Consider the following 482,467-nt stretch of genomic DNA (forward strand, 5'->3'; position numbering starts at 1 on the left):
AAGTTGTGGAAAACAACCCATTAATACGTTTGAGTACTGAGAATGACACGTAAAACAATGGGAATCAGTTCAGTGCAAAGCTTTATTACAAGGAATGGGGAAGAGAAGGGAGAGGAGAACAGAGAGGAGGACCCAACATACCACTCAGACATAGACACTAACACAGAACATAACTCATGCAAAGGATACGCCGCACTGGGAAGCACAAGGATGTGGGTTCATTAAGCTGGAAGGGCATTCTCCAAGTGGCCATTCTTAGTGGGGTTCTTATACTCTAATTGGGGTACCCCCCTTGGAACTGGCTGATTTGCATATCAGGGGTCAGTGCAAAATATTTCAGGGGGTTGCTATCAGGGTGGAAAACAAGTTGGTATTAAAATGCTATTTGGGCGACAGTTCCATTAACCTCCAAAAATGCTATTGTCAGTATTTTCCCATGGGTAAGCTTACAGCCTCCCTACATGAAGGGGAGACCATAAGGCTTAATCTTGTAACAATGGTTCCCATGCATAGATTCTATCAGCTACAGCCTCCCTTAAGGGGAGATTGTCATGGTGATCTGGTGGTCTCAAGACCACCAGGCCTAATCGCATAACAATCTGTAAAATGACATGGTTGAACAAATGATGTATAAAGTTCCTTCTTTATCTAAATTTGTGATCTGTGTGCAGGGGTTGCAAAATAGTAATAAATCTCAGACTAGACTTTGACTGCACAACAAAGGTAATGTAAGGAGTAACTGATGTGACCCAAGGCCTCTTCCTTCTTCTGTGGACTTAAACTTAACCAGGTCCAGTATTTGAGGCAATGCCTCAAAAGGATTTTTTTCACTCATTCTTCTCCCACCCAGTGTCAGTCACCTATGTGCAATCTCAAAATATATTTTATGTATAAATTCCCACTGGTGTAGACAACAGGGTTAAAAAATCCCATACAAGCACTTGTGGTAGCAATGCATACCAGATCCAGGACAGCTTTTATTCCCCCCCAAAGAAAATGCATTAAACATGTAACTTTCAGTAAGTAGCACATAACCAATAATTGTCTTCTCTCTTCCAGACTGATAGCACCACCTTGTGGTTTGAATTACCCTTGAAGGGAAATATACCTGGGGTTGTTAGAGAAGAAACAAGCTGGTTCTATCCAGGAATCATCACCCCCTTCTCCATCCATACAGAAGACTGGGGTTCTGGAAATCCTACTATTTGCCCATAGTCTTCCCTTCTCTATGGCTTCTTGTCTTGGGCTAGGAGGTTAGGCCACTGCTTCTCCAGTGCTTTTGGTATGTTGTTTCATCACGTTTACATAATTATTAATTGTTTCTATGCTTTGTTCTTTGATCCACTCATTATTTATTATTTCATTAAGTCTCCATTTGTCCTTTTTTTAGGTACCCTGTATTGATTAGCATTTTTATTTCATGATGGTCTGGAAAGGATGTGTTTAACATTTCTGCCTTTTAACATTTATTTATAATATCTCTGTGCCTTAATACATGGTCTTTTTTTTAAAGTTCCACACGGTGTTAGGAAATACAAATTTTCTTTAGTAGTTCCATTTAGAAGTCTTTTAGTTCTAGTTTCTCCATCAATTTGTTCAATTCTGTATTTTCCCTTTTGTTTAGCTTTCTATTAGATTTGTCCAAAACTAGGAGGACATTAAATTCTCTAGCCATAATTGGATTATTGTATATCTTTTGGGAATTTAATTTTTCCTTTATGAATTTATATGCTAAGGCATTTGGACAATATAACTTTAATGTTGACAACAGTTTGTTTTCTGTGGTTCCTTTCAGCATAATATAGTTTCTTCTTTATCTCTTTTTATGTTATAATTTTTTTTCTTTCTCTGATTGAAACTCCTGTGTTTTTTATTCAATTGATACATAGTAAATTTTGTTTCAGTCCCTCATATTTATTCAGTGTATGTGTTTATTTTTTAGGTGTGTTTTTTGTAAGCAACAGATTGGAAGGTTTTATTTTATTATCCTATCTGTAACTTTTTCCTTTTGTTGGATTTTTAAAAACCATTCACATTTTAAATTATGAGAACTGAGTTTCTATTTTCCTTAATTTGTCTCTAATATTTATTTTTGCATTAGGATTTCTAGTTTATCTTCCTTTTTATATACAGCATTTTGTCTTTTTAGTTATTTTTTATTAAACTACTTTAAGGAAACCCTATTTCCATCAGTCCTCAAGCCCTCATCCCAGTTCTCACCCCTTTCTATAGTCTTGGAGTTTTGCTTAACTTATTAATTCCTTTTTATTTCCTCCTTTTATCTATTTCTTTATTGATTATTATCTAATTCTTTCACTCTTTTTTCTTATTCAAGTAAAGCAAAATCTCCTTCCTCTCCTCCCCTTCAACTTGATTTGTTTTCTTTTTTTAAGTATATACCCTTTTTTCTTAAAAGGATTTATTTCCCCCATTTGCTTCATTAAATCTCCTCCCTTCATATATATTCCAGATTTTTAGGCTTTGATTCATGGTCCTTACTTATTTTTTCCCTATTTTCTGTATTCTTCATGGAATTAAAGCTTCTAAGTTTCCTATTTTGAGTTCTCCCTTCTGACTAGTTTCTATGTTATTGCCTCGTAGATCTTGTCCTAAACCACATGATCATTTCCCCTCCATTTTCCACGAAGACTCATGTCTGGACTCATGGCCTCCCTTTCTGGATATCAGTTGCCCCTAAGAGCTTGATTCCCTGGCTCCTGAGGCAATATGGTATCCATCCATCAAGGTACTTTTAAAGATACTGGTCTCATTAAACACCAAATCCCAGCAAATTATACCCCCTCTAAGGTCTCCATAACCTATTACAGAGTGTCTTTCTCCCCCTTGGTTATATTCTTTAGTGTAACCTCTTCCCAGCACTAAGTCAAGACTACCCATTATCTTTCCCATTTAAGCCCCTCCTTTTTGCCATTTCATCCTTTCTCCTTTTCTTCCTAAGAGACACAGAACCTACTTTTCCTTCGTTTTTTACCCTTAACTTGATTAGGATATATCACATGTTCCCCTTCTATTTTCTTCCTCCCCTCTCCTATTTCATGCTCTCTCACATTCTGCAGTTTATTCCCACAAAAAAAAAAAAATGATTTGTGTGCTATGAGACTTAATCCATGAGGTTTCAGGCCTGTTCCTCTACCATCAGTTCTAATTCCCTTGTCTCCTTGTGCCCTTTTAGAAAGAAATCTCTTAGTGGTTTCCCTTTTGTTTTCTTCTTCTTGCTGCTGCTGCTGTTTTTAACTCCATACATGTTTGTTTTTCTAGGTTTTTTCCCTCTTTTTTCATTACTTGTGTTATCCTCAGTTGTTTTTTGTTTAGCTTCTTTGTATGTCTGTCTTCTGGGGTTTTACAAAGCAAATAATCTGCTAATATCATTTTTGTGCAGTGTTTCACGACTTCTCTTTTATTGAACATCCATCTTTTTTCATTGATAATTAGGCTCAGGTTGGCAGGGCATACCCCTAGGGTTCTATCTTGACTTCCTCTGCTCTTTGGAACACATTGTTCCACTTCCAATGTGTTATTCAAATTAACTTTCCATTCTAGTTGAAGATATTTCTCCTGATTGCTTGTCGAATTTGTTGTTTGTCATCAGAATCCTTTCACATAACCACAAGGTGTCTTGAAGTTTGCCACACAGGGCTTTCTCTGTTTTTCTGGAGGTAAGGGCTGTGGCATCTTTTGACTCTGTTTGCTTTCTGTGTTCAGATGTTCTTGGCAGTTTTCTAGTCTTGTTTTTTGCATTGTGGTGTTCAGGTTTTTTTGATTTGTATTCTTCAAAGAGTTTTCACCCTTAAGTTATCTCTATGCATCCTATCATTGATATCAATAAGATTTGCATGCATAGAAATCATGTTTTCTTTTTACTTTATCACTATTTGCTTTCTCTTTTTCTGGATTGTCCTTCACCTCTGCATATTTGCATTCCCAATTGGTTATTCATTCTCTCTCTCTCTCTCTCTCTCTCTCTCTCTCTCTCTCTCTCTCTCTCTCTCTCTCTCCCTCTCTCTCTCTCCCTCTCTCTCTCTCCCTCTCCCTCTCTCTCTCTCCCTCTCTCTTCCTCTCTTTTTTTTAACCTTTGACAAAACTTAACACTGAATTCAAGTTATTTCATTTTGCCACTTTTTCTGCTGTGATGGCCATAAATTCTATATCCATGGCTCTTATGAATCTTTTTAACCATTCGGGATCATCCTGCTGTGATTCTGTGTTCTCTTGGGAATCCACAAGGTTCTCTGCCTCATCAAACATTGATTGATTTCCTTTGTCTTGCCATATTTATTCAGAAATGTTTAGATCCATTTAGATCTCCTGTAGGTTTTCTTCCCTTCTGTTATTAAAATATTCCCTGTTGAGCTATTTATCTCAAGGTTTTTAACTGAGTTTTCTTCCTTCTGAAATCTTTGGTAATTTCAGGCACTTAATCCAATCCCTAGAGTGTTTACTCAGTATCAATCTGTATAAAGAGTGGCATAAAAATAGGGAAGTATATACGCATCTAAGATCTTCCTCAGTGTTGCAGAGAAGTATCTTGTGCAGAATTCAAATGAAGGAAGAATTTTTATTGATATTGAAATTCTATTTGCAGATGATTATAGTCATTGCACAATAGTTAAGCTCCAGAACATTGCAAAGTTTTCTCACTTAAATTAATAATGAACATTGTTCAGGAACAAGCATCTGGGTCCATAATGGAAATGAAAGAAAAGCTCTGGCCAAGTTGTATTTGGGAGAATATGCAGTACATTCAATGATACCATGTCCCTTGCTGCTAGAAAAATTTTTCCCTTTAAAACCAGTAGCTCCCAAATCTTGCCATTAGGATGTGAATTATGGAATATCAGTATCTCAGAAGATTCAGAATTGCAAGTGATAGCAAGATCAATGAAAACATACATTGTGGGTGCAAGTATCCTTTGGCATGTTACCAACAGTGATTTTACCTTCTGGAGAAAGGGCCATCAAAGTCATATGTGATTAGAAAAGAAGGTAGGCCAGGGATGTAATGATAATGAGGTCACTGGCTTCACTTGGATATCAGTGCCTTTTCCTTCGGGGGTATTGGATCCCTGCCTTCTCCCACATACCACTGGTGCCCTGACCTTGTTCTCACTGACTGCTACTGCAGCAGGACAGTAGATATTCTCTGCCCCAAACAAAGCAAGCACCTCCATTGTTGAAGTGAATGTTCCCAGAGACCCATGAAGGAAGCATACATATGTGTATTGTGGAAATTTATTTTGATTTGGGGACCCTACCTTTAGGCTGTGATTAGAAAGCCTTAGGCCCTCAGGGTCTCTTCCCCTCCCCCTCTGCTTCAGCTGAGCCCAAAAGCCCTGTGGGCTGGACAAGACGCCAAGTCAGACAGCTGGGGGGAAAAAAACCCAGCTCCCTCCGACCTGAACGGAGCTATCCGAGAGATCCCGGATAGCCTGTGTTGAGGCTGGAGCGTACCCCCCCCCCCCAACAGCTGCAGCCCTGGCTGGTGGATTGGCTTGGTGTGTGGGCACAGGAAGCCCCGAGATTTGAGTGGAGAGAAGAAAAGGTGTATATATAGACCTGGGAGTTAGATAGCAAGGGGGGCGCGGACAAGGACGGAGAGTTTGGTTCGGACAAGGAGACAGGGGGCTGAGAAGAGGTCAATAGGGCGGCTGACAAGATTAGAAAGGAGAGACGGGACGAGACAAACAGCAACGCAGGACTAGGAGCAAAGGCGGCAGAAGACAGACTGAACAGGAGGCAGCAGAGAGCACAGAAGAGGTCAGCACAGGGTATAGGTTGGAGAAAGTGAAGATTAAGAGGAGTTAGAATAAAGTACCTTAGTGCCCTGAGGCGAGAGGCAGCTAAGGCCCTTATTGTATTCAAAAAGTTCAAGGCCCAGCAGGTGGGAAAGAGACCACAGGAAAGCAGTCAGGTTGTACATTTTATTTCCCTGTATTCTTAATTTTCAATAGTATCTCATAAATAAACTTTGATTTATTTAGTTAAGAGGCTTCTTAATCTTTAGTTTATCAATTTGGGAGTAGAGCAGTGTGGTGGAACTTTATAAATGGCCCGTATTAAATTAAACGCACTTAGATAGCCAAATAGTCAAAAGTCCCCAGATTAGTCCTCCAGTCAGTTTAGCCCCCCCAAATTAGGATAGTCATTTAAAATATTTCTACAGTATATATAGTGAATTACCAAATTTTTAGTGAACTTTAAAAAGTTAATACAGCAGTTAAAATCTTGTTGTTGTATTTATTTTCTTGTGATTAACATTTATAATGCAAAATACATTTCTATTCAATCTTTCTTCGTTTTTAGATTTGCAAAATAATTTTGACGTGTCTTTTAAGTAAACATTTAAGATACATTTGTTATTTTAATTTATGAAATGATTTAAGATATAGCATATCTACAACTCCAGGAGATTCACATCATATTCAATGGTACATAAATATTTTTTCATGGGGGAAAAGATAAAAGTACAAGTTGTTCCCAACAATAGAACCAGACAATAAATAATGTTCAATTCTAACTTATTATGATGGCACCGGCATTCTACCAAACACTTTATGAACTGGTTATCTCTTCAGTAGAACAAAAGTGCCGACAAAAAGAAGACATTGAACATCTAACTGCTCCAGGTCAATCGGAATGCTGATGGGGAAAGTGCATACTCAGCATGAAATTTTACAAAGACACGATGAGTGGAGGCTATAAACGGAGCTATGTTTGTATCCTAAAATTGAAAAGAAAGAAAGAAGTTAGATTTTCACAAATTTAAGTATTTTTTTTAGAGATGATCACATAGTAAAAACAGTACATGAGTAGCTTTGATTAAATTTCCATTAATCCTTCCTATGTCCCATACTGTGGTATGGATGATAAGCTGTGTATAGGAGTTCAGAAAAGAGAGATGTTGCACTATGCTAGAGAGGCTCAAGAAGGAAAATCTTATAATGTTAAAACTGGAAAGGCCCTTAAGAGAGTGTCTTGCCTCATTCCTTAAATTTGAAAGTAAGAAAACCCAGAGGTATGGGGTAACTTGCCAAAAGTCATACAAGGAATCACTGGCAAATGGCATTCCTGCCTTCTAGTCTAGTTCCTTTACACTACCTCTACTTTTTTTTTTCTTCTTTTAGGCAATCAGAATTAAGTGACTTGCCCAGAATCACAAACCTAATAAGTTTCTGAGGCTAGATTTGAACTCAGGTTCTCCTGACTCCAGGGCCAATGCCACTACCTAACACCTACATGCCCCTATGCCTCTACTTTTAAAGGTAGGATAGTATAGTAGAAAGCAACAAATCTTTTTTTCTAATTAAATGTTCCTTATTGTATTAAGATCAATGCAGTAGTATAGAGCTTTTATATTCTTTATTGCATTACCATCATTACTGATCACTTGGCATAATAATCTGATAATTACTTAGCTTTAATTTGATCCACTTTTAATAAATCTTTTATACTTTTTGTGCTTTTATTTTTAGTTCTCTAAATTCTGAAGCTATTGGTGATGAGGTAATTTATCCAATAGTAATTCAACTTAATTTATGTTGCAAGAAAAAAACTATAATTCTTCATGTAAGAAATATATTCCATGCAAATATCTTCCATCTTAATGAAGAATATTGTCTCACAGTCCTCATGTAAGAAAACACTAATAAAATTTAAACGCTAAATGAATAAATCATAAGATTTTAGAAATGGAAGGGAGGGGAACTTAAAGAATGGGTAGTCTAACCTCCTCGTTATACAGAGAAGAAACCAGTGCATAGAGATGAATTATAATTCCTACCCATCTCACAGGCCTGCCCTGAAGAAGAAATACTGTGATAACATACTAGAAACCATGAACTGCCACACAAACATGAAACTGGGATTTTTTGGTCCAGATCTATGATTTCATCAGCACAGGGAACTCTTGGTACAGAAACTCTTCCTCCAAGAGAGATCAACAAACCCATCTCTTACCATACAAATGTGAGTTATTATTATTCTGATTAATGATGTGAGTAGTAATAATGTAAAACGGAGCCACTGAGATGTCAAGAGACACAACTGGTAAGAATCAGGCCTTGAACATGGATGTCCTGAGTCCAAGTCCAGTCCTGTTCCCACTCCATTCCACTGCCCCTCTCATGTGATTGAGAACAATTGTCCAATATACTTTTCCCAGTATTTTATAAGGAGATCAAGCTACAACTCAGCAAGTATTCCTTGTGTTTCTTTTAACCATTTTGTTTAGCATCCGTTTGGTTTTTCTGCATTTCTTATCCAAATATTTCTACACTTTGAAGCAAGTTCAGTGTGTGGGGCCATGTTTCTGTAGGCCTCTTACTGGGCTCCTTCATTCAGATGTTGTTCATAAAAACAGCGAGTGAAAACATATTTTAATGATGTTAAAAGCCCTCTAGATGGTGCTCATTCCTCCAAAATGGAGAGAAAAGTTTAACTACGCCTTGTCAAGGAGCTTCTCTTTGCTACTTTGCTTTTCTGAGCTCAATGAAGCTACTCCTGCCCTGTGTACCATTTTTAAATGAATAAAATTTGGCTCTCAGAGACTGTTTCACTCACCGCTCCACAGTATGGTCCAGATGATGGAGAGCTAGCATCAGGCCCATCATAAAGAATCAGATAGTTCTGGATGCAGTCTCCGGGATCATCAATGCTGATAAAGTAAAAGCTGATGGTGAGCGTTCTTCCAGCAGGGGCAGCAATAGTCCACTCGCAGTGAGTGTCGTTCTCATAGGTACCGGGATAACCGGGACTAGTCACAGAGCCAGCGTCCCCATAGAGAGTTCCACCACAGCCTGGAAGGAAAGGTGCAAGGAGGCGAGAGTCAGATTTCAGCACAGTAACAATGATCAGAATTAAAGTTCTTCGTAAAAGGTATGAGGTTATAAAAAAAAAAAAGACTTTGCTTCTACAGATCACTGGAGGATCTCCTGTGGCCACACTAGTGGAGAAGCCCCTTAGCTTCATGTCACTGAATGGAGCTGAGTTGATTTCTTCCAGGCCTGTCCCACCCCCCCCCCCCCAAATGAGAAGTTTAGAACAAAAGGAAGGAGAAAGTGAGAAGAAAACCAAGAACAATTAGGAACAATTCCACAATGTATGTTTCTAGCTTTGTAGATATGTTGGTATACAGTGGTATGAAGGCAGCTGATGGGATAGAAAAAGAAATGACTGAGGCATTAGGGGATGAGAAGAAAGACTGAAAATGATGATTGGGGAATTACTCCCTTTCCAAAAAGTCGGCATCTGTTGACCTTAACACAACAATCCTATGACTGGCAAATTTTAAACCCCAAATCCTTATCATAATTTATTAAATTATTTTAAAAACCATATTGATTTAGGAAATAACCATAATACCCTATCAGAGATTGTCTAAGAAAGATGCCTACCCTCCATCAGCATCTATGACACAGGATGCAGCATCCTCTATTTAATGAAATATCTATTTCCTATGAAATTTAAAAAAAAAATTTTTTTAAGTCAGGCAATTGGGGTTAAGTGACTTGCCCAGGGTCACACAGTTAGTAAGTGTTAAGTGTCTGAGGCCAGATTTGAACTCAGGTCCTCCTGACTCCAGGGCCGGTGCTTATCCACTGCGCCACCTAGCTGCCCCCTATGAAATTTTTTGATGTTTGGAATGAAGATGCAATTTCTTCTCCTATTGTGGTCTGGCTACATAGGGATGACTTTACCACTTTTTTACTCTTTGATGTTATATAAAAACAAACTATTATTAACAAAGTTTTCCTATCCCTGAGATTTGACAACACACTTAATGACAAATAATGACCCACTACTGCACCTCTGTGTGTCTTTAACCTTTTTCAGGAGAAGGAATTATCATCTTGAGCATCTTAAGCATATTCTTAATCATTCATGTATATGCTTACTATTTAACATGTTTTAATAACTAGAATTTTTCTAAAAATATGCAATTTATCCTGAGAGAGTAATTACTGTTGATCAAAATGAAAAGTGACAAAAAGAAAATTCAAACAGGAGTTCCTAGATTTTCACTGTGAACCTTTCTGCTTTCCTCAATGAGGTATGTGAATAACTGGAAAACATAATACTTCACCTTTGTCTTTGGATTTTTACTCTATCAGGCTTTTTAAAAACTGGGTAAATAAATATCAATTGTTTCTGTTTTGGCCAGAAACTCTGAGGGTCTTCTCCTCACAGATTGATTCTTTTGTGAAAGCAAACTAGGCCATCTCTTACCTCAATTCTTACCTAGCATTTAACTACTAAATGGGTGTTGCTTCAGACAAAGTGAGGCCTGGAAAAGACCTTAGCTTAAAAAGGCCATGGTCTCCCACTGCATCCCAGGCCATTATCAGTTGTCCTGACCTATGTCTAGCCAATGGACTCTGATGACTGGAGAGGAGAGAATGAGGCTGATGACTTTACACAGCTCTGCCTCACTTGAATCCAATTCACTTGCAAGTTAAGATATCACCCTTATGAGGTCATTGGTCCTTTTTGAGAATAAAAGACAATTACAATTCTCAGTAGATAATCCACAATTTTCTGACTGACTTTATCACTGGCAGAGGATGAATAGTGGTAGCTAATGGCTTACCAAACGGGGATGAAGTCCACAGGATTTCATATCCATGACCTGAGTGTATGACATCACTCTTGAATCGTAGATACAGAAGGTGACTTTTAGAGAAGATGGGATTAGGGATCTGAGTGCCACAATACTTGCCAAGTAATGGGGAATTTCCATCACTCCCATTTCTTACCTGTCAAAAAGGCAAAGCCATTAATTGTTTAATATCAATCACATTTTACCCCCTTCCTCTATCACTCTAATTGAGTCAGTATAGCTAGAGTTTGAAAAAGGCAAATGCAAAGTTGCTATTTCCTATTTCTGCCAATGACTTGAGCTAACTCAGTGCTTTGAGGATGCCCTAATTAAACCCCACTCATCATCCTCCATCCATACTGCCATAATGACTTCTCTACTTTATATAAAGGGGCAGGGATAAAACCAAAATCAAAAACAAGCAAAACCCCCTCTCAGATCACATATTACAGTCCGTATGCATTTAAAATGAGATCACATATGCAAAGAGCTTTGCAAATCTTAAAGGTTTTCAGGAATAGTCTATCCTCAGACCAGCTCAGTGAATGGTGAGTCCAGTCTTGGACCTCCATATCAAGAGTGAACCTCTTCTATCTTGTGCTCTAAGATGGCCTGCTCCACCTCCCTGCCAGCTCCCTTGCACTCCCTCCACTTCTCAGCCTGCACCACCTTGTGAGATAGGTCTTATCATTATCCCCATTTTATATATGTAGAAAATGAGAGAAGGAAAATAACTTGTCCCTGACCACTTAGTAAGTAATGGAGACATAGGTCCAGCACTCTCTTCTACTATATATGCTTTTTCTCAACACAGAAAAAACCTATAGAAATGGTTTTTCAGAACCTCCTAGGATTATACATAAGCTAATCATGCAAATCAATTATAGAGTAGGCTTTACAACCATACAAGGTTGATATTGCCTACATGTTGTAACTTAAAGGAGATGTTTAAGATCCAATGTACAAAAATATCTCTTCCCAGGCAGTAGACATTACCCTAAGTAGCACAAAGCCTGGCACATAGTAAGCATTTGATAAATGCTTGTCAACTCATTGGCTCACAATAAGGTGTTAGTGACATATCAGATCAACTTTCTTCTTGACAGGAAGCATGAGGTAGGCACTAGGCAAAAGAGGGGCACAGGAAGACATTAAAAGGGGGTGGAGAAGGAATACAAAAAAAGGAAAGTGAGGGACAGTGAAGGCAGACTTTGTTTCTAAATTGAGCCTAGGGTCTACCTGACCTCTAAGAATAAGAGCCAGAATTCTTAGAATAAAACAGCAATGATAATAAGCACTAAATGAATGCCATGGTTAGATATATAAAGTTAAAGATTGTACATAGTGTCTGCCCTCAAAGAGCTTATAGTCTAATTGGGGTTTCAAATACCAGGATAGAAGATATAATAGAAAATAGTGATATTGCTATAATATCTCATGATAAGTACATTTGAGAGAGCTGGAATACCTCTTCTATGCCTGTTATTCAACAGTACTCAACACTAGCATGGAATATTATGGAATGAAAGAGACTAAGGACCTCCCTCTCTAGACTGACCTCTTCTGGACAAATTCATAATTACCATCTCTTTTGAAGGGTTTCCATTTGCTAACCCCAAATTCAGCAAATGTTAGCCTGGGATAGGTTTGAACTAGAGAAGATTAGACTAGGCCCCTGACACAACATGTACAATCATTTCTGCTTCTCCTCACCCCCAGGCCTTTGCTCTCCCCATTCTTTTCCCTGAAAGGTCAGATTTCTAGAGCCAGAGTGAGGTAGAGAAATAGGAATTTTTAGAGTGAAGGGGGGATAAGAGCATCATCTGTCAGGAGTGACACATACTTCTTGGCCAAGTCCTGAGCTTATGCCTGCATTTCACCATCTGCCCGCAGGCTTCATGCTTGACTACAGCCAACAGTTCAGGAGCTTCAGGCAACTGGCCTATCCCTGACTAGGACACATTCTCCGGGCATGAAAGTCCTTGGTTTTCGTTGGTTGGTTGGTTGGTTTGGTTTGGTTTAGTTTGTTTTGTTTTGCTATTTTCATTAAGCAGTGTCTGAATGTTTTGCTCTTGGCGGAAGGACCTAGAAGGATCTCGAAATTATATTTTTGCTGCAGAGAAGGCAAATTGGAATCTGGGGAACTTCTCCACAGCATCTTTTTTATCTGACATAAATGGATCACCCAGCTTGTTTTGGGAGATGAGGGAATCTGAATTCAATTCCATTTAAAAAGAAAAACTTGGCAAACTTTTTTTTTTGGTACTGTTACCAGTCTCTTTAAAGTAATAATGTATCTATCCATTTACTTATTAAGGAATATTTACACACTCAAAACCAGGTTTCACTTTTACAAAGGAAACAACAAAGCATGCTCTGGGGCTACTGGGGCCGACTCTCTGGGAATCAGATGAGGGCACAGTCTCAGACCTTTGTTCCTTTATTCATTTTTTTTTTTATTAGTAAAGTTGTGATACCGGGTCCACCTCCAGATTTGAGCTCTGACATGTCAGAGAGAGATGAAGAGACAAGCTGACTCAATGGCTCCCTCTGGTGGTGGAAAGGAGCCACAGCTGCACAAAAGCCATTAGGAGAACTCAGTTATTCCCTGTTCCCATTGAAGAGCAGGGGGCAGCTTCTGCTTATATCTTGACCCATGGAGACCACATACGGTATCCATGAAACAAAGAAAGTCAAACTAGTAAAATATTAAAATGACAAATGTGAATTTTAAAGTATCAAACTTAATAAGAACTCTAAAATACAAAAACACCCCACCCCTATATATTATTTTGAACTATGTGAATTGTTTTAACATACATAACATTGGGTTTCACTGTATAGTTAGGGTTAGGAAAAGATAATTGTAAATTAATATAAATATTCTTTGAGAGCTCTTGATGTCCTGGTATTTCTTTACAATGCTACCCAAAAGATAGCCTTCTAGATCTTTGAGTCAATCTCTTACATGAGAGCATAGTAATTGTGGAAAACTGTCAGCAATTTGATTCAATTCAACAGGCATTTATTAAGCCCTTCCTATGTGCCAGACACTGAACTAGGAACTAGAAATATATAAATAAACATGAAACTGTCTCTACTCCCAGGTGCTTATATTCTACTAAGAAGAAACAACCTGTATATAGATCAAAGATATACAAAATATCCTGAAAATGCTGAGTAATTTCAGAGAAATCAGGAAAGCTTCCTGCAAGAGGCAGTGCCCAAGATGTGTTGAACTTCTGGGAGGCAGAGGTGAGAAGATATCATTTCAGGCCTGAGGGACAGAATGTGCAAGGGACTGGAAACAAACAAGGGAATGTAACTTATTCCTAACATAGCAGCCAGTTTAGATGGAATGTACAATATGTCAATGGGGAATTTTCATAAATTTTATCAGTTGTGTCCGACTCTTCATTGCCCCATTTGAGGTTTTCTTGGCAAAGATACTGGAGTGGTTTGCCATTTCCTTCTCCAGATCATTTTCCAGATGGGGAAGCTGAGGCAAATAGGGTGAAGTGACTTGCCCAAAGTCACACAGCTAGTACAAGGCTAGTACAAGACCAGATGTGAACTCATGAAGATGAGTCTTTCTGACCCCAGGCAGGGCATTCTATCCACTGTCTTGTGAAGGGGAATAATGTGAAATAAACCTGTAAAAATAGTTTGGAGCCAAAATTTGAAGGACTTTAAATAACAAATGGAAGAATTTTATTTGATTCTAGAGGTAATCAGGAACTACTATAAGTTCTTGAACAGGGAATGTGACACGTTTTGACTTTTATCTCAGAAATGTCCATGTAGAAACTGTGAGGGGGATGGATTGGGGTGGAAGCGACTTGAGGCACGGAGACCAAAGAAGAGGTTATTGTAGCAGTGCTTATGGCATAGACAGCCAGCTTTGTATCAGTCCCATCTTACTTTTGGACTTCCCATTGTAAAGTATCTAGCATAGGGTACTTGGGGTGTGGAAGGAGTGAAAGGTGAGATTCCAAATGGTCATTCACTTTGAGATTAAGCTTTTACCATTTTTAATTAGATTAAGTTTGGTTGTCACTTACCTCTAGGAAGTCATGCCTGCATTCACTTGTGGACTCCACACTGAAAGAGTGGAAGAAGAGAGTGATGGAGTGGTTCTGTGGGGCTCTGAGGATGGTGGAGCAGTCCAGGTTATGACTATAGTTCTGTGGCCAGCCAGGGCTCTTCAGATAGCCAAACGCTTGGTTATATTCTCTGTTGCAATCTTGAGAGGAGGGGCGAGTGAAGAAGGAAACACAACATTTGCAATGAACAGAAGTCAGCCTGTCACTTTTCCCCTGCTTCATTAGCATTTTCCTTAGGACACCTGACATTCTGACATTCATTCCCTCCACTTTCCTGGTTATAGTAGCAGTGAATCAGATGTCATTTGGGGTATCACAAGAGGACCAACTGCTTTTTGGAAAATTACTTACTTCTGATTAAAATGGAAAATTTTGATTGACTACATTTCATTGACTTACTTTAAGTTCTGATTAAAATGGAAAATTTTGGTTGACTACATATTTTCTGGGAACTGAGCCCAAAAGTCTAAGAATTTGTTGTTGCTATTTGCTTTTATAACAAACAATTTTAGGTTTATCCATACTAAAGATGGCCTGATAACAAAGTCTTGGAATAAGCTTCTCAGTATTAAAAAAAAAAATTGTTTCAAGATCTCAACTGTATCACTTACATTTAATACATTGCATTACTTAGAAGTAAGAAGTATTAGTTACCAACCTTCCAAGTAGAAAACAGTACTCAGTCATTTGGACTAATATTAATTTTTCATGTAGCCTCTTTGACATACCCTGAATAAGATATTCCATCTTTGGACTCTACATTTTCATTGGCTATCCCCCATGCCTTGATTTCTCTCCTGCCCCTGGCTTCCTTCAAGTCTCCAATAAAATGTCATCTTCTATAAGAAGTCTTTCCTAATTTCCCTTATTGGTAGGGCTTTCTACTTAAGATTATCTCCAATTTATCTGTCTATAGCTTATTTGTACATAGCTGTCTGCATGTTTTCTGTCTCATTACACTGAGTTCCTTAGGAACAGATAATTTTTTTTTTTTACATCTCTTTGTATCCCCAGTGCTTAGAATGTGCCCGACACATAGTAGGTGCTTTATAAATGTTGTTGACTTGACCTGTGACTTACAGTGGGCTTTGTAATTTCTTCATATGTAAATTGGGTCCTCTAAGAGAAGCTCATTCATCCCATGTGGGTGAATATCACTAGCAACAAGGATGGATTTGCATATTGGGATCAACACTGATAATAACACTGAAGATTAAAGTGCGTGTGAGAACACAGTCTGTTTTGATGCTCACCTGCGATTTGATAGGTAAATGTGACTCTACTGTCATTACGGAATTCTTCTGATTTGAAAACCACAATAGCAGTTCGATGAGAAGAATAAAACTCAGGTACAACTGAAGCATCTTTGCTGCAGAACTGATGTACAGAGCTCTGATCGTTCTGAAATTGAATGGATGCAAAGTCATTCAAAATTGAGTTTTTCCCTCACAAAAAGCAAACCTGAGTATTATATAAATCACATATTAAAATATAATTTAAAGATTCTGCCAAAAATCAGATCTGACGCTCAGTATGAAAGAGCTTACAACCAGATGTGGAGTGGCTGTGGCCTACTGTTCCCATTCGCTCAAGAAGATGAACAATTTATGCATGGAAGGAAGAAAATAATGCTGATTTTTGTTCATTTCATAACAGTATCTCCCCATGGTACAGGCAAAAAAAATATGTGAGTTTATATGAATGCCTTCATGGAAGACTGAAATTGTAATCATGTTGGCTTAACTTTATGAATACAGAAACATACGTAAATTAGTTTTATAAATAAATATCATACAATGTGACCCCACTGTTCACTAGACAGTAAAATGTGATATAAGAAACTTCCATCACGGGCCCCACCAAAGAGGCTTAGTAGCAAAAGCTTCCGTTAAATTGCTGTTCAATAAAATGGAGACTCTGGTGTACAAAATGAAGTGAGATGATTATCACAAAAGCATAAAGCTTGGAAGTGCCTTCTGCACTTCTGTGGTCTGGATCTTTTGCCTCTCTTTGTCTCTTCAGCACTTAGCACAGTGACTGACACGCAGTAAGTGCTTAATAAATGGTTACTGATTGACTGAATCTCTTCTCCTCAAGTTCAGGACTCTTACGTAGACTAGTTATACACAATGAGGAGAGTTCATCCATCTGTGGCCATTGTTACCTCTGAGGAGTCCTGAATCTGTAGGTGATTTTGGGAGCAGTCTTCAGAGTGCAGCTGAAATGCCTGGACAGCCACTTTGACTTGCTGCTGGGGAGGCGCATCAATGATCCAAGTGCAAACAGACAGTGGGAAAAGAGGGTTCGGAGAACGGGGAGACGAAGTGGTCTGTGGGGTCAACGTGGCATTGAAGGTCCCTCCACACGGTACTGTGCCAGAGAGAGAAAGAAAGGTGAGGTCACACATTTATGAGGTGCTTCCCTCTATGTGAGCTTGTCTGATCCCCCAGCAACCTTGTGAGGGAGGAAAGGCAGACACCATCGTCCCCATTTTGTTGTTGTGGCTTGCCATTCCCTTCTCCAGCTCATTTTACAGATGAGGAAACTGAGGCAAACAGGGTGAAATGCCTGGCTAAGTGTCTGAGGCCGTATTGGAACTTAGGGAGAGGAGTCTTCTTGATTGGAGGCCTTGTGCTCTATGCACACGGTGCCACCCAGCTGCCCTTTTACAGAGGAGTAAACCGAAGGTCAGAGAAATGAAAATGAAAAGCCTGGCCCGAGGACACACAGCTCACAGGTGGTAGAAGTGGGTTGTCTGCTTACAGCATGTGAACACCATCATGGAAAGATGCTGCCCTCAATGGACTTGTCCACAATTTTAGATTTGTTTTAATGGACAAAGGAGACCAACTTCTTCATGCACAAGTTTGAGCTTCTGTAGAGTCAGGACATTCTGGACATGTTTTATGTAAGAGATTTCCGTTTTCTTGCAGTATTACTTACCGTCCAAGGTGGTATATGTCGCATTAAATCCTTCCCTTTCCACAGATATGTCACTGACAAATTTAACCGTGAGGAAGTTGCCTCGAGAGATAAAAGGAGCAGGGCGAGTGGAACCACAAAATGTACCGACCAAATTGGCATTTTCATTATCACCATCATATACCTGTAAAATACAGAGAACGTATTATTTCTCCAGTTCTGCTCAGTCCTCATATTTTATGCTAAATTAGCTTGTTCATGGGTCAATATGGACCAAGTTTGTTGATCTTTCATCTACTTTTGCATGCTCCGAGAAGAGGTAGTCTTACATATGACAAAGTAACATTTATATCAGACATTCAATAAAAGTATAGATGGTAGGATCTAAGGTCTAGACCTGTAATGGAACTTCACCATTAAATGCAACCCCTCTCATTTTGGAGGTGAGGAAACAATAATCCAAGGAGGCCAGAGTCATACTGCCTGAGGTGAGATTCTCACCCGGGTTTTCTTGACTCCAAGTCCAGTGTTCTGCCCACTAAACCATGCTGCCTCTCAAAGGCTAGTGCACTGCTCATCTATAGTCTAAGTTCAATGTGGCCAGAGGATTTATCATTTGCCAAGCTGGCACCCTCAGTGTCCAGCACAGCACAGCTAAGTAGATGCTTCATAAATGTTGAAATTGTTCAATTGAAATTCAAAGGACATGCAGAGAAATGAGATGTTTAAACTGAGTTCTCGGTGTTCTTGCATTTTTAAGTCTATTTTCTAAAGTCAATAGAAAATTTGTTGTTGTTCAGTCATTTTTTTTTTCAGTCATGTCTGGCTCTTTATGACTCTATTTGGGGCTTTCTCAGCAAAGATACTGGACTGGTTTGCTATGTCCAGTTGAAGAACTGAGGAAAACAGGGTTAAGTAACTTGCCCAGTGTCATACAGCTAGTAAGTGTTTAAGGCTAGATTTGAACTCATGAAGATGAGCCTTCCTAACTCCTAGTCCAGTGCTCTATCCACTGTACCGCCTCGCTGGCCCCCAATAGAAAATTAGATGAAAATTAATGGCATTTATATGTAGCTGCGGAGACATCCACACTCACAGTTTTACACATACACATAGTTTGAATGGGTTAGGGAAAAGTTTAAATGAAGACAATCTACCTCAACACAGTCCTGAATTCTTTCTGCTTCTTCATGGTATTACTAAACAAATGAACACTGGTATTTTTGTTTTAGAGGTGGGATGTGTCTCTAAAGTTTTTGTTTTGTTTTTTTGTTTGTTTGTTTTTTAGTGAGGCAATTGGGGTTAAGTGACTTGCCCAGGGTCACACAGCTAGTAAGTGTTAAGTGTCTGAGGCCGCATTTGAACTCAGGTACTCCTGACTCCAGGGCTGGTGCTCTATCCACTGCGCCACCTCGCTGCCCCATCTCTAAAGTTTTAAATAAAAGGTATCAGTTGTTTCAGACACCTCAAAGCAGAACTAGAGCTATTGATGTGACCAGCAACATAAAAGGACACTGAGGTATGAAATGAAATAGATATTTAGTAAATTTAATTAGTTTATTTAATACAACAGACATTTAGTTTGCTGAATAAAGCAGAAATAAATGGCAAAGCAAAAACAAAAATAAAGCTCAAAATAGAAATAAGCAGCTTCAACACTAGATGGCATGTTCCTTCCTTTATAAGGAACATGGAGAATTTTCCTCTATTTGGATCCAGAAGGCAGAATTAGCTAGAATGGCTGAAAACTGTAGAGAGGCAAATCCTATCAATTTGACCTCTCCAAAATGGAAGCGGTTTTGGGAGAGGTTGTGGACTCCCCCTCAGCTGGGGTCTTCAAGCAAATGCCAAGGAAGTTACAAATGGGCTTCTTGGTCAGGTCACGACTGGACTAAGTGGTCACTGAAGTCTCTTCTACCAATAAAGTTCTGTAAGTCTATGAAATTATTTGTTTCTACAAAGTGACGTGCTAATGTAAATTAGGAATAGGGATTAACCTGTGGCTTCCCTGATATTGGAAACTCCAAACAAGGAAATTCCCTTTACCAATATAGGCTGGCATAGTTTCAGCAGCTTATAGCGTTGCCATGCTGTTTCTCTCAATGAAACATCGAGGATGGAAAATAAAAATTAAAAAAAAGGTCTGGCAACCTCATAATTAAAATTTCAATAGCAGAATTTCAACTTCACAACAAAGCAATTATATATTACTATACAAATATGATAAATATGCCATAAGAACCCTCCATCATATGAAGTGAGCAGAACCAAGAGAACATTGTACACAGAAAGAGCAATATTGTTTGATGAAGAACTGTGAATGACTTGACTATTCACAACAATACAATTATCCAAGACAGTCCCAAAGGACTATTGATGAAGCATACTATCCACCTCCAAAGAAAGAACTAATATTGATAGAACAGACTGAAGCATGCTATTTTCTACTTTCTTTCATTTTTTTCTTTTAATCAGTTTTCCTGTACAAGATGATAAATATGGTCATATTTTTACATAATCATACTAAAAGAACCCTCCATCAAAGTCCTACTTCAATATAATTGATGTGAACCTGGGATCTTGAAGGCTGTGCCAATGGATCCAAAGTCTGGCAGATCCTATCAAGCCAAAAAGTCTTTGCAAGCAGTACCCCTTACTCATAATGTCTAGAAAATAACCTAGCAGTATTTGGATGGGCACATCAGCATGTGGGCAAAATGGTGATGAATTTATTTCAGCCAAGCAGTTCATGACGACCTCCAGCTAAGAGAGAGGATTTGTGGCCCACCCTGGTGAAGGGAATATCCGTTAAAAGGAAATAGTGGATCTCTGAAGTATTGACAATAATGTAATAATGTATAATGATTATATTAATGATGTAATAATGATACAGCTAATACCTCTACTAATTGGACAAGTTACAGTTGTTGAATCTTTAATTTTGAAATTTCCAAAATGTGCTCAAAATTTAATCTCTAGTATTAATAATTTAATTCCTAAAATTTTAAGTTTTGTGACATTTCTGAAAGACTTTCAAGACTTTTTATGCTGGTAATATGGAAGAGGAAAGTGAAAGATAAAAAGGAATGCCATTTTATTTGAAGGATATTTACTTGCCACAATAAATAATTCAGTAGAAGCAGTAATCTTAATAACCCTAAAAGTCAGCTATCTCGAAAGCCATATTGATGTACTTATATGTGAATAGCTGAGTTGGACTGCACTGACTTGGATATGAACATAGAGATTATAGTTGAATAACTTTAGCTCTTCTAAAAAATGTTTCAGTATGCACATAAGACAGCTATGTCAAGGGCTTTGCAAACCTTTGCAGATACTAATATTTATTAGTATTATCTTCCAGGAAAATAGTGCAATATTAGAAAATTAATCTCTGCAATGAAGAGCATCACCGAAAAAAGAACTGCCCCTTACTACTCTAGAAAATGATGATGATGGTGGTGGTAATGATAATAACAATTCACAGTAACATGGTGCTTTAAAGTTTACAAAGTTCTTAACTAATAATCCTAGGAGGTGACTCACTGTCATCCTCCTTTTAAAACTTTTTATAAATACAAAAAACCCTTTTTTAATAAAGATAATTTTGACCTTGGGAATCCTAGAATAATTCTTCGCTATATTTGAGATTTAAAAGACAGATTCGAATACTCCCGGACTTTATTATCTCCTAGTTATGTTTCCCTATAAGATACAGTCTATAGTTTTTACAAATATACATTTTACCTCTTTCCTCCATGGATCCAAATTTATTCGGTATTTCTTGAGCTCCTATTATGTATGTGCTCACCACTGTTCTAGGTACTGTGATGGGTACAAGATTTCAAAAGGACCATTATTTTGTCAGGGGTTCTCCCTGCACTGACACAGATCACAACCCTGCTATGCCTTAGTAAGAGAAATGATTTCATAAGTTACTGTGACCAAAAGAAGTCAACATTAAGGTGATGTCACTCCTTTCTTAAACTGGTTCTCAGACAACTGAAATACAACCCATTAGTGGTCCTATTTTCCAGCTTGGTAGGGTCTGCCTTTGAGACACCATCATCATGTCTGTGCCACTCTTAGGCAAAGGAAGAGGACTTTAGTAGGAGAAGGGGAAGTACATGACTGGATTGGGGTACCATATTTTTTCAGAAGAGTAGTCTCACAAGATCTTTCTGGCTCATGCTTCCCCCCTAGGGAAACCATGGGAACATCTATAACTGGCCTGTAGCTTTCATATGCAGCTCTGAGTGGTTTGAACTCCACAGAACAAGAGCACCGAACTCCCCCCCCCAAACTTTCCTTTAGAGTGGGCAGGATCTGGACTTGCCAATTCATTCTCTAAGATGCCCCTCCCAGGATAAGGTGATCGCTTGGAATCTCCTCACCCTGCTGCTAACCTAGCTTTGGATACTTAACACCTTCCCAACTCCTTGACTTCCTCTCCCTCCCAATTTGAGGGCTGGAGGGTGGAGTAAGCATTCTTACCAAAGCTTGCTGTTATAGAAGGGCAGGGTCTAGACTTTCCAAGCACTCTGGACTCTCTATCTGCTTGGTTCTATCTCCATGAAACAAGATGCCAACACACTGGGTATCCTCTGGTGTTGCCCCTTCCTTTGTTTTCCAGGTTCCTTTTGTGTATCTTCTTCCATTAGATTGTAAGCCCCTTGAGGGCAGAGACTATCTTGCTTTTTCTTATTTATATTTTGTCTAGCACATAGTAGTTACTTAAATGTTTATTGAATATTGAATAAATATACTGTTCATTTTGAAGAAACCTTCAGTTTCCTTTTCAAACACTCTGGCTTATAAACCTTAGATTGTAGGACAGGTTTCATTTTGCCCAATTAAAAAAAAGAAGGCACTTATATCCGAGCTAATTAACCATTAAGAAACAACTCCTCCCCTCTGTAGAGAGTATCAATCAACCCTAATGATGGTCCTGAGCTTCCTTCCTGCCTAGTTTTGTGTGGTCCACATAACTCACAATACCAATAAAGGGGTAGGTTCATGTTGTTCTTCCATGTATATGTTTCTCTGCTACACTGATCTTTCTGGTACCAGAAAGGCCAAAGACCCAAGTTGCTCCTTATCATTATGGCTTCATGTCTCATTGATACATTGAGAAACCAGCTCCCCACTGGAAAACCAAGTTAATTGATATCATGTTCACAACACCTCTAAAACTCATACCCTCCTCTCTACTTCCGTACTGAGCCTTTTGCTGCCTAGACTAACTACCTATCTGTTCAGTTAGCCTTCATTCTTTCTCTGGCTAATTCATCCTTCACATCTTTTCCAGAATTTTATCTTTCTTAAGAAGATATCGGGGGCAGCTAGGTGGCACAGTGTATAAAGCACTGGCCTTGGATTCAGGAGGACCTGAGTTCAAATCCAGCCTCAGGCACTTGACACTAGCTGTGTGACCCTGGGCAAATCACTTAACCCTCACTGCCGTGCAAAAACAAAACAACCCCCCCCCCCCAAAAGAAGATATCAAATTACCCCTTGGCTTAACTATCTCCCAGGGATATCTATTGTCTACTGATTAAAGTTCAAACGCTTTCCCCCCAGAATCAAAGTCCAACAACATACAACACCATCCTTCCCTTTCATTCTCATCTTCTATCACTTCCTTCCATATACTCTATTTTTCAGAAAAACTGGACTATGAACTTCCCCCTGGCATACTCACTATGCTTTTCTGCTTCTATCTGGGCCTCTGCTCATCCCTGGAATCTACTTCCTCTCTCTCTTTTTGTCACTTAAGGTCCCACCCATCCTTTAAAACTCAACTCGACGTCACCTCCTCTAGGATTTGTCCTTGGTCTCCTTTGTCACTAGTCGTCTTCACTCTCAGATGTATTATAGCACTGTGTTTTTTAACTTCTAATATTGTGTATTATAGCTCTCTGTGTTGGCATCTTATCCTCCTACTGAATGTAAGGTTCTGGGAGGGCAGGGACTATGTTTTATCTAAAGTTGGTATCTCCCCAACAAGGTATCACACAGGGAGGGGTCAATTTTCAGAGAGTCTTCAAAGTCTGATTAAACAATTTGCACTTTGTGCTGTCAGAAGTAGGGAAGTGGATTTAAAAAATGGTCAGTGGAAAGACATGATTAAAGTGGTAATTTTAGAAAGATTAATCCAGTGGTGGTTGGGTAATTAATTATAAAGGGAAGAGACAAGCAATAGGTGATCAGTTAGGTGACTATTACAAAAATGCAGTTCAAGGAAGGAAGGCCTCCCACAAGGGTAGGAGCAGTAGAAATGGCAAAGAAGGGGCAGCGAGGTGGCACCAGCCCTGGATTTAGGAGGACCTGAGTTCAAATCTGGCCTCAGACACTTGAAACTTATTAGCTGGGTGACACTGGGAAAGTCACTTAACCCTCAATGCCCCGCCAAAAAAAAAAAAAAAAAAAGGAAAAAAAAGAAATGGCAAAGAAGTGGTGGTTACGAAAAACATCCCAAAGGAATTATCCAAAGGATTTTCAGTGTGTGAAATATGGGATAAGAATGAAGGATAAGTCAGGGATAGCCCCAAAATTCCATGTTAGGGTGATTGGGGAAGTAGTGCCATCACTGAAAGAAAAAAGGAATTGAAAGAGATTGAAAATCTGGAGAAGGGGAAACTATGCCCATCCTTGCCACCAGCACTAAATGTTAAAGCAAGGCAAGACCTCTTTATAGTGCTTATTAAAAGCACAAAGCACGAGGAATCAAAAGTAATTTCTTAGATTTGAAATGGCAGAGTTTCCATTAATAAGTACTTCAGGCAATTCTTTTAGGGCCTCTCGTTGATAGTTTTAATGATATTGCAGCATCACAGGCAGAGAATGCCTCTGTCTATAAGCAAAACTAAACTATTAACAACTTTCATGAAATTAGTACCAATTTTGTCTTATTTTTAAAATCCTAAGAGAAGAAGATTCCATAGTATCCCTTAATAACCTATTCTATAATGGCTTCTATATTAGTCAGATTTACAACTCATCTTTGTCTGTTCTTTCCTGGTGTCAGAATTATATATATACATATACATATACATATACATATACATATACATATACACACACACACACACACACAAGCTTGAATCTAAGTAGTTTGACATCTGAAATCTCTTCTTAGCCTTCTCTAATCTGGCTTGTTATTTTAGTACTCTACTGAAATGACTTTCTTAAAAGTCACAGATTAACTTTCTCTGTGCCAAATCCAGTGACATATTCTTTATCCTCATCTTCCTTGACTCCTGTGCAACATATGACATCTATTGATGGCTACCCAATCCAAATCAGTATTATTCTGCCATCTCCTATCTTCTGAATCACAGTTCGGATACTTTCTGGATGCCTATGGCTAAATTATTTAATTTCTTTGAGCCTCTGTTTAGTTATCTATAAACTGAGTGTTACTAACACTTCCATAGCCTACCCCATTGGGTAGGCCCATAGATTTAGAGTTGACCAGACACTTTCTAGGTTAGTTAGTTCAAACCCCTCATTTATAGGTAAGAAATGGGGGCTCGACAAAGGTAGATGATGGGATTAGGTTCATAAAAGTATAAACAGCAAAGCTAGAACTAGAATACAAGTCATCTAAATCTAACTTCAGGGGCATTTTTAATGTACAATGGTAATGGTAAGGAAAGCTCCTTTGTAAACCTTTGAGTTATTATAATATGGGATATTGAAACCTAATTCATTTGATGAGTTTCTTTTTTTTTTTTGCAACTGGGGCTGAGCGTTTTGACTAGGGTCACACAACTAGTGTCTGAGGCCAGATTTGAACTCAGATCCTCCTAACTCTAGGACTGGTACTCTATCTATCTGTGCCACGTAGCTGTCCCAATTTGATGAGTTTCTAAGGACTTTGAATTTTCCATTGGCTCCCTCATTGAGAAGACTATGGTTAACTCCTGATTCTGAGCATATGAAGACTCATGCACACTTGAATATGAGTAATTAATTAATTAATATGAGTAATTGAGGTTCAGTGACTGGGAAAGAACAGTTTGGCTTGGGCTGCAAAGCTGATCCTTTTAGAAGAGAGAGAGAGAGAGAGAGAGAGGGGATTGAAGGAAGGAGAAAAGGGAGAGGGAGGTGGAGAGGGAAAGAGCTGAGTGAAGACCAGAAATAGGAGGCTTAAAAGTGGGCCTGGGTCTTAAGTAGGAGGAGGTGGAGGGGCCATCCTTGGCACAGTGCCACTCCCCCCACCGTGCCCAGCCAGAGAACTACTAAGGACAGCCTTGGGGCAAAGGTGCATTTCAGTTACATTTGCTGTCATCCATCACAGCAGGGAGAGCTAGCTAGTGGTAAGAGCTCTCTCAGTGATATAGCCCCAAGAAAGGAGAGTCACATGACCTAGACTCTTTTTTTTTTTTTTAGGCAATTGGGGTTAAGTGACTTGCCCAGGGTCACACAGCTAGTGTCAAGTGTCTGAGGCTGGATTTGAACTCAGGTCCTCCTGAATCCAGGGCCGGTGCTCTATCCACTGCGCCACCTAGCTGCCCCTATGACTTAGACTCTTGTAAACTCCAGCTATGGAGAGGCAGTGGTGGAGATGAAAGTTGCGGAGAATGGCAAATGTTGCTAAGTGAGCAGAGTTCCTCCACTTTCCAAAGAAGTATCAGAAGTACCAAGCCCATTCCTGGCCCAAATATTGAGCGCCGTGACCCTGGAAGCTGAGGACCTGCAGTGTTATGCAGTAGACAGAGCCCTGCATTTAGACTTCGAGTACCTGGGTTCAAGTGTGAGTTCTTCCACTTAAGGGTCTCTGACCCTTAATTTCCCTATCTATAAAACGAGGAGATTGGACCAGATGATCTTGGATTCTTGTCTAGCTCCAAACCTCTGAGCCTCTGACTTAGCTGTGATACAGTGGAGTAAAACAAAAAACTCAGACTTCACCCTCAGCTGCTTATATGAGTTATTTGAATAGTACGGATCTGATGGGAAAGGGACCGCCTCTTCAGAAGCCCAAAGGGAGGTGGGTGAAGCTGGACCTCACTGGAAAAAGGAACCTCAAATGATTAAGTTCATAGATTTAGGGCTAGAAGGTAACTCAGAGACCGGCTTGTCCTGGCCTCTCATTTCATAGATAAGGAAACTGAAGCCCAGAGGCTTAAGTGATTTGTTAGGACATCAGTGGTTTGATTCATCCACAGCTCCTTTGACTGCAGAACCTTGGCTCTTTTCACTGGCCATACAGCCTCTGAAATAATGCCAGGAGACTGGAAGCATTTATGAGCCTATAGAGTGAAAAGGACCATCACCAGATTGTTGGCTGCCCTGGTGTCTCAAGTTTGATGTTGTTGTTGCTTTTTCCTTTTGAATGAAGATGAAATCATAGGACAAGGAGTATGTACTATGAAGCTCTGAGTCTGGATGACTATATAGGTCCCTGAGAGAAAAGTGAACTTCAATTAAGAGGGAAGGAAATTATATTGATTGTTTAGGGATGGGATAACTCCTCCTACATTCTTTTTTTTTTTTTTTGCAGGGCAGTGAGTGTTAAGTGACTTGCCCAGAGTCACACAGCTAGTGTGTCGAGTGTCTGCGGCTGGATTTGAACTCAGGTCCTCCTGAATCCAGGATGGTGCTTTATCCACTGAGCCACCTAGCTGCCTTCCTACATTCTTTTTGTGGGATGAAATAAAGGCTGTCCTGTGCCAAATATGCATTGTTATCTTGAGCACTTGCACGGAAACCAAGGATTACTTAATCACATTTGTGGAAGTACAGACATGAGTCGTACTCTACATTACAGTTCCCAGAGGAAACCATGAATGAGACCAAAGCAAACCAAACACAAGGAAACACTTACTCCAAAATAGAATGTGACTTGTGTAAGCCCAGAGGTTGGGCATGTATCATATAGTCATTTAGTAACCTTCTGTTTCCTTCACTGGTTCCTCTTTCCCCACTTCTTCCCAAATTCCTCTGTTCTCATGGTTTCCACTTGGTTTTCCTATAGCCTTTGATCCCTATTGCTGGTATGTCCTCTCAGCAGAACTCTAGTTATGCATCTCCAACTTCCTGCTTTTAAGCAAAGCTAATTAAAGATAAACCAAAAATAAAGATATGGTATCTCTGAAATTATAGTCTAAGACATTTGGGAAGAAAAAAATATTTTACAAGCATTAAATTTACTTGTAATCTTTCAGAGGGGCATTGTATACAGTAAAGTGAGGCTTCCTGTAATTGGAGGCTGTGGTTAGTAGCATCTGGTTCAACACCTGATTTCCATACCTTTACATAATCATAAAGGCATCTTCCATAAGATGATAGTCCTTCTAGGGAAAATGTAGTGAAGGTCAGATTGATTACTTTGTTGACAGGGGCTCTTATGAGCCATACACAGTCTAAGTTCTTGTCGTATTTGCCGTCTGCATTAGAATCGGGAGAAGCAAAGGTGGAACTTGAATTTGTTAAATAACCTCCACATCCATTCTGAGGTCCTATGGGAAAAAAAGAGAAACTCTATCACCTACATATGAAAAACACATAAATAAACAAAACCAATATATAAAGGAGTCTATAGCCTTCACTCTCCATATTTAGAATTTAAGAAAATGAATTTTTCTCATTTTTTGTGACACTCTTTAATGAACATTAGCAGAATGTTGACTGAGATGTTGTTTACACCAGTTTAGGAAGGAGTGAAGATAATAATTGCTTTCTTTCCAGTCCAGTTTTTCCTTTATTATCATACACATGCTTTCTATTTCATCCCCATCATCAGTCTTTCTCATACATTGTTAACTAGAAAGGCAGATGACAAAAATCTCTTTATTTTGTGAACTCAACAACAACAACAACAACAACAACAACAGATCAAAGTTATGTAAGGTTATTTTTTTTAAACCCATATCAGGAACAAATGATGTCACCAAAGTACCTGGTGATCACTGGGTAACAGGCTCAGTCCTCTTCTCCCCTACTGAAAGTATGAAGAACAAGAGTCTACTACATAGTCATCTTAGGATAGCTTATAATCCATATATCCATACTTTTTTTACTTCCCTCAGTGAAAAAGGGGATTAAACTGAAAAGTGCAGAGAATACAAGAGCTCACTCTGCTTACTGTTTGTTTATGACCACCAAAAAAAGGGCCACACTTACTCTCCTGAAGCAAAAAACAGCCTTTAGGACAATTCTCCACAAGACACCTCCCATATATATTCTAAGGTCACACATGATTCCTTGATAGATAACACAATAGAGGGATGGATTGATTGTTTGATAATTTCTTATTATAAATATGAAGCATGAAAGAGGTAGATAAATGCTCATCCAAAGAATTTACCGCTATCACTGAGGATACCCAAAGTCAGAGTCCAAATGGAAGAGGGATTCCCTATTAATGGTGGTCTTCCAAATACTCTTATTGATAAGTGACATTATGCTGACTGCATCAAATCATGGAATTTTACAGATGCTCTTAAACTCTATCCAAAGTCACTCAAAGGAACTCAGTCTATATGGGGGAAAAACAAATGGATAAAGACTTTTGATTGGCAAACTATGTTAATAATTGGATGGACAATACATAAAGCTAGTCTATCATGGCATATATCACTGGATATGGATAATAAACTGGTCCCAGACAGAATTGGAAGAAGACAGATGATTGAATTGTATTTAGAAAACTGCACAATGGTTTAAATTACTGCACATACGTACCCCAAGCTTCTTCCTGAAAAAAAATCCCACGTTTTACAAGCCCATATTCTGTTTGTCAATATATATGGCTGTGAACTTTAGAATATCACAATCTCCAAGGAATCGAAATCATGGGTAAGCCAGTAGTCATACAGAGATGGTAGCAAGGTAGGTAAAAACGGATGACAGCATATTAACAAATGACGAAATATGAGCAAAAGGTAACCCAAAGAATAGTAATCAAAACAATGTGCCCTAGAAAAGGAGGTTGGCTAACTATGTCATAAATGGAAGGTCTAATAGGTAGATAGCATAGATGATGTACCGGTCCCCATTCAGTGTCAAGAGATGAAGATGGAACCTTATCAATAAGAGTATTTGGAAGACCACCATTAATAGGGACTCTCTCTTCCATCTCTTCCATCACAAAATCAGCAGATGGGGCCCCTGTGGAAGATTTAAAACAGGACATGGGCAATAGATGAGTTACACTCTCTATTACTAGAGAGAATATTTATATTGATGATATCATGGATCTATTGGAATACTAAATAACTGAGGCAAAAAAGATCAAAGTTTTCTAAGGTTACAATGTGATGTCTCTCTTGAAGTAGGGTTTTGTACTATAAAATAAAAATTGAGAAGCTTCAAGATAATATATTTTGCTATAAATAGTTACTATATATCACATATGTGTAGATTAATATAGAGACAAAACTCTTGCATAATAAGGGTAATGATCTACCCTGGTCCATGACCTGAGCACAGGTTGCAGCTAGGAAAAAGGAAAGAGTGGATTTATTGGGAAAATAAGTCAAAAGAACTGTGGAAAGCTAATGCATTCTAACAGGACTCTGGTTTTCACAGGTATAAATCACACTGATAACCTCCTATATAATGTCTATAGGCTATGAAACTTATAGCTGCAGAGTTAACCATCACCACCTGGAGAGAATATCCGTTCACCAGTAAAAGGAAGACTCCTAACACTAGAGGGCACTGACATTTTGCACTCTGCTCCTGGAAGGAAATAATGCCCTCCCTGATGCTGGCTGAACACCCAATCCCTGTCTGCTGGGCAAATGGACTGAGGGTACAGGTGCACCACCGAGTGGGTTAGACTGCACTGTCAGGAGGTTCTAAGTCTGGTAACACGACCCAGTATCTGCACAGTCAGTGGTTTCCTGGAGCTGAAGCCTGTCCTGATGGCACAGTCCCCGATAGATTCTTGGACAGTGTCTCAGATTAAGTTCCTTGCTCAGGAAGCTAAGCCAGGTCCAAGATTGCACAATATCTTGCTCACAATTCTCTATATAGGAAGAAGACTGGCCACTGGAGCAAGAGACCTGATCAACTTGGTCATGGGGAACTGGAGGTTTTATTTGGGCTGACTAGTTCTGCAAGAGTCCTGTTTTGGGGAGTGATAGCCTAAAAATCAATTAATGTCTAGAAAATAACCTTAATATGTATGTGTGCATATTGTTATATATAAAATGATACAGTGTATCATTATTACATACTACATCATTATATGGTATATATTATACTTCAGTTTCTAAGCTTAAATATTAGATAGCTTTTAAAAAATTATTCCATAAGCTTTAATTAGTGGTTAGTGGCAACTTGGTGTCACCAGGGATAAAGTGCTAGATTTGGAGTAAACAAGACATGAGTTAGAACCCTTCCCTAGACACTTACTAGCCATGTGACCCTTGGCAGATTGACCAACCACTTTCAGGCTTGGTTTCCTCCTCTATAAAGTGAAAATAATTACCACATCTACCTCTCTGGGTTGTGAGGCTCAAATAAAAAAAAAGTATTGAGTGCTTCACAAACCTTAAACGCCCTCTATAAATTCCAGCTATTTATTATTATTATTATTAAGGTATAAAACATGTGCCTTATTTCTTAATGATTAGAACTATTCTAGAATCAATAGATTTTGCTTTAGGTAGAGAGAGGATAATTCCAGAATTTGATCACTGTGAGAGCATTAGACTCATCAAAAAGATTTGGAGAATTAAGCAACAAAGATCTTTATGACGTGTGTGTGTGTGTGTGTGTGTGTTCAGTTGTTTTTCAGTCATGTCCAACTCTTTTTCTTGGCAAAGATACTGGAGTGGTTCGCCATTTCTCTTACCAGCCCATTTTTACAGACGAGGAAGCTGAGGCAAACAGGGTTAAGTCACTTGCCCAGGGTTACACAGCTAGTAAGCATCTGAGGCCTGATTTGAACTCAGGAAGATGAGTTTTCCTGAGACTCCTGGCCAGCAACCCATCCACTGTGCCAATTAGCTGTCCTTGGCTCATTTAGGCCAAGATAATATATTCAGTTGAAATATTCAGGTAATTAAAAACAAAAGTGATGAAAATCTTTTTAAAAATTGCCCTATTGTCCAGTCCAATTTTCAAGTTTAGACTCAGCCACCATGTCTCCAGTTGTAAAATGGAAATGACAGAATTTATTCCACTGGGGCAGGAGTATAAATAAGGATGAATTAAACGGCCGGTGACATTGGTTTCATATCTTAAGGGCTACAATAGTGCCCATCTCCTACAACTAATTTATGTACAGCATCAAGATATTGGTGGTGGGGCTGAAGGAGGCAAGGGGAGAAGGGAAGCTGTGATTATGGAAAAAGTCAGCTCATCATTTAAGAAAATAATGTGCATTTAAGTACATCTTCTGGGTTGACATAAGATATGTCTTCACCTTGACATACTGGTACATTTAGAACCATAAATTCAGGCTCTGTCAAGTTACTAAACATTTGTCCAACATCCAGACAGCTTCCATCAATCGACACTTCATCAGTCAGGAGGTGTCAGAGGCCCTTGCCCTGCAGGAACTCAGCAATGACACTGTGACTAGGGTGACCAATGTCACCCTGCCCTTCTGCCTGGGAATGGGAGAACTGCTCAAAGAAGAACCAGGTACTTCTTTAGAAAAGGAAACACATTCAAAGGATGGCTCAATATGAAAAATGTGAGCTCTCATTAAGTCCTAAGGCCTGGTGCAGCTCTGCCTAATTACAAACCAATCCCTTTATTTTCAAATGTGTGCTTTCCAACGACAAAGCTGAAGACAGAAGTAAGAATGAATCAGTCATAGCAAACATCGCCTAAAAAGTGAAAATATTTCTATTATCCAAGGGGAAGAAATCAACACAATAAAACTTGAGGCTTCAGAGGAAAGTCATCACTTCAGAGGTGGTACAGTTTGACAAGTTGCTTTCATAGATGGGCACTTCTGTAGGATGCATGTTACAATGTGGAGGTTCCAGAATCTTCTGGAGTCCAGCAGATGGCCAAACATACTTACTGATAAAGATCCCCATGGCTTTGGGTGCTTCTCTCTATGCCAGTGATCGATCTCTCTCTCTCTCTCTCTCTCTCTCTCTCTCTCTCTCTCTCTCTCTCTCTCTCTCTCTCTCTCTCTCTCTCCCTCCCTCCCTCCCTCCCTCCCTCCCTCTCTTTCTCAATCTCTCCCTTCTCTGAGTCCTTATCTGGTTCTCTCCTTTGGCCGTAACATATTCTACTTTCTGTCATACATATTTGTGTATATGTTTTGTTCACCTCTTTTTCTGCACCCCCCACCCCCCCACACACATAGACTGTAAACTCCTTGAGGGCAAGAACTGTGAGGTTTTTCATCATTGTATTCCCAGTGCTTATGATGTCTTCTCAAGAAAAGGGGTTTATTAAATATTTATTGGATCAACCTAAACAGAATAAGGCTGGCTTGCCTCCCTCTGTCAGTAGCTGTAGGATGCCTTTATATCTATAATTTATTTAATTCCTGTAGTGGATTTTTAAGAATAGAACTGCCCTCCAGGAGGGCCCCTTGCTGCAGCACATAATTCCTGACTCACATTCATCATTCCTAATGACCAGCACAGAAACTTAAATATCTTGGTCCGAAACCAAATTCTGATGCATTTAGGCACAAATCCAGCTACCCTTGGGGCAAACAACTAATGAATTCTGAGTGGGTGGAGAGCAGAAGGGGGAAAGCACTTCCAAAAGGGGGAAACTGTAATCCAGGAAAAGGCTTATGTTATGTGCATGAAGTCATTTTCCTCCATTTTAGGAAAATCTGAAGCATCTTAAATCTTTGTAATCAGGGGCAAGGTCTTTGAAGATAAGGAGAAATGGCAAATTTGCATCCACAGCCTCTGGCCTAAATCTTCAATGATAGGATTTCAGTGAGAACATGGAAATGGGAAGTTTCCATTGAATTAAATTGGACTCTATTTTCCCTGCTGTGGACAGAGGATTTATAACAGATCTTACTCCTATGTGCAAAGCGGAACAAGCCAGGCTTCCAGCCCTCCCATTCAGTATCTCCCTTCATTCTGGCCAGATGCATGCCTGCCAAGTGAGAGAATTATGTAGAAGCCAGCAGTATCTCAAGGAACTAACTACCTCAAAGGAGGTGAAAAGTGGGGCAGCTCGATGGCGCAGTGGATAGAGCACCGGTCCTGGAGTCAAGAGGACCTTAGTTCAAATCTGGCCTCAGACACTTGACACTAGCTGTGTGACCCTGAGCAAGTCACTTAACCCCAATTGCTTCACCAAAAACAAAAAGAGATGAAAAGCACATCTCCCTTTTCTTGTTCATTGGGTCACCAACTATACTAGATGCAAGAGGCATGTTGGAGGATAATATCCTCCCCAAATGTGTATTTATGGGGGTGTGCCATCCAAGAGGCTTGGAACAGTCTTACATAGGAAACTGAGGCCCAGAAAGGCCAAGTCACTTGCCTGAAGTTGCCCAGAGAGTAAGAGGCATAGCTGGGATCCAAAATCACAACCTTTCCCCTCAGCAGAGGATGATGGTTGTGGCAAAAACTCTAGGGTGAGAGTCAGGAGACAAGAAGATTTCGATCCCACCTTTGACGATTGCCTCTGTATGACTGTGGGTAAATTACTCAAACTTGTACTGACTTCATGAGGAAATGATTCCTTGTGCTATCTGAACCTTCCAGGGCTGGTGTGAGGACCAAATGAGGTACTGTACATAGAGTCTACAAAGTCAGTCAAGAGGCAGTTCTCAAACAAGACTTCTTTACAACTCTTTAAAATTATTGAGGACCTCCCAAAGAGTTCCCATTAACGTGGGTTGCATCTATCAATATTTTTTATCAATATTATAAATTCATGATGATGATGATGCAGGGCAATTAGGGTTAAGTGAATTGCCCAGAGTCACACAGCTAGTAAGTGTCAAGTGGCTGAGGCTGGATTTGAACTCAGGTATTCCTGAATCCAGGGCTGGCGCTTTATCCACTGCGCCACCTAGCTGCCTTCTAGTCTTAGTATTATTATGAAAATCATTTTAATATCACAGACCACTGAAAGGTGCTTGGGTGTCCCCAGGGTTGCCAGACCACCTTGTGAAAAGTACAGCAAACATTTTTTGTAAATAACTACTGTTTAAGCACTGGGGTAGGTATTGGGGATCCAAAGACAAAAGAGAAAGAGTCCCTCCCAGAGGAGACAATACATATATACATATATATATGTGTGTATGTGTATATGCATAAGCTATGCACATATATATTATTTTTGTGTTATGTTTGTATATGTATGTGCATGGGTGTATATACATGTATGCATGTGGCAGGGGATGGATGACAAGTCAATGGAGGCTATAGAGAAGGATCAGTTGATTGGTAAGAAAAGAACCAGGAGAGAGCAGTGTTATGAGAAGCACAGGCAAAGGTATAGATCTGATAGCACTATAGAAATGCCAGTCATCATGATGAAGCTTTGAATCTGAGGGAAAATATCCCTTGGTTCTGTCCTCCTCTGACTCATTCTCTCCTTCCTCCACTCCTGCTATATGACCTTAACATTGGATGGTTCTCAACACCTAGAAGAGAACAGGAAAACTGTCTGGCATGGAATTATGGGGGAATGGGCTTACAGAGCTGAAAGAAAGAGAAAAGGAGGTGAGAAGAGAATAAAAGAAGAGAAGAGTTTTAAGTCTAGTAGACTGGGACTTAGGAAAAAAAAAAGGTTGCTCAAGGTGCTGGGGAGAGGGATGGAGACAAAGGGAAAAATCCAACTTGGGGAGCTAGAAAATGAGAGATTCAGATCAAAGGGAACCAGTGCAGAATTATTTGCTAAGTTACATGTTGAATAGTGACTATAGTAAGTATTTTAATTCAGAGTTTTTGCAATCGCTACATGCATAGCACTGTGTGAGGCACTGGAAGTCTGAAGATGAAATAAGGCACGGTTCTTGTGCTCACGAAGTATATCACTACATCAGAAATTCTTAACCTATGGTCCAGAGACTCCCAAGCAGTCCATGGGGTAGATTTCAGGGTGGGGGGAGGTTGTCTGTGAATTTGGATAGGAAAAAACTCTATCCTTAGAAATGTAGCATTTCCTGTAGTTATGAATTTTTTAAAAACCTTGAGAAAGGATCTGAAGACTTCACCAGATTTCTAAAAGGTTCTCTTGCACAAACAGGGTTAAGAATTCCTGCTTTACTTTGATATGACATGTCACATTTACAAGGAATTTGATATATTCTATTGAGGAAAGGCAACAGTACATAGATAAGTAAATGCAAAGTAATTTCCAGTGTGGAGACCAGTCCCTCAAGGGTACAGCTCTCTTTAAGGAAAGAATTCAGGAATGGGGCTTTGGGCTGCCTTCCGAGGCCCTTCCCAGTGCCTTCTACACCAGCAAAACGCCCTGCCTACTTCTAAGCTTTGTGGCCTGGTTAACAGAGCTCTGGGTGTGGCTGCAGGGCTATGTGTCCTTCGGAGAAGCAGGGGAAGTTCCCTTCCTATCTTTGTCACCTCTGAAGTATTCTCCAATACCCCATACACGGAGGGTATTTGGCTCCCCGCCTTTCCTGTAGTGGTACCCACTTGAGGGCTTACGCAGAGAGATCGTATATGAAGCCATTGCATTGGAGCTCACTTTCTCTCCCTATACTGCTAAACCAGGGGCATGCCATGAGTGTAAGAAAATTGGACACTAGAAATCTGAGTGTTGCCTCTGGGCCAGAGTAATGTCAGAATCCAGGAGAAATAAGCCTTTCCAGGCACCACCCCACGTGTAGAGATGCTCTAAGAAGGAGTCAGAGGGAATTGCCCTTCCCTGCCCAGCCCTGCCTCTAACACCCTTGCAGGAGAGTTCGCATCTTGTCTGGGGCTATTCTATTGAAGCATTGGTAGGTGTGGAGCTACTTCGGCAGTTTTGAATCCCCCTGATTTTCCCACCCCTCTCTGTTTCAGTGGTAAGAGTCTCTAACCAGATTCTAAGGGCTTTTGTGACTAAGCTTATACCTTGTTGTTAGGCAGTGAATCATTTGAATATGCCTTTGTTATAGTAGAAAGTGTTCCCTCTAGTCTCCTTGGTTATGATTTGCTTACAGGTCTGCATGCTGTCATTTCCTTCTCCCCAAAAGGTTCCCCTCTCCTCTCATCCAAAAAGAGATAAAAAATAAAAAGTTAAAGCACATACATACAAAAAATATTAATGGCTGCTCTTTCCTGGTGCAAAGAATTCGAATTTGAGGAGATGCTCATCAATTGGGGAACGGCTGAACAAATTGTGGGATGACATTATGACGGGACACTACTGTGCTATAAGAAATGATGAGCAGGAGGCTCTCAGAGAAACCTGGAAAAAACTTACATGAGCTGATGCAAAGTGAAATATACTCTATGCAAAGTAACAGCAATATTGTAGGATGATCAGCTGTGAATGACTTAGTTATTCTCAGCAATACAATGATCTAAGACAACTCTGAAGGACTTATACACTATTCATCTCCAGAGAAAGAACTGATGGTGTCTGAATACAGATTGAAGCATAATTTTTCTAGTTTATTTTTCTTGAGTTTTTTTGTCTGTTTTCTTTCACAACCTGACTAATATGGAAATGTTTTGCATGACTACATATGTATAACTTATGTTGAATTGTTTGCATTCTTAAGGGGGACAGGAGGGAGGGAAGAAGAGAATTTGGAATACAGAGTTTTAAAAATCAACCCATTCCATAAGTTCTTGTTATAGCATCTGCTTTTAAGTTGATTTGTATCATGCTAATGAAATTGATAACACCTTGTACCAGTAGACCTAAACCAAGCTCTATAGCCAGTGAGCAGAGAAAGTGTATATATCTTTTTTTTTTTTTTTTTTTTTTTTTTTTTAGTGAGGCAATTGGGGTCAAGTGACTTGCCCAGGGTCACACAGCTAGTAAGTGTTGTGTCTGAGGCCGGATTTGAACTCAGGGAGTCCTGAATCCAGGGCCGGTGCTCCATCCACTGCGCCACCTAGCTGCCCCTGAAAGTGTATATATCTTGACACACAAAAAGGAATCTTTGAACTTTTCCTTTGGCAGGAGTCTCTGCATGTACATGTTTACTTGTTTGGGGCACAAATAAACAGGTGCTGTATTTTCCTACCAGTTCTCTGACCCTGCCCCATGATTTCTTAGACCTGCTCAGCTTGAAGCAGTTACAGAAGAAGAATCTTCATCCCTTTTTCTTTACAGTGGGGATCTTCTTCTCCAGCTCTCCCAAGGCCCTAAGCAGAGAAAAGCTGCCACATTCAGTTTGCCCCAGGATGCTAAGGACGAGAAGAAGCCAGCATCTAGAGGAGATGGCATTCCCAAGACTCTGGATGAGGGCTGAGTATACCCTGCTTCCCAAGGACTCTGCCTTTTAACCTCACTGTCTGTATCCTATCTGCCTTGTTCAGTCACTCTATGGTTCTTAAAACCAACAATAATGTTGATTTCTCCTACAGGTGGGATTGGTTTTGTTGTTAGGTGTAAGGGAGATAAGCCCATTAGGCACGGCTACTGCCTGATTGGCACTAGAGAACAGAGATAACTCCAGAAGTTAGCACCACAACCCCTCCATTGTCAAATGGTCAGTCGCCCCATCCCACCCCTCCATTGTCAGGTGGTGCCACCCCATTTAAGCTATAAAAGCTTTTGCCTTTCTTCTGTGGGATAAGCAAGATGTCTCTTAAGATATTTCCTCCCCTGAAGGGAAGTCTAGGATTCCCTCTTGGTCACTTTCTCTAAGCACCCAAATAAAATACTATTTTATTCTAATTGGATTGTATGTGAGAGGGTGTAATTCTTTAAAGAGGAATACCACCACCTATTTCCCCCACAACAGCATCACTATATGTCAGGTACTGTGCTAAGTGCTTTGTACATGGTTTTGTTTTGTTTTTTAAATTTGATCCTTACAAAAATCCTGGTTGGTAGGTGCTCTTATTATTCCCATTTTACATGTGAAGAAACTGAGGCAGACTGAGGTTAAGTGACTTGTGTGAAAAAACAATTATTAATAATGGATTTCTTGGGGGGACTCAAGGATCAGTTTCTCAGTCCTTTCTCCCCCACCCCCACTCCACCCCATCCCCACTCCCAAAAGTCCAGTTCTTGAGAAACTTCAGCAAATCTTATTTGGGACAAACAAAAGAAATGGAGGTGGACTCTTTGGTCCAGCTCAGTCAAGGACTCTATCAAGAGGATAAAAACTCTTGGAAAACTTCATGAGCTTTCTTTCTCTTGGAGGTCTCTGGCCTCTAGGTCTTCTGGGTTTTTTTTTCCTCCTACTCATGCTAGCTGGAATGCTGACGTTCCCTCCCTGCTTTCTCTACCACATGGCCTGAGACCCTGAGAAGTTAGGGAGACACATGGTCAATCTTTTACTGGTATTAATACTAATAAATTAATATATGCATACCCCAAACTGGTATCTATAGCAATAGTAATTATTTCAAAAAACACACTTGTTCAGGGTCACACAGCTCGTGTCTCCGGTTGAATTTGAATTCAGGTCTTCCTGAATCTAACACTTTATCTACTGTACCTCATAGCTTCCCCATCAAGGATGAGATGGTATTCATTTATTTGTAAATAAATGAACCACTTGAAAGCTATAAAACTGAATTTACTAAACATTAATACCAGTGAGGTTAAAAAAAAAAATTCCTCAAAAAAATGCCTTCAGAAATACAGGGACAGAGGCAGCTAGATGGCGCAGTGGATAGAGCACCAGCCCTGGAGTCAGGAGGACCTGAGTTCAAATTCAGCCTCAGACACTTAACACTTACAAGCTGTGTGACCTTGGGCAAGTCACTTAACCCCAATTGCCTCACTAAAAACAAACAAACAAACAAAAGAAATACAGGGACAGCAAATATCTGTTTACTTAGAGGTTTGGCATTAATCTACCATTGTATATATTTAAAATTATTTGAGATAAAATTGAAATGAAATTCATGAACTACAAACTAATTTCAACCAATAATATGATCATAAAAATGATAAAAGAGCAGGTTTAGGTTGTTGTTCTTTTGTTTGTTTACTATTATTACTATGCCTGGTGTGGTTATTTAGTTTAGATATGATTCTTTTCCTGTTCTCCTTCAGATTCTCTTGATAACCTGAGACAAATCACATAATCACTTTGTACATTAGCTTCCATATCTGTAAAATGAAAATATTATTAGTTAGATTCCAGTACGACCAGCTTCCAGGGGCTATCCAAGTGCCATTACTGTACTGATATACTACTGTATCAAATACTGCTTAAAATAAAAGCAGGAGACTTGAAGTCTTACTGGTACCCAGAGACTCACTAACAGCAGTGTTCTTCTGTAAACTGACAATTGGGAGTGAGGGGAAAAACAGAAGGTAATACACAATGAGAACTGCGATAATAATGAAGATAGGTCATTAAGAGAGAGGCCATTCAAGAATCAATAACACCCTGACATCAGAAAGCTGATTCGATTAGACTGAAAGCAACAGACCAGTGAAGATGAGATGAAACCAGACGGAGGCATCTATATATTGAACACAGTAGTAAAGACATACAATCTAATGAAGAAGGACATGATTTGGCTTTTAAACATAGGGGTGTTAAGAATTCCCTTTTATTTTCTAGTGTTTTCACAGATGATGAGTTAAATAGAGGTGATTTGTCAAAAAAGACTCCGCAAGTGGGTCAGTAGCATGGAAAGTGACAACCAGCAGGAGCTGCTCAGGTGAAATTATCTCTTGCTGGTATCAAGGGAGCCCAACTTTTTATGCATTACAACAACAAAACACAACAGCTTTATGACTGTAATAATGCCCTAATTTAGAAAAACCAAATCATTTAACTTTTTGTTCCTGGCCAAATGTTTTATTTTTATGTTCCTGTAATTTGCTACATCGGAACATGTCAACATGATAAAATGAAATGAGGAATTGAGATAATGATGTAGGTTATCCAAGCTAGCTCTTTATGGAGAATATGTAGTTAATACAGACAAAAGTGGCTTAGGCTCTCCTCCTTCCCTTTTCCTTCCTTTCTCCCCCTCCTTCTTTACCTTTCTCCTTTTCTTTCTCCTTTCCTTTCTTTCTTCTCTCCTTCCTTTCTTCCTTCTTTCTCTTTTTTCCTCCCTCCCTTCCTTCCTTTCTCCCTCCCTCCTTCCTTCCTTCCTTCCTTCCTTCCTTCCTTCCTTCCTTCCTTCCTTCCTTCCTTCCTTCCTTCCTTCCTCCCTTCCTTCCTTCCTTCCTTCCTTCCATAGCAGGTAAAACTTTATTGCCTTAGTTCTCCAATTCACCTTTGCAAATATAGACATGTCCTCCAAATTGGATCATTTGTAGAAGGGATTTTTTTTTAAAGCAGTATTTCCCAAGGCTTCCTGAAAACCTTTGATCAGCCCATTTTCTCATTTTTCTTGGTTTCTCATATCCTATAGTTCAAGTTCAAGGATGGCAAGTAATCCTTTCATTCTGGTTGGTATGGACTTTGTGCTGTGGGTATATATTTTAATAAAACCTGAGGCCTCTCTTCTTGATGAATCTGGTATTTAACTTCTGCCAAACCTGTTTTCCCAAAGTTCTGTGGAGGTAAGAATGGATTGGTTTCTCTGGCCCAGCTCTTCAGCTCAGGGGAGCTCCTTTCACTAAAATCCACAAAGGATGAACTTCAGATAACCCTTGTCTTTGGCATTAATCCCCCAAGGGAAGCCTAATCAACAGTGAAAGTGAAAGAGCTTTAAAAGGACAGAAATAAACTTCGTTTAGTCTTCTGACAATTGAGTTTAGGGTTTCGGCTCACCTCCCTCCTAGGCCTCTGCAGAGGCAGCAACAAGAGTAAATGAACAGAATAATAACATTACCTCATAGCTGCAGGGTAATAACCTCATTATTGCTAAATAGAGTTATTTCAGCAGTGGCTAATAAAAATTTACTTCACTTGTGCATTTAACTCTTTTACCTTTGCGTCTAACACAAATTTGGTTTCCAAAGCTTCTATTGGATTAGACAGGAAGTCCAAGGAGAGAGACGGGTGCAGGCATTTCAACCACACAAAAGCCTGGGGGTTCATTTGGGGGTTCACAAGTTAGAGAATGTTTCTTGTCGTTTTTTTTCCTGGGAGGTTCAAGATTCAAGCTAGGACTTCCACACCTAAAAATTATAATTCCACAGATGGCTAATGTCACCCTAGTTTCTTCATTCCTTGGGTTCCTGTTTTCCACCGTGACCTTCCTCTTCTGCCCTTCTCAATCTTCCCTTGTCCTTGTTTCTCATCTTCTCTTTCAAGTGACATGCAAGCCTTCTCCAACCATGTCCAATTTTGTTCCTGGACCCCCCTCTCCCCCACTGCTACTCTTTCCACAAGCCAGTGTACAGGTGTCGAGAAAGCAGGTGGGGAAGGTCAGGTGAGCCAGGCCTAGTGACGCTGCCCAGCTCTTGGGCGCTAAAATCCACTACAATAACTGCATCACCACATAGCCACATACCTTAACTACCAAAGCATATGTACTAGTAAAACATAAACTCTTTGAAGACAGGGATTGTTTCATTTTTACCTTCCTAATCCCAGACTTAGCACAGTGCTTGGCCCAGAGTAGACACTAAATAATTAATAATTCTTTGTCATTGTAGGTGAGTATAACAGTTAAACCTCTACACTATTTCTGAAATGTCTTCCCTTCTCTCGGCCTCTGTCTAGATTAGTCCCTCATCACCTCTCTCCTGCACCATTAGGACGTCCTGCGTCTCCTTCTAAGTTATTTCCCTGTTCCTTTTCCCTTCCCCCTTGTCAATCTACCCCTCCCCCAAACTGCTAAAATCATCTTCCCAAGGCCACGTTGCTCCCCTCCCAAAAGTCTTCAGCGGCTTCCAATTATCTCTGGCATAAAATATGAGCTTCTCAGCCTGGCACTTAATCTGGCTGCAGCTGACCTTCCCGGCCTTATTTTATACAATTCTCCTTCACAAACTCTATTTTCCAGTCAGAGCGGATGATTAGCAGTTCCCAAAACTCAAGCGTCCACCTTCCTTGACTAACAGACCTCCACCTCTGCATATACCCACAGACTGTCCCCCATCCCTAGAATGTACCCCCCCCCTGCCACTGCCACCCTTTCCACAAGCCAGTATATAAGGCTTTGAGTCAGGGACTTCCTACATATCCCAAGTAGGGCCAATTAAGTTTCTGTTTACTAAGCTTGCATTCTCCCTCCTCTCATGGCTGGCTGCATGACCTCAGTGAGGCCAGAAGAGGTTTCTTCCCTACAGTGTCCCTGCAGGGGTCGCTGTTGGGCAGCTCTGGGCTCTGCATTTCCTAACAAACTGGCCTGAGAACAGCCTTCCAACCTCAGGCAGATTTGAGAGGTTAAAAAACACAATCATGATTTTTAAATAAATGAAATCACTGGGGCCCTGGACAGTAAATGGGATTATTCTTAAACCCCCATATAATCCTAGCCCTGGGAGTTTTCAAAACCAAGGATGATGGGTATGTCATTTACAGACAAACACAGCACTAGGATACAAAATCACTGCCCAAGAAGGATTCTGGGGTTTCTCTGGTCAAAATGTGTCACAAATACAGAACCGAATGATAAGCATGAGGCGGGCTAGGACTGAAGCATTCCTCAGATGATTTCAGAGCCTAAGGTACAGGATCCCAGAAGGAGGAAGCTGATTTCTCCAATGAATACAAAGTTATTCCCAGTATCATGAGAAACCACCGGGCCTCCATTTAAAAAAATGGTAGTGGGGAGCAGCTAGGTGGCACAGTGGCCCTGGATTCAGGAGGACCTGAGTTCAAATCCAACCTCAGACACTTGACACTTACTAGCTGTGTGAACCTGGGCAAGTCACAACCCTCATTTCGCTGCAAAAAACCCAAAACAAACAAACAAAAAAACAAACCCCAAAAAACAAAACCAAAACCAAATGGTAATGTTTACATTTTATGCCTGATTCTGCATCCCTTTTCCTCTGTGCACAGGGGGCCATCCCGGTTCTGGCATTATTCACCTCTCCTCTTCTAATTAGTCCCCCTGCCTCCAGTTCATATGTACTGATTCAGGGTCGACACAAATTGCTATTCTTCACACGCATGTTTGCCCATAGCACTCCATTCCTCAAGAAGCCTCAGGGGCAGCTGGCTCAATTTTACCTCTAGAAAAACACACACACACACACACACATCACATCCACTCCTTTGTTTGATAGTTAAGGTCAGAATGTCCTCCAGAGTCTGACTCTAACCTACCTTTGCACACTGATTTCACGCTACACAACCTCAGGCATTCCATGCTTCAGCTAAACCAGCCTGCCTGCTGTTTCCCCTACCTAACAGTCTATCTCCCACTCCCATGCCTGCCTAAGGATCCTGGAATGCTCTCCCTACTCAATTCTCCCTCTTGAATTCCTTAGTTCCTGTCAAACTTCTGTTCAGGCCCTAACTCCTAGACCACAGCCCTTCCCCAGTTCTTAGTGACTGGCTTTTCTCCCCTTTCTTTGTATCTCCTGGACTTAATACAGTGAGAGGCACAGAGGAGGAGGAGGAGGAGTAGTAGTAGTAGTAGTAGTAGTAGTAGTAGTAGTAGTAGTAGTAGTAGTAGTAATAGTAGTAATAGTGGTAGTAGTAATGGTGGTAGTGGTGGCGGTGGTGGTGGTAGTAGTAGTAGTAGTAGTAGTAGTAGCAGTAGTAATAGTAGTAGTAGTAGTAATAGTGGTAGTAGTAATGGTGGTAGTGGTAGTAGTAGTGGTAGTGGTGGCGGTGGTGGTAGTAGTAGTAGTAATAGTGGTAGTAGTAGTAGTAATAGGCCTCCACCAGTCACTGACGACCATGGATCAGTGCCTTGAAGAGCCACAGACCACAGTGTGGCTGTGTGTTATATCTACCCCATGAGGAGTAGCTGGTTCCAAAGGTTTGTCATGCCGGGGTGGGAGTGGGGATACGCTCCCACTCTCTATAAAATGCTCCAATGGTGTGTGTCTCAAATGGCCTCTGACAACCGAAGCCCAACTCCTGATCTTCTTGTGGCAGAACTGTTTCCACTAACAGGAGAAGGGGTGAAGGCGAGTTACTGGCGCCTTAAAACCAGTCGCTTCGGGCAGGTGGGGCTAGTTAGCCTTGGCAGGCAAGCCACCTAGGGGAAGGAAACCCTGATTTTAAACCTCCACTGCCTTGTGGCTATACCCATATATGGGAAAAGCTTTGGGAGTTAATCCCAAGGAAAAATCAGGAGTTGGAGTCCCTTAGGCAGTTGGATGTTGGACATCACATCCCTCTGGCAACTCCTGTGGCAGCACTGGTGCCAAACTGTATTGGCTCTGCCTCTCCTTTGGATCCACCAATGTCGCGGAGAGGGAAAACCTGCTGCATGGGCAACAGCTTGTTTTCCAATTGATCTTCCCAGGACAGCGCCCTGGAGAGGGGCACAGAGTAAGTGCTTAATAAATACTATTGATTTACTGGTTCCCTGCTTTCCTCCTGGGCATTATTTTGTATTTATTTGTATATACTTTGTGTGTGTGTACACACATATGCATATACACCTAAATGTATATGGACATATATGCATTATATTATAAGATAGGAAAGAAGGGAGAAAGGAAAGGAAAGGAAAGGAAAGGAAAGGAAAGGAAAGGAAAGGAAAGGAAAGGAAAGGAAAGGAAAGGAAAGGAAAGGAAAGGAAAGGAAAGGAAAGGAAAGGAAAGGAAAGGAAAGGAAAGGAAAGGAAAGGAAAGGAAAGGAAAGGAAAGGAAAGGAAAGGAAAGGAAAGGAAAGGAAAGGAAAGGAAAGGAAAGGAAAGGAAAAGAGGGAGGGAAGAAGGAAGGAAGGAGGTAGGCATTTATTAAGCACGTACTTGGTGCCAGGCATACAGTAAATATTATCTTATAACTATTATCTCATTTTCTACTTACAACAATTTACTCTGGGAGATAGATGCTATTATTATCTCCATTTTACAATTGAGAAAACTGAGGCAGGCAGTGGTTAAACTATTTACCCAGGACCCCACAACTAGTAAGTGGTTGCTTCGTCATTTCATTTGTATCTGACTCTTCGTGACTCCATTTGGGTTTTTCTTGGTGAAGACGCTGGAGGGGTTTGCCATTTCTTTCTCTGCCTCATTTTACAGATTAGGAAACTAAGGCAAAAGGGTTTAAATGACTCAAGATTAAGTGCTCAGGGTCAGGTAGATAGTAAGTGTTTGAGGCCAGAAGTCTTCCTGACTCCAGGCCGGGCACTCTATCTACTGTACCACCTAGCTGCCCTCAACTAATAAGTGTCTGTGACCAAATTTGTATTCAGGTCTACTCTACACCAGGAGCTCTATCCACTGCAACCCCCAGCTGCCTCTGCCACATGTTATGGAATCATATAATTACATCTGGAAGGATTGTTAGGGGACATTTAGTAAAACACACTTATTTTACAGATGGAGAAACTGAGGCCTGAAAAAGGTTAACTGATGCAGTCAGTAAGTGGCAAAGCTGTTTTGAACCCAAATAATCTAACTCTGTGTGTGGCCAATAGGTGGCGCCAAAGTGTATAGTGTGCTGGGCCTGGAATCAAGGAAGGCTTATTTTCTGAGTTCAAATTTGGCCTCACACACTAGCTATGTGGCCCTGGCCAAGTCACTTCACCCTGTTTGCATCAGTTTCCTCATCTGTAAAATGAGCAGGAGAAGGAAGTGGCAAACCACTCCAGGATCTTTGCCAAGAAAACCCCAAATGGGGTTCACAAAGAGTCGGACATGAGGCAGCTAGGTGGCTCCATTAATGGATAAACCATCGGCCTTGGATTCAGGAGGACATGAGTTCAAATCCGGCCTTAGACACTTGACACTTACTAGCTGTGTGACCTTGGACAAGTCACTTAACCCCCATTGCCCTGCCAAAAACAAAACAAAACAAAAAAACCAAGAGTCTGATACAACCCACAAAAACAATCTTACTGCTAATCTGGTACTCTTTCCACAGCAGAACCTTATCTCTCCAGTAGAATGTTTTTGTTCTCCATCCTTAAGGCCTAGCAGAGTACTTTGTATATAGTAGGCACTTATTTAATGTTTATTGAGTTGAATTATTGGCTTGAATGTAAATAGTTACCCCAGAATTTGCATCTGGGTTAGACCTCTGGAAGTCATTTAGACCAACCTTTTAAATTTTACACACAAGGCAACAGAGGGTCTTTGGTGAAGCCCTTGGGGATCAATTGTTCTGACAGCCCTGTTTTGTCTGGGGAAAGACAGAAAACAGAGTCCTAACAAGCTGGAGCCATAATAAGCAAATATCTCCTGATAATGGCCTTTCTTTTTTGGGTGGGGCAATGAGGGTTAAATGACTTGCCCAGGGTCACACACCTAGTAAGTGTCAAGGGTCTGAGGCCAGATTTGAACGCAGGTCCTCCTGAATCCAGGGCCAGTGCTTTATCCAGTGCACCACCTAGCTGCCCCTATAAGGGCCTTAAAAAAACAAAAACAAACAAACAAAAAACTTTCATGGTTTAAATATACAAATAGCCAGAGCCCCACTTTATGAGAGATAGGATTACTTTACAATTAACAAACAATATTCCACACCAACAGTAACTAGCAGTATATGTTTAATTGCAATATATGGAGTTCAATTTTACTCACTTTTCCATTAATTTCACAGCTCTCCAATTTAACAAACATTTAGGTGCCTGCTTTGTATCCGATGGGAGAGGATGTTTGAGAGGCTAGAGGGACAGGTTTGTAGTTGGGACACCTAGCACCAATCCAGACTCTTAACATTCACTAGCTATGCAACCTCGAAGAAATCACTAAAGCTCTGCCTACCTCAAGCAGTGCCCTAGGATTTATCCACTAAACCATGAAACAGCTGCATCTGCTATACCAGAGGCAGTAAGTGCCTACACTAGAAATTACCCACATTTGGGAATGTTCAAAATACTGTACTTGTTGTTCAGTTGTTTTCAGTTGTGTCCGACTCTTTGTGACCCCATTTGGGGTTTTCTTGGCAAAGACACTGGAGTGGTTTGCCATTTCCTTCTCCAGCTCATTTTACAGGAAACTGAGCAAATGGGGTTAAGTGACTTGCCCAGGGTCAGAGGCTGGATTTGAACTCAGGTCTTGCTGACTCCAGGCCTGCCCTAAAATACTGTCCTAGGCACTGGGTAGACAAAGGCACAAAGGTATCAGTCTCTGCTGTCCAAAGCCCAACCCTTTGTTCCTTAGAAAGATCCCTGTGAAATTATTGCAAGGGATCATCAAAATTTAGGAATGGGAAGGACCTCAGGGATGATCCATCATTACTCATATCTGAAACAAATCCTCCTCTATCTGACAAGTGGTCAGCTAGTCTCCACTTGAGGGGGAGGCTACTAATTGCCAAGAGAGCCTATTCTCCTTTGGGACAGCTCTAAATGTGATAACATTTTTTTATGACATTAAGGCTAAATTTCCCTCTTTCCAACCTCTATCCATTGTTCCTTGTAACTCAAACCTCCCTTATTCCACATGACAGCCCTCCAAATAGCTGGTCACAGGTATCATATTACTCATGGTCTTCCCTTCTCCAGATCACACGTTCCTGACAATCCTCATATGACACACACTGAGGCCTGTCACCATCCTGGATGCTCTCCAGCTTATCAAATATCTGTTCCAGGCACTTAACAATATACTCCAAATGTGTCTTAATCAGGGCAGAGGATTGAGGCTTCTCCTTACTCATAGAAGCATTGCCTCTTTTAATGTAACCCAAGATGCCATTGGCTTTTTTGGTCTCCATATTGCACTGCTGCCACGTATTAGAATTTGTTTCTGTTTAGTCATTTTTAGTCAAATCTGACTCTTCATGACCCTATTTGGGATTTTCTTGGTAAAGACACTGGAGTGGTTTGCCATTTCCTTCTCCAGCTCATTTTACAGATGATGAATTGAGACAAACAAGGTCAAGTGACTTGCCCAGGGTCACACTGCGAGTGATTGTCTGAGACTGAATTTGAACTCAGGTTTTCCTGACTGCAGGCCTGGCACTCTATCCACTGCACCACCTATCTACCCCATGTTAAACCTGCAGTACACTAAAAAAAACAAAAAAACCCCAAAAAACCAAAACAAAAAAAACCCCAGCTCTTATTCATGAAATTATTATTTATCTTTATATACTTCCCCCATTTTACATGTGAAGTTGACCTTTTTTTTCCAACCTAAATTGAACACTAAAGTCTTCATTTGTTCTATCCGAATTTCATCTTATTAGAGTCAACCCAATGCTCTCTCCTTTTAAGAGCCCTTTGGATTTAAAAAAAATTTTTTTTTTTTTTAAGTGAGGCAATTGGGGTTAAGTGACTTGCCCAGGGTCACACAGCTAGTTAAGTGTTAAGTGTCTGAGGCCAGATTTGAACTCAGGTACTCCTGACTCCAGGGCCGGTGCTCTATCCACTGCGCCACCTAGCTGCCCCAAAACAGTCTATTTTTTTTTTTTTTTAGGGCAATGGGGTTTAAGTGACTTGCCCAGGGTCACACAGCTAGTAAGTGTCTGAGGCTGGGTTTGAACTCAGGTCCTCCTGAATCTAAGGCTAGTGCCTTATCCACTGCGCCACCTAGCTGCCCCCCCCCTTTGGATTTTAATTGTCACCCAGTGCTAGCTATCCCTCCCAGCATCATGTCATTTAAAAATCTCTGCCTATATCTAAATCATTGATTAAAATGTTAAACAGCAGAAGGCCAAGCACAGATCCATAGAGAACCCCACTGGAGACCCCCACCATGCTGACATTGAACCAATTACCATTAATTCTCTGAATCTGTCATTTCCACCCATTTTGAATTCATCTAATAGTATTATCATCTGGGCTTCATCTCTGAATCTTTTCAGCAGTATAAGAAACTTTATCAGACCTTGCTTGCTCACATACACATATACATATACACATACACATACACATATACATATACACACACTCACATATATCATGTATGTACATATATGTGCATATATGTATATGTACACACACACTATATTCATAGTGTTCCCCTTTTCTCCCAGTTTAATAAACCCCTCTTTAGGGGTCTGGGCAACTCTCTGAGTCTCTAAGTTACAGTGAAGATGCTGTCCGGGATTGGTGGAAAGATTCCTCTCACAAAGGAACTCCTTATGCCCACACAACTACAGCTCTGTATATAGCATTTTCAAAAGGAGAAATTTGTTGGAACATTCAATTTACGTGGATAAAGCGAGAGTATGGAAATGCCACAGAAAAGAATTCCTATCTCATCTTTTGCATATAATTTATTCACCCAAGTGAAGCTATCTTTTTTTTTTTTCTTCCCCCAGATCTGGATGGAAAACCCTGGAAACAAGAATCTGCCAGCCTCAGCAGTCAGTCCTTCTCTTATCCTAGGAATGGAGCAGCTGTCACGCAGAGCAGCTTTCAGTCACTCTAAGAGGAAGGCAGTTTTAAATGGATGACATGGAAGTAAAAAGGCTGTGAATCTTATAAGCCAAATTAGATTTCCTTAGCCAGACCCAGAGCTAAAAGCCTATATGAATCCTAGAAGTCTATATAGTCCTAATGTTACAGGAAAAAACAACAACAACAACAAAATAGCAACAACCTAGAAACCCGGTATGTTCGATGCATGGTAAATCATGTTATCAACGTTATGAAAAAGCTCTAGATAAGGTTTTTTTCATTAAGAAAAACGGCAAGATGAGAAACTATAAACGTTAACGCTTATTTGGTCAAAACTCAGAGGGAAACATTCCATAGAGTATACTTTTAAACCACAGTGGGGCTCCCTGCACCATTTATTTAAGTGAGAAGGCACTAAAAGTCATGATTGTGAGACATGGTAGGAATACAATGCTGGCAAATCATGAAATTCCACTTGGAGTTCTTATCCTTGGAGCCTTTGCTCTGACTGTGACCAATGGAAAACAGTAATTGACTGTAGCAGCCTATGACTCAGCCTTCAACAATGTCTCTGGGAGTGCGAGATCCTTTTTTTTTTTTTTCCTTTTCTGAGCAATCTCAGTAAAACCTGAGAATGTCTTCATGATAACTCAGAAAATGACAACTTAATGAAGCTGGGAAACTCGGGGGAACTTTTGAAGTATTGTGCAAACTGCAGTAGTTGGCAGAGGTTGCTCCAAACATTTCAGTAACCATTTGAGCACAAGCCAGGAAAAAAAGGGAAGCGAAAGAAAGTCTATGCCGATTGATTTCATATAAGTCAATCAACAAACATTGACTAAGATACAGTGTGCTAGACAGGGAGCTGGGTACTGGAAAAACAGACAGAAAGGAAATTGTTTCTGCCTTTCAGAAGTTTATGTTCAAAAATGAGAGGCAATATTTACAAAAAACCCATATCTAGCAAATCAGAGTTAATTTTGGGAACAGGCACTAGAAGCTGGGGAGGAAGGCTGTCAAGAAAGGGCATATAGAGAAGGGGGAACTTCAGCTGGACTTTGAAGGAAAAAAGAGATTCTAATAGGTAGGGGTAAAGGAGTGAGTTCCAGGAATGAGGTACAGCCTGTGCAAAGGTATGGAGGTGGGAAATGGAGAGGGGTGTGGGGTGTGTGTGTGTGTGAGAGAGAGAGAAAGAGAGAGAGAGAGAGAGAGAGAGAGAGAGAGAGAGAGAGAGAGAGAGAGAGAGAGAGAACAGTAAGAAAGCCCTTTTGGTTGAACAGGACATTGTTGGGAGAGGAAAATATAAGAAAACAGAACAGGTAGGTTAGAGTCAGGTTGGGAAGAGTTTTAATGCCAACAGAGATAATGGGAAGTCACAAGAGTTATTAAGTAGAGGAATGACATAGATTTGTGCTGTAGGAATATCACTTTAGCAGCTGTGTGGAGGACAGATCAAAGAGGGGAGAGATTCAAGACAAGTAGACCAATTACAGATCTACTGCAATACTCCAAGTGAGGCATGATGAGGGTCTCTGAACTAAGCTGTGTAACGATTGGAATGACGCCACCTGCTGGAGACTTACTGTAGAAGAGTTCCGCCCATGAAGCGAAGGTCTTTGAGGGCAAGACCAGGAGTCTTTTCTTTGGCGTGAGGAAGTGACGCGAGCTAGTGGGAGGAGGAAGGAAAAGACTGGCGCTCGCTCTGAGGCTCTTTCCTCTGGACTCTGGTGGAGAGCGGAGCTAGAAATGCGCTCTCCCTTTAATAAATAGGAATCTAGGCCTTTCTCTCTCTTTACCAAACTCTTATTCTCCTTAATAAATGCTTAAAAGTCTAACTCTTGCTAAAGCTTATAATTTATTGGCGACCACTCATTAGATATTTTAGACAGACTAGCTAGAATTTTAGCCCTTAACAGCTGGTAGCTATAAGAATAAAGAACAAGGAATGGATATGAAAGGTATTACAGAGGTAAAAACCAACAGGACTTGGCAACTGATTGGATGTGCAGGGTGACAGTAAATAAGGAGTAAAGGATAACACTGAGGTTGTAAACTGGGATGACTGGAAAGAGGGTGAGGTCATCAATAGAGCTAGGGAAGTTCATAAGAGGGGGGTGGGTTGGGGGGGAGGGGGAGGGATTGGGAGGGAAATGAGCTCCATTTTGTACACACTGAATTGAAGGGACCTCCAGAACTTAGTCTGTTTTTCTGTTGAGCTCACTGGGCTTTGAGTCTGTTGGCTTTTCACTGTCTTCATCAAATCAAGTTTCTAGATAAGGAGAAAATCTTGTCCTGTTGTCTTGAAGTCCTGACTCTCTACATCCTGCCATTTCCTGAGCAGCTAAATACGTGCACTCTCTAGTTCTCTCTTCCCCCCTCCCTCCCTTCCTTCCTTTCCCCTTTCCTTCCTCTCTCTCTCCCCCTCCCTCCCTCCCTTCCTTTCCCCTTTCCTTCCTCTCTCTCTCCCCCTCCCTCCCTCCCTTCCTTTCCCCTTTCCTTCATCTCTCTCTCCCCCTCCCTCCCTCCCTTCCTTTCCCCTTTCCTTTCTCTCTCTCTCCCCCTCCCTCACTCCCTCCCTTCCTTTCCCCTTTCCTTCCTCTCTCTCTCCCTCAATTTCTTTACAGAGAAAGTTAATGTTAAAGAAACAATGTCTTTGAATTCTCCTTTTGACAGTAGATTCCTAATTGGTCTACCTGACTTGAGTCTCTCTCTTTAATTTATCTTCCCCACTCCCGCTATGATGTGAAAAGGAGACAGAAATCACTCGCCCCTCCCCATGGTTCTCTATGAGAGGCACAAAGGAAAAGATGAGCGGCAAATGCTCAAGAGTTCAGCCTTGCTCCAGAGCTTGCTCTCTTCTCAAAAGTCTCTCCAAGTTTGCCAGAAAAGGGTTGTTCTATTTTACCTACAGTCTACCTAAGGGACATGGCTGAGCCAGCCAATCATTAGAAGTTTCCATTTTCTAATCTACTGCCTTCCTACAATGTCCAGTGCCCTGTAATTCCATCAGACTGACTGAAGAAGTTCTTCAATGTGATCAGTGACTAATAATGGCCTACACTCTATTATGTTATCAGATTGTTTAAAAACTTTTCTGTTTTTAATTTCCTTGATCTGATAGGGGGCTTCCCCCATTCGCCTCCTTTACAATCTGTCTGTGTAGCCCTAGTGTTAATATAGTTGATTCTGTTCATCCTTCATTTTCTAAGAGGCAATTGGGGTTAAGTGACTTGCCCAGGGTCACACAGCTAGTAAGTGTTAAGTGTCTGAGGCCGGATTTGAACTCAGGTACTCCTGAATCCAGGGCTGGTGCTTTATCCACTGTACCATCTGGCTGCCCCTGGAACATAATGTTTAATGCTCCTTGGACTTATTTTTTCAGGATGTTCTGAAATTCTCCCTTTTATAATTTCTTAGAGTCCCCCAAATTTCATGGCATCTACATGACACAATCTATTCAGGAGGTGGGAAGAGAATAAGCATTTTTATAGTGCCTACTATGTGCCAGCCACTATGCTAAGGGTAGATTATGCACAAATCCAATGAATTATTGAAGAGAACACGTGCAAATTTGGTTTTCCCCGTTGTCTCCCCCATTGAAACATAAGAACCTGAGGGCAGGGCATCCTCAGTGCTTAGCACAGTGCCTACCACATAGCAGGCATTTAATAACCAAGTTTTTCTGCTTTTGCTTTTAGCATGCTTTAAACTGTGTTTCCCTAAGTGCCCCAGTAGATATCAATTGCATTCACTTTTTCTTTCCAAAAGCAAAGAAAGATTGGTAGATAGTCAATAAAAATAGAAACAGAATGAATCTGGACGTCAGATATTATTCTTACCCAATGTCTCTCTGTAAGTTAACTTCCAACCTTTTGCTGTTTCAAAGAAATCTGTCTTGAATACCAGGAACAAGCTATTGTCGGTGCTCTTGATATCTGCTGGAAGCTGTGAACCGCAGAATTTGCCAAGAAGTGGTGCACTGGTATTCGGGCCATCGTACACAGCCAAGTAGTCTTGGGAACAGAAGGTGGAGAGGGCCACGTTAAAATCATTGAACCTGTGAAAAAGAAAGTTTTCACAGTGACGTTTGTAGCACAGGTTCTACACAAGCCTATACAGATAGTTCCTGTGAAAGTGTGATTTAGGTAATAGATATAGGACCAGAAAATAAGGTAGGCTGGTGAAGTAGCCAGAGTAAAGCTGTGAGCTAGATGGGCTCTAGAAGACACCCTGTCCCACCTCCCCCAACAGGGACTGATGTGAGATGACATGTACAGACATCACCAAGGATGAGAGGGCGTGGATAGGTTGTGATCCACACTGCTGGAAGGAGCATCTCTATTGATTTTGAAGAGATTTAATGATCAAACTGTTCTCTTCTTGACTTCTTTCTATAGGACTTAGAAAGAAAGATGTGTCCATTTCCCAAATACTTGTGAAGGGAAATAGTATGAGAGGAGGCTGAAACCAGGCTGTGGAAACCATTGGATACCAGGATCAGGATTTTGAGCTTGTTTTCTTAGGCAGTTTGGAGGAACTAAAGGTTTTGTTTGTTTGTTTTTAGTGAGGCAATTGGGGTTAAGTGACTTGCCCAGGGTCACACAGCTAGTAAGTGTTAACTGTCTGAGGCCGGATTTGAACTCAGGTACTCCTGATTCCAGGGCCGGTGCTCTATCCACTGCGCCACCTAGCTGCCCCCGGAACTAAAGGTTTTTGAGCATAGGAGTGGAGTAAAGTTGCTGCAGTGTTACTCACAAAATGTGAGAACAACCTGGAAGAAGATGCATTAGGAAAATGATGTTTATATCACTGTTATAACTGTTATACCGTACCACTGTGTGTGTGGACTTGAGAGGGGAGCAACCAGAGGTGACAATACAAGTAAGGAGGTTATTACAGTAGTCTAAATAAGGAGAGAGAAGAGACTGGATTGTACTACCAGCTGTGTGACCTTGGGCAAGTCACTTAACTATGTTTACCTCAGTTTTCTCATCTGCGAAATGAGCTGGAGAAGGCAAACTACTGCAGCATCTTTGCCAAGAGAACCCCAAGTGGGGTGACAAAGAGTTACATACAAGTGAAACAACAAAACAAGAGCAAGGGCAAGTAGAGAGAGGTAAGAGCTTGAACTGTAGCAGCTGCAATCATGAAAAAGATGGGTGAGATATTGCAAAGGTAAAATTTTGAAAAGATGTGGCAACTGACTAGATGCAAGAGCTGTGTGTGTGTGTGTGTGTGTGTGTGAGAGAGAGAGAGAGAGAGAGAGAGAGAGAGAGAGAGAGAAAGAGAGAGAGCGAGAGAGAGCGAGAGAGAGAGAGCGAGAGAGAGAGAGCGAGAGAGAGCGAGAGAGAGAGAGAGAGAGAGAAAGAGAGAGAGAGGAGAGAGAGAGAGAGGCAGACAGACAGATTTCACCAAGTTTAGAAGTCTGTGACTGGGAAGGTGGTGCTGCCACCCAGAGCAAGGCAATAATGTTGAAGCTAAACAGTCCACTTACTTTGTTCCATTAGAAAGGATGAAGGATAATTGCACATGTATAACCTATATCTGATTGCTTACCCCTTGGGTGGGGCGAGGGGGTTGGGGAAGTGAGGAAGGGATGGAATTGGGAACTCAAAACTTTAAATCAAAATGTTTTTTAAAAAAAGAAAGGATGAAGGACACACTTAAATTATCTGTCCTTCTTCTTCATTATTATCTACAGGAAACCCATCTGGCCCTTTCACTTTATCCTTACTCATACCCAGGACTTCCAGGAAGCTGCTCAGTTAGACCTGGAGCACATGTGCTTTGCAATCTGTGCTTACTGAGATCCACAAGAAAAGCTCTTCAGGGCCTGCATTCCCTATTCTGAGACTACTCTAATGAACACAGAACTTGATCATATCTTTCTCTTTTGATGTAAAGTCACATGCGGGAATCCAAGTGGTGTTTTGATCTAAGTACATAGAGTTTAGGCCAACGAATTATTGCAGGTGTGTGAGTATACGGTGGTGTATAATGCAAAATCCTGTAAAACTTCATGAGTTTCACTCTTCTCATTAGGCAGCGGCACAAAATTCTTTTGTGTGCAGTGAATTGCATTGACCTTTAGACTCTTCTACCAAATCCAAGATGGTGGGTGTTACAGTAGCTATAGTCACATTGCCCTGGATAAATAAATGGATATAGCCTTTATTGAAGGCCCTCCACAGTTTAGTATTAGGCTACATTTTCAGACATCTCTTATTACACACACACACACACTACACTACACTACACTACACTACACTACACACACTACACTACACTACACTTCACTACACTATACACACTACACACACTACACTACACACACTACACTACACAAACTATACTACACACACTACACTACACTATACTACACTACACATACTACACTACACACACTACACTACACTTCACTACACTACACTTCACTACACTACACACACTATACTACACACACTACACTACACAAACTACACTACACACACTACACTACACTACACACACCACACTACACTTCACTACACTACACACACTACACTACACACACTATACTATACTACACTACACACACTACACTACACACACTACACTTCACTACACTACACACACTACACACACTACACTACACACACTACACAAACTACACTACACAAACTACACTACACACACTACACTACACAAACTACACTACACACACTACACACACTACACACACTACACACACTACACTACACACACTACACTACACTACACACACTACACTACACACACTACACTACACAAACTACACTACACACACTATACTACACAAACTACACTACACACACTTCACTACACACACTATACTACACTTCACTACACTACACTACACAAACTACACTACACTACACACACTACACTACACTACACCACACAAACTACACTACACTACACTACACACACTATACTACACTTCACTACACTACACTACACAAACTACACTACACTACACACACTACACACACTATACTACACAAACTACACTACACACACTACACTACACAAACTACACTACACACACTACACACTACACTACACACACTATACTACACAAACTACACTACACTACACACACTACACTACACACACTACACTACACTACACCACACAAACTACACTACACTACACTACACACACTATACTACACAAACTACACTACACACACTACACTACACTTCACTACACTACACTACACAAACTACACTACACACACTACACTACACTTCACTATACTACACACACTACACTACACTACACTACACACACTACACACACTACACTACACTACACTACATAAACTACACTACACAAACTACACTACACTACACTACACTTCAGTTAGGCTGGTTTACTCTCTGGGACCCAATACATACTGTGCTCTCCTATTCCCAAGCCTTTGTTCATATGCCTGAAACATTCTCCTTCTCTTCTTTTGCCTGTCACCCTTCGAAGCCCCATTTCCATGCCCTTTTCTCTCTGAAGCACGATCCAGCGGAAAGAGCATAGGATTGGGAGTTGGACTCAACGACCTTCAAGGTACTTTCCAGCTCTTAGTCTATGATCCTATGCTCCTTCACTTGATCCCCCATCCCTCGCACTTCCCACCTGTCTAAATCGCACGCTGGTGTCTCATCTCCCTCCAGGAACGGGAGCTCTATGAGGAAAGGGAGGGGCCATGTCTTACTAAACTTAGATCTCCTCCAGTGTCTAACATGGTGCTCTGTACACAGTAGGTACTCAATCAGCGCATGGTTGAACTTATAAATCAATGAATGGTTAATCTTGTACTTAATTTATGTATTTAGAAAAGGAAAATATATAAAATAAGAAGAAACTAAAAGTGGGGCAGCTAGGTCGCACAGTGGATAAAGCACCAGCCTTGGATTCAGGAGGACCTGAGTTCAAATCCAGTCTCAGACACTTGACACGTACTAGCTGTGTGACCCTGGGCAAGTCAATTAACCCTCATTGCCCCACCCAAAACCAAAAACAAATATAAAAAATTTTTTAAAATAAGAAAAAGCAGATCAACTGCATTTGTGCTTAATTCATGGCAAAATGTGAGGGGAAAGAGAAACTTGGAAGAATCATAAAAATTATGGAAAGTGCCTGATAAAGCAACATTTGAATAGGATCTTGAGCCAATAACAGATGATGTTTCACACTGTGGCTCACCTTTCTCTTGTTATCATTATTGAAGCAGCTACAACAAGCTGCCTTTATAGAAATTACAATAACCATTTTGTACTAGATGGATACCTATTTTTTTTTCAGGTCCTAATTCATGTTCAGTCTGAGTCAACACTAAAGACCCATTTCACAGATGTATAGATCTAATGCAAGGTTTATATAACACTTCTTCCTGCTCTCCAGATACAGCTCTCTTTTACCCCACTGTAACTTTTTTTTTTTTTTGCAGGGCAATGAGAGTTAAGTGACTTGCCCAGGGTCACACAGCTAGTAAGTGTTGAGTGTCTGAGGCTGGATTTGAACTCAGGTCCCCCTGAATCCAGGGCCGGTGCTCTATCTACTGTTACTTTTTATCCACCCCCCACCATGTAACTTTGATGAGATGCTTTTTTCCTCTTCCGTCAACAGAAGGTCACATTAAAACACTAATTTAAAAATTACTTCCTTAAGGAATGAATTTACATACTTGAGTGCTATCACTCTGTCATTTCTCACAGTGATGAGGTAGGAGCAGTCTATATTGTTGGGGTAGTTTGTTTGTGAATAGCCTGGGCTTCTGATGATGCCAAAGGATGAGTTGAATCTGCCACCACATGCTGTAATAGAGGAAAAGAACATTAAGTAAGAACAGTTAATTTTGATCACAGTACGAGAATAAGCTTTTGGAGCTAATATTGCTTCTTTTATTCGACAAAGATAATTGTTGTTCTGAATACTGGAAGCTCTGACACCAATCTTCACTCTATCATATTAGTTGGAGCATGGAAGAATGTTCTATGTTCCATTACAACCGTCCCAGCCCCAGTCTCTGCCTCAATGCAGACTTAAAAATACATGAGGAGAGGAAACTAGGTGGTGCAGAGGTCAGAGTGCTAGACCCATTTAAAAAGCCCTGAATTCAAATCCAGCCTCAGTCACTAGCTTTATAACCCCAAGCAAGTCATTTGACCTCTGCCTGCCTCAATTTCCTTATTTATAAAAAGGGATAGTAATAGCACCCACCTCCAGGGTTTGTTTTTTGTTTTTTTTGTGAAGATGGAATGAGATATTATTTGAAAAGTACTTTGCAAATCTTAAAGTGCTGTATAAACACTAATTTTATAATTATTGGCAGCAATAACTGAAATTTTCTTGAGAGAGGATGTCAGATCCCAAATCCTAGTTTGGGCATATAAATCTAATGAGAATCTAATGCCTAAAATGATAGAGCACAGAGTTCTCTTGTCAAGAATATGAAGGAATGAAAGTAATTTAGAATAATTCCTAATTAATTTTCCTCTGTAGCTCAAACCTTTGACTCTCAGGCCATGGCTAACTGTTTCCAGGTCATTCTTTGGTTGACAGTGATTCTTTCATCTCCCTCCATCTTAGTGGTCTACAAAAAGCTACCAGAAGGCATGGCCCACCAAAGACCAATCCAGTGACCTTGGCATGGCAAAATATTTGAAATATAGTAAAGAACCATTATTCTATATCGTGCCTTAATAGTCTATGGATTTAATCATAGTAAAAATATGTACCATCTAGAAACAAAACCATGTAGTACATGCCCCTCAATATAATAAGGAAGGCCTGTGTTTTCTATCCCCAGTTCCCACAGGAAAATCTCACTAACTTTTTTGGAAATTAGAAACAAATCCATCATGGCTGCAGTTTTGAAGGACTAATGAGATTTGGGTACTAGCCCTCATGGAAACAAAAGTGTGACACATTTTGCTGAGATCCTGGGTAGCCAGAGGTGTGTCTGTGGCCTAGCGACTGCTATACCTTGTATGATATTTCATAACTTTTCTTTCCAGTGCTGAATTATACAGTCTTTACCAGTTTGTGGGCACCTAAATAACCCAAGTACATGCATGCCCATTATCGGGGCTTGGCAATCTTATTCAGACCCAAACTTTCCCTTCCAATGGAGACCTCATAAAGGAGACAGTGAGTCTCATAAACAGTATCCTAGGAAAATGAGAGACAAAAACTAAGGAAGAGAGAAAGCAAGATTTAAGCAGCCAGAGCAGCAGTTATGCCAAGGCAGTCAAGGAAATCAATCCTCCTCTTTAACCAACAATAAAACCAGAGGAAGGAATGTTAATTACTCAAATCTTTTTTGTCTGGGCCAGCAGCCACACAAAGCCATTGCCATACTTCACAAATGTCAGAAGTCACAATTCAGGGAGCAGGGAACGGGAGTGAATTATGAAGGCTCTTGTTCATGACTAAATGACCATTTACATCCTTCACTGCTGCTCTGTGGGGCTGACGTGCTCTGACGTGATTTATCTAAAAGGAAACTATTTAACTTCCACATTTGGCAATGGCTTTGGTCAAGAAAAGGAGAAAGACAATAAAGGAGCATTTCTCAGCCTTGTGTGGTACTGGATTCACTGGAGTTTTGATAAGGGAATAAAATTGTTCCCAGAAGATAAACTAGACAACTCTTCCAAGGAGAGGAAAAAGAAAAAAAATCCAATAATAATGTACCCAGCTCATTCAAAACAGGAAATATAATATTATTTATTTTGTAATCATTTTAAATTAAACAATGTACTATCATGTCCTGATTGACACTAGCAAAATCAAGTAGAGAAGTGAGATATTTATCTGAATTATTAAAGTCCCAAAGCCTACTTTATCAGGCTATCCATATAACAAAAGGCAAGAAAAAAATGGTTTTAGTCTGAATTTCCCAAATGAATACTCCCTGTTTCAATTTGCTATATTAAAACTGGCCTAAGTAGTTTTTTTAAGATCTCAGTTTTGTAAAATTTGATTTCAGAAAGGAATATTATCAATGGATTTCTGATACATAATAAAATTTGCATATAGCTTTTTTTTTTCTTTGGGCTGGACCAATTTATTGGTATAGGGAACATTTTTTTTTTTGTAAGCCAATTGGGGTTAAGTGACTTGCCCAGGGTCACACAGCCAGTAAGTGTCAAGTGTCTGAGGCTGGATTTGAACTCAGGTCCTCCTGAATCCAAGGCTGGTGCTCTACCCACTGTGCCACCTAGCTGCCCCTGGTATAGGGAACTTCTTGCAAGGAAATTACCAGGCCTAAGTATTCTTCAAGGAGACATACATTTAGGGAAAATACAGATAAGAAAATGTTTAACTAATGTCTTGTACTTCATGACTAATTTTTTCCCCTAAATTCATGAACCTAGCTCAGTATTGAATCCGTCTAAATCAGAAAGAAAATGTCTCAAACATGACTTGGTGCCTTAAAAACTAAATGACATGATGACAGCTACTCACGAATTATTCTGTATGTTGCCTTGAATCCAAAGTCTGTGTTACGAGAGTTAGTGTAGAAATTGAGTATCATCGGGCCAGTGATGCTCAAGCTTTCAGGAATTTCATCACCACAAAATGTAGCAGTGGGTGTGGAGGATGCCTGGTAACCTCGGATAATTTTTACTCCATCATTGATACAACTTCCACTTAAGGCTGAGGGCGCTATTAAAAAAAAATAGACAAGATACGCAATACTTAGTGACAGAAACAGTGAAGATTAATACAACTAAGCATGAAAGCAAAATTGTAATGACATTTAATGAAAATTCTTGTTGCTTTATAGACACCAGAACATTGGTCCTCTGAGCATCTCTTAAGGGAATGAAGCAATGGGTGTCACATGCATTTCCATTTCACTAGTGGTACAATTGATGCAGGACAATGTTTGTTTGTTTGTTTTGTTTTTAGTGAGGCAATTGGGGTTAAGTGACTTGCCCAGGGTCACACAGCTAGTAAGTGTTAAGTGTCTGAGGCCGGATTTGAACTCAGGTCCTCCTGACTCCAGGGCCGGTGCTCTATCCACTGCGCCACCTAGCTGCCCCTGATGCAGGACAATGTTAAGCGACTGTCCAGGTACCGATGAACCAAACTGACTAAACTCTGCAGTATGCCCTCTCTAACATAAATAATTGTGCAGAACATGTCAATAAACCAATGGCCTGTGGTTTTTACCTTGTGGGACTCCCTCCATTTGCACAGTTCATGATTTGTCAATAATTTATACTCTTACAGAAATGTCTAAATTTCAGAGTGGTTAGGTGATCTGTCTGTCCATGGTCATACAGCTATTAAGAACTGGGAACAGGGGGCGGTTAGGGGGCACAGTGGATAGAGCACCGGCCCTAGATTCAGGAGGACCTGAGTTCAAATCCGGCCTCAGACGCTTGACAGTTACTAGCTGTGTGACCCTGGGCAAATCACTTAATCCCCATTGCCCTAAAAAAAAAAAAAAAAAAGAATTGGGAACAGGATATGGACCCACGGTCTTCCTGACTCCCAGACAAGGAGGCCACCCTCCATACTAGATTCCCTCTCCATACTACAGTTTAAACATCCCAATAATAGATGGGGTCACAGGAGAATCTAATGTGACACATTCTGAAAAGTGTATGCCACTTATCTCTTTGCATGCGAAGCTGAGTGTGCTGAAACAAAGGTGACACTGAGTCTCAACTACAGTAAGTGTAGTCTTGTTTAAAAATAAACAGGCCTGGGAATGGATCCGTGATTTCATTGACACAGGGACCTCCAGGGGGATGAAACTCCTTCTATATTTTTATGTAGGTAAATAAACACCAAGATCTTCCTGGAAGGTTAATAAAAAGAGAAAAAAAATAAGCCTGATAGATGTAAGGAAGCGGGTCAACAGTGTCACCCACTTTTCTTTGGGAGGGTTAGAAGTTACTCTGTGTCTATGAATGTCAGTTGTCATTTAAGAGTCCCTAGGTAAAACCAGCAGCTGCTCTCACTTGTCAGTACTCATCCAGCTGCTTGGCACTCATTGAAGTTCAGAGATCCACGTAGGGTTTCATACATATTGGCAAATTATAGGGATAAGCCTCGTGGCAGCAGTCTATTAATATATCATTAGAATATTGTTAAATTAGTATTTCATCAGGAAATTGGGTTTATTTTCTAAAAATTTATAGAAAAAAATCTTTCCTTACAATAATGGGTTGTCTTAAATGTGATGTGTATTATGTAATAGGGCAAAATAATTTTGGAAAGAAATACCTCACTAAAACTATGTCCATCATGTTAGTAATGAATCCATTGCCTCAAGTAAGGATTACTTGTCAAACAAAAAGGAATAATGAGAAATCCAATCAAAGAGCACATTTTAGCAGTGGCCCTCAACTGAAGCAGATAAGACAGAGATGCTTTTACTTTGAAATTCTCTCCCTCCTCATCCCCACGTCCTGATTTCCCTGGCTTCCTTCAAGTCTCAGCTAAAATTCCAAGTTCTCCCAGAAGGCTTTCTCAATCCTTCTTAATAGTAATGCTTCTCTCTGATTGACCTTGTATACATCTCCTTTATACACCACCGTTTGTATGTTGTCTTCCCCATCAGCCTCAGAGCTTCTAGAGAGCTGAAACTGTTGTTTTTTTGGGTTTTTTTGGTTTTCTTTTTGTGCCTTTCTTTGTATGAGTAGCACTTAACATGGTGTCTTACACATAGTAGGTGCTTAGTAAATTCTTGTTGACTTGATATAAATCCAAAAGTCTTCAAAATTTGGAAGATCATGAATTGGTTCTCATCATTTGATGCTCATTAAATGCTAAATGTTATGATATCTACCTTTTAAGAACTAATGGGGAAAATGAGGAATAGTTGGGACAAATCACACTATATTGTAACATTAGAATTGTTTTTTAGGAAGTCACCAAAAGCTGTCTTGGAGTTGAGGGCTTATTAAAGGATGTATTGAGTGATAAAATGGTATGAAGACTAAGAATTCTGTTATTTGTTACTTCGAGGCCCACCTTTGAAGGAGGCTCCTCTCTGGACTAAAACTAGGCTCGTCTTCAGACAGCAGGTGCAATGTGTCCTTGGGCCCATAGCTGGAACCAGATGAGACTGCAGAGACTGCCAAAGCTCATAGTCTGTGGGTGAGCTTTTAAAGCCCAGATCCACCTTCATACGACAATGAGGCTGTGGAGAAGGACTTTTGTGGGGGACTTTACAGTCACAAATTCCTCCACGGTTGAACAGGAGAATCAGGAGTCTCTGCCAACAATACTTGAGGCAAGACAGACTATCATCAAAAATTAAAATAGATGAAAAATCTTTGCCCCTTTTTTTGCAGAGTAATGAGGGTTAAGTGACTCGCCCAGGGTTACACAGGTAGTAAGTGTCAAGTGTCTGAGGCCGGATTTGAACTCAGGTACTCCTGACTCCAGGGTCAGTGCTTTATCTATTGTACCACCCAGCTGCCCCCCAAAACACTGAACATACTTTAAAAACTCTATGAATAGGGAGCAGCTACGTGGCACAATAGATAAAGCACTGACCCTGGATTCAGGAAGACTTGAGTTCAAATCCGATCTCAGACACTTGACACTTACTACCTGTGTGACCCTGGGCAAGTCACTTAACCCTCATTGCCCTGGGGGGGGGGGTGTGTGTGTGGAATTTTATCGCTAAGATAATTAAAAATAATCTATACCCTCTAAAACCTATCAAAAGCTATGTAAATAAGGTGCTGAGACATGAAAAAAATTGGATGTAAATATCATTACAACAACAAAAATACATATCTTAAAAGATAATAGTATAATACCTCAATACATTAGGATAGCTGCTAGACTAATATCTATAAATCAACTTGTATTTTCATCAACCATTTTTATTAATTTGGAATACATTCCTCAAAAGTTAATATTTTTATTCAGTACCTACTGTATCAGGAACCAAGCAATGTAACAAACTAAGAATGCTACTCTATCATCACACTGTGAACTGCAAGAAAATTCACAGAGAGCTATAGAAAAGTAACTCAGAAAATACTATTAAGCTGCTGAATTTCAACTCAAACTACAAATGTTTCTCTGAGAACCAGGGAAGTATCAAGATGCAAAAAAAAGACTGAGGATGGCCAAAACCTCCTTTGTCTGACACGTTTATTTAACATTATGAGGAAAAAAAGATTTAAAACTCTCTTAGAGAAAAACAGGAGGGACAAAAAAAAAAAAGATTACATGGAATGAAATATATTGTAAGCAGTAGCAATTACCAAAATGTGCTGTGTGTCTAGTCAACTTTACCCTGATTTAATAGCACATGTCCTCAGTCTCTGGGGGTGGGGAGGCTGGAGGAAAAATTCAGTTAGAGAGAGAAATGTATGCCATTGCAGAACTGAACTTGGTGAGTGCACAAAAAATGGTCCTTAACTGCACAGCAACTGGAACATTACTGCTAACATGGACAAGCAAGAAATCATACAAAAATAAATTGCTTCCATTTGTCACTTGGTCAATTTGAATGAAATATAAATAGGAGCCATTTTAAAAAGCAGGTTGTATAGTGGATAGGGCGCTGGACCTGGACACAGCAAGATCTGGGTTAAAATCTTGTTGCAGAATTAACTAGCTGGATGATAGCAGGCTCTTTGTATCTCAGTTTCCTCATCTGCAAAAAAGGGAACTTCATGAGATGGCATCTAAGGCCCCTTCTAACTCTAAATCCATGATCTTATGATCCTACTGCCAAATTATATTCACAACAATGTATTGCAAAATGAGTCTACTTAAAACAGTTGAGAAAACCAAGGGAAGAGATGCCAAGTAGTTAAGCAATACCATCTCAGGGCTGGGTTGTTTTGGAGGTGGTTGGTGGTTTTTTTTTTTTTTTTCGACAGTTTAAATGAAGTAAAAAAGTAAAGTGACAAATGTGCCAGATGGTACCACATAACCTTCCTGCATGTATTGGATTGAAAAATGCAAACACTAACAATGTAGAATCCCATGTCACCTCGGAGTTTTCTTCCTGTTACACATAACATATAGCAAACAAAACAGATTTCATGATCAGCAAAGTATTAAGGAAATAATTAACACTTTCATTTCTAACTGCCTTGTGTTTCTAGTTTACTTTCTGACAGGCATTCATCCTGGGTGATCCACCAGGGGACAGTGAATGATTATGGAGACATGGTAACACAACTTCCCCTCTTTTATTCTCTTTTTTCACTAGTCCAGTGCCCTGCCTGAGGTTATGGCCCTCAAAATAACTTCAAATGGTTCTATAAGAACAAAGTAGAATAAGATGTGTTTAAAAAACAACAACTGATCTTCTGAGTTCACTCTGGGCTATTTAAGTTGGGTGCAAGCACAGGTCCTCCATGTATGAGAAAAACTCAATGAGTCATGTGTTTCAGAATGACCACATCTTCAGTTCTATCTGATCTTACCACATGAATATAGGAAAAATCACATTTTCTATCTTTTGATGACCATATGAAGAGATCTCAATTTTCATTCAACCCCATAGCATCTGGCATGTGTGTGTGTGCGTGTGTGTGTGTGTGTGTGTGAGTGTGTGAGTGTGCATATGTGTGTAGCAGTGCTAAGGCATACAAGACAGTATGCTTAACTTGGAAGCAGGAGATGTGAACTCAAATCCCACCTCAGACACTAACTACTCTGTGATCATGGGCAAGTTAACTCACAATAAATTTCAAAGGAGTTGAGAAATTTTGATGAAATAGGCCATACTACCAAAGAATACTGATAGATGTGTCAAGGTTGATTTCATCTGCCATCTTGAAACAAAAATCATAAGTTTTCAAATGATCACATCCTTTGTAATTTTTAAACAATTCCAGTTAAATTTAGTATTGGACTAGAAATAAGTAGCAGAGATGCTTGGGACACATTTGGTGTCCCAAAAGTCTTACTGTCCCTTTAAACTGCTCTAAGACTTCTGGGCAATCCTAGTGGGTAATGGAGTATGGAAAAGCATAGAATAAGCATTCTTTCTTTCTTTCCCTCTTTCTTTCTTTCTTTCTTTCTTTCTTTCTTTCTTTCTTTCTTTCTTTCTTTCTTTCTTTCTTTCTTTCTTTCTTTCTTTCTTTCTTTCTTTCTTCCTTCCTTCCTTCCTTCCTTCCTTCCTTCCTTCCTTCCTTCCTTCCTTCCTTCCTTCCTTCCTTTCTTTCTTTCTTTCTTGGTGAGGTAATTGGGGTTAAATGACTTGCCCAGGGTCACACAGCTAGTAAGTGTCAAGTATCTGAGGTCAGATTTGAACTCAGGTCCTCCTGAATCCAGGGCCGGTGCTCTCTCCACTGTGCCACCTAGCTGCCCCTCATACATTATTTCATTTGCTCCTCACAACAACCATGAGGTGAGTGCTGTTATCATGACCTCCATTTCACAAATGAGAAAACAGATGAATCATATGGAGAAGGTAGCATATAAAAGAATACATATAACAAGACTAATAAAAATACTAATAATATTTATATTCTATATTAAGGTTTGCAAAGAACTTTACAGTTTCTATAATTCGATTCCCACAATGACCCTATGAGATAGATTTTATCATTTTTGCATAGTGGGGTTAGGAAGTATCTGAGGCAGGATTTGAACTCGGGTTTTCCTGACTTCCACTGCTCTATTCACTGTGCCTTTCAGTTGCCATTTATCCAAACATAGGTCACATGCTTGAAGGTACCTTAGAGATCATCTAACTCAATCCCTCATTTTAAGATGAGGAGACTGAGGAACAGAGAGATCCTGTACCCAGTCACACAAGTAATAAGTGGAAGGGGCAGAGTTGGGGGCCTGGTCACCTGATTCCAACCCCAATCTGCTTTTCCATTTAGACCGTACTGCTCGTTAGAATAGCTAGTGGTATGATCAGGTTGGTAGAACTGAGGGACACTTACTCTGGTAGCATTGCAGTGCCTCTTTGCTAATTTGGCACTGATGGTGACAGCCTCTAGCACAATGCACATTCATTATAGCAGGTATTTGGGTAAGAAAACACTGGTTATAGGGGTTTTCTCTGACTGAGCAATGCTTGGTCTTTTATACAAGCACTCTGGGGGAGTTGTGCTTTCTTTCCTGTAACCTTGCCTATCTCCTATACTCAATGGGAAGAAATGGGGGTGGGGACAGCCTCTGGGATGAGAATATCTGACCTTGCTCAGGAAAAACACTTCTGTTTATATCATATCATACTGTTTGTAAACTCTGCTGGCTCACTTTAGAACGGATGCAAGGGAATTTGGGGCTTCTAGTTAATAACACCTGGTTTTCTCTTTCTGTCTCTCTGTCTCTTTCTCTCATTTTTACCATGTTGTTGGTGTTTAATAAATGCCACTAAAGGTAACTTTTAATACAACTGGTGATAAGAAGGAAACTCCTTTTTCCTTTCCTTTTAGGGACCTACCAAGGGTCATCACATGTTTGCTTAGAAATTATTCCCTGAGAAGCCTTCAGATTGTGAGTACTTAAAAATCCTTATTTTTTAAAAATTGATCATCTGTTTTTTATATCACATTGATTACAGTGAATAAGTGCTAGTGACAAATATCTAAAAAGGAAGAGAGATAAAAGCAGTTCAGTCACAGCTCTGTCTTACAGTGTGTGTACTATTCCAAACTCCTAGTCCTGCACTTCTGCTATGATGGGAGGCAAGTGTGTTTTTTCATCTCTTCTGCACAACCAGGTTTGATCACTGTAATAAACAGTGTTGAGTTTCATTTGGGGGGCAAGGGGGTTCTGAGTGCCCAGCTATAATTATTGTGCATACTCTTTTCCTGGATCTACTTAACCTTCAGTTCATATAAGTCATCAAAATCTGAGTCATTACAATGCTACAATCACACCATATGGCAATATCGCTCAATGATCATTTGAACCCCTATGTGTGGGGAGAAGATAGTCAGTCCACTGGTAGAAGTAGACATCCTTCACTCTGGAAATCCTGAATGTCTGCTTTTGGGACATGTATGTATTGGTGCATCCAGGGTGTCCCCAAATGATATTCCATTTGGTATCTGGTAAGGTTTGAACACAGGATCATAGCTATAGATCTGGGAGGGATCTAAGTGGCCATTAAGTCCAACCTCTTAATTTTATAGCAAAGGAAATTGAGTTCCCAAATTGAGAAATGGTCAAAGGATATGAACAAGCAGTTTTCAGATGAAGAAATCAAAGTTATCTATTGCCATATGAAAAAAAAAATGTTCTAAATCACTATTGACTAGAGAAATGCAAACTAAAACTATTCTGAGGTACCACCTCACACCTAGCAGATTGGCTAATATGACAAAAATGGAAAATAATAGATGTTGGAGATGTGGGAAAACTGGAACACTAATGCTTTGTTGGTAGAGTTGTGAACTGATCCAACCATTCTGGAGAACAATTTGGAACCATGCCCAAAAGGCTATAAAACTGTGCATGTCCTTTGACCCAGCAATACCACTACTAGGTTTATATCCTAAAGAGATCATAAAAAAGGGAAAAAGAACCAGATGTACAAAAATATTTATAGCACCTCTCTTTGTGGTGGCAAAGAATTAGAAATTGAGGGGATGTCCATCAACTGGGGAACAGCTGAACAAGTTGTGGTATATGAATATAATGGAATACTATTGTGCTATAAGAAATGATGAACAGGAATATTTCAGAAAAACCTGGAAAGACAAATGAGTGAAGTGAGCAGAACAAAGAGAACATTGTACACAGTAACAGCAACACTGTGTGATGACCAACGGTAAAAGACTTTGCTTTTCTCAGCAATACAATGTTCTAAGACATTTCCAAAGGATTCATGATGGGAAATGCTCTCCACATCCAGAAAAAGAACTGTGGAATCTGAATGCAGATTGAACCATACTATTTTTCTTTTTCCTTTTTCTTTCTTGAGGTTTTTCCCTTTTGTTCTGATTCTTCTTTCATAACATGACTGCTATGGAAATATGTTGAATGTGATTGTGTGTGTATATATATATATATATATATATATATAACATATAAGAGATTGTTTATTATTTTGGGGAGGGGGAAGGAAGGGAAGGTGGGAAAAATTTGGAACTCAAAATTTTATAAAAATGAATGTCGAAAACTATCCTTACATGTAAAAATACTATTAAGGAAAAAAAAAAGAATCTTGAACCTGAAAAAAATGAAGTACTATATGAATGAAAAAAAAAGAAACTGAGGCCCAGAGGTTAAGTGATTTTCGTGTGATCACACAGCTAGTATCTGAGTAAGGATCATTGGTATTGGATCTTTGCAGAGTAATTAGCTACACATAGTCAGAAGTGTAGACCTTCTCCACTTTCGAAGACTAAAGGTAAACAAAACGAAACAAAACAAAAAGCAATGAGCCCTCACCTTCCAGGTGAAAAGACAAGAAATCTAGGATGATTACATCTTGTGCGTTGGCCGTGATGATATAGTTGCAGTTCATGCTGTTATCGTACTGACTTGGATAGTTAGGAGAAATGATGTAACCCGAAGGACTGGTGTAGTTCACTCCACATCCTGCATGGAGACAAACAGGAGCAAAGACATCAGTAATTGGGGTTGGGGAGAGGTCATGTCATTCTACCCATCTTCAGTTGGGTTCGTGAAGACAGGAAAGGGCCACAATCCTTGGACTACCTTGTGTCCACAACTGACAATACAGTCCAGGGATTGGGCTCCGTGATTAAGTAACCCAATAGCATGGGAATATATGGAAAAGGTCACATGGTTTGGTGGGTTAAATAATGAACAGAGATTTCATTATAAATGCACTGGGTAATCTTGGGCAAATCCCTTGTTTAAATGTCTTAATAGGGATAATTGCACTATTTCTCTGTCTCTCTCTCTTCCCCTCTCTCCCTCTTTCTCTCTCTTCCCCCTTCTTCCTCTCTCTCTCTCCCCCTATCTTTTCCTCTCCCACCCCCTCCCCTTCTCTTTCTTCATCTACCTCTCCTTCATCTGGACCATCTTAGTAGGGAACTAACTCCCAGTAAAGGAATTTCCTCTGCCAATACAGATCAGCAATGGTTCTGCAACTTCTTCATTAATCTCTCAGGGTCCTAGGAAACTCTCTAATATCATTTACCTTAGAGGGGTAGAAGTAGAGAATGATACTTATGAAAATGAATACTGATAAAAATAATTTATAACCATACAGTGTCATAGCTTTTATTTATTTATATAATTTATAAGATATGCAAATGTACTTATACACACCTATTAAACAAATGAGTTCTATTACTAGAAGTAGACTGATATTGTCTTCTTGTTAACCCATTATAATTGTGCTCCAAGAACAACATTAGCTATGGGAAAAAATGAAGAAGAAAAAAACCTCTCCTGTTTTCTGATTCACCCTCTTATTAGCTAACTCACCTCCTTCTGTGGTTCTGCAAGTGGGATTACTATTCTCAACTAAACTGTGAGATACAAAAGGAATATAATCCACAAAAATCAGGGAAAAGCAGCAGTCGGAATTTTATTTGCAGAATTCCTGATTTCATTCCTTCCCTTCCAAACGATAACATTTCTTTCGTTGCTCATTGTAAAAATCTCCAGTCTCAAAGATATTATTCTTCAGTTTTTCTCATTCCCTCCCTCAATCATTCTTCCCCAAGTTGAACATGAAGTATCCCTTTCCCTCATTTTCCTTGGAATATGGGAGACATGAGTGCAATTCTTGCCTCAAACACTTTTGTGTGACCCTGGGTAGTAAATCATCTTCACCTTCTTTAGCCTTATTTTTTGTCCTCTGTAAAATGGAAATTATAATCAGACCTACCCCACAGGGTCCTGAGAATCAAACGATATATTACATATAAAGCACACTGCAGACTTTAAAGTGCTTTAAATATTGGCTATGACTTATTTTTCTTTTCTTTTCTTTTTTTTTTTTTTAGTGAGGCAATTGGGGTTAAGTGACTTGCCCAGGGTCACACAGCTAGTAAGTGTTAAGTGTTTGAGGCTGGATTTGAACTCAGGTCCTCCTGACTCCAGGGCCGGTGCTCTATCCACTGCGCCACCTAGCTGCCCCGGCTATGACTTATTAATACTGTTGTTGTTATACTTGCAAGAAAACCTCATTCAATTCCAAACGTTTTGGACAATAACTTGCTCTGTCTGGGGTTAAACCCCTAACTGCTCCCCAGACTTTCTATTCTAACTGCATATAGCTCTTCTAGCTCTCCACATAAAATTGCATTTAGTCATGAAATTCAATTGATAGTATTACTTTACTGGAATTTATGTCCTGGTTTCATGATTTTCTTTTGGTATATGTATTTATATACTTGTAGCCATGCCTTCATGGGGACTTAGAGTCCAAATTGCTTTACATCCATTTTACAGATGAAGAAATGTGTGGGTTACATAACTAATTAGTAGCAAGTTTGGGGTTAGTTTCTAACTCCTAGACCACTGCCTTCCCAGAAGCCTATGATATCTATCTTATTTAATTGTTTTCATCCCAGTTAGCCTAAAATTTCAGTCTTTTAGAGGTAGGGTGCTTCTGTCTTTGATATTTTGTTCTAGTACCACATGTTCCTGGGAACTTGGTATAATAATATTTGTGGTGTGTGTTGTCAGATGAAAAACTCATAACTTATAAAAAAATATGAGGGGCAAATTTCAGAAAAAAAAACATGGCAAAGTGGGCAGCTAGGTGACACAGTGGATAGAACACTGGACCTGTATTCAGGAGGACCTGAGTTCAAATCTGGTCTCAGACACTTGACACTTACTAGCTGTGTGACCCTAGGCAAGTCACTTAACCCTCACTTCCCCACAAAAAAGAAAAAAGGAAAAGGAAAACATGACAAGATTTATATGAACTGATACAAAGTAAAGTGAAAGGAACCAAGAGATCATTGTGCAAAGTAACAGCAATGTTGTAATGATGATCAACTGTGAAAGACTTGGCTGCTCTCATCAATACAATGATCCATGACAACTCCAAAGAACTGATGGTGAAAAAATGCTATCCACCTCCACAGAGAGAACTGATCAACTCTAAGTGCAAACTGAAGTATAATTTTCTCACTTTATTTTTCTTGCTTTTTTTGAAATATGACTAACATGGAAATATGTTTTGCATGATTTCACATGTATAATTGATGTCATATTGCTTGCCTTCTCAGTGGGTGGGAGAGAGGGTGGTGGATAAGGAGAGAATTTGGAACTCAAAAGTTAAAAAGAATGTTAAAAATAAATTAATTATTTTTAAAGAAAAAAAACCTTACAGCTTTCCAATTCAATCTCTAAAAAGGGATTCACCTAAAATATAAAAATATCCTATAACATAGGAAGTGGTGATGGTGCCTCAGTTTCATGTGCAGATCAGATCAAGTCTTTGCACCAGCTTTGGATAGATTTATAATGACGGATTTTATAATCTTTATACTTTGTCCTGCCTCTTTGAATTCATACCTTATGCCCAGAACACACTCCCTTCTTATATCTGCTGTTGAAATGCTCAATGGACAACTTTGATGAAGTGGAAAAAAATACTGGATTTAAGCCAGAGAACTCAGGGCTACTGACATACCCTTGTACACATTTCATTTCTCTGTCCCTCAGTTTCTTCATTTGTAAAATGAGAGGGTGAGACTGGATGAGCTATAAGGTGCATCCCAGCTCTAACCCTAGGATTTATTAGCACACTTCTCCCTAAGCTTGAGCTGAAGTACTCGAGGACAAGGCATTACTTTATCTTCCAAACCTCCTGGTTCTCTGAGTAACTACATCCTTTATATGCAACAGAAGAGAGAAGCAACTACACAGAAGCTAAGTGATCCCGAAGACAAAAAAAAAACAACTGATGTCTATTTTTCTCCAGTCAAAAGGAATATTTCTCTGCCACATGAGAACAATAAAACAGCCACTTTACTTCTCCCTTTCTCTTGTCAGAACCCATTGTTTCATTCATTAATAAGTCACATATTAGCTCTGGATAGAAGATTCTCCTAGCAATGATCTGGGGTAAAAACTCCCTCAGTTTAATTAAACCATATACTAGATAAAAGAATGTTTCCAATGCCACATTATATTATGAAATGCTTAATAAAATTATGACTCTTAGGCCATGTTGATTTCAACATGGCTCCCAAGGTTTTTTTCATGGTTAAAAACAATTGAAAGAGTTTTTGCTAGGGTAGTATTTCTTATTCATTTATTTCGAGTATTTTCTATAGGGGTATATAGAAGTCTACTGTGTTATTGAAGATAAAACCAAGTTCATATAGATCAGCCCCTTACCACACCCTTGCAAGGACGCTTCAAATTCTTTTGTTGTACCAGGTTTTTGGCTATGTGGGACCTAAGTTCATAGAAGCAGAGGGAGCTATAGAGAGCACAAAGTTCAACCCTCTTTAATTTTAGAGATGTGGAAACTTAGGCATATAGAGGTGAAATAACTTGTTTAAGGTACCACATGCAGTCAATAGCAGAGCCAAGATTCCTCTTCATCTTGCCTGCCTTTCAATCTAGTCTTTCTTCTACTTTGCCACACTGCTTCCTTCACCTGGGTTGCCAGTGGATGCTGAGAAATATTCTCAACCCACATAACTGTTGCATGTGAGCAGGGAGTTTATTTTCTGAAAGATCCCTTGAGGTGGCACAGAATCCAAACCTATGGGAATAGAAACTCAAACTAAGGAAGGGCTGATGCTAAAAAAATGTTAGGGCATTTAAAAAAAAATGCAGTGAATGGATCCCATCCTAGTATAAAACACATATCCTTGAATCATTTAGGAAGCTTTACATGGAAATTTGCGTTAAAATATTTTAGAGGAAAAAAGTCTAATTGGATTTTAACTGCCAGTTGAGAAGAGGAATTGATTCAAATGGGCTTTTAATCACCATCAAGCCTCCAAATGACTTATACAACTCCAGAGAAAGCCAAAGACTGCATCTGTATTCAAGAGCGATGAGTGTTTGGGATGTAAGATTCAGGGCACTTTATCTTGATTGTTGGTGGTATTCTTTCTTGTTAATAGATACTAATGGAAAGAAATGATCTTAGCTGTGATCTGTGATCTAGCCAGCTATGGGCGCAGCAGGGCTCTCTTCCTTTGAGGAAGCAGCTACAGCCATATCTTAAGATCTTTTATCTGTGATGGAGGGGGTAGCAGGGGAGCAACAGATAGTAACAAAGAGCATGACAACTGTCTGTTGCTTCTTTCCCTAATAAGGGAGGGGGCTGAGGGGGAGAAATATGCTTCATAGGGTCATCATCAGGGTTAGATTCTACTGCCACATCTTCACAAAATTGAGGACCATGTGAGAGTGATTCCAGTACATTACACCAAAGGAAATGGAATGGTTTGAGTACATGTTCTGAGATTAACTCCCTTTGTCCTTCCCTCCCCTCCCCTCCACTTCCCAGTGAAGCTCAAACATCCTTTATGATTTATTTTATACTAGTACAAGAACTCATAACCTTGGGTCTGTGAACTTTTAAAAATATTTTGATGATTTTTTATTTCAACATAATTATTTTCCTTTGTGATCCTGTGTATTTTTTATATATTTACAAACATTATTTGAGGAGGGATCCATACAATTCATTGTCAAAGAGGATCACGACACAAAAAGGTTAAGAATTCTTGTTCTACATTACAAGATGTAAAATAGAAAATTCTGGTTATAATAAATTAAAAAGCTTTTGCACAAATAAAATCAATATAACCAAGATTAGAAGGAAAGCAGAGAACTGGGAAATGTATTTACAGCATGTATCTTTGATAAAAAGGCCTCATTTCTCAAGTATATAGAGAACTGAGTCAAATTTATAAGAATACAAGTCATTCCCCTATTGATCAATAGTCAAAGGCTATGTATGAACAGGCAGTTTTCAGGAAAAGAAATCAGTTATCTAGTCATATGAAAAAATGCTCTAAATAACTATTGTTTAGAGAAATGCAAATCAAAACAACTGCCAGGTACCAATTCATACCTATCAGATCGGCTAATAAAACAGAAAAGGAAAATGACAAATGTTGGAGTGGATATAGGAAAATTGGGACTAAAGTACTGTTGGTGGAGTTATGAACTGATCCAACTATTCTCGAGAACTATTTTTAACTATATGTCCAAAAGGCTATAAAACTGTGCATACCCCTTGATACAGCAATAGCACTACGAGGTCTTTATCCCAAAGAGATCTGTTTAAAAAGAGAAAATGAAAAAAAAAAAGAGAAAATGATCTATTTATACAAAAAAGGACATTTGGGGGCAGCAACGAATTGGAAATTGAGGTGATGTCTATCAATTAGGTAATGGCTGAACAAGTTGTGGTATATGATTGTAATGGAATACTATTGTGCTCTAGGAAATGACAAGGGGGATGACTTCAGAAAAACCTGGAAAGACTTACATGAACTGATGCTGAGTTAAGTGAGCAGAATCAGGAGAATATTTTACACAGTAATAGCAATATTGTATGATGATCAACTAAGTGTGAATGATTTAGCTCTTCTCAGAAATACAATGATCCAAGACAATTCAAAAGGATTCGTGAAAAATGCTATCTACCTCCAGATAAAGAACTGAAGGAATCTGAATGCAGATTGAAGCATACTATTTTTCACTTTATTTTTTTGTGGATTTTTTTTTTTGGTCTGTGTCTTCTTTTACAATATGACTAATATGCAAACGTTTTCCATGACTGTGTATGTACAACCTATATCAAACTGCTTACCATTTCAGAGAGGGGGGTGAGGGGAAGGAGGGAAGGAGGGAGAAAATTTGGAACTCAAAATTTTAAAAAATGAATGATAAAAGTTATTTTACATAAAATAGCAGAAAAATAAAATATTTTAAATAAAGAAGTCTTACTCTAGAAGACCCATAAATATGTGAGTATGAGTGATAGTTTCAGAGTTCTAAGAAGGGATCACAACAGTGAACCCACAGTCCATTTGAATTAGGTTTGCTGTTACATAGAGGGACACGAACCATCTGCAGATGATTTTCAGAGTGAATCATATATGTATTAACCTATCTTTCATTTAATTCAACCAATCAGGACGCCTTTGTGGTTTGCCAACCTCAGTGACATGGAAGAATTTCACAATCTCTCATGCTTTATAAACCTCCAACCTTCCCGGGGTAAGGGAAGAGTTTATTATTATTATTATTATTATTATTATTATTATTATTATTATTATTATTATTATTATTATCATTATCATTCTTATCCAGAACCACTATAGCTCTCTAAGATGTATGTAAGAGATCTGGAATGAGAGAGTTCAAACAAACAAATTAAACAAATAATAGGTACATGTGTGCTTAAGGGACATACAAGCATACTATTTTGTTATCCCTGATGCTGCTAGACATCACTAGTGCCACCCATCTGCTTTCCTTCACCTCCAAAAGTCACCTGCCTGGTGTCTGTGCCCTATTTTTTTAACCTGATTTTGTATTTTCACTTTGCTTGCCCATTCTTCACTAGGCTTATCTCCTGGCTCCAAACCTACCTTTGGACATTTTGTTATCTCTGGAAGGCTAGACCCTTAATGATGAGCTTTGTCTTCCTGAGCTCTTAAGGGCCCTCAAATTTGTTTGGTCCAATCTCTACCTGACGTGGAATTCCCCTTGACAGCTGTAGCAAGGGGAAACTGACCACTTCCTAAGGCAGTCCACCCCACTTTTGGCTAGCTCTAATTGTTAGTAGTAATTTTCTTACATCAAAGCAAAAGTTGCCTCTTAATTGCTTCTTTTTCTTTTCTTTTCTTTTCTTTTTTTTTTCTTTCTTTTTTTGGTGAGGCAATTGGGGTTAAGTGACTTGCCCAGGGTCACACAGTTAATTGCTTCTTATAGTTCCAGGTGCAAAAGATAATCTTTCAAATATTCACCTATGGTTATCATATCTCCAGGTCTTCTCTTTTCTAAGCTAAATGTCTCCAATTCCTTCAACGGATCCTCAAGTGATAAGGTTTTGAGTTCTATCCAGATTATTTTCCCCTGAAAACCTCCAGCTTGTTCATGTATTTTTTTAATGTTTCTCAGAACCAAAAACAGGATAAAATACAATAAGATTATGACTTCCATGTTCTGAACACTATTCCTTCCTAACACAGCCTAGGACAATAATAGCTTTTTTGATCACCATAGTTTACCAGTGTCTCACATGGAAAGTTGTCAGCCTACTAAAAGCTCTGCTCTCTCATAATACTATTGGCCTAGGCACCCTTTGTCCATGTGGCATTTATGATATATTTGCAAAGTTCTGAACTCAAGTGTAGTTCTTTTTTGCATTGATTTATGTTCAATTTGATCTTATACTTAAATCATCATTCCAACCTGCTAAGCGCTTTTTTAAAAGATCTTGATAATGTCAGTCATTATTTTATTGAGCCCTGTAGTACATATTGGAGTTGTGGTACTTACTGCTTATGTATGATGCAGAGAAACCTTGCCCTACAGCATCCTGGGATTGGAACACTGCAGTGAAGGAGTTTCTTGGAATGATGAGGGATCTGGGAGGCACGTTTCCACAACCTGTGGCCAACAGGGCTCCTTCTGTTTGCTCAGTCCCTGACCAAACCTAGAATGTTCATAGGGATGATTTATTAATCTCAGTATTTTTTTCAACATTTAAAATCATGTACATTTCCAGACATGCTCATCTCCATATGGCCATAAAATTCAAAAACAATAAATCTATTTTTTAAATTGTACTTTTCTCTTAATGCTATTAGAGGAAATTTTAAAGTTGCTTCATTTGGGCATATGTCTATATTTCCTTTAAGGAGACTGTCTATTTTTATATAACCATTAAATGATTCTTTGATTAAATAATCAGCTATCTAATCAAACTATTTCCAGATTCCATCATCTAGTGAGTAGTCTCTTGGTGAGTGAGAAGGTTAGCCATTTATTGTGTGATGATTACTGTATTGGGTGCTGAATGACATAGTAAATAGAAGATAGTAGTCCTGTCCTCAAGGAGCTTAAAATTGAGTTGTAGAGACCGAACACTTTACATGAAACAAATATTTACTGAACAATAAGTGAATGAAAATTACATATTACTCCAATGCTTTTAAGATATGTGATTTTATCAGTGATCAAACTCTTCTCCTATGCATATTATCGTTTCTCTACACCTTTAATAAACTGTCTTTCTGAGTCATAGTGTTAGAGAAAAAAATGTTGATGGTCAACATTCTGCTGACAAGTTTAACCAAACTTAGCTAGCCTACTCTTCATCTAATAATTATATAATCTACTGCTGGGCCCCTTGGCCACATATACCAGGAGAATGCAAATCTCCTCTACATTTCTCAGTGGAACTAATATTGTGTAGCTAGAGATATAATGCAACCAAATAGTGGAAAACAGTATTTTTCATCAGCTTAGTCAGCATATGGATACATATAATATATTTTCAAATCACCAATTTCCTGGTTCATTTTGTTTCAAATGTCCTCTCTGTAGGTCACTTTCCCAGCACTAGGCACCTAGGAGACATCCATATGAATCTTACATAAAGTCAAACTATGGTTGCTTCGAAGTGGAAATTTGGATGGCTCTGAAATACTTGAGCACAAAAAAGTTGTAATTTCTGGCAGATGAAGATGCGTGCAAACCAATAATCCAATGCATGCCCCTGACTTGGTCCAAGGCATTCACTACACTTCTCTGAATTCACTCACCATGAAAATTATATTTGGTAATTTCAGCCTCGGTCAGTAAGCTAGTTAGCTTTGTTGTGTGACCCTGGGTAAGTCCTTTCACCACTGTCTGCCTCACTGCCTCACCAACTTTATGGATGGGAATCATAATAGCACCAAACTCCCAGGTTTGTTGTGAGGATCAAATGAGATAAAAATTGTAAAGCATGTAATACAGTATTTGGCAGATCATAAGAAATATATATGTATGCTATTATTATCATTAATATTATTATGTTTTAAGCATCATCACAAGGAAATCAATACTCAATACATACTCATAAATTACTGGAATGGTAAGTGATGAGCTATGCTGGAAAATGCTTCATATCTGAAGTAAAGAACCACCCAGATTAAATGCCTAATAGCAGGATTTCTATAATGATGATAATGAGTTCTTAAATTTCTATCCCTCTGTTGGAACTGAAGATATGTACATTTCCTTACCTATAATCTAGTGCCCATCCAAAAAAACCCTAAAGATTCAGAAAAATTAGTCTAAGGAAGTGTTAATCAATGTGAAATTCTTTCAATTGCCTCTTGATTTTTAAACACCTTGTAGAACTCATCTTTGTCACAAGTGTTTTTTTACCATTCTAGGACCTTTCAGAATCCATCTCTATATTTCAAAAACCTTCAAGGTTTTAGTTAGACTTAGAAATTGAATGGTGCCTTTATTGATAAAGGCAAAGTTCACTTATTACACCAAAAACAATTTGAAGCAGGTAAAATGGATATTATATAAAAAACAACTATTCATATAAACTTAGATATTTTCCCTGAGTTGCTTTATAAATTAAACATTGAAAAGTGATAGACAAGCTATAATGACTCAAGAGACAATTTAAATGTACCAGAAATACCACATCCGTATACAGAAAGTATCCTGGATACCCAATAATTCAAACACATCAAGGAAAATCTAGCCTCTTCCATCCCCGGTTTTCTATTCCTTCAGTCTTCCTTGCAGTGAGGGGAATGGAAATTTGAGTCCCTGGGCAAATATTTGTTAAGGGACCCCTGCCTATTTGTTGACTGAAAAATAGCAGATGTGCTCAGTGCTCCTGTGATGTCTTAGACACATAGGCAATACTTATATTTACAGAGAAAACAAAGAGCACTGGGATACTTGCTCTTTGATGCTTTTTGTAGCATCATTAAATGTAGATTCAATGACCAAAGTGACTCATCTCCCGCATGTGGGCACTCTTACTTGGTGAGAGTGGGAAGTTAATATAATGTGGCTACGTAGTGGAACCTTGGAGCCATGAATCACAGTTTTACAACATCATTTGTACAACAAGCCAAAGGGGCTTCTGAAGCACAACTGCAAAGACTCCCAGGTTGCTTATGGAGCCTCTTTTACTCTGGGTTGTAAACATCATAGTAGATACTTGGGTGACTGACCCACCAGCGACTTCCAGTGTCCAATAAAATATCTATAGCTACTGACACATATGCGTTGAATTTTCCTTATGAGCAATTACACCTCATAAATGGGTGAATGCTACAAATCAGGGCTTGATTTAGTGTTTTGATGATTTTGAGACTTAAGAAAATGATGGAGAAAATGCTAATAGTTCAGATTTATCCTAAAAGTGTATCCTGTACATTTTGGAGGGAGAATCAACTGTTAAACATTTACTAAGACACAGCTATATCCATGTTTTGTGAATCAACATTAGCACCAGTCAGCAACCACTTATTAGCACTTACTATGAGCTAGACACTGTGATAAGCATTGGAGTTTCAAAGAATAGGCAAATAAACAAACAAAAAAATTTCCAACCTCAAGGAATCCACATTCTAATGGAAAAGACAGCATGTAAACAACTATGGACATATAAGATATATAGAGATATGTATATTCATAAACACATGTGTGTATATATTGAATGACTGAATGGAATATAGTTGTAGGGGAGAGGAGTGATAAGGACCTCATGCAGAAGTTAGGGTTTGAGTTAAGTCTTGAAGGAAGACAAGAAGGCTATAAGTCCAAGGTAAAGAGGAGAGCACTTAAATGTTTGGAAGTTTTCTTTTTGTTCATTCATTCATCCAGTTCCAGATGTTCAGAAGGCAACTGGTGATGTGGGGCTTGAACTCAGGAGAGAGATTTTATAATATCCATTTTATATGCTTTGATCGGGAAATTTTCTGCATATAAATGATAGCTGAAACTGTGAGAGTTGATGATACCACCAAGTAAAAATGTATAAAGGGAAAAGAGCAGAGGACCCTGGATAGAGGCTTGGGGTATACTCACGATTAGTAGGCAATATTATATTACCTCTCATTCCAAGAATTGATTAGCATTCTTCCTGAAGTCCCATTTATAACTCTGAAAATTATAATTTTCTGATTTTTCTGTATATGAAGTCTAAGCTAGCCAATCATTGTTTTCTGACTCCTACTAGCAGGAACTAATTTCTGTGCTAAATATTTATATTCACCAAAATAGTTTTGCTTCAATTAAGTAAATGTCACTGACCTTTATGTAGCTATCTTGACACTGTCCATCACTGCTGGGAATCAGGAAATTATTGTCAAAGCTGATCTCCAGGTGTCTGCTTTCATGTGTAATGACTGTCCATGTACATCTGCTATTCTCAGGAAAATTTTGAGGCCAGTGAGGAGACTTTATTGTGCCATTGTCAAAATGAAATATTCCACCACAGCCTGGAAAATTGCCACAAAATGTTCTTTAACCCAAGACCCAATAAAGTGTTATCACTTTTGTTATGAAAATCAAAAGAAATTAATGTAGATAATGTATGAACCGGAGGTAAAACCTGGATTCTTGAAAGCTTTGTCAACAGAGCAAAAGTTTTTGCTTGTCCTACCAAGCTAGTAAAGCCCTGAATGTGAATTTGGCCATGAACTGTGTATGCCTATCATCCAAGGACCAGCCTAGCTTTACTCTGGAGAGGCTCCTCAGCAGAAGGTTGGTCATCAAGTGATGAATTTTTTGGTCCACAGTAATGCATGACTCTATCTACTAGACAGTCACATTGCCATTGGGATTGCTAAATGGTGGTATATCTAAGCATTTTTAAGCCTTTATTATGTATAGAATAACTGTGCTAACCCCTGAGCATACCAATAGAAAAAAAATACAGTCCTTGCTTTTAAGATGATCACTTTCTTTTCTATTTTTGTCTTTTCTTTTTTTTGTGGGGCAATGAGGATTAAGTGACTTGCCCAGGGTCATACAGCTAGTAAGTGTCAAGTGTCTGAGGCCAGATTTGAACTCAGGTCCTCCTGAATCCAAGGCCAGTGCTTTATCCACTGTGCCACCTAGCTGCCCCTTAGAAGCTCACTTTCTAGTGAGAAGAGACAACACATGTGGAAGTTTCAGCTGTGAGCCAGACGGAAAGGCCTCATGGCCCTTGGCATAGGTTAAGGTTCAACTGCAAAACAGATACATCTTTAATGTCATTTCTAATGATTAAAAATCCTATCGGTTACTGATGCTGAACCATTGGACAATGCCAATGACTTTGGAAGAGGAGGACATTGATAACTATGACTGTGTTGACAAGAGAATAAGATTTTTCTTACCCAAAGTTTGTGTGGTCCATGTGGCATAAAAGCCGCCTTGCTGCACAGAATGGTCTGAATTAAAGATGACCACCAGCTGATTGGAACCAGACTGAATAGCTGTGGGGATCGTCGTTCCACAATAATGCCCCAAGACAGGAGCCCCTGGAGAACCTCCATTTATGACAGTGACAGAGTCCCACATACAAGTGAAGTGGTTTTCAATGTCAAAGAATGTAAAAGAAAGCTAAAGAAATAACAAGCCAGAATGAGGCAATCTGAATTTTTAAAAATGAGTTTCCCTACCCCAACCACAACCTCTTCACTTTCTTCTTTTTATGCTTTGTTCTATCCTTTCCTGCTGACTTCTTCTCTCATTGCCTTGCTCCCCTTACTCCCCTTGTCCTCTTTCTAAAAGTCTGTTTTACAGTGTGTTGTTCAGAAACAAGACTTTCCAACAGGTGGAATCAGACCTGGCAAAAGAAAATCTTGTTCCATTCCCTTAACTCTCTCTGGAGGACTCAGAGGTAGAATGAAGTCACTGCTGGGAGAGAATAACCTCCAAGTTACTGAGTAAGTATGGTGGAAACTGCTGCATTTGGACTCAACAGACTTGGGTTCAAATCCTGGCTTTGTCACTTAGTATACAATTTTAGACAAGTCACTTTGGGATTTCTTTGGGATCCACTGCCTTCATCTATAACATGAGAGGATTGGCTCAAATGACCTCTATGGTCTTTTCCACTTCTAAGTCTGTGATCTCAAGCAATCGGGGTTTTAATACTTTCCTCCAACAAGGTATTCCCTAAGGAAAGGAACTGAGCTTTTAACCTAACCCCTTTCTTTACAGATGAAGAAACTGAGGCCAAAGAAGTTAAATGACTTGCCCAAGGTCACGCAACCAGTAAATAGCAATGCTGGGATTTGATACCACATCTTCTACCTCCAAACCCAACACCTTTTCTGAAAGTCCTATAATAGAGCTAATGGATTTTCTGATTTCTATTGTTCCATGATTTGCTCTTAACTATACCTTCCGCTCCCACTCTCAGTGCAGGTATTAGCATTCTAGACTCCTCCCTGCTTCCAGCCCTCCCCCCTCCCCCCTTCCAGTCCTCCCCCCTCCCCCCCTTCCAGCCCTCCCCCCCCACTCCCCACAAGTCCTAACAAAATAATAATTAAAACTCACAGTGATGGTGTGACCCTCTGGAGCCTCCAACAACCAAGAACAGTGATTGGACCGTCCATATGGAGCTGGATAGTTTGGGCTGGTGATCACCCCCCCTTCACCAGTCTGGATGCCCCCACAGTCTGAAATCAAAGTTCACAGCCCTCTGAATAAGGTTTCAAAAAACAGAGCATCCCAAAGATACAACCATAGAAGCAGTGATGTACTAAGTTTTTAAAAAACACACACGCATTGGAATAAAAGCAGCGAGATGTAAGCTGGGTGAAAGTGTCCACAGCCCTTGGGGTGGATGACAAAAATCAGGAGATTGAAGGCCCACAGAGTCAAGGGCAGGCAGAATAACTGGGAACTAGAAACTCTCTGGGCAAAAAAAACCATCTGGGGCCGGGCTAGGCTTGTGCATAAATAGTAAGAAAAGATGATGGGTCAGAATATTCACTTTCCTCAGATGAAGCCCATTGAATATATGAGCTTCAAAACACAGCTCTATTATCTCAAGCCTTAGCTGTTTGGGATGTTCAGCAATGCTCATAGATGCTATCACATGAGCCTCTTCATATGTTGGCCATCACACCTTTGAATTCTACCATAGGAAGATGGGTATTTCAGATAATTTAAAATATGCTATATTTCTTAAACCTTTTTTTTTTTTTTTTGGTGAGGCAATTGGGGTTAAGTGACTTGCCCATGGTCACACAGCTAGTAAGTGTTAAGTGTCTGAGGTCGGATTTGAACTCAGGTCCTCCTGACTCCAGGGCCGGTGCTCTATCCACTGCACCACCTAGTTGCCCCTTCTTATACCTTTTTAAAAGACTGATACTTGGTGGTTCGTTTTAAGCAATAGGCTTGGTAAATCCTGATTCTTTTTTATTCATCTGACCAAAAAAACAAACCAAACCAAAAAACAACCCAACCCTGGACACTAATTCCTCTTCTGGCTCCCATCTGCACTAGGATAACTCCCAGATTTTTCTCTCTAGTCTGGGCCACTCACTTGTTTCTCAATCCTGTCATTCTGATGGCCTACAAGGCATAGATTGATAACTGAACGGTCTCCTATCATATCAAATGTAATGTATCAAAAACTTAAGTTATTTTTATTTTCACAAAAGAGTATCTCAGGAGCACTCTTAGATCATCTCATCCAGCTTTTACTTGGGCAGGAATCCCATCTAGAATATTGTTGACAAGTGGTCATCGAACCTTCGCTTGATGGGGAACCCCCTGCCCCCAAAGGAATCCATTTAAATGTGTATTTCTTTATTTATTAGGAGGCTATCTCGCTCCCAGCTTGGCCCTGTGGGCCAAGCCAAGCAACTTTTCCACATGGTATCCTTTCAAATGCTAGAATAAAACAATAATACTCCCCATCCCAAGCCCCCCCTTCTCCAGGCTAAACATCCTTACTGGTTCCCTTCCCAAATTTCCCATTTTCTCTGTCATCCACACCATCCATCATCATTATTCCAGTCATTAAAGCTAGAAATCTCAGGGTTATTTATTTATTTTCTTCCTTCTCCCCTGTCCACTAAGTTCTACCAATCTTTTTTCTCTTCCTTCTTCATTCCTATTGCCACTACCCAAGTCCATGCTCTCAATCTCACACTGGATCCTATAATAATGTCTCAGTTGGCCTCTCTGACTCCAATATCTTCCCCCTCCAGTCTATCTTTCACATTACTGTCAATATATCTTTCCCAAAATAACAGTTTCATTGTGTTCCTCTCTTACTTAGGAACCTACAATGGGTCTCTACTATCTCAGTAATCAAATCTAAATTTCTTTACTTACCTTTCAAGGTCATCCATAGTCAGGCCCCATCTTATCATAACTCTCACAACCCAACACAAGTTTTCTACTCTAACCAAAAGACTTCCTTTATTGCCCTTGCTCTGTGACTTGCTAATTCCTATTTTTGGTCAAGGCAGTCCCCCATCCTTGAACATCATGCCTCCTCTTCCCTTTGCTTTTTGAAATCCGAACCATCCTTCAAGGCTCAGCTCAAGTTTCACTTCCTCCCTGAAGATAATGGATTACTTCAGTTCTAGCGATCTCTCTTTCCTCTCTCACTCTGAAATCTTACTATACATCTGACTGAACCATTTCACTTACCACTTGAGTAAATATTGTCACTTACTGGTTTTTTTTATTATTTCATGACTTTACAACTCTATTATAAACTTTTTGAGGGCAGTGATTTTGCCCTATTTTTTTCATATGCTATACAAATACTAACATAGACAAATAGTAGATGCTAAAAAAATTCTTGCTGTTTGACAATTTTCTAGTCCTATATTTATTTTCATGTGATCGAGCTAGAAACCTTAATCAGAAGCCATACCTGTGAAGGAGTAATGAGCATGGAATCCAATGTTTTCCACAAGTTGATTGGTTACAAACTGTACCCAGATCTGAGAAAAAGGTATAGCAAAGGGCACTGTGGGTAATGATTGTCCACAAATTTTCATTATTCGAGGCCCATCAGCATTTCCTAAAGAAAATCAACAAACATTGAAGATGACACTATTTTTGCTACTCTTATGAAATCTATTAAACTTATTCAGATGGTGATGATGATGATAATTGGCATTTATATAGCACTTTAAGGTTAGCAAAGTTCTTTACAAATATAAATTTTATCCTCACCAAGACCCTAGAAAGTAGGTCCTCTAAAATGGTTTTCCTCATTTTATAGATGAGGAAATGGAGGGACGTGCTCAGGATCATAATTAGTAAGCTCTCTAACCTCTTGACAAGGACAACAAGAGTCCAAACCATCATTGTACTGGGTTGGCCTTAGCCAACCTTAGGCTCTGACATTTATAATTCAAAATCAAATTATCCTTGGGGTTGGTCCTGCTCTGATCTTATGTTCCCTGTCTAATTTCCATGTGGGGGGGGGGGCTGTGAGTGATGGGATGTGGAACTAAGCCCCTTCCATGGGCTCCATTCCTAGTAATTGCATTCTTGTTTTGTTCTTTTTGTCTTGATCTTGGTTCCCTATCTGTTTCTATGTGTGAATTGACTTGTTCAGTATTGGTCTTCTCTAATGCCAACCGTCTGCCCACCGGGATCCTCCATACAGCCGGCTCCCAAAGTCTCTCCATGGTCCTATAGCTACCCATCAGCAGAGACATAACACCTGCCACCCTATTGGCTGGACTTCCTTCCACTGCCTCTAAGTGAGAACTGCCTTGGTCTCCCTTATCACTCCCAGAAGACTCTGATCATTCCATGTCCAGCTGCTCCCCTTGTCAAGTGAGATCTGTCTTTCCTGACCCCTGCAACAGAAATGGAGGACCAAGGAAAGATATTTTTTTAATGATCTCTTGGCTAGATTCCACGAATTAAATCTTTTCTATTCTGCAAAAAAATACATATGTTCACAAAGCTGTGACATCAGCGGTGTTTTATTAACATAATTTTTAAAAACTAGTTCCTTTTTTTTAAAAATCTAATTAAAAATACAACTTGTTTCTTTGAAAAAGAAATGTAAAGTTGCTAGCTCAACACTCAAAAACATGATTCCTGGGAATTTAAAAGATAATCAGGGGCAGCTAGGTGGCGCAGTAGGTAGAGCACCAGCCCTGGAGTCAGGAGTACCTGAGTTCAAATCTGGCCTCAGACACTTAACACACACTTACTAGCTGTGTGACCCTGGGCAAGTCACTTAACCCCAATTGCCTCACTAAAAAAAAAAAAAAAAAAAGATAATCAGATAAACATTGCTTCCAATCCTAACTCTAGCCCTAAGCCCACTCCGACAGATCCACTGCTAAGGAGAGTGAAGAGGAGTGCTCTTTCTTCATATCCAGAAATATCCAATCTCTAAACAAAGATATTTAAGAGTTATAAACAATGGTATCTAACTGATAAAATCCCCTAACATTATCCCATTCCCCTAATGGTTTAATTTAAGTGCTGAGAAAGAAGTGGGTGGAAAGCCATGCCTGGGAAGCCTTCATTATGCAATCTAATTTTGGGGGTGGGAAACTCCAGCACACAGATGGTTCTAATTCTGTATGATTGTCTGGGATAGAGTACAAGGGAAAAAAAAAAAAAAACCTTTGCAATAAATTATCAGAATACACCAAGGTCCCAATTATTGCAAATAATGAATCCCATGAAGGGTTCACATTAATCAAATTTGCACCACAAATTTTCATTGGACTAGAAGCAATTATCATACTTTACATAATTATAACTTCCAATAGTATTAATTCAAACATCACTACTTTACAAAGTTCATTATTCATACTAATCAAGATAGCTGTATTTTTAAAATTTGACTTGCTACTAAAAAGAATACTAATGATGATGGTGATAATAATAATTCACATTTATATAGTTTTCTGTGGGTTACAGAGCTCTTTATGTATATGATCAAATTTAAGCCGGACAATAATCCTATTGTTATCCCCACTTCACAGATGTGAAAACTGAGATTTATAAGAGCTGTGTAACAGTCCAGAGTATATCACTAATACACATCTGAAGAAGTATTCAAAGTTAGATCTTCCTAACTCTAAATCTAGCACCTTAACTCCCCTATCATACTGTCTCAAAGAGCTGAACACATTGAACTCTCTCTCATCTCAAGGCAGAGCTTGTACAGGATTTTCTTGCTTTTTAATACTCCCAAATTCCTTTCTTTTAACATGAAAGCAAAAAAGTCCGGCCAGCGTCCGAATCTATTCAATGGGATCTTCAGGACAGAAGCTCAATTCTCTTTTTGCATTAACCCACTTTCCACGTGACAGAGTCCCAAATCTACTGAGATAGCTATGACTTGATTAGAATTCCAAATCCTCTTTATAAGTTCCATTAAAAAAAAAAAAAGCAAACAGAAAACAAACAAAAAAACCCAAAACCTTTAACACATTCTGACCATACTAGGTTTCATCCTTCTAAGATTTTATTAAATATTGAAATTCTTCAGTCAGTCGAAGTTTATTTGGTCTCCTTTGCATATCTATGAATAAACATGAGGGTATCTTTAGTGGGTCTGAGATCTTTCAAAATAAATTGATCATTCTTTCTCAGACCCTGTATCCCATAAAATTCATTTGCTTCAGCTAAGCAGATAAGGACAGTTTTGTTACAGCCATTTCCACCCTCCCCCCCAACCTATGTAATTCTTTACACTTTGCACTTGGCTCCCTTTAATACTAGCAGCCACTACTTTGGCAGGATATTAAAGTTGTCGCTGAATGACTAGACTCACCTATTCGGAACTCCAAGGCATCGAAGTAGCAATCTTGATGATACTCTAGATGGAACTCCTCAAAGGAAATGTAAATTGATGAGTTGTGCTCATTGGGATTGCTGATGGTCCACTCACAGTTTAGGTTCTTGGTATAATTCCCAACTCCATCATAACCAGGAGAAGTAAAGTTGCCTCCAGAGGGATCTGTAAGTTGCCCACCACACACTATGGTGCCCCAGAGCAAAAAGATAGAGTTAGAGTCATGTCACTTTAAAAATAGCAACCCATGTACATATATATATATATATATATACACACATATATATACATATACATACATACTTACATATATATATATATATTTCCCCCTAAAAAAAGTCCAACGCATTTGTTAGAGGACTAGGCCATCAATAACCTGTAGATGCTTATGAGTTTACACAGGAGGGATTTGGCAAAAAAAAAAAAAATAGCACTCAAAACTCCCTTATATTAATTTGTAGTTTTGCATCATTCTTTGTCTACATGCACAGAGTGGAAAAGCCTCTGGAGATGAGGCAAAATCTTCTAAATTGGACCTAAATCTCTTTGGCACTCATCTCAGAGGTGTTCTTGAAAGCGTGGGAGTAAATTATTAAGTAGATGCATTGAGATGCTCACCAGGAATTCTCTGTTTGACCTAAATCTTTGCATTCTCAAGAAGAGCGGCCCAGTAGGTCTCATCTTTTGATCTCATCATTTTGTATATTATTTTAATGGGAAAAAATCCAGTAATACTAATAAGGAGTGAGAGGAAAAAAGAAGAGGAGGCAAGTATATATCTAGCCTGCTCTTGAAGCCTGAAGTCTGCAATGACTTTACCTGGAAATGCGTATCTAGAAGTAGAAAGGCGGGCAAACAATTGCCTATATTCTCTTCACTAACTACATTAATTTCTTGAGAAATTCTTTTCTCATTCTGAGAGTGCCTCTTTGGAACTGTAGAACTACCAAGGTATAATAGGCACCGGGGAAAATAGAAAGCCACAACATTTGAGAACTTCTGTTTTCATTAATTTTTAAAATTTCATTTAATTTCTAAAATCACACGAGCAAAATTAGGTTGGCCTTCCTATGACTGGTACACCATGCTGATTTCCTGTATTTCAGCCTTGGCTTAAGATCAATAAATGCAAATGGCATTGATAGAGGAGGTATAAATTACATTACCTTGTTGCCCTTTTAAGAACAAATGCGCATAGTCTGAATACAGCAGATAAAAATGAGATTTACCCATAAGATTACCTGCATCTTCACTTGATGAATAGAAGGCACTGAAGCCACCAGAGGGTCTGGATCCATCGGTGACAAACAGAACTCTCATGGTATTCCCTGAAGATTCTACCCAATTCCTTGTCATCACACGATTGCACAGTCTCTCTAGCTGGGGCGAGTTTCTTCGAAGGCCATTGAAAACCTATTGTGGAAAAGTCCAGACTTAGAGCACTCTCGAGTACTAAGAATGTCTTGAAGGTAAATGCTCTCAGAACCAGACTCACAGCTTTCTAAGGAAAACCTGTGGGGGGTGGGGGAGCCTATGCTCTACTTGTACAATCGATATGCATTTATGAAACACCTACTGTGTAACAGGCATTGTATCAGCTCCTTGCCAGCAGCCAAGCCTTGGACAAGTCTATTCCTTTTGATGCCACAGGATTGCTTGTATAAAACCAGAATGTCAGTCTGATGTCTCCAAGCAACTAAATGGCCACTGTGAACTTTGCAACCATAGTTTCAATTCAATTCAATAAACATTTAATAATCTCTTCTTCCTTCAAGGCAACGTGCAAGGCCCAGGGGAAATACAGATATAAAAAGACATTGCCCCTATTATCAGGACTAAGATCCAGGCCTCTGGCCTCCTCTGGTCCCACAGGGCCTTCTGTAATGCTCCAGAGGCTGTGCCCTGACCTCCTCCTCACTGCTGCCTTCTCACTAGACTCCCCTAAGCCACAACTTGATTCTTGCCTGCACAGGCATCAAAGGATATAACATCACCCCCTGTTAGAAGTCAACATTGAGCAAGAGCCTTGAAAAGTCTCATCCTTTATCAGCCTCAAAGGAGCTCTGTCCAGCCACTGCTTCTCTGCCTGGACTCATTCCTCATTGGTTAGCATGCTCCCACCCCTTCATACGCTTCTCATCCCAGCAATTCTGAACCACTGGCTACTGAACTACTTCTCCTTATCCCCAGCTCCTCCCTCCCTCTGATCCCCCTTAACTCGACCCCACAAATGTCTCACTCCAGTTCTCCCCTTCTCTTCCACTTTGATCTCCATAATCAATACACCTGCTTTCATATTATACCTTTTTCTTTCTCACTCTTTCCATCTTCTGATTCTAATTGAGACCTGGCTTCCTCCTGATGACCGGGCATCCCTGGACGTCCTTTCCAGCACAACTTGCATTTTTACTCACTGGTTGTGAGTCACAATACTCATTCCTCCCTATTGCCACTTCTACCAATATTACTCGGCATCCTCTCCTCCTTTGAGACTCACACTATTCAAATTTATTGCCCAATCCAGACACTGGTAGCTATTATATTATCAGCCTCCAGGACACTTTCCTTCCTTCCTAAAAGAGTTCAATCCCTATCTCACTGTCTTTCTTTCCACCCCAACTCTTGACTTCATATTAGGGACCTCACCATACATATTGATACTCCCTTAAATACCCTAATTTCCCATGTCCTCAATATGCTCGATTCACATGACCAATATACTCCACAACTCTAGCCCACCTACACATGGATGATCATATCCTAGATTTTGCCACCATCCATAAGTGTTCTATTTCCATGTCCATTAATTCTGAAATTCCTTTATCTGAACATAATCTTTTATCACTCCGTCATTCCCTCAGCCTTATAATCTTGTTCTCACTATGAGCTCTTATCTCTCCACCTCTCAGCTTTCTCATATCACCCCTCCACTGAATGCCCTCTCTTTTCTTCCCAATCTCAATTTCTTGATGAATCAATTCAATGCCCATTCTGTCGTCAATGCTGGAATCTCTTGCTCCTTGTCCTATTCCCAATCATGACTTGCAAAACTTCAACTTTCAATGACTCCCAACATCTACCTCCTTTGCTCCTATTCACAAGCTGTTGAACAGAGCTGAAAAGTCAAAAAACCTCACTTATAGGCTCCTCTCCATATTTATGCTACAAAATCTCAACTGGGTCTATACTGCAGCAGAGCAATCTTTTTACACCTCCTTAATCTATTCACTTTCCCACTCACCACAGTGACTATTCTGGGCTTTTATCACATCACTCAGATCTTCCATGGCATTCTCTCTGCCCATCCTCTCAGCCAAGAACCTTACCTCATACATCACCAATAGCATTTGACAAGAGCTCTCTCTTCCTCCTCCTGCATCTCCCATCCCTCAGACATCTTCTCCCTCTATTCCCTACTTACCTCTTGCCTCACACAATGAGGTGACTATTCTCCTTGTTCTACAAACATCATGCCAACTCATTTTCTCCATCAGAATGCCTTTTCTATTATTCTCTGTCTCTCTGTGTCTTTCTATCTCTTTGTGTGTCTGTTCCTGTGTCTGTCTATCTGTCTGTCTCTCTCCTGGGTCTTTCCATGCTCCCTACAAATACACTCATATCTCTTTAATTCATAAAAAATCTTCACTTGCTTCTACCATCCCTCTTAGCTATTATCCTATACTTCTACTCCCCCTTTCTGCTAAACTCCTTTAGAAAGCTGTCTACAATTGGTGTCTCCAATTCCTCTTCTCTTCCAACACAGGTGGAGAAAAATCACCCAACCATTCTGACTGGGTCAACTATAAATTTATGTTACATGACCTCATTTGCACCCTCATCACTGCTGGCCAATCCTTCTATATATTTCCCTTATCAAGTCACTATCCCACTCTCCACAGCGGCTCTTCCAAACCTTTTCATCTCCCTTTCCTCCCATAGCTTCCCCTCCCCCTACTCTGTCATCTGAGAAGCTTGCCAGAGTTTTAAAAAATTAGCTTCCTCTTCTCTTCTTCATCTCCTGTTACTCAGGTGCTTTCTGCTACTCTCTCCTCCCTCACTGGTCTCACATGATGAAGTGGCCGTACTCCTTACCAAAGCCAACCCTTCTATCTGCTCAACTGACCCCATTCCATCCCCTTTCCTCCAACAGATTGTCTCTTATGTCACCCTCACCCCACTTAGGTTCAGTCTCCCCCTCTCTGCTGGCTCATTTCTACTGGCGAAAACATGCCCATGTCTCCCCTATAGGGAAAGACACCTGACTTGATCTTTCCATCCCTGTTAACTATCATCTTATGTATCTTCTGCCTTTTGTACCTAAACTCCTCAAAAGGGCCGTCTACAATAGGTGCCTCCCCCTTCTCTCCTCTTGCTCTTTTCTTAAGCCCTTGCAATCTGGCCTTATCGTGCCACCAACGTTCTCTCCAAAGTTGCTAAAGATCTCTCAGTTGCCAAATCCAGTGGCATTTTCTCAATCCTCATTCTCCTTGACCTCTCTGCAGCCTTTGATGCTGTTGATCACTGTCTTCTCCTTGATACTCTCTTCTCTCTGCTCTCTTCCTTCTGCCTGTCTAACCACTCCACCTCTGCCCCCCTTGCCAGATCCTTCTCCAGATCACACCTGTTAACCATAGGTGTCCCTCCCTCTTCTCTTCTCCCTCTATACTACTTCACTTGGTGATCTCATCAACTCCAATGGATTCAAATACCATCTCAAAGTTAATAAATATATACAAAGTAAGCTATAAATAGGACAAATAAGGAATAACTAAAACAAGGAAGGCAAGAGAATTAAGAGGGGCCAGGCAAGGCTTCCAGGAGGTGGAATTTTAGTTGGGACTTAAAGGAAGCCAGAGAGATCAGTAATTAGAGCAAGAGGGGAGAGCTTTCTAGGCATGGGGAACCACCAGAGAAAATTCCCAGAGCTGAGAAACAGAGTGTCTTGTTCACTGGACAGTTAGGAGGCCAGTGTCACTGAATTAAAGAGTAGCTGTTGAGGAATAAGGTATATAGAGACTGGAAAGGTAGGAGGAGATTAGGCTATAAATATATACATACATACATATACACACATATACATACATACATACATATATAAACAGAGAGAGAGAGAGAATCTTTTCTATGTGTATATTATTATTTGTGGGTATTCTCCTCCATTATAACATACAATCCTGGATAGCAAACCAAACTTTTGCCTTTCTTTGTAACCCTAAATCTTAGCACAGTGCCTGCTTAGCATATAATAAGAGCTTAATAAATATTTGTTGACTGGCTATCTTTAAGAAGTTTATAAATTATCCTATGAATACTGCATTTCCAATTAAATAGTCCACTTTTCAGAAGCTTTATTAATATTGTATCAGTACATACCTTTGATATCTAGATTGAATTGTGCCTTCTCTTTTGATGCTAGATGAGAGCAGTGCTGTTAAGTTCAAACAGAAATGGGGGCCACTAATCTATATATAAGGATCCCTGTGAGCCATGTGTTGACTTAGTTTTAAAATGTAATGTCATCTGTGTTTTATTTATTTTGTTCAATATTTCCCAATTACATTTTAATCAGGCTCCTGTCACACCCGAGAGTGCCACGAGCTACTTTGTGGGTTTGACACCTCTGATTTGGAGGACAGTCCAACCCGAGTGATGCAAGGACCCTTGAAATGAAATGTAATTTTAAAAAATCAGTTCCTCTCATTTACCCATTCAGTCAACAATTGTTTTTTATCCCTTTCTATGCTTTAGGCACTGTGGGAGATGCTTTTGTGTTATCTCAGTATAAATGCAATCTTTTTATATCTGATCATTTCTGAATGGACAAACTCTGTGTGTGTGTGTCTGTGTGTGTGTTTGTGTGTACACATGTGTATGTGTTTACTATATTGAGTAGAATTTCCTACTCATGGATGAGTTTGATAAAAAAAAAAAAGGACAAATCCCAAATAGCCTTGTGAAATCACACGTTCGTGCTCAACCAATAGTGATAGAGTCTAAAGTAAATTAGACTGTAGACAAATAAGAGTATTAGTAATCATTGGAAATGCTCTTCACAGTTAGGCCAGCTGTGTTGCTGCTGGGGCCAATGATGTTGAGCAACCTCAGGAAGGGCATTAGAAGCAAAGCGAGCATATTATCCTAAGTATGTGCTAAACCCTGGGATAGCTTTGGCAACCCTGGCTCCCACAACTAAATCGAGACAAAACAATTGGACAAGAGCCCAGTGAAGGGCAGCCACAATGAAGGTAGTGAAGGGGCTTCCACAGTAATATAGATCAAAATTAATGAGGGCTTTTTAATCTGGGGGAAGGGAGGGCTAGGAGGGTCTGAAAGAAGGTATGATGGAAGCTTTTAAAATAAAAAAAATCATGAAAGAATGAATGTTGGAGCATAAGCAAAGCAGCTTTAGTTCAAAGAAAAGGAGACAGCATTTCATAGAGCATACAATAAATCTGCGAAGCTCGTTAATCTGGAGGAGGTAAAATGAGAACATTTTAAAAACAACTCCTAAAAGATTTATTTAAACTGGACCTACAGATGACAGATCATAATAAGGAAGAAGCTGGGGGTGTCTGGGGCACTTTTTATTCCCTTTAAGATTCAGGGTTCAGAGGGCAAGTTTGCTCCCCCATAAAATATCTCTTGGTGCTAGTGTCAGATGCAGACTACAGAGCTGGATGGACCAATGGCCTGGGGCGAGACACTATAGAATTTTCAATAATAAGCTTGGGCTGTGGGTGACCAAGACCTTTGCTCATCTGTCTGCTGCCCCATGACTATATTTCCCTTTCCCTATGTGTGTATCGCCTTTTGTTCTTAAAATCCATCAAAATGATGATGCTTCTAAGTGGAGTGACAGCTGGTGAAATTTTATTTATTTGTTTGTTCGTTTATTTATTTATTTTTGTGGGGCAATGAGGGTTAAGGGACTTGCCCAGGGTCACATAGCTAGTAAGTATCAAGTGTCTGAGGTCAGATTTGAACTCAGGTCCTTCAGAATCCAGGGCTGGTGCTTTATCCACTGTGCTACCTGCTATCCTTTGAAGATTTATTTAGGAGGCTGACAGTGCACTGCATCCTCATGAACTTCTAAGAATTTGATAGAGATTCAGGTATACAATCCAGATGACATTTCCAAACAAGTTTTCTGATCGTTCAGTATGGGTGAAAGTCTCCTGTTACAAGCCATCTTCCTGACCACTCCAAACACTTACTGTCACATTTTCACTATCGCATGATTGATGGTCTTCTAGCCTCAGGTCGGTAAAGGTCAGAGTTACCCGCCTTCCTTCTGGCACAGTGATCCTCCACTCACATATTCGACTATGAAAATTTGTATTGGGGTAGTTGGGAGAAGTGAATATTCCAGAGTGTCCATATAAATCCCCTCCACACTCTGCAAGGCACAAACATTAACTTACTTAGACTGAAAAGAAAAAAAAAGGAATAACAAGAAATGATAGTCTGTGGTCATTTTATATTCCTATGTTGTATTGACTGTTCAATGATCATTTGAGTGTATTTGTAGTCATTTTGTATTATCTCCCTTAAAATTGGCTTTTGTTATCATGGATAAAAAAAATTTACTATATTTTTTAACCATTGTGACCTAAGAAGAAAATCTGTAAGAATGATTGTTGTAAAGGTCTTAAAAGACAAGGAGAGGGGCAGCTAGGTGGCACAGTAGATAGAGCACCGACCCTGGATTCAGAAAGACCTGAGTTCAAATCTGGCCTCAGACACTTAACACTAGCTGTGTGACCCTGGGCAAGTCACTTAATCCCAATTGCCTCACCAAAAATAAATAAATAAATAAAAATTAAAAAAAAAAAAGACAAGGAGAATAAAGAAGGGTGAGGCAATTATTGGATTATTTAAAGAAAATCACTCATTTTGCCAGAATTTTCTTTTTTCTTTTTTTTGTGTCATCTGTTTTTGCCTAAATTTGGGGGGTGGGGCAATGAGGGTTAAGTAACTTGCCCAGGGTCACAGAGTTAGTGTCAAGTGTCTGAGGCCGGATTTGAACTTAGGTCTCCCTGAATCCAGGGCCAGTGCTTTGTCCATTGCGCCACCTAGCTGCCCCTTTGCCTAAATTTTTTAAGAAGTCTATAAGGTTAGTTGCTGAAAAAGTCTGACCAGATGTCCTATCTTTCTAAGGATGAGAATTATAATACAACTCACCTTCAACACTGGTTTCAAAGACCAGTCTGAATCCTGGGGCATGGATAGATCCATCCGTGACAAACTTGACAAAAGCAAAATTGTTAGGTGTGTAAATAGCCCTAGGAATGGTGTTTCCACAGTACCTGCCCAGCACGTTTCCTGAGGAAATAAAATGGGTGAAGAAGGCAGGTCAATTCCAGTCACAGCTTCTAGGTGCACAGTAATTTTTTTTGTTTTATTTTGTCAGGGCAATGGGGGTTAAGTGACTTGCCCAGGGTCACACAGCTAGTAAGTGTCAAGAGTCTGAGGCCGGATTTGAACTCAGGTCCTCCTGATCCAGGGCCAGTGCTCTCTTCACTGCGCCACCCAGCTGCCCCCTAGGTACATAGTATTTTAAGAGGTGGGAACCCTGTAGAGTTACAGAGGAAGAAATGGTCCCATCCGTGAAGTACTAAAAGTATTGGCCAAGGGAAGCAGAACAGGCACAAATGTCAGATAATATATACAAAGAATAGACAAGAAACAGGCAGCTCCCCAAAGCAAGAAGAAAAGCACAGAGTCCAGGATACGTGAGGCAATAGTTGCACTATCTTCAGCATGGTAGCCTTGACCTTGGGAAAGATCCCCGATCCCTAAATTTACACATGAGGAAAATAAGGCACAAAGAAGTAAAACAACTTGTCCAGGAACACAGAGCTAGGAAGTTCTGACTCTAAGACCAGTACCCTGTGCAGCGTGAGCCATTTGGGACAGGGCTTTGCCCTGAGCAGACTCTGGAATGTTGTGTTCAATTCTAGGTGCCGGATGCACGGCCACAGGAAGGTACAGGGGCGATGTTAAGGGCTAAAATTCTAGCTAAACTGTTTAAAATATTTAATGAGTGGTTGCCAATAAATTATAAGCTTTAGCAAGAGTTAGACTTTTAAGCATTTATTAAGGAGAATAAGAATTTGGTAAAGAGAGAGAGAAAGGCCTAGATTCCTATCTATTAAAGGGAGACCACATTTCTAGCTCCGCTCTCCACCAGAGTCCCCAGGAAAGAGAGTGAGACCGAGCGCCAGTCTCTTCCTTCCTCCTCCCACTAGCCCACATCAGGAAGAAAAGACTCCTGGTCTTGCCCTCAAAGACCTTCGCTTCATGGGCGGAACTCTTCTACAGTAAGTCTCCAGCAGGTGGCGTCATTCCAATCGTTACAGCGAGAAACCAGGACACGAAGGGCATGAAGAAAACGGGTTTGTAAAGAGAAAGTCTGTGACCAGCAGCTAATGACAACAATAATAATCACTAGTATTTATGCAGCATTTTAAGATGTGTGAAACGCTTTGCATCAATTTCATCATTTGAGCCTCACAGCACCCCTGCCCTCGGGCGTCCAGAGTAAGATGTCTAGCATCACAGGACTTCAGAGTAGGAAAAGGCCTTCTCCATCACAACTGTGGGCTACTCATGGAGTACTTACTCCATGCTATTCACACAGAGGAAGGTGGACGCTGCTGTTCCACCTGCATGTGAAAGTGAGCCAAGGGGACGGCTAGGTGGCGCAGTGGATAAAGCACCAGCCCTGGATTCAGGAGGACCTGAGTTCAAATCCGGCCTCAGACACTTAACACTTACTAGCTATGTGACCCTGGGCAAGTCACTTAAACCCCATAGCCCCACCCCAAAAAAAAAAGAGAGAGAGAGAAGAAAAGAAAAGAAAAGAAAAGAAAGTGAGCCAAGAAACACTGACATAGTCCACTGACCAGAAGCACCGCCCTCCCGGATCTCAACAAAGTCCTTTTCGCAACCAGAAGAATTTTGAAGATTCAGGACTTCAAATTGGAGGGTGAGATAGTGTCCTGATGGACCCTGGATATACCATTCACACAGCAGATTGTCAGGATAGGGATGTGCGGGGTATTGCGGGCTTTCAATAACGCCATTCTGTCCCATGACCATTCCACCACACAAAGCTGTGAAAAATAAAAAATAAAACAATACCACTAGCATTCTCTCTCAGAGCTTCTTGTATGACAAAGCCTTTCTTGTCCTTGGAGTAATAATAAATCTTTTCCTCGTGCCTGTGACCAGAAGTTATCCTTCTTGGTTTGGAACTTCCATATCACTTCTTAAACAGTTTTCTTACATGTTTAACATGTTCTATTTCGTATTCATGCTGTCTATGAATGAATCAAGTCACCTCTACTAAACTGTCTGCACCTTGACATGAACAGCAGTCTTACTCATCTTTGGGTCTCCCAAGATGCCTAACACAGAGCTCTACTCATAGTTAGATATTGAACAGACAGTTGTTGAATTGGTCAGGGTCCAAGAGAGACCTGCAAGATTCATGTTTAAGTGAGGTTTCCACAAAAGTATTTTTAAATCCCATTTTAAAGACACTGAAACTGACACGCAGAGGTGATTTTCAAGGTTTTTAGGGGCCAAGATAGAACTAGAAAGTATGAATGATTTTCAAATTTCAGTTTAATGATTAAAAAGCAAAATCTAAATACAGCTTAGTTGATCTTAGCATCTGAAAATTGTGTTTCTGGTATTTATGAAATTAACTAATATAGTAACAGGCATAAAAAACAGAAAATGAATTTAACTTTAGATTTCACAACAATAAAAAGATACATAATGCTTAAGGGATAATTTAAGATGGAAAATGAAGATAAAGTATAAAATGATATAAACGATTATCTACTTTTTATAGCACTTGTCACTACAACTCTCAGCAGTTAAGCAGAGACAAACTCTGTTAAGATAAGGTCGTACACTTTCATTGCCTTAATTTTACAAGGATTATTTTTATATTGAGTCATAAACAATGTTGTTACCTATAGAATACTTGGCCTTAAATCCAACATGGGTGGGGCTGTCATCAGAATGAAACCGCAAATAGACAACATCGCCTGAGGACAATTGATTGCTGGGCAAAGATGATCCACAAAACTTGGAGAGTATTGGTGCATTGGAATCCCCTCCATCCCTCAATTCAAGGTAATTGGAAGTACAGCTGAAATGGAAGAAACTCTCAGTCAATGCTGAATCAATTGTAAAACGCTAGCATTGGGGAGGGAGGGACTTTGGAGATCAATTGTCTGTATCTCTTGGGGGAGTAAACACATACATATGACTAAAGTGCCTCAAATCCACCATTCAATCAGAACTCACATGGAGTGACATATAGTGACAAAGGCAGATAAGTGTATAAATCACTTTGGAGCCTATATAATGGTACCCTTCTTGACCATATGGGAATCTATAGTGAGTCCAAAACCTAGTCTTAAGAGCATCTGATCCTTACAACCACTGGAGAATTACTCGTCACTAGGGAGGCAGAAAAATGTCTTCAAATTAACTACTTAGAAGGTATGAGAGACAGATGGATGGACAGAGAAAGAAAGAAAGGGAGAAAGAAAGAAGAAAGAAAGAAAGGAAGACAAAGAGAGAGAAAGAGAGGAAGGAAGGAACGAAGGAAGGAAGGGAAAAAAGAAGCAAATATTTAGCATGCATTGATGGAGAACATGGTGGTAGATATAGATGCTGTGTGACCCTGATGGATATACCACTCCCTTTAAACTACAACAGGATCAGATAAAACCATATTTGTAAAGCACTTCAGTACAGTGCCTGGCATATAGTAGGCACTTAATAAATGCATGTTCCCTTCTCCTTTTCCTAGAGTCCTATGTCATGGGAAAGGATGCTGCATGCTTGTCAAGTATCTCTTAATGGAAAATACTATGAGCTAAACACTGTTATCTCAAAAATTTTCACAACATGTATTGCTATAGAAATAAGGAATGTTTACACAATTTTCTTAACATTCCAGAAAATACATTCAATTCCTGATTGAGTAATAATTTTTCTTTATGCTTTATTCTACCTCTACCACAGCTCTTACATCAGCCCCCTTTTGCCACCCTAGCTCAGACCCTTACTGCTTCTCTAAGTTAATTGGTCACTTTGCCCCTGATCTCTACTCTCTATTGTCAATAAACTCAAATAATCTTCCTAATGGCACAGGCTTGATCATGAAATTCCTCTGCTCAAAAATTTTCTCTCAGTAGCTCCCTATGACACGTGACACAAAATACAAAAACTTGGCCTAGAATTTAAAGCCCTTCATGGTCTAGTTCCAAACTGGTTTTTCCAGCTTTCTTTCATATAACTCACATTCATGTAGTCTACATCCCAACTAAACTAGATTGCCAGCTATTCCTGACCTCAACTTGCCATTTGCATTCACCCAAGCCGTTTTCAATGACCTGCCATGCACACCTTTCTCATCTCCTTCTGTTGAGATCCTTAACTCCTTACAGAGCTCCCATTATCATTCTCTCTCTCTCTCTCTCTCTCTCTCTCTCTCTCTCTCTCTCTCTCTCTCTCTTTCTCTCCCTCCCTCCCTCCCTCCCTTCCCCCTCTCTCTTTCTCTCCCTCTCTCTCCCCTCCCTCTCCCTCTCCCTCTCTCCTCAAATGTTCATGAAATACTTTGTCTGGATCTTTCTCATACCACTAACACACTCTACTTTTATTATGCTACATTTTTGTTATACTTGTTATAATCCTTACTTGAGAGTTTATGAGAGGAAACATAATATACTAGAGAGAACTCTGAAGCCGATATCTGGAAGAGCCTTTGTTTTTACACTCTAGACATAGAGAACATGTCAAAGCATAGAGATGGGAGATGGGGTGTCAGCAAGAAAGCCAGGATGCCTGAAGCATAAAATGTGTAAAGGGGTACAATTTGTTGAGAAGTCTAGAAAGAGGAAGAGCCAGGATACAGAGAGCTTTAAACCCCAAACAGAATCTTATATTTGACCCCAGAGTACACCTGGAGTTGACTGAAGGGGGTGGTGGTGACATAGTCAAATCTACACTTTGGGGAAATAATTTTTGTGGCTGTGTGGAGGATGAATTGGGGTGGGGAAAGGCTTGAGGCAGAGAGTTCAAATGAAGGCTGTTGCAATAGTCCAGACAAAAATGTGTCGAGGTCCTGAATTAGGGTGGTGTTCGTGTTAGTGCAGAGAAGGAGACATATGTGAGAAATGTTGTGGAGAAAGCACTACAAGATTTGGCATCTGATTAGATAGACATAGGGGGTGAGCTGGAGTGAGGCATCAATGTCAATACTAAAATTGCAAATATGGGTGACAGGAAGGATGGCAGTGCCATTGATGGATAGTAGGGGAGTCAAAGAGGGTGGGTTTGGAGAAAGTGGCTTTTGTTTTGAACACTGTTAGTTTGAGATGCCCTCAAGACATCCAGTTTGAAATATCCAATAGGCAACTGGTGACTTTGAGGCTGGAGCTCAGGAAAGGTAAAGAGGAAGACTTTGGAACTGTCTGCATGGAGGTGATCCTTGAACTCCTGGCAGCTGATGAAGTCAACAGGTAAGAAAATAGAGAAAAGAGAAAGGGGCTGGTGCAAAGCTTTGGGAAACAACCTCAGTTAGGGAGCTTGGATGAAGATCCAGCAGTGAAGACTGAAACAGAGTGGTGAGATAGGCAGCCGTTGAACCAAGACAAAGCTGTGTCCGGGAGGAGAGAGTGTACAGGAGAAAGTGGTCAGTAGAGTCAAACACTTCAGGGGGGTCAAGAAGAAATAGAAGTCAGAAAAGGCTATTAGCTAGGGCAAATTAGATCCTCAGTCACTGGAGAAAGTTTGGTTGAATGATGATGTTGAAAAACAGTTGCCAAAACTTTGGAAGTGAATGAAAAAAAAGAGGAAATAATAAAGATGGTGCCCAATATAGATGATTTTTCAAAGGAGTTTAGCTAAAAAGAGGAAGGGCATAGGATGACAGCTAGCAGAGATGGTAGAGTCTAGTGAGGGGAGACACGAGTGTGTGTAGACATTAGGGAAAGAAAAAATAGGCAGAGACTGAAAATTACAGATTAGAGATGAAACTGCAGGCAAGAGGCTAGAGAAGATTTGAGGGGTACAGATAAGTGATGGGATAAAAAAGACGTAGAGAAGAACTGGCCTTGGGAAGCAGAGGGGTCTCCTCTTCATCAGAGATTGGAGTGAAGGAGGTAATGGGATACAGTATCACAATGCTTTATTATAATACTTGCACATAAGAATTGCTTAATAATTATTGGATATGTAGATCTGAGAATCATTTATCAGAGACGACAAATCAGTTCATGAGAACATGATATATCCCAGAAGGCAAAAAATATAGGCTTTAAACCAATAACTTATTCAGCAAAACAGAATAATCCTAGAGGTGGGGAGGGAGGAACTTTGAATAAAACTTTTTTTGTTGTTTTGTTTTTTGCTTTCATGGGATTTTTAGTTCCAAATTTTTCTCCCACCCTTCCTTCCCTCCTCCCTCCCCAAGAGGGAAAGCAATCTGATATAGGTTATATATGTGCAATTTGAATAAAACTTTTAAGAATTCCTGATGAAAAAAATCAGAGCTTACTAGAAACTCGGAGACACAAACACAGGAGTAAAAAGAAACATAAAAAATTAAATTTCAACTGAACTGGTCAAAAGAGGGTACAACACACACATGTTTGGTGCAGAAATACATTCAACTCAACAAGGGAACAGGAAGAAACAGAGGGAAAAGGTGGGGATAAAAGGGAGAGTATATTTAGAGAGGGAGTAATTAGTCATAAACAAAACAAACCCTAAACTGCGGGGGGGAGGTATGACTAGGATTTTGGAAGAAAATAAAGGATAAGAATCTATGACTGGTGCCTGGATGGGGTGGGGTGGGGGGCAACAGTGGAAGTTGACTGCATGAAGCACAAAGCAGCAGCAAGGAGGAGCCTACTGCTACATGGCCACTTTGAGAATTGTATTTGGTTTGACCAGGCATGTTTGTTGCAAGAGATTTGTTTTTCTGTTTTTCTTTTTCCAAAGGTGAGGGGAAAAATTGAATTTTGTTCATTTTAAAAATAAAATTTAATTAAAAAATAAATAAACCTCAAGGCACTATTTTTTTTAAAGAAGCTACAGAGAGAAAAGAGAAGGGGGCCTAACTGTGAGGAACCCTTATAGTTAGTGGTTATTAAAACCCTGAATCGAATTGACTGTTAGCCACATGTATGGTTTGGTTCCCTGTTGAATTTTTTTTACACCATAATCTGGATACATAATCTGCTGAATGATTACCAGTACTGTGTGGACCATTGTTGGCAAGCCATGCCACCTTTTTAGACCTCAATGTCCCTATCTGTTCAGCAAGAGTTTCATTATTTCCATCTCAGAGACTGGGGGAGATTGAATAGGGAAAAGGCTATTATGTTGGCTGATTGAATGGGGCACTCTCTGCATCTCTGTTTCTCTCTGTGACTTTACTGTAGGATGATGGGACCATGTGTTCGCCCACACCCTATATTCTGGCACTGCCATGCTTGGTTGGACAGGCTACTTGGGGGATGTAGCCCCTCACAGAACTGAAGAATTTATCTGAACAGATGCTATATTTCCCTGAAGTTCTTGTGCAGAATATACTACTAAGCATGGAGGTCACAGACTGTTCTGGGACATGACAGAGGGAGAACAACTCCCCAAGGCTGAGTGGGAAAACTGAAAGGTAGTGACATACTTGGGAGATATTTTGATATTAAACTGATCTTCAAACTGGATCTTTACAAGTTTCCCACTCGGGGCAGAAATGATCCAAATGCAGTCAGCATTCACCGGATAGTTGTCAGGGTAATTGGGCGAAGTCACGTAGCCGTCGATGTTGGAATCATGGAGGTAGATGTTGCCACCACAGGCTGTCAGGAAATACAATCAACAATGTTATAGACTATCTGATAAAAGAGAAATTGCCAAATGACACAGATGGTTTTTTGAAAATGCATTTATCCACATTTCCCATCATATTTTCCTTTCATTATGTATTGTAGCTGTTTTGTTTTTCTTGCCCCCTTGGTGGGACAGATAAATCCTGATTTGCCAATAATGGAACTTTTAGAGTATCACTCTGGCATTGGCCAAACTGTGTTCTGCTATTGGAAATTCTATTCTTGTTCTGTTATTCTTGGCACTTAAAAAGCTGGCCGAATAAATTACAGCCGAACCCTTTACCAAGCATTAATTAACATGTTTCATTGGCTCTGGAATAAACGTGTGCTAAGTATACAGAGGTTTGGGGTTTTTCACTAACTGCCTGATGATTGTTGACTTGTTCACGATTAAAGGAAGGAACCATAATCTTCCTCTTTGGGTATTTCATTTCTTTCCCGTGAGGCTTGACTCACGGGGCTTCTGGGAGGTTTTGAAAGCACATGATGTACACATTTCTCACCTGGCAGCTCTACTTTGGGACATCCCTGACTTCTCTACCAAGCTTTACAACTCTCTCTTCTCTATAGTCTTCCCCCATTAGATTTTAAGTTCCTTGAGGGCAGGGACTCTCTTTCTTTTTTTGTATTTATATCTCTAATGCTTAGTACAGTGCCAGGCACATAGGAGATACTTAATAAATGGTTATTGACTTGTTGACTATATTCACACACATGTATATATAAAATTAAATATACTTTTTATAGATAAATATATAATATGATATATATATATATAATGTGAATATTATATAGATGAGCAACTAGATAGTGCCATGGATAGTGTCGGGCCTGCATTCAGGAAGACCTGAGTTCAAATTCAGCCTTAGACACTTACTAGCTGTATGACCCTGGGCATGTCACTTTATCCTTTCTGCCTCAGTTTTTTCATCTATAAAATGAGCTCTAGAAGGAAATGGCAAATCAGTATCTTTGTCAAGAAAACCCTGAAAAGTTGGACATAACTAAAACAACTGAACAACACATTATATACATAAATATATGTGTGTGTGTGTAGTATATAAGGATATGTTACATACATATTTAATTTATACAATATCCATAGGACATTTCCTACAAAAGGATCATTGCTTTTAAAAGCATCAACCATTAAAAATGCTTGTTCTTTAAGCATTTCTTTTAAGTAAAGTTGAAAGAAAACCAAGGATACATTGGAAAGGCTGGAAGGACAGAGCAAAGAAGTCCACCTGAAGCAGGTTTTCTAGCACTTGGAGTGGTGTTTCAAATGAGAGGCTGGAGACAGCTCAATGGATGAGATCAAGGTCAAATAGATATTAATGGCATGGGAAGTAGGGAGATATGGTAGGAAATTTTTGAAGTCGGCTTAGGTCTTCTAGGTGAGCAAAATGGAGGCCTAGAAGAAGATCATGTTGTCTGGGAGGTCTTAAAATGGAAACAAAGTAATTGCAATATAATTCTTAAGGAAATAGGAAGTATTTGAAAGGGTTTGGAGAGAAGGGGAGGGAAGAAAGGAGGAGAAATGGAAAACCTGTGATTTCCTCAGCACAGAAAACTCTTGGTGTGGCATCTTCCTCTGCCATTACAGACTGGTGGCTCATTATAAGTCTTAAAGTTGCCTGAGGCAATGAGAAGTGGTTCATGGTACCATGGCCATTTGGGGCCTGAACCCAGACCTTCCTGATTCCCAGGTCCATCCTCTACCCACTATGCTACACTGTTTCTTAGGGAATAAATAATATGTTCAAAATCTCAACCAACAAGCATTGCAAATGCTTATTTGCAATGTACCAAGCAATGAGTACAAATAATGCATCTCACGAAGTGGCAGAATATTTGAATTCTCATTGCATTTTCCTACTGCCCTGGAACCAATGGCCACATTTTAAATTTCATCATAACTTCAAATAGAGCAAATTAGAATAATGGGACCATTTTGGAGGATCCATTATTTGTACTAAGCAGGACCTAGCTGTAGTGGGTGAAACAGTATGATATAGCGACTCAAGAACATTTGAAAAGTGTTCTATCATGTGCAAATATCCTCTTCCTACATTGCCAGTGACTGCCTATCTACTGACCATTCTAGGAGCAGTGGACTGTAAAGATAGATGACTTTCCTCCATATAACTCAATCTTTGGCACATGTTATTTAGTTATTTTCAGTTGTGTCCCACTCTTTGTGATGCTGTTTGAGGTTTTCTTGGCAAAGATACTGGAGTGGTTTGCCCTTTCCTTCTCCAGCTCATTTTACAGATTAGGAAAGTGAGGGAAACAAGGTGAAGTGACTTGCCCAGGGTCACACAGCTAATTAAATGTCAAGTGTCTGAGGCCGGATTTGAACTCAGGTACTCCTGAATCCAGGGCCGGTGCTTTATCCACTGCACCACCTAGTTGCCCCCTTCTATATGTTTTGTTTTTTTTTTAGTGAGGCAATTGGGGTTAAGTGACTTGCCCAGGGTCACACAGCTAGTAAGTGTTAAGTGTGTGAGGTCGGATTTGAACTCAGGTACTCCTGACTCCAAGGCCTGTGCTCTATCCACTGCGCCACCTAGCTGCCCCCCTTCTATATGTTTTGAATGTACATATGTTGCCTCTTCTAACAGAATATAAACTTCTGAAAAAAAAATGACTTGCCAGTTCTTAAATCTCTTTTCTGAACACCTAGTACAGTACCAGGGACAAGGAAGGCCCTCGGCAAATCTGTGCGGGATGGATATTCTAAGCTGACCGTCATGAGAATATGGCTCATCATTTTCATCACAAATACTCACCTAAACCCTGTGCCTCATACTTGATCTTGAACCCGTGGCCTTCATCACTGTTATCAGAAACAAAGTGCACAAACATCTGATTGTCCGTGGTGTAGAGAGTGGAGAAAGCATTGTTCCCACAGAATCGGCCGTTTCCTGCCCTGGGTCCCAAAGCGGGAGAAGAACTATCAGGGCCATTTTTGATCTGAAATCACATTAAAAATAATGAGATATAAATGTAGTTTCTTCATTAGCTCTTCTATGAGATGATGTGCAGGGGATATAATGTTATGTCCTGAAAAAAAAATACTTTGCCCTTTTGTTTCCAGAATATCAATCTATTCCCACGAAGCTTTTAAATAAGTTAGGAAGGAAAGGTAATTACTGGGTATGTAACAAGCAAGAGCACATGAGATAATATATGTAAAGTGTTTTATGAACTATAAAATATATATAAAGATATTAATACAAATATTAGCTATTATTATAATTTTCTGAATTATTATTTTAAGAACAGGAATGCTGATGACCTTACCACCAAATAGTCACCATGACTACATGAAGGATCTCCACTGGAAATCTCAAATGGCTGTTCGAAATGGACAGCAATGGTAAGACCACTTGGAACCAGGACATGCCATGAACAGTTGAGATTAGGAGGGTAGGTCTCAGGATAATTAGGGGATGTAATCACCCCACTGCTTGCATGCAAATAGCCACCACAACCTTAATGAAGAGAAACAGAAGCGACATTTTTAAAGGTTTTAAAAGCTTAATTCTTGATGATACCCGACTTTTTTTGGAGACAATGTTAAGGCTAACAAAGTGCGACTATTTGAAACCAATTTTGGGCATGAAAGAGATTTTCCCTTCCATAACTAACTCTTTGAATGTAAACACGTGTAATGGTAAAAGTGCCCTGTTCTAAGCCTTTCAACATTCAATTAATAATGTAAAGTCTAGCTTTGAGTACCGACTTGGCTTTCTGTCATTTACAATGGAAGGCATGCTCTACTTCATAGACCACTTCCTTAATCTATTTTTGGGGGGGGCTTATGGCTCTATCAGACTTTGTCTAGTTGGTGTGTTGTGGAAAGGTTCAATCACAGCCCACATATTACATGAACTTTTCTAATGTTCTAACATCCCCATGCCATCATTTTTGCATTTTATGAGAGACAAAGCCAGTGCTCAAGTGTGGCAGATTCTAGTCAAAGTTAATATTGGCACAGAAGGGCTTCTTGAAGGCTTTTCCAGTCATGCATAAACTTGAGCAGGTCTTACCAGGTGGGAAAGGATATGGGACCAACAAGGGACTGTGAATGGACACGACTAGCTAAATGGGGAGAGACTCATCACCACCAGAAATGCAGTTACTGAGGGAAGAATCTGGGGCCGCGGTTTCCTCATTTGTAAAATGAAAATGTCAAACTAGACGGTCCCTAAGCTCCTTTCCACATCTAAATCTCTGATCCTATGAACTTTTTCAGCTTCAGTTCATGAAGATGATCCACAGAGAGAGCTCACAAAAGGAATACTCGCAGAGTTGAAAACTGGCCTTTTCCCTTTTCCTTACCCACTACACTCAGGGTTTTAATTGAGACCCATTTTTCTAAGCTAGAGAAAACTGGCAGTAACTGCAGTTGGCACCCTGCCCTGATTTCCTTCTAGTTTTAGGTCTCCTCAGCCAGGTGGAAGATATTGATCAAAAATATTTTGATATCTTACTCTTATGAAAAGAAGCATTAAATCCTGCACCAGTTACACTGAAGTCAGATGTGAAATGGATCAGCAGGTATTCCCCAGAGGATCTGATGGGTCCAGGAACATCTCGCCCACAGATAACAGCCAGCTCCTGTGAGGTACTGTCAATTCCTATGACCAGAGAAAGGAAGCACCAGCATTAAAATACAATTCCTTAAGACATCGTTCAGGCAACATTCGTAACACAGCCAAACTGCCTCATGCATTTTCCCAGGAGCTTCCTACTTCCTAGGAGACAAAGTGATTCTCAAAAGCAAGTAAAAAAAAAACCTTGGGGTTACTTCATTTTGGCTCCAAAGAAGGACAGTCCTGCCTGTCTCTTTATTTCCTCTTTTTGAGAAAGACTTCTCTGGCAGTTCCTGCTGTCTTTCTAAAAGAAAAAAAGAAAAAAAAAACAAAACCCAACTGGCAGCCAGTTCTTTCTGACTCTGTAATTCAAAGGCAGGGGACTGAGAAGCAAAAAAGGGTTGCAAGGCTGATGTGTGTTAATTGAGGCATCTCTTCTGCATGGCTTTTATCGCCTAAGGCTGAGAATCTAAAACTAAAAGAAAGGTGACTCCTTAACCTCAGATCCCATAACTAACTAAGCCTCTGAGATCAAAGACACAACATGATATCACTTCTGTGGGACCGCTTCTTCAGCCCAGATTTCCTTTTTTAGTGTTTTTGCTGCTGCTGTTGTTGTTGTTCTGGTCTTTTGGCCAGGAAGACATATGTTCTATCAGCAGCTGCAGGCTAAGTCATCTGAACAGCTGTCTAATGATAAGAAAAGCAGTGCAGGGGCATCTTCAGGCAGAAAAGCCCCATCAGGTACAGAAGCAAAGAGGGTGGGCTGGCAAAGAGTGCCTGTGTCCACCACTCACCTTGCATGAAGGATTTGTACCAAGGAACTGTGAGGGTGAGAGGAAGGGAGAGAGACACAGAGAGACAGAAATAGAGAGAGAAAAAGACAGACAGAGAGAGAGAGACAATGAGAGACACAGGGGGGAGGGAGAGAGAAACAGAGAGAGATAGAGGCAGAGAGAGACAGAAAGTGAGAGACAGTCACAGACAGAGAGAAAGAGACACAGAGAGAGGGGAGACGTAGAGAGAAACAGAGGAAGAGAGAGAGGGAGGGAGGGAGAGAGAGAAACAGAAGGGCAGGGTAAGGCTGAAAGTCTCTATTGTAAGCTTAAAATGTATGAACTTATTGGCTCATCTTCAGGAAGAAAGGGAAGAAAAGCTCTATTAATAAGTTTCATTTTGAATAACAAGCTCAATTTTTTCTCCTATGTATTTCAGAAGCTGCACTGTCCTCCGATGGATATAGAAGGGATATAGATCTTCCTTTTGCCAGTACCTCTAGACCTTGCTGTGCCATGACCAGAGAAGCAGGGCAGATAAATTCTTTGCTTATGTCACTTCCCCTTTCAAAAGCCATTTCCTCACCTGTTAAATGAAGTGATGAGGTGAGATCATCTCAGTGATACCTTGTCCACTCTGACACTTTTCATAGATTGACCTCACCAAGTACAGGAAGATTTTTATCTCATTAATGGGGAACTGAGGAGCAAAGGAGGCCAACAGATTTTCCCAAGGACTTTGAGAGGAGCCACAAACGTGGCCTGGGCCACTCCCATCACATCTCCTCAAACATCACGTGTTTATATTCCTCATGCTTTCCCAGAACATCTCCATCTTCCTCATAGGCAATGTGGTGCTGGCGTGTTCCAGGTAGCACCGACCAGCATTCACTTTGTTAGTTGACTGCACTACTTCTGAAATTCTCTTTCAAACTTTATGGGAAAAGGTTACACAAACAGGACTGACCATTTATTGGACCATCCTATGTCTACAGAATAGCAACTCCTTTCTTTAAATTATTGAAAATTTTGCCCAGGTAAGAAGCCCAGTGATGTGGTCGGACCTGTAATATCACTGGATTGGGAATCTGAAGACATGACCCCCTAGCTCTTACAACTACTACACATATGATCTTGGGAAGTTCATTTAATGTCTCTGCACCTCAGTTTCAACATATAGGAATAATATAATACCTGTGACTCCCTAAGGTAGTTATGAAAATAAAGTCAAATGTTTATGCAAAACACCATATTACTACAAAGAACTATATAAATGTAAGCTGTTGTAGTTAGCATTATTACTGTTGTTGCAACAAACAGATCATGGTCAGCTTTGATCATCTGGTTTCTGACAGGAAAAAAAATCCATCAACCAATCATCACTATTTAATAAAATGTCAAGTCTCTCTATCTTCTCACCATCTCTGATCACGAGTCTATCGTAGGAGCACGAGTGATGAGATTCAATGTCCAGAGAAAGAATGTTGAGCTCAACGGTTGAATCTGGAGCCTGGATGACCCAGCTGCAATCAGCTCCATTACCATAACTTTCAGGCCAGCCGGGAGAGAAAAAGAACCCTGGAGCTTCCCCGGTTCTTAGGTAACCACCGCAAGCACCTGTGAGGAGAGGAAGACCTGATTAATCACCTCCATCAAGGAAGGAAATGACATAACTTCAGTCTTTGCCTTGAAGTAAGATAATCCAGTAGGAAACATTTCCTAAAGAAGATCTTGAAATAAGCCAACATGAATACACTAAATATGGCGACCAAATATTACAAGTTCAGTACTCCCCAATAAGCCTCCTTGAGTATCCCAGACTCCTGAGTCGTCTACCTCAAACCCTGTGATCTCCATATAGACTTTACTTTGGTCACCCAAAGGTGAAGTCACAATGTAGACCTTGCTACCATCCGAAACCATCGTACCTCTGAGATCTCTCCCCTGAAACTCCCTTTCCTTAGCACAATCTTCTTTCCTTTCTATTATAAGATCATGCCTCTAGATCTGAAAGGGACCTTAGTGATGAGTATCTGGGTCCAACTCTGGGGTATCGGGAGTGAAAAACTCACCTAACTTCCCACACATAGTAGGATTTGAAACTAGGCCCTCTGACTCCAGAACCAGCATTCTCTTCACTGTACCAAGATGCCACTCTTTCCCATTGCCTTATTCTTCTTAAATATGTTTTTCATGAGACTGCCTACAGGTATCTTGGTGGCATAGTGGATGGAATGCTAAGCCGGGAGTTAGGAGTTCAAATCCAGCCTCAGATACTTCCTAAGTGTGTAACATCGGGCAAGTCACTTCACTGCTGTTTGCTTGAGTTTCCTCAACTATAACATGGGTATAATAAATAGCATCTACCTCACAGGGTTGCTGTGAAGGTTAAATGAGATATTTGTAAAGTGTTTAGCACAGTGCCTGGCACATAGGAGGTACCTGATACATGCTTATTTCCTCCCCTTCATGCTCAGAGGGACCAGAGAACTTTGGCTTCCGACTCCAATTAAATTGCTTTCTCAAAGATCATCAATGACTTCTTAATTGTTAAAGATCTGGTAATGGAATATTACTGTGCAGTAAGAAATGACAGGATGACTTCAGAGAAGATTAGAAAGACATGTATGAAATGATGTATTGGGAAGTGAGCAGAACCAAGAAAAGACTGTATACAGAGACAGCAATACTGTTCAATGAAGAAGTGAGAATGACCTGACTATTCTCAACAATACAATAATCCAAGACAATCCCAAAAGAATATTAATAAAATATACTATCCAACTCCAAAGAAAAATTTATATTGATGGAATAGACTGAAGCATGCTATTTTTTGTATTCTTTCATTAAGAGACAAATGTGGTGATGTTTTGGGGGCAGGGGAGGGGAGGGGAGGGAGGGAAGGAAGAATAGAGATTGGAACAGAAAAATATAAATAAAAATGTTTAACCTGAAAAAAAAAAGGTGGTGAAAAGGTGTGCTGGGAAGGGTACAGGATGTATATATGTATCTATATACACATACAAAAATATATATGTTGTGCATATGTGAGTCATTTAGGTCTTATTTATATAGTAATTATATAATTATATAGTATTTATATAGTAATTATATTTAAACAAATTTATCACATATATTATTTATATAAAAATATATATAAAAAAGAAAACCGCCTGTTTATTAAAATAAAAAGGAAGAGGAAGGATTTAAAATACTAAGTTATATGTACTAGAATATATCTAGGTATATCTAAATGTAATAACATAGAAAATATACATGATATATTATATATATGTATATGATCTCTGATATGTGTATCAAATTTAATTATATATCACAAATAAAATTTTTAAAAAGATCTGATGACTTTTTCTCAATTTTGATCCTATTCGACATTTCTATAAAATTATCCTAGCCTCTTTAGGACTCGGTTTATTCATCTGCAAAATAGAGGAAAATAGACTAGATGATATTTAAAGTCTGTTCCAATTCTAAATAATTAATATTTCCAACATTTTTTATCAGATCTAAAATGAATAATGATGGAAAAGTTGTGTGCTTGATATAATGAAATCTTTTCATCCTTTAAAGAACCTCTCAAATAGGAATGCTAATACAAGAGATCTCTCTACACATAAGAGCGAATGCTACCACTGTGGACCGGCTCTGTTGATGTAGATAGGGCAAAGTGAGAAAATTATAATTTCTAAGGGTATGTGTCTAATTTTATATTATACTCAGAAGTTTCACCCACCCCCTTCGATTAAAGACCATGTTCACCATTAAACATTTAAAGGGCAGCTTGGAATATTTCTGGAGACATAACTCACAAAATGATGCTATGTCCAGCTATAACACCATAAAGGATTGGGCCACAAATACCCCATTCTGTCTTCCTGCCGTTGGTCAGACTCCTCAGCTAGCTGAACAAACTTTCTCTGAGGATTTGAGGCTTCAATGTCTGTTGGCGTTTTTTAAAACTTTAATAATTTTAGGCTAATTTTATCCTGAAACATGAGAGCTTAAGACAAGCCAGTGAGGGTGGTTTTGCATCCCTGAGCAAATTTAGATCACAATGTGGATCAAAAGGATATGCCTTTTTTGGGGATCCTCAAGAGTTGTGGTCTTTAAAATGCAAGTTTTCAGAAATTTCTGAAAAATTGCTCTGTATATAGAAGACTTTGTAAACACCAAGTCCCCACTTCACCCTGAAAAACCTAGAAATTGCCTCACGCACTGAGGTGTGTGTACAGACATGATTATTCATAGAACCTAGGGCCAGAAGAGAACTCTGGGATGATCTCCTGTGAGCCCTTCATTTTAGAGATAGGTAAACTGAGGCACAGAGAGCCACTACCCCTAAGGCTTCTGGGTCTGACTGGCAAGTCCCTCCCCAAAGCTTCATGTGAGATGGTGCCTATGCTCACCATGATGCTATTTTCAGGCCCATACTATTTCACTAAGTCTCTACCTTTCCCTCCCTTTTTCAGCTGCCCTTTATATATTGTCTTCTATCACTAGAATGTAAGCTCCTTGAGGATAAGGACTGTCTTTTTACTAGGCAGCCCAGAAGATAGAGCAGTTGACCTAGAGTTAAGAAAACCTGAGTTCAAATTTAGCCTCTCGCTCACTGGCTATGTAATCCTGGGCATTTAACCTCTGCATCGGCTTAGAGATAATAATAGCACCTACCTCCCAGGATTATTATTATTATTACTTAGCACAATGCCTAGCCCATAATAAGTGTTATAAAATAAAAATATTAATAATAGCTAACATTTTTATAGTGCTTATAATGTGCAAGGCACTGTGTTAAGTACTTTATCATTATTATCTCATTTGATCCTTACAAAAATTCTAGGAGGTAGGTATTGTTATCACCATCATTTTATAGATATGGAAACTGGGGCAGACAGCAGTTAAGTGACTTGCCCAGGGTCACACAGCTAGTAAGTGTCTGAGGTAGGATTTGAACTTAGGTCTTCCTGACATCAGGTCTGGCACTCTATCCACTGAGCCTCCTTGCTGCCCCTAATAAAAGTGGCATCTATCTATCTATCTTTCTATCTACCTATCTACCTACCTACCTAATTACCTATTGATCTATCTACCTATCTACCCATCCATATAACAAGTGCTCTCTCTCCCTCCCTCCTTCCTTTCGTCCCTCTCTCCCTTGCTCCTTCTCTCTCTCACTCTAGCATCAAAATAACAGAAGCAGCTCTCTTGATTCTAAAGTGAGTATTCCTTCCACAGTATAGCACATTACCTGTTCAGTGTACCCAAGAATGTATGGACCCAACAACGATATTTGTATATAGAACTTTGTACGCACAATTGGTCTTGCAGATTTGGATATTTGGTAAACTTTTAAAAACTTTGGTTAGTGTATATAGCTATCTCTAAAAAATAATTTCCCTATGTTTCTTTTCAGACACAAACCTGTAGCAATGGTAGGCACCAGTCCTGTATCAGATTCCACTGCATACCATTCTAAAAGAAACCCCCTTCCTGAGATGGATGAGTCTGACAAGAATTGAAATGTAATAGAATTTTTTAAGGAGGTGAAGGAAACTGTTTCTGTGCCACAGTAGGTTCCAATAAGTCGGGAATGAATGTTAGGACCATCGCGGATCTAGGTGAAACAAACAAAAAACAAAAAGATAAAGTATCATTGACCTTAGATGATTTTTGTCCTTCCTCATTAAGGAAGAGTAAATGGATACCTGTTTAGAAATTCAACACTGTGAAAGTTAAAGAATGTAGCCATGGCTCAAAAAAATTCAGTTAGTTGATTTAAACAAAGTTGACACAATACAACTAAGCGGCAAAGAATATGACTACAAGAACCTGGTAAAACTTTTAAAACTGAAACACTTATCAGGGGGCAGCTAGGTGGTGCAGTGGATAAAGCACCAGCCCTGGATTCAGGAGGACCTGAGTTCAAATCCGGCCTCAGACACTTGACCATGGCCAAGTCACTTAACCCTCATTGCCCCGCAAAAGAAAGAAAAGAAAAAGAAAACTTATAAGTCATTTTAAAAGCTCAGAAAAATTACGAAATATTTTCAGTGGTTTCAAACAAGGGATGAAATGGGGGAAGGAGCAGAACCAGAGTGATTTTCATGCCTAAACACTTCCCCTCCACCCCACCCCTCAACTCCCTTCCTGTACCACTTTGGAGAGAGGAGAGAGAACAGAGATTCTTAATCTAGGGGTCTGTGGATAGGTGAACTTCAGGGAACCAAAAAAACCCAAACCTACATCATCATTTTCATTAACCTCTAACTAAAGTTCAGCATTTTTTTCAATTATGAATTTGAAAAAGAAACCCTTATTTTTAGCTGGGATCCATAGATTTTGTGAAACAACAAAGAGCCCCAATACACACACACACACACACACACACACACACACACATATTAAAGACTCTTGATATGGAGGAAAGAAGAAAAGAGAAAGAAAAGGAAGAGAGGGCAGTGAGGTGCTTCAGGGTGATTTACATGGGATCAGTAGTTTGAAAACAACTTTAAAGTCTCAAAAACAAAAACAGAGATTGACCTAACAATCCATATAGGAAAAACTAAATGGATAAAAAGTGCCTATTATGTACAGTTGAGTTGGTTCATTGATTAATATCTCTGGAATAGACACTGAAGATGGAAATTAGTTAGGCTCAAAATTTAGTAGGAGAAATAGAGAGCTGGCAAGATTGTGTGGAAAATTGTGCAATGTTTTCAATGGAAATAAAGCTGCTTCCTGGCACAAAAGTTCATCTTTTAAACCCAAATGCTTTCCCAGTGATGTCAAATGACTTGGAACACCTTAATTGTTGAAGAATCAAAGTTGTTAGGCAAGAGGCAAAAGAGAGGCACACAATGGTCTCTATTTAGGTTGCAATATATTTCATTTTTCATTTTTTTCCAATTACATGTAAAAAATTTTAATATTCATTTTTTAAAAATTTTTGATTTTCGAATTTTCTCCCTCACTCCCTCTTCTATCCCTTCCCTGAAATGGGAATTTGATATAGGTTATCTTTGTGCAGTCTTACAAAACATATTGCTATATTAGTCATGTTGTGAAGGAAACAAAGACCAAAAAAAAACCCCCAAACCCAAAATAAAGTTTTAAAAAAAGCATACTTCAATCTGCATTCACGTCCCTTCAGTCCTTTCTCTAGAGATTGATAGCATTTTTCATCCTAAATCCTTTGGAATTGTCTTAGAGCATTGTACTTCTGAGAATAGCTAAGTCATTCACAGCTGATCATTGTACAATATTGCTGTTCCTGTGTACAATATTCGCCTGGTTCTGCTCACTTTACTTTGTATCAGTTCATGTAAATCTTTCAAGGTTTTACTAAAAGCATCCTGCTTGTCATTTTTTTATAGCACAATAGTATTCTATCACAATCATATACTTCAACTTATTCAGCCAATCCCTTTAATTCCTAATTCTTTGCCACCACAAAAAGAGCTGCTATAAATATTTTTGTACAAATAGGTCCCTTTCTTTTTTAAAAAAAGATCACTTTGGGATATAGAACATAGTGTTATTGTTGGATCAAAGAGTATGCACAATTTTATAGCTATTTGGACATAGCTCCAAATTGCTCTCCAGAATGGTTGGATCAGTTCACAATTCCACCAACAATGTATTAGTGTCCCAATTTTCCCACATCCCCTCCAACATTTGTTATTTTCCTTTTCTGTCATATTAGTCAATCTGATAGGTATGATACCTAAAAATTGTTTTAATTTGCATTTTTGTAATCAATAGTGATTGAGAGCATTTTTTCATGTGACTTTGGATAGCTCTGATTTCTTTGTCTAAAAACTGTTGATTTTGCAATATATTTCTAATGATGACCTATGTAAAGGAAGGGGTATATGGTATATCTTCATGAACAAAAATACTGCTAGAAAAAGAGGTGAATCGTTCATGTAGCCCTGCCCTGGAAACCATGAGATCTAAAAAAACCCCAACGATTTAGAAGAATGCCTATAGTCCATTGGATAATTCCTTGATGGAAGGTCTGTCAGAGAACATGGATGAGAATCTCAGATAAGAAAGCTTGGTTGTGTTGAACCAAGGAAGCAAATACCCCTTTTTATTTATGCGACTGTTGAGCTTTATAAATATAAGAGGCATGGCTACACTCTTCAGGAAAAGCCATGAATAGAAGGACAAGGACATTGGTGAAACCTCCTCACTACAGACTTGGTTTTGATCAATGAACTTGTAGGGAGATGGTTACACAGGATACATATCCTCATGGAGGAGATTTTGAAGGTGAAATGGAGGGAAATTTAAAGGATCTGTGCCTGTCTCCTTGCCATTTTTATATATTGGTGAGAGTTGGACACCAATGTGGGGGCTGGTGTCAGGGACATTTTGTCCGTCTCTTCTGCCCGTGCTGGGGTTTCAGGGACAGATGGCGGGGTGGGGGGGAGGTTGAAATGGAAAAAAATGCAAGTTGAAATGAACAAATGAAAAAAAAGCAAAGTTCTAAGAAGCTTGGATTCTGGCACTCTCAAGAACCTCAAGTGAGTCCTGCCGTCCTAGGGACCCATACAGCTACAGCCAGGAGAATCAGTTCAGTTTTATAGCTCCTCCTAAACTAATCACGAGTTCATTGCATATACACTGAATTTCCAGGTTAGCTCAGAGAAGGACAGAGACAGAGACACAGCCAACCAGCCAGACAGACAGACCAGTCTAGAAAGGGTTTCTATATTTGGGATAGGATAGATCTCAGAAGCAAATGGACTATAAAGTATATGTTTTGCGCAATACGTCTTAATGCTTCTCCTTTTATTACATTTTATCTATTGCAATTACATTTTATTATGAATATGAAAATAGAATGAAAATGCCTTATTGACAGCTGTGAAGGGAAATAAGGGAGCGGGAATGTGAACAGAGTGATTCGATTGGCGAATGCACAAAAGCCTCTTAAGCAGTGTCAGAACCTGCCTAGGCTGACACAGGTGGTATAGATAGCCTTTGGATAAAAGAAGCCAGTAACTCTGAAGATCCTGGCTCAGATGAAGAGGCAGCTTGTTTAACATTCACAGTGCCCCCATTTCTTTTGTTGTTTGGTCTGGATCCATTCCTGGTTTATTGTTGGTGGTAGTCCTTCATTCTTGAAGAGGACCAATGACATGAGAAAGCTGTATCTTGACTTGCATATGAATTGGATTTAAGTGAGACATATAACTGGTATAGGTCTAGGGAATGTCTAATAAGGAAACTGCCTGTCCTAATGCAGATTAGCATCTACCCTGCAATCTGGAGTCTAAGAGAATTGCCTGGGATCACTGAGACACTAAGTGCACTGCCCCAGCTCCATTGGCCAGGAATAGCCTGTATGTCTAAGGTCAGTTGAAGAAGCATAAGCTGTTGATTTTTTTTTAATAGTTCAGCAGGAAAAAACCTAGATAAAGTAACCTAATGAGTGATGATGAAGTCATCAGATACAACCATGAATTAATAAAAAATCAATATACATTTATTAAGAATAGTTATTTAACAGTTAGTACTTGGCATTCTTTCCCAAATATTTGCCATTGCAAACAATTCCCCCAGGCCATTTTTCATGGGCAAAGTCAAGCTCTATGAAGTTATACAGGTGACAGAATTGCTTTTCACTCCCTATTGGCCCAATAGCCCATTCCCGTGTGTGTTTGTACACAGGCAACAAGGTTATGCTCAGGAGCAATGCCACTGGGTTTTGAGTTAGTCTTGCCAGTTATCTGAGCATGAACCATGGGGCAAGCACCATGCTAATGTCTCCCCATTGCTGTGAAATATTTATTATGACCTCTTTGCCTTTTCCTCCCTCCTCAGTCCTCCCCACTCTTCAGGAACCTCTTTACATGATTATTGAAACCCTTAATTGTGGCAAATCGAAATGAGAATCCAGGAGTAGGCTGTTGAGAGTTGGGTTGTTGTTTTTTCCACTCTCAGATGGGAACATTTGCTTTGTTTTTTGGGATTGACTCTAACTGGGTCCCCTCCTGCTCTTCCCCTGTGTGTCCATTCTTTATCGTTATTTTCAAGTGGATAGCACTGGATGCTCTGAACATTCTTGCCCTGTGTAGACACACCCTTGGTTTCTTTGGCTACAGCTATTTCATCACAATTTCCAGACAGTGGGTGCTCGGGGATACTCACCATTAACCTGTCAAAATAGCAGCCAACTGACTTCTCTAGGTCCATCTCCAGGACTGTGCCGAGGATAATTTGAGAAGCATTCACATTCACTGTCCAGTGATAATTAGAGTGATGAGGGTAATTTTTGGGCCATAATGGAGAAGCGATTTTCCCATGAGTTCCTACAATATTATCATTGCCAAATGCTAGGGAGAAAGAGAGGGTGGTAAATCAGTCTTCCTTAGAACAGGTCTCTAATAAAAAAAAATAAAGAAACAAAGAAACAAAAGGCAAAGGATGCTGAAAGGGATAAACTTTTAATTGACTGTGGTTCCTTTATTGGATGCTGAAAAAATATTGCCTTCCTTTGGGTTCCTTGGCTGGCTATTAAATCTTAGGAAAAAGGGCACTGTTGTGAACGGAATGTTGTCGCCTCCTCTATCGCGCTTGAGGATTCCATGTCAAGAGACTCTGGTTGTATGTGGGAGCTCAGTCCCCATCCCTTAAGGGAGATACTTCCTGCCTACAGCTGAGGACCATGGGCTTTAAACCTTAGAGATAAGTCAATCAGCAAGCATTTATTAAGCTCTTATTATATTGGGTCATCTACTGTTAGATCATCTAGTCCAAAGCTGGCAAAGAATGAAATTAAGATAAAGATAATAATAAATAGAAATCATAATAATGGCATTTACATATTATTTTAAGATTTGCAAAGTGGTTTACAAATATTATCTCCTTACAAATATTATCAATCTTAACAAATAGGTGCTATTGTTATCTCAATTTTACAGGAGAGGAAACTGAGGCAGATGGAGGTGAAGTGACTTGCCCAGAGTCCCACAGTTGAGGCTAGATTTGAACTCAAGTCTTTCTGACTCCAAGTATAGTGTACTACCCACCATACCACTGAGTAGCTCAGCCTTGCTGAAGTTTACACAGGACTTCTGACTCCAAATTCAGGGTTATTTCTACTCTGCCATGGAACAAAACTAGTAAAATTAGAGACCTAAATTAGTATGTGGCCTCCTTTCATTAGGGGAAGCACAAGAGTACTGTGGATGTAGAGTCAAAAGGACCTGGGTCTGTGTCTTAACACCTGTGTGACCTTGGGTAGGTCACTTACCTTCTCTGGGTCTCTGGACCTCATCTATAAAGTGATGGGCTTAATCTAGATCATTTTAAATCTCCTTCCAGCTCTAAATATATAATTCTAAAAAAATCTCAACTTGGAAGATTCTAGGAAATAGTTGGTCAAGGAAGACATGGTTTTACAAGAGAGGAAGTCTGGGCACTTTAGCTGGAAGAGCATCCTGCTGGCAAACTATCTAAGCATCACCAGTGAATAAAAATAACATTATTACTATTATTATTAATAATAACAGTATACATTTAATAAATAATAGTCAATAATTCAATTAATAATTAAAATTCAGTTCTCCTAGTTCAAAGGGTATGGAACTGCAGCTTTGCAGACCAGAATAAATTGCACTGTTTTATAAGCACATGCAAATCAACATCACATCCTAGTATATTGTCATTTGTTCTATACATCTTCATAAAATAAAACTTATATACTCTTAAAAGTGAAGTTGAAAAGAAGAAAAATAAAATCTTGGGAAACAGTGAGAATGATAACCCTGGAACTTTATTATCCTTGAAATCTATTCCACTTCCTTAAACATATCTGAAGGGGGAAAAAAATCAGAGTACCATGCAATTCCTGTATAGAAGAAATAGGATTATAATGTAAAGGAACAATGATTTCTGCTGAGAAAACCACTGAAGATGTTTCATTCTAATGATGAATGTTAATAATAAGTTTAGTTTTGAGAAACGCAAGTGAAAAACCATCAACATACAAAGTCTACTTACCATGGACAAACAAGGCCTGAAAGCCTACACCACTGCCTGAACCATCAGAGACAAATTTGATCCAAAGGACATGTCCAACGATTGACGTGTAATTGAAAGATAAAGAGTGTCCACAATAGCGTCCGACCAGGAGCCCTGTGGCATTTCCTTCACGGATCTCCAGGTAATCTTTAGTACAGTCTTCACTTTCTTCTAATTGGAAGACACTGGTTTGAAGGAAAGGATAATGAGATTATTCCTACAAAACAAACATAAGGAATGCCCGCTCTTCAATTTCCTATATTCCTAAAGTGCTATTTTTGGGAGATTTGTGCAAGCTTCTCAGAAAAAACATCTATCATCATTATTATTTCATTATTAAAACCAACCCATAAGGTATAGGCAGAAATGTGTGGTATAGGAAATGAGGAGAAAAGAAGACTACAAAGAAAATTTAAAAGTTAGACAGAATAAAGAAAGTAAGCTTCATTTATTCTCTAATTTTATTTAATTCCCAGTACCTAATATAATGTTATACATATGTATGTATGTGTGTATGTATATATGCAACACACTCATGTATACATATATATACACATATACATATATCATAAATATAAATCATATAGATAATACATAATGAAGATGAGCTAAAAAAAAATCAATATCTTGGGAAATGGAATAGCCCCAAGGTTCTGTTTCTGCCTTCTATGGTGCAGACACCAGCTTGATAGGTCTAGAAACAAAAAGACAAGAGAGAATATGTTCTTTAAATTTGTCCTGTCTATTATTGGTCCCAGAGGGAGGTGAAGAGCATATTTTATGGACTAGTTGGCTATTCTAGAGAGCAGAGAACAGTTAGAACAGACATCAGCAGTTGGTGCTTTCCAAAGAGAACAGGTTAATGTCCACAGGAGCACGAGCAACTCATAAAATTATCATTCCCCTTTTCCTCTCCCTTGTCATATTGGTTCTTGTGGTGAGTCTATCAGAGCAGATACACCTGTCTGCCTTTTAGCAAGTGACTGTTCTTCACCTGCCCACATCACAGTGGGTGTGGCCTCAGTGGTATTCTGACCTTCATCTTAAAGCCAGCTTTACCCGGCCTGTATAAGATCACCAACTGTGAAATTGGCCCGAGTTCTTTTCCTATTCCCAGAAAGCAATGATGGCATGAAAGTGAGATGATTTAATCTGCCCAGGAGGTAGATTAATTGAAATGGACCAAGCAAGCCACCTTCAGAAAACTCCCATGTGGAGCTGATAAAGACAAAACCAGAGCCACACTAATGAATATGACAGGTGTTCACTGCCCTTATTAAATACCAGCGAAAATACCAGAGAAAAAAGTAAGCCTAATGGCTGAACTGGTATAACATGGAAAATTGTGGGTAGGAAAATGCCCGTTAGACTCTAATTAGACTTTTTAAAAAGGTTTGAGTTGTTTATACAGAAAAAAAGAACTCGGTTTTAGGATATATCCATATGTGGGTATATATACATTTGTGTAGTATACACATATATGTGTGTACATATATGTTTGTGTATATATGTATGTAATATATGTATTTGTGTGAGTGTATCACACACACACATATCCTAAAAGAGTTTTCTTTTTTCTCTAAAAAGAACTCAAACCTTTTTTTCAAATCGAATTAAAGTATAATGGGTGTTTTCTCACCCTCCATTTCCCATGGGATGCCAGTTCAGCCATTAGACCTCCCTTTTCCCCATGCTGGTACTTCAGAAAGCTAGCAAACACCTGTCACATTCATTAGCGTGGTTCTGGATCTATTTTTTAAGCAAATCTCAGTCATTCTCCCTATATGCTTTGCCCAGGGCCCTTGTCAAAATGCTACATGGAATAAAAATAGTACAATCCCTACTGTTTCTCATTATAAAATTTCATTTATTCTTGAACTCAAACCAATCATATCTGCTTTCCTAAAGCACATTACAAATGTAAAAATAGCACGTCCAGGACATTCCTTCAGTATTTATTGTACAAAGTACATTTTTCTTCTTGCAGATTTTTGTTTCTTCTCATTTCTTGCTGATTCTACCGTGGCTTCTTCCTCTTTTTTTTTCCCTACCCCACCCTAACCAACGCCAACACTCACATCCCAAAGTCTTGTGTGTGTTTTTTTAAAATACTTAATCTGATTCATATGTTTCTCATTCACACAACCCATAATGAACTAGATCCAGCTACCCATCTGGATATGCTTCAGTATGATTCAAAGTTAACCCTGAGGCCCTTCAATAAAGACATTCTTCAATAATTAGCATCCTTAATATTGTGCTTTTTGCAAAATAAATTTTGTTAAACCAAACTCTTAGTATAACACAAACATCAAGTTTGTTCTCAAAAATAATAGTTTAATGTTTAGTAAAGAGTAAAATGCAAGAAGGCTGGGTTGTTTGTTTTTTTTCCTTCTTATTCTTAGGACTAACTTAAAGTTTAAAAATCAGAACGTCAATGTTGTTCAAGTTAGTTTCCTTCTGTTCAAGTGGAAATTCTGATCTTTAACTGAAACAAATAAGCTTAATTTGATTCAAAAAGTTTTGGAGATTAGTACTTAGAATTAACTTTGACATTTTCTTAATTGAAGGGCAATTGACTCAAAACATAAGGCTTAAATCTCTCCCAAAGTACAATGCCTTTTGAAAATAGAAAAGTAGTGGATAGAAATCATGATTTCAGGCAAATATCTGGGTTTCTTCTTAAAATACAACACTCCCTCAGGCTTTGCTTGGGCAACAACCACATGGTTGCCAATCTTCACAGAGCATTTCAGGCGGTAATGATGACATCATTTGATTAACTTTAGTATTTCATCTAGCACAACTCTAAGCCATGTGAATAATGAATCACCATCATCTGATCCATTTTCTTTAAAGAAGCAACGAGAACTTTCTGAAGCAGACTGATCCACGGAAACCTCTTCACCCTGAAGACTCACTCCACCCCTGAATACTACACAACAGAATGTCCTCTATCCCTCTAACTTCTCCTACTGATTGGCTGGTTCCTTGCAGAACTACCATTTCAAAGAAGGGGCCAACGATGTCTCAATCTCCAGGCTGAATTCTTGACTCTCCAGGACTTTCTCTACAACGGTCTCTACACCAGATCCCTCCATCTCTCTCATCCTCCTCACCTCCTTTCTCAGCTCCCTCTTATATGTTGTCTTACCCTATTAGCATGTAAGTTCTCTGAGGGGAGGAATTGTCTTTTTGTTTTCTACTATATTTGTATCCCTACCACTAAGCACAATGCCTGGCACATATTAGATGCTTAATAAAGACTTGTTAGTCGTTATGTGCAGGGCACTGTGCTAAGCACTTTACAATTATTATCTCATTTGATCCTCACAGTGCCCTGCACATAGTAAGCACTATAGAAATACTAGCTGTTGTCGTTGTTGTCATTATCATTAATCCAGGTCTTAGAAGCAGTTACATGGCACAGCTGATAGAGCACTAAGCTTGGAGTCAAGAACACCTGAGTTCAAATCCAGCCTTAGACACTTACAAACTGTGTGACTCTGGGCAAGTCACTTAACCCCAATTGCCTTAGAAAACATCTGGGGCCATCTCTGGTCGTCCTGATGTGTATCTTGCCACTGGACCCAGATGGCTCTGGAGGAGAGAGTGAGGTTGCTGACCTTGCACAGCCCTCCCTCCCTCCCTTTAATACAATTCACTGTGAGTCATGACATCCCTCCGATGTCATGGTCCTCTTTGAGAACGAAGGACAAGCAACAATCACAGAGCCTGCCGTCCCATCCCTGTGGCCCAGCACATTCTCCTTGTGGGGAGGGGTTAGAACCAACTGAAGTAAGATCACTGCTGGATGAGAAAGAACACTGCAGGAGGCTCTTCCAAAGAGCCAGGTTGGAAGCAGGAGGTGACTCTAGCATCCTCTGAACCCAAAGGGCATGGAGGAGTCTACAGTGAGCTCTGGTCTCTAGATTCAATAGCATTTTTGATAACAACAGCTATGACTGACAGAGAAGAAAACCAGCTCTTGGATCCCCCTCAAGTCCCAACAACATTCTCTCTTCAAATTAATGGATGTAAATGTTTTTAACTCTATTTTCCAGGAAACAAAGTTTTTTTTTTCCTGCCTACAGACTTAACCGAACTAAACTAAACATTGAAACAATACACCCCAATGTGGATTTACATGAAAGACAGCTGCAGCCGGTTTCCAGGGGAACTAGGGATGTTCCAGACACATTCCACATTGGGCGGATAAATATCCGGGTAGCCTGGACTGTTGAAGACTCCTTCTTCCATATGGAAAGTACCACCGCAAGCTGAAATGAGAGTCAAAGAGGGAAAAGGTAAAGACCGGAGGAAAGACCCAACTGCAAAACAAAAAGGAACTTAAAGGAAGTCATTACAAACACCAAAAGACGACCTCTTCTCCTTGTTGGTCAATAAACAGTTATTCAGCCCCTACAATGTGACAGGCACTGTGCTAACTGTGTGCTGTCACATCTCTGTTCCTCAGGGCTCACACTAAGTACTGATGTTTAAAAGGAAAAAAGGACTTTTTTTCAAGTCAAGCAAAGAGCAGGATCTCTGAGTTCTGACTGTCATCTCAAGAGAATAGCGGACAGGGAGGGAAGAGTCCATACATCTTCTCGTCAATGAAAGGCAGAGGTGGCCAGAGTGCTGGGTTTGGATTTGGATCTGGGTTCAAATCCTGTTTCGTTCACCTCTTGGGTGGACTTGAGAAAATTATGTAATGCCTCAGAGCCTCAGTTTCCTCAAATGTAAAACAGGCTCAGTTTCCTCAAATGTAAAACAGGGTGATAATACCTGCACCATTTATTTATACCACATAGTCATTATGAGTTAAATACTTGACACCTTAGTTATATCATCATTAGTTACTATTATCTTATAGTCTCTTTCTCCCTTTTGCTAGGGTTGTGATTCTCATTCTCTCTCTCTCTCTCTCCCCCCCTTCTCCTCCTCCTTTCTTTCCTCCTCTTCCTCTTCCTTCTCCCTCTGTCTCTCTCTATCTCTCTGTGTCTGTGTCTCTCTCTCTGTCTTCTTCTCCCACTATCTCTCCCTATCCCACCTGGCTAGAAGTTTAGCAATCACTCACGGGTATGACCCTGGTTCAGAACCTTGGACCTGATCCATTTCTGACATAGGCCGGTTCACACCTCCATGGGCAGCCTGGTGCCTGCCCCACCCCACCCCCACTCTCAGAGGCTCACCATATTGGTTCCTGACAGTGCAGATGCCTGATCTCCTTTAGCCCATTGCGACTCAGAACAATTCAACTTAAGAAATCTACCAGCCTTAGCCTCCCTTAGTAGCAAGGATTAGAAGCATGCGCCACCACGTTTGGTCAAAATTATTATTAACAAAATAATATTAACACCCAATCATTGCAATGCTGGTTTCAAAGGATCCTAATAACTGCTTCATGTCTTCTTAGAATTATCTTTTTATTTATATCTAGCACACCTCGATTTCATATGACAACCAAGAAGCACTAATTGAGGGGAAAAAACAAGTAGCTAAAGGAGAACAGGGTATACATAATAAAGGGCGGGGGGGGGGGAATCTTGATCTGGGAGCTATTACTTAGATCTCAGCAGCCAGAATGAGGGAGATGAGAGTCCCCTTGTTGGGTGCCCTAGTCAGAGCACATCGTGGGCATTGTGTCCAGGTGTATCCAGCACAATTTAGAAAGGACATTAACAAACTAGAGAAAATCTAGAAGAAGGAATCCAAATGAGGGGGATTGGGGGGCAGGGAAGGGTGACATCAACTGAAGATTAACCTGGAGAAAGAAGGCTTGTCTCAGGGTGGGGGACAGTGAAGCTGGCAGGACAAGGAGTATGGCTCTTGTTTTCAAATAGCCGAATGGCAACTGTGAGTAAGGAGGAATTAAATATTCTCCAGAGCAATGAGTGGTAGCTACTGCATAAAGGGATATGGGATAAAAATAATGGATCATGTAGTATCGGGATGGTACATACTATATGTTATAGTATATATACATGTTATAGTAAATAATGCGACTTGTAAAAAACAAAAACAAAAATAAAAAACCTTCCCAACAATCAGAGTTGCCCACAATGCATTGGGCTGGCTTCAGAAGTAGTGCTGACTGATGGGGATGTCTCCATAGGTGGACATACCTATGGGACGACCACTTGCTGAGCATACCATGGAGATGTGTGATTACTTCTTGGGTACAGACTGGACTCGATGGCCTCTGAGGTCCATTCTAACTGCAAGTCTGTGATTCTAGGACTGAAGAAAGCAACTGTAAAGGTTTGAAATTGTTCTGAAGACAGGTTGATTTCTTCCAACTTTAAGAAATATCACTCCATGTTTGATAAAAGAAACAGGTAACGAGAAGGAATGGGTGAGGTCAGTGTTGAGCAAGTTATTTCTATTCCCTCTGCCCTGATTTTCTCAACCTGAACATAAAAATCCAAACAAACCCAATAGGATTATTCTGAAGTACAATTAATGCAATTATGAGGCATTCCTAGTGTATAATTGGAGAATGATCTAATGAGATCATCAAACCTGGGAAGATAGGGGATATTTTATAACAGATATTTAGTGTGATGATTGGTAATGTTCACACAGTGCCTCTATTCCAAGTGCCTACAGTCAGTTCATACACATTATGATACATAAGAGACAAATACTGCGTTATCATTCGACAGATGAGGGCTCGAAATTACCAAAAGGCAAATTGGCCAAATTACCTAGTTCGACAGCAACATTACTGGGATTAACATGCCTTCTGTGTGTTCTATCCCCCCTGGCAACTGATCTCTAATTCAGCTGGGTTTTTTCCTCAGTGATGAGATTTGTAGTTAAAAAAAAAAAGGCACAGAAATATGCTTTAGAAAATGAACAGTAGCTGGCTCCTTTGTTTCTGACACAAAATAAAGCCGGCACCCATTTCCAGTGTATTCAAATGCATTTCTATGGGTTTGATCAAGTTGTTTGCAAATGCCTTACCAGATGAAGATGCAGTGTAAGTAGCATGAAAACCCTCAAAATTGATGTTGGCATTAGAGATGAACTTCACAGTCAAGGAATTGCTGAAGGAGGTGACAGGTAGTGGCATGTTTCTGCCGCAGTATCGGCCTAAGTAACAGGAAAACAAGGAGGATGAAGCGTGATGGCAAAGAGGGTTGCACAATGAATGAATGTTGGGGGCAGCTAGGTGGCGCAGTGGATAGAGCACTGGCCCTGGAGTCAGGAGGACCTAAGTTCAAATCCAGCCTCAGACACTTGACACTTACTAGCTGTGTGACCCTGGGCAAGTCACTTAACCCCAATTGCCTCACCAAAAAAAAAAAAAAAAGAATGAACATATGTCATTATTCCTGCCATCCTTCCTCCCCTTGTCACTAGACTAAGTTGTCCTAGAGAGTTTGCAGACTGGTAATATTCATCTGAACCTGAGGACAGGCTTGGGGATAGCTAACAATGCAGAGTAGCAAATTGGTATCCTGATATTAAGGATTTCTAGGGTGAATCAGTGATCATAACTCCTACAAGGTAAGGAGGGTCAAAAAGGAATCAGAAGCACATAAGGGAAAGGTGGAGGATAGAAGAAAACATAAGCAAAGGTTTTTTTTTTTTAACCCATATAAATATGAACAAAAGAATGATAAAAGATTAGTGACCTTGAGGTGAAGTTCTAGAGTCCATGTCATGTGACTCACTCATTTGAGATCCAATTGGTGGGATAGAGTGTGCAGAGCCCAATTTGGGGAGGCAGGGATGGTAAGAACCTTATCCAAAGAGACTTAAATAAATTGAAAACTGGAATTCAATGGAACAATAGAATTATCAGAAACAATTTACAAGAATGGCAAAAGATTAGGGCCCACAACAAAGAATGGGGTGACCCCGAATCTGCGATGAGGCATTAAACACATAGGTATGCTTCTGAGCTACCTAAATAGGCCTGATGTTGGTCACTTAGAGAGGTTAGTAATGAGGGGGGTTTTGTTCATTTGTTTTGGGAGTTTTTTTTGTGGGGCAATGAGGTTTTTAAGTGATTTGCCCAGGGTCACACAGCTAGTAAGTGTCAAGTGTCTGGGGCTGGATTTGAACTCAGGTCCTCCTGAATCCAGGGCCGGTGCTTTATCCACTGCACCACCTAACTGCTCCAGTAATGAGATTTTAATAATAATAATAATAATAATAATAATAATAATAGCTGACATTTGTATAACACTTAAAGGTTTGCAAAACACTTTATAAATATCATCTCATTTGATGCTTACAACAACCTTGTAGGTGTTTCCTCAGTTATTATTCATTATCTACCACATAGGGTAAATGCTATCATTATTTCCATTTTACAGATGAGGGAACTGAGGCTGAGAGAAAAGTTAAATGACTTGCCCAAGGGCCACAGGGCTAGTAAATGTCTCAGACAGGATTTGAATTCATATCTTCCTGATCCCAAGACCATCCTAACTGCTCCCTTTTTGTGGTTGCTGTTGTACACCATGAAAGAAGTGTAAACAGCACAGGCTTGACCAAAAGAGCTTAAAAAATGACTAAGCTTGAGGGAAAGGTTATAAAAACCAGGAAGGAAAATGTCCCAGGCAAGGTAACAGGCATCTTCAAGAAGAAGCATGCCTCTGAAGCAAAGGACAACCATGTTGTTTTGAGAAGAAAGCCCAAAGAAATACATTTAAATATTAATGTAACAGGGGCAGCTAGGTGGCACAGTGGATAAAGCACCGGCCCTGGAGTCAGGAGGACCTGAGTTCAAATCCAGTCTCAGACACTTGACACTTACTGGCTGAGTGACCCTGGGCAAGTCACTTAGCCCTCATTGCCCTGGGGGGAATATATATATATATATATATATATATATATATATATATATATATATATATATTAATGTAATAGCTAGAGGAGAGATTCCTGGCAGAAATCTATTCAAAACTGAAAAAGACCTGTTTTCTCTTTCTAAAATGCTTACTATCCTCTGTTATGGTGGGTTTTAAAAACACAACACAATGAACAGATGCAAAGACAACTAAATAAGCCATGTGTCTTGAGCAGCCTCCAGGTTTTTAATTATCCTGTGTTCCCTGTTATCTCTCCATCTATCTTATCCATCCTAATTATCTTAACTCTCCTGACCTAAGTGATCTTTGTAAGCCCCACGGAAATCTTCTCTGGCAAATTTTGCCCTGACACTGCAAATTGGAAATCACATCCATTTTTGAGCAATTCTGGGTTGTGTGTTTTTTTAAAAAAACAAAAAACAAGTTTTGCATACCTCCAAGTTTTGTTTTTATTGTTTGTTTGTTTTTTAGCTTGGCTTGCTATTCTCTATATCTATGGCAAAGGACTCTGGAAATGCAATGACCATAAATCACTATCACCTTGAAAAACAAATAAATAAACCATTTCTCCCACAATGGTGTGAAGTTAAATAAAGGCAAAAGATGCATTACCTTGGAGAGGGGCGTCATAATCGCTTCCATCCAAAATTTCTATAAAGTCCCGTGAACAGTTGGGGCTGGATTCAAGTTCAAAGTGAGTAAAGGAGAGGGTGATGTGATTGACTGTAATAGGGAAGAAGAGCAAGTCAGAAGTTTCATTAGCCCCTTTGGGAACAAGCGGTCTCCAAGCACTCTGTGGCCTGCAGCAGTTGGGTGATGCTGTTTTATGATAAAGCGGTACAGGCCAGGAGGAGGACGAGCAGGTTGTTTTCCTTTGGACAAGGCCTCCATATCAGGGGTTCTTCAGAACACAGGAGGGACCAATAATATCTTCATAAAATTAAGCTCCTCAGGGACAAATCTAATGAGCTGGGCCTGTCCACACAGGGTTGAAGGAAAGGAAGGAGGTGGAGGGGAGGTAGCACAGTAGATCAGAATTTGGTTTCTCCTGGAAAGGGGAGGGCAGGAACTATTAGTACATTTCTATACCCTCTGGAAGAGTCTGTTGGATTTGGGGTGGGGGCACTTTTACCCTTAAAGCCTCCTTCACTTGCACTGTGTCCTCTCCCAGTGCTTTATGGGGCGATGACTGTACCAACAGGCTTCTCCTTGGAAGAAGAATACCTTGTGCTGCTTCCAAAGTGTCTAGCATCAAGTAAGAGTGGTGGTCAGTCCCTCAGTAAAAGGGAGACAGGAGGGAATGGTGAGGGAGAGAGCTTCAAAGCAGGCCCTGGGATCAGACTTCAGCTACAGGCTAATTCGACTCAGACATCAGTCTTTTCCACGGGCAACGACTGTCTATTTTTCCAGCAGGTATTTTGGTGAAGAATAGAAGGTCTTTCCTTATATTCTGATTCTGTGCGTGTAAAAGAAAACATAATACCCTTCCTGTCCTGGCACACACTGAACCATAGAGTTTTGCTTCACTTATAAAGAGAAGAACCAATGCCCGAAGGTTCAGAGCTTAATAAAGGGAGCTTTGAATCCCTCCCAGGACTCTGTGTGCCTGGGTACATTTTTCTTTTGTTGTTCTTTTGGGGCCCTAATCTTCAGAGTGAGATCTCTTCCATCCACTTCCTTTCCTGGCTGTGCCCGCAGCTGGGGTCAGGGAGGTCCTTAATCTAAATGCTTTGTAACTCAATGGAAAATAAATAACGGGATGAAAAGACCAATGCTGGAGGCCCCAGGCCTCCTTTATTTGAGTGTCTGACTCTGGCAGGGGATTCTCGGAAGCTCCGCCTTCCTGAGCAGTGATTGGCTGAAGATGACATCATTTGCCCCCACTTTACCCATGTCAATCAAGGCTCCTACAGAACTGTTAACCCTAAATATGCAACTGGAACAAGGGACTGACAGGAAAAGAGCCTGGACCTGGGTGTATAAAACACTGGATTTTTAACTAATTGATTTGGATTTAAGTTTTTCACTATGGAAACTCACTGGGTAACTGCCCCACTGTTTGGAAAGGCTAAGCAGCGGCAGACAGACAAAGTCGGACAGAGTAAACAGACTTGGGGTTAAAGGGACACTTCACAGGACTAGCCAAACACAGCCAACAGAAGGTATGCATAGGGGTGGTTTGAGCCATACATGTTGAAGCACGAAAATAGCTTGGCAGTCAATGTGGTGCCCAGATGGGATGGGCCCTCCAGAGAAGATGGCAAGGAACCATATGGAAAAGAGTTTCACAATTGTTCTAATGCAAATGAATGTAAGGTTAACATCTGGGGCCTGACTCCTGAAAAACTAGAAACAGAGGCAGCACCTCTCCCTCTTTTGGAAGACTGGGCAGCTTCTGTGCTACAACTATAGTAACTGTGACCCGTCCCATCATTGGGAACCTCATTCTCTTTTATGAAGGAGCCCAAAGTTGACTCCTATATATTATTATTATCATTTTTTTTTTTTTAGTGAGGCAGTTGGGGTTAAGTGACTTGCCCAGGGTCACACAGCTAGTAAGTGTCAAGTGTCTGAGGCCGGATTTGAACTCAGGTACTCTTGACTCCAAGGCCAGTGCTCTATCCACTGCGCCATCTAGCTGCCCCGACTCCTATATATTATAACAAATCCTCTATAGGACAACTAGTCCTCTATCTGATAACTAGTCCTCTATAGGATAACTAGTAATTTATATTATAATTTGTCCTCTATCTGATAACTAGTCCTCTATCTAATAACTAGTTCTCTATATTACAACTAGCTCTTTATGTTATAACTAGTCCTCTATGTTATAACGAGTCCACTATATTATAACTAGTTCTCTATATCATAACTAGTTCTAGGACTTTGGAAATATCTCTGCTCCTCAGTATCCTTCACTAGCTCATCGTCCACCTCTCGTGCTCTTAGTTTGGGTATTCCCAAGGGTTACAGCATGGACTTCTCTTCTTTCTCTCTCATAGGCTCCATTTTCATGGAAGATGACTCCCAAATCTCTCTATATAACTGCACTAATATATCTCCTGAATTCCAATCACATACTATCAATACCCAGGCTATGGTTCTTCCTTGACTTCGTACTGACATCTCAAACTCAATATGTCTAAGATGGAACTCTTTATCTTCACCCCTTAGCCCCATCCCTCCATCAAAATTCCATATTTCTACTGAAGGCCCCAACATGTAAATGATCTTCCTTCTCACCTCCAAATCTTGGAACCCCTGGTGGTATTCAAGGCTCATCTCAAGGGTCACCTCTTTCAAGAGGCCTTTACTGATTCTCCAGCTGTTAGTATGTCACTGCATTTGTTAGTATGTATCTTATATTTATCTGTAGACATTCTGTCTCTGATAGAACTGAAGATCCTTGAGGGTACGAATTGTCTAATTTTTGTATCGGTAACCCTGGCATCTTAGCACAAAGGTTGTTAAGAAGTGTTTGTGAAATTGAATGAAAGATCTGCAGACCTAGAGTTACTACATTCTCATTCTATATGCCCATAATTTTCTAACTTTGGATATATCATTATCATTTTTCTACAACTATTTATTGTCTACCACATGCCAGGGTGTGTGCTTGGCACATTCATCCAATGTTTTCTGTCAGATAACTTGCTGCTCTGATGCCACAGCAAAATTGTTTGTTTTCCTTTGGATTGTCTACACACACACACACACACACACACACACACACACACACACACACACACACACACGCTGTCCTCTGGCAGATTAGACCATTTTTGTTCTCTGCCTCATCAGGATGCAGGACTTCCTAAAGAAGCAGAGGAGGGATTTCTTATTGTTAGCACAGGGGAGATAAGGATATTAGTCATCCAGCTAACTTTCCCACAGACATGTTTTTGTGAGTTTAAAAAAAAAAACCACACAACTTACATGGAGGCTGAGCTTGAATTATCCAGCTGCAGTTCTGGTTGTTTTGGTACTTGGCCGGGAACAAAGGAGAGGAAATAGAACCGATAGAATCAGTGACTATGAAGCTTCCACAGGCTGAGGATGAAACATATACATTTTGATATATTCATTATATACGTCACATATAGATAGATGAGTGATAGACAGAAAGTATACATAGACAACAGACACAAAAAATGAATAGAAAGACAGAAAGGAGAAACATACAGAAAGGATAGATAGAGAGATAAAAAAGAGATAGACCGACAGATAGAAACACATGATAGAGAGACAGTTGCAAATAACTGACTGCATCGAAATCCCAGGGGCTGAGTGCTTTGGGGAATGGAAACATGCCGAGATTGTACTGACTTCTGAAGTAGTTGTCAAAGGCCTTGTCAGCAAAGATAGTCTTTAGAGCTGCCCATTAGCCCAAGGGAAACTGGAAGGATAATTGGCATTTTAAATAGTATTCCTAAATACAGGAAGTGGGGAAGCGGAGCAGAATTATGGATTTGGAGGTGATCAATTGGCTGTATAATCACCACAAAGGTCTGGTCTTGGTTGTTTAACTCTACCCAATACATAAAACATTGTTAGAAAGGGATTCACTTTATAAATAAGCCATTCCTTTAGGAAGGAAAGAAAAAAACTAATTAGATAACAATGAATGAAGATCTAAGTTACATCACTTTGGAGAAAAATGTACTCATTTTCTATTTCTACAAATGTACATCTTTCTAGACCAACCATAAATCCCTTTATAGATTTAAAAGATATATGGAAAATGACTATACTTCAAAATGTGAATCAAAAGAAGAAATATGAGAATATTCCATACTATCCCTTTGGAGAGATGGGAGGGCCGATGTATGGCCAAGTCCAATGACTTTATACAACACAATTTATCTTTTGCACTGAGAAAGAGTTGAGAGCATTTTGTCAGTTCACAGGGATGATTTTTGTAATGATAATTTTTAAAAATATACAGACCTCAAAAAAAGAAATAATTAAAATACATCAGAATTCCATTAATTTATTATCCTTTCTTAACACCAATATTGTCAGATTCGGAGGCAAAACAAAATGAATAAAACATTCTTTGAGGAATCAAATGTCATCACTCTACTCCAAATGCTTCCTTGTCCCATTGGAGAGATCCTCCCCAAACTGCCATTTTGAGAAAGGGCCCAAGCCAGTCATCCTTCATTCCCAACCCATTCTGCTTCTGATGCTCTAGATTTGCCACTTTTTAGCCACTTTCTCAACATCCCCTCTTGAGCACCTTAATCCTCCAATCTGCTCCCGTCCCCCTTTTAATGTGCTGTCTTCTCCCATTATATGTAAACCTGCGGGCAGAGATTTTCTTTTTGTTTGTATCTGTATCTCCAATGTTTATCACTGTGCCTGGGACATAGTTAAGTTATGAATAAGTGCTTGCTGACTGACTTTCTAATTACTTCATTTCTTCCAGGTATTTATTTAGGCCTTGTAGCAAATTCATTTCTTCCTTTGAGTTTCTGCTTTCAGTGGTTGTGGGAGTTAATTCTCTTCATCTGAGCTGGATTTAGCAGTGCTTCAGGATTCAGAATGATTCTTTATCAAGGTCATTGCATTGCTCATATTTCAAGTCTTAGTTTCTCAACTGGGGCTTTTGCCAGGGCCAGGCTTCATCCCCTGCAAATGCTGCTGGTTGGGGTAGGTGGTCCAGCTTGGTTTCTCTCCGACTCACCTGGCTTCCTTGAATGATTTTCACCTCCCAGAATGTGTCTAGAGTAGGTGTCAGCTCCTCTCAGTCCTGATCTTTGAGATTCAGAGAACTGTATCTTCAGGAAAATCTATGGCATTGAAGGGTAGATTTCTATTTCTATTTCTATTTCTTCTGAATCTCTAAGGCCATTCTGAGTGCTACCACACCCGGACGAGTCATTACTGCTACAAATTGTTTCCAAGGTCCACACTGTGAATTTCTAACCACCTTGGGACGTTCTTGTGGGAGCCCTCAACTCTTGGTGCCTACAGATATAGAACCCTATAAACCACAGGTGTCTCTGGGCCACTTCTGGTCAGAATGTCCAGACCAAATAGATTAACAGAGAGTGACTACTAGCTCCCAAGTGATGGGAAACAAGAGAAATTAAGGAAACGAAAACTAAATATTTTACAATACCACTAAAACTGGTATTGGACTAAATTTCACACCTTTCCCTTTTGAGTTCCCCACTTGAGTTTCTTGTTTAAATAATCAGTTTTCTGAATAGTATGAATCTGGGACATTAGAGATATTTGGTTTTCTCTTCCATCAGTGTTCTTGTCTGATGTCTCATGGTGTCCTAAAACTGACCTTGGTTTGTTGATGGTTTGGCCAAGGGACTCTAAGTCCATAGGGGAGGGTGAGACTAGAGCCTGGATGACTGACTGACTGCCTTGCACATTAGGACCAGCCCAGCTATGTCTGGGGACGTTGATCACTAAGTTATTGCCCATGGGATGATAGGTGTGTGTTGTTTGTCTTTTTCAGGTATGACAACTCCTGAAGACAATCTTCTAAGAACAGTTGTAATTTGTGTTGGAGGAAGGAGGTCCCACCTCGACAAAATCAGAGACCTTTAATGTAGTGAAGAAAGCACTGAAGTATTTCTTATATGAAGAATTAATTACCTTTCAATGCCAGTCTGAAACCATAGCTGAGTCATTACTAAGTATCAGCCCACAAGATTAAAATAGATTATTACTAATGAGATAAAGTTTTGCTTGATCTATCTAATCTAGCCTGCCTAGCAAGGATGCAGCTGACAGTAGAGAGAAGAAACCTCCAGAAGAAAGTAGTTTATCAGTATTGTAGGTCTTTCCCTCACCAGTTTGTTTGTTTGTGGTTTGGTTTTTTTTTTTTTGGCAAGGCAATGGGGGTTAAGTGACTTGCCCAGGGTCACACAGCTAGTAAGTGTCAACTGTCTGAGATCGGATTTGAACTCAGATCCTCCTGAATCCAGGGCCAGTGCTTTCTCTACTGTGCCACCTAGCTGTCCCATAATGATTTCTAAATAAGCAGTGTAGGGAGTTAATCATTCAAATAACAGCAGCTTGCTCTCAATAAGCAAATAAATACGGGAATAATATGTTATGAAGATCAAAGAAGATAATACATATATAAATCATTTTGCAAACCTTAAAGCACTATATAGGTATCACCTATAGTATTAATGCGATTATGTAATATATTATATTAAATAGAATTAGCCTTGAGTCAAAACCAAAAGACGACAAGGGAATGGTAACAAGAATGAGAGAAAAGGAATCGTTTTCATAGAATCACAGATCTAAAACTGAAAGGGACCAGAGGTCATCTAGTACAACCCCTTATTTAACAGAGTAGAAAATTTAATCCCAATTAAGATAATTAAGTGGGGGCAGCTAGTTGTCACAGTGGATAAAGCACCGGCCCTGCATTCAGGACTTGAGTTCAAATCTGGCCTCAGACACTTGACACTTAGTACCTGTGTGACCCTGGGGAAGTCACTTAACCCTTATTGCCCCGTCAAAAAAAAAAAAAAAAGGGAAAAAGAGAATTCAATGGCTTGCTCAAGGTCACAGAGGTCATAGGCAGCAGAGATGAGTTTTGGAGCCAGATTCTCTGCCTCCAGATCTTTCCACTGTGAAATACTGCCTCAGCCTACACAGGGAGAATTTTGAGGAGGATCCCTCAGTAAGCAGCTAAGAAGTATTCTGCTTCAGTACTACTACCTAATTCAATTAACATAACCCAAATAAATGAGTTAGGATGTCCTTGCTCATTGACAGTTTTCTTTGGACCATCCTGACTTCAAGTGAGAAACAAGACCAATCCACAGGAAAAGGAGAGCCTTTAAGAGCAGAAGACCAAGGAGACATTGGGAATATCCACATCGGGACTTACCTTCTGTGAACTGAGCCCGGAAGCCTCTGTTCTGGCTGCTACCGGTGGAATGAAATCTCACGAAGAGGGTATTTCTTGAAGAGATGATGGGGACAGGTTGCTGTCTTCCACAAAGGTTGACGAGAGGAGCAGATGCTGCATTTAAACCATCATGGACCTTTACAGAAGTGAAACAGGCAGGAGAGAGGGTTGGAATTTCAGATCTGACAATGTCAACAAATACTCATACATAAGATCCACCAAGGTCAGACCATAAACAATGTCAAGTAGATTTTTGGGGAGGGAGGGGGAGGCAATGAGGGTTAAGTGACTTGCCCAGGGTCACACAGCTAGTAAGTGTCATGTATCTGAGGCTGGATTTGAACTCAGGTTCTCCTGAATCCAGGGCCGGTGCTTTATCCACTGGATCACCTAGCTGCCCCCCTGTCAAGTAGATTATTCCCACAATTCAGGGAAGTCAGAGCAGTTGATCTCAATGGGCAGCAAGTAGCAGTAATGGGGGAACTGGATTCTCTTCATTTGGGAAGCTATGCAAGTTGATAAGCACAGAGAGTCAGAAACTCTGAGTTGGTGCTTTTGTAGATTGGCCTATTATAGTTTGGTTGCAGAAATATTTGCTTTGGGAGTAAGGAGAGAGAAATGAGTAGGGGAGATCCTTCAAGGTACAGTAGCGCCTCTGTGGGACCAGTGTTCCTGAGAGATTTTATCTCTTTATCTCTGAGGAAGCCTTGTGTACTAGACTGTACTGTGAGCAGCCTAGGGTACTGAATGAAGAGAGAACATCAAAAGTTTGGGGCAATGATGTCTCTGAGTCATGAGGCCAGCTGTGCCCCTTAAAAAACCTACTGAGCCCTTCCCTGTACGAAAGATTGAGGACCCTAGTAAGCGAAAGGAACTTCAGTTTCCTCATCTATAAAATAAGAGAACCGGATGAAATTATTAAGCTGGTTGATTCTAGCTCTCAGACCTATGGAGATGGGGTTGAAAAGAAATATAAATTGTCCTTAGGATTCATCACAACTGCCTTTTTTCTTGTCATATTGCCACGTAAATCTGTGATTACCAAAAGGGCTGCTGTAATTTTCTGAAGTCACTTCTAGGAGCTTACTGCTAGAACTACTACGGCCTCTCTCAATGTCATCACCTTTGTCAATGCCTCTCCTCCTCATAACTCAATTAATATGATACACACAGTGGATACTGAATAGATGGATGACTGGATGGCTGGATAAATGAATGGAGAAGGATCCTTGCTTGGAACTACACTCCCTCAGGATCCTGCTTCCATCTTTTCTCTCTTCATGATATACTGAACAAGAGAAAAGAGCAACCTGCAAGGGATATCAGGGATGTGAAGGCTAGAGTCTGGGTAGGAGGTTTATTCTATATCATTATCAAAAATCTCTATTTGTATCTTTTTATTGCATTGTATTATAATTATATATTATCAATGATATATTTATTATAATTGGATATTTCCTATTTTCCCATTAGACTTTAAGTTCCACAAGTATAACAAATATTTCTTATTCATCTTCATCGTCATATCAATGCACAATGCATCCTAGATGGATTAAATATCCCCTTAAGTTCAAAGGGCCAGGTCTAATTCAGCTCTTACCAAGGGCTCCTGAGCTAAACATAAACTGAATTCTTGAGAAGCTGCTCAAGTAACTGGTTTCCCTAGAAGCTTTCTGTAACTTCTCCTCTCCCAGGGCCTGTCAAATCTGATCCTGGAGCCTATCTCCCAGGAGAGATTCAGGCATTTTCATGGGCCCATCTCTGTGGACAAAAGTATGACTCTGGAGTCACAGGAGCCGGGTTCAAATCCCACTTCTTATGCCTGCTACTTGTGTAACCATAGGAGACATGCCTTCAGTATCTTCTGACAGTGCAAAATCTCTGTCTGCTAAGGAGGGTGAATGTAGGAAACCTTATTCCAATGTTTTTACATGGTTAAAGTGGGACATGGGTGTCATTAGCATGTCCATATCAATTTTTCTCCAGACCATATGACATCTCCATATATGTACACATATATATAATATTTGGATATATATGTATATGTATACATGAATATATATATCTCCAAAGAGAATACATTCCACTTATGTACAATCCTATACATTTTTTATTATTATAAATTGCTGGTTTACAAAAAGCTTGATGAGAGACTTAGATAATCAAGTCAACAAGCATTTTTAAGCACCTACTATGTGCCAGTCACTGTGATTAGCACCGAGCATGCAAAGAAAGACAAAAACAGTCCCTGTTCTCAAGGACTCATGGGTTTGTTGTTCTCCTTCCAGTCTGATCCTACTCTTGGGACAATTTGGAAACGACCCATCAGACAATAACTCTGATCTAATTAGATCCCAAGAGTAGGATCAAACTGGAAGGAGAGCAACAAACCGATGAGAAATAGAAAAGCTCTCTTAAGAGTTTCATGCCAAACTCTTTAAAGTAGAAATACTGGAAGGCAGCAAGGTGGCACAGTGTACAAAGAGCAGGTCCTGGAGTCACGAAGACTTTGATTTAAATCTGGTCTCAGACACTTACAAGCTTTGTGACCAAGGGCAAGTCACTTAGCCTGTCTGCTTCAGTTTCCTCAACTGTAAAGTAGGGATAATAATAGCATCTACTTGAAGGGTTGCTGTAAGGATCAAATGAAATATTTTACAGTGCTTAGCCCAATGCCGGGGCACATAGTAGGCACTTGGTAAATGCTTGATCCCTTCCCTCTTCCTCTGGATGGCTCCATGATGTGTTGGACACCTGTCCTGTGGAGAACTTACGGTAGAACCCACATGGACAAAAGGCAGTGACTGAAGAGTTGCAAGTTGTACCATTGGAAGGAGCATCAACACTGATATTATTACACATTAAAAGAATGATCACCACTTGTTAGAGTGGATGTTGTACCTAGAACTGTGACTATCCATTTTTTCATGTGGAGAAAAAATACCTTGGGGAGAAGTACAGTCTTATCAGAGGGGGAAGTGGTCCGGCTCTTCCCCCACCCCAAGGGAATGAGAAAGACAGGTGAGCCCAGGAGACGCTTGCACAATGCTAAAAAGTTGGGCCACTTGGGGAATAAAGGTTAAAGCACAGGTGTGTAGATTGGTGGCAGAGGGAGCTCACCCTTCTGGAGGGGAAGTGCGTACTACCTGATACTTATTTCCAGAGGCAAAATCCCATTCACCCCATGCTATCTAACACTCTGCCTTTACAGAGATCAAAGGCCAAGGGTTTCTGGGTCTGGTGAAACATTTTTATACATGTGTGATTTAAAAGGAAAGCGTCAAGGTAAAAGAAAACTGTGGGTATGCTCCAGGAATCAGTTTCTAGTTAGAAGTACCAAAGAATTGGGGGTTATTTGTTTTGTTTTGAAGGAGAAAGCACAAAAGAGAGAGCTGCCTGAAGTCCCCAGGAGACTCGACTCTCTAGACCCTGAAAAGAAAAGAAATCCTAGTAAAATGGGAAGTCGACATTGGCCACTCTGAATTTGGCCTGTAGAAATTAGTGGCTCCAGATCCAGGGTAGGCACGGGGAGGGAAGCTCCCTTGGTGAGGGAAGATAAGTTCTGAGATAACATCATGGGAAGGAGGGAGGAATGCTGTGAAGTATTACAATAAAAACGAACCTTGGGTGAAGTCATTTATCTGATCAAAGACAAATGGCCAACATGGTACCCCACAAAAAACCCAGTTTGGCAGAGCTCAGACCAGGCTTTGTGGAGGCACACCGTGAAAGCCTCTGCAGCTGGGCTTTTCTGTGCCCATTCTTTCTGGGGTATTTGTGTCAGGTTCTGGGACCTTGAATGGTGTGGAAGCCAGTGGGCATCCTATCCTCAGAGAGCAGTGGGTGGAGCCGAGGGCCAAAGTCTAACAATCCAGCTCTTCCACCTCCTTCCAAAAGAAGCCGATAGCTGTGACTCTTTGACCTGCTATTGAAGTTTGGCTCTCCATGGCAACTCCATCAAAATACCTTACACAAAGGGAGAGTGGCTTTTCTGACCAGCAGCCAGGGCCTCTCCCATCAGAGGTGCCAGCTTTCACAGCTTGTCTCAAACTTGCTGCCCTCTTCTCTGGCACTGTATGCAAACCAACATTGTGCTGCAGAGGCACTGGGGGCACAGGGAGATGGGGGAAAGGGGCAGAGGCAAGGGAACAGCACCCTGCTAGTTGGCCCTGGTTTCCATGAATCTAGGGAAGGGACTAAAGAAGGCTTTAAGTCTGGGGATACATATTCCCCAGTCAGATGTGACTAAGGCTGAAAACTAATCATTTTACTGATAATAATAATAATAACAATAATGATAATAAAAAATTTTACTATGTACTTTTTACATGTCTTAAGGCTACTCAAAAGAGATGCTTTAAACAGGCATCTTTCTGAAGGGCAAAATGCTAGTGATAAACCTGTCACCAGAGAGAGAGAAAAGAATGAAAGGGAGAAGCCTTGCATTCATTTAACTATTCTTTTGAGCTGGTATTCATGAATTAAACATTTTCCACTTCGTCATCTCCATGAGGCCTCTAGTAAGAGAAGCTCAGGGGCTTGTAATATGAGAGAATGATGGGGCCAAGGAGAGGGGGACCTTGGCAGCCTTCCCAACATTTCCTTGTGCTAGCAAAGGTGGCATAATTTAAAGTATTTGTATATTTTAAAGTGTGATATAAGATGAGCATGTGTTTTTATATGTGTATATGAAGGTGTGTATTTGCATATAAAAAAGAAAGAGAGACAAAAACAGAGAGAGCGGGGAAGGAGGAGGGAGAGGGGGGATGGGGATGAGAGAGAGAGAGAGAGAGAGAGAGAGAGAGAGGAGAGAGAATATTTTCTCCAAGAGGGTGATATATATATATATATATTTTTTTTTGGTGGGTGATATATTTTTAAGAATCTAAATAACAATCATAGTGTCAGTGTGTTTACACATTAAGCATGCTTCTTGTAAGGATTATTGAAATATACAGGACTGCTGATATAAAATTAAAAAATAAATCAGAGAATGTTACACTTGACAGGGATCTTAAATATGATGGAAAGAAGACTACATTTGGAGGCAGAATTCCTGAATTTAAGTCCTAGGATCATGGCTTTAGAGCTGAAGGCAGTCACAGAGTCCGACTCCCTCATTTTATAGCTGAAAAAACGGCCCAGTAAGGTTGAGTGGCTTCCCAGCCTCACCCAGGTCATAACTGAAAAAGATGGGATTTGAATCCAAGTTTTCCCGACTGCAGTCTTGTGCCTCTCTCAGTCCCACCTGTACCATTGGCTCGCTGTCTGTCCTTGGACAGAGGCTTGTGGGGAGGACAGCGTGATGTAACGCATGTAATATACAACAGAACCTTAAAGTGTTATAAGAACAGCGGAGTAAACTCATTGTCATTAACTAGTCCAACCATCTCACTCTCCCAGCTGTGGGTACAGGCACACAGAGACCTTGAGGGGCTTTTGTCTGATGAAACAAGAGAGTCAGTGGCAGAACTAGGACTTGAGCACCCAAAAGAGTCCTGGGCTGTCTTGGCTGAGAGTGAGCTCCCCACCATGGAGCATCTATCTTCAAGTTGATTCTGGATGTGGCTGTATTGCAGAACAGACAGATACTTTGGGTAAGGGTTTAATTAGCCTTCCAAAGCTAAACCTATGATTCTAGTTTAAAAATGAGTAACGAATCACAGGAGAAAGAGAACCAACCTGAAACCTATACTGCCAGCAAGGGGAGCATTACACAGAAGGAGCTGAATTCAAATCTTACCTCAGACAAATACCTACTTTCTGAATGTGGTCAAGTCATTTTTTTAACTTCTCTGAGTCCAAAGGGTTGTAAGGTGTATCAAATAAGATTAATACTGTGGCTGCTGCCACCACCACGACCACGACCACCAACCACCGCTGCTACTACTACTGATGATGGCAATGATGATGATGAGAATAATGGTGATAGATATAAGGTTTGCAAAGGGTCTTACAAATTTATCTCTTTTAATCATCACTAGAATCCTACAAAGTGGGTGCTAAGGTCATGCTCATTTTACAGGTGAAGAAATCCGATGGTCACGTAGGTAACAAGTATCTAAGGAAGAATTGGAACTCAGGTCTTCCGGACTCCAGGTCCAGTCCTGCATCTACTCTATCACCTAGCTGCTCCTAAATGTGAGTTGTTATTACTAGCAAATAGAACAGTGATTTTTAATCTGTTTTTTTGTCTTATGGAATTTTTTGATGATCCAGTGAAATTTATGAAGACCCTTTCTCAGAATAATGTTTTTAAATAATTGAAGGAGAGGCAGCTAGGTGGCGCAGTGGATAGAGCACCGGCCCTGGAATCAGGAGGACCTGAGTTCAAATCCGGCCTCAGACACTTAACATTAGCTGTGTGACCCTGGGCGAGTCACTTAACCCCAATTGCCTCACTAAAAAAAAAAAAAAAAACGAAGGAAAAAAATAATTGAAGGAAATGCTAAATTTCAGTTAAAGGTTAGTTGAAAACAAAGATTTAATTTTTTTTCACATCTGAGGTCAGAGACACGCCCCCTGCCCCTCATGAAATCTATCCATAGGCTCCTCGGGGATCTGTAGAACACCAGTAGAGAAGCCATGATTCAAAGCTAATCGTGATTAGTCGGTCATCCAGGCCGGGACTCCCATCTTAGAAGTGAGGAAACTAACACCCGGGAAGATTTATGTTACTTTCTGGGTATCAAATGGGTAGCAAGGGGCAAAGCTAAGGTTCTCTTCTTCCAAATCTACTGCTTCTTTCAAAGTATCATATTACCTCTCTCTTTTGATTTCCACCTTAGAATTGTCTACAGATAAATGAAACTATACACCTCAGTTTCAGAGATAAGATCTTTGTGCAAGAAAAATAGGGATCTTTGTGACTATGATTACATTTTCATTTTGAAAAATTGGTGTTCTTGGCTTCGTACCAAATTTCCTTGAAAATTAAGGGAATCACCCAGTTTTCACAAAAATGAAAAAAAAATCCAAATAAAGATTATATTGAATTTTTGTATGGATTCTATCAGTAGACCTGTATTTAAATCCTCTCTAGTTTGGTGGAAACTGCAAGACCCTGAAATCTTTTGGAATAGCATTAGAAAACTTGAGATCACCTCCACGCCCCTGAGAATGATCAGATAACTTTCTTACAAGAACAACAATATCAACCCTGATACCTGGAATGTATATAATACTTTAAGGTGTGCAAAGTGCTTTACATGTACCTCATTTTATCTTCACAGTCACCCTGGGAAGCAGGTGCTGATATTATCCCCACACTACACATAAGGAAATACAGATAATATTACCTTTAAAAACTATGGTCAGTGGGGATCTTTATGTATGGATTACTGAACCCCATTTCTACTGGAGTTTGGCATCCCTGGATCACTGCCGGCATCTCCCATGTCTCTAGATTCTATGACATTAAGTGAGATAGACATATTTCCTTTTAGAAAAGGACATTCATTGAAATAAATTAGATGACCCCTTTTTGCTTCCTCTTTCAGATTTAACTGTCGCCTGATATCCAACCTAAATCTACCCTGCTCTAATTCAATAATTGAAGGAAATGCTAAATTTCAGTTAAATGTTAGTTGGAAACAAAGATTTAATTTTTTCCCATTCAAGCTCATATTCAACCTCCCTCCCTAAAATCTATCCATAGGCTCCTTGGGGGTTTTTTGTAGGGTATTAAAAGCTTGGCGGTGGTGTTTCACTACCGCAAGGACTTGTAAGCACCTACTAATTATAAGTGAACTAAGTAATCAACCTCAGCTAATGTGCATGATATTTTAAGTTCGTGACAATTACTATGTGAAACTTTAACTGTTCTCCTTTCAGAAAGAAATGGCATTGCTGGATGAACCTCTGGGGTGCCGGGAACAGAGAAATTAAATCTCTTAAGGTTTCTAGTAATAGTTTTCCTTATTATAGCACCTATCTCCCAATGCTGTTGTGGGAATCAAATGAGGTAATAACTGAAGTGCTTAGCCCAGTGCCTGGCACATAGTAAATGCCATGTGGGACAGCTAGGTGGCACAGTAGACCAAGCATTGGCCCTGGAGTCAGGAGGACTGGAGTTCAAATTTCCCCTCAGACAGTTACAAGCTGTGTGACCCTGGGTAACTCACTTAACCCCAACTGCCTTAACCATCCAATGCATGTCCTGGCACTGGACCCAGATGGCTCTGGAGGAGAGAGTGAAGTTGGTGACCTTGCACAGCCTTCCCTCACTTAAAAAAATCCAGTTCAGTGCAAGTCATGACATCACCCCAATGTCATGGTCCTTTTCGAGAACCAAGGACAAACAACAACAACAAATGCCAAATAATGTTAGTTTTTGTTGTTATTGTTATACACATGAGATAAGCATTAGTATAGCTTTAATTTTTCACAGCCCCATTTAGAGATGGGAACCGCTGTACCTCTTCAAGATAATGTTATATCATATATAATGTAAATGGTGTGTATGTGGTTTCATTCGTGCAGGAACTCTTGGAGTGGGAACTCCCTTCATTGATGCAGATAGCAAGCTGTCTTTAGCTTAAGGTCCAGATGGGCTAAGGGACTTGTCCACAGTCAAACAATGTAAAAGGTGAAAATTTGAATTCAGGCCCTTCTGACTCTAAGCACAGCACTCTACCTACCGTGGCACATTGCTTTAAGGATATGGGATTTTTAAAAATTTGCATTAATTGGGCTAAAACATATATACTTATTTGCTATGACTGATAATTACATCATAAAAATATGCTTGTTACTTTTTAGTAGCCAGATATAGAAGCCATATTCCTCAGTTCTAGGGTCTTGTACTGAATTTTACTGAGAAATTCACAAAAATTGAGATTTCCTAATAGGTTTTTCAAGGTGCACTGAAGAAATGATCTGCTTATGTTCTGGATATTTTTATTAAAATACCATTGGCACTAATGCAGGATATAGCCCTGCTTCCCATCACATCTCCTTTTTCTCTTCTCTGAAAACCTCAGCAAGATTACATGACTCATGATCACCTTACATAGAGGGTAGTACAATCTTACTTAAAGGCCTCCAAGCACATGGCTAAGAGCTTCCTTGGTCACATTTTATTTTAATGACATTTCTGGCAACTGGCACCTATTCCTGAGCCTCCCTTTTCTGGGTCTCAGATTATCCAAAAAGACATTGCGCTTGACCCTTCGCAGAATATCAGCTTTCTTCATTCGTATTTACTGTGTTTCAGTTTGCAGAAGGGGGAAGATAAACAACTTAGCATCAGGGTTAAAATTAGTCTAGACCCAAGCAGAGGAGAAAGTCCATTCACCTGGAGTCTAGTTATACCATCTCCTGATTTCTACCCTGTTATTTGCTCTAGACAATGGAAACTCTGTCCACCTAAACCTTAGAATTGAGCTTTGCAGGCAAGAGAAATGGTTATTTTCTTGCTCAGCCGCTTGCTGACTTTCATGAGCTGATAAAAATCACATTGAATTTTATATGAATAAAAAACCACCTAAGAGCTATAGAGATAATACATGTTTAATCTAGACTAGCCTAGTGGTTAACAACCTCAGGTATGTCATAAGATTAGTTAGTAGGGACCTCAGAGGCCCCTGGTTTAATTTCCTCACTCCACAGATGAGGAAATTGAGGGCCAGGGAGTGATTTATTCAAGGTAACAAGGTAGGAAGTGTCCAAGGAAGATTTTGAATCCAAATTCCCTGACTCCGGTCAGGGCTCTTTCCCTTAAAAACTCAGTTTCTCCATCTGTAAAATGAAGGGGATGGCCGAGATGACTTAAAGCAGGGGTTCGGAATCTGGAGTAGAATGGGTTTCCTTTGTAATAATGTATGTTGTATTTTATGCATTTTAAAATATTGTTCTGAGAAAGGGTCCATGGGCTTCAGCAGATGGCCAGTGAGCTCTGTAACACCAAAGGTAAGAACCCTTTACCCAAAGTCCCTTCTAGCCCTAAATCCTCAGGAGATGCCCTATCATCTTTACACTCTTTCTTCACTTTTTTGTTGTGAGCCCATAGGAAAACTCCTTAACGCCTCCTTGTATTATGATTCCATGTTTTAAGCCCTTTTACAGTATCTCATTAATCTCGCAAAAAGCGGGGAGGAAAATAGTTGGCAAATTTAATTTCCTTTGCTTTAAGAGGGAGAAACAGAGGCCCTAAGAAGATGATTCGGCTATTATTGAAGAGATAGTAATAGATCCAGGAATGTATTTGTATTCTCCAGTCCCCTATGCTAGGACATTATTCCCTAAATAGGATCAAAATATTATTTAGTTGGATTTCAGGCAAATCTGTATACTGGACTCCTATAGATTTCAAATTGCATAATGCCTTCACGAATTCCATTCAACTGAGCACACATGAGATTCCCAGCATGGGTGCTTCAGTGGAATGTGCAACAGACAGCGTAATCTCTCAAATCAACAAATAAAGCCAGGGTGTCCAACCACCGATCTTAACCTCAGTTTTGCCCCAGGCTTGGAGGAGGGAGCTCTACTGGCCCTCCCTGGTCTTAACCCCACCTTCCCTCTACTAGAGTCCAGTAGAGAATTCGATGGCTCTTTCCTGCCTAGCTCATCTCTCCCTGCATCCTCAGCTCAGTCAGTCTATCAATCCTATCTCTAGCTCCATGGCCAAGCATGCCTCCAAGGTTGCTTTAAAACTTTTGGAAGTGAAGGAGGAAGGGAGTTGAGACCATGCAGAGGAGGAGGGGTATTTGTAAGAGCTTTGGATTCAATAAACATTTGGTCCAACAGACATTTATTAAGGGCCTCCTGTGGACAAGGCAAATAATGAATACTGGAGTGCATGGTCATAGAAAATGAATTCCCCCTGAAGGATGTGCAATTTATACGTGATGCTGCAGCTGCTACTGGACTTTATGTTCTGGCTAAACAAAAAAGAAACAGATAAAAAACACCAACTGTTTCTGGAGTTGGGAGGAGAGTTGTCATGGCTAAGGGAATCCTCTCAGGAAATTATCCAGCCTGTTAAAGTCATAAATCTACATGAGGAAGGATGGAAGCTGGTCCGTTACTCATTAGAGCAGCTTATGCCAGATTGGGGGGAGCAGCCACTTTCTTAGGTCTTTATGTTTTCCACCAACATTTGATTAATCATTTTGAAATGAAATCTCTCTGTTAAATTCACACACTTGGCTGTGAATCTGCATTTCCTCCTTTTCTTTCTCTATTCTCTACTCTCCTCCATGCAAGGCAGGCCTTAAAAATCAGAGGAAAGGGTCAGCCCCAATCACTTGCCATGGCAAGGGACCCAAAGCTTCCTTTTCCTCTCCACACCTGCACTCCAGGCCAGATAATTTGTACCAGCAGCAGACAACGCAGCTGTCTGGAGGAAAGAAAAAACAATATAAAACTCTTCCCCTTCCCTTCAGCACAAATAAAACATTTGGTTTCCATCTTCCCTGAGTGCCCCTCAAAGCTTGAGAGAGTCAACGCTGTCAACAGCAAGGCCTCAGCATCTTTGAAAGGGTCTCCGTTATTGCCAGAGTCGGCTTCCTCCAAATGAAGCCTGATCAGAGAGTAGAGGCGAGAGGTGCATTGTGGTCCAGTTTGGGCCTGTTCTCTCTCTGTTCTCTCCCAATTTGAGATAGGGCAGATGTTCCATTGTGCTGAGTAAAGAGAATGCTGTGGGCTTCCTGACATCTCTGCTCCTTCAGTGATCTTCCCACACTAAGCTGAATGAATTTGGGGTATAGGAGAAGGGCTCTAATTAAGCAATGGACCTGGCAGCTAAGTCGCTTTCATACTTAGGCTCCGTGGAAGGAGAAAAACTGGTCACTATTTCCATGTGCTGAGATGATGGATAATCCCCAGCAAGTGGGTCTCATCTCTTCTTGAGTCCAATAGACTTAAAATTAGGCCGTTAAAGATAGCATCCGACACAGGAAAGTGGCTACCCCGACCATGTCACAAAATCATTTAAAATGAGCAGAAACAAAGCTTTCTGGTGAGTTCCCCTTGATGCATCGTCAGATCAATAAAATTCGAGAAATTCACTTTCCTTATTTTAGTTCATGAGATCTTGTGAACAAGGTATTTGTGTTAACCGAAGCTCCTCTGGAGTAAGAATGGACTTGTTTTTACTTTTGATAGGCCCTGTACCTAATGAAGGGGATTTCTAAGCCTTGGGAAACTTTCTAAAAGGTTGGTCCTCGGGGCAGCTAGGTGGCACAGTGGATAGAGCACCAGCCCTGGAGTCAGGAGTACCTGAGTTCAAATCCAGCCTCAGACACTTGACACTTACTAGCTGTGTGACCCTGGGCAAGTCACTTAACCCCCATTGCCTGAAAAAAAAAAAATGGTTGGTCCTCCAAGAAAATGGAGGGAGTTTTTCCCATACCTAATAAACCAAAGGTCTCTGCAGCTTTTTTATCTCTGCAAATTTTCTTCATGTGTTCAATGTTCCTTTTATTTCACAAGTCAAAAAGCAATTCAGGAAGGACTGCTGAGGTTTAGCTGACTAGAATTATGAACTTGACAAACAACCTATTTCAAATAACAAAATTTGGGAGATGGAAGGATTCTTAAGAGATCATCTAATTTGCCCCTTATTTTGTAGATGAGAAAACCTAGGACCAAAAAGGTTCTTTGACATGCCCCAGGTCTCTCTTGCTAGTTTTTGGCAGGGCCATGACAAGAGTCCCAGTTTCTCAATTGACATCCAGTGGCCTTTGATGGTATATCTAAAATTATACAATTTCTTTTCTGATATGCGAAGAAGACTACAGTAGCTAGTAGTAGTGGTAGCAGTAGTAGCAGTGTTAGTAGCGGTGGTAGTTGTAGTAGTGATAGATGTGGTAGTAGTGGTGGTGATAGCTACAGTAGTAGTAGTGGTAGTAGTGGTGGTGGTAGTGGTGGTGGTAGTAATAGTAGTAGTAGTAGTAGATATAAGCTGACATTTATATAGTGCTTTAAAGATTTTTAAAAGTGCTATACATATAGCATCTCACTGGAGTCTCACAACAAGAGATAGCTAGGTGGTGTAAAGGACAGAGCCCTGGACCTGGTGTAATGAAAACCTGAGTTCTAATCCTGCTTGAAACTTACTAGCTGTGTAACCCTATGCAAGTCACATAATCTTTTCAGCCTCAGTTTCCTTACCTGTGGAATGGGGGTAATAATCATGCCTCCTGCATAGGGTTGTGGTGATGATAATCATATTATATGATAGCAACCCTTCAAATTTTGGGACAACATGGTTTACATATATTACCTGATTTGAAATCCACAACAACCTTGCAAGGTAAGGGCCATTCTACAAATAAGGAAACTGAGGCTGAGAGAGCTTAAGTGGCTTGGCCAAAGTCACACAGCTAGCAAGTGTCAGAGATAGGATTTGAACTTAGTTCTTCTTGACACTAAGTCCAGCACTCTTTCCACTGTATTACCTGGATGCCCAAATGAGATAATTGCAAACTTTAAAGTAGTAAATCTAGAATAATTATTTTTATTATAAAAATAAATATTGTTATGGTATCATTGGTATAGAACTGTACTTGGAATCAGGAAGACCCAACTTATAATTCTGCTTCAAACATTTCCTAGCTGTTTGACTCTGGACAAGTCACATAACCTCTGCCTCAGTTTCCCCATTTGTAAGATGAGCATAACAATAACACCCACCTCACTGGATTGGTGTGAGGACCAAATGAGAGCCCATATGTAAAGTATTTTGCATATCTTAAAGCACTATAAACATGCTAGCTTTTATTATCATTATTTATATTATCATTAACAATCCTGAGAACTGCTATTATAGGTATTTTTATCTATTCTATATATGAAAAAACTGAGGCTTAGAAAGGTTCATTGATCACCTGAATTACAATTGATACTATTTCAGGATTTAGCCTTGAAAGTCACTCAATTTCCTGGCTTTTACACTGATTGACTGTGCATTCTTGAAGTCACAATGTTTTGTGACTCAGTTTACCTGTCCACAAAATGTGAACAATAATCCTTGTCACTAACTATCCTCAGGTAAAGAAAAACTATCAGTTTCAAGCCACTTGTCAATGATCTCATGTTTTCACTCCCAACTATCCAAGGTGGCTTAAAAGTTCATTTTTTAAAATTTCTGACATTTAGAACTTATTTACTATTAATAATGAATAGCTCAAATGAACTGCATTAAAAAAAAATTGGCAGCTTCACTGGTGTTTGCCTATGATGGATCTTACCAAAGAATCTCGCATTGGCTGTCTGGGCAACAGGACCAAACAAGTTGCTTGAAGGTCCCCAAAATGAATGATTGGCTTCATCTGCAGCCGATTGCATAAATATTATGAAAATGATTGGACTTTATTTGGCTTTTTGCATCCAGAAGTCTCAGCTCGGGCCTTTTCCCATCACCCATCTGGCTTCTGCAGAAATGAGGAGCGTCTCAGTGTCTAGCTTTCTCCCTCTCTAGCAGCCAGAGAAAAAAACCAGCTACGATCTGAAGCCAGGCTCCCAAATGATCCAGAAGAGTCAACACAAAGGCTTTCCTGGGGTCTGTTCCTAAGCTTTCTATGTGAAGAAAAGACTCAACACATGAGCCCAGGGGAGCTCTAATGAAGATCCTGGCTGGGTACCCTGTCCAAGTGTATCTACCTCTATGCCAACCCTATTCTAAATCAGGAAGCAGGATAAGTTTGTCTTTGTTGTGTTCCCACATGCCCATTTGGGTTAGTTGGCCAATAAGTATTTAAGCACCTACTATGTGCCAGAAACTGTGCTAAACACTGGGGATACAAAGAGGCAAAAGACCATCCCTGCTCTCAAAGAGCTTACAACCTAAAGGGTTGTATAGAGAATGAATAGGAAATAATCCCTAGAAGGAAGGCACTGGAGTTAAGAGGGGTTAGAAGAGACTTGAAGAAAGACGGGGCAGCCAGGAGGTAGAGAGGAGGAAGAAGAGCATTCCAAGCATCAGGACAGGCAGAGAAAATATCAGGAACTAAGCATGAAATGTCTAGTTCAAGGAACAGAAAGGAGTCCAGGGTCACTGGATTGAAGAATACCTAGGGTGAGTGAGGTGTAAGAAGGCCGGGGAGGTGGTGGTTGGGGTAGATTATGAAGGGCTTTGGATGCCAAAGCAAAGATTTTAAATGTCACCCTGAAAGTCAGATGGAACCGCTGGAGTTTACTGAGCACAGGGGTGACACGATCCTATGTGTGCCTTTGGAAAAGCCCTTGGGCAGCTGAATGAAGGATGAACTGCAGTGGGGAGAGCCTTGTGGCAGGCAGACCCACAGCAGGATGGTACCATAATCCCCGGGGGAGCTGAGAGGGGCCGGAACTGGAGCGGCGGCAGTGTCCGGGGAGAGAAGAGGACTTAGTGGAGAGTTACTGCAAAGGTGAAATCGACAGATTGGCTATGGAGTGGGATGGGCATGAGGGATGGGCATGAGTCAAGGAGGATGCCTAGGTTGTGAGCCTGAGGGGCTGGGAGAGTGGAGGTGCCCTTGACAATAACAGGGAAGTTTGGATAGGGGGCAGGGTATGGGATGGGGAAGATAATGAGTTCACTTTGGGGCATGTTGGGTTCAAGGACACCAAGTTGGAGGTGTCTCATACATAGCCTACCTTGTTTTCCATCAAATACTACACTTCTTTGTGATGACATGAATTTCACTGGTGTTCTCCACCCCTTTCCCTGACTGGCCCCAGTAGATCAAAGAATCTGAATCCCTAAAGGGACATCTGTGGCCAAGCTTTGTGCGATCAAGAATCCCCACTATAACACTGCCAGCAAGTCTTTGTTTGAAGACTTCCCCTACCTCCAGAGCACCCCATTCATTTGGGGATCGCTCAGCCTCTTTTGTGCATGTCATAGACCCCTTTGGCTGTCTGGTAGAGTCAATGGATCCATTCTTTTTTTTTTTTTTTAAGATAACATTTTATTTAATTAATTTATTTATTTTGCGGGGCAATGGGGGTTAAGTTACTTGCCCAGGGTCACACAGCTAGTAAGTGTCAAGTGTCTGAGGCTGGATTTGAATGTTCTTTTTTTTTTTTTTTTTTTTTAGTGAGGCAATTGGGGTTAAGTGACTCGCCCAGGGTCACACAGCTAGTAAGTGTTAAGTGTCTGAGGCCGGATTTGAACTCAGGTCCTCCTAACTCCAGGGTCAGTGCTCTATCCACTGTGCCATCTAGCTGCCCCCAATGGATCCATTCTTAAAATAATGTAATGAATAAAATTAAATATAGAACATGACAAAGGAAATCAATTATATCAAAATAGTTATCAAAACTAAAAAAAAAAATAAGGCCATAGACCCCAGATTGAGAATCCCTGCTATAACCATTAGTCAGATCCTCCAATACTTAACCAACTGTGTGCCCATGGGCAAATCATTTAACCACTACCTGCCTCGGTTTCCTCAACTGTAAAATAGTTCCAACTTCCCAGGATTATTGTGAAGATCAATGAGATCATATCTGTAAAAGCACACAGTGGGCGCTTAATAAATGTTTGTTCTCTCCCCCTTATATCAAGCTTCTTTTGCAATTTCTACGTATTTCTCCTTTTTGGCCAAACAGAATAAGTCAACCCTGTCTTCCACATGACAGCCACACTCACATACTTGAACATAGCTATCTTCCCTTCATTATCCTTTCTTCACAGTGTTTCCTGTGCCATATTCTTTTCACCATTCTTTTTTCTTTCCTCAAAACCTGGCTTTAGGCAGCACAGTGTTAAAAAAAATGATATGGGGGGCAGCGAGGTGGCGCAGTGGATAAAGCACCAGCCCTGAATTCAGGAGGACCTGAGTTCAAATCTGGCCTCAGACACTTGACACTTACTAGCTGTGTGACCCTGGGCAAGTCACTTAACCCCAATTGCCTCACCAAAATAAATAAATAAACAAGCAAACAAACAAACAAATAAATAAAAATATGATAAAATAATGAAAAGCAAGGGGCTATAGATCCATAGCTGGTGTACTTTCCCTTCCTTCAATAATAAACATTTTCACGGAGCCACAGAATCTCTGAAGTCCAATCTCTTGAGGCCACTGAGTCCAAGCCATACTATGACATTGGAGACATATGGGATACATGGCAATCTAGCCTTCACTCAACAACCTTCAGGGAAGTGTAACCCATGACCTCTCAAGGCAAACCATGGCATCTCTGGACAGCTCTGATTATCAGGAGATGTTTCCTTACCTTGAGCCAATTTACATTGATCCCTATTAAATGACATTTTATTAAATTAGACCAACGTCCTAGTTTGTCAGGACTATTACACATCTTCACTTAGGCCAGGAAGCAAGTCAAATTCACTTGTGTATGTTTTTGAACTCCATTTTCTTTCCCTTTCTTTGAAATTTGTGTGGCATTGACTCACCTTTGATCCTGTAGCTCCCTCCATGTTCTCAACCATCTTTCAGATATACCTGCCAGGGGCAGCTAGGTGACACAGTGGATAGAGCACCGGCCCTGGATTCAGGAGGACCTAAGTTCAAATCCAGCCTCAGACACTTGACACTTACTAGCTGTGTGACCCTGGGCAAGTCACTTAACCCCAACTGCCTCACCAAAAAAAAAAAAAAAAAAAAAAAGATATACCTGCCAGCCACTCAGCTGTCACATCTGCCGTGTCTTTTAGTACACAGAGATGCAGCTCCCCTGGACCTGGGGACGAGCTCATTGAAGGCATTTATTTCGGTACCATCCTCTTCCTATCTCTCTACCTATCCTGGGTATCAACTCCCTGTGGACTATATATTGTTGACCTTCCTAGAACGAAAATCACCCACCTTTGGAAGAAAAATAAGAAGTAAAATAGAAGACTGAGCAGCTCTGCCTTTTGTCCCAGGGTCCTGGCCCTTCTTTTATCCCCCTCTCTCTCTGCTACAGCTCTACAAATCCCACCATCTTTATGGTCCTTCTCTTTCCTCACCAACGTCCACTTGTCCTGAACTTGAGCATTCTGGGTACTCTTCTTACAGGACGATGCTATTCTTCTGCATTTGGCCTTTATTATCTGACCTTGTGTTTGTCTTTTAAGCTGGTATAGGAAATCCCTGTCCATCCACATTACTTTTTTTTTTTTTTGGTGAGGCAATTGGGGTTAAGTGACTTGCCCAGGGTCACACAGCTAGTAAGTGTCAAGTGTCTGAGATCGGATTTGAACTCAGGTCCTCCTGAATCCAGGGCCAGTGCTCTATCCACTGTGCCACCTAGCTGCCCCTCACATTACTTTTTTAAATGTCCTTTCATTCTCCTAAGAATTGTTTCTCTTTGTCTCTCCAAAATATTATTCTAGGCAGTTCAGTGGTACAGAGATCTGGGCCTGAAGTCAGAAAGATGTAAGTTCAAATTCAGCCTCAGACACTTATTAGTTGTGTGACTCTGAGCAAGTCATTTGACCTTTGTCTTCCTCAATTTCCTCATCTGAAAAATGGAGATAATAACATCTATCTCCCAGAGTTATTATAGGGATAAAATAAGAAATTTGTAAAGAACGTTACAGAATGTCAGATACATAGCAAGCACTTAATAAATGCTTTTTCTCTCTGTTTCTATCTCTCACTGTCTCATTCTATATCTATCTATCTGTTTCTCTGTCTCTGTGTCTGTCTCTTCTCTCTGTCTATGTCTCTCTCTGCCTCTCTCTCTCCCCCTCCTCTCTTCTCTCCTCTCCTCTTTTCTCCTCTGTAACTATCTTTTCTTCATTCAAAAGGTAAAGAGGGGGCAACTAGCTGGCACAGTGGATAAAGCACCAGCCCTGGATTCAGGAGGACCTGAGTTCATATCTGGCCTCAGACACTTGGCACTTACTAGCTGTGTCAGTCTGGGCAAGTCACTTAACCCTCATTGCCAAACCAAAAAAAAAAAAGGTAAAGGAACCCAAAAGGAACTTTATATTCTGGATCTGATTGTCACCAACGAGGAAGAATTTGTTGTTGGGGTAGAAACGATGGGAACCTGGGTGGAAGTAACCCCTCAATCTTAGAATTTGGGATAGTGAAGGCAAGAAAACCTAGGAACAGGCAGATCTGTATTTTAATTTTTAGAGAGTAGGTTTCAAACAGTACAGCACAATCTAAGAATTGAAAATACATTAAATGGGTACAGCTACGTGGTGCAGTGAATAAAACACTGGCCCTTTATTCAGGAGTACCTGAGTTCAAATCTGGCCTCAGACACTTGACACTTACTAGCTGTTTGACCTTGGGCAAGTCACTTAACCCTCATTGCCCCACCCAAAAAAAACAAAAAACAAAGAAGAAAATACATTAAATGGTAAAAAGCACTTAACAAATTTCTTCCATTTTCACATGAGAACAAACAAATGAATATAGTGAACATGTGGGAGAAATCAGTCCATTTGTTAGAAATAACATTTGGGGGCAGCTAGGTGGCACAGTGGATAGAGCACTGGCCCTGGAGTCAGGAGTACCTGAGTTCAAATCCGGACTCAGACACTTAACACACACTTACTAGCTGTGTGACCCTGGGCAAGTCACTTAACCCCAACTGCCTCACTTAAAAAAAAAAAAAAAAAAAAAGAAATAACATTTGGAGCATTTGCCACTTACAGTAATGCATGCATCTTGGAGTTCAAAGTCAACATCAGTGAAGTTTAAGAGAACGTGATGGTTTCTGTCCACTTGAATAAGCCAGGAACAGTCTGTGTTCTTCCTGTAAGAGCTGGGGTAATTTGGAGAATGGATTTCTCCACTGGAAGCCTGGAAAATTCCTCCACAACCTGGAGAACAGAAATCCAACCAATTCATGAGAATACTCCCTATATAAACTTCTCTACCTTTCTCCCTAGCCCCAGACGAGCACGCCCTATTCCTTTGGCAATTATAACATCTCTTTTAAAATGCTATTCTATTGAATGTCCAATGAAGTGAATTTATATGAATGATTTCCCACACAATTGAATCTTTGCAAGAATGAGACAATAAAGGAACTGAAATGACTTAAACACTGAAGGGGGAGAAGGAATCAAATGATACCTAGTGAAGTCGTTTCGGTGATATAGGCAAAATCTACTTTCAATCAAATGCTCCTTCAATATTCTTTAAAAATGTGAAATATGGGGGCAGCTAGGTGGCGCAGTGGATAGAGCACCGGCCCTGGAGGACCTGAGTTCAAATCCAGCCTCAGACACTTAACACACACTTACTAGCTGTGTGACCCTGGGCAAGTCACTTAACCCCAATTGCCTCACTAAAAAAAAAAAAATGTGAAATATCCTAATACTAAATATTCTCCATGAATATGGATAATTTAGATGTTCTAAGTCCTCTAGATTGGCCATAGTACACAGAATTCAAAAGGAAATGAGCCTTCTAGGCCTCTAGGGAACGCCCTCTCTAAGCTTACTTGCCTTTCAGGTCCAACCCAAATGCCATCAGGTACATGTAGCCTTCCCACAACTCACAGGAGAGTAGCTCACATACCATATTGCTTTGGGTACTACTTTGTAATTGAGTCATGTGTGTTTTGTCACATAATCCTATTAAACTGTAAACTCCTTGAAGGCAGAGATTATCTTATTATATGCCACCCTCATACCAAGGTGAGTGTTTTGCACACAGTAGAAAATTTTTTATTGAATAGAGATAATATTTTATATACATGGATATGTGTGTGCATGTGGAGAGAGAGAGAGGGAGAGAGAGAGAGAGAGAGAGAGAGAGAGAGAGAGAGAGAGAGAGAGAGAGAGAGAGAGCGCACTGTTATTGTTGTTCAGTCATTTTTTTAGGTCATGTCCAACTCCCTGTTATCCCTTTTGGATGTTTTCTTGGCAGAAATCCTAGAGTGGTTCGCCATTTCCTTCTCCAGCTCATTTTACAGATGAGGAAACTGAGGCAAACAGGGTTAAGTGACTTGTCCAGGGTCACACAGCTAGTAAGTGTCTGAGGCCAGATTTGAAATCAGGAAGATGAGTCTTCCTGACTCCAGGCCCAGCTCTCTATCCATTGCACTACCTATCTTTCCCTGGCTTCTTTCAAGTCCCAACTAAAATCCCACCTTCCAGCTTTCCTGAATGTAGCTTTCTTTGTATTATTTGCTTGCATGTTGACTCCTCCATTAAATTGTAAGCTCCTTGAGCTTACAATTACATAATAGTGATAATAGTGAGTGACCTTCAAACCTCTGCCTTGGCTTCTCCTCTCTTAGCTCTACTAATTCACTTAGCAATCATGTCACCTGTCATGGGTTTGATTACCACTTCTATGAAGATTATTCCCAGATCTGATTATCCAGTCCTAGTGTCTAGGGTTCCACACCACCAGCTGCCTTTTGGACATCTCAAAGAGGATGTTCTACAGGCATTACGGTTCCACAACTGGATACATCATCTTCCCCTGCCCTCCATCATTTGATAACTTTCCCCTTAAAGCCAGGAGCAGCACGGTCCTCCCAGTCACCCAGATCTGCATCTTTAACATCATCCTCAATTCCTCTCTCTTAATTCACCCAAAATATATAAATCCATTGTCTAATGTGTTGTTTCTCCCTTCGAAGCCATCTCTTCTATATGTTGCTTCTCTCCATTCCTCCCTCCTCTCCCCCCAGTTTAGGCTCTCCCCATCTCTCATGTGGACAACTGGAATAGCCTTATAACCCGTCTCCATTCCTCAGGCCTGTCCCTACCCCAATCCACCCTCAGCGGCCAAGGTGATGTTTCTAAAGTGCAGATCTGACCGTGTCCCTGCAAAATCTCCTATAAAATGGGCTCCAATGGCTCCCTATGCCTCCTGGATCTAGTGCCAACTCCTCTCTCTGGCACTTAGAAGTTCTTCATTACCTGGCCCTTTCCTACCCTTCCAGGCTTCTTGTAGTTATGCGTGCATACTGACAGATACTCTACAATCACTGGTCTACCTCCTATTCCTCTCATATGATGCCATTTCCTCCTCCCATACCTTTGCATTGGCTGTGCCCCCAGACTGGAATGTTCTCCCTCCTCATTCTACTTTTTACATTCCCTAGTTGCTTCAAACCACACCTTCTGTGAGAGGCCTTTCCCAGTCTGCCAGCCGATAGAGCCTTCCTCTCTCAGGTTACCTGCCATCTACTTATTCTCTCGTCACCTTCCTGACTTGGGATGCTGTATGGTTTGTCAGTGTCCTTAAGATATGGTGCCTAGAGGTGCACACAGTACTCTAAGTAGGATCTGAGCAAGACAGGGTATAGAGGGACCATCATGGAATGAATTTTCATTGTCGTGTTTGGTCCAAAACCAGTTAATAGATTTCAGTTTCTAGTCCAAAATGATCATTTCTTGTGAGTTTCTGGACTAAACTCTGTCTGTGGCCAAATACACACCAGAGAAGTTGTGTGGATTGCTTTTAGATGGGAGGGTGAGGACAAGGAAGTGGAAAGTGAGAGGCGGTACACTTTTCTCCCAAAACCCACCAAATAAGCATTATTAATCGAGTCTTTCATAGGTGTTCAGCTGGAGATACTTAACTGTTTGGGTTGGTTTTTTCATTTTGATAGACTCACCTCCAGGGATCTCTTGCCATGAAGCGTTGAAACCCCTGCCATTTATGCTTCTGTCAGTCTTGAATCTGACTACCACTGAATTTCCAGCGCTGGACACCAGCAGTGGGTTCTCTCTTGATCTGGAAGAACACAACTGAGCCACCCTAGGAGAACGAAAATCAGGACCACCATAGACCTGCGATGGATTACAGAGAGAAAAGGCCTCAATTAAATGATCTACATGAGCAGCTGCTGCCTATCCCTCGGTCAATCTGTATTAGCATCAGATCCCAGGCCACAACTCTGAGCAGTCTAGAAGCTATAAGTCTGACTGCACAATTTTATTATCATTTTTTTTTGGCTAGGCAATGAGGGTTAAGTGACTTGCCCAGGGTCACACAGCTAGTAAGTGTCAAGTGTCTGAGACTGGATTTGAACTCAGGTCCTCCTGACTCCAGGGCTTTATCTACTGCACCACCTAGCTGCCCCCCTTATTATCTTTTTTTTTTTGCGGGGCAATGGGGATTAAGTGACTTGCCCAGGGTCACACAGCCAGTAAGTGTCAAGTGTCTGAGGCCGGATTTGAACTCAGGTACTTCTGAATCCAGGACCAGCGTTTTATCCACTATGCCAACTAGCTTCTCCCCCTTATTATCATTTTTTAAAAGCCCCTAATGCCTGAACTTTAAACATAATTCTGTGCTTTCAAAGGTATTCCCTCTGGTTTAGAAACATATAAATTTACTATCTGAGAAATATATGCTTTCCCAACCTAATTATTTGGGGATTGTCTTGTCATCATTAATGGCAGGAATTAAGAGGGATTCTTTTTCCAAATTAAGGGGGGGATTGAGCTTTAGAGCAGATTCTTTTTTTTTTTTTTTGGCTACTTTTCACAAACTTTAGTCTTTTCCACAGGAAGGTCAAGGCAGATAAAGAGATCTGATTTTCGGACTCATCGATATATGTGTTTATATGTATCAGTGTGCACACAGATATGTATGTGTATAACACACACACACACACATCCTCACACACACATCTTCAGAAAGAGAATCCTATTCCCGACCCAGGACTTTCCATTTTCTATTCAGTTTTTCTGAAAGTGGAATCTATTAGGAGACTTGTCTATTCCTAATTATGTGCTGGCAAGAGGAAAGGTGATACAGATAATTTAAGAGTGGCTAAGTTGACCCCTTGCTTCTCCAACTTTCAATATTTTGTTAATTGCAGCAACATTCCACAAACAGATACACAGGACCATAAACTGGGCAAAATGGTAGGTAAAGGAGGTGAGGCTGGTCTTCAGTGCCTGTCTGTCTCTGTTCTGTCATTCTTCTCTATTCTCCAGGTACCTCTGGCTCAGCTCTACAAAGAACACCAATATCTTCATCCTCCTCTCTGGCTCCAAAGTCACTACCTGTACCCACTTTGTGTTCTATCCATCCCTGCCTTGGTCTGGGCCCTACTATCCAAAATTGCTCCCTTTAATTAATGTTCCCATAGCCTCAATGCCTTAATATTGGCTAACTTAGAGGAGGAAAGAAGATTGATTAAATGAAATTATACAAAAGGAGTGAAGGCCACAGCGGAGAGGTATAAAGGAAAATTAGAGTGTTTAGAGTGGGTCATGAGGCCAACTAGTAGAAGTTCATAATCCAGTGTTTAAATTCAAGTTAAATGGCAACAGCAAGCCAAAGAAAACTTCTGAGATTTCTATAAGACAAGATTTCAAACTCAGTGCTTTCTCTTCTTGGGGTCAGAAACCATAGAACCATCTTGGACTTTGACCTTAGAGTTCATTACGGATGATAAAGCTAAAATCCACATGTGACCTGACACCCCCAAAGTCACACAGCTTACAGAGTGACAAAGTTGGGGTTAGGACTCTAGTGTTCTTTCCACTAGAAATTCAGGAGTGATTATTCTTACATCCTTGAACTTCCTGGAAGATCCTGCTACTGGTTTATTGAGAGCTAGAGCAACTCGGCTGGTATGTGCTGATAGATGAGAATAAAAAACAATGAGGATGCTCTTGAAAAAGAGTGTCACTTGAATCCACAATGACTCCTTTGTCTCACTGGTTTCTTTGCAGTCCTTCTGGAAGGGCCCAGATGAATGGAACTGCTGTTCCCAAGAGGGCTCTGGACAAGGACAGCAATAGCAAAGGAATGAGGCCCACAGTCAGCTTGAAGCTCAGTTTCTTTAGAAGGAGTTGATGTTTGCGTGGCCTCCTGCATCCTATCAAAAGGCCAGCTCTGGGGGAGGGCTTATTTGGCCCTTTACATAGACAGTGGTGCAAATGGCTAAAACGAGGCTGAAACGAGCCATCTTCCCTCTTTGTTCAAAATAAACTTTCCCACTTTCTATTGTTTCCCTTCTTCTTTTAGAAGTTCAGAAGAGCATTTAATAGGCAGTGCATGCCTGAGTCTAATGGACAACACATAGTTGGAAACAACACTGAGTATTCCCTTTAAAAATGCACTCATATTGATAGATTATGTTTTTATATCACCTACATTTCCCATTTCCCCTTTCTCCCTTTCTCCTTCCAAAGAATCATCCCTCCTAATAAGGAATTTTAAAAAGTGGAAAAAATAAAGTTCAACAAAATTGATAAATCAAAAAATTCTGACATTTATGAGCTGTGTTCCACACTAATGGTCCCCCACCTCTGAAAGAAAGTAGGCAAGATATTGGCTCACATTTCTTCTTTGGAACCAAGCTTAGTCATTAAAATTTCTAAGCATTCAGTTATAATTGTTTTGTTGTTATTTTTCCATTTAAATTGTTGTAGACATTTTCTTGGTCATTTGAAGAACATCTACTTTATTTCTAGTTCTTTGCTACTCCAAAAAAAAATGATGCTATTAATATTCTGGTGTACATACAGTTTTTATTTTCCCCCTTTAACCTTCTTGGGGTATATGTTTAGCAGTGGAATTTCTAGAGCAGAACGTATAAACATTTTAGTCACTTACTTGGCATTATTCCAAGTTTCTTTCCAGACCATTTGGACCAATTCACAATTCCACCTAGAATGCATCAGTGTGCCTATATTTCCAATACTGACTATTCCCATCTTTTGTCATTTTTACCAATTTTCTATGTGAAATCTTGGGTTTGTTTGCTACTTGTTGTGCGGTAGGGAACAGGCAGAGAGTGAAATGTTCAAGCGAAGTATTTACACTTTGGGGTAGTATTCCAATATGGTGCCCAAGCACAAGCCTGCAGACTAATTTGTGCATCCTTTTGGGTTGTTGGAGCTTGGCGGGTGAAGGGTGATTTCTTCTCTGTCTATTCATAAAGATTTTACCTTGCTGGTGTTTTCTCTTTTTTAGTCTCTGAATTCAGCTGTAATTGCTCTAGAGTTGGTGCATAATTCCTCCTTGGGGGGATGACTAAGAGTGGGAATGAGGAAAGTGCCTACTTAGCCTGCTATCAGGTTCCATATATTTTCTAATGAAAATGAAATGTGCGTCTTCTATGGAGAAGACTGTCTCTACACAGGTCACCTTCGGATCACAAACATAACAAAAATGTATTTTCTTGCTTCAGAAAGATAAACACCAGCATTTTGAACATGATTTTCTTGGCTCTTGAGGGGAGGAGAGAGACCTTGGGTTTTCTTTGTCCTGACAGTCTGCTTTACAAATGGCACAAGCCATTGTCTTGGTTTATTGTACCTAGGGGTGGATTTCCTTCCCTTCCCTATGTCAGTGCAACCTACTTTTCACACAGCTTTCATGAAAACAAGCCAGAGGGTTTCCATGGCAAAAACAATAAAGTGTTACTTTTGGCCTCCACAGATGCAGCCGATAGTTAACACACGGCTCTCAAAAATGGGGAAAAGATGGAAAGAATTTCAGGGTGTGGTTCATGGGGCACTCTGGCATATGACTAAACAGCAGAAAAACAAAACCAGGCTGCTGGGAACACAAGATTCCCGAGATAAAAATGTGTTTTGATTGAAGGCTTGGAATACAGCACATCTCAAAGCCTGTGGTTTTAGTCTGTTTTGACCATTTGCTTCTGCTCTGTTAGTCCCATTTACTGTTACAATCAAGTCAGCATTCCCATGTTATGAGCAACCAAGAGGCTGTTGTCACATTGAAGCAACTGACCATTTCCATGACACTGATTTCTGAGCATCAAATTGCCCGTGGGTGAAGGCTGAGGATGAAGGTAGCCAGTTAAAATGGAATATTGGCCGGCATTCATCTAACTCCATTCACTGTGCTCAGCAGCCAGTGAAAGGTGAAGGGGGCAGGCCAAGAGCTGAGGTGTAGGAAATAAAATTCAAGCCATCCTTACATTTCAGAGTCCTCAGCTGAAGCTGATGAGCCAGCCCTGGGCTTCAGGGCTGTCACAACAAACCAAAAGTCTAGTGCACGTTAAGAGCGTGTCAGCTTGATCAACTGATAGAAGGTGCACACGTGGAAAGTCTGCAGGGTCTGTTCTGGGGGGGGGGGGAGTCTACACCATGATGTGGCCTGGGAGTGCCTTGAAGAGGCTGTGGAGGACAAAGAGTCACTCTGTGACCACTCACTGCTAATCCAGGGGTCAGGGAGAGGCTTTTTCTGATTGGCTGCATAACCAGAACTGGGAGTATCTTCCAAAGGGCTGAGTCAGCTCCAGTCTCTTCTCCGCAGTCATTTTTTAACTGGGTCTGTTCACCACATGGTTACAAGGAGCCCCTTTTCAATTGGCTACATCACCGGAACTGGGGGCATCTTCAAAAATGCCCTTGGGGCGGCCAGGAGTTTTCCCTTCAAGCTCTTTGTCTCACAGTTCTTGAGGGATCTTGCGGAATTCACTCCCAGCATCCAGTAAGAAGCAATGCTATAAGGGGAAAGGCATTGGGGCGTTTCCCTGCTCTGAGATCATGTCATCCTGTGAATGAGCCTCAGGACCTCACTCCTTCATTTGTTTTCCCATTTTAAGTTAAGTGATTGGAGCCTCTGATCTTGTGCATTTTGAAAGGTCCAGGGGGTCCCTACTCCAACATTCCAGGGTGTTATAGTCTGGGTTTGCAGTCAGTGCAGCACTGTCACCCCTACAAGGAAGGAGTGACGTTCAGGGGCCTTTGTCTCAGTGGTAGCTGAGACAAAGACCCATCCAGCTGAGTCAGGCTACATTTGGACATGAAATCGGGGGGACCAATGTTATATAGGAACTAAGCCAGGAGGATGTCAAGTTATTGGGGAAAATAGCTATCTATACCTTTGTTCTTAAAATAACTTCAAAGTAAATGCAATATCCCTCTATAAAAGCTAAGTGATTCAATGGAACTGGGATGCTGGTCACAGGTGCCTAATGATGGAGAGAACACAGCTTGTGGTGGCTCAAGCCAATAGAAGTAGAAAAAATACCCTCAAATCCCTCAGACTACTCTAGAACCCTGAGATGCACATCTAGCTTTCCAGGCTTGGGAAGAGGGAACCAGACTATACTGCCCACATATCAGTTCCTATTTTCCTGCCATCTAATTCTTTGCTAGAGGGAAATAAACCTATTGAAGGTCCTTTGAACAACAACAAAAAAAAGTATTTTGTCTTTTCGATCAAGTAGCCACACCAGTGATTCAAAGTGGATGGGGGGAGGACCAGGGGCCCACAGTGCCTTGCGATAGTAGGTGCTTAATAAATGTTGGTTAAAATTAATTCAATCGCAGCATCTCAGAGTTGGAAGGGACATCAGAGGCTCACATGTGAATAAGAATCCCATCAACAACAGACCAGTGGTCATCCAGTCTTTGCTCTAAGACCTAAAATCAGCTTTCCCTGATCTAACTAAGCTCCATATACACTTTCTGCTGTCCTCATACAGAGGCCCTTCTTTGGGTAGATGTCTGAGATTGTGAAGTCATCCCTCTATCCCTAAGTGCAGCACATCCCTAAGGGCTCTATTTGTTTTTAGGGAATAGCCCAAGCCTGAGTATCCCATGAAGTGAACGTGAGGGACCAGAGAGCTCTATGAATCAGGCCAACAATACCAGGACTCTTGTTAAGTCAGTGACATTCCTGTGGGGTTCTCAAAGGGAAAATGAAAAAAAAAAAAACCAGAACAAGACCCAGGGAGGCAACATATTAGAGGGGAAAGAGCAGTGGATCTGGAATCGGGGGATCTGGGTTCAAATCTTGGCCCAAACATTAAGTAGCTGTGTAACGTTGGGCAAATATCTCTTTGGCCCTGGTTTCTCATCTGTAAAATGAGAGAGAGAGAGAGACTAGTTGAACTCAGAGGTCCCTCCTCGCTCTCACTCCATGGTCTTCTGTCCTAGGACTTTGTACATTGGGCCCTGGCAGGAGTTTACAGTGGCAGGGTGCCCAAGGAGATGCCAACACTTCAATGCAATGTGAGCCCACAGCCAAAACAATAGCAACAGTACCCTGTTTTCTCTTCAAACGCTAATTGTTCCCACAAAAATGGTTTGGCACCAACCACATCCATAAACATACTCTAGAATGTGATTCCTGACCTAGGATATTAACAGCTTTGGCCAAGGACCTGGCTTAATTTTTAGCTTTACAGCTCTGAAATGTAGACCACTTACCCAACACAAGCCTGAGAGACACTCCCCTGTTCCGTAAGGTGTTGGGGGTGTCACCGATGTTGGACATGGTGTAATATCACTATGTAGTGACTACAAGAGACAAACTAGATAAGAGTATTGGCCTTGGAATCAGGAGGACCTGAATTTGAACACAGCCTTAGATACAAAGCTATGTGACAGGTCAAGTCGCCTACCATCTCTGTGCCTTGGTTTCTTTATCTGTAGAATGGGGAAGGGGCGAGGAATAGCACCTACCTCAGGGGAGTTATGAGGTTGAAATGAAGTAATATATGTAAAGCACTTTGCAGACCTTAAAGCGCTATACAAAAGTTAGCTATTTACACAAGGATAGAAATAATCACGTGGGTGTTTATACATTTTTTCACCATAAATTTAATATACAGCAGTGAATGGGTTTTGCATGTACATTATATACGTATGTGTGTATACACATTTACTAACATACACAAAACACATACACATTTATTTATGAACAGAAAAAAGAGGACAGCACAGGACATTCCAAGTTGCTTCTGTACACCTGACTTTTCTTTTTAAGTAAGTAAGTTTCAAACCTGTTTGCTTATATATTTCTTGAGGCTACACTACATGTGAAGGGAATAAGCATTGATTAAGCGCTTGCTGTGTCAGACATCGTGCACGGAAGTCCTTCGAAGTATGTGATATTCATGTATTCATTTTACAGATGAGGAACCTACAACAGGCAGAGGTTAAGTGACTTGCCCAGGGTCACACAGTGTGTCTAAGGCTGTATTTAAGCTCAGATCTTCCTAGGTCCAAGCGTAAGGCTCCGCCTAGTTACCTCTATGAATCAAGAAACCCCTCCAGGAAGACAGCATGCTTGCTCTGATATACATCCTTTTTTTCTCATGTTAATGAAATGTCTCTTGTCTGGTTGGGATATAGGCAGTTTCAGAGTCATTTTAAAATTCAGAATCTAAGAAAGCTGTTTACATGCCTGTAAATGTGTGTATGTATAGCTCCAAATGCCTGTCAGTCATAAGGATTGAACAAATGTTATCAAAAACTACTTTTCACAATCCATCGATTGATCAATCAATCAACTAGCATTTACTGAGCCCTCACTAAGTGCCAGGCATTGGGGATAGAAATACAGAAAGGAGGTGGCAACTTCCTTCAAAAAGCTTCTATTTTACTTGGGGGTATACTTCCCCAGACAAGTAAAGGCAGGATAAATACCAAAAAAATAAATCTGAGTGCTAGGGATGGGGCAGGAGACAGAACGAACAACTATCTAAGCTTAAGAGAGTAACTTTCCAGCTCATTGTCCAACAACCACCTGACTTTGGTGTTCCTGGTTACATCCAGGACCAAATGTACAATCCGCTCTTTGGCTTTTAAAGCTTTCCATTATGTGGCACCTTCCTGCCTTTCCATTCTCCTTACACCTTCATGCACAATGCAGTGACAATGGCCTCTTTGCTGTTCCCCACACAAGACACCCCATTTCCTGACTGTGCATTTCCCCTGGCGGGCCCTCATGCACAGAATGCTTCATCATCTCCACATCTTAGATTCCTTTAAGTCTCAGCTAAAACCCCACCTTCTACGAAAAGCCTCTCCTAACCCCCCATAATTCCACCTGCCTGTATCTTGTTTGTACATAGCTGCTTGCATGTTGTCTCTCTCTCCCATTGGACTGTGGCTTCCTTGAGAGCAGGGACCATTTCCGCCTTCTTCTCCAAAGCCTGGCACACAATGGATTCTTAATCAACACCTGATGACTCGTCAGACTCACTACAAGGAAGGCCTTTGGGCAGTGCTGAAAAATGAAAATCCTACCTCGAGCACATCATATCTGCAGTTTAAGTGGTACTCCACATCGAAGTCGTCAATGGTGAGCTGAATACTGCTCCCTGGGGCTGTACGGATGTACCAAACACACTCCCTGCTGGGTGGGTAGTTATTTGGGTACCCAGGACTAGTAAAGGAGCCAGAAGGCCCTGTCAGCTCCCCACCACAACCTGTTAAAAAAAAGCATCACACTAGTCAGTTTCACATGGACATGAGCAACTTGAAAATGTTCAACCCCAATCCATAAAATGATGGTTATACAACAGAGAGATTGTGGTTAATCATCTTTAGCTTGGTGGAAAATCAGAAATGCATAACGAAAAAACCCCACAAATACTAACCCAGTGACTTTTAAAAAAAATAGTGTAAAGTCATGAAAGTTGATATTTAAATATGCTTACTTAAAGAAAGAAATCACTGGGGTGCTTCTACATTGCTAGATGCATTCATCTACAGGATGACCCTTATTTTCTTGGCAGAATGCAATGATATTCTTTTTCCAAAATTTTGTCTAGTATTTCTAATTCAATGCTCCGTTCACTTTATAACAAATATTAAGTTAACAAGTGTGTGACATAATAGAGCATTATGCTTGGAATCAGAAAGACTTGGGTTCAAATCCTTCCTCAGACACTCTCAGTGTTACCCTGGTTAAGTCATTTAATATCTCTGTGTCTCAGTTTTTTCATCCATAAAATAAAGGGGTTAGATTGGATGGAGTCCTTTATCCCTCTAAATTTATGACTATAACCAAATATTTGTTGAATGTCAATTATGTGCTCAGCATCATACAGTATCTATGCAATAAGCATTTAATCAAGGACCTACCACATTAAAAATATCATTGCAGTGCTAGGAAAGATAGAAAATATAAATCAATAAAGTCCCTGCCCTCATGAAGCATGCAGTCTGTCATTCACCACTGCTTCTCATACTCTAAACCTAGAGCTTTTAATATTTAAAATCAATCAATAAGTATTTATCAAGCACTTCTGTACAAGACACTGCACCAACTGTTAAGGATACAAATGCAATGAAGCAATCTGTACTGACAAGGAGGATATATTCTAATGGAGGAAACAATAAGCACACATACAGAATAAAAGTTGGGGTAGCTAGGTCTGGGTCTGGAATCAAGATTCACCTTCCTGAGTTCAAATCAGGACCCAGACACTTACTAGCTACATAGCCCTGAGCAAATCGCTTTAACCCTATTTGCCTCAATCTCCCCATTTGTAAAATGAGCTGGAGAAGGAAATGGCAAACTATTCCAGTATCTTTGCCAAGGAAACACACACGGGGTAATGAAGGGTCAAACAGGACAGAAACAACCAAACAACATGAATAAAAGTTAGCAAACTCCAGAGCAATGGAAATTGCCAATACTCATGGTCATATATAGAAAAAGATGGTTATCGAATCTGAAAAAAATTCTTTCCAGATATTGCCTTTCGTAGCTTTCACGTGATATATGCACTAATAGAAATTTTCACCTTGCTTTTTCGTTAGAAGATTACATCAGAAAAGGGACCCAATGAAGATTTCAAGAACAAAGGTATAAATCCCCCAAACATCCCCTAAAAAAAAATCCCAAACTGAAACTACAGCTTTTAGCATTCTTTGTCTTTCCAAACAACCAATCTTCATTGGCCCATTCACGATTTTCACTCCTTAAGCCCACAGCCCAGAGGTAATATCTTCTCTGGAAATTGCCTACTAGATTTCTGAATTTCAATAAATGGTAAATATAAAAAATAAGATTATAGCAGCATGAAAAGTCTAGTTATAATCAGATGTGCCCAAATTGTTTATGGCATGGGTTGAACATTTTTGAAAAAAATAGAAGAATATGAAAAGATTAGGAAATATCCTTCCCGTGACACTAACACCACAAGGAAAGTATCCCTGATAATGAGCCGAGGGCAACACAGATTGCATCTGTGGCATGATTTTTAATAAAAATTGGAACAGATCTCCTTGTTTTGTAGGTACGAAAGGCTGTTTCTAAGCTCCCTCTGGGTTTCAGTGGGGTTTGCCATTTCTTCTTTCTGTGACAGCAACTACATCATATGGATTGATCCTTACGAATCAATATCTGAGAGGAAGTAATATTGGCTACTGGCATCAGGATGTAAGATATAATAATAATAATAATAATAATAATAATAATAATAATCTTTAAAGTTTACCAAGTGCTTTACATGTATTAACTCATTTGAATCTCTTCCATTTCAGTCCATCAGAGAAGTTATGAAACCATTGTTAATTGTCATTATATCTCAGAATTTCATAATTTCCCCCCTTGGTCCATTGCATTCCCTCTCTGATTCCAGTGTCTTCATAAACAAACAACAGGGTCCCTGTGCCCACAGGCTGATTGATGCAAACCAAAACAGTAATATCATATTCTTGGCTCTCAATGGTGCCTTTCTGACTACAGTGAAATATTTTAATTTGTTCAACCAGAACTCTAGAAATTCACAGCGTGTTTTTTTTTCTTGGCCCCAAGATAAGTAGTTTTTGTATTTTCATGGGCCAGAAATGTGTCTTTTAGGAGTATTTTGCACACAACACTCCAAGAGGTTGGGTAGCTTCCCCAGAATTCCAAGGTTAGCACATGTCAGACCTGGCACCAGTACCTGAAGTCAGGTCTTGTGCCTACAAGTCCTTTCCACTCTACCATACAGTCTCTCTACCTTCTTTCTTTTATTACTGACATTTAAGATACTAATAACTACTCCTCTTTGGTTCTAAATGTTAGTACCAAAAGCAATTTGTTGTTGCTGCTGTTGTTGTTTGACTCTTCGGGACCCCACTTAAGGTTTTCTAGGCAGAGATACTGGGGTGGTTTGTCATTTCTTTCTCCAGATCATTTGGTATATGAGAAAACTAAGGCAGACAGGGCTAAGTGATTTGCCCAGGGTCACACAGCTAGTTAGTGTCTGAGACTGGATTTGAACTCAGGGACATGAGTCTTCCTGACTCCAGAGACTGTACCACCTATCTGCCCAAAAGCAATTTAGTATAGACAAAATTAAGGTTGTGTTTATTGGGTAAAAACAAGCATTGGAACTTAGATACAAAGCTCATAAAAACATGATGAAATTTGACCTTTCATGGGATAGAAGCTTCACACCTTTGTCCTTCAGAGTTCTGATAGATCAAGGAAATGCTCATTCCTAAATGCAGTGAGAAATATGTATTACTTACTGCTGCAGTGGAAACCAGGTGAGTCTAATAGTTTGGTACGAAGGCCCAATCTCTCCCCCCTCTGTGAAAAACACTACTCTGTGAATAGACTAACTGTGAGTCATGGAAGTCATTTGGTTTTCCTCAGAAATTCCCTGAGTTTTTATTGCATTAAAAAAAAACTTTTGTGAGTTGTTATTCACTGAATCACAGAGTCTCTGAAAGAGAAAAAACCTCAGAAGTTAACTGATTTAATGTATACATTAACAGAAAAGCACTTTATAATATAACCAAACAAGTGGGCACCCACACTCCTTCTAAAAACCTTCAGTGATGGAGAACACAGTGATCAGGCCAAACCAGCTCTTCCACTTTGTGTTGTTAGGCTCAAATGACATAATGAATGTAAAGCACTTAGCAAACTTTAAAACACTATATAAATATCAGTTACTGTTATTACTGTTATTGTTTTAATTATTATTATTATTATCCTAAGGTCACCAGAACTCCAGTTTGGTGATGATTTCAATCTCTGAGCTTTCTACTGTACTCCTGCTGAACTCAAACAATGTCGAGTAATATAGGAGTACCCTTGTAAACGTTTTAACAACCAGGATCTCAAAAAAAAATATGCACACACTTTTACTTTTAATCTGCATTACTAAAACTTTCTTAAGTCTAGACAGCCAACAAACAATAAATCAAGCCTTAATTTATAGGGATTGCTGATTTTTAAAGCTTTCACTAAAAATTTAACAATCAATCTTGGGAGCTGGTAACCAGCACACCCCTGCCTCTAATTATTACTGTCTACCAGACATCTTCTTTGTGAATTCCAACCATTAATCCTAGTTCTGCCTTCTAAGGTCAGATAGAGAACGTTTATCCCCTCTTTCTCAAGACAGTCCCTTTTGAAGATGCTAATCTGTTCCTCATGAAGCTTTTTTTTCCCTAGGTTAAATATCACAATTCTTTCTATCCTTAAACGGTACCATGGACAGCAAACAGTGCGCCACATGGACCAGGAGGAATCTCATCATCAGCCATCAGGGGTGAGAATGCCAAGATGTGTGAGGTTCGATCTAGTCCTTAGGAACTCCATGACTTGAGTTCCCTGGCCCCTAGCTCCCTGCTGTATGAAGAATGGATACCAATACCAGATGCACCATGACACCAAAGGATCCTAGAAGGTGACATACTAATTAATGAGGGTGGGAATGGGCTATAGCAGAAATTCACTCATCCTCATTCACTCACACAAACCACCAACTCCTGCTGCCCTAGGGCCTGTGATTCAGAGTTCCTGTCTGACCAAGGGGAAAGTCCTCTTCCCCTGACACTCTCTCCTCCTGTTCTCATTCCCAAACAGCTCCACTTCTCTCCAGTCCCTGTCAATGTCCATCTTTCTCTTGCATTGTTCCCTTTGTAATCCCTGATCTTTTTTTTTTTATTTTTCTTCGATGCATTTGTTCCCAGAGCAAAGAAAACAATGTACATGATAGCTTCAACAGTGTAAATGTAAAGAATAACCACCACAAAAGAAAAAATGAATACTGAAGATATAAAAAAAATCGCGGATCCAAGAAGTTATGAGTGTCAGACGCCTGTCTTCCCATTATTCCCTTTGTAATTCCTGATCTTTTTCTTTTTAATTTTTCTTCAATGTATTTTTTCCCAGAGCAAAGAAAACAATGTACATGATAGCTTCAACAGTGTAAATGTAAAGAATAACCACCACAAAAAAAAAAGTGAATACTGAAGATATAAAGAAAAAAAACCACAGATCCAGGAAGAGTTATGAGTGTCAGACTCTTATCTTCCCATTACTTTGCATGGAACATTGCATATTTTTTCAGATTTTTTAAGATAGTATGATCAGTTTTGACATTTTCCCTTCTTCTTTATTTAAAAAATCATTTATTAGAAGGGATGGCTCTGGGAAAGGGGAGGAATACAGGGGAGATTCAGGCAATGAAAAAACAAAAAATAGATACCACTAAAATTTTTAAAAAACAAATACCCCTTCATCCCAGAACTCTTCTTCACCCACTCTTGTCATTCTCTCACTCATGGATACCTGGCCCTTTTCTGAAGATACAGTGATCCCTGGCCAAACTCCCCACTGTAGGTTGTTCCTCCTCCCATGCCCCATGATGCACCTAACCAGGGAAAGCAATTGGTGGACCCTGCTGCCACTTCCTGACCTCTCTTCTTTTGAAGAACAGTCATTCTATGTATATAATACTAGCCAGGTCCTCATTGCTGTAAATTCTCCAAGTCATTCTACTTTGAGTATCTGGCTCCTATTCTCTCATTCCACCACCTCTGCCCTAATGGTTTGAGTCTTAACTGTACACACAGATATCCCCTCACCTAGTTCATCAATCTCAACTGTCAAGTTTCCTTCCTCTATCTCAGCCATCCATGGGGATGGTCATGTCTGAGATCTCATCATGAGCCATGAATCCATCAAGAAGCAAATATTTATTTCAGCACCTGTGATGTGATGGGCACTGTATGGGGCACTGGAGATACAAACACAAAAAATTAAAAAATTTTTCCATGTCATATAACCCCCAGAGTGGAAACTCCACGAGGGTGGAAGATTTAAGTTTTACTGGTTGCCATTCCATATCTAGTGCCTAGAATGCTGAACCTGCGCATCAAGCATGGCAGCTGACTTATAAACATTTTGTCTACCCCCAATAGAATGTAAACTCCTTGAAGGCAAGGCTTATTTAGGTTTTCTGTCTTTGTATCCCTAGTATCAAATACAGTGTCTGGCACATAATAGCTGCTGGAGAAATTGTTGTTTATTGTTTGAAATACTTATTGATTAATTGATAGACATTGGATTAATTGAATTGAAAAATAAATCATTAAGATTCTTCAAATTTCAATATTCGTAGAAAAAAATCTTGTCCATAAGGGAATATCTATATTGTTCAATTTTTAGTAGTTAACCTTTGCTTTAAAAAATAGTAGTGGTAACTAATCTTTAGTTGATTTTATTTTCATCCCAATTCTCAGTCATAAGACCATTGATATGACTCCCTATGTTGAAAGCTAGTTCAGAGCTTGTTTGTATGAAGAGAAGGGGAAAAGAAGAAGCATTCAGTAATAAGATCCTATATTTGCCAGGCATTGTGCTAAGTGCTTTATAAATATCATGTCATTTGATCTTCACAACAACCCTGTGAGGTAGATAATAGTATTATACCTATTTTGCAGTTGAGGAAACTGAGGTAAATAGATGCTACATGATTTTCTCAGGGTCACAGAGCTAGTAAGCGTCTGAGGACAAATTTGAACTCAGGTCCTCCTGCCTCTGGGCAAAGTGGTCTATCCATTGTAGCACATAACTGCCTGAGTAGGCAACCCCAAAAGTTTACATAAGAACACTTTGCTAACAAAAATTGTGTCTTCCTTAGATAGCAAGGGAAAAAGCCCAGGCTCTGAATTATAAAATTTCAAAGCCTCCCCCCCACCACCACTGCAACTACATTAAATGTTTGCACTTTCCTCTCCCATTCTGTGGACTTAGGCTTCAATAAAGTCACAGGACGCCAAAAATAAAGATAAATCAGAGGCACAAGGGTTAAAAGTACCTGCTGCTCATACATCGACTCTCCAGAAATGATGGACTCTACACCCTTTTGCTTCTGGTTGGGAAGACACATTCTTAAAGAAGAGGGGAGGGGCTCCTTTGTTTTCCTGCAGCTCTGATCCCTCCAGTAACCAGGAGAGGGGCCTGTTTTATTTCTGCATCACTGAAAGCCCCAAGAAGATGGAAGGGGCAAAGAAGAAATGAAGGGGTTGAGGGGAGGAGTAGGGAGCATGGACTCTGGATCTGTCTTGTTCCTACCCCACCACACCCTGGCCTGAATCCCTGAAGAGCAAGTAACCTTCATAAAACATGGAAGATAATTGAGCAAAAATAGACCTATCTCTAGCTAGAGAGATAGATATGTATATATGCATATTTTTACATAATATATGTGCATATACACATACATATTTATGTGAAGAAAAGTCTTTCAAAACACCATAAATAAAGGCATTCATGCACTGCATTAAGCTGTCCAATTTGATAATTTTTCCTAGTAATTTAAAAATGAAAACTGTTTCTACCATGGTCCTTTCAAATATGCTTTCTAAGTGAGACTGATTTCCCTCCTTTGCACAGTGGGTGGCTCTAATCTGTGGGTGGCTTCAGACCAATTCATACCATTCACTAGCTGGTCTTGAGAATTCATAGTTTTCTGAAGTAGCTGCCACAGGGGTTTAGATCAGAGAATCTCTAGGGCCCCTTCAGCTTATGAGTTCAGTGATTCTACTAAACAGACATTATTGTAGAAGAGTATGTTGTGTACTTATGTTGTTAAGGAGCAGTCTATGTGTATATGTGTATAAATAATATGATTATTATATATTAATATTAGGATATAATATAATATATAGGTTTCATATATTACATATACTATAGAAACACATGTATTTGTGTGATAGTATGTGTTTATATATGGGTATCTGTGTGTATATAATAAATATACACAAATATGTATATAGAGCATATTTGTATAGGTATATATATATCTATGTACACATACATGCATGTAAACATGTTTATTTATACAGACACCTGTGATTTCATTGATATAGGAAGCTCAGAAATGTGTAAACTTTCAAGGAATACACATCAGCACCTTCTCTGCAACTTAAAATCAGCGAGTTAGAGAGTTGTTGAATCCACTTAAAGGTTGGGTGACTTGTCCAGGGTCACACAGCCAGTATGTGTCAGAGAAGGGGCTTGAACACAGGTCTTCTGGCCTCTGATCCTGCCACTGTATCCACCCCTCCCCTTCTCCACACATACAACACACACACACACACACACACACACACACACATACACACACACATACACACACACATACACACACACATACACACACACATACACACACACACACCATTGTGGTTCAATAATTCTTCCAACTAAAGATGCAATTATTTCTACCATATCCACTTTTTGTGACCTCCGGTATAAGTCACAAAAATAATAGCAACACAAATAAGTACTTAGAAGTCTTTTGGAAACACCATATTTTCCCTAAGTTTGCTAATGGCTATGGAGGGGCCACTATTATAGAAAAGTACAGAATGGATAAGGGGGAATCAGTTGGCCAAGATGACAAGAATACCTCATTATATGTGGCACTGAGACAAATGCTGGGTCTGCAAGAGCTTAACAATCAAGAATTCAGGACTGGGGGGGAGGGCAGCTAGGTGGCACAGTGAATAGAGCACCGGCCCTGGATTCAGGAGTACCTGAGTTCAAATCTGGCCTCAGACACTTAACACTTACTAGCTGTGTGACCCTGGGCAAGTCACTTAACCCCAACTGCCTCACTAAAAAAAAAAAAAAAAAAGAATTCAGGACTGGGGACTGGTCAGCCCTTAGGCAGCATGAGAAAGAAGCAAAACAATTTGCTCAGAGGTCCAGATTCATATGGTAACTGGATAAAGATGAAGTTACTAACTAGCAGGTCAATTGTTGAGGCTATAAGGAAAAAAAGATGCTACTAGGAAGTAGGCCAGAAGAGAAAAATCAGACTTGAGAGGAGGAAGAAGTTAAGCAAGAACCAGTTTTGAATTTATATTCACAATAATTAAGGGTCTTGTCTTGCTCATATACCAGCAGTTATGTCAGTCCACCACTGCATAACACACAATTGTATCTGACTCAGAACCACAGAGAGGGGCACTGAATTTCACACTGCGACGAATTTGGAGGGAAGCTTTCTGTTTTCAGCATCAGAGAGAAAGAGAGAGAAAGGAGTGTGAGAAATTGGGCTGATATTAAAGCAATATATCTGTTCTGTGGACAGGCACCAGCAGCTCAGATAAATGTTGTTTACATCTACACTCTAATTTTTAAATTAATGAAGGACGATATTGCAAAAAAAAATGTGCCAAATTAGGAATAGTGTACCCATGTAAAGCTCTGAATGATGTTGAATTACTAGGCTGTGGGCAATCCTTCTCATTGAGAGATAAATAATACAGGTGGGATCATCATTTAGCCTTATTAATAAAATAAAATTTGATAAGAGTTAAAGAATCCATCTTATTCCAGAAAAAAACTAGTCACTCTATTAGTCTTTCCTTCTGTACTAACTGCATCTTCCCCTTTACCCTGAAAATTCCCCCCTCCCTACCCAGAGGTTTCCCTTGAAATTCTTCAGGGAAAAAAGTGCATTTCATTCATTTTGGATCCCACTGAAGACTTCCCAAGCCAAGTATCTTGAAGTCTATCGGGGTTGCAGAAGTTACAAGTTATTTTATGAGAACAAAAGGACTGACTGGACTAATTTTCCTTGAAATAGGGAGCTATGACTCCGGTTCCCCTAGGCATATTTCAAGAGTCTCACATAGATACTTGATGAAATCCCCCAAATTGGCAAAATTTGTGGAGGGGAAAAAAAAGAACAACTTTCTTTTTTAGAGGGTTTCCAGTTCGATGGTCACACTCCCATTCAGGATTACTCATTCTAAAGCCGTTTCCTTTCAACAGTCTTGGCAAAATATTTTCAGGGAAAGGGGCTGATGAATCACCCTCCAGGGGGACACTTAATTACCTGCTTCTCCCCAATTCCTCCTCTCTCCTTCCACCACACCCTCAGTCTTCCTCCCCCAGGAGGGTTTACACAGTTTAATATACAACACTGAATGCTGGGAGTGACAATGACCATGACCTTTGGGCTCCTCTCCCAGCAACGAGCTTTCTGGTATGCTTGGTGCTCTCAGAGATGGGAACATGAGATCATAGGAACACAGAGGCAGATCGGAAAGTAGCCTTAGAGGCTCCCTCATCTAATTCTATCATTTTACAGATAAGGAAATCGCACCCCAATTAAATTATTTGTCCAAGGTCACACAGGTAAGAAGTGGCAGAAGTGGGATTTGAACCTGGGTCCTCTGAATTCAGTTAGGTGGTGTAGTAGATAGAGAATCAGATGTAAAGTAAGGTAGACACATCTTCCTGAGTTCATGTCTGACCTCAGACACTAACTTTGTGACCCTAGGTAAGTCATTTAACTTTGCTTGCCTCAGTTTCCTCATCTGTAAAGTGAGCTAGAGAAGGAAACGGCAAACCACTTCAGTATCTTTGCCAAGAAAACACCAAAAGGGTTCACAAAGAGTTGGATGTGACTGAAACAACTCAACAACAACAAAATCTCCGACTTCAAATCCACTTTTTTTCCATTATACCAATAATCATTTATGCCCTGCATAGTTCAGTTCCATTCACTTCATGGCAGACTGGAAAGTTTCTGGGGGATGCTGGGACTGCTGGAGCAAAAGGGCTCTGGCTACAAAACCCTGGCTTGCCACTGTCTACTCTTCTTCTCACTTCCATGCTGCCTGGCCCATTAGTTATATGACCTTGAACAACCCATTTGAACACTCAGTCTCAGTTTTATCCTTTATAATCTCTGGATATTTCAAATACCTATATCAAAGGTTTGTTGTGAGGGTCAAATTATATATACACACTTATAATAAATATAAATAGAAAGAAAGAAATACATACACATACGCAGAGTACTTTGCAAACCTTAAAGAGCTATATAAATGTTGTCTCATATTATTTACCTGAAATTGATTATACTTGATAGATGCAATGTGGTTAGTGAAAGACAGATGATCAGTGAAATGAGCAGAACCAATAGAACACTGTACACAGTATCAACAACATTGTGTGATGATCAACTGTGATAGACTTAACTCTTCTAAGCGATGCAGTGATCCAAGACAATGCCAAAAGACTTATGGTAAAAAATGCTCTGCACATTCAGAAAAAGAACTATGGAGTCTGAATGCAGATTGAAGCATACTATTATCACTTTTGTTGTTACTTTTTTTGTTATTGTTCTAGTTTATTCTTTCTTGCATTTCTTTTTCCTTTTGTTCTGATTTTTCTCTTACAACATGACTAATATGGAAATACATTTAACATGTATAACCTATACCAAATTGCTTGCTGTCCTCAGGAGGGGAGGGGGAAGGGAGGGTGAGAGAAAAATCTGAACTCAAAAAATATCTTTACATGTAATTGGAAAAATAATTAAAATAAATAACTTTTAAAAAATTTTAATTTAACTTTAAAAAAAAAGACAGCCGGATTTGGAGAAAATAAAATCCAGGTTTGAATATCAGTTCTGCCAGTTCCTTGGGAAATTCACTTAAGCCTTATGGATCAGAATTTCCTCATCTGTAAAATGGGAGAGGGCAGATATGATGCCAGGGCCCTCTAGCACCAAATCTAGAATTCTGTTATAAAATGTTCACAAAGTTGCCCAAGACAAGAACTGAGTTTCTTTCCATTGCTATGTTCTCTGATGTTCATGGAAAGAAATAAAAAAATTATGGAAAAAAATGCTACTTCCTTAAGTAAAATGTTAACTTGATCAGTGCACTAATCACTTAATTTAATTTAATTACCTTTCATCTACTCTTCTGTATAACATCTGGGACATTTTCATCATAATTAACTGAAAAAGCAGTCATTTGAATAAGAAGTAGCCAATTAATGCAAGTTAGTCTGGAAGTGACTGAATTTAGAGTAAGATGTTTAATCAGAAAGAAGAAAATACTTTTGTGACTATGTGTGTGTGTGTGTGTATACATACATATATGCATGTTATACATACATGGCAACAATCATAATTAGAAACACTGCAACTTGGGTGATAATTTGATTGTTATTCTTTACCAAAGATTCATTACTGATTTATGAGCCAATGCCTGAGTAGGAAATTTAACTGATGCTACACACTTCCTGGAATTCATAACTGCTATTTGTATTTGGTATTGAATCTTTTTATTAAGTGATTACACAATATCACACACACATATACCCCAATGCCAGGAGGAGGCAATTGTTAGAAGAGAAGTAAAAAACAAAATCAACTCCCCCCCCCCATTTTTCAAAGGTTTCCAAACCACAGCAATGTTTGGATCTGTGATAGATCCTAAAAATATGTATGGAGTGGAAAAAAGCAAACCTCTTTGAACTGTAAAGATTTATATTGAATTTGAGATTGGTTCACTATTCTCAATGGAACAATTTTTGGAAACTTTTGCTACAAATTTTGAAACTATGAGAAAAAATACAGGGTGGTTTTTTTTTTCTCATGTTGTACTAGAAAAGCCTGGAATTCCCCCAGAAAGCATATGCAATGTCTATCACAGACAGAGTTGCTAAGGTAACCAGGACACAAATAGAAAGGTCAAGAAACCTGTACAGACTGAACTCCTTCCTTTTGCCAAAATTTCAGGGGTTGCCATGAACGGAGTGCTACGTGTTTTAAGAAGGTGGGGGGCGGGGTGGCAAGAGAAGGTTTGGTTATTGCTGTTCGTGATGTACTAGTTCAAAGAGTGTTCTTGGAAATAGAATCCAGACTTTGGTGAAGAGTAGCCACAAGTGAATTTGGGATGATGAGTACTCATTAAAAAACCTCATGCTTTGTGAGGCTCGGATTTGCTCAGCAGGGACTCTTAACCACATGCCAAAAATAAGGGTTGTTTTTTTTTCTCCCCAACATAAAATCAAAATTAAGCATATGCACATTTAACAATAATGTATACTGTTGTAGTCAAGGATGTGAATAATATTAGAATTTGGCTTCTTTTTTTTTCTTTAAACTCCCTCTGACATTTCAGTCAGTTTGTGATGTCTGCTCCTAAGGTCAAGGACACTTCAAGATCTCATCAGTGTGGCTCCTCCCTCCTCCACCCCATGGCTATGCACTGCAAGCCATCCACCCCTTCTCCTCCAAATGCCAAATACAAGAATCTTAGTGAGAAGAGTTATTTCTGATATAAAAATAAAAAGATCCTAGCACATCTTCAGGAGAGGCAGCATAGTGGAGTGGATAGAGGGGTAGGTCTTAGAATCTGAAAAAACAGGCCATTGAGTCTCTCCTCTGACATAAACTGATTGTGTCTTCATGGTTGAATAAGGTACTTCAGCCAAATCTTGCTGTTGTTGAGTTGTGTCTGACTCTTTGTGATCCCATTGGGGGTTTTCTTGGTGAAGATACTGTAGTAATTTGCTATTTCCTTTTCAAGCTCATTTTACTGATGAGAAAACTGAGGCAAACAGGGTTAAGTGACTTGCCCAGGGTCACACTGCCAGTAAGCGCCTGAGGCTGAATTTGAACTCAGGTCTTCCTAACTCCAGGCGCGGCTCTCAATCCAATCTATGACTATTACAATAAAGACAAGATGCAGAAATGCATCAGTAGAAGGAGTTTCCAAAAAAAAAAAATCTTTTTAGTAAATAATGTTTTCATTTCTTAAATTACTGACTTTTTGGTTGGTGGCAAACTTAAAGGCTGATATGAATAGAGTGTTCCATACAAAGAGGTGTGAGGAACTTTCCTAAACTGAATAATTATCTGTCCAGATAATGGTTGAGGAAGACAATGCCATGATTAATGCACATTCAAGTGAGTTCAAACTCACTGTTTTAGCTACAGGAAGTTATAAACAACTCACCAAACAAACCTGATAGGGTAATATAGGATATCCCAAGTCAGAGGAGCCCCAATCTAGTTTTCTTTCTTTTTTTTTTTTTTTGGTGGAGCAATGAGGGTTAAGTGACTTGCCCAGGGTCACACAGCTAGCAAGTGTTAAGTGTCTGAGGTCGGATTTGAACTCAGGTCCTCCTGACTCCAGGGCTGGTGCTCTATCCACTGCGCCACCTAGCTGCCCCCAATCTAGTTTTAAAAGTCTCAAATAGCTACATCCAAGTACCCACGTGTCATATACAGGACACAGTATTTATACATTCATAAACATACATAGTACACAAATGTGAATTTTTTTTGTTTTAGCATGAGTCCATTCTTTAATCATTTTTAAATGTTCTCCATTTTTCTAACTTTCTACATAAACTGAATGGGATTTTTTTTTACCTTGCCACCCCCTCCCCCCATATAGGAATAATAGTGACCTTGGAAGCTTATATTCAGAGGTTTAAGCCTGTTCACCAGCTCCTGAGGGTCAATTGTTAGATTTTCAGTGTGAACATTTACATTTCAGAAATCAACAAATACTATAAGTCAGGGCTTGATTTAATATTTTGTTGATTATCTAGACTTAAACTCATGATGAATAAGATATCTATAACGCAGATTAAATTTTAAAGTGTGTCTAGTGTACATTTTTTTTCTTTTTTCTTGGAAAACTGGTTGTTAAGCATTTACAAGTGTACCACTGCTTATATTCGTACTGTTTTGTCATTCCTAGGAGGTTCCCCAAAGATTTCCTAAACAAAGGAAGTATTTTCACTGATGTCATAGTTGAGGCAGAATGTAACAGGTGTTGTTAATAGTTCTCTGTAACGTTATATCACAGCTCAGAATTGGAAGGGAAGTCTAATATATAATTTGACTAAAACTGTGTAAGGAATGTAATTGGTGCCATGGAGTTACTCAAAATGAGACTAGGCCTGGACTGCATAATTAACTTCTTAAACATTTCTGAAACAGCCCTAGAGCCCTTATTGGCCATGACTCATCAGAGATACCACACATTCATGACTGAAACTAAATATCTTCGGAGTTGGGATTTTTTTCACATTTTACATGATTGTTATTTGAATGATTATAATAGCCAACAGTCGCATGACTTTCTGAGCTCTGCAAACTACTTTACCTACATTATATCCTTTGAGATATGAACCAACAGAAGTCATCTTGACTTTTAAAAATTATAAAATACTTTTAAAATACAAAAATGTAAAAAAACCAATAAAATACAAAAATGTTTTGACCCATTCAATAATAATTCCAATTTTCAAAATCATGTGTTTTTCAGTGATATAGAAAAACATAGAAGTCAATCTAACTGTACTATGTCCCATTTTTATCAGCATCTGACTCCGTCCAAAAGTAGAGGAGCGGAGTTCTAGTCACTCAACCCCTTCCACTTCAGCTAGTCCATTAACTCGTCTTTGGTTCTGTTGAACTCTCTCTCTACCCTAGATTCAATAGGAAACTATTTAAATGCAGCCACTCAAGGATCTCTTCCACTCTTCCATTTCATCCTGGTTCCTCTACCCATACCCAGTTTCATAGTTCACCCCCCTCCCTGCCTCTGTCCACTTTCTTTTTTTCAAACTCCTGTTAGAGGGAGAAGTTGTAGATAGTCCTGGTCCATCACAGTCTCACATTGTTTAGCTTTTACATGGCATTCCATGCTTCTGATTGATATTTTCATCTTGCTTTCATTGTTCCCTAATAGACCCCAAACAGTACTTAATTTTGTGTGTGTGTTTTATTTTGTATTCTTAGCACCTGGCAAAAAGGGCTTTGCACAGAACAGAAACTGAAGTGGGTTGAATTTTCATCTCTCCTGAAACATCCAACTGCTTTCTCCTGACTCAGTCGATAAACTGTCGTCTAACTTTGTGGGGACATTTTTGACCGTGAGCTCACTTGCATCCAGCTCAACATATAATTGTTTCTGTATCTGTCCTCCCATCCTTCTTTCTAGTTGGAGCCATAACTAGGCAGGATGATTTGGGATTTGCCACAGGATAGAAAACTGTCCCATCCCATCATGGCCAATTTTACCGGTGGCAATAATTTTATTCCTTCAAGGAGAAAAGGGAATGAATCCTGGCTAGTCAGGGAACATAGTGTCAGGATGTTGAGCATGGATGGGAACCTGATTGAGGAGTAGTCATTCTTGTTCTAAATATTAGGGACAGAACTCTAATCGAGACCTGCAGACTCTTTCCGATCTATTGTCCTAGTTAGACCCTCACTCTTGCTGTGGAATCCTTCCCTTCCACCTTCAAACACTGCCAGGTCTCCCCATGTTAACAACAACAACAACAACAATAACAAACATCATGAGAAAATACCATATGATCCTGTATCTATTTCTCCGTCCTTTTTGCTTCCTTTCACTGCCAAATTTGCAGTTGCAGTCTAAACCAATGTTTTCCAGCCCAAACCATGCTATGGACGTACAGAATATCTGAATCATCTCCTACTAACTGCTCAGTCCCTTGCCAGCTTAGCACAGCATCTCCCCTGGGAGGGCAAGGGGCAGGGGCCAGGAAAAGGGGAGGTGGAACAAACTAGAAATGAGAAAAGTGGGATGTAGGGGAAAAGAACAAGAGATAGGAGAATTTGTTTCTTAGCTTGTATTTTTAAAGAAGCAAGTAAACTATGGAAATAAAAAAAATTTGAAGCAGTAAAAATGTTACTATAAACCAGTAGTTTTTTGTTGTCTTTGTTTTGGGGTTTTTTGTTTTCTAGCCTGGTTACTGGGAAATACTCTTCTCTAGACATTACCTTCATTTCCTGTCCATCCATTCTCCTTCAAAAATCTCTCTAATCTAACTTTCATCTTCATAATTTTACTAAAACTGCTCTGAAGGCTACCACAGATGTTTTGCCAAACCCCGTGGCTTTTTCTCATTCCTCATTTACTACCACTGACACTCCTTGAAATTATTGTCTCCCTTTTTCCATGCATCAATTGCTTTCTGCTTCTCCTCATATTTCTCTGATTATTCTTTCTCTATACTTTTGGGTGGCTCCTTTTCATGTTTTCACTCCCTAACTTTAGGTATTTCCCAAACTTCTGTTATTTCTTCTTCAATATTCACTCCCCCCACTCTCTCTCACACTCCAGTTACTCCTCATGGGGTGGATACAACACGGGATGTGGCAGTTACCGGTTATAAGGCTCTGATCCACGGTCATCCACAACTGGTGGAGGCCTACTCCTACCACTATTCACTCCCCCCACCATCTCCAGCTTCCAAATCTAAGTTATCAATTACCTGAGGTCCATATTTCCAAATGACTACAGGGAGTCCGCACTTAGTTGTCTCTTTGTCACTTCAAAATCAATGTGTTTTAAACACATCAGTTTTCTCTCCAAACTAGCTCCCCTTTCCAATAATCCTTTCTCAATGATTTTCCCCCCATCATCATAGTTAGGAAATCTGGATTTATATCTGATTCAGCCCCACTGATACTACCAGTATCCAATTTGTCATAAATTCTTGTTATTTGTCCTCTAAAATGTCTTTCATATTCACCTTGTCCTCTCCAGTCCCACTGTCTCTCCAGAATTCTTTTTCCTTCAATTCATAACATTGATTTATTTTATTCTTCCCACCCCACTAAAGGCCATGCCCTGGAGAAACTGGAGGCCCACTCCCCTCTCTGGTAACTGACTCTCCTAGACTAATAATACAAGAAATCCTCTGATATTTTTTACTTCACTCCTTCCTCTCAGGCTGGGTAAACTCCCTCTCTGCCTCACATGTACCCTTCCTCCCTTTACTCCCACTGCCACCTCTGGGACCAAATCAACTCTGCCAAATAAAAGTTATTATAAATTTTTTTTTCTTTATAATTTGTTTTTGGTTCTGTACTTTTTTTTTGTAGGGCAATGGAGGTTAAGTGACTTGCCCAGGGTCACACAGCTAGTACGTGTCAAGTGTCTGAGGCCAGGTTTGAACTCAGGTCCTCCTGAATCCAGGGTTGGTGCTTTATCCACTGTGCCACCTAGCTGCCCCCCCATACTTTTTATGTTATGTAATTAAAATTATCTCTTTTATTATATCTTTTATGATCACCTCTATCACTCAATGCTTCTTTCCTGCACCAGCTTCCTTAACTAGTCTCCCTTCTTCCAGTCCTACATTTTGTTCTAATCTGAATCTTTCTAAAATATGCCTTCCCATAACAAAAATTCCCTGCTCAAAAATCTAGAAAGATTTACCGACCAAATGAAATCCAAACCGGTCAACTTTGTTTACAGGGCTCTCCATAAGCTCTCCCCCCCCCCCCATCTATCCCATCTAGTTCCCTACTGCTTGCTCCCTAGCATGTAGCCTCTGAGCCAATCAGACCCATCTTCTCACCATTCCCTATGGGCATCATCTTTCTTTCCACAGCCATATCTTTGTTCTGGTCACTCTACTAACCTAGAATAACATTTTGCAGAGTCACTGAACTTCTGAGGTGGAAGAGTCCTCAGAGGGCAACTAGTCGGGCCTAGATCTGATCAGAAAATCTCTCTGCCACATCCCTGACAAGTGAGCCTCTAGAGCAGGAGTTCTTAACTTTAACTGCCTTTTTACAATATTCTGATCACTGTATTTCAATATACTTGGTTTCTTCTGCAGTTCTCTGTACTATATTTTACGCATTTAAAGTCATCAGTCTGAGAAGTGGCCTGTAGACTCCCCCACACAGCGCCAGAGGGTTCCAGGACACAAACAAGGCAGGTAATACGTTCTCTAGAGTTTCACCTGTCCACTTCCTTAGTTCTCATTCACCTTCCAAAGCCTGACTTACAATAAAGAATGCACCAACTACTTCCCATTTTTCAACTCTAATTGGCCTTGCCAGGACCACCCACTGGAGACTTAACAAGCCACACACAGCTGACATTCAAGAGGCCTCCAGCACGGCTAGGTGTTCAGTCAACACAATACAAACAAAAGAAAACAAAACCCTTCTCCCAAGAAAGAGAAAAAAAATTGCAAACTAGATCTTTATCATGATGTTTCCGAAGCAAAGTTTGCTGTGTGGATAACTGGAGGGCAAAGAGAACTGAAATGAGAAACTGGCTGGGGACCATCCCAATAAGCTTCTTCTCCAGTGCGAACAAGCGGGTTTAGAACAAAAGGGATGCGGCCCACCACCAGCAGGTTCACCGGAGGGAGAGCAGGAGCTGGCTGGTGCTCATGCTGCACCAAGGGGGTGGGGGTGGGGGGCCCTCGGGGAGGCTTTGGGAAGGCACTTGCCAGGCAGATCTCTGTAAACTCCCGCAGCTTTAGAAAATAATTTAAAAGGCCAAAGGGAAGATAAAACGAAACCAGCACCCCTGTCTGGAGGCTGATGTCATCCTTCCTGACAAAGAAAAGGCTTTTCCTTTGTGAAGGTACAGGGTGACATCACCCCCCACCACATCCCCTCCCCCCTCCTCAACTTCATTCCTCGCTCCCCCCCTGGTTCCCAGCTGAGGAGCTCACTCCTTTTGCATGTGTGATTCTTTCACTCCCAAAGCTCCTTGACCCTGCTTGAATACTGGATTCTACTCCCTGGTGAAAGAGAGGCCCTCTGGGAGCTGGAAGCCCAAAGAGATGAGTGTCGAATGGGGCTGAGCCCAAGAGCGCCTATTCAGAGTTGGTCCAAAGTTGCCCTCCCTTTGCTGGGGCAGGCCGGCTGGGGCCTCTGATTCAGACACTGGACAATGCTGTCAGAACTGAAAGGAGTGAACTGATTATCCAGCAGAGCAACTGCGGCCCTGTCATTATTTTCAGGGTGGGACCCTCCTTGGGAGACTGCATAATGGCATGGTCATGGGGCTTAGGCTGTTCCCGCAACAGCACCTCTGTTAAAATGGGCCAACAGATAAAGCCCCTTGGGAGATTCGTGTCCTCACAAGCAAACCGAAGCCTTGTGTGGTTGACAAAAGAGAGCACATTTTTAAAAAGGTGTTTTTGTATTAATTGACTCACTCAATGAAGGGGGGATATGGCTTCTTATCCTGCGGACGTACTCAGGAAATGATGTCACTTGTTCTCTAAGGGCCAAATGAAAAATACCATGGCATAGCTGTCACTGGAGAGGGGCAGAAGGAGCTGAAATGAGACTTGGTGCTGATGCAATGGGGACAAACGGGTAGGAGTAAAATGCACCATCCCTGCATCAACAGGGGAGAGGTTACATTTTGACTGTCTTAATGTCTCAACCTAATTCTGATTTAAAGGAAATTCTTTTCTAAGAAGGATAAGTAATGCTTTCTCTATCCAGTCTAAGCCCATTAACGTGCTTCCAAGGGAGCAGAAGGGACCCCGGATTTTAATTCAGAAGACCTGCATTTGGATCTTAGTTCTGCACCCTTGATGATCTTGGGCAAGTCACTTGACTTCCTCAGGCCTCAGTTTCATCATATGTAAAATGACATGATTGGACCAGATGACCCCTTTATGCTCTAAATCCTTTGCTATGAAAATATGATTCCTTGAGGGCCTCAAGGAGCATCAATTGCCTCATGTACATAATTCAGCTACTAACTATTCCAGTTTAAAAGTAATTTTTAAGTATGCTTAACCATCTTGATGCTATCCCAAACATTCTATCCAAAATATAATTATATAATTATAATTCTATACACACACACAAATCACACCATCCCAGTGCTTCAGGAAAGGCAACCTCTTTCAAGCAATCTCCTCTGATTAATGTAGAGGCAGCTATAGAATAGTGGGTAGAAAGCTAGCCTTGAAGTCAGGACAACACGGGTTCAAGTCCTGCCCACTAATTATGTGACCCTGAGCAAGTCCCTTAACCTCATAGAAACCCCAGGGAATTCTCCAAAACTACAAGTCACACAGCAAATGTCACTTGGGGAAGGTAAAGGGAGTTTGCTCACCAGAAGTTCCCTACATCAATGAGATCACAGGTCTGGTCCAACATGTGAGAAAATTTCTGGATTGGATGACCTCTGAGGTGGAGTTCTACAACATCCATTAGTCTATCTTGTAGTCTCTTTTCTGCCACTTAGCAAGAACAAAAAACCAGAGTGATCTCATCCATAAAGCTATTTCCTATTTCCACTCTTCTTTCCTGATGATGCCCCTTTTCCTCCTCCTGTTGACTGACATCTGGGACACAGAGAAAATACAGGTATGTAGCTCAAAACTTTACTTTGCCATGAGGTCATTGTAGAGCTAGCAACTGAGTGTCTGGGATTGAGGTATATTACAAGGACAGTTCACGTTATTCAGTTAACTTCGCACATGGGTTTAAACCACTAACCAAAGCCTACCCTTATTCTCCTTTTGTCTGAAAGCTCTTGCCTTAAACCCTGACTTCTTGTGAGTCTCCACTTCTCTCAGTTGGAACTACTGCCCCATGTTTCCCTTATTTTAGTCTCTGAAGAAGTGGGTCCCATTCTTTAGGAGGCTCCAGGTTATCTCTTATCTGCCTTGAAATTGTTCATTCAAAGGAAGGGAGGGAAGATTGGGGGAGGGTCAGTTAGAAGCAAAACCCTTTTGAGGAGGGATAGGGTAAAAGAAGATAGAAAATAGAGTAAATATCACGGGGAATGGATAGGATGGAGGAAAACACAGTTAGCAATAGTAACTGGGAAAAAATTTGAAGCAGAGGCAAGAGCAATGTATGATGAGGATGAGGATGAGAATGGTACTTACTTTGCTGGGCTATTGTGAAGAAAATTCTTTGTCAGGTATAAGGCACTGTATGAATGTTAGCTTTTATTGTTGTTGCAATAATCAACCTCATGGGTGTTTTGTAAGGAAATTTCCCTTTAAAGTACTATATAAATGTAGTTTACCATATATATTAAAAAAAGATGAGCAAGATGCTATCAGAAAAACCTGGAAAAACTTACATGAGCTGATGCAAAGTGAAATGTACTGTATACAAAACAACAGCAATATTGTAAGATGATCTGCTGCAAATAACTTAGTTATTTTCAGCAATGCAATGATTGAAGAAAACTCTGAAGGACTTATGAAAAATGCAATCCATCTACAGAGAGAGAAATTATAGTACCTGAATACAAATGAAAATATATTTTGTTGTTGTTTTTGTTAGTACCTTTTTCTAAAGATTTTTTTCTGCTATGTTTTGCACAACTGCACATGTACGACTTATATCGAATTGCTTTTCTTAAGGAGGAGATAGGGAGGGAGGATGAGAATTTGGAACACAAAGTGGGGGCTTTTTGCATGTGTGTGTGTGTGTGTGTGTGTGTGTGTGTGTGTGTGGTTTTTTTTGGTGAGGCAATTGGGATTAAGTGACTTGTCCAGGGTCACACAGCTAGTAAGTGTCAAGTATCTGAGGCAGATTTGAACTCAGGTTCTCCTGAATCCAGGGCCAGTGCTCCACTGCACTACCTAGCTGCCCCAACACAAAATTTTAAAAATCGATGTTACAATTTGGTTTTACATGTAAGGTGGGGTGAAAATCCTAAATAAATAAATAAATGAAAAAATTAAATTAAATAAAAAAAAGAAACTGTTCATTCAGTCCACTCTTGAAATGAGAAGGTCCCATAATGCTGATTAGGGGCATGACTGAGAAAGGGGAAATGATGTAGGATATAGGGATCATGAATCAGGGCCTGGAAGAGACCCCAGATATCACTCAGTTGAACCCTCTTATTGTAATGAGTGGTGGTCCAGGATGAGAACTAGGGTCTTCTAACTCTAAATCCCATATCTTTTTTCCACTAGGGAAGCACTGAGACCCTGTCCAGGATGTACCAGTGACAGAACACAATCATTATGACCCAAACTCAATTTAATTCAACTAACATATGAAATACCTACTATGTGCAAGGTGCTGGGGGCAGGGATACAAAAGCAAAAGTCCATTCTCAAGGAATCTGCAGTTTTAATTGGGGGCAAGGGAAGAAGGAAGCATTGACACAGATAAGGTAATTTGAGAAAGGAGAGATTACCAACACTGGGACAGAAGCCGATTGATAAAGATGATACTTGACCTACATTCAACTTCTCCCCACTCCCAACCCCCTAAAACATGATTTCCTTGAGGGCAGAAAATGTTTTTTTGGTTTTTTTGTTTTTGTTTTTTTTTTTTTTTGCTTTTATGTCTCCAGCACCAATCACCAGGTTGACTTGATTGAACTAAGGTAATTCTGGTCTGTAGCTGCTCCTTGCTGAACTCACATTTCAGGTACCTGGGCTTCCTTAAAGTGTCAATATAGCAGCTTGACTGGTATCTCTCCAGTTCTGAACCTGGGAATCCTGTTTTCTCTCTATTTCATCTCTTTAGCCTTGACTGTAGTTCTCTTAAAATGGTCCCTAGATCCTGTAAAATGGTTCCACCATTCTGCTGTTCCCCTCTCTTTTCCCTGCCTATGCTAGGGTTTCTAAGCAGCAGCCTGACTTTTCTTCATTCAGTCTGACTGTCACATCCCCATTTATAATATCTTTATTCAGGGAGTCACAATTTACACACATATATTAAAGAAAACTTCCATTGCCTTCTGTTTAGTTTGAAACACCAAAGGCAACACATTTACATTTTAACATGTGTATTCATAGTCACCATCAATTTTTTGTTTGTTTTTTTTAAGGGGCAATGAGGGTTAAGTGACTTGCCCAGGGTCACACAGCTTGTAAGTGTCAAGTGTCCGAGGCTGGACTTGAATGCAGGTCCTCCTGAATCCAGGGCCTGTGCTTTATCCACTGCACCACCTAGCTGCCCCATCACCATCAAATTTTTAGCAATGTTATTTTGCCATGGTTTACCATAGTATCATAAAACTTCCAGAACTCATGTATATTTTCATATGCATATAAGAAAATGAAATGGAAAAACACTCATCCAAAATTAATATGCAATATTAATGTCATGAGACTTCTACTTGGTCTCTCTCCAATCTTTCCACCTCTACCACATACCTCTTACACAGTGGATAAAATAAACTTCCTTTTTTATTATTATTACTTTTTAATCAATGCAAATTGCATTGTTTTGTTTTGTTTTGTTTCATTTTGGGTGGGGCAATGAGGGTTAAGTGACTTGCCCAGGGTTACACAGCTGGTAAGTGTCAAGTGTCTGAGGCTGGATTTGAACTCAGGTCCTCCTGAATCCAGGGCCAGTGCTTTATCCACTGCGCCACCTAGCTGCCCCCGATATGATTTTTTTAAATGGTGTGTGTTTGGAGAGAGGGTATGGTTGATGGGCCAGCTCCCAGACAAGAGGAGAGGACCAAGGCCCAAAGTAGAGGCGTTAGCGGCTAGGAGGGCCACCTCTTCCTCAGAGACTGGAGCAGAGGACAGGTAGGTATATTTTGTCAGAGCTCTTGCACAAAGTTCTGACCTGTGGCATATGGGAGAAGGGGGAAGTTGGGAGGCTTAAACTATAGCAGAATGGAGCATGACCTTACCATTGAGGAGCCAGTACATCTGGAATCCCTTTTCACTGATGCCAACTCCATCGGTATAGAAGAGCACACGAAGCTTGGATCCTATGGTAGTCCTGGCAGGAGGAATTTCTGCTCCACAGTAACGGCCTATTAGGTGAGCTCCATCATAGAGCTGAAAACAGAGGAGAAACTTCCTATGGTAAGAGCAACTTGACAAGGCTGAGAACACGAGGACTACTGAGTCAGATACCAAATGCAAAAGCTAAGAGCAGAGAGTGGGGAAGGGGCTGTTGAAATAACTGGGGGGAAAATCCCACAATTAGCTATAAATTAATGTTCGAATGCTCTAGAGCCATGACACTCCGCTTTGGGGAAGTTACAACACTCTCTGAATGCTTGTTTGCATATTTGATCTACTACTGCTGAGAAGCACCGTGGTGTGGCCATTCAGTCAGTCAACGGATGTTTACTAAGTGCTTACTAGGTGCCAACTGTTGGCGTACAGAGACAAAAGACATTTCCTGCGCTTGAGGAACTCATTATCTAATAGGGAAGACAATGTGCCAACAACTATGAATAAACAAGCTATATGTAGCACAGATCTGAGATAAATGGAGAGAAGGCACTAGCGTTAAGGGAGATCTGGAAAGGTTTCCTCTAGAAGGTGGGATTTTCTCTGGGACTTGTAGGAAGCCAGGCTAGGAGACAGAGCTAGAGACAGAGATGAGGACAGAGAACATTCTGGACTTGGGAGATGGTCAGTGAAAACGACCAGAGTCTATAGATGGAGTGTCTTCCTTGAGGAATAGGAAGGAGGCCAATGTCACTGGATCAAAGAATGTGGGGGGTCTTGGGGGGAGTGCATAGTGTAAGATGACTGGAAAGGGGCAGGGGAGCAGGTTCTAAGTGCTTGCAACACCAAACCATGGATGTCATATTTGATTCTAGGGGAGCAACTGGAGTTTATTGAGTAGGGGGCTCACATGGTCAGATCTGCACTTGAAGGAAGATCACTTTAATAGCTAAGTGAAGGATGGACTGGAATGGGCAGAGAGACTAACCAATAGGCTATTTCAATTGCTCAGGTATGGGGCAATGAAGTCCTGCAATAAGGTGAAAGCAGTGGGGGGGGGTGAGGGGCATATTTGAGAGATATTGCAAAAATGAAATTGACTTAGCAACAGATTAGACTGGGGGCTGAGAGGGGGAATGAGCATGAGGGACTGAGAAGATGGTGGTGCCTTTGACGGTAATAGGGAAGGTAGGAAGAAGGGAAAATTTGGGGAAAAGATGAGTCCATTTTTAGACATGGTAAGTTTAAGCTGTCTGTGGGATATTCACTTTGAGGTGTCCAATAAATAGGCTGCTAAAGATGTTAGACTGAGGGCAGCTAGGTGGCACAGTGGATAGAGCACCGGCCCTGGAGTCAAGAGGACCTGCGTTCAAATCCGGCCTCAGACACTTAACACTTACTAGCTGTATGACTCTGGGCAAGTCACTTAACCCCAATTGCCTCCCCCCCCCCCCAAAAAAAGATATTAGACTGAAGGTCAGTAGAGACGTTAAAGCTAAATAAATAGATTTGAAAATGATCAGCATAGATGATAATTGTCTTGTGGAAAGAGTAGAGCACTTGGAGTCATCTGGTCATGGAACTAAAGGTAAAAGTGACCTCAGAGGCCATCTAGTTCAATCCTCCTCATTTTATAGGTGAGGAGGAAACTGATGCCCAAAGAGTCCAAGTGACTTGCCCAAGGTCACAAAGGTATTTAAGAAGCACAGGTAGGATTTTAACCCAGATCCTCTGATTCCAGATCCTCTGCTTTTTTCTACACGATCATGCAGACCTGGGTTCAAATCCTGGCTCTACTTCTTACTATGTGACCTTAGGCAAGTCACTTAGACACTCTAGGCTTCGGATACTTATCTTCTAAATAAGGGGGTCAAACTAGATGAATTCTAAGGTCTGTTACATCTCCAAATGAACTTATGAGCCTATAGTCAGTCAGCTCTTAAAAGTTCTGAATGAAATATATTTTTTTAAAAATTAAAATAAAATAATTGATAGCATTCAATATACCTTTTGGATCTCTTAAGATACCCTTTGGCATTCTAAAACCACAAGAGATTATTTCTTCTTTTAGTTCCTGAAGGGAGAACTAGGATAGGCAGAAGCTTCTGAGATGTAGATTTTGGCTCAATATACAGGAAAACTTTGTAAAAAATAGAGCTGTGTAAAAAAATGAATCAAGCTTACTTGGAGAGAGGTGAATTCCCTGTCACCCGAGAGCTTCAGGTGAATGCTAGGTGAATCACTTGTGGAGTTATTATAGAATGGATTTGTATATTGGAAGAGATGTTGAACTAGATGACCTTTGTGCAGAGGTATTTGGGGGCAGCTCTAATGCTTCCGACTGTTAAATTTTCAGTGTGAGTTTAATTAAACTTTAAATTAAACTGGGAGTACATTGTTTCCCCCAGAGAGCTGATTGTTAAACATTTACCAGTACCCCATTGCCTTTAAGACTCCTTTCAATGCTGAAATTGTAGGAGTCAATGATTAAGTGAGCAAGTCCTATAAAATACAAATCCAGGCTTATAATATGATTATTGCCTTTAGGAACATAAAAGATCATGGCATAAACTGGGGACAAGATGGGCCTTTATGGGGTTGTTTAGTCACTAATTTTATCTTACTTTTATAAGTAAGAAAATAGAAACAGAGAGGTTAGGGGACAACCAGCTAAATGAATGACAAAGCCAGGATTTGAACCCTGCTCCTCCAAGTCCAGCACTCTTTCCACTTTCCCATCCTGATACAATGAGAGTTCATTCCCTAAATAGGCTAATAATGTAGATATTGGGGGTTGGCTACATTTCCCTTTGGGCTTGTGGCTGATTTCACTTTTACTAGAACATATCCTTAAGTAGAAAGGGCGGGGGGGAGACAGTTTAACAACTGGCTGGGTCAAAAACAAAAACAAAAAAACAAACCAATTCTAACTCAAGAATTTCACAAATTCTTGTTGGTTGTGTTGGTTCACTAAACCAGAATCCTTGGCTGGCTACATTTCCCCAGCATTTCCCCAGATCCCTATCTCTAGACAAATCCTCATCTCTACCACATGCTCTCATGCTGCCGAGCACACAATGAACCAAAAGACTGGCATCCTCGTGATCTGGGAGATTCTGTCTTCACCCCTTTTCAGAAGTTCCCATTTTTAAACATTTAAAATCCAGCTGCGTTTGGACCAAGCTACCAGGAGCCATAAAATGAAAAGTGTCTGGTGATGTGCTTTTTGTACATGCTCAGTTATGAACACACACGCATGCACAATATACATGAAATCTTGCTGTAAGAGCAACAATAGTGGGAGCAAAAATAGAGGGATTTCAGTGGGGTGGGGGCGGGCTAGAATTTTGCTCTTCTCAATATTGCAGCAAGGACGCCAACCACAAGCAAGGGGTGGTTAAAAACAAGAGAGCCCAATGACTGTACAAGAAATGGTGTCTGCTTTAATGAGACCTCATCTGTGATCATATTGGGATTTTACCTAGCTGGAGCTGTCACCATCGACCTGAAGCTCACCGTGTCCCTGGCAGGCAGGTTTCTGACAACCTTATCAAGACTGTGGAGCAAGAGGAGGAGGGAAGTGCCTTGCCCAAGGACACCCAAAGGCCAGAGACAGAAAGAGTAATAAATCCCCAGACTCCTGAGGCTCATCCTGGGCCGTCATCAACCACTTGTGAGAAAAATGTGAAGCTTGTGAGGCTTTGGGGAAGTCAGTGAAGATTTAAGGATGGTGGGCAGCCCGAGAGCAGTTTTTAATCACTCTCCCTTCCAAACATTCAAAACATATGAATAAAGATGAGATTCATTTATCACAGTTCTCTCTCCTGCTTATTTCCCCCCACTGTTTCACTCAATGTGTATATTCACCATCAAGTTTCTAAGTTTCTAGAGAGAAACTTTACAGGAAAATAAAAAAGGCCTCATGGGAGAGAGCTAAAGGTAGAAGAATAGAAAAGAAAAGAGATGGGGTAAGAGGCCTTTGGGTCTCTTGGATGTGAAAAAAAGCAAAGTCAGCCTGTGTGAAGAGTCCTGGTTTCCTGCCACTTAGGAAGATTTAGAGGTGCATGAGAAAGTTCTACAGACTCGTAGTCTGAAGGCTCAGTCCAAATCCTGGTCCCACTCAACTTAATTAATTCTCTATAGGAGAGTTGCTGGACTTGGAGTGAGGGAAACCTGGGTTTTAATCCTGCCCCCAACGCTTAAGAGTAATGGAACCATGGGTATATATCCCTTAACTCCTTCTGGGGCTCAGTTTCTTCATCTGCAAAATGAAGAAGAAAATCATTGTATCAACTTCCTAGAAGGGTGTGTCATGAAGTTCCAATGAGATGATGCCTGTAAAATACTTTGCAGACTTTAATCTCTCTCTCTCTCTCTTTCTCTCTCACACAGGCATGCAAGCACACACACAGGCACACACACACTGCCTCCCATGCCTGCCTGAGACAGTTTTCTTTCTCACTTTTCTCTCTTAGTAGCCTCAGGTATCATCTCCTTTAGTAGGCCTTTTTTATTCCCCCAGGCATTCCACCCCACCCCAAATCACTTCCTATTTATTTTGCAGGTAGCATATCTTGACTTATCTATGAGCATGGAACCCTAAAGTAGATAGCAGATCATCTCATTTCAGCTTTTTTATTCCCAGTCTTGAGATATACCGGGAGGCAGCTAGGGGCTACAGTGAATAGAGTACTGGAGCTAGATTCAGGAAGATTCAAATTCAAATCCTACTTCATACCTCATCTGTAAAATGAGAATACTAATAGCACCTCCCTCCCAGGAATATTGTGAAGATCAAATGAAATATTATTTGTACTCTGCGATGTTAAAGCATTACATAAATTCTATTTATTATTATTATTTTGAGATGCTTAACAAATGCTTGTTGGTTGCATTATTTGACCTCGGATAAGTCACTGGTCCTCCGTTTCATTATATATAAAATGAAGGAGTCTCTGAGTCTAAAAGTCCTAAAGTGCAAGGAAGGGGTGTGGGATGGATTCGGTCAGAGTACATGAGGCTTGGGTGTCCTACAGGGCCCCCACTAAACCTCAGGGCATTTGCTCCAGGTTAGAGAGTCTCACTGAGCTTTTAATTAAGTATGGTGTTTATGTATCCAAGGACCTTATCATGTAAACTTAAAATACTGCAAACTCAAAAATAGCAAATACAAAAATAAATGTAATATTTCCCAGGCTAGTTGAAGAAGCAGAAAATCTCATACTGCCCAAAAAAGGCTGCTTCCCAACTAAAGTGCAAAAGGTTGAACTATTTCATCTGAATCCAAGATGGAAGAGTTGAGAGACTTTTGCTGCTGTGGCCAATGAAGCGATGTACCCTCCCATACCCCTCTTCAGCAACGTTAGATAATAATTTGGGGAGGAATCAGAAATCTGCTACATTCTCACTTTCAAAGCCAAGAACATATTATATGCTCCTTTTGATTGATGTTAAATTGGTCAAATGAAGTAGGTGCTAGTGCTTCTCAAAGGCCTCCGAGGGTACGGAGTTTTCCCTTTTTTCCCTTCCTGGTTACTTTACATTGGATGGTCGCCACTCTATCAATTCCAGTCTTTGCTAGCATGCCAAGAGTGTGGGACAAGAGGACTAGCAAGTAATAGGGGGGAAAGAAATCTATGTCCCATGCCTCTTTTTTTTGGTTTTGTTTTCTTTTTTTGCAGGGCAATGAGGGTTAAGTGACAAAGCTAGTAAGTGTCAAGTGTCTGAGGCTGGATTTGAACTCAGGTCCTCCTGAATCCAGGGCCAGTGCTCTATCCACTGTGCCACCTAGCTGCCCCATATCCCATGCCTCTTTGGGCAAATGTTTAAAAATAGATAACTAACAAGGTCATCGATTGATCGGCACAGTATAATTTCCAGTGAATAACACAGAAGCCACACCACTTCTGGAACACACACACACACACACCCCTCCCTTATTTTGAGCCTGCCTGATTTTCAGTGAGCAAAAGAAATTATCTTTTTGCACCCATGCGAGGGGTGAATGTTACCTCCTCCAGCTGTTCCCGCTCAAATTTACCACACAGAAATGAAACAAGTCATTTTTCAAAACATACAAATACTGGTTGCCATAGCAAACACTGGGGCAGCCCTGCTGATTCTTTTTTGAGAACCCAGAGCTAACCACAGGATATTCTAATCATCTGCCAACTGTGACTCATCCCAGGCTGGGGGCAGGCAGGCTGGCCGGCTAGCTCAGTCCAACTAAAACCCCCAGGCTGTTTTCTCCCTATTTTGAGAGGGTCTAAAATGTCAGACAGATTATTGATAACCTCACCATCTTCAGCTTCATCATGGCATTGATATGACATTGTGTGCAAACACTTTCTATATGTTAGCTCATCTGACCCACACAGCCCTGTGGAAACCAAAGCATAGGGCTCATGAGTGACTTGTCCAGGGACACAGAGCTGGGGAGTGTTTCATACTCAGGTCTTCCTGAGTCCACTTCCTACATTCTATCCACTGTCCAAGTTCATTCTGCTTGGGAATTCAGGTTAGCCTTAAGCAACATGAGAGAACCTGTTAGGCATAAGTGTGAAGGGCAAGAGACTGGATTTCTTACTTTGAACCCCCATGACTGATTTTTATAACAGTCCCTTTGATGGAACCTGAAAATGTTGGGAGGAGGAGGTGCGTGTGTGGATGCGTGGCTGCATGTGTCCAAAATGACAGTGAATTTTCAGCTTATACATTTTGATGCTTTTTCAAAGGGGGGTTTCTGGAGAGAATGGGAATAATCATGCTCTTACACAATACTTCTTATTAAAGCCTGGTGTGTGTGTGTGTGTGTGTGTGTGTGTGTGTGTGTGTGTGTGTGTGTTTCAATTAGCTCAACTATTCTTAGGATACTTAAAGAGGAAGGAAATCTTTTGGCCTTGGTCAAATTGACTAATTCTAATATACTTCCTCTGCCTGGATCAGAGAAGCTTGCCGTTGGTGTCTTCCAAGCTCAGGCTAGGATTGGAAACGATTTTTGTGCTACATATAAAGTTCTGTCTTCCATACATAAATTGACCAAAGTGAAGGATGCATGCATGTGGTTTGTGCAGATAGGCTGAAAGTATTGATATGTGTGCAATAAACCAAAGAGATACCAATGTTATCTGAGACAGAGACAGCTGAGTAGGATGAGAGAACAAAGCTTTTATAGCTTTAGAGAGGTATTTCAAAGGAATCATTTGAATCCACAATTTGTATGGATGAGAGAGCTGGATTCAGCTGACATGAATCTAATATAGTTCCCAGTAAAGATTGGAAAACAGTATTATGAATAAATTGCAGTAGTTACAAAAACAGACTTTTTAAACTCATACTTATGGCTGTGGGTTCTTGTTTGCAAAGTTGCCTTGCCGTGAGTTAAAAGCACTTTGTTGAAAAATACATATAAACATGTATTCCTAAAATAAAGTATAAGTAGTCTCATTTTTTTATTTGGATCCCCAGTGCATGGCTCATAGGTAGTTAATAAATTCTTGTTAGTCCCATTATTTGACCTAGTTCCATTCATTTGTGCCACCCCTGTCAAAATGAAGAGAACATCTTATTCACTGCATCAATAAAAAGAGAAACTGAGCCACAGGTTCACTGATTTTGCTGGGTTCACATTAGTGATTCAGTGGTTGATATTAAAAGCAAATTCAGGCTATACTGCCTTTCAGTAAATGCTGTTCTTGTCATTTCCATTTTTTTGTTTTTATAAAAACTACATAATCTTCCAATCATGTTTTACTTCATATTAAAAATGAAATGAGGATTCTCCTTTTTCCACGGTGTCATGACAAACAGGAAAAAACTAGCTGTGTCAGAGTCCTGTAAAATCTCATTTCTGTTGCCTGTTTCCATTTGAACAGATACTAGGAAATATTACATAGTTTCCCCTTCAAGGCTTCACCTTGGGATGCCTAAAACTATGAAGAGGGCAAGGCTTTAGATTGGACTGAACCCACACACAGGAAATGTATTGAAGTAGCTAGCCTTAAGAGAGCATACTTCATCGGGCTGAATAAGGTCACCTATTATATGCAGGTAAGACTTCTAAAATGAGATCTTTGAAATGATGCTACTCCAGCACTTCATTCATTAAACACTGAAAAATATTTATACAAAATGCCAGATCAAAAACACTTATATACTTAGGAAAATCCTGTTTGTTGGTTGGTTGTTTTTTTTTTCTTTTTTTCTAAAACTCAATATGATTTTGACACACAGAAATGCAAAGGCTCCATAGCAAATTAAAAAGAAGGGGCAGCTAGGTGGCAGGTAGGTGGTGCAGTGGATAGAGGACCGGCCCTGGATTCAGGAGGACCTGAGTTCAAATCGGGCCTCAGGCATTTGACACTTACTGGCTGTGTGACCCTAAGCAAGTCACTTAACCCCAATTGCCTCACCAAAAAAAAAAAAAAAAGAAGAAGAATACAAGGAAAGTGAGATATTAAAATGGCAAATAAGCAGAAAGAGATGAACATAAAAATATGGAAGAGTGCATTTCAAAATTCCAAAATGTTTTACCTTAAATGAAGTATTGACTTTACATTAAGAATATTCAAGTTTTGGGGGCAGCTAGGTGGTACAGTGGATAAAGCACCAGCTCTGGATTCAGGAGGACGTGAGTTCAAATCCAACTTCAGACACTTGACACTTCCTAGCTGTGTGACCCTGGGCAAGTCACTTAATCCTCATTGCCCAGCAAAAAAAAAAAAATCAAGTTTGAAAAAATCCAATTGCTACAGTTTCTAGAATGTAGCTTCAAGCTTAAGCCTTGACCAACAACCAACACATGGCAATGTTTTGAGTTTCCCAAATTCTGCCATCCTTGACTACATTTTGATCATTCATCAATCTATCTGTATATGTATATATATATATATATACATACATATATGTGTATATGTGCATGTATGTACACAAATATATATAATATATAATATTTATATTTATGTGTGTATAGAGGGAACATTCAAGCCATATACACATTACTAAAAACAACATTTTTTTAAAAGACAGAAAAAAAGCAAATAAAATGCTACCATGAAATTGAAGAGAATGTCCTCTGATCCAGCACTTGGGAGAGCTCTCCAAGTCTGCAGAGATGGGCACTCTGGTCCATTAATACAGATAATGAATTCCCTGAAGTGGTCCTATTATTTGAATTCGCACTGTATATTTCCACTGGTCTGGACCCTATAGCTATATTTTACATAATTATAACTTCAAAGAATGGGAATTTGAATGCCTGTGACTAATTCAGGGGATTCGTTATTCACACTAATCCGGACCAAGCTTGCAATTCTCATGTCTGATTCCATTTGGGGTTTTCTTGGCAAAGATACTAGAGTTGTTTGCCATTTCTTCTCCAGCTCATTTTACAGATGAGGAACTGAGGCAAACAGGGTCACATAGCTAATAAGTGTCTGAGGCTGGATTTTAACTCAGAAAGATAGCTCTATCCACTGTGCCACCTAGCTATTTTTAATTAGCCACTTTCTTTTCTTGTTCATATTGATGTATTGAATATTTATATTTGTCAAAGGGGAAAAAATGTCTGATCAGGGTCCAGAGATTCACTTTAAAAAAAGAAATGCCTTCCATCTTTCTGACTTTCCCCATATGTGACAGGGGGAAAACAGATTTTCATGAATGTAGCCTCTCCATTTCCATATCTCAGTGGTATCGTCCCATTCTTCTAAGCTATCCTTACCCAAATTGCTCACTTAACATTGAAAACAGGTGTCGATTTCCCTTCTTTCCCTCCCTCCATACATCCTTCCTCCCAGAGCCAAGTGCTCTGAAGGTTAATGGTGCTGACATCTGGCACTTGGATTGACTTGAAAACTCTCCTCCCTGTAAAGGGTGAATTCATGGCTTCCAGAGCTTTCTGCAGCTGAGGGAGGGACTAACTTAAATGGGAAGGGGAAGCATCTTAGAGCACCGGATGAAGCCATCAGAAGACTTCTACTGGAACCAAGTCTTCTGACCTCTTCGGGGCTCTGCTTGCTCATGTCAGAGGAAGGGACTGAATCCGGTTCCTCTGGGGTCCCCATCAGCTCTCTCAGTTTCTCAGCTTTGTGTGCGCTGGTAGTGAAGATGCTGCTATAGCTGAGGACATGAGCAGGTTTTAAACTGTTATGATATGAAGGACTCAGCTCAAACATCACCTTTTTCTGGAGGCCTTTGCTGGTTCCTTTCCCTGCTCCCCAAAGGCTGGAGTGCCCCCCGCTATGTCTCTCATATATATCTATAGGCTGACATGTTCTCTCCCCATTAGAAGGTGGGGCCCTTGAGAGCTACTTTTGGACTTTCTCTGTATCTCTAGCACTCTAAACAGTACCTGACAAACAGCAGTCATTTAGGGGGCAGCTGGGTGGCACAGTGGATAGAGCACCAGTCCTGGATTCAGGAGGACCTGAGTTCAAATCCAGCCTCAGACACTTGACACTTACTAGCTGTGTGACCCTGGGAAAGTCACTTAACCCTCATTGCCCCGCAAAAAAAAGATAGAAAGAAAATGCTTGCTGATTCATTTGATTGGTCATAGACCAATTTTTATGTTTTATGTATTTATATAAATTTTATATAAACCAAATTTGGAATGAAAGTACAGCCTATATTTATATCAATACATGAGTTTAAAACTGAAATGTAACCAGAAATCAGACCTCTCCAACCAGCAAATGGAAAATCATTTTAATTTTGGTTCTTTCCTGTGGCACAGTGATTCCAACGGAAACAACCTCCATTGGCAGATAATGGATAACTAAATAAATCTCACATGCCCCTAGGGAGAAATCAAGGCATAGTAGAGAATCTCCTTTTCTCTTTATGGAATAAAATGCCTGCTCAAAGCAGAGAATACATCTAAGGAGCATGGGTTCTGAGAAATTTAATCAATGAGTCCATGGTGGAGCTAAGAAGTCAATTTCAATAATAAAAAAAGAAAATGTCTTTCCCATGGGAATGGAGACAATCATCAATGAGAGCAAATTACAAGCAAAGCATTCCCAGTAAAAGGCTAAAGTGAAAACAATTTCCTGGAGCAATACACAAAAATTGTTCTTGACATTGATTAGAGTAGGAGGCAGGCAGGGGTGGGGAGAAGACAACAAAAAAGGGTTGTCTGGTAGGGCAGGACAACTTAAACCAAGGAGTATACTCTGGTTGAAATCACTTACCTCCAAAGCTAGCAGGTAAGACAACAAAGAATCCCCCAAATAAACAGACAGGAAAGAACACCATCATTTAAAACATACTGCTGTGACAAATTGGTTATTTTTGGAGAAGAGAGTCATTTGCATGGTCCATGGCCAATCCCCTAAAGTATACTGGAGTGATTCCTCTCCTCTGTGAAACATTTTTTATATTCATGAAATTGAATAAAGGTACAAGGAGGAGAATGGGAGGACTTTACACGTCTAAGCTAATTACATTCCATTTTATTAATGCCTCCTCCTCCCCGCTTTCTCCTCTTCCTCCTCCTCCTTTTTCTTCTTTTCTAGGCCCCTCAGAGTCCCTGCAACTTAGCTGCTTGGTTCCCAAAATGGGGTGGGAGTGAAGACAAAACATGGAGAGGGTAGAGAGAAACACAGATTTACTATAAGTTAAAACCAGCTTAAACAGGGACCCATTAAAATGATGGGGCCTTAGAGGCCATGTAACTCACTATTAGAATGGGAGTTCCCCGAGAGCAGGGCCTCTCTTTATTTTCTCCGTGTATATCCAGGGTTTTAGCGCAGTACTTTGCCCATTTTAAGTGCTTAAAAAAAGTTTTGTTCATTCATTCATCCATTCATTCATCTTGTCCAAACTCCTGATTTTGTAAATGAGGAAACTGAGATCCATAAACGGGAAATGATTCGCCTGAGGTCACAGATCTAGTTAGCAGCAGAACTGGGAGAAGGAACTAGGTGTTCTGACTTCCAGTGTGCTTGATACCCTAGAGGATGCCTCTCAATGTGCATGCAGGCGCGTGTGCACACGTGTGTATACACACACACACACACACACACACACACACACTGCCCAAGTCTATTCAGCACAGATGTCGGGGCTGCCAGGCTGTGACAACCATTTGGGATTCCATTTGGAATGTTTCTACCAAAATCCCCTTCCACTCGTTTAAGTTTTAAGACCTTTATGTCTGTTTCAAGAGGTCAGCCGCAGAGGAACAACTTTATGAGTTTGTCTTTGCTTCCACCGACCTCACCATCCATTAGCCCCACTGAACAAGAGACCTTGTGCAGAGACACCAGCTCTCCCAGAGGCAGGGGAAAAGTCACATTACTGTGCGCTGGCAGGGTGGGGCCAAAAAGCAGAAAACATGCAATACCGAACTAAAAATAAACAATTAGTCACTGACTCTGGGCCTCTCATGTCAGCAAGAAAACCAGCTCGAGGTGGTATTTGCAGTTACTCAGTGCCCCTCCGAAGCTGAGGTTGGCTCCAAACACAGACCACAGGGCCGGTACCCATTTGGATGTCTTGCTGCAGTTACAGGCTTTCATTCCTATTCATACATTTTCATTTCTGCTCTCTCCAGATAATTCATATTTAGAAGCACAAAGACAGGTTCATGGTCACTTGAAAAGCAAAGCTTCAGCCTTTGGAATCTGTAGAGAGCGTGCTATGTGCACACCCAGAGGAAATTATCGGTTGATTCCTGACATGCAGATGTTACTTGGCAATTTTTCTCTATAAGCCTAAGAATTTTATCATATTTCAGGAGGGGAGATGATCAGTTGACCTCCTCTAATATTTATGCTGTCTTTTATTATAACCTTTTTTTTAGCATTGCAGAAATATCTGGGGAATATTAGTCCATTAAAAGGTTATTATTCAAAATATAGTTAATTTGTACCAGCATGAATTAAAAATATGTTTTGGTCCTCTCTCCAACTTCTTTTTTCTTTCTTTGGTTTTCCCTTAGCTTTTGTTATTAATGGAGAATTAATCTCAAGGTAATTCCTATCTATCTTGCTCATTCTTATCAAAGTAATTCTCCATTAATAAATTATTTTTAAGGTACTGGGTAATAAGGACATCCTAAAAATAAATGTTCAGGCAGTCACACCTGAAACACTAAGTGACTGAATCACTTCCTAGGGCTAAGTGAGGTGCTCAGAAAGGTCACCTTTCCATGGAAAATACGCATTAATGAATATTCCCTTCCACAATGTCCCTTCCCTACATCTAGTATGCTACGAGTCAAATACTAACTTGTACTTTTATTGATCCAACTTCTTAAGAAACTAATTTACTGGTAAAGATTAATGGAACCACAGTTGAAAATAGGGCTCACAGAATGATATGTCCATGCATATTGTACATCTGAATCAGCATTGTCTTGGAATTATCCTCATGATAGATAGTAACATAAAGGAGAAACATGAAAGCAGTTTTGTAAATGCATGTGCAGAATACGGAGTATTGTCACATGTTCCCTGTTGGTAGAGGAGCACAAACAAGAAGCTGAATGTCCAAGGACGGTGCTCCTCTGACTGGGCCATACTGTCCCATAAAATTACCAACCCTATTATCACACACTGACCTTGATGGCTTTACAAAGGGCATAACAAAGAGCCTCATTTTCAATCAGTATTATGGGCCCTGCTGGACAGCTAGGTGGTGCACTGGATAGAGCGCTGGACCTGGAGTCAGGGAGACTCATCTTCCTGAGTTCAAATCTGGTCTTATATACTAGCCCTGTGTGACCCTGGGCAAGTCACTCAACCCTGTTTGCCTCAGTTTGCTCATCTGTAAAATGAACTGGAGAAAGAAATGGCAAATCACTTCAGTATCTTTGCCAAGGAAACCCCAAAGTGAGTCACAAAGAGTGAGACGTGACTGAAAAGTGACTGAACAACAGAAAATTAGTCCAGCTATTCCTAGTGAATAAGGAAACCAGAGGGATTAAGGTTTAGGGACCCATGCTGTCTGCGACTTATCAACTTACATTCCCTTGAGAATGAAGAAAAGTAAATAAGAGGAAAGTAAAAGATAGAAACTCTTGGCCTTTTCCTACATGGTCTCAAGGGGAGGGGAAGGCCAGCTTGTTGACTAAAAAACAGTGAGTTTAGAAGCTGAAGGATTCCTCCCTGCATGAGGGAAAGGATATGATTCCATTTCTCTGGAATGTTGCTGCAGTTGAAGATCTTCCCCACTTCCTTGAAAGGAGATGCAATGAAGGGGTGAAAGTTTCAACCCCTCAAATCCTCAGGACAGAATTCTTCCATACTGGGAACCACAATGTCCCTTTGGTCAGTGGCAGGGACTCAGCATGTGACTGCTATCACATTGACTAGGGAAATGAGGGGCAGCATAGGAAGCAATCAGGAAGGGTTGGGAAGGGAAAGGGCGGCATTGGTAATTAGAGGTGGAGAAAATTCAAGCTTTTGAGACTAAAGGCCTTTTTGTTGGGCAAGAGTCTTCAAAATCATTTGCACAGTTGATTACAATTGGTTCTAATTTTATCCTCCCCTCTGGGAGAAAACTAGAAAATTGTGTGATGCTGGCCCAGGGGATGAAGGAGAAGGTATGGGTCACACACAGCTTCCATAAAAGATTACTATGTTGGACATGAGGCCAATTAAGTTTTCACTGGTGCCCAGTGCTGCTCCCTGCCTAATGACTTAGCTGGCATCCTCTATGTTGATATGTCTGCCAATTCAATTGTAGCCTTCTATTATGAACTTTTTTACTAAATTAATATCTCCTTTTGTATTATTTAGCTTTATATGTTCCCCATGTCTAGTATAATGCCTTACCTGTAGGAAGTGCTTAAGAATTTTTTCTTAATTTAATGAATGAATGAAGTGAGCGTTGGCTTAAACATCTCCAGTAATGAAAAACTGAGTACTTTATGAGACAACTTGTCCCAATTTCAGCTGGCTCTAATTGTTCTTTGAGAAACAAATAAGCCTCCTGGTAACTTCCTTGTACTAGTTAGGCCCTAGATACTTAAAGTCTATTTCTTTCTCTATCTCTGTCTCTATCTGTGTCTTTGTCTCTGTTTCTTTCTCTTTAAATCATTTCACCTGAAATTCTTCACACTTCTCTCATTTTTTCTTGTGCAACATTTATTGATGGTATACATGACTTTTCTCCATTATGGTGTAAGTTTCTTGAGGAGAGGATTTGTGATATTATAAGCAAATTAGGGGAGCACTGAAAATCTATGGATCTATGGATCCATACCAAACAAGAGAGAGGGGGGAAATCACAGGAGGTAAAATGGATAATTTGGATTACATGATATTCAAAAGGGTTTTGAACAAACAAAATCACTATGATAAAATTAGAAGGAAAGAAGGAAAGTGTGGGGAAATGTTATAGCAAAGTTCTCTGTTAAAAGGCCTCATTTCTCAAATACATAGGCAACTGAGTTAAATTTATAAAAAAAAAAAAAAAAGAGCCGGGGCAGCTAGATGGCGCAGTGGTTAAAGCACCAGCCCTGGATTCAGGAGTACCTGAGTTCAAATCCGGCCTCAGACACTTGACACTTACTAGCTGTGTGACCGTGGGCAAGTCACTTAACCCCCATTGCCTAAAAAAAAAAAAAAAAAGAGCCATTCCCTAATTGACAAATGGTTAAATGATATGAATAGACAGTTTTCAGAAGAAGAAATCAAAGCTATCTTGAAAAAAATGCTCTGAATCACTATTAATTAGAGAAATGAAAATTAAAACAACTCTGAGGTACCGCCTCACACCTATCAGACTGGCTAATGCAATAGAAAAGGAAAATGACAAATGCTGGAGGGGGTATTATAAAATAGGGACACTGAGGCATGCTGGTGGAGCTGTAAACTGGGGTTGTGTTCTGGAGAACAATTTGGATCCATGAAAAAATGGCTATAAAAACGTGCATATCCTTTGACTCAGCAATTCCACTACTACATTTATGTTTCAGAGAGATCAACGAAAGAAGAAAGGGACCTAGAGTACAAAAATATTTAAAGCAGCTTATTTTTTTTATGATGGCAAAGAATTGGAAATTGAGGTGATACTCAGCTGGCCTTCTCTCTGTTCTTCACACACCATAGTTCAGCTCCCATCTTCTGGCTTTTGCACTGGCTGTCCACCATACCTGGAATGTACTATTTCTTTATGTCCATCTCAAAGTTCCTCTATTGCTCTAAGATGCAGCTCAAGTGTTATCTTCTGCATGAAGTCTTTCTTCATCCTCCAAAAGGCTAGTACCCTCCCTTCTATGAATTTATTTTTTGTTGTTGTTATTATTGTTATTTTTTGGCGGGGGGTTGTTATTGTTGTTATTGTTATTTTTTGGCAGGGCAATGAAGGTTAAGTGACTTCCCCAGGGTCAAGTAAGTGCCAAGTGTCTGAGGCCAGATTAGAACTCAGGTCCTCCTGAATCCAGGGCTGGTGCTTTATCCACTGCACCACCTAGCTGCCCCCCTGCCCTCCCATGAACCTGTGTATATACATATTAACTTAGATTACATAACATATTTTCACATGTACTTGTCTCCCCTGTTAGAGTCCATGGCATGTGAGGGACATTTGAAGGAACTGTAAATATTTAGTCCAGAGAAGAAAAGACTCAATGGGATGTGGTGACTATCTTCGAATACTTGAAAGATGTGAAAGTGGAAGAAGGAATGATAATAAAGAAAAATAAAATAATTATTTTGTTTGACCCTGAGGTCAGAAGCAGGAGCAGTTGGTATTGGTTGCAAAGGGGCAAAGCTTAACTAACTAACAACTCATACTGGACTTCCTTGGGGAAGGAAGGTCTGGAGGTCCTCAAGCAAGGGCTGTTGGATTCTTTGTTGGGTAGATCACAGTGAAGATTCTTACTGGGGGTTCTATGTTGGATTAGGTAGCTACTGATGTCCTTCCCACTCTGAAATGATGTAATTCTGCTTTCAAAGGGGAAGATGCTTCAATTCTACCAATTAAAAAAAAATCAATCAACAAGCATTTGTTAAGTACCTACTCTGCGCCAGATCCTCTACAGGGTTCTAAAAACCTAAGGGCCTTTAGCTCCATATAGTTCACTCTTTGAAAGGAAGAAAAGGAACGAACATTTATTAAATGCCTATCATGTACCAGATACTATGCTAAGTACTTTACAAATGACGTATCTTCTGAATCTCTTGACAACACTTGTAGGGTAGTTGCTGTTATCATCTCCATTTTACATTTAAGGAAACTGAAGTCTACAGAGGTTAAGTGACTTGGACTTGCCCGGGATCACATAACCAGGAAATGTGTACAAGGTCAGATCTGAACTCAGTTCTTCCTGACTCCAGGCCCAACACTCTATTCATTGTATTCTTTTAGAGTTAGTGTACTTATCTAGAGTTACTTACCTCCAAATATTCCACAGAACAGTTTTCATGATTTTCCAATTCAAATGTTGTAAAGGTATAGTTTATTGTGTTGCCAGCTGTTACTTCGATGGTCCAGTTGCATCGCTGGTGTGTAGAATAGGGATTCGGAAAATTTATACTTTCTAAGATGCCATAAGTAAGATTGGCAATCACCACATCCTGGCAAGCTGGAAAAATAACAATGAATAGCTAACACCATGTGTTTCTTAGGCACATATATTCACATATTCATACCTCATTTAATTACAGCAGGATATGTATATGGGCCTCTGCTCCCAAAGAAACATCTGTATTTTATAGCCTTTTAATAAATACTTGGCATGGCATTTTTACAACAGAAAGGTTCCCTGTCAGAATAAAACATGAAGACTTGGCTTTAAATGAGATACAAATATTTTTTAATGTCCCTTGCAGAATTAAAAAAGCACACTGACAAACATACTCTAAGTTTAACTGTATTGGGAGGTGGTTAGAAGAGTTTAATAGTCTTCTCGAATCACCCTGACTTGCTGATTTGGAGAAGTGAAATTCATTACTCTGAATTTCAGCTCCCCAATCTTGCCAACTCTTTAGCAAGGCTTCTAATGCTAACCCTTTTTGTATCCTGGACCCCTTGAGAAGTCTAATAAAGGACCTCTTCTCAGAATCGTGTTTTTAAATGCATAAAACAAAATATTTAAGATTACAAAGGCAAAACATTAGGATGAAATAGTTATCGATTTTTTTAAGTTCGCAGACCCTAAATGAAGTACCATTCTTATGTAGAAATAGAAATGCTGGCCTCCATTCTAAACACTCAGAAGGGATAAGATGCTAAGTGGTGTTAAAAACTGAAGGTCTCATGTGACTTTGTCAAACACTGTAAAGTCAGGATAAGAAGCATAAAAATGGAATGATTCATCTTCTTGGTTGTCAAGCTGAATACCAAAAGAATGAAAGGGAAGCAAAGGCACAAAAGAAGACAAGGAAACAGCCAACAATAGATTCCAATCCAGAATGCAATTATTAAAAAAAATTAAGCTTTCAGCAAAGCCATGGAATGCAGAGTGGCATAGGATTGTTTCAGGTTCTACTGAGTTGCTTAGATTTGGCCAGGCCACATACATACTATGTCATTTGTCCAAGGGGTCTTTCCCCATCTTCTCTTTATTGTTAGAATTAAATAGAATAAAAGAGAGTAAGGAGGATAAACACACCACTGATTTTGAGGTGTTTTCACTGTTGAAAATGCATGCACTCTAACAAAATCCCTGCTTTTCTAATATTAGTGCCTGGGGCTCCATCAATGGGCTTTGATGCCCTGGGCAATTAGGGACATGGAAATCAATATCAGAAATTATCTTAGCTTTTCTAACCTCATGATCCTTCAATCATTCCCATTAAAATCTGTTTGGCCAAGGCTTTGCAGCCAAAGCGTCTGCAATCTGTGATTTTATTGTTTTACGTGAATGAACCATTTCTAGTTGATTACTATTAAGTATGTGATTTGTGTATGCCCAGCTGGCCGATGGGTAAGCATGAAAGAACACAAGGGGCAAAATGTGTCTTGGTTGACTGAACTTGGACTTGTCTTCCTTTCATATTATAAAAACTTTTTTTTTTTCTAAATCCCTTCAAATACAGATAGATGATGATTTAGTGCATATATAAGATTATAAACAAATCAAATGCCAGGGAAAAAATGGATTTTGAATGAGCAACATGATGAGTGAGTAGCTCCAGAAAAACAACCAAAAAATGAGTAAGGCAGTTGACCTTGAAGTTAAGAATCGTGCACAAACTGGTGTAGAAATTAGAAAAATTATCTGTTAACTCATAACAAGTTTCATCAGCATGCAACTAAAACCCAGGGTTCAAAAGTACCTCAAGGTCAACAAAGTTCCTACTGCTATAGAAATTTGATGTCTGCAAATTCACACATTATCAAGAATAAACATCAATAAAACTTCTAAAACTCCAAGATTTTCTGAAGAACTTACATTCAAAATATGATTGTAATATTGGCTTACAACATCATTTTTGGATAGGATTCTTTCTAACTGGGGGCAGCCAGGTGGCGCAGTGGATAAAGCAACAGCCTTGGATTCAGGAGGACCTGAGTTCAAATCCAACCTCAGACACTTGACACTTATTAGCTGTGTGACCCTGGGCAAGTCACTTAACCCTCATTGTCCCCCCCCCACACACACACAAAAGATTATTTCTAATTGCTAAGTGAACAAAACAAATTGCCAGACAGCTTTATTAGTGCTAAAGTACAGAAAATCTTCTTATGATATGATTTGTTATCACCTGGAATTTAGAATAACACAGGACCAGTAGGGCACCCATCCAAGGAGACTTTTGTCTTGAAATAATAGGACTTTGCCATAATACGACTTGACTATGACACTAGGTGTTAGCATACCACCCTAGTGTTGTCATAGTGGGAGTGAAAAGCATAAATAATTGGTGCTCAAGATCTTATTTATACTTGGTGGCAGGGGTTTGGGGCTGCCATAAAGGTAATTTTATTTCAGACTATTCTCTGTGTTTTATATAGTTAACACAGAACACGAAGAGTAAGGGCATTCAGAGTAGCCAGGAACTGAAATTTAATTTATATTTCTATAATTAAGATAAATCCAGATCCTTGGGATTCATTTTTTAGCTCTTTACAACATGAAAAGCATCTTCAAATTGGTAACCTTTTGAAGTCTAGAAGGAACGCATGCATTAAAGGACAACAGATGGGTTGAGTGATTCAGTCAAAATGAAGAGAAGAGGACATACAATAATCCTGGCTGTCAATGAACTTAAACTTCCATTGCTTGTCAGTGTGAGCATTTCTTTCATAGCAGTGAACAACCATGAAGACCGGTAACCTGGGAGGGCGATTTTCTTTCAAGTTTTTAATTGAGTCTTGATTCAGATTTATTTGAAGGTCTAATGATTTTCCTTCAATCCAGTCTTCAAGACACAGTCATGAAAATATATGTGATCTGGAGGGGCTAGGTGGCGCAGTGGATAGAGCACCGGCCCTGGAGTCAGGAATACCTGAGTTCAAATCTGGCCTCAGACACTTTAACACTTACTACCTGTGTAACCTCGGGCAAGTCACTTAACCCCAATTGCCTCACTAAAAAAAAAAAGAAGAAGAAGAAGAAGAAGAAGAAAAAGAAAATATTCTACCCAGGTGATAGATAGTTTTTAGTGTTGCTTCCTGCGATCAAAGATATGATTATTATAATTACAGTAACTCTTGGAAGTGCAGATAAAATGTTTATAGGATTTTTTTTTTAAGTTGTTTGATACAATGCACCAGAGGAGATACAGATCTCTAGAAATATACAGGTTGTCCCAAAAGGCTTAGCACAGTTGGAAACTTTGTTAACTTTTTTTTTTTTAAGTGAGGCAATTGGGGTTAAGTGACTTGCCCAGGGTCACACAGCTAGTAAGTGTGTGTTAAGTGTCTGAGGCCAAATTTGAACCCAGGTACTCCTGACTCCAGGGCCAGTGTTCTATCCACTGCGCCACCTAGCTGCCCTGAAACTTTGTTAACTTAAAGCAGCACTAAGGTTTTATGCAACCCTTTGAGTCTTTAACGAAAAATACAAACAGAGAACTGTAGAGCTGAAGCCATAGACCAAAAAACAAAGAGAGAAAATATGTAAAATAACGATTAAAATGATCCACTCTAGTGTGACACTGTAGGAAAAAAACAAACGGAAGATTTATAAACCGAGGACCTAGGTTCGCTTCCTTGCCTCTGTCACTCTTTGAGCCTCGGTGAAAAACACCCTCTACAGGACTCAGTTTCTTCATTTGTAAAATGAGGGGTTGGACTAGATGCCCTCCAAGGTCCCTTCCAGTAGGTATAATCCTCTTATACCACCCAGAGGCGAAAGGCTTCTCTGAAAACCCTGGCACGGAATGTTAACTTCATGAGATTGAACTTGTTGAAGGAGCATTTTATTCTCAAATGAGGCCAATCTCATCTCATCCCACAAATTAAGAGGATAAGCAGGCTCTGGGCATTGGTCTGCATGGTTCATTTTAGTCTGGTTTGGCACCAGTACGTGAGCATCACAAGGCCCTAGCACACAAATCCTTGTACTTACTCTGATTGATATTCAGGCAAGGAAGCCACCGCCCTGCTGCTGTTCATCTGTTCGCATTTTGATGAACAGACTATCTCCACTGGAGCGAATCAGCGGGGGGATCTCACTCCCACAGACGCTTGCACAGGAGATGAGGCATCCGCATTCAGGCCATCATAGACCTAAAATAAAAACATTTTAAATGGTGGCAGATTCTGGACACAAACAGCCGCACGTCAACATTTATACACATGTACAAATAAGATGGGGTCAAGGAAGGAAAAAAAGAACAACCTGGAGAAGAGAAAGGGAAATGGGGAGGGGAGGAGGAAGAAAAGAGAAGGAGAGGGGGAAGCAAGGGGGAAGGAAGGCGAAGAGAGGGAAATATTCTGAAAATCAGCAAACTGGAAGTAGATTGGATGTAGATGGCTAAAGCAGGAAGCTTGCAAACTTGAGGTCAAATTGAGGGAAGATAAATTGAAAAGAAAAATTAATAAAATGATTAAGGATAAAGTAGATAATCATTATGGGCTAATGACAACAAATGGGAAAAGTAACAGCAGCAAAATACTGCCTAAAATGAAAGGAAGAGAAGAGGATTAAAAAAAGGATATAAGGGCAGCTAGGTGGCGCAGTGGGATAGAGCACTGGCCCTGGAGTCAGGAGGACCTGGGTTCAAATTCGGACTCAGACACTTGACACTTACTAGCTGTGTGACCCTGGGCAAGTCACTTAACCCCAATTGCCTCAGCAAATAAATACATAAATAAATAAATAAATACATACATACATAAATAGATAAATAAATGAATGAATGAATGAATAAAAATAAATAAATAAAAGGATATAGAAACAAAAAAGACAGTTTTGTTATTATTTAGTTAAAGTTAGCATGCACGGTTTTCAACCAATTAAACACAGGGAGTTTTGAATGTGATCTTTTTCATTTTGTTGGTTTGTTTGAATGGCTCAATTTCCAGACTTTTACACTTCCGCCCTAGTTTCACCCTGGAGATCCAGGCCTCTTGATCCCCTTGGTGAGTTCACACTATGAACCACCATTTGAGGGAGTGTTAGGGCCAGATATAGCCCTCTACTTCTCTCCCAGCTCTACTCCTGACTCTCTGGACTTTGAAACCTTCCCCTCACCTAGGTGCCTCCCCTCTTCAGTTCTCATTTCGGTGTTGTTTTCCTTCTTTAGAATATAAACAACACACTTGACACTTAACCAGCTGTGTGACCCTGGGCAAGTCACTTAACCCTCATTGCCCCACCCAGAGAGAGAGAGAGAAAGGTAGGTGATCTGTTAAAAAAAAAAAAAAATATATATATATATATATATATATATAAACACCAAGAGAGTAAAGCTTTTCTTTTTCTTTCTTTCTTTCCTTCTTTTTCTTTCTTTCTTTCTTCCTTTCTTCCTTCCTTCCTTCTTTCCTTCCTTCCTTTCCTTCTTTCCTTCCTTCCTTCTTTTCTTCCTTCCTTCCTTTTGTTTATGTTTGTATTCCCAGTGCTTAGCACACTACTTGGTATATAATACACCCTTAATAAATTCTCTATATATTTATCTGTCTGTCTATCTTTTATCTGAAGATTATTTAAATTAGATCAGAACCAAATTTTAAAAGACAATCAGTAAGATCATCCAACTCTATGGATCTAGGATCTATGGAATTTGCCCAAGTTTTTGATTACTGAGATTTATAATCATAACTGGTGACTTTACTGATAAAACACAAACTTTGTTCAAGAAATGGCAATTTTCATTTTTTATTTACCCAAAAAGTTGTCCAAATTAATGGGATTTTGTTTTTGTTTTGCAGGGAAATGAGGGTTAAATTATTTGTCCAGGGTCACACAGCTAGTATGTGTCAAGTGTCTGAGGTCGAATTTGAACTCGGGTCCTCCTGAATCCAAGGTCAGTGCTTTATCTACTACACCACCTAGCTGTCCCCAATTAATGGGATTTTTCCATAGCAAAACATAAACCTACACGCTACAGAACATTATCACTTTTAATCCCCAAATTTTTTTTTATGCATCTACTATCTTTGGAAACTATAAATTCAGTTAAATTTTATATACATTTATATAAATGTAGAGCATATCTATTGAAATGCCACTCTAAGGAATCCCCTGGCAGTGGAGTCGATCCTGGGTTCTCAAAGGCTATACCACAGAGGGATCCAGGCATTGTCAGATCCTGCCATGCTGAAAAGGCTTCAAGAATGGGCCTGGCAATAGACTGGACACTTTTTATCCAAACAGCAACCTAGCTAAGTCCTGAGAGGCTCATCAGGTAGGCCAGTAGGTGATGAATTTTTTTTGTTAACTACAACAATTCATGAAGTCATTCACGAAGGTAGAGAAGGATTGCTACCTACCTCAGTGGAGGGAAAAGTTATTAAATCATGGTTATTTTAAAACACTAAAAAAGTATAGCAAGACACCCATTCACGCCCATTCATTGGGAAGTCTCATTTTTGTATATATGTCTTAATTATATTTCAAATATTTTTAAAATGAGAATATTTTTATCTTTATAGAAGAGTGAGCACTTTTCTAAATCTCAAAGATCAAAGAAATAGATGTATTGTGGATCCAGAGTGAGAAGGAAGGATGGATAATGAAATTAAATATTATACATACGGCCAAATAATCTAAACTGCAATTTGGATGACTCTCTAAGTGGAAGTTTTTAAACGTGAGTTCAAACTGACTGCCTCTGCTGGATTTCAGCAACCAAAAGCATTCCGAACTGTGGTAGTAAGGCATTGGGTAGTTAGGAGACATGAAGATGCCACTTGGAGTCGTGAGATTTCCACCACAGCCTATGGGGGGAAAACAGATGAAATTACATTTATCTTTCTTTTTCAAGGAAAAAAAAAGTACATCCCTTTCTCAAGGTCAGAGGTTTCTACCATAACTCTTTCAAACAGAGAGGCATACAAAAGGCCACTGATCACATGGATGCATGCCTCTGAAGAGGCCCCAAGTTGGGTCTATAATCCTATACTCCCAACTCTGTCAGGAATGCCCTGCTTTTTCTAATACAAAAGTCAAGGACAAAAGGGGTCTAAAGAAGAAATGATCACATGATGTCCTTCCTCTGTTGGGGGCATGATAAAAGGGATTTGGGTCAGGTTCAGGTTAGACTCAATTACCCATGAAGTCTCTTGGACATCATGTGATCATTTGTCGGGATGCTGAGAAGACTGGAGAACACGATGCATGAGAACACCTCTAGTTAAGGGGATCTCACTCAGCCCATCCTATTTTTTTGGATAGTCATAGTTGCTGGGATGTTTTGCTAACATTTCCAATAAGAGTTTGATGAAACTCCTCCCAATGCCTTCCTTAACAGGGTGCAGCAATTGGACTTAACTCACTCCACTTTGCATCTGCTGCTCTGCCAATGAAATAAGATACCTCCTGCTGTACCCGTGCCCTCCCCCCATTTCCTGCCTCCTATTGGGTGTTCTCTCACACCTCCCCCCCATTAAATTATAAGATCCTGGAAGGGAAGGACTATCTTTTTTTTTTATTAATTATATCCCCAATGCCTAGCACAATGCCTGGCACATAGTAGGTGCTTAATAAATATGGACTGGATTGGATTAGAAATTATATCTTGGGGCAACTAAGTGGTTCAGTGGATGAAGCACCAGCCCTGGATTCAGGAGGACTCAAGTTAAAATCCAGCCTCAGACACTTCATACTTACTAGCTGTGTAACCCTGGGCAAGTCACTTAACCCTCATTTCCCCACAAAAAAAAGGAAAGAAAAAGAAAGAAAAAAGAAAAAAAAAGAAATTATATCTTATTCAATCAACTCCAAAACCTAACACATTGAAATCTTTTCAGTTTCTGACTCATACAATGTGTAAGCTAGCCCTCCCAGCTTCATGTCATTTGAAAATCTGACAAGAATACCATCTTATACTTTGATCAAAGCCATTAATAAAAATGTTGAACAACCCAAGGTCAAGGAAAGATCCCTGAGATACTTTACTAAACACAACCTTTCATCTTGATATTAACCTAATAATGACCATTCTTTGTATCTGGTAATTCAATGAGCTCTGAATTCATCTATTTTCATTAACATCTGTCCCATAACTTCTCATCTTATCCAAAAGGATAAGAGAAACATGAGAAACTTTCCTACATGCTTTGCTAAAATCTGTATAAACCATCTACAGCATTCCCTTGATTTACCTCTAAAAAGGAAATAATTTGGTTAATCGGACACAGATTATTCTTAATGAAGCCGTGATTACTTGTTCCCTTTTGGAATCCTCACAAACTACATATACTTTTAATAATGTGCTCTAGAAGTTTGCCTGAGATACCAATAATTTTCAAAACATAATATGGATTAGGATAGTAAAACTCACTGTTGTTACTCATGGCAATCAATGTCAATATCCTTTCTTTTATCGTGTAACCATTTTTCAGATCCAAGAGATGTTTTAAGGAGTTTATTTAAGTTGGTCATATTCCAATTGTCATTGTATCCACAGTACTTAATATCATGACTAGTACATAGTAGGGGCTTAAGAAATTTGTTGAATTGTTTAAAAAATAAATACATTTCTTGAGTTGAATTTTTTTCTACCGTCTAAACTCCTGGTACAGGTAAGAATTCTCCCCATCCTCTTCATATTTTTTTTTCTACCTCATTCATCCTTGAAGCTTCCTTCTGCTGATTTGAATTCAAATCTTTCTGACTCCAAGCTTAATCTTTACCCACTTGGTTCATGCAAGTATGGGGAGGACAAGGAAAATCTTCCAGGGACCTGCAATGAGTACATTCTATTTATGTGTCTACCAGCACCAAGCAACGTAGATGCACAAGATACGTCAGTACCATCCTAGAGGAGATGTGAAAGAGCATCAGTCTCCACGAGAACTTCCAGAGTATGAAGGTATCCCTCTTGCCCTTTCATTACAAGATAGAGACCAACTTGACTCGTGTGCACCTGTGCCAATGGCACTAGCAGAAGCAGAAATAGAGTATACTCTTTGCAGGTCCCTGGAAGATTCCCTTTGTCTTCTGTACTTGCATGAAGCAAGTGGGTAGAGACTAGACTTGGAATAAGAAAGACTTGAATTCAAATCCTAACTCAGACACTTGCTAGCTGTATGTACCTGCCCAAATCATTTAATCTCTGTCAGCCTCTATTTCCTCATCTATAAAATGGGAATAATAATAATAATAATAATAATAATAATAATAGCACCTATCTCACAGAGTTGTTGTGAGGATCAAATATCTAAAGCCCTTTGCAAAACTTAAAGCCCTACTGATAAATACAAGCTTTTAGTATTTTTAATGTTAGCAGCAAAATTCACCCTTGTAGCTAACCGCTGTGGTAAAATGTCTGATTTTGAGCTGTAAAATGTAAATCTAATATGATCTATCCAACTCATTCCATCTTGCCGCTGATCTTCAGATACCCCCGTCCCCCTTCTTCTTCCCTCAATGTTAGAAAATGTGTTCTCATGGGGAAAAGGAAGAATGATGAATTCAGTCAGCAGACAAAAGGTCAAAAGATGAAATTCAATTAATCAATTATATCAACCTACATTATTTCACTTCGCTGCTGATCCCTCCTCCCCCAAGATAGCTCCCTCTACTTCCCTGGACACTAGGTATTTTGTTCCCACTCTGGAGTACAGTACTAGCTTATTCAGCAGGAAGGAGCAGACAAGATACCAACACATGACACAAGGACCCAATAGATAACTGGACTAAGTTTTCCAATAAGAGTGCCTGCTGCCATTTTACCTGTTAATGATGCATCCCAATAAGCAGAGAATCCAGAACTTGATTTCATCAAATCACTCTTAAACTTTATCCATAATTTGTTACTGTGGGAGATTATCATTGGAGGCTTGTTTGTTCCACAGTATGTTCCCAGGGACGTTGAGTTTTCATGACCTCCATCTCTGTAATCAGATAGAGGAATAATCATTTCAGTTAGACCATTAATATTGCTGTTTAAATATTTTATATGGATTTATGGACTATGGTTGCAAACAAATCTATCGGTGCTCTCATGAATATATAAGCATGAAGGCATAATTTCAGCTTTTGCTCAAGTAATGATATTAAAATAACTTGATAATTAGTAACTAATAATGATATTTAGCAAATGAAATTATGCACCTCCATCCTATATCATAATCAACTTCAAATAGATATGTTGTGCTTTATTTTTACTCTCTGAAAACAAAACCTTGCTAAGTATAATAGTGAAAAATCTAGAACTTTCCCAAGTACCAAGCAGTTGGGGAATAGATAAGTAGAGTGCAGTGCATTGGTATAGGGGAATATTCTGTTCTACAAGGAATATGCACAATTACTATGTTTATCTATTTGGAAGATACATATTAAGTCACGAAAAAATGGAGGATATAGGGGCAGCTAGGTGGTGCAGTGGATAGAGCACTGGCCCTGGATTCAGGAGGACCTGAGTTCAAATATGACTTCAGACACTTAACACTTACTAGCTGTGTGACCCTGGGCAAGTCACTTAACCCCAATTGCTCCGAAAAAAAAAAAAAGGAAAAAAATGGAGGATGTACAATTTGTAAAACTGTCTACAGGATCAAAGAAGTCATAAAATCAGTTATTTTGCAGCTGTTGGTATCTGGATGCATATTTTTTATTTCGGAATTGACTGAATACCATATATTTAACAAATAAAACTGAAGAATCTTAAAGCTAGGTTTGGGAGAGAATTGGAAGAAGAACACTTGTTTATTAACGAAACAACTAAAATGTGGCATATTAATGCATAATTAATTGAATTAAAAGAATCCAATTTGTTCCTCAATATAAAATGTGTCATAATTCAATCACATTACTCTTGAGTCTTCTTTAGTAAAAAAAATTTTTAAAGAATGCCTTTAACTTATAATTATAGGGTCTTAAGTGTAGTTTATACTCAGCAGACTTTTTAAAGCTATAGATTCAATTAATAATAAAATGTAAGAGATAAGAGCTCACAATTACAGAGAATTTCATTTTCCAAAATGCTGTCTTCTCAATGACCCCCTGAGGCAGGTAATAGTAATGTTATTATGCATACTTTCTAAATGAAAGAACCAAGGGTCAGAGAGCTTCTGTTGGTCAATGGCTTGACCAAATTTACCCAGGTAGTAAATATAAGAGCTTGAATTAGAATACAAGTCATCTGAATCCAAATTTATTCCTTCAGTGGAAAAATTCCTGGTTCAGGACTCCAAATATCCTGGGCCTGAATCTTGCCTCTGATGCTTATTACCTGTGTGACCGTGGTCAAGTCATCTACCTTCATAGTCCTTGGTCCCCTCATCTATAAAATGAGGTAGTTGAACTAATTATCTTCTGAGATCTCTTCAAGTTCTAGATCTACAACACTACATTTCAGGAATGAATTGGTGGATATTTCTTTTCATGCTCTCCTGAAGGCCTATGGTGATTAATCATTTTAATACATTTTAGCAATTTATTTAGAAGAATAATTCTTGTTATTTCTTTAAACAAGATTATACTGGAAAGTAGTAAAACTGAATTTTTAAAAAATTTTCTGCATCAGGCTTTTCCCAAATGTAATTGTACAGTCTTCCAAGCATGAAAAGTAGAGAGAAGTTGCCAGAACTGAAAAACAGAATTGTACCAAAAATATGATACAGTGACACACTTCATTACTTACTAATAAATTATAAATTCAAATGACAGAATTTCACTGTATTTTAAAAGATGCATGATTCGAATCAAACTTGAACTAAATACCATTGGTTTATAAAGATCTAGAGGTATAAAATATCTCCTTGAAAATGAACCCTACAAATGTGTTGACAATATCAAATATGGATTTTTTTTTACTAATTATCTCAAAATCTCCAGAGTGAAAAAAAAGGAAAAAAGACATGCTTTGTGATGGGGTTGCATGGGGTGATTTTTGTGTTTTAATTTTGACTGGAATTAAACTCTACTTGAGAATCTGGGATTCGAATTTCCATTGTCTTTAATTTTTTATTGAAATAGAAGGTGGGAAGGAATTCCAAAAATGGAGGAGGCACATTAACAGATCCTGAACTTCGTATGAGTGCAATGGTCCACCATTGACTCTGCACAAAATAATTTCAAGTTCATCTCTGAACATTAAAAAGTACAAGGAGAGGGGCAGCTAGGTGGCATAGTGGATAAAGCAACAGCCCTGGATTCAGGAGGACCTGAGTTCAAATCCGGCCTCAGACACTTAAGATTTACTAGCTGTGTGACCATGGGCAAGTCACTTAACCCCAATTGCCTCACCAAAAAAAAAAAAAGTGCAAGTAGAAAGTACTGCAAAAGAATCAAAGAGTGAAGGATGACTTTTTCATAAACCTGACATGTTGGAATTTGATGGACAAACACTATCCCCTTATAATCCTTGTATAGTTACAAGTAGGCATTTACTAAGCACTTCTGAGTGGAAGACAAATTTTTCCATTTGATAATAAATAACAGATAATTGATAAAGAAAAGATTCTTACCTGATTTCTACATAGTCTGCAATGCAACGTGTACCTAGACCAGACTCCAAGGAAAAGTTGGTGAAGTGCAATGCAATCTGATGACCTCTTTCTACTGTGATCGTATAAATGCATTCCACATTGTTGGGATAGTTACTGGGGAAGTTAGGGGAGTATAGATCGCCAAATTGAGTTGTATAGTCTTCCAAGCATGCTATGAAAAGAAAAGAGAAGTCACTAGGATTAAAAAACAGAATGGTACCAAAAATATGACCCAGTGACACATTTAATTACTTATAAAAAGATGAATTATAATGGTTAATGTTAATGGACAGCTTTAATGTATGGAAACTGCTATGCATAAATTATTTTATTCTCACAATAGCCCTATGGGGTAGGTAGTACAGGTATCCAGCCCCCCCCACACACACACACTTTTTACAGATGATGAAACTGAGGCTAAGAAAAGTGTTAAATGGTCATAAAATTATGAAGTTATCAGAGGCAGGTTTCAACTTCAACTGTTTTCTGACTCCAAGTCCAACTTTCTTTCCCCTATCCCATGTTGTCGTGGTAATTATTGTTATTATTCTAATTATTACTATTATATTCCACCTTTTCATCATTTTATGAAAATAGTCGAGGAACATGTCACTATCCTATTCTTTATATTTAATGACCTAAGGACTATTACACAGGGAAATAAAAGAACTACATTTTGTAATTGAATACATCATCAAAAACATTTTAAAGTTGTTATGGATCGATGTGACAGGTAACTGTAGGCATCAGTTCCTGTATAGTTAACTGGTTGAGTCCTCAACTAATGAATTATAATATGGGAAATATAATATATTTTGTTTGTTTGTTTTTTGCAGGGCAATGGGGGTTAAGTGACTTGCCCAGGGTCACACAGCTAGTAAGTGTCAAATGTCTGAGGCCGGATTTGAACTCAGGTACTCTTGAATCCAGGGCCGGTGCTTTATTCACTGTGCTATCTAGCCGCCCCCAATATAATATATTTTTGTTGTTTTTCATTTGTTCTCTTCATGATCCCATGGACCATGGCACATGAGGCCTTTCTGTCCTCCACTATCTCCTGAAGTTTATACAACCTTATGTTCATTGCTTCCATGATACTATCTATACATTTCATCCTCTGCTGTCCCCTTCTCTTTCTGCCTTCAATATTTCCCAACATCATAATCTTTTCCAATGAGTTTTGTCTTCTCATTGTGTGGCCAAAGTATTTAAACTTTAACTTGAGTATTTGTCCTTCCAATGAGTAGGGTGAATTAATTTCTTTAAGTATTGACTGATTTGATCTCCTTCCTGTCTAAGGGACTTTCAAAAGTCTTCTCCAACACCACAATTCAAAAGTGTTAATTCTGTAGTGTTCAGCTTTCCTTATGGTCCAACCCTCATAGTTATATACTACTACTGGAAAAACCATAAATTTGCTTATACAGATCTTTGTCAGCAAAGTGATGCTGTCTAAATTTATCATAGCTTTCCTTCCAAGAAACAAGTGTCTTTTAATTTCATGGCTGCAATCACCATCTTAATTTATCTTTGAGCCCAAGAATATGTGAGAAAATAATGGGATTTGGAGGATACTCAAAGGCCCCACCTGGAGATTAATCTAAATTGATTGAATTAAGTGAGAGTGATTGACTTTGCTGATTAGCCTACTTAAAGTTAATTAGAATGTAACTACACTCGGCAGGTTCTTAAGAAGCTATTGTTCTCAGAAGCTAAGGACTTTGAACTCAACTCCAGACCACCTTCAAGTCCAGTGAACCAATGGATTTGGATGATGCTAACCAATCAGCTTGAAGCAGTGTGTAAGGACCGCCTCTGCTCCAGACCTATAAAAAGCTTCCACACTCAGTTTGCTGGAGCAGTTTGTGGTTGAAGCAGGCTCGTGGCAGAGGACTTGAGGAAGAACCAGACCAGACTGGAACTCTAGGCTAGAAAGTCCTTTTCTTAACTTTTTGAACTCCATGTGTTCTCTTTTTTTCTAATACCTAGTATGCTTTAATAAATGCTTAATGCAAAAAAAAATTTTTTAAAACAAACAAAAACAAAAACAAAAACAACCCGGGGCAGCTAGGTGGTGCAGTGGATAGAGCACTGGCCCTGGATTCATGAGGACCTGAGTTCAAATCAGACCTCAGACACTTAACTGGCTGTGTGACCTTTGGCAAGTCACTTAACCCTCACTGCCTCGCAAAAATTAAATAAATAAATAAGCAAATAAGTAAGTAAGTAAATAAATAAATAAATAAATAAGTAGATAGATAGATAGATAGATAGATAGATAGATAGATAGATAGATAGATAGATAGATAGATAGATAGATAGATAAATGCTTAATACCCAAAGACTGGTGCTAAAGCTTCTAATTTAAGGCGACCACACATTTAGATTTTAAACATCACAAATATGAAATATGACACTACTTTAATTTTTCCATTTGCCAGGAAGTGATAGGACCAGTTGCCATGATCTTAGTTTTTTAATATTAAGCTTCAAGACAGTTTTTATGGTCTCTCCTTTTGTCTTCATCAAGAGGCTTCTTCATTCTTCTTCACATTCTTCCATCAGTGTGGTATCATCTACATGTTTGAGATTGTTGATATTTCTCCTGAAACTATGAATTCTGGCTTTTGATTCATTCAGCTTGGCATTTCACATGATGTACTCTACATGTAAGTTAAATAAAGTGACAATATAAAGCTCTGTCTTACTCCTTTCCCAATCTTAAACCTATCAACTATTCCATGTTCAGTTCTAACTATTGCTTCTTGATCAGCATACAGGTTCCTCAGGAGACAAGAAAGATGTTCTAGTACTCACATATCTTTGAGAACTTGCCACATTTTGTTGTGATCCACATAGTCAAAGGTTTTAATGTAGTTAATGAAGCAAAAGTAGATTTTTTTTCAGGAACTCCCTTTCTTTCTTCATAATCCAGTGAATGTTGATAATTTTGTCTCTAGCTCTCCTGCCTCTTCAAAAATTAGCTTGCTCTTCTAGTAATTCTTGGTACACATATTTCTGAAGCTTAGCTTGCAGAATCTTAAATATAACCTTTCTGGCATGTGAAATAAGTGTAATTGTTCAGTAATTTGAATATTCCTTGGCATTGCCCTTCTTTAGAACTGGAGTACAAATTGGTCTTTTCCAATCCTGGGGTCACTATTGAGTTTTCCAAATTAGTTGGCATACTTAATAGGATCCTATTTTAGGATTTTAAATAGCTCAGCTGGAATTCCATCACCTCCACTAACCTTACTGTTAGCAATGCTTCCTAAGGCCCATTTGACTTCATTCTCCAGGATGTATGGTTCTAGATCAATAACCATACCATCATGGGTCATCAGTGAAGTTAAGATCATTGTATTCTTGCCACCTCTTCTTTCTTTTTTTTTTAAGTGAGGCAATTGGGGTTAAGTGACTTGCCCAGGGTCACACAGCTAGTAAGTGTTAAGTGTCTGAGGCCAGATTTGAACTCAGGTACTCCTGACTCCAGGGCCAGTACTCTATCCACTGTGCCACCTAGCTGCCCCCTTGCCACCTCTTCTTAATCTCTTCTACTTCTGTTAAGTCCCTACCATTTTTCTTTTGTCATGTCCATTTTTCCATGAAATGTTCCATTGATAGCTTGAATTTTCTTGAAGAGATCTATTATTTTTAACATTCTATTGTTTTCTTCTATTTCTTTGTATTGCTCATTTAAGAAAACCTTCTTATCTCTTCTGCTATATTCTGGAATTTTGCATTCAGTTGAGTATATCTTTCCTCCTTTCTCCTTGACCTTTCACTTTTCTGCTTTCCTTGAATATTTGTAAAGTCTCATTAGACAGCCATTTTGCTTTCTTGCTCTTCTTTTTCTTTGGGAAATTTTGTTGCTGCCTCTTGTACAATATTGCAAACCTCTGTCCATAGTTTTTCAAGCACTCTCTCTACCAGATTTAAGCTTTTAAATCTATTTATCACAATTTATCCATTATATATTCATAAGAGATGCTATTTATGTCATACCTATGTGGTCTGATGGTTTTCTTTACTTTCATCAATCTAAGCCTAAATTTTGCAATATGAAGGTCATGATCTGAGCCACAATCAGCCCCAGGTCTTGTTTTAATTCACTGTATAGAGCTTCTTCACCTTTGGCTACAAGGTATATAATCGGTTTGATTTCTCTATTGACCATCTGGTGATGTCCATGTGTGGATTCACCTTTTGGGTTTTTGAAAAAGTACTTGCTGTGACCAAAGAGTTATCTTGAGAAAATTCTATTAGTCTCTACCCTGCTTTATTTTGTACTCCAAGGCTGTTATTCCAATTATCTTTTGATTTCCTGCCTTAGCATTCCAATCTCTTATGATGAATGTGACATCCTTTTTTGGTGCTATTTCTAGAAGATGCTTTAGTGTCTTCATGGAATTGATTAACTCTGGTCTCTTTGGAATCAGTGATTAGAGCACAGAGTTGTATTACTGTGATGTTGAACACTTTGCCTTGGATTGGAACAGAGAGCATTCTGTAATTTTTTTTTTTAGATTATGCTCCAGTACTACTTTTCTTACACTTTTATTGACTATAAGGGCTACTCCATTTCTCCTAAAGGATTCTTGTCCACAGTAGCAAATGTAGTGATCACTTAAATTCACCAATTCCTGTCCATCGAAGTTCACCAACATCCAAGATGTCAATGTTTAATCTTTCCATCTCCTGTCTGACCACATTCAGCTTACCTTGGTTCATAGATCTTACATTCAAGGTTCCTATACAATATTGATCTTTACAACACTAGACTTCCTTTCATTACCAGACACAACTACAGCTGAGTTTCCTTTCTGCTTTGGCCCAGCCACTTCATTAGTACTAGAGCTACTTGTAGTTGCCCATCACTCTTCCCCAGTGGCATATTGGATACCTTCTGACCCAAGGGAATCATCTTCTGATAATATCTCTCCTATCATTTAATACTGCCCATGGGGTTTTCTTGGCAAATACACTGGAGTGGTTTGTCATTTCCTTCTCCAGTGAATCATCTTTTGTCAGAACTCTACACTATGACCTGTGCATATTGTGTAACCCTGAATAGCAAAGATCATAGTTTTGTTAAGTAATGCAAGCCCCTCCACTACGACATGGCAGTGATCTCAAGGTGGGTATAGTAAATTACATTACTATAACTTATTCACATATAATATATAGGTCTGTTGCATTATGTACTGTAAAGTACTATAGATTATATATGTATATGTGAATACATAAAATATGCTTGTATGCCTTTCATGAACTTGTAACTAATTCTTAACAACAGAAATAATTGCATTATAAAACACATTTCTAGACATCTCAAATATAATTAACTTTTTAAAATTAAAATTAAGCTATATTAAGGAAATATTACATAGATGTTAGCAAATTTGGGTAAATTTAGACTTGGATTTATATTAGTACTAAATAACTTTGTAAGTCTGGTGAATTGTTTGATTCACATTGCCATTATAAAAATTAGAAAGTATACATACACTCTGTACCGAAAAATAAAATCATTTTTTTTTGTTTGTGGAGCAATGAGGGTTAAGTGACTTGTAGAGGGTCACACAGCTAGTAAGTGACAAGTGTCTGGGTCCGGATTTGAACTCAAGTCCTCTTGACTCCGAGGCTGGTACTTTATCCACTGAGACACCTAGCTGCCCCAAATCATGTAAAATTAAAGGAAATCATAGGGTGAACCTTAAAAAATATAATTGATTCTTTGTTATCATGGAAATATGTATTTGGAGGAAAAAAGCACAACTCATGTTCCAGAGTACTAAGATAGCAAAATTCAGCCATAGGTTGCATTTTTATAAGTATTTCCTCCCCCCTAGAATTCCATGATTAGCCTTACCCTGTTTATGGTATCAGACAAAAAAATCAGAAATGAAACGCTCCACCAGTTGGTAACAACAACAAATCCAGCATGCAATATGGTTGCATTACTTTTAAATGACTTTTACAGGGGGCAGCTAGGTGGCACAGTGGATAAAGCACTGGCCCTGGATTCAGGAGGACCTGAGTTCAAATCCAGCCTCAGACATGTGACATTTACTAGTTATGTGACCCTGGGCAAGTCACTTAACTCTCATTGTCCTGCCAAAAAAAATTTTTTAATGACTTTTACGGTATTTTAGTCAATTAGCCTTTAATTACTTTAAAACTAATATGCTTAGTGAAACTCACTATATGCCAATACTTCAAAGACCACTGATTTCATTGGTACTCCCTCTGCTAAAGTAGACTGCAGTCTTACTGTGCCTTGGTAGTCAGTCTTCATGAGAGATTTCACAAGAGACATGGGAAGCCTTGTGATAATGGTCCTATCCATACTTAGCAATGATGGCATTCAGATGATATACATGGTCCATCTCTGGGCCCTGACTCAAAGCCTTTCCAGATTAATGGAGTCTTAAAGAACTCACTGTTCTTTCCATACCAGTGTGAGGGATGAGAAGAGGGTTCAAGGACTTTGTATGCAACTATCAAGGATCCAGAGAAATGTAGCTCAACTGCATCTTAAAGGCATCTTTCATTGTGGGGTTAGAGTTCCCAAACACTCGTCCAGTAAAGAAAACAAATGGAGCATTTGCCCTGTTACATGATCTTTGTAAAAATGTGATAACAACATTAGAGTTATAGGCTGTTGTGGGGGGCAAGGGGGCGGGGGAGAACAAGAGGGAACATTAGTTTGTTCTGTTTTAAATGGCAAAGTTCAAAGTATATGGACAGCAATTCTTTGGGTGGTTTTGAGTTTTTTTGGCAAGGCTTCACTTGGATGAAAACCAAGTTAGCATCTGAATCCAAAACTGGAATTATAGGCTTTTCTGTATTCTACCGTAATAGATCCACAAAATTCCTAATGCCAAGGGGAGAAAGGAAGAGAACTATATTAACTGGCTTAGACATTGTTCCTAACATTAGCTACTATGAAAATTAATGAACAAAATATCCATTAAAGAAAATATATCTAAGCCTAGACTAAGCTGACAGGCCCCAGTGACTCAATGATTGAGTCATACATAGAGAGCTGTGGCTTGTAATGAAGCTGCTTTTCTATCTCTTGTTCGAGAAGATATTAAAGGATTATGGAATTTTTAGAACTGAAGTAGATCACAGGATCTCAGCTCTAGAGATGGAAGGGACCTTAAGGGACACACACACACACACACACACACACACACACACACACACGCACACACGCACGCACGCACGCACACGCACACGCACACACATGCATGCAAACACAGTTCAGTTTCCTCAATTTATAGATGAGGCATCTAAGGCCCAGAGTGTAACAATTATCATCTCTATCTTGATAATTCTCCAATCCAGCCATAACCTGTCTCCCAACCTCCAGTCTTGACTCTCTAATTGCCTCTCAGTCATTTTGAAATGGATGTCCCAGATCTCTTAAATTCAACATTTTCAAAAACGAATTTATTATCTGCCCCAAACCCAACCAGCACATCCAAAGTTCCCTATTACTGTACAGAGCAGCTCCACCATCCCCCTAGTTACCCAGACTCATAACTTAGACATCATCATAAGCTCCTCAGTCTCTCTCACCTACCACCCCCATATCCAATCTGATCCCAAGGCCTATGGATTTTACCTTCATAACATCTCTCAAATACACCCCCTTCTCTCCTTTGACACTGCCACCATTCTGGTGCAGGACCTTATCACCTCACACCTGGACTAGTGCAACATCCTACAGGTTGGTCTTCCTGTCACAAGTGTTTCCCGGCAGGCCAGTCCACCCTCCACTAAGCTCTCAGTAAATTCCGGTAGCTCCTTTCCACCCCAGGTTCAAACACAAAATCCCTCAATGTTCAAAGTCCTTCATAACCTGCCCTCTCCCTCCACTCCACCTTCGTGGTCTTCTTACACCTAACAACTCCTCACAATTCTACAATTCAGCAACATTTGCCTTCCAGCTGTTTCTTGAACAAAACACTCCCATCTCTCAGCTGTTCCCCATGCCTGGAATCTTCTCTCTACCCTTATTTCTGCCTCCAGGACTCCTGGGCTTCCTTTGATTCCCAACTAAATTCCACCTTCTACAGGATTTTCCCAATCCTCCCTAATGCTAGTGCCTTCCCTCTGGAGACAACATCCACTTGATCCTGGATATAGCCTCCCTATACATAGCTTTTTGCATGTTACCTCCTGCATTAGACCATAAACTCCTTGAGATCAAGGTCTATCTTTGACCTTTCTTTGTATCCCCACAGTGCCTGGTACATAGTAGGCACTTCATGTTTATTGACGCACTGAAAAACTCTGACATTCCTCTCTTATATCCTCCTGGCATTCTGTCTCTACTTAATCTTCATTCCTATTCTTCATGCTCATGTTGAGTTCCAAGGCTGCTATCCTACAGCATATTCTCAGGCCATTATCCCTATTCTGGTTGTCTTCCCTTCCCATTCTTGACCCTTGAGTTAAACCACTCCACCCCACATAGGCCTCTTATTCCTTAATACCTCACTCCCTTTTCCTATGACCTCTCATTCTTACCCAAACCCCAAGCCCAGGTTATTCTCGCCACCTTCAACCTGGAAGAAATGCTGGCTGGATACACTAGAAATTGTGATCTAACCTCATCTGGACCCTTACCAAAGCAAGGCAATCCTTTCATTCCTCCCTAATTAATTCCTTATAACATTCCCCAAAGAAGCTACTCAAAACCTTCCACAGCACCCCCTCATCAAATCCTCTCAACTGAGGATTTTACTTGATACTTAACTGAGAAAATGGAGGTGATTTGTTGTGAGCTCCCTGTCTTTACAATCTCAAAATCCCCTGGAATCATCCACCCCTCTCTCTCTCTTCCTTTCCTCCTATCTCTGACTAGGAGGTGGTCCTTCTCCAGACCAAGACCAAAGCAATGGCATGTGCCCTTAATCCCATTCCCATTGTCTTCTGCAGAAGATTACCCCCATATTCATCTTCCTTCTCTAACATTGAATGTACCTACTTGGCTCCTTCCTTTCTGATTTCAAGCACTAGAAACTACCATCCACTCAAGACATCACACTATATCTCCTCTTCCATTCTGAACCAAACTCTTGGAAAAAAGTTGTCTACATAGATTGCCTCTAATACTTCTCTTCCCAGTTACTCTTTCACTCTTTACCACCTGTCTTTTGACCTCATAACTCAAATCAAACAATTCTTTCCAAAGTTATCAATGATCTCTTAAGTGTCAAACCTGATAGTCTGTTTCCCCTCCTAATCCTTCTTGATATCTCTATAGCAGCTGACTCTCTTGACCACCCCCTCTTCCTGGGTATCCTCTCCAATCTGAGATTTTATGACATGATCTACCAAACAGTTATCTTACTTATCCTTCCCAGGAATCTTTCCTGGCTCATCATCCACATCCTGCCTCCTAACTCTGGGTATCCCCCAAGTCTTTGAATTGGACCCTCTTCTCTCTCTACATTTTCTCTCAGTAATGTCCTCAGCTCCTATGGGTTTAATTATCATTTCTATGTAGATGACTAGCAGATCTATAAATACAGCCCCAGTCTCTCACCAAGGATAAGTATCATATTACCAATTTCCTAGCAGAGATTTTGAACCAGATGCCCTGGAAAAATCTCAAATTAAACATGTTCAAAACAGAACTCATTATCTATGTTCCTCAACCCACCCTTCTACTGAACCTTTCTATTTCTGCTAAATGCCCCACCATTTTTCCAGTCTCCTAAGTTTGTTATTTTTTTTTTGTGGGGCAATTGGGGTTAAGTGACTTGCCCAGGGTCACACAGCTAGTAACTGTTAAGTGTCTGAGGCCGGATTTGAAGTCAGGTCCTCCTGAATCCAGGGCCGGTGCTCTATCCACTGCGCCACCTAGCTGCTCCCAGTCTCCTAAGTTTATAACTATGACAACATCCTCAATTCTTGACTCTCCTTCACCCCACAAATTCAATTGGTTGCCAGATCTTCACTCCATAGCATCTCTTACATCTGATCTCTTTCTTTACTCACACAGCCACTGTCTTCATTTAGGCCCATTTCACCTCTTATCTGAACTAAAATCAAATTCACAGGGGCAAATCAAAATAATACCCTCTTGATATTACCAGTCTTCAAAAAAGGACCTTCATTACAACCAGTAGCACCATCAACAACAACAGAAGACCCTGCTTTAACTTTTTTCTCATTCCAAGTCATCCTTCCAACAACTGCTAAAGTATTTTTCTATAAGTTCAGATCACACCATGTTACTCCCCTACTCAATCCATCCCAACAGCTCGCTATTGTCTCTATGATAAAATGTAAATTCCCATTTGGCTTTTAAAGTCCTTCACAACTGACCCCAGTCTCTCTTTTCACCTCCCATTTACATTATTCTTCTTCCTCCACTCTGTGAGTCAGACAAGTTGACCTCGAGCCATACCCATGGCCCTCCCTTGACATTCACCTTTGTGATGTTTAAAATTTAATGTGTGGTCACCTTATTCCTGTCCCAAGTATAGGGAAAATCAGCTAGGGTTTCTAATATAAATTAGAAGCTTTAGCACCAGTTTTGGGCATTAAGCATTTATTAAAGTATAGTAAAAAGAGAACACCTGGGTCAGAAAGTTAAGAAAAGGCCTATCTACCCTAGAAGTCCAGCCTCTCCTGGTTCTTCCTCAAGACCTCCTTCACTAGCTTGCTTGAGAGACAAACTGTCTATGGAAGCTCCTCCTACATCCCCCGAGAAGAAGCAGTCCCTACACACTGCTTCAAGCTCATTGGCTAGCATCACCCAAATGCATTGGTTCACTGGACTTGAGGGTGGTCCCATGTTGAGGTCAGAGTCCACAGCCTCTGAGAACACACCCTCTTGAGAGTCAGGCAGGTGTGGTTTTAATCAAGTCAATCGAGTCAATCAGCAGAGTCAGTCAATCCAATCAATCCAAATCAACCCTCTCAAGCTGGGGCCTTTGGGTGTTGGCAAAACCCATTATTTTCTCACACCTTCATGAGGGACATGGCATTTGAGCTGGTACCTGAAGGATACACATGTTTTCAACATGTCATGGAATCATGGGATTTAGAGTGGGGACCCTGACTGTTATCTAATATCCCTCATTTCACAGATTGGAAACTGAGATCCACCAGTTGGGGTGACTTTACCAAAGTCACCCAGCTAATAAATAGCAGAAATATGTTTCAAAACCAGGTCTTCTAATTCTTATCCCACTATCATGCCCCCTGCCATTTCTACTGCCTCTCAAAAAAAGAGACATTAAAGACCAGGTAAATAATTCTGGGACCTGGGATTATCATAAACAGAGGTGAAGAAGTGGGAAGGTAAATAGGATATGTTTGCCAAACAGTCAGTGGTCTTGTTTGGCTAGACTATATAGTACATTTAGGAGAAAAATGGGAGACAGGGTTGAGAGATATTGCAAAAGGCCAGGAAAGCCAAGCTAATGAGTTTAGACTTTATTTGGAATGCAATGAGAAGTCATTGAAAGTTTTTGAGCCAAGGAGTACAATAATTGAATAAAGGCTTTAGGAATACTAACACAAGGCCTTGTGGGCCACATGACCAAGTGAGGCCCAAACCAAATTAAAATGCATTTGGGAAGTAATTAACAAAGTAAATTGTAAAAACACAACAAAAAATAGATAATACTGATATGTGGTTTTCTAAATCAATTTGCAGCCTTCACAGATGCTTATGTGCAGTTTGTTGGTCCCCATTTCTATTTGACTTTAACATCACTAGTGTATGGGATTAAATAGAGTAAAGGAGAGATTGAAGGCAGAGAAACCAGTTGCTAACCATTGAACTAGTGTAAATAATTGGGTCTCAACTAAGGTCATGCTTATGTGAATGAAAGGAGAAGAGCAAAGCCAGAGGTTTTATTAAACACTGAAGGGAGAAGGAGAAAACCATTGCTATTTTTCATTATGTTTTCTTTCTTTTCTTTTTGACACTTAATCTCCCATGAAATTCTTCATTGTTTTGTCTTTGATCAAGTTTAGTATGAGTTATATGTAGAATTTAAAGTTCTTATATAGAGAGTTTGAATAGCATCTTGGGCTTTTTGGATAAGATAGCAGAGATGAGTGATAAATGATAAACACATGCCTGAACACAGAGGTGGCAATTTTTTTTTTTACAGTTGGGGGATCATATATTGAGAGGTGGGAGTTTGAATATCACAATTTCTCACTGAATTTTTTTAGCTTAAAATTCAAATTTCACTGAAAGGAGGAGGAAGAAATTAATTCTCTGAAGACACTCAGGGCTGACTCTTCAAGGGTTACTAAACCCATCCTCCCTAATATCGAAGCAGCATGCATCGCTTGCTTCCCCCTAGCATATATAGTTAAGGAGGCTCTGATGAAAGAAATTACTGGCACAGGAAAGTAACAGTGCAAGGCTTTGTTCGCCTCTTATACATCCTAGCAGAGCACAGCAAATTAAATTTGAATGTGTTCCCATAAAAGGATATTCATGTGTTGCCATGATGCTTATTACATCAATAAAAAAATTTCAAATCTTGAATGTGTAAACATGAAAATGTTACTGTGCTTTTTGTTTGATCCAACGTTGCCAAGAGAGAACTCATATTCCAAAACACTTGGCCCTTTATTTTGGTCTAAGAACATTTCCAAAGAGGAAAAAAAAATTATATTTCCTTCATCAGCTATATTCATTTCCACAAGCAGTAGTGCTTCAGATCAGGGCTAACTTTTTACCAGCTATAACCAAGAAAGGAGAATGAGCACAGAAATGGTTTTTTTGAGCATTGCAAAATCTGATTTTTTCCCCAAAATACAGTCCAAAGTGCATCTTAGCCTCTGCTCGACATGTTCAAACAAGCTTTCCAAACGTGGTATTCAACTACTTGGGCTAAGGTTAAGTCCCTTAAGCTCTTTGGGCCTTGGTTTTCTCATCTGTAAAATGAAGAAATTAAACCAAATGGGGCTTTGAAGTCCCTTCCAACTCTAAATCTAAAATCCTATGGCTCTTCTTTATTTTACTTTTTGAGAAGAAAAAGGGAAACGTCCTTCCACACGCATATAGCCCCTCCATCACCAGACCATCGCCTTCATAGGAAGAAATAAGGTTGCCCCCCCAAAAGTTAACATTTTAGGACTATTATTAAATAGCTACAATGTAGACTATGACTGCATATCTATTTTCCTTTTAATTCTTCCACTTGCCAGATCATCAAAGCCAACCATATAAATCTAGCCACTAAAAAGGTTGTCATGAAAATAAACAAATCAATAGCCAAGGAAGGTGGCAGTGAAGTAAGGAACCAGGGAGGTTACTTATCCAACTGACCCTATGAAGCCTTCTTTATTCCTCTGGAGGAGTGAAGAGTATGCTAAATTAATTAAATTAAGGAATGCTCTTAAGCTGGGCAGTGCTAGGGCCCCAGTGAAAATCAAAGAACAAGAACGACATGGAGTCGAACAGTAGAGAGATGACAGACATCCAGAAAAGATCAAATATTCTAGAAAAGTTTATCAAGGAGAAGCACATTATAAGCCCTTTTAACAGAAGATACAGAATCAGAAATATAGAAATGATCTTGGAGATTATGTAGACCAATGACCTCATTTTACAGCTGAGGAAATCAGAGAGATCAAGGAACTTGCCCAAAGTCTCGCAGCTTGGACCCAAGTCTCCAGTAGTTCTTTTGAGCATTGTGTATTCTGGGGCCCCCAACAAAGGTTCCATAAGACTTTTCAACTGTCTTTCATGTTTACCCATTTCTATATTCAAGGCAAACTAATTCTTAGCTGTTCTGTGTAGCTGGCATTCCAGTGACTTCTTCCATGCAGATAAAACGTTGCCTTCCATGCATAGAAGGTACTCTCTCCTCACTGTCCCTTTGCAGAATCCTTATCTCCCTTCAAGCATCACCAGCTTGGGGAGCATCTTCTCCATGAAGTCTTCCCTGATTGTCCCAGCTGCTGGTGGTCTCTCCTTCCTCATTCAAATTACCTTGCTAGTACTCTGCTCTGTGGGCATGTGGCATACCCCCTGTCCTGTTAAAATGTAACTTCCTGGGGCAGCTAGGTGGCGCAGTGGATAGAGCACTGGCCCTGGATTCAGAAGGACCTGAGTTCAAATCCAGATTCAGACACTTAACACTTACTAGCTGTATGACCCTGGGCAAGTCACTTAACCCCAATTGCCTCAACAACAGCAACAACAACAACAACAAACAAAAAAATAAATCTATTGATAAATGTTCATGGAATTAAACTAATAGAAAGAATCCAAATCTACACAATTTCAATATCTGTTATAATTTTATGAGAATTTATGGGCCAACTTATGACCTGGGTTCTTAGATTCAATAATGAGAATAGTTATGTGAACTGGTGCAAGTTAAAGTTTTATCTCTTGAGCACTGAGTGTGCTTTAACAAAAATTATTAGATAATGGTGGAATAGGAGGGAGCAATGAGAGTGAACAGGGCTATATGGACTCTGGCACTACCTGGATATGTTCCCATGATGTTGTCCTTTTTTTTTTCTTTGAATAAGCCATAAAAAGGCCTGGTTCTATCATCTATCCACCAATACTGAGTGGAGGACCACAGCTGCACCAATTTCATCCTTATTTAAAGTTCTTTAAAGCACTGGTGTGGGAGATGGGAGCAGCAGCAAGAAGGCTTCACTGCAAGATAGGAGACCAAAAAAAAAAAAATCTAGTCCTGGTTCTACCGCTAATTTTGTGACCTTCCATTGGTTATCTAACTTCACTTTGCTTTACTTTACTTGTTTTTAAAAGAAAAAAAACTTGGGCTAATGATCTCCAAGGACCCTTCAAATTCTAAAATGTTCATTAAAACTATGTTGTCGTGTAATAAAATTGACTGAAAGGGCAAGAGTGGAAGGTAGAAGCAGTTGTCTATAACCTAGCACCCATTTCTTTCCCCTTAGCCTTCCTGAACCAGAGTTTTTGGTTTAAATCTGGTAAGACACAATCAAGTATAACTTTGTTGGTGAAGGGAATCTTCCACATTCTCTATTTTCCTCTCTAACTTTACCTTAGAGAAAGAATCCAATTTCCTAGGCCCTCCACCTTAACTCCAAAGGTTCTAATCTAGGGGTTCTTAACCTTGGATCCATGGACCCCACCCCCTGCCCTGGGATGGACTTCAGGGAATATGTTGAAGACATGGATGTGAGAAAAGTGACATCTTTTATTTTCACTGACCTAAAACGGAAATTTAGCATTTTCTTCAGCTGTTTAAACCATGAATCTGAGAAGGGAACAATCTCACACACACACACACACACACACACATACAATTAAGAAAGTCTGTTCTAACTAATGCATTGTTGGTGGAGCTGTGAATTGATCCAACCATTCTGGAGAGCAATTTGGAATTATGCTCAAAGGGCGATAAAGCTGTGCATATCCTTTGACCCAGCAATACCACTTTTGGGTCTTTTTCCCAAAGAGATCATGGAAGGGGGAAAGGGGAAAAGGGAAAGGGACCCACATGTACAAAAATATTTATAGCTGCTCTTTATGTGGTGGCAAGGAATTGGAAGTTGAGGGGATGCCCATCCATTGGGGAATGGCTGGACAAGTTGTGGTATATGAATAAAATGGAATATTATTGTGCTGTAAGAAATGATGAGCAGGAGGAGTTCAGAGAAACCTGGAGGGTCTTGCATGGGCTGATGATGAGTGAGATGAGCAGAACCAGAAGAACATTGTACACAGTATCATCAACATTGAGTGTTGATCTACTGTGATGGACTATATTCTTCTCACCAATGCAATGGTACAGAAGAGTTCCAGGGAACTCATGATAGAAGAGGATCTCCAAATCCAGGAAAAAAAAAAGAACTGTGGAGTATAGATGCTGAATGAACCATACTATTTCTTTTGGTTTTGGTGCTGTTGTTTTTTCTATTTTGAGGTTTTTCATCATTGCTCTGAGTTTTCTCTTATAACATGACTAATGCAGAAATAGGATTAATGTTATTATGTGTATGTATATGTATGTATATATGTATATATGTATGTATGTGTGTATATATATATATATCCTATATCAGATTACCTGCTGTCTAGGGGAGGGGGGAGGGAGGGAGAAAAATCTGAAATTGGAAAGCTTGTATAAACAAAAGTTGAGAACTATCTTTACATGTAATGGAAAAAAAATACTTTATTAATTAAAAAAAAAGAAGAAAGCCTATTCTAGAACAATAGGAATTGTAGACTATAAGCATTTAAATTGTGTCAACCAGGGGCAGCTAGGTGGCACAGTGGATAGAGCACCGGCCCTGGAGTCAGGAGTTTCTGAGTTCAAATCTGGCCTCAGACACTTAACACTTACTAGCTGTGTGACCCTGGGCAAGTCACTTAACCCCAATTGCCTCACTAAAAAAAAAAAAAGAAATAATAAATTGTGTCAACCACACATCACATTCTACATTAAATCACAGTCAGATTAGAAAAAACTGGATGACATCCTCTATTACAACTAAAAATTGACTCATGCTCTAAAGTAGTAACTATTTCAGGACTGGTCTCAGTACCAACTCCTTGGGTTTTCATGCTAACATTTTGTTCTTTAGTGACTTCCTTCCTCGCGATTTTCTGACCACATCTTGCTGAATGAAGGCGGCTGGGAAAGACATACTTCTGGAAGCAATCGCAAAAGATGGAGAAGTAAAAGCAACAATCTGAAACAAAGGTCTTTCTTCCCTCCAGCACACACTCTTAAGAGCTGACACGCACACCAACCACCTCCCTCCCCTCCCCCATTGCCTGCTGGAAAAGTGAATAGAACAAAGTGAGGAAACAGATTCTTCTTTCAAATACCAACAGGAAAGAAAAGACTTAGGCAAGGAAATTCACACCTGATATGCTGAGGAACTGGAACTACCAACCAGATACCACAATTTTCACTGTTATTCTACTTTAAAGATGCTTGGAGCTAGTTTCCACTTGAAACCAGTAGGAGGGAACGAGAGGACTGGTTGTTTTTTTGTTTTGTTTTCCTATTGCTAAGATACTCTTTAGATCTAAGTTACAGTTTGTAGCAAGAACAATAGGGAAAAAAGCACAAGAATCTCCCTACAAGCTAGATCTCCGGAGCCAGCTCCAGGAAGGGCATATTCCCAGATCTGTGACTCTTCCCTAGGGTCTACAGTCCCCTGTTAGCACGTTTCTGCAGCTCCAAGGCTCCATAGCCAACAGGATATATAAAAGAGGAGGGTAGGGTTTGTGTCTATGAGCAAGGAAACTCGCTCTACTAATGTAGTTTGGTACCTTCTCTGCAACTTAAGAATCCTAGAGAGTTGTCTGGCCAGAATATGTCAGAGGTGAGACTTCGACCCGGGTCTTCCTGGACAGATCTCTATCTAGTACACCGATCTGAATTCTTAAACTACATTTATTTTGGTTTCTGGGGTGTTTTTGCTCTACAGCCTTCCTATTTGTGCCTTTCCACATACAAATACTTGCAAGCTTCCTGGCCTCCAGCCTATCTCTGTGACTTCTAGACTGCTGGCAGCCTCAAGGTGCTTAACCTATGGACTGTGAATTTATTCTTCTGATCTCAGACCAGTCAGCTTTCACAGCTACTAAGCCCTTTCCAGAAAACAAAAAAGTGATCTGTGTCCTGATGTGGAAGAAGGGCCTGTGGGCATGCAAGCCTGGCCTCATCAGGTTCCAAGATGCACTCCTCTGGCTTATGATTTGTCTGTGCCGTGTGTGTGTGTGTGTGTGTGTGTGTGTGTGTGTGTGTGTGTGTGTGTGTGTGTGTGTGTGTGTGTGTTGTGGGGGAGGGGGTTAGTCAGGGAAAGATCAAACTTACAGCAGCCAGAGAGGCTTATATCAAGAAAGGGACTGATAGCAAATATGCTATTTGCCAAGTAAGAAAAATTGCTGGGCCCAGGCACAGCCAGAAGTGCTAGCGCTAAGAGGAGGCAGGCAAACTATTCAGAAGGAACACTACATTTGCTGCCTAAGGGTTTTTTGCCATTTGATTGATTGTCCTTTTTTTCCTCATTTGCTTTTCTCTTTTATATCTCTCTCTTGTGCCCATAACTTCTGCAGAACATTTTAAACATTTATTAAAATATCTTTCTGAAGCTATTCTGAGTTTGTTGCTTCTAACATCTATCCTAGGATTTTTCCTGACCCTTACATAGTTTCACAGATGCTGCCTTAAAAACTATCATAAGGCTGCCAGACTTTTAAAATTAATCTGGAGTTACTTCACTAATTGGAATGTTGTTACATATGCTTTTGTGCTAAACTCAACAGGCCTTGTTCCAAAACTGAGAGTTTATGTGCCACATTTATAAGATATAAGAGCCATTCCCCAGTTGGTAAATGGTCAAAAGATATGAACAGGCAGTTTTCAGAGGAAGAAATCCAAACCATATGAAAAAATGCTCTAAATCACTAATAATTAGAGAGATACAAATTAAAACAACTCTGAAGAACCACGTCATACCCTTCAGATTGGTACAGTTGACAAAAATGAGAAATGGAAAATGCTAGAGGGGCTAAAGGGAAAAAAATATATTTAATGCACTGTGAACTGGTCTAAACTTTCTAGAGAGCAAACTGTAACTGTGCCCAAAAAGCTTTTAAACTGTGCATACCTTTTGACTTAATCAAACTGCTCCTAGATCTATATTCCAAAGAGAACAAAGATCTAAGAGAAGAATGATCCATAAGGACAAAAATATTTAGAGTGGATCTTTTTATTGTGGCAAAAAACTGGAAAGTCAGGGAATGCCCATCAGTTGGACAATGACTGAAAAAGTTATGACACTGATGACTACTATTGTGTTGAAAGGGATAATGAAGGGGATGATTTTAGAAAAACCTAGAAATACTTGTATGAACTGATGCAAGGTATAATGAGCAGAACCAGGGGAATGCTTGATATAATAACAACAACACTGTGAAGATCAACAACTTTGAAAGACTTGGGAACTTTCATCAACACAATGATCAAGCACAAATCCAAAGGACTTATGAGTTTAGGGTTTGGTTTTTTTTGGTTTTTTTGGTGAGGCAATTGGGGTTAAATGACTTGCCTAGGGTCACACAGCTAGTAAGTGATAAGTGTCTGAGGCTGGATTTGAACTCAGGTCCTCCTGAATCCAGGGCCAGTGCTCTATCCACTGCGCCACCTAGCTGCCCCTCAAAGGACTTATGATGAAACATGCTATCAATCTTCATTTAGAGAGTGGATGGACTCACTGTGAAGTTTGAAACATTTTCTATGTTTTGTGGGGTTTTTTAGGGGAGAGGAAAGGGAGAAATAGATAATGCAGGAATTTGTTTTGCTTGACTATTTTTTTTAACATATTTGGTTTTTCTTGCCTTCACTGATGGGGAAAATAACTTGAAATTGAAAATGAAATAAAATTGATTTTTTTTAAAAAGCAGAGTTTATTCATGGAACAAATTAAAATTCTATCCTAAACTAGTATCACAGCTCTGAAATACAAGCACAGGATCTACAATTTCCTCATAAGAAAGAGAAATCCTCTCCTCCAATGCAAACACAGTCCATCTAAATAAAACTTAGTAAATAAGTTCAAGAGAGTTACCTGAGTCACAGAATCACAGAATCGAGGTATTGGAACATCAGCCGCCAGCTAATGCAACCATATGTGAAAAAGAATCCCCGCTCTGCCATCCAAGAAGTGGACGTCCAGCCTCTCAGACCTCCAAGGAGGGAGAGTAAGAAATCAGGCACACAGCGGGGAACGTGCTGGGCTTGGTGTGCAGAGACCGGGGTTTGAACCTTGGCTCTGACATTTTACTTACTTACTCACTCATCTTAAGTAAGTGTAAGTCACTTAACTCTTCTGAGGTTCAGTTGCTTTATCATAAAGGACGGAAAATACCTGTACTGCACCTTCATTATGGGGATTTTGTAAGAAAACCCTTTGCAAACCTGAAAATACTATAAAACTGTACATTTTTTCTCATTGCAAGTTGACTTGGTCTCAACACCTTGGGCTGGCCTCTCCCTGATTGAATTCCTGGCAGTCTATTAAAACCCAACTCAGGGAAGCTAGGTAGCGCAGTGGATAAAGCACTGGCCTTGGATTCAGGAGGACCTGAGTTCAAATCCAGGCTCAGACACTTGACACTTAACTAGCTGTGTGACCCTGAGCAAGTCACTTAACCCCCATTGTCCTGCAAAAACAAAACCAAAAAAAAAAAAAACCAAAACAAAACTCAAAGAACATCCTCTTCAAAAAGTCTTCTTTAATCTACCTGACTAATATTGATTTCTCCCCCGGCCAACCAGACTTCCCAGATCATTTTGCTTGAGGCTACCTCACTAATATATTGTGCATTTTGTTTATTCCCTGGTTATATCGGTAGAGACTGTATCCTCCTTCCAGGCCATGAGCATCACGACTAAAGGAACTAGGTCTTATCTAACCTTTGTGTGCCCTCCAATGCCTAGCAATCCATTTAGAAGCTTAATAAACACATCATATATTCAAAGTTAATGAGGATTTTAGAGTTCATCTAGTGCGAGGGTTTTTTATCTTTTCTGTGTTGTGACCCCTTTGATAATCTAGATGAAGCCTACAGAGCCCTTCTGGGGATGATGCTGTTAAAAGCACAAGATAAAATTCACAGGATCACAAAGGGCATCAATTATTTTGAAATAGGCAACAAAACACTTGCTAAAGTCTAGTTTACAGGCCACCATCGCTCGATCTAGTCCAGCCACTTCATTGTAAAGACAGGAGACCAACTGGAAGATCAGAGAGGTTAGGGCCCAGGTCACTCAGGCACTAAGTGGAAGAGCTAAGATTTGAACCCAGGCCCTCCGCCTCCAGCCCCAGCACCACATTGCCTGCTACTGAAGGATGAGTATCGGTGCTGGATTATGTAGCACCCAGTGTTCAACAGGATTACCTTTGGAAGCTTCAATGGAGGTATAGGCCACCGAAAAGCCTTCGTAGGCTATGGCAGCGTCGGTTACTAGTGTCAGTATCAGTATGTTGCTGCTGCTCATGATTGATGGGGGCACTGATTTTCCACAATACCTGTTTCCCAAAAGAAGAGAGATATCCAGCATGATTTTATGTCACTGAATAATTTACGTAGCAATAATGGGGCATTTTAATAACGGAATCATCTTAATGAGTTTGACTATTTTCTGAAATTTTTAAACCACAACAACTCCAGGTCAACAGATTAGGGGCCCAAAATGAAAACCTGTATATCATTCTGCTCGTGGTTAATTCCCTGAAGCTGCGGGCTTGCCTGTTCTTATATGCGATTTGCTTAAAGGTCTACAGATACAGGGCTTGTGGGTGACGGGGCCAAGATCAGCTCTTTGGCTGAAGAATATCTTAGCAGAAGGGCCTGGGAGGAAGGAGTCTGAATCTATCTGTGGAATTCTTCTCTCTGCGGACTATCTCCACCTTATCCGTGTATACTGTGTTCTCTGCACACTGCTTTCCCCATTAGACTGTGAGCACCCCATGTTTTTATCTTCCCAGGACTTGGCATAGTGCCTGCCACACTGTTATTATTGTTCTTATCCAGTCATGTCCGATTCTACATGTCCCCTTGGATTTTTGTCCATGGGGTTTTCATGGCAAAGATATTGGAGTGGTTGGCCATTTCTCTCTTCGGTGTGCCCTCATTTTACAGATGAGGAACTGAGGCAGATAGGGGTTAAGTGACTTACCCAGGGTCACACAGCTAGTAAGCATCTGACAAGGCATTTGAACTCAGACCTTCCTGTCTCCAAGCCTGGTACTCTATCCACTGCACCACCTAGCTGTCTGATACATAGTAGGTGCTTAATAAATGCTGTTCGACTTGACTTGAAACTAGGCATCCTAAATTAGAGAAAATTCAGAAAAGGGGAGAAGGAAAGCCAAACGAGAAAGGATAAATAAGGCCCAAGTGAATAGGGAAAACTTTCCTAGGGGAAAACCCAAGAATGGCTCTCAGGAAGAAGGGAAAGTGGGTTCAGCACATCAGCTCATTGAGGCCCAATGCTCATTAAGTGGATGAGTTCCTACATGGACTCCAGGAAAAGAAGTATAAGTGGATTGGCTGATAGGTTTTAAAATATTGTGATTTGTACTGTTCATCTTAAAATGACATATTCTTAAAGTGTGTGGATGAGTGGAAAAAAGAAGGAAGTTTAGAGGCAGCTGGTGGCACAGTAGATAGAGTGCTGGGACTGGAATCAGGAAGAACTGAGTTCAAATCCAGCCTCAGAAACTTAGAAAAACTCTTCACAAAAGAAGAAATAAAAAATGATCACCTGCCAACAGTTGTTCCAGTGCCATTGTCATAGACTTCAAGATAGTCGCTGGTGCAATTGTAATGGAAATCCAGATGAAACGTTAGGAACGAGAGGCGGATCCGGTAACCAGACTGGGCTGAGATTAACCACGTGCAGTTGACACCATGGGGATAGATGTCTGGGTGACCAGGACTGGTAAAGCTTCCAGATGGGGCAGTAAGAATTTCCCCACACGCTGTTAAAGTTTAGAAAACATCTTGTCACAAGAAATGATCAATGAACTTTCAGAATAAAACGACTTGAGCAAACTAGTTAAAAGATTCAAAGATGAAGATCTTTCTCTTCTCTGAAGGTTCACCCAAATTAATCCCTGATTTTTGTTAGGGATGATCTACTAAGCATTGATACAGGTACTTATTATATCCCTTGATGCTCTATCTTTTTGGTCCTTGACAGAACCAGGATACTTTATTGAAAGTATTTACAGATTTATTCATTCAGTCACAGCATCAACAGAAACAAACCTGAAAGGCAAAGGGATGACAGAGAAAAGTTCTTACCTAGGTCTGCAGCACTGAATCGGGCTACGAAGCCATAATTTGTAGGGGAGGCACTTTTCTTGAATCTGACATAGACAATATTGTAGGTGGAAGTTACTAATCCAGGAGAGTCTGTGCCACAGTACTTTTTGTTATGAGAAGAATCCATACTGAGGGTGTTCCCGATCTAGAGAGAGAGAGAGAGAGAGAGAGAGAGAGAGAGAGAGAGAGAGAGAGAGAGAGAGAGAGAGAGAGAGAGAGAAGGAAGAAAGGGAGAGAAGGAAGGAAGGAGAGAAGAAAGGAAGGGAAAGAAAGAGAAAGAAAAAGAGAGGAAGGAAAGAGAAAGAAGGAAAGAGGGGAGGAGGGAAGGAAGGAGAGAAAGAAGGAAGGAGGGGAAAAGAAAGGAAAGAGAAAGAAGGAAAGAGGGAAGGAAGGAAGGAAGGAAGGAAGGAAGGAAGGAAGGAAGGAAGGAAGGAAGGAAGGAAGGAAGGAAGGAAGGAAGGAAGGAAGGAAGGAAGGAAGGAAGAAATACAATAAGCTCTAAGGCTTCTGAAATGCTTAGCACTTACAAATTTAGTGTACTGTTTGAAAGCAGAAGTACTGCTGCACTCAGGAGCTGATATTTATAAACTTTCTTCATTTTCATATTAAAATCTTTGTCAGTGTAATGGGGGCGTTGTTTATTCTTTACTGTAACTTCATTGGTGTAGGGAGCTCCTAGTGAGGAACTCCTTCCACCAGAACCTACCCCTTCCTCTGAAGTGTCAAGTCTTAGAGAGCTACCTGGGTCACCAAGAAGTTGAGTGACTTGCCCAGAACTGAGCCAATATATGGCAGAGGTGGACCTTGATCCAAGGTTAACCTGACTTCAAGGTCAGCACTCTCTTCTCTTCATTCTACCATGCTGCCTGCTTCTTATGTGTGGATAACAACTTTAATATTTCAATTTGATTCATATCCACAACCAGTTAGTAAACCCTGACCATTAAAATACAAAGGAAACAAAGGTTGGAAAAAGAGGAGGAGGAGAAAGTGAAAAGAAGAAATGTGTCTGGTTGAAGATAGCTAGATGTCAAGTGAATGTGACTAGAAATTCTACTGTTTTTTCAGTATCTGCTTTTGAAAACTGCTCTTAAATGATGGCCCCAGACATTTGTTATCCGTGTGGCGATGGGCAAGTCACACCCTCTCTGAAACTGTTTCCTCATCTGTAAAATGAAGGGTATAAAACATTCAGTACCTGCCCCTCAATAGACCTCTCAGATGGAGTAAAGAACAAATGAAATCAAAGGTGCAAAGCACTTTCTAAACTTTAAATCACTCTATCGGGGCAGCTAGGTGGCACAGTGGATAGAGCACTGGCCCTGGAGTCAGGAGGACCTGAGTTCAAATCCGGCCTCAGACACTTAACACTTACTAGCTGTGTGACCTTGGGCAAGTCACTTAACCCCAATTGCCTCACTTAAAAAAAAATTTTTTTTTTAAATCACTCTATCAATGCCAGCCATTATTTCTGTTATTAATAATAACTTGCTGGAACATCTTCCTAGCTTTTCTAAAAGTCAAATGGATAAATTAGACAGAACCAAATAATACTATGGTCAGATAGAATGCATAAATTTTAAAGATTACATCATTTCCTATGTTGATTTTATTAACAGTGCAAAAGTAATGCTGTAGGGGGCAGTTAGGTGCAGTAGTGGATAGAGCACCGGCCCTGGATTCAGGAGGACCTGAGTTCAAATCCGACCTCAAACACATAACAATTACTAGCTGTGTGACCCTGGGCAAGTCACTTAACCCCAATTGCCTCACCCCCCCCCCCAAAAAAGTAATGCTGTGGGAGATAAACATTTTTTTTTTCTCAAGATATCATTAAAAGGTTTTTCCTTGGTACTCCATGGGAAAAAGGTAATATATGTAAACTATCCATGTGTGTATTATAATTACTAATTCTATTTTCTACTCTTAATTGTCTCTTTGCTATATGTGAATAGGAGAGCAACACAGTTTATTTTTCTTTAATGAAGTGCAGGAATGAGTAGCACTCCCAAAGTTCCCCAACTTCAAGCAAGTTACCTCAACATAATCAGTGTCACAGTTGGCAGAATTCCCAATATGAAAATCAGTGAAATTAAGGAGGATGACTTGGCCTGGGGGTTGACTGATTTTCCAGTCACAAGTTTTTTCATGAGGGTAAGCATTGGGATAGAAGGGTGTGCGAATGATGCCTTCTCCTATTAGTTCACCCCCACAAGCTGTGAAAAGAAATCAAAGGTTAGATTTTGGCTAAGAACAGGCTCTAGTTTCCATTAAACTTTTTTTTTAAGCAAGAAACTCTCAAAAGTAATACATCTGAGATTTTGTCAGAGATATGATTGATCTCAGAATGACAGCAAGCTCTTGATTGGATAGTAAGACCTAAATATACAATAACTAGATATACAATAACTTGGATATTAAGGTGTCCTCACCTATAAAATAGGGTTATTTTCCATAGTATGAGATCACATAATAGCAAGGTTCTTTGGAGAAATTGATACCTTAGAACTAGACAAGCCAGAGGTCACAATTCAAGTCAACAGTTTTCTTACCAACTTGGTAAATGGCCTGGAAACTGGCCTTTTGTACTGAGAGATCTGACTTAAACCTGACCCAGATGTTGTTGGAAATAGAGTATATGGAGACAGAAGTCCTGCTATCACACAATTTTTCAAGTAAGGTTTCACCATCTCGAACCTAAACAGAAAAAAGAAAAGAGTTGTTTCCCTTAATATGAACGGAATTCTATTAGTATTGACAACTTTGTTTATAGTAGTAGTAAACAGAAAATTACAATTTCAGATTTGGGATACGGACATAATACCATATGTGAAATCAATGAGTGATAATGAAAAGTTGACCAGGACTCATTATAACAGCAATAACCAACCAAACAACAAGCATTTATTAAGTGAGTAGGATACAAATATAGAGAAAAAAATAACCTCTAATCTCAAGGAATTTACATACTATAGGAAGCTCACCAAGTAATATATAAGTCTATAAAGAACAATTATAGGGGGCAGGTAGGTGGTGCAGTGGATAGAGCACCAGCCCTGGATTCAGGAGGACCTGAGTTCAAATCCAGCCTCAGACACTTGACACTTACTAGCTGCGTGACCCTGGGCAAGTCACTTATCCTTTATTGCCCCACGAAAAAAAAGAATATTATAAAGAAGACAAATACAAACAAATGCAAAGTAGATAAATACAAGACAGTCTGAGATCATTTGGAGGAGGGACTTAGAAAAGGATTTACAGAGAAAATGGTGCTTGTGTTGTATTGTGTGTATATATGTTCTTTCACTCTCTTAATATATAGATGTATATAAACATACATGTACACACACCCTTCATATCTAAAATTCTTATCAATCTGGATCCAATCTACCTTTCCAGATTTATTTCACATCATTCCCTTTGATATGGGGCTGCTACGTGGTACAGTAGATAGAGGGCCAGGTTTGGAGTGATAAAGACTCATCTTCCTGAGTTCAAATCCATCCTCAGACACTTACTGGTTGTGTGATCTTGGGCAAATCACTTAACCCTGTTTGCCTCAGTTTCCTCATTGATAAAATGAGCTGGAAAAGGAAATGACAAACCACCCCAGTATCTTTGCCAAGAAAACCCCAAGCAGGATTATGAATATGACATCAGACATGACCGAAAAATGACTGAATGAATATTCTTTTCATATTCTCTATGTTCTACTTTCTATTTTCCAAACCTCTCCCTCCTCCACACCTTTGCAAAAGTTCTCCTCCATTTCTTGTACAGGACCCCTCGTCACTTCCGCCTCTAGGAACCCTTCCCCCGCTTTGAGGCTTAGCTTACCCCACTCCCAATGGCAAACCCTTCCTGAAGAGCCCAGCTGTTACTCTCTTACTCCTTATATTATCTTTTATTGACTGAGCTGTTGTTTTATCCTCCCCTAGATTACAAACTCCTTGACAACAGGAACTCATTTCTCTTTTGTTTTGCTTTATCTCTTACTTTGTTTCCAGAGTCCAAAACAATGTCTCTTGCATGAAGAAGCTTAATCAATGTGTGCTGCCTTCAATGCATTAGATCTTAGACATACAGCCCTCTCCTCTCTGCCTCTATGTAAGTCTTCTTTAGTCTATGTTGTTGGTTTTTTTTTTTTCCTGTGTATCTGTGTCTCACTGGATGTCGTCCTTTGTGAATACAGTTATCCCTTCCACATCATGGGGATTAGAGGAGCAGTCTCCCTGAATCTGCATAAAGAATTTTGGCCCTCCCTTCATAGCAGAGAAGTCTGAATTATTATGGCATTAAAAGATAAAATGTGCTCATATTACACAATACTATACATATATTGTATGAATTTCTGACTTTCTAAACTTTTTCCATGTTGTCCGAATCTTCTCCAAACTCTCAAAAAATTCCCATTTAATTTCTTATGCAACCTGTGGGGGAAGTCACAATGTGGAAGGGATAACAGTATATCTATGTCTGCCTCTCTGTCTCTCTCTGTCTCTGTCTCTGTCTCTCTCTGTCTCTCTCTCTGTTTCTCTCTCTCTGTCTCTCTCTCTCTCTGTCTCTCTCTCTCTCTCTCTCTCTCTCTCTCTCTCTCTCTCTCTCTCTCTCTCTGTCTTTTTCTTTGTCTGCTTCTCTTATTTCTTCTTTTTCTTTCTTCTCTCTTTCCTACTAGTCTGTCCCTCACCCCTTAACTGGATGTAACATAGAATTGTCCACTTTTTTTTACTTACATTTATTGAACAGGGTTTGTGCTCCCTGTTTTTAACTGAAAAAGAATGTAATAAAATATTTTACACTTTTCTCATTCTCTACTAAAATGATTTCTTTTTTGCTTATCAGGCATTATATTACCTTTCCTTAAGTCAGTAGCCACTGATGGGGGGAGAGTGCCCCATGTCTGTTATACAGCCATAGCTGTAAATAGAATTACCTAGCGAATATGGCCATTTCAGTCATTTTAACACCTCACTGGTGCCAACACAGTATTATGGAGCCTAATCATTGGGAAGCTCCAGATGTTTGTAGATCCTCTGAGACAAAGAATAATCTTTCTTCTTTTCTGGGGATTCATCAATTAACTAATTGAATTCCAGCCTACTTGCTCAGATGGCATAACGTGAACTGAAAACAGTTAAGGATCAACCATTCTTCCTTTCTTTTAAAGCCCCACTCATAACCTATCTCCTCTGGGAAGTCTCCTCCAACTCTGTTAGTCCATACTGACCTCTCCTTTCTCTGAACTCCTTTATCATTATATTATTTCAACTGCAAAATTTAGCACTTAACCTGATGCTATCTAATTGGTTTCTCATAATTAAATGTTCCCTCGCCAAACAGATGGTCAGCTCTCTCAGGGTAAGGACCTTCTCCTTAGTCCTTCAAAGTAAATATTACAGTATTGGAAAAATAGTTCATGGTGGACAAATATTCCTTGATTCATTGACTTGAATGTACTGTGTATCTTCAGATTTTCCTAAGAGCCGTAGAAGGAGAAGAGAGACTAGGAAATCTTCCTTACGTTCTAGCCTTTTGGCATATTTCTGACTCTTTTCACCAACTATAGTCCCTCTCTTCTCACTTTGCCCATTAAAGAATGACAGAAAAGAAGGAAAATGGCTATACAGCATCAGAACTTGATAAAGTGAGGGTGTCCCCTGGGCCTCAGATAATGAAATTCAAGGCCATTAGCAAGCAGTAAGACAGCTGCAGTTCCGAATGCTTTAAAAGAAACTTATAAGCCCCTAGGGCCCTAAACCCTCAAGTTACAATTGATTTTGGCTGCATCTCTCTCACTATGGGATGCAATCTTGTTAATGCTGAAAGACTGTATGCTCCTGAGACGGCTGATATGCAATATCTTAACCACAACCCATTGGATCCAACAAAAATGGGATCTTATCAAGGACCAAGCAAAGGAAAGAAGCCCCCCAAAGCAGTCCCAGCAGACCCTATATTCTCCCAGTCCGATACCTTGATTTGTAGAATCTCCCTTCCTGCCTGTCTCTGTGTGATACCTGCAGCAAATATACAGCATTTCTTAGAAAGACAGACGAAGAAAACACTGTGGCTGCTTGCTGATGTTCAATGGCATGTTCGTTCCTCGCTAATGATCACATTTTTTGATTATGGCACTTTAGAAGTGTATGTGACCTTAGAAATCAGCTAGTCCAACAGTGAGTCATCTAGATTCTGAGGCTGCCTCTCTATGTTCTACTCTATGACTTTCATGAATAATGAAAATACCCGGTGTAGAACATATTAACTTCCTACAGAGAAGGCTCAAAGCGCATATTAGACCAAAAAAAAGCACTCATGCCCAAACTGATAAAATTGCATGTCATCGGCCCAGTGTCCAGAAACCAATAGCACCTGGAATGGGCATAGTAGCAAGCTCCACTTTTGTTCTTTAGTCAGTGTGCACCTCTCCCCCCTCCCTATATACCTCTGAAAGCCTAAACCTTGTGTTCCATAGGCTTTAGAGTTAGGGTGGGACCTTTGGGGTTTTTTTTTTGTTTTGTTTCTTGGGTTTTGGGTGAGGCAATTGGGGTTAAGTGACTTGCCCAGGGTCACACAGCTACTAAATGTCAAGTGTCTGAGGCTGGATTTGAACTCAGGTCTTCCTGAATCCAGAGCCAGTGCTCTATCCACTGAGCCACCTAGCTGCCCCTGGGTGGGACCTTTGGGATTATCTACTTTAATCCTCTCTCGTGACAGAAAAAGAACTGAGATCCTGCCATACGCAGGTAAGCAGGGAATTTAGATATTGAGCACAAATTCAAGGCTAGGTTATTCTAACCCCAGTCTTTTCTCTACAACATAGGGTCTCTTCTACCATTGTCTTAGTGGGATCTGTCATGAGTTTCTGCCACGAATTCAGACTCTTTAAAAGAAATTTGTAAGTGATTATTAGGTTTAGACATGACAGTCGGTAAGCTTTGGTCTGCCAGTAGAAGTCTGTCCTAAGACAGTGTTTACAATGTGTTTTCCTAGCATGGGAATCCATTGAGGGAAACCTTCTCTACTCACTTCCTAAAGTCAACAATAACAAATGAAGTAATTACCAGAGGCCCAATGGGTGGGCGGGGACTGTTTGTACTATGGTGACTCAAAATTAACAGCATGTAAGAGACAAAAATACCGGACTGGCAGGCAAGACACCTGGCTTGTCATCTCTTCTCCACCATGAGTGAACTACATAATCTTGGACAAACCATAACTTCTCTGGGCTAAGCTTCCTTCATTTGTAAAATGAAGGGGTTGAAATCATACGAATTTGTATTCACATAGTTGTTGAAGCACTTTCCTCATGATAACCCTGTAAGTTATATAGTGAAAATATATAATCTTTACAGATGAGAAAACAGGCTCAGAGAGGTCAGAAGACTTGTCCCCATGGCTAGTGAGTCTCTAAGCTGGTATCTAAACAAGTTAGGCATCTAGATTTTTGGTGAAGCAGCCCATTAAACTGCCAGCTGGTCCTAAAGGTTAGAAAGTCCTTTTTTATTTACTGACCTTCAATAAGGCTACCTGTAATTTCTGCCCATTTGGTCCCTGTTCCATATCCTCTGGAACCACACAGGGTAAGCCTATTTTCTCTTCCACAGGATGTCTCTTCAACGTTTGGGGACAGCCTACCACCTGGCTCTTCCTTCCCCCACCCCCCCACCCCCCCCACACACACATAGCTCTCTTTCATAATAAACATGACCAGTTCCACCAATTGTTCCTCATGACCTCATATGACATGAGGTCATGATCTCCCCAGCTAATCCTATCAGCGTTACCTGAACCCTGTCTAGCTTGTCACTGTGCTTCCTTAAATGGAATTTGAAATAATAATCGGTGCAATTCAGTAGAAAGGACATTAGCTATGGAATCCGAGATTCTGGGTTCAAATCACATCTTGGCCACTTACTACCTGTGTTGCTATGAGCAAAGTGCTGAACCCTTCTGGGCCTCAGTTTCTTCATCTGCAAAAGGAGAGGAGTGGACTAATACCATCAAAGGTCCCTTCCAGCTGCGAGTCTGACCAATGGAAAGAAGAGGAGCACTATCACCTCCCTACTTCCATTAAGGCATCCTTGCTATTGTTGTTCAGCTGTTCAGTTGTGTCTGACTCTTTGTGACCCCAAAAAGATTATCTGACCTTGCTTAGAGACCATGTCACACAAATTGTGGTCAACAGAACTCCTGAAGGTCATTTTCACTGTTAAGTCAGGCCTGAAGCAACCTCTACTTTTGTAGATATTTTTTTGCTAGACAATAAAACACTGGAACTTAAGATTTCAAATTGATCCCTGCTGCATTCCCTCTTGTGAGGTTAGACCCACAGTTATGAATGACACTTCCGAATCTTGATTCCTGGCCAACCAAGTGCTATCCCACTCCGTTTTGTGTTGATGATCACGCCATCTGTGTCTTCATTTAATTTATTGAGGAAAGTATTGAACAGGACAGGACGGGTCTATGAGAGGAACTTCAGGCATGACACAAAGGACTTTGGTCTGAGTTGATAAAGATCCATTAATCAGCAGTGTTTGGGAATGGTGTTCAATCAGTTTGAAATGCACCTAAAACACACTGTCTCTCTCCACCTTTCTCCACCTTTTCTCCTATTTTGCATAGGAATGTCATAAGAGATGCTGTCAAATGCCTTAATGAAAACCTAATAATTTATATCTTTGGTAATTAGCTTAGTCCCCCGAACATTACATACCACCCCCACAAAAGAATGTGATCATTCTTAGTGTGATTCGTCTTAGTGAAATAGTGATGGTAACACTGATGATGATAAGAATAACTAATTTACATAATACTTTTACAGTTTATAACAAGATTCCCTGCAACAAATCTTATAAAAACAGTTTTCTTTCTCTCCGTTTCTAATGGGGAGGCATTGAATGGAAAGGAAAGGGTAGCACTCAAGAAATCAAAAAGTAAAGGCCATTGCAACATTTGTTTTTAAATGCACAGAAGAGAGCAGAAGGAAGCTGAGAAGGAAGCAGATAAGCAGTACGATTTTGAAAGTAATGTGTAGACATTATCATATACTTCTTTTAAAAAAAAAAAGCAAGCAACATGAAATGGAAATTCAAAGTTTCAGGTAGAATTTTCATTTTGTATTCTACTGAGTATATGGAAATACCACGTTTTAAGTTCGGAACTTTAAAAATGATCAATTAAAAACAAATGTAACGCTAAACAGTGTAAAAATTACCTTGACTTTACAGATGAGAAAACAGGGAGAGAAGCCAAGTGATTTGTTCCAGATATCACCATTTCTAGAGAGAGTGAGCAGCTCTATCCTCCCATCAAGGCAAGTTTCTAAGCTTAAGAATCATCTTTTTATCCACCTGCTCTCTCATTCCCCACGTTTTAAACAGTGTCCAAGTCATGAGATCACAGGACCAGAAATCAAGATCTGGGAGGGACCTCTTGCTGAAGGTCACACATGCAGTAAACGCAGAAGGTAGGCTATGAATCCAAGATTCACTGGCTCCAGAAATCAGCTCTCTCCCCCGGTGCCACCTGCCGACCTCTGCCACTCCCCACACTTATATCTATTTGAAGGAGCAACCACCCCAGTCTTCTCACTGGGTCTATTGTAATAGCTCCTGATTGGTGTCCATCTTTCTAGTAACTTCATTCGCTCAATACTTATTCGACATACCAGCAAAATAATCTTACCACAGCCTTCTTAAAGGCCTAGCCACAGAATAAGTCTTAGCACAGTTCTATGTCAATGTATAGGGGAGCTAGGTGATACAAAGGTTGGAGCACCTGGCCTGGAGTCGGGAAGGCTCATGTTCCTATTTTACAAATCTGGCCTCAGGCACTTACTACTATGTGACCCTGGACAAGTCACTTAAACCCAGTCTGCCTCAGTTTGCTCATCTGTCAATGAGAAAGAAGGAAATGGCACACCACTCTAGAATCTCTGCCAAGAAAACCCCAAATGGTGTCATGAAGGAAGGGTTGGAAATGAATGAAACAACGAACAACAAAAACATCAACATCTTGTTCAAAAAGTTTCGCTGGCTCCTATTGCCTTAGGATAATCAATCAATCAATCAATAAGTATTCACTGTATCTGTATAGCTATTGGGATGCAAAGACAAAAAATAAAGAATCTGCCTTTGGGGGAGTTTACAATCCATTGCAATATTCCAGTTTCTTCATTTCCTAAGTTCTATGTTACATCAAAATAGGACTCCCTAGACTTCACACATTCTTACATGGGTGGAATGTGCTCCTTTGTTCAGAAGGCTTCTTTTTTAAGAATAATCTCAAGCACCTCTTTGAAGTTTGGGAATTATCTGCATAGAAATGATCACCGAAAGCCATAGGAATGGATGGAACAGCAAAGAAGAGAACCGAGAGGGGAAAGAAAAGCCCAGGACAGAGGCGGAGTGAAGAGATACCTGCACGTAGAGGATGGGGAGAAGGAAAATGAACTAGTGAGTGACGCTGAGAAGAAATAACCAGATGGAGAAGAACTGGGGACGTTTATTATATGCTGGAATTATTGAAATTTGGCATCTAGCTTTTCTGGTCTATACTTTATGCATCTGTAAAAGCGTATGATGGTATTTGCCTGTCGATTTAATCTTAAGTTAAATCTTTTCCATGATTCTTCAGGGTGGTCTTGCAGTTTAACTCAAGTTCTTTCACTCTATTCACCTTAGCCAAGCTGAACAACAGCGAATGTACCCTAAACTTGTCAAACTCTTTCCTGCTTCTGTGTTTTCTGCAAGACATCCTCCAAGACTAAAATGTGGTTTAGCCATGCATCCATCAGCCAATAAGCATCATGCCTACTGTGTGCCAGGCATTGTGCTGGATCCTGGGGATACAAAGACAAAATCAAAACAGTCCTTGGCCTCAAGGAGCTTACATTCTAACAGAGGAGACAATAGGCCCCATATGTAGGTACATACAAAGTGCTTGGGTAAGGGAGGCACCAGTAACTGGAAAGACCGGAAGGTCTCTTATGTAAGGTGAACCTTGAGTTGAAACTTGAAAGAAATTGGGTTTTCAAAGAGGCAGAAGTGAGGAGGGAGTGCACTCCATACATGGAGACAGGAGGTGAAGTACTGGGCAAGAGGAATGGTCAGAAGAGGTGACTAGACTCCATGATGCAGAATAATGTCTACTAAGGTCGGCTGCATCTGCTGGTTGAAAACTTTCTCTTCTTTCCAGACCCAACTCTTGTACTAGTGCATTCATGAAGCTTTCCCTCCATGAATATACTCTAGTATCTTCCCTGGATCTTTCCTTTGCACTAGCTCCTGGGGAGTGGGATCAGAAAAGGCCTCTCGCCAAAGGTGGAATTTAAGCTGAATCTTAAAGGAATCCAGGGAATCTAGAAGGTTTTGGCTGAGAAAAGAAAGAGAGCATTTGAACAACGGGGCACAGCCAGGGCAAGTGACAGAAATGAGGGTCGGAGAGTCATGGGAATAACAAGTATGCCATTTGTTACCAGGATTGCAGTGGATACGGAGCACGCAAAGGGTAAAAAGACTGTAAGGGCAGGAAAGGGGAAGGTTGTGGAGAGCTTTAAATGTCAGGCAGAAGAAATTCATGTTTGATGCTGAAATGAGAAGGAGCCACTGGAGTTTATTAATGGGGACGGGAGCGGGGGGAGGTAAGGGGCATGATCAAAAACCTGTGCCATAGGAAAATCACTTTGGCAGCAAGCAGAGTGGGAAGATAATTGAGGCAGAGATACCATTTAAAAAGGGCTATTGTCACTGGTTCATGTGAGAGGTTGACAGGAAAGTGACAGCATATACAAGAGCTGATACGGATTGAGGGATGACAGAATTTGGCAATGGCTGGGGTGTGGGGCTTGTGAGCAGGATTAAGGAGGGAAGGATGACCTAAGACTGTGAAACTGGAGTGACCAAGAGGATGGCAGTTCTTTCAACAATAATGAGGAAGCTCATGAGTTCTGTTTTGGATGTGTCGAGTTTCAGACGTTTACGGGACAGCCAGCTCGAGACGTCCAAAAGTCAGTCAGTGCTGTAGGACTAGAGCTCAGGCGATGAGGCTGGCCATAGGATCTGAGAATTATCTGCACAGAGTTGATGGATTGCCGGGTGAGACAGCATGGAGTGAGTATAGAAGAGGACGCAGGACACAGCCCTGGGGGACATTCACAGTTAGTGGGATTGCCTGGATGAAAAACCAGAAGAGATGACTGAAAAGAAGTAGACAGATGAGGGGGAGGCGGAAGAAGAAGAAGAGGGGAAAGAAAGAGGAAAAAAGGAGGAGAAGAAGAAGGAGGAGGAGGAAGAAGAAGGAGGAGGAGGAGAAGAAGGAGAAGAAAGAGAGAAGAAAGGGAGTAGAGAGATGGGGGAGGAGAGAGAGAGGTGTCATGGAATTTGCGAAGTATGAATAACAGGGTATTGTTCTCTCATTTTCAGAAATGAGCACACCTAATCTCGCAGAGATAAGATGACTTGCCCTAACCTAGGGTCACCCAAATCTCCACAGGAAGGATTCATATCTGGGACTCTCTCGACTTCCAGTTCAAGTCTGAGGCTTGGCTACCACCTTGCTACATCCGTGGTAGCTTTCCTCTGTACATTTTTTTAGCCTGGCCAGTTCGTCTGTAGAATATTATTAGTCACACCCTTGTGGTCATGCATCCCTCAGTCATTTTAGTCATATTTAAATGTTCTCTATCATGTTTCTGCCTTCAGGACTGTGGTTTCCAAAGAGTACAAACACCCATGATACATAGAGATGATCCTTAAGGTCCCTTCGATCTAAAAAAATTAACATCACATGATTTCATTGTGTTGATCAGCTTCCTTAAATCCCTAGAAGTAGACATGTTTCCCCAAGGAAACATGATGCTTTGGGTTCATTTAGATCAGTGATGTAAAACTCAAACACAAACAGATCTCTTTGGGTGGCACACTGACTTAGGAAAACCACAAATTAACATTACCCATGTTGGCTTATATTTTTATTTATGTTGCTAACCATTCCCTAATTACATCTGGTTTGGCAACATTTGGGAGTTTGGTGGGAGGTAAGTTTAACACCCCTGACTATGAAAAAATGTGATGAAGGAGTGCCACAGGGTACCGTAGTATAATATTCTTCTTAATCTTTTGCTTCTTCTGAATTATGATAGCTGCACATTACAATGATTCCTGCAGTGGTTGTCCCTGTCTAGATTTGCAGAGAGGCAGCAGGATGGAATAAACAGAGCTATGGAACCAGGAAGCCTTGTGGTCAAGACCTGCCTCAGACACATACTAGCTATGTGACCACGGGGAAATCTCTTAGCTTCTCAGTTCCTTAGACAATTCTCAAAGAAGCTAAATATGTTCAAAATTGAACTCAACTTTCTACCAAAACTTTCTCCTCTTACTAACTTCCTTATTATTAAGGGCACCATCTTGTTTGTACATAGCCGTTTGCATGTTGTCTCTCCTACTAGATTATAAATTCCTTGAGGGCAGGGATGGTTTGTGGCCTTCTTTATATTTCCAGCACTTTAGTGTGGTGCCCGGCATATAGTAGGTGCTTAACAAATGCGTCTTCACTAATGCATTGGCAGAGTGGTTTGCACACCAGGTATTTCCTAGGCCCACAAAATCAGAGGTTCAGACCCTTCACATAGTCTATTAAAAAAATCTCAGGTCATAACAGACAATAACATGAAGGTCTACTTGCCATTTTTTCTGAAAGTCAGCACGAGGTCTGAAAATAACAATAGAATTAATGATTTGTCTTCAAGGGGTCAGCTAAGCACCTGCTTTGGGTCTCCTACAAAACTTTCTGACTAAATAGGCCAAATAATGCAACCTCTCATTGTCTTTCCATATTTTTCTCCCCCTTCACTTTCTTCCTTTCTCTCATACTAATGATGTCTCCCTATGGCAAACTATGAACAAGTGAGATTCAGGCTGCCTTGTACTGAGAAAGCTTGTTGGAGCTGCCCTCAAGATTCACTCCTCTGATCTCAGCCCCTCTAGGATGACACCCTCAGTCTACTGTGAATAACATACATGACACCATGGCCCTGGAATTAATAGAGGCACAAAATTCTATCCATTACCCTTGACCATTCATAGTCAGAGCCAAGTGTATTCAGCTCCAAACAAACAGCAAAAGGGGAGATTTAGTTCAGGCCATGCTGGACATGTGTTTTGTGGGAGGTGGAGAGGTTAGAGAACAAGTGCGGAGCCCAGTTCTTTTGACTTTAATTGGGCTCCCCAAGTATTCCCCACTTCTGAGCATATATAAATCATCTTTGAATATTTCTACTTTTCTTTTCTTTTCTTTTTTTTTTTTTTTGGTGAGACAATTGAGGTTAAATGACTTGCCCAGGGTCACACAGCTAGTAAGTGTCAAGTGTCTGAGGCTGGATTTGAAACTCAGGTGCTCCTGGATTCCGGGGCTGGTGCTCTATCCACTGCACCACCTAGCTGCCCCTACTTTCTTTCTTCGTCTTCCTTTTTCCCTTTCCTTTCTGCTATTCTTTTCCTTTTCTCCCTCCTGACCCCTCAATGACCAAAAAATAGGGGTTTACAGCTGAGTGGAGGATACTAGGGTTAGGGGAGTAAACCCCATTCCAAACCCCCCCTCACCCGCAATATGCCTGAAACGTTGGCCCTGATGGTTTCTAGAAGTCTTGTTCTGCAAATACTCTGCCTCTCCTGAGATTAAAAATTAAGCTTTCATTACTATCTGAGAGGTCCTTCACTTCATTCTCATGGTTTAAAGCCCTTATAAAATTATTTATGAGACATATTGCCTTGTACTTGGGAAAAAAGCACGGCTGTCATACTCACTGGAATGCTTTTGCATCACTAAAATGTTCTCTTTATGACTGACTCAAATGCTGATTCTGCTCATTTTGCCCTAGAGGGGCAAAATTCATTCATAGACTTTTTTTTTTTTTTTTTAGTGAGGCAATTTGGGGTTAAGTGACTTGCCCAGGGTCACACAGCTAGTTAAGTGTTAAGTGTCTGAGGCCGGATTTGAACTCAGGTCCTCCTGATTCCAGGACCGGTGCTCTATCCACTGTGCCATCTAGCTGCCCCCATTCATAGACTTTTAGAGCTAGAAGACCTGCTGGTTGGGGAGGGGGGGTAACTGTTTTTGTGACATGAGCCCTTTGGCAGCAGTCTGCAAAGTCTATGGACCCCTTTCATAAGATACATAGGATTACAAAGGAAATCAATTCTACTGAAATGCAATTATCAAAAAAATTTTTTAATAAATTCACGGACTTTAAGCTAAGAACTCCTGCTTTGGACCCATCTCTCACTTTATAGGGGTCAACCCTAGGAATTACAGTGACCAGCCCAATAACACACGGCTAGTTTGGGGGCAGAGCCAGAACTAGGATCCTCTTCTCTAGCCCTAACCTCACCAGCCAGCCTCTGCTCACTGTACCCCATTGGCATACTACATTCTTTCACAAAGAGTTGTTGGAAGTGGAAATTGAGAAAGAGGAAGGATGGTCTCAACAATCCACAAATTTTGTTAAGTTAATTAATTTACCATTCAGTCATTTCTCTCATTTCTGACTCTCATGACCCTCATTTGGGGTTTTCTTGGAGAAGATAACTCAGTGGTTTGCCAATTCCTTCTGCAAATCATTTTACAGATGAGGAAATTGAGGCAAACAAGGTTAAGTGACCTGGCCAGGGTCACCCAGCTAGTAAGTGTCTGCGGCTGAATTTGAACTCAGGAAGATGAGTCTTCTTGACTTCAGGCCTAGTACTTTATCCACTGGGCCACCTACCAGCTAACCTGGATAATTCACACCCAGGAGCTCACAGTCTAACTTACATTTTAGATAAACAAGCCCCTGAGAATTGGGGAGGGCATCTCAACTAGAGTCATCTAAAATAAACAGGATGGTGATTTCCCAGGACATTAATAAAAGTTAAATAGACTAGGCTGACCTTGGCATCTGAAGAGAACTTAAGACCCCAAAAGATAATATGGAATTTCAGGCACTTAAATGGATGCTCAGATTCACCACCATGAAGAAGGATGTGGAGAAGTATCTCTGAATTCAAAAGCATCCCTGAGGGGGGGAAACCATCTGATGGTCCTGTTTTGGAGGCAAAGAGTCAGAGAAGCTGGGTTCAGATCCTGATTCTACCACCTACTCATTTCATGGGTGACTTTAGGCAAAGCCCTTCCCTGGGCTTCTCTTTCTCGTTGGTACAATGGATGACTCTAGGGGCCCTTGTTGGTCTAGCCAATGATTCCATTTTCCAAGTACAGTTTTGGATCACAGAAAGCGAAAAATCCAGTATAAAAGTCCTTATTTTAGAGCTGAGGAAACTGTCGCCCAGAAGTGTTCATCCAATTAAATTCAATAGACATTCTTTAAGTTTCTATTGTACATAAAGCTAAGACCAGAATTTAAAAAAAAACAAACTTGACATTTACACATAGTGCTTTTTAGGGTTTCCGAAGTATTTGATACAGATCTCATTTCATCCCCACAACAACTCTCTGAGCTGGTGAAACTGCTGATATTATTCATATTATCCGTATTTTATAGATGAGGAAACTGAGCCTCCAAGTTCAAACAAGCAGTACGTAGCAGAACTTGACTTTGAACCCAGGTGCCCTGACCTGAAATCTGGAGCTCTTTCTATTTGTGTCTGGACGCTGATTATTTTTAATGGTAAAATAAAACTTTCATTCTTAGGAAGTTGAATGACTTGTGTCTTGTTACCAAAGCAACACTACAACTTTCCTACCTTCATCCGGGAATGGTGTTCCATGACTGGCTCTGTCTTTTCTCAAAAGGAGAAAATAGACGTCAGAAATTTAATTTCAGCTGGCAATGGAAAAGGCAAAAATGTTTCCATGGGCTAAATTGGTGTCCTCCAGGGGACTAGGGATAAAAATTAAATTGCTCCCCTCAACAAGTTAGGCAGAAGCTTAATCCAGAACTTAAGAAAATAGACAGAAAGACAGAGATAGAAAGACAGAGAGAGTGAGAGACAGAGACAGAGAGAGTGAAAGACAGAGACAGAGGGACAGACACACAAAGAGAAAGACAGAAACAGAGACAGAGACAAAGAGAGAGAAAAGAGATGGAGACAGAGACAGAGAGAGAAATTCCTAACAGCACATTTTACATTAGAACCTCTTTAAGCTTTCTAATAAAATTAAATGGGGGGGGGCAGCTAGTGGCACAGTGGATAAAGCACCAGCCCTGGATTCAGGAGGACACTGAGTTCAACTCCAGCCTCAGATACTTGACACTTACTTACTAGCTGTATGACCCTGGGCAAGTCACTTAATTCCCATTGCCCCAAAAGGAAAGAAAATTAAATGGGGGGGGTTAGGGGAGAGGGACGGTTTGTAGAGTAGCATGTTTGTCACAGAAAAAGTGACCAAATAGGACCAAATAGGAAGGACCCAGGTAAGATCAGAGAAATGGATGATGACCCACAACAAGTACAAGAAGTTTTGCTCATTAATGTTGCAGCAAATTTAACTGTGGTTCCATCAGTCATTAGGTAAAACCATTCTTAACCAATACAAACCAAGGCTATTTTTGTTTTACTGGCTTCTCTTTCATTTTAATCAAAATCTTTCATTCTAATCAAAATCAGTGACTCTTGAAATGGCAACTGTGACTATGGTGATTTTAAATAGATACAAATAACAGAGAAAAAAATCTCTTTAACTCTGAAATCTCAGTCTCTCCTTCTATAATGAGCAGGGTGAAGGAAAGATCTCTCAGGGCCCCTTTTAGCTCTAGCATGCTGAGATTTCCAAGGTATGGAAATGGAAGGAGGCCCCATGGCACAGGAGAGGGACAGAGGAGGCATTGATCAGTGTGCAGAGCATGTTATCAGGATGGGCTGGGCTCACCCTCCACCTCTGACATGAGCTGTGCAAGCACTTAATCTTTTGGAGCCTCAGTTTCCTCATCTATCAAAAAGGAGAAAATGCAACCTGTAATAACCACCTCAACAGGCTGGTGGAGGCTCAAATGGGATTATCCAAAACACTTTGCAAACTTTAAAACACCATAAGAAGACCCATTTTTACTCCTGCTTTATTTGACCTTGGACACTAAGCGCCACATGACCTTATTTGCCCAAGTCCCTGAACATTCCTGAGTTTCCCCTTCCTTATCTGTAAAAACAACTGGGATGGATTAAATAATCCCTTGGGTTCTTTCCAGTTCAGAAAGTGCTAGAAACCCTAAGCAGCCTTTGACCCTGATGAATCTGCCTCATGAGAACACGTGCTTACAAAAAGAAAAAAATTAATGAAAGTAAGGCAACGAAGTGGACGTCAGACAAGCCATTTAACCTCTATGGGCCTCAGAGCCTCGTCTGTAAAATGCACTTTAGGATCTCCCAGTCTCAGTGGCAGTGTCTTGATCTCAATATCCTCCCCTACTTCTTAGTATGCATTCCCTTCAGGGTTCATTCGGTTCAACGGGCTGAGGTTCACCATTACCACATTATTTTTCTTTCCATCCTCACCTAGAGTTTCTAACCTTTATCTCTTTCTTATCTTCTTTGGCTTTTGAACCCGGAGGATAATTACTTTAGGTAAATAATCTATCTCCAGAAGATTCCACCTTGTCTCCAGACAAATCAGTAAGGGTGAATGTATGGGATCAACTAAGGAAACTCACCTCAATGGAGCTCTGCGGACAGTGGCTCTGGCCTTCTAGTTCCACTCGGGTAAAGTTGAGATGGATCTTTTCACCAGGAGGCTGCGTAATGATATAGATGCACTGTCTGTTGTGAATGTAAGAGCTGGGCCAATTGGGAGAGATGAGGGTCCCTTCAGCATCTGTGTAATTTCCTCCACAATCAGGATCCACTGGGATCAGATCAAAAGAAAGAGATGTTTGTGCAAAACCCAATGAATCACCTGGTTCACAACAGGGGCACACCTGTACATCAGTTAACACAGGTATGCCTACCTTCACCCTCTTTCAAAGGGCCATGCCTTAAAATATACATGTTCCAGTTTAGCTTGACTTCTCATTCTTAAAAATGTATGGTAGGGGCAGCTAGGTGGCACAGTGGATAGAGCATTGGTCCTGGATTCAGGAGGTCCTGAGTTCAAATCCAGCCTCAGACACTTGACACTTACTAGCTGTGTGACCCTGGGCAAGTCACTTAACCCCAATTGCCTCACCAAAAAAAAATGCATGGTGACAAGACAGATAAATAAGAGAATGAGTGCTCTGCTCAATATTTCTATTCCAATTCAACAAAGACTCCCTGCCACATTCCCTGGTTCACCCCAGAACCACAAATCTGCTGTTCCTTTTACATCTCTTAGTGCACCTGTGGCTCTGTCTGTTAAATGGTGACCATAGGCTCTGGGGCCATTGAAAGATTATTGCAAAAATATTTAAGACTTTTATAAAAGTAATCATGAAAAAGCCCTCTCCAGACAACTATTATTATTATTATTATTTCTAGTAAATCGCCTCCAGTACCAAATAATCCTTGCACGTGTCCCTTCGTCCCCTCCGTTTCATTGTGAAGTCAGGATGAGCAGATTGCTTACCGACTGAACTGATGTAGGTGATATGAAAGCCTTTGTCACTCCCTAAGGAATCAGAGTGAAAATGAATCCTGCAAAGGGACCCGTGGTCTCCAGAGGTGGCGCCGACGAGGTGTTGTAGAACTTCCCAAGTACAGGGTCACTATTCAGGGAACCATCTCGGACCTAAACAAAAGAAAAAGAAATGAGAGCCCACAGAGTGGCTAGATTTTTTTTAATAAATAATCAACCAAACAAGCATCGATTAGGTGCCAGTGTGATATGCCAGACACCTGAGCTATGAAGGGGGGTGAGGAGGATAAAAACCACAATGAATCAGTCCTTGTCTTCAAGGAGCTTACATTCTATCAGAAAAGCCCACACATATTCATGCAAGTAAGTATACAATGTAAAATTGCTCCGTACAAATGGGTCACATTTCTCCCTTCCAAAATACACAGCATGGCACATTCACTGCTCCAGATGGGATCATTCCTAGGGACTCGCGGATGCAGCCCAGAGGTAGGGTTGGCAGCAAACATTCCTAGGCAAGACAAGCAAACCCAACCAAGCCAAGTCATAAACCCAGAGGCTGGTTCAGGGAACAATTTCCTGAGCAGTAAAGTCAATGGCTCCTCATTACTATAGCATCACTTTCTTGGCTGAGGAAGTCGCCTTTGGGACCACTCATGCTCTTAAAATAATGGCTCCAGGAGATTTTTTCATATTACCTAGAGGTATTCTGGCTGGTGTTGGTAAGGCTGCCCTTTAACGGCTGCTTTTGCACCTCCACCCTCCACACCAGAAGTCCTTAGACCATGCCAGACGGAGCATGCCCCCACCCCTACCCTAACCCTACCACGGGTAGCCTTCCACCTCTTGTTCCAAAAAACAGTCATCAAATCAGCACTATTAAATTTTTGCATACGCCCTCCCAGACCAAAACACCCTTCCTTGGCTACCACTGCCCTATATACACTGTCTCCCTTTATTAGACAGTAAGTCAAGGCTTTCCGGATTTTGTACTTATACCTGCAGCAATTAGCATAGTGAACAGCACATAGTAAGGCCATTAATAAATGTCTTTTCGTTCATTCTTCAATATATATATGAGTGACAGCTGGGTACAAAGATATATGGAGTTAGAGGATATTGGTTCAAATCCTACCTCTAAACACTTACTACCTGTATCGGTCAGTCAATAAACATTTAAGTACCTTCTATGTGCTAGGCATTGTGCTAAACACTGAGGATACAAAAAGAGGCAAAAGATAGTTCCTGCCCTTAAGGAGCTCACAATCTCACAAGGGGAAACAACAAGCAGATAATTATGTATGAACAAGCTATATGCGGAATAGATAGGAAATAATTGAAAGAGGGAAGGGGCTGGAATTAAGAGGGGTTGGGGAAAAGACTTCCTTTAGAAGATGGCATTTTAGTTGGGGCTCTTAGGAAACAAGGAAAGCCAAAGGTGGAGATGAAAAGGAAAAGCATTCCAGGCATGGGGGACAGCCAAGGAAAATGCCCGGGAGGGGAAGCTAGATGGTGCCATGGATAAAGCACCAAGTCTAGATTCAGGAGGACCTGAGTTCAAATCTGGCTTCAGACGCTTGACACTTACTAGCCGTGTGACCTTGGGCAAGTCACTTCACTCTCACTGCCCTGCAAAAAAAAAAAAAATGCCCGGGAGCCAAAAGAGATGGAGTGTCTTATTCACGCAAGGCCAGGGAGCCCAACATCACCAGATCAATGTCTGGACAAGTGATTTATCCTCTCTGGGCCTCAGTCCCCTCATCAATAAAATGACGGCTGCTATGTCCTCCTCTTACTGCTCCCAATCTATATGATCCAACAATATCAGATGACTTGGGTATCATTTTTTGCCTTTCTAAATATCATTGTATATCCTGGAGGCTATTTATGTTGATTTTGGCAAAAGCTGTCTCTACTCCTCTTTAGAGTGGCCTTGTTTACTAAACATTCTTCTTGGGTTTTTTTAAGATGCTATGTGTCTGGAATATGATAAACTTCCAGGGAATAAAGAAACCACCAGGAATCAAACACATGTAAAGAAAGTAGAAAACTTGATGGCAGCAATGCCAATTACTTCCCAACTGGGTCTGTGTACCCAAAGAAACATGAAGTAAAACCAGAGGAGTTGTCAGACTGATAAAGTCTGATGGTGGTGGGCAGGGGGAGAGGAGAGAGAATTTTGTACCAGTTAAATAGAAACCTTTTATAGATTTTGCCTTGGAAAGCCTTTTATTCATTGTAAGTTGTTTAACTGTTTAGGATTCTGCTGTAAAGAAGGCTTTCCTCATTAAGGGCGAGTGGCAGGGATGGGGACAGAACTAACCAAGGAAATCATTTCATCCTTCTTTCATTCCAATTACCTTTTACCACTGACAGCACATCTCTACCATACATCAAGAGGATGTTGTTAGGGACTGGTACTCAGAGCGAAGTGACAATCACATCTCTAGCTTTCTCTGTACTCTTTGTCTCAGTGATTGAAGCTCATAATTATTCTCAGGAATCTATAGGAAATACTCAATCTGAGTCTCCAACTGTGGTCTGATGAGATTGCTTAGGATCCAGCTCAGGAAAATTTCTTTGTAGTATTTCAGTTTAAAGAGTTGATGTACTTCATTTTTTTCCATAGAGGAGTAGATGTGCCAGCGATCCCCCAAGGTTTTGAATCCATTACACTGACTTCTAAATTACTAATGGTTTTAACATATCCAGAGTGCGATTGGAAGTCTTTAGTATTCCACCCTTTATGAATAATTCTATACTATTCTCCCCTAATGATCTAGAAGAAGTATCTGTGTATATTTATGTTTGGAAATTTTCATTGGAACTATAACTATAGAGAAAAGAAAAAAAAAGAGACAGAATAGAACTTAGTCTTATCAAGGACATGTTCAAGACAAAACCTACACATTCAGAATTTTTGTGGCCCTTTATACATCTGGCATTATAGAATAATAGCCTCTTTCTCCTCGTTTCTGAATTATTTCTTCATGTTAAGTTGTTAGGAAGGCCTATTTTTCCTCTCCTCAAAAAGAATCCATAAAAAGAGTTGAATGATTCCATTTGTATGACATTCATTAAGTGGACAGACATTTTATCATTATTAACAAGTGATTTTCATTCTACCAAGGTCAGAATGTTAAAATGTGGTTTCAACCATCCCATATGACTTAAATTTTTGGGCCTGGATTATGACAGAACACTCAGGCCTGGAGTTATTTTATAAATGGCACCTTTAGCTTAGGGCTACTGCTGTTACTCCTGTATGAAGTTACCCGGATTTCCCAGTAAAGGTTTAGGAGCAAAATTCAATTTGGATTCAAAAGCTCTCACCAACTGATCAATAAACCAGATCAAGTAAGAGTAAGAAAAGGAAATGGGTGAAGGCCTAAAGAATGACAAAGTGGAGTTGTTGAAACACATGTGGCTGTGAGTAATTAAGGCTGGTGGGACTGCCAAGAAAATGATAGCAATGATCACTGGTATAAGTGAAATTAAAATTCTGTATACCTGATCAACATAGTGTTTTAAGATTTAAAATGATGACTTACTTCAACATAGTCTCCATTGGTATTCCCATGATGATCTAAACTGAGGGTCCCAAAAGCAAATGTTAGGACAAGGCCAGGAGTGGTTGTAACAATCCAGACGCAGTCTCTGTTAGGAGGATAATTCCCAGGGTATCCAGGAGAGTTTATGGAGCCGTAAGTACCAGTCAATAAACCACCACATTCTAAAAGGAAGAGGGAGGAAAGTCACTTACCATTTCTATTGAAACTTTAACTTATGTAGATTAATGGAGCCAGCAACATTAGAGGAGGTGTCTTTGTTTTAGAAGAGCATTCATCAAATAAGTCTCCTACTTTTCTTAGCGTATGGACATCGAGTATACCTGGGATACTCCTAGTCAAATTCCAAGCGAATTAATAACACTTATGGAACAAATGGTTTTGCTGTTATTATTCAGTCATTTTTCAGAACTGTCTAACTCTTTGTAATCCCATTTTGGGATAGAGATACTGGAGTAGTTTACCATTTCCTTCTCCAGCTCATTTTACAGATAAGGAAACTGAGGCAAACAAGGTTAAGTGACTTGTCCAGGGTCACACAGCTAGTAAGTGCCTGAGGCCTGGATTTGAACTCAGGACGATGAGTCTTCCTGACTCCAAGCCCAGCCAGCTCTATTTGCTGTGTGTCACCTCTCTATTCTAGCTGCCTTCAATTACAGCATGCTACAGATTCTAGTCTTAAATGGGTCACTACAGTTCCCTAAAACAATCTTGCTCTAGGGATCCTTCATTTTAATTCTAGCTCTGTTTCCCCTAAACATCAATTCAATTCAACAAACATTTAGTAAGGCCTTTTACGGGTAAAGCATGGTGCTAAAAACAAAAATGAAAAGGTTTTTTATTTTAAAGAGTTTGTAGTCAACAGAAAAGAAAGTAAATTTCAGATTTTTAAAAGATTTTGCTAGGGGATAAAAGATGTTTTGATTTCAAAATATCTTCCACAATTTATTCTTCTTTTGGTTAACAAAGGTGAACTATAATGACCTGATCTTTTGGATTTTTAAATTCTTGTTTAATCTCTTGCTATCCATTACTACGTACCAGGTTGTTGAGTTTCCCATCTAACTGTGAAGACTCTTTCATTCACTGATTGGTCAGAGTGGAAATAAAAATACAGGGCATTATTACTGCTGAATAGTTCAGCAGGGGGATTGGAGCCACAATATTTTCCAAGTGGATAAGCTCCTGAAGAATCTCCATCGTGAATCTGAAGAAACTGATAATGACAACTGTCCCTGGAATCTAGCTGAAAAAATGGGAACGTTATATGCAGAACCTAAAAGGGAGAAAAAAAGTGCCAAAATTTACTATTTTTGTTTTTCAAAGTTGATTGCAAAATATTTCAGTCATCTCTAAGGTAAAATGTGTATCCTAACACTAAGCATGCCCATCATTACTAATGAATATTCTGATGGCTGTTAATTTTTTCTGTCAAAAATAACCACAAATTCAAGCTAAAGTTACAATCAGTTGACAAATACTAACATAACCAAAAGAAGTCTAGTTAAAGTTCCTTAATTAGTCACCATTAAAATCAGGCAAGTAATAATTGCTATTTAAAATTAGTATTTCAAAACCAGGTTAATTGATGGCTAATACCAAAGCAATGCCCTCCTCTACCTTCAATGAACTCTTGCTACCTCAGATCTCACAAAGCATTGTGCTCTCCTCCCCACCCCAACCCCCACACTAGTACACTTATTATGTAATAGTTTGTATTTTAGTTATCTGAGTATGTTTTAGATCCTTTATTAGAATGTAAGTTCCATCACAGCAGAGATTATGTCCCAAACTTTATGTCTTACCTTGAACTATGCACAGCGCTCAACACACCATATGAACTTAACAAATAGGTTCTGAATTGCTGAAATTGTATTTATTCTTAGTAAAATTCAACATTAGCCAGACCTATATAGTTTATTTTAAGATTAGCTGGCTATTATCAGCATTCACCAGAGTTTAGATTTCAGCCCTAACATTTGTATAATTTCCTCTGACAATCTTTAGGGTTTAGATAATTAAAGAAAGGATGATATGTCGAGCTAAAGGAAAGGAAAAGAGACAATATGAGGAATGAAGTGTATGTAAGCGTGAATATATTCTAGTGTTAAACTTCAGAGCAAGTAAGAGGAGAAAATGTAATGTTTTATTTCACACAAACCAATAGGGCTCCTGAAATTCTCTCCTCTATAATCATGACTAGGAATCATAAAATTATACAGTACAATATCCATCATTTTAAAGATAGGGTGGTTGAGAAATCATTTTTTAATATTTTGTGCCTGGGCTTTGTTAGAGTTTTAAAATTAACTAACATTATGCCCTTCCTTTCCCCCCTCAGGCATATTTTCTGTGCCGTATCTGAATGAAATAAATTGGACTGGTTCCATCCCAATGAATTTATACTCCTCCCTGCATTCTGCTCTAAATGATATATCTCACAACAAACCCAATGATCAAGAAAAAACTTCTATTCATTAGTCTCCTTGCAACATGAAGGCTATAAAATTATTTAGACAATGTCCAAAATAAGAAATTCCTTTTACACAGAGAAATTAAATGTTCTCGGTTTTACAGAACAGAATAAATAAAAAAAATGATTAAGAATCTAAATCAATAGAGGCTAAGGGGAAGAAAATAACAGTATATCTGTCTGAAAACAAAGCATTTTCTCATGATTTTGCCTATTTGGATTTTAAAGGTCCTGAAGGGGCCCTTTTCTGAAGAAAAACAAAAATAAGGATTCATTATTCATCATTAAACCCACATCTCAGGGTTGCTATGAGGACCAAATGAGATAATATGTGTAAAGTGCTTTGCATACTTCAAAGCACTATATTAATGTTCCTGACATTATAATTATTAATCAAGTATTTTAAATGGCACTCATAACATTGAGGGGCAGAAATTAAGCATGCTTGCATGTGACAAAAGATGTGGTATATAACTTTCTGTTCTCAGAGCTGGTACTTATTGCTGAGTTGGAGGAGTAGTCTAGAAATAAGAATGTATATTTCAGGGAATGGTAAACATTAGATCTTTGAGCTAATGAGGCTAAGAACCTTAGACTCCAGACTTGGTCAGAAGTATGTCTTCCAGTTTTCTCTTTGTCATTTTGCAGAAAAGCTGATAACTACAATGATATCAATCTATGAAATTACAGATTATTTTGACTATAGATTAGAGATTAAACTCAGCATATTGACTTGGGTTTCTCTCAGACTGGGGTAGGTTTTCCAACACAAGATGCTGCCATAGCTGGCCAGCCAGCCATAACACTTACCTTCCTTCTTCTGTTCGGATAACCCAAAAGCAGTTAACATCATCATTATAGCTAATGATCTGTGAATTGGGGTAGCTGAAGGACCCACTAAGGCCCGAAAGGGAACCTCCACAAACTGAAAAGAAAAAAAAAACACACACAAAAGAACACACTTTTAAATAGAATTCCTAAGAGGAAATGCCTTCTTTCTTCCCAGATAATACCGCCTTTTACAGTGACTGTATAAAGTGCTTCGGCCTAACCTGTTTGGAGCCCATGTCCCTTAGCAGAGGTGGGATACCATTTTGAAGCACAGTGACTTCAGAAAGTTGGGTCATAGCTTGTTCATTCCCTTAAGTTATATACAGATAAGACTGAATAGCCCCACAACCCCAGTTCCTCACCCTAAGCCCCCCTAAACACACAGGAGAAAACCCTAGGCTCTGAACTTCACAAGAATAAATTTAAGAAGGTAAAACTCAGACACAAGATAGAAAAAAGAATGAACACCAAGATGACTACTTCTGTGGCAATATGATTCTGTCCCCATTTACTGAGTTCTAAATCACTGATGGGCACAGCATAAATTACTCTTGCTCCCCTGGTCATTCATTGATCTCCTGTCCTCAGAACTTCTACCCACTTCTAATCTTCACCACACAATTTAGCACCTAAGTACATACTGGCTTGTATTATTCATTGCTTTATTTGCATGTGTCATTGACTCCAATAGACTGAAAAGTCATTTCAGATGTGTATTCTGTGGTATGTATTTCCTCCTGACACCTAGTAGCACCACACACATAGTAAGTGCTCAAATAAATACTCACTGAATCATTAAAACTACTGATTTATTTCAATGGAGGCAGCATGGCGTAGAGGCGAAAGTGTCAGATTCTGAGTCATGAGGGATATAGGTCCACATGTCAACTATTACATTCAATAACTGTTTGATCATAGGCAAATTGCTTGGCATTCTGGGCCACAATTTCCTTATCTATAAGCTGAGGACAACTTACAGGGTAGTTGTGAAGAAAATGAGTTATAATCCTTAAAGTGCTCATTTATATGAGTTATTGTTCAGGGAAAAAAAGAGAATCTCTGTATAGGGTCAATGAATCAACAGACATTCATCAAAGGAAATGGTGTGATCCCTCAAGAAGCTTATATTCTAAGGAGGGAGGTGACGTGTCCATATATAAGTACTATATATACTTGGTATATACAAAGTGAATACAAGGTGATTTTGGGGAGGAGGAAACTAGCAACAGGGGAGATCAGAAAAGGTCTGATACGGAAGGTAGCAGCTGAGCTCAAAACTGAAAGAAACCAGGATTTTCCAGAAGAAAAGGTAATGAGGGAGTTTACTGGAAGTGGGTCAAAGGCATTGAAAAGGAAGACCAGGCACTTTGAGTACAGAACAATGAGTAGAACAGGATGGCAAGATGGGACTTGGCAAGAAGAAGGACCACCTCTTGGGTAAGAGTTACAGTAAAAGAGAAAATGGTGGGAGATCTTATTAATTAATCCTGGAACTAATTAGTCCTTGAAGGATGGATCACTTTGGGTATAAAGAGGGACTAAAGGAGAGGATTCTGGTGAGGGAAAACAGTGGAAGTAAAAGCACGTTGACCACCAAAAGCATGACATACATAACATATATAGTATGTGGGTGATGGTTGGGTGCAGCCTGAGAAGAGGGGAGGCTACATGTTGAGGGAATTGTGGAAAGCAGGGTTGGATAGGGAGCATGGGTAGAGATTACCAAAGTCCTTGAAAACAGGTAGATTCAAGGAGCCACCGTCAATTCTAGAGCCATCAAGTGACTTGACCAAAGTGGTATTTTGAGATGTTATAAATCTTCCACATAATGAAAGAGGGCAAACATATGGCTTGGTTTGTCAGAAAAGAAATATCTGGGAATGGCAAATACTCACATGGGTCATTTTGGGGGATTTTTAAAGTCATTTCCCCCCCCCAAAAAAAGTCATTTTGGCTTACATCCAGGCACAAAAGAATTCTTTTCTATACAATACAGTCTCAATTTTTATCTTAAAGCTATTTTCCATTTCCTTCCCCAGCTCATTTTACACATGAGAACCCTGAGACAAACAGGGTGAAATGACTTGCCAGGGTCACACAGCTAGTAAGAGTCTGAAGGCTGGGTTTGATCTCAAAAAAGATGAGTCTTCCTGACTCCTGGTCCAACACTCTATCTATTGTACCAACTATCTGCCCCTATGTTTAGTAGAAGTGCTTATAAAGGGGCAGCTAAGTGACACACTGGATAGAACACTGGCCCTGGAGTCAGGAGGACCTGAATTCAAATCCAGCCTCAGACATCTACCAGCTGTGTGACCCTGGGCAAGTCACTTAACCCCAATTGCCTCACAAAAAAAAAAGTGCTTATAAAATGATTACCATATAAAAGTATATGTCAAAAATATCTAATTTGTTGACGAGAATTTGAATTTTACCTTGCTGGGGAGTCTGACACTGGGAGCCAGTCCAAGCGCTTGTACACTCACAGGTATAACCATTGATACCATCGGTACAGGTGCCCCCATTAAAACAGGGGCCACTTGAACATTCATTGATGTTTTCTGTGCAGTTGGTGCCTTCCCAGCCTGGATTACATATGCAATGATAGCCAGAAACTGTTTCCTATAGGACAAAGACAAAATGATCGAGTGGTACCCAGGACATCTGAATGAGCTTAAATAACAAGTCAGGTGAACAAATAAGATGATGCTATTTGATGATGTTTTAAGATAAATGCACCCCCCAACAGTATGAATCATCATTCATGAACTTAAATACTGACCGCTAAATATAAAAAGGAGGCTTAACTGGGTTAGTATAAAGATTGCTCACTCTCGTATCTTTGCAATGGTCTCATAAATTAGTGAGAGAGAAAATATCCACACTGACTCTTTCCTGGGAACTGAAATTGCCACTTATCTCTTAATTGTGTTGTAAAGGTAGGTGGTGGTAATAACCACCATAACAATATGACATTTATACAGTGCTTTGATGTTTACAAGGACATTTCTAAAAAACATATGGTACTCCAGAATGGAATATCTTTCTGATTTGGAGATATATTCAAATATCAATGGCATGTTAGCAGATATTTCATTGTCTTCAATGAGAGAAAATACCTACAATGCACTGTCCATTAACACAGGGCTGACTTCGGCAAATCTGGCTAAGTGGGACACATCCGCTCTGTCCATAACCATGTCCAGTATATCCTTCCTGGCAGACACAGGTGGGTATAGAACCTGCAAAGAAGCCAAGTATGTAGGTAAAGTTGGCCTCAAGACGGGGTGACAATGTTTAGGTTGTACTGGAAAACTCAACCAGCTGGTTTTTTATCTAAATCATACCAATGAATCAATTAAAATTTTATATAGCTGAGTGGCTATTTCAGTATAGTACACCTGCCTTCCCAGAACGCATCTGAATTTCATCAGGGCCAAGTTCAAGTCTCCCCTTCCCCATTAAGTTTCTTCCCCAATCAACCCAGTTTCCATTGAGACTTTCATTTTCATTCTGGTCCTGATTCACATAATGTCTTGCACAATATTTAATTCAAGCAACATGTTTTAAATGTCTACTCTGGTTAAAGCAATATGCCAAGTGCAGGAGATATAGTTAGATAAATAAATAAGTTCTTTACTCTTATGGAACTTAAAAATCTTACTTTTTTTTTGGTGAGGCAACTGGGGTTAAGTGACTTGCCTAGGGTCACACAGCCAGTAAGTGTTAAGTGTCTGAGGCCGGATTTGAACTCAGGTACTCCTGACTCCAGGGCCGGTGCTCTATCCACTGTGCCACCTGGCTGCCCCCTAAAATCTTACTTTTTAATAGTTTCCTTTGTATATTTATCTCATCAACAAAACGGGAAATTCTTTGAGGTCAGGCACTATGTAATTTATGCTTCTTTCATTTGTTGTCTCTCATTAGAATGTGAGCTCCTTGGAAAAAAGGGACTAGAGGTGGCAGTTAGGTGGTGAAGTAGATAAAGCACCGGCCCTGGATTCAGGAGGACCTGAGTTCAAATCTGGCCTCAGACACTTGACACTTACTACCTGTGTGACCCTGGGCAAGTCACTTAATTCTCATTGCCCCATAAAAAAAAGAAAAATGGGTTCTATTTTGCTTTTTTATTTATATTTCCAGGATTTAGCACATTGTCTTGCAAATCATAAATGCTTAATACATGCTCTTCCACTAACTCACTTTTTTTTTTTTTTGGTGGGGCAATGGGAGTTAAGTGACTTGCCCAGGGTCACACAGCTAACACTAACTCACTTATTTATGTCTTTTTTGCATAGTTCACCATGCCAACCTGGCACATAGTAGGTAAGAGGGGTGCAGGATTTAAAATAATTTGTGCAATGCCATTCCGATCCTTCAATAAATAAACATCTATTAAGTGCCTGCTTTTTGTTGGCTAGGCACCATACTAAGCACTGGAAATAGAAAGCTGAAAGGGGAACAGTCCCCACCCACAAGAATCTTCCATTCTAACGTGGGAGATTTTTCAAGTAGGAATATTTGGAGAACTTCCCTACAGATGTAGAAGCTCATCTGTCTTTAGGTTCTATGGCATCAGCAGATAATGTGGATCATTGAGGTCCTACTTAAATAGAAATGGAGATGAGGATCCCCATGGGCCACATACTGATTTAGTTTTTAAATGTACTATAATTTATCTCTTCTTGTATTTTTATTTATTTTTCTTAAGTATTTCTCAGTTATATCTCAATTTGTTTTGGACTGCTCTAGAGAGGGCTGCAGACCACATGGCTGTTTGTTTGACAGCTCTGCTTTGGTAACCATCTGCCTCCCGGTTTTATCCTTCCCTTGACGATCTCCCTCAGACAAATCTGTAAAGAAAGTCATCCTTATAGTAACAGGCATGGGGAAAATCTTGGGTGAGGAAAACCTTTAGAGTTTTAGTTTGTTCAATAGAATCAAATGTGTCGTTTGGAAAATCAACAAACAACAGACATGGTGATGACATATTCTCTACAGTGGAATCGGTCAGCTGGATGGCTGGGAAGATAGGGTTTTCTATAGAAAATCATTAGCCTACCTCTTCCCTTCTAATCCATACATTGCTATAATTTACAGTTTTCCACTAATTTTGCTTCTGGACCCACTACATTTCCCATCACGGTACTACAATGAGGTTCCATATTTAGAATTGCATTTCACAGAATATGCATTAATTTCTCAGGAATTCCTGATAAATATCCCAGGAGTTTGCTCTGAGGCTCACTAAGAAAACCAGGGAGAAGCTTCTCCATAAGCTGTGAATGAATGGTCCTTATTCTCTTTAGAATGATGAGGGTCTTCTCTCATTTCCCTTAATTCTCACAGAGAGATTTCTCTTTAGAAGCTTACCAAATTCCAATCACACATATTTCTTAGATTGCTTTGGCTGTTCTGTGGTCTGGGCTGTTTAAATAACTAAAAAAGACTAACTCAATTGGAGAACTGTTGAAAAAGAAATATAACCCTGGCTTCTAGACAGTTATCATATTTTTGTGGAGTATGCAACTAGAAAAAAAAGGAGGGGAAGGGGGAATAAGGACTAATTCTTCATCTGATGATATACAATGAACCAAAATTATAACTTACATTAGCTCTATAAAAATCTATTTAAAATGTCTAACTACTATGTCTCCAACTTTATACACTTACTTTAATGCAGATGATTTATTTTCATAGAGCTTTAACACAAATCAGCGATCACCTTTAGATTTTTTTGAAAATTCTGTCATCTTAATTGGCTCTCAGCTGCTACGTATTTACTGAGTGGAGTAATTCGTTTCCTTACTTTATTGTTGCCTTCAAAGCAGGCTGCAAACATAACGTCATTAATAACTTGCATGCAAAAACGTGTTCTAGACAAAAATCATCCTAGACAAATCTGACCAGAAACGGAGCCACTTATGTAGCAACAGTGAGGGAAGATGGATGGAGATCCCAAGTGTTACACAGTGCCCACAAAAGACGGATGAAGGCTCTTGCTGGTGTTGGGTAGATCCTCTTGGGAGGAATAACAGAAAGATATGGACACAAACTGTGAGACTAGAGAAGATGTGAAGGGATTGTGGTCTGTCGTGATGGAGGGGATGGAAAGGGAATGTGGTCTACATTGGCTAAGAGGATCTTCAAGCTAATGATCAAACAGATGCATCAAAGAAGAGAAAAAAAGCAGCACCGTGGGAAGTGCAGATGTTTATTATACTATCGATAATGTCTTTCTTATAGTGGAATGGCCTATAAGTGGTGCATAACTCTAACTCTGTTTTCCAAGAGTAGAGATTACTACAAGAGATCAACATTCCCACTGCAGGTCCAAGCTAGGATGCTCCAGGCTAAGGGGCCATAATTTCAAATCACCTAAACTGCAGAATTGTCGTAAAGACTAAGATTTTAAAATCCAGCATGAGAAGAGGACATAGGATATTACCTGGACCAGCAGTACATAAAGCATTCGGATGGCAGCCTCCATTATTCTCTGAGCAGATATTTATTAGGGTACACACTTTCCCATTCCCTTGGTAACCTGTTCAGAGTAAGAACATAGTTCTTTTTTTAAAAACTGCTTTAAGACAAAGTAATAAATATTCCAGAATGAAAAAGCCCAGCTTATGGAGCAGTTTAATCAGAACATTCATCAAAGCATAACATGTATAAAGTCATAGAACAAAAGTAACAATAAAAACTAGAGCAAAAGGGAATTCGTAAATGAATTAGACAGAAAAATACTTATATTGTTTCTATTTTTTTTTTAAGTCTGTATAGGTAGATGTTTGGGGGCAAGTTCTGAGTCCTCTCCATCTTTAATGATAACTTCAAGGTTCTTAGTTCTCAAGCACTTTGGAAGCCCAAAGCCCCATCATCATCTTGTGGTATCAAGATGCCATTTTTATTTTACTACTTAGGACTCTCTGACCATCTTAGTGAATAATATGATGGATTTAGAAAATAACAATGTGTTCATGACTTCTTTCAGGAAGGACAACCCATGTGTTTGTCACCTATATCATCATAAAAGTATATTATGTTTATGAATTACATATGAAAAAATAATCCTATATCTGACAAACTCACATATGGTCTTTCAAATCTCTCATTGCTACATTATCCCAATAATTTACAACATGAATAGAGAGAGCACTCTCCATTAGCATCACAATACATGTATATGCATGACCTTCCCATAAGTTATGGTAATACTTGTGCATTATCATAATATTAAATCCAACTATTAAGTTAAATTTGTTGCTACTTTCAAAGGACTCAACAGTATTGCTTTCCTGAGCTGTATTCTAAAGGGAAATGACAAGTGAATTCCCTTTTTGGTAAGTTTGATTCTTTTCCTAGAGGCCTGTTTTTGCTGTGAGAAGAGCAGAGGGGTTGGTGCTTTGCCTGGAGGACAGGAGCCACAATGATAGGATCCAGCGGTGTTGATGCACTGGACCATGGGTGCCACAGAACATCCTCCATTGTCAGTTTCACACTCATTGATATCTTGGCAGCTGTAACCACTTCCTTTCCAGCCTGTAACAATGAGAAGTAGGTTTAGAAAGCATAGTGAATTGGGGCAGCTAGGTGGCGCTGCAGTGGATAAAGCACTGGCCCTGGATTCAGGAAGACCTGAATTCAAATCCAGTCTCAGACACTTGACACTTACTAGCTGTGTGACCCTGGGCAAGTCACTTAACCCTCATTGCCCTGCCAAAAAAAACAAAACAAAACAAAACAAAAACAAAAAAACCAACATGGTGAACCTTGGACATTCTGGCTCACAAAGACAATGGCCAGAGTCCTATCTGGAGATGTTAGGCCAATTAAGAAGCATGACTCTTGGGTTATAAACACAAAGCTATGTTTGCAGTTAAAGTTAAAGATCATTTGGTTGATATATGAAAGATATTTCTTTCAATGATAAAATGTTGCTGGCACTTTAATCATGACAAAACTCACATTTTTTTCTGATGCTCTTTTTTTGTAATATACCTTCCAAAGGGGCTGCCAATGACCCAGAGGGTAAAGGACATTCTTACAGAGAGTGTAAACGGGCAGAAGCATAATATGAATGGAGACATGTTCAAGAAGAGGCATAAAAGCTGTCACCAAAAAGTATAGGATTGGAAATGGGGGAAGTAGGCTGGTCACGTGGCAAGAGCAAGAATTAGAGATAGACAGCCTGAAGGTAGAACTGGTACTCAGAATTTCAAACACCTAAAAGAAGGTTTTCAATATGCTGGGTGGATTCTTTGTGGAATTTTTATGGGAGGTTATGGACTAGAATCTCACAAAATGAGAAAATGTAGATGGCTGTGAGATCTAGAGCACTACAGGGTCTACCCACATTGATGAGATCGAGCCTCTACTGAAGAACTGAAACATATTTCACAAATGACCTCCAAAGAAGGTTACAGAGATTTTTATTTATATATAAATAGATGTGTACATGTATGTATATGTATATACACACATATGTGTTGTGTGAGTGATTCTCCCCTGTATACTAGAGAGAAAAATCCTCTCTATTTCTTTCAGGGTTTATAATGATCACAAATTTGCAATCAATCACTGAATCACTATCAATCTCTCTCTCTCTCTCTCTCTCTCTCCTTGTGGGTCTATGTGTACAGATGGTCCCTGAGAAGAGACAGAATTACTGACTATTATCCACTCACTTGAAAATGCCTCTGTGTGTGTGTGTGTGTGTGTGTGTGTGTGTGTGTGTGTGTGTGTGTGTGTGTGCAAGTGCATCTGGTGTCTGCACTTGCACAGCTGGGAGAAAACATTTCCTTCTTTCCAAAGCAGAGGTGGAGAAGGAATTATTTTCTTAAGGAGTATTTATATAGGCCTAGTCTCCTAACCCATAGATAACCAGACTCAAAGGAATCAATATCAGGCTTGGTGAAGTAAAATTCTACATATGAAGACCTGTTGGTGTTCTATGTATTCAAATATATTCGTCTCACTGATGTAGGCATTGTGGTACTCAAGTGACATTTTAAAAGTCTATTTTGGGCAGCTAGGTGGTACAGTGGATAAAGCACTGGCCCTGGATTCAGGAGGACCTGAGTTCAAATGCAGCCTCAAATACTTGACACTTACATGCTGTGTGACCCTGGGCAAGTCACTTCAACCCCCATTGCCCTGGGGGAAAAAAGTCTATTTTAGCTCCCCTGAACATCATAGAAACATGGAATTTTGTCACTGGAAACACCTTAAAGACTATTTCATGCAAAACCCTCATTTTATATCTGAGGAAACTGAGGCCCAGTTAGTGAGGTAATTTTCTATTTCTACTCAACACAGAGCCATACGAGACCACAGGCCTGATGGCCAGTTCTGTCATGATCTACATATACATTAATATTGGTTATATCTCATTTTTACTTTGTAAAAGTAAGCTGGGATTAAGTTAAAATGACTGATACCATTTGAATTCCTCCAAATAAAGGTACTGTGTTAATTCACAGAAATATTAGGGGTAAAGGTGGTTCAGAATGTCACCTCCCTAACCTCTGAGTACCAACACACAGAACCATTAACCCTCTGGTTGAAGGAATAAATGCCTTACCAATTGGACAGGCCCCACAGTAGAAAGAGCCTTGGGTATTGACACATTCCACCAAAGGATTCTGAGAACAGGGAGGATCTGGCAGACTGCACTCATCTACGTCATCTGTGCAGTCAGTACCATTGGCTGCTGCCTTCCATCCAACATCACAGATGCATGTATACTTAGGCTAAGAGAATGAGTATGAACATAATGAGAATGATCAGTAATAATAAAGACTCGTGTTGATATCAAACTTAAAGTTTTATAAAACAATTTCTCAATCAGGATGCAGTAGACAGTTTATCATACAGCTCTCATTTCTGTAAGCCAATTCAGGGGATTCTCTTCTTCCCTTTTTCCAAATGGTTAAGCATTTATGCCTGAGCATACAAAAAAGGAAACATCCTAGCTGGAAAAGTAAAAGAAACCTATCATTTGCCCAAAAGATGCCAGAGACAAAGCAACAACAATCAAGACCTGAAACTCAATATAATTAAAGCCAATCAGCACAGTCTACTCTGTATTTAAGAGGAAAACACCCATGTAGGCACAGGCTCCTAGAAGTCAACTCAGATTGTTTTTCCTTTAGAGAGTTCTCCTCTTCCCAGGGAAGTTGGAGGGAGCAGTTTGCTGTCACATGACTAAAATGTGGAATGCATTTTTAAAAAATAGAACTGAAAATGTTTTTGCCAAAAAATGACTAACTCTCCTCCAGAGTACTCTAGAATGACAAGACTTCACTCAACTCCATCCTCCCATAAATTGGAAGCTGAGATTTCATTTAACTTTGCACATTTGCATACAGGCCATCATGAATTTAGACCCAACATCCCCCAGAACCAAACCCTAGCAGTATAAAACAGAACAAAATTAATTCTTTAGTACACACTCTTCCAAACACATTCAAAACCAGAATCTGAGGTCACCTAAAAAGATGAAACCAGTAGAAGCTCGGGGAAGAGGTTGCCACTTTCTCAAACATGTTCTATGAGAACCTGGAAACGTTCTGAAAATAGATACCCATGGATGGAAGAGCCTAATTAATCAGCTACTGTCTTCAGAGTGTAGGAATCTGAGATATCTTTGCCTCTGATTTCACTCACTCCTTTACTCAATAGCTATCTTTTGAGCACGTGCCATTTACAAGACACGGTGCTAAATTTGTACTAGGCACCCTCAGAAGATACAGTCGAAAATCTCGATTGCTTCTCATTCCAAGAGTATTTACTATCTAATCTATCCTAATATAGTCATTCTGGATCTCAGGATTCTTTTCTCTGCCACCCAGATGGACTCCATTTCTTTCTATTGCTAGGAGAATCCCTAACAAATTACCAACATGTTATTGGCAATCAGGTACCCCTTGGGAAGTATTCCTTCCAAGAGGAGGCACCACACAAATCAGGGCAGTCAAATGAAATAGGGTTTCTGGCCTTAGTCCATATGATGTCTGCATATATACTGGGAATACGGATGGGCAAAGGTTATGCTCAACTTACTAGAGTTAGAACAAACTTATCCTGAGATTGGTAAGGTTGACAGGATCCAGAGTTCCACATGGCTTATTAGTTAACAAACATTTATTAGGCACCTATTATTCAAGGTACTGGGATACAAAGACAAAGGTGAAAATAGTGCCTGCCCTCAGGGAAGGCCAGGGGCTCCAGTATTCACATGTACACAAAAATCAGCTATAAAAATCCAGAAACTCATATTAACCATACCTTGCCAGTAGAGTCAAGTATTTGTGTCATTTTGGTGTTTGTATAGTTTTGGCACTGTGTCATTTTTAGTCATCAAAAGAGGGGAGAGGCCAAGATTCTGAGATTCATGAAGTGGAACTAGAAGTCCTTGATGTTCTGTATAATAAACTCCTCAGAGAGTTATCCCTGAGAAAGAGCTGCCTTACAAGAAATATCTCACCACATCAACCTGCTCGCGGTCCAAATCCTCACAGATGCCATGCGTACAAAGAGCTTTCGAGCCACGGTGACAGTCATTATACACAGAAGCACACTGGGGTCCATAGTTCTCAGGTTTACAGGTACAGCTGTTGATTACATCATGCCATCATGCCATCATGCCACAAAACCTTCAAGAGCATACGTTCAATTTTACAGCATTGTGATAAAAAATAATTTGAATTGAAAGTCAGGGGATGTTAACAGCTAACCATGAAATAACAGACCAACAATAAAGAGCTACAGGTTTAGGTCTCGGAGGGGAAAGTCTATTTACAGAGGCTGCATGGTCCAGTGGGTTGAATGTGGAAGCAAGCAAAATCCAATGCCAGTGGGGCCATTGATTCTTTATCAAGGTCAGACTGACTCTGAAAATTCCAAATATGCCAGGTCACTAGGCAAAGTTTCCAGAGATTAGATTTCTAGGAACTGGTAATATTCTATATAACCCACATCCTTTTTTTTTAAATTTTATTTTTGGTTAAGACCTATGATTACACTGACATAGAGAATGCCTGGTGAGAATACTCCATCTTCCAATACAGATCAGCAACTGACCTGCAATCTTTAGTCTTAGAGAGTTGTCTGAGACAAGAGATTAAGTAATTTGCCTCGAATCACACAGTTAATATGTATCACATATTTTAGATGATATATCTAAAGCCAGAAGGGCCTTAGGAACACAACTTTCTCATCGTATACAAGATACAATTTAGTTCAACCCCCTTCTTTTACAGATGAAGAAAATGAGACCCAGAGAGGTTGTGACTTGCCCGAATAATAAAGTGGCTAAGCAAGAAATTGAACCTAGCTCCCGACTCCAAACTCTGTGATCTTCCCTATGGAATGTGTTATGTATCTGAGATAGGAGGACTTGAACTCAGAACTTGAACTTCCTTACCCCAACTGACCCCAAGGTCTTTTCACTTCTCTAGCCCTCCCTTTTCTCACCTCATCTATAAAATGAGATTGGACTAAAGTCTAAATTCCCTTTCAATTGTAACACTCTACAATTCTAGATATTTGATGGTAACTAAATAACCATTTTGTTGGCAGAAGGTAGATTTGTTTCTGCTGTAGCTTAGTTGATAAATAATCAAATAAAATGGGGTCTTAGTAAATATTTTAACTTTCAAAAAATTCTGGTTTTATACTATATCTACAGGATGGTAGAAGAAATGATACTTAAGTTGTTAGATGATTTCTTAAAAATTTGATTATACCTTTGGGTTTTTTTTTGTTTTTGTTTTGTTTTGTTTTGTTTTTTTAGTGAGGCAATTGGGGTTAAGTGACTTGCCCAGGGTCACACAGCTAGTAAGTGTTAAGTGTCCGAGGCTGGATTTGAACTCAGGTACTCCTGACTCCAGGGCCGGTGCTTTATCCACTGCGCCACCTAGCTGCCCCTATACCTTTGTTTTTTAACATAACTTTTCAGGCACAAAGGGAATCTTTTGTTCATCCATAATATAAGGCCATCAACCTGTAAAAGTGATTTTCTAATAGTGGAAACTTTAAATACCACGGTAAACTGGTGGAAGAGATATTTATGGACCATGGAGAGTTGGGAAGAATATTCCTCAGATCACATCCTGCAGTGTGTTTGCTTTGGTTAGATCTGAATGCTAACAAACATGGAGAGTTCCTAATATCAATAGGCAAGGACTATAAAAATCAAAAGAGGTTGTAACACAAGAAAGATGTCCAATGCAGCATTAGCACAGATACTCCAAAACAAATATAATGATTTAAGAGCTATTTCATTAGTAAATGATACTTTCATGTTTTCCAAGGTTGCCCTTCTCATGAAGTCAATGCCATAGACTAATGACAACAAATCACTGGATCTAGGAAGAAAATACAATTATGAATCCCCAGACCCATATATAGGTCTCTCTCTCCTCTCTCCCTCTCTCTGTCTCTGTCTGTCTCTGTCTCTCTTTCTCTCTCTGTCTCTGTCTCTCCCCCTCCTTCCCCCCCCCCCCCCCATGAGTTACCTTCAACCTGGTTTAGCCTGCCTGCCTGCCAGGAGAGTTTAATTGGGTGTGGCCAATGTATATGCTACAGCTTCTTGGAGCCACAGGTGAGAGTTGGGTGAAGGTGGATGCCAAAAATAAATGAGCAGCCCTGAAAAAGATTCAACAAGTCTTCATACCAGAGGTACTAGTACTCCCTGAACACCCCATACACCCCAAACAGAACATCCAGGCTGTAACAGTGGTTAGAGTGACGGGTCTGGAGTCAGGAAGACCTGAGTTATAATCTGTATGACTCTGGGCAAGTCACTTAACCCTGTTTGCGTAAGTTTCCTCACCTGTAAAATGAGCTGGAGAAGGAAATAGCAAACCACTCCAGTATCTCTGCCAAGAAAAACCCAAATGGCATCACCAAGCATTGGACACAACTGAACGAACATCACTATAAAGTGGTTGATCAAGGAGCAGCAGTTCCAAGCTAGTAATCATCATCCCCCAAAAAAAAAAAAAACCTCCAACACGTTACATTTTGTACTTGTACCCCAAGTCCAAGAGCATCTGGCAACTCAAGAGAAGCCAAATAAATATACTTCAGCAGTTAGAGTTTAACTGAAGTGAACCATACCCAGTACCGTCTTAATACAAGAAGCTAACTAGCTGATTGACTCATATAGAGGCCACACTTTAAAACCTAACTACCACCTGACTGATAAATCAAGGGTGGCCTAAGCTTCATCCTTTTAGTTTTACAAATGTTTTTAAATCTACCTCCCCTCCTCCCCCACCTCCATCATTCAGATTCTCCAAGAATGAAAAATGCTACAAAGCCTTTTAAACTGAGTCAAAGGTCTAGGGGTGATAGCTGGATGCCGTGAGTCCCAGTCCCAGGGGATGAATGAAATCCAAAGTAATCAGGCCAACAATAAGAGCCTGCTCTCAGGAGCAGAAACCAGAACAGCATTGAGAGGTAGTAAAATATTATTGCATGGTCCCTTTGAAACTGCTCAGGGCAAGGCCTCTTGGTACAAGAGAGAGCTTCAATGATAATAAATGATTTCACTCTGCTATTTTCCTTATCCTCTGAGGTAGAAATGTTTACCGTTTTGCCAGGGAGAGTGGAATGGGGCCTATTATTCATTAGCACATATAAAGCACTGTATCTTTTTAAGGAGTTGACAATCATGAATCCCATTCCTCCTTCTATAACAAGGGAGCCACAGAACCCCAGTCTGTGGACAGATGTCAGGGGGCCTGTGAAGTTGGATGGGAAACAAAAATTGCCTTTTTACTTCCATTAACCTAATTGAAATTTCACATTTCCTTCCGTGATGAATGGTAGGCAACAAACATTATTCTGAAAAGGGGCCCCTAGGTTTCACTAGGCTGCCTGAGCAATCCTTGGCACACACAAGGTTAGGCACCCCTGATCTAGGAGCAGCACAACTTTGATTTTCTCCCAAGGTAAGCGGTAGAACCTTGACTTCTCAGTGACTGAGCCTCAGTGCTCAGCGTAAAACTTGCTCAGTATGCAGCATGTGTGCTTGCTGGATTTCTGCTTATATTTCCCAAAGGGTTTTCTAAGCTCAGTCAAGCTTTTTTTTTTTCCATGAAGGACACTTTAATCTCACATAATTAATGGAGCTCAAGTAAGGATCCTGAGTTTTACAGTTTCATCATGCAAATTTCACAAAGCAAGCATTTAAGCATTTGCCTTTGTAAATCTTGCTATTTTCTTCATGTCTTCAAAAAGAAGCTTATATATTGGTCCACTTGGACCAATTGGTAGGACTGTTCCCTTTTAAAAACTAGGAAATTTGTTTTAAGTGATGTAACATGACCCGCCCCCCCCTTTATCCCTCACTCAGGTTCCAGGGCTAGATCCCTGAAGCTAATGGTTTCCCTACAGGAGGGAATCACAACCCTAATGTCATAGACTGAGGCCTAGGACCACAGAGATGACTTATCACCTCAAGTTTTGTTATTAAATAATGGTTTTTTTAAATGTCTAGGAATAACCAAACCACCCTGGAAATCCAGTCTCTATGCCCTACAATAGTTTTAACTGCTGAGTACAAAGAGCATGAATTGAATGGGGACATTTTTTTGAAATCCCTAAACATAATGACAAAGCAAGCTAACCCCAGTGGAATGCCAGCAAATAGCTGTGGGGGTTGAAAAGACTTGTTTTCTTTTTCCATTTTGCAGAATAAAATCATAAAGCACTGTAGAAAGCTTTAGCATAATATACTAGTCTCTTCCCACTTTCAGAACTTATGTCACCTAACTAGGTCTTAGCCGGCTTGCTTAGTTCAGAGGTTCTAAACCTGCAGTCTATGAATTTGTTTGCTTGTCTTTGAATATTTGTGTAACTATATTTCAATATAATTGGCTTACTTAGTAATCCTTTGTTTACTTTGTGAGTTTAAAGGCATCATTCTGAAAAGGAATCTGTAGGCTTTACATGATTGCCTAAGGGACCCATGGCACAGAAAGAGTTAGGAACTCCCTCCATAGCCTATAAGCTACATTGCATCTCAAGTTACCAACATACCACCGATGAAAGAGGGACACTAACTGAGTCTACATTTCGGGGGTGAATGAGGCTAAATAAGGCTGGGAAGTAGAAGTAATATCTGGACCTGAGGCTTCTTATCAAGGATATCTGCAAGGAATAAACTCCTCTAGATAGAGAATAAGAGATCATGCTTTCTGCAGAGTTAAAGATAAGGCAAAGGTTAGGCCCCAGATATCACCCAAGTGTGAATTACAAAAGCAGTGGCAGCCTGTGGTAAGTACATCTTCAATCAAAAGCTGCTGGCTTTATTGTGAATTATCAGAAAAGTGAGTATTTCTGGTCTTATATGTGGATTGAACTCTTGGTCTTTTCCTCCTACAATTTCAAAGAAATATGGCTAAAGCCCAGAACATGCTGAGGTTTGCAAAAAAATTGTGTGTGTGTGTGTGTGTGTGTGTGTATAAAATAGACATGTATTCAGAACAAGATGAACAAGCAGAATAAGACCATGCCTTAGGGAATAAATATGTTCGTGTTAATGAAAGATACTGACAAGGCAGAATTCCTAAACTCCTACAGTATTTTGCTTCCATTTTCTCTAATAAGGAGAATAATTTTCAAAGTAAAACAAGCAACAAGAAGAGGAAATTAAAGCCCACTGAGAGAAGTCTTGAAAAGCAGACCGAATAGTACTAATAGAAATGGAAAAGAAGTAAGTGTTCATCAACTGAGGAATGATTAAACAAATTGGAGCACATTAATGCAACGGAAATATTCCCACCCTGGGTTAATCCCACATGCACTTCTCTGGAATCCCACCACCAATGAACATCCGCCAGCAGCCCCAGATAAGACCATAACAGGTGAGGTGTCTTCTGTGTCTCACCTGGCCCACAGAGGAAGAGGGGTGGACACAAAGTGAAGAACTCAGCAAGGACACATTCCATAGTATAATTCAAAGATAGGGAGAAGTTGTAGACAGATAATTATTGGTTTAATATGTGAGCCAAAGGGTAAAAGGAGAATTTACCAGAGATAGGAAGGCAATAAACCAGGCATAATAAGAATAAGAAGCCAAGTACCAATGCATAGGTTCCTTGGTAAATAAGCAAGAAAGCAGGGGACAAGAAAGTCACAAGAAGCATGAGAGATGTCGTTCTTGCCTTACATACCCAAGGTGCTTAATAAATATTGCTGAATTGAAGTGGATTGAATTGAATTGAGAAGAAAAACCAGAATAAAGTAAATGTGAAGCAGGAATAAAGAAAGCAAAGGAAAGGGGGCAGCTAGGTGGCGCAGTGGATAGAGCATTGGCCCTGGATTCAGGAGGACCTGAGTTCAAATCCAGCCTCAGACACTTGACACTTACTGTGTGACCCTGGGCAAGTCACTTAACCCTTGTTGCCCCGTAAAAACAAAAACAAAAACAAAACAAAAAACAACAAGAAGAAAGCAAAGGAAAATCTATTTAACCAGTTGTCATATATTTTGTGTGGGGGAAGGGGAGGCTAATTCATCCCTGACATTCGGTGATGCCAAATAGCTAGGAATTATACACCTAAGGGAGCTGTCTTACAAACAGCTCATTTGCCACCATAACTACTCAAAAACAGTTTGGGTAAGTTTCTATCAACTAGTAGTAAATGGAAAGGTCTGACAGTAGTGGTGGGGGTGGGGGTGGTGACAAGAATAATAATATAACTAATAAAAGCTAACATTTATATAGTGCTTTAAGGTTTACAAAGGTTTACTCTCTCTCTATCTACCTATCTATCATTAGCTATCTGTTAACTCATTTAATCCCCATAAGAACTCTGTAAGATAGATGATATTATTATCTGTGGTTTGTCACTCAACTATTAAGTGTCCGAAGCAAGTCTTCCTGACTCTAGGTTATGCACTTTATCCACTGGTTTTCAGAATGCTGAAAAATCAGAGTTGAACAAGACTCGAACTCTACACTTAGAAGGAGACAGGTTTAGAAAGAACTCCACCCAGCGTATCTTTTTGGTGTCTCCCTCTGTTAATGAATCCATTGTGTACTTGAGTAGTATCTCCCCATAGGATTTTACTTGTCTCCATGTTTCTCTGGGAATCTGGATATTAGACAAAGGTGGTCGGATTGTTGGGATGAGTCACTGACAAGTACAGCCCCAGGGATCAGTCTGATTAGAATCATGTCGAAGGGGGCAGTTCATTACAGCCAGGAAAGGAACTATGCCCTTTCATCATTCAGGATGGTGACCTGTCTGGGAAAGCATGACTTGTGAAGAAAATAAAAAGGACAAGATTTAAGTGGGAAAAGAGAATTGAGATAAACAAGATTGCTATCTCTAAATTCTTTGTCATTTCAAAAGGGACTAGATTAATTCTATGAAACTCCAAAGGGAAGAGCCCAAGGTAATAGGTGAAAATTCCATGTAATCAGATTTTTGGCTTGACAAGACAAGTCACTCAACCTTCCTGGCCCTCAGTTTCCTTATCTGTAAAAATGAAGGGGTTGTGCTTAAGGGCCTCTAAATTCTCTTCTAGTAAATCTGTGATTCTGGCATCCTAGAAGGAAGAACTTTCAAGAGATTAGAATTCTAGGATCACGAAATGAGCCTTCTTGAATTGAGCTTCCTGTCACTGGAATTATTTAATCAGAAGGTGAGCGACCACCACCTCAGTGATTCCTCTGATTGATATTCATTTTCTGGGGTAGATGGTTGCTCTTTTTTCATTAAACAACATTAAGCATCTCCCCCGAGATGGCTATATTACATTGGCAACAAAGACGTGTTACCATCAGTGGATACTACTACTTCTAAATCTACAGGTTCCACCACCCCACCACACACGCTCACCCCAACCCCCTCACAGAAAGAAGACACAGGCCTCCCCAAGAAAAATTGATTTTTTTTTTAAAACACCCAAGATTACCTGTAACTTCCTGCTGTGTTAAAGCATGTGCCTCCATTCTGGCAGCTCAAGGGTGTCCCAGCATAAATCTCACACTCGTTGACATCCGCTGAGCAGACAGGGCCCTGAGTTCATAGAAAGATTAGATTCGATCTCCAGCAGGGATTAAGGGAAGGCTTTATTGTGCCAAAATCAATCTTGCATCTACAGTACTTTCAAAGACCTGCCCTCACTGACACAGGCTCCAAGCAATGGCCCCTCCAACGTGGATCATGTGTCAATCCTTCCTGTGTGCATGAGCCCTCATCCTCCCCACCCCAGGATTTAGGCATTATGAGGGTAAGTATCCACTAATAACTTTCTCATCATCATCACCAGAAACCAAGGAAAGGGGGTTTTCTTTACTACCTTCCAGGCTCGATAATTTACATTCATGCCAGTGGAAATACCATGACCTAGAAGCATCTTTGATATACACAGGCACAATTGCCCTTGATATTTCTTGGCAATTCACTGAGTTACTAATCCGATTTTTCTTTGTTTTCATTTTGGGGATAGAAAACTATAATCAGCTCCAATGACAGAGCAGTCAGCACAGCTCAAGGACACCCCACTGAGAACTAAACGTGTCCCGATCATGCTAGGGAGGCGTGGCTTCTGTTTCCTTCTGTCCCGTCTGGGCAAGCAGAAACAAAGGGGCTCACCTTCCAGTTTGAGGGGCAGAGACAGAAAAAAGAATCCAGGAGATTGAGGCAGGTCCCACCGTTCTGGCACGGGTTGCTGCTGCAAACTTTCCTTTGAACCGTCTGAATGAAGCAAGTACAGTAAGGGCAAGGTGACTGGGGCACAGCCACTCGCACGATGCCCAGATGGGCACTGACTCTTATTCCTAGAAAGTCATGCATGTCTTCCTACAAATCTCAGTTCATTCACCCCAATTCTTCCTCAATTAGTTCTCTTTTCATCCCTATGAATTATATTAGCAATGTCACAGCATAGTTGGGAATAGATCCTCACCCTAGTCTTTAGAATAGCACAGCCCAGGGGCAGCTAGGTGGCGCAGTGGATAGAGCACCGGCCCTGGAGTCAGGAGGACCTGAGTTAAAATCCGGCCTCAGATACTTAACACTCACTAGCTATGTGACCCTAGGCAAGTCACTTAGCCCCAATCGCCTCACTAAAAAACAAAAAAACAAAACAAAACAAAAAGAATAGCACAGCCCACCTAAAGGGATAGATATTTAGACATCAAGAATAAATGGGAATTTTAATCTAAGTGGCCTCAATCGGGGCATTCACTGATCACAGAAGTTATTGTTGGACCAAGGAAACAAATGAAAATTCCCCATCTGCATTTCCGTGTTATTCTTGTCCTTCATACTGCGGGGCATTTGGAATCTGTTCAGCCACCACTGCTACCCTCCTTCCATGGGGTCAAGCTTACTGGACTCTTTTTATCCTGAACCTCTTTGAATAAAATGTGTCTGATTTACATGAGCTCTCCACTTCATTGGTCAAGTGATTTCTTTCTGTTCAAAACAGACTCACCTTTGTCCAGACAAGCTGCAGGAGTCTTCCTGAATGCTAAATATCTGTTCTTTAGCCTAAGACTTTTAGCACCTTTGGATTCATGAGAAATTCCTAAAGATATGGCAAGTGATCCACCCGGGGAATCAATTTGTCTAACCATACTTCCATTAAAGGGGTGAGGGTGGGGGGGCCCTCTGAGGGAGAGAAAGAAGGGAAGAATTATTCTTTGGTTGTTCTCTTAAATTTCCTTGAAAGGTTATTTGTTCTACAAAAGAAGAGCTTTGTCTAGATATAAGGACAAGTCTAATAGGCTGATTACTTTGGTTTTAACTCTTGCTCTAAAGCAATTAAACTGCAAAAAATGGGACATCTATTCAACCTTTCCCCAGAAATATGAAAGCTAAGAAGAGACACTATTGTGAAAGCCTTTTAAAACACTAATAAAAATTTCTGGCACATACACACATGTATGTATGTATATACATTTACATATATATGTATACATACACATATATACAAGTATACATATGCATACACATACACATACACACATATGTGTGTATGCATAGGGTAAACCAAAAATCTTAGTTTTAAGCTCTAGTAGCTTAAATTGATTAAGACTTTTGGTACACTCTGTATAAGACTGAGGTTTCCAGAGATCTGACTCTCACAAAAAACTTCTATGAGGTAGTTACTACAGCCATTATTATCTCCACTATACAAATGAGCAAACTGCAGCTTATAGAAGTTAAATATCGTGCCCAAGGCCAAGCAGTCAGTAAATGTCCCCATCAGGATTCAAACCTCAGTCTTCCTAATTCTAGCCACCCTTCTATCCTTGTCACATTGCCTCTTTCAATAAAATTATGGATAGAATAAACATAGAATTGTCCACCAGATACCACCATTTCAGAATGAGACAGTAGCCCTTTTAGCTTGAAGGAGACAGACTTCATGAAATTAGAAGTTCTATTTTACATGTAGGCAATAAATTTCTAGGACACATTGTTGCTCTAGCCTCCGTATCCCCCATAAGTGGTACCAGCTGAAAACTTAGGTAGACTCATGGATGAGAGACCTATAACAGGTTATTAAGAAAAACTAGGATGTTTTGGAATACATTCTTATCCTCTGAGGTCTACGTCAAGTAGGATAATTATGGCCTCCAAAAATACAGGTTGGATGAGCCATGAAGCTGATTCAGTATGGAAAATCTTATGTTCTCAAGTCCCTTGAGCCATAACGTCATTCCTAATCAAGCTCTAAGGTGACATGGTGAATCTGTCCCCTGACATCAGCTTTAGCAAGGATGCTACTGTGTATTCAAAGCAAAACACAAACTTTTGTGTTTAAGACACATGGTGCTTACCTGCTGCAAACTTTGAAATCTCATCTCAAGATCCACAAGCTGTCCAGAAAAAAAAAAAAAAAGGAAAATAAACGTGCTTCAGACATAAATTACCTGATCACAGTTCACAGACCTCCACCAAATACTCATATGTTGTTAAAATCATGAACTCGGTTTGATTGCACACTTATTGGTGTCTACTTAACAAGTGACTGTGTCAGACACATAGCAGAAGACATAACATTTAGATAAGACACAGTCCTTTCCCCATGGAAAGGACTTTTCTCCCCACTAGGGGATAACACAAACACAGCTAGGAAACCTAAGTGCATTGTAATTACAAAACAAAGTAGTCTGGGTAGAAGGGTTGTTATCTAAGGGAGATGGGGCAGGGAATGGGTTTAAGGGAAGAATCAGTTGAGTTGTATTTTAAAGGAGAGACAGGCACTCAGCAGGTGAAATGGAAGAAAACACTCTAGACATAAATAATGCAGTAACCAAATTTATAGAAGGAATCTGTCCAGAGTGTGTCTGCGTTGGGAATGGTAAAGCTTGGTTGGGATATGGAATGTGTCAAGTGTCAAGATACTAGATAAGGCTGGAAAGATGAGCTGAAACCAATAAAACTTGGTGGGATGAAACCTATAGCTGGGCTATGTCTCTGGAGAGGTATGCCTTTCTTAAAAGAAACAGGATATATAAGAGAGAGAGGGGTAGCAGCACATATTAAAAAGGTGTCCTCATATTGGGAAATCCAGGAACTAGAAGGAGGGAGCATGATGCAGAAAGAGTATGTGGGCAATGGTCAAAGGAGGAAGAAGTGATTTTTATCAAACAAGTACACGACAGACCACCTGGACAGAAAGAGAAAACAGATGAGGAGTCTGGCAAACATAAAAAGCACAGAACAGAGGCATGATAAAGCAACAACGGGGTGGGGGGGGCTTCAATTATATAGACATCTTCAGTAGTTCTCTCTCAATCAGAAGCAAAACAGAAAATAATGCTTTGACTTGACTTGGTGAGAGTATCATTCTTCGAAAAGATGGAGGAATTATTGAGGGAAAATTCTACTCAGGATCTGATTCTCACTAACAAAGAAGAACTAGTTGATGGGATCCTTGAAGGAAAATGAATCCCAGAGTTTGTGATAGAGAAGGAGAAATAGTTTGGACTTGGTTTGAAATTTACCCTAGGTTTCAGGAAAAGTAAATTTCAAATGATCTAGAGGGAAAATTGGTAAGAATCCACTGCGTAAAGTATGAAAACACAAAAGAAAACAATTCCAATAAGGATGGGAAATGAGATTTGTCCAAAGAGATTGATGTGGATGCATAGGGAAATGATCAGCCAACTTAGATTTTAAAATGAAATATATAAAAGATGGAATCCAAGCCAGGTAACAGAAAACAGATACAAAAGCATGGTCTTGAAAATCTGTGAGGAATTCTAAAAATGAGACTGAGCTGAGGCTGGTTGATGAAAAAGCTAAGGACAATAAAAATAGGGTTTAAAAAGTTTTATTGGGGTGGGAAGAAATGGAGGATCAAAGAATGGAGAGGACCTTTGCTTGGGATGGATGAGGTAATGAAGACTGTCAATAAGAAAGGACAGAGCTGTTCAGTTCATATTTTGTTTCTTTTAATTTTTGTCTTCAAAGGAAAATTACTTTTGCCCTGGAAATAAGAACATAAAAATGAATGGGTTGCAGGGGCAGCTAGGTGGCGCAGTGGATAGAGCACCGGCCCTGGAGTCAGGTGGACCTGAGTTCAAATCTGGCCTCAGACACTTGACACTTACTGGCTGTGTGACTCTGGGCAAGTCACTTAACCCCAGTTGCCTCACAAAAAAAAAAAAAAAATGGGTTGGTAACCAAGATAAGTGAAAAAGGACCTAGCTGTCCTTGATGAAGTCAAGTAACCTAACCCAGATGAATGATAACCTGAGGTCCTTAAAGATCTCAAGCAAGTGCATTTTATTTGCTGAGCAATGATCAGAAAGATCATGGAAAATGGGAGCCATGTTACAAAACTGATTAAGGACCAATGTCTCAATTTTCAAAAAAGGGAAGAGGACAAAGTTGCAAACTATAGACCAGTGAATTTGACTTCATTTCCTGGGGATATTCCAGGAAGGAACATTAAAGAGATGGTTGGCAATCATCTAGAAAGGGAAGTGATTGCAAATAGCTGGTGCGCCTTCCTCAAGAACAGGTCATGCCAGACTAACTTCATTTCCTTTTCTGATAGGATTACTAAACTAGCTAAGGGGAGTGCTGTGCAAAACATGACCTAGGTTTTAGCAAAACTTTAATAAAGTATTTCATGCCGTTCTTGCAGAGACGATGGAGAGCAATGGGTTAGATGAGAATACAGTTAGATGGATTCAGAAGCGGAAGAATGGCCAGACTCACAGAGTGATTAGGAATGGGTCAATGTCAGTGCAGCAGCAGGTCTCCAGGGGAGGACCCCAGGGAGCTGTGGTTGCTATTGCCATTTTTCTTTACATTGAAGTTCCTCAATCACCAGTCTCTGTAGACATTAGGAAACTGGACATCTCCAAGATGAATACCCAATCTTAAATCCTCTCAGATAATTGTTGGCTAGATTAGAACCAGACCATCACATGCAGAAGACCCCACTGATAGACTCCATGTTATTTTCTCACCTACCTCACTTTAAAGATGGAGCCCTCAGGCAATGGTGCCCAGATTTTTATAATTTTGGCTCGGTAAGGCTCACAATTAACTGAAGACCAAAACCAATCCCCCCCACACACACACACACACACACACTTTAAGGAAATTACTCACAGCTATAATTTATGGGGAAGTGCCATTTACTAAATGTCAGGCTTACCTGGGAATTGAGGTGAATGATCTGATATGAAACATTGTGAGGAAGACCAACACCATTTCTTTTTAATTCTATAATATCATCTTTATTTCTTTGGATCTAAAATTTAAAGAAAAAAATATACACGATAAAATCTCTGGGAAAAATCGTTCATGCGTAACAAAGACTTTATTACATACGGATAAAAATTAGGAATACTGTATTAAGTCCAAAGGTCTTGCATTTTATTAATCATGTCATTCAGAATGACATCTTGTATCATGAAGAGTAAGTGAAAATAGCCATGATGAAGTTTTACTTGATTTCATTTTTTAAATAAGAACGCATTAAATAGCTTTACCATTAAATATTCCTATAATAACACCACCAGCATAGGTTAATAAGTGACTGGAATGCTTATAACAGCTGGTAAGGAGCCTGTGACTGGGATTGAAATAAATTAAACTCTATCTTCCACACTCCATTTCATCTACCACCTCCCCCTTCATCTCTACTACTACTACTGAACTTTCCATTTCTTTCTGAATTTTTTGCCAAGTCTAGGGCATTATCACATGTCTGTAAACTATGGACTATACCTGGCTTCCCTGGCCTTTGCAATCTCTCTCCCTGCTCAGGACCACTACTCTACCCCTATTTTTTAGATGTACTCTTATCCCCTCTCCCTATTCATCACATCCATTAACAAAGTCCAAGGAATATTTTCCTTTACGTTTATTCAATTTCAAAACGAAAAAAAAAAATACCTGATTTAAACATTCACCGAGGTCTTCTTCATTCACTCTAATTTTCCCCTGGGTTCCAGTCCTGAACTCAATATTTTGGGCAGATCCAGTAAGAAACACTAAGTTGCCCCTCTCTGAGGTCATACGAGGCCTATGTTACCAAACCAGAGAAAGTGTCATTAGGATGCAGATTTGTCATGAATTACCTATTTATTTATTTTTTGCGGGGCAATGAGGGTTAAGCGACTTGCCCATGGTCACACAGCTAGTAAATGCCAAGAGTCCGAAGTCGGCTTTGAACTCAGGTTCTCCTGAATCCAGGGCCTGTGCTTTATCCACTGTACCACCTAGCTGCTCGCTGTCATGAATTATCTAAAGCATTCTCAAAGGTCCTGAGAAACTTTACTAATCCTCATTCCAGTTACCTGCCTATACATCAAATAAAATCAAATGGTTCCCCCTAGATTCTCCACCAGTTACTCATTTCTCTGCAACTATTCTAAGGGAAAAATCTTCCAGGGAGGTAGCTGAATTTCAAGAGCACTTAGCTTATTTTCAAACTAACTGATGGAATACTGACAGATTAGAAAGTATTTTCACATACTACCAAGGACATTATAGAAATTGGTGCTCTCATACATTTTAGGGAGACTATTTCTTTTGCTTCTCTGTTCTCCTTACGTTGAATTTTGGTGGAATTTTGCATTGGTTCGTCCAGATAGGAATGAAATCTGACAAGGAGTGAGCCTGCCTTACTTACTTACTTACTTGCAAGAATGGCTCATTGAAGTACTTACTGTGCTTGGTAGTTAGTATTTCTTTTTTGCCGATGCAGTTCATGTTGCTCAGATTCACCATATAATCCTGGAAGGATCAATAAAGAAAGCAGGAGGCAAAGAAAAGGAACTGGCCAAGACATGCTCCGTTGCCAGCCCTCCTGAGAAGGTTTGAGAAGTCAGACTGAGCCTGCTCTCTGGCAAGCTAAATGTCTGAGTTTGGAGAGCAGCAAGCTCAGCAACTGGACTTTGCCCTGTAGAGCCACAAACTTTTCGCATCCGTCCTTCTTCTCCCTGAAATCTGCATTACTTTACGTAAATGATCTTAGATCTAAATGGGTGTTCTTCAACTGTCAAGAGGTCAAAATCTACCTTCAAGTGGTGGATGATTTAATCATTATCTGTTTGACCTTTGCAATAGAGAAAAACTACTTTAGAAGAAGCCATTGGAAATTACCCAGAATAAGGCACACACAAAGAAGCTCTCCTAATGAATTCTGTCATGTCTTGATCTCAAATGACTGAAGGAATCTGGAAGCCCCAAAAAGTGAGATCACTCTAATAAAGACAATCTAGGATGTCTATCTATCATCTATGTTATCACCTATTTTTCCTCATCATGAAAACTCCATAGCTTAAGGAACAAGACACCATGAGGGAGAGGGAAGCACCTTGTGCAAGGTAATTTAATGACTGCAACTTCCCTCATGGGGATAGTTCAGGGCCTTGACTCCAAAACCTTGGGAATAACTCAAACCAATCAGCAACCTTGCTGATAGTCCATGCTCAACAGCCAACATTGAGGGAAGCAACTACTGTGAAGGAGAGGTGCACTCTTTTGTCATCACTAACACCACAACCTGGGAGGCAACCTCTCCATAGAGATAGCACCTAGCAGCTGCTTCTTTGGGTAACACATCTCTTGTCTCCTCAGTAGTTAATTGAGATACAAAAATAAAGTTCTCCCCACCAGTGCCAGTCCTTGGCCCTGACAAACAGCTCAACATCACAAACAGATATTATTAACTGTAGAAATTACACTGTAGTAAAGAAGATGCTTTGCTTCAAAGTTCTCGGGACCAGGAGGCCTTACAGCTGAACCTATAGGTGTTGTCACTTCCATTATTATGTGAGTTCCTTGGGAGTGTCTTGTTTTCCTTTTTGTATAACCAGCAATTTGCACATGGTAAATGCTTAGTAAATTCTTTTCATTCATCCATCCATCTATCCATTCACAGAAGTTAGGTTCAAACATCCTGCTTCTCCCTATCTCTTTATCTTGGTTTATAGTACTCCCTATGCCTGACCTGCCTATCCCTTATCCTTCAACAATATCCATTATTTTATTTTAAAAACAATCTCATGTCATCTCCAAAAAGCCTTTCCTTACTATCCCAACTCTCAGTTCTCTTTATATTTTTCCAAAACCCTAAAACTACACAATAGCTTAGTGCAGACCAGGGGAATAGCAGATAGGCAAATTAAGTATATCCCCTAACTGGGTCGACTTGTACAAAATGGTTTAGTGTTTATTCTGACAGGACCTTTGTTCACTTGCCTGAGAGGGGTTAGTGCTAAAATTGCATATCTTTCCTCAATACATCTCGATTTTCAATGGAGAATCCCAAAGGGTCAACAAGGATTGTATGAGGAAGGAAACTGGAATGTGAAGAGAATAAGAACAGTTAGTGTCAGAAAAAGAGAGAAAGAAAAAGAAAGAAACCTATCTTTAGGAAATCAGTCTACAGGCTAGTAGAGAAAATATGATTATCAAGATCTAAGACAAAAGATTGTAGCTATATCTATCACAGAAGACAGGCCCTCATCCTGGCAAGTAACTGAAGCCTCAAAAACTGGATTTTGAGGATGGATTTTAAATATATACACAGCTCAAATATTAAATGCAAAACTAATTTCATTAAAATGAATAATCCAAGTGTCAGGTTATATAGGATTTTTTTTTTGTATTCATGATGATTTAACCTGTGTTATTACTTAATAGTTTGTGTGTTTTTAAACAGCATGGCTTAATCAGTGGAATGTTGGAGACAGAGTCAGGATGACCCAGGTTCAAAGTGTACCCTTGCCATTTAATAGTTGTGTGATCATGGGCAGGTCACTTGACCTCTATGAGGTTTTTCTCATCCATAAAACAAGGATAATGAGCCCACTGGGTGGTGGTGAAGCTCAAATTCATAAACAATGTAGAGTGCTTCCCCAAAATTAAAGCATGATACAAATCTATGAGTTATTGTTGTCTCCTCAACAAAACTGTAAGCTTTTTTTTGAGGGGAAGATGAGCATCTTCTAATGTTTTCCCCACGCTGTAAGAACAATACCTACCTCACCCATGCTGAGTACTCACTATCTGTTGACCTGATTTTAAATCTTCAAAATTTCATAGCCACGCTTGCAAGGGGCCTAAAAAAGATGATGTAAGAGGTAATATCTCTGTGCAGAGTCCTAAATCAAATGTCACATAGATACTACAGACATCACAACAAGACTATTGGTTCCAAATATCTGACAACACAGATTTCATTTTCCTCATAAGGTTATGAGACCCTGGGAATTATTTTTCAATAAGTTAAGAATCAATCACATGGCAATTTATCTTTTCCAAAAAAATTCCAGGAAACTGAAGGTGAGGGAGAAAAAGAGAAGGAAATGAGTTTTTATTAAGCTGTTACTTGTGCTGGGTACTGTTCTAGGTGCCTTACAAATGCTTTCTAATTTGATCCTTTTAAACAACCCAGTAAGGCATGTGCTATTAGGATTCCCATTTTTTGTTTTGGTTTGGTTTGGGTTTTTTTTGGTTAGGCAATTGGGGTTAAGTGACTTGCCCAGGGTCACACAGCTAGTAATTGTTAAGTGTCCGAGGTCACATTTGAACTCAGGTCCTCCTGAATCCAGGGCTGGTGCTCTATCCACTGTGCCACCTAGTTGCCCCTAGGATTCCCATTCTGTGAGAAAACAGAGGTTAAATGAGCCTAGGGTTACACTATAAGTAAATATCTGAGTCCATATTGGAACCAAGGTCTTCTTGACTCCAAGGTCTGCACTTTTTTCCTCCATACCATCTAGCATGCCTGGTGGTATTTCCCTAAAGATTTCTGAGATCTATCCTTTCTACAAAAGCAGTGAGAAAGGTCCCTTGAGAGATTTCAATCAGTCCTTCATCACCTGAAATAGGATTTTCCTCTTTTAGCAAAGCTACAGAAAAGAGTTAAAGAAAGTTACTCTGTTGCTAGATTAAGCAGACAACTCCTGAAGCAAGGGGGGGGGGGGGAGGGGGAAGAAAAGCAAATGGGAATGAGATAAAAGTTTCACATCCAGCTCACTTACACCATTCTAACTAAAATCAATAAGCTAGAAATGTCATCATTTTTAAGGGGTAGAAGGATGGGGGGGGGCTACACTACAGAAGTCAATTCCTATTTCCAGAGCATCACTATGGATACTGTCTGATTGGCTCATCCAGTTTGAACCACAAAATAAAAATATTGACTCGAATATGAAGAGATAACTTTTTTCAAGGATCCAAGACTTTCAAACTTAAAGACTGGTCCATCTAAATTGGAAGGATGATGATGCTATCCACATGTCTGGGGTATTTGTTCTGACCCCCTACTATTCCCCCTTCCCCCACAGGCACACAACAATTTTATAAACATTTATTAAATGCAAAGCACTGGGCTTTGTGCCTGGGATACAAACAAACCAAAAGCTTGCATTCTGCACAACCTCCGCAGTCACCACTACCACTGATTATTAGCACTACCCCTTGGCTTTGAGAGTAGACAGAGATTTAGGGGAGCTAAAGAGAGCCAAGGCTAAAATGACCTCTTGGTGGCTGTGAGGTTCACAATAGAGGCAAGCAGGGTCTGCAGGGGCCCTCTTCTTCCTCCTTTTTTTTTTCCAACTAGAAAATGAATGCCCCAAAAAAGGGTGGGTGGCTTAGTCAGCAACTTCACTTTTACTTTACCAGAGCCCTGGGGTCTTTACTGTGGAATAAAGGGAATTTAGGATGGCCGTGACCTGTATCTTATTACCCCCTTTCTGAAGCCTTTCCTCTTTTAAATAAAAGATAAGTAAAATACTTTCTGATGAGTAATCTACATATTTCCTTTCATAGTTTCCAACAGATCATCAACATCTGGAAATAATCCTTCTAGCTAGCTCTTAAAAACACAGTGATGTCATTAGGACTCCCTCCGCCCCCCCCCCAAATTTAAGCACCTAATCTTCTGATTCTTTTATAATTTGTGATCATTCTAATAGGATTATGCCTAATTAAAACACCTTTTAAACAAAAACAAATCTGTTCAAACTATCACCCAGTACCAAACCCTATCTATATCCAAGTTCTATATAAAAAGTAGTATTGAATGAGTGATTCCACTCACCACACTGCCTTCCCAGGATAGAGCTTCTAGCGAGGGACTCTAATCTAATCCATTTCAATCCAATCCAGAAAGCTGTTAGAAAGAGCCCGTTGATGTACAGAACACTGTGCTAAATCCTTGGAATACAAAGATAAAAGGAGTCCCATCCCTCAAGTAGCCTACAATCTACTTTGGAAGCTTTCTCGTGTGTGTGTGTGTGTGTGTGTGTGTGTGTGTGTGTGTGTGTGTGTGTGTGTGTGTGTGTGTGAGAGAGAGAGAGAGAGACAGACAGACAGACAGACAGAGACAGAGACAGACAGAGACAGAGACAGACAGAGACAGAGAGATATAACACATACACAGATAAGTATATAAATGTAACGCCCCAACCAAGAGCTACTCCCTGGTACTCAGAAATTTGTAAGTGGGGCAGAGGGGCAAAGTTAGTGGCAACAACTGCCAGGTTCTGGGGTGCTCTGTGGACCCACAGTCCTAAAACTAGAAAGCTTGAGTCTCCATTTGTAAGATCACCTTCAATATTCAGCCAGGAAATACAATTAGATTAAAACAAAAGCATTTATGAAGATGGTATAGTAGGAACAATAGTGTGAGGCACACTTTCCCAGAGATATTCAGCCTCTATGCCCTTCTATGTTTTCTCTCCTTGTGGTATCCTCATGAATTTCTACTGCAGGGCCATCATTCAGCCAGGCTTCGTGGGTCTGGTCCTCTCTTAGTTCTACTCTTGCTTTCCAGAGCTTGTCTCAAGTCCATAATCGGCTCTCTTCTATGCTGAGTCCATATGAACCTTTGAACTTTCCAAGAGTCCTGTACCAGCACTATGTGAAGCTGCTTTCTCTGCCTTTATGTCTCTCTCTGCTCCCTAATGTATCTCCTAATCTACCACTAGATGCTACGGCCAATGTGGGTTGGGGGGAGAGGGGAGAGAAGAGAGAAATCCCTCTCCCTCAAGTGCAGCTGTCTTTTGTTAGAATTCAAAGGAGGGGGCAGCTAAGGTGGTGCAGTAGATAAAGCACCTGTCCTGAATTCAGGAGGACCTGAGTTCAAATCCAGCCTCAGATACTTGATATTTACTAGCTGTGTGACCCTGGGCAATTCACTTAACCCTCATTGCCCCACCAAAAAGAAGAAGAAGAAGAAGAAGAAGAAGAAGAAGAAGAAGAAGAAGAAGAAGAAGAAGAGCAAAGGACACTACAACAGAGGTATCAAACTTATAGCCCAATGGCCTCAGGTGGCCAGAAAAAAATCCCATGTGCCCCTTGAACCAGATTAAAATTTCATTGGGAAACATTTAACAAAATAAATAAAAAATATAACCCAATAGATAGTGTTAATTTGTAGTTTTCTAAGTCAATACAGAATCAGTAGAAATTGTTTCTATATGAGTTTGACTTCGCTGCTTATAAAGCTGCTGCCTACCTTGACTGGGCCTCAACTGATTGAGCTGAGATGGGAAAGAAATCAACCGTCAGGGACCAAGTTCCCTGCATACACATGCTCGCTCACACACACACACACACACACACACACACACGCACACACACATGCGCACACACACATACACACACACATTTGGCAAGGAAAAGAGTTCTAATAACTATGGGTATCAGGCAAGACATCCAGTAGGAATTTACACATGATCTAAGCTTTGAATGGAGGTAGGGATTACCCATGAAGTGAAGTGCGTGTATTCTAGGAGGCAGCTAGGTGGCACAGGGGATATAAAGCACCAGGCCTGAAGTCAGGAAGACCTGAGTTCAAATGCAGCCTCAGATGCTTACTAGCTATGTGACCCTGGGCAAGTCACTTAACACTATCTGCTTCAGTCTCCTCATGTATAAAATGAGCTGGAGAAGGATACGGCAAACCACTCCAGTATCTTTGCCCAGAAAATCCCAAATGGAGTCACTGAGAAATGGAAATTCCAGGCCTTGAAGGAAGACTATGCAAAGCTGAAAGGAGGCCAAATTCAGGTAGGAGGCAAGTTAGGCCAAAATGCAGAGTGAGAGCAGAGCAATACTGTGAAATAAAGGTAGGCAGGAGACCATTTGTGAAGAACTCTAAATACCCAAGTGAGGAATTTGTAATTTAACCTGAGGGCAAGAGAGAGTCACTAAAAGTTCATGGGCAATTTGTTCTTTAGGACTTTGATACCGTATGGAAGACAGAGTGGAGGGAGCAGAGGCTGGAATCTGGCAGACAGATTGGAAGGCTGTTACAAAAGTCCAGATGAGAACCAATAAGGGCCCGAACTACGCTGGCTGCTGTGTGAATGGGAGATAGATGGAAGATAGATGTGTGATACATGATGGAAGTAGAAGAAACAAGACTTGGCAACTTAGCACTTAGAGAAGGTCATTTCAGCTGAGTGACGAGGTCGGAAGCCAGACTGCAATGGGCTGAGAAGTGAAGAGGAGGAAAGAAAACAGAGGCAATGTACATAGATGGATTTTTCAAGGAATTTGGCACCAAAGGAGAGGAGAAATATAGGATAATGGCTTGAGGGAATGGTAGGGTAGATTGCGAGGGGAGACCTGGGTGTGTTTACAGGCTGTAGGGAAAGGGATGATTGAAGAGGCAAGCACTCACATATTGCAAAGAAGCAAAGATAATCATGGAATGAGGTTATTAGTCAGGAAATACGTTGTGGGGCAGGGGACAGTGTCTAGCTGACCACAGAAGAAATGAGGAAGATTTGGCATGGAAGGGTAAAGTGGCACCAGCATGGTTAAGAACAACACGAACACAGACACAGACAAAGCAGGCTGGGCAGAAGCTATAGAAAGGACCTTGATCCAAATCACAGAGAGACCTTGTAAAGAAGTAATAAAAGATCAGGGCAGCTAGATGGCGCAGTGGTAAAGCACCAGCCCTGGATTCAGGAGTACCTGAGTTCAAATCCGGCCTTAGACACTTAACACTTACTAGCTGTGTGACACTGGGCAAGTCACTTAACCCCAATTGCCTCACTAAGAAAAAAAAAAAAAAAGAAGTAATAAAAGATCATTAAGGTGGCACTAGTTGACCAAGAATTTTGACTATCAGGCTGAAGGATTGATTCTATAGGCAACAGGGGGAACCCTCCTTGAGCAGAAAATTGGAATGAAAGCAAGGTTTATAATAAACTAATAAAATAGACTGTATTTGGAGAAATTAACTAGGATATATTTATTTTAATCTAAGCACCTTCCTCACAGGGTTGTTTTGAGGACTAAAGCAGATAACTTATGTAAAGAGCTTTTCCAACCTTACGGCGCTATATAAATGCTATTATCTAAGCATGAGGTGATAAGGGCTGGGACTATGAAATGAGAATGAATATATTAGAGATGTGAGGATACTTTCCAGCAGTTTAGATAAGGAAGCTTTAATAACAATAAACATTAAAGACAAACCAGAGTTAAATTCAACTAAGCCTGGAAATCTAAATTATGGAACTGGGAGTTCTGGAACAATGGTAGGCCAGGTGAGAGGTCAATCTGTGTTCAGATTGGGGGGAGGGGGGCTGCAGCACGGGAAAGCAGATAAGTTATAAAAGGGACAGGCCCCCTGGTTGACTTGGGCTAGGATCACACAGGATTCAGGCCCTAGAAGCTGGTTAGGGCATGTCCTCTACTCTATCAGACTTCACCCTGCTAAGAATAGTTGGATCTTCCCCAGGGAACAAAATACCTTTCTTAAAGAGCGAGGTCAAGGACTGACCCTTCTGCCCAACATCTCTACTCTCTCCACTCCCCAGTCACCCTCAGTTAGATTTATTTTCACTCTTCATATGACAGATGTAGAGAAATTTCAAGATGTATCTCCCCTCTCCTCCCCCATTTCTCCACCTGACTGTTGATGCTTGGAATTCCTGTCAATCGATAAAACATTTATTAAGCACTATGTGCCAGGCATTGAACTAAGTTATAATATAAATGCAAGCAAAAACAAAGAAAATCCTTGCTCTCAAATAGCTTTCACTCTGTGAGGGACAAGTACAGGAAGGAAGCTGAAGGGGGTGGAAGAGTGGAACTGACACCCCCTCCAATGAGGGAAAAACAAAGTCCAGAGGGTCAGGAGAGAGAAGAGAGCCCCACAGGCATAGCACTTCTTCAAATGGTGGTTCTGGAGAGGAACTCACCAATCACAGGAGAGGATGGATCGAGCATCATCCAGGGTGAGAAGGCTCCTGGAAAAGAGACAGGTTTTCAGGTTGAAAAGACTGTTCGGGTAGAGTTGGGTAAGTCTGGAGAGTCAGAAGCAAAGGCAAGAGAGAATAATAAAAATAAATATAAAATAATAATGATAATAGATAACATTTAGGCAGCCCTCCATGGTAGGCACAGTGCCATATGCCTTATAAGTATTCTCATTTGGTCCTCACAACCTGGGAAGTGGGTGTTATTATTAACCCCATTTTACAGATGAGAAAACCAAGACAGGTGGATTAAGTGCCTTACCCAGGGTCACAACTGGAAAGTGTCTGAGGCTGGATTTGAACTAACGTCTCCCTGATTTCAAGAGCTGGCATTTTGTCCCCTAGAAATTTTTTTAAATGGTTTCAGGGAACACTTTAGTATAAATGTGTCAAAATGTAATTGAGTTTAAAACACAGATCCTTCCTGATTTGATAGCAAAGGGAGTGACAAGAATACAAGGACACCCAATGCCTGAGGTGATGGAAGAACTCTACACCGAGTCAAGGAAAGAGTACAAAAAGATGAACCCTCTCAGTTTGGGATGGACACGATTTACGTTCAGTTGGATAAAAATAGAAGAAAGCTGTGTGCTGAGCTATAATTGTTTCCTTCAGGTTTATTGTCTGCTTTCTACAAATTTGGGGGGTCTTTGCCACCTTCTACAAGAAACTTCTTGTGATGGCAGTGCCACTCCCTATCACATTTTATTTATTTTGCACATATTATGTGTATACTTCAGCTATGCCCATGTTTTCTGCCCAGATAGAATGTAAGAACCTGGAAGGCAGAGACTTTATTTTCTCTTTGTATCCCAGCTCCTAGCACATCACTGGCACAAAATATGTTCTTTAAAAAAAATGCTTGTTCAGGATGACTTCGGAAAGGCCTGGAAAGACATGTATGAACTGATGTATAGTGAAGTGAGCAGAACCAAGAGAACACTGTGCACAGAGACAGCAATAGTTTGATAAAAAACTGTGAATGACTTGACTATTCTCAACAATACAATAATCCAAGACAATCCCAAAGGACTATTGATGAAACATACTATCCACCTCCAAAGAAAGAACTGATCTTGATGGATGCATGCTATTTTTCACTTTCGTTTTTTCTTTTAATCATGTTTTCTTGTACAAAATGACAAATATGGTAATGTTTTATATAACCCTACATGTATAACCCATAACTGATTGTTTGCCGCCTCAGGGAGGGGGAAGAAGAGGGAGGGAAAGAGGGATAAAAATTGGAACGCTCCCCCCCAAAAAAAATGCTTGTTGAGGGATGGGGAAGAGGAGGGAATTTCCAACTCAGATTGTAAGAAAAAAAAAACTGTTAGAAATTGTTTTTATGTGTAATTGGAGAAAAATTAAAATATTACCTTTTTTTAAAAATGCCAATTGATTGCCTGTTTGGTTTTAAGGCTGACTTCAAATAAAGGACTTTCATTCCCAGGAGGTTATCAATCACTGGATGTGATCCAGGAAGCTATGTAGCACCATGGATAGAGTGTTGGACTTGAGAGTTCAAATCCTGCCTCAGACACTAGCTATGTCACAACCTCCATCAGCTTCAGTTTCCTCATTTGGAAAATGAGGATAATAATTATTAACACCTATGTCTCAAGGTTGTTGTGAGGATCAAATGAGATAATATATGTTGTGTTCTGCAAAACAAAGCACTATATTATGGTATCATGATTATCTATTATTGGTCTTGGTCTGAAGAGAGGAAGAGAGATTAGACATGACAACCTCTCACAGTCCATTTAGTGATACCACAAGTGTGCAGTTTTTTGTTTGTTTACCAGTAGATTATGAATACTTGAGTGGTCCCAAAGATTCTGTTATAGGATTCAGAAATAACTTTGGTAATATCCATTCCATGACACTTTCCACTGTCATTTAGATTTCAATTATCTCTATAGTGCAGACTGCAGGAAGAGGAATGGGACAGCATTCATTTCTGTCTGGACAATTATCCCAAAGGGTGAAAGCCCAAGGCTTCTCCCAAGAGAGACTAATAAAAAAAAAAAATACTGGGGGCAGCTAGGTGGCTCAGTGGATAAAGCACTGGCCCTGGATTCAGGAGGACCTGAGTTTCAATCTGACCTCAGACACTTGACACTTACTAGCTGTGTGACCCTGGACAAGTCACTTAACCCTCATTGCCCCACTTAAATTTAAAAAATACTGTTATGTGCTAAAATGGAGTATATGTGGCTTTTTGTGGCTACCCTTCAAAGCACAGATAATCCACAGAAAGGCAGAGATTCAGTAAGATCAGCATTGTGATCAATGACTCCTTTCAAGATCCATGAGTGAAGACTTTGATCTGGTGTATCTTCTATTTTAAAAAGCTGCCCAGTTTAGCCCTTACATTTTCCAATCTGACTCTAGCCTTAATCTGACAGACAGCATTGAAAGTAGGTAGCCATAAAATGAGCAATTTCCATGTTACCTGGGCATTCATTTTAGAAATGTTTCCAAATTGCAGCCTACACTAGTGATTATTTCACAAGAATTTTCATGCTTATTTATATGTTCAAAATTTAGTTGAAAGCTCTTTCTTGAACTAGATGACCGGGCCAAATGACAACTCAAAATGAGTCTGGTGTGAATAACATACTGGCTATATCGTAGTCCACTGAAGCCAATCTTCCTGTTTAAAAAAATATTAGCCGGGGCAGCTAGGTGGCTCAGTGGATAGAGCACCGGCCCTGGAGTCAGGAGTACCTGAGTTCAAATCCGGCCTCAGACACTTAACACTTACTAGCTGTGTGACCCTGGGCAAGTCACTTAACCCCAAGTGCCTCACTAAAAAAAAAAAAAAAAAAAAAATATTAGCCAAGTAAGCTGGTCTGATTATGAATATCTATTTCTAGATTTTAAGTGTCTGGTGAACACCGTGCTATTTTCCTAATGAACAAATTGGGGCCTAGATAGGAAGGAAAAGGGGTCCAGTGGAGAAAACCTTTTGATGGCAATTTTGAACAGATATGGAGGGAAGAGTTTGGCTATCAGCCAAAATACTTTAGAGATTGATCTAAGAAAAGAGGGTTTGGTCATAGCTACAAGAACTCTTGTATATTCTGAATTAGAAAATTTCCAAAGAAAATTTATATTGTGATAAACTAAGAAAAGCAACATCAACTGGACCTTTGCTGTGGTATTTTGGGATGGGGGTGGCATTAAATTTTTTTAATCAAATAAAATAATTTTTTGAGTGCTTTAGTGTTCGTGGTGCCAAGAAGGGTACCCAAAAGAGTGTGAAATAAGACCTAGTTTTTGTAGTCAGAGTGACTGAGTTGGTGTGTGTAGAGGAGAAAAAAGTAAGGTAAGTAGGGACTCAACCAGCTTGGAGTAAAGCACTTTGTGTATATGGACCAGAGTGAAGGAGCAAGGATGAAGTGTGCAAACTCTGGTCTGCATAGAGGGTAAGATGGTGGCCTAGTGGAGCAGCTAGGTGGCGCACTGGAGAGAGCACCGGCCCTGGAGTCAGGAGGACCTGAGTTCAAATCCGACCTCAGGCACTTAACACTTACTAGCTGTGGGACCCAAGGCAAATCACTTAGCCACAATTGCCTCACAAAAAGAGAGAGAGAGAGAGAGAGAGAGAGAGAGAAGTAAATGGTGGCCTAGCTCCTAGTGGTCCTTACCTTCCACAATAATATATATAGTCTTTGCTATATATATTACACAATGTGGTATAGGGGATAGAAAGCTGGCCTCAAAGCCAGAAGACCCGGGTTCAAGTCCTGCTTCTGACACAAACTGAATTGTGACCCTGAACTGTCACCACAATTCTCAAAGGGTAGAAATCGCAAAGATGTTGCCCAGTATCTGTAGAGAGAGTTTTCTCACCTGGTAGTTTCCAATACCAATGAAACCAAAGGTCCTCTAACCCTCAGAGAGGAGGAGTTATGGGTCAGGAGGACAAACCGTATTTTATAACAAGAATTATGAATCAATACAGGTCAATATAAGAAATAACCATGGAAAGGGAAGGTTTATTTGGCAAATGAATTTTTCTGATGTGAATGACGAGAGACTCCATTAGGAAGAAATGGTACCTAAGCTTGGCTTTGATGAGAAGCATCTCAGTAGGCAGAGATGCAGAAGACATCCGGTTCAGAAACACATAAATACACAGAGGTGGAAAGAATCAAGAAAAGCCAACAAGACATGGGAACTGCCACCTTTCCAGTTCATTTGGAGTAAAGAGGGCAGGAAATGGAACACCATTAAATAAGGCTAGAGGATAAGTTCTAGACAAAATATGGAGCATTTAGGCTTCTAGAACCTGAGGGGTTTTTTTTCCTTTTTTATATCCCCACAAGAAAGAAAGGCCATTTCATCAGCAGTCCAGAATGAACGGCCCATAACAGGTACTTAACAAATGCTCGGTGACGGAATTTTAAGTGAGAAGAGTATAACAGTACACTCCTAACAAGTGGTCTCATTTTTTTTTTCCTGTGAAGGTCCTAGAGGTATTAATGAAGGCTTCCTGCAAGAGGTGGCATTTAAGTTGGGCTTCAAAGGATGGCTAGGAATTCAAAAAGCAGAAGGTGAAAGCAGCAGGATATTTCAGGAATAAACATGAGCGGGGGAGAGATTGCAAGGGAAAAGTTCAGGGAGTGTAGTGAGGGTAGTAAGTAATGGAGTTTGCTCAAGCATAAAGCATACCTGAGTAATGTGTAGCAATGTGAGTTGGGCAGGAATGTGAGATCTGGCTAGAATGACAGGAAGGCACTGGACTGTGGAAGGCCTTGAATGACAGGCAAAAGCCCTTGAACTTTGTCAGGCAAGACGACACTGACAAAGATTTTTGAGCAAATTACTTGTGTGTATAGGAAGACTAGTTTGGAAGTAATATGAACATTGGTTTGGAGGTCAGAAGGCCAGTTAGGTGGTAATGGCAATAGTCCAGAAGAGAGGGGAATTATGGTGGGAATAGAGAGAAAAGAATGGATGTGAGACATTGAGGATAAAGAAGTGACAGGTCTTGGATTAAAAAAAAAGGGGGGGGGGAATGAGAAAGAGTAAAAAATAAAACTAAAGTTTTATCATTGGAATCTAAATGGTAGCGCCACAGACAGAAATCCTAAAAGAGAAAGGAGGTGACAGGTTTGGGAGGAATGATAACTTTGGTTTTCAATATGTTGACTCTGAGGTGCTAGTGGGAAGCCCAGTGAGAGCGAACATTTGGATAGCTAGAGATCTGGCAAGTAGTTTGGAGCTCGGGAAAGAGCAGGGCTAGATATAGATCTGGGAGTCATGTGAATTACGGTGATAGCTGACGCTGAAAACAAGTAGGATTGCTAAAGAAGACCAAATAGAAGAGGACCAAGGATGGGATACTGGTGAATATCCATTCTAAAGGAACAGAGGATGGGAAGACAATGAGTAGACAGCAAAGGAGAAAGAGAAGTAGCTAGGGAAATTAGAGAATAAATAAGAATGTATAGTGTCTTAAGACTAAGAGTATTGTGTCTTAATGTATAGTGTCTTAAGACTAAGAATGTATAGTGTCTTAAGACTAAGAATGTATAGTGTCTTAAGACTAAGAATGTATAGTGTCTTAAGACTAAGAATGTATAGTGTCTTAAGACTAAGAGATGAGAGGCTAGCTAAGAGGAGGAGGTGGTCAACAATGTAAAGACTTTTTTAAAAGGGTAATTTAATGGATCTCATTATTAGGGGGGAAAAAGGTCAATGGATCTCATGATCATCCATGGATCACCCATTATCCAATCATGGACTTTAATACTGATAGGGGTCTTGGAGATAATGTAGCCTAATATTTATTTAACTACTGAGGGGATGAAAGCAAGTGCACATGTACAAGGGTTGGTCTTGTCAATGAAGAGGGTCACCTCTTTGTCAGAGACTAGAGGAAAGGAAGTAAGAGTGGAAGATGATGTCAAGGGGTTTTGAGATAGAGAGAATGGAAGAAGATATCCTGGTATTAAGTAGCAGAAGTAGGAGTTGAACTCAGGTCTGTTGGCTCCAAATTCATCAATCGTTTCAGTATACAATGATTCTTCATTTGTAAATTTTGAAAGAACAGTTTCAGCAGACAGGTAGAAAGAGAAATCAGATTACAAGCAGTTGAAAAGAAACTAGGTTGTGAAGGAAACATGTGACAATGCTTTTAAGAAATACAATTAATACCTCAGGAAACAAAAATTATAATACAGATTAAACAACTTATCTTTATTTAACATACAAAAATAAGTACGTTATCAATTACATTACTAAACACATTTAAAAAATATGTTCCCACATATTCAGATGAACTATTCATGTAGAATAGAAGTCTTTTTATTTAGAATATATCAATGTTCCTAAATGTGTAATGGTCACTATATGACACCTATACTTTAATTCATTTTTTCAAGGGGTACACTTTTAAAATATATTTAGCATCTGCATATTCAAATTCATATGTTCTTCATATTCAATATGAGTAATAACACTCTTAAGTTTATAAAATAGAGTAGATAGTTATGAGAAGTTTAAAGGGAAGTGGAATTCAGTATCTAGCCAAGAATTTTGATTATAGTTAAGTCCTTAAATAAACATTTTCTAAATTGAATTAATATTTTTACAATGAATATTAAATAACCTAATATTTCAAATTCTTTCTAAAAGAAATTTAACCCTTTGGTTGAATTCTGTTCAAAACAATTTAAAAAATAAAAATTTCATCATTCTCTTCTGAACATCTGAAGTATGTCATCATCCTGAAGTATGTCACAATTACCCAAGCAATATTTTGATGAGTTTGGACACTACAAGTACATTAAGACTATTCCCAAGCAGGCGGTAACACTGTTTCACTGTTATCTTCTCAGGAAATCCTAGAGAGAGAGAGAAGCAAAGGGGGAGAGGGATGAAAGGAGGGGAAGAAGGAGACAAAGAGATGAAGAAAGAGAGAGAGAGAGAGATCAAAGTACAAATATTTGTAAGACTGCATTTCAGATACAAAACAATCTATTTTTTATTACAAGTAGGGGTGGGAAAGTATACAAATGACCTAATGAAATTTAACAAATGAGATCTCTAAAAATGCAATTCGTGTAATTCCTACAGGATGAAAGAGGAGAAATGTTTTGTCACAATTACTCAGGGCACACTAACCCTCCAGCAGCCATATTTCATGCCTGTTTCTCCTGCTCTGCTTCCACAAATCACTTCCTCTTTACCATACCTATCCTATGTCACCCTCCATCCTGTTTGCACACATTCAAAGCCTTGTTCTCACTGCAGAACATGAAGGCCCACATTTCAATCTTAATTGTGACCCTGTGACATGTCTTCTTTACATCTGGCCTATACATAGACGATTGCTCCATAGTTTAACATAATATTGGAATTACACTTTGGACACACATTACTATAGCAGCCACACAATGAGAGACTAATTAAGTATTTAAATTAATGGTCAATTAAATTAAAGAACATCAAGAATAACAAGATGGTATTCATTTAAAAGTATTCAGAGTCAATTCTGGTCACAGAAAAAGTTGTTTTATGTCAATAATTCAGGGTCTATTACTGAAAGTAAAATAATTTGGACAAAGTACAGTGTGATAAAGTATTATACTTTGTGACAACTATAATTGCAGCATAATCACTCAACCTGATCATGAATCTGTTTTTCAAAAAATATGAATTGGGAAGTAAGAATTCACCTCCTAGGGCACCTAGGTGGTGCAATGGATAGAGCACTGGCCCTGGAGTCAGGAAGACCTGAGTTCAAATCCAGCCTCAGACACTTAATACTTACTAGCTATGTGACCCTGGGCAAGTCACTTAACCCCAATTGCCTCACCAAAAAAAACAAACAAGAATTTACCTCATCAATTATAATTTAATTCAAAGTAACCCCAGTTTATAAACATGACTGTTTTAAACATCCCAAGGGATAATCTTTTGTTATAGTAGGACCGAGTCAGAAGATACATAACATTGGACATAAATAAAAACTAAAATATTAGAAACAAACAAAAAAAAAACCCAGAACATCTCACTGGCAATCATCAGTTAGTTCAGATGGTATGAATAAGAACACAATCTCAGGTTTAATCTCATACTGTCTAGCTAGTTCCACTCTAACTTCCAGAAAGGGACTTCACCCCATATTGCAGGACAGATATTTCAGAAATATATTCACTGGTCACAAAGAGAACCAAAACAAATAGCATGATGGGATCTGTGCAAATCCACTGCTGCAATTGGAAAAATAATTCAAAACATACATCAAATTCTGATTAGCGGCCAATAGACCGAACTATGAGTATAATGAGCAATTCAATAGTAATAGGATTCATCAATCATTTTACAATTCATCTTGTCATGCAAATATATACAAACTTCAGTGACGGGTGATTTTGTTGGTAGGGGTGGGTACTCCTTCCACCAATGCAGATCACAGCCCCTCTACAATGGCAGATAGGCTTCGAGAGTTTCTGTGCCCCTGAATGCATCATAATGTAGCCACTGGGATGATGGGCTTCTCCTGAATTCTGCTAAACTGGTTATCAAACAAGAGCCACACTGTCCACTGCTAAACCAATTGACCTTGAGCTTTCCTAATTTGATAAAAACCCCACCTTTGAGAACTTAGGGTCACCTTTATACCAGGAGGCACTGAAGTAGATCTTTGGTGGAAGTTAGTTATACACACACACACACACACCCCTATACACATATCCATATTAAATATGCTTTTTGAAAATGTGATTCAAATAACTAAAGTGTACATTTTTTAATCTTACAGCTATCAAAAAGACATTCCTTTTATACAAATAACATTAGTTCCCCAACTAAAACTAAAAGCAAGGTTGAGAAGAGAAATTTTATCGATAAAAGTAATGAATGTAAATGTCTATTCTCCCCCCAGGTGGGGGGAATAAAGGGAGGCTGAAGCAATTCACATCCCGGAGATGGATAACTTGACATATTCAAATCAAAGATTACCTGTATTTTACTTACCAAACTCTGGAGGAAATCCGTGAAGATTTGCTATTTCTCTAGGGGTAAAATATCGCAGTTTAAGCATCGACAGCTTCATAAGCTGCTCTTCTTCTGACAATGTTTCAAGAGATGTGTACACATTTTCAATCTGTAAGCACCGCAGATATTATAAAGTTATATGCTTTTAACAAAGGTTGTCATGTGATACTGTAGAAGACTATAGACATGTCTTCTATCATCAATAAGGTCAGAAAGTGTCTCACATTGGGCAAAATGGCTCAAAACCCCAAAATGCACCATAAACACATTAAAGCCATCAAAGACTAAAAAAAAAACCAAAAACCAAAACCAAAACAAAACCAAAAACACAAAACCATGGTGCTGAAGAGCCCAGGGCATTTTTCTACTGTAAAGTTCAGACATACTCTTACTTGAACATTCAACCACAAAACTGGAAACTCTTGCCAACCACAAGATAAAGAGCCATAGGAAAAAAAATCTGGGATCATCCCACGGGAAAATGTGGGCAGCCCCCATCAAGCTCACAAAGCTAAGAGACAGAACATGCCAGCTTGTGCTATCTATCTATCAGACATTTCACCAACTAAGCTACAGATTGCATTAATTAAACTTCACTCATCAGATCTAGAAACTTAGTTAACTATGATGACATTTTTAATGAGGGTAAATTTAGGTTGCTAGTGATGTTTTAATAGGGCAGAGAAAGATGCACCTTGCTGTGATGCTATTTGGAGTAAAATTCAGTATAAGGTAGGTCCGATTTCAATTGAATTCATTGCAATTTAGGGCTGAAGTGTCAAAGTGTCACGGTCAGGGTATGTCAGAGACAGAGCCTGGCATCTTCCTGACTCCAAGACAAGTCTTTTCACTGCTGTGCCATGGTATTTCTCAAGATTATGTAGGGACGTGTCAAAATAATACTAAACATGAGATAAACACCTCTAAAAACTTTAGGAATTTTATGCTTTGGTGTGTTTAAAGACTCGGATCAGACCTGATGATGTATATAAATTACCTGTATATCCTCAGCAGTTTGCAAGACCGATCCAGTCCCTTCTACATAGCTTCCATATCTAAAAAAAGGAAATGACTTCAGATACGTGGGGATGCAAACTACTCAGTTCAGAACTGATCAATGCTAAATTTCTATCTACGAATCATAAAATAATCTCAATACTGAAAACATACTGTTGTTGTTCGGTCATTCCACTGTGTTCTGACTCTTGGTTTGCCATTTCCTTCTTCAGTGTGTTCCCATTTTACAGATGAGGAACTGAGGCAGAAAGGGGTTGAGTGACTTGCCCAGAGTCAAACGGCTAGTAAGCATCTGAAGCCAGATTTGAAATCAGGTCTTCCTGACTCCAGGCATAGTGCTCCATCTACTGCACTACCTAAATGCCCACCCCCTCCTCAGCCCAAAAAAGTATTTTGCAGTAAAAATTAAATCATAATATCTTTTTAAAAATAAAATTAGGGGCGGCTAGGTGGTTCAGTGGATAGAGTACTGGCCCTGGAGTCAGGAGGACCTGAGTTCAAATCTGGCCTCAGACACTTAACACTTATTAGCTGTGTGACCTTGGGCAAGTCACTTAACCCCAATTGCCTCACCAAAAAACTGGGAGAAAGGGAAAGGGAGAGGTGGAAAGGGGTAAAGTATCTCACATAAAAGAAGAAAGAGCATACGGAGTAGAGTATGAAATAATCAAAGCCACATGTAGCCATATAAAAAAAATGCTCTAACTCACTATTGACTGGAGAGATTCAGGTCAAAACAATTCTGAGTATTACCTCATACCTATTTGATTGGATAAAAAGACAGCAGAGGAAAATGACTAATGTTATGGGGGATATGGGGAAAATGAGACATTAACACACTCTTGGTAAAGTTGTAAACTGATTCAAACATTCTGTAGAGCAATTTGGAACTATGGCCAAGGGGATACAAAACCATACATACTCTTCGACCTAGCAATACCACTACTAAGTTGGTATACTAAAAGAGATTTTAAAAATAATAAAAATATGTTGAATTCAAAATTGGGGTGATGTCCATCAATTAGGGAAGTGAACAAACTGTGGGATGAGATTAGTATGGTACACTATTGTGCTATAAGACAGGGATGCTATCAGAAGGACTTATAAAAAATGGAATCCATCTACAGAGAAAGAACTGATGGTATCTGAATACAGACGGTAGTATAATTTTTTTTGTTTGTTCCTCTTTCTACAGTTTTTTGGTCTGTTTTCTTTCACGACCTGACTAATGTGGAAATGTTTTGCATGATTGCACATGTATAACTTATATTGAATTGCTTGAGTTCTTAAGGCCATGGGGTGCTCCCAGAAGGAGGAAGAGAATTTGGAACACAAAGTTCTAAAAACTGACGTGAAAATTTCTTTATACATGTAACTTGGGAGAAATTATAAATAAATAAACAAAATTAAATCACAAGAGGAAAATGCACAAAGCCCTTCTATTCAAACTTTCCCAACATTATAATCTAATACTTTTAGAACTGTTTTAAATGTCCACATTGTATCTTATATACCCAAGATTGCTTGAAAACACCCACATATCCCACCATATTCCATAACATTCATTAAGGGTTGTCAAAATAATGACAGTGAATATAGATCTTACTGAAACACAAAGTGATTTGTTCAAATTGATTTCAGCTTCATGACACTTATTTCATGATAAATGAATGAATAAAGCATTCGCTGAACACTTCCATGTGCAAAGCACTAGGCTAAATAAGTGCTAGAGAAGAGAGACAACTCCTGCTCTCAAGAAGCTTACTAGGGAGAAATCACACATGGGAGGGTTCAGCCAGGAGTGTGCTGGTAAATGTATAACAACCAACTCTCTAGGAAAAAAATGTACACATGACACACTTTTAATTGTAACCTGCATTATTAACATCTTCTCCATCACTTTCTTAAGTCTAAACAAGCAACAGAACTATAAATCAAACCCTAATTTGCAGTGTTTGGAGATGTTTGAGGTATAAGTTAATAAAAATTTAACAATCAGCTACTGTAAGCCTGTGCGAGCTATTTTGTTTTTCTTTTCTTTCTTTTTTTTTTTTAGTGAGGCAATTGGGGTTAAATGACTTCCCCAGGGTCAAACAGCTAGTGAATGTTAAGTGTCTGAGGCCAGATTTGAACTCAGGTACTCCTGACTCCAGAGCCAGTGCTCTATCCACTGCGCCATCTAGCTGCCCCGCGAGCTATTTTGAGTACATTCCTACTTTATTATACATTATAAATTATTTAGGTCATAAAGTATGCTGCCAAAGTCTATCCCTACCACATATGTAATAGCACAGAGTGAATCTCTGACCACAATACATCAAGTCTATTGGCTACATCACCTAATGGCACCATTCTCATGGATCTCTTTGACCCTGGCCTCAGTCCTACAAACAACTACATAGCGAGTCTTTTCAATTCTATCTCCACAATGTTCTTATTAAAAATAATACGATCAGGAGGGTTTTGTTTTAATGGTGCATGGACTTAACAGATATAAATCTTTGTAACTACTTCAAGGCACAATGAAAAGAAGGGAGTTAAGGGCTTCAGTCATCCAACCATCTATAGAAATCCCATTCCTGCCATGAGTAATTAAGATCCTCTGAAGGTCACCAAACAAATGGCATTGTCCTTCACAAGCATTTTTGTGGGTTGTGCACATAATGTTCTGCCAAAAGAAATTTTCACTCATGTCCCATTAGACCAGAAAGTAAGCAATTAGAGAAAATTAATTCTCACAGAAACATTTCCAAAACATGACACTTGTTTGAAGGGTAATTAAAGGAGCTAGGGCGAATAAGACCAAGATATTTTTGACCATCAATAGAGTCTTTTTAAAGCTTACCCTTTTGTAAAGCATGTCGATCGCCTACAAGTGGGCTGAACAATGTCTAACAGAAGAGCATAGCGTAACAAGGCCTTTGGTGGCAAAAAGTACTGACTCATATCATCATCATTCTCAAGAAAATCTTTTAACATCTGAACAGAGAGATCACTGTCCTGCTGAAGTTTTCTCTCTCTTTCTTCTGCAGTTTCCAGTTTGAAAAGGAATGTCTCTTTCCCAGAACACTGTGTGTTGCCATCACAGTGAGGGTTTGGTTCGATTTTCCTCTCTTCGCTGTTTCTCCCCACATCTATGATAACTGCGTGCCTTGATGAATTTGCATATTGAACTGTGGGAAAGTCAACCAATACCTGATATGAAATAAAAAGATGCAAAAATTTTAAAAAATAAGAGACAAATCAGTGACTGATGCCCAATGAATTTATAGAGTAATTACTCCGGTGACTTAAGAATTTGCCTTAAAAATGATACACTGTAATGGGACACATCACATGGAAACAATTTATCCTCCATCTTCATATGTAGTCAGATAATGTAGAATATAAGGATATTATTCTCTCACTCGGTAAAGAGGAAAAACTGTCCAGCAAAGTCTAGCAGCAGTTACTTGTGGAAAAGCAACTTATTGAAAATGGGTTTTGGACCAAAGGTTTTGTTAAAAAAGAACTGGATCATTTCCCTGTACAAAAGGAAAAATAGCAATGGAAAGAAGAAAAGTTCTTTTTACACCCAGTGGGTATTTATTGCATGTAACTCCCTTAGGGCTTGTAACAACTTCCAAACAGCTCAATTATTTCTGCAAAATCTGGATCATTTTATAAAGGTTCATTTGTAAAAGAAAATACAAGCACTCTTCTAATACTACTTAATGTTTTCAATAAAAAATTAAAAATTGCTTTGGCTGGAATATTTTTCTATGTTTTACTCACAGAATTGACCCCATACCACTGCTTTTGCCAAATTTATGTACTATCATGACATAAGGGATAGAAAGGCTGTCTTTCACATATGAAATAAGATTATCCTACTAGACATGTGTTTTGAATTCTCTTTGGAGGTACAGACTTGAAGTTTCACAGGCCCAATCTTGCCATCTCATCTCTCACCTGGAAACCACCATGATCAAAGGTTCTATTAGAGATCTACAAGCCACAGGCCCCAGCTGATTTCATTTTCATTATTAGCATGATTTAATCATCTGAGTTAACCAGCTAAGACATCACAGAAACTAAGGAGAAAGAGTATGATCATTTTAAGACTTAACTGGTATGAGGAAAGGGAAGAAGGTCAGAGGTGTCCATAGAACTAATTTGACTCAACACAGAATACTTTAAAAATAAATGAACACAGGGCAGCTAGGTGGTGCAATGATAGAGCGCTGGCCCTGGATTCAGGAGGACCTGAGTTCAAATCCAGTCTCAGACACTTGACACTTATTAGCTGTGTGACCCTGGGCAAGTCACTTAACCCCAATTGCCCAGCCAAAAAATAAATAAATAACTAAATAAACAGGAAAAAAATAGAAAGCAATACCTGACCAGGAACTTGAAATGGTAATGGTTCTGACTGAAGTTTTGCAATAAGAAAATAACGTAGTCTGGAATTCGGAATGCCAAGCTACAAACAAAACATATCAATTAGTCAGATACAATCAAATTTCAATTTCAATTAAAAATATACATCAAAATAACTAAATTTAATTAGATTTGTTTAAGTCTTCTAAGCATACAATTTCCTTCTCATAGTATTAAATGTAGCTGTTGGTTTGCAGAAGAAATTTTTCAATCCTTCTAAATTTTTGCTCTTATATTCAACCGATGGAGAGGAGGATTACTCTCAGTAAATATTCTTCCAGAATGCCATTTTCATTGTGGAGTATATCAAGAAAATATATAAGTAAGGATCGGGGCAGGGACTGGACCAGTGGTTTCATTAGCTTCTTCTCTGCAACTCAGCCTTTCTAAGTAAAATCATACTCAAATACTGATATTTTTCTAGTCTGAGTAAATGAAATTCAAATACATTTGGATTAAATAATCTTTACAGTACTTTTCAGCTATAAATTCTTATATATTCTTATATGTAATATATATGCTATATCATATATACTATCTATAATATTATATATGTAAATTATACATTCTTATGTATTCTATATAAATTCTTATAAATTCAACATAAGCCAATTTTTGGCTTTTCATTTATTAACGAATTTTATTCAATAAAACTGTCACTATGTTGTAGAAATTTGAAAGTAGTGAGATATGAAGTGAGACATCTTAAAATACTTTTAGAGATTTAACATCACCTATTTTCAAAATTTATTACTAGCTTAATAAATTAGCTATTTTTAAATGTATCTATTCCCTTCATTTCCATAACAGGGAACTGAGTAATGTGAAAACATATGGAGATGAGGACAAAAAGTAAATAACAAGGCAAAACAAACAATAATGGCACATTGGGAGGAGGGGGATAAGGAAATCTGTGGCCTATCAAAAATCTGCCAGAAAAGAAGTGGAAATTGATAGGATGCTCATCAACTAGGGAATGGCTGAACAAGTTGTCGTATATGAATGTAATGGAATACTACTATGCTGTAACAAAAGATGAGCAGGCAGATTTCAGAAAAACCTGGAAAGACTTAAATGAACTGATGCTGAGTGAAATGAGCAGAACCAGGAGAACATTGTCCATAATAACAGCAACACTGTGTAATGATCAACTACGATGGACTTAGCTCTTCTCAGCAATGCAATGATCCAAGATAATTTGAAAAGACTCATGATGGAAAATATTCTCCACATCCAGGAAAAGAACTAGGAAGTCTGAATGCAGATTGAAGCATACTATTTTCACTTTTTGTTTTTTTCTTTCTTATGATTTTTCCCTTTTCTTCTGACTCTTCTTTTACAAATGATTAATGTGGAAATATGTTTAACATGATTGTAAAGTATAACCTATATCAGTTTGCTTGCTGTCTTGGGGGGAGGGGAAAGGGAAGGAGAAAAATTTGGAATTCAAAACCTTACAAAAATGAATGTTGAAAACTATCTTTACATGTAACTGGAAAAAACCAAAATACTATTAAGAGGGGGGTGGAAATTTCCTTAATCCAAAAGAAGGAAGTTTGGTTTTTTAGATTATAAAGGCATGATCTGACAGTAAATTATCAGTATTATCATTTGATATGATCAGTTTTATATGTCATTATTTTAAAATATGACAAAGATTTTACAATACTATTTCTGGAATCATACAATTAAACCATATTTTAAAACCACTTTTAGTAAACAGCAATACCTCCTATATCCCAGATGGATTAAAAAAGAGAGATTACATGTACTTTGCCTGTTTTAGGCACTTTGGCAGTTATTTGGTAGTAGCTGAATGAACAGAACATAAGCTACAAAAATATGTAACTTATTTCTCAAAAAAAAGTATGTATACATGCAACATACACAAATGCACGCATAAAATATATACAGGAATGTGAAAAGATATGAACAGGCAAGACCATATGTGTGTACCACTAAGAAGGTCAAAAAGTATAGCATTACCTAGAAGAACAGTCTATAAAGTATAAATTTTATTGACTGAACCAAATTCCTGGAATAAAAGCCTTCAAGCTATAGTAAACAAAGGTCTTTATAAATGTTACTTACAGACGTTGGAGATAAGAGGAATTCTTGGTATTTAAAGCCACAATTTTCTAGTGTTTGCACAAGAAGACCTCTGGGGAAAAATGTTTTTTAAAGTTACTTCATTATGCAATATATTTGTAGACCTCATATTAAACACAGAACTTTATTTAAAATAAAAATTGTGTCTCCATGAAAGTTCTTTGATAAAAAGTTAAATGTTTTGGGTAGGATTGTTGTGCCATGACCTCAGGGCTGGTCCACTATGATGACCTTTTCCAAAGCTAGGCTCCAATCTAAAATGCATCTATAATTCAGTGAACCTGCCTCCACCAACGCAGATTTGAATCCTCCTACGACTCCATAAACGATCTTTAAGAGTCATTGTGTAAAACTCATTTCCCCGTGGCCAAGGTGACAGTGAGCCATATGAACCTATGTAGGCTGGTTTCTCAGATGACAGACACAGAGTCTGGTACTGAGCTCAAAATGAAAGCGTTTCTAGGCTCGCTGGCCTTCCCAGAGCTAACCCTCTACTGGAAGAGCCATACAGAATCCAAGGTCACCACCAGGCTACAATGAGGCATCGGAGAAGGGCACTCAGAATAATTCTGTAATAAAATTATAGCAATATAAACACACTAGTTCTTCAAGGATATGAATAATTAATGTTGGTAATCAGAATTTCTCTGCACTGCATGGCATTGGATGCTGTGAAGCAATCCCCAGCCTTTCACAAAGGAAAACATTGTAATAGCAACCGAGTGTCTAAAGCCAACACACCTGCTTTAATTGTCTGTGCTGGCTATGCACGCTGGGCTCAGATGGTCTAGATAACCACTGAAGACTGGTTATAATCAATCAAATGATCAAAAAACTGACTTCTTATTGGTTCATGCTAAATCACTAAATTACTTCAATAATGCAGGATGCTCAGATGATTATAGTCTTCCTCTATATACAATGTGTGCAAATAACAACCATTTATACTTTGAGGTTTTTATATGGAATTTGTTTTAACCAGTCTTCATCAAGGATAAGATAAAACTGAGAAATCTGAAAAAGGAATTAAGTGAAATGAATCAAGGCTATAATGATGAAACAAAGATTTATGAACCTAGCTTGAGTACCAGAGGAAACTCTTGACCAGTAGTTCCCCATGAAATCATAGTACAGTAAAAAAATATATATATCTTGCACACACTTAAGATATTTCCACAATAGAATGTAAGCTCCTTAAGACTAAAGGCTATTTAGGGGGGCAGCTAGGTGGCGCAGTGGACAGAGCACCGGCCCTGGAGTCAGGAGGATCTGAGTTCAAATCCAACCTCAGACACTTGACACTTACTAGCTGTGTGACCCTGGGCAAGTCATTTAACTCTCATTTGCCCTGCCCCCCAAAAAAACTTAAAAAAAAAAAGACTAAAGGCTATTTCACTCTTTGAACGCTCAGTATTTAGCCCAGTGCTTGACATCTAATACTACTTAAGTCATTGTTAATTAATACCAAACTTAACTGACTAACCAAATTTTTAAAAAAATAGTTCTATGGTTCTGGAAAAAATAATGCACTTATAAACAAGTAAATTTATGAATGAAAACCTTGAATTTTAAAAGTGAAAATTAAATGGTACATCTCTCAAATACTGGCTTATATAGGTAAAGGAGAAAACTTAAATGGTTCTGAATCATCTTTTAAAGTGAGCTATTACCTCCAAGAGCATTTCATTTCCAGGCAATAAAACTTCTTATAGACAAATAATAAAAAATAAAAGAGAAAGATGGACAAATAATTGCACACTTCTCATTAAGTGTGTTTGAATATTTTAGATTATGAATAAATTTAATCTGATGATATATAAGTAGTTTATCTCCTTGTTATCTGGTGTCATCAATAGCAATTTTTTTTTTTTAATTTCAAAAGGTCTTATTCCAAGGGTTATACAAAATACTGTTTCCAATGAAGGGTTCTGTCACTGCAAAACATCAGCTTAGTATGGTGGCAGAAATGTTATTGAGGAGGGCTGGAATTCATTTATTACTTTGGAAAGAACCAAGAGACCTGCTGAAGGGAAAGAGCGAGTAGAGACACACAGTTACAAGCATTAGTCAAAAGGGAAATCTATCAAGAGGAGTCCCAGAGTCCAGGATAATAATAAAGCATTCTAAGTGGCTCTCCCTAACTGCACTGCAGTAGGGTTCATTTCCCCCTAACTAGAGGTCAAAAAACATCTTTAAATAACCCGAATTCTAATTGAGCAACTTTCTACTTCTAAAGAAGACATTCGTTGCTGTGTAGACAACAAAAGGTTAGTGAAAATGAATATATGATGTTTTTGTCCATGACCTCAGAGCCCTTGATATAGTTCCACACTTATAATGTGTATATGAGGAAATAAGGTCCAGAGAGGTTAAGAGGGCACTCTGCTAGGAAGCAGCAAAGTTGGACTATTAAACTAAGGCTGAGTCATCCATTTAATGAAATCCACAAACATTTTCTAAGGGCTACTTCATTTATGACACTATTTTAGACACTGGGAGACTGAAGGCAAATGACTAGTTTTGGGGGGGAAAATGCCTCTTAAATGAATGGAGTTTAAGTATTTTAATTGCTTTCCATAAAGGTAGGTAGCCATTACTTTGTTCTTTATATGACATCAGTACCTAATTGTTTGCATTTTAGCAGTTTTAATTTTGTATTTAAAGTGAGTTCATTGGTTCCATCACGTGGCCTGAAGTTTTTTGGTCCAGATCAATGATTTTCTTGGAGTTGGGGAGCTCCCTGATGTGGAAAATCTCTTCAGTGATTCGTACTGACAACTCATCTGCAAATTAAAATTTCAGAGAGGTGTCTGGGACACTGAGATAGGGAGTGACTTGTCCACACAGCCAGTATGGGTCAGAGGCAGGAAATGGATCCAAATCATCCCCCAACACAGGACTGATCCTCTAGCTGCTCTGACCATGCTTGAATATTAAGCATTATGGTTTTGATTTCACAATATGCAGGCAGAGTTTGGTTACATGGAGTGAATGATATTATTTGAAACACATTGATTAGGGCAATATTTCATGAAATATGATCAGAATGAAAATGGAAAGATTCAGTAGACACATGACAAAAGATTTAATACTTTTTTATTAAGAGTTAGCCAAAGTAAGAACTGAGGTCCTATTTTATATCTACACAAATATTATATTTCAGCATCTGAAGTTACTTATTTCTAAAGTTGCCATTTTAGTATCTTCTGATACTGAAGGACAACTGAGTTTGAAATACAATCAAGGAAAACATATACTTTACCTGGTAGAAGACACTTCAAATCCTTTAACATTTTCTAAGAGGATATACTTGGGTAATTTTTGTAGCCTGCAAGGAAAAGGGTTTTTTTGTCAATTATATTACAAAAAGGAACAAAATTCACACTATTATTTAGGAAAGGCATTTTTCAGATCATTCCCAAAGTAGAAAGAATTCATTACTAATGCTTTAAAAAGTCAGAAAAGACATTACTCATGTACCCTGTGGGAAATGAACAGGTCTCAGTCAAATTATCATTCCAGAAGCAAATTTAAACCAAATCCACGTTAGAGATTATGGTATAAAACAACAGACTAAGAGACAGAGATCTGGGTTCTAGTCTTGTTTCTGCAACTAACTTACTATATGACAATGGGTTTTAATACTTAATCTCTGTGGACCTCATAAATCTGTAAAAGGAGACAGCTGAACAAGGTGAGCTTTAAGATGCCTTCCAGCTCCCAAGTTAAATCTCTATCTGGAGAAAATGAAAGTAAATGTCACATTCAGCCAAATCACAAGTTTCCACACTTCACAGAAGACTCTGCAGAAATTTAAGGCTATACCTTGGAAGAATATGAAGAATGTGCAGGAAACTCTTTGTCCTTGGATCAGTCACATCTCCCTGTAGGCCAATTCTAGAGAGATAAAGAACACATGTATGGAGAAAATTAACATCATAAATCATTCTGAAAATCATGATTAGCTCTGTGAACTTAAGTTTTAAAAAAATAGAAATTAGCATGCTTCCCCATTTCAAATTCTTTAATATTCAAAAGGTCTGAAGTATAAACCACACCGGAGTTTGTGATTTGTTCTGAGAAGCCAGCTACCTGTCAGAGAAATGTTTCTATGGAAAAACACACTCTGAATTCTAAATAACTGTCTTACAAATGAGCTTTGGAAAGGAATTTTCACTATAGCCAGGCTCTTTATTATGCAGGCTACCCACACAAAAAATCACATTACATAGTAAGGTGGGCTACTTAAGAACAGGCCATCAAGCAATAGTTATAAAAATGGGTAAATATTAGGACATGGTGGCCCATATTTTCATTCCATGCATAATTCACTTGATTACATAACAGAATAAAGGCTTGTGAATATAACGAATTGTATCTATATAAAGTATCTTATCCTTTATAAAAATATTTCATAAGAAAAAATATATATTTCATAAGTATCCTCCCCAGTAAGAAATTATTTATTATACCTACCTTGTGAATGGTTGACATGGAGGACTCATTAAAATCATATTGAAGGATAGTTGATTAAATTCCTGCAGTGTAATTCCCTAGATGATTTAACAGAATAGACATGATTTAAACAACGAAGGAAAAGAGAAAGTAGCATGCTAACTTTATACTTTGCTAGGCACTTTCCTATGCACTGGATTTTCACAAGAATTCTAGAAGAGAGGGGACGGCTAGATGGCGCAGTGGATAAAGCACCAGCCCTAGATTCAGGAGGACCTGAGTTCAAATGTTACCTCAGACACTTGATACCTACTAGCTATGTGACCCTAGGCAAGTCACTTAAACCTCAATGCGCCACCAAAAAAAAGAAAGAAAGAAAGAAAGAATTCCACAAGAGACACAGTACAGGTGGCATCATCCATAGCTGACGGATGACATGACTGAGGTGCAAAGAAGTTAAGCAACTTGCCCAAAGTCACAAAAGCTGACCCCAGCAGAACTTCAACTAGAACCATGGTCCACTGACTCCAGCTCCAGCACCTCCTCCAATAATTTGTTTTTTGCTCTGGCTGTCTGTACCCAGTGGAGCCAGAAGTGAGGAACTTATTTTATAATTACTTGAATTTAGTGTTTAAATTTGAAAATGCATTTTGGGGGCAGCTAGATGGCGTAATGGTTAAAGCACCAGCCCTGAATTCAGGAGGACCTGAGTTCAAATCCAGTCTCAGACACTTAACACTTACTAGCTGTGTGACCCTGGGCAAGTCACTTAACCCCCATTGCCTGCAAAAAACAAAAACAAAAACAAACAAAAAAAAAGAAAATGCATTTTGGATTTCAAAATGCATTATAAAAAATGGAAAGACAATGTGGTTCTGTGTCCAAGCTGCTGAGCTCAGATTCAGCCCTGCTGCCACCAGCATTGTGACTAGGTCATCTCAGCAGCCTCATCACCCACAGGATGCTCTTCTTCCTGCCCTCCGTCCCTGAGTCTTTTCTTCTTCAGATTAAACAGTGCCAACTCTTTCCACTGAACTATATGTGACAAGTGACACTAAACTTTTAGCCATCCTTAAAAATATCTTAAAGATGAGAAAGGAACCAGATTATGGGGAGAAGGCAGAAAAAGAAACCAGGTTGTTCGATTTCTCTAATCACCACCACCCACAGAACTATTCAGAGGTTCTGCAGTTACCTTCTCTGCTTTTGGTACTTGGGATGAATCTCTGATTCCATCAGTTAGTGAGGACACTCTTTCTACAAATGCCATTTTTTTTATTCTGTAAATATGCCCAGTTCACTGGATGCTCTTTTTCCTGTCTTTTAACATCTCAAGATCATCAACATATCATCTGTTGTCCTATTCTTGATTCATGACCCATTTTCATTTCTGGCAAACCTTTCCTTTCATAATGTTTCTTACACAAAACTTCTCACAAACACACACACACACACACACACACCCCATTCCATCATTCTTTGGTTGTTTCCATTTTGTTTCTTTTAACATCATGCTGTTCCACAATTCATATGCATAGTGTAACACCAAGAGAATGTTTGCGTTTAAAAGAGGGGCTTTTATGAGGATGCACCGTTTGGGTCAGTGAAAGCCTGTGCAATTTGACAAATGTGAACCAATTTCATTTCCTTTTCCTACTGGATCCTGGGCCAAGCTCATTGTCTTTCGGCAGTTCCTGTTATGCACATATGGACAGACTCATTCAGCCAGCTGCACGTCATGATCTGAGCAATGTGTATCTTTCATGCTTTGTTTCTCCACTGTGGGTAATGAGTTGGTACATGCCAGGTCTTCAAGGGAAGAGCTGGTGATCTCCAACTGTGCACAGGAAACATATCTGGGAGACAGCACAGGAGGAAGGGGTGGGTCCTAGTGCCCACCCATACAATGATGAACTAGCGGAGAGGACAATGGTGAAAAGGGCAAAGATCAAATTCCATCTCATAAGACATATCTGAATCATGGACCTCTTTATGGGCCCCTTCTGGTGGCGTGTTAGTCTGTGGGCTTCGCCAGATTACCGCAAGGGTCCATGAACCCCACATGAAGGCTCATTTTCTCTTCAACTGCTCTTTATTGTTTTATTGTGTGATTCTGCTCGTGGGCTTCTTTCATCCTCCATAAGGCTTTGCAAGCGGCATTGTGCTCCAGACTGGTTTTGCCCTTGGGTACTGTGTCTTTCCAGTTAACAAGAAGAATAGTAGCCAAATGAGGCAATTTCTGGGGCCCTTCAGCTGCTGCCTTATAGTGATTGTTTTACATCTGTCAAAATTATCTAGGAAATGGTCACTGAGACAAGGTCTTTACTTTTGTACACTTTCCATTTTGTAATTAACATCTTATTTAAACAGGATATAGCCAGCCTGCTATAATCTTCTGTTGTACCTCTTTATCCTTTCTTCTACTGAGAACATTTACTGACTTTTGTTCTAACCATCTGAGCACCTGACTACATACAAATGATTATTTCTCACAAGACTAGCAACAGATCACTTCCTGTCTATTAAGACAATAAATTTCGTTGTTCGTCATACTAATTGATAGTCTCCATATTTAGTGTCTTCTGACTCTCTTCTGGAAAATCGTCCTTACAATAGGCAGTTCTGAGGCTCCTGAAAAATCTAAGACTCTTTGGCTTCTTTCACTTTTTGGGGGGGGAGGGGGTGGGCGGAGAGGGAACTGAGGGTTAAGTGATTTGCCACAGTCACACAACTACTAAGTGTCAAGTGTGTGAGGCTGGATTTGAACTCAGGTCCTCCTGAATCCAGGGCTGGTGCTTTATCCACTGCGCCACCTAGCTGCCCCTTTCTTTCACTTCTTGATCTTGAACTGGTTTGGTCTTTCATGACACCCCCTTCCCAACACATCCTCCAGAAACCCAGGTGAGTTCCGATATGTCCCCAGTCACTATAGGTTACACTAGACAAAATTTTCTCTTAGGGTTTTCATCACAGTTCACCACATACTGGCACATGGTACACGTGTGTCCCTAGGGCAGGAGAACAGAGGTGGTATTACTAGCAACAAGGCCACAGGCCCGGCCCCATGCTCACTTCTGAGAAGCCATGACGCCCACAGGTGCAAGAGCTCCATGGTGACCCATGAGGCCCTTGCTAACAGCTCTAACTCTCGCCCCAAACACAGTCAGGTGACTCCTACAAGGCACAACTACAGCTCACAAGTTCTACACACTCTCATATTCAACAGACACACACCCCCTAATCACGTCCTCTCCAATCATGCTCCATACTCACACTCTCACACACAAGGCAGTTTCCACCCCACTCAAAGCCCAGACATGTGCACACGGCTTCTTCTTGATGCCCCTAAATACTCCTCCCAAAAGCAGGAAATCACTCCCTCTCCTCTTCTGCCACCCCTGTAATATAAAGGAATGAGGAGAAAAATCTTCCCAAGGTCTGCAGTTGACCCCCAGTAATACTCTAAGCTCCTAACAGGAAATCCTCATCTCCCCCCAACCCCAAGGCTGTTTGCCCACCATCTCCCACTGCAGAGAGGAGAGGCCCTTTTGTCCCAAATGCCCCCCAAAAGAAAATGTGTGATGCACCGAAATACCCATATTACCTGAGAGAAGTGTTCTATAACTTTCTGTTGGGTCTAAAAAAGTCTCTGAGGGACTCGCTTAGTATCGTCCAGGACACTCACGACATTTTCAGTTGGCTGCCCCCTCAGGTATCATTACAAGGTGCTGGGCTAAGGGTTTCCTCAGCACTGCCTTGTTCCTGCTCTTGCAGGATTCTGGGATGTACCTTAGGTGGTGGCCTGAATCGAGGGTTTCTTTTCCAACCCTCTAAGTAGAAAGTACTAGGAAACGGTCACAGAATCACACATGCAAATAATCAAAATAGAGCATTCCTAAGCAATGTATGTGTGTGTGTGTGTGCATGTGTGTGTGTGTGTGTGTGTGTCTGTCTGTCTGTCTGTCTCTCTCTCTCACCCCAAGCTGAAATCATTTGCCTTTAGTCCTCCCTCCCTTTCTATAAGGATGGATGTCCTTGAATTAAAACAGTATTAGTCACAGACTGTGTGGCCCACATTTTGTAAAGTGACAAACATACTTTCTATGCTACATATTTATTAAAATGACAATAATCACCACTCACCTCAATAGTTTTGGCCCATAATGGTGTATCAGGAAAGTTATGCTTGTACACTTCATTTGCGATAGTGTTCACATCAATAGCAGCTACCACTTCTGCAGATACGCAGCTGTCTGCAATGATAAATTAAGCATTTAGAAGATACTCTATTGTTTAAAAAGAGGAAGCAGAAGGGAATGGCATTTTGTCCAATACAAAGATACAATAAAATAACTAGTACTTTTAACCATAGTCAGATGACACACGAATAGTTTGTCAACTCCACAAAGTCCTCTTAGTGTCAAGGAGATTCTCGGAGGCTCTAGCAATGGTGCATGAACTCTGGAAAGTTCTATCTACTAAGCTGGAAGAGCTTCAAGTGTGGTCCCAACAACAGCTATGGTAAGTCAGCAAACAAAACTTCCCTATTGGTGTGTGAAATGTGAAATCTTTGTCTACTAATCATCAAATGGACTGAGTGAAGGAACTGAATTGTGTCATTCTAGACATTCCCACTATAAAAGAAACTAGAAGATAAAAGGAAGCTAAAGCTAAATGGAAGGGTGTTTCACTGACTTTTTCTCTGACAGTCAAATAGAGGAGTTAACTTCGTAAGCATATGAAAAGGCAACACATCATGAGACATTTAATCATCTCATATCTCAGTACCATAATTTGGTAGCGGGCCAATATAAACCATCTAGAAGTATTTAGAAGTCAGAGGCACCTTGAAACAAAACCTGAAAGTGCAGACCCACCAAGAAAATGGGCCTGAAAAAAATCCATATTCAGAAACAACCATGTTTAGAGGATAACCATGAATAACTAGAGAGAAGAAAGGGGGATCAATGGTCTGAGTTGGTGCCTGGGTGCTCTGCTTAGACACGTGGGTTCCTTTTGTTTTGTATATACCTCTCACTGGAAAGCATAACATTTCCATTTGTGTATCTTGGGTTGCTACCTCTCTTTCCAATTTCAAGCTGGTTACAAAGCTATCTATTACTTTCCTAAAAAACAAACAAGCAAACAAAAAACTCATTTTGAGGTTATTATTTGAGTTAAAAAGGCAGTTGGGAGAGATCCTGCAGCAATAACCAAGAAAGCTAACTATGGCACAAAGATGCACAAAATGAGTACTCAAAGATTAGTTTGTATAATCATGGGTTTTTCTTTATTCTGTCTGAACTCACTTTAAGAATTACCTTCAGTTCAAGATCATCCCTAATGACCAAACTGTACCTTGCATTGAATAAAATTTTTATGGAGTAAGTTTAAGATAATTTCTTAAGAAAATATTCAGTTTTCAACATCATTTAGATGCTTTCATTCCCTTAGGTATTCAGCAAAATTGAGTTTGCCTGATGGCTAGTGATATGTGACCTTTGTTTCTCTCAAAGGGGTTGGAAATCCAACCTATGGCACTTAATCCATTCAATAATCAATAACAAACTTTATGTCTTCCTGTGTGTGTGACTCTAAGATCAGCTAATGACAAAAATTCCCAAGAGTATGTTTAAAAAAAAAAATTCCTGGGGTAGCTAGGTGATGCAGCGGATAAAGTACCAGCCCTGGAGTCAAGGGGACCTGAATTCAAATCCAGCTTCAGACATTAGATGTATGACTCTGAGAAAGTCATTTAACCCCAATTGCTTCCCAAATTAAAAAAAAAAAAAATCTGCATTTTAAAAACAACAATAACAGGGGCAGCTAGGTGGCGCAGTGGATAGGGCAACGGCCCTGGATTCAGGAGGACCTGAGTTCAAATTCGGCCTCAGACACTTAACACTTAGCTGTGTGACCCTGGGCAAGTCACTTAACCCCAACTGCCTCACCCAAAAAACAAACAAACAAAAAAAAAACCCAATAACAAAAAAAAACCTCTTTCCAGTAAAGAAAATGGATTCTTGCTTCAATAACCAGATTAGTAACTGCATTGATAAGAGGAACATAAAAAAATGTTGGCAAATCAAAACCTAACGCTTACTTTTAAAATATTTTGTGATAAGAAATAGATATGAAAAGACATAAGTGATGCTGACTCAGCTGCCCTTTTTATCAAAGAACTGACTTCTGATATTGGTGAGCTTTAATAGGAAATCAAAGATCTCCTTAAAAAGTTAGAGATCTCCAAGGGAAGACATCTCTCTTCCCCAACCTTTGTCTCTTCTCTAACACCTAATAACACCAGTATACTGAGCACTTTTGTCATTCAGTCATTTCAGCTGTGTCTTATTCTACCTGACCCCATTTGGGATATTCTTGGCAAAGATACTGGAGTGGTTTTCCCTTTCTTTCTCCTACTCATTTTTACAGATGAGGAAAAGGTGGCAAACTGTGTAAGTGACTCGCCCAGGGTCACACAGCTAGTAAATGTCTGAGGTCGAATTTGAACTCTGAAAGATTGAGTCTTCCTCACTCCAGGCCCAGGACCTTATTGTGCCATCTAGCTATCCTAGCTGAGCACCCAGCAGGAACTTAGTTAAACACTTGAATTAAATCATATACCAATTAAGCAACATACATACTTATAAATGGGCACTGCCCAGCTATAAACCACTGCTCCACCTCACTACAGGAGTAACACTGATGACCTCATCATAATCACACCTGTGATAGCTACCCAGGTATGCTGATACTGACATCTAGTGTGAAACTAACACAAGCAATTGCTAAAAATAAACATTTGTGTTAATTCTGTGAAGTATGATTTTTATGAGAAATAGAAATACCAAAGACCACATAAACACTTCAAGGACTCTGAATTTAAAATCATTGCTGAAACTTTCACATCAGGATTACTCAGGCATCATTGTTGTTTCTCTTTAAAAGAAGATATTAAGTAGATACGTTTTTATCTGTGTAGATATTAAGATGTCCTTTTACAGGGTTATGACAAAAGCACCAAAATACACAGATGTAATTTCCTTTAAAATCCGGCTTGGTTAAAAGTCAAACCAAAAGTAATGAAGGAAATGTATTTCAAGATTTGCTCATTCTTTCAAAAACATGAAAAAGGTCATGAAGCTGACCTAAACTCCCAAGCCACCCAATCGCAGAATGGGATACTTGGAAAGGACCCCTGCAGCCACCTAGCACAATGTATACACAAGAGGACTCCCTACTATCTCCTACCTGACAAGTAACTATCTGACCTCTGCTTAAAGCCCACCACGGAGGGGGCAACCAATCCATCCAGTATAAATAAAGGCCTATGTGCTAGGGGCTGGAAATGCAAGGACAAGAAAAGAAACAGTCCCTGCTCAGGGGGTTACATTCTACTCAAATCAAGCCTCAGTTCAACTCTGCCACTTCCAAGGTTAAAATTCACCTGCCTGGTGACTGGCATTCACCAAGGGTCACCAGGTGGTCTCATACTTCTTCCCCATTAGTCATCTGGGTTCTGCCATTTGCAGGGGAACGGTCTTTCCCTTGGTAGACGATACAGAAGCAAAATAAGACTTGAGCAGTTCTGCCTTCTTTCTGTTGTCAGTCACCACCATCCCATCTGCCCCAAGCAAAGGCTCTATGCCCTCTTCCATCCTCCCTATTTTGGCTCTTTACTTGTACTTAGTGTTCTGCAACCAGGTGGTTTCTGCATTGCCCAGAGGGAAGAATCCTGGCTCCTGGTGTGAAAACTGGGCCCTACCATGGGCAGGTGTACAACAGATGTGACCGTAGGCAAATGCGACACCTCTCTGGGTCTTCTGTTTCCTCATCCTCAGTACTGGAACAAATGGTTTCTAATGTAAACTCCATCTATGACTAGTTTATGAGGTAGGGATTTCAAATATAGAAAACAAGAGAAAAGCTTACCTCATTCAACAATTCTACTCAATAAGCATTTATTCAACACTTATTTGAAAAGCATTGTTATAAGGCTAAGGACACAAATCCAATCCAATCATCATTTATTGGGCAGCCAGGTGGTTCAGTGGATGGATTGCCCAATGTGGAATCAGGAAGACTCATTTTCCTGAGTTCAAATCTAGCCTCAGACACTTACTAGCTATATGGCCCTTGGCAAGTTACTTAATCCTCTTTGCCTCAAAAAGTGGTTAATACAGAACTGGATTTTGGATTGGATTTAATACACTTGGATTTGCCTCAGTGGCCTTGTCTATAAAATGAAGTGTAGAAGGAAATGGCAAACCGCTCCAAAGTATGCCAGGAAAACTCCAAATGAGGTCACAAAAAGTCAGACACAACTGAGAAACAACAAACCTTTAAGTGCCCACTACTAGTCAGGCACTGTGCTAAGTCTTGGGGATACAATTAATAAAAAGAAAGACAGTGCCTGCCCCCCAGGAGTTTACAATCTTTTTTTTTTTTTTGGTGAGGCAATTGGGGTTAAGTGACTTGCCCAGGGTCGCACAGCTAGTGTCAAGTGTCTGAGACTGGATTTGAACTCAGGTCCTACTGAATCCAGGGCCGGTGCTCTATCCACTGCGCCACCCAGCTGCCCCAGGAGTTTACAATCTAATGAGGGAAGACAACAGAAAAAAAGGAAGCAGGAAAGGGAGAGGGCCTGGATGACCCAAGGAGCTGGAATGAGGCGGGTCAGCAGATGCAGAGTGGAGGAAGCCCAAAAGTCCAGATTCTGCCCTTTATAAAGAAAGGGGGGCGGGGGGACTTTGGTATTCCACCCTCCAGCCCTTCAAGCAGAAGGGAGAGGAGGCTAAGAGACATAATGTCAGTCAAGGCTTGAGTGGCAAGACTAGAGGAGACGAGCTTAACTGGGGAGGAGCATCTTGTTCCACCGAGCAGAAACCAGGCAAAGTAGCCAATCCAAAGATGAATCCTCGTGTTCAAGGAGCTTCCAATTTAAGGTGTGTGCTGTGGGGTGGAGGGGTGAGTAATAGATGTACACAAATAACTATAACACAAAATAGGAAATTAGTAGATGCATGAATAGCCAAACAATAATCTAACAGATTTCAGGAAGGAAACATTATGAAGGGCAGTCAGCCAGCATTCATTGAGGACAACTGGCTAGGGCTCAAACAAAGAGAAAGATTTCAATATATGGAGATAAGGAAGCATGTAGGGGAATTAATCATAGGTATGGGAGGTGGTATATGAAAAATATATGTAGATTGGCTAAGTGAGTACAATACCAGTGTCAGATCCCAGCTGGTATATAAAATGCACAAAGGGAAAGGGAAGCCCTGTGAAAATAGACTGGAAAAGTAAGTTGAAACTGGTTTAAAGATAAAAGAATGGAACACGTCTTCATGCAGGAGATAACCAATCAGAAATACTAGCAAGGGGAAAAAAACCAACTCATACAAATGAAACAACTATGAATGAAGATGCTGGAACTCTGACACTTGCATCTATATTTTAGAGGCCTAGAAAAAGCAGTACTTAGCAAAATATAAATAGGGAGCCATAAAGACGAGAAAGATGCCAAATGAAGAGGAAGGCAACGCAGCCAGGATTAGGTGGAAAGAAAAGGAGGCTCAGGGCCAGACATTACAAAGCCATTAGCAGAAGTGGCGGAGACACCAGTTTATATGGGACTTTGTGAGAATGGGGATCAAAGCCCTATAAATCTTTCCAGTAAGTCTCTAGGAAAACGAGCTAATAACTGCACTGACATGATCGAGAGTCCAACACGGCTACTGCTTCTGGTTGTGTCTCTGCCTAGACCCTGGAGGCCTCTTGGCAGCAAACACAACAGGGAGTTAGCTGTTCAGCTTGTGGTGGATGAAGTCCATGGAAGTGGTACTGCATTAGCCTACTGGCAGGTACCCTGTGCATCTGGTCCAGCCCTGAGTCAGTCACCCTAAGTCTAATGTGAGGGGAAACCAAATTATTCTGGGCTCTCTTGAGGCTGAGTGGCTGTCTAGTAGGTTCCAGGTCCTCAACAAGCAACTCCAGATTTCCACAACCCTCCTATTCTCTTCCCCTTACTCTACACATACCCCTTTGGAAACATAAAAACTGAGGTGAGGCTAGAAACACTGGGGGTCCCTGCCAATGGAAGTCCAACAGACTATTCTCTGATACAGCATATTTTAAGTCAAAAAAATTACCAAAGCATCAGAAAATACTAGTGAGAAAAATATAAGAGAATTTACTTCTATTAATATATATGTGGGCATAGATGATGTGTACATATATATATATATGATATGATATGTGTGTATTATATACCGTATTGCAGGAAAAAGAAAACTGAGATTTTGTTCAAGTCCCTGTTATCTGAGAATAAATGATTCATGAAATAAGCCATTTAAAATTAAGTGAAATCACTTAAACCAGGAACAAACATGTTGTAGTAAACAGTAAGAGAAAAGATTTGATAAGAACCTTACCTTTAAAATGAAATTAAAGATTATGAAAAGTTTAATTTATCTTCTAGGAATCAAGACTGAAACTGTGATTTCACAGTATGGTATTTTATCTTACACTTAGCAAAATTTAGGTTATAAGTACAACTATGTATTAATTCTTATTAGAAACAAATATAACAAAAGTTGATGGGGGGAAACCTTATCTAATAAGACTCTATGGTAGCATGATAAGACATCCTTCACTTCTTATCTGACTTTTGAAACACAGTCACATTAAAAAAAATTTTTTTTTTTTGCAGGGCAATGGGGGTTAAGTGACTTGCCCAGGGTCACACAGCCAGTAAGTGTCAAGTGTCTGAGGCCGGATTTGAACTCAGGTACTCCTGAATCCAGGGCCTGTGCTTTATCCACTGCGCCACCCAGCTGCCCCAAACACAGTCACATTTGAGGCTTCATCAGTTTTATCAAGGGGGTCTCTCTCCTTTCCTTTCCTCTCCTCTCCTCTCCTCTTCTCTCTCTCATCATTCTTTGATATTCAAATAATTCTCCTCTGAAGCCTCATTGGGAAGAGAGGAAAGTATTAAGTAAAGATGATGGCTGTTTGAGTGGACGCTAGTGTTATATGTGGTCAGCTCAACATACGATATTCGGTTGGGTTACGATGTCTTTTGCTTTCTTATGCAACTTCAAAGGGAAGCGGCAGGACAAAGAGCCAGGAAGCCTCCCCTCTCACCTGTCCTGGCTCAGTGATTCCGGGCACCTCTGTAGGACTTGGCATTGTAAGGCAGTGAGCACTGGCACTATTAGAAGAAGTTCCTCACCAGGACTTCCCTATATCAAAGGATTCTGCTGTTGTTTAGTCATTCAGTCGTGTCCCTACTACTATTGTAGACCAAAACATAATGCAACCTCTGATAATGAATAAGCTGACAAGAACTGGTTTGTACCGTGTGGGATAAGACCTGATAGATAATGGCAAGCAGATGATCCATGGCCCACTGTGGACAAAATGGGTCTAAACATCATTAAGAGGAATTTACCTTCAACAAAAGGAAAAATTTCCCCAAAGGCTGAGTGAAAGTATCGGAGATGGAGTCAGAGGCCCCAGATTCAAAACCCTGCTCTGTGTGACTTCTGCTTGTGTAAGCTCAGGCACTGGACTTAGCCTCGCTGGGTCTCAGTTCCCTCAAGTGTAAACTGAGGCACTTAAGCGAGATGACTTCTTAAAATGAGGGGGCTGAATTCAGCAACCCCTGAGGCTGCTGCAAACCTTAAACAGGTGATTCTATGACTGAACACTCCAGGCAGTGACACCGTACCGAAGCAGTCTCTTCTCTCTCAGACAACACATTTTATACTACAGGAAAGCAGAAGGAAGGACTAACTGACATCGGATGTGTGGTCTAGTCCTAAGACTGAGTGGCTGAGGAATGAAGGGCAAATCTGCTCGGCAGGTTACTAGTTCTACTGACCACAGGGGAAATGACTTAATCCTTCCTTCCTAATGCTCTGGTTAAAGAATGAAGGGAGGAATACTTTCCTGCTGAATGGAGAGACTTGCCTGAGGGATCTAAACTGGCAGAAGCAGTTGACCAATAATGAAGCACAAGAAGTGGTTATGGATTTCATTGGGGACATAGTGATCAGAAAAGAAGCAGTCCAGGGGCAGCTAGGTGGCGCAGTGGATAGAGCACCGGCCCTGGAGTTAGAAGTACCTGAGTTCAAATCCAGCCTCAGACACTTAACACTTACTAGCTGTGTGACCCTGGGGAGGTCACTAAACCCCAACTGCCTCACTGAAGAAAAAAAAAAAAAGCAGCCCAGTCACGGAGCCAGAGGAGTTCTTTGATAATCGGAATACTGAGTCTATAATTACAAATAAAATTTTATACAAACTCTGCTACGTGGGAAAAAATAAACAATCGTTATATGGAATTTAATATAACAATAATTACATACTGCTCCATATCACTGCTGGACACAAACAGAAATCCTTTTTGCAAATGTGCTATGAAGAATTCCTACACGTAAAAAAATCACTGTCACCCAAAATAACTGGCTAACAGATGTATAAAGACAGTTAAGTTACTTTGGGTGACAGTGATTTTTTTTTTTATTGTTTGCAATGACCTTTAACTATTTCCGTACTCGTTTCTATCATCGTGAATACTGTTAACACAGAAAAAGGATTATGTAATGGTTATTTTCTATTGCAAGGCAAACATTTTTTGCCCTATAACTAAACACTGATTTTTGTAAAGGATAAAAACATCAGTGACTTTTGCTTAATTTCTCAAAAAATGCCCCAAATTAGTAGTTTGTTAAAAATTTTTTAAAAAATAGGAAAGTCAACATTCTGGCAGCCTTGGGGAGAGGAAGGAACAATGAGTACATAGATGCATTTTTAAAGTTTGCATTAAACACTAAACATAGAAATCTTTAGGTTAATCGCCATGTTTTCTTTCTGAACAGGATGTCAAAGGGATATAATCTTAATAGCAATAAAGTATGACTGCATATGAAGTCTCATAAAATTAAATATCATTTCTAAACCTTCTCTCTCCTCCTGCCCTATCTTCCAGCCCATCTATTATCAAGGGTTTATCATGTTCCAGGTATTGAGCTAAACACTGGAGATACAAAAAAAGCAAAATATAATTCCTGCCCTCAAGGAATTCACATTCTAGTAGGAGAAACAAATAAGTTAAAAAAAAAACAAAACACCCACATATGAGATACGTACAGTATAAAAAGAAAGTAATGTTGGAGTGAAGGGGCCCAAGGTGTGCAGGTGGGAAGAAGGTGAGATTGGAGCCATGTTGAAGGAAGCCAGGAAGGCTCAGAACTGGAAGGGAGGTGGCAGAGCTAGCAAATCCTTGAGGTGTCTGGAGCGGGAGAGAGGAAAGTGGCCAGTGGAGATGGAGGGAGAGTGTGGCGAAGACAGAAAGCTACAAAGAGCAGAGGTCACCCATCAGAGGACTTTGATCCTGGCAGATCTCCTAGATTCCATGATCTCTTTTTTTTTTTATAATTTTTTTTTTTATTTTTTAGTGAGGCAATTGGGGTTAAGTGACTTGCCCAGGGTCACACAGCTAGTAAGTGTGTGTTAAGTGTCTGAGGCCGGATTTGAACTCAGGTACTCCTGACTCCAGGGCCGGTGCTCTATCCACTGCGCCACCTAGCTGCCCCCGATTCCATGATCTCTTAAAAACTCAACATTCTTGACCATCAATTGGGGAATGGCTAAACAAACTGTGGTATATAATGGTGATGGAATGTTATTGTGCTGTAAAAAATGACAAGCAGAATGACTTCAGAAAGGCCTGGAAAGACTTGTATGAGATGATGTACTGTGAATTGAGTAGAAGCAAGAGAACATTGTACACAAAGAAAGCAATATTGTTTGAGGAAGAACAGTGAATGACTTAACTATTCTCAACAATACAATGATCCAAGACAATCTCAAAGGACCACTGATGAAACATACTATCCACCTCCAAAGAAAGAACTGATACTGATGGAACACAGACTGAAGCAGGCTATTTTTCACTTTCATTTTTTTCTTTTATTCAAGTTTTCTTGTACAAAATGAGTAATATAGTAATGTTTTATATAATCCTACATGTATAACCCATATCTGATTGCTTACTGCCTCAGGGAGGGAGGAAGGGAGGAAAGGAAGGAGGGATAAAAATTGGAACCCAAAACAATAAATAAAAATGTTTATTACTGAAAAAAATAAAACCACCTCAACATTCTACAAGAAGAAATCAGCTCTAAAACTCACTTCCTAAAGCACCTTCTTCCCCCGGGGTGTCTTCCTCCCTCTTGCTGAAGAGGGTGTGGGTAGCCATCAGGGAGTTTCTCCCAGAAGAGAGGAGGTGAGGAGAAAGCCCAGGTACTTCACCTCATTACTTCTCACCCAGCTGATCTTCTCCACTTCATGATCACCAGACAGTCATCATTCTGCAAGATGAATTCAACTCTGCACCTCAGACCTTCTCAGATCACTTCCCACCCCAGCGCTGGGTTCCTTTCCCCCTTTGCCAGCTTCTTTTGATGGGCTGTCTTCCCCCATCAGATTGGGAGCTCCTTGACAGCAGAGACTGTCTCATGGCTTTGTGTCCCTGTGCTCACAGTAGATGCATGCACACATGATGATGCTTAATAAATGATTACTGACTCTGACTGTGATGCTGAAGGTAAGAGGAAGTCATTGGGATTGACTGAAGCTAGGGCAGGGGACATGGTCAGACCATTTCAGCAACTGAGTAAAGGACAGATTGGAAAGGAGGGGGGGCTTGAGGCAGGGCCGACAATTAGAAGACAACTGCAATAAGCCCGGTGAGAGGTAATGAGAACCTGTACTAGGATGGTGTCTGTGTGAGTGCAAAAATGGCATATACAAGAGGTGTTGTCAAGATGGAAACACCATGATCTGACAGTAGTGTAACGATTGGAATGACGCCACCTGCTGGAGACTTACTGTAGAGGAGTTCTGCCCATGAAGGGAAGGTCTTTGAGGGCAAGACCAGGAGTCAGGAAGTGACGCGGGCTAGTGGGAGGAGGAAGGAAGAGACGGGCGCTCAGTCTCGCGCTCTTTCCTCTGGACTCGGGCGGAGAAGGGAGCTAGAAATGTGCTCTCCCTTTAATAGATAGGAATCTAGGCCTTTCTCTCTCTCTTTACCAAATTCTTATTCTCCTTAATAAATGCTTAAAAGTCTAACTCTTGCTAAAGCTTGTAATTGATTGGCGACCACTCATTAGATATTTTAGACAGTTTAGCTAGAATTTTAGCCCTTAACAGTAGACTGGCTATGTGAGGTCAATACAAGTGAGAAATGACCATGTTGAGGTTGAAAACTTGGGTGATGCCAAGAGAACGCCCTTTCCCCTGACAGTAACAGGGAACTTCAGAAAAGGAGAGGGTTTGGGGAGAAAGATGGTGATTTCTGTTTTAGACGTGCTGAGTTTGCCGACAGGACATCCAAAAGGCACTTGGTGCAGGACTGTTGATCAGGAGACAGAGTAAGACAGGAGATGTAGAGCTGGTGATCCTCGGCAGAGATGACAGCTGGACCCACCAGGAATTGATAAGATTAGAGAGATACTGGACTATATAGGTGGGAAAGAAAAGGCCCAGGATAGATCCTATACTAAGCCCTTAATTATTTTCTTTAAAAGATAAACATTTTTATTTAAAGTTTTGAGTTCCAAATTTTATCCCTCCCCCCCACACCCACCAAGACGGTAAGCAATCAGTTATAGGTTATACGTGTGCACCCTTAATTAATTTTAAAAAATTATTGACACATGCTAATGTCTCATTTTCCTATAAAAATGATGAGCAGCCCACAACACTATTCTTAACCCATTATTTACCTAAAGCATGGCATAACTGATTTTCTTTTAATAAAACAATCACCATCTATGACAATGTTTTCATGAGACACATATTTCAAGTTTCAACTAAGGGTGTCAAGAACTCATCGTGCTTCCTTCCCTTCGTACCTTTCCTATCCTACCTTGTTGAAAGCAACTCTTCTGAGGGTGACATCAAGGACTTTTGCATTTAGTAGTCATGGTTGGGGGGGGGGTGGCATGATGAAATTGGACTTATTAACTCTCTACATTTACATAAGGTAAGGTACCCAAGTCAGTCTCTCCCCAAGAGAAATATTATCCAAACCATAGGCACCTCAAACTGAATAGGTTTAAATAAATCCCAAGTAACCACACAGACTCTGATATTTAGCTAAACCAGGAAAACTGTCATTCCTACATTATTAGATTCCATCTATCCATCAGCAAAGTTCAAGGGAACAAAGATTAATTAGTAATAATTAAACTGCATAATAGAGCCATTGTGCAGTTTGGCTTCAAATGATTATCATGTGATAAACCTTTTCTAAGAATCAGGGGCTGTCTACATTCCAATAGCCTTTCAAAGGATACAAATGCAAATGCAAAGGAAGTTTGACAGATTTCCACTTAAGTTAAAGGGGCTGTCCAGTTTACACAAAACACATTTTAAAATAACTAAATAACAGAAAACAAAAATTAGTTAATATTAGAACTTGAAAATGCGTCATATAATGATGCCTGGAAACTAATGAACCAGTCTATATTTATATAAAAACTACTAAATAAAATACTAGAATTTCCACTAAAAGATGGTTTATAGAAAAAAAATGAATATTTAAGGATCAAAGGTTTAGTTTTTCTATTCTAGAAAAGAAATTATCTGGAACACTGAGCATCAATATAAATTTTCTTAAGGAATATCTTTCCACATTCATGTCATTGTGAATAATAAAATGCTTGTGGCATTTTTATTAATGCTACTCTGAATTATTCCCAGATCCACTCTCCTAAAAGACTTCTCTTCTCTTGGTTTAAGGTTTCTGAATATTGCTTTAGATTTCAGACCTCATCCACTAGAAAAAATATTAATTACTCTTGAGTAGGCCAAGCCAATATAATAAAATGACAATACAAATTAAATTAATTTACATTTTCAGTGCCATACCAATCAAACTATTAAAAGATTACTTTATAGAGCTAGAAAAAATAATAACAAAATTCATTTGGAAGAAAAAAAGGTCAAGAATTTTAAGGGAAATAATGAAAAAAAAGTAGTAAGGAAAGAGGCCTAGCAAAACAAGATCTTAAACTATACCATAAAAGAGTAATCGTAACAATTAGGTGCTGGTTGGATAGGTTTGATCTGTGGAATAGGTCATATACACACGTTTGACAAAAGTTATTGGTAAAAATGGAAAACAATCTAGTAGAACCTAAATATTGACTAATATCTCACACCCTATCCTAAGATAAGAGTACATAACTTAGACATAAAGGGTATTATCATAAACAAATTAGAAGCACAAGGAAGAAATTACTTGTCAGATCTATCTAGAGGGGAAGAGCTAACAACCAAGGGTTAGAGAGGCTCACAGAAGGTAAAACAGACAATTTTGATTACATAAAATTGAAAAGTTTTTGCACAAACAGAATCAATGCAGTTAAGAATTGGAAGAGAGTGGGGCAGCTAGGTGGTGCAGTGGATAAAGCACCGACCCTGGATTCAGGAGTACCTTAGTTCAAATCCGGCCTCAGACACTTGACACTTACTAGCTGTGTGACCCTGGGCAAGTCACTTAACCCTCATTGCCCAGCCCCCCCCCCAAAAAAAAAGAATTGGAAGAGAGTGGGGGGATATCTTTGTAGCAGTCTCATTTCTAAGCTATATTGGGAATTGAAACACATTTTTAGGAATAAGAGCTCTTCTTTATAAATAATCAAAAGATATGACCACACAGTTTTCAAAGGAAGAAATCCATGATATCAAAAGTCATATGGGAAAAATGTTTTAAATCACTAATAATTAGAGAAATGCAAATTAAATAACTCTGAAGTTCCACCTCATGCTCATCCCACAAAGTTAACAAAAAAGGAAAATGACAAAAGCTGGAGGTGCTGTGGGAAAACAAATACATTAACACACTACTGGTAGAACTATGAATCTGTCCAACTCTTCTGGAAAATACAGAAGGAAAAGCAAATGAAAATAAAACCCATTAAAAATATGTATAGTCATGCAACACAAATTTCTGCATTGGTCAAATGATATTGTAAAAGCAAACAACTTTAAAAGACTTAAAATCTCTGACTGATGCAGTGACTAACTCTGATTCCAGAAGATTCATAATGAAATGGGTTACCCACAGAGAGACAACTTGAAGCACAGATGTGAGATGCTTTTTTGTTTGATTCTACATATTTATTACAAGGGCTTTGTTTTAATTTTTTTTTCAGTAGGGGAAGAGGGCTTTGGAGGGAGGAAAAGATGGTAGATTTTGGATAACTGAAAAAAATAAAATGTAATTTAACAATATATAATGGTGCTACTTATTTTAAAATATCTATTGGGGCAGCTAGGTGGCACAGTGGATAAAGCACCAGCCCTGGATTCAGGAGGACCTGAGTTCAAATTTGACCTCAGATACATGACACTTACTAGTTGTGTGACTGTGGGCAAATCACTTAACCCTCATTGCCCTGTCCCCCTCCCCCCAAAAAAGAATATCCATCTCTTGGCCTGTAAAATTTCAAAATGCTTCATATGAGTAGGATTCTCTCATTCTACAGATTCTCTTTGATTTTTGGTTCTTTTCAAACTTAAAGGCCCCTAGAACTGAAATTTCTGACAAAGCTTTCCAGCCTCACACCCTGTGCCACCGCTCCAGCCCTTTACAATGAGGTGGTTCTCTCTTTAGTCTTTCTTCATCCAGGCAAAATTATATTAACTTTTAAGGAGAAACAAGGGATTTACAGGTATGCTGCCAATTTACTAGGAAAATCACCAAAAACTGTCCAAAAACAATTACATAACTCCTCAGTAGAGAACTTTTGATGTAGCCAAATTGTACTCAGTATTTTCTGGTGTGAAATAAAGCCTATAAATAAAACAAAAGATTAACTGCTGTAAGGAAAGGCATCCAGCAAGCCAGGTGATCTAACAAACTTTTTATGCAATTTAAACCTATTCTCTCTCCAAGAATGAGGTCTAATGGAAGCAGTGCTCTCACCTCTTAGGGTAAAAAGCTTGATATAGTTATTCTTGTGAATTCCAGGGGTATTCTTAACAGTTATCTCTCCCTTTGGTCATGGAAGACAAAGAGGATTTCAGATTAAAAATAAACACTCAACCCTGCATATAATCTTACTTTATCCTAAAAGTTCCTAGAAGGCAGATACTATGTATGGCAAGAACTTTCCATTTCTAAGTACCAAAGGGATACTAACAGGGGCTTGCACATAATAAATATTTGTGGTATGGGACAAAGGTAATCCCTTGAATTATTGTAGAGAACCACAGAATTTCAGAGTTCAATAAGGCCCTCAGAAATCATTCATTTTACACTACTAGGTCTGTATCTCAAAGAGATCATAAATAAGGCAAAAGGACCCATGTCTACAAAAGTATTTATAGAAGCTCTCTTTGTGGTGGCAAAGAATTGGAAATTGAGGGGATGCCCATCAATTGGGCAATGGATGAACAAATTGTGGTATATGAATGTAATGGAATACTATTGTGTTGTAAGAAATCATGAGCAGGCAGATTTCAGAAAAGCCTGGAAAGACTTAAGTGGACTGAAGCTGAGTGAAGTGAACAGAACCAGGAGAACATTGTACACAGTAACAGCCACACTGTGTAACGATCAACTGTGATAGACTTAGCTCTTCTCCCCAATACAATGATCCAAGATAATTCCAAAGGAATCATGATGGGAAATATTCTCCACATCCAGAATAAAGAACTGTGGAATCTGAATGCAGATTGAACTATACTATTTCTACTTTTTTTCTTTTTTGAGGTTTTTCCCTTTTGTTCTGATTCTTCTCTCACAATATGACGAATGAGGAAATATGTTTAATGTGATTGTGCATATATATAATTTCTATCATATTTCTTTCTGTCTTGGGGGGAAGGGAAGGAGGGAGAAAAATTTGAAAATCAAAATGTTATAAAAACAAATGTTGAAAACTATCTTTACATGTAACTGGAAAAAATATTATTAAGATGGAAAAACAAAGGAAATCATCCAGTTTAGATACCAGTTCACTGATAAAAAAAAAACAACTGATCCTAGCATCTCTGATCCTGTCTCCTCAACTTGGCTTGTTTCTGGAGAAGTATTTTGTAACTTGATTAACACTATGGAAATACAAGCTTTTGTCATTATCCACAACAGCTCCGGATTATATCACAATTTACAGTACTTGGTTACAGAAATGTACACTGTTTTCAGATACTTTGTCCCTGAGCCTCCCAACAATCCTGGAACCTCGGTTCTACAAACTGTCCCTTTCTAATGGATGATGAAAGAAAGGCTGCTGACAGCTGTCCTAATTTGACCCAACTATCAACTCTGGCAGAAGTGAGACCCAGCTGAATCCAAGGCCACTCTTCTTTCAATTATACTCTCTCAGCAAGGGTAAACAACAACTGACTGGGAAGTGAAAAGAAGGTGAAGGAGGTGTCTTCAAATAGAAGGGGACCCAGGGTTAGTTAGGAAGAAGGATTTTATTGCCTCCATACATTTAAAAGTCACCTATTGAGAGTACGGCAAAAATCACAGATGCCAGAGTAAGAAAGGACTTTGGGGCCCAGAGATGATTTAACTGAAGCACAGAGAATTAAGCATAGAGAATTAATTACAAATATATGGTAAGTAGGTCTTCTAACTCTTAGATCCAGCATTCTTTCCACTATACCACATTACCTCTAGGGTTATTTTGCTTATAAGGAGCATAAGAGTATCACTTCCTGAAATATGGACCACATCAACCAAGAACATCAGAAATAACTAAGCCCCAAAGTATCCTTAGAAGAAAAAAAATCAATGTAATCTACTACATGAGTTATGACTATTATTAATATATCCTGATTGTAACATCTGGTCACGTATCTGTTTCTACTCAATTCTTTTGCTTCTCATCTTTTTTTTTTCCTATCGCAATATTATTTATTCGTTCATCAATAGACTTCACCCACTTAACTCTGGTTCATTCAAATCTCTTCTAAAATAATTAACAATGTCTATGGGACAACCTGATTATCACAGAAATAGAAAGGGCCTTAGAGAATCAGAGGACCAGAATTCAACTTCCAACTCTTCCATTTACATTGAATTTATTGTGTGATCTTAGGTAAGTTGCTTAAACTCTCTGTTTCCTTGATATCAAGTAGGGTGAATGCTTGTACATAACCCTACCCAACAGGGTTATCACGAGCATCAAAAACCTGATACATGGAAAGTGCTTTTGACTCATTACATGCTATTCAAACCTCAGATGCTGTTACTTTTTTGTGTGAACACAATTTCCTTTTTGGTGTTTGTATTCTAATAATTTGGGGGCAGAAATTATTACTGGATAAATTATAACCACTAGCAAAAAAATACACAATGGGATATATACAAAAGGCAGCAAATTCATTAAGAATACCTAGATATGGAAAACAAACCAAATTATCAATACCAACTCTTAAATGACCTTGAAAGATTTGTAAGAAGGAAAAAACTCTACAAGGATTCTTGGAAACCTGGCAAAAGCCATTCAAAAAAAGACAGTAAGGTGGGTAATGTTAAATGAACTAAAATCAGTCATCTACTCATTGAGCATTAGAAAAGCAAGCAGAAAACTTTAAAAAAGGATACCTTCGATGAAATTCATTTCATTCACCATAGAAGAAAGAAAGACTATTACCAAATAGCCAGTTGCGTGCTCCTGGGCTGGGTACACACAAACTAATCTTGAGGTAATATGTAAATCACTACGTATATGTAAAGTATTATTGTTTTTTCTACCTAAGCTTGCAAAATATTACAATGTACTTCACAGAAAAAAATGCCAGGTCTTTCAAATGTTGGGGGACAGAGGGGTTGCTCACTCTTAATGTAAGGATGGAAATCTAACCGAGGGAAATTTAGCACACACAAAAAAATCTTGCAAAATTTGCCTATGAAGGCAAATGAAAGGGAAGGAAAGGAAGCCTTATTCCAGTGCTCAAAAATGAAAAAAACCAAAGATCCCAAAGTACCCTCTGGTGACACCTTTACTAACAGGGGAAAATATTCTGATCTGGTAAGAGAGCAAAAACACTTATAAACACATGTAATTACAAAGTGGTTTGGTTTAGGCCCAGATTGGCAAATACATTAGTGAGGACTGGAGACAACTTAAGAGGTCTGACAAAGGAATCAATGATGAGTGATAAATGTGAAACTCACATTTTTGACCAAAAATAACAGCCTGAACCAATTCTCCTGAGTGTGATTAGGTACTACATGGAAAGAACTCAAAATTGACACCCTGGCTGGAGTTCTGATACTCTTCTGTAGAGTAGGCCTATTTACTTTTAGGAGTACCTCCAAGATTTTGAGCACCACTAAAAAATTAAATCACCCAGGGCTTTCTTTCTCCCTCATTCCATACACACTTATTCCTTTTGCCAAAAACCATTTTCATTCTTCATTGTTTCATTTCTCTTAAAACCAGAAACATGATATAAAGAATCATCTCATTTTGGACCCATCTACATCTGAACTCTGCCCTTTCAAATGTCGGTAATATACACCTTAGAACACTCCATGATTTCATCTTGTTTCTGAAATCAGAGGTTGGGAATGTCATAGGTTATGATAGCAAAAACCCCATAATATGGTTTGAAGCATTGATTGACCAATCAATCAACAAGTATTTATTTAGCACCTACTATGTTCCAGGCAGTGTGCTTTTAAGGGTATAGATACAAAAAAAAAAAGTAAATAATCCCTACTTGTACATTTACATTTCAGTTTGGGAAATGAGTACACGAAAGAAAAATAAATTAATAAATGTCTCTGATTTTAGTATTTATTAAAAAGAATACAATGTAACTTTTATTAAAGCTTGTAGGAAAAATATTGGATCAAAGTCCTCAAAATAAGCCATTTCTAAACTGTGCCTGTCTAGAAGAGAACACAGCTCAAGAGTACTGAAGAATGACACTTCTAATGAATGATTCACCATACCCAGGAAGATCATAATTGTTTTTAGGTCCTTATTATTTCCCAAACATTGTTTTGGTTTTTTAAACAATGTCTGGGATCCATTTTGGCTCAGAACTTTTCAGAAATGCAGTACCAGTAAAGTTGGTAATAAAAAGAATTTCTGTAAAAGGAAATCCCATTTATCTAAAGACCTTCATTATAAAATGTGTTGCCAAGGAGGGCAGGGGTTGGAAGAACACACTACAAAGATTCACCTGAAAAATTTCAGGAAGGAAAACACTGGTAACAGTGGCTAGATGTTAACAGTCTCCTGGACAAGGTATCCTGATGAAAGTGCTCTGATTCCTAATAGAAACAGCCCCTATGAAGCAATTTCTACTCAGAGATGTTGGTATTTTCTTGAGCCTAGAATCTTTCTTTGGCTCCTCCCAGCCCAAGGTCTATAAAAATTTGTTACCTATCTGTTGACTCCACATTCACAGTAATCCCACACTTTTTTTGCCTGGATATTTTTCTAATTAAACTGGAACTTTGAAATAGAATTTGCTAAGATGTGCTATGCCCTAACACTGATCATGATAAAGGTTGGCTTTAAAATAAGCTGAAGCTTAAAGTCCCCTGCTAGTCAGAGTCTCATTAAGAAGGCTTAAAATGCAGAGAGGAAGAAAAATCCATCCAGCTCTGCTAGGCCAGATATCATCAAACATGTATGTATTTATTACTTACTAAGTAATTGCTTTGTATAAAGCAACAGCTAAAACACAGAAAAAACGTCGAGAAATGTCCACTAATAAGAAACAGTACCTTGAAAGGGCAGTAATAATGCTTATGATGTCTATATAAAAATGTCTTTACATGTCTATATAAAAATGCAGAGCATGTGAAATACACAAAGGGAATTGGATATCTTAACACTAAATTGGACCTCACAGCATCACTGAGACTTGTTGAGAACGTTCTCGTGACCAAAATATGGCAACGGAAACAGATTAAAAGATTAGTAGAGTAGCACTGTATACCAAGATAATATAATTCTCTAAAGAAATCAATGAAACAAAGAAACACACTGAGGAATATTTTATTAAGGATCAAGGGAAGGAGAGACCTAAGTGATACAGTGCTGACAATCAATATATTACAGACCACATAACCAAAAGGAGAAAATGGATGATGAGTCTCCGAAATAGATCACAGAGTTAACACTAAGAAATCAATGATAGAGGGGCAATTCAACTCTCCAGACACCTGCTGGAGCTGTCTTTCTTGCTAAGAGCAAAGCAGCAAAGAAATTTACTCTTTGAGAGGTAGAAGAAGCAACAAGGAAAATTGTCATTCCATAACTAATTTCATCAATAAGAGTAAAGGCTTACTTAATTAGAAATGTCAGAAACCTTGGGAAGAAGTGATCATGCCATTTGAGAAGCTGTTACAGACAAAAGGAGAAAGCTGATTAAGGCCTTTTTTGTACAGCCAATATTCAGGGAGAATTTTTGTTCTTTTTTTAACCTAAAAAGTAGAAAGAAGAGATCGGTAGACTTCCATGATCGATACTTTACAGCTCACAAGAGATGTAAAGCACCCCAGAACAAAATGGGCAGACGAGGAAGGGAAAGGGAAAAGGGGAGGAAGAGGGAGAGCTATCCAAAGAGACCGATGTTCCTACATGGGGAAGTTGCATTGTGTAGTGACCAGAGTCGTGGTCTTAGATTGGGGGATCCTAGGTGAAAATTCTGACTGTCCCTTATCAATGAGCTACTTTAGGCTAGTTATTTTATTTCTTTGCAGCTCAGTTTCCTCATCTATGACTTAAATGGATTGGCTTAGATAACTGTAAAATTCTTCTCCAACTGGAAAAATCCAAGAGTACCAACTCAGGTGGAAAGGAAAGCACAAAGACTAAAGCCTAGACCATGTTGGGAATTGTGATTGATGCTAAGGATAATAGAAAGTCTGTGAAGGGCTGCTTTTTTCTTTTTAGAAATTTTTAAATTTTAGAACTGATGAAATCTGAAGCAGATCAAAGTATAATCTTACTTTACTTTATTTTTCTTGGGGTTTTTTGTCTGTTTTTTTTTCACAACATGACTAATAAGGGAATGTTCTGCATATTAAAATAGGTTAAAATAGATTTTACACATAATTTGGAAAAATAAAATATTTTGTTTAGAAAGTAGGAAAAAAAATTTTAAGTCAGTATTATTTTTAGCTCCTAATTCTTTTCCTCCTGATTCCCCCACTCATTAAGAAGGCAAGAAAAACAAAACAGGGGTGGGGGGGAGGGGGTTGGTACATTTTCAGCTATATTATAGTTGTTGTTTGTCCTTTGTTTTTGAAGAAGACCAATGACATCATGGAATGAGGTCTTGACTCGTGAGTGAATTGGATTTAAGAGAGGTAGAGTTGTTCAAAGTTGTCAGCCTCAAGTCCAGGGGCAAGACAAAAGTCAAGATGACTAGTGATGTCTAGGGATGCAGTGGATAACCTTGGTGCCTTCAATGTCAGACCAAGCTCTAAGTCATCCACAGCACCTGCTTTGTGGCCATGAGAACAAATTGTTCCCATCTACCCATTCCATTGGGGGGGGGGGCGGGACGTCACCACCCTCACTGTCTCCTCCAGAACCATCTGGGTCCAGTGACAAGATATATAGATCAGGATGACTGAAGATGGACCTGGATGTTTTAAAGGCAATTGGGATTAAGTGACTTCACCAGGGTCACACACAGCTAGTGAGGTCAAATTTGAACTCAGATCCTCCCAATTTCAGGGCCAGTGCTCTATGCACTGCACCATGTAGCTGACCCAATGACAGGTAGACACCAAAGGTTTCTATCAAAGAAGAAATAAGCTTGGTGTTTGAGGTGGATGGGACAATAATGGGCAATGGAAAGAAGGCAAGATGACTTAGCTTTTATTTTATTTCAGGCTATAAACTTGTTTGACCTTGTTTTTTTATGGAGACCTATGATTTTAGCAGTATAGGGAAGTGATAGAGTACCTAGCTACCAAATTAGGAGACATATACACCCTGTATCCCAAAGTACTAAAAGAACTTGACAGTGTGGTTATTGAGCCACTGATAATGACCTATGAAAAATAGTGAGAAATGAGAAAGATGCCACAGGACTGGCATAAGAAAATATAGCCCATATTTTCAAAAAAAGGGAAAGTAGATTCTTCAAACCATAAGTTAGTGAGCTTGACTTCAATTCTAGCAAAATTCTATAAAGGAACTATTGATTGCTATGAGCCAGCATAGCTAACCAAGAATAAATCATACCAGTATAACCTCATGTCCTTTGTTAGAATGGTAGTAGATCAGGGAAATAACAACAAACAACACAGGAACAGCCTAACTGAATTCAGTAAGGCATGTGCCTCTCACAATATCATCATGGATAATATGGAAAAATATGAATTGGAAAGTAAAGTTGATTCAAAATTTATTAAATCTCTGGATCTAAAGAGTGATGATTAATGAATGATGAAAATCTGAAGAGAATTCTGAAGCAGAGTGCCACAGAGTTCTTTTCAATGTCTTTATTTGTAAGATGCATAAGAGATAAAGGCATGAATAACAACTCTCTAGCTGACACTGCACTAATATAATAGGACAGCTAACATCTTGGATGTTAGCTTGGATGGGAGCCAAAAAATTCTCACCAGGCTAGAATGGTAGGATAAATTTGATAAGATAGAATTTAAGACATTTAATTAGACAAAAACTATGAAGTCCCATATATGAGTTCAGAAAAACAAATACCCAAGTAGAAAGCAGGTAAGACCAGGCTATACTACACAGTTCAGGTGAAAACGACTTGGAAGGGACAAGTTCAACATGAACAAGGAACAATACCTTCTCAGGCTGCCTTAACCAAGCCCAGAATCCAGAAGAGAGCGCTTATATCCTGTGTCCTAGCTGGGCCGGATCTGGAATCCTGCATTCATTTCTGGTTGCCATCTACTTGTAGGAAGGGCACTAACAGGCTGGACAAAGGGCAGTGACCAGGAGAGCAAGGAAACCTGAAGCTATAGCACAGAATGGTCAGCTAAAGGCATGTGGATATTTAGTGAGGAGAAGGAAAGACTTCTTGGGGACGTGCTGGCACACTCCGATTACTGAGATTTCCTTTACTTAGATCTAAATGGAGAACCTGAGACAGTGAGTGCAAATCACAGGTTGAGAATAAGTGAAGGAAACTCTCTAAGAGTTGCTCAAAAGTGGAATGAGCTCTGGTGGCTTCCCTATCATTGGACGTCAAGCAGAAACATGTCTGCTCCTCACAGATGATGAAGGTAGAGCTGCCTGTCAGGCACACATCTTCTGTGGTCCCTTCCAACTCTGATTCTTATAAGGGAAACACTCAGAATATAATATAAACTCAGTTTGATAACTTAAAAGCTCCACATAATGATTAGAGACCATTCGAAGAAATATATGCAAGTATCCCTAAAAAATTTAAGTTTTTTCAGCTATGCTGACTGATAATGCTATAAAAGAAACTTTATTCTGTTATTTAATGTCTTTGGATATCGTTACTTCCCTTGCTCCCCCCAAAAAGAAAAGAGAATATAAGTGAAAATATAAATAAATATAAATTTTATTTATAAATACAAATAAAAGAAAATATAAATATAAATGACTGGAAGGGACTCCGTTACACATACTTTGAGATGCAAGCGAAGGAGGCTATGTATACCTATTTTATATACCTATATACCTAGGGGGAGGGGTCATATAAAAATTTCTTAGGCAAAAAGGAGTCATGAGTGGAAAAAGTTTTTTTTTAATTTTATAAAAGTATTTTATTATTTTCCAGTTATACCTAAGGATAGTTTTCAACATTTGTTTTCATAGGATTTTTAGTTCCAAATTTTTCTCCCACCCTCCCTTCCTTCCCCCCTCCCAAGAAAGCAAGCAATCTGATATAGGTTATATATGTACAATCACATTAAACATATTTCTTCATTAGTCATATTGTGAAAGAAGAATCAGAGCACAAGGGAAAAAATCACAACAGCCCAAAAGTAGAAGCAGTATAGTTCAATCTGCATTCAGAATTCACAATTCTTTTTTTCTGAATGTGGAGAACATTTTCTATCATGAGACATTAGAATTGTCTTGCATCATTGTATTGCTGAGAAGAGCCAAGTCTATCACAGTTGATCATCACACAATGTTGCTGTCACTGTGTACAATGTTCTCTTGGTTCTGCTCCTTTTACTCAGCATCAGTTCATGTAAGTCCTTTCAGGTTTCTCTGAAATCTTCCTGCTCATCGTTTCTTATAGCACAATAGTATCCCATTACATTCATATACCACAATTTTTTCAGTCATTCCCCAATTGATGGGCATTCCCTTGATTTCCAATTCTTTGCCACCACAAAGAGAGCTGCTATAAATATTTTTGTGCATGTGGGTCCTTCTCCCTCTTCTATGATCTCTTTGGGATAGTAGTAGTATTACTGGGTCAAAGGGTATGAACAGTCTCATAGCGCTTTGGGTACAGTGTGAGTGGAAAAAGTTTAAGCCCTGCTCTATCACACTCCTCATTTGGTGCATACCTTGAGAGATCCCAACCCCCAAATTTCTGGCTCCTTCACAACTCAGTCCTTTCTGGTCCCTTCCACCAACTCTGGGTTCAGTGGTTCCAGAATCAATTATTCTCCCACACACTGAAAGTAATCAGCCTAAATAAAGCCTTCTATAATATTCAGTACACACAGGTATAGACTAAGGGATAAGTTATTTTTTCAAGATTATGTGTAAAGTGTCGGATAGTGTTAATATACACCAGAAGTGACTCACATATTACCACATTTACAGAAGTTTTATACCATGGAAACTGATTTTTTAAAAATCTTTTTATAATTAAAATTAGTGATACTGGCCTTCAAATAAGCAAAACCTTGTGTAGGATCTGAAATATAGCATTTTTTCCATAAGAAAGAACTTTTCCATTTTCCAAATGACCAACTTATAATCCTTCACATCAGAAACTTCCCAAATGTATATTTCTCTGAGGCTGGGCATCACCCTTCTTTTTGGGAGATGTATTTGTACTTATATATATATATATTTTTAAATGCCACTACAAAGAATGATTCTAGACGTTTTGTAGAGCAAGGTATACTAGGATTTAATCATCTAAACAGAGGGTTCAGAGGTGGAATGGTATTTAGATATTATTTAATAACCTTCATTTTACAAATGAGAAAACCTTACCCAGTGAGAGAGAAGGGTCATTTGAATCCATGTCTTCTGACTCCAAATCCAGTGCTTTTTTCACAATACCAAGCCCTACCAAGGACTTCCTTGCAATGTGTCCCACTGGTGAACTTTGAGAAAACTATGCACTTTTCTACTACAGGTTAAAAAAACAAAACTGAGTGATAAGTTTATTTCATGGATTAACTGTAAACCTACCTTAAAAACTCTGTTTAGCAACTAAACAATTTAACCAAAATTTAGGCTAAAAATTGTTTTTCTTTCTTTAATTGAAAGCTGCTAAAAAGTACTTCTAGCAACAGTGCCTTGCATTTAGCAAGAGCTAAATGTTTTTTGGTTTTTTTTTTTTGGTGGGGGCAATAGGGGTTAAGTGACTTGCCCAAGGTCACACCGCTAGTAAGTGTCTGAGGCCAGATTTGCACTCAGGTACTCCTGAATCCAGGGCCGATGCTTTATCCACTGTGCTACCTAGCTGCCCCAAGCTAAATGTTTTTTGAAAGTAGGCCTGAATTCTGAATGAAGGTCGAACCATACTGTTTCTACTTTTGTTTTTGTTTTTTTGTTTTTTGAGGTTTTTCCCTTTTGTTCTGATTCTTCTTCCACAACATGAGTAATGCGGAAATATGTTTAGTGAGATTGTACATATGTAACCTATATCAGATTGTTTTCTGTCTTGAGGAGGGGGGAGGGAAGGGAGAGAGGGAGAAAAATTTGGAACTAAAAATCTTATGAAAACAAATATTGAAAACTATCATTACATAAACTAAAAAAAATAAAATGCTTTTATGATTAAAAAAAAGAAAGAACAAAATAAGAAAGTAGTCCTGAGAATTAAATGAAAACGTCCTCATTGGATGGTTGAAACAATGTTGCTTCAAGGAAAGGAAGATGATTAATTCAAAAGTTCACCAGAAAAAGATAAGGTTAGTGGAGACTACTAGAGAAATAATGCTAATTCTTCTCAGGTGAAAATAAAAGAAAGTGACAAAAGGCCTGAGATAGGAACAACCACCAGAGGTGTTAATAGCTGACACTTAATAATGACCACTGATATTTATATAGCACCATATGATTCACAATGTGCTTCTTCATGTACCTGACCACAATGGATCTTCACAACAATCCTTTCAAGTGGATACCACCATCCTATGATCCTCATTTTACAAGAAGTAAAATCTATGCTGATGGTCACAAGTTCATGTCAAAGCCAGGATTGAAATCCAGATGAATCAATAAGCATTTGTTAAGCACCTACTTTTCACTAGGTACCGAGCAGACTGATCTCTTCTACTTGGGATCTAGGGATCCCTTTCTACTAGATTTCCCCTGACTACAAGTCAAATTTCCTTTCAAGAATTTCCCCATGGCTCATATAATTTTTTTGTGCTAGGAGAGATGCTGGAAATTACCTAATCAAATCCCTTTACTTTAACAGATTAAAAAAAATGGACCTTTGCAAATTAAATGACTTGCTGAAAGTCACAGCATTTAAGAAAAGAATCAAGAATCCAGCCACTACACTACATTCACAACCTTTCAAGCAATAATCAATCAACAAGCATTTATACATTTACAGTATACCAGGCACTGTGCTAGGCCCTGAGTGTACAAAGTCAAAAAAAAAAAAAGTCGTATTTTAAAACATGTATATAGACACACATATACAAAACAAATGCAAGGTAGTTTAAGAGAGGAGGGCACTAGCAGTTGGGAATCAGTTTCAAGTAGAAGGTGATACTTGAGCTGAGTGCTGAAGAAATCAAGGAATTCTAAGAGATGCAGGTGAAGCCCATTCATGAGAAATGGCCAGTGCAAAGGTATGGAGACGAAGATTGAGTGTCAGGTTTACAGTAAAACAGCAAGACCATAAAATTCAGAAAGGCAGTAATGTATAAAGGGAGGCTGAGGCCAAGTCTTGAAGGCCTCCAAAAGAAAATCTTATTCTGAGGGGAGCCACTTCAGTGGGGGAGGGATATGGTTGGACTAAAATAAAGCTAAATTCCAATGGTTTGTAACTGAGGAGGGGAAAACTGAGAATCTTTTACCTGTTTCCGAATAAATAAAATGAAGAGGTTGTACAATTTGGCTATTAAATTCAGCTCAAGTTCTCAGTCTGTAATCCTGTGGCCTGAGCTAGTATCAGAACTGAAACATTTCAAAAGCCAAGGTGAAAGGCAGGGACTATTGCGTTCTTTTATCTTTGTTATCCGTGTAGTGAAGGGCAAGTAGAAGAAGCTAAATTAATGCTTTTTGAGTGAAAGCTGGAAAACCAACATGCTTATTCCTCTATTAAGGCACTATAATAACTTAAAATCTTAGCCTGGTACTACCGGCAATGTGAAAGGTAAGTATAAATCTTCTGAGTAGTTTTGTGTTTATGACTAGTTTCGTGGTCAAATCTAATTAACTACCTTGAAGATAAATGTCTGGAAGGGGTGAATTTGGAGTTAGGAAGACCCAGGTTCAAATCCTACCTCTGACATATGACCACTGTTTGACCATGGGCTAACTCCCACACCTCTCAGTGAGCCAGGCAACTATCTACAACTATAACTTGCAAAAATATTGCAAATGTCCACAGATGAAATCAAAGGGGCAAATTATCTTTCCCCTCATCCTGAACACAGGACCTCAGAATCCCTGTGAAAGAAACCTTAGAAGGATATCTTGTCTAGTTCAATCCCACAGTTTTCAGTTGAGAAATCTAAGGTCCAGGGAGGCTGACTTGTTCAAGGTCACAAAGGCAGTTGGTGGTATGTAAACCCACATCCTCTAGGTCCAGAACCAGTGATTTTTTCCACTGTACCAACATTTTCTCCCATCAATTTTTAAGTCTCTGGGTTCTAAATTGGTTCTGCAGGAGTTGTTAAGACCTCAAACCATTTTGGAAGACTGATGATGAACTACACTACCCACCTCCTGACAGAAAAGGGATAGGCTTAAGATACAGAATGACATGCACGTGGACAGTAGGGATTTGTTTTGCTTGACTGTGCATATTTGTTACAACTTGGTCCCTTCCCACCTTTTCAGGCTTCTTAAAATTGACTCTACCATCCAGGGGCCTCCTGGGTCTTCCTTGCACAAGACACATTTTCACTGGTTGGCCCCTCATAGATGGAATTCACTCTTCTCACCTCCACCTCCTAGCATTTCTGGCTTCCTTGAAGTCCCCCCTCAAATCCCACCTTCCACAGGAAGCATTTCCTAGACCCCAGCCTTCCCTCTGTTGATTATTTCCAATTTGTCCCATTCGTGGCTGTACTGAACTGTCCTTAGACTTCTTTGTACACCCCCAGAGCTTAGCACGTGCCTAGTACACAGTAGGTGCTTAATAACTGCTTGCTGACTTGACTTTAGGGAAGTACTTGAAATAAAAAGGAAATAAATACGTTAGCTGGAAAATGAAAGAATTAGCAAAAAAAAAAAAAAAGAAAAGAAAAGAAAATCTCAAACCCAGATTTTTTTTAAGGTGGAGGTGAGAGAAGAGTAAGCCTTGTCATCCTCAACAGAGGCAGTCCAAGATGCTCACCGGGCTGTGTGGGGGGAGCAGGGCAGCTCGCTGGTCATCTGGAGTCCGGTGAGACCCCGTCCAGGCTACCACAGTGCGGAGACAGAGCGAGGTTCACCTCCCAGGGCAGGTTCCCAGAAAGAGAAGCACCTAGAGCACGAGGGGGCGGGCCGGGGCGGGGGCGGGTCGGCTCGGGGGCGGAGCTGACGTGAGGGGCGGGGTCGGCGTCTTAGGGCAGGGCTGGCTCAGGGGGCGGGGCCGACGCGCTTCCTAACAAGGCCCAGAATTGAGAACGCCAGCGCGGAAGCACCGGGGCAGGGGGTAGAAAGCTCTCCGTTGCTTAGGAGATATGGCGCACGCGCAGCTCCTCCAAGTGACCCGCCCACGGAATCCTGGGGAAGTAGGGAGTGGGAGAGGGCGACTTGTACCTTTCAACGCCTGGTGCATCCCCCCAATGCCGCTGTACAGCTCCAGCACCCGCAGCGGCTCCATCGCTCCGCCTCCAAGTCTATTCAGGCCCGATCCCTCAGCGGCTCCTCCCCCCACCCCGCCTAGACACCGGGCTGCACCCGGTTCCGCGGGAATTCAGTTCCGTGCCCCGCCCCCACTGCCTGAGGTGCACGTGCAGGCCTCCGCTTTGGAGAGAACTAGGGCTGGAGACGGGGGCGCGCAAGGGATTGTGGGAAGCGAGGCTTTCAGTTTGCCGGTACCGCAGGTGCTGGGAAGGGGGCGGGGCTAGGGACCCCGGCGGAGCGAATCACAGCGCCCGCTATTCGGTCAATTACCAAGCAAGCATTGGACCAAGCTCCGGGGACACAAAGAGAAGAAAAAACACAACCTCTGCCCCCGAGGCGCTTCTCTTCTAAAGGGGGAAAGTTCGACTACTTAAATACACATGGGCTACAAAGTCTATGAGAGGTGCCCCCCCCACCTCGGGGCGCCTCCGGGCCGAGGCTCTCCTCCCAGAGCTTCGGACCCTAGAGCGTAACTGCAATAGCCGACCTTCCCACCGAGTTCTAAGGTGTGCAAAAAACTACAAATACCTCGTTTTGCCCTCACAACAACCCGGGGAATGGGGTGCTATCATTTTAGGAAAGGGGACGATAACCTCCCAGAGCGTCAGTTTCTTCATCTGTAAATTGAGGTTGAATCTAATGACTGCCGCAGTACCTTCCGAGGTGTGTGACCCGAAAGTAAGGATGAGCATTGGAGAGCTTGAGGCTCCGAGGGGAATGAGTTAGAGCTGAAGGCTTTTGTACTTTAGTCTCTGGTGGGTGGTCAATGCCAGGGTCTCTAAAGAGATTTTTAAGTGTTAAGATAGCGTCGCTCCCTTAAAGTCCTGCTATGGAGGTGAACCTGGTTCTCTTCAACCGAGCTGCATGGGCTTTGAGGGAAACCTGAAGAAGGACCACATGTCTACCACACGTCCACCGGTTAACTTTGGAAGAACTCATTATAAGAAGGCTAATTGCCAAGGGATGATCTTTTAGAGGGGACGCAGCAATGAAACCAACTACTAAGAAGGAGAAAATTCCCTCTCTATAATTACAGGATGGCCCTATTCTTAAGGAATTAGGTTGCTGGAACTATTCAACTAATATATTATGGTTTCCAAATTGCTGTAAGCAGTCAGCCTCCAAAGTGGTCCAAGGGACAAGAACGTTGCCAAAGCCACTGAAATCAATATGGTTTCATTCATGCAGCTGTTCTTGTAACTTACTAACTGTTCTACTTAGTGTGGCTTTTTCAAATTCAAGTCAACAAATATTAAGCAATTCAATTAATCGATAAACTTTTATTAAGCGCCTACTATGTGCCGGGCGCCGTAGTAAGTACTGAGAAATACAAAAAGAGGCAAAAGTCAATCCCTGCCCTCAAGGAACTTACAATCTAATGGGGGGAAACGACATGTAAATATAAACAAAGGGAGCAACATACACGATAAATAGAAGATAAATAATAGAAGGGAGGTACAGGAATTAATAGGGGTTGGAGAGAGCTTCTTGTAGAATGTGGGAGTTTAGTTGGAACTTAGAGGGAACCAAGGAGGTCAGTCATCAGAGTGGAGGAGGGAGAACATTCCAGACATGGGGTACAGAGAGAATGCCCTGGGTTAAGAGATGGAATGTCTTGTTTGTGGAACAGCCAGGAGGCCATGTTACTGGATCAAATGGTTGAAGTACAAGATATTAGGTGTAAGAAGCCCAAACAGGTAGGAGAAAGTTAGGTTATGAAAGGCTTTGAATGGCAAATAGAGCATTTTATATTTGGTACTAGAGGCAACAGAAAACCGTTGGACTTTATTGAATAGGAGAGGTGACATGATCAGATGTGTACCTTTGGAAATTCACTTTAGTGACTGAACAGAGGATGAATTGGAGTAGGAAGATTTAAGAAACAAAATCAAGAACTAAACTATTAGTTGCCAGATACTGCTACATACTGGGAATACCAGGTAAAAAGGGAAATAGTTTCTAAACTCAAGGAGTTTATATTCTATTAGAAGGATAAAACATATACACAGCAAATCCGGCCTCAGCCATTTGACACTTTCTAGCTGTGTGACCCTGGGCAAGTTGCTTAACCCTCATTTCACCACAAAAACAAAACATATACACAGATAATCTGAAAATTCTTTAATTTATAAATAGCTTGGTTCCCTTGCTATAACATTTGAAAACATAGATTCACCTCCAACTCATTGTGTAGCATTGAAGTAGGATACATATTTACATTCATAAATGTTATTATATTTAATATAATTACATGCAATTTTATAATACATTATATTACATTTGTGAATATATAAAATATTATATTCATAAATATTATGTTGTTATTGAACTGTGTCTGATCCTTTGGGATCCTATTGGGATTTTCTTGGCAAAGATACTGTAGTGGTTTGCCATTTTTCCTCTCCAACTCATTTTATAGATAAGGAACTAAGACAAACAGGGTTAAGTGACTTTCCCAGGGTCACGCAGCTAGTAAGGGTCTGAAGCCTAGCACCCTATCCACTGTGCCGCCTAGTTGCTGCCATTATTACCACCAAGCTAATAATGTATTTGACTCGATTATGCACACTACAATCATAAAAACTTTTCCCTTTGGTGAGTCTTGGGCATCCAAAGAAACATGCCTAACTATTAAAGCCCAAATTTGCTCTTCCACATTATAGCTCTTCAGCTCCTTGCTCTTAAATTTTACCTCCAGGAGCTCTTTGCCAAGGCTCAGGAGCCCCCTCGATGCTATTACTTTTCCATGCTTGCACTCCGTCTTCTCCTTGCCACTATTGCTCCTGCTGCCAATCATGCTTCCTTAGGGAAATGTCATTGCTGTAGAATAGGACTGCCAGGGTGCCTGGGACAACATACCTGATGTCACAGTCCTCTTCAAGAACAAAGGACAAACAACAACCTCAAACCTGAGACAGCTTTCTGGGGATCCACTCTCTTAATGACAATTACCCAAAGTATAGGCATAAAGCATCTACCGATTTCTCTGGGCTTTGCCACCTGGTGAGCAATAGAAGACAGGTAAGAGGATATCTTTTCAGGTTGAGTTAGTGAAGAAGGGACCTGGAGGATTCCAGGTGGAGGAAACCAACCTTTTAAAGGACTCTTTTCCTAGTGGATAGTACCATCTTAAAGAGTGTTCATAAAGACTCTGTTCTACTTCACAAATGTTGAAGCAGACAGAAAATCACATTGCCCAAGCAGCAACCCCCATAGTTATTTCAAGTATTCAAAGCAAGCAAGCAATTCAAAGCAATGTGTGGTTGCTGTATTTCTAGAGCAACTTTTTACAATCCGAGGAAAGGAATAGTTACTTTCTCATCTTTCTCTTCTCTCTTTGTGTAACTCTTTTTCTCTGTGTCTCTGTGTCTGTTTATCTCATTACGTCTTTATCTCTGTCCATCTCTTGAATACCAGAAACATTTATGTCTGGTCATTTATTTCTAGAAGTTATCCCAAACTATTTCTTTTCTTAGCCTAATTTATCCATATTCTTGTTTCTCTCTTCTCAAAGCCACACTTAAATTAAGCCTGAGATACTTTCTGTGGAATCTTGTAATAAGTCATTATGTCATTACGGAGATAGCTGTGGATAATACAGACCCTCAAATTATATTTGTTTATAATATTTTTAATCTCCTGCTTAAGCTTGAGACAAACTTTTATAAATCTTGGTTTAATCTCTCTTCATTCTACAATGAAAATGTGTATATACAAATGTATAAGAGGGAAGAGGAAAATGGATAATTATTATAGTAATACTATTTTCTTTTTTATTTTAACAGACCTTTATTTTTTCAAATTACATGTAAAGATAGTTTTCAACATTCACTTTTGTCAGATTTTGAGTTTCAAATTTTTCTCCCACTCTCCTTTCTCTCCCTCCTCCAGCTAGCAGTCTGATCTAGGTTATACATTACAATCATGTTAAACATATTTCCACATTAGTCATGTTGTAAGAGAAGAGTCAGAATAAAAGGAAAAAAACACAAGGAAGAAGAAACAACAATAAAGCACCAACAAAAGTGAAAATAGTATGCTTCAATCTGCATTCAGACTCCATAGTTCTTTTTTCTGTATGTGGAGAGCATTTTCCCTCATGAGTCTTTTAGCATTGTCTTAAATTATTGTATTGCTGAGAAGAGCTAAGTCTATCGTGGTTGATCATTACACAGTGTTGCTGTTACTGTGTACAATGTTCTCTTGGTTCTGCTCATTTCACTCAGCATCGATTCATGTAAGTCTTTCCAGGTTTTTCTGAAATCTGCCTGCTCAGTGTTTCTTACAGCGCAATAATATTCCACAGCTTGTTTAGCCATTCCTCAATTGATGGGCTTCCCGATAATTTCCAATTCTTTGCCATTTTTTTTCTTAAGGATTAAAAACCTACATAAAAATAGCTAAATTGCCCAATAAATGCTTTATGTTGTTTTTCCATTGTGAATGACTCTTCATGACCCTATTTGGCTTTCTTGGTAAAGATATTGGAGTGACTTGCCATTTCCTTCTTCAGCTCATTTTACAGATGAGGAAACTGAAGCAAAAAGGGTGAAGTGACTTGACCGGGAGGGTTACATAGCTGGTAAGTGTCTGAGACCAGATTTGAATTCAGAAAGATGAAATTTATTGACTCCAGACCCAGCACTCCATGTACTGTGCCACCTAGCTGCTTTATAGACATTATTTAATTTGATTCTCACACCATTCTAGTGAGTTAAGTCCTGCTTCCTTACTTAACTGATGAGAAAACTGAAACTCTGCAAGATTTACATAGAGATTTATCAAAGTAAAAGCTCGGAATTGTTAAAGGAAGGTTGAAGTCAGGTCTTGGCTCCAAGTAACAGAGTTCTTTCCTTGACACTTGGGCAATCATTTCAAATGCATATCTAGGAACTTATTTAGAATTTGAGGCTGCAGACTTTGCTAGAGATAAATTTTGGAACCTATTCCTTTTGGGGAGTGGAAGGGCTATTGATAGACCTACCATACACAGCACAGCAAAGTGTTCCTCATCATGTAACACATGGCTGGCTGCTCCTTGAAGCACTAGGCTGTCCTGGATACACTTCCCCCACCCCCCAGCTCCGACAACTTAGAGGGATTTTTATGACCTGTCCTCTCAGAAAAAAAAAAAGTGGTCAGAATAGAAAGTTGATTGTTTTTCCCCTCAGAGATGAAGGTTTAATGGAAGTCTCTGCTGGGTGTTTTTAATTCATTTTTTTCAGCTAACAAAAATATTTTTTCACTCTATCCCATGTCCCTCCTTTTAAAGAAAATAAAAATAATACCCTTGTAATAAATATGCATAATCAAGCAAAACAAATTCCCAAATTGGATACATCCAAAAGTATATCTCATTGTGCAACCTAAGTCTATCATTTCTCTGTCAGAAAGTGATTCCCCTATATCATCATGAGTCCCCTGGAATCCAGGCTGGTCATTGAATGGATCAGAGTGCTTAAGTCTTTCAAAGATTTTTCATCTTTACGTCATTGATTTTAAATCATTTTCCTGGTTCTGTGCACTTCACTGTGCCCCAAGATCACTAAACAGTGTGTGTCCCCTTTGACTCAGTGACTCACTACTAAGCCTATTCCTCAAACCGATTGAAAAAAGAGGAAAAGAACCCATATGCACAAAAAATATTCACAGCAGCTCTTTTGTGGCAACAAAGAACTGGAAACACAAAGGGTGTGTCCATCAATTGGGGAATGGCCAAACTAATTATGGCATTTGAATGTGATAGAATACTATTTACTGTGCTACAAGAAATTATGAAGGAGGTAGTTTCAGAGAAGCTCAAGAAGATGTCTCTGACCTCCACTGGGTTCTGTGGCCACAACACAAGGAGGGAGAGGAAAGCCAGGCCAGTAGCATGGAGATGACTGAAACTGGGTGCCACAAATGCCTCCTGAAGCAAGGCGAGTGGGAAGCTGTCAGAGACCATGAACAGCTAGATGAGCCTTTAGGAACACTGGAAGGAGGCACTGGACAGCAACTCTCTCTGCATAGAAGGTTCCAAAGAAGGTAGCTAGCACTCTCCGAGCCCTGAGTCTTTGGTGAAGCTTATTTCCCCAACTACTAAGAGGTGAGTAGAAGGTTAGTGTATTCATTTAAGAATGTGTGCTAGTAGCACTTGTATAACTTTACTTATTGTTTCTGTCCCAATTCAATGTTTTAAATGTTTCTGTGCTATTCTTCACTCAATTTTGTTAGCATGATGGCCAAGTGAATGCCTATGCCTGAATTACCACCAAAAGTCCCCTGGTTTTGAACTGCCTGGAGGCAAATAATCCAAATAAATTACCATAATTTAAATCCTAGCATGTGAGGTTCCAGAGGTGATAGGAGCAGGAAGGTAGAATCAACACAGAGAAATAAAACTTCATTACCATTAGAGCTCAGAATATAGTTAATAAATCATTTAATCACTAGACAATGAGCAGCAAGTACCAACAGTATGTCCTAAACTAAACTAGACAGATAGTATGGAATAGAAAAAAAAAAGTAGAAGACATGGTCCCAACATTTAAGGAGCTGAGAATCAATTGAGGGAGGTAAAACACACCTACAGGACAATACAAAGCAGTATTTAATCACTCTTCATTTCTCTGACAGTATGTCAACAAAGGTGAATGCACCTTCTTTTCTCCAAGATTGTCACTCAACCTTTTTGTCTGTTCCATAAACTATACTGAATTGAATGTTGTCCTGAGCCACGTCTTCCTAAAGAGATAGTCTGGTATAATTGAACAAGCACTAGAGCTAGAATTAGAGGGTCTGGGTTCAAATATCTCACGTCTGACTATAACCGTGCCTGCAAAACTCACTTAACCTACCTGAGCCTCATCTGTGAAACTGAGGGAGTTGGAATAGATCATCTCTATCATATGATCATTCCTGCCAACCATAATAGCCATAATCAGTGTTAACTTTGGGAATACCTCAACATCAGATACAATATTATAATTTGTCCTTTGTTGTTGCTTGATTATTCAGGGAATTTTGAAGTTGGAAAAAAATAATTGGAAAAAGAGAGGCCATAAAAATGCAAGAAAAAATAGTCATGGCCAAGTGATTGTAATCTTTCATTAGAAATGATGGTTGTCTCACTTGTCATAGGCCAAAAGCAGACAAGAAACAGGAACTCTTAGCTATGTCCTTTTTCTAATATCATAGGCAAGATTTCAACAGAAAAAGAACAGATGGAAAATTATGTATCACATAACTTTCTCAGAGAAAATTAATAAAAATATTTTCTTCAGTAAACTGTGTTCTTACGATTTCTGCTATACAAATCATATTATCTCAGAAGAGGAATAAATGTAAAATAAACATTAGAACTCAAAAGGAAATGTGAAATTCAAGTTTTCTGTTGAAACAGGCCATTGTACTTCCCCTTTATATGTTAGTATATATTGTCACCGATTTTTACATTTGTATTTTACTTAATGGAGTTTTCTCTGTAATAAGCATATTCTCATCAAATGATGCTTTTACAGTTGATTTTTACTTACAATCAGAATAGCCTTTCTCTATCTTTTTCATGTGTTTTTATAGAACCAAAGCTGGATGAGGGGGTTGGAAGTCATATAATTCATTCTTCTTTGTTTTCTAGAAGAAGAAACTGAGTCCCTAAGAGCTTATGGTCACACATCAGCCGGACAGAACTGGCACTAGAATGGACCCTAGGTCTCTTGCCAACTATTCTACTGCCCCTCTTCTTTAAACCATGTGGTCTTCTCATCACAAACCATCCTCAAACAAATGTGATAGCCAGGCTCAGTAGACACAGTCGTCATGACATGGGAGAATGATCTTGTTGCATGTCTATTCCTTTCATCATTTTATCAACTTCAGGAACAACAGGAGGCCATTTCTTTAGCATCATTTGGAGCAAAGACAACTTTGCCCAGAGATCTGGAAACTATGAGGCTGTTTGTGCCTCAGAGTTAGAGTTAGCTCCATACGGGCCATCTCATCACGAGCATGAATTTCCAAATGCCTCCTAAACTATTCTACTATGTGACTAAGACTGGACAAAATTGATGTCGTTCCCAGTTTACTCCTGAAGAGTAACTGAAAGTAGAGAATAGGCCTCAATGAGCAGTGATGAACATTTTCATTAGAATTTTTGCCATCATGACCCAGTGATGATCTGTATTTCTCCTGTTCAAGTGTAGCGAAGGAAGGAAAACCTCAGAACCAGATTCGTCACAGGTTGATGAATATTTTTGACCACAATGCCTTTCAAAGACCACATAAGTTTTGAAAAATTGCAATCTGTATCAGTGCAGGAAAAGAAATTATAGACCCTTGATATTTTTAAGTATTTTGCCTAAATGTTTTTCAAACAGTTATATTTCTTAGCCACAGTATAAATAAATTAACCTTTGAGGAATATAACATACTGACAAAAATCATCAACCTCATAAAAGAATATAGAACTAATTTTTACATAGTTTTCAAAACTTTTTTAAAACCAATTGCAATCTCAGAAAAATATACAAAAGTTCCCAAAATTTCCCCCCTTCTACCGAGTGAATTTTTGGAAGGTGGACATGGGAGAAACGGAAACAGAGGCTGATAAAAGGAAATCTGGTATCTTACATTTCTGATTATTCCTTTGCCTCCCACTTCCCTAGTGAGTCATATAAACATCCACAGCTGTTACCTAGGCAACCAAATTATATACAGTTAGCCACAAACATACCAGAAAAAGGAAATCACCTAAATAACCAACATCATTTCCCCTTTTTGCAAACTTTAAAGACACAAGGGGAAAATAATAATGGCAAATTAATAATTTTATTCTTAATAATTAAAAAAGGCTTAATAACTGCACCACTCTGAGCTATTTACATTGAATCCAAACTTAATAATAATAATAATAATAATAAAAGTAACAAAAACTTCAAGGCTCTGTATTTGTTCTGGTGTGCCTCATTATTAGCCAGTATATACTTATTTAGAAAGAAAGCTCTGAAGTGAGCTATCATGTGCTTGTGATACCTCTAAGTTAACAAAAATCTTTCAGTCTGGATCTGATTTCTTTGAAACTCCCAGTGTGGAAATGGCCTCCACCAATGCAGATCAGCAATTATGCTATAACTGATAGTCCTAGAGAATTGCCTAGGCACTAAGGGGCAGAGTGATTTGGCTATGGGTTTACAGCTCTCCTTTGTCAAGGATAAGACTTGAACATAGATCTCCCTAACTGAAAAGCTATCCCATTACCCATTATGGCATGTTCCCCAAGGGAAGATGAATGTTAGTAAAGGATATTTAATTTACCTTAGAAAATAAAAACAATTGACTAGAAAAAGGAAATAACCAAACTTGATCTGCCTCTTAATCCATATTTATGAGTATCTACAATAGGCACACATTTTAAGGTTGTTGTTCAGTCCTAACCATGTGGAGTTTGCTTGCAAAGAAACTGGAGTGGTTTGCCATTTCCTTTTCTAGTGAATTAAGACAAAGGTTAAGTGACTTGCCCAGGGTCACACGAATAGTAGTGAGTATCTGAGGCCGGATTTGAAACTAGGTCTTCCTGACTCGAAGCCCAGCACTCTATGCACTGAGCCACCTAACTGCCTCCAACACACATACCTAGGACCTCCCAATTCCTACTCATACTTGGAACATATTCTGATGCACTGACCCTACCTCTTCTAGAACTAACAATGAATGGTTTCTGAATTTGGTTTCCTTCTAAGGTCATTGTAACTGAGTTAAAATAAAGCAAAAGCCCTTAGAGAACTACTAAATATAGACTATGGTGGAATTCAATTGCATCCAGAAATAGAGGGGTAGAAGGAGGAGCCAACCCCAGGAATCACTAAATAACTTTAGACAGAAAAGAAACTATATTTTAATAAAGGAATGATGCCCGTGCATCATAACCTTATTTATACAAAGTCCAAGCACTTTAAAGATTTTTTTAACTCTTAAACTTAATGGAGACAGGTATAAACTTCTACCATCCTTTTAACATCTCTCTACCCTCCGTTCCCCAAAGGAGAAACTTTGATTTGCCCAAGGTAACATAGCAAATAAAATCTCATCAGGGAAGTTTCGTAATTTTGTAATGTAATGTATGATCTCTCTTAATCTGGCAAAAAGAACTAAACAAGGCCATGAGCAGAGAGTCATACAGTGACCTTTCATTTGCAGACCTTAAAATGTACTGCTAGTCTTCTCTTCACTTTCTTGCCATTATCCAGCATGGGGTAGTAAAAGGGATACTCTGCTCTTTGGTTCCTGAGACTTGGGTTCTTAAATTAGGGGGCAGATTCTTCTTTGGTTCTAGCATTCTTATCTGCAAAATTATGGAGTTGAACTAGATCAAGGGTTTTTAGCCTAAGGTCCTATGACAACCAAGGGGTATATGAATAGATTTCCAAAGTTCCTTTATTTCAATATAAGTGGTTTCTTTTGTAATTCTATGAATATTATTCTATGTACCTAAAGCATTATTTCAAAGGGGGCCCACTAGGATACACCAGACTGCTCATAGGGACCATAACACAAAAAAGGTTAAGAACCTCTGGCTTAGGTGATTCCTGAATTTCCTCCCACCTTTATAATTCTATAAATCATTGTCTGTCCAACTAAAAAGGTTTATTCCCCAGATCACAAAGGTAAAGTATTAAAAGAATTAAAATGAAAATACAGCACCCTAAAAAAAACAGTTTGTTTAGAATGGTAAACAAAGGGGGGAGAGAAAAAGTGATCCTAAGGGCATTTTTAAAACCTATTTCATGCTTGGAGTTAAAAGTCACTGTGGTTTGGAAAGAATGTTTGGTATATTCCCATCATATCTATATCTATGTATCTATATCTATCTACATAGACAGACAAACAGACAGATAGATAGATAGATAATCCTTTCAGTTTAGAAGTAAATCTTGGGGGGCAGCTAGGTGGCACAGTGGATAAAGCACGGGCCCTGGATTCAAGAAGACCTGAGTTCAAATCCAGCCTCAGACACTTGACACTTATTAGCTGTGTGACCCTGGGCAAGTCACTTAACCCTCATTGCCCTGCAAAAATAAACAAACCAAAACAAACAAAAAAGTAGATCTTAGAAGTGTATAGGATCAAAAGGCAGCATAAGCACTGTGTTCATATCACAGTGCACTTTGTAGTTTTGAGAATTAAAAACTAGAGATTGCAATTTAATCATGGCATTTTCCAGATAGGGATAAGCCCAATATTTTGATATATTTGAATATTACAGACCAAAACTAGTTAAGAAGTAAATACAATCTTTAAGTGGCCAAAACTCCTGAGAGGGGCACCTGGTAGCATCCCAACAATCAGAATGTAACACATGAGATTTTGATGTACATAACGATGCACAAAAACAAATGGATAATTTAGATTTTTCAGTAAAAGGTAGGGGAGCTGACTAAGGTCAACACATGTTAGAATGACAAGTTTGAGTTCAAACAATTGGTGGGTAAGAAAGACGATAATTCTATGCATTGGATGGAATAACTATTTTTTTACTTGCCTGCCTTTAGGTTCCCATGGCCCCAAAGACCAGTTTGAAGATGTGAGCCCCATCACAGGAGGTTTGCAAAAGGAGAAACCAAAGAGCAGGTAGCAACAATGATTTGGTCCTTGCAAGTCCTTTAGGCAGAATCTCTATGTCCCTAAATCACAGCATAAGGTGAGCTCTTCTGAGCCAACGAGGTATTGCTGCTGAACAGTGGAAAACAGGTCAGACCTCATTAGAAAACACTTACTAGCTCTTAGTTTACTTAGCACTAGCTTCCTCACCAGCCCTGTGACTCTGGGCTAATTATTAATTATTTAATGTTTCTTGTCCTCAATTTACTTACCTGTAAAATGGAATTGATAACCCAAAATCCAAAGGAAAAGCCTGGTTTTCTGATTTTAATAAAACAGGAGAGGCTGTTTGGTATGTACCAGATAAAGAACCTGCCAAGAGTCAGGAGGACCTGAGGTCAAGTCACTTAATCTCTCTCTTCCCCCAAGCAACTCTTTTTTTTCTTGGTGGGGCAATTGGGGTTAAGTGACTTGCCCAGGGTCACACAGCTAGTAAGTGTCAAGTGTCTGAGGCCGGATTTGAACTCAGGTCCTCCTGAATCCAGGGCTGGTGCTTTATCCACTGAGCCACCTAGCCACCCCCAAGCAACTCTTAATGGATACAGGCTTAAGAACAGTTGTCTATCTGCATGGATACAGGCAGTTTATTACCTCACTAAAATAACAACATAACTAAACAAACAAAGAAAGAAATCTCCCAACATTGTAGAGAAAAATGTAGCTGCCTTATAAGGGACAGAATACTTCAAATTATCAATGCAATGAGTATATATTTCGTTGGTGGAGCAGTGGATATCAGCAAGCTGGATTTGGAATCGATAAAAATTGAATTCAAATCCTAATTCAGATGCTTAATTAGATAAGTAAGTCTGGACCAGTCACTTAACCTCTATCAGAATCAGCTTGTATAAAACAGAACTTATTCTTTCTTCCTCCCAAACCTATCCCTCTTTCTTATTACTATTAAGGAGAATATCTTTCCAGTCACAGGTTCTGAATTTTGTCAATCTCAACTCATTCTCCCTCACTCCACAGATTGTTTCCCAGACCTGGTAGTTTCTCCCTCCCTGATGTGTCATGCACCTGTCCCCTTCTCTCCACTCATAAAGCCACCACTCTAGTTCAGGTCTTATCATCCCTCTTCAGTACCAGTGCTATAGCCTTGTCACTGACCTCGAAGGCTCAATGCTCTCCCCACTCCAATCCACTCTCCATGTTGTGACCAATGAGATTTTCCTAAAGCACTGAAGTGACCACATTATTCCCTTTATTCCCCCACTCAATAAAATCCAGTGGCTCCCTATCACCTTTAGGATCAAATGTAAAATTCCTTCCTTTAGCATTCAATGCTCCTCAAAACCTGTCTTGGAACCCCCCCCCCAACCCTTTTACACATTATCATTCCATTCTATACTATACAATCTGGCCAACCAGCCTTCTTATGGCTCTTCAAATATGACACTCCGTTTTTAGTCTCCATTTCTTTGTATGGGCTTTCCCCCGTGCCTTTTTTTTTTTTTTAGTGAGGCAATTGGGGTTAAGTGACTTGCCCAGGGTCACACAGCTAGCAAGTGTTAAGTGTCTGAGGCCGGATTTGAACTCAGGTACTCCTGAATCCAGGGCCGGTGCTCTATCCACTGGACCACCTAGCTGCCCCTTCCCCCATGCCTTTAACACACTCTCTCCTCAGATTTGCCTCTAAGAATCCCTAATTTCTTTCGAGGCTCAGCTCAAAGATAATCATCCACATGATGCCCTTCCAGATCCCCTATTTCTTTCTCTCTCTGTCTCTCTGTCTCTCTCTGTCTGTCTGTCTCCGTCTCTTTCTCTGTCTGTCTCCATCTCTGTCTGTCTCCATCTCTGTCTTTCTCTCTCTCTCTCTCTCTCTCTCTCTCTCTCTCTCTCTCTCTCTCTCTCAGAAACACATACACACACACACACACACACACAATATTACCTTGTCCATATTTTGAATGGAACCCTGACTTGAAGGGCCAACTGTGTGGGCGTCTCTCTCTCCTCTTTGGTACAGATCAATGCCCACCTCCATGAGGGGCTGGGGGGAGTTGGTAAAGGAAGAGAGAGAAGAGCCGTGATCTCGTCAGTCTCCCAGTTGGCTGACCCTGAGCAGAGTAAATCACTTCCTCCCAGTGCTTGAGACAGCTCTCTTGGACTAAAAGCTTCAGGGAAGGTGCTGATTTTATTGGTAAGAGTTTCCAACTACCTTGAGCAAGTTATGTTTGCCTAGTTTCCTCAACAGTAAAATGGGTATAAAATCCAATGCAAAGATCAAATGAAATCACTGATGTAAAGCACTTAGCACAGTGTTTGGCCCATGGCTGGCAATATTAAATTCCTAACTATTAATATGGTTATTAAAGAGATCACAGGTACAGCTCCTTTGTGACCCCAGCACCTAGCACAGTGTCTGGATGTCCGGTGGGTGCTTCATCGATATCTGCTGAGATTATAGCATGACAGGCCCCTACTGTGCTGTAAGGAATTACAAAAGGGAAGTTTCCAGAGAGACTTCACAGAAATAATGATGGTCATGACAACAACAGTTATTAGCATTTATGTAATGTTTGAAGTCTTGCAAAGCTTTTTACATGTTTCCTCAGCTGATCCACACAATCCTATATTTGTGGCTCTGTCTTAGTCAGTCCTATCCGTCTCTTTGTGACCCCATTTGAGATTTTCTTGGTAATGATACTCGAGAGATTTGCCCTTTCCTTCTCCAGTTCATTTGACAGATGAGGAAACGTAGACAAACGGAGTGAAGTGACTTGTCCAAGGTCACACAGTGAGTGTCTAAGACCGGAGAGGTAGATGATATTATTATTCTCATTTTACAGAGAAGGAAATTGAGATGAAGCTAAACCAGGAGAACAATTTCTATAACTACATTGTAAAGACGAACAATTCTGGAAGACTAAGAGCTCTGCTCAATGCAATGATCCAGGATTCTGGAGGACAAATAAAACGTGTTACCTACCTCACGATGGAGAGGCAGTAGACCAAAGCTGCAGAATGAGACACATAATCTTGGAAATGGACAATGAAAATTTATTTTGTTTGGCTATGAATTTTTGTTATAAGGTTATTTGTTTTTGTGGGTTTTTTTCCTTTTCCCCAGTGGGAGGCCTGGGAAGGGAGGGGGGAAAACTTTAACTGCAAAAAAATTTTTAATTATACAGTTAAAAGATTTTTTTAAAAAAAATTTTCTGGATAAAAATGTCCTCAGTCTATGTTTTTTTAGTTCTGTATGGATCAAGGTGCTTTACAAACTCTACTGCATGCATCACATTCCTCGTATCATTCCAATGAGATAACTAATACAGATGACTTTTAGCGGTTTTACAATAAAATTCCATAAGAACCTGGGAAATTGGCCCAAGCAATGGAAGAGCTAAAACCAGTGTATTGATCTAAAAGTATTTTCCATTGCTGAGAATTCAAACCTGAAATCTAAAATAGAAAAAAAATGTATTCCATATTACTAGGAAGATTAGCTTGGGTTTTTTCTCCAGTACATTTTCCAAGAATTTGGTCTCCTATTAATTCATCAATGCATCAATAAAGCAAATTGATTAAATGCTTACTGTGTGTTAGGCATTAAGGATACAGATATAAATCATTTCTATATTCAACATTATTGGGATGTGATTGCTGATCTATGATCTATAAGCTTTCAAAAGAATTTTAGAAAACAGAAAAGGTACAACAGAATTGGGAAAGGACAAATACCACCCTCATTTCAAAAAGAGGGAAGAGGAGGAAGTCCTCTAGTCCATTGAGCTTCTGGGGGAAGGGGGGAATAATTTTATCCTCCCCATCAGACTTTAGTTTTTCCCTTTCCAGCTTCAATCCATTGCTCCTAGTTATGCCCTCAAGGGCTAAGTAAAATAGCTCTAATCCTTCCAAGGGACAGACTTTCCAGTACTTGAAGATAGCACCTTTCCCCACCAATTTCTTCTTTTTTCCAAGATCCAAAGTTACTTCAGTTGATCCTCATATAGCACAGACTTGAGGCTTTTCACCATACTGGTTGCTGCTCTCTAGAATATCAAAGTCATTGCTAAAATGTAGCATCCAAATGAACACAATTCTCTAGATGTCATCTTACATGGGCAGAGGAATATTCATCTCTCTCGTCCTGAATATCATGCTTATCTTGACACAGTTCATGATCATATTTGCTTTTTAAGTTTCAATATCCCACTATTGACTCCTATTGCACTTCCAGTTTACTCACGTCCTAGATCTATTTCAGATGAACAACTATCTGTCCATACCTCCCTGCCTTATAGTTGTGACATTGTTGTTTTTAACCCAAATATAAGAATTTAGATTTATCCCTATTAAATTTCATCTTAACTTAATTTGGCCCAATGTTCTAGCCCATCCAGATTTTTTTCTGAATCCTCTTACCCAGTGTTAGCTGTCTCTCCCATTTTCTTGTCATAGTCACATTTCACAAGTATGCCTTTATCTAAGCCATGTTAAACAGCAGAGAAATAAAGATGTAGATTCAAATGTAGATTCACTTCCTAGATGATACTGGACCATCAATGATTACCTAGTAAGCTCACATTCTGTCTCTCTCTGTCTCTGTTTCTCTCTATCTCTGTTTCTCTCTATCTCTGTTTCTGTCTCTCATTCTCCACTCACATAAATGTTATGAAAGATTATGTCAAATGCTTTGTTATAATCTAGGCGAACTTTATCTCCTGCATATCTCCAGTCTACCAGCCTAGCAATCTCATCACAAAAGGAAATTGGGTTAATATAGTGTGACCAGTTCTTTTTTTTTTTAATTGGAAAAGCATTTATCAAGTCCCTACTTTGTTCCAGGCCCTGTGGTCAGTAATATGACCTGTTTTTGACAAGTCACACTAGTTCTTGGTGACCACTGTTTTTTTTACTAGATGTTCATGTATAACCCAGGATAAGTTGAATAACAAAGTCAGATCATCAAAATTCTTAGACTATAATATTGGGCCAAATCTAATAAAATGAAATTAAAACAGTTCAACCATAAATTCTTCCAAATAGGTTAAAAAATTCAACTTTGCAAGTACAAGATGGAGGAGCTATGCCAAGAAAACTGACACTAGGTCTTTTTTTATGGTGTACAGGTCAACATCTTGGGATGTGCCATACCCCTCCCCCCTCCCCTGCCAAAGTATGATATTAAACTGCATTAAGACTGACATGAAGGGGCAGCTAGATGCGCAGTGGTTAAAGCACCGGCCCTGGATTCAGGAGGACCTGAGTTCAAATCCGGCCTCAGACACTTGACATTTACTAGCTATGTGACCCTGGGCAAGTCACTTAACCCCCATTGCCTGCCAAAAAAAAAAAAAAAAAAAAAAAAGACTGACATGAAGTTTAGAACCAGAGAGGTGATAATCATTTTGTAATCAGGCCACCTCTGGAACACTGGATTCATTCCTAGATGATCCATTTCACAGACAAGGGCAAGGAGGCTTCCAAAGGTCCTGGAAATCATGACATGTGAAGAACAACTGAAGGCATCCAACATGGTGTGCTTATATCAGGGGAGAGAAGACTTGATCTCTTTAAGCTCGTGAAGGGCTATAATATACAGGAAGGATTAGAAGTGTTCTACTTGATGCCAGAGGGCAGAGCTAGGAACAGTGGGTGGAAGTTGCAAAGAAGGAGATTTAGGTTTGATATCAGGAAACATTTCCTAACAATCAGAGTTCTCAAAAACTGCAGTGTATTTATTGGAAAGATTCAAGCAAATGCTGGATGACTGCTTCTTGAGTATATTAAAGAGGGGATTCTTGGTCATGTATGGTTTGACTGAGATGTCTTTTCATGTCCCTTCCACTTTTGGGATTTGGTGTTTCTGTGATCGCCTTCTAAAGGACAGACTTAGTGCTTGTAAATCATTAGTGTGTGTGTGTGTGTGTGTGTGTGTGTGTGTGTGTGTGTGTTCAGGAACTCTTAACTGTCTTTCCTTGTTCTTTTACGGGTGCTTTTTATTCTTAAACTTATTCCAAGTTACAGAATTATAAGACCCTCGGGTCTTTGCCTACTCCACTTTTCTTGTCCCTCACCCTGCTATAAATACTCAAAATCCAAAACCTCTTCGTCCACAGGCTCCCTTAAGAGGCCCCCCAAATGAAACACATGCTGCTGCCAAGCCTCTTTCCAATCCCTGCCTCTGCCTCATCTTGAAGGATTCTGGCTGGGGGAGTGAGGAGGGGGAAGTATGGAGAGTAATGAATGTCATGACTCATTGTTTTAAGCCTTGCCAGCCACAAAATTTAAAACAGAAGAGGATGATTTTTTTAAATTAAAAAAAATGTTGATCAGGCAGGGAGGTTTGTGGCATGGAGATTAGTATTATGAGAACTCCATGACCCATGCAACTAGCAGTGTGTGCAAAAAGATGCCCAATTTATCTGTCCCCTGGGTGGCACATTATCTGCCCCCTGCCACCTTCCATCCTGACCCTCCATTATGCCATGATTTCTATAGTACAGCCTGGAGGGTTACCCAGAAAAAAAATCAGTATTAATACCAGTCACTACCAAGGAAGTTGGGTTCTTTTTGTGTGTGTTTTTTCCTATTGAAAGGATGAGTCAATATTGAAATTAACTTCTGCAATATAGTTTTCTGTATTGTCTATCCACACTCATTTTTCTTAAGCACTTACCATGTGACTGGAATTCCTTTTTGGCCTTTATGTTTTTTCTTACAAATGAAAAACTCTTACAGGCACTAAACAAAGTCTTCTGGAGCAGAGCCAACATGGAGCCTGAAAAGAAGTTTTTAAAAAAAGAGCCAAAGAAACATTATTTAGGTCCTTTCATTTTTTTTATGACCAAGACCTGACAAACAAATCTTTCTTCGATGGATATATTGATCCTAATTCTTATTTTCTAGGGGGGAAAGTAGGTAACTTATTAAATTGATACTTCAGTGATACATAGTAACGATTCTAAACAACATATCTAGCATTTTAAGGACCATTATTATATTAGAAAACTGAAGGCAGAAAACCACAGGAAGGAAACAATTAAAGCCATAAGGTTCCATACATCTTTTTACAAATGTAATAGCTCATTCTATCTTTAATAGTCTGGAGGAACTATTGGCCTTTCATTTGATTCACCACCAACCTTCCTTCACTGTGGAGTGCTTGTTCTGTCGGCCACTAAATCTCAATATCTAGGCCAGAAGATAAATGGAAATACCTCCAAGAAGCAGCAACCCTGAAAGGTATCCTAGTAAAATGGATCTGTCCTGCCACTGGCCAGTTCAAAACATTCAAAGCGAAGGACTCCAGGACAGGCTGGCACAGCTGCCAAGGACACTGATTTTGAAATGAAAATCATACTGTGTGGGGAGCATGAGTCAATGAAACAATTTCCTTAGTGATAACAGTTGTCTCAGTTACAGAGATTACTTAGAATTTTCTGTTGTAGGCAGTCAGGCATTTTGATGGTTTTCTAAACCCCACTAGTCATTTCCTTTACTCGATTGCTAACTCTTCTTTCAGGATACAGTCTTGTGGCTATTTTGTGTGGTAACCCAGCAACTGCCACATATGGTACATTTTATGAAAATGGATGGAGCAATAAAAGTTGAGTTTTTATTGTTCTTATATTAAAACTCACTGTTATTACATTGAGATTGTCTAACTTGATGGAATTGTTATGAAGAAGATAATAATAGTCTTTGGTGAGAAGCATAATAGGTCTAATTAGAGACAGTATGATTTAATAGAGGTTAGACAGACTTCAGGAGATAGTAGAAGATAGAAGGGTCTTAGTGTGCCGTGGTCCATGGGATCACAAAGAGTCTAAATGACTGAAAAACAACAAATGATTTCATAGAGAATAGGTTCCTAGATTCAGAACCAGAGACATTTGTAAGCCCATCTAGTCAGTCCTCTCATTTTTCTGATGAAGAGCTGGAGCCCCAAGAGGTTAAATGATTTGCTGAAATTAACACAGGTGACAAGTGGCAGATGTCTAATATGGATTGCTTGGGCTTAATATACATTCATTTTCCCCTTCATGATGGAAATGATGGAATTATTGCTCTAACAAAGTAATATGCACTCTATATCCTAATGCTAAGTTAAAAACCTTCATCTACCATACCATGATTCCCGACCCCCCCCTCCCCATCCCCGCAAGGGACTATGCTTTTGTTAGAAGGAGGATTCCGTGGTAGATGACAATTCCTCCATAACTTCATAGATAAAGCATTGTGAGTTGCCTGGGTTCAGTCATTAAGTAGATAACTAGCAGTCATATAGCTGGTAAGTAGGAAATGTGCAATTTGAATTGAAGCCTTCTAGTCCAGCTTGCTAACCACTATGGCATTATGAGCATTAATTGATCTAAACTTTGAGCCATAGTTGTGCTATGGACTTGTTCAATCAAGCCATGTACTCTAAATCCTATGTGCTATTCACTTTCCATTGCATATATTGGATAGATTTGCTGTGGTCAAAATCTACGAAAGCTTGTGAGGCTCAGAATTATTAATAATTGCCCATCCCTCTTACAAACTTCCCTTCTGCCAGCAAGGTTCGATCTATAATCCTTCCAGTTATATAGGTTTTCATCGTTAATATCCTCATTCTCACTCATCCTGAATACCCAATAAGTTGCCAGACATTATCTTTTCTACTGTGGAAACATCTCTTGTATCCATTCCCTTTTCTCCATTCTAATTGAGTCCTTCATCACCTTTTGCCTGGACTCTGAACAATAGCTTCCCAACTGGCTGCCCTCAGATCTCTCTCCTGCTCTAATCCCTTCTCCGCACAGCTGTCAATGTGCTTTCCTTAAGTACAAGGCTGACCATGTGACTCACTCCCATGTTGAATATGCTCTAGTTGGCTCCCTATTATTTCTAAAATTAAATGTAACTTCCTATGTTTGCCATTTAAAGCCCTTTACAACCTGGCCCCAACATACCTTTCAAACCGTACTGCATAATACTCCCCTCCATGAGCACTGTGGTTCAGCCAATCTGGCTCCTTAATTCTCCTTAAATCTGCCACTACAATACCTATCCCAGGACCTTTTCATATAGTGCCCCATACCCAGAATGCACTCCCTCTTCACCCTGGCCTCTCAGAATTCCTAGTTTCATTCAAAGCTCTGTTCAAATGCCAGTTTCTATAGAAAGTGCTTTTTTTCTGATCCTTCCGAGTTGCTATAGTTTCTGCCTTCCCCACCGAAACGATCTTTTTTAATGTATTGTGTATTGGGGGACAGCTAGGTGGCACAGTGGATAAAGCACCAGCCCTGGATTCAAGAGGACCTGAGTTCAAATCCGGCCTCAGACACTTGACACTTACCAGCTGTGTGACCCTAGGCAAGTCACTTAACCCTCATTGCCCCACCAAAAAACAAAATATTGTGTATTGGCCATGCTGTCAAGCCACACCAGACTGTTAGATCCTCAAGGGCAGAGGCTAGGTGACTTTTGTCTTTGTATCTCTCATACAGTGCCTGGCACTTAGTAGGTGCTTAATAAATGCTTTTTGATTTGTTGATTGAATAGAACATTATTTAAAACACATTATTAAAAGCAAAACACATTATTAAAAAATAAAACTTGATTTTGATTAACAGGAGTGATGAAAAGCAATAGCTAACCTTTACATAAAACTTTATGCCCATTATCAAATTTAATACAACAACCCTGTGAAGTAAGTGACATGAAATCTTTTTATCCCTATTGTGTAGATAAAACACAACTGAGACTCAGATACAAAATGACTTGTTCATGGTAATAAGAGGCAAAGATAGGATTCAAACTCAGGTCTCTCCTTAAAGTATAGCATTCTTTCTCTAATCAAACTGTCTTTCATAAGAAAAAATTGTGTATGTAAATGCAAATAGATGTCTTCAAAAGAGAAATTTTTAAACGTGTGGATGCCAAATTCATATTTATTCACATTAACAATAATAAGAAGAAATTTTATGCATATAATGGTTCATTTTTTTCTGATAAACCCATTCTGGGTAGCACTGATTAATTATAATTAGTTCCAGATTAATTAATATAATTAGACAAATTAATTCTACTCCCAAAGTCAAACAGGTGTCAAACACATGGCCCACAATATTCAGAGTAGCCTGATCAAAAGTAGCTGAGAAATATTTCACAAAATGAATAAAAATACAATAAAACATAAACAATACTGTTATGTGGTTTTCTAAGTGAATACCTACCCAGAAGGATTTTTATGTATTGTTTGGTGGCCTGTCTCTATCTGAGCTTAATGTTGTTCAGTTGTTTTTCAGTCATGCCCAACTCTTCATGACCCCATTGGGGTTTTCTTGGCAAAGATATTGGAGTTGTTTGCCACTTCCTTCTTCAGCTCATTTTAGAGATGAGGAAAATGAGGCAAACAGGGTGAAGTGACTTATCAGTAAGTGCCTGAGGTAGGATTTGAATTTCAGGAATTTGAGTCTTCCTGATTCTAGGTCTGGCACTCTTTCCACTACACCACCTAGCTGCTTTTTTAAATTTAATACCACTGGTCTAAACTACCATCTACTATCATAATAAATTAAAGAACCCCTTACTTGTGTCAGGCCCAGAGTACCGTGCAGTAGTACTCTATCACTGAATACTTAACCTCCTCTAAGACCCTGCTAATTATATTTTCACCTTGCATTATGTTGGTATCATAAAGGCCTGGTACCTCTGCCAAAGTCCAATTCTAATTTATCATGACAAAGAGAGAATGCTGGATTCTCCAGTGCTGCAGGAGAGGAATGCAAGCTCTAATGGGACTTATAGATCAGTCGATAAGCATTTATTAAGCACCTACTGTGATCCAGTCACTGTGCTAAGCCCTGGGGATACACAGAAAAGCAAAAAGCAAAACAAAACAAAACAAAAAACAGTCCCTGCCCTTACACAGCCCACAATCCAATGGGGGAGACAATATGCAAATAACTTCCCCAAACAGAAGATAAATAGTAAAAACTTGACAGAGGGGAGACATTAGAACTAAGAAGAATTGGGAAAGGTTTCCTGTAGACAGTAATATTTTAGTTCAGATTTGAAGCAAGACAGAGAAGTGGGGAGAAGATGAGGACAGAGAGCAGGCTAAGCGTGGGGAGACAGGGAAAATACCCTGAGCTGAGAGATCAGCCAGCAAGGAGACAGTGTGAATGGATTGCAGAGTACTTAAGGGGTGAGAAAATTGTAAGAGGGTTGGAAAGGTGGGGGGAGCGTAGGGAGGGTAGGGACTAGGTTATGAAGGGCTTCAGAGACATTAAATAATAGATTTAATAGATATTCTGTCCATCATTCAAGGACCAAGTTAGAATGCAAGTTCTTTGAGAGTAGAGCTTGTTTCATTCTTTGTGTCCCTAGGTCACAGCACAGTGCTTGGAACACAAGAGATGCTTATTAAATAGTTATTAATCAATAGACCAGCCTATCTAAATTTGAAAAGACTCATTTCCAAAGGTTGGTCATTAGGTGATGAACTTTTTTGATACAGCAAAAACTCAGGATAAACTTGTGGTAAGATTGCAGTCGACCTAAGGAGAGAGAATACCCACATTGATGAAATCAATACTTTCTAAAGTTGAATAAAACTGATCTGAAAGAATTAACATGCTCAATTTGATTCAATAAATGTTTGAAGTAGCTACTATATGAGAGCCAATATGGCTTAGTGATAGAGAGCTGACCCTGATAAAAGAGAGACCTAAGTTCCAGGATTTCCTTAGGCACATGTTGGCTGTGTGACCGTGGGCAAATCTCTTAAGCTCTTGGTGATCCAAGAAATTTTCCAAAATCATAAATTATATATTAATTTGCCATAATGACTTGGTGAAGGAAATTTCTTAACCAGCAATTCCTCAGATGATTGAAATCACAGGACACGACCAAAGGTAAAACAAAGTTAAACTATATCAGGGCACTGGGCCAAGTCTGGGGGATATAAAAATACATATGACACAGACCTTAGTCTTGAGGTATTTGCAATCCAATGGAATGAGGTGTATGTCAAGGGTGGGGGGGGATGTTCACAAATACAATACAAAGGAAAACTCAACAAGTACAAGAGAAAGGTCCAGTCAATGTGTGATGTGAAATATTAGAAGGGAGAAATCATTTTTTGTCAGTGGCAGGAAAGAAGAGGAAGATTCAGTAAGAAAGATTTCATGGAGAAGGTGGCACCTGACTGGAACTTTAAAAAAGAGTTTCAGCTAGGCAGAGATGAGTGGAAATCCCTTTTACATCAAGGATGGTGGTACAAAGGGTGCAGCTAAATTATAGAGGATTTTCCAGAATCAGGAACTTATTCTTTATTTTACTGACAAATTGGATGTAGGAGGGCACTGAAGTTGGTAGAACTCTCCTGTGGACTGTTTGAAAATATAAGTCTGGAGGCTCGGAGATCTGGGAAGAATTTTGGGGTTAGGGATACAGACTGTGGAATTATCTCAGTAGGAACGATCATTAAAGGCATGGAAATCACCAAGGGAGAGACTATAAAGAGTGAAGAGAACCAAGGCCAGAACCTTGGGAGATGTCCACACTTAAGGAATGCAAAGAAGAGGAGCCAGAAAAGGAGGGCAAGAAAGAACAGTTGGAGACATTGTAAGAAAACTAGGGGACTTCCAGTGTCATAGAAGTGAAGAGAAGAGAGGGTATCAGGCAAGATGGTGAGAGAGGGAGTATGATCAACAGTGTCAGATGCTATAGAAACATCAAACAGGTAGACTGAGGAAAGGGAGTAGTCACTGGTAAGGAAATCTGTCAGCAAGTAAGGGGTTTTAGAGAGGCAGCATGTTGTAAGGGATACAGAAATGGACCCGGAGTCAGGAAGACCTAGATTCACGCCTTCCTTCCAATACCCACTAGCTGCATGACTATGGGTGAGCCACTTCATTCCTTTGGACTTCAGTGTCCTCATCTGTAGAATGAGGAGGTTAGATGACAGGTTCTAAGGTGCCTTCAGCTTTAAAATCTATGACCCCATGATCCTACAAGCTAAAGAGTGAATTAGGAATTGGAAGCTGTGAGTCTAGACTATTTTATTTACAAGTTGAGTTGTGAAACAGAGGAAAGACTTTAGATGTTAACTAGAGAAAACAGGATCAGTGAACTAACTTGCTTGTTGTTCAGCCATTTTCAGTCCCGTCTCATTCTTTGTGACCCCATTTGGGGTTTTCTTGGCAAAGATGCTGGAGTGGGTTGTCATTTCCTTCTCCAGCTCATTTTATAGATGAAGAAACTGAGGCAAACAGGGTTAAGTGATTTGCCCAGTGTCACACAGCTAGGAAGTATCTGAAGTCAGATTTGAACTCAGAAAGATGAGTCTTCCTGACTTCAGGTCTGGCGCTTTATGCACTGTGGCATGACCTAGCTGCTCACCAAGTAATTAACTAGCAGGGAGTAATGTAGGTATTAGGAGAGAATACCTTAGAGTTCATTTCTTTCTTGCTGGCAAGAAAGCACCATTTATTTAACTAGGTATATTAGTCATATGCCAGTTGTATTAGTTTTTTCTTGCAGTTGAGTCAGTACTCAAATGAGAGATCTCCAAGGAAAACATCTCAAAATGTACAGAGAGGTTTTAGTGATTCATTTAGAGCATCATTCTCCCTGAGTAAAAACTGATCCTATGCCTGAATCAGAATTGCAACAAGATAGAGTGTGAACACAAGTTACTGGTAGTGGCCATATGTAGAGGAGACAGATGGTGTAAGATACTATACCATATGTGTGATCAAAATCCCATGGTACCATTTGCCCCCCTGCCTGTGCCCAATTTCACTTCTAATAGTCTTACCAAAGGGATGCAAGTTAGCATTTGCTGGTCAAGGACGGTGTAGAGAAACTACAATCTTTATGCTGCATGATTATGATACAAAGTCAAACATTTCAGAAGAAACACTTATCTCCAAGCACAAAGAATTATGTTGTATTAAAACTACAAGTCCTGTGGTCTTTGAGATGACAAATAATGAACTATAAGGAAAGTGGCCTAATTCCTTGAGACAAACATGGAAATGGAAACATGGATAGCTTGGGCTTAATAGACATTCATTTTCCCCTTCATGATAGAAATGATAGAATTATTGCTCTAACAAAGTAACGTACACTCAGTATTCCAAATATGTTGTCAGGATTTCAGGAATTATGAGGAAAATTATAAATCTCTTCATTCCTTTGTGTCTAACCCAGAATAACTCATTGCTGATATATTAAATTTTCGATACCCTTGTGGCTTATGTATTTTTCATTACTGTTAAGCAATTAGTGAGCTGACCTTGGAGGAAGATGTAGGTTAGAGTTCCATCTCTGAAACATGCTGACTCTGTGACCTTGGACAAATCACTTATACTCTCAGTGTTCCAAACAATTCTTGAAAATAATAAGGTGCAGAGCAGGTGTTGATCTTTGTTACTACAGTGCCCCCATCAAGAATTCTCTTTACTAAGGAAATCACAGATCTGGTCCTAATGTGGCCAAACATCTTTCATTACTACCAACTCTATACTTCTTTCAACCTATGAAATACCTAAATTTAAGGCTCTTTTCTCTGGATGTGCCTAATTATAGTTTCTTGTACTTATATCTAATAATAATGAGTCACAATTATATACCATGTATACTGAACAGAACACCTTCTTTACAATAACCATTTTAGAATGTGTTAATTTTTGTTATCCCCATTTTATGGATAACAATCTGAAATTCAGAGATGGTTAGTGACTTATCCACTATGATACAGTTACTAAATAGTGGAACTTGGATAGGAACCTGGGTCTTTTGACTCCTAAGTCCAATTCTGTCTCCATCACACAACAATGTTACCATACTTTTACCTTGCATCTCATTATTCCAATGAGTTATTCTTTGATAGAATACATAAGCAACATTTTCTAATATCAGCCAGAATTTGCCAATACATCAATCATACTCTAATTAGGCATGTTCAGAAATGACAGGTGTCCTGGGGGAGGAAATACCACACTGTACTAAATGGAGGTGGCCTGAAAGCATTAAAAAGCACCTCCAGTGTTGTCCAACTATTGGGAGAATTGGTAAAGTCAATTAATTGAGGGCTTGGTGTGCGTGCATGGGTGTGTATGTATGTCTGTCTGTCTGCACGTACACACATGTATGTTCCTTTTGGGATGGGGAATGGGATACACTAACTTTTGCCATTCCACTCTTCTCTGAAATTGTCCAGAAGAGACATTGTAGATATTCAGTGTATTTATTGCCCATACTAGGCTACTATAATGATAAAGAAGATTGTATGTAAGAAAGGCACCTCAGGTCTTTGGAGGAAAATTATGTTATAAATCCAAATATTATTGAATCTAATGTTTTGATAACTTGAAACTAACATGAAACACTTCTGCCATTTAAGGCTACATTTCACAAAATAAGGTTGGGTAACATGATTTTCAGCAACTAACACCAAGTCCCTTTTTTAGGATTCAAGCTAGCACACACAGATCAACCATAAAGGGATATTCTACCAAGAAATGCACCAAAGTGGGTGAACACTCAAAACATTCAGCTTCTGTTTTGCCTTAGTCTTCCATTGCTTTCCAGAAACCTCGGGTTAATCCTAATGCTTTGCCCGTATTCTGTTCCTCTCTACCAAATCCAATATATTGGACTAAGGCTTAAAAAAACTCATCTCCCACTCAAACCATTCCTACTCTTACAGACTCTTCCTTCTGACTCTTTCATAATATGACAAGGGGGAGTTTGTGGTGGTCCTTAGGTATTCCTCAGTAAAGAATTATATTCTTGCACATGGTCCAATGAGACTTAAAGCAGTTTTTACGTGGTGCTAGGTAAGGTGACTGAGAGGAAAGTTAGAGACAGCCTCTCAGGGAAAAAAAGAGTTTAAAAGAATTTCCTCAAAAGACAGAGGGAAGGGCAAAACTTTTTATAGAGGAAAAATGGGGGGAGAGAGACTTGACACTACATGCTGAAACAGTTAGTATTACATTTCCTGAGCTCTGGGGTTGAAGATTACAAGCTTTGGGGTAGGGACAATCCTGTCCTCTGGGACCTCTGTCTCCAGGCTTCAGCCAGGTAGTAGTAGCACACCTATTTAACATTTGGCTTCCTACTATCCTGTTATCTGGAAGATCAATCATTTTTCACATGAAGAGCTTTCCAGGCCCTGCTGCATTATTGACCCTCAGTTTTGTACACTGATTACAGTTTGCTTCTTCACCTTTTTGATGCCATTACCTGCCAAACTCCTTCACCTCTTCCCTTCCCTTCCCTTCCCTTCCCTTCCCTTTCCTTCCCTTCCCTTCCCCTCCCCCTTCCCCCTTCCTCTTTCCACCTTCCTCCTTCCTCCTTCCCTTGTATCTCCGCACCACTCCTTTCCTAAGATTCTTGCCTGGATGATTCTGCAACTGAATAGTGAGTATAATAACTTCCCTTCATACAACTAGGTTCACACAACCATGCATAACCAAGCCTAGCATCAGGAGACATTATCTCCTTTTTCTACTATAAACTTTCCCATCTTTCTTTCCTTTTATGTTTTTCTGTGAGATTCCTAGTTTATGTAGCGCAATCATTTTAGGTCCCCTCCAGTAAACTAACTATGCTCTCTTTCTTTACCTATAGACTTTTGATCAGTACTTAATGAACTCATTAAATCATTGCTTAGGGGCAGCTAGGTGGCACAGTGGATAAAGCACTGGCCCTGGATTCAGGAGGACCTGAGTTTAAATTTGACCTCAGACACTTGACACTTACTAGCTGTGTGACCCTGGGCAAGTCACTTAACCCTCATTGCCCCACCAAAAAAAAAATATCATTGCTTATAAAAGGTTCCTTAAATTTGCTCTTCTTTCTTTATGAAGGTTCTTAGGGAATATTCACGCCTTTAAAGAACTCACGCCTTGTATTATGCTGACAAGACTTCTATTTGTTCCTTTCATTTTCAGGGTAATTTTCTTTGAACTTTTTTATTTACAGTTATGAGTCACTGTTTGCATCTTGAATGCCTAATAAATGTTCCATACAACCCCCTCTGCTGAGCACTCCATGGGGGGAAGAAGAACATGGAGGAGAAATAGAAGTCAATACTTCTAATGCATTTATGAACTCTTCAGTGTGGGCCCCTCCTTTCATAAGTGCGAGCCACCCACATCTTCTAGTGTCTAATTCTTATCCACGTTCCCCCATGAATTCTCTGTGTAGGATCTCTTCAGCATGCCAGAAGCCTTCCTCTAGGACTTTTGACATTTGGCAAATTCTAGGGCAGCCCCTGGAATAGCATTCCTTACTCCACGGCACTTTGTTTTCTGATCACATCTCCTGGAGGATAGATAGCTCTTAGATCACTTCTTGTGTAACAACAACATGCCTCAGCCTTCCCATTCCCACCATGCACCTTTCCATTGCCATTTTGGTCACCTACAGTTACACTTTACCAACTGATATTCTGTGATTTACAATCATATAGTACCATTAGAGACCACTGGCGTTTTTTTAAAGTGATAAGGTTTTGTAAGTTAAGTTAAAAAAAAGAAAATGAAGAAGTATCTATTAGAATAATCCTTGTGTACAAGGATTATTTAGTTCTTTGTTTGGGGATTTTTTTTTTGGTTGGGCAATGAGGGTTAAGTGACTTGCTCAAGTTCACACAGCTAGTAAGTGTCAAGTGTCTGAGGCCAGATTTGAATTGAGGTCCTCCTGACTCCAGGGCCGGTGCTCTATCCACTGCGCAACCTAGCTGCCCCAGTCCTTTGTTTTTGAATCCCCGGCATCTAGCACAGAGCCTAGAACATAGGAAATGCTCAATAAATGATCTGTGATTAATTCGTTGTTTTTTTTTTTTAAACAACCTGGAGTGCTGTGGTAGGTGATGGGAGAGATACAAAGTATAGAAAAGACATACTTTCTGCTCTTGTGGAGTTGAAAGGCCTACTGTGATACAAATACAGACAACTACAATATACAATAGCATGTGCTATATGAATTACAGAGTAGCAAAACAAAGTATTCTGTGAGGACCAAAGAGGAAAGTTGTTAATGACTTGCAGGGTGGGACTTGAAGATTAGGTTATGCTCCCTTGAGGAATAGACATCTAAATAGGACTTGAAAGACTCATAGCATTTCAATAGGCAAAGAGAGGAAATAAGGACATTCAGTCATAGCAAACAGAATGGACAGAGGTTTTGTTGTTTGTTTGTTTGTTGTTTGCCATACGGTCTCTGACATTGGAGTCATGTCATGACTTGTACTGAATTGTATTTAAGAGAGGCTGCGCTGTACCCGGTCACCAACCTCATTCTCTCCAAAGGAGACATCTGGGGCCAATGGCAAGATGTATATCAGGATGACTGGAGATGGCCCTGGATGTTTTAAGATAATTGGGGTTAAGTGATTTGCCCAGGGTCACCCAACTAGTAACTGTCTGAGGTGAGAACTGAACTCAGATCCTCCTGACTGCAGGGTGAGTGCTTTATCCATTGGACCACCGAGCTGCCCCTATGGACAGAGGGAAAGCACAAAGTGTTGTCTGGAATTGTGGGAGAAAGCATAAGATTTGGCATTAGGAAGAGTTAGGTTTGAGCCCTTCCACTGACATATATGAAGTATGTGCCCCTGGACAGGCCATCTAACCTCTCAAAGCCTCAGTTTCCTTATCTGTTTTTGTAGTTCTACCTTCCCATTCCTGGAAGATCTCAAACAAAGTCAGGATGACAAGGTATTAGGCATGTTTCAGGAAGGTTTCTTGTTAAAGGATAGGTCAAATGGAAGGGTCTGAGGTCCTTGCTAACCCTCAGATTATGTGCCTTGGGGGATAGAATGAAGTCCAATTCAGCTGGAGCATAAACTATGAGGAGGGTGACAGTGTGAGACAAGGACAAAGGGAGAGCAACCCCAAATTGTAGAAGACCTTAAATAGCAGGTAAGGAAGTACAAAAGCAGAGATAAGTGAGCCATGTTTTTTGAGCACAGGAGTGCAAAAAGAAAATTCATTTTTTGGAAACTGTATGAAGTATGAGTTGGATGAGGTAAAGACTTGAAAGAAGAATGTCAGTTAAGTGGCTAAAGAAACAATCTTGGCAGGAGGTAATGACTGGTACTAGAGTGGCCATAGTGGGAATAGAGAGGAAGAGGACCATAGAGAGATGTAGCAGAAGCAGATTCAACAGAACTTGGTAAAGGTGAGGAATAGGGTAGAATCAAATATAGCTTGAAGATTTGAAATATGGCAAACTGCACAGCAGAGCCACTGTGACAATGTGAAGTCTGGTGGTGTATTCAGGTAAAGCTATCTTTAATTAGTTGGAGATACAAGACTGGAGCTCAGAAAAAAAGGCCAGGGGGCTAGAAATAGACATTTAGTAATCATATGCATGGAAGCAATCACTGAAATTGTGGAATTGAATAGAGATTGTCAAACAAAAGGTATTTATGGAGAGAAGAGAAAGGGACCTAGCACCTAACCTTGGGGGAATACCCATATTAAGGTATTAGAGGAAAGAATAGGATTTAAACGAGTTGTTGGAGAGAAGTGGTTTAAAAGGAAAGAAAAACAAAAGAATATAGGGTTTCTGAAGTCAAGGAAAGAAAGAGCATCCAGAAGGAGAATGTGGTCAACAAAGTCAAAAGCTATCAAGATGTCAAAGAGAATAAGAAAGGAATGAATGAATATAAAGCATTTACTAAGCTTTACTTTCTGGTCACCAATATGAATGGGGAAAAAGTAATTTGGTTTGGCTTTTAGGAGGTCATTAGTGACCTCTTTGAGGCAAATATTAAAGTAAAGGGCTCAGAAATAAGATTGCAAAGCATTGAGGAGAGAGGAAGGGATAAAGAAATATCAGCAAATACTTGAAGAATTCAGCCAATAAAAGGAAAAAAGGGGTGGGAAAATAGATAAGATAGAACAGTCGCAGAAATCTTTATTAGGATTGTTAGAGAACTGAGTATTCTGTGGATAGAAAGGAAAGGCATGATGAATAGGGATTGAACATATTTGTCAAAGAGGAGATGACTGCTAAAGGAAGGAGGAAAATGGGATCAAGGACACATGTAAAAGGATGAGCAATAGGGAAATATTTTCTTCTATGTTCAGAAAGAAGAGGGAAAAGAGGAAAGAGTAAAGGTATGTGAGAGAAGGATTTGAATTAAGAAGGAATTGTTCAGATTTAAAGGGTTTAGGGAATTGTGAAGGTAAGAGATCGAATTTGGGAAGGGGAAAAAGGACTTAAGCTGGGAAAGCAAGGCTAGAAATGAAGGAAAAGAATTCAGGATGAATGAAAGGAAGGATTACAAAAAGAGAACCAGGAGAAGGAAGTTGATAAAGGAAGATAAGAATAGTTGTAAGGATAAAGTAAAAGGCTAGTTAGAAAAGGGAAATAAAGCCAGATAAGACTGTCAAGTTGCAAAAGTGAGTACATGCTAGTGAGATGAAAATGTGCTAACCAAGTGAGAAGGGAAGTGATAGTTTTGTGGTTGAAAAGCTCCAGTACCACCAAAATTAGCCAGAGGAACTACTAGGGAAAATAACAAAGGACTGAGGATCTCATTTTGGCAAGCATGGGGAGCAAGGAAGATGCAGGGACTTAAATAGAGAATGCGATGTTCCAATTTCTGCCGTGGCAAAATGACTGCTACCTGCACTCAAAATTCATTCAGGCTGTTTTCACTTGCTGTCAACTTAATAGTAACAATAGAGAAGTCCACTTTCTAGGATACAAATTCAGAGAAATTTCCATGACCAGTTAGACTATATGAATACTATATATTCATGGAAATTAATATGGGCACAAATGCCATTTGCAGGAGAGACCTAGAAAGCATTGCTAAATGTTGCCTTGGGAAAGAAAGTGAAGACTTTGGCTAGGCACTGTGTTAAGCATTTTATAAATATTATTCGATCTGATCCTTACAGCAACCCTGGGAGGTAAGTACTAAGATGTGTGTGTGTGTGTGTCTGTCTGTCTGTCTGTATATGTGTATGTGTATATGTGTGTGTGTAATAGGACTTACCTCCCAGGGTTGGTGTGTGATGTATGTGTATGTTGTCATATACATATACATTTGCACACATACATGTATGTATATGCATGTGTGTATGTATAGTAATATACACACATAAACATATATTTGTATATAATAATATATAATGTGATATATATACACACATATGTATTATTCTTACCTTTTCACAGATGAAGGAACTGAAGCAAAGAGAGGTTTAAGTGACTTGTCCAAGGAGTCAGGGAGACCTGAGTTCAAGCTACCCTCAGACCTTGGGCAAGTCACTTAAACCTCTGTTTGCTCCACCTAAATGCCTCCAAAGATCCTAATTCATAGACACAAATTAGAGTTCCTAGGAGATTACTAAAATTTAGTAGATGAGGCCCAAGACTAGAAAATGACTCTGGAATATTTGGGGGGAAACAACCCAGTAAAAGCATAGCAGGGTAAGTAGCAATTCATGTTAAGGAGATATACTCATGTAAAGAAATCTAGCAACCAGAACAGGGATAGAACAATCATAGGAAGTATTTGCATGAAGGTCAATAGAAATATAACTGAAGTGGTATCATCATTGAGGCTTATTATGCAGATCATTAGAACACACAGAATAAAGAGATGAATTTGGGGAATAGATCACAAGCCTGGCACAAACACATATTATAGAAAGTGATAAGAACCTTTAGCTATCTACATTTGCAAGAGTTTTATTTCTCTGGTCCAATAGGGCAAGTAGTAATTTCCTGATGATCTAATTATCATTTCCATCCTGTAAAAGGGAGAAGAATCAAGGATGCAAAATCTTTTTTTTTTTAAATCATCAAGCAAGACCTGAATTCTGGTTTGGAAATGATGGAAATACAAGGGGGAAATGACCATTACATCTAGGAATCTGTGATAAGGAAGGGGGCGGTGTATACTAGGTATACTCTGACTTAATTCCTTAATTTGAGAACATACTTCAAAGGTTCAGGGAAAGGATGGGTTGTAACCCATAGCCTAAAATTATTCTGGAGAAGTCAGCCAAGGAAGTATGAGAAGTTCTCAACAATGGAATTCTGAAGATACAAATGGATACAATTTTGTTGAAGAGGGAAAGGGGTAGTTATTTAAAGAGAGCAATGTGGATGCACAGGGAACTCATTTATTAACTTAGATTTTTTAAAAGAGATGTATAGACAATAGAAGCAAAAGTAGGTAGTGAAGGATGACTGCTAAAGAATGGTAAAAGCCTACAAGAATTGTGTTAGAGTGTTAAAGCTCAGAATAAGGGAAGGCATGAAAAAAGAGGAAAAAAATCAGAGGGTTTTTTAAAGTATATGAGGCAAAAGAAGGAAACCAAAGAAGGGATATGATTTGTTCATGGGGGATTGGATGATAACTGATGACAGAGAGAAGGCACAGTTATTTAACTTGCATTCCTTGTGTTTTTTCTGTCAAGGAAAATGATCTGTTAATTGGAAAGGATAGAGGGGGAAAAAGCTAATAAGGAATTGATATCCAACATAAGTAACACCTATCTGCCTCTGATGAACTCACAAGTTTCCTGGTCAGATGAACTACACATCCCTTGAGTACTGAAAGAACTGGTAAAATTGTAAATATAAGTGGTCTTTAAAACATAATGGAGAGATATTAAAGAATTGGAAATGATTAAATGTCCCAATTTTCAAAAAAGAGAACGGAATCAACCCTGCAAGCTATGGTCCAGGGAGCTTGAATTAAAATCCTAAGAAAAATTTAAAATTAAAAAAGTTATATTTGTGACTTGTTTTTACATCACATTCATTTCTGAAAATATCTCTCTACCACTGCCATGTCTATTACCACATGAGCCCTGCTAGGTGACAGATTTAGAAAAAAAAAGTTCAGCAAAGTCAACCAACACATTGATCATACCTGAAAGTTTATGCAACATCCCACATCCAATGTCCTTCACTTCTCTATCTAAAGGAGAAGATACATTCTCATCTCTTCACTGGAACAAAACTTCATTATTATTATTGTACACTGCTTAGATTCATTTTGCTCTTTCAGTTTATACGGAAGACTTGAAGTTGAAGACTTCAACTCCGCGAAGTCAAAGAATATGTTGTTTTGGTATTTTTTATCTCCATTGCTAGCACATTCCCTAGCACATACTAGGCACTTAATAAATTGGCATATGTTTTTCTGGTTCTATACACCTTGCTATGTTTTTTTTAATTCCTCATATCTGTTATTTCTTATGGCACAATAATATTCCATTACATTCATGTACCACAACTTTTTTAGTCAGTGCCCAAACAATTAGAAGCCAATGGGTTTCTAGTTGTTTGCTACTACAAAACTTTACAATTCTGTGACTCTGTCAAAAAATACTGCTATGAATACTTTTGTATATATGGTAGTAGAACGTATCCTGAAAGGGTGAGTGTGTGAACACCTAGAAAAGGAAAAGATGATCATAAACAATCATCATGGCTTCATCAAGAATGGATCATACCAGACTAATTCAATTTCCCCCTCTTTTTTTTGGACAGGGTTACTGGATGATTAGATCAGCTGTAGATAAAGTTTTACCTAGTTTTTTGTTTTTGTTTTTCTTTACAGAACATTTAGTAGAGTTTCTCCTACTATTCTTGGACAAAAGTCAAGAATAGGGGATAACTGCTAGGTTTATATTCCAAAGACATCCCCCCAAAAGAGAAAAAGACCTATTTGTACAAAAATATTTATAGCAGCTCTTTTTGTGGTGATTAAGAAGTGGAAATCAAAGGAATGTCCATCAATTGGGGAATGGCTAAACAAGCTGTAATGATTGTAATGGAATATTATTGTGCTATAAGAAATGACAAGCAGGATGATTTCAGAAAGCTCTGGAAAGACTTGTATGAACTGATGTATAGTGAAGTGAGCCCAATCAAGAGGACATTGTGCACAGAGACAGCAATATTGTTTGATGAAGAACTGTGAAAGACTTAACTATGCTCAGCAATACAATGATCCAAGACACTCCCAAAGGACTAATGATGAAGCATACAGTCCGCCTCCAAAGAAAGAACTGATATTGACCACACAGAGACTGAAGCATGCTGTTTTCCACTTTCTTTCATTTTTTCTTTTATTCAAGTTTTCTTATACAAAATGACTAATATGGTCATGTTTTACATAAGTGCACATGTATAACCCACATCTGACTGCCTCAGGAAGGGAAGAAGGGAGGGATGGAAGGAGGGATAAAATTTGGAACTCAAAACTTTAAATAAAAATGTTTATTATTAAAAAAAAAGAAAAAGGGGGGCAGTTAGATGGCGCAGTGGATAGAGCACCGGCCCTGGAGTCAGGAGGACCTGAGTTCAAATCTGGCCTCAGACACTTAACACTTACTGGCTGTGTGACCCTGGGCAAGTCACTTAACCCCAATTGCCTCCCAAAATAAATAAATAAATAAATAGAATTTTAAAAAAAGAATAAGGGATAGATGCTGCTCCCATTTTATCTTGTCTCTATTTTGTTTGTCCATGATTGATGTGTTGTCTTCCCCATTAGACTGAGCTCCTTGAAAGCAGGTACTGGGGGTTTTTTTGTTGTTGTTTTTTTGCCTTTCTTTGTATCCTCAGTGGTTGGCAAAGTACCTGGCATGAGGTAGGTGCTTAATATATGTTAGTTGATTGATATTACAGTCAGGTGGATTAAAAATTCATAGAATGGCCAAGCCTAAATGAGTAGTCATTAAAGGATTTATATCAACTTGGACAGAAAATATCAATGGATCTGTGGTTGGATCCATAGGTGATTTAACATTTTTTATCAGTGACTTGGATAAAGACACAAATGAGAGGCATCCCAAAATTCCAGATGACAAAAAGCTTGGAGAGAAATTTAGCAAGTTGGATGACAAAGTCAGGATCCAAAAAGATCGAGACGGACTAGAGCATTAGGCTGAGTCTAATAAGATGAGATTTAAAAGCTGTAAGTGGGAACGCTTACACTTCCGTTCAAAATGTTAGCTTCATGAATACAAGACAAGGGATACGTGGCTAGTCAATGACTGAAAAAAAAAAACATGGGGAATTTAGTGGACCACAAACTCCAAATGAGTCAACAGTCTAAGATTTGAATACTCCAATGGGTTTGTGATCTTACTAATGTGGGCATTCCCCCATGGAACAAAAGGCAACCCATCTAAATTCTAAGAATTGATTGAACACTTAATATGGCATTTTCTGGCTTCACTTCAATTTAATTAATGATGATCCAATCAAATCCAAAGCAAAAGAAATTCTGAACACTTATTAGCTACATTCTGTGAGCAGAACACCATGCTAGGCACCAGAAGTACACAGTTTAGATAAGACTAGGGCTGACCCTACATCTCCCAGTCCTATAAATTGCTTTCCTTTCTATCTTATCGAAGCTTTTTTCCTCATTAGTATGTCAAATAGCATTTGAATGCTTTAAGAAAAGGTTCATACAGTAATCCTCCCCCAAAAATGTAAAAGTCAATAGTTTGCTTATGATCAAGAAAATGAGATAGAACATAGAATTAGTCCTTGCAGTTAGGGTTCCCCTCTTAGATGTATTTAATAAATCAACAAATATTTGTTGGGTGCCCAACATGTGCTAAATACTTTATTAGACACTATTTATTCCTTCAGATTTAAAATAACATTTGCCTGCCAGGCTCTTGAAATAAATGAATAAAAGTATTTCTCACAGTAATTGCCTCAAAACTTGAAGGCAATATCTGTTGGAAAAAAAGGAAAGTGTACCAAGTGAACAGGGATATTTGGTGTGGAGGAAAAAAACTTAGTGAGGACATGATAACCAATGTCTAATATTTGAGGGGCTGCCGCATAGTGGAAGGATTAGACTGTTCTGTTTGAACCTTTAGCAGACCTAGGAGAAAAGGGTGGAAATTTGGCAAATTTGGCCTTCAACCCCCAAAAAAGCTTCCCCAAAATTAGAGCAATGCAAAAGTGGGGTGTGCTGCCTCCAGAGGTCATTGGATAGTAGATTTAGAGATGAGTGAGATGCACCTTCCAGGTCATCTATTCCATCTCTCTCTCTCTCTTTCTCTCTCTCTCTTTTTTGCAGGGCAATGGGGGTTAAGTGACTTGCCCAGGGTCACACAGCTAGTTAGTGTCAAGTGTCCAAGGCCAGATTTGAACTTGGGTACCCCTGAGTCCAAGGCCAGTGCTTAATCCATTGCACCACCTAGCTGACCCCACATCTCTCTCACTTTACAGCTGAGGAAACTGAGGTCCAGAGAGGTATGATTTGGCCAAGGTCACATAGATAATAAGAAACAGGCATTGGCTTCCCCAATCCCAGAGGGTTTTAAAGGGATGTAGGATCGCCACTTGTTAGAGACACAGTAGATGGCAACCTCGCTCAGATAGGAACTGGACGAGATAGCTTCCGTGGCCATTTGCAATTCTGTGATTCTGTAATTTCCCAGAAAGCACACAGAACAAGAGTGGTACTAGGACATGCCAAGCATAGACTTGGGAATGTCGTCAAAACAAATGTTGAAAAAAAAAAACCCAGCCAATTGAAGAGAAGTGGTAGAAGTAAGGAGACTGGTAGCATAAGGAATGCAGGCTGAATTTTCTTGTCCTTTTTCAAAATAATACTTCCAAACCTCACCAAAATTTCTTTTCAGCTTGTTCCGAGGTTTAGCTTCTGCCAGTGAGTCAGTCAATAAGAATTCACAGAGTTCCCAGGAGGTACCTAACACTAAACTGAGCTGAGCATTTAAAAAAATATATAGAATGTTAGTTTGTTGTATAGGGTGACCAAAGCCTTACCCCCTCTTCTTCCCTTAAAGGGTGATAGATAGCTTTTCTCATTCCAACGGTTCCAGGCAACCTCACAATGGGCTTACATTTCCTAAGCAGAGGCTAAAATAAAGACCTCTCAGAGAACAGGATGGTAACATGGAACACTGGCCGTTCTGCCAGTACAGTGAGCCCCAGGAATGTTCTTTTCGTGTGACCCTCGCCTCCCAGGGAAAGCATGAATAAAGAAAGCCACAGTACAAGATTTGTGCTTCAAATGCTCTCACAGCTCAACCTTGTCAGCTCCATTTGCCCAATTTAACTGAAATGAGGAAAACAAACTACAGCCTTGACTGAAAGAGGCTTGTAGAAGGAGGCCCATAATAAACTTCTTTATTTAGCTCTGAACTACCTTCCTTAAAAACAGGTAACTTTCAGCATCCAAAGAGAAAATGAGAATAGGATATCTCTCTCTCTCTCTCTCTCTCTCTCTCTCTCTCTCTCTCTCTCTCTCTCTCTCTCTCTCTCTCTCGCTCTCTCTCTCTCTCTCTCTCTCTCTCTCTCTCTCTCTCTCTCTCTCTCTCTCTCTCTCTCTCTCGCTTTCTCTTGCTCTTTCTTGCTCTCTTTCTCCCTGGGGCATCAAGTTGCATTTACTTTATTTTTATAGTACTCCTGAAGTGAACGACGCTTTCAAGGGTTTCAATGACTAAAATAATTTTTTAAATTTTAGGATAGTTGTAGCTTTTAAACCTGTTACCTCATGCCCTTCGTCTCCACTGTTCAACATTGTTCTAACGTTCCTCCATAGTCAATGGTAAAGCTTTTGACTTGTCTTACTAATCTTTAACACCATATTGACATTCTGTCATTTGCCTAGTACAGGTATGTGACAGGATCTTTGGTTTCCTGGAGCAGGGCCCTTTGATCATTCCTTAAAGCCACGATTCTCTCCCTCCCCCCAAACCACCACACAGGCAAGTAGCAGAAGGACCTGTAATGTTCTAAGATTGCTAATAAGCCTATATCACCTTTCCAAATCAGTGGCATTTTAAAAACGAGAAGCTGTTATGTATTGTGCTACTCTCAATACAAATGTTAAGTTCTTGGAAATATCCATATTTCTCATTTTGTGTTATAATTGTTTTCCATTTAAAATAATTCTTTATTTAAATCTGGTCTTGAGAGTTTACACTGCATTAATCCTCTAATGGAGCTATATTTATACCTCTGAAAATGGTTTCTGGATATTACTACAAAATTAGAAAATCAATTAACTCTATTTGCTTTTGAAAGGCTTGTTTCACAACATGGCTTTTTTTGGAGGGGAGGAGTAACTTATTATGGTTTCCCTCTTACATAGAACTTTCTGACCATTTAAAAAGTTTCCTTCATGAGAGGAAGAGAACTGCCCAGGAAAGCAGACGTGAAAAGTCTCCCCTTCCTTGTGCCTAGAGGGGATGGGTGGATATCCCCTCACTCAGGCTCTCCAGACACACAGAGCGACAGAAACGTCCTCCTAGTAAGAATGGAACCACACCCCTTCATTCTGGAGCAAAGCCTTCTTCAGGACGGAAGGGTAAGAAGTTGTACCTCGGAAGAGGGGGCCCTTTTAAGGAGGGGCGCATAGATATCATCCGCTACGATTCAGAGACGCTATTTATCTCTAAGTTGGGTCAATACTTTGTAGAAAATGAGCTCTCACAGACCGGAGTCGGGTTTGTCTAACGGTTTCTGAAGCTGGGCGTTGGAGACGAACCTCTCCAAGCAACCACGGCCCAGTGATTCATCTCCAGTGATTCACGGTCCCCTCCCCGCCTGCATTCCTTCTCTCCTCCTCTACTGCCTCCCCACCCTCGGACTCCAGACTGTACGATTCCGGACAAAACCCGCAGGGTCCCTAGACACAAACGACGGCCCAGCAGGATGAATGAATTCGCAAAACCGAGCCCATCCCTCCTCTTCCGGAAGGCACAAAAAGGAAGTAACAATGGCTCAAGAACTTCATTTTCTCAAGTACACGCCCCCTCCTCCATCCTCCCAAATCTCAGGCTCTTTCTCGCTGCCTTTCTTCCTTTATGGCCGAGAAATCATACACCCCCCCTCCCCCCGCTCCGCCTCTCTTCCCACTTGGCCAAGGGTCTCTCTTCTCTCTGGTCCTTCCTGGCAGGGTCCTTCTGGCCCCTCATGCCTCCCTTTCGCCCTTTTGGCGAAAATCAAGGTGCCCCTCCCACCTCCTCCTAATACGCCCTTTTGGAAGAGTTTCCTAGACCTCTCTCCTCCTTCTCCAATCTGGAGTCCCGAGTGGGTCCCCCAACTTCCTCTAAGCTTTCTCCCACTTCTTTAATGTGCCCAAGGGTAGGAGTCACCCCCTCCTGCCGGGGATAATCAGCAGGATTCCGTGCCCAGCCCCAGAAGTAACGGGATCGGGCTCCCCGCCCAGTTTGGGGGAGATGGGGGAGGGCCAAGGGCGGCACCCCCGCCCACCCATACCCCACCCCTCCACACCCCCTCCCTGTCCCCTCCCTACTCTGTCCTTTCTCTCTAGGTCCCCATTGGCTGGCGAGTGGTCGGGGATTGGCCAGCTGCAGGGGCCCCCTCCGCCGATATAAGTATCGCAAACGAAGCGGGGTCCCGCTCTCTGCCGCTCCAGTCGTCCAGGTCTTTACAAAGCCTAGCAGCAGCCAGCACCGCCGCCTCCGCCCCTCTCCTCGCCGATCTCGCTCCTCTCAGCAGGCACTGCCCACCAGCCCCACCAGCCCTCCAGCCATGTCTTCTCGCTCGGTATCCTCATCCTCCTACCGTAGGATGTTCGGCGGCAGCAGCGCAGGCGGGCGGCCCAGCTCCAGCCGCAGCTACGTGACCTCGACCACCCGCTACAGCCTGGGCAGCGCCATCCGCCCGAGCACCACCCGCAGCGTGTACTCCTCGTCCCCGGGCGGCGTGTATGCCACGCGCTCGTCGGCAGTGCGCCTGAGGAGCAGCGCCCCGATCCCCGGGGTGAGGCTGCTCCAGGACTCGGTGGACTTCTCCCTAGCCGACGCCATCAACACGGAGTTCAAGAACACCCGCACCAACGAGAAGGTGGAGCTGCAGGAGCTGAATGACCGCTTCGCCAACTACATCGACAAGGTGCGCTTTCTGGAGCAGCAGAACAAGATCCTGCTGGCCGAGCTAGAGCAGCTCAAAGGGCAGGGGAAGTCGCGCCTGGGGGACCTGTACGAGGAGGAGATGCGGGAGCTGCGCCGGCAGGTGGACCAGCTCACCAACGACAAAGCCCGGGTGGAGGTGGAGCGAGACAACCTGGCGGAGGACATCATGCGGCTCCGAGAGAAGTAAGGGCAGCGCTAGCTCTCTGGGCTAGCCTTGGAATTGACTAGCCCTCGTCTGTTTCACCTCGCTGGGTGGGAGGAGGAGGAGGGATGCAGGCTCCATCCCGGGCCCGGGGCTGCCACGCCCTTGGGCCCTTGGGCGTGGTGGGGAGGGCGTGGTGGAGGAGGAGAGGGAGTCCGGACTGGGGAAGGAAGAGAAGTAGGGGACTGTGGTTTGGCATCTGTTCTGAGGTCGCCCCGCCCATCATCTCTTGCTGCACTCAACGAACGCCCCTCCATTCTGCCCCTACACTAGCCAAAAAAAAAAAAAAGAAAGAAAGAAAAAGAAAAAAAAAGTTGCTCCCATCTCTTAGCGCTTCCCTTTGTTGAAGGCGGGAAAGAGTTCCGCTAAGTTTTCCCCAAGTTTCCTCGCCTCCTTCCTGGAGAGCCTCGGAAAGAAAGGAAAGGATGGCTCGAGGGAGGAAGGCGAGACAAAGGGCAGTGACGCCACGTAGCCATGCTAATCCGAGCGCCCCTCTAAATCCCACTGCAGGCGGTCCTCAAGGTCTTGCAGCTCCCACCCACCCAAAGGAGCTGACTAGAAAGAGCCGAAGTTATCTGTCGGTCTTTAGAGAAGTGTTTCTTTTCCCCCTGGTGGAGAGGAGGGGGAAGGGGGGGGGGAGGGTTTGGTGGTTGGGTGTGGCTGCTTGTCCACCCCTGCTGGCGGTTTCCCACTTCCTCCTGGCTTGATGTGTCACTGTTTCAGGTTGCAAGAGGAGATGCTACAGAGAGAGGAAGCTGAGAGCACCTTGCAGTCTTTCAGACAGGTTTGTAGCCTTCCTTCCCTGCCACGCCTTTGCCCATTCCAAGCTCAGTTCGAAAAGTTGGTCCTTAACCCAGACTCTCCCTTAGAGCCTCTTTTAGACTGTTGGCACAGCCCTCTAGCGGTGGCCAGGTGCCAAACCCAGCTCCCCTGGAACTGGGGGATTTGCCTGGGCGTCACCAAAGAATACAAAGGAAAGTAATATAATCCTCCTTAGCTTTTAACTTTGTTTCAAGTTTTCAAAGAACCGGGCAGGCTTCGTTTTTCCCACGCTTTCTGAGACTCAGATTTGAGCAGCTCCAGTTTGAGTGAGATTGTCAAAGAAGTTTGACATCTTTGTATTGTATCCAGGCCCAAAGAAGTGCAACACACTGGTTCGAAGTTTAAAATAAATGTTGTTTTAAGAAGAACTTGCTGTGAATAAATAGAATCAAGGCAGAAACTAGGTGGTGGGGAGGGGGAGTCCTATTGTATGGGGCATAAAAACTAGAAGGGGTATAAAACAAAAGGCCTCCCTTACCCAACTATTTTTTTTTAATCTTATAAGGGAGAAAAGGAGCCAGCTGTCCTCAGGGCTATAAGAGCATTAAAGGTTTCTATGGGATTCACTATGGAATGTAGATACAAGCATTCTGGCAAATGGGGTCCCCAAAGACAGAAAGAATAGGAGTCTTTGTATTCACAGGGAAGCTTGCAACAGGCTGCATTCTTCCAGAATATGTAATCATACAAGCACAGTTTTAATTGGAGATAACTATTTTATAACAGAAAGTTATACTCAAACCTGTACAGGGGACATTGGATATAACGTTAGAACTTTTCAAAGAACATTAGTCAGAGTTGGCCTTGAAAGGACCTCTCTTCCTTTTTGTTTGTAATTTCTTTTTCCAGAAAAAAAAAGTTTTTTCTTTAGAAAAGTGCCCTCGTGCGTGCGGGGAGAACAGAGCCCTTATAAAGCTAAACTTGGGTTTCAAGTGACATTTTCTAAATAGATATGTTATGCTCCAGGACCTTGAGAAATCTGGGGCTGTATTAGGAGAATTGAAAGTGAAGGTGCAGCAGATAAAGCACCAGCCCTGGAGGCTCAAGGACCTGGGTTCAGATATGACCTCAGACTATGAGCTGTGTGACCCTGGGTAAGTCACTAAACCCCATTATCTCAAAAAAAAAAAAAGAAAAGAAAAGAAAAGGAAGTGCAGAATGGTCACCTAGTTTTAAACGTCCAGTTTTCTTAGAGCATACTTTCAACTCAACATTGGATTAAGATTTATTCTAGCCTCTCCTATGTGAAGGTAAGTAGGGCATTTAGATCCAAGTTATATAAGTACATATGTACAAACACACACGCACGCACGCGCACACACAGACACACACACACACATATACTCAGAGCAGGATAAACTGCAAAGTATAAGTTAGTAAGAAGAGTGAAAGATCTGCAATTGGAGGACTCAGATTCAAATTCTACCTCCGAGGTTTCCTACCTGTGTGCCCTAGGGCAAGTGACTTAACCCCTCTCTCTGTCTCAGTTTCCTTAACTGGAAAGTGAGAGGGTCGGACTGGATATGGGCTTCTTAAACTTTCTCCACTCGTGACCCATTTTCACCCAAGAAACTTGTACTCAAACCCGGGTATATAGACATATAAAATAGGTATACATAACCTATTACTGTTGCCAAATTTTTCATGACCCCAATACGGGGTTAGGACCTACAGTTTAAGAAGCTAGGGACTGGATGACCCAAAAGGGTCTATACATCATAAAATGCATTCACAAATGGATGGGGAAGGGAGGATAGAGTAATGCAATTCCAATTTGAAGAATTGGCAGGAAAAGCTATGATCATGGATGATTTGATGGCATTTCCATTCACTTTAGTCATTGGGCTTGTCAGTCTCACCTTCCCATGCTATTTTGATGTGTTTTGTTTTTTTTTTATTGTAAGGCACAATTTCAGGACAGAGATGCCCCTCTACTATGAGCATATTCAGAAACCAAAGTGGATTTGCCAAATTACAAAATATGTAGAAAAAATGGTCTGTTGTCTTTATTCACCCATTTTTGAAGGACGAATGTCATTTGTCCTGTACACTCATAAATAGGTGATAGTAAATGTTAAGTGACAAATTGAATTATCACCTAGTCTTTAAATCTTTGGCAAATTAAGCAGGATATTCACCGCCAGAGAAGTAGTACAGTAAAGAAGGTGCTAAACTTGATTTCAGAAGTTCTGGATTCTAGTACTATCACCTCGTAGTAACCACATGCATGACCTTGGCAAGTCATTTTGCCTCTTTTTCAATTTCCTCATTTAAAAAAAAAAAAGCTATTGCCTGCCCTCTGGATGTCATGGGTCTAGGGCAAGGATCTGAACACTAAGAAAAGCTCTCAGATCTGGAAAAACACTTGTTAAATAGAAAGAAATCATACGAACACCCAATTAACCAGGGGTGCTCTAGAGTAATATCATTTCAGTGGTAATACAGAAGACATTTTCAATCTCAGGACTTAAATGAATTTAATACATTCTTTTCGAGCCTGTGGAATGTCCCAAGTGCCACTTTTCTTTGAAGGAGACTGAACTGTCTTCCATAACTATTCTCAGAGCTGAACAAAAAGCAAACCCATTTTTTCCCCACTCAAAATTGAATCTTCATTTTCCTTATGTTACCCAATTGATTTTTTTCCAATGAAAGTGTTACAGGTGTCTTTGAATTTTGTGGAGTAGAAACTGTACAGCAATTATTTCTTAGAGGATAAAATGTACCCATATTTCTGAAGGGGAAGGGATAATCTATCTACCTTCAAGGTTGTACATTCTGATTAGGAAATGTGACTACTTAGCAGTGGAGTTGTTGAATCTGGTATATGTTGAGACAAATGAAGCTAAGTCTTTACCAGGCAACAGGAAGATCTCTACATACACGTTCCTTTTTAAGAGTAAGAATGAGGTTCATTTTAAACAGTCATTTCAAAAGAGTTCTAGTAACTGACTTAAAGCCAGGGAAGGAAGAGGATGTACACACCCTTAAGGTGTTCAAGAAGGGCAGAGGCAGCTCAGAGGCCAAACAGGAGATGCAGAACAAAGATGAATAAGAGGTGTTTAATTTTTCCTCACTTGCCCTTTTCTTGGTAGTGGCAATACATATCCAGAGCTAGAGTACTGAAGTACCAGACAAGGCTCATAAGTTACTGGAAACAAAGTCATAACCTAAAAAATGTATTTCAAAAGATAGGAGCAGAAAAACCCCAAAAACAATCTTGGGAAAAGATCAATTAGGTGGTGCAATGGACTTGGAGTCAGGAGGGCCTGAGTTCAAATTCAGCCATTTTATCCTTAATAGCTGTGTGCCACTTCATCTCTGCTGGCCTCAGTTTCCTTATCTGTAAAAGGTGAATAATAACAGTGCCTATCCCCCAGAGTTATGATAAAAGGAGGCACTTGTAAAGCACTTTGCAGACCTTAAGGTGCTAGCTAACTACTAGCTGTTATTATATTGCAAGCTTGAAAAGTAAATAGGTCTATCGCTAATCCACTGTGGTACTTTGTTAAATTTACCACTGTAGTATGAAATTTGACCTTAAAAGCTCTGTGTTGTAAAAAAAAAAAGTTCCTCAAATATTTTTAAACTGAATAGAAATGTTACTTCAGTGGAATAGATAGTAGTAGAACAGCTGTGTGGGGCCATTTGGTTTTGTCTGGTATTAGGGGGGCCTAGTATCTATTCCGTGCATCATTATCACAACTTCATAACTTTGGGAAAGGCTGACATTCCACAGAACGTGTGCATTTCTCCAAAACCCATGCAGTTTTATAACTGATGTAGTTGAGGTATTTATCCCAGGGTTGTTGAACATTTCATTATTTCTGAAACTCCTCTTAATCTGGAGTTGACAGTGGTCCACTCAGATGTGAATTTTCAATGAAAGATTTTAGGTTTTTCCCTTGAGGTTGTTTGCCCTTTATTTTCAAAGAAGACTGTGACATCTAAGTAAGGGAGAGCTGTGCAAGGTCAGCAACCTTACTCTCTCCTCCAGAGCCATCTGGGTCCAGTAGCAAGATATACATCAGGACAACTGGAGATGTCCCTGGATGTTTAAGGCAATTGGGGTTAAATGACTTGCCCAGGGTCACACAGCTAGTAAGTGTCTGAGGTGAGATTTGAACTCAAGTCCTCCCAACTTCAGTGCCAGTGCTCTATTCACTGGGCTACCTAGCTTCCCATGAGTTCATGTATATCTAGGAGAAGGTACAATATGAGGCATCAGAAGATTTACAGGCTTGTTAAATGGTCGCCATATTTTAAATTTGGAAGGGAGAGTTAAGATGATTTAGGCAAATCTAAATTTTACAAATGAGAGGAGAAAGAGGGAAGTTCAAGCAACTTAACTAGATAGGTCAATCAACAATCATTTATTAATCACCTACTATGTGTCAGACACTGTACTAGATGTTGGCAGTATAAATGGAGAAGTGATATAGACACAATCCTCAAATTTAACATTCTATCAGGGAAGATATACACATCTACAGGCTTATATGAAATTGAAAAAAAAAAAACAACATTGTTTACCTTGAGGGAAATGGGGGGGGGGGCGCAGGGGATAAGATTCAGAAAAGGCTTCCTGTTCAGGATGACATTTGAGGCAAGTCTTAAAGAAAACTAGGCAGTTCTAAGATGTAGGAGTAAAATGGGATTTTTAGAATTGTGATCCAGGGAAGCAAACAATGGATACTGCTGTCTAAAATGTCCTCTAAATGAACAGCCTACTTAGATTAATCAGTTTATCTTTCTCCATCACCAGGCTTTTGTTGTGACTTCTATAAGCAAAGATAACACATTTGTGTAAGACTTGGAGATTTACACAGTACTTTTCCCATACAACAAACCAAAGCAGCTGATAATGCTGGTATGATTATGCTCAGTTTGCATAGGACACCCAGCTAGCGAGTGTCTTGTCTGGGATATTAATCCAGGTCTTTACACTAGATGAATAGATCTGAATCCAGGTCTTCTCTCATTCTCTGTCAGAGAGATGGAAAAAGATCTCACCTTTGAAACCCATTTTTTTTTAGATGCTATCCCAGATGTTTGTGATGAGTTGGGTCAGCTCTTACCCTAAAAGCCTGATTTGCTAGTAAGCATTCATAACTGCTTCTCAGAACTGTTCTGGAGCATCTGTTGAAGCAAAGTGTTGGTCGAAGCAACGAAAGCATTCATAATAATATATAATAATGACAAAAAGCTAACATTTATATAGCACCTACTATGTGCCAGGCACTGTGTTATCAACTTTATGAATATTATCTGTTATTCCTCAGAACAACCCTGGGAGGTAGGTGCTATTTCTAAGTCCATTTTTACAGATGAGGAAACTGAGGCAGGTAAAGATGAAGTGACTTGCCCAGGGTCATAAAGGTGGTGTCTGAGGCCATATTTGAACTCAGGTTGTCTTGACTCCAGGCCCAATACTCTACTATGAAGCCTGGCTGCTTCATCTAAGTGTTAGGATGATTATACAATAAACATTACTTGGGAAATCAACCAGTAATTTCATATAATTACATACTTAACATCCTGTTAATACCTTATATAACAGACTAAATAAAAATCTCGGTCCAGCACCTTCTTATAGAGGATAAAGTAGGTCTCCCTTGGATTTCATGCCAAAATCTCAGTATAAAATGGATGAAGTTATAAGACTCTATAGGACATGAGCTCCCAAGGTCAGTGTCATAGAAAGGCTTCTCAAATCTATTAATTAAAGGAATGATATCATTGCCAAAACTCTTTTTCTTTCTTAATCAGGATGTTGACAACGCTTCCCTAGCACGTCTAGACTTGGAGCGTAAAGTCGAATCCCTGCAAGAAGAGATTGCTTTCTTGAAGAAAATTCATGATGAGGTAAATGGAGTCCTTTGATATGATTGGATACAGAGAATAGCAATGGCGTCTGTGGGATGGTCAATTCATTCATCTGATCTTTTTTTTTTTTTCTTTCTAGGAAATCCAAGAACTGCAGGCCCAGATTCAAGAACAACACGTGCAGATCGATGTGGATGTTGCCAAGCCCGACCTCACTGCAGCCCTGCGTGATGTCCGTCAGCAGTATGAAAGTGTGGCTGCCAAGAACCTCCAGGAAGCTGAGGAATGGTACAAGTCCAAGGTAAGAGCATAAACCGATGTGATTAGATACCTAGGAAAAGGATTGCGCTTTGAGAAGACTTAGATACCTGCCACTACTCCTTAGTCTCTATAGTGATCCATAGTCATGTGTAGTACTATTTCCACTATTCACATTATTTTTCAGTAACTCATCCTAGCCCTCTATTGAAATGTCCCCCCCAAAAAACCCCATACATCCTCAAGATATTTTACTTATTTGAGTGAGATGATCTGATACTGCTGACCCCAAAATGTTAGGCAATACCCCTACCTCTTCTTCCTCTGATTTACGTAATCTTAACCTTATATTTCAGGTATGAAAATTTAAAGGTTTTGTTTGTACACATCTAGTTTTTGTATTTTCCTATTAAAGGCTCTTCAGTCCTCCAAGGAGAAAAACACCATGTCATAAATGGGCTTCAGTAGCTCAAGGAAATGATTAACTGGGCATGGATCAAAGACAAGTTGTACAAAACCAGATGCCTGGTATCTTTAAACACATAGGAACAGAGCTGAATTATGTAGGGAGACAGAATGCTTGAATGTAATTTAACTAAGAAGTAATCAACAAGCATTCATGAAGGACTTACTCTAAACCTGGCACTCTCATTAGGCTTTAAAGATACAAAGACTGAAGTGAAAGAGGGTCCCTACCCTCAAGGAGCTTATGTGCTAGGGGGGAGACAATATGGATGCTTCTAGTTCTCTGCACAAAATAAATTTCAAATTTCTTCTTCAACAGTTTGCTGATCTCTCTGAAGCTGCTAATAGGAACAATGATGCTCTGCGCCAAGCTAAGCAAGAATCTAATGAATACCGACGACAGGTGCAGTCCCTTACCTGTGAAGTGGATGCACTTAAAGGAACTGTGAGTACAGCGTAGTTTTGTGTGTGTGTGTGGGGGGGCAATGGGGGTTAAGTGACTTGCCCAAGGTCACACAGCTAGTAAGTGTCAAGTGTCTGAGGCCAGATTTGAACTCAGGTCCTCCTGAATCCAGGGCCAGTACTTTATCCACTGCGCCACCTAGCCGCCCCCCAAAAGTTTCCCTTACAATGTAGTTTTAAAGGGGGGGGTGGCATTTGGCCTTGGCTTCCATTTTTTATCTTAAAGTAAATTCAACAATTTCTCAAAGGAGTATTCTCCTTTATATTTAATATCTCTCATTACCATTTTTTGAAAGGCAAATCCCTTAGTTGAGTAGTTGACTTTCTATTCTGTTGACATAATGATGATTTGAGTAAGAGTAACCTGAAGAATGAAGGAGAACAAATTTCAATATTCATAGCTATTCTTAATGCATCTAATAATAAATCTGGTAGTAATTTTTTTGAGGGGGGCAATGAGGATTAAGTGACTTGCCCAGGGTCACACAGCTAGTAAGTGTCAAGTGTCTGAGGCTGGATTTGAACTCAGGTCCTCCTGAATCCAAGCCTGGTGCTTTATCTACTGTACCACCTAGCTGCCCCAAATCTGGTAATAATTTACAGCAGAGAAATAAGAATAGTGGGAAAAAATAGAATTTAGACTGGAGATATGAAATTTTTTAATCCAAAGTGTGTGATTGTGTCAGGATAAATTCAAGTTAATAGAAATCTATAATCCTGTATCTTAATCTTTCCTAACAAGAAGGGACTTGTTACTCTGCCTCTGCCCCACCCCCACAGCCCCCAAATACAAATAATATTCTGAGAAAGGTGTTTTATTACGGTCTCTGAAGCTGTTTCAGCTTATTGGGTGAAATCTCCATGTCAGTGCTTGAAAATAATGGCATAGTGAAGAGAATATTAAGATTAAGCCAAAAAGCTATCAGCCAGGAATCCTCGTATATTTATGTGAATTAACATTCAAACCCTATCTCAATTCTCTTAGAATGAATCCCTGGAACGCCAGATGCGTGAAATGGAGGAGAACTTTGCTGTTGAAGCTGCTAACTACCAAGACACTATCGGCCGCCTGCAGGATGAAATCCAGAACATGAAAGAAGAAATGGCTCGCCACCTTCGTGAATATCAGGACCTGCTGAATGTGAAGATGGCCCTTGATATTGAGATTGCTACCTACAGGAAACTGCTGGAGGGAGAGGAGAGCAGGTAGAGAATGGGAATCTGTGTGCACAGATGGACTTCCCTTATTTATAACAACTGCTGTGTTTCTGGGGGAAGGAGGAGGGAATCGCAACAAAGAGGTGATTTAAAGGAATCCTTTGTTGGCTTTTGGAAAGTTAGGCCCCTTCTGTAATGTGATCACCTCCTAGAAGTATGGTTTCCCCTAATGCCTGTGTTCATATAGGTGTTCCCTGGCATTGATGTTGCTGTAACATAACTCTTCTGCTTTATTTTCTTACAGAATTGCTCTGCCTCTTCCAAATTTTTCTTCCCTGAATCTGAGGGGTAAGTACTTGCTTTCCATTTGTAAAGAAGTCAGCAGCTAGTAACCACTGGGCCATTTTGTTTTCTGGGAAAGGTCATCCTTTGTTAAATGGGTCTGATAATGACATAGATAGCAAAGCAAACCCTACTAAATGTCCAGAGTCTAGGACTGTTTGTTTTCTGGATGCAAGTACATCAAAGTCCTAAGTGGGAGGTACTCAATCCTGAACCACCTAATTAATCCTTTAATGCTACCATGGCTTAAACATGTAGGCTTAAAAACACCCTCAAGCTTTTAGACCTCTTAGGGGTGAATCATTATATTGAATGGTACTGAATTATACTGAACAGCCATAAAGTTAGTTTCATAACTCTTCCAACTAAAATTCTCATGTTGCATTTGAATTTCATTTTTTCTCTCTTATGTGTGATCTCTCCTCAGAAACCAACCTTGACTCACACCCTTTGGTTGACACCCACTCAAAGAGAACACTCCTAATCAAGACCGTTGAAACTAGAGATGGGCAGGTTGGTACCCTCAAAATAAGGGAATGGATAAGCTAAGGGAGGAACCAAAAAAATCTTGCAAGTCATGCTTCTCCCTCTATATGCCTAAATTATGCATTGACACAAATCCTAAAGAGTGACTAGAAGTCTCATCTTCTAATCCCATACCCAACCAACTAATTAAGGGGTACCTCAAGGTGAAGGTGTGATGGTGCTCTTCCTGCAGTGCAATTAATCTGCATTTACCAAGATGGCTAATTAGAAATGGAAATAAATGAGGCAGGATAGGGATGCGTCAGGGGCCCCTTGACCTTGATTCCTCTTGACTCCATGTGTCATTTCAGTTGTTAAAATTCAACCTCTTAAAACTGGGATCTTCAACCAGGCATAGCTGATGAGATGAAATGAGAGTTATCAGAAGGAGTAATCTTGACTTCTACCCCTTTTATTGCATTTGTGAAAATCTGCAGGAGCCGAAGCATGAAAAAAGGTGGATTAGGGAGCGATAGTTTTCTACAGACAAAATGCAGTTAGAAACACTGCTGGAGTAGGGCAGCTCAGCTCCTACTTTGCACCTACCCTGTGATGCAAGGGTGCTGACAACTAGTCTCTTGACGCCTTGCAGTTTGCCTAATTATGAGCAGGGGATTTGAGGCAATCTACAAGTGAACTGAATACTTACGTGTTTGAAGAAAGAAATTTAGAGAAAGGGAGAGTAAACAAGAACACCAAAGGGTCCGATTTACAAACTTTTCATGTGTGCTTTTGAGCCACTGTAATGCATCTGTCAGAACCACCATAAAAATATCCCTCAATATTCTGGCCCATGTAAGTGTGTAACATTCCATGAAAAGCATATGCAAATAGGCCAAAAGTATGTCACTCCCATTTACAGTCTCTACTGCTAATTGGAAATATACCCAGTCACTGGAGGGATCCCTCCTGAAAATGCATTTTAGAAGTGATAACATTATCTGTATCATTTATGGGCCAACACAAAGATTCTTTTCAAAATGCAATTTCAACTTTGAGCTCAACTCTTTATTCTTTAATGCCATTCTGTTAACATTTTCAAGTTTATTGGGGGAGTAGGGAGGAAGGATTATGAACATCAAAGCCCATTTTATTACAGAGGACATTGAGGTTTGAGATCCTTAGTGCTAAGTCTAAATTGTTTTTTGAGTTTTTAACTTTCTTCTTTATACAAACAAAACAGGTCATCAATGAAACTTCTCAACACCATGATGATCTGGAATAAAAAGTATGAGCTGACTGCAGTAGAATCTTACCAGCAAGAAGAAGAGAGAATTCCATATGTTAAAGAAACAGCTTTTAAGTGCCTTTCTGCAGTTTTCCAAGAGCGCAAGATAGATCTGGATAGCTATAACGGAATAGGTTTTAGTTCTTACGAACTGACCCTCGTAAAAGATTTAGAACGTTTACAACAAAATCTAGTTTACAATGATATCTTGTGCTACGATACTTTTTTAAGAAGTGTTTTTGAATACCATAAAACTGCTTTTTATTTCCAGCAAGTGTCTGACCAACCTATTACTGCTTCAATAAATCTTTGGAAAATATTGTTTCTGCTCTTGTTTTTCATTTTTAATAATAAGTTGTTGCTTAAACTGTGTCATTTTAGATTGGAACCTTGTGATGAAAGAAAACCTTAACATTTCCCTTTCTCCATTCTTTTCTTCATCTCCAAAAAGATCAACCAAAAGCTGGGCACTAAATCAAAGTCTAGTATTTGGGTAATGTATAGATAGACCAAAATAAGCATCTACTATATGATAGACCCTGGGACATAAGAAAACAAATAATAAAATCTCTGACCTAAAGGAAGGTATTCTTCTGAGGGATATGATATATATCCATGAGTACATGCAAGATAAATCTATATTCTTGGTGTGATCAAACTGCAATTCAGCCATTTTATTGACCAACACAAAGAATGATTTATCATCTACAATGTGCCTGATAACCATGAATGCTTTGGAAGGATGGTGGTCCTGTTTTTTATTTTTAACCATGAGAGTGAACGCTGTATATCTCACTGGTTTTCAATCCCTGGGGTTCTCCAAGATCATTCAATAATTTAATCATTATAAAGTGATGCCACCCCAATCCCTCAGGCAACCCTTCAAGTCCAGAGTGAGATCAAATATGAAAATCAGTTTACAGAAATCATCTAGAGCCCATGTATAATTTCATTTGTAAAAGGAAAAGCCTTTTAATTTAAGACTATGCTCAGGAGGCAGGTAGGTGGCACAGTGGATAGAGCACCGGCCCTGGAGTCAGGAGGACCTAAGTTCAAATCAGGCCTCAGACATTTGACACTTGCTAGCTGTGTGACCCTGGGCAAGGCACTTAGCCCTCATTGCCCAGCAAAAAAAAAAAATGATATTAAAAAAATCTGTAAAATTTAAGGCTATAGTCAAAGGGCTATAAAAGTGTGCATACCAGTATAATGTCTGTCAGAGATCAAAGAAATAAGAAAAGGACTTGTATGTACAAAAATATTTATAGCACAAGTACAAAAATATACCACAAAAATAGTTTTGTGGTAGCAAAGAACTGGAAATTGAGAGAATGCCTGTCGATTGGGGAAATGGCAATATTGTGCCATGATTAACTGAGAAGGACTTAGCTATTCTCAGCAATACAAGGACCTAAGACAATTCAGAAGGACTTTATGAGGAGAATGCTATGTACCTCCAGAAAAAGAACTGATGGATTCTGAATGCAGATTGAAGCATTCTTTTTTTAAAAAAAACTTTGTTATTCTTGGGGGGGCGGGTTGGTTTGCACCTTCTTTTGCAACATGGCTAATATGGGAATGTTTTGCAAGATACATATATGATATACAGCAAATTAGTTACCTTTTTAAAGAGCAGGGAGAGAATATAGTATTTGGAAACATTTTTTAGATGAATGGTAAAAATTTTTGTTACATGTAATTGAGAAAAAAATAAATGAAAAAAAGAAAGCCTCTTAAAATTCAAATTCTTAAATGGGGACAACTAATGAGGTGAAAATATAATAGTTGAGTTTTGTTTTTTGTTTTTGCTGCCTCCACTTTGTTGATGGTGATGAGCTAATCCACTGTAGCTGTTGGAGCATGAAAAAATGGGAAGGGGATATAGCCTACCTTCTATTAGCAAGAGGCAGTCAAAGTGCCATTGTTGCAATAATTAGCACCTAGGCAAATTAACTGGTGGCTGCTGTGGGTGTTGATGTGTGAAGTATGCATGCCTTTCTATGTTTCCATTTTCTTAGAAGGTAGTTTTTTTTTTTAATGTTTGTAGCTGATGATTTTCGGACAAGTAATCCAGCAGTTTAATGTAACTGAATTGTGAATTTATTTGCAGGTCTCCTCTAGGGAACCAGTTATTTTCCAAACAATGTAATAAATCTCCTGCAAAAATGGTTTTACCCTGTATACTCTGTGGTTTCCTAGATTTGAGAAGCAAAGCTCTCTGTACTCAAACAGAAAGAATTCCTAATGCCCCAAAGTCTACATGTTCATGCTGAGTGACCTGACTTTATGTCCTGGGTCTTCAAGCAGCTCCTTTGAGAAACTGGGCAGTTCTGACAATCAAGCATTTATTCATTGGTTACCAGATACTACCAGGGCTTGGGGTGATAATCAAGAAGGCCAAGGTCTGTGCAAAGAACAGACAGTCTAACTGGACAGGTAGGGCTGACAACCGTAACAATTAAATATATAGTATTTACAACAAGTACATTAGGAATTCGTTGATGAAGAATTGTCAAGGAAGGGTTCCTGAGAATAAGTTAAGAGCTAGTGGAAAAGGGAAGGGCAAGAACAAAAGAAAGATCCTTGAAATGACCCTGGATGTGACACTAATAAGCCTGGGCTTTTATTTTGAAATTCTTAGCAATGCCTACAACTCTGGAATTTTGTTTTAGGATTACAGGTGTGTGTGTGGGGGGGAAGATTACAGCTATAGAGTGAATGGGAATCATCTAATCCAAACACTCTTATTTTACAAATGAAGACGTGGGAGACCCAATGAGATGAAGTGATTTGCTGAAGGTCGCAGAGGCAGGAAATGGTAAAGTCTGGGCTCCGAAGCCAGGCCATCCCACTGCAGATTCAGGGCTCCTTAATTGTACTACATTGTCTATAGAGTTGATACACTATGTTGTGGTAAAGGTAGGCTCACAAGAATGAATGATCTATACTCTTGGTATAAGGGTGACCCCTAGGAAGCCTGTACTCCCCTAACGGACCTGTGATCTAATCAGTCTAGGTGCAATGGTGCATCCATACATCCTGAACCATCCCCTCCCATGAATCCATTCAACTTGTTAATAATAGTCCTTTTTGGGTTCTTTTACCATTCTGTGCATACTTATGCTAGATTTGGGAGCCTGTTATTTCTCATTTTTGCTACATGCCTGGCCTATTTCATTTAATGATCCCCAATATATTGGATAATATCTTTTTGCCACTTTTTGTGCACATCATCATTGAGGATAGGCTACAGTCTATGGATGCCCACCATGTATCTCTCCATTCGGGTCATCTTGAACAGCATCATCCCCTCCCAACTCAACCCTAGTTTGTCCTCAGCTAATGAAAACATTGATCCCCTGTTGACTTTCTCCAAAGGTGGAACAGTGCTATTATAGAAAGATTCAATTTCTTTAAAGACCAAGAGTTATCATGTCAGGATATTCCTTTAAAAAGTCTTTTCTCCCACTCCAAAAGACGGTATTTCTAGGAGTCCCTGGATCCCTTCATACCTCTTTTATAGAGTATCAGACCTTGAGTCACGAATACCTGACACTTACTAGCTGTGTGACCCTGGTCAACTCACTGACAAACACAATTGATTGAGAACTGACTGAACTCCATCTAGTTTCTGTTCCTTGGCCAATGTGAGCTGCTAGGAACTCACCCAGTATTATCATTCTGACTTCTGATTGTTTTGTAAGACCCCAAACTCTCCCCTCCCTGAGATTCCCAAGGTTTCTTCCTGGACTTTAGCTTATTATGGTGAAACTAGTGAAACTGAGAAGTTTACTCTTCCCAAATGTTGCTCTCTGTTTTGGTACTCCATATAAACCTTGTCACCAGTTCCCTCTTTAGGGTACTCCCAGCACTTTCTGAGCAGTACCTTGAGCTGCAACTTCTCTGTTCCGATTAAAGACCTTATTTTGTTATATTGATTGTTTTCATTAATTTTCAGGTTGACATCACTTAACTTCTATAAAGTGGGAATAATAGCATTTGCCAGTTGAGAGATAATATGTATAAAGGGCTAAGCATAATGCTTGGTACATAGTAGGTGCTATATAAATGCTTATTCTCTTCTCCTCCACCCCCTCAACTTTATTAAAGATCGGAACCACAGTTTTTAGAAATGGAACATACTTTAGTGATCACCTGGTTTGATTCCCTCATTTTGCAGATAAAGAAACTGTATCGCAGAGAGATGAAGTGACTTGCCCAGTGTTGTAGTGAATCAGCAAGGAGCTGATTCAGAAGTTTTGATTGGAAATCCAACAGTCTTCTGACCAAGTCACCCTGCCTCCCTTTGTCTCCTTTATCTATAACTGTCAGAAATCAGTCCTTAATAAGAGACCACCCAGGGAAAAAGTGGGTGGGAGGGTACATTATCCTCAGGGTCATTTAAACTGTGTATTTGGTCTCATTTCAGTTTATTTAAAGTCTTTATTTTTATCTTTGATCATAGTATTATAGCCTTTCTTATCTATCTCTTTGGGGAAACAATGAAAAGAAACTATTCTTACCCTCTATGGTGAAGCAAGTGATTGATATTTGTCTTTTTCATGTGTAATATTAAATCCAAGATTGAAGGAGATGGGAAAAATTGCAGGAGGAGGTGATGACAGAGAGAATGAGTCTGGGAAAAAAAAAGTTGCCAGGGGACAGTGAGATGTGTGGAAATAATGTGAAAATAAGGGTCAGCTAAGTATTCTCACATCCATGAAAGGTAGATGGCAAAACCAGTGAGCACAGCAGAGATTGATTAAGTGATATGACTGTAATTCATCTATCCCTTCACTCAGAAGAAAAACCTCTCCAGGAGGGTTTTGGTCTAGACAAAGCTGGAAGTGGGAATGATCCCCCTCAAGGCAAACAGCCTAAAAGGTGCTCTCAGTTGAAGGATGAAGGAGACTGGAACATGCTCCAGGTGTAGAAAAGACGGAGACCTTGAACTCCTGCTGGGGAAAAAGTGGAGAAGGTGGGTGCCAGTTACAGTTGCTCAATCCGGCGACAAAGGACTACAAGTGCTGTTTTTTTCAGTCATGTCCAACTCTTCGTGACTCCTTGAGGAGTTTTCTTGTCAAAGATACTGGAGTGGTTTGTCATTTCCTTCTCCAGTCCATTTTAGAGATGATGAATTGAGGAAAACAGGGTTAAGTGACTTGCCCAGGGTCACACGGCTAGTAAGTGTCTGAGACCAGATTTGAATTCAGGGAGATGAGTCTTCTTGACCCCAGGTCCAGCACTCTGTGCACTATGGCGCCACCTAGCAGCCTCTATAAGTACAATTAGAGCCATCTAAAATCTGACACCCCTTAAATTCAGTGCCCCATTTAAAAGTGAAACCCTTTGGGCATGTTGTAGCCCCTCTCCCTACTTCCCTTTTCATAAGGTCTTTTCTGGAAATTTTCATGCAGATAATAATTGTCCAAGCTGGCAACTCATATCTAAAAGATGGTCAGTAATCCGGCCTCAGACACTTGACACTTACTAGCTGTGTGACTCTGGGCAAGTCACTTAACCCCAATTGCCTCACCCCCCCCAAAAAAAAGAATAAAAAATAAAATATAATAAAAGATGGTCTGTGTTAGCTAATACTTTTGAGCTTTAACTTCTCATTTTGAATTTTTTCCAGTAACCAGGGTGACTGTCCTGACACTACTATCTGAAGGCCAGCCCCTCTCTAGGGATGGGAAGAAATGATCAGAAGCTCTATGAAATGTCCCATCTGGCAGGAACAAGGAAGCAACAAAGCAACAAAGCCCAAGAAGCTCCGTTAGCCCCTGAAAGTAATGATCAAGATTTACAAAAATCAACATGAAGCTACCTTTATGGTAAATGGTTTCTTTACCGAAGAAATGCAAACAAAGATTTTTTTCTAACCAGAGAAGTGGAAGAGAATTAGGAAAATACCAAAAACCAAGCTTGTGAAATGAAAGAGGAAGCATCTAAGAACAATTAATAAAGGAATATAAATTTAATACAAATAATATCTAATTTGCATGACCCTTTATGGTTTGCAAAGTGCTTTGCAAATATTTATCTCATGATAACCTCACAAGGACCCTGGGAGGTAGGGGCTATTATTATCACCATTTTACAAATAAAGTCACTAAGGCAGATAGAGATTAAGTGACTTGTCCAGGGCCACAAAGCTAAGCGACTCCAGGCCTAGTTCTCAATCTACTGCAACATCTAGCTACTTTGCTCCATTTTGCACAGAAAAAAAAAAGAAAAAAGAAAAAAGTTTTAATTGCAGCCAGAGGGTCAAAATAGAGATATTCAAAAGACTGTATTCCCCTAGAGACTGTACTTGATAAACAGCCAAAATCCTCTATCTGGGAGAGGATAAGTTCCTCTCTGGATCTGAATAATGTCTTTGATGGCCACTTTGAACTCTTGTCTCTAATTCCAAGATCATCAAGAAAGCCTTTTTGTATTAATCTCTACTTCAGATGTATATGCCTTATAGATCTCTGGCTGTATTGCAAGATGCTTAAGGACAGAGATTATATCTTAGATTTCTTTGTGTTAATAAATATTAATAGAGCACTATGAGGGTTCATCAATATTATAATAAATACCAATAAATATTTGCTAATTAATTGATTTCCATCCTCCAACATCTCTTATATGTTCTCTTTCACAAGGTAACCACTCAACTATTTGTGGGCTGATTGTTTGATTTTCTATTTAACATAAATTCTCTGTACCCCCACACCCCCTTAAAAATGGAAATCTTGAACTAGAACTGGATTAAGCTTACTTGCCAGGTGTAGATCCTTCATTCTGATGTATTCATCTTAATACTGGAGTATTGTGGGCAGCTAGGTGGCACCGTGGATAAAGCGCCGGCCCTGGATTCAGGAGGACCTGAGTTCAAATCCAATCTCACTTGACACTTACTAGCTATGTGACCATGGGCAAGTCACTTAACCCTCATTGCCCCGCAAAAAAAAAAAATAAAATAAAATATTGGAGTGTTAGTTATAATGAGCCATCTTCTATACTATATCTGGAGACAAAGGACTTGGATTCAAATTCTGCTCAGCACATTCCAGCTCAGCTGTCTTGAGTTTTTCTTGGCTTCATTTTCCTTATTTGTAAAATGAGGGGGTTGAACTAGATGAGCCAAGGCCTGGTTCTGGGAAGGGGAAATGTAAACCCAGATAAGGGACAGAGATTCTGAGGGGATTGGCAACTAGGATAGGTGTGCATAAGTGTGGGGAAAAAAATGAGAATTTGGAAGGGTCAGTGTTGATAAGTAAGTTCTGGCCAGTACATTTTTAGGAAGGGCTGGAATAAACTGGAAAACACCCAGAGAAGCAAAACAAGGATGATGAAAGATTTCAAGTTCATTGCATGCAGGGATCAGTTGAAAGAAGTGGGGATATTTGCCTGGGGAGTTAAACCTTGTGGGAGGGAGAGGGGCTTGGTAAATGTCTCCTAGTCCACATTTTTAAGTACTTGGGGCTCTGTTCTACACTCTGGGTACCTGGAGAGCTATTGTGTGGAAGAGGGATTTGAGAATTAACACGTGTTGGGGGTGTGTGTGCTTGCGACCTGAAAAAGAGATGGGGGGCACCTAGCTCAATCAAAGAATTGGAGGCTCATCATGAATCTTGTAAAAGATTTTTATTAGGAGAGGAATATGGGGGTGGGGACAGATCACAATGGAAAGCTGTCCCACTTGAATGAGAGAAGACCAGGTCTTTTATATGTTTACATAACAAAAGAGAGGAAATTACAAAGCAAGAGGAAATGCAAAAACTGGGAAGAGCAAGATAACTAAGTAGAGTATTACTAGGATATGCAGCATCTATCCATATCCTGCATATCGTCTAGCCAACTTTGGTATTGCTTATCAGCATACCAGGACTGGGCTTGGCAACACCCATTCCTGAGGTGGGAGATAGAGCTTCCCCTCACCTGGGAAAATTCAAGGATTCCTTGGGAGTTTGGGGTCCCTCATCCCACAACACATGGATAGCAAGAAATCACACAGAGGCCCATTTAGGGTTCTAAGGAAAAGTTTCCTAATAATTCAGGCCCAAGATGAAATGGGTTGCTTCTGAAGGGAGCGTGTGCTCCTCTCCCTGGAGATCTTTGTGGTTGTTTGTCCTTTGTTCTCAAAGAGGATCTCAATGACATCAGGGGGATGTCATAATTTTCAGTGAATTGGATTTAAGTGAGGGAGGACTATGGAAGATCACCAACCTCATTCTCTCCTCCAGAGCCATCTGGGTCCAGTGGCAAGATATACATCAGGAAGCCTGGAGATGGCCCCGGATGTTTGAGGCAATTGGGCTTAAGTGACTTGCCCAGGGTTACACAGCTGAGGTGAGATTTGAACTCAGGTCCTCCCAACTTCAGGGCCAGTGCACTAACAATCATACAGCCTAGCTATCCCCTAAAGATCTTTAAGCAAAACCTAAATAACCATTTGCTGGGAAAGCAGTCAAGGCGAATTTTCAGGCAGGTCTCTTCTAGTTCTGAACCTTGTTATCCTACACAGCCCCCTCCCCTCCCCTCCTGGTAATAACATCATTTTGGGGAGACAACACAGATGCTTAATGTCTCAAATAATGATAGAAAGTAGCATGTGGTTAAGTGCTATAATAAATAGTACAGGTAAGTATAAGAATTTAGAAAAAGGAGAGGATGTGAGGGAAGGCAACCTGGAGGAGAAGAAATGAGTTAGATCTTGAAGCAAGGGAAGAATCTGAATAAACTCATTAAGCAGTTTGATTTTTCATTTTTTTGAGGGGGGTGAGGCAATTGGGGTTAAGTGACTTGCCCAGGATCATATAGCTAGTAAGTGTTAAATGTCTGAGGCCAGATTTGAACTCCGGTCCTCCTGAATCCAGGGCCGGTGCTCTATCCACAGTGCCACCTAGCTGCCCTTAAACATCTTTTTAAAAACTAATGTGTTGGGGCGGCTAGGTGGCGCAGTGGATAGAGCACCGGCCCTGGAGTCAGGAGTACCTGAGTTCAAATCTGGCCTCAGACACTTAACACTTACTAGCTGTGTGACCCTGGGCAAGTCACTTAACCCCAATTGCCTCACCAAAAAAAAAAAAAAAACTAATGTGTTCACTGACTAGCAGATAAAAGTAAGCATGTCAGTAGGAGCTCAGAAGTTATGGTTCTGAGCAGGGGCTGACACACCGAATATCTTGAAACTGGGATAGCTTTTCTCTGGTCCCGCATATGAGGGGGTAGGGTCCAGGTGCCACATTTGTTATTTAGTATTTATGAAAATGAAATGATCTGCAAATCACTTTCTAGTCAAGAGGAATAGATTAGTCATTTAACCTTCTTGGTCAGAACCACAGTGACCCACAGTGTTTGGTATGTAACTGATACTCGTTCTTCTCAGCCCTGGCTGGCATGCCGCAGGGGTAAGCAGCCAGGTCATTGCTTTCCCCTGTTGGTCTCTAAGAAAATCTGGGTCACATAAAGACTAGTATCTAATATTATGCAGCTAGGTGACACAGTGGATAGAGTGCTAGGTCTGGAGTCAAAAGACTGGAGTTCAAGTCCAGCTTCAGATATCTACTGGCTGTATAACCCTGGGCATGTATCTTTACCCCTATCTCCCTCAGTTTCCCCATCTTAAAAATGAGAACAATAATAGCACCTTCCTTCCAGGGTTCTTGTAATGATAAAATGAGATAATTGTAAATCATTTAAACCTTGGCAAACCTTTAAAGCACTATATAAATACTAACTGTTACTACTACTACTACTACCACCACCACCACCGACGCCACCACCACCACCACTACTACTGCTGCTGCTGCTACTACTACTACTACCAGTATTACAAACACTACCACTGGTATTACTACTAGTAGAAGTAGTGTTACTACTACTGCTGCTGCCCTGACCCACCACCACCACCACCACCACCACCACCCATTTAACCCCTTGTGTCCTAGAACCCTGCCCAGAATATGACAACTTTGAAGTCTGTGTACCAAAGTGGGCCCTGTGGAGGTGATGGGTTTTTTAAAAAAATTTTTTTTGTTTTTGGTGAGGGAATGACGGTTAAGTGACTTGCCTAGGGTCACACAGCTAGTAAGTGTCAAGTGTCTGAGGTCAAATTTGAACTCAGGTCCTCCTGAATCCAGGGCTGGTGCTTTATCCACTGCACCACGTAGCTGCCCCTGTGGAGGTGATATTTAACGCTAGCAGTGTTAATAACGAGAGCAAAACTGAACTATATAAGTGATAAGAAATGTTTAAACAACAAACTATGAGAGTTCCAGTAAGGGAAGGGAATCTACTTTGAAGTAGACATTCTTTCTATCCAATCTTATCAGATGGATGGGTCAGCTAGGTGGTACAATGGATAGAGCACTGACTGGCTCTGAAGTTGGGAGGACCTGAGTTCAAATCTCACATCAAACACTAGCTGTGTGACCCTTGACAAGTTAGTTGATCCCAATTGACTTAAACATCCGGGACCATCTCCAGTCCTGATCTATATCTTGCCACTGGAGCCAGATGGCTCTGGAGGAGAGAGTGAGGCTGGTGACCTTACACAGACCTCTCTCACTTAAATCCAATTCAGTGCAAGTGCAAGTCATGACATCACCCTGATGTCATGATCCTCTTTGAGAATGAAGAACAAACAACATCACATGGATGGCGACTGCAGACAATTAGTCAAGCCAGGGATTGCTAAACTGTGCCAAGCAAAGTGATTTGCACATAGTAGGTGCTCAACAAAGGGTTGCTGAATTGACTACCTATTATTTCCTTTCACTGCTCCTTCATGGTACCCAGTGCAGTTTATAGCTCCAACGCCTTGAAACCTAAGCAGACTCTAAGGAACATGAGCTAACCAGGGTACTGTTGGGTCTTTATGTTCTCTCTGATTTCTTGGGGACCAGCAAAGGACAGCAGTGGCTTGTCTACTCACAGTCGTGGGGTGCACAACAGAGATCACTAGTCACATACCTTAATCTGACTATCCAACCTCATCTGGCTATTTTCCTCCTTGCCACTGCTATTGATGCTGTCACATCACCCTCTATGTTGGACAGACCATGGATGAATGAATGAATGAATGAATGAATAACAACAAAAGATTTATTAAGGACTTAGTTTATGCAAAGCACTGTGCTAAGTGGTCCAAGGATTTAGAACTAAAAGAGACCTTAGAGGAGACCTAGTTTGACTCTTTCAATTTTTATTTTTTAACAAATGAGGAAAATGAGGCCCAAAGAGTCATTGGACTAAGGTCACTCAGTAGCAGAACCATGATTCTTTGAGTCAGATCCATTGTTCTTTCTTTTGTTCTGTTTCTTTGCTGCTGCTGCTGCTGCTGCAGACAGTTTTTAACTTCAAGGTTTTAAAATGGATTATCGTTAGTTTATCCCCAAACAGGTTAGGTGATCCAGCAATGATCCTTGCCTAAACTGGGCAATTGAGTGGAGGCTTCTCCGATTTCCTTCCAGCATAAACCACACGCAGGGATTTTGTATGGATGGAATCCCAGAAGTAGTTCTGGAGCCACCTGACCTGTCAATTAACCATCAGACCAGCCAGATCTAGTTTTAATGGACAGCTGCACCGGCTGACCTGATCCTGATGAGTGGCTCAACTGGGCAGTGGCAGGAGGCTGTTGTTGTTTTTTGTCCTTAGCTCTCTCTCTCTCTCTCTCTCTCTCTCTCTCTCTCTCTCTCTCTCTCTCTCTCTCTCTCTCTCTCTCTCTATCTTTCTCTCTCTCTCTCTCTGCTGGGACAATGAGGGTTAAGTGACTTGCCGAGGGTCACACAGCTAGTAAGTGTCAAGTGTCTGAGGTTGAATTTGAACTCAGGTCCTCTTGAATCCAGGGCTGGTGCTTTATCCACTGCACGACCTAGCTGCCCCTTTTCTTTTCTTTTTTGTCCTTGTTTCTTGAAGAGGACCATGGCACTGGGGTGATGTTATGACTTACAGTGAATTAGATTTAAGTGAGGGAAGGCTGTGTAAGGTCACCAACCTCATTCTCTCCTCCATCTGGGTCCAGCGGCAAGATAGATATCAGGACAACTGGAGATGGCCCCCAATATTTAAGGCAATTGGGGTTAAGTGATTTGCCCAGAGTCACACAGCTAGTAAGTGTCTGAGTGGAGATTTGAACTCAGGTCCTCTTGACTCCAGGGCCAGTTCCACAGGCTTGCTGATATACACCAACATTCTTCTTTCTACTCCTCTCCACTGATTAAACCCAAGGACATTTCTAGCAGCATCCCAAGAATGCAAAGTATGTCATGATGCTGTGGGTGCCAAAAGCGATCACTCCTGAATTCTTGAACTGCTTCTTAGCATCTCCCGTACCACCCTGTAGCTAACAACAGGGAGGGATTTCCAAATGGGGCCTAGCAACCCCTAGATTGTTCAGTGCTCCAACCCACAAGTGACCCAGTGAGCTTATAGTCCTTTCACAAGGTTTCAGTGAAAACAAAAGTTTGACATATTTAGGAAAAATTGCAAAACAACAAGGAAAACATCATAAATCATTCCCTACCATATTGTACAGGCCACCGGGACTTTAAAGTTAATAAAGCAGTATTGTGCATCCTTTGAGTGGAGCCTGGGAAAACAGGAGACCTGCTATCAACATGCTGTGTAGCCCTAAGCAACTTAGCAATTTCTCTGTTGCAAAGTAGTTATTTGGGTGGGAGAGCAAAGTAAATATATTTTCCAAGTACTTTTAACTGATTAAAAGGCTTATAGGCTCAATATTAGTTTGATGTTTGGCACAGACTACATTATCTCTAGGAGCATTGAGAAGCAAATTTTTATATGCTAATAAAGATTAGAATATCATCAAAAGGCAGATAATGGAAATAGCCTATTGGAAATAACATTGTAATAGAAATTTTGGAACATCCATGGTCTTTAGTCTTTATTCAACTATGTCCTTGGATGATTCAATTCAATTTAACAAATATTTATTGAATGTCCATTGTAAGAGGTTCTATGTTTGCCACTCTGAGGCATCAAAAGATGAATGGTGGTTTCTGCTTTCAAGATGCTTACAACTTCAGTGTGTGTGTGTGTGTGTGTGTGTGTGTGTGTGTGTGTGTGTGTAAATGACAAAAAAAATTCTGTGTCAGAATATGGCAAATGCTTAATAGGACTCAGTTTCCCCATCTGGAAAATAAAGGTTTGGCTTAGATGATCCCTAAGGTTTCTCTTAGCTCTAAAGTCTCTGATTTTAAGGTTGCTTTTCCAGAATTCCCACGGGTCACTGACAATGAATATTACCCGTTTGGGTATGCTAAAGATACTGACTTTTCAGATCTGAGGGGAGTATATTAGCAGGGCAAATACTGTTACACATAAGATCAGCTTTCGCTTGAGACCTGTAGAGACTTGATCTGTTCTCAATTACTCCTTTTAAAAAACAGTACTTAAGATACCTCAGGAAAATCCTATTTAGACAAAGATATATAACTTCAACTGAGTTGGTAGGTGGTAAAAGCCTCTAATTGACTCTTCTGAAACTACTAATTGACAAACATCCTCTTCCAAAATACTGCTTCTTTGCTGTGGATAAAGAGGAGTTTTCAAGAGAGTCTTTCAGGTGTTCCACCTATCCCTCCATCCCAGCTAAAGGTATATTAGACCAAGCCCATCTTTCACTTGGTGGTAAGATTTGTGACCCTGTTGAATGAATTCAGGGTAGATAACTTACTTGTTATGTTGTCATGACCCCCTGGGGGGAGGGGTTCTTGTCAAAGATAATGGAGTGATTTGCCCTTTCTTTCTCCAACTCTTTTTACAGATGAGGAACCTGAGGCAAAAAGGGTTAAGTGACTTGCTCAGGGTCACACAGCTGGTAAGTGTCTGAGGCCAGATGTGAACTCGGGAAGATGAGTTTTCCTGACTCCGGGCTCAGTGCACCACCTAGCTGCCCTAATTTATTTATTTAGTTACTAGATTGCCAAAATGATCAGGGGCTAGAATATACTATTTGTTTGAACTGAATTTCATTGAAAAATAGCCTGAATGTCTGAAACCCAGAACAGGTGTGTAATTGATATTAGCATACCTGCTTCTCCTTACTCAGTCAACTCCAGTGGCTCCTCATTTCCTCCAAGATAAAATAGAATACCCTCTGAGTTTTAAAGATCTTTAAAACATGACCTTCCTACCTTTCCAATCTTCTTTCACTGTGTGTGCTCCACTGGGTTTGCTCCCCAGGCCAGCAGGTCTAGCCATCTGTCTGTTCCTAGTGCCTTCCATCTCTGGACTCTGCATTTTCCTGGACTGTCCTCCATGCCTGCAATGCCTTCCCTCCTCATCTCTGCTTCCTGACTTTGCTGCCTTCCTTCAAATCTCAACTGAAACCCACTTTCTTCAAGAAGCCTTTCCCCCCATCCCCCTCAATGCCAGGGTCTTCTCTCCAAGACTACTTCCAATTTACCCTGTGTACACCTTGTATGTACTGTTAAGGGCTAAAATTCTAGCTAGTCTGTCTAAAATATCTAATGAGTGGTCGCCAGTAAATTATGAGCTTTAGCAAGAGTTAGACTTTTAAGCATTTATTAAGGAGAATAAGAATTTGGTAAAGAGAGAGAGAAAGGTCTAGATTCCTATCTATTAAAGGGAGAGCACATTTCTAGCTCCCCTCTCCACCAGCATCCTAAGGAAAGAGCGCGAGACTGAGCGCCAGTCTCTTCCTTCCTCCTCCCACTAGCCCGGTCACTTCCTGACGCCAAAGAAAAGACTCCTGGTCTTGCCCTCAAAGACCTTCTCTTCATGGGCGGAACTCTTCTACAGTAAGTCTCCAGCAGGTGGCGTCATTCCAATCGTTACAGTACATAATCGTTGGCATGTTGTCTTCATTAGAATGGTAGTTCCTTCAGGGCAGGAAATAGGTTTTGTTTTGTTTGTTTGTTTCTGCATTTCTTTGACTACTCAGTCCTTAGTACAATGCCTGGCATAGATTAATTGCTTAATAAATGCTTGTTGACTTAACTTGATTGTTTTCAAATCTACTCAGAACTCTAGAAGTCTTGCTAGGTCAATATCAAAACTGAAAATGAAAGGCTAAAAATGTCTTTTTCTTGACCTAAAAACTCTCGCACAACTTCTTAATTGGGAGGAGAGAAATCATGGCACGTACATCCTAATATTATCGACCAATAACAAAGCATTTAATTGACCAGTTACAACCACTGCAGTGTTGTACAATAATCATCCATCACTTTTCCCATTATTGATTTGGATCTTGTCAAATCTCCTTTCTTTATCGACACTGTTCTAAGACTTTTTTTTTCCTTCTTGTCCTCTTTCCATCATAGATAAGAAATCTATCTAATCTAACCTTTGTAATCTTCCTCCAGTGCCTAGCTCAGTATACTTCAGTAATACAAAGATCTGAGCTTCTGTCATTGAGAGAACAACTTCCTCTAGGGCCATTATTAAATTGTCTTTGCGAATTGCTGGGGCTGAAAAATTTATCACTTTGAAGCCGATCTGATAATGAGCCAATTTAGACCTCCTTTCCTTATCTCCTCTTACTTCCATTTTTATTGCTAAGAAGAGTAGTAATAGCTCATATTGATATAGCACTTTGCTGACAACAAGCTTCTGAAGTAGGTAGTATTATAATTCCTAGTTGTAGAAAAGAAAACTGAACCTCCAGGAGAATAATTGACTTCCCTATGCTCACAGCTCTGGACTGGACCCAGAAAGACTCATCTTGCTGTAACGATTGGAATAACGCCACCTGCTGGATACTTACTGTAGAGGAGTTCTGCCCATGAAGGGAAGGTCTTTGAGGGCAAGACCAGGAGTCAGGAAGTGACGCGGGCTAGTGGGAGGAGGAAGGAAGAGACGGGCGCTCAGTCTCGCTCTCTCTTTCCTCTGGACTCTGGCGGAGAAGGGAGCTAGAAATGTGCTCTCCCTTTAATAGATAGGAATCTAGGCCTTTTTCTCTCTCTTTACCAAATTCTTATTCTCCTTAATAAATGCTTAAAAGTCTAACTCTTGCTAAAGCTTATAATTTATTGGCGACCACTCATTAGATATTTTAGACAGTTTAGCTAGAATTTTAACCCTTAACATTGCTTGAGTTCAAATTCAGCCTCAGACACTTACTAGCTGTGTCCCCAGGGTCACACAGTTAATAAGTGTCTGAGGTCAGATTTGAACTCTGGAATATGAATCTTCCTGACTGAAGGCTCAGCCACCTAGCCACCCAGATGTTACTATCACCTTTGTTTTACAGATGAGATAACCGAGGCTCAGAGAAAGTAAGGGACTTGTCAAAGGCCAAATAGCTAGTAGATTTTTGAAGCTGGATCTGAACTCAGCTCTGCACGATCCAGTGTTAGAACCACTTCACCCCTACTATCTCTAGGAAGTGTTTGCACTAAGCAAAGATAGTTACAGGTCTCTCATCTCCTACAACAGGCCGATGGGAGCATACAATTTGAGCCCGAAGGGACTTCAGAGGTCATTGAATCTAACCTTCCCTTGTTGCCAGTGAGGAAAGTTTAATCCAGAGAGGGGAGATTGCTTGCTCAAGGTAATGAGGGGCAGGATCATTTGGTGGAGAGATTGCTCCTCTCTCCTGATGTTAAGTCGTTAGAAGTAACTAATTAGGTGAAAGGATTAAAATATGCCAAATATCATTTACAACAACCAGTATTTCTCACTGGGACCCAATGAAATAAAATAAAGAACATACACACACACACACACACACACACACCACTAGACAAACCTCTGTCTGATCCTTAGCTGGTTTACTGAACACACATAAATGGTATGCTGGAGCTGTCCCCAGGTGGTGGAGAGGATGAACTGTCTTAAAAAAAAAAAAGGCAAATTCAGGTGGAATGAGTCTCTGAATGTTTCTCCATGAAGGGTTTGGCAGAAACAATTGACTCCAGTTCAAATTGGGCTGTATTTCCACGGATCATCCTGACTTCTCAAGGTATTCACCTTTCCAGATCACTGGGTTGTGTTTCTTTTTTCCAGACTGACAGAGCCCAGAGAAAGAGGGATGCACAAATGTAATTCTCATCCTTTTCATTCAATTTTTTTCAGATTTAAAAAAATAGATTCTGAGCTGTGTTCATCTCTCCAGAATCATGGAGTGGTGAAATTTATCAGCTTTGCCAAAAACAATATCAAGTTCACTCAAGAAAGGAGAGTTGGTAAAATGTTTGTGGTTTCTGCACGTCAGAAGCAAAACAAGTTCTTATTCAGTCATGTCCCACTTTTTGTGACCCCATTTGGGATTTTCTTGGCAGAAGTACTGGAGTGGCTTGTCATTTCTTTCTCCAGCTCATTTTACAGATGAGGAAACTGAGGCAAATAGAATTAAATGACTTGACCAGGGTCACACAGCTAGTTGGTGTCCGAGGCCAAATTCGAACTTAGGTCCTCCTGTTTTCAGGCCCAGGGCTCTCTCCACTGAACCACGTAGCGCCCCCAAAGCAAAATAATCCAACAAATAAATAAATGATATAGTGGTTGGAGCAAGTGTCCAAGAAGCTTGATCAGCTGGACAACGAAATGGTCTATTTAAAAGCAACCCTACTTTCAGGTAATCCGACCTGACCAGTGGAGTTTGTTTCATAAATGGCTGCTTGGAATAAAAATTAGAACAGTCTGTAAACATTGAATAAATGGAAATTCAAATCTGTTAGCATTGATACAAATGACCATTTAAAATGTTCCCTTCTCTTGTGTTTTAAAAGTAACTTATAGGGGGCAGCTAGGTGGCGCAGTAGATAGAGCACCGGCCCTGGAGTCAGGAGTACCTGAGTTCAAATCCGGCCTCAGACACTTAACACTTACTAGCTGTGTGACCCTGGGCAAGTCACTTAACCCCAATTGCCTCACTAAAAAAAAAAAAAAAAAAAAAAAGTAACTTATAGGGGGCAGCTAGATGGCGCAGTGGATAAAGCGCCAGCCCTGGATTCAGGAGGACCTGAGTTCAAATCCAGCTCCAGACACTTGACACTAGCTGTGTGACCCTGGGCAAATCACTTAACCCTCATTGCCCAGCCAAAAAAAAAAAATTAAAAATTAAAAAAAAAAGAAAGTAACTTATGAACTTTGCCAAGAAGATACATTATGGTCTGCTTTTCTGCTGCATCCTAGGAACCATGGGACCTTTTCCACTTGATTTGCAGTTGAAAGCTCTTGGATGTATCTCTACTCAACTAGAATTCTAGCACCTTAAGAACAGGGTCTAATTCTGCTTTTCTGTCTTTACCTGGAGTGCCTAGCACAGGGCTTTGAACATTGCTGTTATTGCTCAGTCCTATCCAACTCTTCATGACCCTGTAGACCATATTGTCCATGGCGACATGGGATACTGGCATTGTTTGCCATTTCCTTCTTCATTGGATTAAGGCAAATAGAAGTTAAGTCACACAGGTAGTAAGCATACTCAGGTATTCCTGACTGCAGGCTCAGCCTTCTATTCACTGAGCCAAGTAGGTGGCTCTTAATGACTTTGCACATAGTAAATACTTTAAAATGTTTTTGTATTCATTCAGTGCTAACCTTGCTATTGTGAAATTTATAACTTCATTTTTTAAACTACATACTTTAGCTGAATACTAATACAAAAAAATACAATATCTTGCCCTCAAACCCAAAGCAGATGGTAAATGATGGTAGACAATTAGGCAAGCTAGTATAATCTAACAAAGTCCAACTTGAAAGATATTAGGCTAGGCCTTAAAAATTGTAAAGAAATAATTTTCTTAGTAAACACAGAAATCCTTATGCAAACCTTGGCATTCTGTTTCCTCAAGGTAATGATGCTTACAGCTATCACATAATTACTAAAAATATAAACAATGCATAGAGAATAATAAGGCCAGAAACACCCCTAGTGCTTCCAACTAACAGGTGATTACATCCCATTTTGCCACAGCAAAGCAGGATTTTTGGCTAATGAGGCCTCAGAAGGGCAGGCATCTTCTAGGCAGAGTCAGAAACCTAGAGACCTATTAAGTCATTAACTAGGGCCAAATTAATTCTACAATGTATTTTCTGGTGCTTTAACCTGTCTAGTGTTAAATGACTCAGGAGCCATTTCTTTTTTTATAATTCCTTCCAAGGTTTTTTCTCCTCACAGCCAGGAACCTACTAATAACCTCTCCTGTCAGCAAAGTTAAGTTCCTTGGACCCCTGTCAAATGATTTTTTTGCAGTTAATTTGCAACAGAGGCAAGAAGACAGCAGAATCATTCTGGAAAGCAAACAACAGCAACCTCCCAGCTGGGAAGAGTTTAATCATTATTAGCACATCCATTGCTGGCAGGAATGAGGCAGAACCACATGAATCAAACATCAGCCTCCCAAAATCAAACACAGAGCAACTTAGATTCCAGTCTATCAGTAACTGGTTAAATTATTCACTCTTCTTACACATTTAATAAAGGTCCAAAACTGGGTCCAGGAACTATTGGCATACAAAATGAGAACTGTGAAACAAATAAAACCCGAGACGAGAAATATATTCTTCCCTTCCAGGATCAGGTTTTGGGGCCTCTTTGTGGAGAATCATCCTAATGGATTTGAAAGTGGTCAGTAGTGGATAGAGAACCGGCCCTGGAGTCAGGAGTACCTGAGTTCAAATCCGGCCTCAGACACTTAACACACACTTACTAGCTGTGTGACCCTGGGCAAGTCACTTAACCCCAATTGCCTCACTAAAAAAAAAAAAAAGAAAGAAAGAAAGTGGTCAGTATCTACTTGGTTCAGTTTGTGTCTTGCTGTACCGTGATGTTGGTAAGGTAAACCTAACTAAAATGAGGTCAGCCTGAATCGGAGGATGACAGAATGTTAGAACCAGAAGGAGCTATAGAATTCATTAAGCCCAATCTTTGCATTTTATGAATTTGGAAACTGAAGGACAGAAGTTAACATGACTTGTTTCAAGATCACATGGCTAATTAGCAATGGAGTAAGGATGAGAATTCTTTTATTTAATCTAAAGGATAGAGCCTGAAGGAGGTATATGGCCCATTCCCCAAATGTTTGGCAAAAAGATGTCCATGGATTCAGAATTTATGTATACGGATGGACTTACATGAACAATACAAAGTGAAGTGAGCAGAACCAGGTGAACGTCATACGCAGTAACAGCAACATTGCGCTATGATCAACAGTGATTGACGGAGCTCCTCTCAGCAGCACAAGGATCCGAGAGAATTCCAAGGGACTTGTGATGAAAAATGCTATCCACTTCCAGAGAAAGTATTTATGGGGGAGGGGGGGTCTGAATGTAGATTGAAGCATACTATATTTCACTTTCTTTCTTTTTTTGGTCTGTATTTTCTTTCACAACATGACCAATGTGGAAATATGTTTTGCATGATTGCACATGTATAACCCATATGAAATTGCTTACTGTTTCTGGAGAGGAAGGGGAGAGGAGGGAAGGAAGGGGAGAGGAGGGAAGGAAGGAGAGAATTTGAACTCAATATTAAAAAATGAATGTTAGGGGGCAGCTAGGTGGCATGGTGGAGAAAGCACTGGTCCTGGATTCAGGAAGACCTGAATTCAAATCCAGCCTCAGACACTTGACACTTACTAGCTGTGTGACCTTGGGCAAGTCACATAACCCTCATTGGCCTGCCTCCCTCCCCCCCCAAAAAAAGAATGTTAAACATTGTTTTCACACACAACTGGGAAAAATAAAATATTATTTAAAAAGAATGTGTATGTATATGTATACATGTATGTATGTATGTAAAAGCCCTGAGAGTAGAGTCACAAGACCTGAGTTCTAATCCTACTTCTTCCCTTTAGTATTCATATGACTGAGCATATCATAACCTCTATGGGTCTCAATCTCTTTATTTCTAAAATGAGGGGATTGGAATCTATAACCTCTAAGATCTCTTCCAGTTCTTTCTGTGAGCTTTGAATTCCATCTCTGACATTTGCTAGCTGGATAATTTCTAGCCAGTCTCTGAGCTTCCAGTTCCCTTTATGTAAAATGGCTTATTAATATTTTTACTACCTACCTTCCAGGGTGATTATTAGGAAAACGCTTTATACCATGTAAATATGAGGTATCATTTTCTAAGCATTCAAAGAAATGTTGATCTCTTAAGTAAGTTACAAGATTTTCCCAAGGGCCTCATTTAGAAGACAGAGAAAGGACTCAGATTTATTTGGACTTATAATTAGAATCCAATTTGCCAATTTTAGCATTGATCATGATGCCTAATGTGAGGAAACTTTCAATGCAGAATTAAATTATGGCTCTAGCTTATGGTCACAACTTGATCTTTCTCTTCTCCTTTGTAATACTTTTCATTTATTCTTTCATCACTAACCCAGATGCCCATTACCAATGTTTGTCACTAGATAGTATAGGAAGAAACAGCTGACCAAGTAAGAGTAAAGGGCACTGGAAATTTTTTCAGTATGCATCATTGCTTCCAAGTCAAAAGTTGAAGAGCATTGAGCCAGAGGGAAGAGAGGTTGGGTTTGAATATTTCTCTCTTCCTTGAAGAGTTTGCCAAGATATGCTCCAGTTCATGAGAGTTCAACCCCCTCTAGTGGTCAACAGCATGGGATAGACCATATCCATCACTATCCTCTCTCCAGGGAGAGAAGTGAATTTTTCAAAAAAACCAAAATGCTATTTCATGTGTCTTGGCAGTAGACAAAAAGGAGAAAGGAGAAAAGAGCTTCTCAATGCTCTGGTCATATAATGACATGATTTGTGTATTGTACAGGAAAGCAATGAAAGGAGATTGATTAGCTCTCCAAAGTGTACAGGTCAGCAAGATAGCTGACTTAACTCTAAGTAGCACTTAGTCCAAAGTACTATGTTTATTTACATTTAGGATCCTAGGCTCAGAGATAGATCTAGAACTGGAAATGACTTCAGTGGCCATTCAATTTAAACTCTTTATTCTACATATATAAGTATCAGTTATCCACATTATGCTAGAGTGATAGTTTTAAGACATGAAATTTTGGATCACTGGCCAATATGGGCCTAGAGAACATTTTCTCTTTTCCTTCTTCTGGTGGTCTCTTTGCTAGGATTTTTATTCCTTTAAAAAGTTTTATTAGATTCTTTTATGTACATATCATAATTTCTGACTTTTCCCATCCCTCTCCTTTGCAATAAAAAAGAAATAGGCAAAAAACAACCGGGGGGGGGGCGCAGCTAGGTGGCGCAGTGGATAAAGCACCAGCCCTGAATTCAGGAGGACCTGAGTTCAAATCCAGCCTCAGACGCTTGACACTAGCTGTGTGATCCTGGGCAAGTCACTTGACCCTCATTGACTCACCAAAAAAAGAAAAAAACAAAAAACAACCCAGAGAGTGAGTATGGTCAATAAGTATGCAACATTCTGCTCCTGTAATTCCAAACCTCTCTGCTGAGAGAAGGGAGATATGTTTTGTAATTAATTTTCCTTTCAGTGGGATATTAGCTAGATAAAAAATATTGGCACTTAATATGTGCAAGGCCTTGTGCACTAGAGAGTCGGGTGACTTTCACACAGATAGGTAATGAGTAAACACAGAGGTCTGTTAGTAACAGTTGAAAGCCAGGAGGGGTCCAAGAATTCCTATCCCCAAGCCTGGACTGAATGAGAAGGTTACTTATTCCATAAGCAATCCAGAACCCCCCCCCACCCCCCCCCCCACCCCTTACACATACACACACATAAAAGGGCTGGCTACTCGAGGCTCAGGTTATCAGTCCTCCTAGAAATAGTAGTTCTTAATTAAAAAAAAATGACTAAGACAGGGATATGGATCATAATTTTATTGCCTAAACCCTACATAAATAAAACCATGCTTTTCATGTACTGGCAGTGGTAGTCAGTCAATACACATTTATTAAATACCTACTGTGTACCAGGAATTGTGCTAAGCCCTGTAGATGCAAAAAGAGGCAAAAGGTAGACATTCCCTGCCCTCAAGGAGCTTACTGTTTAATGGGAATTTAGATCAAAGAATCGCAGAGTTTTGGAGTTGGAATAAATCTCAAAAGTCTGTTTTCTCCTTTACCTGGCTAGTAATACCTAAACCATCCCCGAGCAGTCATTGAACTTTTACTTCAAGGCTCTCAGTGAAGGGAATACGAGTTTTCTCCAAAGGAGCCCATTTTATCTTTAGGTAGCTCTAATTGTTAGAAACTTTCTCTAGTGTATGTTGATCCTAAATCTACTTCTTTTCACCCATTTCTTTTAGTTCATCCCTCTGGGGCCAAACTGAACAAGACTAATCCCTTTTTTATAAAAGAGCTCCTCAAATACTTGAAGATAGCTATCCGAGATTTGCAGCAGTTAGGCGGCTCTGTGGCTTGGAGTCAGAAAGATTTGAGTTCATATTTGGCCTTGCACGCTAGCTGTGTGATCCTGGGTCACTTCACTTCTGTCTGCCTCAGTTTTCTCATTGGATAATAATAGAGCCTTATCTCCTAGGGATGTTGTAAAGATAAAATGAGATATTATTTGTAAATTACATTGCAAACCTTTAAACACGATGGAAATTATCACTATTATTATATTTGCAAAGCTCCTTGAAAATTTTCAAGGGCTATAGAAATGCTATTTTTATGTCCATGCTAAGCCTTCTCCTCTCTAGATCATTCAGTTCAACAAATATTTATTATCAATCCAGTTGATCCATTACATATAAAAGCATGCTACCCAGGCTCTTCCCTACCCCACTCACCCTTCGCTAGACCTATTCCAGTTTGTTGATATTCTTTCTACTGAGAACTGGACACAAACAGATGTGGACTGACCAAGGCAGAGTAAATGGAATAGTCACTTCCCATTGCAGACATTTCTTCAGTTTTTAAGTGGATCTTCAACCTAATTGATGGAGGCATTCAATCAGTTGTTGCTGATTGTGACCTAACTTTACCTTCTCTATCAGTTGCTAACTAACTAACGTTCTGGAGGCCTTTTTCTGAGTTCTTCTATATTCTATTGGTACCAGTGTGGCAATCGGGATGTCCCCCTCAGTCTTCCTTTGCTCTCTATTCATGACTGGATTACTACCTTTTCGTTTCATACATTTCCTGAATGGTGCTCATTGTATCATGGGGAATATAATGGGACAGCTAGGTTACACAGTAGATGGGGAACTGGGTCTGCATGCAGGAAGACCTGAAAGCTCAGATACTCTATGTATGACTAACAGTTACTAGTATGATCCTGGGCAAGTCACTTAACCTCTGTTTGACTCAATTTCCTTATCTGTATAATGAAGGTAATATCAGCACCTTTCTTCCAGGGTGGTTGTAAGGATCAAATGACATACATTTGTAAAGCACTTAGCATGATGCCTAAAACATAGTAGGAACTATACGTTAGTTATGATTATTTCACTTCTTGTGCATGGCTATCATTGGGAACATGCTTCTACTTATTTGTGCTTACCAGGAGTCTCTCCCTTGACTTTTGAGTCACCTGTGACTTTTATGCTTCAGAAGATGTGATAGTCTAAGTGTGACAATCACATAATATCACTGAGAGACAATTTATATTTGAAAGATAGGCTTTGGTGCCAGGGAACAGCTTGGGATCATTACAAGTTCACTGTAATTTCTCAGTGGCAAGTCAGCCTTGTCTTTTGTTCTGTTGAGTTTTTGGTCTGCACTGATCTCCGAGATGCACTCGAGACTTTTTCTCCTAGAAATCTGTTCATCTTGGAAACTCAATCTATTCCTGGAACACATACACTGGGAGCACTCTACCTCTTCCTTCTCTAATTGCTTAGTTCCTCCCAGAACCTTCATTTAAGGAGAGCAAATCATTCTTCATTGCTCTCCAGGCTGTATACAGGACTTTCTTTATCATCCCATAATTTAGCTTTATGTGCCCTGATACCCACCCCTCCCTGCTTTCAGCTTCCCTTTATGTGCTATCATCCCCCCCCCCCCATTAGAATGTAAGATCCTTGAGGGTAAGTATTATCTTTCTTTCAGCTTGTATTTGTATTTCTAGCTCTTAGCACAGTGCCTGGGGGGAGGGGGAAAGTGCTTATTAAATGTTTGTTGATTGATTGGAACTAACTCATTGTCCCTTTGTATTCTTTGTGTACTTATTCAATGGCCTCACCTTCTAATTACATGCTGTAGTCCAGACCAGAGACATCTTTTTGTCCATTGAATTTTTCTTGATGATCTATTTCGAACAAATATAGAAATCACCGAAGAGGAGGAATCTGTATTATTCTGGGGCTTGATGGGATCACCACAATATCATTTGAAACAGAGCATTTGTATAACTTCACCATCTACAGTGAATCTGTCTTCCATTTCGACTCTACATAAGACATCCTTCATGACAATGGTGAACACCTTTGGCAAGCATACGTTGTTGTCCTGTCTGCATTAACATTAATAAAGAGAGGGCCACTGAACTGAGTAATGAGAGATGCTCTGTTGGAAGAGAGCTTTTAAGGCTGCATTTTTTTCCCTAAAGAATCAATTGCTTTTTTGTAGTCTACAAACAAGGAACACAGTGATATCTTATATTCTCTTCCCCTTTCAGACAATTTTGAGAATAGAAAGATGTGGTCTGCTATTGAAAATCATTTGCAAAAGACTGCCTGTTCCCTTCTCAGTACATTGTGCCTCTCAATTCAGCTTAAAATCGTTTGCCTTTTTTTTTTTTTTTGGCTTCCATGTCATATTATTGACCCATATTGTACATACAGTCCTCCTAAAACCCCAGAACTTTCTCCATATAGACTGTTATTTAGCCATGGATCTCCCAACTTGATGTTACATGTACAGTTGATATCTTGAATCCAACAATAGAAATTTATGTTTATTCCTATTAAATTTCATTTTATTAAGTATATCCAATTCCTAGTATAAATCCAAGGAGGTAATAATACACTTTTTTTTTTTTTTAGTGAGGCAATTGGGGTTAAGTGACTTGCCCAGGGTCACACAGCTAGTAAGTGTTAAGTGTCTGAGGCCGGATTTGAACTCAGGTACTCCTGACTCCAGGGCTGGTGCTCTATCTACTGCGCCACCTAGCCGCCCCCATAATACACTTTTTAAAAATTATGCTTCTCTAGCCTTTTTGCTCACATTGGATTCAATATTTTTTGTCAATATTTATTTCAGATTTTGGTTTATAGTTTTCTTTCTCTGCTTTGTCTCTTCTTGTTTAGGTATCAACGTCATATTTGTGTCACAAAAAGAACTAAGTAGGGTCCCTTGTTTCCCTTTTCCCCCAGTTTATATGATATTAGAATTATTCTTTGAATATTTAATAGAATTCACTGGTAAATCTATCTGGTGTTAGATTTTTGTTGTTGTTGTTGTTGTTTGGAAGTTCATTTATGGATTGTTCAGTGTCTTTTTCTGGGAAAGGGTTATTTAAATCCCCTGTTTTCTTATTCTGTTAATCTTGGAATTCTATATTTTTGTAAATATTCATCCATTTTACTTAATTTATACATTTTGGCATGGAATTAGGTAAAATAATGTCTAATAATTTCCTCTGCATCTGTTGTGTTTTTCCCACTATTTTTATGTTGCTATTTTGACAGTCTTTTCTCTTTAAACAAAATCAGAATAGCTCATAGCTTATGTTTTATTGGTTTCCCTTTCCAAAAAAAACTAGCTCACTGTTTTACTTATCAATTCAATTGCTCCCCTCCCCCATCCCAGCCCAATCCTTTCTTTTAACTCTGAAATGTCTCTCTTAAAATATAGTGTTTGTGTCAGGCTATATTAAACTTCAATTCCTTTCACTGTCACATATTCTAAAAAAGAGTGGTCACTTGGCCCAAAGCTGCCTATCATCATTTCTACCTTAGCTATCAGTTCCTCTTGGTTGTCCAGATCTCCAGAGTAAAATTTAATCTTGCTACTTTCCTGGTGGCAGCAACAATGGATCCGCATCACTATTCTTTGGAGCAAAAGAGACAGCTTTTTCTCACAGGGGACTCCTCCTAGTTTCACTTTATAAAATGAGTCATGCCTTTTACAAAGCTCCCAATGTCTAGGACTCTTTCCACCCTTCTTGAGACTCATTTTTAAAATTTTGCAACCTCTTGACATAGTTAGGATTCTCTTCTTCTTTTCATACTTTTCCTTCTTTGTTTTTTCTTCAAACTGCTTCTTCCATTTTCTCCAGCAATACTTTATTGTCCCTGAAACTTCAAAAAGTTAACTTTTACAGCTTATGAGATATAGAAATTGTTAATGAATTTTTAGGATACATTTTATTTTGGTTTTATTCTTTTGATGTAAAGTTTTAAAGATAACAAGAGTTGGCACTTACATAATACTCTAAGGTTTGAAAGCGCTTTATGCATATTATCTCATTTGATCCTCATAACCACCCTGAGAGGTGGATGTTATTACTATCCCAGTTTTATAGATAAGGAAAAATGTCTGAGAGAAATTAAGTAACTTGTATAGGGTCAAATAGCTAATACGTGTCTGAGGAAGGATTAGAACTCAGGTTTTCCTAACTTTAAGTTCAATAATCTTGGGTTTGGAACATGGAACAACCTTACCGACCTGTATGATTTAAATATCATGGATATTATATACTGTGTGTATTGAGTATCATAGTATGACAATCAATTAATCAACATTCATCAAGTGCCTTCTATGTTCCAGGTACTTTGTTAGGCACCCGTGATACAAAAAGAGGCAAAAGACAGTACCTGCCATCAAGGAACTTACATTCTAATTATGGAGACAATAAGCAAACAAGTTATCTATCCACCCATCCATCCATCCATTTAGCTATCTCTCTATCTATCTCTATATCAGGTTAGAAATAGGATAAATAGGAAATAAGTGACAGAGGGAAGACACTAGAATTAAGAGAGGATGTGGATGATGCCCTGTAAAGGATGGGATTTTAGTTGTGATTTAAAGGATTTAGGGAGGGAAAGAGTACTACACCATAACTTGGGAAGCCTGGATTCTAACCCACCTGCTCTCTATCCTTTTCTCCCCAATTCACGAACTATGTGACCTTAAACAAAAATAAATAACTTGTCTAAAGCCCAGCCTCCTCACCTGTAAAATGGGACTAATATCTGTTCTTTTGGGCCTCACAGAGTTAGACTCATTCTTACTTTTGCTTCTAATTATGCAACCTAGAATGAGTCGCTCACTTTTTAGAGTTTTAGCTTATTCATTTTTTAAGAGGGGAAGAATCCTTTCAGTTTTGACATTCTGATACAGGTGAGAAAAAGATGTCATTGTTCTTGGCAAAGCAGCATGTGCTTTAAAATTGTGAAATGATGAGTTGTAACTAACGTGAGGTGAACAGTGCTTTGTCCCACAGCACTGATATCCTTGAACCCAAATCAATGCGTATTTGCTTTTATTTGATATGAGCTGTAATACCAAGGGTAGAGAGTGAGAAGAAAGGCAGATACGCTGTCTGTATTAAGACACTTGAGCCATAACATGAATACATTTCCTATTAAGTCTTTTCCAAAGCTTCTTCCCTGTATTTCTCTCTTGGGCTAATGGAACACGAATTGAAACACAATGAGCTCATCCCTATGCACAAAGTATCACACATTGAGAAAGTTAAAGCAAAGAATGAAGAATAACTACTTTTTCATTAAAGTTTTCATTTGAATGTCATTTCTGTTTTTGGGACCTGGTCAGTAATCCCTATTTACAAAAGTAAAAATGAACTCACCATACTAATAAATTTGAGTCTGTTTGGTAAGATATTTATGTAAGTGACTTACCATGCACTGTTGCAAGTGTAATTGAAAACCACCCAGCACTCTGTAAATTTAGAACTGACTTTGCTAAATGTCAAGTGTTTATTACCTGGAATAAAAAAGAAAACAACTCTCCATTTTAAAGGACTCTGAAGTTTTCTTAATGTTGCATCTTAAGTATGATTACTTTCCTAAATAAGGACTGCATTTTAGAAAGAGATAGAGGATGAAAGACTATTCTTTGCTTAAAAACTCTGTCCTGTCCATGTAAATGGAGCTGGGCTATAAACTCAAGAAGATATCTCACATTCTTGTTACTTGAAATCATCCAGTTCTTCCCCATAGTGTGCTCCTCCCTATTCCTTTTCACTTTGCAAATGTAATGAATATAGTCTATGTTCTTAGTCATAAAGGTTAAAAAAATCTTTGGACTTGCGCTTTCTGAAAATTAGTTTTAATACATAATGCTCAGAAATAAAGATTTACTTTGAAATTGATCATAGATCACTTGTGTACCATTAAAAAGGGAGCCTAGAGGCAGCTAGGTGGTGCAGTGGCAGCTAGGTGGCGCAGTGGATAGAGCACTGGCCCTGGATTCAGGAGGACCTGAGTTCAAATCTGACCTCAGACACTTGACACTTACTAGCTGTGTGACCCTGGGCAAGTCACTTAATCCCAATTGCCTCACACAAAAAAAAGGGGGGGAGCCTAGAGATAATCTAATACCATCTCAATTTGTATACTGAGGAGAGTTGAAACCTCCCCCCAAAATGATTTGCCTAATGGTATTCAACTGGTCAGCAGCTATGCCAAACCTAGAGCCAAGGTCTCCCAACTCCAGGCCCTTTTGGTATTATATCATAGTGCTTCTCTCATAGTGCTTAAGGTTCTTTAAAAATGGGGAGGGGGTTACAAACAGAAGAAAACTGAACTAGAACAAGAGTATTTAACCTGTGCTGTGTCATTGGTCCTTTCAGCAGTCTGTTGAGGTGTATAGGTCCATTTTCAGAATACTTAAAAAAACATAATTAAAGGAAAACTAAATTTCAATTATAAATTAATGAAAAAAGGATGCAATTTTTCCCTATCCATGGTTACAGACCCCTGAAAACCATCCATAGGCTCCTTGGGTCATTTTGGCAGTGGGGTGACACCATGGATAGAGCAAAGGACCTACTTTCAAGGAGCTAATGTTTTTTTTTTTTTTTTAGGGCACTGATGCCCAGGGTCACACAGCTAGTAAGTGTCAACTGTCTGAGGCCAGATTTGAACTCAGGTCCTTCTGAATCCAGGGCTGATGCTTTGTCTTCCCTTGAGTTAATGTTCTGATGGAGAAGACACCATACATTCAACATGATGGGGGCAGCTAGGTGGAACAGTGGATAAAACACCGGCCCTGGATTCAGGAAGACCTGAGTTCAAATCCGGCCTCAGACACTTGAAATTTACTAGCCTGTGTGACCCTGGGCAAGTCACTTAACTCTCACTGTCCCGCAAAAAACAAACATACATACAACATGAAATCATCCAGCATAGGATATATACATATATATGTATATATGTACACACACATATAGAAATATGTACAAACATGTGTGTATATGTGTGTGCATATATATATGTGTGTATATTTGTTGTTTAGTTGTTTTTCAGTTGTGTTTGACTCTTTGTGACCCCATTTGAGGTTATCTTGGCAGAGATACTGGAATGGTTTACCGTTTCCTTCTCCAGTTCATTTGACAGATGAGAAAACTGAGACAAACATGGTAAAATGACTTGCCCAGGGTCACACAGCTAGTTAGTGTCTGGGATCAGATTTGAACTTACAAATAGGCATCTTCCTGACTACAGGTCCAGAATTCTACATACTTAGCCAACTAGCTCTGTGTGAGACACACACATACACATACACACATATGACATAGCCAGCTTAGCTGCCTACTTTATGATTTTTAGAAAGGTAAGAACACGATGCCAGGTACATACCACTTGTAAGAGGGAAAAATTTTTTTGCTATTGTTAGCTATCCCTGGGAGAGCAATTCTGCCATATTGCAAAGGATTTAGATTCTTGTAGCAAAGCTCAGTTGTAAGGAATTCAATTTTAGGCTTTCAATATGTCTGGAATGTGACATTATGACACTTTCTTACAGTCAGTCTCTTTTTGAAAAGCCAGACATTTATTGATTCTAAATGAATATTTTAATCATTCATTCAACACACATTTATTGAGTTTCTAATAGGTGTAAGGCAATAGAATATGATACAAGGGAAAAAATGATGGAAGTTGGGGTCAGGAGACCAAGGTTCAATCCTGGTCTTAATTTGCTGGTCTTACTTAAGCAAATCATTTATTCTTTCTAAATGTCAGTCTATTCATTTGCAAAATAGGGAAAACAATATTGTCCTGCCAATCTCATTGGATTATTGTGAGTCAGATGAAATAATGTACATGCAAGCTCTTTGAGAACTGTCAAACCTGTACAAATGGAGACACCATTAAATCCTGATTAAAGGGAAAAGAAACACCAACTTTTATGCATAACCACATCAGAGAGAACTCACTGTGGAAGATTAATGAAGAAGAGGAATTTAAATAATCGAAGATGGCCTTTGATCCTTGCAAAAAACTTTTCTTTTTTTCAAGCCTGATGTAACTCTGGTCCGTGAACCAACCAATAAACTGAAATCAGATAAGCTGATGTGATGATGATGGATGGAAAATAATTACGGGCTAACAGATATACATGACATGAGTCCAGGCTCACCACTGACCAAACAAAGCACTTCTCTCCTCATTATGCAATTTAAAAGACATCTTATAGCAATGCACAATTAATTTTTTTTTTAAATTAAGCGTTCCATCCTATGATGATGCTAATCTCACAGAGGAGGATTGATCTCTCAGTCAATCATGCCAGCTGGAGCATCCTTTTCTTCCCAGAGTAAGGACAAGAAAAGTTACTCTTATTTTCCAAACCAGAAATTCTATGTATATAATATGTAATCTCTATCCATCACATTAAGAACCTCACAAAAAATGTTCAAGATTGCCTGAAACCTATATGTTGGAAAAGAAAAGAACCTACAATATATCCATAGATATTTAGATGGATCTATGATCTTTGAGAATTACTATTTGTGATAACTCTGCAAGGAACTAGACCTTTCTGCATCTGTCTGTTACAGTCTCCTTATCTGTACAATGACGGGGTGAGACTATATAGCCTCTGAGGTGTTTTTTTCAACTCTGAATTTCTGATCCCATAATCCTATGATTCTGTAATCTCATCATTGTGGGTACCCTGTCTAGAGGTGCAGATCACACTCTATCCATATCTTCCCATCCCATATGCTGTAGGCAGAGGATTCAACACAGTTCATCCATCCTCCCTTACTCTTACCACCCTGTAGGTCTATTTTCTAGGCATAGGAATCCCAGATTGTGTCTTTTAAATGAGAGGTGTCAAACTCCTGGCCCCAACTGTTGTAAAGCTCCCTAAATGCAATTGGGAAATGTTTGACAAAATAAATAAAAAACTACAGCACAACACAGATATGTTAACTTCTGGGTTTCTATGTCGATATGCAGTCCATGGAGATCTGTTTCTATTTGAGTTTGAGACTACTGTTTTCAATGATTTAGCCATACCAAATAATAAACCATGAACTCAAAAGATGAAATCCAAATTAACCAAGTTCTGAAAAGAAATGTGTTCACTGTCACCCCACAGTCACCACAGGTTTGGTTTACCTCACCTTTTAGTGCCATTTAGATTTACGACTACTCTTTTTCTCACAATCTAAGCTCAATATTAGTAAATGCTCCTGGAGTCATGTCCTTTTGTGGGGTTCAAAATGCAGCTTTATTCTCAACTAGAGAAGAAGGTTTGTCAAAGTCATAGGAACTCGGCCTGTGTGAACTAATCAACTAATGAATCAGTGAACATTTATTCAGTAAAGGGAAGGAAAGGGCAGGGGACAAGAGGGAAAGAGAAAGGAGAGGCAGTTAGGAGCCAGAAGCAGCTAGGAGGTACAGTGGATAAGAGCACACTGGGCTCAGAGTCAGGAAGACCTGAGTTCAAATCTGACCTCAAATACTTCCCTAGCTGTGCGATCTTGGACAAGTCACATAACCTTTGTTTGCTATTGGAGAAGGAAATGGCAAACCAATCTAGTATTTCTGCTGAGAAAACATGAGGACATGAAGAGTTGGACATGATTTAAACAATTGAACAACAACAACAACAGCTTCAGTCCTTAAAACAACATTGGGGATACAAGGAAGATTTCATGGGAAAGATAATGTGTGAGTGAATTCTTTTTTTGTTTGTTTGTTTGTTTTTTGCAGGGCAATGAAGGTTAAGTGACTTGCCCAGGGTCACACAGCTAGTAAGCGTCAAGTGTCTGAGGCTGGACTTGAACTCAGGTACTCCTGAATCCAGGATGGTACTTTACCACTGCTCCATCCAGCTGTCCCCTGTGAGTGAATTCTTGAAGAATGGGTAAGTTGTGGACTACATGGAGATGCATGCATGCATGTATGAATGAATGTAAAAGCAGTTATTAAGTACTTATTATGTTCCAGCCATTATGCTAAGCAACAGGGAAGCAAAAACAAAAGCAAATGTCTAAAGGATATTAAATTTCCATGCTAACTCTAACTGATTTAGGTTATTGGAGTGAGTTTTTTCCATGTCATCCTTTGAAATTTACCTTAATGCCTTCAATTTAGTCTTAAGACCATATTCTTTAACTTCTAATGTTTTAGTCATTTCAATAGGCCAATGTTATCTTTGACTGCCTCTCCCTCACCCCACACATTCAATCATCAAGTTCTATTGTTTTTGCCCTTAAAATCTCTCTAAAGTTTATTTTCTTTCCTCTGTGCCTATTGTAACCATCCTAATCTGTATCTCCTTACCACCAATCTCCACTCCCTTCCAGGCCATCATTCACACACCTGCTAGATTAATTTTTATAAAAGAGTTCTAATCCTGTCATCTCCCCTCTGTTGATCCCTCCTTTCTCACCAGAATTCAAACTCCTACACTGATTTTTTTCATTACTCAGTGAATCAATCCAAACTTCTTAGGATGGCATTTTGGAGATCCTAAGGTCTAGCATCAATCTATACTTCCAATATTATTGCAACTCTTCCTTCCTTCCTCTTTCTTTCTTTTATTCTTTCTCTCTTTCTTCTTTCTCTTCTTTCTTTCCCTCCTTTCCTTCTCTCTTTCTTTTTTTAAAAAAATTTATTTAGAATTTTCCTCAAGTTACATGTGAAAAAAAACAAATTTTTTCACATTGATTTTTTAAAAACTTTGTGTTCCAAATTTTATTCCTCCTTCCCTCCTCAACCCTCCCTAAGAAATCAAGCAATTCAATATGTCATACATGTGCCATCATGCAAAACATTTTCACATTAGTCAGGTTGTGAAGGAAATAGACAAGATACCTTTAGAAAGAGGAACTAACAAATAAAATTATACTTCAATCTGTATTCAAATACCATCAGTTCTTTCTCTGTTGATGGTTCGCATTTTTCATACATCTTTCTGATAGCATCCTGCTCATTATTTCTTTCACAGTTACTATTGCTAACTGTATTACCCTCCATCCTATTTCCTCCCCTAGATATTTACTCTATTTTTTGTCTTCTTTCATCCTATCCATCCTAGAAATTGTTTTGCTTTAAAAAGCAAAACCTGCCCCCTTCCCATATCTTCCCTCCCTTCCTTTGTCTCTCCCCCCATCCCCTTCCCCTCCCACTTTCCCTCAGGGAAAAATATATTACTATACCCACTTGAGTGTTTGTTATTTCCTCTTTGAGCCAATTCTGATGTCATATTTTCTATTCAGTTCAGGTCTTTTCATCACAAATGCCTGAAAGTCCTCTTTTTCATTGAAGTCTCATTTTTCCCCTGAAAGATTATACTTAGTTTTGCTGGGTAGGTGATTTTTGGTTGTAATCCCAGTTCCTTTGCCCTCCAGAATATCATATTCCATGCCCTCTGGCCCTTTAATGTAGAAGCTGCTAGATCTTGTGTCATCTTGACTGTAGCTCCACAGTATTCGAATTCCTTTTTTCTAGCTGCTTGTAATATTTTCTCCTTGACCTGGGATCTCTGAAATTTGGCTATAATATTCCTTTTGGGATCTCTTTCTGGAAGTGATTGGTAGATCCTTTCAATTTCTATTTTACCTTCTGCTTCTAGAATATAGAGGCAATTTTCCCTGACAATTTTTCTCTTCCTTCCTTCCATTCATTCTCTCCCTTCCTTCTTTTCCTCTTTCTTTCTTCCTTCTTTCTTTTTCTTTCTCTCCCTTCCTTCTTTTTCTCTTTCATTTTCTCTCTCTCTTTCTTTCCCTCTATTTGAAATGATCTTTCCTTTCATGACATCATTCTTCTTATCAACTTTTTGTTGTCCAACCAGAGGTTCTATGAGACCCAGGGGTATTTGATACTTTCACTTTCAGAACTCCTACCCTGGGCCCCTGCTTTCCACTTTGGGAACCATAATCAAATCAGGACTGCTATTGCTACCAGAAATGGTATATACCATTCTACTGCTCTAGGGCTTTACTCACCATTGCTGTAATTTTCCATACCAAAATTCCCCTTCTTAGCCACCACTGTCTATATGTATTATTGCTGCCTATTAGAATGTAAGTCTCTTAAGGACAGGAGCCATCTTTGCATTAAATTTATATCCCCAGTGTTTAGCACAGTGCTTGGGAGATAATAAGTACTGATTAACTATTCTTTCATTTATTCATTCATTCATTGCTGCTTGGCCACATCTTACCCATTCTCCCAGGCTTCTTTCACATATTACCTTTTTCTCCCCCTTATTTTGGAGGCAATTGGGGTTAAAGTGACTTGCTTAGGATCACACAGCTAGTAAATGTCTGAGGCCAGATTTGAACTCAGCTCCTCCTGACTTAAGTTTAGTGTTCTATGCACTATACCACTTACTTAACCCCACATATCCCTTTCTTCATAAAGTCTTCCCATCCCCAGCCATAATCATTCTTTATTCTGAACTCCTAAAGCATTCTAGCAGTGCACATTTTGTGGTACTTATTAGTCTGTACCCTATATTACAGTTATTTGTGTACATGTTTGAGACCATGAAAGTCCTACTTTGATGCCTCAACACAACATGAAGGCAACCCCAGGCTGTTGATGGCTTTTCCAATTGAGTACAAAGTCTGGCTAGTACTAACGAGTTAGAAAGCTTTGAGCATAGTAGGCTCAAGGTTATGTAATTGTTGTCTAAGGACTGACTTAGTGGAATGAGGAGAGGCTCACCTTATCACCTGGCTACCAGACGATGATTTATTTGAGCAACAGTAACCCATGAAATAATCTACTCAGGTAAAGAGGGATTAGAGGGAACATCTTTCCTGAAGAAATCACAAGTCTTTTGAAGTATCAAAATAAATGTATGTATCTTATGACTTTATAGTAAGCTGTCACCTCCTTGAGGGAATGGAACCTGTCTTGTTCATGTTTTATCATCTATACCATCTAATATCATCAAGTGTTACATTTTGGGGATTTGGGGTCCACATTTGTGATTTCAGACTTGTCTGTATTTTATATACTCAAGAAATGCCTGTTGAATGAATGAAAAGGCAGTAGGAAGATGATCATGATCAATTTATTCCCCCTACTCTTGCTCGGGCAGCTAGGTGGCACAGTGGATCGAGTGACAGACCTGGAGTTGGGAAGACTCATCTTCCCAAGTTCAAATCTGGCCCTAGATGCTTACTAGCTGTGTGACCCTGAGCAAATGACTTAAACCTGTTTACCTCAGTTTCCTCAGCTGTAAAAATGAGATGGAAATGGAAATGGAAAACTATTTTACTGTCTTTGACAAGAAAACTCCAAATGGGGTCATGAAATCATGACTGAAATGAATGAACAACAAAAAACAACTACTGCTTATTCCAACACCCACTAACCATACTCCATCACTCTCCCTGGACCTTCACTCTTCCTGCCTCCAACTATAAATTTAAAACCTCTTGGTGTTGATCAATTTCTCTGTTGGGTTCTTAGCATTTTGGATGTAGGAGGTCAGCTACTGAACATGTTTCAACATTTACTTACTAACAGCTCAAATCCAATATTTAGTAGATATCCAGAAATGCACCTACTTTTTCAGCATAGTCAAAGCCTCAGAATTCTCCAAACTAATATAGGATGGTGCACAGCAATCCTTAAAGCATTAAGCAATGGGGAAATGGGAAAAAAGATACAGGCATAGTCTAAGTAGGAAGCCCTGACTTAAGTTACATGACCAAAAAATTGTGGCTGCGAGCTTTGTAAAAAGTAAACTCAATATACAGCACAAATTCATCACTGTACAAAGGACTAACCCAATAGGGAAGAAGGAACTTTAGGGCTTGACTAATCATAGCTGGGGAGTCAAGTACTCCAATACCCACCTTATATAAGAACAGGAGATGCAAAATAATACAGGACATACATAGTTTGAAGTTCAGGAAACACTGGTAGTTCACAGCAAAGAATTCAGAGACCTCCCAGTTCTATGCTGGTTATGCCCTTTGAACTACAATAGACGTGATCTTTAATTTGGGTATCATTGTCATTTTAATTAATATCACATGGCAAGACTTTAACCAATCACCAAAGATTTTTCCTTTGTGTTTTCTTTAAAACAATGGTAATTCGGGGTGCAGCTAGGTGGTGAAGTGGATAAAGCCCCGGCCCTGATTTCAGGAGGACCTGAATTCAAATCCAGCGCCAGACACTTGACACTAGCTGTGTGACCCTGGGCAAGTCACTTAACCCCCATTGCCCTTCAAAAAAAAAAAGAAGGGCAATTTGTAGTTTATAGGTTTCTACTGGGTCATATGTTCAATGCTGTCATTTTCTAGATAGGGAAACTAAGTCCCGAGGAAGTGGCTTGCCCAAGATCACACATAGTAAATGGCAGGACCAAGAATATAAGTTTGAAACTAAATTCCCTGAACTATGAGGCATGCAAAACTATTTTCATCCTATTTTAAATAAAAGGACCTCTTCTGAAAAAAAATAAAAAGATAAAATCAATGACTATAACCCATGTTCATGACAGTTCTCTGGCTATAAATTAAACCATGTTTTACATTATTATTTCCTGAGACTCATTTTTACCAATTTTAGCAGCAAATTGAAAGACTGCCCAGAGCTATAAAAACTATCCAAGTCTTATACACCATTAAATCCTTTCAAAACAGCCTTAGTGAAGCTTCTTGATTTCAAAAATGGAGGAACTTAACAACACTACTCCTACTCTTTATGATCACTTAGGATCTTGGCTAAATCCCTTCTAAATACTTACTGAGAGGCTCCACTTTTAAAACCCCATTCGCCTGCATCTTTCATTGACTCAGAGGAGAGAGAAGGTAAGATATAGCAGTTCCAATGAGCCAAAAGAACGTTACTCCACTGAAGGTCCTCCACAGACTTAGAGACCACTATTGTCCGTGTCATCTCTTATTCAGTTGCTTTTAGTCGTGTCCGACTCTTCATGACCCCATTTGGGGTTTTCTTGGCAAAGATACTGGAGTGGTTTGCCATCTCCTTCTCCAGCTCATTTTACAAAAGAGGAAACTGAGGCAAACAGGGTGAAGTGACTTGTCCCAGGTCATGCAGGTAGTATCTGAGGCCAGATTAGAACTCAGGAAGATGAGTCTTCCTGACTGACTTCAGGCCTCATACACTATCCACTGCATCACCTAGCTGCCCCAGAACTCAGGTTCAGAGAACATGTCATCTACCTTTTCCTAAATGCCAACTTAATTCATTATTCCCATGTGCATATTCAAAAACCTCTCATAAAACATAGTGACACAGAAGTCCATTGCCTGTTTTTATCTTTTTTGCTTGTTTGTTTTGAGGGGCAATGAGGGTTAAGTGACTTGCCCAGGGTCATACAGCTAGAGTCAAGTGTCTGAGGCTGGATTTGAACTGTGCTCCTCCTGAATCCAGGGCCGGTGCTTTATCTACCGCACCACCTAGCTGCCCCTCGTTTTCATCTTTTTGAAATGCTAGACCATTTATCCTGGCCACACTGCACTCCAGAAGTGGGCACGGCAGTGGGGGGGGGTGTGGGGAATCCTTCTGGAAGAGGCTAAGGTTAGGTTGGAGAAGAAAGTGTGCCTCAGGGGACAATGAGAGTTGTGAAAGTGAAAGAGAAGGAAGAGAAAGAATGTTACCCCAACCCTAGGATTCCACCTTCTGCTGTGAATCTGAACGCAGCCCATTACCTAAGGATAGGCGTGTGTGTGTGTGTGTGTGTGTGTGTGTGTGTGTGTGTGTGTGTCTGGGGTTGGGGGGAGGTGGCTGTGCAGGGACTGGCATAAGGTGGGCAGAATTTTAAATTCTAAACAAAAGGTGTGAGCAAGTACATGTTGCTGAAGCATGAAGGTATAGCATGGAATCCAGCTTCCTGCCACACTTAGGAGGAGCAAATGAGATACTTATGAGGGGATTTCAGATTTCCTGAGAGAATGGAAGCCTTGTAGTAATGTCCTGACTGGGAGCAATCAAGAAGCTCTGGGCTAGCTTTCATGGCTGGGCCGGAAGGTGTGTATATGGGTGTGTGTGTGTGTGTATGTGTGTGTGTGTGTGTGAGAGAGAGAGAGAGAGACAGATGGAGGGAGAGAGACAAAGGGAGAGAGAGGGAGATGGAGGGAGGGAGAGAGGGATGGAAGGAGGGAGGGAGAAAGGAAGAGAGGGAGGGAGGGAGAGAGAGAGAGAGAGGAAAGGAGACAGACACACAGAGCGAAACAAAGAGAAAGAGGAGAGATTTAGAGGAGAAACATAGATTTCAGATCTGACAGGGTTTCAGACTTTATGAGGGGTTGGGTCTGAAAAGCAAATAGAAAATATAGTACATGATTGTTGTATATGCAAATAAAGCTTCTGCTTTTATTATCTCTGATTTAATCTCATCAAATGTTTATTACAGTTAGTCCTTGAATTAGAGGTGAATCAATTGGTAAACAGAGGGGTAAGGGCTAAAGGAAGTTTTCCTTATAGGGTGGGGGCTATACATCATAATCTGAATAGGTAACCCACACTAACCTATAGAAGAAATGGAGGGAATAATTTCTACCTATGAAGAAGTAAAATTAAGGGTTGATTTTTGAGTAAGAAAGAGATTGACCACCATTTTCATAATGGCTTAGAGGCCATTAGAGGCAGCTAGGGGGTGTAGTGGAGAAAGCACTGAACCTGGAGTCAAGAACACCTGAGTTTGAATCTGACCTTGGACCTTGGCTGAGTCACTTAATCTCTGTTTGCCTCAGTTTACTCAACTGTATAATGGGGATAAAATAGTACCTAAATGAGGATAAAAATAGCACTTACCTCCCAGGATTGTTGTGAGGATCAAATGAGATAATATTTATAAAGTATTTAGCACAGTGCCAAGCACATAGTAGGCACTTAATAAATGCTTATTCCCCATTAGGGCCTTTCCTTTTCTCTCAGCTTCAAAACTCTGAACTGTTGCCATTTTGATGATGGACAAAGGACATGCCTTCCTCATCCCTCCATCCTGACCTTTATTACCTTGTCCATTAAAGTCACACTCCCAGCCACGGTATGTATGGGGAAGGAAGGGTGTGACCGTGCCATCTGAATGATCCAAGAACAGGGAATCTCAACCATATTACCCACAATAAATGTTAGAGCATTTCTTGTGGAAATCTATTATCAATAGGTAAATATAAAATAAGGTAAGACCTTGTGGTTTTCGATTATCATCCACGGTCTGACAGGTCAGACTTCACACTCTCCTCTGAAGCTGAAGGGTGCAAATAACATTTTCCCGTGTAGAAGCCAAAGAGAATATGGGCAAGATGAAATATAATAACCAAAGAGGAACAGTTTTATTGAGAGAAAGTTTTATTGAAAAATAAGAAACGGATGAAATCCTATCCCCCCCCCTTCATTGTCTAAGTTCTGATATACCAATTAACTAGCATATAAGGAGTATTGAAAACAATGAATATCTCCTGCAGTTTCTATAGGGAGACTTGTCCCCATGATGGCTAAGTTACCTTTCAGGGCTAACCATTGAGTCTGCAAGAACCAGCATGCTGGGGGCAGCTAGGTGGTGCAATGGATAAAATACCAGCCCTGGATTCAGGAGGACCTGAGTTCAAATGTGACCTTAGACACTTGACTGACACTTACTAGCTGTGTGACCCTGGGCAAGTCACTTAACTTTCATCGACGCCCCCCCCAAAAAAAAGAACCAGCATGCTTCTTCCAAAGACCGAGGGTGATGGCAACAAATCAAGAAGCATCTATTAAGTACCTACTATGTACCAGGCACTATGCTAGACATAGGATGAAAACATTATGGTGGCCATCTGATGAATATCTGGAGTTGACCCTCTCATTTTCCCTTGGTTTAAAGACATTTTCCTGATTTTACAGAAAACGTTTCTATAATTCAGGCTTATGACAATTATATATTAAATAATAACATTTACACAGAGTCTTAAGGTTTGTGAAACACTTGACATAAATTATCTCATTTGAGACTCATAAGAACCTGATGACTTCTGTTCTGTAGTTATTATCATCCCCATGTAATATTTGGGAGAAACTCAGGTTCAGAGAAATAAAAATTATCTGCCCAAGGCCACCCAGCTGCTGAGAGGCAGGATCTGAACCCAGGTTCATGCATATACAGACACTGATATGTCAAAACTTCCCTGTGTCTTTTTTTGGGGTGAAGCAATTGGGGTTAAGTGACTTGCTCAGGGTCACACAGATAGTAAGTGTTAAGTGTCTGAGGCCGGCTTTGAACTCAGGTCCTCCTGAATCTTGGGCTGGTGCTCTATCCACTGCGCCACCCAGCTGCCCCATTCCCTGTGTCTTTTAAATGGATCTGTCTTTTCTGTAGGAACTGTAAGAATCAAGAGAAAAGAAGCCAGCATTGCTGAACCACCTCGAGTCCCTCATTTCTTATTCTGGTCAAATGACTGTGAGCCAATTATTAGCAGTGCTGAGATGGTTGGAATTTCCATTTACCGATGGCCAATTATTTGCATAGCACTGAAATACAAATGAACAAAGAAGACTTTACAGTCTTAGTGGGAAGACGAATGATATACATGTGAGAAATTAATCTAAAAAAAATCTCTACACGAAACTGCTTTTTGTCCCACAGTAACTGGAGGAAGGAGGCACGATCCTATTCAGAATGTGAAGTTTCCAACCTCCTCCTCCCTTCTTGGTAGCCACCTGCTGCCCTGCTTCAGAAGTCTCCCATCATCTTCGGTCCTTCCTCTTTCTGTCCCAAGTTCGATGACTCCAACAGTGTCATTTTCTCTTGCTTATTGATTAACTGATGATACTTGGGCAGAAATTCATTCCTACTAAGGCAACTCGACCACAAGGTGTTTTAAGCCCTTCGTCTCTGAGGGGCTCACAGAATGTAAGCTATGTGATTGCAGGGACTATTTTTGCCTTTCTGTCTCTGCATCCCCAGCACCTAGCCCAGGACCTGATACACAGTAGGCATTTAATAATGGACTATTGGGGCAGCTAGGTGGCACAGTAGATAGAGCACTGGTCCTGGAGTCAGGAGGACCTGAGTTCAAATCCGACCTCAGACACTTGACACTTACCAGCTGTGTGACCCTGGGCAAGTCACTTAACCCCAATTGCCTCACTAAACAAAAAACAAAAAACAAAAAAAAATAATGGACTATTGATTGAATGATCTACTGGTCTCATACTCAGGCAGGAAAGTGAAAAAGATGGAAAGTCTAGAGCCCAAGGTGATTTCAGGTCTTGGGGGGGGGGAACCAACTAGTGATAAAAGGGACTTGGAATCTTTCAGTTCCCATGCCTAGGCTTTTAACTCATGTCACCTGGCCAGTCCACTCTCACCTTGCCCAGGTCATCTTCAGAAAGAACTTTCAAACGTTTCTACTTTAATAAGATAAATCGCAATTTCACAGTTCAATGCGATATAGACTGAGATCATGGGACTGAGTTTTCTATTCCTTACTTTTGTCATAGCCTCCTGAATGAATAACCTCACTTAATTTTTCTATTTCGTAGTGTATGTGTGTGTGTGCATGCATGGTTGCATGTGTGTGTGTTTGTGTGTATAGGGGGGTGCTGGTTGGGGATCACTGGGATGCAGGAATATCACATTCTCTTTGGGGACTATATTCCCAGAAACCTGTATGTAGGTGATGGTGCTGCTCTAATATGGACTCTGGTTGTATGGGGACATTTTTGGTGTGCCTGGAGAGAGGCTGTGTGCCCTTGTGAGAGAGCTGAACTGTGGGGTGATTCCAGGGAGAATAAAAGAAGGAAAAGGAAATGCAGCTCCAGGGTCCTGCTTTGGGGTACCTGTAGCTCCTACTGTTAATCCCGAGAGGTTTCTCTCATTCAAGCCAGTGCAGGACTTTTGGGCATTGAGGTGGCAATACCTTTTAGACCTTGAGGCCTGCCCACTTTAGCTCCAGTAAGCAGATGGTGTTTAGATTTTTGAGGCTTCGATAGTCTAATACTGAGAGATAATGCTGTCCAAGTCATAGAGACATCCGCCCTCATGAACCACACCAATCCTTGTTTGTCTGTGCACATAGCCAGAGAGGGAAGCAGAGAAGGGGTATTCGCATCTTCCTGCAAAAGGAGATGTGGTGAGTACACATCTATAACCTATATCAAATTGCTTACCATTTTAGGAAGAGGAACAGGGAGCGAGGAAGAGAGAAAAAATTGGAACTCAAAATCTTGTAAAAATAAATGCTAAAAATTGACTTTACATGTAATTGGGGAAAAATAAAATACTATTAAAAAAAAAAAGAAAGGCGATGAGGAAGGTTGCAATTTGGCAAACGGGTGGAGAAAGTGTTCTCTGCTTGATTCTTATTTCTTGTTACATACCGTGCATCCTATTTTAAGTAAATGTCCTTTTGCACAATTGGAGATGAGAGTTACATAACTATAAAGATCAAGCTTGCTTCCAAAGAAGACACGTGAGAACACACGTGCATGCATGCATGTGTGTGTATACACACACATCCTTTTCAGAAATGGGAGGGTGAGGGGGATCCATGTTTGTAGAATATTCCCTGTAATGTCTGGGTTTTTTTTCCTCTTCTCTCTCTCAATTTTTTTTTTCATTTTAAAGAAGATTCGTTGTTTGATTGACTCTTTTAGAGGGGGAAGATCAGGGGGAAATATAGGTAATGGAAAAATAAAAGATAACAAGAAAAAATATATTAAAACGACCTTTGGGGCAGCTAGGTGGTACAGTGGATAGAGCACCAGTCCTGGAGTCAGGAGGACCTGAGTTCAAATCTAGCCTCAGACACTTGACACTTACTAGCTGTGTGACCCTGGGCAAGTCACTTAACCCCAACTGCCTCACCAAAAAACAAAAAAAAAACAACCCCCCCAACACCCCAAAATGACCCTTGGTATTACTATGATGTCTTGCAATCAACTGTTGGCCTGGGGAGATTCAAAGAAGAAAAACTGTGGACTCCTGAATAGGGGCTGAATAGATGGATTACCACAACCATTTCTAAGAACCTAGGTATGTTATATGTTTCTTCATCTATGGAATGGGGTAGGACAGAAGAGGATAACAAGGTGTATTTATTTGTTCAAACACTTCATAAAACACAAATGAACATCTCATGTAATGCAAATGATGAATCATGTTCAAATTATTGTTAATATAAAAGAGGAATCTCTAGAGCATTTTGTGAAATGTACTGTTAATATTCATAGCTGTCATTGTATTGAGAGGATAAACTAATCTGCATACTAAAAGCTAACAACATACATTCTACTGCTATGCCTGTGACATTCAAATACTGAATTTGGCCAATGGTGGAATTCTATTAGGGCATTTCCCATCTCACTCTTCTTGACTGGTTAGGGTTTATCATTTGGAGTTCACTCACCTGATTGGCTGGTGTTGCCATAATCAAGACACTCCACAAGCACAAAACATGTCAACAAAAGGACAGAAATCCAATGTCTGACAGGATTGATCAGGTGCTGCTGTGCCCTTCACCAAGACTGGAAGAACGTGGTACCACAATGACCTAGCGAAACTGTTCTGTCAGAGGTCATTGGCTTTTAGGGACAAAAATTAACATAAGGTGATTTAGGAGATGGGGAGAAGAGTTCAGGCATTTTAATCCCTGATTGAGTCTTTCCAAGGGATCCCCAGTGTGGATGTAGGACCATCTACCTTACAACAACATGTGAGCACATAGCCTTTGGTCTTCATAAGAGCTTTTTGATACTGAATGAAATGTCTCTGTCTTTCCAGTGACATCTGGATGATGTTCTTATTTGTTTGAACAAATCTTTGTTAGCTTTGCAATATTTTTGATCTCCTAATAAAGGAATTTAAAGTAAGTCTACTTGTTCTTTTCCGTATGAGAAAACTAAATAAAAGTTCACTAATTAAGAAAATCCTCTGCCTCAGGGAGAGGGGAGGGAGAGAAAAAGGGATAAAAGTTGGAACCCCAAATTATAAATAAAAATGTTTATTATTTAAAAAAAAGAAAATACTCTAATGATGATAATAGCTAACATTACATAGTACTTACAATGTGCTTTGTACTGCATGAAGTACTTTATAATTATTATCCCCTAATGAACCAAGATGATCATTTTTATTCTTCCTTTGGGAGGTAGCCTGGTGTGGTCGAGAGCTTGGGTTCCGGAGGCTGCTGGTGGCACAGTGGACAGAGTACTAGACCTAACTCATGAAGATATGAATTCAAAAATGGCCCCAGATACTTACTTAGCTGTGTGACCCTGGGCACATTACTTAACTTCAATTTGCCTCAGTTTCCCCAAATGTAGAGATGGGGATAATGATAGCACCTCCCTTGCAGGGTTGTTGTCAGGATCAAGGGAGATAATATTTGTAAAAAGCACTTAGGACAGTGCCTGGAATATAGTAGCTTCTATATAAATGGTTGTTCCACTTTCCTTCCTTCTCCATCCCCTTCCTAGAATAAAAAGATTTGAGTTTAAGGCTTGGTTCTTCTACTTACCAGTTGGATAACCCCAGACTGATTAGATTCCTAATCTATAGAATGGTTAAGAAGATGCTTTTGCCACCTTCCTCACAGGGTTGTTGGTATTCCTCTCTGCTCATGTTTACAGCTAGGCACCTATGCCTTTAAATCCATTTATGAGGGACTCTAAAATATTACAAGGCTAACAAGGATGTGTCAAAATAAAATCAGATCATCATGCATGTATCCTAGTTTATATCTGTCCCAACGTAAGCTATATTCAACTTTCTGTGTAAATGCGCACATGTTCAGACTGATAGTACCAGCATCAGGGTAAGACCAGGATATCTCTGTTCTCAACTGGACATCTCCTTCAATATAACTTCTGTGCTTCTATGTTGTTGAAATTTTCACCAAAGTGTAACACATTTGCCTGTCAACTGGCCATTATGTATTGCCACACTGAAATCCCTTAGTTTCTTCCAGGAAGGATCAGTTTTAAAATGTGACAATGTGTCAGAAGGTTCCCCTTCCATATTCTTTCTATACCTTGAGACAAGGAGAAATTACTTAGAGGGCAAAAACTTTTGTCCTTTAATTTTGCCAATTCCCAAACAAGTTTATTGGACCCCTACTAATTTCTCCATATTACAGGAGACACATTTGATTAAATGAAGTATAAGCAAGGGTTTGGAAATACATTCTTGGGTAGCTAGGTGGTGCAGTGGATAGAGCACTGGCCCTGGAGTCAGGAGGACCTGAGTTCAAATATGATCTGACACTTGACACTTAGCTGTATGACCCTGGGCAAGTCACTTAACCCTAATTGCCTTGCAAAAAAAAAAAAGAATATTGTTTGGGGGCAGCTAGGTGGTGCAGTGAATAAAGTACTGGCCCTGGATTCAGGAGGACCTGAGTTCAAATCCTGCCTTAGACACTTGACACTTACCAGCTGTGTGACTCTGGGCAAGTCACTTAACCTTCATTGCCCCACAAAATAAAAAAACAAACAAACAGACAAAAAATACATTCTTGACTTATTCTAGAAGTAGATCCTCTAATGTAAATGTTAACGGATTATAAGATTCAGAGTTGAAGGGAATCTTAGCAATCTTTCAGGGAAACTTGGTGAGATTCAGTGACTAGTCAAAAGTCACAAAACAAACAAGTGATATGATCAAGACCTGAACTCAGGTCTTCTGAATCCGATCCAGTTTTCTTTCTACTATGCCATGCTGGAATAGGGACCCCTACAAGCTTACAAATATAATCCTGTGTAGCTGCTAAGTGGCTTGAAGATTTTCTCCTTGACCATGGTGAATCTTATCAGAAATGTTCTTAGAGGGGCAGTTAGGTGACGCAGTGGATAGAGCACTGGCCCTGGATTCAGGAAGACCTGAGTTCAAATCGGGCCTCAGACACTTAACACTTGCTAGCTGTATGACCCTGGGCAAGTCACTTAACCACAATTGCCTCACCAAAACAAAAAAAAAAAACAAAAAAGAAATGTTCTTAGAATTTAAGTTCCCTGAAGACAGGTATATTTTGTTTTTGTGGTTGTATCTCAGTACATAGTATAGTTCCTGGTACATAATAAATGTTTAGTAAATCCTTGTTAAATGAACAAATGAATGAATGAATCATGGTTATTTTCATAGACAAATGGTGGGAACCTCATTTCCTCTTGAAAGAAAAAAGAGAGGGTAGGTGGGAAGGGGAGAAAAGGAAGAAACTTACATAGGGAATAGGGGCTACTAGGGAGTATGACTGTTATAATTTTGGAGCCTACAAAGTCAAAGTTGTCTCTAAATTCTATGCCAAGAATAGACTGTGAACTACAACTAACCCATATCACCATTTAGGAACCTGGAAGAGTTGAGTTAATTCTGCATGAAAATCATACCACGATGAATGTCAGCAATGCTAATTTGTAGAATATATAGAATTTATATTTTGTAGCAGTACTGGGAATACAATGAAGAAATAACTTCATTGCAACAAATACATTTATATCTATTTTTTTGCATATGTATTGACAATGTGCTTTTTTTTTTTTTTGGTGAGGCAATTGGGGTTAAGTGACTTGCCCAGGGTCACGCAGCTAATAAATGTCAAGTGTCTGAGGCCAGATTTGAACTCAGGTGCTACTGAATCCAGGGCCGGTGTTGTATCCACGACAATGTGCTTTTGACAAGACACTGTATTTATTTGCCAGATACCCTGTGCCAAAAAAAAGAGATGACCTCATATTAGGTTTCCATTTCCAGTACTGAAATCCATTCCCTAATTCATAATTTAAATAAAAGTACAAATCTGATTCAGGAGCAGGGCAGCTGATTTGGAGATGCCTGTGGTGATCAAACATATATGTGCCCCAATATTCACTTTCTTCAATAAACAGTCCTATAAGAAGATGAGACAGGTCTCCCTACTTACATTCACCAAATATTTATTTTCCAACTAGTGGATGAAATGGAATGACACAGAAGGACAAATCTATTGAAGGCAAGATTGAGCTGAAGACCTCAGTGGCCTCAAACATCATCTTTTCACCTCTGTTTCTCTGTTCTGATTGAAATTCATTTTGGCCATTGCAATTCAGTCCCTAGAGGGCCCTAGAGGATAGTAAATCCATGCTAAAAAAAAATAACATTCACACACAAAAATCCCACTGCATATATGAGTCTGAGTTGATTTTTGATGACAGCTTGTTTCCATTTAGAGAAGCTCAAGAATCAGTACCATAGATGCTAAATTACTTTTCTCCCTCCTATAAAATGAAAAAAAAAATGCATCATCTTCAAGCAGAACCCCTTCACCTTGCAATTTATTCATGTTATTTTTTGTGTTTTTTTTTCCCCAGAATCATAAAGTCTTTCTTAGCTTCCATGATTTCAGCAGGCACTTCACCACTCACCTTTATTTGTCCTTGCAGAATTGTAATCACCCCAAGGGATATGCTGCTGGGCTGCAGTGTTTGCGGGCTGGGAGAGTGAAATGTGAATAAAGGAGGCAGGACGATATAGTGAAGATAGAGGACCTGAGTTCAAATCCTGTTTCAGGCATTCCTGGTTTGACCTTTGCTGCATCTCTTAATTTCCTTGGGGCTGAGGTCCCTACTCTATCTAACGATGGGAGGAATGGCCTAGCTGACCTCTTTCTCTAGCTGTATAATCTTCTGAAGAGTCAGGTGTAGTTAATGATCAGGCTTGGAAATGTAAGTATCCAATCCATGTGTTTCGAATTCCTCTATGAATCAGATATATCTAAAAAACTACTAGGTTTGTTAGGAGAAAGAGACCAACAGAAGGCTTCTTTTAGCTCCTCCTGATGTCCAGTTTCAAATTTGGGGTTGAGAAATTCAAGTAGAGGGCATCAGGAGATCGGAGGGGGCTAAAAAACCAAGCCCTTAATGGGGTTTCAGGCAATGTCAGTGATACAAATAGAGTGAGTGATTTAGAGTAAGGATTTATCTAAAATAAATCATCCAGCTAATCCTTGCCTAAGGTTAGAAAGAAAAGCAATTCTGCCTCCTCCTAATTTATGTTGATGTATTGAAATTTTCCCAGAGACCCAATATATGAAAGTCTCTGCAATCTGTATTTCTTAGGTGAGGTAGCACTGATGATGAAGCCCTACCCTGTTTTATTGAGTGTATGTGTGTATGTGGGTATTGGTGTGCATGTTAGGGGAGTGAAGGATAACGAATGAGTTTGACATTCATGAAAGTCGGCTTATAATTACAATCACTACTGCTGAATATCCAAATATATGGGAGCAATCTATTTTGTTCTATTCCTGTAGATGTTATTCCTTTCCTGCAATCAGCAGATAAAGCTTTTATTCCAGGGGTCTTGATATCCCTAATTTCCCTATTATTTGAAACGGTTGCCTGTAGGTAGCAGCATCTTGGGGCCAAGAGAGAAGACATGTGGCAGGTAGAATAGCTAGAAGTTGGGTCCTTAGCTCCTTGTCTGTATAGGGCAAGTAGGACCTGCCTACTACCTCAGAGTGCTTCTGGAAGGGTCAAATGAGATGAATGTGAGTAAAGTACTTGGGGGACCTTGGAGTGTTATGTCAATGTCGGCAGTGGCTGGGATTGTGGATGGGGGTCATGACAGAGGCCATAGAAGGATTTCTTTCAGTCAAGGAACCTGACACACAGGAAGGGGCTTAATAAATGCGTTTTTATTCATTCGCCAAGGCCTGGGTCTGTTTTTCTGAAACAGTCTCACTTGCATTTATCTGTGATCTTGCAGAAGTCATAATCTCCATGGATGTTAGTTTCTTTCTCTGTAAAATGAAGTGGTTGGTGCTTCATTAATGCTTACTGACACTGGCCTCCAGGCTGTTCCATGACCAAGACACTTTGTCTCTCAACTCCAAGCATTCTCTCTGACTGTCCCCCATGCCTGGAACACCGTCCCTTCTCCCCTTTGACTATTGACCTCCCTAGCTTCCCTTAAGTCTCAACTAAACTCCCACCTTCTACAGGAAGCCTTACCCAACCCCTCTTTTTTTTGGGGGGGGGTGCAATTGGGGTTAAGTGACTTGCCCAGGGTCACACAGCTAGTAAGTGTTAAGTGTCTGAGGCTGGATTTGAACTCAGGTCCTCCTGAATCCAGGGCCGGTACTCTATCCACTGTGCCACCTAGCTGCCCCTCTATCCCCTCTTAATGCTAGTGCCTTCCCTCAGTTAATTATTTCCTATTTATCCTGCATTTACCTTGCTTTGTATGTATTTGTTCATACGTTGTCTCCTCTGTTAGATTGGAAGTTCCTTGAGGGCAGGGATTGTCCTTTTGTCTCTTTTTGTGTTTAGCACAGTGCCTGGCACATAGTAGGTGCTTAATAAGCACTTACTGATTGATTGACTGACTGACTAGATGGCATTCAAGGTCCTTTCCAGCCTAAATCTGTGAGCTTACGATCCTAGATAGAATTCAAGATTTACACATGAGATCTCATTTGAACTGCCCAGTACCATCAGGTTAAGTGTGATTATCATTCCTCCTCCTCCCTGCCTTTTTACTGGCTCTATGATGTTCATCACAGAAAGTTCCTCGTGAGGAAACTCATTCTTTCCTGGAATGTTTAGTCTTGGAAGTTGCCTGGGGCACCTGGAGCTTCAGTGCTTTGCTGGGGTCACAAGGCCACCACATGACAATGGCAGGACGTTGACCTTTGCCCTTCAGATTTTGAGACTGGCTCCATGCTTCCATGCGTCCCCTCCTGTTTTTAACAGGTGAAGAAAGTGAGAGTCAAGTTAAGTGACTTGTCCAGGATCACACAACTAGGTAAATGCCTCAGGTAGGATTTGTATTCAGGTCTTCTTGACTCCAAGTGCAGTATCCTATCTACCGAGCCATGTACTAACATAGAATGTGGGTTCCAATTGATCTGCCTCTTTTCAGTTAGCCCCTGAAAGTTTCAGTTTGGTTCTTAGACCCACTATCCTAGATTTTTCAGTCTATCTTATCTTAACTCCTTCCCCTTAAAGGGCTTACTCTGGGGCTTGCAGTGGGAGTGGACTGCATGTCTTATATCCCTGAGTGAGCTTAATATTCACAAAATTTATCTTTCAATGAATTAGCTGCACTTCTGAAATTTAAAAGTCTGGTTCTGGGAGTCTGAAGCAATTAACAGCCATTGGTAAGATCTTCAAATTTTGTGGTCGTTCCAATAGAAATCCGTGGTTGTTCCAATTACAGGTCAGCGTTGTTGTTGTTCAGTCTTGTTCCACTCTTCCTGACCCCATTTGCAGTTTATCTGGCAAAGATACTGAAGTGATTTGCCATTTCCTTCTCCAGATCATTTTACAGATGAGGAAACTGAGGCAAGCAGAGTGAAGTGACTTGCCCAGGGTCACAAAACTAGCAAGTGACTGAGGGCAAATTTGAACTCAGGTCTTCCTAACTACAAACTGGGTGCTCTCTCTGCTCACCACCAAGCTGCCCCCTCCAATCACAGATCTATATTAAATACTTATAATTTGGGTTTGTTCATGGGCCAGATCCTCATTACATAATGATTAAAAGTTAGGTCATGTGCAGAAATGGAAATATTCAAGAGATAGTGAGTCTTATTTTCATTTCTATATTGTGTCATTGTTTGAATCTGGGACCCTGTAAGTGAATGAATAGTGGAGAATTCTGCCAATTACACAAATGAGGGTCTTTATTGAATCAATGTGTTTGTATTCTTTCAAGGTTTGAAGAAGTTGGCAAACATGCTAATTTGGCCAGTACATCTTTATTATTACCAAACTCAAATTTCAACATCTAAATAAGAAGCACAGATTAATGTCTAAGTAGGCAACTAAACAGGGAGACCTCTTGGACTCACACACTTCTACATAAGATATAGTTCCTGCTATATTTTAACCACACAGTCCTTACCTTGTTAATACCCAAAGGCAAATGAGAAATAAACACAGGTGGGCACTACAGTTGTCCATCCTAGATATAGTCAATGTAAATTTCTGCAGTACAACTACAGTAATGTATCTCTGACAGCTCGAAAGACTACATTTAACTTGGGAGGAATAAATGTGATTGAATTGAAGATTGCTACAGCTTCTGGGGAATGGCTAATATACAGTCAATATTCAATGAGGAAAGAGTGTGGAGAAAATCCAACAGTAGCTACTAAAATGATATGGGATAATTACTGTGCTTGAAATAAAAATAGTCAAAGATAACCAAAGCGGTACATGAGGAGCAAGAGGGGGAAAAACAGCTTTAAAAGATACATGTATCTTGATTAAAAATGGAATCACATGGGGAATTGTCTACACAAATAGCCAACCAGTTCCATCTAAAACTGTCACTTGTGTATTATTTACATCATAGAATTTTGTCTGTGATGTGTATTTGTTCCACATTTTAAAAAAAGGAAAAAAATGAAGGGAATCATGGGTATGAGAGACACACACATATACACACAAGAGAGACAGAGAGAGACTGATTGAAAATGAATATATGTTTGCAAAGATGTTTCTTATGCTGTATTGGGACCATGTAATTGAACCTTTTCTTACAGATAAAGAAACTGGGAGCCAAAGATGATAAGTTACATCTTCAAGGTTATACCAATTGATTTGACCAAGGTAGAATTGTAGCCAGGTCCTCTGACCCCAGGAGCAGCTAGGGCACCGTAGTGCATAGAGTACTGGTCCTGGAGTCAGGGAGACTCATTTTCCTAGTTCAAATATGGCTTTAGACACTTATTAGCTGTGTGACCCTGGGTAAACCCTATTTTTCTCAGTTTCCTCACCTGTAAAATGAGCTGGAGAAGGAAATGGCAAACCATTTCTGTATCCTTGACAAGAAAACCCCAAATGGGGTCATGAAGAGTCTGACATGATTGAAATGAGTAAAAAACCTCTGACTCCGAACTCATCATACTTAATGCTCTTAATGATGCTAGGAGCTGATACCTCGGATGAGAGGAGACCATAGCACAAACACTGGTTGGGAATGTGAATATTACAAATTAAGGCTTTACTTGGTGCTCCATGTGTGTGTCCCCAAAATCTAAGTGCAGCTTTAAGCTTTAGTAGTTCAAAGCCTCACTAAGATTTTTAGATCTCCCCTATTATCTCATTTAACTGCAACCACCCTCTGACAGGGTACCACAAGGCATTACCATCCTCATTTTATAGACCAAGAAACTGGGAATCAGGGAGGTTAAGTAGGTTGCTCTTATGATTTAAATTCAAGTCTTTCCTGATTTTTAAAATTGTTAATATGTCATTGGAAAGGACCATAGAGAAGGCAATCTAATAATGTAACAGTCAGTTTTGACGCTAAAGGACTCATGATAAGACATACTCCCTTCCTCCTGGTAAAAATGGGGTGCCCTATCAGTGGGATAAGGCATATGTTATTAGAGAGGGAAAACACGTCAGTTTATTTTACATGCATATGATGATGTTCAGTCATATCTGACTCTTCATGAGCCCATTTGGGGTTTTCTTGGCAAAGATATTGGAGTGATTTGCCATTTCCTTCTCCAGCTCATTTTATAGATGAGAAAACTGAGGCACACAGGGTTAGGTGACTTGCCCAGGGTCACGCAGCTAGTAAATGTCTAAGGCCAGATTTGAACTCAGGAAGATGAGTCTTCTCGATTCCAGACTCAGCACTCTATCTACCATACCACCTAGCTGCCCCGTCAGTTTGTTTTCCTTAACTACAATTCTTTGTTGCAATAAAAATTCTAGCAGTGGTAGAGTTATTGGGAAATAATGTCAGTGCAAAAAGAAATCCACATTAAAACCTCAAAGATCCTTTCCAGCTCTAAACATCGGATCTTATGAACATATTTTTTATAAAATGAGAAAGAAATCCAAACTTTTAATCCATTTGGGAAACTAGTCTTTGAAATCAATTCATCTTCTAGACCACTAGGACTAAGGAGTCAATTTTAAAGTTTGGGATAGTAAAAAATGAGTCTGTCCACCTGTCTGAAATACAGCTGGTTATCCCATTCAAGCTATCAGACGCAATTGATTTGAGGTACAAAAATCCCTGCCCAGAAGATTCGGCATGAACTTCAACTGTGATAAAGCACGAAGAGTGTTTTGTAGCCACAAGGCAGCAGAAATGCTGCTCATTATTAGACGGGTAGCCATCATACACTTAAATCCTGGGCTTAGAGTTGGACGTCCATTTAAGGAGTTGCTTTCAAACTTTCCAAGTATGTGGCAGTTACCCCATCTCTCTAAGGCTGTTTCTTCAGTTGCCTCAGGCACTGGGAATGTCACATAGATATTATGTGTGAGGGGGACTTGAACTCTGGTCTTCCTATCCTGGAGTCCAATTCACTATTCATTATTTTGAGGGAAGGAGAGAGAGGGGGAGGGAGAAGGGGAAAAGATGGGGAGGGGAAGTGAAAGCAGGAGGAAAAGACGAGGGAGGAAGGAATGGAGGGAGGGAGGAAAAAGGAAAAAAGGGAGGGAAGGAGGGAGGAAGGAAGGGAAGGAAAGAGGGAAGAAAGGAGGGAGAGAAAGAAGGAAAGAAGAGAGGGAGGAAGAAAAGAAGCAAGGGAGAGAGAAAAGAAGGAAGGAAAGAAGGGAGGGAAAGAGGAAGGGAGAAAGGGAGGAAAAGAGGGAGGAAGGAAGAGAAAGTAGGGAGGAAAGAAGGGAGGGAAGAACAAAAAGAGGAAGGGAGAAAGGAAAGAAGGAAGGGAGTAAGGAAATGAAGGGAGGGAGGGAGGGAAGGAAGGAAAGAAAGGAAAGGAAGGAAGGAAAGGAAGGAAAGGAAGGAGCAAACATATTTCAAATAATCAGCAAAAGGGAGTGCTAACTTTGGAAAACCCAGAAATTCTAATGAACAAAATGGCCAGCCACAGTTCCAGAGGACTCAGGATCAACCAAGCTACCCACCTCCAGATAGAGAGGTAAGAAACTCAAGAGTGCAGATCGAAGTGTTTCTGTCTCTGTTTCTAGCCCAGTCTTCCTACCTATATAGAGACTATGTCCAATGTGGGAACTTATTTTGTTTGACTATACATGTTTTGTATCAGGTTTTGTTTTTCTTACTTTCTCATAAGCGTGAGGTGGGGTGCAAGGGGAAGGTGGGAGGCAGAGAAGTCAGATAGGAAAATGAAATAGATTAAAAAAAAAAGCAAGTGTTAAGGTTTCTGTTTCCTTGCCTGGTCCTACTAAATGAAAACTACAAAAGGCCATTCGCATCTAAAGGACTGGAGCAGCACCATGTGGTGCTAATAGCTACTTGAACTGCTAAAAGGGAGTCAGGCTAAACAGCCAGAATCTTGACCATGCTCCAGCTTAAGAGTGAAAGTAATACTATTATCCTGAGCATCTGATCGAGGAGTGAGCTAACAGAACCCTACCTCCATGTAGGGCTTCTAGCCCCTGGATGCCTCCTGGGTATTTGATTGAATAGCTGGAGATAGGGGCAGTAGCATGACTGCTTAGGCACTTAAGTCCCCTGGAGTTAATGGGCTCTATGAAAGAAATGTGTATGAGACCTTTGTGTCAACATGTATCATGTGTTCTTTTAGGATTTAATGAGTATATAGAGATCATTTGTGGAGTTTGATTGACCCTATAAGAAATTTGGCAAAGATGCCCCTAAAAAATGCAGAGCCCAGAGACATTGTCTAATGATGACAATGCTTCTTTAAGTGAGGAATGCTACTTCTAAATATGATTTCTTATTATATTGGGGGGTAGTAAGGGAGGGTGCAGGGGATACATCTGAATACCTCTCTAAAATTGTAAATAAAAGAAATGGGGAAAATATTTGACATACAAATACTCATTTTACCTGCAGTTTATCAGGAACCCAACTAATGGGCAAAGATAGATCAACCTATATTGATGAAAATGACTTCCATTTATATACAGCCTTCAAATCTATTAAATAGAAAATGAATCTCTGTCTAGAGAGCAAAAAAATGAGGTGAAGGTAGCACTTTACCTGATTAATAGAATGCCGACAGCCCAAGAAGATATTTTTGGGGGGTGAAAAGGACACATTTTTTCCATTAGGACTGTTCTCATTGATCACATTACCAGAAAATGGTTTGTTCTCCACTTTTTTAATCAGTCAAAAAAGTGCTTTTAAAGTGCTAAAGCACTGTGCTAAGTAGCAGGGACAGTTTCTTCTACTGTCCCATTCCAGTGAAGACAACATTTGATAGCCAGTTATATACAAGATAGCTAGAGGAATAGATAGAAGAAGAGAGAAAGAAAGAGGGAGAAAGAGAAAGAAAGGAAGAAAGGAAGGAAGAAAAGAAGGAAGGGAAGGAGGAAGAAAAAGAAAGAAAAAAGGAAGAAAGAAAAGAAAAGAAGGAAGGAAGAAAGGAAGGTAGGAAGAAAGGAAGAAAGCAAGAGTAGATTTATCTATCTATAGAAAAGATGTAAGAGAATCTCAGAGGGACTGAGAAAAGCCTCCTACCAAAGATGGGGGATGTACCTGAGGCTTGAAGGAGATCAGGCAAACTAAGAGGCAGGGGTAAGGAAGGAGAGAATTCCAGGCATAGGGGACAGCAAGTGCAAAGGTATGAGAAATGGAGTGTCACATGTAAGGAACAGTGAAAAGTCCAGGGTAGTTGGACTGTAGAATCCATGTAGGGCAGTAAAGTATAAGACTGAAAATCGTGGGGGTGCCCAACAATTGGGGAATGGCTGAACAAGTTGTGGTAAATGATTGTGATGGAATATTACTGTGCTATAAGAAATAATGATCTGGATGATCTTAGAAAAACATGGAAAGACTTATATGAAATAATGAAGAGTGAAATGAGCAGAACCTAGAGAACATTGTATACAGTAACAATGATATTGTTTTAAGAACAACTTTGATCGACTAAGTCATTTTGACTATTGTAAATATCCCAACTAACTACAAAGAACATAGGAAGGAAGAAGCTATCTGCATCCAGAGAAACAAATGATAAATAAAAGTATATATAAAGTGATTTTACATACACACACATATTTGCATCTAATAATAGCCATCTCTGGGTAGGGGGCAAAGGTGGGGGACGAGGAAGAAAAAAAATTACATGATAATTTATATATTTAAAAGAAATAGCAAGTTGTACATAATAGATTAGCAGTTTCATGTGCAACCATCTTTTTATTATACTATATTACGGAAATGCTTGCTTTAGTCTATATATTAAAAATAAAATAAATAAAATTTTTAAAAGTAGACTAAAATAGTAGGAAGGGATCAAATTATATATGACATCACATGCCCCAGTAAGGGTTAATAAATGAGAAAGGAAGTCCCGAAGTTCAGATCTGCTATTTCCCATTTTTTTGTCTGTTTGCTTTCGATTTTTGTTCTTTGCAAGGAAGGGGAGAGCTTGGTAGCATCTCTTACTATGAAATCCCAGAAGTTGATTTTGATTCTTCTGTGGCGAAAAAAATTTCATTTAACAAAAAGAGTAGTAGAAATAATTTCTATTTTTCTCTCACTGCTCCTTTGAGCCAAACCTTCTCTCACAGACTACCCATAACCAATTTTCAGCTACTCGATTATTATGCTTTGAAGAAAGCATTTGGCTGCATCTAAATTCTAAGTTGTTTCTAAAATACCTTTTTCCTTGGTTTGCTATCTTTTTGGAATGAGGAAATAAACTTTGGAGACAGAGAAGCAAACTCCAAGTCTTACCCATGAAACCCTTTTGAGTCCTGGCAGGTTATTAACAGATGTACTTGTCAGTGAAGAAAGAATGTGGCTTTAATCAATGGCAGGTGCAATGGGGGTGGAGGTGGGAGGAGGAGGTCAAAGGTTATGATCTGCATCCTGTTAAGGGCTAAAATTCTAGCTAAACTGTCTAAAATATCCAATGAGTGGTCGCCAATAAATTATAAGCTTTAGCAGGAGTTAGACTTTTAAGCATTTATTAAGAAGAATAAGAATTTGGTAAAGAGAGAGAGAAAGGCCTAGATTCCTATCTATTAAAGGGAGAGCACATTTCTAGCTCCGCTCTCCACCAGAGTCCAGAGGAAAGAGCGTGAGCCCGAGCGCCAGTCTCTTCCTTCCTCCTCCCACTAGCCCGAGTCACTTCCTGACACCAAAGAAAAAACTCCTGGTCTTGCCCTCAAAGACCTTCCCTTCATGGGCAGAACTCTTCTACAGTAAGTCTCGAGCAGGTGGCGTCATTCCAATCATTACAGTTTAGAAATGATAAATAGAAGTATATATAAAGTGATTTTACATACATACATACATACACACACATATACATACATATTTGTGTCTAATAGTAGCCATCTCTATTATGGGAAGGGGGAGGGGGAGACGAGGAAAAAAAAAGAAAAACATTTACGTGATAATTTATATATTTAAAAGAAATAGCAAGTTGTACATAATAGATTTACAGTATTGAAGTAGCATGGAATAAAAAAGTCAAATACAACAAGATGCCTGCCACCTTGGGAGTCAATCTGGTTTGATTTTCTGAAGACAAATATGGTGTTAGTATCAGAATTGTAGTTACAGTGATGGCTATTAATGAAAAATGTCTTGTTGGCCAATGTACCTTGGATGGATGGGTCCTATTTCTCAGTGTGTTGTATTATACCCATAACTTTATCTCCCAGGGGACTGAATTAAAAATTTAAATTGTCTATCCCCCCACCCACTTGCAGTCTGTGGCAAAGATGAGAGTCCTAGCATATTAGCTAGAAGCTATGTGGATAGAAAGGGCAACTAGGTGACTCATTGTCTATAGTGTTGGGGTCTGGAGTCAGGAAGACCTGAATTTAAATCTAGCCTCAGACATTTACAAGCTGTTTGACCCTGGGCAAGCCACTTAACCCCAATTGCCTCAGTTTCCTCATCTGTAAAATTAGCTGGAGAAGGAAATGGCAAAGCACTCAAGTATCTTTGCCAAGAAAACTCCAAATGGGGTCACAGAGAGTCAGGTGTGACTGAGCAACAATAACAACAAATACCACTATATGGAGCAAGAGAGTTACAGGGAAATCACAATGGGCATGATTCTTTGGATACAATATGAGAAAGGAAAAGTCCAGAAAATAGCTATGGAATAGAGCAGCCTGTTGATCTTCCTCTTCTAGAAATGGTTGAAAATGGAGTGGATGACGTTCTTGGGAGGTTTCTGAAAACAGTAGGCTAATGATAATCATAACAGGCATTTATTTATACTTTAAGGTATACAATGTGCTGTACATACATTACCTCATTTAAACTTTGCAATAGTATTGTGAGGTAAAGGTATTATCAGATGAAGAAACTGAATCTCAGAGAGGAAAAATAATTGACTCATGGCTATGTAGTTCTGGTAAATACCAGAGGGATTCTGAACCTAGGGCTCTCCTGTCTCTGACTCCTACACACTTTCCTCTGCTATATCTCCTTGGGGTCTTTACTACCAATGTATGGATCTGTATTTGGAGGATTGGGGATTAAAATTCCTTAAGAGTTTTGTGAGTTTCCATTTTTTTTAGAATCCCTAGTTTCCATCAAAGCCACCTTCTCTATGATGCTTTTCCTGACACTGTCCTTCCTTCCCCCCTTCCCCCCAGCAAATACTGCACCCCATTACCTCTTTTTTGTATATATTTTGCATAAACATATATGTGCATGTCTCTCAAAGATATAATATAAACTTCTTGAGAGCAGGGAGAGTATAATTTTTTTTTTTAGTCTCTTAACACCTAGCATAGTACCTGGCACATACATAACAAGCACTAAATCAATGCTTATTGATTGGAGATGTTGGAAACCTATCTTTTGGCAACAGCTTCTTCATTTATGAATTGGAGCAGTTGGATTAAATGGTCTTGGAGTCTCCCTCTGGCCCTAAATCCTATGATAAAGCCTTAAGTCATATCACTGATAGGTTCTATGAAACATTTAACTTTTCTTAGTCTGTAAAGAGGAAATCAGAGACTTTGAAAGGTGCATTGATCCTGTTGGGATAATAGTAGATACACAGAAGGAAATGAAATGGAATCCTAAAAGAGGTAATTAATTGGCTCTGACTCTGTCTGCCTCTCTGCCTTTGTCTGTCTGTCCTTCGACTGCTTGATTCTTCTAAAGTTCTTTCAAGCTCTAAATCCTATGACCAAGTCTTATATCAATATTACTGATGGAATCTATGATCCCTATTAAACTTTTCCTAGGTTTTAAGGAAGAAATTGGAGGTTTTGGAAGGTACATTGATCCTGTTCTCTTTCTCTTCCTCCCCTCCCTCTCACTCCCTCCTTCTCCTTCCCTCACTCTCACATGTCCCCACCCTTTTGTCTATCTCTAACTTTGTCTCTGTCTCTCTCTTCTCTGATTTAAATCTAGAAGGTATTATGGGCTCACATAGCAAAATGGTTCAAGAATGAGGGAGGAAAAATCTGAAATTGGAAAGCTTGTATAAACAAAAGTTGAAAACTCTCTTTACATGTAACGGAAAAAAATACTTTATTAATTTAAAAAATCTAAAAAAAAAAGAATGAATTGCGTGGATGAACATCCTTGTGAGCAATAAGCCTTAATGGACTGTCTCCTCAAAGTATATCCTAGGGAAATTTAAAGGTCAACTGGTTGACACAATGCAAAATAGTTTAATATGCCAAATTTCTTTAAAGACAAGAATATACAGATCAATGATATACCTATATCTATGCATCTCCCTAATCTATCTATCTAATCTCTATCCATCCATCCATCCACCCACCCACTCACTATCTATCTGAAAAAGCCCATGCAGTCCATAATGAAATTCTACCTCAGTGGTTTTTAGCTCAACTTGCCTTCGTATTCTGTTTTTGGACAGTTAGCAGTGAATAAGCCACCCAGTGCCACCTTCTGTGACATTAAAATACTGCCTATGCCTTTTTATTAAGCAGTGTCCAGTGTTTGACAATGTGAAATTCTTGGAAAAGCCAATTTCTGAAAGCAACTTTCAGAGGCAAACACTGAGCTGTCCTACTGGACAGACCCAAAATAAGCATCTCCAAGATAATTAACCTACGGATGCATCTTAAATGAAATGGAATGATCTGAGAATTTAGCAACAACTAAATGCCTCAGAAAAAATGCATAAACTGTCTAGCAGCTTTAAAAAAAAAAAGCAGCCAGTGAAAGTCCGGAAACAAGAAGCAAAGATAACAACAGCTCTTCAGGCTTTAGGAGATGCATCCAAACTCTTAATACCAGGCTTTGACAGTAAGGTAGACAAGCTACAGACAATGAAACCATTTAAAGTCATAAATGTGTCACCTAAGAGGGAGAAATATTTAAGCAACAGAGAAAACAAGCACCAATACCTCCTCCCGAGCAGACTGACACCCAGTATTATAATTAAGAGCAGCAACATTTTTCACCCAGTGAATTTTTTCCCCTCCTAATCAGCACTAGGGCTATAATTACTCTAACAGCTTTAGTGTGTATCCTTTTATTCTCCTAAGACATATTTTGACAGTTTAAAAATATTTAACACGAGAGATGGTTTGGTCTTTAAAACTCCTGGTAAATATGAGTCAATTAATCTGTATAGAGCTCCGGTAGGGTAGATAACACTATCCCCTTTTCATGATAGAGAGGAAAAAAAGCAAAGTAATGAAACACATTTAAGGCTACATGAAGAAGCTTACTAGAAAAGATCTGGTTAAAATTTCTGGATTTCTGTCGGGTGCTTAGATCACATTTCTCTCTCCCAAATTATTCATTTTCCCCCAGAAGCCTGCACAGAGAGCAAAGAAAAGCCATTTAGAACACAGCCAGGAAACATTCAGAATCCAGGGAATTCTCCCTGTGAAATTGGCACGGAAGCCATGTACCCCCGTTTTGGGGGCTCTTAAAGTGGCAGATAAATTGCAATCCTGACATTTAGAAGTTAAATTCTTGAGCTAAAGTCTCCACCTTCTCTCCGCCCCACTTCTCCCTAGCTTGATTAAAACATTCTAATCTTGGGTGCTTGAGAGCAAACTTTCAAGAAGTTATTACCATAGTGATAAAAATTGGAAAGATGACTTTTGGTTACTGATGCTCATTTCAAGGGTATTGGGCTCTGGGCTGCTGCTAGCATCTGCAGGAGGAACTTGGTGTAACCAACTAGCTGTGTGTATATTTATTACTCCTTTTTTGGTGAGGCGATTGGGGTTAAGTGACTTGCCCAGGGTCACACAGCTAGTGTCAAGTGTCTGAAGTCAAATTTGAACTTAGGCCCTCCTGAATCCAGGGCCAGTGCTCTATCCACTGCGCCACCTAGCTGCCCTATTACTCCATTTTTAGAAAGGTAGACCTCCCAAGCACCTAACTAAAATGCGACAGTTCTAGAAGGTCCCCAACCCCTTTGTTTTAAAGTGGAGGTTATTAAAAAGTGCCACCTATATTCACTCAAAGCTCAGTGGGTCTAGGATACCTCCTGATAAAGTGAAAAGCCTTAAAAGCTATTTCTAAGCCTTCACACATGAGCAGACATTTCACTTCACATTCTTGATGGAAATTAATTTAGGCATTGTCCTGTAAGAAAAACAAATAACACAGGTACCTACCTATTACATCCTGATTTGACTGTGCTGTACCCAGCAGAGGGGGTTGGGGGATCCGTTCTATTTATGTTTCCATAGTTTTATCACCAAACCTGTCACTAGCCAAAATTGCACCTGGGGCAAATTCATAAGATTATAGGTTTAGATCTGGAAAGGACCTCAAAAGCTAACTAGCACAGCACCTATTATTTTACAAGTGAGGAAACTGAGATTGAAGGAGATTGAGTGACTTGCAGTATCAGTTGGTGGGGGAGGTACCAGAGAGCAGCGCACACCACAGGTGTCATTTGTTGACATGGGAGCAGGAGGCAGTCCATCCCTCCAGGGAGTTCCCAGAAAGGCAGTTGAGACCTGGCTTCCAGAGTGAAGTGAGGTGTGGAGATGGTGGCCCCCAAGGCAAGGAAGGATGAAAACCCATCTCTCTCCCATAAAGGAAACACTCCTCTCCTGGCCCTTGGTGTCAACTCACTGGGATGAAGTCTCTCTCATTTGTCCTTGTTAGTTACGGCTCTACTAACTATACTGTTATAACTCACACCTAACTCATACTGGGGGCGGAACTTAAAGTTTGGTTCTGCAATTGTGGAAAAACTTCCTCTGATGACTAGTTATTATCAGAGATCATTATCATTTGACCCTACAAACCAAATGCAGTATTGGGGAAGTCTGGACTCCAGTTCTTTTTTTTTTTTTTTAACATCATTAACTTTTGCTGTGTCAAATCACCATCGATATTTGCTTTCGATACTACCTTTTGTTTGTCTTTTTCACAAAAATGGTATGTGTGATAGGGAGATTTCTTTTTTTTTAAAAGCCTGTAAGAACTGAGGTAATGATTACTTATGTGAAATTTTTTTCAATCTTCTTTATTAGCACCCGCCCCCCCCAACACTTTGCACTTGATTTGTATATGTTTAAATGTCTACATACTGTTTCCTCTTAATAGAATAGAGACAGTTAGGTGGTGTAGTGGATAGAGCAGTGCACCTGGAATCTGGAAGATCTGAGTTCAAGTCAAGACTTCAAACCCTTATTGTGTAACTCTGGACATCACTAAATCTCTCTAAGCCTCAGTTTCCTCAACTGTAAAGTGGGGATTAATAATAACACCTACCTCACAGGGTTGTTGTGAGGATCAAATAAGCACCTGGCATAGTAGGTGCCTAATAAATGCTTGTTCCTTGACCCTTACCTCCCTTAGAATGTAAGCTATTTGGAGCAGCTAAGTGGTGCAGTGGATAGAGCACTGGCCCTGGATTCAGGAGGACCTGAGTTCAAATCTGGCCTCAGACCCTTGACACTTACTAGCTGTGTGACCCTGAGCAAGTCACTTGATCCCAATTGCCTCACCAAAAAAAAGAATGTAAGCTATTTGAGGGAAAGATCTTTTCACTTTTATTTTTGTATTTCCAGTTACAAGTACAATGCCTGGTACATACTAAGGGTTTAATAAGTGCTTGCAAATCAATTGGTAGCACAAAGTCATTTAGGATAGCAGGAGACAAAGAATGAAGACTTGCTATTTTACTGTTTGTTGGATATCTCATAAAAGTTTAAAGCAAATTAAACACAAGATTCCAGAAAATAAACAAATTTGTCCCCTTAAAATAAATTAATTAAGTAGTTCCAAGTAAACATGACTGTTGATACTAATTAAGGAGCTCCCAGTAAACATAACTGTTGATACTGAGGACTGACAGAGCTCTGGGGTGCTCTGTCACCTAGTCAAGACCTAGTAGGTCTTAAAAATCTCAGCTACAACTAGAGAGCAAGCCTGACCAATGGCCCTGTATTGAGGAGTTCCATTTATGAACTAATCAAGGCAAAGAATGAGGATTAAACAGCACCAATCTAAAATCCTCTAAGAGAAAAGTAGGAAATACAACTTTTCCACAACTGAGAAGGCTAAGACTTCATAGAAAACCTTTTCTGTCGTGAAAAGAAAGCCCCTTCTGAATGGAATCTTCATGCCCAATGTTGAGCTAAAAAAAAGCAAGACAATATTGGGGACACAAAATGGAGGATGAACCAGTCAGAGGATGGATATATTCCTTTCCCCTCAATACTCTCTTCATGAGTTTGCTGGGTTTTGTTGTTTTGGTGTTATTTAAAAAATAACTCTATATGCTTGAGGTTTTTTTCCCTTCCTGGGCTTCTCCTAATTCTCTTCTCTTTACTCCCACAACACTTGGGGCCTTATCAATAGGATATCACTTTCATTTTCTTGGACATCTCTAACCCCTCTCCAACAATATTTTTGGCCAAGAGGGAGAAGGCATTTATTTTGCTGCTCCTTGGAAGTTTCCAATGTATGTATCTCTCCTTAAATTTAGATGTGTGGTAAAATATGAAAGTTTTTAACAGTCGGTTAGGATAACTGAAAGACGCCAGTTTTTCAAGGACCACCCTTTTGGGGAGGAGATGAACAGTCTGCCTGCTGCGCATGTCAGACTGCCTGCCGGGTACAGTCCGCCTGCTGCGCATGTCAGACTGCCTGCCGGGTTTTTTTTTTTTTGACTTCCGGGGTGGAGAGAACGGAAGTAGCCTTTTTTTGCCTGCTTGGCGGGACTCCTGACGGCGCGGCAGGGACTCTCTCGCTCTGTCAAAAGGTGGCCTTGTCGGTTGGTGGCCTTGTCGGTTTGGTGAGTTGTTATAAGGAATATAGACTAAGCTTAGACTTAAGACGATTTGTATTGTGTTTCTACTTTCCTATCCTTCTAACCAACATCACCTTGTGACTATCATAACTATAAATAAAAAGGTCTATCTAGAAAACCAAAACCTGCTTCCATTTACTAGTTTGGGAGATAAATTAAGGGAAAGGTTAAGTAGGGGAGATTTATGATCTAATATCCAATTTTAAATCTCACAGTTTGGCGACCCCGAAGGGACCTTAAGGACCCTCCCACCCTCCCTAGTTTGGCCATAAACCAGCCAATTCGGTGGATTTTCCAAATTACCCCCCCCCCACGGACTTTCCCTTTGTCTAATCTCCCTTAAAGACTTTAAGCCTCTAAGAGTCTTGCTTTAAACAGAAAAGGCAGCCCAGTTTAAAGGGCAAGATGCTCGAATATTCTACTATCCCTTTGATTTTTCTCATCGGAATGTATTGGGACAGCATAACATCCCGACTTAGAGGAATAGTTTACTCAATGGTCCTTCATAACATTATTGGTTTTTTCCTCATTCAGGCAGCAAAAAGTTTTTTGTATAATAGTATACGTGAGAATCTTTGGGAAAATACGTTTAATATAAGTAGAAATTTTATGCCTGCAATTGAAATACCTTTTAATACCACATCCATAGTTCATACGACTAAGGATTTTATTTTTTTTTGGTTTTTTTTTGTTTTTGTTATTATCATTGTTTTTGTTATTATCATTGTTATGATATGGGGGAAATTCTCACATATGGAGAGAGACCTCGAAATGAAATTCTCACATATGGAGAGAGACCTCAAAATGGCTGTTTCTACTAGAGATGATCCAAGTTCAGAATCAGATCAGCAGAAACTACTCCCTCTGCAGGAAGCTATAGAACATAGTAAGAAGGGAGTGCCAATTCAAGTCAGAAAATATAGCCCCTTTAGACCAAGTGACTTGAGCGCATGGAAATCAATCATCCCTAGTTTTGAGAAAAATCCTAACACTGTAATTTCACAGTTAAGGACTATATTTAATGCATATCAACCCAGTTGGGCTGATGTTACTTGCCTTTTGGAAACTTTACTGTCCCCAACTGAGATTACAGATGTTATCTCAGCAGGAAATGCCCTTGTTGCGAAAGGTAAGGCCGATGTGGAATGGCCTCTAAAGGATCCAGAGTGGAATTATAATGATGATAGGGATTTCCAAAGATTAAAAGATGCTAGAGAA

At 39.8% G+C, this 482,467-nt stretch overlaps 3 protein-coding genes across 4 annotated transcripts; 1 reads left to right on the forward strand and 2 right to left on the reverse strand.

The window, feature by feature from the left end:
• Positions 1 to 6,104: 6,104 nt before the first annotated feature.
• On the reverse strand, positions 6,105 to 300,386 carry CUBN (cubilin). Its single transcript, XM_043967014.1, is given in 69 exon segments — positions 6,105 to 6,739; positions 8,578 to 8,813; positions 10,604 to 10,769; positions 14,674 to 14,855; positions 15,969 to 16,116; positions 16,880 to 17,085; positions 17,659 to 17,821; positions 27,895 to 28,103; positions 53,848 to 54,065; positions 58,710 to 58,839; positions 61,496 to 61,696; positions 70,379 to 70,528; positions 78,404 to 78,560; positions 82,181 to 82,368; positions 83,251 to 83,476; positions 84,419 to 84,540; positions 86,760 to 86,909; positions 89,643 to 89,849; positions 90,905 to 91,076; positions 96,878 to 97,059; positions 97,845 to 97,985; positions 99,569 to 99,778; positions 100,649 to 100,827; positions 105,382 to 105,556; positions 108,379 to 108,562; positions 108,893 to 109,083; positions 110,086 to 110,232; positions 112,383 to 112,580; positions 116,406 to 116,598; positions 121,143 to 121,327; positions 122,997 to 123,202; positions 127,165 to 127,297; positions 129,987 to 130,115; positions 132,458 to 132,568; positions 135,782 to 135,895; positions 139,716 to 139,872; positions 159,284 to 159,453; positions 162,213 to 162,387; positions 170,572 to 170,753; positions 194,767 to 194,917; positions 212,167 to 212,354; positions 216,284 to 216,416; positions 216,419 to 216,448; positions 218,919 to 219,100; positions 222,060 to 222,220; positions 224,798 to 224,990; positions 245,739 to 245,869; positions 247,108 to 247,324; positions 247,650 to 247,815; positions 249,708 to 249,886; positions 250,223 to 250,367; positions 266,323 to 266,513; positions 267,213 to 267,281; positions 267,284 to 267,374; positions 270,773 to 270,954; positions 271,832 to 272,066; positions 274,070 to 274,188; positions 276,530 to 276,716; positions 277,218 to 277,336; positions 280,543 to 280,638; positions 281,505 to 281,636; positions 283,678 to 283,846; positions 285,583 to 285,709; positions 293,031 to 293,134; positions 293,714 to 293,815; positions 295,909 to 295,947; positions 298,746 to 298,841; positions 299,489 to 299,618; positions 300,265 to 300,386. Coding segments are annotated over 69 exon segments (10,887 nt in total). The 3' UTR covers positions 6,105 to 6,631.
• A 14,686-nt stretch (positions 300,387 to 315,072) lies between these two features.
• On the reverse strand, positions 315,073 to 363,225 carry TRDMT1 (tRNA aspartic acid methyltransferase 1). Of its 2 annotated transcripts, none has more exons than XM_043967289.1 (11): positions 362,991 to 363,225; positions 333,991 to 334,100; positions 329,869 to 329,945; positions 329,218 to 329,289; positions 328,655 to 328,720; positions 325,375 to 325,444; positions 323,243 to 323,326; positions 321,710 to 322,059; positions 318,845 to 318,902; positions 317,827 to 317,956; positions 315,073 to 315,689 (listed from the first exon to the last, which is right to left on the reverse strand). In XM_043967289.1, the coding sequence occupies exons 1-11, from the start codon at positions 363,052 to 363,054 to the stop codon at positions 315,589 to 315,591; spliced, it is 1,182 nt and encodes a 393-aa protein (XP_043823224.1). In that variant the 5' UTR covers positions 363,055 to 363,225; the 3' UTR covers positions 315,073 to 315,588. The 2 variants fall into 2 exon arrangements, with proteins under 2 accessions (XP_043823224.1, XP_043823225.1); XM_043967290.1 differs by lacking the exon at positions 362,991 to 363,225 and adding an exon at positions 362,584 to 362,726.
• Positions 363,226 to 404,023: 40,798 nt separating this feature from the next.
• Positions 404,024 to 416,191, forward strand: VIM (vimentin). The gene is made up of 9 exons (XM_043968738.1): positions 404,024 to 404,767; positions 405,510 to 405,570; positions 411,378 to 411,473; positions 411,574 to 411,735; positions 412,477 to 412,602; positions 413,605 to 413,825; positions 414,082 to 414,125; positions 414,547 to 414,632; positions 415,828 to 416,191. The coding sequence occupies exons 1-9, from the start codon at positions 404,202 to 404,204 to the stop codon at positions 415,867 to 415,869; spliced, it is 1,404 nt and encodes a 467-aa protein (XP_043824673.1). The 5' UTR covers positions 404,024 to 404,201; the 3' UTR covers positions 415,870 to 416,191.
• The last annotated feature ends 66,276 nt before the right edge of the window (positions 416,192 to 482,467 follow it).

This window comes from Dromiciops gliroides, chromosome 5 (genome assembly GCF_019393635.1).
Source record: "Dromiciops gliroides isolate mDroGli1 chromosome 5, mDroGli1.pri, whole genome shotgun sequence".
Classification (NCBI taxonomy): Eukaryota; Metazoa; Chordata; class Mammalia; order Microbiotheria; family Microbiotheriidae; genus Dromiciops; species Dromiciops gliroides.

Bases quoted from the DNA above. Each gene is read 5' to 3' on its own strand.
- VIM (XM_043968738.1), top strand. From the start codon at position 404,202: ATGTCTTCTCGCTCGGTATCCTCATCCTCCTACCGTAGGATGTTCGGC. The intron at 411,474-411,573 runs GTAAATGGAGTC...TTTTCTTTCTAG, and splicing joins TGAAGAAAATTCATGATGAG to GAAATCCAAGAACTGCAGGC. The intron at 414,633-415,827 runs GTTGGTACCCTC...CAAACAAAACAG, and splicing joins TTGAAACTAGAGATGGGCAG to GTCATCAATGAAACTTCTCA.
- TRDMT1 (XM_043967289.1), bottom strand. From the start codon at position 363,054: ATGGAGCCGCTGCGGGTGCTGGAGCTGTACAGCGGCATTGGGGGGATG. The intron at 334,101-362,990 runs GTACAAGTCGCC...TTATCATTGCAG, and splicing joins GATGCACCAGGCGTTGAAAG to ACAGCTGCGTATCTGCAGAA. The intron at 323,327-325,374 runs GTAAGTAACATT...TTTTGTTTGTAG, and splicing joins TCCTCTTATCTCCAACGTCT to CTTGGCATTCCGAATTCCAG.